The sequence below is a fragment of the Balaenoptera physalus genome (genome assembly GCF_965194825.1).
Source record: "Balaenoptera physalus genome assembly, chromosome: 12".
NCBI classification, from domain to species: domain Eukaryota; kingdom Metazoa; phylum Chordata; class Mammalia; order Artiodactyla; family Balaenopteridae; genus Balaenoptera; species Balaenoptera physalus.
In genome coordinates this window covers 58,983,387-59,560,102 of record NC_138897.1, presented here as the reverse complement: position 1 = coordinate 59,560,102, position 576,716 = coordinate 58,983,387, and the positions used below count along the sequence as shown (strand labels likewise).

General features: G+C 40.9%; 8 protein-coding genes, 5 long non-coding RNA genes and 3 pseudogenes across 36 annotated transcripts in view; 7 read left to right on the top strand and 9 right to left on the bottom strand.

The window, feature by feature from the left end:
• Positions 1–65,149, top strand: part of YES1 (YES proto-oncogene 1, Src family tyrosine kinase) — a 76,704-nt gene extending 11,555 nt beyond the window's left edge. For 4 of the 5 annotated variants that reach the window (XM_082418707.1, XM_082418704.1, XM_082418708.1 and 1 more), the window contains exons 2-12: positions 38,182–38,454; positions 42,570–42,669; positions 46,097–46,195; positions 48,252–48,355; positions 48,443–48,592; positions 50,469–50,624; positions 50,793–50,972; positions 56,832–56,908; positions 58,093–58,246; positions 61,566–61,697; positions 62,556–65,149. In XM_082418707.1, the coding sequence (XP_082274833.1) occupies positions 38,190–38,454; positions 42,570–42,669; positions 46,097–46,195; positions 48,252–48,355; positions 48,443–48,592; positions 50,469–50,624; positions 50,793–50,972; positions 56,832–56,908; positions 58,093–58,246; positions 61,566–61,697; positions 62,556–62,764 (1,626 nt within the window). In that variant the 5' untranslated portion in view covers positions 38,182–38,189 and the 3' untranslated portion in view covers positions 62,765–65,149. Of the gene's footprint in view, positions 1–36,575; positions 36,659–38,181; positions 38,455–42,569; positions 42,670–46,096; positions 46,196–48,251; positions 48,356–48,442; positions 48,593–50,468; positions 50,625–50,792; positions 50,973–56,831; positions 56,909–58,092; positions 58,247–61,565; positions 61,698–62,555 lie in introns of all 5 variants that reach the window. The other variant, XM_082418705.1, reaches the window with a different exon arrangement.
• Positions 32,147–76,520, bottom strand: LOC309640269. 2 transcript variants are annotated; one of them, XR_014252146.1, is made up of 3 exons: positions 76,399–76,520; positions 66,839–66,911; positions 32,147–33,572 (listed from the first exon to the last, which is right to left on the bottom strand). It is a non-coding gene; the product is annotated as an uncharacterized lncRNA (long non-coding RNA). The 2 variants fall into 2 exon arrangements; XR_014252147.1 differs by having other exon boundaries at positions 76,364–76,472.
• Positions 50,988–56,822, bottom strand: LOC309640252 (small ribosomal subunit protein eS26 pseudogene; annotated as a pseudogene). The gene has a single exon. The product of its transcript is annotated as a small ribosomal subunit protein eS26 pseudogene (transcript).
• Positions 76,521–76,684: 164 nt separating the features above from the next.
• Positions 76,685–99,262, top strand: ENOSF1 (enolase superfamily member 1). Of its 6 annotated transcripts, XM_082418716.1 has the most exons (17): positions 76,687–76,826; positions 80,321–80,429; positions 84,323–84,438; positions 86,435–86,521; positions 86,875–86,901; positions 88,957–89,029; positions 89,139–89,177; positions 89,602–89,684; positions 90,461–90,495; positions 92,414–92,501; positions 94,299–94,433; positions 95,261–95,302; positions 96,113–96,242; positions 96,484–96,583; positions 96,884–96,931; positions 98,169–98,250; positions 98,862–99,262. In XM_082418716.1, exons 1-17 carry the CDS (start codon positions 76,743–76,745, stop codon positions 98,961–98,963), a joined length of 1,380 nt encoding a protein of 459 aa, XP_082274842.1. In that variant the 5' UTR covers positions 76,687–76,742; the 3' UTR covers positions 98,964–99,262. The 6 variants fall into 6 exon arrangements, with proteins under 6 accessions (XP_082274845.1, XP_082274844.1, XP_082274846.1 ...); XM_082418717.1 differs by lacking the exon at positions 96,884–96,931 and having other exon boundaries at positions 76,689–76,826; XM_082418719.1 differs by lacking the exons at positions 96,884–96,931; positions 98,169–98,250; positions 98,862–99,262 and adding an exon at positions 97,998–98,121 and having other exon boundaries at positions 76,685–76,826.
• LOC309640284 lies at positions 85,855–86,428 on the bottom strand. Its single transcript, XR_014252161.1, has 2 exons — positions 86,345–86,428; positions 85,855–86,033 (listed from the first exon to the last, which is right to left on the bottom strand). It is a non-coding gene; the product is annotated as an uncharacterized lncRNA (long non-coding RNA).
• Positions 99,263–99,778: 516 nt separating the features above from the next.
• Positions 99,779–111,454, bottom strand: TYMS (thymidylate synthetase). The gene is made up of 7 exons (XM_082418735.1): positions 111,175–111,454; positions 109,283–109,356; positions 106,731–106,905; positions 104,388–104,489; positions 103,478–103,653; positions 102,633–102,704; positions 99,779–100,310 (listed from the first exon to the last, which is right to left on the bottom strand). The coding sequence occupies exons 1-7, from the start codon at positions 111,383–111,385 to the stop codon at positions 100,173–100,175; spliced, it is 948 nt and encodes a 315-aa protein (XP_082274861.1). The 5' UTR covers positions 111,386–111,454; the 3' UTR covers positions 99,779–100,172.
• An 8,017-nt stretch (positions 111,455–119,471) lies between these two features.
• Positions 119,472–228,963, bottom strand: CLUL1 (clusterin like 1). The gene is made up of 8 exons (XM_082418761.1): positions 222,684–228,963; positions 146,987–147,105; positions 145,673–145,821; positions 140,893–141,060; positions 138,537–138,969; positions 134,548–134,685; positions 125,815–126,029; positions 119,472–121,760 (listed from the first exon to the last, which is right to left on the bottom strand). The coding sequence occupies exons 2-8, from the start codon at positions 147,090–147,092 to the stop codon at positions 121,572–121,574; spliced, it is 1,398 nt and encodes a 465-aa protein (XP_082274887.1). The 5' UTR covers positions 147,093–147,105; positions 222,684–228,963; the 3' UTR covers positions 119,472–121,571.
• LOC309640309 (endothelial differentiation-related factor 1 pseudogene) lies at positions 153,076–160,321 on the top strand (annotated as a pseudogene). The gene is made up of 2 exons: positions 153,076–153,083; positions 159,529–160,321. The product of its transcript is annotated as an endothelial differentiation-related factor 1 pseudogene (transcript).
• On the bottom strand, positions 178,213–183,014 carry CETN1 (centrin 1). Its single transcript, XM_082417198.1, has one exon. It carries the CDS (start codon positions 178,968–178,970, stop codon positions 178,452–178,454), a length of 519 nt encoding a protein of 172 aa, XP_082273324.1. The 5' UTR covers positions 178,971–183,014; the 3' UTR covers positions 178,213–178,451.
• A 12,784-nt stretch (positions 228,964–241,747) lies between the features above and the next one.
• Positions 241,748–439,916, top strand: COLEC12 (collectin subfamily member 12). 2 transcript variants are annotated; one of them, XM_082418683.1, is made up of 10 exons: positions 241,748–241,937; positions 258,994–259,044; positions 390,317–390,439; positions 400,076–400,174; positions 400,919–401,965; positions 419,142–419,630; positions 420,563–420,699; positions 422,027–422,136; positions 430,372–430,517; positions 438,460–439,916. In XM_082418683.1, the coding sequence occupies exons 1-10, from the start codon at positions 241,931–241,933 to the stop codon at positions 438,477–438,479; spliced, it is 2,229 nt and encodes a 742-aa protein (XP_082274809.1). In that variant the 5' UTR covers positions 241,748–241,930; the 3' UTR covers positions 438,480–439,916. The 2 variants fall into 2 exon arrangements, with proteins under 2 accessions (XP_082274809.1, XP_082274810.1); XM_082418684.1 differs by lacking the exons at positions 241,748–241,937; positions 258,994–259,044 and adding an exon at positions 344,805–348,367.
• On the bottom strand, positions 308,326–311,368 carry LOC309639932. Its single transcript, XR_014251929.1, has 2 exons — positions 309,530–311,368; positions 308,326–309,223 (listed from the first exon to the last, which is right to left on the bottom strand). It is a non-coding gene; the product is annotated as an uncharacterized lncRNA (long non-coding RNA).
• LOC309640258 lies at positions 390,446–474,340 on the bottom strand. 7 transcript variants are annotated; one of them, XR_014252130.1, is made up of 6 exons: positions 449,473–449,588; positions 447,513–448,690; positions 439,920–440,069; positions 428,214–428,368; positions 423,005–423,186; positions 390,446–390,613 (listed from the first exon to the last, which is right to left on the bottom strand). It is a non-coding gene; the product is annotated as an uncharacterized lncRNA (long non-coding RNA). The 7 variants fall into 7 exon arrangements; XR_014252128.1 differs by lacking the exons at positions 447,513–448,690; positions 449,473–449,588 and adding an exon at positions 472,615–474,340; XR_014252131.1 differs by lacking the exon at positions 449,473–449,588 and having other exon boundaries at positions 447,513–449,466.
• Positions 407,580–416,703, top strand: LOC309640287. Its single transcript, XR_014252164.1, has 2 exons — positions 407,580–409,441; positions 414,610–416,703. It is a non-coding gene; the product is annotated as an uncharacterized lncRNA (long non-coding RNA).
• On the top strand, positions 472,323–513,316 carry THOC1 (THO complex subunit 1). Of its 3 annotated transcripts, XM_082418709.1 has the most exons (21): positions 472,323–472,445; positions 474,348–474,421; positions 474,515–474,575; positions 475,819–475,885; positions 478,537–478,655; positions 479,126–479,174; positions 479,592–479,687; positions 487,746–487,828; positions 490,723–490,796; positions 492,677–492,785; positions 493,961–494,092; positions 504,984–505,084; positions 506,328–506,394; positions 506,593–506,643; positions 506,734–506,804; positions 507,210–507,305; positions 508,057–508,122; positions 509,699–509,782; positions 511,452–511,599; positions 512,329–512,404; positions 512,917–513,316. In XM_082418709.1, the coding sequence occupies exons 1-21, from the start codon at positions 472,392–472,394 to the stop codon at positions 513,210–513,212; spliced, it is 1,974 nt and encodes a 657-aa protein (XP_082274835.1). In that variant the 5' UTR covers positions 472,323–472,391; the 3' UTR covers positions 513,213–513,316. The 3 variants fall into 3 exon arrangements, with proteins under 3 accessions (XP_082274835.1, XP_082274836.1, XP_082274837.1); XM_082418710.1 differs by lacking the exons at positions 472,323–472,445; positions 474,348–474,421; positions 474,515–474,575; positions 475,819–475,885 and adding an exon at positions 478,096–478,136; XM_082418711.1 differs by lacking the exons at positions 472,323–472,445; positions 474,348–474,421; positions 474,515–474,575; ... (1 more) ...; positions 478,537–478,655; positions 487,746–487,828 and having other exon boundaries at positions 479,131–479,174.
• Positions 513,317–515,547: 2,231 nt separating this feature from the next.
• USP14 (ubiquitin specific peptidase 14) lies at positions 515,548–561,728 on the bottom strand. 2 transcript variants are annotated; one of them, XR_014252084.1, is made up of 16 exons: positions 556,704–556,849; positions 554,569–554,601; positions 546,802–546,906; positions 545,970–546,073; positions 535,530–535,588; positions 532,542–532,672; positions 530,206–530,286; positions 529,754–529,839; positions 528,962–529,076; positions 524,125–524,190; positions 523,888–523,980; positions 522,347–522,475; positions 517,442–517,502; positions 516,967–517,074; positions 515,945–516,310; positions 515,548–515,828 (listed from the first exon to the last, which is right to left on the bottom strand). XR_014252084.1 is itself a non-coding variant. In XM_082418703.1 (16 exons), exons 1-16 carry the CDS (start codon positions 561,513–561,515, stop codon positions 516,159–516,161), a joined length of 1,485 nt encoding a protein of 494 aa, XP_082274829.1. In that variant the 5' UTR covers positions 561,516–561,728; the 3' UTR covers positions 515,548–516,158. The 2 variants fall into 2 exon arrangements, 1 of the variants encoding a protein (XP_082274829.1); XM_082418703.1 differs by adding an exon at positions 561,500–561,728 and having other exon boundaries at positions 515,548–516,310.
• On the top strand, positions 535,596–545,961 carry LOC309640248 (prefoldin subunit 4 pseudogene; annotated as a pseudogene). Its single transcript has one exon. The product of its transcript is annotated as a prefoldin subunit 4 pseudogene (transcript).
• Positions 561,729–576,716: the final 14,988 nt, after the last annotated feature.

Here is a 576,716-nt window from a genome sequence, read left to right as displayed (position 1 = left end):
TTAATTTTTATGTTTTTGGCTGCCATTGGGTCTTCGTTGCTGCTCGCGGGCTTTCTCTAGTTGCAGCAAGCAGGGGCTACTCTTTGTTGCGGTGCTCAGGCTTCTCATTGTGGTGGCTTCGCTTGTTGTGGAGTACGGGCTCTAGACGCGTGGGCTTCATTAGTTGCAGCACGCAGGCTCAGTAGTTGTGGCTCACGGGCTCTAGAGCACAGGCTCAGTAGTTGTGGCGCACGGGCTTAGTTGCTCCGTGGCATGTGGGATCTTCCCAGACCAGGGCTGGAACCCATGTCCCCTGCATTGGCAGGCGGATTCTTAACCACTGTGCCACTAGGGAAGCCCCCAGATGGTATCTTCTTAATTCGGGCAACAATATTGGTACAGAAGCAAACTAACGGTGATGGTTTAAGATTCTAATGGGCAGTGTACCACCTAAAGGAATGAATTCCCCAGGCTTTTTTATGTGAGAAGTTTGAGAAGCACCCTGGTAAGGAAGGGGGTCAGAGTAGAATGGGGCTTTTATCTAAATACATTTAGATAGCACTTTTAGTGATTGAGGAAAGACAGTAATTAGCCATATCAAAGAATTTGGGGGGGAATAGTGGCAGGTGGAAATTATGATGGAGCTAAACCTCCCTTTCCCCAGTCTCACCTCACACTTCCCCTTCTCCGCACCCCCTTAAGCCACTCCTACTGGGGCTTAGTTTTTGTTTTTGATTTTTTTTTTTAAGTCAGAAGGAGGAACTCGTAATAAAGGTCAAGTAGAAGAGAGAGTCAGGAACCTCTTAGGTTGTCAGAGGATGAATAGGATTTTTAGGATGATTGATGCTTAGAAGAAGGAAAAACTAATGACAACGTAGACGATTCTTCAAGATAATCACAGCCAGAAGTAAGAAAGAAGCCACAGATCCACAACTTCAGAAAGTCGAAATGATAGATCATAAGAAACAGCTAGCATGTCTTCTTTTTAATCTCCTAACTTCTGTAACAAGAGGATGCTCTTTAATGGAAAAGCTAGGAAAAAAGTATAAGAAACTAGATAGTAGATAGTAAGAGGGCATCTAGCTTTGACTGATTTCAGGCTTCTAGGTCCAGAAGAATTCCATCTGAAGGTTCTGAAAGACATTTCTGATATTCCCAGGACCCCACTGGTAATAGAAAGAAATCATGGTGGACTTCCCTGGTGACACAGTGGTTAAGAATCTGCCTGCCAGGGGACACGGGTTTGATCCCTGGTCCGGGAAGATCCCACATGCCACGGAGCAGCTAAGCTTGTGCGCCACAACTACTGAGCTGCGCTCTAGAGCCTGCGAGCCACAACTGTTGAGCCCGCATGCTGCAACTACTGAAGCCCGTGCGCCTAGAGCCCGTGCTCTGCAACAAAGAGAAGCCACCGCAATGAGAAGCCCATGCACCGCAAGGAAGAGTAGCCCCCACTCGCTGCAACTAGAGAAAGCCCGTGGGCAGCAACAAAGACCCAATGCAGCCAAAAAATAAAAACAAAATTTAATAAAAAGAAAGAAATCATGGAGACAGACATCTCAAAAAAAAAGAAAAATGATTAAATGTTGCCTTAAAAGGTGAATTTTAATAAATGCAGACGCTGAAAGTTGCCTTTGAATTTGGACAAAATTCTGTAACAGTTCATTAAACAGTTACCATTTATAAACAATTGGAATGTTACAGAGAAGTAATTTTTAACAGTTAGTTGTCCAGCAGTGCTTTCTTGAATTGTTGAACCACCTCTTTGTAGTCTGAGTAAATACTGGCTCTAGATCATCTGTCAGTGGTACTTTCCTGTGTTGGTGAGTGGTCGGACCTGATAAAGCTTAGTTTCCTTCTAACAGCAAGGGTCAGTGATTCCTTTTCCAATTTTTTTTTTTTTTTGGGTCTGTTTTATTTTCCCCTTTCTGTAATTAAGTCTTCTAATGGCACTATAGACTTTGCTTTATCTTTTTGATATTCAGAGTCAGGGATATTAACAGGTTTAAAGCTCTTTTTATGTATTTCCGGATTTTTTTTTTTAAGGAAAATTAAACTGGAGTATGGGATAAGCATGTGTGTTTATCCCATAATATCTGTGAACATTGTTTTATTTTTGTTAGTTATATATGTGAACAAAGATACCTCAAAGTTATTTTTATTTGCTTTTTCAGTTGAAGTCTACTGTGCATTTTTCTGTGCTTGCTCATAACCATTGCCAATCTTGCTCTTGGGTTGTCTTTTTCTTAAAGATTTTTACAGATTCTTCGTGTACAATAGATATTAATCCTTTATGTTGCAAACTTCATATCTCTGCTTGTCTTTATTTTGTTTAATGTTTTTCTTTTATCTTAAGGTATTACAAATAATTTTCCTTTTGTAACTTGTGAATTTTGTGTTCTAAGAATACTTTCCACAGCTGACAATAATTTTTAAAATTCTATTTATAGGTTTTTGTTTTGTTTTATGTTACAAATAATTTAACTGTTTACTCTGAAACTTATATATGTTGTGAGATAAGGATCCAATTCCTTTTTTCTTTCCTCAGATGATAGAGCTCACCAATGCTGTTTATTAAATCTCTCCTTTTTCCACAGATTCAAAATGCCACATTTAGCATTTACAAATTCTTTTACTCTCAGGCTTGTTTTGGGGCACTCTTTGTTTTCCAGATATTTACTTGTTTATTCCTATGCCAGTACCGCATAGCTTGATGATGAGGATGATCATGATCCCAGTAACAACAGCAGGAGCAGCAGCTAATGCGTATTATTACGTGTGTACCAGTCACAGTGGTGAATACTTTAACCTATTTTACCTGATTCATTTCTCACAAAACCCAGAGTTAGGTATTCTTTTTTCTTTTGAAAATCTGGCTTAAATATTCTGACCGGTAGCCATTTTATTTAATGAAAGGATTTTCTTTCTTTTTTTTCTTTAAATATGGAACACTTCACAGATGTGCCTGTCCTTGCACAAGGGCCATGCTAATCTTCTCTGTATCGTTCAAATTTTGGTTTATGTGCTGCCAAAGCAAGCAATTGAGTTAAGTATTCTCAATATCTTTATTTTTACAGGTGAAGAAATAGGTTTTGAGAAGTTATATTTATTCAAGTTACAAGCTAGGACTGTCACCAACTCTGACTCCAGAGCCTATACTCTTAACCATGAGGTTGTGATTACTAGTGGGACAAATTTCCTCATTTTTCTTTTTTTAAAAATTTCTCAGCTATTCTTATGCATTTACTTTTCCATATGAACATTGTGATTTTGATCTAGATAATGTTAATTATTTAGATTTATTTAGGGAAGAATGGATACCTTTATAATAATGGATCTTATTGTCTAAAAATAAATGGTTTGTTTCATTTATTAAGGTTCTTTATATCCCACAGTTTTATTTTTTTAATATAGACTCTGAACATTTGTTGTTAAGCTTATTCATAGGTATTATGTCATGTGTGGTTTTAGAAAAACTTGTTATTTGGAAATAATTTCAAAGTTTCAGAAGAGTTGCTAACATTTTGCCACATTTGATTTTGTCATTCCTTTCTTGTATATGTGTGTGGGTATCCTCCCCACATCCCCACCTTGAAAGTTAGTTGCAAACATCATTCTCATCACCCTTAATTACTTCAGTGTATATTTTCTAAATCAGGGACATTTTCTTATACACCGACAGTACAGTCAATTGAATTCAGGAATTTTAACATCACTATAATACAGTTATCTGATAGACAATTGTTGTAGGTTGAATTGTGTTCCCCCAAAAGTTCTAATCCCCAGTATCATGAATGTGACCTTATTTGGAAATAGGGTCTTTGCAGATGTAATCAAGTTAAAATGAAGTCATACTGAATTAGGGTGGGCCCTTATTCAGTATGACTGGTGTACTGATAAGAAGAGGAAAATGCCATGTGACGATAGAGGCAGAGATTGGAGTGATGCAGCTGCAAGCGAAGGAGTCCCAAGGATTGCCAGCCACAACCAGAAGTTAGGAGGAGGCAAGAAAGATTCTATCCAGAGTTTCAGAGGGAGCATGGTCCTGCTGGCACCTTGATTTTGGACTTCCAGCCTCCATTACTATGAGAGAATACATTTCTGTTGTTTTAAGCCTTTTTTAAAAAATTTATTTATTTTTTATAAATTTATTCATTTATTTATTTATTTTTGGCCGCATTGGGTCTTTGTTGCTGCGTGCGGGCTTTCCCTGGTTGCGGTGAGCGGAGGCTACTCTTTGTTGCGGTGCGCCGGCTTCTCATTGTGGTGGCTTCTCTTGTTGCAGAGCACGGGCTGTAGGCGTGTGGGCTAAAGTAGTTGTGGCACGTGGGCTTAGTAGTTGTGGCTCGCGGGCTCTAGAGCACAGGCTCAGTAGTTGTGGCGCACGGGCTTAGTTGCTCTGTGGCATGTGGGATCTTCCCGGACCAGGGCTCGAACCCATGTCCCCTGCATTGGCAGGCGGATTCTTAACCACTGAGCCACCAGGGAAGCCCATATTTACTTATTTTTTAAACAGCAGCCCATAGGAGTTAATGTCGCAGTCCATAATCAAAATTTTTCTAGTTGTCCTAATAGTGTCCTTTATAACAAAAATCCAGAATGTAACCCACTGCATTTAGTTATGTCTCTTTAGTCTCCTTTAATCTGAATAGTTAGTTCTTCAGCCTTTATCTTTCATGGTGTTGATATTTTTGAAAAATCAGAATGCTTGTTTTGTACAGGGTACCTCATTGAGGATTTGTCTGTGCTTCCTCGTGATTAGATTTAGATTATGAATTAGGGCAGGAATACTACTGATATATCAAGGGTATTGTGTCGTTCCTAGTGTAGCCCATCAGGAGGCACACCTTGTTAGTCCGTCCCATTATTAGCAATATTAATTCTGCTTAGGTAAGGTGATATCTGTCACGTTTCTCCACTGTAAAGTTAGCATTTTTCTCTTTTTCATTAATAAGTGATATGTGGGAAAATAGTTTTAGACTCCATGAATGAGTCTTGCCTGAATTGATTATTGAAATGATGGCTGCAAAGTAATACTTTTCTGTGTAATTCCTTCTACGTTTATTAGTTGGGATTCTGAAAGAAAATCTTCCCTTCTCCCTCATTTATTTATATCAGAGTGATTTTTGGATCTTCTTTTTAGTCAACAGGTTATAATCTATTAGTGTCATTCATTTTGATGCTCAAATTCATCCTCTATTTAGCCAGCAAGAGCCTCTTCAAGATGGTTCCTGTACACTTTTGATGTATCCACATCATGTTTTGAGTAGTACTTAATTTTCTTGGTGTAAGATGTCCCAGGCTCTGGAACTGAGCAAAGGGCTTGTGTGTCTGCAGTGCAGAAAGCCAAACTCTGACAGCAGGAGTTTGTAGCAAAGTAAGGATTTGTTACAGGGTGCCATGCAAGGGAGTGGGAGACAAGCCTCAGGTCCGCTCCAACTTGGCCTTTGAGTTAGGGATATTCTTAAAGGGGAAGAGCAAAGGGGCTGGGATTAACCATGGTCTTGTGACATTTCTCAATCATAGTTTTGGGAGTCAGGATGTTTCTGGTTTATGATTCTCCCAGTCAGGTGGTCCATGGCTCGGGGGTCTGTTAGCTCATCTTGCCCTGGAGAAATGACCTGAGTTTGTATATTACTGATGATATCTACAACAGCAGTTTTAGGCATCTGATTCTGGTTGATTAGTGTTCAGTTAGCACCGCATTGAGGTCAGAGGGGACAAGAAAGGGGATAAAGTTTTGGATAGAGATATTAACCATAAACTTGGTAATGGAACTTGGTTTTAGGGGGATTTGGTTTCAGTCCCCACTCCTGTTTTAACTTTCCCCAAATCTTTTGAGGGAATGGGGCGACAGCTGCTCTGGCTACTTCTTGCTGAAACGGTGTATTCTTGCCTCAGTTTGGGGAATGGAAGTGTTGTATACCAACTTTCAAAACACTTGGTCAAATAGATCATAGGTCACCATGAAACAATACTTATTCACTTAACAAAGTGACAATAAAAGATTTCAAAAGCAAATATAGAGAGTTAGAACAAATTATTTAAAAGGTAAAGTTAGCAGCTCAGTATTCCCCACAAAAAAATTTGTTCTCTTAACAAAGAAAACATATTCAAGTTTTGTACCATGTTACCTTTAATCTTAAAATTCATTGACTCAATTAAATTCATTCTGATCTTAATCCTGACCACACATTGAATTCCTTTTTTTTTTTTTTTTTTTTATTTTAATTTTTGGCTGCGTTGGGTCTTCGTTGCTGCATGCAGGCTTTCTCTGGTTGTGGTGAGTGGGAGCTACTCTTCGTTGTGGTGTGCGGGCTTCTCATTGTGGTGGCTTCTCTTGTTGCAGTGCGTGGGCTTCAGTAGTTGCAGCACACAGGCTCAGTAGTTGCAGCACATGGGCCCTAGAGCACGCGGGCTTCAGTAGTTGCAGCACGTGGGCTCAGTAGTTGTGGCACACTGCTTAGTTGCTCCGCGGCATGTGGGGTATTCCCAGACGATGGATCAAACCCGTGTCCCCTGCATTGGCAGGCAGGTTCTTAACCACTTTGCCACCAGGGAAGTCCCATAGAATTCGTTTCTATGGATTCTTTATTTTCGCTTGCAAATCTTCTACAACTTTCTATATCCATATGAATTTGTCCCCTACTTTCTTTCCCTTAACAAAATGCATTTCCATTCCTTATACCTTTTTCCTTGCATACAAAGATGTTTTCCATATTAATTTTTAGTTTTAGTTACATTAATTAAAATTCCCAACTCTTAAAAACCTGAATTTCTGGTGAAAACTAAGAAGTAAGCAATTGTGGACTGTTTGTCATACCACCGTTTCCCCATTGGCAAACTTTATGAACATATTCTATAACCTCTAGAAACATACATTTCCTCATAGCATAATTTTTTTTAATTGAAGTATAGTGGATTTACAATATTATGTTAGTTTCTCATGACATAGTTTCTTTCCTCAACGTGGTACAGGATGTGTCTAATAAACCCAAACACGTTTAGTTTTTCTCTCATAAGAAGACAAAAGTAGATAGACTTGTTTAGCAATTAATGTTTCAGTATTTTATCTTATTTGAAATGACCTGGATATTCAATGAATTCCTGTCATTTAACTTAATTTAGCAAAACTTTAAAGTTTCAAGTTACCAAAAGTCTGGAGAAACTATTTTTATTTTCAATTTTTATTTATTTTATTTTTTTCATTTTTGGCCATGCCTCGTGGCATGTGGGATCTTAGTTCCCTGACCAGGGATGGAACCCGGGCCCCCTGCGTTGGAAGCGTGGAGTCTGAACCACTGGGCAACCAGGGAAGTCCTTGGAGAATCTATTTTTAAATAGACATACCTAAAACATAATTATGCCTGAAGAGTTCACCTAAAATTTCCTATCTCATTTATCTCTATTTCATTACTTATGAAAATACCAAGGTTGCAAATAGTGAGTCTACACATTACTCACAACTTCTGTCTAACTGCTGTAAATTGGGATTTCCCATGACACCTCCTTGGGTTTGATAATTTGCTGTAATGGCTAACAACTCAGGAAAAGTTTATTAGTTACTGGTTTATTATAAAAGGATACAACTCGGAAACAGGCGATGGAAGAGATGCGCAGGGCAAGGTATGTGGGAAGGGGTGTGGGGCTTCCAGGTGAGCCACCCTCCCAGAACCTCCAGGTCTCTTCATCACCTGGAAGGTCTCAGAACCCCTTCAGTTAGGATTTTTATGGAGGCCTCTTTACAGAGGCTTCACTGATTAAACCATTGACCATTGGTGTTTAGTTCAAGCTCCAGCTCCTCTTCCCTCCCCTGAGGTGGGAGTGTGTGGTGGGGCTGAAATTTCAACCACTCAATCCACGTGGTGGGTTCACCCTTAGGGGCTTTCTACTAGTTACCACTAACACAAACTCAGGGACTTGTGAATAACAGAAGGTGTTCCTTCACCTTTATTGCTCTTGTCCGTCGGGAAATTCCAAGGGTTTTAGGAGCTCTGGGCTAGGGATAGGGAGGAAAACCAAATACATATTTCTTATTGTTAATCACAATGTGTCAGGTAGCTCCTGGCCACATGGGACAGTTGAGCAGTTGAAATGTGCTGTAAGTGTGAAATACATCCAGATTTTGAAGATTTAATATGATAAAAAGAATGTAAAATAATTCAACTTTTTTTGTTGGTACATGTTGAAATTATAATATTTTGGATATATTAGGTTAAGTAAGATATTATTAAAGTTAATCTCACTTGTTTATTTTTCGCCTTTTTTTTTTTTTTCCTGCTACGCAGCTTGTGGGATCCTTCCTTCTTCCCCCACCAGGGATCGAACCCCCGTCCTCTGCAGTGAAAGCGCGGAGTCCCAACCGCTGGACCTCCAGGGAATTCCCCTATTTTTCACCTTTTTTAATGCGGCTACTAGAAAATTTAAAGTTATATATGTGACTCACATCATATTTTTGTTGGATAGCATTGCTCTAGATCCAGGCTGCCTGGGAGTTAGCTTTGATTTGGGGCAAGTTACCTAATCTCTATGCCTCAGTTTTCTCATCTTTAAAGGAAAAGTAAAAAGAAAAAGCCTTTAACTCACAGGGTTGTTTTAAAGATTGAGTAGGTTAATGTGTGCAAGAGTACTTAGAACAGTGCTTGGCACATAGTAAGTGCCTAATGTTGTCTGTTACTATTCCCAATATGAGTGCACACTGCCTGAGGGCTGGGACTTTGTTTTGTTCACTGCTATATCTCCACTTCTTAGGTTCTCAGTAAGTATTTTTTGAATGAATGAATGAATATGGAGAGTTTCTGAGTAACGTAGGTACGTTGGGAAGGAGGTTTCTTGATTATCCAGAATGTCTGTTGAAAAAATTGCATCCCTAAAAGACAGGAAAGAAAATTGCATCCCTAAAAGACAGGTGGCCTGGACTTCTCTCTTAGGAAAAATTTATATCAAAAGGTTAGAAAAATCAAAAGACAAATTAGATATATTTTGAGATTAAAAAGTAGAAAATATATATTATTATTTGCACTGCATTTTCCAGACTGTCCGAGACTCTCAATAAAAATTCTCTAAGCCTGCAAAAAAAAACCTAAAAAACTAAAAAACAGTAAGTCAGTGATCAAAAATATCTGGTGGTGGGCTAGAAGAGCATGCTGCTGCTGGTCCTTCGTGGCTGTGGTATTTTAAGGGCTTTTCAGTGCTGTTGCTTCCTCAGAAAAACTCTAATTTGCTAGGGACTGATATTTGCTAGCAGTCCAAGAGAGTGTGAAGATTCACCTGACTCAGGAACTCTTCACTAGATCTTTCCCTTGTTTCCCCAACTTCTTGGCTCTGTAGAGACCCCAAACCAACTGTCAGGATTTGGCTGTCCGTAAAAAATAAGAAGGAAACTTTTTTCTGTATGCTTTGGAAGAGATTAAAGAGCATAGAACTAGTTTATTCTTGACAGGTGTCAGATAATTTACCCATAAAATATTTAACAATTTTTGATGGAATTTTTGACAAGGTTTAAACCCTTTTCATGCTTATTGATTTATTTAGGTCTCCTATCTTTTAACTGAGTTAATTTTATTAATTTCCATTTGCCTAGATAGTCATCCTTTTCATCTGATTGTTAAAACTTTTTTAAAGTTCCCGTTTATAGTTTTTTCAAATCTTCTGTTGCTCTAGCATTCTTTTCACACCTAAAACTGTGTACTCTCCCTTTTCATTTCTTGATTAAGATTAAATCTAGTGACATCTATTTCATTGATTTTTATTTGTAAATCACATTGGATGTTTTTCCATTATAATAATGAAATAAAAGAAAATTAAAAGAAAAATTAATTAGAAACAACAGGAAAAGAAATCTCAGTCTGATTTACAAGTAAAAAATCCTCTTTTTTGAGTTTCCTTGTTGTTTTTCCCTACATTTTATTTGTATTAATTTCTTTTTAGTAATAGGTGTGTAAGACTATGAATTTTGCTCTGAATACAACCTTTGCTATAGCTCATTGATGCGGTAGGAAGTTGTTATTTTTATTTTATAATTTCAGTTTGCATTTCCTCCTTGACACAAGAGTATTGGATCATGAAAAATCTTATGTATTCATCTTATTTAGGAAAACGTGAAAAAACACTCTTGGGTGCCATTTCTTTAGGTTTTATAGCATATAGTATTCTGTTGTCAATACTCAAAAATGATAAACAGGAGAAAATTGTTTCCAGTCAGAAATAATTTATGCATGTATAGGTAACTTGTCTCATGGAATTTTAAATACCCATTCCTCAAATAAATAATACTATAAAATGTGAGCCATAATAGTACAACCCACCTTTTTTATATACTTGCTCTAAGCAAGCAAATACTGTTAATACTACTGTAATATTCTGGTAAGAGCACAAAATAGTATCAGTATTGCAAAAAATCTTAACCTATTCTAATACAGGTTTTGTGGCTCTGGTTGGAAACTTGTACTCCTTTATATGATAAACTGTAAAAATCAAATGCAGTCTTTTAACTTTTTAATAAGATGTTTTAAATGTTGATATATATTCACATAGTTATTACATACATGTTTTTAAAAATAACTTCAGGATTGAAATAGTATAGCACAGAAGTAAGGAACAGTTCAGAAATATTGTACCAAGGTTCTGGCTTTGATTCTTAGGTCATGCTAAGGAACTAAAGACTGTGATCGTTTATAGCCCAGAGTAAAAGGCTTCTCATGTAATATGAAAGTAGAAAGAAAGAAAACATCAACTCTTCTTTGATTAAAAATTTCATGTCTCCCTTTTTTTTTTTTAAAAAAAAGATTTATTTATTGATTGATTGATTGATTGCTATGTTGGGTCTTCGTTTCTGTGCTAGGGCTTTCTCTAGTTGCGGCAAGCGGGGGCCACTCTTCATCGCGGTGCGCGGGCCTCTCACTATCGTGGCCTCTCTTGTTGCGGAGCACAGGCTCCAGACGCGCAGGCTCAGTAGTTGTGGCTCACGGGCCTAGTTGCTCCGCGGCATGTGGGATCTTCCCAGACCAGCGCGCGAACCCGTGTCCCCTGCATTAGCAGGCAGATTCTCAACCACTGCGCCACCAGGGAAGCTCTTTTTTTTTTTTTTTTTTTTTTTTTTTTTTTTTTTTTAAAGAAAGAAGGTTTAATCAGGGAGATACACACTCCATAGACAGTGTGTGGGCCATCTCGGAAGGTGAGAGGCCAAAAACTTCATGTCTCCTTTTAATGTGACAGCTCCATTGGACTATAATAAAACCATTCACGCTACTTCCACATTAATTTTTTACTCCCAAGAGCCAAAGCAGGCAAATTGATATTCTTTGGAAATTCAAATGTAAATGGAATAAGTCCTTCAGAAAATATGTCATGTAGCTCTGTTTGATTTTATGATATAGATATGGTCCTTGGAGCTTGACTATATAATACTTTGATAAGTACCAAATCTTATTTTCCTATAAGTTTTCATTTACTCAAGTGTCTATAACGTTCCTACCTATTTCTATGTGGAGTAATAGCAGTTGCTAAATAATAATGCAGAAAACCGATATTATCAATTGTTGTTGCCACCTTGAATTGATAAGATGATGTCAGAAATGTCTGGAAATGGTCAACATGCATTTTGCCTTTCTCATATAGCTGCTGTTTTCTTGTCACCTACCTTATACTGACATTTTGAGGCTAGAGCAATTGTTGAGGTCATAAGCATTATCAGTCTTCACAGATTAAAGGAGATGTAGATATCTAGTAAATTAATCTTGTTAATTATTATGGATTAAGTTTATTTTTTATTTTTATTTATTTATTTTTTGGCTGCGGTGTGTCTTTGTTGTTGCGTGCGGGCTTTCTCTAGTTGCGGCGAGCGGGGGCTACTCTTCGTTGTAGTGCCCGGGGTTCGCATTGCGGTGGCTTCTCTTGTTGCGAACACAGGCTCTAGGCGTGTGGGCTTCAGTAGTTGTGGCTCGCGGGCACTAGAGTGCAGGCTCAGTAGTTGTGGCGCATGGGCTTAGTTGCTCCACGACATGTGGGATCTTCCCAGACCAGGGCTCGAACCCGTGTCCCCTGCATTGGCAGGTGGATTCTTAACCACTGTGCCACCAGGGAAGCCCTAAATTTATTTTTCTTAGGGTGATTTTTTTTTTTTTTGTACTACAGTCTTTTTATCTCCATTCCCTTTGGTTAAAGAAGCCAGATTCAAACATTAATTTGTTGACTAATATTTATCTTTTGGGTCAAGCCCTAAACATTGATGGGAAAAAGAATCTGTAATTCAATTCAACAAACTTAAAAAAAATTTACATCTACTCCAGGCAAGGCACCATATTAGTAAGGCTTTTTAGGAGGTAAAAAGGAAACTCTCCTTTCTGTTTATCAATTAAGTATTCCACTTCTTTAGATAACCTGAGAGAAATATTGTATTGGAGTCTTAAAGTTCAATGGCAGATCAAGAGAAAGGCCCATTCAGGAGAGGCCAGGTGAAGGTGAGATTTGAGGTTTTGAAGGATAAATAAAATGGACATTCCATAGGGAGCTGGTAATATGAACAAAGACACAGAGAAGATGGAGAAAGCAGGATGCTTTCTGGTTATAGTAAATAGGTATGCTTGGAGCATAGGAATAAGGGGTCAATCATGTACTTAAAAATGGTGGCTCTCATCATTACTTAAAAATGACTGCCTGCTCATCACCCTGGGATGTCTGTTAAGGTGTAGCCTCCTGAGTTCTACTTCCAGAAATTCTAATTCAGTAAACCTGGACTGAGAGCCAGGAATCTTCATTTGTAATAAGTACCTCAGACCATTATCACGCAGGTGGTATGGAAAAATTGAAAATAGAGACCCATTTATACAACTTGAAGCCTTAAAGATGTTCAGTTTGACAGTGGTAAGCCACTGGAGGTCTGGAGTCTTACTGTCTCACTTGCTGTGTGACCTTGGACAAGTTACTTAATCCTCTGTGTATCAGGTTCTGCATCTGTAAATGAGGAAAGTAACAGTAATTGTTTTTCAGTGTTTTGAGAACTAAATAAGATAATTAATTTTAAGTGGTAAGCACAGTGGCTATAACACACTAACTGTTCAGTAAGTGTTAGCTCTTTTTGAAATTATCATTGTCATCTAATTAAGAGAAATATATTTATTACTAGGTTATGATTAAATTCATTAGTTATTTTACTCTACATGCTTAATCAGACTACTTTTTGGTATATTACCTTGTGTATATTACTTCTTTTGCTCATTCATTTATTCAGAAAAACATTTTGAAATGTAGTGGGTGTGCACAATATTAGATATACAAAAAAAAGAATGTCTTAACTACTTGTTCTTGATTTGCTAAATTATTGATTTTTGTTTTAGTAATTGATGACTAAATACATGGCTAGTAAATTCAATACTTTTCTATTTGGAGCAAAACAATATAATGTAACAATTCATTTGAATGAATTTTAATTCACTTAAAAATGCAAAAGTGGTATAGAGATTGTTGGAGGGCTTTAGTACACTTAAAGATATAATTTTAAAGCAGAACAAAAAGCTATACATTTTAAAAGTACAGCATTTTAGATTTTTCCTTTAAAAACTATATTAGAGGGAAATTTAGCAGTATGTAATCAGTTTTCAAAAAGCACAACTATTGACTCGCTTATGGAAATCTTTTCTATCAAAGTATTTATATACAGTCAGTTTTCATTATTTGCAGTAGTTATGTTCTAGAAGGTCACCTTGAACGCTGATTTAGTGAATACTGAACCATTGCTCCTAGAGGAAATAGAAGGTTAGGTCCCTGTGAGCCTCTGATTACAACGTTTTGTCAGCTGATCAATGTATAATCTGTTTTATGTGTGCTTCTATTTAAAAACACACATTTTTTTTTTTTTGGAGGAGGCAAATAGTTTATCTAGCAAAACAGAGAAATACAAGTAGATTTCACCAAGTTTACAGTTATTTAGCCTTCTTTTTGAGCTCTCCTGGAAGAACTAGGATTCCTTCCAGTAATACATCTTAAGTCTGCCCTAGAAGGCTCAACAAGTAGGGAGAAAACTACTAAAAACACACCTTATTTAATGTGTATTGTTGATTCAATAACACTGAACTAACAAATAGCACTGTAACTTGTGTCTGAATGAAGCTTATCCAGCACACATTTTCTCCATAAGGTGCACCACAACCTTCTTGTGCTTAGAGAGAGGACAGCGCTTCAGCAGCAACACCTGGGATACTATTTTAAACAGTAACATCACCAACAAAAACACAGAAAGAAAAAAGAAAGTGGCACTAGATAGACTGTGGAAAGGACACTAGTTTACAGTATGAGAGCCTTGCTTGCCCTGAGCTGGGTACGTGTGGATCTCGCAACTCATTTTTCACAGCTCTGCTCATGTCTGCAAGTGTCTGCTAAAACACCATAAGTTTTCATTGGTTTGGGAGTTACAAATAAATCTTAACAAGCAGGCTATTTTGCAGATATGGAATCCATGATAATGAGGATTTATTAATGATGACGTTTTTATAGTAGTGTATGTTGCAGAATATCTTCTGGGCTAACCACAAGAGACAAAGGTCCTATTTCAGATTTCCTTAGCTCTCCTGCATGTGTCACCCAAAGTCAGTACTCCTATATTAAGCACCCCTCCCTCTCACTCCATAGAGGGAAAAAAGGAAAATGCCTCCGTGTTTGGTGTTGTGCTGTCAAGGAAGTCACCCACCCACTTAGTCTCCCATCTTTTGAGTCCTTGTGATTTTGGTAATTGCTATGCTGAGACCAGCTTCCTACTGAATTCCCATTCAGGGGACATTGAAAGAACAGTTGGGTCCAGAGTGTCATCCAGACAGGCTGCTCGTAATGCCAACCACAGCCTTGTTACCAGGACTCAGACCTTTTACAGTGCTTCTCTCTCCTCCAGCCACTTAGAACCAGGCCAGCTCTGCCCGTTCTTATTTCTTCCTCCAAGGCTAGTACTTCCCTTTGTAAGGGAAGAGGAAGGTGGTACCCTTATTGGCTTATTTCCCTGTAAAACCTAGTTAAATGAATGAGTTGTTCATGATTGATTCAACTACTTTGTTCTACTTAGTTAAATTCAACCATTCTCCTAATTTAGCAAAGTTACGTTGCTTAGTACAGAATTAGCTTTAAATCATAATAAACTCTGAAACCTAACAAACCAGTGTGATTTTTTTTTTTTTTTTTTTTTTGGGCTGTGTTGGGTCTTTGTTGGTGTGTGCGGGCTTTCTCTGGTTACGGCGAGTGGGGGCTGCTCTTCGTTGCGGTGCGCGGGCTTCTCATTGCGGTAGTTTCTCTTGTTGCGGAGCACGGGCTCTAGGTGTGCAGGCTTCAGTAGTTGTGGCACACGGGCTCAGTAGTTGTGGCACGTGGTCTCTAGAGCGCAGGCTCAGTAGTTGTGGCGCATGGGCTTAGTTGCTCCGCGGCACATGAGATCTTCCCAGACCAGGGCTCGAACCCTTGTCCCCTGCATTGGCAGGTGGATTCTTAACCACTGCGCCACCAGGGAAGGCCCCAGATCAGTGTGATTTTGAGAGTATATTGATTACAAGTATGGGCACTGTGGCAGGCAGAATTATGGCTCCACAGAGAGATCCATGTCCTAATTCCCAGAACCTGTGAATACATTAGGTTAACACGGCCAAGGGGAATTACTGTACAGTTGCAGGCAGAATTAAGGTTGCTAATAAACTGGTTTTAAAATATGGAGGTTAGCCTGGATTATTCAGGTGGGCCCAATGTAAGAACAAGGGTTTTTAAGAGTGGAAGAGGAAGGCAGAAGAGTCAAAGGAAGAAGTGTAAATGGCAGAAGCAAGGCCAGAGAGAGGCAATGCTGCTGGCTTTGAAGATGAAGAAGGTAGTCAATGAGCCAAGGAGTGCAGCAGCCCTTAGAAGCTGGAAGGAATGAGAAAACCAATTCTTAGATTTTCCAGAAGGGAAAGCAGCCCAGCTAGACTTCTAAACTGTAAGATAATAAATTTGTGTCGATTAAAGCCACTACGTTTAAGATAATTTGTTAAGGCAGTTATAGAAATAGGTAATTTGAATAGAAGTTATCAGTGGATAATTTGTTGTGGTAGAAAAAGAAATAGAAAACGCTGAGACAAGATCTTCTGAGTTCACGCTCAACTTCTGGCCCTTTTGTGATATAGAGCCAAGTTACTTAACCTCTCAGGCCTTAGTTTCCTCATTTGTAAAACAGGGGTAATAGGACATATCTTCAATGGATATTGTCTGGATTAAATAAGTTAGTGCATCCAACACCTTTTTTTTTTTTTTTTTTAAATAAGGTTTAATTTATTTATTTATGGCTGTGTTGGGTCTTCGTTTCTGTGCGAGGGCTTTCTCCAGTTGCGGCAAGTGGGGGCCACTCCTCATCACGGTGCGCGGGCCTCTCACTATTGCGGCCTCTCTTGTTGCGGAGCACAGGCTCCAGACGCGCAGGCTCAGTAATTGTGGCTCACGGGCCCAGTTGCTCCGCAGCATGTGGGATCCTCCCAGACCAGGGCTCGAACCCGTGTCCCCTGCATTGGCAGGCAGACTCCCAACCACTGGGCCACCAGGGAAGCCCTCCAACACCTTTTAACTTTGTATACATCTATTATTTAAATTTTAATATGGTGAGCATGTAGGAAATTTGCAATTAAAAAGAGAAAAATAAAAACTTTATTTTATTACAAGAAGAAATTAGAAGTTATATTTAGTAAGTGTCTTATGAACATTTAGAATTACAAGGAAAGTTTCGGCTATATGTATGACAAAATATATCTCAAAAATGGGCTTTTTTTTTTTGCCAATGTGAAATTTGATTGGAAGACTTAGTAATTTATCATGCCAGTTTTATTATCCTTAAAGGAAAAAGCTGAAAAACTAAGTATATTACATATATCATTATCAGGTGAAAAATTGACCAGCATGAGATACAAGCTCAGGAAAATCTGGGAGGGGCGGAGAAGCAGAAATTAACTCGCTTCTTACTGTTTTTTCCTAGTGTTTCCAATCAACTAAATTGAGCTTTCAGATTGAATTTTGTTATAACATTGCATCCATATTTATTGGTAGAGAGCTGTAAAAGGTTATGTGATGGTTTTTCCCACATGGTTTTTCCACTTAAGGTTTGTTTTTTTTTTTCTGTTCAATTTGGAACAAGGTATGGGGAAGGCATTTAGAGTGTGCTAGTTAAAATTTTTAGAAGTGTTTTTGAGATCTTTTCTCAACTTTGTCTTTGGGTCTCTAGCTTAAGTATAAGACTGTATAATTTTAAAACTTTCTTAGAATATCCTTGAATCCTCTTCCTTTATGAAAAACAAATGTTTGGGAATTCCCTAGCCCTCCAGTGGTTAGGACTCAGCACTTTCACTGCCAAGGGCCCGGGTTCAATCCCTGGTCCGGGAACTAAGATCCCACAAGCCGTGCAGTGAGGCAATAAAAAAATAAAATTAAGTAAATAAATTTACCTTAGTAGTCTGTTTTGCATCATTAGCTCTTGAGATCAGAAGTTCAGGAAGTTAGAAATAAAGAGAAAATAATCCTTTTTATATATGCTGTTATCAAGTTTTCCATTCATATAAAATTTAAAATCAAAGAAGTATAACTTAAAACATGACTAATTACTAATATATTCTTACTGTAGCTAATTCACTCGAGTAAAATAATTCTCTCTAAATGTTAATAGCTTTCACTTGATGGAACAGTAAACCCCAAGTGTTTTGATTGCTCACCCCCTCATTTTCTAGGACCTTCTCCACCATCTCATGGTTAAAGTGGGATCTGCCATTTCCGATGGTGATCCTACCTCTTGGCTTAGAGAGACCGACCCAGAGGCAGGTAGCTGACCCAATATGGGCCAGAGTCCTTTAGGAATTTGGAATTGATACTTAGAATCCTCTCTCTGGCTCTAAAATGAAGATAATAACTCTGGAACTGTTGACAGCCATGTTCTACCATGTGAAGTCAAGAGCCAAAAAGCCATTCTCCCACAGGAGAAAAGAATAAGACAGATGAACAGAGTAGCAGAGGTGAAAGATGGAGAGGGACTGAGACAAATATAAGAAGGGAATGGAGAAGGGAGGGGGATAAGTAGGCAGGGAGGAGAGGAGGAAAGAAGGGAGGGAGTGAGCAGAGAGAGGAGGACTCAGGAGGAAGAGAGAAAAATGAGCAAACTAACTTTTTATGACTTGGGCTCCTGATTCTGGTTTTTTCTTATGACCTTGGATTGGATTCCATGACACACTGCTGTAACCTTTATTTAAAATCCTCTTTTTGCTTAATCTACCTCTAGTTAGTTCTGTCCTTGTAGCCAGAATAGTCTTAACTAAAGCAAACACTTGTTTTTGTTAGGGTACTGCTAGCTGCTCTACATACAATATTAGTTAATTCTCACAACCTTGCCTGATAGGTAACATTCCTCCAGAAAAATGAGGGAACCTGGGTTCAGGAGAGATTAACTAATTTGATCAAGAATCCCAGTAGCTAATAAGAAACAAAACCAGAATTGAAATGTGGTCTAATTCCAAGTCAGTTCTTATTCATTCACTCGAAAGACATTTATTGACCATCTTCTGTGGGCTAGACACCAGGCCAAGGTAGAACAGAGATCAACAGGCAGTGGCAATTTAGTAAATGCTGTGGGGAAGGAATAAAATGGGCTATAAGAGCACGTGAGAGGTCAGGGAAGATGCCTTGAGCATTTAAGCTAAGAGCTGAAGGTTGAGTAGTCATAAGCCAAGCATAAGGAAAGAGGTAGGTTGTGTTGAGCATTTATGAAAAGAAAATGGTGCATTTGAGGATCTAAAAAAAATTCATATGTGGGGAGCAAGGAGATGGATGGAAAGAGGTGAGCCAGGAGAGGTAAATAAAGCAAATCATGCAGGGTCTCCTATTTCATATTAGGGAATTTAGACCTTATATTGGGAGCAGTGTATGGACAGGGCCGTTGAAGGCTCCTAATCAGATTTTCTATTTAGAAAACACAAACATCCTTCACACTACTCCCAGAAAAGACTGGAGAAATTCTTAACACTAGAGGCAGTGAAGGTCAGCGGAGGAAGCTTTTGCAGTAATCCAGACTGTAAATGATTAGTACCGAGGGAAGTAGTAATTAGTTGAGGGAAAAGTGGAAGAATGTTGGAGATTACAGGGTGGTATTGTCAGTTCCTGGTGACTGGATGTGTGGGAGCGTGGGAGGAGTATGAGTTAAGAATGACTCTCAGGTTTCTGACTGAGGCAGCGGGGTGGACTGGAGCAGTGTGCTGCTCACCATTCACTGACACCTGGGTGACAGGGAAGGAAGAGTGGATTTTGGGGGGAAAGATAGCAGGTTCCATTTCGGACGTGATGAATTCGAGTTCTTGGAAGATAGCTGTCCCAGCTAACAAAGCCTCCTGCAGAGAGTGGGTATTTTGACAAAATGAGAACTAGTCTTTCATCTTCACCCTTCATGTTTCTGGAGGGCAATGCCTGTAGGTATCTAATGAATTTTGATATTTTAGAGGATCTGAAAGACTTTTTCCATTAATTTTAAAAAAGTAAAATCATGGTCTCTTCCAGCAAATCACTAGAAAGTCATTGCTTGTCTTTGCCATTCTACTGTGTAATTACCATTATTCTGTAGACTTTTATGTTTAGAAGAAAAAAACAAACCTATTTAAAGGCAAAATTGGTACTTCACGTATCCTTTTACCTTGTAGATATCCAGAGAATTATATTAGCTTTTATTTCCTTCAAAATCAGTGCCAGGAAAGAGAAAAATAAACATTTATTGAGTACATATTGTATGACAAAACCACAGTTTAAAAAAAAAATTATTGCTGACAGGACAGAACTTTCTTCATGGAAGTTAAAAATTAAAATTAAAATATCTTTTACCATACTTGATAATTCAAATTTTGAAGCAAGCATTTTAAAACACTGTATCAACCTCTGACAAAACCAAAGTAAACTGTTTACTTCATGTAGTAATGTGACATATTGTTTGAGAAGTTATCAAAATAAGCTAAAAAGGACAGTGTTTTAAAAGAAGGTTATAATTCTTCCATACATCTAAAATTATTTCACAGTAGTTTTTAAATAAACGATGGTTTTAAACCTATATAATATGCACAAGTTACAATTAAATTCTTGGATACCAATCAAAATGTTTTATTTATTTATTTATTTATTTGTTGTGTTGGGTCTTGGTTGCAATGCGCAGGCTTTCTCTAGTTGTGGTGAGCGGGGGCCACTCTTTGCTGTGGTGCGCAGGCTTCTCATCAGGGTGGCTTCTTTTGTCGCGAAGCACGGGCTCTAGGCACGCGGGCTTAGTTTCCCCTGTGGCATGTGGGATCTTCCCGAACCAGGGATTGAACCTGTGTCCCGTGCATTGGCAGGTGGAGTCTAAACCACTGTGCCACCAGGGAAGTCCCCAAAATGTGTTTTTAAAAACTTCTTTCGTACTAGTAGAAATACTAGCCTGAGTTCAAGAGGCGAGGATACAGTTTCTGCTTATTCCTGATAAAAGGCTAGTGATTTTACAGAATATAAGACCTGCACCAAATGGTATCAAAGGTCAGAAAGGTTCCTGGTCTCTGAGAGTGGTAACAGGTTAAACTGATTCGCTTCTCGCCTTGCTTCCCTAAACTCATCTCCAGCTATGCCCCTCGTCATGTGATTTATTTTGATTTTTGAAACACATTTGACTATTCCTTACTGTTGCTTCTGTTGCCAAAACTCCCTTTCCTCAGATCTGCATTAATTTCATGTTTACAGTTGTATATTTTATTTACCAAATAAACATCTCAGTTTTATATCTATTGACTAAAACATACATTGAAACTCAAAATATTGTTACAGCAAAAGCATAGTGGAAAAAAATATTACAGGAATTCGGAGAAAGCTAAAGAGTTCTGGGTCAGTTTTATAAACTGACGTTTCTAAAATTGTGTGTGTATCTAATTTCTTCTCTTTAGTCTTAAAGAGATAAACAGAAAGGATATATACATTATTATAGAAATAGTTGAATGATATATTTTTAAGGTTTAAAACTACGATGAAAGAAGAATCCATACAGTGTCTGAGGAGCATTTAATTTCCATAAGGACTTGAAAGTATTAACTAATTGTTTACTATAATTTCTAGGTCAAAAATCTTGACAAAGAACGATAAAAAAATCTTAAGATAGGTATAAAATCAGCTTATTTTTTCAAGAGTTGACTGAATTTGTAGAGAGAATGGTGCTTATAAATACTTAAAAGTAATAAATATCTTGGGGCTTTACATTAATTTGTAATTTGTTACTATATTTCCTAACACAATAAATTTTAAGTGTTCTTTACAGTTCTTTACATCAGGTCCTTATGGCTGATCCTGTGCCAGACTTCATTAAAGAAACCATGAGGAACAACTCAGAATTTAGAATGAGTTGGCTTTTTCTTTAAGGTCACTTGTTTGCACACCTAAAGTGCAAAAAAAGAAAAAAATGGTGGTAGAAAATTGCTATCAGTGAGACTGCAAGCTCAGTTTTCCATTGCTCACATTTTCTATTCTCCTTTGACTCTTGGGAAATTAAGTTCTTTGTTTGCTTTTACTAGACAAAGTGCACGCCCTTTAGTAGTGTGATGTTTCCTCCTCTCCGTCTGTTTTCTATTCTTTCATGGTCCTGCTTATCTTTTGTGCTTTATGCTAAAGGGAAGGGATTTAAAATTGAAATTAAGAGAAAAAATCATTGACTATGTTTATGATCCATAGAGCACTGTGTCAAACTGGCTTTTTACCCCCTTACTGGATACAGCATATAACGTCACAGTTGGTTAACTTGCTAGAGTTAGTTTATAGAAATAATGTATATTTAAATTTTTTTAAGAGTTCAAAAATGTGTTAAGTCATCTGAGAATTTTTAATCACTATTACTAATAATAAAACAACATGGTTATGGTGGAGAGGGGCGGGATGCTGTTTTCAGAGTTAGTAGATTTGTGTTGTGGGTAGAGCAGTGAGGCTGACTGCCAATAGTATTATCATGTTTGTAACATTTTCTAAAGGGCTGATGTTTAGTAACTTACCAAAGAACAGAAAATGTTATACACAAGCTTCCCCAAAGGCTGCCATGGGTAGTGGAAAGAGGGCAGCCTAGAACTCAGGCCCACTTCCCCAGTTGTGCTCACTTTTAGCTTCATCTCCTTGAGCAAGTGACTTCACCCACCCAGACTTCGGGTTCTTCAAATAAAAGGTGTAGAGATTACCTACTTTTTTTTTTTTTCCTGGTAATATTAGGATTATTATGGGGTCAAATTAAATAATAAAAAAATACTTTGGAGACGTAAAACACTGTCAAAGTGTAAAATATTATTAAGACTGAATACCTTAACATAGAGTACAATGTGAAGTGTTACTTGCTAATGATTGAGCCAAGTGCATTTTAAAAATTATTTCAAATCTGTTCCAGCTCCACTAAACATACTGTTACAAAGCAGGTTCTGATATAGTATAGGCAGTTCTGATATATGACTGCCTGATAGAAATTTGAAAAACTTTTATCTGACTTATGCAATTGATAAGTTAAGGAAAGTTGAAAAACCTACAAGTATTTCTAGAATGCTTGCTATGCTTGGCCCTTTGGGGAGAGACAAATGTTAGGCAGGTTGTTGGAAAGAATAAGTCAGGATCAAGTTACAAGTCAGTGATTTATTCTTTCTTTTTCTTTTTCTAACTATTTATTTATTTATTTGTTTGGCTGCGCCAGGGCTTAGTTGCGGCATGCGGGATCTTTAGTTGCAACATGAGGCCTTTTTTAGTTGCGGCATGTGGGATCTAGTTCCCTGACCAGGGATCAAACCCAGGCCCCCTGCATTGGGAGCACAGAGTCTTACCACTGGACCACCAGGGAAGTCCCTGATTTATTCTTTCAACAAAAATTAAATGAATACCCATGCATCTAAAGCAATTTGTATTAAGCAGAAGATCCTTGTAGTATAGGCTCTGTTCCCTGTTGCTGTCTCTTCTGGCCTCATCTTTCCCCTTATTACTCTTCCACATTGTACTTCAGCACCAAACTACTTATGGTTTCAAAATCCCACTTTGTTCTCTCTTGTCTGTGGGCTTTGCACATCCTGCTAGCTCTGCCTCTAAAAGACAGTCTCTGCTCCCTGATTTGCATACTTAAAGTCTAATTGGCTTTTTTGTCTCCCCCAACCCCAGGTCTGTGTTTGGGAAGATTAGCAGGTGGTAGGGAAAGCAGCTTGGGAAGGTAAATTGGGGAAGTTAACGTGGAATACCAGGTTAAGGAGTTGGGTTCTTATTCTGTAGGTAGTAGGAAGCCATTGAAAGATTTTTTTTTTTTTTTTAAATCATGTCATTGTGAAAGAGGGAGCTGCTTTTTTTTTTCCCTTTAAATTTTATTTATTGATTGATTGATTGATTGATTGATTGATTGCTGTGTTGGGTCTTCGTTTCTGTGCGAGGGCTTTCTCCAGTTGCGGCAAGCGGGGGCCACTCTTAATTGCGGTGCGCGGGCCTCTCACTATCGCGGCCTCTCTTGTTGCGGAGCACTGGCTCCAGACGCGCAGGCTCAGTAATTGTGGCTCACGGGCCTAGTTGCTCCGCGGCATGTGGGATCTTCCCAGACCAGGGCTCGAACCCGTGTCCCCTGCACTGGCAGGCAGATTCTCAACCACTGTGCCACCAGGGAAGCCCGCCATTGAAAGATTTAATCCTGGACGGTGTTCTAGACAGAGGTGTCCTTTATAAAAATTATTAAGCAGTTCACAAGTTAGAACCTCCTTGGATTGGATTAGAGGTTGAGAATCACTATAAATTATCCAATTATGAAGCATAGTTGCAGAAACAGATGATTAGGATCTGCAGAAAAACAGAGCAGGCATTCATTCATTTTAAAAACATTATTGATGCTTATTATGTTCCAGGCTCTGTTCTAGGTTCTGGGAATACTATAGAGAATGCCTTATAGATCAATAAGAAAAAGAGACAACCCTATAAAAAACTGAATAAGTGTTTTGAATAGACATTTCACAAAAGAAAATGGCCAGTAAACATACGAAAAGGTGCTCACTTTATTAATAATTATGAACATAAAAATTTAAAGCACGGTGAGAGACCACTACATACCCACCAGAACAGATAAATTTTAAAAGACTGAAAATGCCAAGTATTGATGAACATGTGAAGCAATGGCAACTCTCATAATATGCTGATGGGATTATATACTGGTGCAGCCACCCTGCAAAACTGTTCGGCAGTGTGTATTCTGTGACCCAGAAGTCTCCTGCAAGGTATATTTCCAGTAGGATGGTTGCTGGCAGTTAAGTATGTTTCTTAATCTGGGTGGTGAGTACATTGGTGTTTGATTTGTGCTAATTCGTCTAGCTGTACATTTGTTATATTTACTTTTCTGCATATGTGTTATACTTCAATAAAATTTTAAAAGATTTGCCCATTAGATTCTGGAGAGGAGAGCCATCATTATCCTCAAAGTCATTACCATTATAGCAAACATTAGTGGTTATTATATGCTAGGCACTGTTGTAGGCGCATTACATGTATTAACATTTAGTCCTCACAATAACTCTTGAGTCTTAACTTTTATTATTCCCATTTTACAGATGAGGAAACAGGCACAGAAAGGTTGAGTAACTTGCCAAAGCTCACACAGCTGCTGAGTGGTGGACTCAGACTTTGAACCCAGACATTCTGTTTCTAAAATCTGTTCTTAAGCACTGTTCTGTACATCCGATAAGCAAATAACAGAACAGTCTGTGCTGTCAGCGCTTATGTTTTATATAGTGATAAGTGCTATCAAGAAAAATAAAGCAGGTTAAAGGGGAATAGGCAGTACTTTAGGGAATGTTGTACTGCTGCTTTTTATAGGGTGGTCAGAGAAGTTCTTATTGAGAAGGTGGTAATAGTGCAAAGACCCGAAGAAGCTGAGGGTATGAGCCATGCCAGTATGTAGCAGAAGAGCTTTCCAGGCAGAGAAAAGAAGGTTCAGTGGCCTGAGATGGGAGTTGCTTGGCCTGTCTGAAGGACAGCAAGAAGGCCATGGGGCAAATAAGGACACAGTAGTGGGAGATGAGGTAAGAGAAGTAATGGGGGCTCTGTAGTAGAATCTCGAAGGCGATTGTAAGAACTTTGGCTTTTACTCTGAGTGCAGTGGAAAGTCTTGGACGGATTGTGGCACAGAGTGATGTGAAATGATTTGTGATTTATTTATTTATTTAATAAATTTATTTATTTATTTTTGACTGTGTTGGGTCTTTGTGGCTGCGCATGGGCTTTTCTCTAGTTGCGGCGAGCGGGGGCTACTCTTTGTTGCAGTGCACGGGCTCTAGGTGCACGGGCGTCAGTAGTTGTGGCACGCGGGCTCTAGAGCACAGGCTTGGTAGTTGTGGCTCACGGGCTTAGTTGCTCGGCAGCATGTGGGTTCTTCCCAGACCAGGAATCGAACCCGTGTCCCCTGCTTTGGCAGGCAGATTCTTAACCACTGCGCCACCAGGGAAGTCCCTGATTCATGTTTTAAAAGGATAGCTCTGTTACTTTGAGAAAAGCCTGTGAGGGTGTGCAAAAGCAGGAACAGGGAGACCATCTAGGCTGTTGGAGTAATTCCATGTTGTTGAATTAGTGAGAGATGGTGTGACTTCGACCAGATTAGCAGTGGAGGTGGAGAAAAGTTTTCAGATTCTGGATATATTTGTAAAATAAAGCCTAGGGATTTGCTGAAGAGCTGGATATAGGATGTGAAATAAAGAGATTAAAGGATACTAAAGAGTTTTTGTCCTGAACAACTGGAGGAACAGCATTAACATTTACTGATATGGGGAAGATTGCAGGAGCTGGTTTGGGGAAAAAGATTAGGAGTCTTGGAAATGTTAAATTTGAGGTGCTTTTAGACATCCAACTGGGGATATTGAGTAGATATTTAGAAAACTATTCTGGAGTTCAAGTGAGGAGACTTTGGTAACCGTCGATGTATAAATGGTACAGGTATTTAAAGATATGAGACTGGGTGTACCAGCAAAGGAGTGAGTGTAGATGGAGAAGGCCTGTGTTTAGATGTCAGGAGGTGAGGAGGGTGTGTCCTAGAAACTAGGTGGAAAAGGGAGGGATCCCTTGTGTGGACTGTGGCTGACTGGTTAGGTGAGACGAGGACTGAATTGATTTAGCAATGTGAAGTTAATTGGGGACCTTAGTGGGCAGTTTTAACGTAGTGGAAGCAGCAAGCATGGGCAGAAATCAAGAAAATTCGGATTATATTTTAAGTGAGTACGAGAAACATAGGAAAGTTAGAAAAAATTTTGCCAAAATAAGTGGGATGTGTGGAGAGAAAAGAAGAGGGAAAGTTGAAATGGACAGGATTATGAAGGCCAGAGGTTTGAAAAGAGAATGCCTGACCATCTTAAATATCTGGTAACATTTCTTATTGTTGTCACTACCTTATCAATCCTTTATTTCCTATAGCATTTTGAAACAAAAGGTTTTCGAGTACTCTAATTTATGTTCTTTTGGGGGATGACAAGACAGCCATATGAGAAATAGAAAGGGGCCATTTTACTTCTCTGCTTTTGAGAATTTGCCCCGTCAGCAAAGCTCTGTTGATGTTTTTAGTTCCACTCTACCTTCTCTTGCCCATTATCCAGGGAAGATGAGAAAGTACAATAGTTTAGGCGTGATGAGGGATCAAAGTAAAACTTTGCATTTGTTAACCCTCCTGACTCTACCCTCTGGTAATGGTTGGTGACTTAGTGGGGCTAGATCAGCATTACACATTAATCTTCCATATCTCTGACTTCCTTTCCACTAAAGAAAAAAAATCTAACACAGAAATTTGTTTCAGTTGGAAAAGTTTTTACTTTTAGTACATTTTGCTAAAATATATGTATTTTTACTAGGTACTAAAGCAAGAGCTTATGCTGAACAGACTAATCATTATGGTAACTTCTAGGCCCACAATCTCGTAAGGAGACCACGGGGTGAGCACCTGACGGCCAAGTCTGGTCAGCAGGTTAGGGCAGTGAGATAGCAACTTACATTCTTTTGCTTTTACTCTTCTTCATGCTAGTGCAAACTCAGAAATAAGTGAATTAGGCAGTGGCTCGGGGAGTTTGAGGAAACCTGGAATAGACCATAAATGAATCAAAATTATGAGTAAATAGGGGTTAGAAGTAGGGAACTGTTACCCCAGTAGAGAGTGAAGTAGTTGGTTGAAGCATCAGGGGTATGGAAATAGAGATGCTGAATCCACGTTATAGAAGGGAAGCAATAAGCTCCTAACAATAAAGCAATGATTACCCAGTATCAAGACCTGCATTCAAACTTGAACACCATCAGCCTTTTGGGATTAATCTGTATGATCAGGTTGTTCTGTAGTTTCTGATTTTTATGAGACTCTTGCCTCTTCCCTATTACCGTTTTTATGTTTAGAATAAAAACCTTCTTGAGTCCAAAAGAGCCTAACTCATTAAGTTGAGTATAAATTTTAGACTTACCAAGTGGGTACATAAATGCTACTTTAAAAGTTATTTCTTGAAATTAAAATAAAAATACCACAGAGCACTTTAACCAATTACAGTAAAACACTTAAAATGTTAATTTGTTTGAAAGTGATGATGATGATGATGATGATGGTGATGATGATTTTTTTGGCCATGTGGAGTGACATGTGGGATCTTAGTTTCCCGACCAGGAATCGAACCCACACCCCCTGCAGTGGAAGCGCAGAATCTTAACCACTGGACCGCCAGGGAAGTCCCTGAAAGTGGTTATTGTTAAGGAATAAGTCCATTATCTGTTATATAAACTGACTTAAATTTATTCAGAAATAATACTCTCTGTACTTTAATGATATTAAAACCAAGGAATGAAATGTTTTTTTAGGGATTAACTTTTAAGAACTTTTTTTTTTTTTTTTGGCCATGCCTCGCAGCACGTGGGACCCTAGTTTCCTGACCAGGGATCGAACCCACGCTCCTTGCATTGGAAGCATGGAGTCTTAACCACTGGACTGCCAGGGAAGTCCCCTTTAAGAACGTTTAAAGTGCCCATGGTGGATTTACCATCCTCACCACTCCCCCAAAAACAAAACACTGAAAATCTGGACCAAATATATGCAACAATTGTTTTCAGACATTGAACAACAGCAATACAAGACTGTGATCCCTGAAAGACAGGAAACAGATGAGGTAAGCTGGACAGTCACCTAATCACCCTAGCTTTCTCTAGAGGCATGGTCTGAATTGCAGAGCAGGGATAGGGATCTTGGGCAAAGGAGAGTGGTCTTTTTTTTTTCTTTTCTTTTTTTAAAAGTTTATTTTATTTATTTATTTTTGGCTGCATTGGGTCTTCATTGCTTGCGCGGGCTTTCTCTAGTTGTGGCGAGCGGGGGCTGCTCTTTGTTGCGGTGGCTTGTCTTGTTGCGGAGCACGGGCTCTAGGTGCGCGGGCTTCAGTAGGTGTGGCACGTGGGCTCAATAGTTGTGGCTCACAGGCTCTATAGCGCAGGCTCAGTAGTTGTGGCGCACGGTCTTAGTTGCTCTGCGGCATGTGGGATCTTCCCAGACCAGGGCTTGAACCTGTGTCCCCTGCATTGGCAGGCGGATTCTTAACTACTGCGCCACCAGGAAAGCCTGAGAGTGGTCTTTAATAAGTCGAGGAGATCAGAATTCATGGAGGCCAAGGCAGCTGGAAATTGCAGGGGAGAATTCCAGCAGAAAGACCACTATATAGAAAAATAACGCTAACAGTCTGCATAGGAGTCTCTCTGATTTTTTGCTGAATTCTGGAAGGTACCTGCAGAATGTGAAACTGTAAAGCCAGGCAAAGAGCAGTTTGTTGTTGTGAGCTGGTGGCCCTTTGAGATCACAGAGGGTTGGGAGGCATTTGAGGTTTTACCAACTGGAGGGGAAAAAGTCCTTGTTGATTACTCTGGACTTCTAATAGAAACCTTGAAAGGGCTGTGGTGCTAGACTAGATTAATAAAGGAATATTATAAACAACTTTATGCTAATATAAATTTAATAACTTGGGTGAATTGGACAAATCTTGAAAAAGTTACCACAGTAACACAAGAAAAATCAAATATGAGTAGCCCTGTATGTTAAAGATATTAAATTTGTAATTGAAAACTCAAGTCCCAGATGGCTTCACTGGTGAATTCTTTTGAACATTTTAGAAGTAATACTAATTTTAACTCTTTAAAATAATAGAGGAGGAAGGGAACATTTCCCAGCTTATTTCATGAGGCCAAAATTATCCTGATACCAAACACAGACAAATTAGAAGAGAACTAAATAGCGATATCTCTTTGACTATAGACATAAAAACATTGAACAAAATATTAGCCTTTAGGAATATATTAAAAGGGTAATATATCATAACCAAATGGGTTTTATTCCAAGAATGCAGAGGTGCCAAGGTGGGGTTAATACTCAAAAATCAATTAGTTTAATCCACCATATCAGTTGAGTAAAGGAGAAAACCCATGCGATCATCTGAGTAGATATATAAAAATATCTGACAAAATTTAACACCCATTCATGGCAAAAACTCTCAGCAAACACAGAATTAGAAGAGAATGCCCCTCAGCCTAATGAAGGTCAGCTACAGTCTTACAGCTAATATACTTAATGGTGGTAGACTGAATGCTTTTCCCTTAAGATCAGGAAGGAGGCAAAGATGTTCTCTCTCCTCACTTCTATTCAGCATTGTACTAGAGGTGCTAAAGGAGAGTAAAAATGTTTATTTGTACACATGACCTTGAATATAGAAAACCCTATGGAACTAAAAAAAAAGCTATTAGAACTAAGATGTGAACTTATTATTATTAGGGTCACAGGATATGAGGTCAATATATAAGTATCAAGTATATATATTATTAATATATTAATATATGTTTATATAAGTGATGAACAATTAGAAATAGAAATAAAGTAATACCATTTATAGTAATAACAAAAAACCATGAAATGCCTAGAGATAAGTTTAACAAAAATTGGACAAGACCTATCTATACACTGAAAGTTGCAAAACATTGCTGAGAGAAATTTTTAAAGTTCTAAATAAATGGAGTACTGTATTCTTGGATCAGGAGATCAATATTTTCAAGATGTCGGTTCTCCCCAAATTGATCTGTAGGTTCAATATCATCCCAGTCAACATTCCAGCAGGCATTTTTCTAGAGATTGACAAGCTGACTCTACAGTTTGTATGGAAATGAAAGACCCTAGTGCACAGGCAAACTGCAACTTCCAGGCCAAATCTGACCCACTGCTTGTTTTTGGAAATAGTTGTATTACAACATTGCCACACTTAGCACTTATGTATTGTCTATGCACTAACATGCTTTTGCACTAACATGGTGGAGTCAGGTAGTTGTGACAGAGACCATTTGGTTTACAAAGTTTAAAATGTCTATTCTCTGACCCCTTTCAGAAAAAGTTTGTTGACCCCCTTCCACAGAGTATCCAAAACAATTTTGGAGAAGATAAAAAAACCCTAGAGGACTTATTTTATCTAATTTCAAGACTTACTGTAAAGCTATAGTGATGAAGACAGTGTGGTAATTGACGTAAGCATAGACATATAATATAAAACAATGGAACTAGCAGTATAGAAACAGACCCATGCATTTATGACTAATTGCTTTTTGACAAAGGTATCAAGATAATTCAATGGGAAATGGATAGTCTTTTCAACAAATGGCAGCTGAAGAACTGTTAAAAATATGGGATCTCAGACTTCACAACATATACAAAAATCCACTTAAAATGGCTCAGTAGGCCTGATATAAAGAGCTAAAACTTCTGGTGAAAACAGGAGAAATTCTTCTGGTGAAGAATTCTCAATTAGGACATAGCACAAACCATAAAATTAAAGCTTCTTAATTGAGCATCAAAATTAAAAATCATGTTCAAGGATACTGTTATAAAAGTGCAAAGGCAACCTATAGGTTGAGAGAAAATATTATATTTGACAAAGAACTTGATTCTAGAATATTAAATAATATAATAAATAGTATTATATTAGTAAATATTCTTGTTTCCAGAATATATTAGAAAGAAGACAACCCAATTAAAAAATTGAGTTGAACAGATACTTCACCAAAGTAGATATGAGTAGCAAATAAGAACATGAAAAGATGCTTAATATCAGGTGCTTAGTCATTAGGAAAATATAAATTAAAACCTTGACAATAGCACTACACACCTAAAGAATCAACTGACAACAAATGTTGATGAGGATGTAGAGCAACTGGAATTCTCATTTTGTTGGTGAGAATGCAGAATGTTAAAGCTGCTTTGGAAAAGTGTTTGCAGTTTTTTATAAAGTTATACTTCCCATACAGCCCAGCAGTTTCCCTCCTAAGTATTTACTCAAATGAAATGAAAACTTGTGTTCACAGAAAAACCCATGTGTATGTGTTCATAGTGGCTCTATTTGTGATTTTCAAAAACTGGAAACAACCCAAATCAACTGGGGAATGAATAAACAAACTGTGGTATATGCATACCACTCAGCAGTAAAAAGGAATGAACTAAAAAAAAGGGGGGTGGGGGAGGGGAATGAACTGATACTGCAAAAACATGGGTGGATCTCAAATGCATTATGCTAACTGAAAAAAGCCAGAATCAAAAGGCTACATGCTCTGTGGTATCTGGAAAAGGTGAAACTGTAAGAACAGAAAACAGATTAATGGTTGCCTGGGGTTGGAGGGAGAGGTTGACTACAAAAAGTGCATGGAGGTGTCATGGGATGGCGGTGGGGATGGAACTGTTCTTTATCTTCATTGAGGTGGCAGTTGCACGACTGTATGTATGTGTCAAAACTTGCAGACCTGTACACTAATGAGTGGATTTTACATATTTATGCCTTAATTTTTAAAGATAGGGTTTTTATTTATTTATTTATTTATTTATTTATTTATTTATTTATTTATGACTGTGTTGGGTCTTCGTTTCTATGTGAGGGCTTTCTCCAGTTGCGGTGAGCGGGGGCCACTCTTCATCGCGGTGCGCGGGCCTCTCATTATCGCGGCCTCTCTTGTTGCGGAGCACAGGCTCCAGACGTGCAGGCTCAGTAGTTGTGGCTCACGGGTTAGTTGCTCCGCGGCATGTGGGATCTTCCCAGACCAGGGCTCGAACCCGTGTCCCCTGCATTGGCAGGCAGACTCTCAACCACTGCGCCACCAGGGAAGCCCCTAAAGATAGGGTTTTAAAAGTGAGAAACTGACCTATTGATGTAGTAAGATATGAAAGAATCATCATTGCATCTTAGTAACCATGCAGTCTTAGATTGCCATTGGATCTAATCTGAGTGTAGAAATAATACTGGATTTTAGAGGGCAGGCTTGAGATTGAAATGCTCTTGATAGCATTGGCAAATTAAATGGTGGTAAAGGTGTTTGGCAGTTACCTAAGTGCTGACCATTGTTTATATCAGTGAACTAAAATCAGTGATTAATCAACAGTTCTAATGATTTTGGTAATGCTCATGTTGTAAATGTGTGTGACATCAATTCAGCCATATGAATTTTATATTGTCAGCTACCTTTGATATCAGTAGATTTCAATTGTCAAAGCTTTTTAGATAGAATAAAAAGTCAAAGAGCTGTGTAGACTATTTGGATCATATCCAAACCCAAGTAAACATGTGATGGGTTTCTGAGAGGGGAAAGAAAGACTTAGAAGTGTTGTTGAGAATGTGGAGAATGAATTCACATTCACTGCTGGTGGGGATGCAAAATGGTACAGTCACTATGGAAACCAGTTTAGCAGCTTATTACAGTAACTTAACCTTATATGACCAAGAAGTTCCATTCCTTAGGTATTTATGGGGAGAGGGGGGAGAGGCACATATCTACCCACCCAAAGACTTGTATGGGGATGTTTGTAGCTGTTTTATTTATAATAGCCCCAAACTGGAACAACCCAAATACCCATCAACAAGTGAATGGATAAACAATTATGGTATATGATGGGGTTCTACTTAGCAATAAAAAATTAATGAACTACCTACATATGCAACAATATGGAAGTATCTCAGGTACACAATGCCTAATTAAAAAAAAAATGCCAGACACAAAAAAGACTATAGTATTATTCTATTTATATGAAACTCTAGAAGAGATAAATCTATAGTTAGAGAAAACAAATCAGTGATTTCTTAGGGCTGGGGTTGGGGATTTTCCCTATTGGGAAAAGGGTACAACAGAATCTTCTGGGGGTGATTGGAACCTTCTATATTGTAATTATAGTATTGGTTGCACAGTTACAGACATTTGCCGAAACTCATTGAACTGTACACTTTAAATGGGTGCATTTTATTGTATGTAAATTATACCTCAAAGTTGTTTTTTTTTGGGGGGGCTTCGTTGCTGCATGCAGGCTTTCTCTAGTTACAGCGCACGTGCTTCTCATTGTGGTGGCTTCTCTTGTTGCCGAGCATGGGCTCTAAGCGCACGGGCTTCAGTAGTTGTGGCTCACGGGCTCTAGAGTGCAGGCTTGGTAGTTGTGGCGCATGGGCTGAGTTGCCTCACGGCATGCAGGATCTTCCTGGGCCAGGGATCGAACCTGTGTCCTCTGCATTGGCAGGCGGATTCTTAACCACTGCGCCACCAGGGAAGTCCCGAAGCTAATTTTTTTAAAAAAGAACATTTTAGGAAAGAATATCTGATAGTGTCTAAGGGAAGAAGTTTCTGTAATCTAAATTTTAAATTCATATTTCTCAGAAAATCTTAAAGTAACAGTAATATTCAAATTGAGGTAAAACCTTGTTTTTCAGCAAATATTCATGCACCTTATACTCAAGCAAATATCTATATGAAATCATTTGCTTAAAAATTGAATTTTACTTTTATAGACTATAAATTTTACAGTCTTAAGGATAGCTCAGATTTATGTAAATACTTTGAGAGAAGATCTATTTTTGTTAAGCTATTGAATCTTGATATGTTGAAAAGGATTTAATATATTAACCATTGTCATGTGATTTGAATAGTTTATTATTTAAGATCCTTCAGCTGCAAGTAACTGAAAACCAAACAAGAAAATTGACTTTTACAGTAGATATTTATCTCACATAGTAAGATTTCTGGAGCTAAATTGTGTTCTCGGGTTATTATAGGGTTATATAGTTCAGTAACTGAGCAGCAGCTTCAGGGACCCAAGTTCCTTTCATCTTTCTGCCCTCCCCTTCTCATTATGTTTGTGTCCTCCTTTCACATGGGTGCTTTGTAATCTCAGATTTAGGCATCAACAACAATAACATCTAGGGAATGAAAATGGAATATTTCTGTCTTGTATTCCTTTTTACAAGTGAGGAAAACTTCCTAGGAGCCCATGCTCATGGCTTACACAGTTAATGGCAAAGGGATAGGACCAAGAGTGGCTTAAATCAGTCATTATTTACTCCCTGGGGCTGGACAAATGAAGGAAGGTGAACAAAATCAGGGTTTTTTTTTATCAAAGCAGGATGGCTGTTGAGTAACCAAGTGTCTGCCGAATTAGATTACGCCAAGACTGTGAAGGAAAGGATCTGTGAAGTAGACAAAGAAATCATAGAAAACGTTTTGATACAAAGTATATGTTCCCAGCTCATGAAGATGTTGCATTCCAGAATTCATCATATTTTCATGGCCTAGTCATTAATTTATTATTCAACTTAACTGCGCTCTAACTTTTATCTTCATGATGCTAAGAAATGCTCTTGTGAAAGTCATCAGTGAGCTCCTAATTAGTAATCAGCTTGCCTTTTAAAATCAGTTTAAATGCCACTTGATTTCATGTTGGTCTTTACCATTATTAGTCATTTTCTTCTTGAAAGTCTATTTCTCTATTCCCACTGTATTATTCTACTTGTTAAAAATGTATTAAATACTCCAAACTAACAAAAAGAATTATATCTATTACCTACGTTTAACACATTAACATTTTTCTCTATTTGCTTCATATATCTTTTAAGAAAAAAAAAAAGTGCCACAGATACAGTTGAAACTCTTCCCCAACCCTTTCCACTATCTTGAAGTTAATGATTATCCTTTCCAATTGTGTTTTTGTATTTATGAAAGCGCTCCCAACTCTTAATTGCTGCTTCTTAATTTCCTTGCCCATCTGTCCCTTATCTGTTCCCTTATCTGTATGTGTCCTGCAACACTGTATTAATTTTTCACACCCCTCCAAATCTGTGCCTTGGGTGAGTTTTATTATCTCCAAAAGGTGTGGTTACACTGGGAAAAAATTTTTAACTTTTCTCTGGTTTCTACCTCTTTCTGAGTTTTACACTTACTGTCATTCCCCACTAGACTTCTCAACATCATGCCCCACAGACCCCTAAAACTAACATCTGAAACTCAACTCGTTGGTCCAGAAAAACCTGTTTCTCTTTTCTCTACCTCACGGTGTTACCTTCCACTCAGTTCAAACTAGAAACTTTGGAGTCATCCAGTCCCTAGCACGCACATAGTAACTACTTTTTAAAGTGTTCGGTAAGTTGTAGGGACTGAGTAAATGACTCCTTTTTAATGTCTCCTCCACCCATACCCAGCTGATCACCTGGAGTTGATTATTTTACTTGGTGTGTACCTCTCATTTCCCCTCATCTTCGGCCCCAGTATTCCTGCTTTTGTCCTGCCTCACATGGGTCATGGCAGTAGTTTTGTAACTTGACTAACTGCCGCCATTCTTTCTTTCTTTCCACTCTATAATTTGTCCTTTTACCACAGTTATTCTAAAACACATATTTTCTGCTATTCACCTTTTTAAGAATCTTAACTTTCCAATGCTCCCTGGATAAATCTAAAAGTTATTGCTTAGCAAATAATCCTCTTTGTGTGTAATTTTGCATTTATTGATTGATTGATTGATTGTCGTGCCGCGCGGCTTTTGGGATTTTAGTTCCCCGACCAGGGATGAAACCCAGGCCCTCAGCAGTGAGAGTGCGGAGTCTTAACCACTGGACCCCCAGGGAATGCCCTAAAAATTTGCATTTATTAGAAGACTGGGATGATTGGACATATCTTCATATGCTAATTGGCCTTTCATATTTCCTTTGTGAATTGCCTGTTGGTAGGCTGTCCTATTTTTCTAAGGGGCTTATATATATGTTTTTTAATGTGTAAGAGTTGTCTGTATTAAGAACGTCAACCAGTTTTCATATGAGTACATTTATGTGTTGAGAGAGCAAGTAAGAGCATGAGCAAGTGCAAAGATATCCTCCCTACTTCTCATGTCTTTAGTGTCACTTAAGAGTTTCTGTGTCCACATCTGCACCCCCCCCAACTTAATCATACATCTCTTAGTCTTTTCCTTTAAGGTTTCTACTTTTACGCTTTAAAGGCTTTTCCAACTGCTAGATTATGAAACAGCTTACCTTTAGTTTTTTCTAACACATTTAGAAGACCGCTTTTTATATATTTAGCTTATTATTATTCTCTCATAGTGTTTTCAGTAGATATTTAAGTTTCCAGTCCCAGTCATGTTCCAATCCTGTGCTTTATTGTCACGTCTTCAGAATATACCTGTTTTAAGATCGATGTGAAAACCTTCCAACTTTGAGTTTCTGAGACTGTTTCTCTTTTAATATTTATAGCTACATTTGAAATCAATATTATATAGTTGAGTTTGTAAAAATGTTCAGTCTTTCAGAATTGATGAAGCAGTCATCTTATCACTCACCTACTTCCTTTTGAATGCTGTAAAAGAAGGGAAATACTGTAAAAAGTAAGTGAATTAGGGGAATTCCCTGGCAGTTCAGTGGTTAGGACTCTGCACTTCCACTGAAGGGGGTGCGGGTTCAATCCCTGGTTGGGAAACTAAGATCCCACATGCCGTGCGTCACAGCCAGGAAAAAAAAAAGTGAATTAATGAAATCACCATTAGTTCTTCTTCAGGAAGTGAATGGAATAATGCAGATTTTGTAATATCAGTAAACATACTATATGCAAGTCATGTTGGTAGGCTGTACAGTATATAAGAGGTGAGAAACTCTTGCTTTTTAAGAAGTGTGTTGCCAGTGACTTGAGGGTAGGCTGGGAATTGGCAAAAAACAGGATGCAAGTGAGAGTCTCGTACAAAAATCTCTCCAAAAGTACGTTACAAGTTTTAAGGAAGAAGGTATTTTACCAGTTATGGAGACAGCCTGAATGGTAAAGTAACATTTGTAATGACCCTCAGTGAATGGATAAATTTTAGCAGGTAGAGATGTGAGGAGAGTATTACTGACAGAGGCACTTTTAGGAGGGAAAATGCAAAAATGGGAAAGCACAGGGCATATGTATTGGGGAAACAGGAATTTTTTCTCCATGTGTGCATAAGATAAGTGAGGAAATGATAAAGTGGGAAAGATAAATTGAAGTCCAATTTGGCAAGCATTGGGAGTGTGTCCATTGGTAGGGAAGGGAAAAAATGTAGAGATGCATTGTCCTGTGTAGTAGCCACTAGCCACATACAGCTGTTGAGCACTTAAAATGTGCTTGGTCCAAATTGAGATGTAGTGTAAGTTTAAAATGCACTCCAGATTTCTAAGATTTAGTACAAGAGAATATAAAACATCTCATTAAAATTTTTCATATTGATGACATGTTGAAATAATTATATTTTAGGTTTATTGAGTCAAATCAAATATATTATTAAAATTAATTTTACCTGTTTTTATTTTTAAAATGTATTTACTAGAAAATGTAGAATTATATGCATGGCTCAGATTATATTTCTGTTACACAGTGCTGGTATAGGTAGAAGGAAAACAACCAGAATTTGCTAGTACCCACTATGTAGAACCAGAGATTGTCTAGAAGTTGTAAGAAATTTAATCCTTATAGAAAACCTTATGAAGTAGGTGATATTTTTGTTCTCCTTTTTCAAGTAACTGAGGTGCAGAGAAGTTAAGTAACATACCTGCAGTCACTGCACTAGGAAGTAGGAAGCTAGGATTCAAACTCTGGCTTCTGGCATCAGAGCCCATGGTTTTCCCAGTACACTGTGGCATGTTGTCATTGAACCATTAAAGGAGATTGAGCTGGAGAATGACATGATTGGAATGATACGTTAGCAGAATTGTAATAAAGATAAATGAGGTGGAGAGACTTTATTTGCAGCTGTCTAGGTTCTTTGTGGTTTGTTTTGTTATTGTTAACTTATTTGCAGGGGAAAAATGCCTCGTTTAAAGTCAACTATTGAATTGCACCTTTTGAAGTATGCTTTATGTTAACTGCTTCTCAAAATTTGCCTTATCACCTTTGTAGGTTTGATAATGGGCTGCATTAAAAGTAAAGAGAACAAAAGTCCAGCCATTAAATACAGACCAGAAAACACTCCAGAACCGGTCAGTACGCGTGTCAGCCATTATGGAGCAGAGCACACTGCAGTGGCACCCACATCCTCCACAAAGAGCACATCTGTTAATTTCAGCAACCTTTCCATGACACCATTTGGAGGATCCTCAGGGGTGACACCTTTTGGAGGAACATCTTCCTCGTTTTCAGTGGTGCCAAGTTCATATCCTGCTGGCTTAACAGGTGAGATTTAAATGGACAATCCTGTTGTTGGTTTGAGAATGTGACCTTGGGCAATACATACATAAAGTTTGCCTGCTGTAAGAGAAATAACTTACTGGGGGACTATTAAAATAAGTTTATGTGAAAATTAAAGTCTCCAACATAAATTCAAGTCTTATTGTATACATGGATATTATTTTGGGAAATTTGGTAGTAATCTGATGGTGGTTGTGTACTGGGTTATATAATTAATTATTTCACTAATTCATTTTTCAAATAATTAGTGAGTGCTGACTGGCAGGCACTGGAAATACAAAGATTAAAAACGTATACCCCAAAGGGAACCCTCCTGCACTGTTGGTGGGAATGTAAATTGATACAGCCACTATGGAGAACAGTATGGAGGGTCCTTAAAAAACTAAAAATAGAACTACCATATGACCCAGCAATCCCACCACTGGGCATATACCCTGAGAAAACCATAATTCAAAAAGAGTCATGGGGCTTCCCTGGTGGTGCAGTGGTTGAGAATCTGCCTGCCAGTGCAGGGGACACGGGTTCGAGCCCTGGTCTGGGAAGATCCCAAATGCCGCAGAGCAACTAGGCCCGTGAGCCACAATTGCTGAGCCTGCGCGTCTGGAGCTTGTGCTCCGCAACAAGAGAGGCCCGTGCACCGCGATGAAGAGTGGCCCCCGCTCGCTGCAACTAGAGAAAGCCCTTGCACAGAAATGAAGACCCAACACAGCCAAAAAGAAAGAAAGAAAGAAAGAAACTTTCATTAAAAAAAAAAAAAAAAAGATTCATGTACCAGAATGTTCATTGCAGCACTGTTTTACAATAGCCAGGACATGGAAGCAACCTAAGTGTCCATCGACAGATGAATGGATAAAGAATATGTGGCACATATATACAATGGACTATTACTCAGCCATAAAAAGGAATGAAATTGAGTTATTTGTAGTGAGGGGGATGGACCTAGAGTCTGTCATACAGAGTGAAGTAAGTCAGAAAGAGAAAAATACTGTATGCTAATACATATATATGGAATCTAAAAAAAAAAAAAAATGGTACTGATGAACCTAGTTGCAGGGCAGGAATAAAGATGTAGCTATAGAGAATGGACTTGGGGACCGGTGGGGGAGGGGGAAGCTGGGTCGAGGTGAGAGTGGCATGGACATATATACATTACCAAATGTAAAATAGATAGCTAGTGGGAAGCAGCCGCATAGCACGGGGAGATGAGCTCAGTGCTTTGCGATGACCTAGAGGGGTGGGATAGGGAGGGTGAGAGGAAGGCTCAAGAGAGAGGGGATATGGCTGATTCACTTTGTTGTACAACAGAAACGAAGACAGTATTGTGAAGCAATTATACTCCAATAAAGATCTATTTTTAAAAAAACGTATACCCCTCCCTCCTGGGGACTTCCCTGGCAGTCCAGTGGGCGTAGGTTCGACCCCTGCTTGGGGAACTAGGATCCCACATGCCGTGCAGCACGGCCAGAAAAGAACAACCCTGAAAAACGTATACCCCTCCCTCTGGAACGTTACAACTTCTGAGGATTGTAAAGTGCTAGCCATTATTAAAGTATTATAGTAGTTACTTGATAAACATTAGGTAAATGGCAGTTTCGTGATGATAATACAGTTTTTCTATTAGATACTACTGACTGAAAAAAGAAAAATCCTGAGGCTCAGTGTTTAAATGATTTTTTTTTCAGAGTCACAGATAATAAGCAGGAGGGCACAGATTTAATGCCCTATTCTAGAGCTTCATTTATTACCCTACAATATCCTTTCAGAGAACAGCAAGAAGTGATGGCCAACAACCTTTTATGGAGGCAGAAATGCTCTAAAAACGTAGTCAGAAACTTTAAAAAGAGAGATGGTTCTTTTGTGAAGGGTCCCCTATCGGGATGCTTTTCCCTTGAGTAACAAAGCACAACTGGCTTTAAAAGGTAGGGTGAGCTCCAGGATTCCTTGATCCAGCAGTTCCTTTATGTCATCAAGGACTCGAGTTTCTTTGGTGTCTCTCTTGCAGCCCTTGGAGTGTCCACTTTATCCTTAGGCTTGGCAAAACAGCTGCCAGCACCAAATTGAGCAACATGAGGGGACAAAAGAAGAATCTCTTCTACAAGCATGGACTATAAATGTGTCCCTTCACTCTGCTCACCTCCAAACCAAAAATAGTGACCAGAGAATGTCATACACTAATTCTGTTAGACTGTTCATTTGAGAAGTTATGGACATCAAAGAGTCAATTATAGTCTTAATTCCAGCCCCCTAACTCTAAATACTTCAATAATAGTTGGTCATGATGGTACTTCTCAGTCACCAGTAAAAGTTTATTTTCAGGATTATATGTTCTGGAAAGATAGTAATCCAAAATGATTAAATGTTGAGAAGACATACTTGAGTTACCTAAAGCAGTTTATTTACGGGAAATAGTCCATTCATGGGTATTAATTTATTGATGAGTGTCTGTGTGCCAGGTATAGAGAGTTGTAAGCAAGAGAAACAAGATTTCTGCCCTAATGGAGTTTACATTATAATGAGGGTTGGATAATAATTATAGAAACAACTAAACAGGATGATTAATGGTTCATAAATACTATGAAGGAACTAACTAGAATGATTGGCAAAGGCCCTTTAAATGATCAAGGAAAGCCGTCTTGAGATGAAATCGTTTGAGCTGAGGTTTGATTGATGAGAATGACCTAAATATGTGCATAAATGGGAAAAAGAGCTTTCTGGGAAGAGAGAATAACAAATGCACTTTAGGAGGTACAGATGGACTTGGCAGGTTTGAGGACTAGTATGGGCAGAGGGTAGAATTACATGATATGCAGTTGAAGAGTCAGGATTTTTCAGGACCTCATAGACTATAGTAAGAAGTATGAGTTTTATTCAAAGCTAGAAGGAAGTTATTGAAGAGATTTCAGTAAAGAATTTGCACAATTGAATTCCCTTTCTAAAAACTTCCTTCTGGCAGCTGTGTGAAGGGTGGATGTAGGGAACCAGATATAGAAGTGAGTTAGGCTATTACTTTCCCAGTAAGAGGTAACAGGGACTTGGATTAGGGTGGAAGCGCTGAAAATGAAAAGGAAGTAGATAAGGTACTTTAGAGGTAGAACTGACAGTGCTGGTAATGGACTTGGCTTGAATACCTGACTGGTAGTGTTCGCTGAGGTAGAGAAGACTTCAGTAATACTTCAGGTTAGAGGAGAAAAGTCAACACCTTTGTTTTGTACCTAATAAATTTTAAATGCTTGATAGACATTTGAGATGTCAAATAGGTAGTTAATATATGACCGGGCCTCAGGGGAGAAGCCAGATAAATGAGATTCTGTTCTTTCACTTGCAGATAATAGTTTGGCTATTTAAGTTGCTTATGTCTTAAGCAACTACATACAGTGCTTTATATGACACAGTTATTTTTGGAATTTATAATCCATATCAGCCATACCATTTAATTTCTAAGAAAAACATGCTGTTTTTATCTTTGTGTTAAATATAATAAATAATCTTAATAAAACCCTAGTTATTACTGTTAATTAGTCTTTTTTTAAATTAATTTTTATTGGAGTATAGTTGATTTACAATGTTGTGTGCTGCTGTACAGCAAAGTGAATCAGTTATACATATACATATATCCACTCTTTTTTAAGATTCTATTCCCATATAGGTCATTACAGAGTATTGAGTAGAGTTCCCTGTGCTATACAGTGAATGATTAGTCTTAAGGATGGAAATGTTCACTTATTGTTTTTAAGAAATTGAGATGATCAATGCTAGTAGTTTATAATACTCGTTAATGCTTTTTCTGCCAAAGAATTGATTTGAACTTTGTCTTTTCAAGCTAGAGATGTTGCAGCTATGAATCAAGATTTAAAATGTCTCTCTGGGTCTATAGAATTTTAGAATTTGTAGAGTACAGTAGTCTCATTGAAGGCCTTAAGATAGCATCTTAATAACTTGAAAACTTCAGCGACCCAAATCTCCAACTTTTAAAAATAGATTCTGGAGACCAGGAAGAGAACTATGCTTAAGCTTTTTTTGTTGTTGTTGGCAATGTTTTTAAATTTCTCTGTTGTTAATTTGTCTATATAATTTACCTTGGTCTTTTTTTCCCCCAATAGGTGGTGTTACTGTATTTGTGGCCTTATATGATTATGAAGCTAGAACTACAGAAGACCTTTCATTTAAGAAGGGTGAAAGATTTCAAATAATTAACAACACGTAAGTGTTACGAACATTTTACGAGGGTGAAGTACCAACGGTAGCCTACTTTACACTGAAACCACTGAGCTGGTTGATGATTCAGAGACGAGAGTAGTGGGGCGTGGGTCTCTGCCCACTGGATTGGATGATACATTTGGTTTCTTTAGACACACGGCATAATACTACTGCCGGAGCCAGAAGTTATGATTTCTACAAATTGTGTTACTGTGGTTCTGCCATAAACAGTAGAGATTTAAGAGTGAGGATTGAGGGAGTATATGTAAATAAGTACCTTACTTAAAAAAAACCTTTATAAAGATATTTCTATGATCCCATTTATCTAAGTACTAGATGATTTAAAGATCTTAATCTCTTTCTCTTAAAAAACCAAACTAAAAAGGCTAAGGAATTCCTGCAGTCCCAAACATGACCATGTTACGTTGCTGTTTCCTTATGTGACTCTCAGACTTCTTGTCATTTAGTGGGCCACCATAGAAAATTCAGTGCTTGTTACGGAAAATAGATCCCATAAGTTCATTAGCAGGCACAGCGACCACTTTGTAACTTCTCAGAATAGACATTTATGGTCTCTTTGCGTCCAGTCATGTTTCCTTCCATCCTTGTTCCCACTTGCTACCAGTTATCTTTTGAGAACATGAAATATGATTCTGTCTCTCGGCTTTAAAATCCTTCAGTAGCTACTGGCTGCTGTCAAGATAAAACAGCAATAAGAGCAGGCATCATTCAGTGAGCTTCTTCCCCTTCCTCACTCCACTGCCCAGCCAGACTGAATTACTTATTTATGATTCTGAATACACTGGGGGTTCTCCCCTTCTCTGTGCTTTCACACATGCGATTTCTTTTTTCTGGAATGTAACTTCTTGTCCCTCCACTTTTCTTCCTTCGTCTGGCCAATCCTATGCATCCATCAAAGTGTGTATTCCTGTGTCCTTTCTCAAGGAGGCCTTTTTTGATATTCTTTCACCTTTCCTGCCTGGCCTAGTCCCCACCTCCTGCTGGATTTGGTGTCTCTCTTACATGTTTACATAGTAACCTGTGCAAACCTCAATTGTAGTTGCCATCACAGTTTTGAATTATAATTTATCACTTGCCTATCATCCTTTTAGACCAGTGGTTCTCAGCATGGGGGCAGAATCACCCAGGGGACATTTGCCCATGTCTGGAGACATTTTTGGTTGTTACATCCATGGTGCTACAACTGGCGTCTAGTGGGTGGAGGCCAGGGAAGCTGCTCGGCATCCTGCAGTGCACAGGACGCCCCCCCCCCCCCCCGGCCCACCACAGAGCATCGTCCAGCCCAAAGTGTCAGTAGTGCCGAGGCTGAGAAATCCTGCTCTAGACGGAGTTACTTGAGGATAAGGACTTTTTACCTGTTTCTAGCACACCCTATTGTAAGGTCTGTTACTTAAAAGATGTTCAGTGAATGTTTGAATGAATCAGTGAATGATTATCAGGATCAACGTTTTCAGTTTGTATATCTGAAAGTACTTAATGTATACTAGGAAGCTACAAGCCAAGTATATGAGTTTGTAAACATTTGAATTACGAAAGGATTTTCCATTTCATTTTTTAAAGATCAAATTCACCTCAAGCATTTATAAAATTTCAATGTAGACAAAATATTTTCAATACTTATCTCTGGTAAAGCAAAACATGCATGTAATCTATAGTAGCAGAGCCCATATGTCTTCCTCATTGCAGATTGATAATATACTCTCCTTTCACATTAATTTTGGAAAAGTCAAGTCTTATCTATTACAAACTACATGTAGTTCTCATGTTCTGAATTGATTTTAGTCTTATTTGGATATTCATGGGTAACATTCTTGTAAATATACTTTATTCCAGGAATTAAATTTTTTTATTATTGCTCATTGCTAATATTTTGGTTACAGTAGTTCTAGGGCATCTGAATTTTTTCTCCTAATATGATAGAAAGAAACATTGTAATTTTATGCATTGTTAAAAAGAAAATCATTGGGACTTCCCTGGTGGCACAGTGGTTAAGAATCTGCCTGCCAGTGCAGGGGACACGGGTTCGATCCCTGATCTGGGAAGATCCCACATGCCGGGGAGCAACTAAGCCCGTGAGTCACAACTACTGAGCCTGTGCTCTACAGCCTGCAAGTCACAACTACTGAGCTTGCGAGCCACAACTGCTGAAGCCCGTGCACCGCAATAAGAGAAGCCACTGCAATGAGAAGCACGCACACTGCAACAAAGAGTAGCCCCCACTCGCTGCAGCTACCGCTCACCACAACTAGAGAACACCCTCGCGCAGCAACGAAGACCCAATGCAGCCAAAAAAAAAAAAAAAAGAATAAAAAAATTTAAAAAAAAAGAAAATCATTTAGCAATAAAAAAAGAATGAGCAACTGATAAATGCTGAAAAAATTATGCTGAGTGAAGGAAGCCAGTCAAAAAGACCACATATTGTATCATTCCATTTATATGAAATGCCCCCACAATGGGCATATCCATAGAAATAGAAAGCAGATTAGTGGTTGGAAATGGTGGGGGAGGGGTGGGATGGGAAGTAACTCTTAATGGGTACAGGGTTTCTTTTGGGGGTGATGAAAATGTTCTAAAATTGATAGTGGTAATGGCTGCAAAACTCTTAAATCTTAAATGGGGGAATTTTATGGTATACAATTTTGTCTCAGTAAAGCTTTTAAATGAGAAAACATTTCATTGAAACTGAGTAATCTGAAAGATTTGCTTCCCAAATTGTTTTATTCAGCATAGTTTATTGTCTTAGGTTGAAAGGTTAGGTTACGTAAAAAAGAGATTTTGTAACTAAAATTAAAGTGGGTTCTTTTGTTTATTTTTCAGGGTTTTTGTTTTGTTTTTTGGTTTGAAGCAGAGGTAATGCAATTGTGATTTTGCTTGGCCTTATTCCCTTAATTCATGTAACCTATTTTTTTTTTTTTTTGGCTGCGTTGGGTCTTTGTTGCTGCGCGTGGGCTTCCTCTAGTTGCGGCGAGCAGGGGCTACTCTTCGTGGTGGTGTGCAGGCTTCTCATTGCGATGGCTTCTCTTGTTGCCGAGCACAGGCTCTAGGCACGTGGGCTTCAGTAGTTGCAGCACACGGGCTCAGGAGTTGTGGCTTGCGGTTCTAGAGCGCAGGCTCAGTAGTCATGGCGCACGGGCTTAGTTGCTCCACAACATGTGGGATCTTCCTGGACCAGGGATTAAACCCATGTCGCCTGCATTGGCAGGTGGATTCTTAACCACTGCGCCACCAGGGATGTGCTGTAACCTATTTTTTTAATATTATTCTTCGAGTTTAATTCTTGATCAAATGAATGCATAAATAAAAATGGAAGTAATACTTCTTGTCTATTTCAGATACAAGATGGCACTGCAATAGATCGTGTCCTGAGCTGTGGTCTACTTTGTGGTAATTGTTGTTTTATGTGTTGCAGGGAAGGAGACTGGTGGGAAGCAAGATCAATTGCTACAGGAAAGAATGGCTATATCCCTAGCAATTATGTAGCCCCTGCAGATTCCATTCAGGCAGAAGAGTATGGCACTGCTTCATATTTTATTAATTATTTTGATTTTTAAAATGTCTTAATGCACATTCTACTTAGCCACAACTTTACACACACACAATTACATACCAGTCTTAATACAGCCAATGTATCATATTAATAGGAGATGTTACTTGAAAATTAATAATTAATGCCATAGTATTTGCTTACAGTAGGATCATAAATGAATCTGCATTTATAATACTGCATTATGCCTAGTCCCTAGCCTTTATTTTTTCACTTTAAAATAATTGCATTAACCCTTTTTATATTCTGCAGACTCTTTCACTTCAAAAATTTATCCTCCGTTGATGTTATTGTGTCAGTGTTAACTTCTTGACTTAGGTGCTTGCTCCATGGCTATGGAGAGAGAGTATCTTTGTCTTTTAGGATGTACACACTGAAGCATTTAGAGGTAATGATTCAGCATATTTGCAACTATCATTCAGTTCAGAAGGAAATAAACACACCCGCACAAACATACACACACACAGGGAAAGAGAGAATGTGACAAATCAAAATTAACAGGAAAGCTAGGTGGAGGGTATATGGGAGTTCTATGTACCATTCTTACAACTTTCAAAAAGTTAAAGTTCACCTTCAGTGACATATTACAGGCATACTCGGAGATATTGTGGATTTGGTTCTAGACAGCCATAATAAAGCAAATATTGCAGTAAAGTGAGTTGGTTTCCCAGTGCATATAAAAGTTATGGTTACACTACAGTGTAGTCTGTTAAGTGTGCAACAGTCTATGTCTAAAAAAACAATGCACATACCTTAACTAAAAATACTTTATTGCTAAAAAATGCTAACCATTGTCTGAGCGTTCAGCAAGCCGTAGTTGTTTTGCTGTGGAGGGTCCTGCCTCCATGTTGGTGGCTGCTGATGGGAGTGGTGGCTGCTGAAGGCTGGGGTGGCCGTGGCAGTTTCTTAAAATAAATCAACAACGAAGTTTGCCACATTGATCGACTCTTCCTTTGACTCAGAGAAAGGAACACTTAGAGACCACTGTAGGGTTATTACTTGGCCTAATTTCAACATTGTGTATCTCAGGGAGTTGGGAGGCATGAGGAGAGGGAGTTGGGGAAACAGCCAGTTGGTGGAGCAGTCAGATCACACACAACATTTATCAGTTAAGTTTGCTGTCTTATGTGGAAGAAAATGTTTGAAATACTGCAAGACTTAGCAAAATGTGACACAGAGACGTGAAGTTATTAGCAAATGCTATTGGAAAAATAACTCTGATAGACTTGCTTGACCAGGGTTGCCACAAACCTACAATTTTTAAAAAGACTCAGTAAAGCAAAACACAATAAGATGAGGTATGCCTGTAATTTTATGTCAAAGCAGGTTTATCTGGGATCCATAAATAATACATCATCTTCATATCACAGCACTTAACCCAGCATCCTGCACATAGTAGGTGCTCTATCAATATTTGTTTGCTTTTTTATTAGTGATGTGTAATTTGTCTCCATAACTCTGTTCTGCTTTGGCACTTGTTACTTTCCATTTTGTCCTTTGGTCTTTCTTCTCCACTATTCTGTGGCTCCCCCTCAGCAAAAATTGCATTTTTATTCACAAAACTGTATTAAATAAACCCACACTAATTTAGAGTCCCTAATAATTTGGATATGGTTTACTTGCATCTTACTAAATACAAATGATCACACTGTTAACAGAGAACCACTTTTACTCTTCCTACTATAATCTTAATATTTTCATCTGTCATTGACTAAAAGGCTGTCATTGTTGCCTTTCTTTCTGTATTTACAGTTCCTGTGACTGCCAGGTGGAGTTTAAGAGACATGTTGAGTAGTTAATACATGAAAATACTATGACAGAATATATTCTGATAGTAATGCTTGTAATATTCTTATTTAAGAAAGATCTTTCATTCTGTTTTACTGTATTTTAAAGCTGTGTTCTATTCTTTGCCATCCTCCCTATCCCACTCCATTCTTACTAATATCTATGTATAATTTTTCTGATGCTTATTACATCCTTCTAACTCAGAACACTACTCATTTTTTTTTTTTTCCAGATGGTATTTTGGCAAAATGGGGAGAAAAGATGCTGAAAGATTACTTCTGAATCCTGGGAATCAACGAGGTATTTTCTTAGTAAGAGAGAGTGAAACTACTAAAGGTACGAATATTGTTAATATAAGTATAAAAATTTTCTTGGGCAGTATTTTAAGAAAGGTATAGTAGAAGTGTTCATTTTCCCTTCTAGGTGCTTATTCCCTCTCTATTCGTGATTGGGATGAGGTAAGGGGTGACAATGTGAAACACTACAAAATTAGGAAACTTGACAATGGTGGATACTATATCACAACCAGAGCACAATTTGATACTCTGCAGAAATTGGTAAAACACTATACAGGTACGTGAATATTTCAGAGGTGAAAATTATTTCCTCATGTTCAATTTTATGAGGACAGCATTCATGTCTTCATGTCTCTTAAGGTCTAGCATGCTACTTTATACACAGTATGTGCCCAATGTATTTTAGTTTTAAAATGAGGAACAGATAATACTTACTATTGAGTTGCGTTCTTTTTTTTTTTTTTTTTTTTGGCTGCGTTGGGTCTTCGTTGCTGCACGTGGGCTTTCTCTAGTTGCGGCGAGCGGCGGCTACTCTTCATTGTGGTGTACGGGCTTCTCATTGTGGTGGCTTCTCTAGAGCGGGCTCTAGAGTGCAGGCTCAGTAGTTGTGGTGCACGGGCTTAGTTGCCCCACAGCATGTGGGATCTTCCCGGACCAGGGATCGAACACGAGTCGCCTGCATTGACAGGCGGATTCTTAACCACTGCACCACCAGGGAAGTCCCTGAGTTGGGTTCTTGGATGATGTGCTAAATCAGACTATCATCATTTGTGTCCTTATATCTTACTGGCACAGTGTTTGTTTACATCGGAGTTCCATTTCATAACAGCTAAATACCAAATAGATGTGACAATAAATAAAAAAGCAAAAATTTTATTTCGGGACACTTTTTCTAAGTAGGTAAAACTAAACACTTAAGTAAGAAGCTGTAGCATATGTCCTTTTGGGTTACGTTCCTCAGCATGGGCTGAACCACATAAGACTTCCTAAAGTGTAAATCCAATGAAATTTGATCTGAAGATGCATTTTTCTTTTCATGGAAAATTAAGTTATAGCAACTGTAGACATTCATCAGTCTTTCAAGGACCTTTGAAAGGTATTCAGTATTAGAGTCTTCTCTCTCAAAATTTTTAATCTCCAGTTTAATACATGAATGAATCTGAAAGTCTTTAAATGTTTAATACTAGGGGAGGGGAAGCTTCCATGACGATTTCTTCTTCAGTGACAGCTAACTGCAAATTAAGTCTGTCAAGTCAATCACCAGTCTTGACACTGATAAAACATGTTACCAAGCAGTGTCATCAGTTGTAATTGGATGTGATGTGGATGTTGAGAATGGAAGGGAACATGTCATATTTACCATAAGAAAGATTGTCTAAGCAGGATTCACAAGTCAAGCCATTATAAATTTGGGATTTACTGTTTTTGTGTCTCCTTTATTTGAAGATCAGTCCTCTAAGTAAAGAAGTTTTTCCTTGATTTTCGGTGTGCTTCTTATGCTTGTGGTTTTTACTTTATTTTATTTATTTATTTAAAAATTTATTTATTTATTTTTGGCTGTGTTGGGTCTTCGTTGCTGCTCGTGGGCTTTCTCTAGTTGCGGAGAGCGGAGGCTACTCTTCATTGCAGTGCACGGGCTTCTCATTGCAGGGGCTTCTCTTGTTGCGGACCATGGGCTGTAGGCATGCAGGCTTCAGTAGCTGTGGCATGCGGTCTCAGTAGTTGTGGCACGCGGGCTCTAGAGCACAGGGTCAGTAGTTGTGGCACACAGGCTTAGTTGCTCTGCGGCATGTGGGATCTTCCCGGACCAGGGATCGAACCTGTGTCCCCTGCATTGGCAGGCGGATTCTTAACCACTGCGCCACCAGGGAAGTCCCTCGCTTGTGGTTTTTAGAAATAACAATTAATGGTAACATTCTCTTTGGGAAGAATAAATAATAACTTTTAAAATGTACTTAATAAAATGTTTCACTTCTTGTATGTTTTGTTTCTTTTATGCAACTCCCTTTTTGTGTTTATGCTTTTGTAATAAAACTGATAGAACATTGTTTTTATTTCCTATAACTTAAACTTTTAAAAACACTGGTACAACTATATGTACCTTAATTTTTGTAAGTTACTCATTTTACAGTGTAGTTTATTCATTTATCTAGAACATGCTGATGGTTTATGCCATAAGTTAACAACTGTGTGTCCAACTGTGAAACCCCAGACTCAAGGTCTAGCAAAAGATGCTTGGGAAATCCCTCGAGAATCTTTGCGACTGGAGGTTAAACTAGGACAAGGATGTTTTGGTGAAGTATGGATGGGTAAGGAGCCTGAACTTTTGTTTTTTGTCATTGTTTAACCGTAGATTAAAATGCCCCAGTTTATGATAAGATATGTTGAAATATTTAAGGTTACTGCTGCTCATTGAAGTTTGTTGTAAATCTCTTAAAATATAGGTTAAAATAGTGAAATGTGGGTTGTTTCTCTAGGAACATGGAATGGAACCACAAAAGTAGCAATCAAAACACTAAAACCAGGTACAATGATGCCAGAAGCTTTTCTTCAAGAGGCTCAGATAATGAAAAAGTTAAGACATGATAAACTTGTTCCACTATATGCTGTTGTTTCTGAAGAGCCAATTTACATTGTCACTGAATTTATGTCAAAAGGTATGTGTATGTTAGTATCTCATGGGGTATTCATGTTATTAATAAATTTTAAGTCTTCATCTCTATTTTTATGCATACAGATTTTTACTGTATTTTCTAACTTAAGATTTTTTATGTAGACATGTGAAAAGAGAAAACCTGACATTTTGTTTAATGAAATTAGCTCCAGTTATTCCAAAGGATAGTACAGAGTTTAAAAAGGAAATAAGGCACTGAATTTATTTTGAAAGTAAATAGTCCTTCATTGCATTTGACTAAAGTCAGTGGAATAGCTGGGAAGGTGAAAAAAAAAGTATTCACACTAGTTGATTTAAAATAATGCAATCAGAAAGCTATTTATATCTTTAGTACTAAAGCAAAGAAATCAGGTAAAGTTAAGAAAATTAACTTTATCTAGTTTTAATATAATCTCCCTCAGGAGTCCTAGAAACTGCTTTTTTCCACTACTGTCAACTGAAATTTCTCCGTTTCCCCAAACCCCAGACCCCAAGGTGTGGGATCTTCAGTAACAGGGTTGGTTAGGGCCAGGGAAAGGAGAAGGGAAGGCTGTCGCTCTTCTTTTTCCCTTTGCTGATGATGCATTAGAAGAGGAACTAGTAAGTCACCAAATATGCTTGCTGACAGGCCTGCTTTTTATCCTCTTGAATTTTATCTCCTTTTTTTAGTCTTAATGAGTCACTAATCTGCAGTTAAAGCCACTGATGGAGTCATCCCTCACCATTTGTCCATCTTGGTCAGTGATGTAGTTCCATCTAGTGGTGACAGGACCAACTACAAGCTACACATTGACCATAAGAAAATATTCCCCCCCAAAAGAAACAGAAAAACCAAAAGTTAAGAATTGACATAGCCTACTAATTGAGAGCCAAAACATTACGTAAAGCTCCCAAAGCACATGGCACTTTTGGCAAAGAACCTCTACTTCAAACAACTGCCAAATATTCCATGTCAGAGTATATTAGATGAACTAGAAGGGAGAAAAGGGACAAGGAGAAAGTTTAAATCAGGATATTGATAGCATAAGAATATAGTGGAGATAAAAGCTAATGGTCTGTTTAGCTTTGTATATTGATTTCAAGAAGTATTTAATTGGGGAATATGGTAGAAGTCTATGTTGTCAGATTGCTGGGTTAGGATTATTTCTAGATGGGAGGTTTAGAATACAAGATCACAAATGCCCCTTCTAGTTTATTTTTTAATTTTTTTTAAAGTATAATTTCCATTTTATTGTCTTTCCAGGGGACAGTATTTCTTTAGTCTTTAAGGACTTGGCGTCTTACATGGGCTTTGGTGGAGGTCATGGGGCAGCACCCGCAGGTCTAAATCGGGGTGGAGGTGTTCGTTCCTTCTGGGCTTCCCGGGAACGATTCCTGACTACCTTGCTGTGAATGGCACAACTCACGCAGTAATGCAGTTTCACATACAGCTTGGGAAGCACACAGGCGTCGAAAACACTTGCTTCGGAAATGTCCCTGACGGCTGCGGCCTCTACGATGTTCCGAATGACGAGGTTCTTAAATGGCCTTATCCTTGGGCACGCATCGGGCACAGTTGGTGCAGCGAATAGGCTGCACTTGGCCGCAGCCCTTTTTGGGACGACCATTATTCCTTCCTTTCTTGGTCATCTTTGAAGCGAGGAGGCGAGGGAGAGGCCCTTCTAGTTTTAAACTCTGTCATTCCCCATCTTGCTATTCAGGCACTTAGAACTTGGCCCTCCATAATCTATCCAAACTCATTGCCTCGTGTGTTCTCTTTATAATGAGAATACTCTAGAAATTGTTAACAATTAAAATGTATTGAATGCTTCTAATATATAAACAGTGTGCCAGTATTACAAGGTATCAAAGAAATAAAGCCATCTAACTTACATTGAATTAGGAGAGAAAAGACCTAACCCGATGAGTTAATTTTCAGTATAAAAGTAAATAACAGCTCGCTATAAACAAACAAGTTCAAAGCATAATGGATTTCTAGGTGTTTTGACACATTCAGTAAGTAACGTAGAAATTGAAGAGATAACATAGGTTGGAATAAAATGAGAAATATCAGAAAAGACAAGCCTTGAACTACCCTTTAATATGAAGGACACGAATAAGTAAAGTGAAGGGTACCAGTGTTTTTCTGCAGAGCTATGAGGAAATGGGGAACAAAACCATGGGTAGTGGAAAGTATAGAAGGTAACTGGTTGGAAATAAGGCCAGAGAGGTATATGAGACAAACTTAAGGACTGCTCTGAATTGGTTTTATAATTACTTATCAAGTACATGCTCTCTCTGCCATGAATGAGTTTCAGAGGGTCAGTGAACTTCCTCTGAAGTTCTCTGTCAATCTTTGCACAGTTACGTGTGTTTTTCTAGAGAGAGCGTCCATAGACTCTCATTCATCAGATTCTCAAAATAACCCATGACCAAAAAAAGGTTAAGGACCCACTGATATGATCCAAAATGCTCTGATAAATGGATATAAGAAACTTTTAAGGGAAGGGGGATTTGCTGTAATTAGTTAAAGATCAGAAAAAAAGAATTGTCAAAATAACACACATTCCAGTCCTGGATTTCTGTGCTCTGCAGCCTTTGCACTGTTTTAGCAATTATCATTACACTGAATGATATTTTACATAGTGGATTGATTATGGCTCCTTATCTAGATTCTAAATCCCGAAACAAAGAACTGTAGCTTTTACTTCTTTCTGTATATTCAGCATTGTCATGCAGAGTATTTATATAACATCAGTCTATCTTGCAGGCTAAGAAAAAGAAGTGTTCCTTCCTCTGTTTAAGGACAGTTAAATCCTTCCTTTCATTTAAAAAGAAAACCCTCTCTTGGTCCCAACATCTGCTTTTCACCGACTTCTCTTTACCTTTTGCTTCCCTTCACAGCCAAGATTCTTTTTTTTTTTTTAATTTATTTATTTCATTTATTTATTTTGGGCTGCATTGGGTCTTCGTTGCTGTGCATGGGCTTTCTCTAGTTGCGGCGAGTGAGGGCTACTCTTTGTTGCGGTGCGTGGGCTTCTCATTGCGGTGGCTTCTCTTGTTGGGGAGCACAGGCTCTAGGCGCGTGGGCTTCAGTAGTTGTGGCTCGTGGGCTCTAGAGTGCAGACTCAGTAGTTGTGGTGCATGGGCTTAGTTGCTCTGCGGCATGTGGGATCTTCCGGGACCAGGGCTTGAACCACTGTCCCCCTGCGTTGGCAGGTGGATTCTTAACCACTGCACCACCAGGGAAGCCCCAAGATTCTTTAAAGAACAGACAATATTACATCTTTACTTCCTAACTAGCCATTTTACTCTTTTTAAATTACAGAATGTTTCAAACATACAAAGAATACCGTAACACCCATGTCCCTACCATCCAAATTTAACTGTTTACATTTTGCCGTATTTGCTTCAGATCTTTCTACTAAGGAAACAACACATTAAAGATCTAACTGAATCCTTGTTTTTACCCCTCATTGAGCCCATTCCCTTCAGAGGTAACCTCAGTTTTGAAGTTGTTGCTTTTCCCATCTCTGTTTTTCATGTTGATATACTTTTACTAATATATAGTTACCTATTAACAGTATTTGTATGTTTTTAAATTACATAAATTTAACCAGCTTTATTTTCGTTCAACATTACGTGCTTGAGATTTATTCATGTGGTTAAGGGAAGAGCTCATTTGTGTACTTTTAACTATTGAATGAAATTCTGTATGAGTATTCCATTGTTTATTCATTCCTTTCCCAATGAACATTTAGGTTGCTTTTAGTTTGCACCATCACAGACAGCGCTGCAGTGAATATTCTTGTACTTGCCATTTTTGGAAAGGGGAAAGAGACTCTGGAACATCGGGGGCGGCAGCAGTAGCATCACCTGGACACTTCTTAGAAACACAGACTCTGGCAGTGAGGCCCCGCAGTCTTCACTTTCCCACCCCCTTATGTAATAATAGTCCATTGCGTGCTGTTAATTCCATTTATTAAGTGTCTCTGGAAATGTTCCTCTTCTCATTCTTTCCTAGACTATTGCAGGAACTTTTAAACTTACTCCTTTTATTCAGTTTTAGTCCAATTTCATTCATCAAATCGGAGTAATTGCTTTTCAACATAAATCTGATCATATTGCTTCTCAGTATAAAACTTCATATAGAAAAGATAAAGTCCATTTATGCATTGCCTTCTGTGTTCTGACTCCTGCAGCCTCTTTCTCATCAGTTCCCATCTTTGTGCCCGTGTTCTTGCATAGGAAGGACCGTTTTCAGTTCCTTGAACTTACTGTGCCGTTTCATGAATTACTGCCTTTGTACTTGTTATTCTCTCTTCCTGGAATTCCCTGTCTGCTCTCATTCTTCTTCAAGATGCATCTCCTCTGTGAAGCCTTTCCTGATTTCTCCATAGAATTAACCAGATCCATCGTGTCTCCACTGTAGTTTTTACAGTAACTTTTATAACACCTACTGGACAATATTTATTTGTGTACATATAGTTTCTAGATCTATATACTATACTTTTGTATAGTATTTTAAGATCTTATTTATCTTTGTATCTTCTATGCCTTTTACAGTGCCTCACATGTAGTAGACCCTCAGTAAATATTTGAAAGGGCAGATAAACGGACAAACACAGTAACATGTCCTCCCTGCCATAGACGGACCAGAGGAAAAGAGATATTCCCTGACTTTGAATCTCTATAAATGAAGAGACTAAGTCATGACTATGCCTTGCTTCACAGTCTTGTCAACATGGAAAGGGTTTTCTTTGCCTTGCCTTGTTTTTTGTTTTATTTTACTTTTATTTTGAAGTACTTTTAAACTTATAGAAAAGTTGCAAAAATAATACAAAGAATTCCCATGTATGTTTCAGCCAGATTCGCCAATTGCTATATATATGTATGAATAAATGTGAGGGTTTTTTCCTGAACCATTTGAGAGTACATTGCAGACATTATGCTCGCTTTACCTCTAAATACTTCAGTTTGTCTACTAAAGACAAGAACATTGTCTTACATAACCACAGTACAATGATCAAATTCAAGAAATGTAACATGGATACAATTTTGTTGCCTAAAATGCAGTTCATATTCAGATTTCACCGATCGTCCCAGTGATGATTATAGCAATTTCCCCCCGATCTGGTATCCAGCCCGTGGTCATGCGTTGCTTTTAGTCATCCATCTCTTTAGTCTCCTTTAATCTGGAGCAGTCCTTAGCTTTTCTTGTCTTTCATAACATTGTTATTTTTTTTAAGAGAACAAAGTTGTTTTATAAAATGTGCCTTAATTTGGGTTTGTCTGATATTTTCTCTTGATTAAATTCAGGTACATGGTAAGTTTTTAACCTGTAATAGAATAGCAATTAGACGTTTTCTTTCCAGCCTTTATCTCTGCTGTAATGCATAGTACTTTGCTGTTGCATGGTATCTTCTGCTAAAATTGAGAGAAGTTGGTTGTACTAACACTTCACATCAACTCTTTTATTTAGCCACCTAGCTTTAGTTTCAAGTACCCCAAGATGTCCTCAAGTTGTCTGAACTCTTGTTACAGATTGACTTAAAAATATAAGTATCTAATACTACTTTTTGACTAAAAATTGGACTGATTTTGATCAAAGCAAACAAGGAAAGAATGTCTATAATCTGGTGAGATGATTGCATTTTCCCTTTTTTTTTCATGTTATCAGAAGTTTTAAAAAATTCAGTTTAGGGCCCTCTTCTAGAATCTTAAAGATAATTATTCAGAAATTCCAAAGCTGCAAAAAATATTGAAGAATAAAAAGCTGAAGTTTTGTATTGTCATATGATTTGTTTGGAGGTAGGGGAATGTTTGTTGCAATTCTGATTTAAGATTTGCTTATTTTTCATGAATGTCTTGCTGTCTGTTACAGGGAGCTTATTAGATTTCCTGAAGGAGGGAGATGGAAAGTACTTGAAGCTCCCACAACTGGTTGACATGGCTGCTCAGGTACTTGTGTGTTTATACATGTGTTCATTTGAATTGCAAGTGTACATTAAAAATGTAAACTAATCTTAGTAGATACTGTTGTTCAAATAGTGAAATCATGGGATTTTAGAGCTGGGAGGAACATTACAGATAATCCAGTCTGATCTCCGTATGTTACAGATACTGTAGTATCTTGAGGACCCAGGTATCTAAAAGTCATATAACTTATTAGTATTAGAATCAGGTAACTCCCAGTACAGTGCTGTCCTGTATCATATGGCCTTTCAGAAACATATGCATCCACAAATATAAAATCTATATGTATTTATATTTCAGTAGATAAATTTTAAGACAATGAGTGATCGCTATTCCAAAGAAAATATTAGAAATCTAAAGTGTATGCTGCAAAAGGCCCTGAACAAAGCTGGGAGTGGGGTGCCGTAGATAGGCAGATATTAAGCAACATAGAATCATACTGATCCTACCAGGATAGAAGGTTGGAGAGTAATATACCTAAAATAATTAATAGTATTGGTCTTTAAATAAATAAATAAAGATAAAGTTTATGCTGAATTTCTTATTTAATATAGTCCAAAACAAGAATTAAGATGGCAATATACAGTTAAAGATGGGATAGTTTTACTATTCTGGATTTTTGTTTTTAAATATAAATGAAAACTATTAAAAGTTATATTCAGATGTGTGGTAGGTATTCAAGGGGCCTTTTATTGGCTTTGGTTGACACATTGGGTCTAAGACTCCTCTCTCAGTGAGTGTCCAGATGTCCATGGGATCTAGCAATTTAGAGAAACTTTATACCAAGAAACCGTACCTGTGAGACTTTGGCATATGTCAAGCCTCATCCACACACCTGAGCTCAAGGCTCTGAGCCCCTCTATACTAGGGACCCGCAAACTGTTTCTGGAAAGGGCCAGGTAAATGGTTCAGGCTTTGTGGGCCTTTCTCCTACTCCCCTATCCCCTCTCCTTCTCTCCTTCCTTCTCTCTCCCTCTCTCCCTCCTTATCCTCCTCTCCCTCCCCCTCCATTAAAAGGTTTTCTGTTCTTCTTATTATCTGCTAGACTATGCCCTGTTACCATCATCTCTTTTGAAGATACATGATTCTTCAGCGATCTGACTTAACATTAACCAGAATTGTCCTCTCCCTCCTTCCCTTTGTATCACATATGTTTTTTTCTTCCCAAGATTGCTGATGGTATGGCATATATTGAAAGAATGAACTATATTCATCGAGATCTTCGGGCTGCTAACATTCTTGTAGGAGAAAACCTTGTGTGCAAAATAGCAGATTTTGGCTTAGCAAGGTTAATTGAAGACAACGAGTATACAGCTAGACAAGGTAAAATGACTTTTTAATAAACTCTTGTAACCTCATTTTCGATGGGTATTTCTTACCATTCTTTTGAATATACAGGGTTTTACAGAATAAGAAGAACAGCTCTCGGTCTGCTCAGAAGAGTCATAGAAACATTAGCAACTGTACTCCAATAAAAAAGAAAGGAAAAGAAAAAAAAAGAGTCATAAAAACATTGATTTTTATTCATAAAATTATACACGGTGCATAGTACTGTGGCTTTCTGATAGTTATTTCCCCCAAGGAAGAATCTGACTGTGGGTGTTCTTTGCATTATAAATATAGCAAGCAGTATTCTCCTCTTCACACTTCCTTTGGCATGCCAACAGATAAGAAACATTTTAAAATAACTTTTGTAACAAACTTCAGAACCATCCAATTTTTACTACACTAAGGACTAGGAGCTAATATCTTAAGAAATAGCATACAATTTTATAAAGGCTTTGGAAACCATTTCCATGCCAGATTTACAATAATTCTTTTTTTTTTTTTTTTAGATTTTTTTTTTTTTTAATTTTTAATTTTTAAGTATTTGTTTATTTATTTATTTATGGCTGTGTTGGGTCTTCGTTTCTGTGCGAGGGCTTCCTCTAGTTGCGGCGAGCGGGGGCCGCTCTTCATCGCGGTGCGCGGGCCTCTCAGTATCGCGGCCTCTCTTGTTGCGGAGCACAGGCTCCAGATGCGCAGGCTCAGTAATTGTGGCTCACGGACCCAGCTGCTCCACGGCATGTGGGATCTTCCCAGACCAGGGCTCGAACCCGTGTGCCCTGCATTAGCAGGCAGATTCTCAACCACTGCGCCACCAGGGAAGCCCTAATTCTTTATTATATATAAAATTGTAGTAAATAAAAACACTTATAAGATTGACACTGTAAACAGTGAGGGAGGGGAGCTTACAGAAATTAACACAGGTCTTTTATTTGGTGTCTGTCTCTCTGAGCTCTCATTCAGTACACATTTAAGGGACAAAATACATGCATACAGGAAGAGTATGGGGTTTTGAGTTCCAGTTCCATCTCCTGTTAGCCCAGAGATTTCACCCAAGTTACCTAACCTTTTTGACTGGGCCTCAGTCTCCTCACTTATAAATATTAGATGGTAATACTTACTTTTCAAGATTGTTGTGAAACTTAATGAATTAATAGATGTAGAATGCCTGACATTACCTAACATAGTGGACGCTCAGTCCACTATGCAAAGAAAGAGTGTAACTTTGACAGGCAGAGAGTAAGTAAGGTCGAGTGCAAATCAGCACATAGGTTGTTCATCCTGATGAAACCTTCAGGCCTCCACACCTATAAAAAAGATGCCTTGGCATTCAGCATCTCCTACTGTCTAGTTCCAGCTTGTCTTTAACAAACATTTGAGTCCTTCCACGTGCTGGACGTGAGGGCACAGCTGTAAGAGGCATGATTTCTGCTGTCAAGGAGCTCACTGACTAATGTCTGTCTGCAACTGAATTATAAACAAACTATTTCAATACAAACTAGTAAGACCAACGTAAAGGTTAGCGAAGATTTATTTAGTAGATATACCCAAAAAAACTTTTTTCGGCTATCCACTATTACCATCATTTCATAAAAGAAAGAGCATTTTAACACTACACAAGCAGGAAGAATGTAATCTCAGAATAAAGGATATACCTATAAATTAATGATTTTAGCTTTATAAATTGATATGTGATCTTTCTTCTCTTTTTTTCATTGGACTGTATCTTTTTGTCACTGACCATGTTGGTACACAAACCACTGGGAACTGTTCCCTAAATCACAGTTCTCAACCAGGGGTGGTGGTACTGCTCCCCAAGGGACATTTGGCAACGTCTTCAGACATTTTTATTTTTATTTTATTTTATTTTTTTTGGCCGCGCCATACACCATGAGGGATCTTAGTTCTCCGATCAGGGATCGAACCCGTGCCCCCTGCAGTGGAAGTGCGGAGTCTTACCCACTAGACCGCCAGAGAAGTCCCTTTAGACATTTTTAGTTGTTACAACTGGGAGGCTGCTACTGGCATCTGCTGGGGGGCGGCCCAGCATACCACTAAACACCCTGCAAAGTACAAGCTAGCCCCGACCAAGCAGAGAATTATCCAGCCCCAAATGCCAGTAGTCCCCAGGTTGAGAAACCCTGTCTTCAGCACAGTGCTTTCTTTTCAATCTCCATACGTTTGTGCTGTTCCCTCCAACTGAAATATCTTCCTATTCTTCTTTAATCTTTACCTGCAAAAATTCTAAGCATTCTTTAAGGCTAAATTTAGCCTCCACTTTTTAAATGAAACCTTTTGTGATTGTGCTAATGAAAATTGATCTTCTGTTTGAACATCTAAAGAAATGTTTTACAACATTATATACATATATAAGCAACTTCAAGTGTTTAAGACACCTATAATCTCATTTTCACTGTAAGTGTATAAACATCACAAAGGCTATGTTTTTGTGTCTCCTATAACAATTAGCATAATGTCTTGTGCATAAAAAGTAAGTATACACTAAGTATTTGACTAAATATTTTTTAGTCTTTTAGGCTTTTAAAAATGATAGTACAATAAAATTTTCCAGAGAGATATCATAAAATATTTAGAAAGGAGATTGTGGTCGAAAACCAGTAGACGTTAGAACTGATAGAATACGTTCTTGGCAACCAACAGTTAGAACTACTAGGAGCTAGACTGACTTAAAAGTTATAGATCCTATCACCCATGTATTTGGTTGCTTCTTACTAGAGTTTTTACCTCTCTTTTTTTTTTTTAATTAATTAATTTATTTTTGGCTGCATTGGGTCTTCGTTGCTGCGCACGGGCTACTCTTCGTTGAGGTGCACGGGCTTCTCATTGCAGTGGCTTCTCTTGTTGCGGAGTGCCGGCTCTAGGCGCATGGGCTTCAGTAGTTGTGGCTCGCGGGCTCTAGAGCGCAGGCTCAGTAGTTGTGGCACACGGGCTTAGTTGCTCCATGGCATGTGAGATCTTCCTGGACCAGGGCTTGAACCCGTGTCCCCTGCATTGGCAGGCGGATTCTTAACCACTGCGCCACCAGGGAAGCCCCCACCTCTATTTTCTCGAATGATTTTCTATCCCCACCAGCCATTCTGTCATTGAATATCTTATCAGGAAGAAATGTGATTTTTATTAATGCAAATTTTAAATAGTATTAAAGAAAATTTTCCCATGTATCTTGTACTTTTGAAGAATTTGACACATGACGTGTACAGTAGGTATAGTGACAAAAAATTAACCTTGCTTATGCCATATTTACACAAATAGAAAAAAACAAGTTACTGAAGCAAGCTTGTCAATACTGTTTTAGGTGCAAAATTTCCAATCAAATGGACAGCTCCTGAGGCTGCACTATATGGTCGATTTACAATAAAGTCTGATGTATGGTCATTTGGAATTCTACAGACGGAACTGGTAACAAAGGGCAGAGTGCCATATCCAGGTAAGTTTGCATTTCATGTAACTGGAGTTTATTATGAGCAAAAGTGTAAGGGGTTGGGGGAGACCTTTATATTTCTCTCTCTATCTGTCTTTTTTTTTTTTTTTGTCATTGGATGGGGAGCAGTCTATGAGAGCCACAATCCTTGAGATAGGGTAAGGTGTGCGCAGTTTTCTCCCTTTAGGGCATTTTCTAAAAGGGCCTTTTCGCTCTACTGTTCTCTTAGGAGATGAACATAAATATATCCTAGTCCTCTCCTTCCCCAGGTAATTGAGGGTATGCTTACCCTGTGATAACACAGGGTGCACTGCTGTTGGGGTTGGTGGGGATTACAGAGGAATACAAGAAAGGAACTGTGTAATAACTTGAGGTAAGTCAAACAGGTGACAGTTGATAAGGAAACTGGTTCAAGGAACTGACTTGATATAAAATAACATAATTAGTATATTTGGCAAAACCAGGACTAGCACTCTTTCTTCTGAATTCCTGTTTGAAAGTTCTTTCAGACACTGTCTTGCCACTGTTCCTCATTAGCCCAAGTTTGGTCATTATTAACTGTTAGTATCAGAAAGTATCAGTACTTCAGAGTAGCACTCTCAATTCTCATTAATTTTGAAGGCATTAGTATTAAAAGCCAGATTTTAGGTGGAATGAAAAAAGATATGTTGAAACAGATTAGCATTTTCTAAGCTCTTGTTGATGTACTTCGACATTTAAAATTTATTTCTTTGTTGAAAGAATCGTTTCACTAAATAAACTCACTCGAATATACCTCCAATTAGTTAGTGGTTAGGGAATTTGTTCTTTTTGCTAGTGATGTTTGGCGTCACTGTTTTTTGGTGTTTGAATCTTGCGTGATAGGTATGGTAAACCGCGAGGTGCTGGAACAGGTGGAACGAGGGTACAGGATGCCGTGCCCGCAGGGCTGTCCAGAGTCCCTACATGAATTGATGAATCTTTGTTGGAAGAAGGACCCTGATGAAAGACCAACGTTTGAATATATCCAGTCCTTCTTGGAAGACTACTTCACTGCTACAGAGCCGCAGTACCAGCCAGGAGAAAATTTATAATCCTAGAAGCCAATTTTATATGCACAAATCTGCCAAAATGTAAAGAACTTGTGTAGATTTCCTCACTTACGTACAGGAATCAAAAGAAGAAAATCTTCTTCACCCTGCATGTTTTTGATGGTAAACTGGAATTACAGATGTGGTTGCACAAAACCACTTTTTTTTTTTTCCAAGTGTTAAACTCTGAAGTACCAATGATGAATTTTTCAGCTTATTTCAGGGTCCAAAGAAAGTATAGTTAAGATATTGATGACTGTGTGAGTGATAGCATGACAATGAAGAGCAACAAGGCTACTGTTTATGAATCACTACCTTTCTTTTATTCCCCAAATGCATAATTAAGAGAAATTTATCAATCAGTATAGACAAAACTTGGGAGATTAAAAAGTTATACCATAATAAAATCTAGAATTACAGAACTTCATGGGACCAAACAATTCCATTCCAATTTTTAAAAATTTCTTGCATTTATTATTCTTAAAAGTTTTTGCTAAGTTGAACAGTTAATATGCAACCTTAGTATATGCCTCTGTTTGCATGGATGTGGGCCAGGTTTTTAGAAGCAAAAAGGAATATAAACAGCATCTAAAACTTGATTAAATGTTAGACAACAGCAGTGGAATTTGAAAGTATAATGCACTATGTTAATACTCAGTATACTCATGGAACTGGAAAGTAGAAGAAAATTTTCACTTTAATCATTTCTGAATAGCTCAGTTTAAAATAATGAAGGTAACTAGAATATGGGTTAATCTTTTATAAGGTTGCACTGATTTTTTTAAAGGCAATATATAATTGAAATCATACTATCCAATCAAAGGGGAAATCTTTTAATCTTTAGATAGCATGAAAAAAAATAAACCCAGCATTTAAACAGTCCTTTTTGAAAAACAGACTGGTACTGTGAGATTGCTAATATGTACTTATGATGATGGGTGCCACAAATATAAAATATCACTAGATCAGGGACTTGAATGCACTTTTGCTCTTATTGAATATAGACTAACAGAGAGGAAAATGTATTTAAAGAAATATGAGAAAAGAACATGTGAAAGTTTTACAGATAGAGAGATGGAATGTAATGTTTAATGTTGACGTTACAGAGTGACAAAATGGCTTTGCTGGCACTCAAAGCTCCTCACTTATTTTCTGAGATTTTAAGAGTTATAAGGTATGACTATAAAGCTAATCTTTCTTAACATAAATACTAAATGAATGCTATAGCCTCAAAATAGTTAAGGCTTCCCACTAATTCCAGTGATACAGCTTTTATGTAAAACATTTTTAGAACTCCAGTTTTCAAATCCGTGTTTGAATCTACATTCACTTTTTAAATATACTTAATGATTATCATTTTTTCCCTTCTAGAATTTAGTTGATTTGAGGAGGAAAACATATTCGGAAAAATAGCAGTGGTGAAAAGAAGGGGACAGATTTTGCCTATTTAAAGTACAGAAGTGAAACGTACAGAATAATACTGATTTTTATGACTAACTCAAAAAGAAAATTCCAAAATACGAATTTGAATAGCAGCATCACTGGTTTAAGTGCCTAGCAAAGGGACTGAATCTGACAAATGAAAGTCTGGTATTTACGTTTTAAAATACTCTCTTTTATAGTCACACTTTAAATAAAGCAACACATCAGGTCCCAGTATTTTAGGAATATTATTACTGACTACCATCACATACCTGATTTGATCATTAAATTTAAAATTCTGTGCTGAGGTATCTGTGTTGAGATTCAAACCATTTTAAAATGTGGCAGATGAACTTCATGCAGGTTGGCAACAGTTCTGGTACTAAAAATTGTGGTGGCTTTCTTATGTTTACGTAACCTGCTTAGTATTGAATCCCTCTTCCAAGAGGATTTTCCCAAGAAGACTGCTGTCATATCTTACCTTTAACGTCTACAACCTGTGACATCAGAGTTTTAAAGGGCTTTGTGTGAACTATGATATTACAATTTTTCTAAGCATTTTAAAAAGGATAAAATTATATGTTTATGTACTAATTCTCTTCAGAAAAATAGGCCAGAAGAAGTTGATGGTATTCATTAGGTTTTAACTGAATGGAGCAGTTCTTTATAATATCGATTGTATAGTTAGGAAATAAAACACTAACTTAATGTGTATTCAGTTTAAATGGTTATGTATTTTTAAATTGCTGAGAAAAATAAAGAACTTTGTACATTTGAAGATTTTTTCCAACAGCTTTTCTTCTTCAACCTCTTAATGTGTTTTCCTTACCAAAAGAGGAAGTTGGCAAAAACAGCCTTCTAGCACACTTTTTTAAATGAATAATGGTAGCCTAAAACTTAATATTTTTATAAAGTGTTATTATATTGTTTTGTGGATAATTGAAATAAAAATTTTAATTGAATGCAGCCATTTCTCTTTTTAGCCACTACTCATACTTTCTCATCAGTTTTTTAAGAATTGGTATTTAAAGCAAAGTATATTCTGTTTCTTCTTCCATTGGGGAAAAAAAGTGTTGAGTTATGACTCTTGAGCAGAGTTAAATCAATTCTTTATTAAATTCAGAACACTATTGAACTCATTCTGTGTGGTTAATTTTCCATGTCAGGTGAGTGACATTATTTTTATAGGTTTTTTTCTTTTTTTAAATTATATCAGCAACTATAGTTTTAATGTATTGTACAGAGAAACCTAAGTGATTTAAGTGAAGCTATTCACAGAAGAATCTGTGTGAAGGGTATAAGATAGAATAACTACTTTTGATCATAAGGGATTCAATTTTCTAAAAATGAAAAATATGTGAGCCTTATTTCTGTGTGTGTTTTACACTTCTATTATAGGTTTAATGAAAATAAGATACTAAATTATGAATATCAAAAGCATTTGTTATTTTCAATAAGGTAATAATATTAATTGCCGTTTACTGTTATATTATCAAAATTATTAGCTTTGTTTTTCCCTAATGATTTCAGAAAAGTAACATTTAATCAACAAACACATCATTTAGTAAACATTTATTAAATATTTTTATACAGTACAGTAATAGTTTCTCAACTTAAGAATGTTTTCCTAGTTTGCTGTTTGCCTTTAAAGTTTGCATGTAATTTTTTTGACATTTAAGTTGTACATTTGTATGTTGTCAAATCTTTTTTATGCCTAAACAGTCCTTTGCATCCCAAGATTAAATATTCATCTCATCTGTTACATTTTATGCTTTTGTGTTTTACATCACTCTTTAATTCATTTGGAAGTTATTTGGGTATAAAATGTGACTTACGAGTCTAGCATGATTGTTTCCCATACAGTTGATTTTCCCAGCACCAATTATTGGTTAATCCATGCCCACTGCATTGGTTTTGTCCAGTTAACTGGCCATTCTGACGTCAGTATAATACTTTCAATGACTAATCACTTGATAATGCATTTTAATAATTAAGCAAGTTGCCTTTGCGATTCCTTTTTTTTTTTTTTCTTCATCTTGGTATTCTGGCAAATTCTTGATGAAGTTTAGACTTTATTTTTCGTACTCCAAAAAAGTTCAAGTGAGATTTTGGTTAGGATTACATTATGTTTATAAGTTAATTTGTAAGAAATAACACCTTTCCAATCAGTCTTCCCATCCCGTCTATTCAAATGTTTATTCATCCCTTGATTTATTCTTTTAATCAAGATTTAAATCTCCTAGTAAAGTTCTCTGAGACTTTTCTCCATGGAGTTGGAAGATGAGTCATCCTTTGTCTGATTATACTGCTCTAAAGATCTACCCCAATGCTCTTGGAGTCCAGGTCCCCACTTGGATACAAAACAAACAAGCATATGCAGAGATGAGGAGGAGAGTGTGTGCCCGAACAGCATTTATTTCCCTAAAATCAGTTCCTCCCCTGCCTTTCTTCCATTTTCTTTCTTTCTTTACTTTTTTTTTTTTTTTAAGACATCAAGTTGAGTTTCCTTCAACAGCAATCAGAGTCCTGATTAATTAATATTCAAATTGTCGATACAGAAAGGAATATTTCTGATTAAAATAAGCAATGTGTGCCCGGTATCTTCCATTTGTCCTTCCACAGCCGTACTCTGCTGGAAGGCTGACCTGTACTCACCAGTGGGTTCCCTCGCTCTGGATTCCTCTTGGGCTGAGCCAACGAGGAGCTCTAGCAGAAGACCGGAGGAAACCTGAAAGAGAGGTCAAGGTATTTATTCCCCTGGTTCACTCCCCGTGAGGTTGGGCTGGCTATGTCCTCCAACTGAAGGGACCTCCTCTCCTTTGGGGGACCTCCCATCCCCTATCTTTTCTGCTTCTGTTAATGTGGGTTGCTGCATTAATTCTTGTGGTTCCCTTATCCTGCCCCCCTCTTTGTAAATATCCTTGATTATCTTAATTCGAGTGTGCCATTTGATTCCAGCTGGGACCCTGACTGATGCCCATCATGCCACCACTAGATGTATCAGTAGAAAACCGGAAACTCTTATGTTATATGTCAAAGTGAGAGTTAATACAAAACAGTAACATTTTTGGTACAGTAGCAATATACAATATTCTGTTAAATGTAAAGTTACCATAAGACTTTATTAAATGGAGAGAACATACCAAATGTTGAGCATATTCAAAACTCTTAATTTCTAAATTGGAACCTTTAAGAATTTTTCAATTAAATTTCTATTTTTCAAAAATTGGTAGCCATATATATTAAAACTCCATTGAACAGACTAGTTAGATGTAACACTCCAGTTCAAGAATGAATGAATCATTCGATTCATGAGTAGAATGAAAGATGAATAGGAATGAGGGGGTGGGAGTGCTGACCTAAGAAAAAGAGGAAATGGAAGAAAAAGGAGGTACCCAGAAAATTAGTAAAACAATAAAAGCCAAGTTAAATGGTGTGAGAACCCCACAGTAGCAGGAAAGGCCCACAGACCTTCAAGAAACAAGATGTCTAAGATGCTTGATCAGCTCTCGTCTGTTACCACAAACTTTCCTTCAACTCTGCTACACACCCTGGGTGGGTGGCATTTAGGGAAGTAAAGGGATTAGGGGAATGTCCAGAGGGTTGACAAGGTACAAAAACGGGGAGGGGTGGATTTCACACGTAAGAGTTTAAATGTTGTGATGAAATAAAAGTCCGCCAAGTGCTTCAGAGACACTGGGAGGGACAGACACTAGGTTTCCCACATACACAGGGGAGCAGTTCAGTACAGCTTCACTCACATCTTAAAGGTCAGGTTAGCATGAGGAAGCTGGAGGACTTCGAGAATCTGAAGTAAAAAATTGCCTCCAGCCCAAGTGGTAATAGGGACAAGAGAAATAAAAAGAAACAACTTTGCAGTTGGCCAGGAGTGACAGTGATCCTAATAGAAAAACTGAATTATTTAAAGTGGTGTGTCCCTTAAATGTTATGAGAGTCCTTTTACTCACTTCCAATTACTATTTATAATTACTGTTTTCAAGGACAGTCTTGGTCTCCTGAAACATTGAGAGAATATACTGTGGAATTAGCAAACTACATGTATGCTTTTACGTCTCCCGATCCCGAACTCTTTGAAAGGATCAAAGATCTTGGGTTGTTGGTTTGTCTGTTTTTGTAATCCTTACCACTGCTAGAAGATTAGAAAGATGACATCAATCCAGAAATTTTGAGAAACTCCTGGAACCAGAAGAAACCCAGTCCAAAATAAATACAAGAGAAAATTCTTGGAGAGCTTTAAGTGCAATTTCAGAGAATTCAAACTCAAAATCAACAAATAAAAAGAGGAGGAGGGAGCCCTAGAGCAACATTTTTTTGTTTGTTTTATTGAGGTATAATTGCATAAAATAAAATTCACCATTTTAAGTGTACAATTAGATGAGTCTTGACAAACGTATACAGTCATGAAACTGCTACCAGAATCATGATCTAGAACTTTTTCATCTTTCCAAAAAGTTCCCTCATGCCCCTTTACAGTCAGTCCTCTCCATTCACTCCTGACCCGTGGCAACCACTGAGGGCCTTCTGCCACTCCAGTTCTACATTTCTAGGTTTTCACATAAATGGAATCACACAATATGTAGTCACTTGTGTCTGGCATCTTTCACTTAGCACATGCTTTTGAGATTCATCTTTTTATGGCTTAGAAGTTTCCCCTTGTATTAATGTACCACAATTTGGTTTTGTCCAATTACGAAGTGTTGGATGTTTGGGACTATCGTGAATAAGGCTACTATATTAAAAAAGAGTCTTTTCAAAAGCTTATTTCAGGGCTTCCCTGGTGGCGCAGTGGTTGAGAATCCGCCTGCCAATGCAGGGGATACGGGTTCGAGCCCTGGTCTGGGAAGATCCCACATGCCGCGGAGCAACTGGGCCCGTGAGCCACAATTACTGAGCCTGAGCATCTGGAGCCTGTGCTCTGCAACAAGAGAGGCCGCGATAGTGAGAGGCCCGCGCACCGCGATGATGAGTGGCCCCCGTTTGCCACAACTAGAGAAAGCCCTCGTACAGAAAACGAAGACCCAACACAGCCATAAATATAAATAAACAAATAAAAGAAAGGCAAGTAACTTTATAAAAAAAAAAAAAAAAACTTATTTCAAATTCATATATCTTCTCTGGTGGAGGGTCTGTTTTGCCCATCTTTTGATACCAAGTTGTTTGTCTTACTACTGAGTTGTAATTCTTTCAGTATTCTGGATACAAGTACTTTACCAGACACATGTTTTACAAATAGTTTTCTCCCATTCTGCACCTTTCATTTTCATGTCCTTAATGGTATCTGTTGAAGAGAAAACATTTTCAATCTTGATGAAGTGCAATTTATCATTTTTTTTCCTTTTATAATTTATGCTCTTTGTATCTTAAGAAAATTTGCCTTACCCAAGTTCACAAAGATTTTCTCCATTGTTTTCTACGGAAGTTTTATAATTCTAGCTCTTATGTTTACATCTGCATTCCAAGATAACTTTTGTATACGATATAAGGTAAAGGCCAAGGGTGGTGTTTTGTTTGTTTTTCCATACAAATATCCATTTGTTCCAGCACCATTTGTTGCAAAGACTTCTACCCATTGAATTTCCTTGGCATCTTCTTCAAATCAGTTGACTGTATATGTGTGGGTCTATTTCAGGACTCTTGTTTCATTGATATACATGTATCATTATGCCAATATCACATTGTCTTAATTAGTGTGGCTTTTATAATAGTTAAGTCTTAAAATCAAGTAGTTTAAATTGTTTGGCTTTGTTCTTCTTTTCAAGATTATTTTGGCTATTCTGGTTCTTTAAATTTCCATGGGGATTTTAGAATCAAGTCCTTAATAGCTACAAAAAATCCTGCTGGGATTCTGATTAGATTGCATCAAATCAGTAGTTCAATTTGGGAAGAACTGATATCTCAACAATATTGAATTATCCAATCCAAGATTATGAACTTTCTGTACATTTAGGTCTTAAGTTTTCAGTGTATAGATCTTGCTTTTTTGTTGTTGTTGTCGTTGTTTAATTTGTGTCTAAGTATTCCAGACTTCTAATACAAAGAGGTATTGTTTTCTAATTTTAATTTCCAGTTTTTAGTTATATTAAATGTAATTGATTTTATTTTATATTTTTAATATTTAATTAATTAATTTATTTATTTGGCTTCACTGGGTCTTAGTTGCAGCATGCGGGATCTTCATTGTGACATGCAGGCTATTTTAGTTGCGGCTTGCAGGCTCTTAGTTGTGGCATGCAGGAACTAGTTCACTGACCAGGGATTGAACCAGGGCCCCCTGCATTGGGAGCGTGGAGTTTTAACTGCTGGACCACCAGGGAAGTCCCTAATTGATTTTAAATTGACCTTGAATCCTAAAACTTGCTAAACTCATTAATTCTAGTAGCTTTTTTTGGTAAATTCTGCAAAGTTGATTTTCTTTTTTAAAGTTTTATTGGCGTATAGTTGATTTACAATGTTGTGTTAGTTTCTGGTATACAGCAAAGTGATTCAGTTATACATATATATATATATATATATATATATATATATATACTTCTTCATATTCTTTTTTGTTATAGGTTATTACAAGATATTGAATAGAGTTCCCTGTACTATACAGTAGGACTTTGTTGCTTATCTGTTTTATATATAGTAGTTTGTATCTGCTAATCCCAAACTCCTAATTTATCCCTCCCCCCCCACCCCCACTTTCCCCTTTGGTAACGGTAAGTTTGTTCTCTATGTCTGTGAGTCAAAGTTGATTTTCTACAGAGACCATCAATCATGTCTTCCAAGAATAAAGAGGCTTACTTTATTCTTTCCAATATGCTTTTTGTTTCTTTTTCTTGCTGTATTACACTAACTAGGACTTTCAGAACTATGTTGAATAGAAGTGGTGAAAGCAGATATCCTTGCCTTGTTTCTAATCTTGGGGGGAAAGCATTAATTTTCTACTATAAAGTCAGATGGTGGCAATAGTTTTTTCCAAATGTCCTTTATCAGGTTGAAGAAGTTTCTTCTTTTGCTACTTTTCTAAGAGATTTTTTTTTTTTAATCATGAATCATTGTTGAATTTTGTCAAATACTTCTTCAGTCTGTATGAGGATCATATAGTTTCTCTTTTTTAGTCTATTATTAAGAAGAATAATTACATTAATGATTTTTGAATGCTAAACTAACCTTGCATTACTGGGATAAATCTCACCCAGTCATGATGTTTTGTCTTTTTTATATAGTGCTAGTGTCAGATTTGCTATTTTTTAAAAAGATTTTTGTGTATATGTTCATGAGTGATATTGTTCTGCAGTTTTGTTTTCTTATAATATCTTTGTTTTAGTATCAGGGTAATACTAACCTCTTTATTTAAAAGCTGGGAAATGTTCCCTCATATTTTCTTGAGGGGTTTACATAGAATTGCTATTGTTTCATAAATGTTTGGTAAACAGTGAAGCTGAGATGGCCTGGAATTTACTTTGAGGGAAAATTTTTCACTTTGAATTAAATTACTAAATTTTGTAATAGTTATAGGATTATTTATCTATTTTTTCTTGAATGAACTTTGGTGGTTTGTACATAATCTTCCCTTATTATTGTTTAGTGTTTGTAGGATCTGTAATGCTGTCTCCACTTTTATTTGTAATCTTGGTAATTTGTGTCTTCTCTCCTTTTTTTTCCTCATTAGTCTGGCTAGTGGTTTATCAATTTTAGTGATTTGTCTCAAAGAACTAGCTTTTGGTTTCATTGATTTGCTCTATATGCATGTATTTATGTGTGTGTATGTGTGCATGTGTGCACGATCACCCATGTGCATGTGTGTTCTGTTTCACTGATTTCCTGTCTTCACTTATTTCATCCTTTTGGGTTTTATTTGCTCTGTCATTTTGGAGTTTACTCTTCTTTTTCTAGCTTTTTTTTAAGGTGGAAGGTCAGATCATTGATTTGAGACTTTCCTTCTTTTCTAATGCAAACATTTAATGTTATAAATTTCCCTCTAAATACTACTTTAACTGCATTCCACATATTTTGATATGTTCTTATATCAAAATATTTTCTAATTTCCCTTCTGAGTTCTTTTTTGACTCATGGCTTATTTATATGTTTGCTATTTAATTGTTAATTATTTGGGGATTTTCCAGATATCTCTCTTTTATTCTAGTTTATTTCTGTTTTGGCCAGAGAACATATTTTGTATAATTTCAATCCTCTCAAATGTATAACTGTATTAAAACTCTGTTTTATGGCCCAGAATATGTTCTACCTTGATGTATGTTCTGTTTGTACTTGAAAATAATATGCATCCTGCTTTTGTCAGCTAGAGTGTTCTAGAAATGTCAGTTTGGTCAAATTAATTGATAGTATTGCTCAGTCTTCTATATTCTTATTGCTTTTCTGTTGGCTTTTCCTATCAATTACTGAAAGAGGAATGTTGAAATCCTCAACTATAATTGTAGATTTTTCTGTTTCTCCTTTTAATTCTATCTTTTGTTTCATGTGTTGTGTAACTCTTATTAGGTGCATATACATTTATGATTATTGTGTCACAGGACGAATTGAGTCCTTTATCATTATTAAATATTTCCCTTTATCCTTGGTAATACTCCTTTGCATAGATCCAGATTTCTTCTGATATCGTTTTCCTTCTCCATGAAGTGCTTCCTTTAATATTTCTTGTTGCACAGGTCTGATAGTACTGCATTTTATAAATTTATTTATTTATTTACTTTTTATTTTTTGGCTGCGTTGGGTCTTCCTTTCTGTGCGAGGGCTTTCCCCAGTTGCGGCAAGTGGGGGCCACTCTTCATCGCGGTGCGCAGGCCTCTCACTGTCGCGGCCTCTCCCGTTGCAGAGCACAGGCTCCAGATGCGCAGGCTCAGCAGTTGTGGCTCACGGGCTTAGTTGCTCCGTGGCATGTGGGATCTTCCCAGACCAGGGCTCGAACCCGTGTCCTCTGCATTGGCAGGCAGATTCTTAACCACTGCGCCACCAGGGAAGCCCGATAGTACTGCATTTTAAAAGTTTTTATTTGACTTCCTTTTTGAAATGTTTTAGTTCAGTTAAGAATTCTAGGTTGACAGGGTTTTCTTTTTTCCCTTTAGTACTTTATAGATGTCTCTTCACTATCTTCTAACTTGCATTATTCCTGACGAAAAGTCTTCTATTGTCCTCAATTTTATTTCTTTAAATGTAGAGTGTCTTTTTTTTTTTCAGAATGTTTTAAAAATAGTCTTTTATTCCTGGTTTTCAGCAATTTATTTATGATGTATCTTCACATGACTTTCTTAAAGGTTATATTCTACTTAGAGTTTGAGATGCTTGATTCAGTGGATTATAGTTTTCATCAAAGTTGGAAATTTGGGGCCATTATTTTTCAGTTTGTTTTCTGTATTCACTTCTGGAACTCTACGTGTCTATTGGGCCATTTACTATTGTCTCACAGGTCAGTGATGCTCTGTTCTATTCTTTTTTCCGTTTAATCCTTCTTTTTGCTTCATTATGGATACTTTCTTTCGCTCTGTCTTCATATTCACTAATCTTTTCTTTTGCAGTGTCTTTTCTGCTTATAATCCCATACAGTGTATTTTTTTAATCTTAGAAATTGTAGCTTTCATTTTTTTCTTTTTTGTATCTTTCATACCTCTCCTCCTTATGCTTGTAGTTTCCATCTTGAAGGTCCTTGTCTGAATTTTAGGACTGTTGGGTCTGTTTCTATTCATTGACCTTTATCTTGTTCATGGGCTATATGTTCCCGCTTTTATATATGCCTTGTAAATTTGATTAGATGCTGGACACTATAAATTGTAATTTTTGGTTGCTAGAATTTGGAGGAGGGGCATTCCTTTAAATAATGTTGAATTTTGATTCATGTACACTTTCTACCCTGGCTCGTGGGGACAGGAACTATTTTAAGCCCTGTGGAAACTCCAGGTATTATTTTGTCTAGTCTTAACTTGCAGTCAGTTGAATCCTTCCAAGTTTTGCATTCAAGCTCTGTTAGATCCAAAACAATCTTTAGTCTTAGGAGACTTTTTCTGCCAGTAAGGCAATACCCCATTGAGGATTCTACCTGATGCCCCATGTATTACTAAATCTTCTCACTCTGGCTGGCAGGAATAGGTACCATTCCCTACCTTGTGCAACCTCCAATAATTTTTTTGCCTATTCCTTTCTGGTGACTTTCCTAAAATTTGAATAGTTTCCTCTCATTCATGTGCATATCCACACATACCCACACTCAGCCAAAGATTAGAAGAGATCCTTCTGTTTTCTGCCTCTCAAATTATAGCCACATTGGCCTCCTCAAACACTAATATTAGTCTTCTCAAGTCAGTAAGGCTGCTAGGCTCAGTTTGGGACCCCCCTTTCCAGTAGCCTCCAGCCTCCAGACAGTAAGCTGATGCAACTGTAGGGTGCTTTGTTTGTTTTTCTTCTCTCCAAGATCACAGTTCTGCTCTCCTGTGGTCCAGTGTCTGAAGTCCCTTCTTCCAAATATTTTAGCTGGTTTTCTAGCTGTATAAGATGGGAGTATAAATCCTGTCCCTTTTACTTTATTTTTCCTAGAAGTAATGGGGCTATTAATTATAGGGATTTGGATGGGAGGTGTGGTCAGCATTTGGAATAGCTGGGTAGCCAGGCTTCTCCCTGTATGATAAACTGATCCAGTCAGTGAGCTGGAATATTAAACCAAAGGATATGCCCAGAACTCAACAAAGAGTCAAAAAAGTTGTGGTTTTTTTTGTTTTTGTTTAAGTTAAAGCATGGGTGACAGATTCAGAGGTTTAATATCAAACCAACATAAGTTCCAGATGAAGAGGAAGAACCAATGAAAGGAACAGTAGAGAAAACTTTCCAGAGCAATACATTGCTTTTGGCTTGAAAGAATCCATCAGTTGTAGAGTAAGATTAATACTTAAGTTAATCCTAAACATATATTAGTAATATTTTAAAACCATAAAGAGAAAATCCAAACATTTTCCAGAGAGTGGAAAAAAAAAAAAAACTCAGCTTATTCTTTAAAGAATGAGACTTAACATTACTTTAAAAAGTATTCATTTGAACTAAGAATTCTATACAATAAAATCCTTCAAATCTGAAAGAAAAACAAAGACATCTTCAGAACACAAAGTACTCAGAATATATTACCCAGGCCAGAGACCCATTCTGAAAAAAATAAATTGAGCATATCCCCCAACCCCCAAAATCAAGAAAGCAAAAAATAGGGGTGAACAAATAGGTAACACAATTAAGTGTTAATAAATGTTGATCCATATGTAAAATTATCTCTATCTAAATGGCAAAGTGGGTAGGACAGGGAAAAGAAGGGCTATTTCCTATTAACATTCGAATTTCAGACTTCCCTTGGAAAATGTGAAGATGCAGCAATCCGGGCTCTAATTCCCACAGGGCCACAATCAGCTGGAGCTGACTGGCTGCCCCTTAGCTGCAGTGGCTGCCCCTTGCCTCACGCCCCCCCCACCCTTGCTTCTTGGTGTCCACCCAGCCTCTGTAGGCATTTGAGTTAACCATCTCAGTCTTTAGCCAAAGGAATTCATTCAATGGGGTTTGCATCCGTGAGCCGCAGAGGTGACCTGGGTATCCCTGAAAACATCCTTGCCATACCAACAGGAACATATATTAATGGAATATCTGTATAGCACGGCTTCCCAAACATTTAATTTTCAAAGCAGTCCCCAGAAGTAGGAACTGAAAGGTGGCCTGCTGTACTACAAGGCAAGGGGTCAGTGACCCCCGCCCCCCAAAATGGTATAAAAACTTACAGGTGCACATTGGAGGGGGTGGTGTCCATAGCTTTCACCATGCTGTCAGAGGGATCCTATAGCTCTGAACCCCAGAGTCCCTGCAACCCAGAGGACAGAGCCCTGGGTTTGCAGCTAGAACTCTCAGCCACTTAACTAGCTGTGTGGCCTTGGGCACGTCTCTTAAATCAGTCTGTCCGAGTCCCCATTCCTTCACCAATAAAGTGGACATGACCTGCCTACCTTGTAGGGTTGGGCGGATAAGAGGTCATGTATTTAAAGCACTCTGCATCAACAAGGGTGTAATAAATGGTGACCCGCCTCTTAATTTATCAGGTGGTAAACAGGCTGAGGTCACTTAAAGACCCTTAGGATCTTCTAGCCCAAGGCTATCCTGGCTGACCTGCCGCCTGGCTGAGCTGACCCGAACCTGCTGCTAGGCGATCGCACTCTGACCGGACTCGCACTCTCGGGCACCGCTCCCGGTAAGGTCACTGCGTGTTTCTAGTCTGGGCGGAGCGGGGTCGCCGACGCGGAGCGAGGTGAGTGGAGAACCTGAACGAGTCCGCCTGTGGTGCAGCTTCCCCGGTACGGGGCGGAAACTTGGCGCGAAAAACGTGTGAGTCATGGGACCCTGAACTGGGCTGGCCACTCCAGTCGGGCCAAGTTGGCAAAGTTCGCCAAGTTCTCGAGCGCGGCCACGCCTCCGGGCCGCGCGGCCAATCAGCGCCCACCGTGCCGGGCTCTGCACACACCGCCTCTGTGCAGAGGGTGTCCCGCAGAGTTGGCGGCCCCGGGGTGCGGGCGACATGGTGCGCGGCAGGATCTCTCGGCTCTCGGTCCGCGACGTGCGCTTCCCCACGTCGCTCGGGGGCCACGGCTCGGACGCTATGGTAAGCGCTGCCTGACCGCCGGTGCCCTCCCGCCCCGCCTACGCTGGGCCCTTTAGGCGCAGGGCACCCCACGGACCCCAGGAAGGTTCCCAACCTTGGAACCGTTCCTTTTGTAAGTGGAGAGGTCAGGAAGGGGAATGAAGGTATCTAGAGACTCTCCACCCTTCTAGGTTTTTTTCTTTTTTCTTACTGTTCCTTTCTTTGCTGACGTTTAGTATTTCCTGTTTTTACGTTTACAATTCTCATTTTGCTGGAAATGCGAATCGTATTTGCAAAACGATGTTGTTAGGTTCCCACCAGTGAAACTCTAAAACACAGCGCTAGCTTCTCAACCAGAAGGAGACCAGGAAGCCCCGGGCAGGGTGTTTTAGGTGGTGATCCTGCTTCCGCCACAGCTTGCTGTGTGACCTGGAAAAGCTCCTAACCCAAGAGGCCCATCTGTGAAGTGAAGGAGTCACAGTCTGGCTGGAAAACCAGACGAACAAACTCGCAGTAACTGGGTCGTGTGAGAGGGGGCTCTCATGAAGTTACCTGAAAACATGATTATAGAGGATGTGTCACGTAAAGAGTTAAGTAGGTGTCAGCCTTTGGAGATGCAGTAAAGTAAGCACTGAAGGGCATTTTTGCTCCCTGAGAGTGTTAGCGGGACACCCCACGCCACCACCACCTTCTAGTGCAGTGGTTCCCAAATATGAGTCCTGTGCAGGGTCTCCTCCAGTCCTGTCCCCACTGGATCCTCACTGCCCCTCCCGGCCCACTCACACGTGGCACACTGGAAAAACAAAGTTGCAGGGTATGTAATGAATGTGTGAAACATCCGTGTTAGGATAATGATTATCTGTTACTTGTATGGAGGGAGGGGAATGGGTACCCAAGGACTTTCATTCACACTGTAAAGTTTTGCCTCTTAAGCTAGGTGGAGGGCACACTGATGTTTATTACATTCCCTGTGCTCTTTGTGTACCTGAAATGGCCTCTTGTTAAAAAGTGCTAAAGTTACTTAAAAGAATGTCCTTTATTCTGAGATTAGGTTCTTCCTGCTTTTAAAAAGCCTTATTTGTCCTTTCTTATATGATGTTATGGTAAATGACAAAACACACCCACTGGGCAATCCTCTGTGGATCTCCAAACAAATGTTTGAAATTTTACTGACTTGTAAAATTCAAATACCTGATCATGTGCTATCGCCTCTGCCCCTCTGAGGTGTAGCAGCTGTGGGGAAACCACACAATCTCTCCAGGCCTGGGTTTTCTCATCTGTAAAATGGGTATAACAGTGTCTGCTTCATACATGTAAATGAGATGTGTGTAGAGAGCCTGACACAGAGAAGGCTGGCAATAACTGTGGCTGTAATTAGTGTTTACATATGAAGAAACTGAAGCAGAAGAGCGCTGACCTCCACTTTTCTCTTCCTTGAATTTGTGAAGTGTTAAGATTGCTGGCTTACCGTGGAATAATTTAGGAAATGGAATTTGTCTCTGGCCTGAGTGGTTTATGACCTCTGGGTCAGGAGAGATTATTATCTGACACCTGTATTGCAAGCTCATAAATACTGAAGTATTATTATCTCCCAGAGATATGGTGTGTGTTGTATGCTGATTTCCAAGTGCCTTCCTTTTAGTTAATTAATTAATTAATTAACTTATTTATTTGGCCACCCCGAGGCATGCAGGATCTTAGGGGATCTAACTTGTGCCCCCTGCAGTGGAAGCGCAGAGTCCTAACCACTGGACCACCAGGGAACTCCCCCCAAGTGCCTTCTTAATCGAAAGTCTGCTTGTCAGTCCTCAGCAGTACTGCCATGACTCTGAGGATTGCTCCCCCCACCCTCACGGCACACAGCACTCAGCAGTTCAGCTCCCTCAGCACTTAGCAGCAGAGCGAGCCTTCCTGATCACAAGTAGGGTATTTTCATGAAGGAGCCCTGAAACTGTTCCCCATATTTGTTCAAGCAGTGGGTTCCAGTTACGATTTCTTACCAGCCTTTTAAGAAACGTGGAGCCCTCAGGCCTGCGGTGATCTTACCAGCGCTTATCCAGGCGCTCACTACAGTTCCAGAGAGCCCAGCTCCAGCTGAGCCTGCCACTTCCCAGCCAGACTTCTTTTTTTCTTTTCCATTATAGTTTATATTAGATATTGAATATAGTTCCTTCTGCTATACAGTAAATACTTCTTGTTTATCTATTTTATATATAGTAGTTTGTATATGTTAATTCTAAACTCCTAATTTATCCCTACCCGCCTTCTCCTTTGGTAAGCATAAGTTTGTAGTCTATGTCTGTGACTCTGTTTCTGTTTTGTAAAGTCCATTTGTGTCATATTTTAGATTCCACATATAAGTGATATCGTATGGTATTTGTCTTTCTCTGTCTGACTTACTTCACTTCGTGTGATAATCTCTAGGTCCATCCATGTTGCTGCAAATGACATTACTTCATTCTTTTTTACAGCTGAGTAATATTCCATTGTATATATGTACCACATCTTCTTTATCCATTCGTCTGTCGATGGACACTTAGGTTGCTTCCATGTCTTGTCCCAGCCATACTTTTCCTCTCCATTCCCCGTTGTCTGCTGAGCTCCCGGGAGCTGCTGTCCAAACCACTCTCTCCCGCCTCTGCCACCCAGTCCTGTGCCACTGTGTCACCACAAAGACTGAAGACTAATGCGCCCTTGGCCCCATCTCTGCACATCAGCCTCCAGCCATCCCTCTCATCTTTCCCTTTATTCTGTAAGGCATGTCCTTCTCCAGAACTGACTTATGCCTGTGTCCCCATGCCCACCTTTCCTGACTGCCAGGGCCTGTTCCCTTTTCATTTTCAGTCTCTCCTTTTCTAGTGGCCCCTCTCCATCCACATGGACAGGGCTTCCCACTTTGGAATAGTCTTTACTTGGCCCTTACACCTCTCCACGCCGTTTCTGTCCCTTCCCCACCGAACCCTAGATTACTGGTCCATGCCTGTTGCCTCCATCCCATACATCTACTTCCTCCTTAACCTGAAGTCGACCTGTGTCTCCTTCCTTCTCTTGGAACTGCCCTTTCTATTTCTGCTTCCAGTGTCCTTCACCCTGGTCTACATTTCTTGCTGTCTGCTCCCCCCCACCTCCCTCGCTGACCACTTGCCTTTCTGGCTGCTCCTTCCTATACTGACCCCCTTCTTCCCTCTCAAGGCTCAGGCCTCAATGCCTTTCCTGTCTCATCACACACTCCCATTAAGACCCCCTCTGTGTTCATGGCTTCAGTGACCACTTTTATGTCAAAGACTCCCAGATCTCATTCCTGGATCTTCACTCTCACCTCAAGTCCAACTGCCATCCTTCAGGAGGACATTCCTTTTGTCCACTCAGAGCTCCTGTGTTTCCTTTGGGGAACATGAACAGTTCCCTCTGATGGGAACTCTTGTTGGTGTTTTCTGTTCTTACGTGACGTCATTCCCGGGTTTATTTGGGGATTTCTCACGTTTGCGGATTTGGGGGGAGCATTTCCCCTGCAGCACACAGACCCTGACTACTCAGCTGCCTACGTTGTCTTGGAGACGGATGCGGAAGATGGACTCAAGGGCTACGGAATCACCTTCACTCTGGGGAAAGGCACTGAAGTTGGTGAGTTGAACATCCCTTGAGGTTCTAGAATGCTTAAGTTTCATTTACATTCCAGTTCTGACCTTATTTTCCTCCATATTTACACTGCTTGAAGTGAGTAAAAACAGTGTTTGATGGTTTATTTCATTGGGATAAATTTTTAAATAGCAGAATTTGGCTTCTCTCCTTGTAGTCATCCATAGACTGCAGGTGAATCCTTGAATCTCAGCCGATTTCTCTGCAGAGCTTTGAGGACCTGAACTGCGTGAGTGAGTGAGGGACATGACGTAGGCAGGCATGCATTCACAGAACAAGGCTTATTGTTGTGTGCACAGAGTCTACTTGCTTTTCTGAATATTCCACACCGAGTTGGTTTCAAGATCACTGCTTTTCTGGGCAGAAAAGGCTGTAGGTCCTGCCCAGTTTCAGAACTCTCATCTGGAAGAGCAGATAGTGAAGAATGCACATTGAGCCGTGAGTAAAGCCTGTCTTTTTCTCAGAGCTGGATGAGGGCTCAGCGGTCTTGAGCGTCCACATGTTTGGAGATAAGGAAACTGAGGCCCAGACAGCCTCTCGGTTAGTCCTGACTGCCTGGAGTGCTTTATCTCCAGAATATTTACATACAAATTATTTGCTTGTTTTTTTTTAAAATGCATAATTGTTTTTTTTAATGCACGCACAGTGTACAAAATTCAATATGTACAAAAAGAAGACCTCTGGCAGATCAATTTCAATGGCTCATTAGGAGCTGAAGCCAAATTATGATAGGTTGAAGGGTGAGGGTCCAGGAAGGGAGGAAATAGATTCTCTAACTTTGGTGGTGATGCGATACCTCCCTCATGGATATTTGTACTGTCAGCCCTTGCCTAGTTGTAGAAGAAAAGTCTTGACCCACTGAACGATTTTAGTATCACTGAGCAGATAAAAGGTGTGTGTGTGTGTGTGTGTATGTGTGTGTGTGTGTGTGTGTAGGACAAGGGAACCTTTCTTGAGCGTTACGTGGATGCCATCAGGCTGTTCCAGCTCCTCCCAGGGCTATCATCCAGTCATCTGTCAGCTGGACCTTCCGCAGACGCCTCCTGTGTGCTCCTGTGTGCTAGGCGCTCTGCCAGGCGCTGCAGAAATGACTTTACAAAGAGAGAGAGAAAGGGGACAGAGTCCCACGTACAAGGAGACGGAAAGCACAAACTTCTCAGGGAGACAGACATAAAAGAATCAATTAGTGCAGTGCGAGAAGGACTATTTTTTTTTTTTTTTTGAGTACAAGCTACATGGAAAGAAGGTTAGTTCATTGTCCAGGAGGGTCAGGATGGCTTCAAAGCAACGGTGAGGTTTTGAGATGAGCCTTGAGGGGTAACTAGGAATTGGCTGGTCAGAAGGAGGCACCTTGGCAATGATTCCCTGACCCCCTCCCCCTAAGTCAACTATTCACTGTTGATGTTTCCCCCCAGGCAGTGACCGCTGACCCCCACAGGTTGCTGAGCTGTGTATCAGCTTCTCCTGCAACTTTAATTCTCTGGTGTAAGTTGAGCACTTTATGAAGCTGCTTTCTCCAACCATACGGGGCGTTCCCCAAAGTTTGTACAAAACTCAGCAAGCTTACATGATGTGTTCTGGGACAAGCCATGAGAACCACTCTCTGTTAACAGCCAGGACCTGGAACTGGGCCCGCAGTGGAGGGACGCTGCACCGTCATGTGGTCCCTGGGACAGATGTGCTGCTGAGTTCACTGTGTGGGGACCTCCCTGACCCCTCCCCTCTCCTCCCCACACTGTCCCAATGGATGCCTCGAGCAGGAGAAATCAATTTCCATCTCTCTGTGCCTGGAACAAATGGCTCTTTTGTGGTGATGGAGGTGGCTTCCGCCTGTTTCAGACCACAGCATGACGGAACCCATTTTAATTTTAACCTTGTTGCATTTTTCAGGTGACTCACTGCCACTGCCGTCTCACTGAACGTGTTACGTGGTGTTCAAATTAAAGTTGAAAAAAATTCCGTTAGCTCATCACGGTTCTTCTGCAGCCTTTATCAGCCTACTTACCTAATCATCTTTTATGATCCAAGAAAACAGAAAGAAAACAATGCTTTCCTCATTACTGTGAAGCGCCTATATGTGAGAGAGTGGGGAAAGTTATGGTTGATTTTTTATGTATAAATGAGACCAATATAGTTTCTTTTAATAGGAAAAGAAAAAGAGGTGAAAAAAGCATAATTTTTAAAGAGAAAAAATGGCCATAACGGTTCTTGCCAGCATGAGAGCTCAGACCCACGGTCCTCCATAGCCTTTACTGACTTGTCCCTCCTGGGCAGGAGGTCCCAAGAAGTGAGTCCTGGACAGATGTAGTCACAGGAGAGAACCCTGGCCTCAGTCAGCACGGAGCTGCCTTCAAGGCTGAGTGTTTCCAGACAGATTTCCCACCCATCGCTTCAGACATGCACACCTGAAGCAGACTGTTCTCCACACTGGAGTCAGACCACCACCGCCCAAATTTCTATGGAAGGCACCAAATTTTAGTAAACTTCCTGCAGTGGCCTCAGTTTGAGCAAGGAGAATCCACATCCTCTAGGTGAATGTATTAGTGTTGCTTGCGCTTCTCTTAGAGCTGAAAGATGAGCCCATCCTCAACATTAGTTAAATGTGTTTGCTTTGTGATGTGAACAGTCCGTGGTTTTCAGCAACCATCTCAGTAGATCAGAGGTTTGATGCAGATAATGATACGGACTCTCTGAGTCGCTGACTTACTCTTCAGATGTCTTTAATCCAAGAGCACCAACCATCAAGGAGTGGGGAGCACTCTGTCTTCTCACAGTTCTAGGGAATGAGTACCTGAACTGGAATCAGTCTGCATTCCATTAACAAAAGCCCTAGAGAACACGGAAGGTGTGGATCAGCCCTAAATGCTCTGTGTGAGAGCCAGTGCGAGTCATCTGAGGGCTGTGTCACATAGAGGCCAAGCATATCCTAAGAACATGTTTTAAATACTTGCAAAACATCTTTCTCCTAAGATCTGACTGATAGTAAAACTGTGCCTCTACAACTATCTTGTGAAATGATGTGAGAATTTTAATATTGAAGCAGTGGCTATACCAAACAAAAGTCGATCAAAATTTTTAATAATAAATTCATTGCTTTAGGGCTAAGTTGATGACTTGGTTTGATTATTTTGGCCATTTACACATAGACTGAGCAAAGGATAGAAGGATCTTTCCCATACAGTTTGTTACTTTACTTGTTCATCTGAAATAACACAATAAAGTCTTTTTTAAGTAGAACACCAAAAATAAGTAATTGATGGTAATGCTGACCCAAATGAAGATTAACCTTGAAATTAGTTATGAAAACTGTAGTCTATCACAAGTCAATGGTAAGAAATTTAACGTTTATGAAAAGTGTTTTCATGTAGTTTAACATTTTACATGTATTAAGCTAATTGCAAATTCATTTCATTTTTAATAGAGTTATGCTGTGAATTCAAGATACTTTCTACACTTGACAATGATGAAAAGGCATTTTTAAAAAAAATTCTATAAGTCAGAGTCTTATTCCTTAGGAACAATGAATTAGCAAGGTTTGGTTTTGAAGCTGACATATGGACACTTTACAAAGTGAACAGGAAAATGATTTGGGAACATGATTTAAACTTTCAGATCTATGGCTCTGCCAATCAAAATGGGTTTGCTCTTTTCAGAAATTAAGCTCAGTATATAGATTAACAGCTATTCTATTGTGTGCTATTAGTGTGTGCTATTAGTTATGACTACCATAGAAGACATATTTGGGGCAATTTTTAAAGGCATGTACCTTTTGTATTTAAAATTATTTTCATTAATGCCCACATTAGATTGTTTGTGGTGCTTGCGTGTCTTAATTTATTTACACCAAAACTAAACAAGAATTAAATCCCCTTTAATAGTTGTCTGTGCTGTGAATGCCCTGGCCCCCCACCTGCTTAACAAGGACCTCGGGGACATTGTTGGTGATTTCAGAGGCTTCTACAGACAGCTCACGAGCGACGGGCAGCTCAGATGGGTAAGGCACCTGTTTTGTAAAACACTTCTATAAATAACTCAGGTCTCATGTCCTTTGATTGCAGCATTTGTGAAAATAGACACAGGTTTATAATTTTAAGGTAAAACATTTTATTCAGATAAATTAGGGCTTGAACCATTTGGACAATCAGTATTTTGAGGTAATCTGTTCCTTTCTGTAAGACTTGAATCTGGACATATTTGGATCCTGAGAGCTATCTCTGCCCTTATGGACCTCATCTCTGCTCCCTGGATGGGAAGAAGTGGTCTAGACCCTCTAGAGGATAAAGTGCTGAATGGACAACCTTTTTAAGGGAGACATAATGTGAGTAGAATTGAAGTTGTGGGAGGAGGTTATTAAGGACAAATGTAAGAGAAGGTCAAAGGTTAAGAAGAGAAAGACCAGAGCACCTTTATGTGTATAGGGCTATATTTGAACCCTAAGTTCAAAGCATGAAGAAAATGAGGTTCTAGAGAGAGGATTTTATCACAGTAAGGTCAGTCCAGCAGCCGAGACCTTGCCGATGTCTCCTGACATCAGCTGTGTCTTTTCCTAAGTGCTCAGTCTCCTGTCCATGCACAGAGAAAGGCACATTGTCCACATTGCCTCGGATTTCATTCTTAACTTCTGCCAACCAAATGAAACTTGCTTTTAAAGCATCCCCTCGAAGGAGTTCCCACTGGTCGAATCTGGGACAATTCAAGCATCAAAATAAATGTGGTGGTGATGCGTATAAGTCACTGAATAACCTAAGACACCATGAGTCCATTCAGATAGCAAACAACCAACCAACAAGGGAAACTTTGTCATTATAATCGAATACACACTAATATAACAGGAATGGTAACATTAGAAAACTACCATATTACAACCATACCTGTAATTGATTGAGGCAAGAATCACCAATGGATGCTAAAACTTGGGGGCAATATTAATCTCCTTACTTAGAAAGGGAAATGGTAACCACACAGTGGGGAAGCCTAAAGGATACTGACTTACCCAAGCGCTAAAAGATAATAGCCCTAACAAAAAAATGTGGTGGCAATGTTGCAGTCTAATCATGATGGGGCTGCAGACCAACCCAGATGGAGGAGCATTGTGTAAGTCAACTGGCCTGTACTCTTTAAGAATATTGATATCATTTTTAAAAAGAAGAAAATTTGCTTCAGATAAAGAGAGACTAAAGTGACATGTCAGCTAAATGCAATATGTGAATACAAGAAAGTACATTATTGGGACAATTGGTGAAATTTGATTATGGACTGTCTTTGTAGGTAATAGTATTCTATCAATGTTATATTCCCTGAATTTGATCCTTGTTCTATGGTCATGTAAGAGAATGTCCTTGTTTTTAGGAGCTACATTCTGAAGTACTTAGGGTATGATATTTGCAACTTACTCTCAAATTACTCAGTAAAATAAGTTTATATTATATATTTTATTTTTCTGCACATATGTGTATATGTGTGTATATATGTATATACAAAGAGAGAGAGAGAAATATACAGGAGTTCTTTGTGCTATTCTTGCAAATCTTCTATAGGTTAGAAACTATTGAAAAAGAGCTTACCCTCTAAGTGAGTTTCCATCGCTGCCTTTTTTTTTTTTTTTTTTTTTTAATTTATTTTTATTTATTTTTATGGCTGTGTTGGGTCTTCGTTTCTGTGCGAGGGCTTTCTCTAGTTGCGGCAAGCGGGGGCCGCTCTTCATTGCGACGCGCGGGTCTCTCACTATCGTGGCCTCTCTTGGTGCGGAGCACAGGCTCCAGACGCGCAGGCTCAGTAATTGTGGCTCACGGGCCCAGTTGCTCCGCGGCATGTGGGATCTTCCCAGACCCGGGCTCGAACCCGTGTCCCCTGCATTGGCAGGCAGACTCTCAACCACTGCGCCACCGGGGAAGCCCTGCCTTTTAATTCATGAAACGTGTCCCTGGCTAGAAGACCTAAATATCTTTTTCTTTTCTAAGAAGTGCTGGTGTGTTTTGCTTCCTAACCAGATCGGTCCCGAGAAGGGTGTGGTGCATCTGGCCACGGCGGCCGTTCTCAATGCTGTGTGGGACCTGTGGGCCAAGCAGGAGGGAAAGGTAATCCTCCAGGCAGCACCTCTGTGACCCTGCAGCACAAACACTTCCTCTACGAGCAAAGGCAAAAGCACAGCAGGCTCCCAAGTGACATATGGAGAATTGTTTGATTATTCGTCTCCGCTGAGAGGTACTGGCCACAGTCAGGTTGTTGTCGGAGTAGGTTAGAAAGGGCTGAGCAAGAAGGGGTGGCAGAGGCAAGGGGCTGGGAGGCAGCGTGAGCCGGTGGGCAGGCAGGCAGGTGTTAGTCTGATAGTGGGAATTCGCCACTAGTGCATTTACTGTCAGAAAACAAGTGGGTACTTCACACGTTTTGGGTACTTCACACATTTTACAAATCTTTTCTTTTCTTCAAGCCTCTGTGGAAGTTACTTGTTGACATGGTAAGTAAATTCTTTAATATTCTCATTGTTTCTGTAAATGAAATGGATTTCATGGATTGCTTGCCTTTTGATAATCAGTAAATACATTCAGCACTGTCTCTGGATCAATCACTGTAGTGCTGATCAAACAAAACCCAGTAAAGTCTAATATTCTTTTTTTTTTTTTGGCTGCGTCGGGTCTTTAGTTGTGGCACGCGGGATCTTTCTTTGCCGCACGCGGGCTCTTTGTTGCGGCGTGTGGGTTCTCTCTCCAGTTGTGGCGTGGGGGTCTTTTCTCTCTCCAGTTGTGGCATGTGGGTCTTTTCTCTCTCCAGTTGTGGCATGCGGGCTTCTCTCTAGTTGTGGCTCGCGGGCTCCAGAGCATGTGGGCTCAGTAGTTGTGGCGCACGGGCTTAGTTGCCCCGCGGCATGTGAGATCTTAGTTCCCCAACTAGGGATTAAACCCGCGTCCCCTGCATTGCAGGACGGATTCTATACCACTGGACCACCAGGGAAGTCCCAAGTCTAATATTCTTTTTCTTGTATTTGAAGTAACAAAGAGCTGTGCTCATGCAGGCAAGGAGGTCCGATGGTCCCGCCTCCCCCACTGTGGCACTTGCTTACACGTGCAATACAAATTCTTGAGTTTCCATTTCCTAACTGTGAAAAGGGGATAATCATAACTTCTCTAGAAACTCCATAGAATTGGTTTAAAGACCAATTGAGAAAAGTGCCTTACAAACTCTGACGAGCAAGATGTTATTATTAAAATATTATCTGGTCACTTTGACTCCAAGAGCAAATGGCAGATCAGACTCTTGAGGAAAGAGCCCACGGTGAATTCTAAAGATGTGCCCCTGCCGTTTCCTTTCTCCCTGACCTGTTGATATCAGGGATGAGCACCTGGCTGCCAAGGAGGAAAAACCTCTGGGCAGGTTAAGGGGAGTGAACTTCAGACCCAGGCAGACCTGACTTTGAATCTGGACTCCACCACTTCCTGGCTGTGTGACCTTGAGCATGCCGCTTAACCTCTCTGAGCATCATCTGGCTCGGGGCGATCCCTTAGATGGTTGCTGAAAATCTGGTGGTTAACAAACGAAGGTCCTGGGACTTCCCTGGTGGCGCAGTGGTTAAGAATCCGCCTGCCAATGCAGGGGACACAGGTTCGAGCCCTGGTCCGGGAAGATCCCACATGCCGCAGAGCAACTAAGCCCGTGCGCCACAACTACTGAGCCTGCGCTCTAGAGCCCGCGAGCCACAACTACTGAGCCCGTGTGCCCTAGAGCCTGTGTTCCACAACAAGAGAAGCCACCGCAATGAGAAGCCCACACACCAACCACAACGAAGAGTAGCCCCGACTCACCGCAGCTAGAGAAAGCCCACACGCGGCAACGAAGACCCAACACAGCCAAAAATAAATAAATAAATAAATTTACTAAAAAAAAAAAGAAATAAAGAAAAAACAAAGAACCATGGCCTTGAAGACTGTTGGGCCAGCAGACGTTGTCCCTTCTCTGGAGGAAAGTGAAAACGAGAGGCTGTAACATCATCTCTCTGACATGGTTGCGGGTGGCATGGGGGCGCCATCTGAAGGGGAAGGACGTGGACCTCTTGAGCCACCTGCAGGCTCAAGGTTGGCCTCTCAGAGGGGTGCTGGAGGTGGCCCCCAGAACTGAATGATTTGGGGCCACTAGGAAGGTGCCTGAAATCCCCCCTGTGGACTTTTCATTCTTTTGGATCCTGTTCCCTGTTTCAGTGCCAGTGGTCTTAAAAGAAGCAGAATCTCAGCATTGAGAGCTTTTATGATATTTAAGGGTTACAGCAGAGTACTATTGGTCACAGTACAACCTGCTTCCAAACTGACTGACTTAGATTGGGGTGGGGAGGTCTCGCCAGAGACCCAGCCGAGAATGTGGGCCTCCCCAGTGAGGCCAAAGCCCCGACTTCGGGGAGGGAGGAGAAGGGGACCCAAAGGTCCTTTCCCGGACAGAATAAGCCCATGTCCAGCAGATTCTTAGAAACATAATCCACTTGTGAATTGATGTGGGCCTTTCCTACCTGCTATCTTGCTGCCAGGACCCCAGGAAGCTGGTATCCTGCCTAGATTTTAGGTACATCACCGACGTCCTGACAGAGGAGGAAGCCTATGGTGAGTCATGCCCAGGAACTGGGAGCTTTCTGGTCCATTCTAATATGGAAGCAACGGGGCCGAGTGCTTTGTTGTCTGAAAGAGTGATAATGCTTTTTATTTTTTCCAGAAATCCTGCAGAAAGGTCAAGTTGGGAAAAAAGAGCGAGGTGGGTTGTGAGGAAATTCATTATTTTTGCTATCATTGTGCACTTTTGAGTGTCCCCGTCCTTGAGCGTCCAGGGGTTCGCATCATCCCCCTGCAGCAGGCCCACAGACAGACAGCTGAGTCTAGATGCGGCGGCCTCCTGGTGAGACCTCTTAGGTCAGAGTTCACTTCGGCCACTGCTGGGAGCAAGGCTGGTTTTAGGGTTACACCGCACGCCACGGGCAAGGCCTTGGCCAGCAGGGCATCCCAGAGGGTATCCCGGGCCCTGGGTGTGACACCCTTGGGATCCGCACCGCCTCCGGGTGCCTGTTCAGGGCGGGCAGGAGAACAGCTGGATTCTCCGTGCGCAGCGCCTTAGCCACGGGCAAGTCTAAAGCTGAAGGTCCCGCAAACACAAAATGTTGACGAGCGTCGTGTTTCCACAGAAGAGCAAATGCTGGTGCATGGCTACCCCGCCTACACCACGTCGTGCGCCTGGCTGGGCTACTCGGACACCACGCTGAAGCAGGTGGGCGCTTGAACCTGGTTTTCTAGACAGGCTTTCTGGAGAGACGTCATGTTTTCCTCTTAGCCTTTCTGAATTGTTAAGGATCCCAGGCCTCGCCCTGGAGGTCCTTGGACGTGAGCAAAAGGAAAGCCGTTTCCGTTGTGGACGCTGGGCCCGTGAGCTGGTGAGCCCCACCTCGGCCCTGGAGGGGGAAGCCGACTCCCGGGCAGAGGCAGCAGCATAACATGGTGCAACGTGAGCCCTAACCGTGCTCTGCCTCAGTTTCCTCACTGCGAAGTGGGGAAATAATAGCTGTCCCGGGGGGTTTTGAGGATGCCGATGAATGCTGCCGTGGTGTGATGCTCGCGGCACGTGGTGGCCCCTGGCGGGCGGTCAGCGCCTGGCTGCCTTACTGCCCTTTCCCGTCACCCTGCGCTCGCCTGCTGCTGAGGGAGAGAGAGAGGGGGGAGACTAGCTTCTGTTTGTTACTCTTTTATCCACTCATTGTGTGGATGCCACAGAACATCCTGGCTTTAAAAAGAGGGACAGAAATGCTCCATTCCCCAACGAGGAATGTTGTGACCATTAATGAAATGGTTCCCATAGAGAGGAGGAAAGAAAGTCACCAAGCGGTCATGCTCTGTTGGCTAAGCTGTTTCTGCTCTGAATTTCAACACACGGTTGTTCTTCTGGTTCATGGTAGAGCCGTAGCGTTTGTGAAGCCGCATCAGAGATGGCCAAGGTACTGCTTAGACCTAGGAGAGTGTGTGGTGACGGCTCTGCTCCTCTCCCCACAGCTCTGCAGCAAGGCGCTGGAGGACGGCTGGACCAGGTAACTTATTTGGGTGAACTTGACTCTCCAGTTAGCGAGAGAGGCTGGTCGGTGGAGGGGAGCCAGGATCCAAAGGCACCAAGGAGGCCAGGATTCACCCGGAGCAGTCTGGTGTGTAAGGACACACAAGGGAAATTTCAGCTGAAGCTCTTTCTCCAAAGACGAGATATGAGTCTAGTTAAAATCCTGGAACGTCAGAGTTGAAAGAGATCATTGATTTCCAGCCCCGATCTGGAAATCTACTCTTTACTATAGTAACAAGCGTTGATTCAGCTTCTACGTGAAAACCTCCAGAGGCAGAGAGCTTGTAGGGCACTTGTGCGTTGTTGGAAGGCTCTGAGTGTTAGAAGAGCTTCAATGTAGCGGACCCTTTGCTTCCCTATAACTTCCAGCCACTGGTCGCAATGATTCTCTTCAGAGTTCTCCCAAGAGCCTGGCCCCCCTCTTCCCCAGGCCACCTCCTCTCCAGACTAACCCTCTGCCTTCTCTTCTGTCCTTCTCCTGTGTGGTTATGGACCCCTGGGCCTCCTGGGGTTTCCTTGGGGTAAACTACGGTGGGCAGTGGCCCCGAATCCCGAAGCTGTGCAGGACACAGAGGGACCATCACCTTTTGATCTGGTCACTGAGTCCATCCGTGCGGCTCAAGGTGGACATTGTGCCTGGGACCCGTCACCAGGCTCTCTGCACGACAGTCTGGCCACCCGCCTCCTGCTGCTCTGTGTGGTCTGTGGGGCAGGAGCACTAGCGTGCCCTGCTGCCGCTTGCGGTAGGTGTAGAAAACCATTTGTACAGGTTGCTTAATAAGTGAGGACCAAAAAAAAGATCTCCGACCAACTTTTTTTAAAAAAGTGCAGAATCTTGGGCCTCACCCCAGACCTGCTGCACCAGAATCTGCATTCTAACAAGATCCCTGGGTGATTTGCCTACCCACTGAACTTTGAGAGGCACTGAATTCTGGTTGAATCCTCAGCTAAGTAAAGGGTTGGGGACTGAGAACTTGATGGAGGCAGGACGAAGCAGTGGAAAGAGGCTTGGGATGTGGTGGATTTGGAATCAACATCATGCCTTTTCCCTTCATCTCCTGCAGTGCCTGCCTGCTGTGTGACCATGGGCAAATTGTTCAACCTCTCTGAACCTCATTTTCTCTCTATAAAATGGGAATAATAATATCTCATGGTTCTCCTCAAAGTTGCTGTCTCTGAAAAGGACCAGCACAGCCGGGATTGGTAGCAGGTGCTCAGTAAGTGCTGGCACCTTCCCTCCCTCCATGTACCCAGGAAAGGCTGGAGCAGGCACCGCTAGGAGTCAGAGAAGGCCGAGGAGAGATTTCCTAGGCCCCTGAGCATGGGAAGCCCAGCATCCAGAAGCTAAGGCTTCCACCCAGGATAGAAAGGTCATCTTTAGTGTATTTGGTGCTGAGCACAGGGGAGAGAATGGCACAGGCTGTGAGAGGGGCTTTTTTGTCAGCACAGAGGGTGGGTGTTGTGGAAAGGAGGACCTTGGGCCATCCTGGCTCCAAAGCGGCAGCCTGACGTCCGTGTGTAGGAGAGGCTGGTGAGTGAGGGAGAGGATGCCAGCTCACCCGCCAAGTCTGACTATGCCTTTTCCGTTCTTAACTCCTCTTCATGGCACAGCAAAAACTCAGTTAATGTTATTAAAGATCTAGCTGCTTTGTCCATTGCTGGACTTCAGGACAGCAGGTAATTTAGAGTTACTGCCCCAATACTGAGTAAAAAGATACACTTACAGGGTTATTTTTGAGTGGCTTCATCTGAAGATTGATTGGGAAAGGGCAAGAGTTTACTAGAAAATGTGACCTGTGAATTATTGACAGAAACAGTCACTTCTGCAGAAAAGCTACGTGTCTTTGCCAAGTCAGGGGACAGATCTAAATTATGAGACCAAATTTATTTTATAGGTTTAAGGTAAAAGTTGGTGCTGATCTCCAGGATGACATCCGTAGATGCCGACTCATCAGAAACATGATCGGCCCTGAGAAGACGCTGGTAAATAACCTCCCTGCCACTAAGAAGTAAGCAGCTGTATGTGAGAAGCCTTGTCCAGGGCCAAAATACAACTTGTTTCAAGCAAGGATTAAAGAACATTGGGAATTTTAACACCATATGTCAGAAGTACAGCTTTGAGCTCTTGGAGTGGGCAAATTCTTTAAAAAAACAAAAAACAAAAAACTGAGGGGGCTGATTGATAGTTTTTTATTCTGCAGAACTAATTCAGTAAGATCAGGTTTAGGGATTGTTTCTTTGTGCTAGGACAGATGCGCCTAAGCAAACAGGTCTCCCATTGGCGCCCCCGGTATGTCAATCATTCAACCCCCCTTCTTAACAAATCTGCCAACCCACCTTCAGGTAGGTGGGTCTCAGGGAGCCATTGCTCAAGAAATGCTGGAACTTTTGCCGAGATAAATGTTAAGGATCAGTCATTCCTACGTATTTTTTTTTTTTATTATTATTATTTTTATTTTTATGGCTGTGTTGGGTCTTCGTTTCTGTGCGAGGGCTTTCTCTAGTTGTGGCAAGTGGGGGCCACTCTTCATCGCGGTGCGCGGGCCTCTCACTGTCGCGGCCTCTCTTGTTGTGGAGCACAGGCTCCAGACGCGCAGGCTCAGTAATTGTGGCTCACGGGCCCAGTTGCTCCGCGGCATGTGGGATCTTCCCAGACCAGGGCTCGAACCCGTGTCCCCTGAATTGGCAGGCAGACTCCCAACCACTGCGCCACCAGGGAAGCCCCATTCCTACGTATTTTTATAAAACATTTCCTCCTATGTATAAAATATTTTCATAAAATAGTCACAAGATGTTTTTATATTTTTTTGGAGGCATGTTTCATATATTAAAATAGAAGTTTGAGTCCTGGACCTAAGATCAAAAGTCCCATTATTTATACATGAATTAATGCTAGTTTTGTCTTGCAAGGTCATTCTCATCTAAATAATTTATGACAGAAATAGATTCTGGGTGCACTATCCTCTGGTTCCCACAGCGTCCCACAAGGGACCTCTTACCACTCAGAACATTCTACTAAAGAAATCCATCTCTGTGTCTGACTTCTCCAAGTGTGATGGTATCAGGGATGGAGAGGCCCTTTCTTGTCTCTGCACACCCAGCACCTGGCTTCCTGGCAGTCTCGCTGCACACAGAGGGCCCAGGCCTTAGAGCGAGAGGCCTGGATTTGAACTCACCATTTACTTATCGTCCTTGAGCAAGTTACTTCTCTGCATGTCAGTTTTCTTGTCTGTAAGATGGGTTAATGTGAACTGCCTCATAGAGTTATTATAAATATAAAATGGGACAAAATCCATTAAATGTCTAGCAGAGTAGATGCCTAATTAATGGTAGAGTTTGGGTTATTTATTATTGTGCCAAACACATAGTAGGCAATAGCCAATAAGTGACTATTGAACAAACTCGGTATTAACTGTGCATGATTCAGAATGTGATAAAACAGTTCCTACAAATGATGAACCCTGCAAGACAAATGTATTTGGGTGGTTTCTAAATGTAGATCAGGCTGGAGCTCCAGGGCCAGCAAGCACTTCTGGGCCGAGGCCAGGGCACTTCTGGACCTCACAGTGGCTCCCTGAGCGACTTGCATCTCCTCTGAGACAGTATCTGGAGCCAGAGTTCGTCCTGGTAGCTGCTCTCGGGCTCCCTTTGTTATGGGTGTGTGCTGGGCCCCAGCAGTCAGTGGCACCGAGTGACAGCATTTCCTCCCTGGGAGCCACAGCCTGCAGCAAGGTCAGCAGCGGGCACACCTCCCCACGAAGGGTCTCTCCCTCCTTTCAGATGATGGATGCCAACCAGCGCTGGGATGTGCCCGAGGCCGTGGAGTGGATGGCGAAGCTGGCGGAGTTCAAGCCCCTGTGGATTGAGGAGCCCACCTCCCCTGATGACATTCTGGGGCATGCCACCATTTCCAAGGTAAAAAACCTGCTGCTGCTGCTAGAGTGGTGGTCACAGATCCTAAGATTCCTGGGTTTATATTCCCTTTCACAGTTCTGTTTATTTTAGAGAAAGTAAATTGCTAAAAGTTGAAAGGCTACCAGCAATCCAAAGGTTAACAGACCTGATTCCCATACTTTGTAAATACAGAAATCTGATACTCAAATATTTTACTCACCCAGATTGAAACAAAGTGTAGATTCCTCTGGCTGATTCACAAGCAAAGGTTTGCTTAGCTAATGTCAAGGTCAGGCCTCCCCATGAGAAGGCTGCCCATCCGTTTCCACAGAGCCCTTGAACCAGGGCGCTTCCTGGGGAAACTCACCTGAATTCGGGCCGGCTTCTCTCCCTTTCATATGTAAGAATATGTGAGAAGTATCCTGTCTCTCAGGGAGAGTCTCCCATTAGCCGGGTTCACAGCACAGATCTATAAGCCAGAGCGCCAGGTGGATCACTCTTAAGGAGAAAGTGTTAACTTCTGGGAGCCCTATATTTTTGCATCCTCTGACAGAGCAAGCTCCACGAGTAGCCCTATTTAAACCAAAGGCTGCCGGATGGGTGAGAAATCAGGGAGGAACTGGTTGTGGGATGGAACACGTACTGGCGTCAGACAGAGATGGCCCAGTGCACCCCCCCGCAACCCCCTCTACCACCTTCTGCGGCTCCTTAAACTTCACACGGCTCGACAGCAGGGCTGTTTCCTTCTTCAGCTCTAGATAGCTGAACAGCTCTAAATATTTTTAAACACTAGGAGTCTCAGTTCAAAAACTTAGGAAAATAACATCAGGTTGCCTTATATTTTACAGGCACTGGTCCCCCTGGGAATTGGCGTTGCCACCGGAGAACAGGTAAGAGATGTCTCCTCAGGGTCAGCACACACTGGCCACTGACTGGGGACACTGGCATACGCTAGGCTACATCACCTGTGTTGTTCTGAGTTGGGAGATTTTTCTTAATCTTAGAAATTGGGTCACCTTAGACCACTTCATAGTCTGGAGTAAGATACATATAGTCAAGAGTTTGCACGTTCTTCTACAATTCCTATGACTAAGGTCATTTATCTTTTTCGAAGTAGCTCATCGGAATTTACAAGGCAGCAACTTAAAGCTGCAGGGGCCTAATATGCACCATGTGGTTTTAAGAAAGCCAGCTTCCAAACTGGGTAAACATGATTGCGTTCCCTTTTTGTGCTTATAAACGAAGCACAAGCGCCTGCCAAAGCCCGCGGCAGGCGGCCCACGAGCGGAGCTGTGTGAGGGAACAGATTCTCGGCTTTCCCGGCAAAAGGAGCAGCGCCATTCTGCCACACTTCTGTTTTGTCGCCCGTGCCACCTGCTCATCGCCATCCCCTTATTTCATCCTGATGCTTCATCTCCCACTTACCAGTTGAGGTGGCAGTTATGCACTGATAGGTGGCGAGTGGTGTGACTTTTACGTGACACACATGTGGTTCTGCCAGCAAATCTGTAATGAAGTGATCAGAAGGTCCCCGCCTGGCCTGTCAGGGCTCACCTCATGCCAAGTGAGAACAAAAAATGAATACAGTCCGGGCTTCCAGGAGGCCACCAATGAGACTTGGAATGGGCGCAGTGCCAGGTGTACAGATCCTGAAGGCCGAGGCTGACTCTTCTGTGGGTGTATTTTAATTCTATTTCCAGTGCCACAACAGAGTGATATTTAAGCAACTCCTACAGGCAAAAGCCCTGCAGTTTCTCCAGATCGACAGCTGCAGGCTGGGGAGTGTCAACGAGAACCTCTCAGTGCTGCTGATGGCCAAAAAGTTTGACAGTAAGGGCACCGCGGGGCCGCGGACCAAACACCATTTCCCTGCCTGGTTCCCTCTGGAGTTTCCCATTTTGACTTTTTCCTAACTGTCATTGAGGCTTAATCAGGGAATCTTTGATGATTTTCATTCCTAAATATTAAATGATTTAATCACCTGCAGGCAACAAGCAAAGCCGCAGGTTCTCCTTCACTTCTCCCCCTCTGCCCTACTTGGCACTCAGTGGAAATCTGTCTTCACTTTTAGTTCCTGTGTGCCCGCATGCTGGTGGAGTTGGCCTCTGTGAACTGGTGCAGCACCTGATTATATTTGACTTCATATCAGTCTCTGCAAGCCTCAAAGACAGGTCAGTGATGTGGCATTAACTTCAGTACTCTCTCTCAATCCAGGCCAGACCCCTGGCCACTGGCACATCCCGTAACTCAAAGGCAGTTTGAGACCCACTACTGAATAGTCTTTTTTCTTCTAGAGCGTGGTTTCCTGGTAGCTGACTTACTGTTTTCTAGGTACATAAGGGGGGTGGGGAGAGTCTGCAACCAAATGGAAACCAGAAACAGCGTCTGTTTCTGACTTTCTGAAGCCCCACTTTCATCATATGTATACTCTCTGCTTCTGTCCAATTTCTTCCCAACACTGGAGTCTTCAGGATCTGGCTGCATCTTTTAGTTCCATCTTATATCTCAACATGCGCCAGGTGAGCTTTAGATTAGGAAAATCTCCTTCCAGTCACCTGCAGACATACGACTTTATTATGCCTTTCTTTCCTCCCAGAATTAAATGCGATAGTGCAGAAAGATCACTAGGAGTATATAGTGAAAGCATGAGGACATGCATGGGAAAGGTGAACATCAAGTTCAGGATTGAGAAATGGGACCTGTGAGGGTCTATGGGGACTTCAACTATAAAGTAATGGTTCTTTCTGGGTTTTAATATGCCTGAGATATTTTAAACTAGAAAATGAACACTCCTAGGTTGTTCTGCTTTTGCCCCCTCATTTCAGTTCCTTAAAGGACCAAGGGAGGGGGCTCCAACCAACCTTGACAGGTCCTGCAAAGTTTTGAGGGATGCAAAAAAGAGGGTCAGACCTGACCCACTGGGCACTATGCCCACCCATGAGTGGGTGAGAACCTCATGCCACTCCCTGAAAGCAGACCTCACTGCTTGGGAACGCCACCATGCAGGAGGGACAGCCACCAGACACAGATGCCGTGTGCTGACACCTGCTTTGTAATCCTGTGTGTGGAGCACCGCTTCCCTGTTCATTCTTCAAGGCCCACTGTCCTCTCCCAAGGGGCCGGTTCTTCATCTGTAGCCTGTTCTTTATAGATTATACACAGTACATATTATAGTCAACCACTTGGTATCTACGGCCATTGAAACCACAAGGCCCTCTCTTACCAGTTCCTTTGTGTCCCCAGCACTGGACACACGGCCTGCTCATCTCAGCTGTTCATTAACCAATGGCTGAAGTAAGGCAGTAGAGTTAGGTCACTTGCCCCAAGTCACAAAACTAGACAGTGGCTGACACCAAATTTGAACAGATTGGTCTGATCCTAAAACCTGTGCTCTTCTAAATCATTTGTGTAGCTGGAAGGGACCTCATTTGGTGACTTTAATCTGTTCATCTTTTGGCTAGAGGCACCCAAATAATCCCAGATACGTCTAAGTCTAAATTGATGCCTTTTGGGTAGCAAAACCTTAAGTTAAAAGATACTTCACAGTTCATTTCATCCAAGCCCCCACACTGCTTTATCTTACAGAGAAGAACCTGAAGTCCAGAGGCTGAGGACTTACATAGAAATACATGGTATCAGCCCAAGCCTTGGCAGAGTCCATCCTTTCTTAGTGGTGCTCGCCCCTTTGCCCTAACAGCATCACATGAACTATCTAACTGAAGGCACTGTTACCCCAACCCGATTCCTTCCTCCCAGGATGTGTGAATACGTCGACCACCTGCACGAGCACTTCAAGTACCCCGTGATAATCAAGAAGGCTTCCTACATGCCTCCTAAGGTGAGTTTGGCCAGGGAGGCCCCCCCCCAGGAGGTGCTGCCAGCCCTGCCCTACTCTTCTCAGGAGCTAGACCCCAGAGCACAAAGCTTTGTCTCCTTCGAGTCTGTTTGCAATATCTAGAAACAAACGGCTCTTTAGTTAGTCAAATTCCCCAGGCCTGAAGGTCAGGATGCCCCTGACAAGGCTTCTCTCATGCCAGCCTTTCCTCACCAGCTGGACCTGAAAACATGCACTCCTTGGGCCCTTCCTGCCCAAAACAAAACAAAACTAAAAAAAAACCCGGCACCATCTAGCAAGTTAGTGAAAGGTTTTGACTGCAGTTGTGTTATCTGCGCCATTTATCCTTCTGTTCAAGATATCCGGGCTCATTTTCACCAACAGAGGTTGAACTATCAAAGGAAGCGTGAATAGTTAACTAATCCTGAGAAGCAGCCAATCAAGTGTGTCCCTCTCCCCCATTTCAAACAACCTGCAAACTTATTTTTAAAATATTAATTCAGTTGCCTCTGGCTTAGATTTAGAAGCATTTCTAGGAACAGCAGAAATAAGTAAAATAAATGACTTTTGTTCTAGGTGGTTATTAACATGATTCCATTTTTTGTCTTTGATAGGATGCTGGTTATTCAACAGAAATGAAGGAGGAATCTGTAAAGAAACACCAGTATCCAGATGGTGAAGTTTGGGAGAAGCTCCTTGCTGCTCAAGTGAATTAGAGCTGAATGCTTAACAGCTTTTGCTTTAAGTGAAAAAGCTTAAAATTTCTTGGGTATGGTTTTACAAAAATAGAAAAAAAAATTCATCCTACCAATCAGAACAAGTTCAGCTGAAAGTCATACTAACCTCAGGCATCAGCTTAGTCATCATTACTTGATTCTTTTAGCAAAAAACACATTCTCCTATGTAATCTTTAAACAAAAGTAGATCCAACTGTCTCAAAGTCCAGGAAGATGTTAAATCTTAAAATTTCTATCACGTGCTGGTACCTAGACATTAAACTATACTCTGAAAATAAGCAGCATGTTGGAATAATTCCTTAATCTTTTTAAAAACACACTTGTCATAAATTAGCATAATAAAACAGCCGTGCAGCAGTATGGGGTATCTGATATGCAGCAAAGGTAAAAACATTTCACTGATCAGCCCTGAGGTGGTTTAGCATCTTTCTCTTGCTCAGTCTAAGCACGTTATTAGAGAATTCACACCATGCTGAAGCTAATAAGGGTTATAAAAATAGTCTATGAAATATCATTTTACCCTCAAGGCCTTTATCCCAAATAATCATTGTATTTTAATGATAAAATGCAGCTAGAATTACATGAATCATAGAAAAATAGGGTGAAATATAGCTTAGTCAGCATTTCTAAAATATACCTTACCCATCTAAGCAGCATCCAAACGAGAACACAGCATAGGTATGTTTGTTTAGGAGGGTTCAGTTAAATCTGTTTTAGGCAGGAACTGAGCAGATAAATGGCAACATGGAATTTAAAAAAAAAAAAACATGAATGCAGAACATTACAGCAAGATATAAAACAAATATAACTTTAGGCATTATCATGACTGATGGTGTTATCCAGCTTGCTCCAATTTGGGGCAATAGTTATACATAATTCTTGAAATTCACTGACCATTTTCATAAAAACATTATGAAGTTTGAATTAAGAGTATATAAATTTTCTCTTTCCTGTCTTTATTCACAATCTCTACATTTACATACATCCTCAGTGAGTTACCCTAACTCCAGGTCTTTTATTACTAAGAGAACTAGCACAGTTCTATTCGCCAGTGGCAACATCCTTAAAAGTTAATGAATAATAACTGATAGGTCACCAACAGGTTTTGACCTAGTTCTTTCTCCTTTAGAGCAAAATGAACTTTCACCTAGGTGTAAATATCCTTCAAACAACTCCTTCAAAAGCACTCTAAACAGCCATTTCCATTTTAATAGTCGGGTGAGGATTGTAGCCTTCAATCTGAAAGTCTTCAGCCTTGAAGTCATCAATTTTCTCAACTTTTCGAAGGATTCTGAGCTTGGGGAAAGGCCTTGGTTCTCGCTGAAGCTAAAAACAACATAAGGCCATTATTTTGCCAGATCCATACAACCTGCTTTAATTTTGCTCCCTGTGTCCCTTCATGAAACAAATAACAGTATTTTACCAATAAAGTATCAATATTATTTTGCAGGGGTGGAATACTACAGATACCTTGTCCCTGGTTATTCAATGCTGCTGACCAATTCTCTCACCCGTGTGCAGAGTGAAGGGTGTTCAGTAGAATCACATGGTGTCAGGAGCCTTGGTGGCTCACCAGGTTTAAGTCCTTATAATCGACTGCTCTTGGTAAATTTGTTAAAGACAGGGCCTAGTCTTTTACTTTAATAAAAAGTAGCTACAGAATGGTTACTTGAGTCCCTTGAACCCTAGCCCAACTGTCCCTGGCAGAAAGGGCAAGGAAGATGACACGTGTTGACAACTAACAGAAAGGGATGCAAGCCAGGACTCCTGGGATGAACAGACAGCAGCAATGAGGACATGGACACAGGTCACGACCTCACAGTATTCCGTCCAGTATGACTGGAGCAGACTGCCAGAGAGGAGCATGTGGATGAGCCCTGGGTCACCCTCTAATCACAGCAGCCAAGCTCCTCAAAGACTTGCCAAACCCAGACCTAATCCAGAAGGGGCTAAAGGTTTTTGGTTTGAATTTTTTTCCTTGTGGTTCATTAAGCACACTCATATTTTTATTGCCATTTTAAATCATCCTTTGTTGGAAATACATAACACATGACACCATAAAACGCCTAGAAGAGAACATAGGTAAAATATTCTGACATAAATTGTATCAATGTTTTCTTAGGTCAGTCTCCCAAAGCAATGGAAATAAAAACAAAAATAAACAAATGGGACCTAAACTAACTACAAGCTTTTGCATAGCAAAGGAAACCATAAACAAAACCAAAAGACAACCTATAGAATGGGAGAAAATATTTGCAAACAATGCAACAAACAATGGCTTAATTTCCAAAATATCCAAACAGCTCATACAACTCAACAACAAAAAAACAACCCAATCGTAAAATGGGCGGAAGACCTAAAGAGACATTTCTCCACAGAAGAAACACAGATAGCCAATAGGCACATGAAAAGATGCTCAACATCGCTGATTATTACAGAAATGCAAATCAAAACTACAATGAAGTACTACCTCACACCAGTTAGAATGGCCATCATTAAAATGTCTACAAATAACAAATGCTGCAGAGGGTATAGAGAACAGGGAAACCTCCTACACTGTTGGTGGGAATGTAAGTTGGTGCAGCCACTGTGGAAAATATGGAGGTTGCTCAGAAAATGGAAAACAATATTACCATATAATCCAGCAATCCCACTCCTGGGCATATATCCAGACAAAACTGTAATTCAAGGATACATGCACCTCTATGTTCATAGCAGCACTATTCACAATAGCCAAGACATGGAAACAAACTAAATGTCCATGGACAGATGAATGGATAAAGAAGATGTGGTACATATATACAATGGAATACGACTCAGCCATAAAAAAGAATGAAATAATGCCACTTGCAGCAACATGGATGCAACTGGAGATTATCATACTAAGTGAAGTCAGAAAGGGAAAGACAAATACCATGAGATATCACTCATATGTGAAATCTAAAATATGACAGAAATGAACCTATCTATGAAACACGAACATAGAGAATAGACTGGTGGTTGCCAAGGTGGGGAAGGGGTGGGAGTTCAGGATTAGCAGATGCAAACTAGTATATATAAATGGATAAACAAGGTCCTACTGTATAGTATACAGAGAACTATATTCAATATCCTGTGAAACCATAATGGAAAACAATATGAAAAAAGAATGTATATACATGTATAACTGAGTCTGCTGTACAACAGTAATTAATACAACACTGTAAATCAACTATACTTCAATTAAAAAAACAACAACAAAAAACAAATCCTTTGTTGGCTGCTGTAACTTATGGAAGTGAACACAGACTTTTGAAAGTTCAGACCTAAGTACTGTATGTTAGCATAAAGCTAAGGGAAAATATTTGCATTTAAACACTCTTCCAAGTTAAAAGAATGAATTAAATGCCACCTCTGGGAAGGTCCTAAACCTTCTGGTCCAAAGATGGCTCCTCCTCTCTGGTACTGGTACTTAATACCTCACAGCACGTGTCATGTAAAGTGTCTGTGTCCCTGCCTGCCCACCACCACCCGCAAACCTGGAAGCAGGTCCTCTTAGCTCTGTCAGAGCACCGAGGAGAACACCTATTACAGGAGGGATGTTTTCCATATCGACCTTTTATCAAGAGAAGGTACCAAACCCCAAAGTGTGACAGATACATTTCTTACCTGAATTTTCAGCGGCTCAATGTGATTCAGGTAAATGTGTGCATCTCCCAAAGTGTGTACAAAGTCACCTGGCTAAACCCCACGGGAGAAAGCAGAACAGTAAATGGTTTAGTTTGAATTCCTTTAAAACACATCATGTAAAAACACACGATACAGAGTATGCAGACATCCCAAAGCTTTTCACAAGGAATTTAACCAGTGTCAGTTTTGAGAAAAGTTGATTCATCAAAGTTATAATAAATAACCTATACGATCCCATTAGTTTATACAGAGCAAAAGGACGGGAAAGCTCCGAGGAGGTTACAGAGTAAGCCAGTTACTTCCTCATTTACATCTATCACATTTAAAGACTAATCGGAGATGAAATTCTCTGCAATTAGTTCTTCCATGTTACAGGATCTAAGAGCTCAGCGCTTGGGACTTCCCTGGTGGCACAGTGGTTAAGAATCCGCCTGCCAATGCAGGGGACACAGGTTTGAGCCCTGGTCTGGGAAGATCCCACATGCTGCGAAGCAACTAAGCCCGTGCACCACAACTACTGAGCCTGAACTCTAGAGCCCGCGAGCCACAACTACTGACCCCACCCACCACAACTACTGAAGCCCGTGCGCCTAGAGCCCACGCTCCGCAAAAGGGAAGCCACCGCAATGAGAAGCCCGCGCACCACAACAAAGAGTAGCCCCCGCTTGCTGCAACTAGAGAAAGCCTGCGCGCAGCAACGAAGACCCAATGCAGCCAAAAATAAGTAAATATAAATAAATTAATTAATTTAAAAAAAAATCATTAAAAATAAGAGCTCAGAGCTTTAGGCTGGCAACAGCCATTCCTCCCCGAGAGGAGCCCACCTTCAGGCCCGTGATGTGTGCGATCATGTAGGTGAGCAGGGCGTAGCTGGCGATGTTGAAGGGCACACCCAGGCCCATGTCTCCTGACCTCTGGTACAGCTGGCAGGACAGCTCACCGTTCACCACGTAGAACTGGCAAAGGGCGTGGCACGGGGGTAGGGCCATGAGAGGGAGATCTGAGGAGCCGGCAGAGGAAAGTCAGGAGGGGCAGTGGTTTTAAAGAACACAGCTCTAGGAAAAGTGAAACAGAACCAACTCATACAGCAGAGATGGTGAGAACAGAGCCACTGGGCCAGCGACACCCATGACCCTCACAGACCGTTCCAACCCCAGGGATGGCATAAGGCCGACGACAGAGACCTGTCCATCAACGTGAGACTTCTGTGGATGCACGCTGACAACTGAAGCCATGCTCTCCCATCTGAGCTGAAATGAATTACTTCTGCTACCACCATGGCACCAAACCACAAGTATAGTAGGAATGAATTTATTTGCAGGGGCCACAGAATATTGGCCACTCAGGCACACCCTCCCATATTCAAAATCTCTATCATAAATGCAAATATTCCACTCTGGGTATTTAGTACACCTTAGCAGACTTTAGTTTTACAATGTAATTGTTTAAAATGTTCATAATAGTGAGGGGGAGGTGATCTGAAATTCCATCTGCCCCAATTTAAAATGTTAAAATTTTCATGTGTATTTTTATAGGCAATTTAAAGCCCATAAAATACAAATTTCACCTGGGCCCAACCTCACCCTCTGAAGGTGAAAATGGGACCACGTGTGACATGGCCAGGGTCACAGGGGCAGCCGGGCAGCCTGAAGCAGTTCCCAGGACCGCCTCCCGCCTGCTGCCTCTGCAGGAGACACAGTTAAGACATGGCAGGGTGACTGGGATGCAATCAACCTTTTGGATTCCAAGCACACAGGATGATTCTTCTGTCGTCAGGGTTGCTTTTGAGTGTGTCAATCACTTTTTGCAGTTGATCTACTCCTTGATCTGAATAATCTGCAGAATTGGCAAAAAGAGAGAACACCTCACACGTGAATCACAGCATCCCATGAGAGGGTCTCAGAGGTCATCGACCACACTGTCCTCCCACGGCCTCCCCTGGCCCACAGTTACACGATAGCCAATGAACAATACAAATGTCTCATATTTCGTCGGGTTATATTGAGTCTTGGCTCCTAGGTCTGTCCTCTGGAACCACAACAATGACTATTTCTTACCTACTTAAGAGTCCTTTAAATACTTGGCCGTGGTGCCCCTCCTCCCCCTTCTCCTATCGCTAACCTTCTTCAGCCTCAACAATGTTTCTTCCAGTGGTCCCCACAGGACGTAGTCTCTATACCATCAACCAATCTTGTCATGCTCCACTGCCAGGCACAGGGCTGGATCTTCACTAATTTACCCTACCATACACGGTCCAACTAACAGAGGATGAGAATTCCTTTTTGTCATCTAGACACTATCCTTCAAACACTCCCACCTAAAATTACAATTTAACAGCCAAATACCTACTGACTGTAAGTATCAGGAAACCTCTAATTATTATTATACCACCTTATACTTTTGTCCCATTTCTGGTCTCTGGACTTTAAGTCCCTGCCTCCTTCTGAAATGAACTGGAAGTCGAGATGTGCAGAACTTCACAGCCCTCTGGTTAAACTTCCACTTATTGGAGTCAGACTATGCTCAAGTCCAGTAGTTCTAAATTTGGGGAAGAAAGTCCTGTCACCATCACAGTTCCAGAAAAGTAATATCAAGTTTTAAAAAAAGATGAACTGTGAAGGAACAGTTCTGTATCTTGATTGTGGTAGTGGTTACATAAATCTACAGGTGCTAAAATTGCACACAAATTTATAAAGCTGGAGAAATCTGGTAAGTGCTGTGGGTTTTACAAATGTTAATTTATGCGAGAGGTTACACTTTTTTTGGGCAATTTCCTGTGAACCTATAATTATTTCAGGGTAAAAATTAAAAACAAAACAAAACAAAAACTCTTGTACTGAAATCCAACAGCTAAGCGTTCATACAACTCTAAACTAAGGCCATAATTTCATCAGGTCCCTCAAGGAAGAATAAATAATTGAACACGAGGCAGGATTTAAGGCACAATTAAGCCAGGGGTGCAGCCTCACATCCTGAGGATGTCCTAGGACGGAAGCTACATTCTAACAACAGAAAAGACCATTCACCTGCAGAGAAATTGTTTGGCCCACAGAGCATTTTTTTTGGTGTGTGGCAAAATTTATATAACATTAAGTTGACCATTTTAACCATTTTAAAGTGTGCAGTCAGTGGCATTAAGTACATTCCCAATGTTGTGCAACCATCACCACTATCCATTCTAGATCTTCATTTTCCGAAACTGAAATTCTGTACCCATTAAACAACTCCCCATCCACTTTTGGTCTCTGTGAATTTGCCTATTTCAGGTTGGCATGGCATTTTGAACTTACCGAAGTCGTCAACATTCCAAAGACTTAGGCTTTTATTGAAGAACCCGACGACATCAGGCCCAAATCCCTCCAGCTGGCTAGAGCTGAGGTGTGACTGTCCCCTTTAGATGGCACATGCTTTCCAGGTAACTGGTTTTTGCCCAGCCAGCAAACTGTTACTTCCTGTGTGTATGCACATGTGTGGCGTGCGCACACACGCACACACACACACCGAGGTAGGCATTTGCTTTTGCAACCCCTGAACTAGGGATGGGGGGACAGGAAGGGTCAAAGGACCTGGACTGGATTCTGTGACACTCAGCAAGTGGAGCCACCAAGTGACAGAGGAGGGTGGGTGTCCAGGGGTGAGATGTTTCACCTTCCTCCATCCCACCAGGACAGGGAGGAAAGGGTGACCAGAGACCGGTCCCCAGCACCACTACAGTGTGCTGGGCAGCTCAGTCTTTAAAAGGGGAGATCAAGGCTGCCACAGGGCAATCCCTGGGACTCTTGTCCCCCAGATGAACTTCCAACCCTACGCCCAACACAGTGACCAACCACCAACCGGGTCACTATCTGCTGATGAACAAGGTATGGAAGGTGCTAAGGCCCAGCAAGTGCTAACCACCCTGCTGTGATCTGATCTGATCCTCCACCTGAATCTGAAGCAGCCCCTCACAAGGTCCAAGTTATACATCCACTTCCCCATCACTGGCTTCCTATCCCCCAGGCTTCACTTGCAACAATGGAACAAACTCAGGCTGTGAGAGGCACTCAGGAAATCTGAGGCCCCACTCCGTCTCCTCACCTGAATCCATATCTTTGTATTCGGCCCCAAAATGCCTCCACTGAAAGCCATAAACTGGGCCTAAATCCCCTTCTGCTCTGGTGGAGAATCCCAGGCTGTCCAAGAAGTCTCGGGACCCATTGGCATCCCAGATTTTCACTCCCTTGGAAGACAGCTCCTTAGCGTTTGTGGATCCCTGGAAGAGATGGGAGAGCAGCATCCAGTGAATTCTGTGCCATCAGAGTCGATCCCCCAAAAGCCTCCCCCCTGTGGGCCTGTGCTGACAGACAGGGGACAGCACCTGACACATCCCATCATTAAGCAGGTTGGTCCCAGTCCAAACTTTCTGAGGGCCCCCAGGATGGTCCAATCCTTCTTCGCAATCACGATCTCACATCTTTTTTCCTATTCCCCTCAACTAAAATTCGAAACACCTCCAAGTCCTTTAATTACTTCCATCTCATCTAACAGTTTTGTGTTTCTTAACTAAATGTGTTCTGTGTCTAAGTGTGATGCCCCAGGATGAATCTAATGCCTCATGTGCAATGTTTGGTGTATCTTAGACCTGGTATATCGGATATTTCCGCATATTGGCCTAATCAGTCTTAGCTTTTCTGGCAAATATGTCAGTCATACATCTTACAAGTGCCAATATCAAGTCATGTTTACCCCCAACCTATACGTGCAAAGTTAAGGTGTGGGTTTTGGGGGTTTTTTTTTTTGGTGCCAAGTACAAGCTTTATGTTCCTCTTATATAGATTTTATCTCATTAGATTTGGCCCATGTCATCCTAACCTGTATCCTGATGGTGCATCCAGGTCAAGGACAGACCCCACTGGCCTCTGGGTATGATACGCTGTAAGGTTCCAAGCAAGGCTATGAGGCCACACACGCCTGGGCCCCATGCCTGCCCTCTCCTCCTTGCTCTGACCAGCTTCCTGACCCCTCTAGCCTCACCATCTGCACCCAAAAAAGAGCACAGCAGTAATAACCAGCACCCATGTTACTGTGAGGAGCAGAAAATACAAGCAAAACGCTTGGCACTCAACCCAATATTAACTATTGCACAGACCATACGTCTCCATATTGCCCAAAGATCCCCGCTGAAGTGCAGGTACACTCTGACCCCTGTATTTTTTTTTTTTTGCGCCACGCAGCACGTGGAACTTCCTCGACCAGGGGTCGAACCCGTGCCCCCTGCAGTGGAAGCATGGAGTCTTAACCACTGGACCACCAGGTAAGTCCCTAATTCCTGTATTTTTGAGTCACCCATGGAGTGATGATCAGAGGTGAGTCTGATGTGTTCCTGACAAGGATTTATTAGAATCCTGCACTCAAGCTTTAAGATAAAACAAGCGAATACATTTTGTTTCTGAGCATCTCAGTTCCTCCTTTTCTGTCACTGAGTTTGTACTAATTTTTTTTCACTTCCAACAACTCATTTCTCGACCTTTCGCATGTGGCTTCAAAAGTCTCCCTTCCCATCCATTCAGATTGGGTTCTAGCTGCTTTACAAACGTCCTCTTCTGAGATATGCACTGATGTATTTGGAAGTAGAAGCTCGCTGTCTGTTGAGATAGGCCAATGCAGAAGAAAATACCCCAAGAATACAGAACTAAGGGAGACTGGATTGAATCCAAATCTAAACCTTTTCTAAAAGGTGTTAAGAGGTCTTGGGCCTGCTTTGGCCCAAGACAATACAAGCCACATAAGTGCCCTGTAGAAGGGATCCCAACCTCTAGCCCAGCCCAGAACAGAGCCCATTTCCTCGGGTACCCTGTGACCAGCGTTGGCCGGAGTATCACGGGTCTGAACCAGGAGATGGAGCGAGGGGAGGCCCAGGTGTGGCTGCTGCCCATCATCACGGCACTCTAGCTTGTTACTCGAGAGACCCTTCCAGCTTATCCCAACACGAGAGCACAGTTGGGATCTATATTCAGTGATCACTCCATGTTGAGTGCCTACTGTGTGGCAGGCTGTGTCTCAGGGGATGCAACAGCGGACAAGAGAAATTCTCTGCCCTCGTGGAGCTTCTAATACTTTTCTAAATTTTTATTTTTAAATATATTTTCATTTTAAAAATTTTATTTATTTGATTGTCTGCCTTCCCCCTTGAAGGGGGTAAAGGGAGAGGGCAGACCTTATACATAAGATATTTCTCTGTAGAGAAAGCAAAGGAGGGGTGGGAGGAGAGGGTGGGGAGGTAATCACAGTTTTAGATCCGAGGCAGGGAAAGCTCACCGAGCAGAGACTGGAGGGTGAGGGAGCGAGTCATGCTACACAGAGCAGAAGGTTCCAGGGAGCAGGACCAGCGGGTGCCCAGGCCCTAGGTGGGAATGTCCCGGTGTCCGCGAAGATCAGCAAGGAGGCCAGGATGGGAGGAGCAGGGTGAGCGGGACTCTGGCTGAGGCCAGAGCTGAGACATGACGGTAAGGACCTTGGCTCCTACTGAGTGAAATGGGAGCCACTAAGGGCTTTCGGCCGAGGAGTGACATGATGTGACTTTTAAAAGGATCCTGCTGATACTGTATTGAGAACAGATTACTGATTTCCAATAGCAGCAACTTCTTTACCTTGATAAACCACAGCAACTCCTCCAAAACACCCTTCCAGAAAACACGTTTGGTTGTCAGCAGAGGAAATTCATCTGGAAAACAAAGTTTATTGTATAATTTCAAGATGGGAAAACAGAACATGCCATCCAACTTTCTCTGTAAAAGCAAACTGCTCCAGGACATAAGGCCCTGGAGTGACCACAGAGCAGCTGGAAAACCGCAACCTCTGCCACGTGGGCACCCCCGGATCAGAGTGGAGCTCCCAAGGCTGCAGCCCCAAGTCAGTGACACCATTCAGACCGAGACCACCCTCCTGTGCCCCTTGACCACCAGACACAGGAATTCCACACAGTGATTTGGGGCAGGGAACAGGCAGGGATGCCCGTGTGCACAGGGAAAGAGCTACCACCCACTACCTGGTTAGCGTGAACCCTTCATCACAGAGGTGTGAAGACAACACATAGAATGTGATCTAGGACAAAGCCTGAAGGCTCCTATTCCATGATTATTCTGTCAGGGATAACTTGCTCAAGACCAGGGGATAGTAGATACGGCCCTGGCCCAAACTGAATAGTTTCTAGATATTCGCAAAGAAAATTAACCTCTATTTTTTTTAAGTGTAATAAAAATAGTTAACTGTTTAAACACCTGATATGCATGATCCTATTTGATCCTCAAAACAACCCTCCTTGAGGCTCCATTATGACCTCCCTTTTTACAGACACCAGGAGGTAATACGTAAGTTTGCGTCAAACAATAGAGAAAACTGTAAAAGCTTCTCTCTAAATTTGGTACCTATTCAGTCGACATTCACTTGTACAGGTGATACTCATGTAACAAGAACAGATTCTTCAAGCACCTGCTTCCCTCCATTTTGAGGATGATTTCCTCCATTTTGAGCACATGGGGACACTGAAGATGGGAGAAGTTAAACCACTTGCCAAAGGTCTAAGCAGAGGGGCGGGAGTAGAAACGAGGTCTGTGGCTCCCCGGAGGCCACTGCGCTGGAGCTGCAGGAAGGTGGATGCCTCTGCTCAGACAAAACTCCCTAAGCCGTCCAAGCCACATGGGCCACTGCAGCCCCGTATTTTCCAGTCTCTCCAATGAGTGCGCGGAGGAGGGTTTCTCCCCCGACCTGGGTCAATCTGCTTCACCAACAGTTGGTCTCCCCCCTCACAACCGCCCTCCACACCTGTTTCAACTTTCGTCCGGTGCCGACCCCCATCCCGCCCCTCTGTCCCCTCAAAGCCCGACCCTAACAACCCCCTAGACACACTTCTTCCCAGGAGCCACCCTGTTTTAAAGACAAAGACAAATAAATATGAACTCCTACTCGGACTCTCGCGTTCCTGTTTCAAGGTTTAAGAGGAAAGCTGGTTCGCGGGACCAGATGGCAAAACTGTCGTGAACCACAAGTTCCCGCCCCTGCTTTTCAGCTCTCTCCTCCCAACGCGGCCCCGCCCACGTCAAATTCGCTCCAATTTTTAAAAACTTTGCAAAGCGGAACAGCAGACGCGGAGGGAAGAGGAGGGGCAGAAAAGGGGCCCTCCAGCGAAGGCCCCGGTCAAGCCCGAGCAGATCCTCTCCCACCCTCTAATCTGGGGCAAACGCTGCAGGATCGCGCCCGCTTTGGGGAGACAGCATAACTGGGTGATTAAGAGCCAGAGGACCGGTTTTACCTCCCAGCTCTGTCCCTCCAGTCCGTGTGACCCTACGCAAGTCATCTCTCTAATCCGAGCCTCAGTTTCGGCGTCTGCAAAGTGGGGCCAAGGCCGCTTCCCCTCCTCGCGGGGTTGAGGTTAACTAAACGCCGACCGCGGGGCCCGGCCTGTCCGGAACGCTCTCCCCACCGCAGCTCCGCCCGCACCGGGCGCGCCCGCCCTCCCGCCCCCGTGGCGCGTCCGCCTTACCTCTCAGGCTGTAGCGCGCCTGCATGCCGAACACCGACAGGGTGCCGGTGCCCGTGCGGTCATCCTTCCGAAAGCCGCAGCGGAGGATGTGCTCGATCTGCCCCAAGTACTGCAGCTCCCCGTGCGGCGGCGGCGGCCGCGACTCGGCGCCCTGCTCCTGCGCGGCGGGCGGCGACGTCAGGTGCGGCAGCTCGGAGCCGGCGGCGGGCATAGCGCGGCAACGGGCGCGGCAGCTGGGACAGGACTGCAGCTGGCGAGGCGGCCCAACGCTTTCAACGGTCCTCTTTTCCCGCCACCGCTCCTGAGACTCCGCCTCTTCCGTTGACGTTTCGGTGACGTAGGCCCCGCCCCGAGCCCTCGGGGCCCCGCCCCGCGCGTCCCAGGGGCGCGTTGGGCCGCCAGCTGCGACCGCGATTGCTTTCCCGAATCGCGTAACCTTTATGGCATTTTAAAAGTCAAGAACCTTTGGCCTAGAAGGAAATCCTAAAGCTGTATCTTGGTGCGTTGCCTGAGACAGGCCGCTCTCGTTGGAAAGATTCGGGGTCGACCGCGCCTTTCGGTGATCAAGGGGACCCTGAAACAATTTACACGTGTTCGTGCAATCGAAAAACAAACAAAACTCTGTTATTTGAGGTGTTTCCTACAACTGAGGGGGGCTGCTGCAAGTGATTTGCATTTCCATTTTCCCCCATCCTCACTCAAGGCCGGCAGCTGGAGCAAATAGAATAAAGCAGCTTTTTTACTTGATTAATAACAGCCAGCCGTTTTCAGTTTTGAATACCAAATTTTTCAGTTTTAGTGAAACGTTTATAATATAAACACTGGTGGGTAGAAAATATCTGATAATGAGTTTAAAAGGTACTAATACACGTACATGCAACAGCAGTCTTTTGAATCACCTGTTTATTGAGCACATAGTAGATGCTCAATAAATTTCTTGATGTCGCTGCGTCTAGGGTTACCAAGAAGGAGATGTGGGCTCACTCTGAAACATACTAAACACTATTTCTTTCCATTCAATGAAGTCGATGGTTTTTCTTTTTTCTCCCCCCTCCCCCCCCCCATCTCAACTTTATTGTCTGTGCGAGATTCTGGAATCTTTCTGCTAAAGGGCACTTCTCAAACTCAAGGTTAAAATTTTTGTAACAGGAAATTCTGGGAGGAGATCAATATCTTTCACCTGCAGCTCTGCCTAATCTGCTCGGCAAAAACAATGTTACATTTGTGTTTTCTTTTGGGTGGAATGTTCTTGCTGTTTGGTGGTATGAGTGCTCACAAAGGGTAAACTGAAATGCACTGGATAGCAGATGTTTTAGATATATTTAATCTATTAAACATATCTAATCCGTCACCTGCTAGGCTGGCCTTTCCCAGGTCAACTGGATTCATCCTTCCCCTCCCCCAGCACCTTCCTCATCCCACCCTCCACGCCCACACCAGTGTAATAATAGTATTAAAAAGTCACCTGTATCTGCTTTGGGGATGATGGCCGTCCTGTGTTGCGCTGTACTGCTTGGATGGGGTGGATGTGGTGGCTGTCTCCAGACGCGGCGGGCATTTTTTCTGATGCTCATTTGGGCAGAGACTGTTCTGTGGGAAACCTGAACTCAGAAAACAGGCTTTAGACAGGGATGGGGACTCACGTTGTCTGCCTTAGCTCGAGAGCGCCCCTGGGTGTGAGAAGCTAAAATGCGGTGTGGAGGTGCAGTCTTCGCTGCGAGAGATCGTCCCGCACATTAATTACCGCAGGGCTGTAGGTGCCTGCGCAAGGCCAACTAAATGCAGATAGATACTCCCCTAACCCCAAGCCGAGCAAAAGTGTCTCCACACATTCCCAACCATGTGCCTGGTCCCAGGCTGAAAATCTCCCAGATTACCTAGTTGCAGTTACTCTCTGTGTTTATTTCCCTTTTGTTATTTTGAGCTGAGTTTAGTTGTTCCAATAGAATATCACTTGTACCACAGGGTGGATCTTGGGACACAAGTGTAGACTCCCCCGCCTGCGTGGAGACTCCTCTTCCATTGTAGTACTTGGAGGACCTTGGTTTGATGATAATGGAGAGAGAACGGTTTCCTTCCCGGTTGCTGCTCCATAAACGAATGATCCTCTCAGACAAGGGTATTATTCATTCATTCATTCATTCATCCAACAGCGTTTACATCATAGTGCCTACCACGAGTCACCAAGGAGCAGGATAGACAAGGTCACTCTCACAGAACTGACACTCTAGCCTAGAGGAGCAATTCGTAAGTCTGAGAACAAGACATCTGCAGAGAGCAACAAGTGCTATGATGATTACATAACCGGGTTCAGAGAGACCACTTTAGATCCCACCATCAGGTGAGGCCTCCCTGAGGAGGTCACATCTGAGCTGAGACCTAAATAGTGAGAAGAAACCAGCAGGGGATGATCTGGGGAAAGAGCATTCTAACCTCGAATGCATAATACCAGCAGCTTTCACAGCACTCACATCTGTTAAAACGCAAAATAAGGATGATATTGATGCTGAATCCTATCTCATTCTAGGAAGAAATAATAATTACTAATGGATCCATTAACTTACTGGAGGAAAAAAAAGCTTTTTCTTCTCATTAAGAGATCTATTTGTTAAAAATTTCACAGTTTATGTTTAATAGCCATAGAAATGTGTAATATATTTATTTTGATCAATTATGTACAATAAATTACAATGATAACTCAATCCAGAATGAATATTTGATACCTAGATTTTTGTGTCCCAGGAAATTTTTAATTTTCAAAATTTAAAAATATTGGGCTTCCCTGGTGGCGCAGTGGTTGAGAATCTGCCTGCCAATGCAGGGGACACGGGTTTGAGCCCTGGTCTGGGAAGATCCCTTGTGCCGTGGAGTAGCTGGGCCCGTGAGCCACAACTACTGAGCCTGCGCGTCTGGAGCCTGTGCTCCGCAACAAGAGAGGCCGCGATAGTGAGAGGCCCGCGCACCACGATGAAGAGTGGCCCCCGCTCGCCACAACTGGAGAAAGCCCTCGCACAGAAACGAAGACCCAACACAGCCATAAATAAATAAATACATAAACCCAAAGTTTAAAAAAAAAAAAAAATTTAAAAATATTTACATTTTATTGATCAATAAAGATGTTTAAGCATAAAATATATTACATTAGAATAAAATTCTCTGAAGAAAATAGAATGAAAATATAAGAGTTTAAGGAGAAAATGGAATGATTAAATTTCTTACTGTTAAAGAAAAACTTGTTTATTTGTTTAAATGGCTGATACTGGATATTCAAATTGCCATGATACATAGATTCCATTGGGCACATTTCAAAAAAGGATGAGATATTTTTAAAGATGCTACTATTTACAATACATGGGAAAATTAAAATTTCCTATTCTTTCAACTTATATCGAAAAATCATGTGCAAGAGCATATATACATTTTTCAGTTTCCTTTTCAGTGTGTATGAGAGCAAGAACATTTGAATATTATTGGTCTGGATATTGATTCTTCTTTACACGACAAATTCTCAAAAATGTTGGCACAATTAGGTAAAGGAAAGCAGGAAACTAAAATTTTTGAGAGCCAACTATGAGTCAGATACTAAATAATAGTATTTTTTATATAATCAAAGCTACCATCTACCATCAATTGATACTTATCATTATGGATTATTTACTGTAGTTCTCACAACTACCCAATAAAACAAAAACTATTACTTTTATCATTTTATACATTAAAAACACAGAGGTTCAGAGAGATTAAGGATCTTGCCTAGTCAAACACCTATGAAATCTGGCAGCCAGGATTAAAATCCAGGTCAGCCTGCACGGAAAGGCTTTTCTCTGACAGATGCTTTGAGGCCAATATCTTCCTTTCCTTTCTTCACTCTACAAGGTTTTTATGGCACATTGGCTATAAAATAGTCAGGTTCCCTTTATAACTTATTTTTTGGCACCTTCTCTGACAAATATATCAAATGGATGGCTGAATAGGCTCTATTTATTTGAGATTTACTGTACATTAAGGTATCCAGGATTCTATCAATAGTATCCTTTTTTTTAAGGTAGCCTTCAGTTATGATAAAAACAGCTTTGTCTTCATTTGGAATTGACTATATTCGATGGGCTGCCTTTGAACTCTAAGTCTCTACGACAAGCTTTCCTACCAAATAGCTCGACTGGGTGAAAAATGCTTTAAAGGTTTCAAGTCCTCTCTTTATATTTCTTTTTATAATTTGAAAGAGTGACTATAACTATATCCCCAGTGTAATCCTTAGTGACATATACTGGCAAAAGATTCTCCTTTTGTATTGCACCAAGGTCCACATTCTGAGGTTAAGTAAGTGTCAGTCAAAAACACTTTGTGGGGCTTCCCTGGTGGCGCAGTGGTTGAGAATCTGCCTGCCAATGCAGGGGACACGGGTTCGAGCCCTGGTCTGGGAAGATCCCACATGCCGCGGAGCAACTAGGCCCGTGAGCCACAACTACTGAGCCTGCGCGTCTGGAGTCTGTGCTCCGCAACAAGAGAGGCCGCGATAATGAGAGGCCCGCGCACCATGATGAAGAGTGGCCCCCGCTTGCCACAACTAGAGAAAGCCCTCGCACAGAAACAAAGAATAAATAAATAATTAAAAAAAACCAAAAAACAAAAAAACACTTTGTGGTTTATGTAAAATCTGTATGGCCTTGTTAAAAAAGATCACTGTTGTGTTAATTTTTAAAAGAAACTATGCAGTACACCCATATGCATGGCAGCACTCTCCGCAATGGCCAAAAGATGGAAGCCACCCAAGTGTCCAACTCCAGATGAATGGATAAACAAAATGTGATACTCACGTACAATGGAGTAGTAGTATTCAGCCTTAAAAAGAAAAGGAATTCCAGCATATGCTACCACGTGGATGAACCTTGAGGACACTACCCTAAGTGAGATAAGCCAGTTGCAAAAGGACAAATACTGTATGATTCCACTTATCTGAGGTCCCTAGAGTAGTCAGAGTTGGACAGATCATGGCCGTCAAGGGCTGGGGGACAGGGGAGAAATGGGAGGTATTGCTTAATGGGGACAGAGCTTCAGTTTGGGAATATGAAAAAAGTTCTGGAGATGGTTGATGGTGATGGTTGCATAACATTGTGAATTTACTTAATGCTACTGAACTGTGCACTTAAAAATGATTAAAGGGGCTTCCCTGGTGGTGCAGTGGTTAAGAATCTGCCTGCCAATGCAGGGGACACGGGTTCGAGCCCTGGTTTGGGAGGATCCCATATGCCACGGAGCATCTAGGCCCGTGAGCCACAACTACTGAGCCTGCACGTCTGGAGCTTGTGCTCCGCAACAGGAGAGGCCGCGATAGTGAGAGGCCCGCGCACCGCGATGAAGTGTGGCCCCCACTTGCCGCAACTGGAGGAAGCCCTTGCGCAGAAACGAAGACCCAACACAGACAAAAATAAATGAATTAAAAAAAAAAAAAAAAGATTAAAACTGTAAATTTCGTTATGCATATTTTACCACAAGAAAAAAATCTATGCAGAAGCTATAGATCTTTACTAAACAAAGGAATGAATTACAGATTTTTTTTCAAGAAGTCAAATATTTTATATTGTAAAAGCAAATTGAAAAAAAGAATCTTTGTTAATTAGAAAGTGGCACATTTGTAGTAGAAGTGATAGAACACAGATCCCTTGGTGATTTAATATTTAATATACAAACTATGAATATACCATAGAATACAGTAATATTTACATTTGATTTTTTAAAAAGGAATTTTCATTTTAACTCAATTTGAATAGTTATTAAACTGCCATTCAACATAAGAAAATTAACAGTACTTTACAATACATAACTGACATACTCTCCTGCAACTACATTTCCTGCATTATCTTATGTATTTCTGGATTTTCAGGTCTCAGCTGAAGAGGTAATTCTACTTGTCGCATATAGGATGCATCAGTTCTTACCTTAAAAAAGCATCAATAATCAAAATATTAATAAATTACTTATAGACTGAGTGCATTTTTTCTTGGAATAAAGTCCAGAATGAGTAACAGAATAAATACCCTTGGCTTTTGAAAAAATTAATACATAGCAAAAGAACAGAAAACTCATCTGTATGGATATTTTTAATAACACTATTCAAAGGGATCTTTTCAGTTCCCCTGGATTATTAAACCTCTACAATGGCCCCTGCCTCTGATGTGGATACTCATTCTGTATTCTACATGCACATAGTATTTGTTCGATAAACTTCCATTGTTTACAACACATTACTTTATTCAAGGTGTTTCTTTCCTATGTGTGCCTTTCATTCTGATAATGACGGTAAGAACCAATCACCAAATGCTTATTGGATACTTGGGATGTGCAAGACATTCTGTTACAGCCTGTAACTGTGGATCCCAGCCACAGTTATAGCTGTGAAAGTCTGGAATAGGGAAATAAACACATCCTAAACCAATCAATAAAGTTAGGCATTTAGGATGCTAGATGACTAGATGAGAATTCCAGAGGAGGGTTCTTAACATATGTTCTACCTCATAAAATTGGGATTCATATTTTAACGAGCTACATTCTTGGAGTAAGGACCTAACAAATATTCATATATTTGAATGGAAATGACAGGGTGATTCTTTTCCCTCATCTTTCCTGTTATTTTCCTTAGTATGTTGCTATTTCACTGTTGGCAGGTTTGAGAGCTTGGTGTGTTGATCTAATCAGAACACACAAAATCTTACCCACTGAATTAAATAGGATGCACAAAAGAAGAAATTCAGGTAGTAAGCAAACTTGGAAAAATGTACATTATAATCAAAAACATAAAAGTTGTAATAGTAAGAAAAGTTTTCATTTATTAGTAAAGTTTTTTTTTAATTGAAATGTTAGGATATGAGAAAGTAGTACTTTAGACATTGCTGCTATCAAATTTGGCAATATATATCAATAAAATGTTAACCTTTAAATAAATAATTCAATTTTTTGGAATCCATCTAAGAAAATAAGTGGAAAATGTGAATAAGAAAAAATAGTAAGATGATAACAGTTTTGTGAAGATGGTGGGACTGTGGATAATCTTTGTCTTCTAAATTTTGGGGGGAATTCCCTGTCAGTCCAGTAGTTAGGACTCCGTGCTCTCATTGCTGGGGCATGGGTTCGATCCCTGATGGGGGAACTAAGATCCCGCAAGCTGGGTGGCATGGCAAAAAAAAAAATTTTAAAGAAAAATAAATAAAGTTTTGGAATTTGTGATTTTGTTACTTTTAGAATTAAAGAACTATAAATTAAATTTAAAAAAAGAACTATAAATTAAAAAGAAAAAAATTAATACTGCCTTTATGAAAGATCATTTTGTGAACCATATTAGTAAATAATTTGTTCACTATCTCAATTTTTCAACATATTTTCCATTGTCATTGCAGCCTCTTGATTCCAAAATCTGTGAAAAGATTTTATTGAAAATATTTTTCTTATTCAGTAATAATACAATAATTTATTATTATTAATTTAAAAATAAAATAATAAAATAAAAAAAATTTATTATTATATTTTATTATTCAATAAACTTTCATTTATTATTCATAAATAAATCATCAATACCCATTTGAACACTAGCATACTGTTTCTTCCCTCAAAATCCTGCAGTGGGTCTTCCCTGGTGGCGCAGCGGTTGAGAATCTGCCTGCCAATGCAGGGGACACGGGTTCGAGCCCTGGTCTGGGAAGATCCCACATGCCGCGGAGCAACTAGGCCCGTGCACCACAACTACTGAGCCTGTGAGTCTGGAGCCTGTGCTCCGCAACAAGAGAGGCCGCGATAGTGAGAGGCCCGCGCACCGTGATTAAGAGTGGCCCCCGCTCGCCGCAACTAGAGAAAGCCCTCGCACAGAAACGAAGACCCAACACGGCCAAAAATAAATATAAATAAAAATTAAAAATAAAATCCTGCAGTGTCTCACTGTGGCCTACTGAGTTTGGGCCCTAGGCACAGCTGCCCAGCTTCCCCACTCATTTTGTGAGGCAGACAGTATCCTTCCATGTCTTTTTTTTTTTTTTATATATATAGAATATAGGAAGTCGTTTAAGCCCTTCCTATATTCTTTTTTTAAAAAATAAATTTATTTATGTTTTGTTTATTTATTTTTGGCTGCATTGGGTCTTCGTTGCTGCCCGCGGGCTTTCTCTAGTTGTGGTGAGCGGGGGCTACTCTTCGTTGCGGTGCGCGGGCTTCTCATTGCAGTGGCTTCTCTTTGTTGTGGAGCATGGGCTCTAGGCACATGGGCTTCAGTAGTTGTGGCTCGCGGGCTCAGTGGTTGTGGCTCGCAGGCTCTAGAGCTCAGGCTCAGTAGTTGTGGCGCATGGGCTTTGTTGTTCTGCGGCATGTGGTATCTTTCTGGACCAGGGCTCGAACCTGTGTCCCCTGCATTGGCAGGTGGATTCTTAACCACTGCACCACCAGGGAAGCCCCCTTCCATGCTTACAAGTGAAGAAACAACACAAACTCATATGGGGGAGGTTCCCGGATAGAGGGAGGCGCAAAGGGCCCTGGTGGGAGGAGATTCGTTTAATAGGACTTCTCAGCATCCCTAGTATCTAGACACTCCAGTCTTTCTGGTCCCATTTGCTCACATTTTCCCCTATTTTTGGAATCTTTTTTGGAATATTCTCACCTTTATATTTTGACCATATATATATGCACATATGATCAAATATATTATTTGATCATATATATATGATCAAACATATATATGATATATATCATATATATTTTGGTGGGGGATGAAGGGAGAAGAGAGCGGGGAGGGAGGGAAGGAGGGAGGGAAAGAGAAAAGAAGAGGAAAAGATGAGGGGGATAGAAGACCGATGGAAAACGAAGAGGAAAAAAAGGAAATGTATCACACTGAGAAGTTTCTCCTCCATGGTAAAGTAAAGACACTCCCCTCAACTCCCAGAGGGCCACCTTGGGCACTCACTAAATGCTACCTCCTATTACTGTTCTGTGTGTCTTGTATCTCCCAAATTCATCATTTTCTCCTCCACCGTACCTGGGTCTTGGGCCTTCACTTAGTAGATGCTAAAAAGATATTGGTTGATTGATGCAACTTGAACAAAAACTTCTCCAAAATTCAGAGGTAAAGGGAGAGGCAGCAAATCCAGTAATATCCAGCTTAATTATACACTGATGGTGACCTACTAACAAGATCCCTTATGAATAATAACTTAGAATTAAAAATTATTCTTTTAAGATTGACCATGTTACCAAAGAAGACTATTATGTACAGTTTTAATTGTGCCACTAATTTAGAAGATCATTCTAAGTTTAACAGAGATGGTGACTAATGTATGCCTGAAATGTCATTCATTTATTTTCTCTGCAGACTTAATAGATTTACATTTTATCTCAATGTAGGATTATCATGGAATGGAAGTACTTATACTAAGGTTTAGAGATGCGGAACACATTGATATGGTGTACAATCTACATTTACCTAGCTATTTTAGCAAAATAACATCTTCTAATTTGAAATCTTAAAATTATTTATTCACTATAGAAAATTGTAAAAATATCAGAAAATGGAAAGGTTTTAAAATAAATCATCCATTTCCCATTGTAATTCCTGACAATCCTTTTTATTTTTAATGCAGATTTTAGATTTTTTTGATCATTACATTTATAGAGTTTTGTACTCTTTTTTTTTTTTTTTTTTTTTGACCAAATGCCCTAACAGGAACCAGTATAATGTGGCAATTTTGAGTCAGAGAGAACTGAGTTAAAATTTGGCTCTACCACCTGCTGACTTGAATAATTCATTTAACCTTGGATCCTGAGTCTCAAGTTCCCTTTCTGGAAAATGATAATAATAATATTTACCTCACAGATAGGCTTAGAATAAACCCTTGTTCCAGTAGTTGTCATGTTATGATTTAAATTTTATAAATATCTTTAATGGTTTCATAAGACTTACTGAGCATATTTAGCCATAATCTTTTAACCATTTTCTTGTTTTTAGATGTTCAGATTGTTTTTAACATTTTAAATAACTTTGCAAATATAGATCTTGGGGTAGGAACTTTTATTCAAATTTAGATTTATTCCTTCTGATTGATTCCAGAAGTGGAATGAATGTATCAAAAAGAAACTTTATGACTCTTGATATGTATAATTGAATAGCTTTTCAAAAAGGCAAAAACAGTTTACGTTCCTGGCAATAACATATGGGAATTCTCATTTCATCACATCCTATCAGGGTTTTTTTAATTTGCAAATTTAATAGGCAAAAATTGCTATCTTGTCTTAGTTATCATGTCTTTGATTATTAATGAGGTTGAATATATTTTCAAGGTATTTTAAAACTAGTTTTGTCATTTTTCCCTTTTATGAATCATCTATTCCTGTTGACAAACATTCCTAATCAAGCACTCTGCTTACCAAGATTTAAAATGTTCCTTAAAATGCTGTACAGCTTTGGCCAGCATGTAGCTAATGAAGTTAGAACTCTCAGCACTTTCTTCATGAGGGATGGTGAGTGTGAAATTAGGGGAAGGCAGAATGCTTACATCTGTCATCGTTACATCTCGTTTGGAAAAATTTCCTTCATGAATACCTGGAACTACCTAAGAAGAAGGATTATACAACAAAAGATTACTAAATTCCAGCACACATTCAGCATTAATTTAATACCACATTAGTCAGGATAGGCTAAGTTGTGCTGAGGTAACAAATTAGCCCCAGCGTTCCAGTGGCTTCTTATAATTTACTCTTCACTCATGTTACATGCCCATTACAAGGGCTCTGAACCACCTAGATGCTCAGGACCCTGGCTGAGAAAGGAACATCATCTCACATGTGCTGTAGCACATGTAATAACGCATGGCTTTATTTACATCCTCAGCAGAGAAAGAGAATGGATAATCACACACAGGCTCTTCTCTATCTCAGTCTAGAGATAACGCTTTTCATTTTTGTTCCCATTTCATTGGCCAGAACTTAACACATGGCACCACTTAACTGCAAGAGGAGCAAGAAAGTGTGAGTGAGCGGATGGAAGATTTGGTGAGCGCTACTGTCTGTGTCACAAATATTAATGTGATGTACCAAGTTTTGTACTGAGTTTCCACAGGAAATTTACAATTTATGGTTGTATGTGTGATTTTTGTAAGAACCAGTCATCTGAAATGCATGTCGTTTACTTTCTTAATGAGTTCTCAAGGGCATATACTTTGATTTTAATAATTTAAATGAAACTGTAATGACATGCAACTTGATGTAACCTTAAGAGAACTATTTTGGGGCTTCCTTGGTGGCACAGTGGTTAAGAATCTGCCTGCCAATGCAGGGGACACGGGTTTGAGCCCTGGTCCGGGAAGATCCCACATGCCACGGAGCAACTAAGCCCGTGTGCCACAACTACTGAACCTGCGCTCTGGAGCCCGTGAGCCACAACTACTGAGCCCATGTGCCACAACTACTGAAGCCCGTGCACCTAGAGCCTGTGCTCCGCAACAAGCGAAGCCACTGCAATGAGAAGCCTGTGCACCGCAACAAAGAGCAGCCCCTGCTCGCCACAATTAGAGAAAGCCCGCGCACAGCAACAAAGAACCAATACAGCCAAAAATAAAATAAATAAATTTATATAAAAAAAGAACTATTTTGAAAATGTGTTCAAATAAATTTCCCTATCAGAAAAACTAAAGCAGAATATTAAGGAGCCAAATTAACACTGGTGACTTCTTTTCTTTCTTTCTTTCTTTCTTTCTTTATTTTTGGCTGTGTTGGGTCTTCGTTTCTGTGCGAGGGCTTTCTCTAGTTGCGGCAAGCAGGGGCCACTCTTCATCGCGGTGTGCGGGCCTCTCACTGTCGCGGCCTCTCTTGTTGTGGAGCATAGGCTCCAGACGCACAGGTTCAGTAGTTGTGGCTCACGGGCCTAGTTGCTCCGCGGCATGTGGGATCTTCCCAGACCAGGGCTCGAACCCATGTCCTCTGCATTAGCAAGCAGATTCTCAACCACTGCGCCACCAGGGAAGCCCTGGTGATTTCTTAATTCTAGTTTATAAAGCTAACATAAATTTCCCCCTTTTCATTTTGATACATATAACACACATAAAAACTGCATAAAGCGTTTACGTCTAGTTCAATAAACAATTATAACGCTAACATGTAACTACAACCTAAAAAGCATAACTTTTTTCACCTGCTGGAATTTGTATATTTTTTTTACAAAAGATCCCTCTTCAGTATGTGCTGTTTTATAAATTTGCACTTTCCATTACATGATGAACTAAGAGCTGTTTAAAGAAAAATAAGTTTTACAAGCGGTTCAGCAAAGTGGTTAAGTCCAAGGATTCTGAAGAAAAGCTGTTTGGCCTTGAATCTCAGTTCTACCATTTACTAGCTGTGAGACCTCAGACAAGTTGTTTAACTTCTCTGTACCTCATCTGAAAAATTTGTAAAACAATCATACTCACCTTATAGGAACACAGAGTATTAAATGATCTAATACACGGGAAAAGTTCTTAGAACATTGCCAGACAAATATTGAGTGCTCTTTAGTGGTGATTATTATTCGAAAAATATATCATTGAAAACCATAATTTTATTTTCTATGGAGTTTTTTGTATAGAAGTGTCTTTGTTATCAATATCAAAAATTTTAGTTAAATCAGTTAATGTTACTCAGAGCCACTAGAATGGAAGCAAATTGAAGCATAGAATGGAAATCCTGATGACAACAAAAACCGTTAAATATGGGCTCTACTTTTCTAAAGATTTAAAGCACTGCTAAAATTTTTCTTAAAATTTTATTCTTTCCCTCGTTCCTTACAAGAATTTTTCCTCTTTAAACTAAAAGTCTATATTTGTGAGAATGATCAAATATATCACATTATTTTACTCTCCTAGGGAATGATCTATCTAATGAAGTAATAGAGAGTCAGCAGGAATTGATAGTGGCTTTCAAAACCTTTTGACTATGGTCTACAGTTATAAACACATTTGTCATCATGACTCAAAAACACCCATGTCTTAGAAAACAAACTTATGGTTACCAAAGGGGAAAGGAGGCGGAGGGATAAATTAGGAGTTTGGGATTAACAGATACATACCACTATATATAAAATAGATAAACAACAAGGACCTAGTGTATAGCACAGGGAACTACATTCAATATCTTGTAATAACCTACAATGGAAAAGAATCTGAAAAAGAATGTATATATAAAAGAATATATTGACATATGTATAACTGAATAACTTTGCTGTACACCTGAAACTAATGCAACATTGTAAATCGACTATACTCAAATAGAAAAAGAAAAAAAAACCACATCTTACATATAAGTTACACACATATATAAACACACATCATGGAAATGAAAGTTCCATGACATATGCATCTGACTTATTAAATGCAATGCATTCTAATATTTTTTCTTCTAGTGTGTCCTATTCTGCTTTTGTTTGTTTGTTTAATGTGCTGGTTGTGACTCTCTAAACTTATTTCTCAAACCACAACCTTGTACCTTGAAAGACAGTGAATCACTAGGATACAGAATGTCTTAGGTCAGATTGCCTAGAAGCAGAGCCTGAGATTCTGACACAGTTATTTGTTAAGGGTGCTTTCAGTAAAACTTTTAGGGGGATGAGGCGAGCAAGATAGAGAAGAGGGAGAAGCTAATCTGGGAGGTGGCCTTCAGGTGACCTCCAGCCTCAGCCTGATCCTGCAGGGAGCTCTGGAGCATAAGTGGCCCCAAGGATAACCCTTTGGAGAAGGTTTCAGGGGTGAGCAGTTAGCAGCAGCACCAGCTGGAGTTGGTAAAGGGATCCCGGGGGACTGTTAACATTACATGCTACACAAAATATTGCACCTTCAATTGCTCTGCCGGTGATTTTTGTATCTGGGTCTTTTTAGGAGCCCACCAATACCAGCCTCATCAGAAATCACTTGTCTGGTGCATCGTATATTAATGTAATATGGTATGTGGTAGGGGCGCATCAGGGAAGAAATTCAATCACTATTTTATGTTATGCAACAGGAGTTATTGACTGCAAGTGGGAGACATGGTATAAGTGCACCTTAAGATGGCAATGTTTATATGTGAATATTAATATATAACTGTGTTTAATTTTCAAGGTAAGTCAGTAGCTTGTTGTGTCAAAAGCTAATGAGAGCTATAATTTACAGAGCTCTTGTTTTGGATAAGGAACTTATACTCATTGCTTTACAGACATCCATTTTAAGGTAGCTATTATTATTCCCATTTTCCAGATGGAAAAACTGAGGCCTAGAAAGATTACAGAACTTTCCCAAACTTATTCAGCTGGTAAGTTTCAGAGTCAGCTTTTGATCGCAAGTTGCTTTACCTGAAAGTCTGCTCCCTTAAAAACGACATTGTCCAGGTTTCTTCACGGTTACTTGTATCAGCACTATAGCTCTAAGCAGAATTAGCCACCTCTGGATTAGAAAGTATTTTGTGTTTTAAATTGGTTTTCTTTATAGAGTTTCTTGTTTTCTAAAGACCATGCACAAGTCAGCCTGAGTACAATCACAATGGAAGTATGACTATCCTTCTAGAGCCTGTTTTCAAATTCAGATGTAATTAATAAGTAAATTAACAGAAAAATCAATGTATGCACACTCAGTCTCCATATCTGCTCTTGAGTCTCTGCATTACCTTTATGAAATTGAAGGTGTTCTCGGTTCCTAGGGTCTGGTTTGCCAGTTCTGTCACCCAGCCAAACTGCTCTCTCATCTTCTCCATCAGATACGTGGTGTCCTCCAAGTGATGCTGGGTCATCAGGAGAACCTGGGCATACTGCTGATTGGATATGTTGACCAACTCAAGGGCCTCATCTACTTTTGTGTATAGTTTAGGAACATCAGGACAGTCTAGCAAAGAAGAAAGTAACATGGTAAAGAAAAAGGTATGTGGGACTTGGAGTTGGTGTTGTGGATTTAAGTCCCAGCCCTTAAGCTTTCTACTTCTAGCCTTTTGACCTTGAGTGAGTTTTCAGCCAGGTACAATGGGCATGAATGAAATAACACTGCAAAATGCCTGCTCACAGGGCCAGCACACACTGAAGATTCAAAATGTTCCTTTTCCTTGTCTTCCTTTCCATAGTGTCTCTGAAGGTCATTAGGGCTGCTCACTTATACTCTGATCAGGACACATGGGAGATTGCACTTCTCTGCCACCTGGAAGTTGAGCGTGGCCATATTCAAAGTGACGTGTCTTACTGCTGGAGGAATCCTTTAAGAATGGTTTAGGATTTATCACCCTCCCTCCCCTGACAGTGGAACTAGTTTTGCTCCATATGGTGGAGGCTCCATCATCCTGAGTGAGGAGATGTGCAGCAGAGCTCCCATGCAAGCTGTAATTGACAAGACATAGAGAGAGAAAGAAACCTTTGTGTTTACAAGTCACTAAGATTCTGCAGCTCTGTGTTATTATTGCACAGCAGCCCTTCTGATCTGAAACAGGGTTAAAGGAATTTACAGAGCTGCGCTGATGAGCATCTTGATACTGTGTAAAGATTATTTATCTGCAGACTACAGAAGTGTCTATGTGTTAGGGCATCTGGGATCATAAGAGATTGTTATTGTAGAAAGAGATCACAGGCTCTTTCGACTATGTCTTCCACTGTTTACTAAGAAACCATGCCTTCACGAAGATAGGGGTGGGGGAGAATCCACCAACCAGAAGCTAGGTGACTACCTCATCTCAGGTCTTAAAAATCAGTTTATTGTTTCTTTTAGAGATGTAGATATAATGCAAGATCCTCCAGCCTTCACACTTTTCCAAAAATTGTGTTGGGATCTTCAGGAGAGGGAGACCTTTGTACTGGCAGGTAAAAAAATTTGCAATAGTGTACATTTGAAAAGTAATTCAAGAAAATATTTTGAAAAACAAAGAGAGTCACAGTTAACAAGATACAGTATACATTTGAAAGGAGATCCAGGTATTCTTTAAAAATGTCTTCATTTGCAAGTTTAGAGTTGTTAACTTTTAGAATAGTGGTGTAGTTTTGGTTTTTTTTAAATTATGGGGTAAGAAGGTGGTGACTTCCCTCATGATCTTAGGCAAGGAGAATTCTACAAGGGACACTCATTTACTCTTTTAGAGAGTGGAAAAAGATTTCCCTCAATTAAAGGTGAAACTTTGTGCAAAACACAATCACATGAGAAAGGAAAAAGTAAAACTATCTCTATTCATAGACGACATAGTCTTGTATACAAAAAATCCTAAGGAATACATACACACACACACACACACACACACACACACACACACACACACACACACACACACACACAAAACTATTAAAGGTAATAAATCAGGGCTTCCCTGGTGGTGCAGTGGTTAAGAATCTGCCTGCCAGTGCAGGAGACATGGGTTCGAGCCTGGTCCGGGAAGATCCCACATGCCGTGGAGCAACTAAGCCCGTGTGCCACAACTACTGACGCCCATGTGCCCTAAAGCCTGTGCTCTGCAACAAGAGAAGCCACCAGAATGAGAAGCCTGCGCACCTCAACGAAGAGTAGCCCCGCTCACCACAACTAGAGAAAGCCCGCCTGCAGCAACGAAGACCCAATGCAGCCAAAAATAAATAAATAAATAAATAAATTTATTTTTAAAAAAGTAATAAATCAGCAAGGTTGCAGAACACAAGATCAATATACACGTATCAGTTGTATTTCTATACACTAACAATGAACAAACCAAAAATGAAATTAAGAAAATTCCACTCACAATAGCATAAAAAGAACCATATGCTTATGAACAAATTTTTTAAAAGAACTGTAAGACTTGTATTGAAAACTAAAACACACTGTGAAAAAAATTAAAGATGGCTTAAATAAATGGAAAAACATCTATTTTCATGAATGGGAAGACTTAATATTGTCAAGAGAGCCATACTCCACAAACTGACCTATAGATTTAATGCAATCCCTATCAAAATCTTAACTGCCCTTTTTGTAGAAACTGACAAGCTGATCCCAAAACTGACATGGAAATGCAAAGGATCCATAATAGCCAAAACAATCTTGAAAACAAAGAACAACATTGGAGCACTCACATTTCCCAATTTCAAAACTTACTACAAAGTACAATAATCAAGAGTATGGGGCTTCCCTGGTGGCGCAGCGGTTGAGAATCTGCCTGCCAATGCAGGGGACACGGGTTCAAGCCCTGGTCTGGGAAGATCCCACATGCCGCGGAGCAACTGGGCCCGTGAGCCACAATTGCTGAGCCTGCGCGTCTGGAGCGTGTGCTCCACAGCAAGAGAGGCCGCGATAGTGAGAGGCCCGCGCACCGCGATGAAGAGAGGCCCCCGCTTGCCACAACTGGAGAAAGCCCTCGCACAGAAACGAAGACCCAACACAGCAAAAATAAATAAATAAATAAAATTAAGAAGTGTTGTAAGAAAGGTTTAATTTAAAAAAAAAAAAAAAAGAGTATGGAATTGGCATAGGATAGATATATGGATAAATGGAAGAGAATTGGGAGTCCAGAAATAAGCCCTTACTTTTGCTGTCCATGGATTTTCAACAAGAGTCCCAAGACAATTCTACAGGGGAAAGAATAGAGTTTTTCAACAAGTGAAACTGAGACAACTGGATATCCAATTGCAAAAGAAAGAAGCTGGATCCCTACCTCATACCATATACAAAAATTAACTTGAAATGCATCACAGACTTAAATGCAAGAACTAAATATATAAAACTCTTAGAAGAAAGCATAAGCATAAACCTGTGTGACCTTGGATTGGGCAATGGTTTCTTAGATATGATACCAAAATAAAAAAAGAAAAGAAGAAATAAAGTAGACTTCATCAAAATAAAAAACTTCCATGCTTCAAAGGACACCATCAAGAAAGTGAAAAGACAGCACATAGAATGGGAGAAAATATTTTCAAATAATATATCTGATGAGCATTCAGTATCTAGAATATGTAAAAAAAAAAAACTCTTACAACTCAACAATAAAAAGACAAATAACAAAATTAAAATATGGGCAAAGAATTTGAATAGACATTTCTCCAAAGAAGACATGCAAATGGCCAATAAAAACATGAAAAGATGCTTGATATTATTAGTGATTAGAGAAATACAAGACAAAATCACAATGAGATACCACTTCACACCCACTAGGTTGGCTAAAATAAAAACGATGGGCAGTAACAAGTGTTGACAAGGATGTGGAGAAATTAGAAACCTCGTACATTTCTGTGGGAATGCAAATGGTACATCCACTTTGGAAGAGAGTTTAGTAGTTCCTCAAAATGTTAAACACAGAGTTACCATATGACCCATATATATTTCATGGTATATACCCAAGAAAATTGAAAACACATGTCCAAACAAAAACTTGTACACAAATGTTCATAGCAACATTACTCACAATAGCCAAAAAGTAGAAACAAACCAAATGTCCATCAGCTAATGAACGAATAAACAGAATGTGGTATATCCATATAATGGAATATTAAGCAGCCATATAAAGGAATGAAGTTCTGAGAGATGCTACAGTATGGATAAACCTTGAAAAAATTATGCCAAGTTAAAGAAGTCAGTCACAAAAGACCACATATTGTATGATTTCATTTATATGACATGCCCCGAATAGGCAAATTCAGAGACAGAAAGCAGATTAATGGTTGCCAGGGGCTGGGTAGGGGAAAGGGGCGGGGAATGGGAAATGACAGCCAATGAGTATGGAGTTGCTTTTTGGGGTGAAACTGTTCTGGAATTAGATAGTGATGATGGTTACACAACTTTGTGAGTATACTAAAAAACACTGAATTGTATACTTTATGGTATATGAACTATATCTTAATGCTGTTACTTAAAAAAATACACTCACATGATCAGTGGGACCCACAGTACCTTAAGGCATTTTTTTAATCACCATATAGACATGAGAATGAGTGTTTCAAGAAAAGGAAGAAAGAAAACCCACATTTAGCAGGTGTCTCTTATGAAATGTGACAATATGCATCCATTAGCTTTTGTTGCACAACAAACAAATATTTATTATTTCTCATGTTTTTGTGTGTTGGTTGGACTACTCTTATGTCTGAGCTGGCTCAGCTGGGGCTGGATGGTCTAGACCCTCACATTTTGAGGGTCTCAGCTGGCATGGCTGGGACCTCTCATCTTCCAGAAGGCTAGCCTGGGCTTGATCACGCAGTGGTGGATAGGCTTCCAGTAGCAAGAGAGGACAACTTTAATTCACAAGCACATTTCAAGCCACTCACATTTGCCAATATCTTGTTGCTTAAGGACAGACCCACAGCCGAGCTCAGGTTCTCAGGTTGAAAAAACAGACTCCAGCTTTTGATGGGAGGAACTGCAAAATATTGTGGCCGTTTTGTCTTTAATCTAGTGTGCATGTATCACCTTCTGCCTATGAGAGTTTCCAGTTTATACCTGTGGTTGTCAAGCAATTATTAATATTGCCTACATCACTTTCAAAAGAGATCCAGTTTAATTGATAATTATATGGTCTCATGTAACAGAAACTGGGCTGGAGACAGACATTCCTTGGTATAAATTCCATGTGCCTACCTCCTATATTAAGAAATAAAATATAACCCAAACAGATGAACCCCCACCGTGACCATTCCACATCAAACTCCTTTATCTTGAAACTACTATTTTGAATTTAGGTGTATACATCTAGTACCAGTAACTGGTATGGGAAAAGAGTTACTTACAGTGAGTCCATTTAAAATTGGGACCAAAAATGTATGGTAAATAATGAAAAAAAATGATTTATAATGTTTTGGAACATATTTCATTTATCTTATATTTTTCAAATATAAGATTATAATTACAGCTGTATGCTTAGTCTTAGAACAAAGAATGAGTCAAATGTTGATAAAAGAGGCAAAATCATTGTTTGACAAAACATACAAGAGTTGTTTGTAAAACACTGGAAGCAACTTAAATGTGCTTCAGCAGGAGAATGGATAAATAAATTGTAATGTGCTTACACAGACTAACATACAACAATGAATTTGTGAAATTAGAACCACACTCATTCACATGACTAAATCTCCCAAACTGTACTGAGTGAAACACCAAGGTGCAAAAGAATACATAAGCGATAACATTTATACTATTAAGAAATATTATCCAAAACTTGGAAACAATGCAGAAGAAAGGCTGTGTGTCCTTTCAATGTCACATAAAGTATTGTCTAAGAGGTCCACCCAAAGATTACTTAATTCTCTAGGGAAATGATCCTTTGTTGGATTTACTATTCACTGTTGATTCGGGCCAGACTCCACGAAATTAGATGTAAATTACAGATTGAAAAGTTGCAAATAATTTTTGTCCAGTAGAGACATAAATTATTTTGGTCTGATAGAAATCATAACTGCAAAAGTTACAGTTTTATTGCCCTTCAGTACATGAACTAGTTTTATATCTAACTTTGCAATCTTACTTCCACATTCTGTCTATCCTTAACAGTAAATACTTCAGTCTCTCCTGTACTCCTTTAAACCAGCTTAATCACTCTGCTCGTTCCCTTATTAATGGAATAAATCAATCTTAACATGCTCATTTTGTACTTGTATGAGTCATATTTTTAAGCTTAAAAGTTATACTTTGACAATATAAAAACTAAAAACATGTAAAACATTGCTATGTATGGTATATGTGTGTACGTGTGCTATATATAAACGCATATGATAAAAGTATAAAGAAACACAAGGAAAACAACAAGGTCCTACTGTATAGCACAGGGAACTATATTCAATATCCTGTGATAAACTATAATGGAAGAGAATATGAAAAAAGAATGTATATATATATGTATAACTGAATCACTTTGCTGTACACTAGAAATTAACACATTGTAAATCAACTATATTTCAATAAAATAAATTTTTAAAAAAGAAATACAAGGAAATAATAAGCACCAAATTCAAAATAGAAGTTTCCTACTGTGTGGGGAATATAGTCAGTGATGGTGACAAAGGTGGTTAAAAGTTACAAACTTCAAGTTATAAGATAAATTAGTACTGGGGATGTAATATACAACATGATTAATATAATTAACATTGGTATATGTTATATATGAAAATTGTTAACAGAGTAAATCCTAAGAGTTCTCATCACAAGGAAAAATATTCTTCTTTCTAAAAAATTTTTTAACTACATGAGATGATGAATGTTTACTAAACTTACTGTGTTAATCATTTCACGATGTCAAATCATTAAATTTATAAGTGCTGTATGTCAATTATATCTCAATAAAACTGGAAGGAAAAAAAAACCCAAAACGCTTTCCTTATAAGGGGATAAAGAGGATGTGATGTGGAAGGGGCACAGCGGGGGCTTCATCTATTTTGGTAATGTTTTATTTCTTCATCTAGTATTAGGCACATGTGTTTTTATTATTTTATTCTATATACATTTATCATAAAATATAAAAGTTTAGATTGTATGGGAGGGCTTTCCTGGTGGCGCAGTGGTTAAGAATCCGCCTGCCAATGCAGGGGACACGGGTTCGAGCCCTGGGCCGGGAAGATCCCACATGCCGCAGAGCAACGAAGCCCATGTGCCACAACTACTGAGCCTGTGCTCTAGAGCCCGCGAGCCACAACTACTGAAGCCCATGCGCCTAGAGCCCGTGCTCTGCAACAAGAGAAGCCACAGCAATGAGAAGCCCACGCACTGCAATGAAGAGTAGCCCCCGCTCACCGCAACTAGAGAAAGCCCGTGCGCAGCAATGAAGACTCAAAGCAGCCAAAAAAAAAAAAAAAAAAAAAATTGTATGGGACCACATTAGGACAGCCTTTCCTCTGTGTTTTACCTTTGCAGCAATCAATTTATACTGCATGTATACTAGGTGCCTTGATGCATACTGATTATCTGATGTGTTTATACTGTATTATCTGATTTCTTATATATTGTCTTTCTTTTTCCAGTTTTGTTGAGAAATAATTGACATACATCACTGTGTAAGTTTTAGGTATACAACATGATGGTTTGGCTTACATATTCACAATATATTCTGAATTGATTGCTGTTGTGGGTTTAGTTAACATCCATCATCTCATACAGATACAATAAAAAGAAAAAAACATTCTCCTTGTGATGAGAACTCTTAGGATCTACTCTCTTAACAACCTTCCTATATATCACACAGCAGCTTTCGCTATAGTCATCATGTTGTACATTACAGCCCTAGTACTTATTTATCTCGTAACTGAAGTTTGTACCTTTCGATCACCTTCTTCCAATCACTTCCCACACCCCCCCATCTTCTCTATTATCTTATGACAATCAGGGAGAGATTATTCTTCAAAGCTTTTAATTGGAAGTTAAAGGAAGTTAATGATACATAGGTGGCATGTTTGAGTGGGACTATTTTTGTAAGAGGTCAGTATATTAGTGTATATTTTTCTCTTGTAAAAACTTCTGTTGTCTGTATGCAACCTTGTAACTGTGACTTGAAAACCAAACACTTGAATAATGAGAATCATGAGTACTTCAGACATTTTATTTAATCCTCAAAACACCTGTGTGAAGTAGCTGTATTAATTTCATTTTCCAAATGATGAAACAGAGGTGCAGAAAGTCACCCAGGGAGCAATTCTGAAGAAATAAGACCCTCACATCTGCTCTAATAAAAAGTTCCAGTTTATATTCAATCTCTTGCTCCAAATCTTAGCCACATTTTTTAGAATTTCCTTCCCTTAGGGCTTTGGCAAGGTAAAAAGCAGAAGCACAGGAATCAAAAGCTCTTCTTGGATTTTGCAAGAAAATTTGCCTTCAGACCCTAGCGGTTGGGAAGTGACTTCAGCTGGGGAGGGGAAGGGACATGAGGGTCGGAGGAAAGGGGGAAGGGCCGGTGGAGAGAATTTTTCACCTGGGGAAGGAATGAAAGCCGCTCTTGGTCAGATCTGGGAGGAGGCGAAACACGCTGCTCAGGGCTTGTGAGAAGTTACTATCTGTATTTAAATACTAATTAGTAATTAACCCACCATCTGGAAGGCGTTAATGCCACTTGAAAAAAAACTTACTTGGCTAAAAATCTGCTTACACATTTTGAAGATTTCTTCATTGGTGGTTCCCTTTCTCTGCAGTAAGAAGGAAGAAGTTGCCCTAATTTGCTCAGAGTTCTCTTTTGCACACAAGAGTGTTCGTTTGGTCTTTAACCATAAAAATTTTTCACGGGAATAATGAGGGAATTTTTAAAAGGGGAAAAGTAAGTTGGCCTGCCTTCGAATAATAAACATTTATAAACCTGCCCTGAGCACCCCAGGATGGCAATGAGCACGCCAAAAAGAGCTTGAAGGGAAGCCAATGAATCCACGATGCCTGTAAAAGTGAGATTTGTGACCTCTGACCAGAATACAGTCGAAACCCTGAGAACATAATAATCATTTACCTTCCCGTAGGTAATCCTGACATTTTTGGCATCGTGCGTGAAATTGGAAACATTCCGACGAGTTCTGGCGAAGTTCTCCGCGCAGCCCTCGGCCCCGCACAGGCAAGGCAGTCCTACTCAGGCCGCCGTGGGCGGAGTCTGCAAGTAACAGCATTTTCACATCAGTGTCGTTAGACAGTTTGAACTTTAAAGGCATGGATAGAATGTCATTTCTCTTTCTAACCAGCACTTGCAAAATCTTTGTTCTGTATTCAATCGTAGGAGTGCATACTGGTGCAACCAGTTGCAAGGACAATCTGGCATCTATTAAAAAGTGCATGTGTCCTTTAATCCAGCAGTCTCATTACTGTCATTATTACTCATCATTACTATTATTACTACTTGCTTCCCCCAAACCCCACTCCCCACACAGAGGTTAATGCATATAATTTTATTTTCAGGAAGGAATCATGAGGAATTATTCATAGTAACTCTATTGGAAGAGAGACTTGATGGGGTGGGAGAGGGCAGCTTTCATTTCTTTTGTTCCTTTGTATATTTAAATTATTTTAAATTTAGTGTGTCATTTTTATCATTATTATTTCTGATATCATTGGGGTTAACTAGATAGGGAATTGTAAGCCACTTTTCTCTTTGGGCTTCTATTAAAATTTTTTCTAGTAATTATTTTAATTTTTTCAAGCTGTAATTCGAACGTGTATTGGAGTTCCAAAGATATTGGAAATGTCTGTTTCTTAAACTGGGTGGTAGGTATTTATTACTATTCTTTTTTGTGTTTCACATACATAATGTTATAAACAGTAGGTCAAAGATTTAGGAAAACATCTAAAGCAGATCAACTTTTAAGAAACTTTTTTTTTCCTGGAATAATTAACCATCCATATAAAAATGATGATATAAAAAGAAGTCGTCCAACAGCAAATTGACAGTTCCCAACTGAGTGTTTCACATTAGGAAAAATTTGTTATTAATTTTTAACCTGATGATATTCTGTTATATTAAATCCTTGATGTTAAAAATTGAAACATTTCGAGATAAATTGTGAAGTTTACTGGGACTCCCCTGGCGGTCCAGTGGTTAAGACTCTGTGCTTCCACAGCAGGGGGGCAGGGGTTCGATCCCTGGTCAGGGAACTAGGATCCCGCAGGCCGTGTGGCACAGCCAAAAGCAACAAACAAAAAATGTGAAGTTTATTGTTTAAAAACCTACGAGGCATTTGCTAGATCATCTGGTGGGTAAGGCAGCCATCCCCTTTGTTGAATGGGAGTCATTTTCTCCCATTCCCTGTAGATTTAGTGGCATTTCCTCTCGCCCCAGAGAACCTCTGTGAGTTCTACTGTAGAGCAACTCTGCATTATGTGCTGTTAATTTTGTCTTCTCTATTAGACTCTGAGTCCTTTGAGAGAAGGGATTTGGTCTTGTCATTTTAATCTTGTCATTCTTCCATAACTTCCTCTGTCATTTCACTTACGATATGGTAGTGTAATTGTTCACTGACCTGTTTTCCTTTCTCTGGACTAAACTCCTAAAAGTTAGAGGCTGTGTCATCTGTGTCATAATCATTGCTTATTCACAGCATCTAGATGAATACCTGGTATATTCAAGGATGGCAAATTGAGGGCTATATGAAGCAAGTCCCCATGCTATACTCATGAGAGTAGCCCATCGCCTACCTTCGGCCATGCCAGAACAGAGCCTGAGGACCCTTCGAGGCAGTTACTTCTAGTAAATCATCTACCCTCCCAACTTGCCTGTTTACCCGCTAGGAAAATTAAGGACAGCAAAATTCTCCAGGGCAGGATTAAAACCCAGATCTCCCAGCTCCCAGCACCCAGCACTGTGTGAAGCTACTACACCACAGTTTTATTGAAGGGATCGCATCTATTCTCTCCAGGGATTTGTAAGCCAGGTGAGGACAATTGCAAAACCTATCTTATTCTGTTTCAACAGATTCAGCAACTGAAGTCTAGAAAGAACAAAGTAGGAAAGAAATTCTTTCATATGGAGACTAAAATGAAACAAAACTCGATAAAATTAAAAAATATATTAAACAAGATATTTCATATTTTTATCACCTTTTTCCTTTTAACAGTGTTCATGATTCAATTTTAGCTACTTTTCTAATTTTGGCTCTTAGGATGATCGTGACAAATAAAGCCTATCTGTGAAGGCTGCCAGATACATAGTTTACACTCAGAAGACATTAACCACTGTAATTGACAGGAGGCAGCTTTCCTATTGCTATTGTAACAGATTCCACAGATTCAGTGGTTTGAACAACATAGGTTGTTTTACAGTGCTATAGGTCAGAAGTCTGAAGTGGGTCTCAGCGGGCTAAATGAAGGTGTCGGCAGGGCTGTTCTTTTCTGGAGGCTCTAGGGCAGAAGCCCTCTCCATGCCTTTCCAGTGTCTGGAGGCCACCACCCTCCTTGGCTCCTGTTCCCCTTCGTCTATCTTCAAAGCTGGCAAAGTAGGGACAAGTTCCTCTCATGAGGCTGTCTCTATTGATTCTTTTCTGCCTCCTTCTACTTTTAGGAGCCCTTGTGATTTCACTGGAGCCACCTGGACAACCCCAAATACTCTCCCTATTTTAAGGTCAGCTGTTAGCAGCCTCAATTCCATCTGCAACCTTACTTTCCCCTGCTGTGTAACCTAACATTTTCACAGGTTCTGGGGATTAGGATTTGGGTATCTTTGGAAAGCTATTATATTATTCTGCCTACCGCAAGAGGCAAAGGTTTATTCTCATTAGGTGGATTTTCTAGGGGCAATAGGTTTATTCCTCACCTACCACCAGTCCGGAAAAGTGATGGAAACCACACGCAAATACCCCACAGCCCCTGCCTGCCCTATTTTTGATAAACTGTCCTCATGCATTCATCTGGGAAGAGAATCTCTCCTCTGTTGAGCTTGCTGTCTGGTTAGGGTAGGGACACTGGAGAGAGAAGAGTATAAAGGTGTAACAAAGGCTTTTTTTGTTTGCTGTTTTGTTTTTGTTTTTACTTACTGCACTTGCAGGGGACCCTGGATCTCCAGATTATCACTGAGGTGACGGTGGTGCAAGGAAGGAACTGACTAGTTTAGATTCCTCATGTAAGTGGGATATAATATTTGTCCTTCTGTGTCTGGCTTATTTCACACAGCATAATGTCCTCCAGGTTCATCCATGTTGTCACAACTGGCAGGATTTCTAGAAGGAGCCCATTTCATTTTTTGTTAGAGAAGAGCATCCCTGTCCTTGACGTAATATTCCATAGAGATAAGTCCAAGGAAACACAGATTCTACCTGTGGCCCACACGGCAACTCTCATTTCTGAGATGCCGGCTCCCAGGCCCTCCACAGAAGCCCAAAGAAGTTACCTCCTTCTGCCTTACAACTTAAAGCAGCATTGCTTTTTCCAACATGGAATATCAGAGGGCGTGAGTGGTATTGGTAGAAGGCGATTATTATCATTTACAGAAATTTCTACAGTCTTGGGTTTGTCTCTGAGTATTTTCTCTGGTTTTGTGCATACATAATGTGATCTAAGGGATTACAGTAGCGATGCAGAGGAGGTCATGGAAGGCACTAAATGTGACCTGGTTTTACATGGCACTAAGGTTTCTTCCCAAACTGGGAGTTGAGGAGACTGGACTGATTTTAAAGAAACCCCATGATGTTCAAGCAGAATAGAGCCAAGCATCTGCCTGAGCTTTAATAAAGGAGGCAACTGTCTTTTTCAAGTTCTCACCTTACCAGCATTTTCTTTCTCAGCTTTGAAATTTTGCTTTAGAAATAGAGAACAGCCCCACAGAGCTCTCAACAAAGACGGGAGAAGGCTAGTGTTTGGCAGACCTCAAAGCTTTTTCTAAGAGGCTGTGAGACTTTGATTATCCATAAACCATCACTCTCAGAAACATTGTACAATGACTTAGAAATGGCTACCATTTCCAAAGTTAAATAAAACTCAACTTTAGCATAGATATCTAAATAATCTTTTAATACTTGCCTTTGTCTTGTTTTGATAAATCCTCGATTGCCTTCAGCATCTCAGTAACTGTTGCACTGACACTTTGATAAATAGAGAGACTGAAATTACAAAAGAGCTGGAAGAAGCTGGGAATGTCCCAGCTTTGCACAGGATGTGCTTTTTTTGCTGGCTCTTTGGAAAAAGCTGGAAAAAAGTAAGGCTCCATGAAGTCTGCATCTGACATGAAATATGATTGAAAAGCCTGGTCAAATTCTTGCTGCATCTGTTTGAAAACGTCAAAACTCCTGTTATAGAGAAATCCCACATCCACAGTCAGTTGGCTGAACATGTTCTCTATCTGGGTCAGTTGTGCATCTTCCTCAATGAACTTCTCACCGATGGGAAGGTCTTTTTCATTATCTTCATGGAAAGGAAACAGAAACTGATATATCTTCCTGAAAAAATGTTCAAGCTGTGGGGTGGGATGGGGGACAGAAATGAAATAAATTAATTTTCTTTTGGACTATTTTTTTATTGTGAATTTTAATGTCAACTTACAAGTAGTCATTCCAATCAAGAACAGTTCTGGGCAAACTAGGAAAAGGTGATCCACTTTAAGATAATTTATTAACATTCATGTACCTGGCTTTGACTTTGACTATGGAAATAGGGTCTAAAATTCCTCCTGGTTTCTGTTTGCCTACCAAGGCCTAAGAAGGCCAAGTTTTCAATATTATTGACAAGCCACAGTCCTGATGTACTGGTGGTGGTTGGCATGCATGGTTTTAGACTGTGCAGCCTGAAAACTGTGAAGAAGGCTCTTGTCTTTCACCTCTGTCTCAGTGCCTTAGTTCTTTTTTTTTTTTTTTCCTTCAGTGGCATGCCATTCGTGTCTTTATGCTCTCCTCTTTCTCATCTCATAAATTAGTCCACGGAAAAGATCAGTACATTCACACTGAACTATAGATGCTTCATACAGCTAAATAGGTTACTTCGGGATGTTACATATTACCAGTGATCAAAGCCCTCCTTGGCTGTAGTCAAAGGAATGAAGGTCTAATTATAGAATTTCCTATTCAGGGGGAGATCTTCCAGCAGTCACACCATGTTCTATTTCATCTATGTGATACATAAGTTCATGCCAGAACATAGTTGCCCTTGTATGATAGTGATATGACCCTGTTGTATGTTTTGGAACGTAGCAACCATCGAACATCACTGTGGGAGCACTCCCCACCCCCGCTCAAGGGCTGTTCAGAGAATTCTCCAGGGATTCTTAGAGGACTCATGCCTTTCTCAGAAAGTAATCTGGGTGGATCATCTGCCTCTCCCTCTGCCAGCTTCTGTTTACCTGAACCCAGCCACAAAAACGAAACTTTAAAAGCCCAAGAAATTGTCATAAGGTCACACAAAAGGCACATATAGGAATGGTCCCCAAAGCTCCTGACTTCCAGCCAGTGCTCAATCCAGTATACTCTGGTATGTTAGAGAGTGGCTATAAAAATAGATCAGATGCAATTAACAGTGGAGGCAAATTAACTTGGCATATGAATTATCCTAGGGGTTGTTCCTTCTGTAATTGGGGATGGCACTGCCAAGCCAGGAGCAGAGTCTGATTACTGCATGCTCTGATATGGAGAGGGGAATTTCTCTGCGTTGCATACTCAGCCCACTTCTTGAAGGGGAAGGGAAATTCAGGCCAAGAGAAGAGGAGCCTTTTATGGGTCAGAGCTCATCCTATTCAGGTCACCACCCTCTGTGATTCCCTCTGCCCAGAAGAGAGCCAAAGGGGACAAAAAAGAAAACATGCCAGTCCTACAGGACGTGCATGGATTGGGGTAAAGGGGACATGAATGTGGGCACGTGTGTGCACGGGCATGTGTGTGCTGCCACAAGAGGGCAAACCCATTGAAGGAGAGACTCAGGAGGCAGAGGATGCCTTCAAAGGCTTGGCCTCCAGAGAAAACATTAAAGCAGGTTGAAATCAGAGACTATAATACTATTATTCAGAATGCAATTCAGCAAACACTTATTGAATGCATATAGTGCTTAAATGAAGGCAGATAAGATATGGTTCCTGCCCTCAAAGAGCTTACAATCTAGTGGGAACATGTTCATAAATAACAAATACAAGGCAGAAAGAGTCAGGGTATTTCTGAGAGACACACACAGTGTCCTGAAAGGGAGGGACAAGCCCTGGATGGCTGTTCTAACTTAAAAATTATATATCCACAAGTGATTCATACATAAGCATGAATGCCAGATTCTAGGTTGCAAAAGACCAATAACAGATCATCCATATATATTCTAAATATTAACATAAGTTAATTTTTAAAAGTAAGCTGAAGCATGTACCTTAAGAACTTAGAAACCTTGAGCTCTATTTTTCCCTTACCTTGTTTTTCACAGAGGACCAACTGTTTTGGCAGGTTGTATAAAATCTCATGCAGTTACTTTCCAAGCAAGATTTGCATTCATCCCAGGAACCTGTCAAAGACACCTGGCATAGCCTTTCTTCCTCTTCTAGATGTTCTTGAACTTCATCCATAAGTTTCAGGGCCTCCTAATTAAAAAGTAGAAACACACACCTTATTTCCATTTCATGACTCTATGTGTTGTACCTTAGTTGATTTCACTCTTTACAAAATGTGCCTATTCTAAACTAAACCTCTGGGAGTTCCCTGGCTGTCCAGTGGTTAGGACTCCTCGCTCTCACTGCCAAGGGCCCGGGTTCCACGATCCCTGGCCAGGAAACTAACATCCCACAAGCCCTGCGGGGCGGCCAAAAATTAAAACAAAAACAAAAACAAAAAATACTAAACCTCATTCCTTCTTCAAGCCCTTAGCGTCTGACAGATCTACCCTGAAGCTTTCTGTTAACTTAAGAGAAGAGCACTGCTTGATCTCTATTGAAGACCGGGCAGTTCTTATCCACCTGTTCATTCATACAGTCAACAGCTATTTATTGAGTGCTTGCTATGGGAGGGACATTCGCTGCCTGTGGGTGAAGCAACAATGAAGACACAGCCCCTACTCTGCTGAATGACTGTAATTGATCTGTTTACTTGTCTCTCTTCACTTCTAGTCCTTGGAGGATGTGGAAGATGGGTTTTTAAGGCTTACAAAGTTGACACATTTATTTCCTTCATTTATGCTGCTTTTAATTTTTGTATGTTCTTAAACACTGCAAGGAAGCACAATTCTTGTGTATCAAATCAAATCTTGTATATCAAATTCCTGTGTACTGTATATCACAATTCTTGTAGTGAGTTGCATTCTAATGGCAAAGATGCTGTATTCTGAGGGGCTTCGTTCTTCTCATCCATATTCCAAGCACTCCCCCTTGTGGTGCCTGCTGTACTCGGCCAGGTCCCACCCAGCAGAAGCGACACATGTCCCTGAGAACGTCAGCCCTGCCCCCAGAGCTCCCCCCAGGCCAGCCCCACGTAGACCCCCCGCCTCCCTGCAAGTGTGGGCTTCTGCAGACCGGCTCCCTCCAGGCCTGAGAAGTAGTTCAGGGGATTTAGGGGAAAGCCTCAGAGCGGATGGCGACTCCCTTAAGTGAAAAAAAACATGAGGGAGCACAGTTTCTAACACCAATGTAGTATGCACTTTTACCTACGGTAAAAGAAAAAGAAATCACCCTTTCCTGGCATATTAAGTCCAAAGAAACACCTGGGCACTGACAATCCCCCCACATCTTCTCTGCAGGGCTCAGATTTTTCAGCTGCCCTCATGGCAGAATCCTGGGACTAAGCCGGGTGTCATTTGCTACGTCCCACATAAGAAACCTGGCAGGGCTCCAGTCTGCCAAATGCACCTCGTGATCCAGACAGGTTTAACTTGTCTCTTTGGGCTTTGCAGAACAATTTTGGAATCCTACAACTTCTCAAGAAAGGTTGCCTCACCAGGACAGGCAACAGTACTGCCCAGATTTTCTCAATCAGTCTTTTAAATATTCTGCCCATTGTCACTATAAACCGAAATCCCAATATTTCCAATTACAAACGACACTCACTGTGGACCCTTGGGCAAATTATTTAACATCTCTGAGCCCCTGTCTCCTTCTTAGCAAATAGGAATAACTGTAGGATCTACCTCTGAAGGTTGCATATTAAGTGAGATGAGCAAGCAAGGCACATAGTCCGTAATCATCTGCTTTCCTTCCACTCACCTCCAAGAGCGTAACAAGAACCAGTGACCAAATCACATGGCCCAAGTTTTGGTACTGAAATGTTGCCATGGAGGAAGTAGGTCTCTGGTTTAGGAATGCCTTGTCCATGCCTTCTGCTTCCCCCTAAATGTCCCTCCCAGCGATAGATTCCATACTTAGAACTCTCTTCCTGCAGTTCAAAGTCCCACACAAACCTGGATGGGGGTGCGGGGCGTGGGGAATCACTTGAAGCTGCTGTAGGGTTTCCCACTTTAGTAATAGCAAGTTTCAGATGCTCCCACTAAATATAAATAGGGAGAAGCTGACGAGGAGGATCGAGATTACACTGGATCACCTGAGGATGGGATGCGTTTTGTTCTGGGAGACTTGGGGGCACCCACCCCATATTTGTCAATTTGTAATTTGTGTGAAGTATCCTTTATTTCAGATTGAAAATAATTTTAGGGAGGGAGACAGAGGGTTAAACAGGTTTTTCCTTTTTTAAATGAATTTTTAAATGAGTACCCAAACCTTAAGAGTATAATTCAATGATTTTTTAAAAAATAAAATAAGTAGGTCTTAAGAAATAATAAAAATTCTACTAGCTCCTGGGATTCTTCAGGGTCAGAAATGGAACTAACACTTGCTAACCTGACCCACACCAAGCATTCTTTCCATAGTATGTGCTCCCTCCTTGGCTTGCCAGGAGGCCCGGGAAAGGGAGAAAAACAGAAAGTCACTGGGTCTTCCACAGGCACAGCGCCAGTGGACTTTCTCCTGGGTCAGTCATGACAGGGTTACAACATTGTAAAGCAACCATACTCCAATAAAAATTTAAAAAAAAACCACAACACATTAATTAACATCTCGAAACTCAGTTTCCTTAGCTGTAAAATGAAAGTGATGGTTTACTCAGATGTTGGAAGGACTGCAGGTGATAATGTGTTTTATAAAGGCCCTGTGAATGATATCTAGTGTGGTTATTCCTGGTGGCCAGACTCACAAGCCCACCAGGAAAGAACACAGCTAGGGGGGCTTCCACATTTTCCTCATGAAGAGCTGGTTTTCATTTCCTCAAGGTCTTTTGATCTCTGCCAAAAGGGAGGAGGGCTTCCAGCTGCTGGTCAAGCAATCTCCTTTCCTCGACAGGGACCCTGTGTGGTGCAGGGAGAGGGATGGCTGCAAAATCAACCAGCTGGTGACAGGCTGACTACAGCTTTGGGGTCCCAGCCTGTGATGTAGCCCTGCTCCAATGGATCAGGGGACACCCAGTGGCCACCGTGAATTCCAGCAGCTCCGGAGCTTGGTGACCCCCAACTTTATAGGTCTACAGGTCTAGGTGTAGATCAAGGTCTAGAGAAGAGATATTAGAACTTGTATTTGTGTTTTTTAGATTTAAAAATCAACTATGGGGAGGAGAAATGGGGAGTTGTTTAATGGGTATAGAGTTTCAGTTCTGCAAAATGGGATGAATTCTGGAGATTGGTTGTCCAATAATGTGAGTGCCTTTTTAAAAAAATATTTATTTATTTGGTTGAGTCGGGTCTTAGTTGCAGCTCGCCAGTCTTAGTTGCAGCATGCATGTGGGATCTAGTTCCCTGGCCAGGGATCAAACCCGGGACCCCTGTATTGGGAGCATGAGTCTTAACCACTGCGCCACCAGGGAAGTACTGTGAATGTATTTAATACTATTGAACTGTACTCATAAAAGTGGTTAAGATGGCAAATTTTATGTTATGTATATTTTACCACAATTAAAAATGCTTTCATGAAAATAAAATTTAAAAGTAATTTACTCCCAATTTTAAAATTTAAAATATTTTCCAAATTATTTTTGTTATAGTCTTGATATCCTCTATAAGGGTATGTTGGAAAATAAACTTAAAAAATTTTTAACTGTTCTGAGTGTCATGTTAATGGTTAATGATATTAAACTATGAGCCATGCAATGTCTATAATTTAGAAATGTATTGAGCTTTATACCGTAACATATGAACAGTTTTTAATATGGCCCATAGACATTTGAATATAATGTATATTCTCCATTGATAAGATACACAGTTTGGACAACAACTATTAAGTAAAGGTATTTGAATTAAAAAAATTGATGAGGCTGGTGTACTCTTTCACATGCACTGGTGCTTGTGTCAGGCCATTGTGTGTGGCCAGCTGTGCGTGAAGACCCTGCGGGAGAGACACTGGTCGCCTCTCTCTGTTCGCTTGGAGCCAATTGCAATGACTTGCCCTTTAAGAGGACTCAGGTAAATGTTGTTTTTTAACTACTTTTAACTAAACTAGCCCTCACTAAGTGAACAGGAGGCTTTAAAAGTTTCTTGGAAAAAACCCCCAGCAGATTAAAAAATATGAATAACTTAAGCTCAGGTAGATAAGAAGCAAATGGCAGGGCTGCCACTTTTTCATTACAAGCTCTTTGGCCTTGTGTCAGTAAAGATATGATGATCTAATCAGATTTGGCAATAAGCTAAAAAATTTTCAAAATATCTAGATTATTTGAAATATGGACTTACATCTACCCAAGCTAATGATGATCCCTAAGTGCATTCTGTGCCTTGAGATAGTAACGGTAGCAATTCATGTGTCTAATTGAATAAATAAATTAAAATGCATATATTCAGGAGTGGATGCTGACAATAATTATGGTAATAGGGATGGGAAAGAAAAAAACTTTGGAGGCCACTGATGTAGCCAAAAACTCCCAGACACTTTTGACGCAATACCCCAACTCAAAAGGCACCAATAAAGCATTTTTAAGAAAGCAGCACTTCCCAAACAGAGCCAAATCCCCCAAATTCCCGAGTTTGGAGTCCTTCGAAGGCCTAATCTACAAGGAATATGTTCTTTGAAGAAATCTGAAATTTTCTTCAAACTCTTCCTCCAATAAGGGCTGCTCTCCAGAAAATCTATGATTAGGGTAAATAAGTAATTCCTCCAGTGCACTCAGACACGCACTATTTATGGTCCAGTTATAGTTAAGGACAGGTATGATTTTCAATGACTGTACCTGCTTTTCTTCTTTGCATTTCTTCAGGGTTCTCATTAGTTTGCTATGTTCCTCCTCTCTTCTTTCCATCAGGATTTTCATTTGCTTCATGCCAGTCAAAGCCTTCTTCACCTCTTCATCTATATCTATCTCCCCAGCCTTGGAAAAACCTAAAAGATTACAATGTAGTTGTAGTTTTTTCCTTTGAGAGCTGATCAGATTACAATGTATCAGAATACAATGAGTTCACCAACTTTTCATGTTCCCCCAGCAGAGGCTTAATTGTTTTTTTTTTTTTTTTTACAGCATCAAACTTTGAAAGCAGATCACAATGATTTGGGCTGTCAGCTGCCACATGGACACGGCTACCACCCGGGTGATACCTTCTGTTCCTCACTTCTGAACTTCTAGCCAAGTCAGAGTTCATTTAACCCTATTCTTATCATTTTCCTCAGGGCCTGTTTTCATTTATCCAATTGTTTTTCTTTCCCTTAAAACTCAAGTGTGTTTATATTAGAAGAAAACATTGAATTTTCTTCACAGACAATTTATATTAAATGCCCAACTGGGAACCTTAAACAGAGTGAACAATTTCCTTTTCTTTCAGCTTCAGTTACCTTCCCAGGAGGCATAAAACCTAGAAAGCATCTTGTATAATGCAAGATTCTTTAATAACCTACTGGACATCTCTTACACCCCTTTAATAAGCCTTTAGTGAGTATGAAATTCATGGTTTGTCATTCTCTCTTCACAATAGCCAATGTGGCCGCCAAAGGAGCTTAATCTGGCCTCCAAAGTTAATTACAGGTCCCCAAAAAGAAACGTTTAAACTAATTTCTTTTCCTAACTGTTAAGTACTCAAAGCATATCTCATCAAGCAAAGGCCACAAGTTAATGAGCACAGACCAACCAGATTCAATGTCATTATAACCCATTCTTTCACTATCTCAAGAATAACTGCATGGATTACTTTAATTGTTTAAATTTTTCAAATGCTAGAAAAGAATTTCACTGTTCATTAAAACTGTGCTCAGAGGACACCAAACATCTGGATGAGACCAAGCAATGCAACCCAAAACGTTGGCAAGTTTTATCTCTGTGATGGCAAACATCTGGATATGTGGACCGTTCTCAGAGTCGCATTTGGAATTTTCTATTTTTATCCAGATGCTTGGCGTCTTGTCTACTTGGCTTAAGTGCCTGGAGAACATCTCACCGTGAAACTAGAGGGCATCCTGAATACGGTTATCTCTCAACTGTAAATCACCGTAAATGCCAGCAGGACATGCAAACAGGCAAACGGGACACAGCGCAGATAAAGAAACAAAACATTACCCTTCAGGTCTCCATGGATAGCAGTTTTGTCCTTCCAAGTAGGTGCACAGTGACAATCTTTCAACCACAGCAGATACACAATAAACACCAAGAGTGGCAGCTTCATGTTTCCGCTGTGACTGCAAAGGAAAAATAAACCTGCATCAAATGCCTTAGGTTAAGTCAGTTTCTACTGGCATCAATTGAAAACACATGGTGATCCAAAGCATTTTTCTGTCAGTTTTTCTTTATGACTTTAGACAATGTATGCTGATATGGCTGAGACATAAGGAAACCTGAAATCTAAATAAATTTTTAAAAAAGACAACCCAAGGCCCTGTTTTGTTTACATTCTTCCTGACAGTTAAATAAGGTCATCATCTGAAGCATTTGAAATTTAGGGCAACCAATAGCATGGATCACAGCCCCATAGAATCCAAACTGCATTTTATTTCCTTGTCAACAGTAAACATCCCCAAACACATAATTAGATATGTCAAAGGGACTGTTTTTTTTCAAAATTCAGAGTCCACAAGTAAGTTTTAATCTAAATGGCTTACTACTTATTTTTTTATGAAAGCAAAAACCCCTCAGATTTTTCTCATACATCTTATAAAGTCCATCAGGATGTATGAATCATGCACAGTTAAATTTGTTTCTTCTCAGATAATAAATTTCCTTTTAAATTTAATTTGATAAATATTAGTTGCAAACATTCCAAATAAAAATGTATGCTTTCATAAAGTTATATCTATAAAATAACTTAGATTATCTTAATTCCTCCCAAAGGGGATATTTATCTGCTTTATGTATATTTGTTATTTTGAAAAAAAAAACTCCATTACTTAATCAACATTTGGAATATCTTTTAAAAATACTAGTAGTTACAAAGCTATCACACTTTATATCTACGGTTATCATTTGAACTAGTTCTCTTTCTATTAAGACCCTATTTACCAAATGAAGTTTTGATATATTTACCACCAACTTTGCAGGCTCTCCCCAGTGAGGTTGCCACCAGCTTCTGGAAGGACCTTCACTTTTCTCTGATTTAATTTTTGTCTGTGTCAGGGATTTTGCCTTGTTCTATTTGATGACACAGTTCTTAATCCTATTAACCTAACATTTTGAGATTAAGAGTATGGTTTAAAATGCGGTAGGGTTTAGAAAGAAACACTAGAGGGCGGGCTGTCTACACGATCAGGAACAATGAACTTGAGTTACTTTATCTTACACAAACTTTTTTTTTTTTTAAATATGGAATGCTTCATGAATTTGCATGTCACCCTTGTGCAGGGGCCAAGCTAATCTTCTCTGTATCGTTCCAATTTTAGTATTTGTATGTGCTGCCGAAGTGAGCACACACAAATTTTTTTTTTTTAACATTTTTTTGATGTGGATCATTTTTAAAGTCTTTATTGAATTTGTTACAATATTGCTTCTGTTTTATGTTTTGGCTTTTTGGCCTCGAGGCATGTCTCGTGAGGCATGTGGGATCTTAGCTCCCTGATCAGGGATTGAACCCACACCCCCAGAAGGCGAAGTCTTAACCACTGGACTGCCAGGAAAGTCCCCACAAATATGTTTTTTTTTTCCCCCCCCACAAATATGTTTTGATAGGACTCATTAAATCCTTAAAAAAATTAATTAATTAATTAATTTTAAAAAATATATATTTTTTAATTTGAAATTTATGGGACTTCTCTGATGGTCCAGTGGTCAAGAATCTGCCTTGCAATGCAGAGGATGCAGGTTCAATCCTTGGTTGGGCAACTAAGCCTGCCCGCCACACCTACTGAGCCCACATGCTCTGGAGCCTGCGTACCACAACAAGAGAGCCTGCCTGCTGCAACGAAAGATCCCACATGCTGCAACTAAGACTGGACGCAGCCAAATAATAATAATAATAATATAATAAAATAAATAAATAAAATTGAAATTTATTCTATGTATATTCTTTTATAGGCCAAACAAATTTCTTTGATTGAAAGCATAAGCAACAATATGAAATAAAGTAAATGCTTAGTTAAAACATTTTGAGATAACTAATAAGGACCTACTATATAGCACAGGGAACTCTACTCAATACTCTATAATGACCTATATGGAAATAGAATCTAAAAAAGAGTAGATATACATATATGTATAACTGATTCACTTTGCTGTACAGCAAAAACTAACACAACATTGTAAATCAACTATACTCCAATAAAAATTAATTAAAAAACATTTTTAAGATTATTTACATAGTCGTTTGGCATTTAAAAAAATATATGCAAACACATTTTAACTAAAGTGATAACATTTAGCATATAAGTGAGTATTTTACTACAATTTGATAATTAATTAGCTGAACTGAAAATTCAGCTAATGATTCATTTGAAAGCAATTTAGAGGGCTTCCCTGGTGGCGCAGTGGTTGAGAATCTGCCTGCCAATGCAGGGGACACGGGTTCAAGCCCTGGTCTGAGAAGAGCCCATATGCTGCGGAGCAACTAGGCCCGTGAGCCACAACTACTGAGCCTGCGCGTCTGGAGACTGTGCTCTGCAACAAGAGAGGCCGCGATAATGAGAGGCCCGCACACTGCGATGAAGAGTGGCCCCCACTTGCCACAACTAGAGAAAGCCCTTGCACAGAAACGAAGACCCAACACAGGCATAAATGATAAATAAATAAATAAATAAAATTTAAAAAAAAAAAGCAATTTAGAGAGTCACCATAGCCAGGTGTTGTCTGGGTCTCTTTGGCTACTGAAATCTCAAGATTGTCTTGGGCCCCCTTTGCAAGTTTTGAGGGATTAGCCAATCAATACTTATTAGATGCTCAGTACTTTCTAAGCAGGTCACACTGACTGTTCTGAACTGGTTCACCTGCCTTTCGGGGCCCTTAGAAGTTGACCCTTGTGTCTGAGCAACCTGCAGTCTGGAGTTTATCTCTGCTCCGCTTGGACACAGGGATGGGCAATTACAGGACACACGTGAAGTCCTGCCTACACCTCATTTCAGCTGTTTTGACTACCTGCTAATTCTCTGTTTTAGTGGAAAACGTCTTAGCTCTGTTGGAAAACAGATCAGCTCAAAGCAAAACGACCTATTATTGTTTTAAGAAGCCTCACGTCATTTTTGAGCAACTACAATCCACACCTACAAACAGATGTGTCCTATCCTGAGAGGTGATTGGTTGGCCAAAGGAAGAAGCAGTACTTTGGTATTTTTCTCAGGAAGAGGAGAGCACAGTTCTGGGAAAGTCAATCATAAGAAATTGTGCAGTATCAGTGCAAACTCTGACCCTGAGAACCTTTCTTGTTAGTTTGCTGTTGTCCAAGTTTGGACCCATTTGAAGTCCTGGCTGGCATCTACATGCTCTTTTTCAACAACCCACATTTTGTTGAAAGTGGAACCAATGTTTAGGAAGACTGGTGGTTCATTCTCTAGTGGTAGATTTTTTCTGTATTCCATGTTCCCCCTTTAAGTGTAATTTCCGAGAAGAGAACTTTATTGCTAACTAGTACTAATTACTTTTAAAATACCCTGAAGCTTCCAAAAACTTTCTTTCTCTAATTGTTTCAGCTGTTTTCACAGATGCCATTTTGTTCTTAAGATTAGGCAACACTTCATGTGAATCTGGTTACTTTCATAATTATGACATCATTACGTTCAAGATTTAAGTGGGTTGTAAAATATTATAGCTAGTCAGTAACTAAGGACACCTAGAAGCAAGGTCATCTTAATTAAGAAGGAGAACAAAAAGAGGCACAGGGTATTAACTGAGAAATAGAGAAGTCAGACAGATGGACTTCAAAATGTCAGATTTATTGTTGGTAAGTTCGGGCTTGGACAGAGCATTTTACATGTGTGCCCATAATGGACTTGCTACTATGTCACCCCTGATTAGATCAGCCCACCCTGCCACTGGCATAGCCAGACAACCTCTGAGCTTCCCTTCAGGTAACTACTTGGCACAGAGCAGGCCAGGAAGCCTGTGCCACTTGTGCTGTTTCCTCTGTGGAGCCCAACTCCAGGATACAATGTCTGTGGTCCCTGGAGCTGTGTAACCTGGCAGCCCTGCACGTGTCCTGTGGATAAGCTGGGATTTGCTGTCTTGCACCAGTAAGGTAGGAAAGGGGAGGAAAGAGAGCGAAGCCTTAATGCTTTCGCCACAACTTGGATTCTCCCGTGTGTCAAATAACCCACTCTCACTTGGGAGGGAGTGTTACTCTGGCAGAAGTCCCTCCTCTTCCCACCAAAAAAAAAAAAAAAAAAAAATCAAGGAGGGAATGCATAAGAGAAGTAAGTAAAAGACAAGAGCATAAAGATCCAAATAAATGATTTATGTAGATTATAATTAAACCGTGGGTAATTATTAGTCAAATCCATTTTACCTGCCTTCACTAATCAAGGTCATTTTAAGACTTGCACATCCTCCAAGCAGCAGGCAGCCGAAGCAATAAGATGTTTGTCCAAGTTATTTTCCAGGGACTTGGAGTCAGCTGTGTCTAGTTGGAGATGAGCTGGATAGGACCAAGCTGAAGTGGTTAACACTGGTTAGGACCACCAACCCTCCAACCGGGCATGCGTGAGTGTCCAGTCAGTGATGTTTTGATGTCAGAGGGCCAAAAACTCCACCCTCAGACCATGTTAAGCACCTCCAGTTTTGAATGTGCAGAGGCCTTCATAGAGCAATGACGATTACCACACCTTTTCCCAAGCGCTTCCCTCATGCTCCCCACGTTCCTTACCCTTCAGACCATCCTGCTTCTTTATTCTTTACCTCCCAAATACCCCAAGGCCTTTGCACCCCAAAGGGGGAGGATGGTCTGAGACTTGTTCTCCCATCTCCTCACTTGACTGCCTTGTGAATAAACCTTCTCTTTGCTGCAAAACTTGGCAACTCAGTGTTTTGGCTTGCTGAGTGTCAGGCAAAATGAACCTGGTTCAGTAACAATAGTAATAATTTCCCTAGCTCTGTTTCCTTCCTTCCTCCCTCCCTCCCTCCTTTTCTTCCCTTCTTCTTTCTTTCTTTATCTTCATCTATTCAGCCATTCATTTAATAAAATTAAAGATATAATTCACATCAAAAAGCAAAATTTTGAAGTAGACTGTAAATACTCTTTTTGGGCAAATGTTGGCCACCTCTCTAACAAAGAGGACCAATGGTGAAGTATAAAGTTCACTGATTTAAGAATCAGGTTCTATCAAAATCCTTGCCTCGTGGTGGGCTCTTGATTTCTCTGTGTCCTCATCTAAAAATGAGAAATTATTGGAAGAAATAATCTCAACTCTTACTCCCAGCTCTAAATATCTGTGATTATTATTCATGTATTCTCATCAAGCTTCAACATAGTTTGAGTCAATCTGTAAAATAACACAGCCACCTTAAGTCTTGTACAGAGTTACTGAACAGGTCAAATTAGTTAATACAAACGAAAATGATTTATTGAGCCATAGAGCACAATGTAATTGGAAGGTAGACCAACAACCTCTTTTAAAAAATTCAGACTAAACTAAAATGATTGTTTTAGGCTCATATAACATAGGCAGCAAAAGTAGGCATTGAATCCAGACTTCAAAATCTTTCATGAAAAAGATCAACCTTGAATATAATATGAAGAATTTATATCCCATTTAACCTCATCATGAAATCAGAATTTATCAGAACAGACCAGCACCACAAAAACCTAATAATTGATCAGGATGTATATAAATACCAAATGCATTCTAGAATTTCCATGACACCCAGCACGGTTCTTCTCTTGCGTCCAGGGAGCTCAGTCTTGGAACAGCTCATTTATCAGCAAATGTATGTTGGGCAGCCTTGTGTTCCACACACTGAGGTTCTACGGACACTGAGGGGAGACAGAATAGATGGTCCCTGCTCTGTAGGAGCTCCTGTTACATTCCAGGGGGGAGGAAAGTGGACACCACGCAAGTAAGTACCTAAGCAAGAACATATCAGAGTGTGAAAGCTGTTACAAAGAAAATAAAACGGGATAAGGGGATTGCCTGTGTTTTGGAAAGTGGGGGCCGCTTTAGGCTGGGTGGCCAAGGGAGGCCTCTCTGAGGAGGGGACGTCTATCTAACACCATCCCTGAGAGCAGGGCCCAGTGCAAAATGGAAAGGTGAGGCCCCTTGGTTCAAAAATGAAGAATTTCAAGACGCCAACAGCGGAGCATTAAACCAATACGGGGCTGTAGGGATCAGGGGGTGCAGGGCTCATGCGCAAGAAGCAAGCCCTGCCTGAAAGATGGAATAGCAAGTGCAAGGGTAGGAACAAACCCTGCACATTTGAGGAACTGAAAATAGGCACATGTGGCAGAGGGCAGCGAGAGGAAGGGGAAGTAGGGTGCTAAGAGGCAGAAAGTGCGGATCATGTAGTATGGCAGGGCCACACATGAACAATTATTTTTAATAACAGGATCACTGTGTAGGATTTACAAAGGGCAATGATATGGTCTGACTGACTGGTTTTAACAGACCACTGTGGCCGCTGTGAAGGACCGATTATGGGACAGTCAGGTGGGAGGGGAACCATGGGGGAGGCAGTTTCCATCACCCGGACAGATGGCCACACAAGGGTGGCTCCTTGGGTGGAGTGAGAAGTGGTCAGACTTGGGACTTATTTTGGAGGCAGGACTGGATTGTGAGCTGAGGGAAGGAGCAGAATCATGGGGGACTGCTGGGGTTGTGATGCGCTAAGGGTGTCCAGCGATGCCCTGTCCCGGGTGAGAAAGCCTGGGGCGTGTAGCCCTCCCTCACTTCCCATGACTCCTGACCTGCAGCCTGGATTTCACTCTCTCTGCCAGTGGGAAGTTTTGTTGATAAACGCATCGCGGAGCTACTGATCACCAAATCCACGGCTTACTTTTTGTCGTCTTTCCTGTCCTCCATGTGGCACTTGGCACAGTTGACTAGCAACTATTTTTTAAAGCAGCTGGTCTTTGGTATTACTGAGCCATTCTCTCTGGGTTCTCCTCTTACTCCTCAGACGGCTCCTTTTATTTGTAGCAGGATGGGGTTCGCCTTCCCCTTCATTCTTTTAATTCCACCTAGTCTCACTGGGTTCTCCATCTTCTAAATCTCCTTTATCTCATCCATCCCAACCCCTCCGCAGGAAGAGGGTCTTTTAGGATAATAACAAACCGCAATTATGCTGTGAGAGGCAATGTATACTGCTCCCCCCGTAAGGGTGTGATGACACAGGCAGGCGGGAATAGATCCCTGGGGTGAACCGAGCCAGGACCCCAGAGAAATGGAGAAGAGGCACATGTAAGGGAGACCAAGGGCACGTGACGTGGATGCAGCACTGACCAGAAGTGATCTGAGAAGAGTGGTCGACACGTTACACGAACCTCTGGGTCCAGGCACATTTCTGACTAGTTGCAGGTAAGAGTGGTCTGAGCCTGTTTGCCCATCCATCCTGCTGTAGATCCCCATGGCTGCGTTCCGTATTCTTTCACAGTATTTGCGGAGTGCCGGCTGTGTGCCAGGCACTTTATCAGACATTAGACACCTGCTCGGTCTTTTTCCTGACCTTCTTCCTCTGTCCCAGCCTTAGATGTTTATATTCCCTAGGATTCTCTTCTTGGGGAAAATGCCAAGCCACCCTCTTTGGCTGATGTGACCTGGAACCTCAGACACTCATAGCCAGCCTTCTACTGGCTGCCTCTCGGACTGCATGGCCCACAGGGATTTCAGACTCAACAGTTCCTAATCCAGCTTTTTCTCCTCAAGCTTGCCTTACCATGGGATCCCTGTCACCAGATCCAGACAGTTGGGAATTATTCCAGACTTCCTTCTCTTCTTCAATCCAGCGGCCAACCCAAGCAGACTGCCAGACGATGTGTTGTATCTGGGCTCATGGAATGTCAAGACCCATGTGAGTTAATGGCTCGAGAAGCTTTATTATTATTGATAAGCTAAAGCATGTAGAAGTCAACAGACCGTCAGAGCAAACAAGCAAAATTATATATAACTGAAAATCAAGTTTTTCTTTAAATTCTGGCTACATTATTATGACCCTGGCAAATGTGTTTTAATTTGGTTCTTGATCTCCATGGCAACAGGATAGGTAAAATACCATACGTATTTGATGACAACTGTAGCCTATACCAATGACCTGTGGAGGAATAAATCATTCTATCAGTTGGATAGTACATTTCAGTCTCACCCTCTGATCCATAACTGCCTAAGTAGTTGCAAGTCCAAATTAAATAATAAAATACGAACAGGAGCATATAAATAATAGAATATATCACCTGGCTTGTTGAGCTTATCTGAGCAAACTGGACTTTTTTGTTTAAGGTCGTTTACTTTTTTTTTTTTATTTTTTGACTGCGTTGGGTCTTCGTTGCTGTGCGTGGGCTTTCTCTAGTTGCGGCGAGCAGGGGCTACTCTTTTTTTTTTAATTTATTTATTTATGGCTGTGTTGGGTCTTTGTTTCTGTGCAAGGGCTTTCTCTAGTTGAGGCAAGCGGGGGCCACTCTTCATCGTGGTGCGTGGGCCTTTCACTGTGGGGGCCTCTCTTGTTGTGGGGCACAGGCTCCAGATGCGCAGGCTCAGTAGTTGTGGCACACGGGCTTAGTTGCTCCGCGGCATGTGGGATCTTCCCAGACCAGGGCTCGAACCTGTGTCCCCTGCATTGGCAGGCAGATTCTCAACCACTGCGCCAGCAGGGAAGCCCAGGGGCTACTCTTTGTTGTGGTGCGCGGGCTTCTCGCTGCGGTGGCTTCTCTTGTTGTGGAGCACGGGTTCTAGGGCGAGTGGGCTTCAGTAGTTGTGGTGCACGAGCTTAGTAGCTGTGGCTCGTGGGCTCTACAGCACAGGCTCAGTAGTTGTGGCACACGGGCTTAGTTGCTCCACGGCATGTGAGATCTTCCCGGATCAGGGATCAAACCCATGTCCCCTGCATTGGCAGGCGGATTCTTAACCATTGCACCACCAGGGAAGTCCAAACTGAACTTTTTCTATATGGAAAAAAAGAATTCTTCTTGGGTACTGACTGCAAATTTTTAGAAGAATGCAACACACCTAAAATATTAAAATGGGCAAAGAAATTATACACCTATCTTGTAGATAGATCAGTAGCCCTTATGAATGCTCTTTGGGTTATTGCCAGATTTTTATCCAAAAGGAGGCAACAGACTTGCCAGGATGAATTATCCTTATTTGAGTATTGAAGGAAATTGTGATTCTGGAAGGCAAAAAAACTAGGGAACATTTTGTGTTATGTGTAAATTCATTAAAAAGTAGAATAAACAAAACAAAAGTAAAAGAAACTATCCTGGAATTATTCTAAAGTAGGTGACGTAAAATACCATGTGTGTTTTCCTGAAATGTGTCCTTCATCATTTTTATTTTTGAACTTTCTATGGGTAGAATGTTCTTTCTTCAAATTAGAATTAATTTTAAAACTCTTTCAGGAGCATGGATACAATCATGTATAATAATAATAGCACATTGCAGAATAGGAGCTCAAGCAACTAACAAAACAGAATTTGTAAAACATCAGAATTTTTAAAATGCCAGATCACAACAAAGATCATTTAAAATTTACTTAAATATTTAAAATGATCGTACTGAGAGCTGTTGTCTCTTGACAACATAAATATGTTGTCAAGTTTTACTTTAGAGTTTTAAATTCACAGTTTGCTTATCTTGAATTGTTTTATTTTAAAAGATACCATTTGATTATTAATAAAGTATATGTATACATATGTATAAGACACATACATATATGAAACAAAATAAACCCTTTTTGTAGTACTTGGTGGCTGCACGTGCTTTGGGGCTCATTTTTTACTAACAATGTCAGGCTTCATCCCCTACAGCTGGTCACTGCATTCTATCCATTTTATCTCATTCATTCACTCAAAAAGTATCTAGGCTGTATATAATTCTTCAAAGCAGCTTTGTTCATAATAACCCCACACTGGAAACTACCCACATGTCCTTCGGTGGGTTCAGTGGGTTGAACAAACACTGGTACATCCATGGAATACTACTCAGCAAAAAAAAAAGGAGTGAAATATTGATACACACAACTTAGATGAGCCACAAGCAAATTATGCTGAGTGAAAAAAGCCTATCCCCAAAGGATCCATGATACATGATTCCATTTATGTAACATTCATAAAATACCATAATTATAGAGATGAAGAACAGATTAGTAGTTTTCAGGGGTTAGGGATGGCAGATGGATGTGGCTATCAAGAGGTAGCATGATGGCTTGAGCGTGTTGATTATGGTGGTGATGCTACACATACACACGAGTGTGTGTATAACTGATGAGAGCTGAAAACACTGATTATATTAATGATAATTTCTTGGTTTTGATATTTTACTATAATTATATAAGATGTGAACATGCAGGAGGCTGGGTGAAGTGTACATGGGGTTTCCCTATACATTTCCTTGTAACCTCCTGGGAATCTATAATTATTTCAAAATTAAAAATTAAAAAAAAAATCTCAGATTTGTCTGCACTGTCCTGGGCATTGTCCTCCTTTTTGATTTCCTTTACAATATTTGTCCCCTCTTTTACATCTCTACTGCTGCCCTGTTTTAGATCCCCTAAGAGCAGGGATTGTTGTTTTATGGTCTAATGAATCTCCAGTGCCTAGAACAGTGTTTGGCAGAGAGAGAGAGAGAGAGAGAGGCAGGCAGTGTGCGTGTGCAGTGAACAGAATTGCTTAACATCCTTACATGTCCTGAACCCAGTCTATTTCTCCACACTATCTCCCTCTGCTGCCTTCCCTATACTTAGTGCTCCAGCTGCCCTAACCTGCTAACACTTGCATGAATACATCCTGGTTAGTTTTCTCTCCATGCTAGACATTGTCCCTTCTAGGTCTTTCTCCCACTTATTATTTATCCTTCAGTGTTCAGATCAAGAAGCATTTACTCATTCCCATTCTCTGGGCATTCTTGAGCATGCCCTCCTGTATCACACCATTCTACTTGTGTATATACCTCTATTACTTCACTTACCTCCTTTAATTCAGTAGTTTATTTACCTATTGAATCAGTCAGGGTTTGTACAGGAAACAGAAGGCACACTCAGATGAAATCATGAAACTAACTTTATGAAGGGACTATTCACAGAAGCAGGCAGAGGTAAGGAAATTGATTATTGGCTAAGGGAGCCCTGCAAGTGCTGGAGGCTTGGAGGAGAGAATTGCAATCACAGAGCAAAGGCCAGAGCTTCAAGCCAAAACAATGCCTCCCATTGGCTGAACTCAACCAGAAGCCACAGAGCAAGACAGCCCCAGAGATGCAGCTCATAGAGATCAATCCTTGCGGCGTGGAGCAAGGCAGAGAGAGGGAGAGAATGGATCTGGGGGAGACAGTGGCAAATAGAGACCAAGTGACGCATGTTTCTCTCCCCATTAGATGGAAGGTTCCTGAGGGCAGGACCATTTCCCATTCGTTCTTGTAGTCCCAGCGCCTAGCACAGGGCTTGACCCAGGATAATCATCCAATAAATCCTCGTGGAACTGAATTACAATGTTAGGGCATTTACTGTATTTAACTTAATATTTATAGGAAAGTAGGCAGGAAGGCAGGCAAGCTGTTTACAATCTATCTTTGGCCCATTTTAATTTGCTTTCACATGGAACTGTTTTTGTACGTTTCTTGATATCATATCTAACTTAGATGACAACAGCACAACCAAGACAGAATCCACTGGAAAGGTTCATTTTGGTCATCTTGCTTTGCTGAGTTCAGTCTAATAGCTCCAAAAGCAACACGAACCTGAAAATAGATGTATCCATGTGGGGCTATCAGTATAAGACACAGGGCATGAGAACCACAGAATATTTCAATTAGGGATGCTTGTCTACTAATTGTACAACATCATCTCCAGATCCTGGCCCCCAGCAAGCAATGAATAAAAGCTTGCTGACTGTCTAGAGGCAGGCAAGCTATGTAGATTTTTCAGGCATGAAAGAATCCAGATACTCTATCTAATGATATACATGAGGCCATTGGGTAGGGTGACCAACCATCCTGGTTTGCCTGGGACTGTCCTGGTTTTAGCACTGAAATCCTTCAGCCTGAGAGATCTTCTGTCTCAGGTCAGCTGGGACAGTTGATCACCCTACAATTAGGGTTAATTAAAAAATATAGATTTAGGGGGGCGGGGCCGCGGCGGGCGCCGGAAGCTGCCGAGCAACAAGGGGACGTCGCGTTGCCGCTGGACGGACCACCTGCCCCACCTTCCCCGCCATGGCTGAGAGTGACTGGCCCAAAAAGGGCCCTGGGCTTCCCTGGTGGCGCAGTGGTTGAGAATTTGCCTGCCAATGCAGGGAACACGGGTTCGAGCCCTGGTCTGGGAAGATCCCACATGCCGCGGAGCAACTGGGCCCGTGAGCCACAACTACTGAGCCTGCGTGTCTGGAGCCTGTGCTCCGCAACAAGAGAGGCCGCGATAGTGAGAGGCCCGCGCACCGCGATGAAAAGTGGCCCCCGCTTGCCACAACTAGAGAAAGCCCTCGCACGAAACGAAGACCCAACACAGCCAAAAATAAATAAATAAATAAAGTAGCTATTAAAAAAAAAAAAAAGGGGCCCTATGGCCGCCCAGACCAAGTCCAAGTCCTCCTCTCTAGCAGCTCAGAGAGGAGAAGATGTGGAGGCTTCCAAGAAATGGGCCGCCGGCCAGAACAAGCAGCATTGGGTCACCAAGAACACAGCCGAGCGGGACCTGGAGACTGAGGAGCTGCACCACGACCGGGTGACCCTGGAGGTGGGCAGGGGGATCCAGCAGGGCCGGCAGAGCGAAGGGATGACGCAGAAGGACCTGGCGACGAAAACCAACGAAAAGCCACAGGTCGTCGCTGACCGTGAGAGGGGCCGGGCCATTACTAACAACCAGGTTCTGGGCAAAATCGAGAGAGCCATCGGCCTTAAGCTCCAGGGGAAAGCCATTGGGAAGCCGATCGAGAAGGGGCCGAGGGCGAAAGGAACGCAAAGCTTCGAAATCAGCGCGTTCCGGCTGATCTCATCTGGCTGGTTCCCCTTGACCACCAGCGCCAGCGTGGGTCTCTTCACGCGGCCACGCGGAGCACAGGGCGGCAGCCCTGCCCGGGAACCCCCTCTACCCGTACCTGCTGTCAGACTAACAAACAAAACCTTGCAAAGTGTTTGCTTCTCCTGATTATTTTCCTCGATGTCCCTGTCCCTCACGTGGGGTGCGGAACGCTGCCTTCCTCTCCCCTGGGGTCTGCCCCGTCACCGGGGTGGCTCCAGGGAGCTAGGAGGGGGACCACCTCGCACAGGGTGGGCAGCTACCGTCTGGGAGAGGAACTGCGTCTCCAGCCCGGCTCGCAGAGAAGCTAATAAACACTTGTTGCCCTTCAAAAAAAAAAAAAAAAAATATATATATATATATATATAGATTCCTCACGATATAGCTTCATTGAGGCATTATTCAGAGGTGATAAAGCTATTCTAGCTCTTCGAGAGTTATCTTGAGTTTTGTAAAACTTAGAATCTTCTTTGACTGGGATCTGGTAACTTTGCTGATGAATCAATTAAGAAGTCCTAAGAAAAACCCTCCACTGACAGTATTTTCTTAACCCCAAACCTTACAAACATACTTAATCTAATTGGTTCCTCAGGTGTAAAATCAAAATGTACTCTAGCATATTTACGGAAATAACAAGCCTCTCTTTCCACTAATTTCCTCAGGTTTCTGGATATATTTCCAACACCTTTCCAGCCTTGTCTGTAAACTGCAAGTCTCTTGTTCTGATATTCTACGGGAGGAATACACGTTCACAGCTATCGTACCAGCAGCCATTTCTAACTTTTGTATTTATATGCCAAGTGAGAAAGCGGTTGAGAACTAGTTAAGGCTTTTTGCAGCAAGTCTTTATCCTCAAACTTTTGACTGAACTGTGGAAACTCAGTATTGCAATAAAACTGCCTGGTTCTGGAACCAGATAAACTCCTTTTATTAGTGAGAAACATCATATAGATACTGATTTATGTGTCCTATATGGAAGTACAGGAAAGATTTAGCCTGTGTATAGTATTTATAATTTATGAGAGATTTTTAGAAAAAAAATTGGCAAATGGATTGCCTTGAATCTTGGTGGGAAAGGCTAAAGCTACTGAAGTAAATTAAAAACAAAAATCCAACTGTTGTATATACAGTAACAGCAAGTGACAGTTTGCAAATAAGAGGAATAGTTACCCCTATTCCAGTCACCAAAATTAAGATTTGCCTATGTGATGCGACACTAAGGGAAATAATTTAATTAATACTTTAATTAAATTATTTATTAAATTAAAGTTAATTTAAATCGGCAGTCCCCAACCTTTTTGGCACCAGGGACCGGCTTCGTGGAAGACAATTCTTCCACGGACCGGGGTGTGGGGAGGATAGTTCAGGCGGTAATGCAAGCGATGGGGAGCAGCAGGTGAAGCTTCGCTCACTTGCCCACCACTCACCTCCTGTTGTGCGGCCCAGTTCCCAGCAGGCCACGGACCGGTACCAGTCTGCGGCCCGGGGGTTGGGGACCCCTGATTTAAATCATTATTAATTTTTTAAAAAATTTATTTTATTTATTTATTTTTGGCTGCGTTGGGTTTTCATTGCTGCACGCAGGCTTTCTCTAGTTGCAGAGAGCAGGGGCTACTCTTCGTTGTGGTGCGTGGGCTTCTCACTGCAGTGGCTTCTCTTGTTGCAGAGCACGGACTCTAGGCACGTGGGCTTCAGTAGTTGTGGGTCGCGGGCTCTAGAGCGCAGGCTCAGTAGCTGTGGTGCACGGGCTTAGTTGCTCCACGGCATGTGGGATCTTCCCGGACCAGGGCTCGAACCCGTGTCCCCTACATTGGCAGGCAGATTCTTAACCACTGCGCCACCAAGGAAGTCCCTATTAATTTTTATAATTGTGACAATATGACAATTCCATGATAGTGACAAAAATGTCCTAACCTTTTTGGTGCTAAAAATAAATCCTTTAAATAGTTTTGGGGGGTATACTTTAAATGAAGGAATTGTGTGATATGTGAGTTATATCCTTTTTTCTTCCAGTTTTATTGAGATATAATTGACATACAGCACTGTGTAGTTTAAAGTACAGCATAATGATTTGACTTACATCCATCACTAACACAAGAAGTAATGATTACCACGAGAAGTTTAGTGGAAATCTATCAACTCATATAGACACGAAATTAAAGAAATAGAAAAAATTTTTTTCCTTGTGATGAAAACTCTTAGGATTTACTCTCTTAATAACTTTCATATATAACATGCCGCAGTGTTAGTTATATTTATCATGTTGTACATCACATCCCTAGTACTTATTTATCTTGTAACTGGAAGTCTGTACCTTTTGACCACCTTCATCCAGTTCAGCCTCTGGTAACCACAAATCTGATCTCTTTTTCTATGAGTTTGGTTTTTTTTTTTTTGAAGTATTGATATAATTGACCTGCAACACTATGTTATTTCCTAGTGTACAACATAGTGATTTGATATTTCTGTACATTACAAAATGATCACATCATTTAAATAATTTGAAAAATCAACTATTTCTAAAGCTTTAAAAAAATTTACTTAAGCATCTGAAGTCACCATCACCTGAGAAAACTACAAATAATGAGTTACCTTAATTGAACATCTTACACTGTGTCAGGCACCGATAGACATTTTACATAGAATCTCATTTAATCCTTTCAACCCTGTTATATGAGTATTACCAACTCCACCTCACAGCTTAATAAAAACGAGGATCAGAGAAGTTAAGTAATTTGCCCAATGTCACAAAACTGTTAAGGTAGAGAACTAAAATTCTATCTAAACCAGATCTTTTTGTTCTCTCCACTATATCACACAATTCCCTTAAAAACAAAACCAAAATCACTTAAAAGTGTATAAAAATACTATTCCAGTGACTATATTATTTTGCTTCTCTCTATATAATTTTCATTGTATGTTGCTAATTAAGAGTGAAGTTAAATAAGAAACCTTATATAGCATTATAAGATCTATACTGATGCTTTTTGTGTATTGTGGAAGTATTTGTACCTTGAATGCTTGCTGAATGGTACTGGCTAATTCTACTCATTTACTAATTTGCTCATACATTTCCATTTCTGAAAATGTTGCCGAAAGCTGTTAAAAGGGAACAATGGGCATATTTTTAAAGTTTAGTAAATCAAAACAACATGGGCACATGCTAAAGATTAATTTGGGATCATTTACATATATGGCATTCTAAAACAAAAAAAGAGGAGGTACTTTTTTTTTTGAGTGCAGAAAAAGGAATGCAACCTATTTCTTGCAAGGGCATAGGAGCGGGTCTCATATTCTCACACATGGCTTTGTTTTCAAATTCTTGAAAGTGCAGAAATTCTTTTAATTTAAAGGTGAGCCCATGGAAAATCTGGAACAGCTGTAGAAAACCGTAGAGGAACGCAGTGCCACAGCCACTTTTCCAGTTTGTGACACCACCCCAGGGAGATCTGACCCTCTGCTCAGCACTGTTCTAAATTATCAAAGAGGCACCCCTGTCCCCATTGCTACAAACGAGATGCTTCCACGGAATTGATAGTCTCATTAACTGCTCCTGCCTAAAGGTTGTAAAGTGCAGAGAGGAACTCAGATAACCCTTTAGACACGAGATAGACTCCAGGCTGTCCAAGAAAGAAGGCTCAGAGCGGGTCTAAGCTCAGCCTACTAGATAGTAAGTCTTGGGAAACAGCCATATCTCAATCCACTCTCCCAGGGACCTGGCAGAACATCACCACAACTTTCTGCAAGGTCATGCAAAGTTTAAGTGATTTTTACTATCCCACATTCCGACGTGTCCTTCTCTGTCGATTCATTTCCCATGGTGGTTCATCATTCTTTATTTTATTTACTTATTTTTAAAATTATTAATTAATTAATTAATTAAGTTTTGGCTGTGTTGGGTCTTCGTCTCTGTGCGAGGGCTTTCTCCAGTTGCGGCGAGCGGGGGCCACTCCTCATCGCGGTGCGCGGGCCTCTCACTGTCGCGGCCTCTCTTGCGGAGCACAAGCTCCAGACGCGCAGGCTCTGTAGCTGTGGCTCACGGGCCCAGCTGCTCCGCGGCATGTGGGATCTTCCCAGACCAGGGCTCGAACCCGTGCGCCCTGCATTGCCAGGCAGACTCCCAACCACTGCTCCACCAGGGAAGCCCCCATCATTCTTTGTTTATGGCACCTTTATTAGTTAACAACATCTCATCTCTCCTAGTAATTGTGCTGGTGCATATTTTTGGAAGCTTCCGCGGTCACTGTCAGGGACTGAGGGATTTTCATCAATGTTGAAGGGAGAGTTTGAAAATCCTGTTCTCAAATGAGACAGGTAAAAAATGGTCTTATTAGGATTCCTGTTTTCAATGTCCAGAGAAAAGTCCCAGGGAGAGAAACACAGATAACAGAGCCTTGCATTGTCCACTGGTGAGATTTGTACATTGGAAGTAGGCTAAGCTAGAGTAATCGGCTTAATCTAGCCATAAATAGTGTATGCAGCTCTTCATTTCATTAACATCATTAACCAGGGCCCATCAGGAACGTGGATTGAAATCACTGGGCCCTTTCACGGTTTCCTCCGATGCTGAATTTAGCCACCTGCGCGGAGAGTGCCATGAACTGCCTGACACTGATACACGAGTGTCAGAGTGATTCTTTCGCTACCTGTTGGGTTTTTTTGTTTGTTTTTTTTTTTTGCCAATAGTTTTGTAGGGATGGGTTGTCTCCTAGCATCTACCTCCTCCTCCCGGCTGTTTTGATAAAGAGAAGAAACGTCCTGGAATAGCCCAGGAGGTGGCCTGAGTTTTGCTGGCAGCCTCTGAAGTAGCCACCACTGTTTGCACGTTCCCCAGGAAGAAGAACACGGAGTGGCTTTGTTCTGCCCACAATGGAGAGGCCCCACATCCACGGGGTTTGCGTGACCAGACAGTGGCTTTCTCTGGCTTTCGGTAAGGAGAGAAATTTCTTCCTCCTAAAGGACGTCATGCCTCACCCATCACTCATATGCGGGCATGTGCTGCCCCCTGAAGACGTCTATGCCACTAGCTGGAAATCAGACCTGTTAGCCCAGAGCGTTAGTTTCCCCTCCACCCCCAGCCCCACCCGCGACCCCCCAACCCCTCCCAACCCCCGGTGTGGGGGGGTACCTAAGAGGCTCCCTGGCCTGCGGAGAACCAGCCATCTGGGTCTGCAGCGAGCAGTGGCCATCTGGCTCCAGCTAGAATGTTGTCAGGAAGGAATATGGGCCTACTGTGGAAAGAACATCCCGTTTTCCGAAAGAACCTAGGAATATAGAATCTTGCATGAAATCCCTGACTTTTCAAACTTGGCAAGCTAACTCGGTTAAAAAAGAAAAACAAAAAAACCCACTCTGATGGCAGGCCCGTGAGTAATATATACAATGCTTTGTGCAAATTAGGAAAAAACACGCCTCTGGGCAGATAAAGCAGGGGAAAAAAAAAAAGCAGTCAGTGTATGTGTGCCAAGTAAAAGGTACTTCTGGGCAGTTGTTCCCTGTGCCAGGCGCTGGGTTTAACGAGAGCGTCCTGGCCAGGGTTCAGCCTCTACTTGCCCGCTGGCTGCGCGCTGCGCGAGGTACATCATGCATAGCTGCAGGCGGGTCTCCTTCGGCCGCCAAGTCAGTCTCTACACGCCAGATTCTGCCCCTGGGCCTCCGCGGGGGGCGGGACGGGGTGGGGGGGGCAGATTCACAAACTCTGGGTGATGGAGGAGGGAGCAAGAGAGCCGGGAAGCCAACAGAAATTGCAGGCCTATCCTTGCTAAGGAGCCATAAAAGTTTAAAATAGTTTTTCTACACTGTGTCCCAAACTTGCTCTCAGTGGTCCTGGGGGGTGAACGGTGAATCAGTTGGCGAGTTTATTTTAGACAGCATTTTTCTGAGGTTATTGCACTCTGTATGTGAGGAGGATGTCTTTCTGAGTACACTTCATCTATGATTATTTTTAACATGTTTCCTCTATTGGTCTAGTATGGATCAGATCCCTTTATAGAAATTATTTCTAACTCTGACAACATCCTGAAAAGATGTTGTTTTACAGATAAAGATACCAAGGCTCAGAGAAGTAATTTTTCTGCCAAAACCAGCTAGGAACTGGCTCTGTTCTGGGCTTCAGACTTCGGTCTGTCACTAGGAAGCTATTGCTGCCCTAAGATGATATGATAGCTCTGTTACTTCTGAGATTCCAAAGGCTTTAGCTTTTCTCCCTAATGGCACCTAATCAAGATCTGTGTTATTCAAGTACATGATGCATGGAAATCTCCTATTTGGTGCCTTCTCCCTCCTCCTTTTTATTTCTTGATAAATGCAAGAACAGGGACTTCCTTGGAGATCCAGTGATTAAGACTCTGTGATTCCAATGCCGGGGGTGCGGGTTCGATCCCTGGTCGGGGAACTAGGATCCCACATGCTACATGGCCAAAAAACAACAGTTCTTTTACCAAGCAAAGGATGCATCTGTGTAGTGTATAATTTTGAAAATAACAACATCACCAGATGGACATATCCCAGTGAGTGTTGTTCTTTCAAAACACTGGGTTGCTATGGTGATTAGAGACTTATTCCAGCCATACTGTCATCAGTCACCACCTTTCTTCTCTTTTGGAAGAAACTTCAAAGCCAGTTTACAAACCATTCAGAGAAATCAGGCTCATCATTTCAGTGGCATTGATGGTTTTAAATGTCAAATGATAACATCCAGCTTTTCCAGCCACTCTGTCCATCAGATTTGACTACAAATCACTTGAGGCTATTTCCAAAGCTTAGGTCCAGTCTCAGTGGAGTTAGATTTGCCTCTTGAGAATGTTCCGGAGAATATGCTGGAGGTGTTTAGATTGTCTCCAAAAGAGAACTTCCAAAAATATCCTGAGCCCAGCAGTACCATTGGTTAAACGTGACTTTTGAAGGGGACACATGCACTGGGGAGTGGACAGGTCCTGACAAGCTGATTAAACTAAAGAGTTAAGGTGGTGGGCAATGTATACATTTCAAGTCTAGACTTAGGAGTCAGACAGACAGGATTCAAATCTTCCTTTTACCACTTACTAGCTGTGTAACCTTGCACAGATTACTTAATCTCTTCATGTCTCAGTTAATGCTTTTGTAAAGTGGAGATAATTATTGAATATGTAGAAGCTCCTACAACAGTGGGTGGTACAGAGTAAGTGCTATTTAAGTGCTGGCTATTGTTAAAATCACACATAGCACTTTATAGCATCACCTCGAATTATAAATGTATCAGGCAGGATCCATAACAGGGCTGACATTTTCTATAAGTGTCATCACCAACTGTAGTAATAAAATGTTCTTACGTAGGATAAATAATTTTGTTTGGTTGTTAAAATCAAAGTGGAATTTACCACGTCTAAAGGTTCTCTATCTAAATACATTGCATTTCACATATAATCTGTAAAAAACTCGAAGCACTATGCTGTACACCTGAAACTAACACAATATTGTAAATCAACTATATTTCAATAAAAATAAATAAATAAATAAATACACTCCATTTCATTTTACATCCAGGAATCCCAAATGAAAATAGAGATGGCTGGTAAGGTATCACAACATCAATAGCTTGAAATACCTGTGGCATACTGGCAAAATATTCATCCAACCCATAACTCTGCACCTTTATGACAGGAACATAATCTTTATGCAGTGCAGTCCATCTTTGTGCAGCTTTGGTTGCTGAAAATTCTTCCTGATACGAAATTGAAATCTCTTTCCTTTATCATTCCTTCTCTCTGAAACCCCTTGGAGCCCTATGGAACAAGTCCTATTTCTTTGGAGGTCATATTCCTCGAGAGAATTTTCTTTTCAGGAGAAACAGCCTTAGTTATTGTAAGGCATTTCTCTTAGGATGTGGTTTTGTATCCCCTCACCCTATTTATCTCACTGCTGTCAACAGGCCTTGATTTCTTCAGTTCCTTTTAAGATGTAAAACCCACAAGTGAGCACAGTCCTCCAGACCATAGAAATGGGTCTCCCTCCTCACTTGGTGAATTGTGCTTTTATGAATGTAGCCTGGGAACACATTCATTTTTATTTTAGTTTAGTCCTTACTTTGACAGCATACTGCACACTAAAGTGCCAAAAGAAAAGAACTGATTACCCAGAATCCTGTATCCAGTGAAGGTGTCCTTCAAGATGAAGGGGGAAATGAAGTTATTCTCAGAGGAACAGAAAAAAACAAAGAGAATTTGTCACTAGCAGATCTACACTAAAAGAATGGGCCTAAATAAACTGATTAAAAGACAGATATTGATAGAGTGGATTAAAACTACATACAGTCTACAAGAAATTCAATTCAAATATAATGGTATAGGCAAGTTGAAAGTAAAAGGATGTAAAATGACATATCTTGCAAACATTAATCAAAGGAAGCAGAAGTGATATATTTATATCATATAACATAGGCTTCAGAGTGCATAAAATTATCAGGGACTGAGACAAATGTTATATAATAGTAAAAGGGTCAATCCCATGAGAAGTCACAGCAATCCTACATGCCTGTGCACCAAACAACAGAGCGGCAAAATACGTGAGGCAAAAACTAATAGAACTGAAAGGCAAAATAGACAGATCCAGAATTATAACTGGAGACTTCAATATCTCTCTCTCAACAGACTGATAGAATAAGTGGACAGAAAGTCAGCAGGGTTGTAGAAAAACTCAATATCACCAACAACCAACAGGACTTAATCATCATTTAAATAACAGATATGCTAAGGGCACTAATGGAAAAAGTGGACATTATGAAAGAACAGATGTGTATGTAAGTAGAGAGATGGAAACTCTAGAAAATAGTCAAAAGGAAATGCTAGAAATCAAAAACACTGAAACAGAAATGAAGAATGCCCTTTTTGGGCTCATTAATAGCCAAGGAAAGAATCAGTGAGCTTGAAGATATGTCAATAGAAACTTCAAAAACTGAAATGTAAAGAGAAGAAAGAATGAAAAAGATAGATCAGAATGTGTAAGCGGACTTCCCTGGTGGTGCAGTGGTTAAGAATCCGCCTGCCAATGCAGGGGACATGGGTTCGAGCCCTGGTCCGGGAAGATCCCACATGCCCCGGAGCAACTAAGCCCGCGTGCCACAGCTACTGAAGCCTGCACACCCTAGAGCCCGTGCTCCGCAACAAGAGAAGCCACCGCAATGAGAAGCCTACGCACTGCAATGAAGACCCAATGCAACCAAAAAAAAAAAAAAAGAGAGAATGTGTAAGAACTGTGGGGCAATTACAAAAGGTATAACATATGTATAAAGGGAATACCAGAAGGAGAAGAAAGAGAAAAAGGAAAAGAATAGATATTGAAAATGATGATGGCTGAGAATTTTCCAAAATTAATGATGGACACAAACCACAGATCCAGGAATCTCAGACAACACCAAAAATCTGCATGTAATTATCAAACTGTAGAAGTGGTGATCCTTTGGTAATGTATAGAAATATTGAGTCACTGTGTTGTACACCTGGAACAAAGAGTGTTGTAGGTCAATTATACTTTAATTAATAAAATAAATAAATACCATACTATGTTACCATAAATGATAAAATAGGGTGTATTTACAGACTCATGTTTAAAACATCTTTTTATTTTTATGAATCTCCTTTATACTTTTAAATACACATTAGCTAAACACCATGGTATTTTATTTATTATTTATTTATTATGTTTTATTTTTTTTTGGCTGTGTTGGGTCTTTGTTTCTGTGTGAGGGCTTTCTCCAGTTGCGGCGAGTGGGGGCCACTCTTCATCGCGGTGCGCGGGCCTGTCACTATCGCGGCCTCTCTTGTTGCGGAGCAGAGGCTCCAGACGCTCAGGCTCAGTAGTTGTGGCTCACGGGCCCAGTTGCTCCGCGGCATGTGGGATCTTCCCAGACCAGGGCTCGAACCCGTGTCCCCTGCATTGGCAGGCAGATTCTCAACCACTGCGCCACCAGGGAAGCCCATACCATGGTATTTTAAATGCTTGCTATTTAGTTAAAAAATGTCCAAGTATCTCTTAATATTTAAACTTAAGTTATGAAACTGTAAAGCAATGACATGTGCCAATGACATTACAATTAAAGCCTTTCATTATCAAATTAAAAAAAAAACTGCAGAAAATCAAAGACAAAGAGAAATTCCCCAAAGAGGCCAGAGGCGGAGTGTGGGAAACACCTTACTTTTAGGGAAACAAGGATAAGAATTGTACTGACTTCTCTTCAGAAACCAGGCAAGCAAGAAGAAAGTGGAGTGAAACATTTAAAGTGCTGAAAATAAAAAACATTAACTTAGAATTCTGGGTTCAGTGAAGTAATCCTTCAAAAGTGAAGGCGAGGGCTTCCCTGGTGGCACAGTGGTTAGGAATCCACCTGCCAATACAGGGGACACGGGTTCGAGCCCTGGTCCCGGAAGATCCCACATGCTGTGGAGCAACTAAGCCCGTGCGCCACAACTACTGAGCCTGCGCTCTAGAGCCCATGCTCTGCAACGAGAAGCCGCCGCTCTGAGAAGCCCGCGCACCGCAGCAATGAGTAGCCCCCGCTCTCAGCAACTAGAGAAAACCCGCGTGCAGCAGCGAAGACCCAGTGCAGCCAAAAACTAAATAAATGAATAAATAAATTTTTAAAAAAAAGTGAAGGAGAAATAAAGACTTTCTCAGATAGGCAAAAATTGAGGGGATTAGTAAACCTACCACATTAGACCTGCTTTGTAAGAAAGAAGTTCTTCAAGAGAGAAGGAAAATGATTTAATTCAGAAACTAAGATCTACATAAAGAAAAGAAGAGCATTAGATTTACTGTGCGATTTTACATCTATGTGGAATCTAAAAAACAAAACAAGTGAACACATGTAACAAAACAGAAAAGAGTCATAGATACAGAGAATAAACAGGTGGTTGCCAGAGGCGATGGGGGTGGGGGAGATGAGTGAAATAGGTGAGAGAAATGAAGAGGTACAAACTTCCAGTTACAAAATAAATGAGTCACGGGGATGTAACATACAGAGTGGGGAATATAATCAATAATAATGTAATATTTTTGTATGGTGACAGTAACTAGACTTATCGTGGTGATCATTTTGTAATATACAGAAATATCAACTCACTGTGCTGTCCACCAGGAACTAACATAGTGTGGTAGGTCAATTATACTTTAAAAACAAACAGATTGGGACTTCCCTGCTGGTGCAGTGGTTGAGAATCCACCTGTCAGTGCTGGGAACGCGGGTTCAAGCCCTGGTCTGGGAAGATCCCACTTGCTGCGGAGCAGCTAGGCCCCTGTGCCACAACTACCGAGCCTGCGCTCTAGAGCCCATGAACCACAACTACTGAAACCAGTGCACCTACAACCTGTGCTCTGCAACAAGAGAAGCCACCGCAATGAGAAACCCGTGCGCCACAGTGAAGAGTAGCCCCCACTCGCCGCAACTAGAGAAAGCCCGCGTGCAGCAACGAAGACCCAATGCAACCAAAAATAAATAAATAAATAAATTTATATAAAACAATATAAAAACAAACAGACAGACAAACTCATAGGAAAAGGACCAGAGGCAGGGGGTAGGGGGAGGGCGAATTGGATGAAGGCGGTCAAAATATATAAACTTCCAGCTATAAGATAAAAAGTACTAAGTTTGGGGGCTTCCTTGGTGGCGCAGTGGTTGAGAGTCTGCCTGCTAATGGAGGGGACAGGAGCCCTGGTCTGGGAGGATCCCACATGCCGCGGAGCAACTAGGCCTGTGAGCCACAACTACTGAGCCTGCGCGTCTGGAGCCTGTGCTCCGCAACAAGAGAGGCCGCGATGGTGAGAGGCCCGCGCACTGCGATGAAGGGTGGCCCCCGCTTGCCGCAACTGGAGGAAGCCCTTGCACAGAAACGAAGGCCCAACACAGCCAAAAAAAAAAAAAAAAAAAAAGTACTAAGTTTGTAATGTACAACATGATTAATATATACTTAACACCTCTGTATATTATGAAAGTTAAGAGAGTAAATCCCAAGTGTTCTCATCACAAGGAAAAATATTTTTTTTCTTTCTCCTTTATTTTGCATCTATATGGGATGGTGGATGTTCACTAAACTTCTTGTGATAATCATGTCATGATGTATGTAAGTCACATCATTATGCTGTACACCTTAAACTTATGCAGTGCTATGTGTCAATTATAGCTCAATAAAACTGGAAGAAAAAAAAGAAGAGCATTAGAGAAGGAATAAATGAAGGTAAAATAAAATCTTTTATTTTTCTTGTTCTTAACTGATCTAACACCAATTAAAAGACAGAAACTGACAGAGTGGATAAAAAAAAACAATATCCCACTATATGTTGTCTATAAGAAACTTACTTGAAATATAAAGACACAGGTCGGTTAAAAGTCTAGATATTCCATGCTAATAGTAATCAAAAGAAAGCTGAAGTAATAATATTAATTTCAGATGAGGCGGACTTCAGAGCAAGGAAAATTATCTGGGATCTAGAGGGGCATTAAATAATGATGAAAAGGTCAATTCTCCAAGAAGACATAAAATTCTTATGCACCTAAAAACAGAGCATCAAAATATGAGGCAAAAGCTGATCCATGTGTGAAGAGAAATAGATGAATCCACTATTATAACTGGAGATGTTAACACCCCTGTATCAGAAATGGACAGATCCAGGAGGCAGAAATTCAGTGAGGACATAGCTAAACTCAACAGCACCATCAATCTACTGGATATAATTGACATCTATAGACGACTGCATCTGAGAACAGCAGATGACATATTCTTCTCAAGCTCACGCAGAACTTTCACCAAGATGGACTACATTATGGGGCATAAAACACACCTTAACCCGTTAAAAAGAATAGATCTCAAAAAGCACGCTCTCAAGCCACTGCAATGAGAAGCCCACGCACCGCATCGAAGAGTAGCCGCCGCTCACCGCAACTAGAGAAAGCCTGCGCGCAGCAACGAAGACCCAACACAGCCAAAAATAAATTTAAAAAAACACAAAAACAAAAAGACAAAAAAACAAAAAACATAGCACTTAAGAAAAAAAAAAAGCATGCTCTCAGACCACAGAGAATTAAATAAGATAGAAAAATAGTAGGAAAATTGCAAAATATTTGAGATCAAACAATAATACATGGGTTGAAGAAGAAGTCTCAAGAGAAATTAAAACATATTTGGAACTAAATAAAAATGCCGTGGGGGGACTTCCCTGGTGGTCCAGTGGTTAAGACTTTGCCTTCCAATGCAGGGGGTGCAGGTTTCATCCCTGGCCAGGGAGCTAAGATCCCACATGCCTCGGGGCCAAAAAACCAAAACATAAAACAGAAGCAATATTGTAACAAATTCAATAAAAGACTTTAAAAATGGTCCACATCAAAGAATCTTAAAAAAAAAAAAATGCAGTGGGATACAACGAAAAGTGGAAGGAAATGAAAAGCATTGAATGCATATGTTAGAAAAGAAGAAAGATCTACAATCAATAGTGTAATCTGCCACCTTGGGAAACTAGAAAAAGAAGTGGTATATCTGGGGAAATTCCTTGGTGGTCCAGTGGTTAGCACTCTGTGCTTCCACTGCAGGAGACATGGGTTGGATCCCTGGTTGGGGAACTAAGATCCCACATGCCTGGGATCCGGCACAGGCAAGGCTAGAGGACCCAAGTAAGCTGCGTGAGGAGAAGGCCCCTGTCATCCATCAAATTGCACCAGAGCCCCTCCCTCAGCTCATACCTGTGCCCACGTGGGGGTAGGTGGTCCTTTATGACTAGCTGTTGGAAGAGTAAAAATGCTGAAGTTGGTTCAGGGATACGTCAGCTTTGGTACAACAGACCATAGGTTCATTACACTCAAAGGCGGACCAGAAAGATATCAGTGAAAGAGGAAACTCTCCCAATGGACAGAATTTCTGATAGAGCAGAATCCACTTTGTGTGGACAGAAAAGTGGCCTGAAATTCGAATACATGTGGGCTCTGACAGTGGTGACCAATCAGTTGGCTGATTGTTCAGGACTCTGGAAAGGGAAACATCAGGGATAAAAAGATCTGGAAAAAAAGGCACATAGATGGATTTATGGCAATGGGTAGGAAGTGTAAGGAATTCATATTAACACCTATCAGAGCATTTCTATCGTATAAAAGATGCCAAACAACTAGGAAGATAGAATGACTTGGCCAGTTGATGCCAGTCTACCTCTGTCATTGCCACCCCAGGGCTGGCACAATACGCACATGAATGGAGTAGTCATTGGGCAGAGCTGGAGGCTGTGCATGGGTCCAGCAGCTCTGACTCCCATTCACGAAGGGTGATATAGTTACTGTGGCCACCAAGTGGGAACAGCATCATCCCCCAAGGAGGCCAACAGGCCTCCTGGTGTCAAGTAGTCTAACTGGATCCCTTCCACCCTGGAAAGATGAGCGACTCATCTTGACTGGACTTGACACATATTTTGGTCAAGGGTTTGCCTTTCTTGCTTGTGGAGCTTCAGCCAGGACCACAGCTGAGTATTTACTGACATAGGATCCCACATAATATTCCATTGGACCGAGGCACCCACTTTATAGGAAAGGAAGTGCAACAGTGGGAATTCAGGCCCAGAGTCTACTGGTCCAATAACACACAGAAGATTTTGACCTGATGGAGCAGTGGAAAAGCCTGTTGGAGATGCTGTTGAGGGGCCAGCTTGGGCATCACAACCAGTGAGGATGCCTTGCCACCCTCCAGGATGCAGCACACACTCAAAATTGATGGCCATTATATGGAGTGGTGTCACGTGAGTCCAGCAAATCAAGGGCGGAAGTCATTCTTACCACAGCTGACAAGCATTTACCCTTTGATTTGTGCTGCCCGTCCCCACAACTCTGGCCCCTGTGCATTTAGAGATCTCGGCTCCCAGAGGGGGAATGTTCCCCTCAGTAGGCACAGCGAGAGTCCCATTAAATGTCAAACTATGCACACCACCCAGTTACGCTGGGTTCCTTGTGCCGAGAGGATGGCAGTCCAGGGAAGGTGTCACCACCATGAGTAACTGCTCCTGGACATCAGGAGGATGCAGAGCTGTGGGCAGAACATGGGGACAATATGCTTGGCACCCAGGTGACACACTTGAGTGTCTCTTGGGGCTCCTGTAGTCAATTTTGAGGGCAGAGAGATGTGTGCAGCAGCCAGAGCCTGAGAGGGGCACGGGGATTAGGGGCCCAGACTCCTCAGGGATGAGGACCTGGGTCATCCCACTAGGCAAGTCACATGTCAGCAGAGGTGCTGAGGGTGAGGGGAACCCAGACTGCAATGTTGGGGAGAAGGATGAGCACTACTTGTGGTCTCGAGACCAGCTATTGTGACAGAGGCTGCAGTTCATCCCTCTAGATTTCCTTTTATAACTTTCCCCCAGGAAGAAAGATCCATCAGAATCCTGAATCAGCCAGTAGATCTAAGTGGTATAAGGTGTGGGGTGTAGTGGACACCGTGGGGCCCTGCCCAGATCTCCCCTCTGGCCTGTCCCTCAGAACTGAAGTCATCCCCCAGGTGCTGGCAGTCTTGACAGCTAATAGTCTGCAACTGAATTCCCTCTCCCAGAGATTGATTGCCCTTGGCTGAGGACAGCCACCTTGCTCAAGGTCATACCCCCTTCCTAGGGACAGCTCATGTTCAGTGACTGTCAATCAATGACAAGTTTTAAAGGCCCAACTTCCTTGTCACAATTTGGGTCATCTGCAGGGTCACCCTTGCTCCAGAGCTCCCCATGAGATCAGCTGAGGCCTTTGTTAGTGACCATATCATAGCCCAATTTCTCCCTCTGCCCAGTCTTGGTTTCTTTCCCCCTCACCCATGTGATCCAGAGAACTCAAATAAACTTCCTGTACACAAACCTAAGACTCAAAGAGCCTGCTTCCCATGGAAACCAACCTGCAACAATTTAAAGAGTTGGACCTATCCCATCCTCAATCTTCTCATCTTAGACATAACTAAGATGTCTTTAAGGAAAAAAAAAATTCCTTTACTGTCCTCTGCTCATTTGGGGCATTATCTCCCTTGATAGCAATACAACCCTGAGACTGTCATACTTTTATCCTTGGCCTGATGCTCTGCTTTTCACCTGTTAACATTTATCATTAGAAAGCAAGAGTTTATCAATGAGCTCCCTACACAGTTTCTTTGGTATACTTCCTGCTTCTTTATTGGGACCATTTGTAATAGCCCAGTGAAAACTACTTCTTAGTTCTTCCCAACCTTTATAGCTGAGTTGACTCATCTGCAAAAAGGTGTTTTTAAATTTTCATTGAACTTTTTGTGTTCTATTTGTGTAAAGACTGGGATACATGTCTGACCCAGCCAGACATGTATGATTTATTTCTCTTAAAATTCAAATGTCAATCTAGGTCTGCTCTAGTTGTTCCCCTGCCCCAATTTACCCTCCATCTCCCAGAATACATGTCGATTGAGAAGCAAAACTAGTAGTCCATTGAGAGGTTCTTCCTTAGCAGTGAATGGGATTCAGAAATATTCTGGAGCCCCTTCCTGTGTGTAGGACGGACTGTGTCTTTAAAGCAACCCTTTAAGTCCTGGGCTACAGCCTCCACAGTTGACCCCATGGCGTCTGGGCAGCTTGATTCCTGGGCTTCAGCCTGGGTTCCTGGTTTTCACTTCTATCCTCTGCTGGGCCGGGAGCCAAGACTGAACCCAGTTCCAGTTGGCCAAGGCTCTGACCCTTTCTCCTAGTTCCTGCCAACTTTCTTTGTTTCTGTTTTTTCTACCTTGATCCATATGTAGATCCTTGGGCCAAGACTCTGGTCATCAGAATGCCAGGAACTCTTGTTTCCCAGAATGCCACACTCCTCCCCTTGCCCTCAGATCAGGCCCCTCAGACTGATGCTGGTCCAAGCTGCACCTGTATCCCCTACAACTGCACCTGAATCCACACTAAGACCTTGAACCTGAACTGTTAGCATTTGCAGTCTGGGTGAGTTCCCTTGCCCTGTGCCAGCCGCCTCAGCAAAATCCTTTCTCACAGTAAATGCCCACATACCCATCACTTCAGCTAGTACTGCTGCTTTGACAAATTAGTCCCTGTTAATGAGAATTAAACCCAGAGTAGTAGTTTTCCTGATTGGATTAACAATCCTCTGAAGGGTAAAACTGCTGGCAAAGCAAGTGAAAAATTTTCCAGAATTTCAGCATTTATTTTAATGGGACTTTGTATGAAGACTTAATTTAGTTGTGACCAAAATATCTTGCCTGTTTGCTAGTTTTGTTGCCTATTATCAAAACATTTGTCCAGGCCTCCATCTCAGCAGATAGATTACATTATCTTCCCACAGTTATATTATTTAACTTTTCTCTAACTTCATATTTGTAGATGTTCAAATGGGTAGGTATTTTATTTCAAAACAAGAAAGGTTTAATTTATAACAGAGAACAAGTAGTATTAATGCATACGCAAGCCACAACAAATAGTTTCTTGGGATTATAAAATAGAGAACTACTTATATGCCAGACATTCTGGCATCAACTATATACCAGAGGAGGGGAAATTAAGTATCAAGAACCAAGATGTTCTAAGAATTAGAAGGTAGACAGTGGCTTGTAATAAAGCAATAATAAAATGACTAAGGTTATAGTATAACTCGTCTAATAACTAAAACACTAGTTTATCTTTCCAAGGACAGATAACTAGCTCAAAGTGTGTTATAGATATTTTTTTACAACTTCCTAAGCTAAGATCTTACATTTATAAATATTTACTCAAAGTCATTAGTTAGCTTAATCTCTTAAGCAAATCATACTTTGCTTGGGCCAATATTAAATTCTGTTTTTACTCTGTAGCCCAAGAATACATCGTGGCCCCGATAATCCACAGTAGATAATGTACGCACAAATCAAGCATCATTTGCATGTGACGAAGCCAGAGAACAGTTTAAGTAGCACAATTTACCACCAGCCAAAGGCAAGCCTATCCTTTAGAGCAGTACCTTTCCTGAGCCCAATAAATGGCTGCATTGTTTCCCTTCAAACCAGTATTCAGTTAAGTGAAAACCAATGGCTAGGATGACCTGCTGGTGATTCCACCTTATCATGTGAGAACAATGACTTGAATTTAAGGAATAATATATGAAGCAAGATAATATAAGACTACCAAAGAAGCGACAAGGGAACTGCTTTGCAGTTTGTCCCAAGAAGCTGTCTTGTCTTCAGTTTAATGGGTGTCCACCAATGCAAGGCAAATGGTGGATGGAAAGAAGTTTCAGGATCTTTGATTCAACCTACACTCCTCCAGGTCTGCTCTTGGGAATGAAAAACCAAAACTCACATTAAAAGCATCTTTAAAATTCTGTAATTGAGCTAGAGATTTGGAAATAGAACTATCTAGACCAACTGGGGGTAAGAGGAGAGACAGTGCTGGCCTCTACCTCAAGGTTTCACAAAACAGAAGCAGGGAGCCCAGAAAGTCAACTCAATCTCCCTACACATGCTTGCGGGAGAAACCGACTTTAATAGAGGCTGGTCTTTTTCATGATCCGAAGAAACTCTTCCTCGTTCACTTCACCGTCTCCATCCTGATCTGCTTCGTCAATCATTTCCTGCAGCTCCTCGTCAGTGAGGTTTTCCCCCAACTCGGTGGCCACGCGCTTTAGGTTTTGGAAAGAGATCTTCCCGGTTTCATCATCATCAAAGAGCCTGAAAGCCTTCAGGATTTCTTCCTTGGTGTCTTTCTCGGCCATCTTCTGAGTCATCACGGCCAAGAAGTCATTGAAGCTGACTTTCCCTGTGCCTTCCTTGTCCACCTCGGCGGTCATCCTCTTCATCTCCTCCTTCCTGGGTTCAAAGCCCAGCGCCCTCATGGCCACCTTCAGCTCCTTCACGTCGATGGTGCCGCTGCCGTCGGCATCGAAGAGGTCAAACGCTTCGCGGACTTCTTGCTTCTGATCTTCAGTGAGCTCGGGCTTAGGCCCCACCTTTCTTTTCTGGCTGGTGGAGGCCACGTTTGACTTCTTGAAGCTAGAAGCCATCCTCTGGCGGCGGCGGCGGCGGCGGCGGCGGCGGCGGCGGCGGCGGTTGTTATCTTAACGCTTGTTGTCACCGCGCTGGAGCTAGGGCGCCACCGCCAGGAACGCGGGCTCGGGGCCTCGGCTCATTCATTCCCAACCGCTTCCCTTCTGCGCCCCCAGGGAGACCCGGCTCAACTAAGCCCGCCCCATCTTCGAGATCTGACATACGTTAAAACCCACAGTTCCCTCGGTTATTACCGAGTTTCCACGACCTGAGAGACCTGAGCTGGTAGCCACCAGCCACTGTGGTCTTCTATAACGTGCTGGCACTTGTTCTTTCCAGGGCATCTGCCAGCATCCATAGGACCAGGTTTATAGGGTTATTTGGAAGTTTTTCCTCTCTCCTTTTCCATACAAATTAAAACAAACAAACAAACAAAACAAAACAAAAAAACCCCTCTGGGTCTGAGGTTACCTAAGGGTAAATTTAGGATAATCAAGATTGAGTTTGATCCCTTGTCATAAAATGCGAGGAAGCAGGAGGAGAGAATATTAAAAGTCACACCATGTGTTCAACTCCATAAATGGAAAACAGATAAAATGGAAAGAGTTATGTAGAAAATTTGTAGAAGTCTGTCTCCTGACATTATACTCAACAATGATAAAAATGTCACTAGCTTATTTGGCATATGCTGAAATATGAAATGCAATATCTGAATGTAAGATTTACTTTCAGTGTTTCAATTTTATGTGCTCAGTATAATTGCACTTGAGTGCAGTCATCATTTCATTCAGTAGGCTTTGATTTGGAGAGAGGGGGGCTGCAGTACTGTATTCTGGTATTCTGGAATTTTAAAAACTCTACCAGCATATTACTCTCACTGTTTGTCATCCAACTGGGGTTGTGCTGAAGCCCACACTCTGATTGCCCTGCTTCGCAGTGGACACAGCAGGAGGTGATGCAGGGCATGTTGGGACTCAAAACTGCTTCCTGAGAACAAAGGGGCAAGAGGAAAATGGAAGCTTTTCAGGTGAAAAGAAAGAACAAATTCATCAGTTAAGCCCATAAGGGAACTGTGTTTAGAATCGCTCTGTAGGTGCTAGGACTCAGCTATTTTTGTCTGACCTAAGGCTGGACATCTTCAGGGTTTTCCCTTCACATAAAAAAATGAATGTTTCTTTCTAAAGAATTAAAAATAATTCAAATAAACTATTGTTGCTTTTGGTGGTAAAAAAGAAAAAAGAATTGCTCTGTATTTCTTTAAACAGTTAAAAAAACCCCAGAAAACTGACAATTGTAGCATTCTTTTTTAAAAAATAAACTTATTTATTTTTGGCTGTGTTGGGTCTTCGCTGCTGCGCGTGGGCTTTCTCTAGTTGTGGCGAGCGGGGGCTACACGTCGTTGCGGTGCGCGGGCTTCTCATTGCGGTGGCTTCTCTTGTTGTGGAGCACAGTGCACGGGCTTCAGTAGTTGTGGCACGAGGGCTCAACAGTTGTGGCTCACGGGCTCCGGAGTGCAGGCTCAGTAGTTGTGGCACACTGGCTTAGTTGTTCCGCGGCATGTGGGATCTTCCCAGACCAGAGGTCGAACCCCTGTCCCCTGCATTGGCAGGCAGATTCTTAACCACTGAACCACCAGGGAAGCCCCTACAAATTGTTTTTAAAGTTATTGTTAAGATATTGTTTACATGACATGTTTAATTAGCCAGATCTCACTACCTGCCCCAGTCGATATGTGACATAATGGACAGAGGGCCTCGGCACAGGGTTTCTAAAGGTAAAAGTACCTTACCTGGGACATTCCTCCCAACAACCCTCCTCCCTGGCACTTGTTGTGGATGGTGTCAACTCAAAGCAGGCTTTGGCAAGTAGACACTGCCATTGCCCATCTTCCAACCCTGCAAATCCTCCTGCTTTCTTAACCAGGTCAAAAAGCCTGGGATCTTATCCCAAACCTTATTATTTCTGTGACCCTGAGAAAGCCACTTAACCTCCCAGACTCAGCTGAAACATCTGCAAAGTAGGCATAATAATAGAGCTTCGTACTAGGCTCCTGTGAGTGTTGAATGAACTACTCCAGGGACAGTTACTACACGGAGCTACTCCAGGGGCCATACAGGGCTGGGTGATTGTTAGTTGAATCTGAATTCCTCCCAGATATTTTGCATTTCTTTTGACACCCACTCTTCTGCCCAAATTCATGCCAAGCTATGATGTGTTGGGAAAAACTGAGGGATAGAAGCTGCTTTATATAGAGCTATATTTGGGCCAAGTTGAGCTCAAAGCAAAACAGTTGTCATAGTTTCCAGATGTGTGCAATCAGCAGTCACAACTAAGGGCCACCAAGAGCTCCCTTCGTAGAAAACAGCGCCCTCGGCCAGAGTCAGCTCTTGGTGGGGAGTTACTTTATGTTCATAATCTGTGATCTGATTTTAAAAAAGAAGGGATGCTTACATTGATTGTGTGCCTAGCACTGGGCTTGCTTCTCTCATCTGCTGTCTCATTTAATCCTTGTCATCATTTCTCATTTTGCAGATGAAAAAAAAAAAAAAAAAGAGGCCCGGGAGGACCTGTCACGTATCCATTGGTGCACAGCCAAAAAATGGTGGCTCTGGGATTTAAACCTTGGCTGGTCTGAGTCTGATGCTGAGTCTTCGTTCACCATACCACGCTGCCTTCTCCAAAAGTTGAGATCATTACCAAAATGCAGTATCACTGGGAAGATATGATACTGATTTTCTTCCCTAAGCCTAACAGCAATTAAGCATCTTGCCTAGAAAAATTTAACAGGATTTTGTGGGATCTCAGACAGGGTCCCATTCGGGGGTGAGTCACTGAAAGAAAGAGCAGTATGTCTGGACTTTTGTTTACATTTGTTCTTCAATTCTGCTTCACCCCATCCCCTCGGGGTACAAGTTAGTGGGAAGCAGTCTGGGCAAAGTGTTTTTGGTTGGCATTAGTCAGAGTCTATATAATGCTGGTGAAAATCGGCTTCATTGCTTTAAAGTCACTTTTCAAGTTTGAAGAAGACCAACATAAAGTAAATGAGATGTTCTGATAAACCAATGGTTAGGAGTGGTTTTGTTTTGTTTTGTTTTCTACTCTGAACATTTTTTGTACCACGATGTCCTAGGTAATATGCTAACTCAGTTGTTGATTATCTGAGATGGGGGGAGGAGGGAAGATAGTTGTTTAGATCTGGTCATGGAAGTTTAGCAGCTGGAAGGGGGGTGGGGAAGAGGTGCAGAATTCCACAGCAGGGTCTGGAGTCAGCTGAGAGCAAGAGAAAGGACCCACACAGCTTGCTTATTCTAATTATTTGGTTTTCCATCTGACTCAAATGGCATGAAAAAGGTGAGGTTCAGGAACCTTTTAAAATTTAAGTTGCTCTCGGCAAATTCAGCAAATTCCAGGTGTCACCCAAGGCAGAAAACATGCATAATAAAATTTCTTTATTGTTGCCTATTTACTTTCCAACAAATGCAGAACAGAGAGAATGCCAATGCTTGATACTTCTGCATAAACAGGATAACTGTGGGGGGGGGAGGTGACCCCAAAACCAACAATAACAGAACTAAACTATTTATTCGTGAATATGTGGAGCCATTTACAAGAAATGGACTCAGCATCAACAGTTTTACAATCCCGGTGGTCTCAGAGTGGGAATATGAAGTCCAGTCCAATAACTCAACCCAAGCCTTTTTGGCAAGCCCAGGAACAGACTTAAGTGTCCAGCCAAGGACTACATAATTTCTCATTCCACGAACCCCAGAAATAAAGAAATACTCCTCTCAGATACAAAAGCAGACTGTGTTTTAGAAAAGAATTTACCAGAATCTCACACTGCTTCTCAAACTTTCACCCAGATACTCCTAATAGCAAAGGAGATGTAAAGCACTCCCTTGGGATCCAGGGAAACATTTGGAAGAAGCCTACAGCAAGAATGAAATGTCTTTATGATCTTGTGTTTTGTCTTTTTAACAAGTGAATTTTGCTTTCTGCTTCATTGCAAGTTTGCTGGTCTTAGTATAGTTTTAAATGACTGATCATCGAGGAAATTTGATTGCTTTTTGTATGTTTTAGCAAACATGGATCTAATGTGGAGTTTGCAGTGAAAAAAATAAAGATGGACAATGTTTCCCACTCCTACCCAACCAAGATCTGCTCCGCTTATACATCATTTGGATTTGGGTGTCAAAGAAAAAGAAGGAAGGAAAAGTGTGAGGAGGAGAAGAAGGAAGATGAATGAATCTCCAGAGCATTTGGAACTTGAGAGGTGGGGCAAAATGAAATGCATCCATTGAAAGAATGGCTGCCCTCTCTTCCCAGAGCCCAAATCAGCCCAACTTAAGCATTGCTTTGATGGCAACAAGCTGAGAAAAGACACAATCTATGTTGACATAAATTCAAAGCAGAACCTCATGGGGTTTATGACCCAGAAGTTGACCACCCTGTAAGTAGTCTGCCGAGGGCCCCCAAGTTAAGGCACACAACAGAAAATGCAGAACTAAGAGGACCCGGAGTGGCTTAGTTGGATTCTTACAATATCTCATAGACTAAGCTATTGGTTTCCTCTTTGATCCACCCTTTTTCATTATCCAAGGCCCCTGAGACTTCAGTGTCAAAAGCTGAGTCCTCTGTTAACTAAGGAGAATTTTCTGCTCACCAGAGGCAGAAAGGTCAAAAGCCCACGGGGGTGTTACTGACACAGAATTAGCCAAGTGACCTGCATGTTAAGGGTATATTTAGGGATTAGCAGTGACCTGGAGAGCTTGTGCCCTTTTAAAAGACATTGAAATTCAAATTAAAAAAAAATAATAATAACTGTGCAGGCCCAAGAAAACAGGTCTTGTGGAATACAGGTCAGGCAGAACTTGGCCTGTTGGCTGCATGGTGTTTGTCCAGTCCTTGTATTGGTCACTGGGGTTCAAGAAGTACGGACATTTCTCAGAGAAAAGGACAGACAGAGGGAAACTTGAATTCTGGCCTCAAGCCCACTCATGCCTAGTTCCTTTAGCACAGCATCAATATCTTTCTTTTTTTTTTTTTTAATCTTTTGACCACAAGGCATGTGAAATCTTAGTTCCCTGACTGGGGATCGAACCCAAGCCCCCTGCATTGGCAGCATGGAGTCTTAACCACTTGACCGCCAGGGAAATCCCCACAGCATCAATATCTTTATTGAAGTATAGACCCTGCTATAGGAGCAGCGCATAGGGAAAGTGAACTACTGCAGATGTAGCAATAATCTGTTTGATTTTCTCCCCTGAACCAGCTTGGTAGGAGAGGAGCCCACTTTGCCTGCCATATCCCTGCAGCCTTTTCCACTACCACCCCTTTGGGAATAGAGGGCCCCTGTGATTGGCAGTGAGGCTGATCCAGGTAGGATCCTAGAGGCTACTCCTGAGTCCTGTGCTTGGCACCGTGAGGGAGCAGGATAGCCAGGGACTGTACCCCTCCTGCACGTATGACACAACCGCCCTGTTATCAGAAGTCTGCTCCTCAACTCACTGGGAATTGAGGAAACCAAATGAAGGTGACAGTAGATGGTACAGAAAACGTATGCCTTTTTTTAAAAGTTTTTATCTTATCTTTTTTTTTTTTTTTTTGGCTGTGTTGGGTCTTCATTGCTGTGTGCGGGCTTTCTCTAGTTGTGGTGAGCGGGGCCTACTCTTCGTTGCGTTGCGCAGGCTTCTCATTGCGGTGGCTTCCCTTATTGCGGAGCACGGGCTTCAGTAGTTGTGGCTCACGGGCTTCAGTAGTTGTGGCACATGGGCTCTAGAGCACAGGCTCAGTACTTGTGGCACATGAGCTTAGTTGCTCCATAGCATGTGGAATCTTCCTGGGCCAGGGATCGAATCCATGTCCCCTGCATTGGCAGGAGGATTCTTAACCACTGTGCCACCAGTGAAGCCCACGTATGCCTTTTATGAAGAAAGGATTTGCATTAACAAAAAATTCTGAGAAGTGGATTTCGACTAAAAATCAGTTCTGTGCTGCAATATACATTTAAAAAGAAGCTTCTGAACTAAATTACAGTTTGACTGCATTTCAAAGTTTAGCAATTGTGTCAGCAAACAAAACATCAAAGGAAACCAATAAGTCATGTTACCCTCCTCTGAAGCAGCAATTAGAAATCCCTTCATCAACAAATAATCATATTACAGCTCCCTCCTGTGAAGCCTCTAAATAGGAAAGGGGTGCAATCTGGGCAGGAGGAGATGATGTCTCCCTCATCCTTTCCAGTTGGCAACTGACCATCCCCGTGGAGGTTTTTTGTTTAGATGTTGGTGAAAACGTCTATTGAAACTCGGTGGGTTCACCACCCAGAGTTGCTGGCCCCCCTACTTGCCTTCATGTTCTGCATTTGCTACTTTGCATCTACAAAGCCCTTTCCAAATTCCTTTGGTTTCTGGATCATTCTTATCTGAAATCCATGTTCTTTTGTTTTTTTCCTTTGGCATAGGTCAGGGTTTCTTTTGCCCTGAGTACTGTGAATGGGACAAAGCTTAAAATGAAAAAGAGGTGGTTTACTCGTGGTATTGTTTTCAGTTACACCTTATACAAAACATTTGTCTGCCAGGGTGATTTCAGGCTTCAGTGCATTAATGGGAGCCTATATTTAGTTAATTTTAAAGCTCTCACATCCTCTAAGAATTTCACACAGGCATTTTCAATAATATTTTAAGGATAACAGATGGGAATGAGGCAAGGGGAGAAAGCTGGCTCTCAGATATAAACTCACATTTCAACCTCATCTACCAAGTTGGGTTGAAAAAGGCGAGGAGGATGCATATTTCACTCCAGACCTCTTTGTGACTTTATCAAATCGTGAATATTTAGTGAATCCTAAGAAAGTGATAGACATTATTTAGCCTCTCCTCTGCTTTAAAACTGTGAACAGGGCTTCCCTGGTGGCACAGTGGTTGAGAATCTGCCTGCCAATGCAGGGGACACGGGTTCGAGCCCTGGTCTGGGAAGATCCCACATGCCACGGAGCAACTGGGCCCGTGAGCCACAACTACTGAGTCTGCGCGCCTGGAGCCTGTGCTCCGCAACAAGAGAGGCCGTGACAGTGAGAGGCCCATGCACCGCGATGAAGAGTGGTCCCCGCTCGCCGCAACTGGGCTTCAGTAGTTGTGGCACATGGGCTCAGTAGTTGTAGCTCGCAGGCTCTAGAGCACAGGCTCAGTAGTTGTGGCGCACAGGCTTAGTTGCTCCGCGGCTTGTGGGATCTTCCCAGACCAGGGCTAGAACCCATGTCCCCTGCATTGGCAGGTGGATTCTTAACCACTGCGCCACCAGGGAAGTCCCTAGGGTACATTTTAATCTGAGACAAGTTGTCTAGATTATGTCAGTGGTCTGCATATAGGGAGTGATCATATGGCCCAGGTGCACAGGTATCTGTGTGATGAGAGTAGCCCAGAGCCCTGGGTACCACCTTCCAATGCCAGCCCCGCCCACTAATAGTCACGTGACCCCGGGCAAGCTAAGCTTCAAATTCCTGGAAAAGGGGGTGGAAAAGCAGTTAGCTCATAGTGTTGCAGTGGTGATTAAATGAGATAATCCGTGTAAAGTGTTTAACACTATGTCTGGTCCACCGTAAATGTTCATGAAGTGTAGTGCATTATGGTTTACAAAGCACTTTTAATATTATATATACGTATCCTTGTTTCACTTCTCAAAAAAGCCTGCGAGGTACAGGTACATTTTATTGTTGCCATTTTCTCAGTGAAGCACCTGAGGTTAGAGATTCTCAGCCATTTTCCTGTTCACACAGCAAGCAAGCAGCAGGGCAAGGAACTCAGCCCATGTACTCAGCTCAACTCCAGTGCTCCTCCCTTACAATCCTCAACCCCCATTCCCCCCATCTCCACCCCTGCCTTTTAAGCACAAGGCAGGTAAACTACTTATTTTAGACTTAAAATAAGACTTTAGACTTCTAAAGTCCCAGAGAATAGCAAAGCTCACAGTTTCCATCAATCAGATCTAGCGTAATGGGTAAAGCATGGGCTTTTGAGGCAAACAAACCTGGGTTCAAATCCCAGCTCCACCACTTCCAGGTTGTGCCGCCCCACCACCTCTCTGTCCCTATCTCTTCCTTCATGATGTGACACCAACCTCCCCTTAGATCACTGTAGGCACTTTTAAGGAATATTATACTCAAGGCTCTGTCCAGTATGGTCGCTTATTAGCCATTAGCTACAAAGTTTAATTATTCAGGGGAAACGTATTTAGTGTTCCATGGGCTATTTCATTCTTAAGAATTGGTGTGATCGGTGATATAAGATAATCATATTTGTAAAAGAATGCATTGTTTCAGCTTAAAATACACTTTGGCAAGGCAAGAATGTGTATATTTAATAAAGTATTTGGAGGGGCTCTGTTTGGATGGCAACACCACCCAGTTGATTCAGTACCAAGCTGTTAGACTGTTCTTTGGTGTCATGGACTGAGCCACACGGTGCTGAGATTCTCAACGTGATTGTCATGTAGACCATGGGTCTGCCAACTGTTTACTGACACCTAAAATTTTTATTCACTGTCTAAACAAATCACTCCAGTTTGATGTTTACAGCTTGTGATTATCAGACTTATCTTTTTTTAGTTCTCCAAATAACAGTTGCTTCAATAAAAGAAATTTATTTCTCTCTCTCGTACAGTCCAAGCTCACATGGCTACTCAGACATTCCCAGGGTGCCAAGCTCCTTTGATATCATTGTTCCAACCCTCCCAGGTGGTTTGCTCTGGTTTCACAGTCTGAGACAACTCTCCACCAGCATCTTAGCCAGCAGGAAGGGGGATGTATCACACTGTTTTGAGCAGCACTTCTAATCCTCTCAGCCCCACCTAACCACTCCTGGCTGCCCACAGCTGTGCAGCCTTTGCTATTTTGCACAACTGCATCCAGGCAATGCCTCATCTTAGTCCATACTCTAGGTTTTCCACTTTCTGTTCTGGGGCTCCTCGGACAGTACAGGAAGTGCAACCTAGCGGTGTAGGAGTATTTACACCTTGACCAATGGCAGTCGGTTGTCAGTTGGTGTTTCCCCCTTTGTGTCTCCCCATCAGAAGGTCCTGTGGGACTGAGCGCCATTCACCTATGATAGTGGCCAAATCAGTAACGCATTCTTGCATGGGCTCTCCCTGCTTCCTCCTCACACTCCTCCTTGTCACCTCACCCCTGCTCCCTGAAGTCACTTCCCAAATAAACCTGCAGTTGAGCTTTACCTTCAGATTCTACTCTCAGGGGAACCTAGGCGGAGAGAGGGGAGCACACTGTCCTATGAACAGGAAGTTGCCCCCATCCCTTCTGCTCACACTCCATGGACCACATGTAGCTGCAAGGGAGGCTGAGAAGTGACTTCTTTACTCTGAGCGGCCACGCTCCCACTTAAAAAATCCATTGGAATGGATGACATCTCTGCACATGCTTCATATGGATATTTCTCTTAGTTAGACGAATTTGAATTTGCACAATACATCGTGGATAGACCAGAGAGGTGAGACCTGAGTTTTTGTCCAAGTTCTTCCACCCATTTTCTGTGTTAACTTAAGCAAGTTGCTTAAGTCTTCCTGGCCTAAATTTCCTCATTTGTGAAATGGTGATAGTAATAACTCTTTTCTCTGGGTAGTGGTGAGAAAAATGAGATTGCAGATGGGAAAATGCTTTAAAACAGATAAAAGATGATGAGATATAGGTTAGATTTGGTTACGGCCTAAATGTAAACAATAAACCAGTGGCAGAATGTCCCATTTCATTCTGTCATTAGATTGCCAGACAGATACACCTACAGCGCAGGATCCAATTCACCCCAGAGGTGGGCGAGCTTGCCCAGCCCACCATCCTGGGAAACAGTGATCAGCATGAGATAAACATTCGCTGCTTAAAAGGTTGCCCTGAAGTGGGTTTTTGGAGGTACTCTCTCTTAATGTCCTTCTCTTCCAAAAGATTATCTACCTCTGGAATTTATCCTTAAAAATAATCATAAAGAGAAGAAAGCAGAAAAATGTTTCTCATGATATTTGTTACGTGAGCCTAAGGGACAAAACTGCATTACCTCTCCCCATTAATAACCTACACTTTCAAACATTAAGGATTCCTCTGGACTATTTTAAGGAGCAAATTTATTAGTTCTATAGCATCTTGTAATCCTGAGGTATTTAGGAAAACTGCATTCTTTGGATTCTGAAACCCTGGCTGTTTCCCCGAGCTACTTCAAACAATGCAGCTTTTGCTGATGGGGCACTCCATGGGCCAGCAGTGTTGTTGAATTGTAAGTAAATAATCTTGAAACAAATCCGTGGTTGACACGCTGTCATATTATGTTTACTGCTCCAGAGGAGGGATTTATTCTGAGGATATTGAAAAATTCCATTGCTGGTTGGGGGAAGTGACAATTAGGATCACTCATAAATTAAAGTGACTGCCCTCTGTACCACAGATATGGTCCAAAACATTGAACATGCACTAAAATGTCATATGCGAAATAGAACAGCACTGGATAAAAATATGTTACGTCACTAAATAAAAACAGATACTGTAGAAATGACAGAAGATTAAATTGCCAAGTCTGGCTAGAGCCAGCGCTGTTCTTCTCCCAGGAGTAACAAACATGGGAGTTCTAAAGTGGAGCAGAAAAACGAACTTCAGTTCAAGTGCATCCTGCTTTGGTTTAGCATAGATTTCATGATGTAATATAGGTTGCCTTTTTTGTGTGTGTGTGGAATGGCTTAATGTTTAATGAGCCAGATACCTCTTTTCTTGTAAGAAGGGCATTAGCATTGTAACTTTCTAAAAACCGGTACCTGCTCTGCCGTCTCCCCCATGCCTGGCTCTCTTGGGGGTTGGCCTGGCTTTGCAGATGCGGATGTTGGTGAGGGATGCCGTTTAATATGACATAGGGCTAAAGGGTGAGGAAGGCAACCACCATGGTCCTTTATCTCAGCAGAAACTTCTCTAGGCTAACTCCATCTAAATCCCAGCAATGTGCAATTACAGAAAATCAGGAACAAAACTAGGATTAAACTACCACATCCCCTTGTGTGCATAATAACCTTCCTGTGGTACCATCTTAAATAGTGAACGTGTGCTTTTTGGAAACGATTTCTCTAGGTATAACGATGACTGTAGAGACACAAGAAAAGAGTTCTTCCACGATTGTGTAATACTCAGTAAGGGCCAGTTCCACAGGGTGGAAGGAGTCAGAATCGCTGCAATGATCGCAGCTCTCCACCTGCAGTCAGGGAGTGCCTCCTACAGAAGGCCCCGCTGGAGCCCACTCTGGCGGGGTGGTTGTGAATTGTCCGGGAGCAGAAGACTTTCAGGTAGAGGGAACAACACACACAAAGGAGTAGAAGCAAGAAAGTGAACAGCAAGTCCAGAGCCACAGGTGGCCTTCCTGGTGGAGTACTGGATGTGTGTGCGTGTGAATAGGAGGGTGGGGCTGGCCAGGGATGGAGGTCTGCGGGGCGCCCGTGCGTGGAAGTCATGGGGGTGGCAGGTACCAGCCACAGAAATCCTGGGAATGAGAGTCAGAGTCGTGGAACGGGATGGTCTGGGGGAGATCCGGGTGTCCCTGTCATAGACCACCCCCGGCAGGTGGCTGCTGGCGGGTGCAGCACAGCAGGACCACCATAGCGCTTCATCTGCTTGTGCGCATTTTGTGGCCAGCCCAGAGGCCCAGGTCCACTGCAAGACCGTGAAGGTCATCATCATCAGCAGCAGCAGCAGGAGAGGGGACAGCCTCTCACACAGCTCGTAGGATCTTCCATGGCCCCCTTCAAGGTCTCACTTCCACCCACAATCCCCTGCCTGCCTGGCTGGACCTTCATGCCTGCACATTGGATGTGTTCTAGCCAACTAGACTCTTCCCCATGAGTAAAAAACTGGCAAGTCCCCCTTAAATTTGTTCCCCCTTCCTTTTTTTAAAAAAATTTTTAAAACATTTATTTATTTATTTATTTATTTATTTATCTTCGGCTGCGTTGGGTCTTCGTTGCTGCGCGCGGGCTTCCTCTAGTTGCAGCGAGCGGGGGCTACTCTTCGTTGCGGTGCACGGGCTTCTCATTGTAGTGGCTCCTCTTGTCGTGGAGCACGGGCTCTAGGAGCACGGGCTTCAGTAGCTGTGGCACGTTGGCTCAGTAGTTGCGGCTTGCAGGCTCTAGAGCGCAGACTCAGTAGTTGTGGCACCCGGGCTTAGCTGCTTCGCGGCATGTGGGATCTTCCTGGATGAGGGATCTAACCCATGTCCCCTGCATTGTCAGGCGGATTCTTAACCACTGCGCCACCAGCAAAGCCCTCCCCTTCCTTTCTAATCTACTCTATGTTTTATTCTTTATATCAAGGAATGCTTACTGTTCAGTTAATCAGTAAATACCCTCATTGTTTCAGTTCTCTTGTGAGAGATTTCTCCCCCTCCTCCCCCTTTGCCTCCTCCTCTTTCTCTGGCACACACAATAGAAGGGAGAATAGTATAAATCAACCCCCATGAGCCTATCACCCAGCTTCAACACTTACCCACTCATGGGCATAACTGTTTCATCACTACCCCCATCCATAGGTCATTCTGAAGCTAGTTCCAGACATTTCATCTATAAATAGTTCAGTATAAACTAAGAAAGATTTGATTCCTGTGACAATCTGGTGTCCCCATCCCAGCCCCTTGGCCATATTTAAAAGTATTATTTTTCTGTTCATTGTCATCAAAGTGTTTATTCTCAGTGAGCAATTTATTGTAAGGCTATTTACCACTTGAAAAAGCATTATCTATGCTAAATGTTTATGTCACATATAACATTAGAACTAAAAATATTAGAATAATATTAGAACAAACACCCATGTGACCATGATTGAGCTAAAGAAAGAGAAAGAACATTACCAGTGTTTTTTTTTTTAACGTTATTTTTTTTTTTTAACATCTTCATTGGAGTATAACTGCTTTACAATGGTGTTAGTTTCTGCTTTACAACAAAGTGAATCAGCTATACATATACATATATTCCCATATCCCCTCCCTCTTGCGTCTCCCTCCCACCCTCCCTATCCCACCCCTCTAGGTGGTCACAAAGCACCAAGCTGATCTCCCTGTGCTATGTGGCTGCTTCCCACTAGCTATCTATTTTACATTCGGTAGTGTATATATGTCCGTGCCACTCTCTCACTTCGTCCCAGCCTACCCTTCCCCCTCCCTGTGTCCTCAAGTCCATTCTCTAGTAGGTCTGCATCCTTATTCCCATCTTGCCCCTAGGTTCTTCAGAATCTTTTTTTTTTTTTTTGGATTCCATATATATGTGTTAGCATACGGTATTTGTTTTCCTCTTTCTGACTTACTTCACTCTATATGACAGACTCTAGGTCCATCTACCTCACTACAAATAACTCAATTTCATTTCTTTTTATGGCTGAGTAATATTCCATTGTATATATGTGCCACATCTTCTTTATCCATTCATCTGTCAATGGACACTTATGTTGCTTCCATGTCCTGGCTATTGTAAATAGTGCTGCAATGAACATTGTGGTACATGACTCTTTTTGAATTATGGTTTTCTCAGGGTATATGCCCAGTAGTGGGATTGCTGGGTCATATGGTAGTTCTATTTTTAGTTTTTTAAGGAACATCCATACTCTTCTCCATAGTGGCTGTATCAATTTACATTCCCACCAACAGTGCAAGAGGGTTCCCTTTTCTCCACACCCTCTCCAGCATTTATTGTTTGTAGATTTTTTGATGGTGGCCATTCTGACCAGTGTAAGGTGACACCTCATTGTGGTTTTTTTTTTTTTAAATTTATTTATTTATTTATTTATGGCTGTGTTGGGTCTTTGTTTCTGTGTGAGGGCTTTCTCTAGTTGTGGCAAGCGGGGGCCACTCCTCATCACGGTGCGTGGACCTCTCACTATCGCGGCCTCTCTTGTTGCGGACCACAGGCTCCAGACGCGCAGGCTCAGTAATTGTGGCTCACGGGCCCAGTTGCTCCGCGGCATGTGGGATCTTCCCAGACCAGGGCTCGAACCCGTGTCCCCTGCATTGGCAGGCAGATTCTCAACCACTGCGTCACCAGGGAAGCCCTCATTGTGGTTTTGATGTGCATTTCTCTAATGATTAGTGATGTTGAGCATCCTTTCATATGTTTGTTGGCAATCTGTATATCTTCTTTGGAGAAATGTCTATTTAGGTCTTTGCCCATTTTTGGATTGGGTTGTTTGTTTTTTTGGCATTGAGCTGCATGAGCTGCTTGTAAATTTTGGAGATTAATCCTTTGTCAGTTGCTTCATTTGCAAATATTTTCTCCCATTCTGAGGGTTTTCTTTTCATCTTGTCTATATTTTCCTTTGTTGTGCAAAAGCTTTGAAGTTTCATTAGGTCCCATTTGTTTATTTTTGTTTTTATTTCCATTTCTCTAGGAGCTGGGTCAAAAAGGATCTTGCTGTGATTTATGTCATACAGTGTTCTGCCTATGTTTTCCTCTAAGAGTTTTATAGTGTCTGGCCTTACTTTTAGGTCTTTAATCCATTTTGAGTTTATTTTTGTGTATGGTGTTAGGGAGTGTTCTAATTTCATTCTTTTACGTATAGCTGTCCAGTTTCCCCAGCACCACTTATTGAAGAGGCTGTCTTTTCTCCATTGTATATTCTTGCCTTCTTTATCAAAAATAAGGTGACCATATGTGCGTGGGTTTATCTCTGGGCTTTCTATCCTGTTCCATTGATCTATATTTCTGTTTTTGTGCCAGTACCATACTGTCTTGATGACTGTACCTTTGTAGTATAGTCTGAAGTCCAGGAGCCTGATTCCTCCAGCTCCGTTTTTCTTTCTCAAGATTGTTTTGGCTATTTGGGGTCTTTTGTGTTTCCATACAAATTGTGAAATTTTTTGTTCTAGTTCTGTGAAAAATGCCATTGGTAGTTTGATAGGGATTGCACTGAATCTGTAGATTGCTTTGGGTAGTACAGTCATTTTCACAATGTTGAGTCTTCCAATCCAAGAACATTTTACCAGTGTTTTTGAAGCACGTTGTTTTCTTTCCCTTTCTGTCTCCTCTAGTTACCCTCTATCCTGAAATTTGGGCTAATCATAGCTCAGTGAATGTGTGTGTGTGTATTCACCAGATGTAAATTTGGACCTCTAAACAATATATTGTTGCGTTTTGCCTATTGTGAGCTTTTCATATAAATACAGTTACACTGAAGTATTCTTCTGTGACTTCTTTCCACTCCAACATTATATTTTTGATATTCATCCATGTTAATGCATGTCTAGCTGTCAACCATTCATTTTCACTGCATTATAGTATTTCATGATAGAGTCTACTGCAAATTATTTATGCATTCTATTGTTGATTGACATCTGGGCTGTTCTTAGTGTTTTTCCTCCCAGAAAGCCTCCTAAGAATATTATTGTACTGGTCTTCAGGGCACATGTTCAAGAATTTCTCCAGAGTGGAATTGCTTATGTATGCGTATTCATCTTTACTAGGTGATGCAAAATTGTTTCTAAAGTAGTGTATCATTTTACATTCCTACTATCTCTGTACAATAGTTCCCACCAACACTTGGTCTTGCCAGACTTTTGAATTTTTGTCCTTTGGTCCATTTAATCTTTTTCCTCGATTAGTAATGAGAGTAAGCATCTTTTCATATGTTTATGGGCCCTTCGTATTTTCTTGTCTATGAATGTCTGTGTTTTCACTTTCTTGGGGTCTTTTCCTTGATGATTCATAGGAGTTCTTTACATATTTTGAATACTAAAACTTTGTTGGCACATGGAATATCTGCAAAGAAAGCTGCCAGCAATTTCTCCCGTTCTTGTAGGCACATGCCCCCTTCATCAGGAGCTGGGATCTGTGTTTCCTCCTCTTGGTTCTGAGCTGACCCTGTGTCTTGCTTTGATCAACAGAATGGAACAGCAGTGATACTGTGTGACCCCGAGGCCTCAGCCTAGAGGCCTTACAGCTTCCGTTCCACCCTCTTGGAAGTCAGCTGCCTTGTGAAAAGTTCCAGCTCTCCTGCTGGCGAGAGAGGCCATGTGGAGAGAGAGGTTCTTGAGGATGAGAGACCCTGCAGGGTGAAAGGGAGGACCAGGCACCCCCTAGCCTTTCCAGCCACCCTAGCTCATATGGTGTACATATGTGTGAAGCTGTCTTGGAAGTTCTAGCTCCAGCCAAGCTCCCAGCTGGATGCATGTGTGACCTCAGCTGATGTCTCTGGAAGCAGAAGAACTGGCCATCTGAGCTCAGCCTGAATTCCTGACCCACAGAATCATGGGCAATAAAATAATTGTTTCCAGCCAGCAAGTTTTGGAATAGTTTGTTATACCATAGATAATAGAAACAATTTATTGTATATGTTTCTAAAAGTCTTCTCCCAATGTCTGGCTTTTTTACTCTATGTTACCTGTTCACTGTCAAAAGTTCTAACTTATACTATAGTTGAATTTTCCAAGATTTTCTTTTATGGTTAGTGCTTTTAATATGTTATTTGAGAGATCTGTTTCTACTTTAATTTAGTGTATTCTCTACTAAAATTTTAAAGTTTTATCTTTCACATTTAAGTTTCTTAATCTGTCTTGAATGGGATCCATTTTCCTCTTTTTCCATTTGGAAAACTGCTTCAGCATCATAGATTGAATGGTCTTATCAGCTTCCCATGTACGCTGAGTCTGTGGCTGGATGCTTAATTCTGTTTGTCTGTCGCTACACCTGAATCTCTCACTGTTTAAATTACTACAGTTTTACAATAAGTCTTAATCTCTGGTAGGGCAAATCCCTTTTATTTTTCATGAATGTCTTGGCTATATTCCTGGCTGTTTGGACTTCCTTATAAATTTTAGTTAACATCTTGTTGAATACCATAATGAATTCTCTTTGGGATTTTGACTGGATTTGCATTGACTCCATAAATCTTTTTTTGGGGGGGGGTGGATTTATGTCCTAAATATTGTGTGTTTAAACCTATAAACATCTCTCTCTTCATTTTTAAGCAAGTTTTATTTAATGTCTTTTTTTAAAAGTTGTATGATTTTCTACATATGTCTTGCACATCTCTTGTTGGAGTTGTTCCTAGGTAGTTTATATTTCTTGTTGCTAGTTTTAAGGGTAATTTTTTCTTTTATTTGAATATTCTAGCTGGCAGTAGCTGATGAAGAGAAATCCAGTTGGCTTGGTATATTGATTTAGTATTTTGGGAATCTTGCTAATCTTATTTTAATTCTAATAATGTGTAAATTTCTTTGGATCTTCCATGTACAACTATATCATCTTTGAATAGCAGTTTTGTTTTCCCTTTTCCAATCCCTATAATTAAAAAAAAAAAAAAAAATCTAATCTGGACTTCCCTGGTAGCACAGTGGTTAAGAATCCACCTGCTGGGGCTTCCCTGGCGGCGCAGTGGTTGAGAATCTGCCTGCCAATGCAGGCGACACGGGTTCGAGCCCTGGTCTGGGAAGATCCCACATGCCACGGAGCAAGTAGGCCCGTGAGCCACAACTACTGAGCCTGTGTGTCTGGAGCCTGTGCTCTGCAACAAGAGAGCCCGTGATAGTGAGAGGCCTGCGCACAGCGATGAAGAGTGGCCCCCGCTTGCGCAACTAGAGAAAGCCCTCGCACAGAAACGAAGACCCAACACAGCCAAAAAAAACCAAAAAAAAAATCCACCTGCCAATGCAGGGGACATGGGTTCGATCCCTGGTCCGGGAAGATCCCACCTGCCGCAGAGCAACTAAGCCTGTTCGCCACAACTACTGAGCCTGGCTCTAGAGCCCTGAGCCACAACTACTGAGCCTGCATGCCACAACTACTGAAACCTGCACACCATAGAGCCCATGTACTGCAACTACTGAGCCCACGAGCTGCAACTACTAAAGCCTGTGCACCTAGAGCCCGTGCTCTGCAACAAGAGAAGCCACTGCAATGAGAAGCCCACGCACCACAACAAAGAGTAGCTCCTGCTTGCCACAACTAGAGAAAGCCCGCGCACGGCAATGAAGACCCAACATCAGCCAAAATAAATAAATTAATTAATTAAATTAAATTTTTAAAAATCTAATCTGTTGCAAGGACCTTCAAGTGCTACGTGAAAATCCTTATCTTTTTCATGATTCTGAAAGGTTTACTTTTTAAGTTTCATGATTGATTATAATGTTTCCTCTGTGTGTGTGTGTGTGTACTATAATCAGATTAAAGATATTCTCTTCTCCTTCTAGTTGGTTAGGTGTTTGTTTTATAATTCTGAATGGTAACTGGATTTTATTATTTTCCTGCATGTTCTAAGAATATGTTTTCCTCTTTTAAACTGTTATATTACTTGACTTTTTAATATTGAGCCCGCCTTACATTCTTAGAATAAATCTAACTTGGTCATAATATATTATATTTTTCATACATTATTGGCTACAGTTTGCTAATATTTTGTTTAGGATTTTTGCATCTATGTTCCTGAGTGAGATTAGCCAATGCTTTTTTTCTCCTATTGTCCTGGTCAACTTTGGGTATTAAGGTTAAGCTAGCATCATAATATAAGTTTGGGATTAATTTCTCTTTTTCTATAATCTGAAAACATTGTAAAGCTTGGAACTTTTAAATCCTTGAATGTTTGGTAGACCTCAACAGTAAAACAATACATCTGGTATTTTCTTTGAGGAAACATTTTTAATTACTTCAATTCCTTTTATGAATTCAATTTCCTTAATGATTTCTTTTATGGCTCAATTTCTTTAATGTATATAGAAATATTATGATTTTGATCATTTAAATTTTTGTAGTAATATGTGTATTTCACTTACAATTTTGAAATTTATTGGCACAAAGTTGTACATAGTATTATTACATAGTGTTTTAAATCTCTTCTGCTACTATTCCTAACATTATTTATGAATGCCTTATCTTTTCTATTCCTAACATTATTTATGAATGCTTTGTCTTTTTCCTTGGCCAGTCTTGCCAGAGATTTGGCAATTTTATTAGTCTTTTCAAATAACCAAGTATTGGCTTTGTTGATCCTCTTCAGTATAGTGTTTTCCCCCATGAATTTCTTCTATCCTTATTATTTTCTTCCTTCTACTTTCTTTTTTTTCTCCTACTACTCTTTTTAACTTCTTAAGCAGCATGCTTAGTTCACAAAATTTCAGGCTTTATTCTTTTTTTTTTTGGCTGCGTTGGGTCCTTGTTGCTGTATGCAGGCTTTCTTTTAGTTGCAGTGCGCAGGCTTCTCATTGCGGTGGCTTCTCTTATTGAAGAGCATGGGCTCTAGGTGTGTGGGCTTCAGTGTTTGTGGCACATGGGCTCAGTAGTTGTGGCTCACGGGCTCTAGAGCACAGGCTCAGTAGTTGTGGCACTTGGGCTTAGTTGCTCTGTGGCATGTGGGATTTTCCCGGACTGGGGCCCGAACCAGTGTCCCCTGCACTGGCAGGCGGATTCTTAACCACTGCACCTCCAGGGAAGCCCCCAGCCTTTATTCTTTACTGCTGTATGCATTTAAGGCTATAACATTTTTCTATTCCCCTTTAGAATATTTCAATGTTTAATAATTAGAAATAATTATTAATATTAGATATTTAAAACTTTTATTAACGTTAAGCAATCTTTGCTGTCACTTTGTTGAAATAGTCAATATACTTCATCATATTTTAAAATTTTGGTTTAATAGCTTATGATACAACTACTTGAAAGTAGTTGTACTGGTTCTAAGTTCAGTTTATTTCTATACTTGATGTTAATGACTATCTTAGCTGAAAAAGATACCTCACAAAATATATATAAATACCAAAATGAACAATGTGCATCATTGGGTGCACTTACAGATGATGGGTATCCATTTTTTTAAGTTCCAGGCACAAATTATGCAAAGTTTTTCTTAATATGTGGTTAGGAAATTTCCATCTACGCTGATCTGCTGATCTGAGGATGTTGTTTTATCTATATTTGACAAGTGGTTCAAAAACCACTGACGTTCCTCATCTGGAGGAGTTAAAAAAATAATCTTTTCCCAAGTCTAAGCATGCAGATAAAAGAGTTCTAAGAGCTGAAACACATCTTTTAGGCAAGAAAGTTACATAATCATGGAAAGATTTCTAAACATACTGTGCAGAAGCTATCGTTTCTCTAGTTTTTTATCTTGGACATAAAACATTTTACTAAGTTTTAGTTCAGCTGAAGCCTCCTACTGCCTTGTGGGTATTTCACTACATTTCATCTGTTTTTTTTTTTGAGGTAAAGAATACAACTTTATTCAGAAAGCCGGCAGGCCAAGAAGATGGCAGACCAGTGTCTCTGACATTTCATCTTTTTTTAAAAATTTTATTTATTTTTATTTTTGGTTGCGTTGGGTCTTTGTTGCTGCACACTGACTTTCTCTAGTTGCGGTGAGCGGGGTCTACTCTTCGTTGCCGTGCGCGGGCTTCTCATTGCGATGGCTTCTCTTGTGGAGCACGGGCTCTAAGCACATGGGCTCAGCAGTTGTGGCTCACAGACTCTAGAGCGCAGGCTCAGTAGTTGTGGCACACAGGCTTAGATGCTCCGCGGCATGTGGGATCTTCCCAGACCAGGGCTTCAACCCATGTCCCTTGCATTGGCAGGCGGATTCCTAACCACTGCGCCACCAAGGAAGCCTGACATTTCATCTTAATCATAGTTTTTTAATGTCAGAAATCTAGACAGTGGATTGTTTAAAAAAGCTTACTTTTATTTACTATCATTATTTACATCTAACTGGCAGGTAGAGAAATTGAGAATATGACCATCCACTCTCCCTTTGTTTTGACCCAGGTGACCTCAGCATTCACTTACACCCCTAGATAACTGAGTGTTTCATGGTCATTGCCATACAGGGCATATGCAGTAGGCTCTCAATAGGTAATGGATGGGCGAATGTATGAATGAATGAATGACCTCGTGTTTGACTTCCTCCGTAGACCGTGATTTGACGGGAGGGACCACTTCTTATTCACTTCTGTATCCCAAGTATGTAGCATAATGCCTGTGCATAGTAGGTGCTAAATACTTCCGGGAAGAAAGGAAGAAAGAAACGGAAAGGACAGAAAGGAGAAAAGGAGAGAGAGAATAATTGTGTATGTTCTTGTCTGGATGTCTCAGTTAAAAGGAATGCTTGGTAGATTTGGCCAGTTCAACTTTGACCTTATTTAAAGCCTTTCCATGCTTATTTTTCATGAGAGCAATCAAAAAAGATTCTCAGGATGGCGATTACCTCTCTCTATGTGAAAATGTTTTCCCAAGGGCCAGAGGAACGAGTGAATTCTATTTTCAGAGAGTCTCAAGGCTACCTCTCATTGCCTCTGGATTGGAAAATATTCCTTTGTGTTTCATATTATTCTTTCACTGTCTTTTAAAAGATAACAAGCCAGCAGAGGTTTGTGGCTGGATGACACTCCTCTGCCTCTGCCCTGGAAGCCCCTGGAGGGTTCAGATACTGTAATACTCGGAGTTAGAAGGAAAAGTGAATAAAGCCTAGCGAACAAATGGCTGCAAACATTCAGCACGGCATGTTTACATGCAGGATGCACACTCTCACGAGGATACTTCACCTCATGCCAGGTTGTTTAATCAACGTCTCTGACCAAGTTACATGGTTACCTGCAGTGAGATTCTCATAATACTTTTAGAAACCAACCCACCGTGAGCTCTCGCTGTGAAGGTATTTAAATAATTAAAAACATTCCTCTATCAAAGGAGTCTCCTTCTGACAGTGGAATCCATAACTTCTGTAGCTTTTCTTTTCAAAACACTTAGATGAAAGAGGTGGTTGTGTTTTGTGCGGCCCCAACAATTAAAAAAAAAAAAATGAGGCCCAACTTTGTTCAAAACCTTATGTGATGAGAATCTTAATAATCATAGTTTGGGGCACCCAGCTTCTTATTGGGATAAGATGTAAAGTCTTTCTCAAGGAGGAATGAATGGTATAACTGGGCTACAAAAGATGTTTGTATTTTTTTGTTTGGCTCTTGATGAACTACTTTTGTTTACACAGGAAGTCACTGGACAGGAAATGTCAGCAGTAGGTTCCAGGCTCAAATCTCTGAAGATCAGTGAGATGGGAAACAGAAGTGCCTGAATGCCCGCACACACAAGCATCACGTCTTACTCATCGTGGAGGAAATACAAACAGCCTCAAGAAAGGCCCTGAGATTTAAGACGGGACACATCTGGAGGGGGAGGTCAGGAGTAGGATGTGACGATGTCCCAGTGAGGGAAATACCACCCTCTGAGCATTTTTTACAAAATGACAACCATTACAAAAGCAATAGTTTCCAAGATTGAAGCTACTGATTCACCCAGACAGGTCCAGATGGTCTGAAGCCCTCTCAGAATGAAAGGGCCCTGCCGTGGAGCTTAGAGATGTTGCTGATGAAATTAACATGCCTCTGGAGCTATCAGAAGAAGCAGGCACCATCTCTGCCACGTTTTGTCCCTGAATTGTCACCCACAGTGAAAACTGGATGGTACGGAGAAGACGGCGTGATGTCACGGCAACAGAAAGAGATGGTCATCTGGGAACCTGGAAATGGAAGCTTCTGGCTAGCACACCGGGGAATTCTGATGTGTGTGGCAGGTGATTCCTGCCACCGAGCAGACTTCGATCCCGCCAGATGAAAAGCTAACTCTTTGCAGTCGAATCCTCCATTCTCCAGGCAAACTTACAAGAAAAGGCGGGCCCTGGCCTGCGGGCCAACTATGACACTCTCCATGGCACACATCGGCTATCATAATTGAGAGATGTGTTCCTGGTTCATAAATCATTTTTCTGAAGTTTAGTTAGTGTAGACAGTCATTCCCCAGATTCCGACACCCCCGAATGAACTGATTACAGCAAGGTTTTCAACAAAAAGTAAAATATGAGGCCCAGCCTCCAGGCCTCTGTGACCTCATGACCTCATGACCTCAGCCGCTCAAAAGGCCCCAACTGACCAGAAGGAGTGCAGGGCACAGCTGTGACTCCAGACACCCCGAGAGCCCAGGAGAAGACCAAGGGGGCATATTTTAAAGTCAGCTAGGTTTCTTCAGTTTGTAAAAATTCTCCACTTTGTGCCTTTTCTGAGCTTTGATTTCAGCTCTCAGTGTTAGTACCCTGGACGCCCCATCTTCTTTTAGTCTGATTTCCTGCTCACCTTTATGGAGCACCTCCTGTTTATAAAGACTTTCATATTCATGGTCTCATTTGGCCAACATAAACACCCTGGGGCGTAGGTGCTGTCATTATTCCGATTTCATGGATCAGAAAAATGAGACTCAGAGAAGTGAAGTCACCTGCACACGTTATCTCAGCTTGTAGGCAGTGGAGCCAGAACCTGAACCTGGATGTTCTGGTCTGATTTCTGTTTTGATGTGTTGGTTATACCCTTAAACCACTGATAGACACACTTTGGTTTTTTCCTCCTTTTTTTTTTTTTTGGCCACACTACGTGGCTTGTGGGATCTTAGATCCCTAACCAGGGATCGAACCCGGGCCAAGGCAGTGAAAGCGCCAAGTCCTAACCACTGGGCCACCAGGGAATTCCTAGACACACTTTTTTAAGCCTCATATTCCTGTGAAAATATTTGAGTGTGTACTCCAAACATATGTATGTCGACTTATCTACAAATTGTAAAATGTATGACAGGGACTTCCCTGGTGGCATAGTGGTTAAGAATCCACCTGCCAATGCAGGGGACACAGGTTTGAGCCCTGGTCCTGGAAGATCCCACATGCCACGGAGCAACTAAGCCCGTGAGCCACAACTACTGAGCCTGCGCTCTAGAGCCTGCAAGCCGCAACTACTGAGCCCACGTGCTGCAACTATTGAAGCCTGCACACCTAGAGCCCGTGCTCCGCAACAAGAGAAGCCACCGCAATGAGAAGCCCGCACACCACAGTGAAGAGTAGAGCCCACTTGCTGCAACTAGAGAAAGCCCGTGCGGAGCAGCAAAGACCCAAAATAGCCAAAAAAAAAAAAAAAAAAAGTATGACAATGTTAATATACTAAGTACATTATAGAAAATACAAAAAAAGACGTGAAAGGGTAAAAAAATAAAGTAAATGCTGTTTAAAAAATTCACTTAGTTTATTAATTAAGCAAAAACAAATTTTGCTCTAACTGCAATTATTAATGTTAATTTTTAGGAAGATACTGTGATGGTCAAAGCTTTAGTGTTTATGACAATTTTGGTTGACTACTTTGTGATGTAGTGCTTTCCAAGTTTAGCCCTCAATTTAATGTATCTTGGTTCTTTTTTAAAAATAAACTTTTTATCTTGGAATAATTTTAGATTTGTAAAAAGTTGCTTAGATAGTAGAGAGTTGTATACCTTTCACCCAGTTCCCCCCATTGTTAACATCTTACATTACTGTGGTTTATTTGTCAAAACTTAGAGACTGACATTGGTGCATTATTGTTAACCAAACTCCAGACGGATTTGGATTTCATGAGTTTTGACATTAATGTCCTCTTTCTGCTCCAGGATCCAATCCAAGTTCTCCCATTACGTTTTGTTGTCGTGTCTCCCAGTCTCCTCTGGTCTGTGACAGCTTCTCAGGCTTTGTTTTTCCTGACCTTGACAGTCTTGAGAACTATTAACCACGTACTCTGCAGAATGCCTCTCAATCTGTGTTTGTCTGATGTGTTTCTCATGATTAGACTGGGGTGATGTTTTTTTTGGAATGAATAACACAGAGGTAAAGTGCCCTTCTCGTTATATCATGTCAGGAGGACATGAGAGTTATATGACATCACAGGGGATGTTAGCCATCACTTGGTTCAGACAGTGTTTGCCAAGTTTCTCTACCGTAGAGTTACTATTTTTCCTTTTTCCCACCTATTCTTTGGAAGCGTGTCTAACCTACCCTCATGGCAGGGGAAATGATGGTGGGAATTAAGCTCTACCTCCTGGGTAGATGGGTTGCATCTACATACGTTGTCTGGGATTCTTCTGTGAGCTTTGTCTCTTCTCATCCCATTTATTGATTTATTCAATCATTTATTTATATCAGCATTGACTCATGGATACTTATTTTATAGATTGGGTTATAATCCAATACTATGCTATCTATTTTTTTGCTCAATTTTTCCAGCTTTGGCCATTGGGAGTTCTTTTAGGCTGGTTCTTCTATCCTTTTGACATGCCAACCCACTTTGGTTTTTTTGGAGGCAATTCTTCACTTGCTGCTACTACACAGTGTTCCAGGTTCATCTTGTATTTTCCCTGCCCAGCCCTGGAATTAGTCATTTCTCTGAGGAGTCCTGGTGCCTTTTATTGGAACATGGTATTTAGAAACCATTGTCTGTTCATTGCTTTTGGGATGTCATTACTTCTAGGCCCATTCAGCAGACAGAACTAGAGCACACACACAGAGATACGTACAGTAACTCACATTTCCATGCATGATAATTGGTTTTTAACAGACAACACAGAAAAAATAGCCCTAAAGTAGAATTGTATCATTGAATTTTCTAAAACATGATACTAATTTTCAATTATATCAACCCATTATACAAAGCTTTTTGTTCAAATCCATTTAGCAAACCTAAATATTTCTTGACGTTAAATCAGTTGGTTCCTGCAATTTAAAGTGTTGCATTTCTGTATGTGCATTTGAAAATGGATTAAAAACCCACTGAAACTCTTAAAAAGAAGCTACAGAGTCTCTTTCCAAGTTTTTAAAAAGTGCAGATATCAGAGTTTTATAGGTGACACATATACTACTTTTGGAAACAGAAATCCATAATCATGGAAATATTTCCAGAAATCCAGTTTCACAATGTTTTCATAGCACAAATTGCATTTAGACAATATTTACTTTCTCATTCATTGTGAATGTATCACCTTTATGATGAAGTGACAAAGTAAAAGAGTTTATTTTAATTTATTTCTCTATTTCTTTATTGTGGTAAAACATATATAGCATAAAATTACCATTTTAATCATTTTAAAGTGTACAGTTCAGGGGGAATATTCATATTGTTGTGCGACCATCATGACCTGCCATCTCTAGAATATTTCATCTTGAAAACCTGAAAATCTGTACTCATTAAACAGTAAGTCCCCATTTCCCTCTCCCTCCAGCCCCCAGCAAATACCATTCTCTTTCCTGTCTCTATGAATTTGGTTACTCTAAGTACCTTATATAAATGGAATCGTACAATATTTGTCCTTTTGTAACTGGCTTAGTTCATTTAGCCAATTTCCTTCCTTTTTAAGGATGAATAATATTCTGTTATATGTATGTATCACATTTTGTTTATCCATTCTTCTGTCTATGGACACTTGGGTTGTTTCCACTGTTTGGCTATTGTGAATAATGTTACTATGAACATGGGTGTACAAATATCCATTCAAGTCCTTGCTTTCCCTTCTTTTGGTGGAATGGCTGGATCATATGGTAACTCTAATGCTTAATTTTTTTAGATTTTCTTGGTCACTTTTCCATCTCACTACAATCTTATTTTTATAAAATCATCTCAACAAAGACATCTTTAAAACCCTGAAATATACTGAAAGTGAACACAAAAATTCTTTTTGCATAAACAGAGTGTGTGTGAACCAAACTGTGGGAACATGGGTTCCAATGGCAGTTTATGTTAAGTATTAGGAAATCATTATTTTTCTTATTTTTAAAATGGAATTTTAATAAAGGCAGAAATCTTATTGTTTTCCTTCTCACACACCACAAAGCCGCTGCTCTAGATGGCAGAGGAGGGAGTGGGGGGTAGGGGATGGCCCGAATCTCATTTTTGGTTTGCCTGTCCTGCCCTCTCCACCTTGGAAGGTTGTCACTAACTGTAGTGGGGGATGGGTGGACGAGTCTCGGGTCTCCCTCCCCCTGAGTGCACGACCACCAATCCCATGAATCACTCAGGTCCCATTAACCCCTTGGCATCCCAGACCCTCAGCCCAAAGCAGCTTGCTCAGAGTTCATCCATTTTCTTAATTTTCTCATAAGCAAATATAGCAGAAGCCTCTGAGTTCTGGGGGTACCTGTGTCAGGACTCACAGTAGGAATTTGCTCCGTGAATTTGCCCCTGGGATCAGTGCCACCTGTCGGTGTTGACACACATTCAAAAATTGCTAGTAGTTTTGGATTAATTGATGTAAGTAGAAAAGCTCCTGCTGGGATCTACATATAGAACTTTGGCTGGCTATACATGTGATAAAATAGTGACAAGCCGTTCTCACAGCTTTCTTATGGAACTCCTTAGCAGTGGCCCGTGCAGAAAACTGCACAGTCAGAATGACAACTCCTTCTGTGCCTGCCGCTCTGGATACGTGCTCAACTAAAATTTAGAACCAGAACAGGCTTGGAATTATTCTACAGTCATGCATCTAGCCTGCTCATACTTCATTTGGAAAGACAGCCAGTTTTAGACCGTTTAGTGCAAGCACACTTATTAAACCGTCAGACAATCCACGGACTTAGGCTGGATTTCCCTCAAACACCCTTGCTGCTTCTCCTGTGACAGGGTCCGCCAGGACACTTATCAGCCCCTTTTCCCCCCAGGTCAATGCTGACACGCTTCTGGCTAAGAAAAAAAAAAAGAATTTTCCCATTTCAACTTACTCATTCGGCAGAATCACCATGCCTACGTGCCGATTCAAAGAGAAGAGAGAGAAGGGGGCATATAAAAAAAGGAAGGGGAGGAGAACTGCTTTGTAATTAATCAAGATTAATTAATATTTAATTAATATCAGTACTTCAGTTTTTACCCAGAAAATGACATTGTGCCCCACAAACTAACATTTGGGGTTTCAACTGAGAATGTAAGCCTTTTTAAAGCAGGAAAGAAGATGTAAAAGAAAGTACAAAATAAATTGAGCTTTTTTTTCTTTATAAATTTATTTATTTATTTTTGGCTGCGTTGGGTCTTTGTTGCTGCGCGCGGGCTTTCTCTAGTTGCGGTGAGCGGGGGCTACTCTTCGTTGAGGTGCATGGGCTTCTCATTGTGGTGGCTTCTCTTGTTGTGGAGCACGGGCTCTATGCGCACGGGCTTCAGTAGTTGTGGCATGTGGGCTCAATAGTTGTGGCTCGCGGGCTCTAGAGCGCAGGCTCAGTAGTTGTGGTGCACAGGCTTAGTTTCCCCACGGCACGTGGGATCTTCCCGGACCAGGGATCGAATCCATGTCCCCTGCATTGGCAGGCGGATTCTTAACCACTTCGCCACCAGGGAAGTCCCAAATTGAGCTCTTAATTGTTGCTTCTTGCTATGAACGCACGTCTATGGATTAAACACTACACTGATTCGCAAAAATCTATTTTCAAAACTATTATTACCTAGGTGGAGATAACTTCCCCAGGTTTTTTCTGATAAAAGTAACTTTCTGTAACACAAGGAATATTGCAGGCACAGACTGACCTTCGGTTCATACATTCAGCACTGAACACATGATATACCCAAGCAAAGAGCTGGAGGACAGATCATTTCGGGCTGGGGGATAAAGAACAGTTTTGGGGAGGAGGGAACATATGAGATGGGACTTGAGAGGATGGTAGAAGGAGGGCATTGAAGGCTGCTGAAATGGTGTGGGCAATCGTGGTACAGAGCATCGAGAGCAGCACCCATATCTATCCAGGCTGCCTGGAGTGTCAGGTGTGTAAAAAAGTCTGATAAGGGCTGTTGGAACCAGAATGCAGCTGCCCTGGAGTGTGAGGTGAGGGGGTGGTGGGAGCCCACTGCAATTTTTAAAAATTAATTAATTAATTAAGTTTTGGCTGTGTTGGGTCTTTGTTGCTGCACGCAGTCTTTCTCTAGTTGCGGCGAGTGGGGGCTGCTCTTCGTTGCGGTGCGCGGGCTTCTCATTGCGGTGGCTTCTCTTGTTGCAGAGCACAGGCTCTAGGCATGCGGGCTTCAGTAGTTGTGGCACGTGGGCTCAGTAGTTGTGGCTCGCAGGCTCTAGAGCACAGGCTCAGTAGTTGTGGCGCACAGGCTTAGGTGCTCCGTGGCATGTGGGATCTTCCCAGACCAGGGATCGAACCCGTGTCCCCTGCATTGGCAGGTGGATTCTTAACCACTGCACCACCAGGGAAGCCCCCATTGCAAATTTTTGAGCAGGAGAGTGAAAACATATTTCTACTTCTAGGACAAAGGGTCCTAGTTTTATGGCTCCTCTGAGGTTGAGGGGGAAAGCCAGTCTGACATGAAGAACCCCAGAACCTTTATACTGGTTTCACGGAGTCAGGCAGAGGCAAGGCAACGTTCCAAGCTTAACTTTAAGAAGTGAATTTTGACAAAGCGTCGTATATAATGTAATCCCATTTTCTAAGTCTACATTTGAAAATCTGCTCTCAGTTCATCTTCCCATCATCGTGAGAAGGCACAGGAGCCTTGTCTAGAGGGACAGGAGGAGCCAGCCTGTCGCCAGGACCTTTCCCCTAGTTAGGAGATGCTTGTCTTTGTAGGTATCATCCAGTGATGTTCATTCTTGGGGCGCTTGGCTCCCCACTTTTACTACCTGAACACGGTGGAATCCAGTTTGGAACTGAGTACCCCTAACATATTGGCACCGAGGCCATTGCTAGGGTCCATACATATTTCCCCCAGTTTCAGCTTCAGTAGATCAGAACTCAACCAAAATTACATAAGTGTGTCAAATCATAGAGGGAAACATGAAAGCAACACCAGTCTCAGGCAAAATCGAACGTGCATCATCACCAACTAGCTTTACCCTTCAATCATCTAGTTACAGTGGCTGTCTTCCCAACATCCATTCCTCTTTTTCCTGATAGCCATTCCAATGTTAATTTAACTATCCACCCACCCAAATGCAAGCTTTAGGGGAAAAGATTACATCCTTGCATGAAAGAGCTGCATGTATGGCTCAGCTAATCACATAATCTCAGCCTCTGGTCAGTATTCCTGGTCAGAGATTGTCACATGGTCCTATTTTGGGTAACAGGAAGTGAGGAGAACTTGGCTGGGTCTTCAGAGAAGCATTCTTGGAAGAACTGGCTGGCAACAACCAAAATGGGAAAGCCAGGAAGAAACTGAAGTTTATGGGAAAAGGTAGTTTTAGGTATGATGATTTTTATTCTTTCACTCAACAAATATGGCATGCCCATCATGTACTGGGAACCAAGTTCCTGCCCTCAGGACACACAGACCAGTGGGGAAGCCTGGCACATGCATAGGTCGTGGCAATAAAAAGAGGTGAGGAAATTCATTACTGTGTGCCCTGGGTTCTGCGAGAGGGCTTGTAATTGAAGGGACTGGGAAGGCTTCTGCGTGAGTTACCTGCTGGGATGAGACTGAAAGTGGGGTTGGGTGGACGCTGCAGGCCCGTGGGGCTGCAAGAGCCAATGCATGGGGTACCCACGCGAGCTAAATAAGGAGCGAAGATGTTTAGAAGGAGAGGCTCTTACCCAACCTTCCTCTGCAGGCCCTAAGTGGAACAGGGGACATGGTCATCCTTGGTAACTGTGACCAATGTCAGTATCTGGACGAATAGCTCAGACCTCCAAAATTACATGCTTCTCCTCTAGGGGAGAGTGAGTGGGGAAAGAGGAATAGTTCCTGTTTGTTGAGTTCCTACTGTGTGTCAAGAACTGTGTTAGATGTTTTACATATCTTGCCTATTATATTTAATAATCAGAACAATCCTCTTTATAAGAAAGTTGCATTTGAAATTCTGATACGTTAAATCATTTTCCTAAGGTCACACAGCTAGTAAGTGGTGGGGCAGGAATTGGAATCTAGGTCATTCTGGCTCCGAAGCTTGACTCTACACTTACTTTTGTAGCGTATGTAGAATCAGCTTGAAACTTCAGTTTGAATGAAACCACTTGGTATTAATTAGAAGGAGAAATTGGCAAATGCTGTTTTAAATGCTTTGAACAATTCTCTGGGGAGCACATTAAATACCCAAAAGCAAAGCAAAAATGTATATTAATAAGAACACAGCCATTCAAAAGGCAATTGTTCACCATCAGTTCCAAAAGGAATAAAAGGAGGGGAATTCAATTTCCCCACTTTTTCATGCCAAGAGCTCAGGCTCCAAGTTTCCCTCACTGCTCTTTCTTCACCTCTTCTCCTTACACGTTACACGTTACAGCTTCATTCCGTAAGATGTAAGTGGTATTTATAGGAAATGCTGATCACTGCCAACAAGTGAATACTCCCATTAAACACAATTTAAAACAACCTTCTCTCCAGTTGTTTATAATAACCTCTTAGAAGTTTGAAATTAAAATCTGTATCCTATCCAGCCCTTTTCCCGCCTCTTACATTACGCCAAGCCAAGAACTTGCCCTTGAACATACTTCAATTCCCTGGCCCACCACCCTGACATGCTCTGTAGCTAATTATCTCAATCCCTAAATATTAGTCTTTTCTCTTGTCTTCTCAGGTTTCCTGGACATGATTCACTCTCCCTGGGTATTCCATTGTTTATGTCAACGAACAATCTCTGTCCCTTTAACAGACTCTTTCCTCTTTCCTTGCCCTATCTTCCCTCAACAACTTTGCAAGAAAATGTGTGTAGAGCTGCTCTTCTTTCACAGGAAGAGACCCAAAAGTTGAGATAGTCCAACCTCCTCATTAAAGGGACAAGGTCATTGAGACCCAGAGAGGGATGTAATTTACCTAAACTCACACAGCTGGGAAGAGGCTGTGACAAATTAAGAAGGTGGGACCCTTGGGTTCTAGTTCAAAGCTCTTTTCACCACCCTGCACCACACCCCTGATTCACACACATCCCAACAACTTGTCAATTTGGTGTCAGATTCCGTCTGTCCAAAGAAGAGGCATGTCCCTTTTCAGTGATCAAGTGAACAAAGCACAGGGGAGGTCCAGGTGCAGTTGCCGTGGGAAGTTTGTCTCATGGCCCAAATGCCACATGTGTGCTCATTATTCTGCGACAGGGGCTCCTAAACCCAGGTAACTTGCCAAAGCCCTCCGTCCAGAGCTGCTCATGGGTGTGTGCCGTTCCTTTTCCGAGGACATTTTAAGAGGACGAGGTTTTAGCCAAAACATTTCAGAGCGAGAACTGTAAAGGCAAAGCTTGTGAGGGGGGTGGGCTGGGTGGGACTTCTAAGGCAGGGCCCGGAACTGCTGAGCTATGCAGGATCTGGGAGGGATGTGACCAAAAAAAGCTTTGCTTTGTTCCTGTTGCCTTAAGATTCTTTGAGACTACTGCTAGTCAAATAGAGCCGACCACTCAGGGAAAGGAACCCTAAAAGGCAGACTTCTCTTTAATGCAGAGTATGGTTCTACACAAAGCTGCCCTTGAGCTGCTTTGGATCACTCCTGTCCTGACATCTGTCGGGGCAAATATAGTCCTTCGTGGGCCTTTTAAGGCCTGAAATACTTGTAAGTACTGGAAAACAGAGGGTGAGCTTCTTGACATCCAGAGAGGTGGCCTTGGTAAGAGAGGAAAAGCCCCAGCACCTGTATTTGGTGCAACAGGGCAGTGGTTACCACTATCCGAGGCTGGCTGGCTTCAAGGGCAAGCACATTGTGCTTGATTTAATGCTCTGCTGTCACTGCCTTGAAATTCTTAATAATGCTTGAAGTGAGTCTCACATTTTATTTTGCATCGGGCCCCACAAGTCCTGTAGCTAGCCCAGCTGCTTGCCCTTCACCTCATGAATTTTCACGTATAATTTCTTCTCTAAGCTGGACTAAAGGGACTACGTTCTATTCATTCTTGTTTCCTATCTGTGCCCAGAGAATTGTGCATTATCATTAGACCACAACTTTTTTTCTGCCTTATAAACGCCCAATTTTATTGGTGCTCAGAACGTCATTACAGACATACATCTACATGAGGCCTTTAACTTTACTTCTAAACTTTTCAAGCTCTAAGATTTGTTAATTCTAGTTTCTTCTTGCTTGGATGCTAATTAATTTTGTAACAAGGTTATTTACAGCAACTTCTCAAAATTACTTTCAGAAAGCTTGCGAGACTGCTTTCTTTCACTATAAATGAAGATAAGAATGTCTTTTAAGTTGCTTCAGAATGCAAGATTGTTCAAAACCTTTTTCTATAAGATGAATAAAAAGACAGAAAGTCATTTAAATTTCACTTGGCCAATGATAAAAATTTTCTTCTAAGAATTAGCTTTTGGGCAACCTTCATGGATAAAAGAAAGCTATTGGGAATACGAAAGCTGTTGGGAAGAAGAATAAATAGATCATTCTATTATTAACCATGTCTGGTTAATATCTTAATAATCATTTAATATTTACTAAGGTTTTATTAATTAGGCTTAATTTTAACAGTCTTTAGTAACAAGGTACTGGGTAACTAGTAACTAATGTCTTGCGTGGAAGAGACCCAAAACAAATAAAAAGTAAAACAACATCACTAATTATTAGAGAAATGCAAATCAAAACTGCAGTGAGGTATCACCTCACACCAGTTAGAATGAGCTTCATCAGAAAGTCTACAAACAAATCGTGGAGAGGGTGTGGAGAAAAGGGAACCTTCCTATACTGTTGGTGGGAATGTAAATTGGTACAACGATTATGGAGAACAGTATGGAGGTGCCTTAAAAAACTAAAAATAGAACTACCATATGATCCAGCAATCCCACTCCTGGGCATATATCTGGAGAAAACCATAATTCGAAAAGATACATGCACCCCAATGTTCACTGCGGCACTATTTACAATAGCCAAGACACGGAAGCAACCTAAGTGTCCATCGGCAGATGAATGGATAAAGAAGATGTGGTACATATATACAATGGAATATTACTCAGCCATTAAAAAGAATGAAATAGTGCCGTTTGCAGCAACATGGATGGACCTAGAGATTATCATACTAAGTCAGACAAAGACAAATATCATATGATATCAGGTATATGTGGAATCTAAAAAAAATGACATACATGAACTTATTTACAAGACAGAAACAGACTCACAGACATAGAAAACAAATTTATGGTTACCCAAGGGGAAAGGTGGGGGGAGGGATAAATTAGGAGTTTGGGATTAACATACACACACTACTATATATAAAATAGATAACCAACAAGGACCTACTGTATAGCACAGGGAACTCTACTCAATATTCTGTAATAACCTATGTGGGAAAAGAATCTGAAAAAGAATTGATATATGTATATATGTATAACTGAATCACTTTGCTCTACAGCAGAAACTAACACAACATTGTAAATCAACTATACTCTAATATAAAATAAAAATTAAATTAAAAAAAGTAAAAATCAAACATGCCAACATGAAAGATAAGACACTTTTATGCAATTCTCCATAAATCTCAAATTCAGGCACTTCTAATGCAGGAAAGACATTGAGTCCCCTCTCTTTCACATAAAGCTGGGTTCCTTCCTCATTTTGGGAAAGCACAGTGGCTCCCATCATTCACTATAGGTCAAATGTGCCCATCCTCTTTGTAAGTGTTTACCGTGGACTTCTAAGCACAGATCACTGAGGGAGGCGCCACATGGGCAGAGAAGGGATCAACTTCAGTTTTGCCTTTAAGGAGCTCATTCTCTGGGTGGGAAGACTGACACGGACACCAACACGTCCCGCCACCAGACTGAGTTCTGACCAAGATGTGAGTCTGTCTTAAATCGTTTTCCTCTAGTGCATGCCTAGCATAGTGCCTGGAATATCTAAATGTGGGATAAACATTTCATAACTGACTGGCTGGCTGAATGAACGAACAAATACTCATAAGTGAAGTAGTAGCCAGCTTCCCTTTTTCTCATAGATACTAGCTCTCTTTAGGTGGCACCAGCAAAACCACTGAACAAACACCTTTCAGAGGAGAGTGTACTGGTCAGTATGTCAGGCTACATCAATCTGCCCTTCTATAGTCTTTTCCATGTTGCCTTCAAATAGGAAAGGATTCATGACAAATGATTTAGATGTTACTGATGTTTTCAGTTAATAACATGAAAAATCAAAGGCAACCTTAATTCAACAATCCAAAATTGGCTAGACAAGATACAGTACAAATATACAGTGGAATTCTATGCAGCTATTACAAATTCTATTACAGAAATGCATTTGTGGGCATGGAAAACATCCATGAGATAGCACTAAGTGACAAAAAAAAAACAAACAGGAGAACACGTAGGCCCCCAAACAGCCTTCACGTCACTTTTGAGTGTCACCATAACTGCGGATCTCTAGCGAAGGGCCTGTGGGTGGGTTTGCTGAGCCTGACCCCAGCAGCTGCTGGCTCTGACTTGTATTTTTTCTATGCTTATTGTTGTTCCTGCCCTAAAATGTACCTGTGCTCCTTCTATCCTGAATTGCAGTATGGGATTGAGGATAAAATAGACGAGGCCTTAAATCCAGAGTCTTACATTAAGAGAAGATGTTGGGCAACTGTGTCTGGTGCTTACAGATTGAGCCGGGAAGCACTGTCGGAGCAAACAGACTTTTCCCCAATTTATTATTTTTTTTCAAAATTCAAATAGTTTAATTAAAAACTGCTTATTTTCATCTTGAAATTTTAGAATGATCATATTGCAGCATGATTCTCATGCATTTTAAAGTACTTTATTTAAAAAAAATCAACTTGAGGCAGCGAAACCCCAATCATTTCATAGCGCTGATTTCACACTTAAGAACTTATCACTCGGGACTTCCTTGGTGGCGCAGTGGTTAAGAATCCACCTGCCAGTGCAGGGGACACGGGTTCGATCCCTGGTCCGGGAAGATCCCACATGCCGTGGAGCAACTAAGCCCGTGCGCCACAAGTACTGAGCCTGCACTCTAGAGCCCGCGAGCCACAACTACTGAGCCTGCAGGCCACAACTACTGAGCCCACGGGCTGTTACTACTGAAGTCCGCGCACCTAGAGCCTGTGCTCCACAACGAGAGAAGCCGCCACAATGAGAAGCCTGCACACCGCAACAAAGAGCAGCCCCCGCTCTCCACAACTAGAGAAAGCCCACGTGCAGCAACAGAGACCCAACGCAGCCAAAAATAAATAAATAAATAAATAAATTTAAGAAAAGAAAAAAGAACTTATCACTCAAACCAGATAATTTCTGTTAACATATATAAATTTGTGTGTGCAGAATGAACCCTAAAATACAAGCAGGAGAGGACACAAGAAGACAGTGTGCAAAGCATTTGGTCTAAGACTCCAGGTCTCCAGCCCAGCCTCCACCACTCAATAGCAGGTGATCCCAGGGAGAATACTGTTCTTCTAGCCTTGTTGTTTGTATAAATAATAATAGCCACTTGATCTAATTCCTGGGCTGAGTCCCATATGAGAAAGTGTTTTGTAAAGTGCAGAACTTGATAAACGTCTAAGGCATGGCTGTAATCAGACGATGGTGAGGAATGTCTGGGGGACGGCAAACTTGGGTATCATCCTTGCTCTCGTTGTATAATAACGGGAGACAATCACTTAAGTTCCTCAGGTTGGTTGACGCACGGTCAAATGCAGAGTTTGCCTAGGTGCTTTCTAAAGATACTGGCAACATGAAAATTCTATTATGTTAAGAAAATCACCCTGTGTTACATTATCACTTTTAGTTCTTCTCATATAATGGAAGTTTTAAATTTGACTTTGTGAGGCTATTATGTGTAAGAGTGTGTCTGTGGGGGAGGGGAGTTGGGGAGCATGAAGGGAGGGGAGAGGAGAGGATAGTGGGAAGAAAGGGGGAGAGGAAATTGGAAAGGCGCAGAGTGATAAGATATTGCAACAGGCATCATAGGTTGGAAAAACAGACCGCCCAGGACTGGAGACCTCTGATTATGCGTCCTGAGGAAACAGAAAACCCAGCATGGGGCGGGTGTTGATGCCTCAACAAGCCCTGGTCTGGCTGTGAGTGAATCCACCAGACTTTGCTCCCTCCACCCTCAGCTCTACCAGGAGCTGCCTCCACCACTCCCAGTGTTCCTCAGACCTGATTTTGGTGTGGTCTTTTGTTTTTTCAATTTCCTTCTCTGAGAAAACACGACTTTTATGTATTTTAGATACAGTGGCTTTGATGAGTGAAGAACCCCTTGGGAATAATTACAGACGAATCCACACTGAACTAGGACAATTTTCTACTGAAATAGATTTCTTTCTACTGTTCCCAATTAAGATTCTGTCTTTTCCTTAAAAAACTAAAAATAGAATTACCATATGACCCAGCAATCCTGCTCCTGGGCATATACCCAGAGAAAAACATAATTCAAAAGGCACATGAACCCCAATGTTCACTGCAGCACTATTTACAATAGCCAGGTCATGGAAGCAACCTAAATGCCCATCGACAGATGAATGGATAAAGAAGATGTGGTACATATATACGATGGAATATTACTCAGCCATAAAAACAAATGAAATTGGGTCATTTGTAGAGACGTGGATGGACCTAGAGACTGTCATACAGAGTGAGGTAAGTCAGAAAGAGAAAAACAAATATCGTATATTAACGCATATATGTGGAATCTAGAAAAATGGTACAGATGAACCGGTTTGCAAGGCAGAAATAGAGACACAGATGTAGAGAACAAACGTATGGACACCAAGCGGGGGAAGCAGTGGTCGGGGGTGGTGGTGGGATGAATTGGGAGATTGGGATTGACATATATACATTAATATGTATAAAATAGATAACTAATAAGAACCTGCTATATAAAAAATAAATAAATAAATAAAAAAAAAAAAAATAATAAAAAAAAAATAAAAAAAAAAAAAAAAAAAAAAAATAAATAAAATAAAATTAAAAAAAAAAAAAGATTCTGTCTTCTGGGATCCAGTTTCAAAGTGTGCATTTTCTCCTTGTGGAGGCCAGAAGTATCCTGTTATGATTAGTATCTGGACAGCAAAAGACCTGACTGTGTCTAGCTGGGTCCTCCCAGGCTAAGAGCAGCAGGAATCAGAGACCGTGCTGTCTGGTGAGGGAGGTCAGACAAACCAGTGCATCCAGGCAAAGGCAAGCAGTGGTCTTACAGCAATTGTTTTTGGCCTGAATTATTCTGGATGGTTAACTCAATACTTTGTTTCATCCTGCCTTTGCAGGCACACATTCTGAGAAAGAAAATAAAGTGCCCATATTACATTCACAAAACATGTCCCTGTAAAAGGGCCCTTTCAAGATTGAAGATGGAGAGAGCTGGATACCCTAGAAGAACAGCTTCCAGGATGGCAGAATGTAAGTGCTGGAGAGACTCTTACTTCACAGACAAGGATTCGGAGGTCAGAGGAGTTGGGTGACTTGCCTAAGTCCCTCAAGACTGGGCCAGTGAGAGATGGGACTCCTAGTCCATTTTTTTGTTCTACCACATCACAAGGCCTGTTGAGTTAAAAAGAATTTTGAGCCTGAAACATAACATGTCAGAGGTAATGTTATAGAAAGACATCATCAGGTCAACTTGACTGGCACCTAAACAAGCCTTTGTTGTGAAGTCTGAAAAAATAAGTACAAAAGCAATCATTTAAAAGATACCTGTTGGGGGCTTCCCTGGTGGCACAGTGGTTAAGAATCCACCTGCCAATGCAGGGGACACAAGTTAGAGTTCTGGTCTGGGATGATCCCACATGCCGTGGAGCAACTAAGCCCATGTGCCACAACTACTGAGCCTCTGCTCTAGAGCCCACGAGCCACAACTACTGAGCCCACGTGCCACAACTACTGAAGCCCACGCACCTAGAGCCCGTGCTCCACAAAAAGAGAAGCCACCACAATGAGAAGCCCGCGCACTGCAATGAAGAGCAAACCCCTCTCGCCACAACTAGAGAGAGCCCGCATGCAGCAACGAAGACTCAACACAGCCATAAATAAATAAATAAATAAATAAAATGTAAAAAATAAAAGTAAAATAAAAGATACCCATTGGACTTCCCTGGTGGCACAGAGGTTAAGAATCTGCTTGCCAGTGCAGGGGACACGGGTTCAATCCCTGGTCCGGGAAGATCCCACATGCCACGGAGCAACTAAGCTCGTGTGTCACAACTACTGAACCTGCGCTCTAGAGCCCTGCAAGCCACAACTACTGAACCCGCGTGCCACAACTACTGAAGCTTGCGTGCCTAGAGCCTGTGCTCTGCAACAAGAGAAGCCACCACAATGAGAAGCCCGCACACCACAACCAAGAGTAGCCCCCACTCACCGCAACTAGAGAAAGCCTGTTCACAGCAAATAAGACCCAATGCAGCTATAAATGAATGAATGAATGAATGATACCTGTTTCAAGAGAATGAAACCTCTAAGAACTTCCCTCTAAAAGTATATCTGTTGAAAGTACATCTGTTGAAGAGATGAAAAATTGAGTGACTAAGAGCACAAACTCTGGAGTCAGACCAGCCTTGGAGTCAGTTCTGATCCTCTGTCGTTCTACCTTTGGACAAGTTACCTAATTCCTCAAGTCCCAGTGTCCACGTTTGTAAAACGAGGAGGATCATAGTATCATAGTGTCTACCTCATAGGGCTGATGTGAAGATGAAATGAAATTAAATACATGTAAACTGCTTACTATCATGCCTGATACATTACACATGCCTGAGAGATATTCACTGCCATTGTAATTCTAGTTATTGATTTGTATGGTGACTGAATTCTTTCATTCATTTCACAAATTTTTTTGAGCTTCTCTGTGCTAGACACAGAGGATAAAAGAGTATACATGATGCAGTGGTTGCCTTTACAAATAAGAGCAGATCATTACAAGGCAGTGAAAGGGCTAAGTCAGAGCCCCCAGGAGGGGTAACTGCCTTCTCCTGGGAGGGTTTAAGGATCTCTTTCCTGGAGAAGGTGATGTCTGAATAAGTAGCAGTTAACTAGCTAAAACTGGTGGGAAGGGAGTGGGGTGGGGGAGTAGAGTGGAAGTGGTGGGAAGGGTCAGGGCTGGAGGGTGACAAACAAATGTGAAGGACACTAGGCTGGGGATAAGTACTGAGTCCACCTGCTTTTTTATGGTGCTTTCAATATGCATTTTGAAAAATTACAGTTTCAGTGAATTATCTTTAGTAGTTTTGGTAAATGTGTATATTAAAGGCAGTTGCCAGGTTAAAATGTGTCCTATAAGTGATGTGTTCTTGATTTTGGATTGACCTTGTGGTTCAAGAGTGAGCCACAGAGAACTGCAATGTGGTTCATTTCAAGTATCAAAGCTACACCAAGAAAAAGAAGAGAGAGAAAGAGAGAGAGAGAGAGAGGAGTTGGATGGGGGAAGGGGGGAAAGAAGGAAAGGAAGGAAGGAAGGAAGGAAGGAAGGAGAGAAGGAAAAGAAAGGCTGTTCTTTGGAAGTGAGAGTTTGTCATGGAAACTGTTTTCCTTTTCTGCATTATTTGTTTTGCACATTTTTCAGTGTTTAAGGTTGAGTTCATTTTAGTTTTGTAATGAACTTTTCATGTTGGTACTCAGATTCCTTCTAATGCTGTCAATAGTGGAAATGTGATTATGTTGTAGTTACTGATTCTCACAGGCTATCTTTCAAAGCCCTGCAAAGTCTGATGAAGAACACGTAGGATTAACAAAACCTTGCTCCCGGGGGACTGACTTTCACAGGCCTATTTCGCTTTTCAGAGCCAGTAAGGCAAAGTTTTGAAGCTTGACTATCTTTCAGGTATGTTCAAATGCCTCAGTCTTGTATTCAGTAAGTGTATCTCACTAGAGATAACTAGGCTTTTTTTTTTTTACTAAAGGCTTTTTTTCAGACTGTCAAGACACTGTGCTGAATGTCCCTAACATTTAGAATTTGGAGATGTTAAAATTATTTTGAGTCTAAATGATTTTCCAAACTTGGGAACTTCCAGATGACAAAAGGGGAAGGATTCTGCATATGGACAGAGCACAAAATGAACTTACATCTCCTAGAATGTGATCACCTCTGCAGAGACTTCTGGACTCCCCAGGGAGACCGTGTCACTCCCTCCCTGTTCCACTCCTCAGAACGGCTTACACATCTCTTACACAGCACAGACTATGCTGAGACAATTTGGTACCTGTCTCTCTCTGCACTGGACAGTCAAATCCCCTAGGCGCTTTGTAGCTACCCTCAGCATCTAGAACACTGTCACAAAAGATACCGTCAAGAAAAGTGTGTTAGTATGTTAAATAAATGAGTCCTGACAATGAGTGATTATTATCTGAGTAAACTTACTCCATTATGAGATCTGTCCAGCATCTCTGTCTTATCTCTAGCTTGATCTAAGACCAATGAATGAAATAGTGACATCATTTGAAGTTACGCTCAGACACACCTTTTATCTGATAACCAAGATATCATCCTGTTGAACCATAGCCAAATATTTAATAAACATTATCACTCATCATCTCTCTCCTTTATCCAACTAAAATTGAGGCATTGAAATTTTTTCAATCCAAAAAGTCAGCATCAAGTGGGTGGGGGGTTGGGAGAAGAGATGGATTGGGAATTTGGGGTTAGTAGATGCAAACTATTATATATAGAATGGATAAGCAACAAGGTCCTACTGTATAGCACAGGGAACTATATTCAATGTCCTGGGATATACCATAATGGAAAAGAATATGAAAAAGAATATATATAACATGTATAACTGAGTCACTTTGCTGTGCAGTGGAAATTAACACAGCATTGTAAATCAACCATACTTCAGTAAAATAATAAATTAAAAAACAAAACAAAACAAAAAACAAAAACAAAGTCAGCATCAGTATTCCGGGTCTTGCATTTAGGTACTTTTCATAATATGATTCATGGTTTTTTCCCCTTTGGTATATGGTGGCTCCAACTGTGAATGTTACATTGCCAAGGCCACTCTGAATTTGACATCCGAGCAAGAAGGCAGGCTGTTTATCAAGACCAGGTTCATGAAGGTGGCAGAGGGATCTGACATCAGGTAAAGGAACTCACCTGAGAGGGCCAGGAGTATTGTGAAGTTTGCATCTCTAAGCAGATTGGTGCAGAAGCAAATGAGAGCTCACTGCCAGGGAGAAGCAAAGGGTCATAAACCGGGCAGATCTGGGCTCTAGTGCTGAAAGGTGTCACAGAGCCCATCCCAGCATGGATGCCCTCTGCAGCGTCCCGCTAGTGCCTGTGACGAGCAGCCTGACGGTCAGCGAGAGGATCCCAGAGACTCAGGACTATAGCTGGCTCTTTAAAGGGTTAACAGCTGATCAGAAATCAGAGCCTCCAGACACAGACCTTGATTTTCACCTAGAGTATAAACTAAGCTGAAGGATTAGTCTGCCCTGGACCTTCAGGAATCAGAGAAGTGGTAGCCCTTGAGTAAGATAGACGTGCAGGTGGCAAAGAACAGACCTGGTAATTCTGGATAATCACGGGGCTCACACCCCCTGAGCTGGAGGGGTGAGGAATCTGTGGCAGAGAGCAATACTGTCAATAATCACCAGCAATCAGGGACTACAAATGATCAGGGCGTGCACTCTGTTAGACAAGATGGAAGCATTCAGCACAGAGAAGATCATGAATCAATCAGCCAACATTCTGAACACAGGCAGTTCAACTGATCACAAAGATGAGGGGCTTTCAAAAGCATCAGAAAGATTGGTCATCAGCAATAGTTGGCACTTATGGAGAGCTCACTATGTTTTCAGCACTTTACATATATCATCTCATGTAATCCTCACAACAGTTCATATTATTGCCCAGATATTACACTTGAGGAATGTGAAATTCAGAGACATCAAGCAGCTTGCCAGATGTCACCCAGCTGACCAATGGCATAACCGGGATTCAAATCCAGGCTTGCATGACTCCACAGCTCAGGCTCTGACCCTGCGCAGCTGTGCTGTGTCACAGCTATGCCACAATCCCTTTTGATCCACGTTTACTATTTCACTATTTCCTACAGCTGAGGGTCCACAGTGTGATAGAAGTAGCCTGTCTTGTAGGTACCGCTTGCTGTAGAGTAATACGTATATTCTACTGCCAATCCAACACTAAAGAAAGATATGCTTATAGATGGGGGATTTGCTTTCTGACCATATTGGAAGGCAAGATCTGGTCAAGAAATAGTTGTATTTAAAATAGGAATTTGTTGAAAGATAGTCAACAGAATATCAAGATAGTAGTTGCACTCATACCTGTACTTTAATCATTTTGAATGTAACACCTAAAAAATCTATTCATAAGTGCTCAGCAAACACAAGATTGAGACCTGCCTCTGTGTGCTCACAGCAAAAAACAACCAAAAAATCAAGTCACTATAATGGAAGATCCAGAAAGTGAATAAATGGTTGCCAGAGGGGATTTCAACTAAATGAATCTCTATTCTTTAAAAGAGGTGAGGAAATAAGATTAAGAATATTTACACATTCTTGAGATAGTCCTTGCTTGGCATGTTTTCTTAAGAACTAGTGCAATTTCACTTAATCAAGAAGATAAATACTGTTGAAGTGGTTGAAAAATGTTTCAAGTGATTTTTTAGCAACAATACATTTTACTAATTTATAACAATATGAATAAGGAAACAAAGGGTGAGAAAAGACTGTTTTTGTGCTCAAAAAATGCAGAAAAATTTTCAGACAAAAACGTTTCAATGAAAAAGTCTCTCTCCGTCTCTCCCCTGCACCGCACACCCCTGCCCCATACAAAAACACAGATTCTTTTAACTGTTCTCACTACTTTTTTGGATATGAGTTAATACTGGAAATAATGTACATTCAATTAGTGAAATTTATACAACCACCCTCTAGTAAGCTTGCAGTTTTGTAGCTAACATAGAACAAAAATTGCCTTCATGGCTAAAGATAAAAGCAACAAGAATTAAAATTGTATATTTAGAAAAAACTCGGTGCATACATAAAGAGCAATAAAGCGCTTTCAATGAACACCACACTTTTCAATATCATTTTTTTGGGAAGGGAAAATCAGAGTACTCACTGTGAAGAATCAAACGAGGATCTCCACTACCCCTGAGAACAATGGAGGGAAAACGGTCCAAACAATCTGTCACCAGCCGACTGAAGTTCTCCAGTTCTCATCACTCCCCTGCCCGGCAAAGAAACCAGAGCACTGCTGCCTGTGGACACTGTACCTACTTCCCACAAACCCCGAAGTGAGTCCTGAGGCTCAGACAACACGGACAGGGTTAAAAGTGAACCCTCTGAGCTCGGACAGCCATGAATTAGTCCTGATGCTGACCCTCACCAGCTGTGGGACCTTAAGCACCTGTTACTCATCTGTTAAGTGGGAAAACTAATGCGTAACAACCACACTCTCAAAGCAGTCAGCAGAGTGTTGGCTCACGTGTGTGAATAAATCACATTTCCAGAGGGTAAGAGCCTAGAAGGGTGTGCGTTTGTTACATCTTTAAAATCTCCATACAAAGCAGAGCACCTTGCCCGGGGAAGCACTGAGTGAAGGTTTACTGAATGAACTCTGGCCGCCCTCATAGCTTGCTGGTGGTAACTATGGACACGGTTTTGGGTGGATCTGAGTATGGCAAGGAATGGGGTTGGTGAAGGCCAGTTTGTCCTCACTGGCCTACGTTACCAGTGGGTTAGGGTTTGCTTTTTCCCTGGAAGGTGCCTCATTTTCCTACCACGGATTCCCTTTGTAGCTGCTCAGCACTTCCCTGACCCACGATTACTAAATTATAGATTCCCCAAGCTGGGTCTGGTGTGTGTGTTTGCTCCAAATTCTCACTAGCTTCAATGGCCTGTAAAGAATTAACTGTGAGCTCCACCACCCCACTCTGTCTTTTCTAACCTCTCTTTACTATAAATCTACCAAACATACCTTGATGGATACCCTCAAAATCTAAAGAGCTTTTTCATTTACATATACTTTTAAAAAAATAAGCCAAATCCCAAAATAATTTGCACAAACTAATTTTTATTTCCAAACGTCCTTTCATTGCGCTCCATTTTCAAATTTCTCCCTTCCTCTAAAACTAGTTCTCTCTGGTCATTCTAGAAATTATATTTCTGGTAAAATCATTACACATTGCACTTAGAAAATGAGACAAAAGAAACACTTCCTTCTGAAGCAGTACTATATCCATTCAGGGCCAAAAATGAGGGGCCAGTCTATTTTCTCTTAAAAACCAGTCCTCCGGGCTTCCCTGGTGGCACAGTGGTTAAGAATCCACCTGCCAATGCAGGGGACATGGGTTTGAGCCCTGGTCCGGGAAGATCCCACATGCCGCGGAGCAACTAAGCCCGTGCCCCACAACTACTGAGTCTGCGCTCTAGAGCCCTCGAGCCACAACTACTGAAGCCCGCATGCCTAGAGCCTATGCTCTGCAACAAGAGAAGCCACCGCTATGAGAAGCCCACGCACCGCAACGAAGAGTAGCCCCCGCTCGCCGCAACTAGAGAAAGCCCGTGCACAGCAACGAAGACCCAATGCAGCCAAAAATAAAATAAATAAAAACAAAAACAAGAAAACAGTCCTCCTTTTTCCTGAGATGACTCTTCCTTTTCCTTTAGGAGTTAGTGTGAATGCCGCTTCCTCCTGGAGGCCTTCCCTGACTCCTCTAGGCCAGCTTAGGGTCTTTAATACAAAAATAGGAACTGCTAAGCGTGCCATGCACTGTCTTAGGCTCTTTACATGCATTATCACACTTAATCCTCAAACGAACTTGAGAGTGTAAGTCACTATTATAATCTGTATTTTGTACTTGACAAAGCTTAGTACAGGGCAGGAAAGTAAGTTAGCAGAACTGGCACTGGAACCCAGGCAATGTGAGTTCAGAGTCCTTGCTCCCAAGTACGATACCATCCTGCCTCCCAAAGCACGATTTGCTCACAAAACACTCTATATTTTCGTATGGCAGCACTTGTAGTAAACCTCAGTGGATTGCCTGCCCAGTACCCATCCTTTCTTCCCTTCACAACAACTTTTTATTTCAATCTGGTTACACATACTAATGAAAATCCTACTTGTCAATGGCCAGACGATGGATCCTTTGAATTGGAAAAACTGTATTTGAAAAAAACTTGAGAACTTTCACCCTCAAACAACTGCTTTATTGGTTCAATACCTATGGGAAGATCAAATTAAAAAGTGGATACAAACAAGTATAACAGCTAGCCTTAGGGACTCCTTTAACAAAATGAAAAAACGGAAATTAGACTAAGAACAACAACAACAAAATCTCTACATCCAGCATAAATTCCCCCTTCTTAAAATCCAAAGAGTTAAGTGTGCCACCTTTTAGCACACCTCCTTATTTTATGTCTAAGGACTGCAGGTTCCAGAAGCTATAAATCTCTACAAAAAATGGCAAAATGTTAACTAAGCTTGTTTTGTGTCCTGAGAACTTGGCTTGGTTACTTTCAGGTTGGGGGCTCCAAAACATGGCTGGACAGAAATGTGGGTTGAACTCCATTTGTGGCCAGGCCCCTACTGAACTGCAGCCAGCCCTCAGGGGAATCACAATGGCCACAGAAGGAACGTTCCAGTTCGATAAGATCATTTTAAAAGTGTACTTAAAAGCCAGGGCTTCCAAATCAAACGAACAGAATGGGATACGTATTTTAATTGGTATGCAAGAGACTCCTAAAGTCTGCAAAATTCCAAAATAACTTCATTGAAAGACCTGTTGTAAAAGGCTAATGAAAAGTTGAAGACGTGGGTGATACCTTAACGGGAGGACGCTGAGACTGATGTGATTCCTACCGCTCCCCTCTGTCCGGCTTTTCCAGAGTACTCACGTTTTACCAATTCTCTGTCTGAATTGCCTTTCCACTTGGAGGAGACCATTAAATAGTTACCTTTTAAAAGAAGACCACCTGAGGCCACAGGAGATCACTCTTTCATCAAAGGCTGAAACTAAGGGCCATAGTTAAGGATTTCTTAAAACCAGGGAGGATCCTCAAAGTTTTGTAAATGGATTACCTCCTGAGATTAGTGAATAAATAAAGGTAGCTGACATTCAGAGCCTGATCGAAAAAAATTTTTAGGCCTTCTCCCCTAAATTAAAATAAAAGTGTATAGCCAAAAGGAAAGAACAAATTGAGTGGATGAGTCAACTTATGATGTCATGTAAGTTACAACCCAAATTCTTTGAGGAATTGAGAACAACTGTCTTTATTTGTCAAATCTTTGCAAAACTGGAAATTCAGCTCTAGAAGTGGTTCAAACTCCACCCATTCCTTTTCACCAATCCCTATTTATCTCAAAAGGCTTGTAACTCTCCAGGAACTCTTATCTTGACCTTCCACAATTCCTAAGACTGAAAAAAAAAAAAAAAAAAAGAAGAAAAAAAGAAAAAGAGGCCTTTTGAAAATACAGACTGCTACAGAAACACCCTTTCCCAAAATCTATTCAAGGACAAATACACATCTTAAGTGTCTTCTCCACAAATGTTAGTAAAAAAAGCTTAGCAATCTGAGCAGATAAACTTATTCCAAATAGTTATTTGTAGCTAGCTAGTGAGTTTTATATGGTTGTAGTTGATTCATGACCAAACATTTTTAAATGAAAGCCACACGATCTCTGTTCGTGTCTAAATGCCTACTGTATGTCTATATAGGTACATTATAGATAACGATATTTTTCTACCTCTGTATAGTATTGCCAAAATTAATTTGTACAGAGCTCTATTTAATTGGCTTAAAGAAACACTTAACTATAAATTAAATTCTCAGAAAATATAATAGGAACTAACACAAATGTTTTTCAAGTTCATGTGATCTAGGATAATTTTCAGTACATAAAAGCTAGTTTGAGGTTGTTGGTTTAATTAATACAGACATGTCTTTAGAGCTAGCAATAATAAGCATACTTTTATTCTACGTAGGTTTACCAAGTCAAATATACTCATGTTATCTTTATTACAAAATCTGTCAGGCAGAAAAATAACAGGATATGACTGATGTTGTCTAATGTCAAGTGAAGCTTTTGTAGGTAATCTAAACATGATTGTTAAGAACAAATAAATTAATGTAAATAAGAGTTTTTATTTTAGCAATGAACTTTTTAGCAATGATTGTTTTATGGTAGGTCTACTTATATAGTTTCCCAAGAGGAATTCACTAAAATCTATAGGTATTGTAGGCAAAGTCTGATCACAAAGACTTGACTTGGTTAGTTGGCCTCAAAAGGCATTAAAAAGTCCAATCTGAAATTTCTTATTAAAAGTCCCAGAAAAGTTGATTATAAGATTTTATATGATCAATCATTATTCTTGCTGTGCCTTATGTAAATAATGAGGCCAAGTTTATTACACTAGACTTATTTTGCAAATGAATTAGTCTTAATTTAGCAATCTTTGGTAAAAATGGGGTTGATTTTAGGGAGAAAATTTATGTTTCAATAATACACCTTTGTGAATATTAGATTCTAGTGCTGTCCATTGTCTTTTAAGGTTTTTTTTCTATCTGTAAACTGGATTGGATTCTGAATGCTTCTAGTTTCCTCCAATATTTGGCTACAACTCTCCAAACTAACATTTCCAATTCTTCTCCCACTCCTTTGACTTGGAATCATTGAGAAGTAAAACTGCCCTTTTCCCAAAGCAATGCGAGCTAAAAGTTGGACACCTCGATATAAACTTCAGAGGTATCACCACAACAGCTTATGTCTGGATAGTCTTAGTGCCTGTTCCTGTGTGGACACTCAGGAAGATCACCAGAGACATTCAAACTGCAAACCAGGAAAATCTATCAGATTGTCACTGCCTGCCCTTGCTCCATCTGAAGATGCTTTGAGCCAGACATCTAGAAATTTTCTCAACTGGCTACCTTCAAAATTTAGAAACTGGGATTATAGTCTGCTCCAATCATTAATTATTATTCCTAGCTTTGGGAGCCTTGCATCTCCGCCTCCTAAAATGAACACAACTGTTTAACTGAACTGACCTTTTCTCAGGGCTAAGAGACTGATTCAGTGAGATGGAGCCATCTACCAGTTCAACTTCTGGTCTGTGAAACTTCTTGGGGAAACTTCAAAGGTGGGACTGAAAGGGTTCAGTACGAGCTTCCCCCATATGTGGCACTTTCACATGTGGGTTATTTTGAGCTAAAGGCAATTGAGACTGTGTGGGCTCAGGAGAAACTTCTGCCCCTCCCTAAACTACCCAGAACTATTTAAATTGGGTTTTTTTCCCAGAATGAGAATTATTACCAGAGATAAATTTTGTCTGAGGGACCCATCTGTATGGCAGGTCAAGCACCTTATTATTCAACACCTACTCTTCCTCTTATCGTTTTATGAGTTACCTTTCTCTCCTTGGAAGCCCTACTCCTTAGCTCAGGGTGGCATATATACTTCATTTCACCTTTCTGTCTTTGAACCTCTCATGTATGGGGGGGTTCCAGTAGGCACAAAATTAAATTCATTTTTCTCCTGTTAATCTGTCTCATGTTGATTTGATTATTCAACCATCAGAAAGACTCTTCGAAGGGTAGAGGAACCCCTACCAACGGGTGCATACTATATATCAGATTTGGTGTTAGATATTGAAAAATAAAATGATATCTGCTCTCAAGGGGATTACAGCCTAGTTGGGAAAATAAATGTAATCAAACACATGCCAGTTAGTGTGGTAGGTTCTATAACAGAGGTATAATACCAGATTCCTTGAGGTCATGAAGGAGGGATCAGTCACTCTGGGGTCGGACATGTCCTTGAGTCTTGAAGATTTTGCCAGATGAGCCTGGGGAGGGGAGGGATGAGGAGTAGAGGATGTGATGGATTGGGCTGATGGTCTAGGAAACTGAATTTCAGTTAGAGCAAAGGGTGTGAAAAGAGTCCTGGAGCCAGAAACAGGTTGACAGAGTCAGGGAACGGTTAGTAGATTAGTAGCTGGAGCTGAGGCTGAGAGGGAATCATGCCTCTGCTTCCCTCTGTGCTGTGGAGTTTGGACTTTATCCTTGAGCTAACAGAACATTTAGGCTATGGAGTAATAGATTAAGATGTGCATTTTAGGGAGTTGACTTTACAGATGGGATCCAGCAGTGGCCTGGGAAGGAGTTGGTAATCAGACTAGAAGCAGACACACATGGAAGGTGAGAAAAAAGAAAGAATAAGGATTCTGACTTGAGCAAATGGATGGATGATGGTAATGTTAACCAGAGTTGGGAATACAGAAAGTAGTGGTTTTACGGGAAAGGGATGGTGGGATTTCAGTTTCATTTTGAGTGTATGAAGTGTCAGTGCTTGATGAACACGCAAGTAGAAATGTCCAGGAGAATTCTGGTTAAGACAGCAGTGAGTTCTTTTTTTTTTTTTTTTAAATTTATTTATTATTTATTTATTATTTATTTTTGGCTGTGTTGGGTCTTTGTTTCTGAGCGAGGGCTTTCTCCAGTTACGGCAAGCGGGGGCCACTCCTCATCACAATGTGCGGGCCTCTCACCATTGCGGCCTCTCCCGCTGCAGAGCACAGGCTCCAGACGCGCAGGCTCAGCAATTGTGGCTCACGGGCCTAGCCGCTCCACGGCATGCGGGATCCTCCCAGACCAGGGCTCGAACCCGTCTCCCCTGCATCGACAGGCAGATTCTCAACCACTGCGCCACCAGGGAAGCCCCAGCAGTGAGTTCTTGTCCTGAACCACCCCTTCCCCACTCCAAACACACAGCAGTGATGGGAAAAGTATACCAGAAACACTTCAAAAGAGACTGTTATCTCAAAAGCAAGGTAAATATGACATTGAACCGAATTTGGAAGACAAGTATAAAATGAGAAGCAGAACTGAACTCTTGGGCCTGCTGGGCTAAAGGTGTAGAAGCAGGTGGAGGTGGAATTTGTGACCTATAGGATAACAAGAATGAAAAGAACACTGGGCGAGGTAGAAAAAGTGAGCCAGGCTCACTCCCAGAAGCCAGAGGCTGGGACCTCTGCCTTATGTGGGCTTCATATCCAGAGAAACAGAAGATGCAAACACAGCTTACAGCCAGTCCCTGGGCCAAGCCACCCTCTGGGTCAAGGACCAGAGAGGACTATTTCCAATACTACCCTAGAACAGGACCTGAAGAATCAATATCAGACTTGGCTCTGGACATAGGGCCCAGAGGGGCTGCATGGAGGCTTCTGAAGTTTACTAAACAGGTAATGATAAGTACAGAGAAGGAGAAAGAGGAAAATAAACAGAAACCCTCCCATTCAAAACAAGCCTGCAAACCAAAACTCTCAAAACAGGTAAAGAAAACGAATGCAATAAAGCATAAGGTGTTAGTCAGCTATTACCACAACAATGCTGTGTAACAAAACTCAGTAGTTTAAAACATAGCCATTTATTCTCAAGTACATGGGGCTGCTGGCAGCTGCTGCTGGGCTGGGCTTGGCTGGACTCCAGGTTCCAGGAACCAGCCTCCAGGCTCCAGGTTGGTTTCAGGTCTGATCCATATGTCTCCTCCTTCTGGGACCAAATGCTAACTAGGGCATGTGGTTGGCTTCACAGTTCCTATTCAGGGACTGGGGTTGGAGAGATAGCAGTTGCCTGGTTCATGTTCTTCTCACAACAGATCATCAGAGAGCAGGAGGGGAGGCCCAAGAGCATAGGAATATTTCAAGTCACTTCAGATAAGGCCAAAGCAAGTCATATGGACAAGCCCAAAATCAAGAAGTGGGGAGGTAGACTCTACCCATCCCCAGGACAGAGTAAAGGTGTGAACATATAGTTCTGTCCCAGGGAAGAGAAGAATCTACACAGACAACAAACAAGATCACCTTCCAGAACAAGCATTCATTCCAGATGAAATTAAATGTACAGGATAATCTTTTAAAAAATCTTTAAGTGACTTAGCATGCTCATAAAGGTAAATGAAGGAATCACAGCCATAAAAATAGAATGAGATATTATAAATCAAAACAAGAGAAATGAAACAAAATAGGTAAGTATGAAAAAGAAAATTAGAAATCATGACACTGAACAATGTATTCATTAAAATTTGTAAAATTCAGTGGAAAAGGTGAACTCTAGATGGACAAAGGAAACCAAAGATAGTCATGAGGAATTCACCCAGAGTCCAGTGCAGGGAGACAAAAACATGAACAATATGAGAAAGCTCTGAGAGGTATGCAGATAGAGAGTAAGCTTTCAATATGCAGTGAGTAGGCATTGCAAAAGAAGAGAATTGATGGAATTTGTGAGGAAGCAATATTCAAAGAGGAAAATGGCTGAGAATTTTCCAGAGAGAAGCAAGACATGAGTACTTACATTGAAAGTGCACTGCTAGTATCAAGCAAGATAAATAAAAATAAGTCAATACCTAAATACTTTGTAGTTGGAACCACAGAACCTCAAGGAGAAAGAGAAAATCCTAAAAAGCTGTCAGAAAATATAAGTCAAATGTGAAGAAATAGCAGTTAGACTGATATCAAACTTCTCTTCAGCAGCAATATATGTCAGAAGCTAAATTGCTGAGAGATAGTAAGTGGTAATTTATAATTCTATACCTTGATAAGTGGAGACAGCAAATATTTGGCTTTTTTGCGTCTATGTTGGGAAGAACCATTGCCTCCCTTCAATACTCATGTGGTGGGGAATTAACTGAAGATAGTAGGGGGACTCAGGTGTTAAACACCCCAAAAGAATAACAAGTATTTACCACAATCCTTAACTCCATCAATTAAAAAAAGTTAGAAAATTGCAGATGAGTTAGCATTCAACTAAAAAGAAAACAAAAACAAAAACTAGAAAAACAACAGAGTAAAACCAGAGAGGAAATAATAAAAAATAATAAAGGTAAGAGCAGAAATAAAATAGAGAAATAAAATAAAACAAAGGTATAAATAGATGAGCAACATCAAAGCTGTTTCTTTGAATATGAAAAAATATATATATGTATACAACTGAATCACTTTCCTGTACAGCAGAAATTAACACAACATTGTAAATCAACTGTACTTCAATAAAAAATTTTTTTTAAAAACCTGTTTCTTTAAAATAGGCACATCTCTAGCAGAGAGAAGGTTTAAATAATGTCAGGAACAAGAAGAGATATAAATACAGAGATGAGTTTTTTTTTTTAAAGCAAAAGCAACTACTTTGAACTTTATGCTGGTAAATTTAAAACTCTACATGAAAGGGAAACGTTTTGAGATACAGTAAGTATGTATACATTTGAATGGTAAGCATTTCTGGATATTTGGAGCTCAGAGAAGTCCAGTCAGGAAACAGAGGTCATCAGAAATGAAGTTAAAGGAACCAAGGATGGAGCTAAGTGCCCACTGGATTTGGCGGTCTGAATGGCTCCAATGACCTTGGTTATAGCAGGGCCGGTGCCACCGTGTGGCAGCACAGGTGTGGCCATGTCTGTAGAGGGAACAGGTTCTAGAAGTGGACACTTCAAGTGTAGACGACTTCAAGAGTTTGTCTCTAATGGGAAGAAGAGTGTAGGAAGTAAAAGAAGAAACTACAAGAAGAGAGAGAAGCAATAATAATAGATGGGGATGGGAGAGGCGAGGTTTCAGTGGAAGGAGCCCTGGAGGACGGATAAGATGTCTCTTCCAGTGACGATGAGGGGAAGTGGTGAGTCCAGGTGCCGATAGAGATAAGTCATAGCAGGCCGGGCGGAGGAAAGAGTGCAGGAACTCCAGGGGATTCCTGTCAGATAACCTCTAATTTTTTGCAGAGGAGGCGATGAGGTCATCTGCTCAGAGTAAGAGGGTAGACGTCAAGCAGAGTCCTTGAGAAGAAGGTCAGGAGTAATTGCTAGGAAAATGGGGAGTGAGCTGCCCAGAGCACATACAAGGACACGGAGAGACTTGTCAGACCCCAACAGAGCCACCTATGACCAGGACCCTGGATTCTGACCTGTGGGCATTTTCCTTAGAGCACATTAGAATCTAGGATTCTAATTTTTATTTTCTAATACAAAATTATATTTTTACTAATGTAATACATTAGCACTTAATAAATTATCAGAAATAGCATTATTCACAGTTCAAAATTTTTCTCATTGAGTAATAATTAGTGAAAAACTGGTATATTTTAGATATGAAAAATAGGACAGAAAACTGTGGAAAAGAAAGTTATCTATTACACTGATGAGTCCCTTGGCAAGGTCAGTGTTTTCTTTAATTGGATTTTCTTACTTTAATGTCCTTAAGTTGCAAATGGAGAAAGGATAGGATTCTAATATTTTACAAAGATTTCATTAGCCATATTTTCTTCATAGGAGATATTAAATAAGTTGTAAGAATGACCTTTCAGCTATCTGCATTCCTATATTTCTGCAGCATTATAGGTTTAGTGATAAAATTCCAATTCTTTCTTTTCAGTCTCAAGTTTTTCATTCAGCTAAACTGCAATTATTGGAAAATCATATTCAGTTTGAGATGTGCTTGTTTTGAACACATTCAATAAGAATCTTAGTGGAACCTTATTCTTGACTGTCTTGGGCTTAGAAAAGTTGTGGAACCCTTCTGGGCTTTAGCTTCCATTACAAGGAATACTAAACATTTTAATTGTGTGGAATAGAAATCCACAACTTTTAAAATCTATAAAGTAGATCAACTTAATGGACGATGTGAGAACTCACTGCACCATGGGAGCAATCCACAAAGAACATCTTTCAAATTCTGCAAAAACAAACAAACAAACAGAAAAAAAATATGAAAAGATTTTATTTAATAAATTATTTGCACATCTGATGCTCTTTATTTTTAAGTAAATCTTTTAGAATATTGATATGCACTATTCTTAAGTTCTAAGAAAGCACATTCAAGGTAGAGAAATATTTAAGTTCAAATATAATGTATTGTCTCAACGAAAAATATAAATAAAGTGGAAATAATTACTGGATCTTGACCTTGAATAAAAAATGTAGTGTAAGTTATTTATAGGAGTCAAAAACTCCAGTGAAAATAGCTAGTTATTTATAAGAAGTAAAGAGTAAAATAAAATTCTGCCAATCTTGAAAGAATATAGTATCAACAGACAATATCACATAGGAATAACACCATACTGTGAAGCCTCACCAATCTTGATATACTTATTTGGAATTTGTAACAATTTTGACAAAAGCTTAGCAGAAGTTTACCTTTTCACCATTATTAATCAAATTATAGTATAAACAAAATTCATAAAGTTAATGTTTAAATTACTTTAGAGAACAAATTATGTTCAAATATCTTGTGCACACCACACTTAGTAACAATGTACATATGAATTATAAACATTTTAATCTATCTCTTAGGGTAGTTCTCTTTGGGAACTCTACTATTTTTGTACTTGTTTGCTCTTAAAAATAAAACTGTCTCTTTAAAGCTATTCATCATGAAGATTTTAAATAAATTTTACTAGGCTCTTCCCTAACCAGCCAAATTGTTATTTAGTATAAAATAATTTAATGAAATTATTTTGCCTTTGTTCAATTTGGTCTTCTGTTTTACCTTAAAAAGCAAAAAGGAAGATAGAAAATTAATTAATTATGAGAAAAATTACCACAATTTACTGAGCTTCTCCTAAGTGGCAGGTAGTATATGAGGGATTTTAAAACATTACCTCTAATCCCTCCCCCAAATATTGCAAGATGGATAGTACTGTCCTCATTTCTTAGATGAGGAAATTGATAATCAAAGTTAAGTGGTTTCCCTAAAGTCCCACATATTTCTGAATCTGATAGATAAGATACTGTGTATCAAGGGCTAAGCATAGGGTCTAGAACATAGAAAGCACTCAGTAAACGTCAGCAATAGTTACTGTTATTACCATAAAGAAGAGGCTCATTTTAAAGGTAGGTGAGAATTGATGGACAGATGAAACAGCTTCTCTGTTTCACTTGTATCTGCATATTCATTCATTTAGTCATTTACTGGATACTTACTAGGTAATGGGAGCACCAGCATGAATATATGGACAAAGGTGTACCTCTGAGCTAGTCCAATATTTTAAAAAGTGATCAGCTACAAATATATGTATATATGCACAAATGTATATATATACACATATATACAAATCAGTGATCAGCTACAGGTATATCATACAAATATACATAAGTAAAAATATATACATATATAAATAATATATAATATATATACAAATCAGTGATCAGCTACCAATATATGTATACAAATGTATATATGTTTGTAGCTGATCACTGTGAAAGTTGGAAATTCAGACATATTTTGGACATATAATATATATACATATATATACACACACATCCAAAATATGTCTGAATTTCCAACTTCCACATTTTTTTTTAATATTTACTTACTTGGCTGCCCCGGGTTTTAGTTGTGGCATGTGGGATCTTCGTTGCTACGTGAGGGATCTTTAGTTGCAGCATATGTGCGGTATCTTTAGTTGCGGCATACGTGCAGGATCTAGTTCCCTGACCAGGGATAGAACCCTGGTTCCACTGGACCACCAGGGAAGTCCCCTCAAATAGTGTTTACATGCATTTCATGTTAAGGTTTTTGAGCCAAAAAAGACCTTGGAAATTAGTCTAAAACCTTTCATTTTTACTGTAAGAATACTCAGGCCTCAAGATGTCAGAGGCCAGCCCTAGTGAGAGAGGCCCCTAATAACAGAACAGGGCCTGGAGTCAAACTCTACTGATCACCAGATGGTGGCGTGGTTCAACACACTTCATCTCCACCAGAACGAATGAATGACAAGACCAGATGGAAGACAAAAGCAAAATAAGTCCCTCTCATCTATGCCACTGCAAAAGGCACACATTAAGGGCAAAAATAAACTCTAAAAACTTTTTTCATATAAGTCACTTGTCTGCAATGTCCAGATGTAATACATCTGAAACCTAATAGGAAAGGATCATCAGCATTTTGCAGTTGGCCATCTACCTTGTACCTCCCAGGTCAGGATGAGGGAATTCTGGCTTTCCCTGTGACGTACGTGGGTCTCCAAGCTGAGGCTCAGGGGTCACATTTCTTTTTTCTCAGCCCTTACCTTTTCACTGAAATTAAAAAGAGGCTCCTGAACCAGCCTCGAGAACCATCAGTGGCCTTGCAGTGGATTAGAGGAAAAATTTCAGACTGATCCTCTGAACTGTGAAACATGACATGGAATAAATATTGACTTTTTGGTCAAACAGGGAAAGCAGCTCTCAATCAGAGCCTCCTTTCAAAAAACCTTAAGTTTATTTAAAAATGAAAGAAATAGAAACACTCACTGACAAAAACCATAAACTTTTAAAGACCAAAAAGCTATTTCTTTATCCAAAAAAAAAAACCCCCAAAAAATAACAAAAAAACTGAAAACCTTCATGCAAATCTCAAGCATAATCACATCTCAAAGGATGGAGACAAAACACCTGGTGTCCATTACAACCTCATTAGTCTCTTCATGGGGTTGTAACATTTTAGTGGACTTGCTTAATAACAACAATGGCTCCTCTGGCAAACAAGGTCTATTCTTTGTCAAGTGTGGAAGAGAAGATGACGTGACTCAGATGACCAAGCTGTGGAAGCCAACATCCTTCTCAAGAATCCAGCTCATCCTCCTGCCACACTCAAAGGCTTGACTCAGAGCATGCCGTATCATCCGTTGATGGCAATCCTCAGGGGTGTGCCATGCGTTTTGCTTTCCCTGCTCTGCAGTTCCCTCCATTGTTTATCCCTTCTCCATTTATTCAGTCTTTCACTGAATGTTAATTGCTAGAAACTGTTATTCTAAAGGTGAAGAAGACATGCCCCTTCTCTTAAGAAGCTCATAGTCTACTATGATGATTCTCCAAGATTAGTGAACACGAAAATCAGCCAGGGAGCAACAGAAAACAGAAGCAACTGAGCTTCTCCCTGAAAGATTCTGATTCCAAGGCCTGAAGTGAAGCCCAACCTTCTGCACTTTATAAAAATGAGGTCGCAGTTGGATCACGGTGGAGTTGAGAGGATGTGAATAGTGGGATTGAAGGAAAGGGAGAAGCTTTAAGATGATGCTCGTATTCAAGCTTAGACAACTGGGTTGTGGGTTGTAGGAAATATAGAAAGTCACGTGCCTTGAAGAGGTGATTTGGTTTTAGAGAAACTGAGTTGGGATGCTTGTAGGATATCCGGGAAGAACTTGTCAGTAGGTAGGCAGATGGAAAGAAGGGCTTAGAGTCCAGGAGAAATGTCTAACAGGAGAGAGATTTGGGTGTCTTCAGCATATAGGTGAATGATACATATCAGTTTCTCCCCAACACACCTGAGTTAATAAAACTAACTCCTGCAAGCAGAAGTGACTCAGTTACTCTTAAATGTGGATGACAGGGATTAAATTGGAATATGAAGGAGGCCCAAGTGTGGTTTGAAAGGTTTTCCCTGAGGCTTTGTTACCTTTTTCACTCCCCAACTCCCAGTGGGAGGCAGTATGGCTGACACCTTGGAGAGTTTAGATGGCCACCCAAGGAGAGCTTGTGGAGGCTGAAGACAAGGTGGCAATGGATGAAATCCAAGTGCTTAGGGCAAGTGGAGAAAACAGGAACAGGAAAATGAAGGGAGAGAGAGATCATGGAAGTGAAGAGAGGCCTTTGCATAAATAAATAAGTAAATGAATAAAAAAATGATGATCAGCAAGACAAACATGGCAGTGGGATAAAGTTGGTGGGAAAAAATCTGGAAGGAAAATCATGGATTTGGTAAGTTGGAGGTCCGTGACAGCCACAAGAGCAATTTTTGTGGCGTCATGAGGCACCAGTCCGATTGCCTTGAGTTGGGTAGTAAATCAGAGGTCAAATGAAAGTGGCTTATTTCCAGGAAAATAGGATCCAAGGAACTTTATAAGATGGGGAGACCTGAGCTTATGTGGAAGTTTAGGGAGTGAGGACAAGGTTTGAAGATTTAAGAAAGGGCACAAATTACAACATGTGATCTAGGAAGATTTACTTCATTTACTTATTCATACATGTTTGTCTGTGGTTCTGCATTGAACAGGATCCACATGGTCCCCGCCTTCATAGAGCTGTAGCCAGTGGAAATTCACACAGTTGACGAGTAACTATTCCACAAGAGAGTGTGGAATGCAGTTTGCTATGGAGGCACCGGTTGGGTGGGTGGGGGACTCTAAACTAGTTTAGGTGTCAGGAAGAGGGAGGTTAAGCTGAGGCCAGAAGCTTGAGCTAGGTAATGAAGATGGGCCTGGGAAAAAGTGCTTCAGGCAGGAATGGAATATTTGAAGGCTAAGAGGTGATAGAGAAATGGAAAGTTAAAAAAAAAAAAAAAAAAAAAAAGTAGGGGCTAAAGTATAGAGCCCAGAGGGGAGTATGGGCTGAAGCCAGAGGGATAAACACGGGTCCAGTCATAGAGATCCTTGTAAGCTGGGTCTGAGAACTTGAATTTAGCCTGAGGACAATGTCAAACCATTGAACTTAAATTTTAAGTAGGAGAGTGGCATGATCAGGTTTGCATTTTAGAAATATTTAGGCTGTACTGGTGTGGGTAGATTCAAGGCAGCGAGACTGAAGTCAGGGAGACCAGGTAGAGGGAGTGAGATCAAGTATATGAGTAGATTAATTGTGGAGGTGGGAGAGGAGGAGATAAAAGTGTTTATGATAGCAAAAATTGGATGCATATGGAAAAGGAGGTTGAGGGCTTTCATACCTGATAAGGTGGGTGGTGAGGGGGCAACACCTGGAGGGTGATTGCAGAATTCCAGATGGGCTATCGCGGTCTCCACATGGGGAATGCGGGGGAGACGGAGAGAAGTGGACTATGAGATATATTTTGCAGGTAGAAGCAGAGCTTGTTGAGGATGTAGGGTAGAGGGGAAGGGAGGAGGCAAGGGTGACTGGGCTTTTTCATCAGTAAAAAGACACTACTAGCACAGGGCTGGTGTGAGGATGAAGTGAGACGATGCCTTCTCTACGGTTATAAAGGTAACATGAACGCAGGGCACAGCTGCTGCTCCTGGAGTGGGGAGACTTGAGTACGAGCTCCCGCCCTGCAGCCCATCTCCCCTGAGGAGTGCAAGGCATCTTCACTGGTGTCCTTTCCAACCACACCATCCTCCTCTTCTGGGCCTTTCTCTCCTCTCCCTGAGCCCCAACTCAACTCCTCCCAGAGCTCTTGACCAGAGAAATCTTGGTCAGCTGATGATCTTCACGTGACCACAACCTTCAGCCCCTGTATCCTCCAGAGTGGGGCTCAGAGGAGGCGCCAGGCCGGGGACTTTTGGGACCCACCTGCAGGGGCTCAATCAGCTCTTGGTGCTGAAGGTGGTGGGGCTGGAGGGAGGATGCATGTTCCAGAAGCCCTGTCCTCTAAAGAGTTGCTGAGCTTGTTTTCTCATCACCTGGTCTGTGAGTCTAGCCCATTGTAGCTAACAGGTTTTTGTGGGACTTTTTTCCAACCTTATAATTCTTCTGTTAGGTTTTGCATGTGTGTGTGTGTGTGTGTGTGTGTGTGTTAAAATACACGTAACATAAACCTTATCATCCTAACGCTTTCTAAGTGTGCAGTTCAGTGGCATTAAGTACATTCAGATCATTGCACAACCATCACCACCATCCATCTCCAGAACTGTTATCATCTTGCAACACAAACTCTGTCCCCACTAAACAGCTACTCTCCATTCCCTCCCCGCTCCACCTGGAAACCACAATTCTACTGTCTGTCTCTGTGATTTGACTACTCTAGGTACCTCATATGGGTGGAATTATACAGTATTTGTCCTTTTGTGACTGGCTTATTTCACTTAGCATAATGCCTTCAAGGTTCAACCATGCTGTAGCATGTGTCAGAATTTCCTTCCTTTTTAAGGCTGAAAAATATTCCATTGTCAGCATGGGCTGCCTTTATTTTGTCCATTCATCTGTTAATGGACACTTTGGTTGTTTCCACCTTTTGGCAATTGTGAATAATGCTGCAATGAACATGGGTGTACAAATATATCTATTTGAGTCTCTGCTTTTGATCCTTTTGGGTATCTATCCAGAAGAAGTATTGCTGGATCATATGGTAATTCTATGTCTAATTTTTTGAGAAACCACTATGCTGTTTTCCATAGTGGCTGTATCAGTTTACATTCCAACTACCAATGCACAAGTGTTCTAATTTCTCCACATGTTTGTCAAAACTTGTTATTTTCTGTTTTTTGAAAAGTTTTTATATTTATAATAGTCATCCTAGTGAGTATGAAGTGGTATCTCCTTGTAGTTTTTTTTTGTTTTGTTTTGGCCATGCTGTGTGACATGCGGGATCTTAGTTCCCCAACCAGGGATCGAACCTACTCCCCCTGCAGTGGAAGCGTGGAGTCTTAACCACTGGGCCTCCAGAGAAGTCCCTCTCATTGTAGTTTTGATTTGCATTTCCCTAATGATTAGTGATGTTGAACATCTTTCCATATGCTTATTGGCCATTTGTATATCATCTTTGAAGAAATATCTATTTGAGTTCTTTGCCCAATTTTTAAATTGGGTTATTTGTTTTCTTGTTGTTGAGTTGTAGGAGTTCTTTACAGATTCTGGATGTCAACCCCTTATCAGATATATGGCTTACAAACATTTTCTCCTGCTCTGTGGGTTGCCTTTCCACTCTGTTGATAGTGTCTTTGATGCACAAAAGTTTTGAATTTTGATGAAATCCAATTTATTATTTTTTTCTTTTGTTGACTGTTTTTGGTGTCACAGCTATAATTTAGGTATTTTAGATGATTTTCTTCAATTCAAATATTGGGGCCAAAATTCTCTCCATTTTTCAGTTGGAGAAACTATTATGCAAAGAAACTGATGGGCTTATTCCATCCCAACATTAGTTAGTAAGCTCTGGGCTGAGAATCCATATTCTGGGCTCTTCGGGACTCTCGTTTGACGTGCAAAACAAGGCAGGTACCTTGGTGAGAGTTGGAGCAAATCTCCAGAGTAATCTTCAGGGACCCTATAGTTTCATCAAGCCCTAAAGTGAAAAAAAAAAAATTGCCAGTTTTTGTCTTTTTCTTTGCCAGTCATGTATAAGTTTCCCCCTAACGTTCTAAATAGAAAGCTTCTGGAATGGAGAGTCTGTGAAATATTTTAGAATGTATTCATTTCTGGGCACCGACTTTTACTAGAGCAAAGAGTTCCCTGTTTAGAATGAATCAATGGGCTGGTTACACTGTGTTACCAAGTCCTCAGGAGAGGAAATCTGAAAAGCTGCAACCACTGCCCGTGCCAGAATTGTATGGCTTTTGGTATGCTAACAAGAGCGCAAGTAATCTGTCATTTCACCATTGTGGAAGAAAGTTCCTCCGCAGCGCCCCCCCGCCCCGCCCCCCACCAGCTCCACTCACCACTTAGGTTCTGCAGTAAAGCTATAAAGCAATGGGTCTGCTTAGGAGGGTTTCTGAAAAGAAAGATAAACACTGTGGGGCAACAGGATGGGCCACAATGAAAGGAACTCATTATGAATCTGCTCAACAGCCCAGCCTCCTTTCCTAGTAAAACTGGAGTCAACCTGATCGTTTCAGGGGCGGTGGGTAGAAAGGGGACTTTTCCAACCCAGGGGAGTGTGGTGGGTTTTTTAGTCTCTGTCTCTCTCTTCTTGAAGGTCCAAGAGTTGTAATCCTGCTCCGAGTTCTGCAGGGAGATCATCTAATGGTGACTTCGAACTTAGCGACAGCTCTCCCCGGGTGGCAGTGAGAACTGTCCCTTGTGTCCCTTCGGGGCATCAACAAGCGCACTTGGAAACTTTGAGCCTCGGGGAAGTGCTCGCCCCGTTTGATCCTCTAACCCTCCGTGCCCAGAGCCCTTTGGAGAAGGGACGAGCTAACTCCGCTGTCCCCGTGACGCTGCTGCTCCCAGCCCTCTCACCCCACACTCTAGGTAGTCAGGGGTCTAGAAACAAGCCCAGCGGCCGCACGTTCCGTGCACCCCGAGGGTGAGCACTTGACCACCCTCGGGAGCCGCTTTCCTCCGACTTCTTCCCGCTTCTGGTCAAACGGGAAAAAGAGAGAACTGGGGGAGCGCGGGCGAGCGACGGCGCGGCGAGGAAGCGGCGGGGCCCAGGCGAGCGCCGGCCTGCGGGCGGGCGGGGCGGGCGCGGGAGGGCGCGAGAGGGGCGTGGGCGCGGCGGCCCGCGCGCCCCGGCGGCCGGGCCAGGGGGAGGGGCGCTGGCGGGAGCGGCGCCTCCCGCCCGGGGTGAGCGGCGCGCGCGGCGGCCCCGCGGCACAGAGGGCCAAGCGGGGAGGGAGGGCTGGAGCGCAGACGGCCGACGCGCGGCGCAGCTGCCATGGGCGCTCACTGACCCGCTGCTCAGCGCGAACTTCCTCGGCGGCGCGGAGCTCCCCGGCTGGCTGTGCGTCTCCTCGGCCACCATGAAAGGTAGGGCGGGCTTCGGGGAGCGCGTGAGGGGGCGAGGTGCATCCGGCGCGGACTTTCTCTGCTTGGAGCCCCGGGGGACACCCGGTGCTTGGTTCGTGCGCGCACCCTGGGGGCGCCCCCGGCTCCGGAGTCGGGTACCGCCGGAGACCTAGAGTTTGGGGTTTTGAAGCGTGTGCGTATTCCGCTCCCCATCCTGTCTCTACAAAGTATTTTGAAGCCCCAAATTATTGTTTACGGGTTCCAGTTCCCAACTTTTTAATTGAAAAAATATGCCCAGGAGAGTGGAGGCATCATCATTCCCCCCCCCCCCCAACCCCCAGTCGGTTCTCCGCTCTGGAGCACTCCCCCCTCTCCCCAGCGTCCTCTCCCTCCCCGATGTTGCTGTTTCCCCGTCCAAGAAGTCGATGGGCTGCTGGCCGGGGGTTTTCTCTGGGACTCGGGGATGTTCTTGGTGCGCCCTCCCCACATCTGGCAATGATTAGGTGCCCGCGGAGTTCAGCTGGCTTGGGAAGTGCGTTTGGCATCTTTCTCCATCAGACCCACTGATTGGAAAATAACTGTCCTGGGTTCCGCGTCCCTTCCATGTGCCCGCCTGCAGAGCTGTGCCCACGTGTGTTCAGGGGTGACACAGTCCCCCGGGCGGTATCCTCTGCAGGCCGGTTTAGGGAAGTGTCAGATGTTATCGTACCTTTAAACGGAATCGCGAGGAGAAGGGCTTCTCAGGGCAGCCTTGTGTTTAGTAGAAACCCGAAGATTTGTCAGCAGAATCCAGATTTATATGTGAGATAAATAATTACAGCGGAGGCATCCAAGGGAGCCATTTGGAGATGGGCCGGCGTGGTGTTTACACAAGACTGGAGACCTGGTTTTGCGTTAGGATAACACATTTCTGTCCCCGCGCGGGCCGGACTCGAGTGAGGGGGCTGGGTGCGAAATGCCATCTGACCGCGGGGACCGAGTTTCCAGTCGCCCAAGACGACGCGATGCGACCGCTTTGACTTGCAAGCGTTGCTGACCGAGGCGGGCGCCCCGGGAGCCCCCCAGACTTGGAAAGTAACTTTTGGCTCTAGGTTTCTCTGAAACGGAGTTCACGCTGAACACTCCGGAGCGGTAATGCCAGTTAGCTCTCCTTCCAAGGGAGTTCTGTGTCCTCCTTTGGAGACCCAGGGTAGGGAGGGGACAGAACACCAGGTGGAATGGGGCCTGCCCCAGGGCCAGAGAAACAAAAGACAGGATACTACTCTCTGGCTAGAGAATTTCAAAAGGCAGTGGTGTGTGTTCCTTCTCTCTCCATCTCGGTTTCTCTTCTCTCAGTTACATTCTAGGAAAGGAGCACTTTCCTTAGCACTGATTGAAGGATCCTCCCAGAAAGGAAAGAGTTCACGCGGCTAAACTTTACTCTGGGGCTCAGTTACCATCATTTTAGCCAGTTAATCTTCTCATTGCTGGTCACTGAGGCCAGAAGGTTTTGAACTCTCAGAAAGATAAGCCAGCTACTCATTTCATCAGCTCCCATGTGTGTTCCGAAACTCTGAAAATCTTGTTATGCTTTTGACTGGGTCAATGACTGTTACTACAGTTTGGGTATTTTTCCAGTGTTAATTCAAATCTGCAGAGGAAGACACACCTACAAGTTCTAAACATATTTTTTGCGTGTGTGTGAGATTTACACTGCATTCTAGACCAGCTTGCAGACCCCCTGGAGAAGGCTCATTGCTTACTCTCTGTGGTCTGGGCACTGCTTCAAAGGCCCCTCTTACCTTCTGCCCCAGTGGGAATGGGGAGCTGAGGGACTGAATCCCTGGGTAGACTAGTCACTTTGAAGGCCTCTTTTAAAACAAAATATTCTGTGAGAGGTTTGCTTACCAACTATTGCCATGTAATTTGCATTTATTTGTCTGGTTTGTGAGATGCGGAAGGGGGGGAGCAGTAATACTTCTTTAGTACCTACTAAGTGCCAGCCCCTGTGCTCCACTCTCTATAAGCCCTCCATCAGTGAACCCTCTCAACAACCCTGTGAGGTAGGTATTTTGACCCCTACATTATAGGTGTGGAAAAGGAGTCTAGAAGAAATAGAAACCAGCCAAGGAGGATGGTAGGCATCTAAAGACAAGCTTTGCCAGTTTCCCTGTGAGGCTTGGAGAGACCTAGGAGACCAGATCCGATAATCTCTGGACTAGAAGAAAAGTGAATCTCAGGCAATTAAGTAGCCAAGTAACTCGAAGTTGGTGCAGCAGCCAGGAAGGGGTGGAACCAAGAAATTGGACACAAGACTTTTGAAGCCAAGCAGAGTATGCTTTTAGCCAAAAAAGGAAAGCTGCCTTTACCAAGTAGAATTATTTTGATGATTTGCCATAGGTAACCAACACAGAGTCTTCCTTGGGTTCGTGATTATGTCGTATAGCTATTAACTCATTATGTTTAAGCCAACATTTCATTAGAATTTGATTTCCCTAAATAATAGAAGTCAGTGACAAGCCTTGCAAATGCTTAAAATTAAGGTATTAACCTAAAACATTCTTTAGCCAAATAGAAAATTAGTGGACATCTTAGAAGTTACAGAAGTTTATCTGCCAAAGCAGAAATTCAGCTACTATGCGAGACAAATACCTTTTCAGGGTGCCTATTTGCCTTTCTAATTCTGATGTTTAAACCTGGGATATAGCTTTTGTAAAAACCCAGGCCTTTGTAGTCTAATTCCAGGTCTGCCATGAGCCACAGCGCCACCTATCTGTTACGTTCAGCAAATCTCTGTCTCTGTTCTATTTCCTCCATCTCTGGAGTCACAAGTACCAAAATAATGACATCATTATATATTTTCCAGAAGAAAATTACTTGCCTTGTTGCTGCAATACTTGAAGTGTTCCAAACTGATTAAAACATGAAGCTGGTTTTAATTTATTTCTAATTACATTTTCAATTAGCTGTACTGCACCATAAATTTCATGGTTTTTAATAAATATTCACATCCTTTATGAAGGAATCTGACTCCTCTAGAGTTAGGTGTGTCATTAAGAAGTCACACTTCTAGTCCTGGAAGTTGGGAATATTGGTGAGTTTTAATACAGCAGCACTTGTTACCTAAGAGACGGCCGGAAACAACCACGGGACCACAGTGGTTCAAACCACTGTTCTAATTTAACACAGGGAGGAGGTTGGTGCCATCAAAACATAGTGTCCAGCTGCTTATTTTTGTGCTTTTGTGTGTAAACATTTCTGAAATGCTGTCTGGCAATAATACCTTTAAAATGCACTAGTAAGCAGTATACTTCTCCTACTGCCTGTTGTTTTCCCAGACCCATGGTCTCTTTGCTTTCCCAGTGTCTAAGATTTCTTGTTCTTAACTGGGATAAGCAGGCACGCATGTAAGGGCTGACTGCATTTAGCATTGAAAGAATCATGTTTTCTGCAGGGAAATGGAAACAAAGTGAGACCTTTTTCCTTTCACTGATTGGGAATTGGGGCTGCCCTTCCTCTGGAAGACAAATTTGCAATCCAATTACACTTTTGACTGTTAGTTTGAAGATGCTTGACATTCTTAATCTGAGGTTTAATTATTGCTAAGTATAGATCTTCCCTGTGGTCTTCTATGCAATTTTCCAAGATTGTTCCCATCCCCTTAGCACTCCTCCCCCCCACCCCCACCGTGCGGCTTATCCAGCAATAATGGTGTGGATGGGAAAAGCTGGAGTATGATAGCTTTAAAGCTATAGCATAACTAGGTGTCTAATTTTCTGAATTAATGCTTATTCTCAGTAAAACATTATTTCAAAACTGTTGATGTAGCTGCTGCCAAAGTAAGTTAAATGGCCTTTGAAGAATTAGTTTTCAAATGGTAAAATAGACATTTAAATTTTGTGATAGAAAAAATCTGTTTTGCCTCGGGTAAACCCAGTACATGAGTGATCTCTCAGGGGGACAGTTTGGTCCACATGTCTCCGTGTGATGGGAAAAAGAGGTCAGGTGCTAGGAGAGGAGCCCAGAGTGGGCAGAGGACAGCCTTCCTGCTTTTGGGGGCAAATCAGAGTGAAAAGAATCAGGCAGTTGTGGGCCAGGGGACAGTGTTCTAGGTAATCAAAGTGATCATCTGTGAAAAAAGTCTACCCGCACTGTGGGGTTGGCTCTACCAGGCTGGTCCTGCCTTTTCATCTTCTGCTCCTATGCCATTCCGAAGGCACAGGCTCTCTCAGCTTCTGGAATTCCTGACTGTGGCCTGGAGGCAGGGAACAGTGTTGTGAGTTGGAAGATAAAAGCCAGGGACAAGTTAATCTGTACTGTGGTTAGTGCTGCAAACAACTTCTTAGGCATGACTGATGGGCCATTTAATATCCCCACTTACTATTTTTCCCTTTAGTAATAGCTAACATTTATTGAGCACCTGCCATGCCAGACATTATTTTTTTCTTCATTTTACAGTTAAGAAATCTTAGACTCAGAGAGGCTGAGTTACTTGTCTCAGGGCACTAAGCTAGTCAGTGGGGAAATTAGTATGCAAATTCGGACAGTCTGACTCCAGAATCCACATGTAACACCTCTAATTTAGGCTCCCTCCTAGCCACACCCTAATGTTTCATTCAATCAACCCAGCTTCGTTAAGTACCTACTGTGTGCCACGATCCATAGATACTGAGTGAGCAAGGTAGAAAAGGTCCTACTGTCTGGGCTTAGACTTTAATAACCTGGCATCAAAGGTCTGAAGAAATTGCTGTGCTCTTCAGCCAGTCACTGGAGGAGTCTCTCTAGGCTGGAGCTCCTGCAGAGATAAGGCGGATTCCAGGGTTGCTGCCTTTTGTAGAATTTATCTGCCGGGAGGTTTTCTTGTGATTGATTGAATGAGTGTGAATGGCTCCCTAAAGCCATGGACTCTGGAAACAGTCCCTGCATTGTTTTGCTGACAGGTTTGCTGTGAGACAATGAAACATTGTCAGAATTGCTTTTCAAGAACAGACTGTAACCACCAGTAGGTGATCAGTAATAATAATAATTTAAAAATAGTAGTAGTAGTAGTAAATAAACATCTTAAACAAGGGATAGGGAGATACTGACTTTCTTCATAGAAAGTATTTTATTGTTCACTGTTGATAACACAGTTTCTAACCACACCAACAATCCAAAACTTGCAGTGGGTAACTTTTCAATCAAGCAGTGATTTGATTTCTTTTTAAGTGAATGATGTTTGAAGGGCCCAAACCAAAATAGTACCTTGAACAGGTCCTGCTGATTGCTTAAGGGACCTTCATAATTATATAGCAGTGAAAGGAGAAATTAGTAATCCAATTTAAAATTCCAAAGAGATCCTAGGAGCTTTCTTAACCCCTGAATTTATCACAAATAGTCAATCAATACTCTTAAAAAATATGAAGGAAATATGTTTTTCAGCATGGGAGGAGATTTAAACATTTATTTATTTATTGGACTTGGATATATTAAATATGACTCCTTTATACTTCCTGAGTCATTTGAGATTATAACCTTGTATCACGTGAAGTCATATGCACTTGCCTAAGAGGCTGGACATTTGACATTTCTGTGTGAAAAAACTAACTTGTCATTGGTTTGTGGAAATAGATGCACTTCTTTGGGCGTAAGTCACTTCCTTGTGACATAGAAATGTTTGGAAACTAGCTGATGTATATATATATATATATATATATATATATATATAACATTTTATTATTCAAAGCCAAAATAATCCAAATTTATAGTTAATAATATATACTTTAAAATGTAACCATTTCATAAAATGTAATTATATGTAGTGTTCCCATGAGTTGAACCTGACAATTTTAGTGTGGTGAAGAGTGTGGGCTCTGAAATCAGAGGGCCTGGTGACCACATGCAAACTACTTAACCTACTGGGGCCCCCAGTGTCCTCATCTGTCAAATGGGGGAGCTACTGGATGCCTTTTTTTTGGTTTTATTTGTTTTATTTTTGTTTTGTTGGTTTGTTTTGAGGATTAAGTAGGTTAGTATAGATCAGTTGTTTAGAATGGTGTCTAGCACCTAAGGAGAACTCAAGACATTTTAGGTGTTAGAATACTGTTTAGTTATAACCTGCTGCTTTCTCCAGGCAGAACGTAATTGCCAATTATGAACCATCTTATGTTAAGTTAATCAAGTGATACAGTTTCTGCCACGAAGAAAAAAGTTCAAAAAAGTTCGGTTTTGAAATGAAAGTAATTTTCAAATTACAAATGTGTGGTACAAAGACCTGGGGGATGGGAGAAAACTGTGCTCTTTATGGGAAACAGTTTTACTACTGGTCCATCTCCAGCTGCCATCACTCGTGTTATTGTCATGTAGTCAGAAATCAGCCCTACTGAAAATGCATGGACCATATTTACAGTGAAGTTTGTAACTATAGTGAAAATGGTACTATTTTCTCATTTGTTATGATCATGCTAGGAAATTAGAAAATACATGTAAATACCTTTAATTTACCTAGGAGCGCTAATTTTCCTGGAGCACTATTGTTCAGGTACCTGCTGATGGTGACATAATGTTTTTAAAGATTTGTATCTCAAATCCAGTGTCCAGTTTTGTCCAGTAAGGATATGACATCAAAGAGTCAAAACATAAAACAAATTTATCTGTAAATAAGTCTTAGGACAGATGTATGTGTATGTATGTGTTTTTAACCGTATGACATCATGTCTATTTCACTGGTAATGTTAATTTTCTATTAAGCTGTCATGTTTCTATTTTATTTATTATTTAAAATTAGGCCATCAAGTCCTAACTAGCTTTCACTTATTCTTTGTGTAGTATATTATTTAAATATATTCAAATATTCTTTATATTAAATATAGTTAAATATTCTTCATTTAGAATGTTATTGCAATATAATCAGATATTTAGTATGTACATAGCCCCTGTCCTCGAGGAGCTTGCAGTCTGATGGACAGGGTAAGACTTATGCATAAACAATTGGCATTAAAGATAGAAGGTGAAAAGTACCTTATTTGAGGTCCAGATAAATGCTGCTGTAGGACACAGGAGGAGATGGCTGAGGACAGGAATATTTTCCTTTGGAGGGGAGATTCAAGCTGATTCATTATCTCAAATTATATTTCATGCTTCAGGTTACATTGCTCTAATAGTAATTAGAGGCAAATGGTGCATCAGGGCCACGCTGAAACCTTCAAGTAGGACATTTCAATGTGGGAGATGAGAGAGAATCAAATACAAAGTTTTCTAGAACTTTGTGTCCTAAGCTCAGTTTTGGTCCATCATTCGTAATTAATTATAGTATGTTACTTTGGTATAATTGTTTGGATAACCTAAACATAAAGTTAAATGATTTCAGAACAAAACAGATATATCAGTTTTTTTTGTTTTTTTTTTTAAATTAATTAATTTTTTTATTTATTTATGGCTGTGTTGGGTCTTCGTTTCTGTGCGAGGACCTTCTCTAGTTGTGGCAAGCGGGGGCCACCCTTCATCGTGGTGCGCAGGCCTCTCACTATCGCGGCCTCTCTCGTTGCGGAGCACAGGCTCCAGATGTGCAGGCTCAGTAATTGTGGCTCACGGGCCCAGTTGCTCCGCGGCATGTGGGATCTTCCCGGACCAGGGCTCGAACCTGTGTCCCCTGCATTGGCAGGCAGACTCTCAACCACTGCGCCACCAGGGAAGCCCGATATATCAGTTTTTGTTTGGTTTGGTTTGGTTTTTAAACAGAGACTACTTATTTTGTGTGTGTGTCTCCAGAGAAATGGACGGCATTAGTTTTTCTTGCCAAATGACCCATGCAGTTGACCCCTTTCCACGGTCCTTATAAAATGTGGGGCAGGGATTCAAGTCCTCGTCCTGACTCTACTTGACCAAGGTGATTGGATGAGAAGGCCCCTCATAAGAGAAGGGGAGACATGTCACCTCCCCTGTAGTTACTGTGAATGATTGATGTGGGGGTCAACATTTTGAGTCTCATATTTATTTACTTTTTAAGTTGTTGAAATGGGCCTGCTGGAGGAAATCTGGTTTAGCCTCCACTACCAATTTAGTGGTAAAAGTTACCAAAAAAAATCCCTTCAATTTTGTTGAACGATAAAGGAAGGAAAAGAGTATCGTATCTCCTTATCAGAAAAGCAAGTTTTTGAAAAACATCAGAGTTACAAGTTGTGCCAGAAATTGGAGTCACTTTATGTCTTTACAATTTTGACTTAAAAAAAAACACCCCTATACCATTGAACCGAAAAAGGGATCCTATTACTGTAAAACATAAAATTCAGAAAGCAGCTGAGTAATCAAAATAAATGTCTTGTACTATTTGGAATAACCTACAAGTATTTTTAGCAGCCTGTGGGACCGCACTGTTTTGTTCTAGCGGTGATGACGCTACAGGAGCCGGGGCTGCATCAGGGTGGAGACAGTACAGAGTGGACAGCAGTGCTGAGCCCGGCTGGAAAGAGAAGTTTAATTCAGCCTCGCCTCTGTCCACGGTCCTTCAGCCTGGCTCCTAAAAGCGCCGGAACTTGTTCTGATCGGTGTGACATTTGTTAGAACCTACTCTGTGCCAACTAGTGAAGGCTGCGAGTCCACACCTTCTGGGCTGTCGCTCTAGGGTGAACCCTGCTCGCCGGCTCTTTGGGGCAGGGGACCTTTTCTGGTGGTCAGCATCCACTGGACCCGAGCACTTTTCTTTTTGTCTACCTGACTTTTATCTCCCCTACACATTCCCTTGTTTTGTTTGCTTGACTTTAGTTCTTATTTTTATCAAAGTTAGAGATGTGCATAGTTTAAAGAGTCAAAGAATATCACATTTATTATGAAAAACAGCAATTTCCTGCCCAACCCACTTCATTTCATCGCTTTCCAGTCCCCAGAGGCAACCTCCTGAGAACATTTTTTGCATTTTCTTTTGGCATTGACTTTTCTTTCAGTTCTCTACCTAGAACACACCATCCCCAAACCCTGTAGCTTCAAACAACAGATGTTTATTTGTTCATGACCCTGCGATTCAGGCTGAGCTTGGCGGGGATGGCTGATTTCTGCTTGCCGAGGTGTTGGCCAGGCTGGTCAGCCTCGCTCCGTGGCTGGAACATCAGCGGGGTGGCTGGAAGGGCCCAGGGCTGGCCGCGCTCTCCCCTTTCCTTTAGAGTCTCTCATCCCCCAGGGATCCTCTCTCCTCAGGTGGCCTCTGGTCCAGCAGGGTACCTGGACATTTCCCGTGGCAGCCAGCTGCCGAGGGGGTGAAAACAGAAGCTGAAAGGCAGAGGTCTTGGAGAAGACCTAGGCCCTGAGGTCACCCACTGCTACTTCTGGCAAATACCATTGGCCACAGCAAGTCACAGGGTCCTCCCAGATTATTAAGACGATGTCAATGCTGTTCACAGCTGACTTATATTTCTCTCTTGCATAACTGTGTTTCCTCTGGAATTGGTAATCCTCTTGTTATTTTGTTTGTTTAGCCTCCCATGTATGTTTACATCGACATTCACCCCCAAAGTCTCTTCCACTGTCCTCCATCTCTGTGCAGTGTGTTCAAACATAGTAGGTATTACCACATTTTCATCTTCTTGAAGAAATCTTTCCTGGACTCTTCCGACCTACTCAGGGTTAGGGTTAAGGTTAGGTTAGGGTGCACACATGCAGGTGCACACACACACACACATACGCACATACATCTTTCTGTATTTGTTCCTTATTTCAGTGGAATGCTTTCGCCAGTGACTTCTCGAGAAGAGTGTGCATGAGAGGTACATTTTTGAGGAATCTGTAGGTCTGAAGAGGTCTTTATATTACCTACTCATTTAGTTGAGAGATTTCTCTGTTGGAAATAATATAGCCTTAGAATTTTGAAGGCACTGGTTTCTTCTCTTTTAGCTCCAGTTTTGCTGGTGAGACATGTGAAGCCATTCCTTTTTTAAAAAATTCTTGTAAGTAATCTTTTTTTTTTTTTTTTTCTGTCCAGAAGGTTTTGAGTTTTCTCTTTGTCCCCAGGGCTCTGAAGCTTTACGATGATGTGCCTCGGGGTGGATCTTCTTCCTTTCTTTGTGCTGGGAAGTGATGTGCCTTTTCATTCTGGAAACTCATGTCCTTCAATCCTAGAAATACTGTTACTTATTCCTCTGATGATTCTTTCCCTCTGTTCTTTTCTTCTGGAACACCTGTTATTTGAATATTGGATCCACTTAATTGGTTGTCTAATATTTTTCTCGTCTTTACTCTTTTCTATTTATTTGCCCTTTTTCTGCTTTCTGGAATACTTCAACTCTGTCTTCCAACTCTTCTATTAAGTTTTCATTTCTGTGATCATAGTTTTAATTTCCAAGAGTTCTTTCTTTTTCTCTGAGGGTTTCTTTTTTATTATAGCATCCTGTTCTTCTTTTATGGATACATTATCTTCTTTTATCTCTACAAGGATATTAATGGTAGGATATTTTATTATATTTTTATCATTCTGCATAATGTGTATTTCCTCCAAATTGCTTTATCTGGTTTCTTTATTTTCATCTTTGTCTTTTCACGTTAGAGGCTGTGTCACGTGTCTGGTGTCTCCTCACGTATAAGAGCAGAGTATTATAAACATTAATTAGAAGCTCCTTGTTTTGGTGGATTTTGTGACCTGTGACTATCACTCTAGGCTGATCTGGCTGGGCTGTTCCATTGGGAACCTCCTGCAGTGAGAATCATTAGTTTATTTTTCTCTTAACCGGCCAGATTCCCCAGGAAGAACCTTCAGTCATTAGCCTGGAGGATACAGTCTGGTTGGCTGAGTGGGAGAAGAGGACTGAGTGTCTGAACATTCAGTATGAAAATTTCCCCCTTTTCCCCTGATTCCCTTACAGTTCCCCTCATCTCAGCTGTTGCTGGTGTCCTCTGGAGGAGGACACCATTTGTGTTCTTTTGTTTTAATTTCTCTGAGTAATAAATCTTCCATCTTCTGCTGTGGTCAGGGAGGGACAGTCACCCAGGTCTGTGAAGGGCCTGGGAGGTCAAACTGCTTTATTTTTCATATCCCACACAGATCACCCATTTAAAGTGTGCAATTAAGAGGGTTTTATATATATATATATATATTCACAAGTTTTGCAACCATCATTACAATCAAGTTTAGAACATTTTCATCACCCTCCCCCACCCCAAAAACCCATACCCATTAGCAGTCACTCCCCATTTCCCCCCAAAACTCGCAGCCCTAGGCTTTAAACTGCTTTCTGACTATGAACTGGCCTAATGTAGACATTTCATGTGAATGAAATCATACAAGATGTGGTCTTTTGTGACTGTCTTCTTTCACTAGCATAATATTTTCAAGGTTCCTTCCTGTTGTAGCATGTATCAGTACTTCATTCCTTTTTATTGCTGAATAATATTATATTCACATTTTGTTTATCCCTTCCTCAATTCGTGGACATTTGGATTGTTCTACTTTTTTACTATTATGAATAATGCTGCTATAAGCATTCATGTACAAGTTTGTGCATGGACATATGTTTTCATTTCTCTTGGGTATATACCTAGGATTAGAATTGTTGGCTCATATGGTATTCCTATGTTTAACCTTTTGAGGAACCACCAGACTGTTTTCCAAAGTGGCTGCACCATTTTGCATTCCCACCAACAGCATATGAGGGTTCTGATTTCTTCATCTTCTTGCCAACACTAATTGTCTATCTTTTTGATTATAGCAGTTGCTTCTTTTTTTAAAAATTTATTTATTTTATTTATTGATTTTTGGCTGTGTTGGGTCTTTGTTGCTGTGCGCGAGTTGCAGCAAGCGGGGGCTACTCTTTGTGGTGGTGTGCGGGCTTCTCACTGCGGTGGCTTCTCTTGTTGCGGAGCACGGGCTCTAGGCTTGCGGGCTTCAGTAGTTGTGGCTCATGGGCTCTAGAGTGCAGGCTTAGTAGTTGTGGCACATGGGCTTAATTGCTCCGTGGCATGTGGGATCTTCCTGGACCAGGGCTCGAACCCGTGTCCCCTGCATTGGCAGGCAGATTCTTAACCACTGTGCCACCAGGGAAGCCCTATAGCAGTTGCTTCTTAAACATATGTTCAACAAGTCCTCCTATTTTAGCCTCACCTTTATTCTCCTTTCAGAGTGGCCTGTGTCCCAAATTCCTTAGCCTTTTCAGGATTCTGGGGTATAAATCATCACTTCTCAGCCTTCTCTTCTGCTAGCACAGAGTTCAGTTTCCTGGGTCTGTGAGGTCAGCAACCACCATGGTGTGAAACTTGAGGGTCTGCCAGACCTGGGTCTTAGTGTTGGTCTGGCTGCTCACAAGTCGTGGGACCTTGGATCAAATTACGTGACTTCTCTGAGCCTCAGATTTCTCACCTATAAAACAGAGAAACAACAAATGGGAAGTAAATGACATTCAGTAGATCTGAGTAAGTATTGGTTCTCTTCTCTTCCTCAAACATGGTGGATAGGCAAAAAGAGAAAGAATTCCTTCAGGAATTCATCCGCTCGTGGGAGAGAGAGAGACACATGTATAACTCTATAATCTACTTACTTTTTAACAACAATTACTGAGTTTCTGTAGCATGGCATAAATGTGCTAGTTGCTGAGGGTACAATGTGATAAGTTTCCTGTCTTCCAAAGACTTTCCATCCGGTGAAGTCAAAACCAGAACTGGGTAAGCTGGGATGAAGTGAGAGAGTGGCATGGACATATATACACTACCAAATGTAAAATAGATAGCTAGTGGGAAGCAGCCGCATAGCACAGGGAGATCAGCTTGGTGCTTTGTGACCACCTAGAGGGGTGGGATAGGGAGGGTGGGAGGGAGATGCAGGAGGGAGGGGATATGGGGATATATGTATACATATAGCTGATTCACTTTGTTATACAGCAGAAACTAACACACCATTGTAAAGCAATTATACTCCAATAAAGATGTTAAAAAAAAAAACAAGAAAAACAGAACTAGAATATAAGGCAGACGGAAGTAATTGCTGTCACACTGATACAAAGGGAGTGCAGGGGAAGGAGAGGTGAATTCTACCCATAAGGATATTGCACAACTTGGTCCACAGATTGATTGGAACATATTAATATGTATGACTCTCAACTGTCCAAGCCAACTAAACTAAACTTCACTTGAACTCGTGGTATTCTGAAATAGCTAAGCTCAAAGAATAAATCAGCAGCAGAATTCTGTTTTGCGTTCTCCATCACGAAACCTCTGGCCAGCGTGGCCCTGTGCCAGTTACCAAGGAAAGTAAAAAAATAAATAAAAATCGCATTTTGAAATAGGCAAGCAAAAGACAGTATAGTCCATAGGTATTACAACAAAAATGCTATAGTACAGCTGTGGCAGCCAGGAAAGTACGTGCCTGTAGATATAAATCTCCAATTAAACACGTTTTGTTATTTAGGATGTTAAGGTTACTTCTTCCCTGCACACTAACTGATGTCAGAAGCAGGGATCAAGTTATGGCCACTGCAGAACTTAGAGGTCTTAAATCTTAACAAAATCCTTGCTCGTGTTGGAGTGTAGCAGTTATGTGACGTAGGTTGTGTCAGAGACAGATTTTGAAAAGTGGCAGGTTGCAAAGGTGACTGGATATCCTTGAGGGATAATATCCTTATTTGAGCCCATCACCTCTGCAGGCCCCTGGTACTATAAAGAAAATCCAGGATGCATTTAGCCTGGGTCCACTCAGTGTGAGGAAAAGGTTTTGAGAACAAAGTTTAACCTTGCACATAATATCAGGCTGTTTGTCTTCCTTAAACCCATCTGCCAGCCATGTGGGCCCTGTTGGAGTCTTTCACCCTCTCAAACTTTCAGGCATTGGGAACCGCTGACCCCTCCTCCTCTCTCCTGTGACTCTTGTAGTCTGATGTGGCTGTCCACACAGCCGCAAGCCCCATCAGCTCCTGCCCCTTTCTCTTTCTCCGTTCCTGAAATGTCTCACTGCATCACCAGCCTGAATCAGCTGTTTGCTAATCTGCACAGCTGGGGAATCTGGCCGGGGCTCTGGGGACACCTCCACTAAGGGAATGTCTACTAGGCGTTACCGGCCCAACTCGACGCAGCTTTTAAGGATGCGAAAAGTCAACTCTTGAAAACATTGAGTGAAACAAAGTTGAACAATTTTTTTCTCTCTCTTTCAGCACATCCCTGAGTCTCTAATGGTTCCAAAGTTGCTATGAATTTCCAAGAAAGGGATATGGTAGGCAGTAACTCTCTTTTTCCCTCCAAAGAATAAACACTAGGAAAGATTAAGACGCTTCTCCATGATACCTTCCCTGATAATCCCAGTAAGACGTTCTCTGGGGTCCTTTGTACCCCTCATGTCTCATATGATTTAGTATCTAATTATAGAGTTGGATGAGACAGAGATTTGTATTCTTTTAGGAGCTGCTATAAGAATTTCTCATCCTCTTGGGATGAGGGTTAAGAAGCAGGACATCCTCTTTGAGTCCTGTATTAGGGGTCGCCTGTAAAGCCTTTGTTTCAAAAAAAAAAAAAGAAAAACCTTTGTTTCTTCGAACCCCTAATGGGTTTGAGTAGGTTAATTTGGAGGCAGCGCTGAATTGCTTTAATAACAAAAATATGAGACATTTGAAGTTCCCAGGGAAATTTCAGGAAGGAGAGAGGAGTCAGTCAGACTAAATGCTGCATGGGAAAAAGACCAGAGAGGAAAAAGAAAACAAACAAACAAACTAATGGTAGGTCTGCTGAAAAGAAGCTTTAGGGAGAACACTAATGTTTTAAGCTGTTTGCTACCGGGAGCACAGTGTAATCTGTTTTTTTGTCTCCACTGTGAGTTCTTCGGTGATGATGGTTCCTTGGCCCACAGCGTGTGCATGTGAGCAGATTCTTTTGCGGATGTGTCTCTGCAGTGGAGGGGCTGGAGCTGGCAGGGGAAGCTGACGTCTGGGTGGCATCGTTACCTATGTTCATGTCCCATCAACTCCACTGGTCTATAAGCACCTGTTTATTGACTGAGTGAATAAATGAATGCATGGATTTCTAAGCAGAAGAAGCAGATAAGGGTTTCTCTTTAACTGAGACTAGACCGGACTTTGCAGGCATTAATGGGAGAATTACTTAGGAAAGCCAGCACAGACTAGGGGCTTAATATGTATTTGTCGAACTAACTAATCACTGAGTCAGAGAGAAAAAGGTGCTGTTCTTTTGCTTGTAAGCACGTTCTTCCATCTAGAAAGAACTAAAGCTTTAATCCTTGCCAGAAGAAGACGACTTGAATCATGAAAACCTGGATTTCTAGATTCCAAGCAAGATCTCTTCGCTGTTCTCTGAATAAGGAAACATGGTAAAATACAAAGATTTCCGACTTCTCCATTGTCTTAGGAGTAGTTGTTCTCTCACACATGTCTTCATAACACTTCATAACAAACTAGTGTGCTGAGGTTCAGCACACTGTGTGGTAGATATCACACATCTTGGGTTTTTCCACATTTCAAGGTTCGGTTATAGCCAGGCCCTGTGTCCCATCTGTGGGCTGAAAAAGATGATCACAGAGGCTCTATTTCCTCTCTACATGTCTCTTTTCTTTGAAAGCCTGTCAGCTTCTTGAGGGAAGGAACCATGTCTCACTCATTTGTGTACCCCACTGCCTGGCAACCTCTGGTCCATAGTGAGCGCAGAGTCAGCGCTTTTGAACTGAACTGCATGTGGGGGGAAAGCTGGGTGCTGGTGCAGTGATGGTGACCAACTCAAGAATAATTGGTTGGACAATAGCCAAGACACGGAAGCAACCTACGTGTCCACCGACAGATGAATGGATAAAGAAGATGTGGTACATGTATACAATGGAATATTACTCAGCCATAAAAAAGAGTGAAAGAATGCCATTTGCAGCAACATGGACGGACCTAGAGATTATCATACTAAGTGAAGTCAGTCAGACAGAGAAAGACAAACACCATATGATATCACTTAGACGTGGAATCTCAAATGTGACACAAATGAGCTTATTTATGAAACAGAAACAGGCTCACAGACATAGGAAGCAGACTTATGGTTACCAAATGGGAAAGGGGGTGGGGAAGGGATAAAATTAGGAGTTTGGGAGTAGCAGATACAAACTACTATATATAAAATAGATAAACAACAAGTTCCTACTATATAACACAGGGAACTATAGTCAATATCCTATAATAAACCATAATAGAAAAGAAAAAAAAAAGAAGAATTGGTTAGGTCTCCCTGGAAAGGCCTGGTCTTAACACTTTGACTTGTCATCAAAAGTATCCTTTAATTGCACACCCACACCTGGCAGATGTGTGAAATGACAAGTTCGTTATCAGTGTCATAGGAATTGCACTGTGTCCATGTGAGGAGGGAGATTTGGGCTTTTGGTAGAAAGCATGGCTGACATAACATTGCCCTTGTTTCCAGTTCCCTACCTTTAGGAATTCCCAAGCAAGTCTGTCTTTTGAAATGCATTTACTGGGAAACCATCCGTCAGTCCCAGTTACGCAGTGGCAGGAGAGTGGGGAAGGATTTGGCCGTCCTTGCAGGAGGCATGCTGGGCTCCTGAGATGCCACAGTTGGTGGAAGAGGTGACCCCAGAGCCTGGCATCTGCAAAGGAGGGCTTTAGGCTCAGTTACGTGAAGATAACTTGACCCTTTGGACAGTTGATTATTCAGTCATTCATTCACCCAAGTTTATTAAGCCTCTGCTCTTTGACAGGCACCATTCTAGGTACATGGGATTCATTCATGAAGTCAGACAGAAAAAAATTTCTGCTCACAGCATGCACGATGACACACACACACACATAAATGAGGATGATACCAGAGAGTAATATTAAAATAGGATGGTTTGACACAGAGTGGCTGGGTGGTGGTCCGGAAAGGCATCTCGAAGATACCATACTTCAGCTGAGACCTGAATTAGAAGGAGTCGCCTGAGGAACAGGAGGAAGAGCAGTGCAGGCAGAGGGAACAGCCAGTGCAGGGACACTGTGGTCTTTCTCAGAAAGCGTGGTATGTTCCAGGAGCAGAAGGACAGCCACGTGAGGAGCGTGGTGGGCGAGGGGAGGGTGGAGCAGGTGGAGACGGCTGAACTTGAGTCCAGCACTGACCCTGCACTTCCGGCCTCACTGTGGTTAATGCTCTGTCTTTTCTTCTCCCGCAGACGACTTCGCAGAGGAGGAGGAGGTGCATTCCTTCGGTTACAAGCGGTTTGGTGAGTTCTAACAAAGCTCTGTTCCTTCTCTGTGCTTCATCTGGGATATGGTAACATGACCATGGCTGGACCTCTGACACACATGAACATGTGTGCCTCTGAGGCCCAATTTTGGTTGGAAATTGAGTTTCTGTATAACAGGTGGATGATTTCTCAGAGAATCTGAGGCTAGTGGGACAGGAGTTACGCCCAGGCATGGGGAAGTGATGGGATGCTTAGGGGGTTGGCTGAATACAAACCTGATGGCTTAACAGGCAAAATATGGTGGGAAAGGCAAATCTGTGACAAGATAGGCATTTCTCTATTTTGAGATTTAGAAAACATCTTTTCCCTTTTTCCTCAGGCCCCATATTCATAACTTAGTGTCAGTGGAGAAATGAGAGGAAGACTTTTTTCAGGAACCCAGCTAGACACAGGTGCTCCAAGGTAGTCTGAACAGTGGCCCCTGAAGATATCCTCATCCTAATCCCTGGAACCTGAATGTTACCTTATATGGCATAAAGTGCTCTGCAGATGTGATCAAGTTAAGAGTTTGAGCAGGGGAGGTTATTCTGGGTTATCCGGGTGGGCTCTAAATGCAAGCACAATTGTTCTTATAAGAGGGAGGGAGAGGAAGATTTGACTGCTGAGAAAAGAGGGCAATGGGATGATGGGAACAGATATTGGAGTGATATGCTGTGCAGGTGGAGGAAGGGGCCACAGCCAAGGGATACAGGTGGGCATTGGAAGCTGAAAAAGGCAAGGAAACATTTTCTGTTCAGAGAACTCTGGTGGGATTGCGGCCCCACCAACATCTTGATTTCAGCTGACTAAAGCTGATCTCAGACTTCTGGCCTCTCACACCATAAGAGAAGAAATCTGTGTTCTTTTAAGCCACCCCGTTTGTAGTGATCTGTCCCAGCAGCCACAGGGAACTAATCCACGCTTCTCTGCCTACTCACGGATGCTCTTCTGTCTTTGACCACACTTCCCAGGATCTGCAGTTGGGCCTCAAACTGCCAGTGAAAACATTACAAAGTTCCAAAGACAGTTCAAGGGAACTGAGGTTTTTCTGTCCAGCCCGTTTCTGTGCCTTGGTCAGAGGAAATGAGGAATAGAGGATAGAGGAGAAAAGAATGAGAGTGTGTGTGTGTCTGAGAGAGAGAGAGAGAGAGAGAGAATATGAAAGGGAATAAATCTACTTCCTGTTGCTTAAAAAAAAATCCTGGCTGGACCTTGATTAAATTTAACATCCCCCAGCTGCTCTGGCTCCCTCATTGCTTTAGCATTTTTCCTTCTGGATACACACTTCTGCATTTCTTTCTGGGACAAAAAATAGGGCTTTAAAGTGAGAATGCAGTGGCACGAAGCCCACGGCCCCTCCGTTCATGTGCTGGCAGAGAGGCTTCTGCCCACCATGCTCTCCCCTCCCCCATGCTACTGTTCTTTATCTGCACAATGACTTGTTTCTGCATTGGTACCATGTGTTATTCTGCTTTCCCATCGTGGGTTCACTGATGGTTGTCATAAGAGTGAAGAGGAAACCAGACATTATAAAGGAAAGAAAAAACAAAACAGAAATTAAAAGGCAGAAATAAAGAGGAAAATCAAACTTGTAAAGATAAGGCAGAATAAATGTTGACGTGCCTGTGTATTTTGGAGATCAGCAGATTTCAAATCTCTACACGGAAATCGGTAGAAATATGAAGAACCAAGAGAAAAGAGTGACCTTGAGAGAAATTTTATTTAAAATTTCATGATCCTGTAACTAGCTAGATGGGCAGGGATATGGTGGAAAACACAAAAACATAGTAAGTTGCTGAAAGGATTTAATTTATGGTGGTTAAATTGTGTGTGGAAACCATAAACTGATGACTCAGAGGGGAGACATGATAACAATGTACAAATATTGGAGAACCAGGGAGACGTGGAGAGAGTGATACCAAGTGGCACAAGTAGAAGAAGAGAGGAATTAAATTAAAAGAGAAACTTTGGAATGAGCTATGGGAGAGACATCCCGAGGCTGAGAATTCTTGGGTTCAGCTTTTAGGCACAGTGATGGATATCCAGCATAGGGGTGGAGTAGAATTTTGGAAATGGAAGAGGCTTTGCGATGATTTATATCAGCCTTTACTTTTCTTAAAATAATTAATTAATTAATTAATTAATTTTTGGCTGCGTCAGGTCTTCATTGCTGTGCGTGGGCTTTCTGTAGCTGTGGCGAGCGGGGGCTACTCTTTGTTGCGGTGTGCGGGCTCCTCATTGCGGTGGCTTCTCTTGCTGCGGAGCACGGGCTCTAGGCACGCGGGCTTTAGTAGTTGTGGTACGCGGCCTCAGTAGTTGTGGCTTGCGGGCTCTAGAGCACAGGCTCAGTAGTTGTGCTGCACGGGCTTCATTGCTCCGCGGCATGTGGGATCTTTCCGGACCAGAGCTCGAACCCATGTCCCCTGCATTGGCAGGCGGATTCTTTTTTTTTTTTTTATAACATTTTTTTTAAAAATTATTATTTATTTATTTATTTATTTATCTGTGGCTGTGTTGGGTCTTCATTTCTGTGCGAGAGCTTTCTCCAGTTGCGGCAAGTGGGGGCCACTCTTCATCGCGGTGCGTGGGCCTCTCACTATCGCGGCCTCTCTTGTTGCGGAGCACAGGCTCCAGACGCGCAGGCTCAGTAGTTGTGGCTCACGGGCCCAGTTGCTCCGCGGCATGTGGGATCTTCCCAGACCAGGGCTCGAACCTGTGTCCCCTGCATTGGCAGGCAGATTCTCAACCACTGTGCCACCAGGGAAGCCCGGCAGGCGGATTCTTAACCGCTGTGCCACCAGGCAAGTCCCTCGGCCTTCACTTTTACAGATAAGGAAGGTGAGGCCCAGATAGATCAAGTCCTTGCTCAAGCAGGTTAGCAAGAGCTGGGTTTGATGCTGGGTCTTCTAACTCTCAGGCTAACGTAATTTTGAGGAAGGGTCCAACAGTGAGATTGAGGTGACCTCTCAATTCCTGTGTCCTAGAAGTGTCCCTGCAGTTCTGGAATCTTAAAGTGGGCTTGACACCAGTCTGGCTCCACCAGGGAGACCTCATCACTTTCACAGGGCCTAGGACTCTGCACCTGGTTTTATAGAAGATAAATGGGTTTCTAGTTCCTAAGGTGTGGCCAAGGCTGGTCATTGAAAGCAGCAGGACCAAAGAACCCATTCCTTCAGGTATGATTCAACTTTAACCATTAAAGGAAGACAAAGTTGGTGAAAGGTGGTGAGTGGGAGGCATCCGGAGACCAGGCAGTCCTGTCGGCCCCGCCCCTACTTACTTCTGTGACTTGAGTCACTTCCACACTGTGGGCCTCAGTGCTGCATCTGCCCTGTGGGCAGAGTGACATCTGCCACGGTAGTAAGTCTACCTCACAAGCCTTTGGTGAGACTGAGAAGGATAGCAGATGGACCAGTGCTTCGAAGTTGCAGCACTGTGAAAACAAGGGTGGTGTAGCCACTTTCCTGAGATTTGAGGCTGTTACACTCTTCAGACATCTTGGTCCAGCCTCTGCCAAATATCTAAATGCGACAGGTCTGAAATCTCATTCCTGAAGAGAGATATAAAGATGAACATGGTAATATCATTGGCTTTTATTTTTGCAAAATAGACTGGATAACATATAGGGGTTAGTTATTGTCTAATTTTAGGTATGTCTTGTTTGTGCAAATACAGTGGTCACAACTTGAATTTAGGCTGCAGATGAACCAGGGATTAATTATTTGCAGGGCAAAGGGGCCACTATTTTAGCAAATTGTCTGGTAGCTTGTTTCCAAAGTTATTCATATATAGTTATTCAGAAACATATGCTACATAAAGTCAAGGCTTGTTTACATAATAATACTGTCCTTTTTCAAATTCAGTATAATATTTAATAAAGAGCAAAGTGGGTGATCATCTCCAGTAATCTAGTATGTGATGGTATTATTTTAAGATGGTCATCCCTTGTCTAGTCAAGAATTCATTGTTACATTTTGGTCTCAACCAAGGCTTCTATTTTTCTTCCATCTCTCTATATGTCCTGCTTGTTAGCCCCTTTCCCAATGTTCTGGGCAGGTGTCTGGAGAAGACATGAAGTTAAATCTGGTGGGTATGCACTTATCTGCTCCTCTGATGAAAGTTTTGATGAGGGTAGACTTTGAAAGGTTAAGGAAGTGAGCATTTTCAAATTTTCATCAGGCTCTGCAGGTCAGCGTTTCTTGGCCTCAGTGTGCAGAGCTGATTAATTTGGGATGTAACTATAGTTACAGTTTGGCAGAGTTCATTCTCTGGAACATGGAGTACCAGTATATAAAGTTTTATTTTCTATGGATAAAATATGATCTATACTACAATGATATCTTTCTACTTATTTCCCAGTTACTGTTTTCTTCAAAAATATCACACATGGCTCTAGTATCCTTAATTATTATAGTTAGCAGAAAGGGAAAGAGAATTCATTCATATTCTACGGGACAAATATGAATTCATAAAATTTGGAATTTGCAATAAGTTGCTCCAAAAATGTCTTCTGAAATCTTCTGATTAGTCATGTGATTAACATGAGTGCATTCAAGTTAAAAAAATTTTTTTTCCATTAAAATGATAGAGTAGGAGGAAGGCAGAATGTCATTTCAGCTCCAAGGGATAAGTGCATCACAGTTCCAGAGAACGGGAGAAGTGTGGGAAGAAGGGTGACTTCCAGATCCTGCTTTTTAACCCACGGACAAATGATGGCAACAAATCCAGCTCACATTTGCTTATCACTTTTATCTTCCCAAAGGACATACTAATGTAGTTTTCATTCACCACGACTCCATGAGGCCAACAGGCCAGGCGTCATCTTTCCTATTTGATGGCTGCTTGTCATCTTTTCGGGAGGCAGTGGGGTGCAGTGGTTGGGTGTGTGGGTGCTGGAACCAGGTGGGTGGCTTTGGATGCAAGTTCCAGCGCTCACCAACTATGTGACCTTGGGCACGTGATTATCCAAAGCTGTGAAATCCGTTTCCTCACTTGTAAAGTTTGGGTCATCACAGGCCAACTCCATAGGGCTGTTGTGGAATTAAACATGCTGCTGGGTTGGCACAGTGCCTGGCACACTGTGAGGATCCCATAAATGTTGACCAATATCCTATTATCAGATTCCTTCTTGAACCTTTTGATCCTGATGCTTGAACATGGTACTAGGGTTTAGTAAGCCCCTGGAACCTTCTGATGTCCTGCAGCCTCATGGATTCTGGTTGCATCACACCCCCTGCTTTCCTGCTAAAAGCTGGGAGAGGCGAGAAGGCTTGGGGACATGGCTCTCTGCCCCAGCACCCTGGTGGGCAGTGTGGGAGCCTAATGGTGAGTACCACCCTGGGTGTCCTGGGCCCTCCCTCTGGAGCCTGCTTTGCCCCTTTTCTGTGCTGGGGGGAAGCAGGGTGGGGGGACAAGACTGACTTTGTTTCATTGGTTGTATTGGGTTCTCTTGTATTATCTTTGGAGTAGGACCTGGTGTAATAATAGGGTGTCAGAAGTTGGACTGATGCAGGAATCAGAGGCACGTGGTTCCTTCCGTCTGTGAACGTCGTGGGTAGATTTAAGGGTTGACAGTGAGCAACTGGGGGCAGCTGGAAACATTTGTTGTTTGTGTTTGACGAACAAAGCTTTGACAAAAGTGCTTCCTTGGGGCTCAGCAATAGGGAGTGTTAATAGCTATGAGAGAATAAGATCTCAAAAATTGCAAACTCTGAAATAGTAGCAAAAAGTACAAGGAAGCGTATTCTATGGAGTAGAACTCAAATCTTTTGTAAAAACTAAGTAGAAAAATTCTAAGAGAACTGCTGAAAAATTACATAAGGGTAACAGTCCAAAAAGGGGTACCGGATGCCTTTTCCTAAGTGTGTTCACCAGAGTCAGTTCTTGACTCTTTTTTTAGAAAAAGTGAGTTTTGTTTACCTGCAACTTCACAGGCCTCCCTCTACTTATAGTTTCACACAGGCTTTCTTCCCTTGGACAATAATTTTGGCTTAGCAAGAATATTTTTAACAGTTTAACCTGCACAGTGCAGGGCGTGTGGGAGCAGCTTTGAGAGATCTGTGTGGAATAGAATGCAGCCCTGCCCCAGAACGCCCCCGACCCTGCTCCTTTTTTTCATCATCCCCTCCCCGCACCTCCTTCCTAACCCGCCTTCCAAAGAGATAACGTATGAAACTTCAAATCAGGGACTCTAGTTAAATCATGGAGCTGTGTCTTCGCAAGAGGGCTTGAGGCAGTGAATGTCTAGAAAGTGCAGAGGACCACTTGGGCTTCTGAAAACTAGCAACACAGGTATGCTTAGCCAGAAAGAAAGGTTCCTTCTGACACACATGGTGAGTTTCTGCTTTCAGTGTAGAGAGGGTTGCAAGAGTTGACCAAGAGGATGATGAACTCTCTCTGGGAAGCTGCCCAGCATAAACACTTGGCCGCCGCCTCTTCTGGATGTTTGGGCTTGGGGACCAGGCTGCCTGTCTCTGCTGTCCCTGGACTCTTCCCAGAAGCCTGGCTTCACCTTTGGATTTGGAGAAGGTGCCGCTTTGAAGTCATCCACCTCCAACCATAAAGGAGGGCTCCCCGCATTCGTCTCCACACAGCCCTTCCAGACCGGCACCAGCAGAGTTCACCCCTTTCCCTGATAAGAATGCCAGGAATTTCCATCATTTCCTGTGGGGAATGACTAAAGAAGCCCAGCATGAGGCTGTCCTTTCAACAGCACCTTTTCCAAACATCTCTAAATGGAAAGGGTACCACGCCAGGCAAAGGACTGACCCTGGGCAGAGAGATAAGTGAGGAGGAGAGGCTGAATTGGTGCCCCTGTGGGGTTTCTCTTCAAAGCCATTTGCTTCCTTAGTGGCAGAGTCTTCTTTATTTGGCTTTGCAAATCCTAATGGAGTAGATATTTCTGGTTTTATGAGAATTGGGGGTCAAACGGCATGTGGAGAAGTAGATGCCAAAGAGATTCAGAACAGCTCACGGGGCCCCTCTCCCCATGCTTCCAGTCAAGCAGTGGGGCTCCTGAGACCTGAGAGAAAGGGTTTGCTGGCTGTTACTTCTTTTAAATAACCTGAGATTTCCTACTTTCTATCATTAGAGATAATATTCACAATCTCCCCTGCCAACAGTGTTCAGCTGGGTTTCCCTTCTTTTCCATCAAGAGCTTCTCAATGGGCAGCTCACATCCTCCCTGCCTCGTCTTTCTGCTCATCAGTAAAAATTTGTTCAACACCAAATGGCCACGTGATTATGATTTTTTTTCTATTTTCATGTGAAAGAAAGCATTAAGCATCTTTTCTTCAGTATCCTTTCTTGAATATGTGCTAGGTGAAGCTTATGGTTACCAGGGGGGGTAAGGCGGGGGGAAGGATAAATTGGGAGATTGGGATTGACATATACACACTACTATATATAAAACAGATAACTAATAAGAACCTACTGTATAGCACAGGGAATGCTACTCAATACTCTGAAATGACCTACATGGGAATAGAATCTAAATAAAAGAGTTGATATATGTATATGTATAACTGGTTCACTTTGCTGTACAGCAGAAACTAACATAACATTGTAAATCGACTATACTCCAATAAAAATTAATTTAAAAAATTAAAGTAAAATACAGAGCCTGTCTGAGGGAAAAAAAACAAAAAGAAAAGAAAAAGAAATCTTGCTGCCCTCACTCCTGCATTCTCTGCTCTGCATAAGGGCCATACTTTGTTCAGGGAATATCAAAAGAGTCTGTTTTCTTGCATGGCTTTTTTTTTTTTTAATTGAAAGTCTTGGTGGCTACCAGCAAAGACTATATTGTAAGGAAGGTCGTGAGCACGGGGGGCTAAGAGCACGTTGCAGGTAACGTAGCAGGAGGTGACGTAGCAGCCTCCTGGCTGAGGGAATGTACCCCAGAGTCAGCTGCCTCTGCTCAGCTTCCAGCTTTGCCGCTTACTGGTGAGATAGCCTCAGACCAGTTAACCTCCCAGGGCCTCTGTGTGCTTGTCTAAAAGACGGGGGTAATTATAGTATCTGCCTGTAGGACTCTCGTGAGAACTCACAAAGTTAGTACTTAGAGCAGCGCCTTGCACACAAAAAGACACACAGATGGTGCATCATGAGAAGTCACATAAATGGTTACAAGGTGGCTGTGGCAGTTCCAGGTGGGTGACAGACAGTCTTGGGTTCCCATGTCTTTTTGGAAGCAGGGAAGCTTTCCCAGAAGGCCTTCAGAGACTTTTCCTCGCGTGTCATTGGCCAACATTGAGTCAGTCTTTTCCTAAATCAGTTGCGGACAAAGGGAATGGGCTGGCTCTGGGTGGCTTGGGCTCATCGTTTGGGGCAAAATGTATGGTGAGGAATTAAGCACTCTGACCGCTGTTATTATGTATAAGTTAATATCCATAATATAGACTATTATAAATACATAATATGTATATTATAACATGTAATATTGTTACATTTATAATTTAATGTTAAATTAGATGATGAATGATTATTAAATAACAATATAATTTAATTGTAATCTGACCAATTATTATTTATAATTTGTTCCACATATAAATTATCATGTTTTATATAACATGTTGAAAAATTCAGTTCATTCACAAAATAGCTGCAAGTTTCTTTTTATGATTTGGAATTTTGTCATAAATGGAGCTGCTGTGTGCTGAACTCTCAAGCACCAAGAGTTCTTAGTTTTTGACAGTTTATAAAAAGAGAAACCTTCAAAAGACAAGAGATCAGTATGATAGAGAAGGGAATGAATAAATGAATGAACAAAAGTTGTTTTGCTTTCTTGGAGCTTAGTTTTCTCAGTAGTGTTCAGCAGATTTGGAAGAAACAATTTTTTTTAGAACAGGAACTTGAAAAAAAAAAAAAAAGGAGACAGTCCCAAATCTCAGTGAATACAACTCCTGCCACAGGAAACATTGTGAAATTGGTCTTCTGTTCTGAGTCATAACTATAAACACTTTCTGCTTCTTCTGATATTTCATTTTTATCCTTTTTATACGTTTTTGAAAACTGACATTTGGCCCTGATTGAAACAGTCTTCTCTTTTATACACTAGGGTGTTGTTTTTTTTTTTCTTCATTGGTGTAAATATTTCCATATACAGATCAATTTCTTTCACATGCTGAAAGATGAAGATGAAGGATTTTAGGCTTGCTTGCAAACAGGAGAATGGAACTAGAAGTCTGCAAAAGTTCTGGCAAAAAATCCAGACTACATTCTTATCCAAATGCCTAAAGATGCCCTCTATTCTCTAATATTTGAAATAACCTTTCTAACATGTCCATCTTGTTCTGTGAAGGAGGAAATTGTATAGGTAAAAATCATTGCTGACGTTTTCGATTTTGAATCTTCAGTCTAAGCTCAAGCATTCAAAGCAGTATGAGTGAGAGAGAACCATATTCTTTCCCTTTGGGTTTTATTTTGTACTTGTAAGAGGACATCCTCATGATATCTCATATTTAATATTTGACCGGGGCCATTTGATAAGGAATATCAAAATGTATTGATTGCTCTGCCTCACGTTTTACATAGAAGTCTACTGTTGAATCACTTTTGGAAACAACTGAGGGGAAATAGGAATGCTTCTCATTCTGAGAAGAATTCACTGACTGCCATGAACTGGGGTACAAAGATGAATAAACAAGGTCTCTGCTCTTGACTCTTTTATTCCTTATCATCAACATTTATAATGCATTTTTAAAAATTTCTCAGAAAACAACAGGTATAAAAGTCCTTATGAAAACAAAATTTTTCTCCTAAAAATGTTTATACTAGGAATAGCCCAGCTGATAAGCCTCATCAAAGGCTCCCCACAAAGAGTGAAAAGGTAGACATAGAACAGAGGGCTGCCACTTTGTGATGGAAGTGATATAAAATAGGGTGTCAGAGAATTACATATAAATTCTGCAGGTGGGCATAGAAAGAGTAAAACAGCTGGAGAACAGGGGGGAAATCCATTGGCCCAGGGATAAGGTGAGTGAAGCGTTGATGGGAATCTGGGGAAGAGATTCAAGCAAGGAACACTGGCCTTAAACACTGGCCTTTTTCTGGGAAATGTATGCATTTTGTGAGATTTGCTGAGAAACTGAAGCAAGCAAAACTCCTGGGAAAATGTCACTCTCAGTCAATGCAGAATGAAAGCGATGTGACATTTATTAACCACCCATAATGTGTTGGGTATTATGCACAATAAAGAAGGGAGACATGGCCTTTTGCCTTTGGGAATTTCAAGTGTAATGGAAAGCAGAGTTTTCCAACAGGGGTGTATTTGCATAAAAGAAAAATATCAGCCAACCCTACGAATTGCTTCCCCTCCCACCCGCAGAATTTCCAAAGGCACAATAGAGGGCACCACATGCCAGACGGAGTGCAAGCCGCCTCTTCTTTCTGCTGTTCTAAGTTCAGTATTGGCAAGACTTGAGTGGTTTCTGGATGAGGTTGGGGGTTCTCCTTTGCACCCGCCTCTCGCATCTGTGCACAGGAAGAGGGCGTATATGGAGTCCCTGTCCTTTGCCCCCCAGAAAAGGTTCAGGACGAGGTGTGAGAACCTGTTTGATATAAGCCGGTGAGAGAAGGTTGGAAGGTAATTTCCGTCTCCAGATGGTGTACATGCCGTGGACTCAGCTGTTACCAAACTGTTGCCACGTAAACCTGCTCTGCTTATTAACAGCAGCTTTGTGCATTGAAAACACAATTCAGTAAGTGTGTAGTAAGATAATTTTGTTTAGAATCCTTCACTATTCAACTTTTTTTTTTTTTGGCCGCACTGCGGGGCATGTGGGATCTTAGTTCCCCAACCAGGGATCGAACCCACGACCCCTCAGTGAAAGCGCCGTGCCCTAACCACTGGACCGCCAGGGAATTCCCATATTTGGTCCACTTTTGATGGACCAAAATGTACCTCCTGTAAACAGTGAATAAGGATCACAGAGGGCCCGAGTGACCTTAAACACATAAATTTCCACTAAGCCTTCGTTTGTTTGTTATGGAAAGAGGGATAACAACACTACCCATGAGAGAGGGCACGTCGAAGATTATTTAAGGGAAGTGAAATGCTTAGCACATTGCCTGACACTTAGAAACTGTTCCATAAATGCTCATCGGGGAAAGAGAACCAGATTTTTTTAAAAAATTGAGTTCAGTTCTTCATTTGAACTCCTTTTTCTCTCTGTCTACCCAGGCACACACGTCTGTATATACTGTGTGTGTGCATCACTGGGTATTTGAAGAGTTCTGAATTGGAAGCATGGAGATCAGAATTGTAGTCTTTCTTTTCCTACAGTTCACTAGCTGTGTGACTTTTGCAAAATGATGTAAACTCTCTGGGTCTCAAATAAGCTGGTCTGCAAAGGAAGGGGGTTGGTGTAGATGATTTCAAAGACTTCTTTAGGCCATACTGGGTTATGGGTTTGCAACTATAATGTGATCCAAGGCTCTATTCTGCCACTACATGCGATTTTTAAAAATATATGTTATTTTTCACCCTTTCTTTTACTTACTCCAACAATTCAGAATAAGTTATTTTGGTACCCTTATTTCAGACATATTTTCCCAGGTATCTGATACAAAATTTAGCAAAAATGGCAGATAGAAAACTATCTTCTCTTCACATTAGTTTTGTTCAACATGTCAGCGATCTCATGATTGTTGGGTTTCCATTTGGTTCTATGTTCCTTTCATATAACTTTAGAAGTATTGAAGCATTTTCTAGGCTTAAGTGTTTTGAACTCACTTTATTCTAGATTTCTACACTCAAAAAGGGAAAATATATTCCCTCCAAGCTTCATAAAATCAGTGGGTAATTATTCAGATACACATGTCTGCAAATTTAATAAAAAGCATAATGCTTCTATTAATAATCCCCAAGAAAATTTGGCAGTTTCTCTCAATTCAGTGATCTGTTTATATTTATCATATTATGAATTTTTTCTTTGTGCTTCTCATGTTAATGAAAGACATATTGAATGAGAACCTAAATCTACTGGTTATCCACAAAGGAAAAAACTCTCTTTAGCCATGCCGCTTATTGAGAAGAAGGCCCACTGGGAGCTCTGTCTTTCTCACCTTCCTGGGTTAGTGACCAAGTATTAGAATACACCCCCCGCCCCCCCGCAAAAAAAAAAAAAAGAGAGAGAACCAGGGGTTATGGTTATGTAAAGTGGGAACACGTATATTTAAAAAGCTTGTGAGCTAGATTGTTTTTCCCAGCTGGGAAATTATTAGGTCAATTCCTTCCCTCTCTGCCATTTTGTAAATAGTTAACCTCACTTTGAAAATCTGTGAATGAGTCAGCATTTGAATGAAGGGAAGAAAAAAAGAAGGAAGGAAAGAAGGAAGAGTATTAAATTTTTTTTTCCTATTTATAATTGCAAACACTTAGAAATGATATTCTGATAAATTGAGAGTCTTTTTTTTCCCTCCTGGGCACTTGTGTGGATTTAGGTATATATGCATGTAGCTGGAGACCTGAAGGATTTGGGGTTCCTGGGGCTGAAAGAAGGAAGAAGGAAAAGCCACAGGGGAGGGGAAGAGAGAGCAGAGTGGGGGTAGCATAGAGTCCCGCAGGCTGTGGGATGGGGGAGTCAGACAATCGGATTTAGTTCGCAAGGGCCAGGGATTACAGGAAGAAGGGAGGGAGCAAACCCTTGCATTCTTATAATTTCTTACTTTTAAAAAATGTATTTTTCTCAGCCCTGGTGTAAGTACATTGGGGACAGAGATAGTGTCCGTTTTGTTCGTCATTGAACTTAGGACAGGTCCTCGGCTCAACAAGCATCTGAGAACGGAAGAGTAATATGCTTTGGTGCTTATAACACGCGTTGTACTCAGGGTGTTTTCTTAAATCTTACCAATGCCCATGACCTGGTGGGCATCTCCCCGACGGCGTCTGTGTGTGGACCAAGAACATTTTCCAAAGTTGAATTCTGGGGAGGGAGAGGCGCGGACCCCAAATCCAGCATCCAGCCATGGCACAGACTCAAAGCCAGGACAGATGCCCCACAGCTGGGACTAGGGCTGAGAAGGAAGCAGAGCAACTAGAGCCGACCCTGAGGACAGGGGTTGCAGAGAGTTCCCGGTCTGTTAGGGGGAGAGACTGAGCACCTGAAATTCTCTAGCTGAGGTGGGCCCACGTCCCTGTTTGCTTCTTCAGAAAGACCCAGGGAAGGTCCTCTGGCTTCATCTGAATTTCTTTTGTGCTTAAACTTAGTTAAGATTATAGAGCTCTTGTGAAGTGCAAATACGCTAGGAAGTTATAGAGAGGAAGGTGGTTACTCAGTCATCTGCGCTTCAGGGTGAACTATTTAATCAGACTGCGTTCTTCCTCAAATCTAGCTGAAATCAGTACAGTGGTTGTTTTTAAGAGATTCATCTTTCAGAGATATGAAAGGTTCAAGGAGCTTTGGATCTAAGGCACCTGGGATTGGGGAAGAAATTCAAAAATATCTGTCATGTACCTATTTTTTTTTTTTAATAAAGTGACATAGGCTTTTTTTTTTTTTTTAAAGCAATTCCTTTATTTTTATTATTTATTTATTTATTTTAGGCTGTGTTGGGTCTTCGTTTCTGTGCAAGGGCTTTCTCTAGTTGCGGCAAGCGGGGCCCACTCTTCATCGCGGTGCACGGTCCTCTCACTATCGCGGCCTCTCTTGTTGCGGAGCACAAGCTCCAGACACGCAGGCTCAGTAGTTGTGGCTCACGGGACTAGTTGCTCCGCGGCATGTGGGATCTTCCCAGACCAGGGCTCGAACCCGTGTCCCCTGCATTGGCAGGCGGATTCTCAACCACTGCGCCACCAGGGAAGCCCATGTCATGTACCTATTATATCCTATCCCTGTGCTAGACCCTGGGATTGGATTGCTAAGACACGGCACCAGTGTGTGTAGTCCTCATGGTCTAACAAAGGGGAAAGAACATCTACATCATCATACTATAATTTGAAAGATCCTTAAAAGGAAATAGAGGACCCAGATTCTGAAGTTACTAATTCTGCAGGGAAGGGAGGAACCCGTGATCAGAGAAGCCACAGAGAAGGATGATTGTTTAAGGGTGGGGCATTAAAATGAGGAAGTCCCCTGGCAGTCAGTGGGCGAGATCCTCAAGGCAGAAGAAACAGAATGAAATTAGAGCAATAGCATCAGTGGCATCAAGGGGCCGTAAGTCCTGTCTTCAGGGGACACAGACAGGCACACTCGGAGATATTGCAGGTTTGGTTCCAGATGACTGCAGTGAGGTGAATATCCCAATAAGACGAGTCACACGATGTTTTTTTGGTTTCCCAGTGCATGTAAAAGTTACATTTACACTATACTGTAGTCTGTTCAACGTGCAACAGCATTATGTCTAAAACAAAAGCAATGTACATACCTTAATTTAAAAATACTTTATTGCTAAAAAATGCTAACCATCATCTGACAACACAGGTTGCCACAAATACCTTCAATTTCGAAGCACAATAAAACAAGGTACGCCTGTGTACACCTGCAGGCAGAGGTGCGCCCCGCCGCTGGGATCCAGTATCCAGCGATGGTCATTAAATGCTGTGTCTATTAGGCACCTGATATGTTTCAGGGGTTGGGAGCGATTCAGAATAGTAAGTCATGGTCCCTGCTGTCAGGATATCACCACCAAGTTAACAGGACAGAAGTTACTCACATGAAACAAGAGCAAACAATGCAAGCCACTATATCCTAGAGGTCTGTGCTGAAGATGAGTCCAGACAAGAGGAAATCAGGAAAGGAAAAGGAAAACCATCGCAGCGGTCAGGGGCTCTGAGTGAGGAGGGGCAGGAATTAGCTCAGGGTGCCTGTGAGGATGGGGAGAAAAGGCCGCCAGGGAGGGAAACAGTAAACCTTCCTGCCTGGAGCTGGGGTTGCATGTTGGGGAGCTGAAAACTAGGCAGAATTTCAGTTTGATCCAATTACAGTAACCAGACTCAAAGTGTTTTAACAGATCCGTCTGTGTAGCAAAAGGAGTACTGGGAGCGACTGATGTGTTATTACTACATAGTTTTATACAGAAAGAAGAGAAAGTGGAATTTAGGGGAGAGGGGAAGTGAGCTGTCGCCGTCACTGGTGAGTAAGCTGATAATGTGCTTGTGACGATGGGAATGAAGTGAGAGAGCCGTGTAATCTGTGACTCCAGGATGTCTCTGACTCTCACCGTGCTCACTGATAGTTATCTGCCGCTGAGATTCAGAGGCCAGCCACGGAGGCAGCGGCCACAGCACAGCCCCGCCGGGCACACTCGATATTTACGACACAGGCCACCACCTTTCAGTGCGTTGAGACTATTAGGCAACTAATTATTTTTCTCTGTATGTGTGTGGTTTATTCCTTTCCTGATTTTAATAGATCTTTTGGTTTGGCTGGTCTTTGCCAGATGTCTTAAATGCAACCATGTACCATCAGGTACAGTTAATAAGCATGTTTTACTAAGTGGCTGCTGCTTCGCAATGTGCCAGTGTGATGCTGGAGATCTTTGATTTGGGGGGAAACAAAACAACAAACCAGGCCTAAAACAAAACACTGTAAAAGAAGTCTGAAACGAAAATCAGCGAGCCTCATCCTCTGCCAAGGGTAAGTAAATCCCTTTCTGGAAGAGTGGATGCCGAAAGCCGGCTCTGAGGTTGGAAGCTCATTTTGGGAAGCAAGTCAAGGAGGGGGAAGTAGTGAGTGAGGGGAGCTGAGCCACACACACTGGGAAGGCAGTGGGCTTGCGGGACTAAGCGGGGCCTCTCAGCTGGAGCCAGAGCTTCTGCAGAACCTGCCACCCCTTCCCCAAACTCCCCTCCCCACCCCATCCTCCCGAAAGCACAGAGATAGAAAGAGCTGGCTCCTCCACTGTTGCTGGGAGGGCTTAAATCTGAGATATTGCGCTTGGCTCCTCTCAATAAACTCTGGCTAAGGAGAAATTAACCTGCGGCTGCTCTGCTTTGCCTTTTTCCAATAAAAGAAACATACTGGCTTCAACATTTCAACCATTGTTTGTGCTGGTAGAATGCATCTCTATCTGTATCCCTGTGGTCAAGTGCTCCATCTCATACAGCCACCTGATAAATTGTGTGCGGTTTGGAGGGGCCTCATCCATCAGGCAGCAACGCTTCTTCACTGTTTTCTTTTAATAACAGCTGTATTGAGATAGAGTTCGCATATCATTACAATCCAATGGTTTAAAGTGTACAGTTCGATAGGTTTTAATGTGTTCAGAGTTGTACAGCCATCGTCACAATTTTGGAACATTTTCATCCCCCCACAAAGAAACCTTGTATCCATTAGTCATCACTCCATTCCTTCCAAATCCTCCTTTGTGAAACCCCTCAGCAACCACTAAGCCACTTTCTGACTATAGATTTTCCTCTTTTGGACAGTTCATATAAATGGAATCATACAATATGGGGGTCTTCTGTATCTGGCTTATTTCACTCAATATAATGTCTTCAGGGTTCATCCATGTCATAGCGTGGATCAGTACTCCATTCCTTTTTATTGCTGAATAATAGCCCACCTACATTTTGTTTACCCATTCATCAACTGACAGGCATTGGGTTGGTTCTACTTTCTGGCTATTATGAATCATGCTGCTGTGAACTTTATTGTACCAGTTTTTGTGTGGACATATGTTTTCACTTCTCTTGGGTGTGTACCTAGGAGTAGAATTGCTGAGTCACATGTCACCCTGTGTTTACCTTTTGGACTCCATTCCAAAGTGGCTGCACCATTCCATTACTGAGTATCCCCATTTTTTTTTATCCCAAAAGACAAAAAAAATCAGCTGGAGTTATTTTGCTATCATACAGGGATGATATGTATTAACTAAAAAGGAATAGAATTGGAATGACGTGAGAGTGGTTTTAGATACGGTGGCATTACATCTCAATATCTATGCATTTCGATACACTTCAGTTTGCTGCCATGTGGAAAAGGTGGTCTGGTTAACATTCCTCTTCTCCCTCTTTTCTAAGTGCCTGTTTAAGTCAGTGAGGGTGCAGGCAGTGCTGTGCCTGGATTCCCAGTGTGGCAGCCCTGAGCTGTATGTGGCTACAGAGCTCTTGAAAATGAGGCTGGTTCAAACTGAGATATGCTGTCAGTCTACACTCTGCCTAGACTTGGAAGACATACTATGAAAGAAAGAAGGTAGAATATCTCATAATAGTTTTTTATATGACTGCATGTCAAGATGATAGTATTTGGGGTCTATTGGGTTAAATAAAATACACTGTGAAAAATAACTTCACCCTTTTCTTTTTACTTTTTTTTAATGTGGCTACTAGAAATTTTTAAATTACATATGTGATTTGTATTTCTATTGGACAGTGTTTTTACATACTATTAATATTTTCAAGGCTTGTTTTTGAGCTCCTGGAAAAGAAAAATATGTCATCTAAATAACCTTCGGGTAAAACTCAGATGATTATTAGCAAATCTTCTTATCACTTTTTATCACCAGGAATCCATTTGCTCCCTGAGTGAGAACAGCACATCAGATGAGCTCTGGTCAGCTTTCAGGAGTAGGGCCTTAACTGACCAACCAGCCAACCGTCCTTCAAAGTTAACCCATTGCCTACCCAACAAAATAAGACAAAGCCTTGACGAACAGAAACATGGCCATGAAGACGTTAAAGCAAAATCCTGTGATAATTGGATACAGCTCCTTCCCTGACCCTCCCAGTCACAGGCTGGCCTGAGACGATGCCCCTCTCTGTTGCGTAACCTGGTGGACATTGCAGACTAAAGAAGAGAAGATGGGACACACATGGCAAACGATGGGGAAGATGCTGGGGGCGTTGATCGCTGAGTCGTCCTTCACCTAACGTGTGAATACCACTTAGCTGTAAATAGAGTGGGTTGGTCCGGGGCTTCTCACCTGCCTTTTTTGTTGGAAGAACAGTATTTAGGTTACCAGGAAAGCTATGTGGAAGGCATAACGTCCTTGACAACCCTCTTTTGTAAAACACACATTAGGTACTGGTGTTTTTAATTTCAAATATCTGGACATAAGGTTACCACTAGTTGTTTCATGATTCAAAACAGAGAACAGACCTGTATTTTGGCAACATCCCCGGGTAACATAATTTAGCTTGACTCCAGACCTCAAGACAGATACATTCCTGAATTCCACTCCAATAGGAAGAAAACTTCTTCCCATTTGGCTGAAACTTTCACTGATGCGTAAAATGAAACTTGGGATGGGAGTGGATTCAGAAGGTGAGGCAAAGTCCATAAAACCTTAGGGCATAGAGTGAATGAAGAATCCTGATCTCTCTTGTGGCCCATCCCAAGTGACTGTGGAAGAAGGAGAATAAAAAGAGGTAAGAGCCAGCCAGGAGTTTATTCTTGGATGACAGCAGAGGGACTCCACGTGTGTTTAAATGATGTCTCTTGTCAAAAATATTCGTACTGTTTTATGGATGTTGCTTACTTGAGCTCACCGCCAAATCAAAATAGCTGAGTTCATTTTCTTCTTCTTTCTCTTGATGAGTTCTTAAGTGAAGGATTCGGCAGGCTAATCAGTCATCACTCATCACTTGCCCGTTTTAAAGGAAGAACCTCAGGGCAGTCCCCCTGGGAAGTACTGAGAGGTCGTTATGGTTTACTGAAAAATGGGATAATTAAGAGAGAGAGACAACAATCCTATAAATGAACACACGTGTTTTGCAGGATTTCCAGGTTGATTTCGGGGCCAACCTTATGAGCAATGATCCTCCTTTGAGAAGGTCCTCAGCATCCTTTTTTCCTCTTGTACTCCCTTACCTTATAGCTGAGAGGCATGGGCGAGTCAAGAAATTGTATCCTGCCTCTGGCTTCACTTCCACCATGAAGCTTCTGGAAGGTGGAGAAAGGAGTATACAAAAGCATTCTGGCACATGCATGGTACTTGCTGCCCTGGGTGTGCAGAGAAAGCTGATCTGGGGTCTCCTGACATGCACCTGCCTTTAGCAAGCAGAGTTTTATGTGGACAGAACTATCTTAAACGCCCTTCATATCTTCACTCAGGTTTTACATACATACCCCTTCACTCCTGCGAGCTCTCCCAGTGAGAAAAGCTGTCTGATTTACGATGTCACTTATAAGCTCGTTCAGCACATACGTACCAGGCACTGTGCATGCTTGCTCTTCCAAGTGATCATTCATTCAAAAGTAGACCTTTGTGATAGGGCACTGCTTGACCCCCAAAAAGAACACAACACATGACTTAACGAGACTTAGGGCCTGTTGACGGGACAGAGGCCATTTTGTTGGCACCCTTCACACCTTAGAGGGATTTTTCTGCCCACAGCTAAGGGCCATCCTGTCCTGAATCCATCCAAGCTCCTCACGGAATCTGGGTGATCCAGCTCTGTCCGCCAGCTAAGTAGATGGCAAGTAAGAATGCTCTGAGGACCCAGTGTGTGAAGTGAGAATTCCATCAGGTGTAGTGGTGGAGCAGAGAGGAAGCTGGGAGAAAAGGCTTCACCCAGGAGAGAGAGATCTTGGGAAGTGGTTGTATGGGGTGAGAGTCTGGGATCATAAGACGGAAGAGGTCCAAAATTAAGGAGGGGCTTTTTAACAGGTGGAACTGGCCATCAGTGGTCCAGGCCGCCCCATAGGTCACCGTCAGCGCCTAGGTCCTGAACTGTCACCTGTTCACAGAAGCCGAGACTGGCCTTTGGAAAATGGGGCTGTGCGGTCAGGAACAGCCGTTCCCCGATGCCTGTGGTGAGGGCGGAGGGCCGGCCTGGGTAATTCAGGCAGCCTCTCCCCCTCCCCGCCCACCTTCGTGTCTTCCCAGTTGTTTGGATAAGCCTGCAAACTCAGGTGGAGAAAGGAGAATTGCCCTAAATTACCAGAGATCTGTGTCTCCTCAAACACAGGGCTTAATTCAGTAGCAATTGAAATGATCATTGCTTTCTTAACATGAGAAACAAAAATACATCCTCAGTGGGATGCTTCAAGGGTAAGTTAGGAAATTAGTGACAGAGTTTTTGGTCCTAACAGAGTTCTCTGAGAACACTCTTAAAACTTACTCATGTAACAGATAAGAAAACTTAGAACAAACGGTAAAACAGTTGCAAATGACACAGCGCCCCCCACCCCCCACCCCACCCCCGCCAAAATCACAAGTGAGCTGAATGTTGTTCTCTTTTTCCAGCTCTTGGGCTTGAAGTTCATCTCACATTCATAGTCTCCTCTGGCCTGAACTCTTTTCTGGCAGGTCCAGTTTGTTTCTTTTGCCCCAAAGAAGATGTGGTGTCTCTGGCCAACCACATCTTTATGCAGCCTTCGACATATTTATGTAGCCTAGATGAATTTTAAAAGATAAATTTACTGTAACTTTTGAAAAATGACCCGTATCCTGCCAGTAAGACATGCCATCCCTTTAATCATACACTCGGAACGGTCAAGGATCCCGTTTTTGTTGGCAGTGATGTTTCCAAACGCTGAATGAAGAAGGCTTGTTTTCCTTCTACTCCCCTTGGTTTGGAGTGCAGAGAAGAGCAAAATGAGGAAACAGCTGAGAAACCCCACAACTGTAGGGACTGAGATCTTCATGGAAGGCTCTAGTTGGCTTCATTTACACCTTATGTTAAGTAAACAAACCATGGACTTTTCCGGCGTCCATTTCCCGACAGCTCAGCAAACTCCACCAAAGGATTCTGCGGGTTGGAACGGTTGCCCTGCCTCTGTTTCAGAGATGAGGACCTCTGATCGACATAACTCGGTCCACTTGCTCAATATGTGTGCTTTGCTTAAATACTTTACTTGCCTGCATCAGCTCGAGCCTGTGACGTGGAGATTCTTCAAGGCAGGGTTAAAAACATCTGCAGCCTAGAAATCAGCAGAGTTCCCCAGGGAGGGTGTGAAATCCAGAGTGTGCTGATCTGTTTCCTGTCTTTGTTATGATTTCTTCACTGTAACTGAATATCCTTGGGCGCTCCGGTGACTGGGTACCCGGGCGCAGCTGTGTCAGCAGGCCAAGGACTGTTGGCTTACGGGGCTCCTCGTGCGTTTACCCAACCAGCTTCCCTAATCCCAGGCAGGCCTATTAATTTACAGGGTAAGCTGCTCCTCGTCTGCAGATCAGCGGGTCTCGCTGTGCAGTCCCTGCTGTTAATCATAATCTAATTAAGGCTCATTAGGAGGAAGAGCCGTCACCTAACTGGACTGATCCTTGCCAAGACAAAACTCGCAGGGACACCAGCAAGCCACCATCCTAACAAAATGCCCATGAATACGCCACCAGAAAGCAGTGAAATATTTCAGAACCTGAAGACCTTTCCAGGCTCATCCCTGGAGAAGCAGCAGGGCTGAACACTCTCAGCGTTGTGCATTATGTGGGCACGGCTCTCGCCTACCACCTGTATTTTATTTTTACCTTCTGGCTGGGAAACTGATCTTGCCGTCCCAAAAGCCTTTGATCCTCATGTGCGATCCCTCCAGAATCAAAAGAGTGAATCGCCGAGGGGTGACCACTGCCCACAGCCCACAGCCCAGTCAGAAGCTGCTCTTTGTTGGAAGAGAAAATGTGCCTTTTGGAAATCTTGAAGATGACATAGTTTATTCTTGAAACCTGGCATCCGCTGCCGGTGGCTTTCCAGTAAGCTGTGAGAGCATTTAACCCAAAGTGGGTTTGTGACCGTCTTGAGCCGAGGTGTGGGATGGCCCCAGTGAAGTGTGGAGAACAGATCACTGGTAACTCAGAAGTCACGCTGCTGTTTCCGGCACTGAGGGGAGATCCTGACCGACACTGAGTATTTCTTCAGAGAAAGTTTCTAGACAGCTTTTCTCTCCTTGTGCAAAATGTTTCAGCTGTGTGGGCCTGGCTCTGAGCACAAATGGCTCGTGGGACACGATTGGTCCAAACCCCCAGTGCTTCCTGACCAGCGAGGGGTTTGTGTTTTGTAGGAAGGTTGGAGAACTCGGCCATGTGCAGGATGGAAATCAACGCAGCATAACGCCAAGCTCATAGTTCTGCACTGGGAATTTGGACCAAGCGTAGCTACAGACTGGATGTTCGTGCTGTCGTGCCCGCCTCTAGGAGATGGGGTAAATGTGGGTGTCAGATGGTTTTTCTCAGTCCTGTGGCTACGTTCAACTCAGAAAAGCAGTAAAATGCTCCATGCAATGGATTGCAAGGGCCTCTTAAACCAGCCAGGCTTCAGCCACGTGCTCTGTAATCCCACCTGAGGGCTGACACATGGTCTGATTTCACACCCTGCTTGAGTGTGCCTGATACACTTAAGTATTGTGTCATTTAAAATACGTCACACTATTTTTATAACATTATCCCATCACCATGCCTGTCATTTCTATTTATCTTCCAGTGGGGCTTTCCGCTTAGCTACCACACCGTCGTGGAATGGGAAACAATGATTTTTCACATGGTTTCCGTCTGGCTCACAGGCATGGTCTGAACGATGATGTGTGGTCTGTGATCGTCAAAGGGGTCCTTGCTGGTGGAGGAGGGGGGCTGCTTGGACATCAGTAAGATCAGGAACCTCAGGGATCTTCAAGGATAATTCCACCCAGCATGTATCCTTCATCGCTTCGAAAATAAAACTCAAAATTCTGATTCTAGGAAGCCCTTTCTGGCCAATCTGCATGGCTCAACATTTATTTAGTCAGGCGTTTATTGAGCATCTGTCGTACACCAGACTCTGTTGCAGACTCTGGGACTACAGTGGAGAGCAAGACAGAGATTACCTGTCCTCAGGCCGGTGGGAGAGATAGCTAATCAGCTAATAAAAACAATTCAAATAGGTGCCATGGAGAAAAACCAGGATGGGGGACTAGGGCGTGGTGGCACTGAATGGTGTTCTGGATAGGATGGTTAGAAAAGGCCTCTCGGAGGAGGTGACATTGGAACAATAAACTGATGGGTGCTGTGATTTGGGGGAAACATTATAGCCCGAGGTGGAAACAGCCTGGAGTGTACAAGGAACAGAACTAAGCCAGATGTTGCTAGAATAGAGTGAAGGGGAGATGGAGGATATGAAGTTAAGAAATGGGGTGGGGAGACTAGAATATGTTAAGACTTGGGGTCCATGGGGAGGACTTTGGAGTCTATGGAAAGCCTTCATGGGCTCAAGTAGAGAAGTAAGGTGGTCTGGCTTACATCTCATAGTGTAAGCCACTCTGACTCCTTCATGGCAAAGTGTGTATGGGGCACAGAGGGTGGGGAGGCAGGTGTGAGAGCAGGAGGCTTGTAGGGGGTCGTGTCCGTAGACTAGATGAGGGTGGGGGTATCTTTGACTGGAATGGAGAGATGGTGGAGATGATGGGAAGTGATGGTATTGGGGGTATATTTTAGAGGCACAGCTAATCCGGCTTGCTGATGTGGGTGTAACGGAGTGAGGTTGAGGATGCTTAGGTGTTTGGTTTAAGCATCTGGGTGAACAGTGGTGCATTTATTGACATTGGAACCTAAGGGATGAGCGGATTTGGAATTTTGTCTTAAACATGTCAATTTTGAGATTATACATCCAGTGAGATATAGTTGCATGAGTCTGGAGCTCGGTGGAGAAGTTGTGGCTGCAGATAGAAATTGGGATCTTCAGCATCAAGTCAAGAGACTAGGGGCAATTACATATGGAGAGAGTGTCGATAGGAAAGCTGGGAGCTAAGGACTGCCCCTTGGTATTATTTAAAGGTTGAGAAGGGAGGAAGAACTAAGCATTCTGTTCTGCAAAGTTCAGCGCTGACACCTAAATCGTACACACCAATTCCTCACTCCCAGGGGACAGCTCCATGCTCTTCCCATGTGTCGGGGGGCAGGGGAGACAGGTCCTCATCATTTCCCCTCTCCTCTTTCTTCCTCATCTTTCTACTTTTCCTCTTTCTCCTCCCTGTTTTTTCCCCTTCCTTCTCCCTCCTCTTTCCTCTCTTGATTGATTCCCAACTTCTAGAGCTCCCCAACCTGGCTGGGAGTGGACTTCTTTCTGGCTTATGCTGCACATTCCTATCCGTACTGATCCCCAGAACAAGTCCAGCAACACTGATCATGTGTCAGTAATTCAGAATTCTTGCTTGCTAAATCCACTGCTGCTTTTAAGTAGGGGAAGTTGGACTTCTGGTGGGGGAAGGAGAAAAACAAACCAGCAACCTCCAGAGACCTTCTTTGTTGTCCAGAAATTCTTCTGTGTATCAGAGGATGGATTTGACAGTGTGTAATAAAGAATAACTCCAGTTTCCTGCTGGGTTTTAGGATGATGTCTTTTGGTTACATTCTTTCAACTTGTAGAATGTTAGCTTCAAATTCCCATGGGTTAGGGCTTCTGACGTTGTGTCCCCAAGTGACACTGTTTCGTGGGGCAAAGGCAGCGTCCTTCACTCCCTCCCCAGCCACCTCGCACTTCCATTGGAAGTGCACGTTGCCAAAGCACTAAGGTGTTTGTCGGGGCAAGAGGAACATATGTGAAGTTCCACAGAAAAGACACACAAGGCAAAAAAACGATATTGGCAGAACACAGTAATTAAAAAAATAAACCTGCAAGTCAGTCCTGGAGAGCCAATCTTTGGGTCCTGCCTTGGGTTGGGGAAAGTTTTGGTTTTGTCAGGGGTGATAGCGGCTGATCTTCCACACTCCCACGGAACCCTGCCAGAGCCAACACCTGGAAGCATAAGATTTCTTCCAGGATTCTTAAGAAATGTTCTTTGATGGTGGTAGTGAGGAGGAGGAGGAGGAGGATGCTGAAGAGGCAGTTCCTGGAAGCAGCAACCAAAGCCTTAAGGGATAAAAAATGATAATGATGATGGTAACCACCATTCAGTGAGCGCTTACATGCGCCAAGCACTGTGCTGTACATTATGTCTTACCTCATCCTTACTACAGTCTCACAAAGCAGGAACTAAAGGTGGAGGCAGATCCCGTTTTATTGATGAGGAAGCTGAGGTTTCAGGGGGTTGCATGAGTTGCCCAACATTACGGGCTAGTAGGTGGGAGAAATCTGAAACCAAGTCTCTGATTTCAGAACCCAAGCTCTCACTCTAAACCATATATATTGGAAACAATGGTGCACAGTTGAAGTTGGTTTTCCTTTTCTAACAGAGTCTGTGTGAGTGATAATGGATGCCAGTGAAATTTATTCACTCAGTAATATCTATTCTGTTTAACACTAGATCATGCATAGTGGGGGCATTCAAATATATGTGACATTATTCTTTTTCTCATGCAACTTACAGTCTTTGAGAGAAGACGTAGTCTAAAAAAAATAGATAAGAGTATAAGGCAGCATGGAACCAAGTGCCTAATCAGGGGTATAGACAAATATTGCAGATGCTCAAGAGAGAGCAAGACAATGTGAGTTACAAAGGTCAGAGTGATATCTGTCCTCTATGATATAACTATCTTTTCTTTTTAATTAATTAATTTTATTTTTATTATTTATTTTTGGCTGCATTGTGTCTTCGTTGCTGCGCGGGCTTTCTCTAGTTGCGGCGAGTGGGGGCTACTCTTTGTTGTGGTGCACGGGCTTCACACTGCGGTGGCTTCTCTTGTTGCGGAGCACGGGCTCTAGGCTCATGGGCTCTAGAGCACAGGCTCAGTAGTTGTGGTCCACAGGCTTAGTTGCTCCGCGGCATGTGGGATCTTCCCGGACCAGGGCTTAAACCCGTGTCCCCTGCATTGGCAGGCGGATTCTTAACCACTGAGCCACCAGGGAAGTCCTATAACTATTTTTTTAACTAATGTAAAAAGTAATACTTAATAGCCTACGAAAATGAAATATTTGTTGGTAAAATCCCCTTTTAAGAAATACTATTATAACAATTGTTTCAATAGGGGAATTTATCTATAAATCCCACAGAAGACCTTAAATGGTATGGTTTTGATGTTGTGTATCTAAACACAGTTTCTTGAATGAGTTTGATGATCATCATTTACTGAGAGTCTTCTACGTGGCAGGCTCTGTGCAAGGTCAGTGGGATTCCAAGATGACTGAGACACGGTCCTTGTAGTCAAAGAGCTCAGAAAATAGGAGGGCAAATGTGAGAAGGGCAAACTTGAGGGTGGGAGACCAGGTAAGAGTCCCTTTCAGTAGCGAGGGGTGGAGAGATGAGCAGAAATAGAGACAGACATAGAGAACAAACGTATGGACACCAAGGGGGGATGGGGGGTGGGGGATGAATTGGGAGACTGGGACTGACATATATACACTATTGATACTGCATATAAAATAGATAACTAATGAGAACCTACTGTATAGCACAGGGAACTCTACTCAATGCTCTGTGGTGACCTAAATGGGAAGAAAATCCAAAAAAAGGGGATATATGCATATGTATAGCTGATTCACTTGGTTGTACAGCAGAAACTAACACAACATTGTAAAGCAACTATACTCCAAGAAAAATTTTTAAAAAACTAAAAAAATACATACATACATACATACATGCTTAAAAGAAAAAGCAGGACTGAGTGTGGAGGTCAGAAAAGCCAGGTATCCAGGATAAACGCCAAGACTTCTGACTGGTTCAGGGGTGGTGATACACCATCTCACACATAGAGTCTAGGAACATTTTAGAAGGAAGATGAATTAAGTTTTGTACACATTCATTTTGAAGTAATTGTTATGGGCTGAATTGTATCCCCTCCAAAAGATGTTGAAGTCCTAATCCCTAGTACCTGTGGATATGATCTTATTTGGAAATAGGGTCTTTGCAGGTGATCAAATTAAGATGATGTCTTTAGAATGGGCCCTAATCCAGTATGACTGGTGTCCTTATAAAGAGGGGAAATTTGGACACAGAGGGCACACAAAGGGAGAACACCACGTAAAGATGAAGGCAGAGATGGGGGTGATGCAGCAGAAGCCAAGGAATGTCAAAGATTGCTAGAAAACCATCAGAAGCTAGGAGAGAGGCATGGAAGAGATTTTTCCATCACAATCCTCTGAAGGAGTCAACCTTGCTGACACCTTGATCTTGGACTTCTGGCCTCCAGAGCTGTGAGAGAACACATTTCTGTTGTTGAGGTAACTGTGTTTGTGTTACTTTGTTAGCACAGTGCTCTGTAGGTTTCCTGTGGCTGCTGTGACAAATTACCATAAATTTGGTTGCCTAAAACAATAGAAATTTATTCTTTCATAGTTTGGGAGGCTAGAAGTCCAAAATCAGTTTCACTGGGCCGAAATCAAGGTGTCAGCAGGGCTGGCTCCTTCTGGAGACTCCAGGACAGAGTCTGTTGCCTGCTGCTTCTAGCTTCTGGTGGCTGCTGGCATTCCTTGGCTTTTGGCCACATCACTTGGGTCTCTGCCTCTGTGGTCATGTTGCCTTCTCCTCTGTGTGTTCTGTAATTTCTGGGGATACAATTTTTTTAAAAGACGATTGATTTCAATGAAAGAGATGAATTCAAGTAAACAGTATTTATTCCCCCCTCCTTCCCTCGGGTGTCGTTCCTTTGGGATCAGAAAAATGACCTCATATTCTTTTTCTTATTTGTGAATATACTGAATGTACAATATTCCTTCAATGAAAATAACTTTTCAAAAGAAACTACTGAATTTATTCCTCTGTACATTATAGCAAAAGGCATCGCTTTATTTCGGTTAGGTTTAGGTACAGTATAGTCATTTAAAAAGCCTTTTAAACTCATTAAAAAATGGTGTTTTTACTTGTATAATGGAAACAGAATCTGTGAAAAACGTATCTCCCCACAAATTTCTTTTGACCATTTTCGTTCACTTAATTCTTCTAACCTACGCTTATTTTTGGCCACTGACAACCTAATTGGCCTCACAGACATCTCATTGTATTCGGTGTCTCCACTAGTTGAATACTATCTCCTCTCTGGACTCCACAGGATTTGGGGCAATAATTGTGAAGTTCTTGGCGGGAGGGTGGGGTTGGGATGCCCATACATTATGAAAAACAGAGAGAGAAGAGAAAAATTATATTTCAAGTTAACTTGGTTTTACATAGCAGAGTCTGTGCCTAAGCATTCATTCACCACATACCCATTGAGGGAAGTCAGTCTGTTTACACTGTGTCTTAAGTCAAGGGTCCTATTTTTACACAAAGTTTGCCAAACCGAGTTATACGACAGCAATGCTCTGCCAACACAAAGATTATTGGATCAAGCTCTCTGTGAGCACTTGTTTGCCAAACAGAGTCAGTCGTGTTTTATCTAGAGAACCCCAGCCTGCCCAGTTCATCTTGGAAGCTCCATTGTGTTTATCCCACGGTGATGACAAAGTGGTTAAAAGGAAGATTACTCCACGAAGTAATATTTTCAAGAGAGACAAAAGGCACTGATACAGACAGGCTTTAGAGAAAAGGTAAACTTTGTGGCTACCACTTGAGTCTTTGAAAGCAGTGTAATTATTGTTCTCCAGTCAAGGCGGTGCTGCATTCCACCCTGACATTTTTAGATACATATTTTCAATGCACAGTATTCCCCCAAGTCAGATTCCCCACCCACACCCCCATTACAACGTACTTTGACTGCTGGCTATTTTTGAAGAGTTCTAAAAATATTTGATAATTATAAAAAATAGAGGTTGGAGTTTTTCCTCTCCATGTGATTACATTATTGATATATTTTGCCAGAAAGGGGGGGAAATGTGGTCTGTAGCTTTATACTTAGTGAAGTCAGAGAGGAAGGGACCTGCGTTTACAGTTTTACTTGTATGTTTCCCACATATTAGTAAAAGATACAAGCACTAGAAACTGCTTCTAATGTTTGTTCAGTATATGTGTTGGGGTGAATTTTGCAATGCGAGAAACTGGAATTATCCCCTCCCACTTTTGACAGTGGCCCATAAAGAGCGGTGCAGCAGATTCTCAGCACGCCGAGGTTACGGTCTGCTGTTTTTCCTGGAGTGCCTCTACGGTGGATCTGTTTCACTTGGTCTGGTGAAGTCATCGCATTCTATTCAATAAGCCAGACTGGGTGGCCTCCATTCAGCACGCCAAGCAAGAACTGTGGGTGAATTTCCAGAAGTTGTAGGCTGCTCTGCCTTGCCTCTACCCGCCGTGAAAAATTGTACAAGGTTTCCGCTGCCAAGGGGGAGTTGAAGGGACCTGGAATTGCCTCCTGAGGAAGTCAGAACCTGCTCTGAGCAAGGTCTCTCCCCATGTAGGAAGTAAGATCTCTGATACAAGTATCTCTTAGATGGTACAACCGTGGCTGACCCCAAATTATGGGTAGAAAAATAAGATGCACTAAAAGATACCATTTTTGTTGGTTAGCAAAGGCTACGTACGATGAGCCCAGGAGAAAGCCTGAATGCGTGTGTCATCTGCACAGCACGAACTGCCTTTCACAGGTAGGGACTCCACATGTGATTATCTGACTTAAAGGCATGTTAATTCCTAGGAGGAAGTCATTCCCTCCAATCACATGTGCCAGAGGAGCCCATAGATAGTAGGCATCTTGAACATGGGAAGATAAACCAGTACAAATAATTAAGAATAGCTATGAAGGTGGTACAGCCCACTCAAGGTCAAAGATGAATGCATTATTTTCTCAGAAGTCTATTGATGTGCTTATGTGTCCCCAGACCCTTGTATTCTGAGGAGAAATGGGTAAAATAATTCAGCATGATTAGGAAGAAGTCAAATGGAAAATGTGAATGAAATGAATGCCTTTTTGGTTGTTTTTCGAGGTGTTCAGTAATACAAATGAACGGCGGACAAAATGTTGCAGTGTGCGTTAAGATCAACTGGCCTTGCTCTAATAAGACAGAATAGTTTGCAATTAACACAGTAAATATTTTATGCAAATAGTGCTAACATTTTGAAAGGTATGGAGATTGTTTTAGAAAAGAAGCAGGCCCAGGACTTTTTTTTTTTTGCATTTTGCATTTGAATTTCTTCACAAAACTTGTTTACATAGATTAAAAAGATAAATGTCAGAACAATCTGAAGGTTGAACATAGACTTTTCATATGACCCAGCAATTCCACTCCTAAGTGTGAAATGAAATCGTGTCCACATAATACTTGCACACGAATGTCCAAAGCAGCATTATTCATAATAGCCAAAAAGTGGAAACAACTTAAATGTTATCAACTGATGAATGGATCAATAAAATATAGTATAATCATAAAATGGAATATTATTCAGCTATAAAAAGGAAGTACTGGTACCTGCTTCAATATGGATGAACCTTGAAAGTATTTTGCTAAATCAAAGAAACCAGACACAAAAGGGTTATTTTCATATGAAACATCCAAACAGGAAAATCTGTAGAGATGGAAGTAGATTAGTGGTTGCCAGGCAGGTATAGGAGCTGGAGAACTGTTAGTGGGTATTTGGTCTCTTTCTGAGATGATGAAAATGTTCTTAGGTTGATTATAGTGATGGTTGCACACCTCTATGAAAAACCATTGAATTGAACACTTTAAATGGTTGAATATACTAAAAACCATTAAATTGAACACTTTAAATGGTTGAATCATGTGATATGTGAATATATCTCAATAAAGCTGTTCTGTTAAAAAAAAAAGATATATGTCCATCCATCCCTATCAGAATTTTTATAAATAAGAATAATTGGCGTTTAGATGAATAAGATCTCACATTATAATGTAAACAACATCTGCAAGTTAAGAGGAGCAAGGTGGAGAAACAGTAGCTACAACCTACGTGAGACTGATAATGCTTTTTCCAGGGTGCCCTGAAATCCCCACTGAATGGAATCTGCTGACACATACTTGGTCACAGTGAAAAGTACTGCCCCGGTCAAGTCTGATTATTATATGTTCACCTCAGACTGCAAATATCATGTGGGAAAACCATTTTCAACTGCAAGAAACAAACTGTAAATGTCATATGAGGAGGGTAATGAGTCAGATTTGACCTCTGTTGTAAAATAATCCGTAAGGAAAAATATCTTAATAAATAAAAATAGCTTAAACTGATAAAGTAGAAACAAAACATAACAAATCAAGGAGGAAGTATTTTTCTAGATCTGGAAAAGCCTTGTCAAATCTTGCATACCACTGTGAGAACTGTGGTCACCGTTGGTTTTGGGGCTCGGTGAGATGATTTCAGGATATGATTTCTGACAACTCTGAATTTCTTGCTTTAAGGCAATACGGAAATATCATGTGTCTATCTCATTTACATAGAGAGATGTATGTTTTTCAAATGAGTGGTTTTCACACTGGGGAAAGAGTTTTCTTGTTTTTCATACCTGTACTTATATTTTAACTTTAACTTTGCCCTCTCTATTCCATCCCCCGCCCCTCCCCCCCAAAAAAACCCCAAAGAAACGAAGGAATATCCCTCTAAAAAATATTGAGTGACAGGACTAGAAGCCGCTTCTGGAAATATCATGCCTCAAAAATAAATTAATTTCGTATCAAAACTGCTTCTTACATTTTACACTGAAATGTAAATATGGGCTTATTATAGTTTCTATCTACATGGCTTTATTAACTGTACAGATGGTGTGTTATTTTTAGGTGTGGCTTCAATTACGTCAGCACTTTCACCTGCCGCAGCCTTTTCACGGAACCAGCCCTTAGCTAGGGATTCTAGATTCTACCCCAGTGATCTCCAAAGTGATAACCATGTTTGCTTGTTTTTTATTTGAAAAAAGAGAAAGACATGAAAGGTGTAATGCTCTTTAATGATGGTTAAAGATCTCAGGTATATATCATTTATAAATAAATACATATACTCAAGGATGCTTGTTCATTGCTTTGTTTCTTTTTTTTTTTTTTAATTTCTATTTATTTATTTATTTATTTTTGGCTGTGTTGGGTCTTCGTTTCTGTGCGAGGGCTTCCTCTAGTTGCGGCGAGTGGGGGCCATTCTTCATCGCGGTGCGCGGGCCTCTCACTATCGCGGCCTCTCTTGTTGCGGAGCACAGGCTCCAGACGCGCAGGCTCAGTAGTTGTGGCTCACGGGCTTAGTTGCTCCACGGCATGTGGGATCTTCCCAGACCAGGGCTCGAACCTGTGTCCCCTGCATTAGCAGGCAGATTCTCAACCACTGCACCACCAGGGAAGCCCCATTGCTTTGTTTCTGATAAGGGTGTCTGATCAAAAACTTTGGAGAGCATGCTCCTTTTTTCTTTCCCTTTTCTTTTCCATCATAACATAACCCTTATGCTCCAGCCTCACGAGCCATTTCCACTGTTCCCCTACCCCTCTGCCTGCACCATTAGGCAAAGGGAACACAACCACAGAGCTGGATCCAAGAGCACCTTAGGGGTCACGAACACACACACATTCCCATGAAAACCTGATAGGACAGCCTCGCTTCCGGAGCCAACTGTTCTCAACCACCATTTCAATAGAAGGCCAGAAGGAGATTTAAACAAAAAGTTAGAGTGGTTTCACTTTACCAACCAGAAGACATGAAAGTGAGACACAGGGTAATTGAGTTTCTTTCAGGTTTGACCTTTGGTTTCTTTCAACCATGAGAAAATTGATGTATCTAGTTTTTCCAGATTTGGAGATTTTGAGCCATCATTTAACTCCAATCTGAAATACTTAAAGTCAGTTAAATACTCATTAAGTACATACTATATTTAGGTGCCATGGGAAAAATTAGAAAAGAATTTGTTCTTCAGGAGCTTCCAACATAGTTGGAAAGAATATGCATGTACAGAATACATTCTTTTCATATATATGTATATATATTCCATGTTAACACACGTATAGAAAATTAGGGAACAATCAGGATTTTGTATGAGACATGATTCATCAGGAAAAAGAGATGCCTCTCCTGCCAGCAGGTGACTGGACCAGATGAGCTCTTACAGGGGCTTCTAGCCTTCAGAGAAATGGCTCTAGATTGTGTAGAGGAGCTGGTAGTAAAGGTCCTAGGAGTTTCGAGAAAGCAGAGGTCGCTCTGGGCTGTAGTGCTGAGGGCAAGTTTCACAAGCAGGATGAACGCACGTGAACGCACATAACAGAAGCAGTATATTCAAAGAGCTAAAGGCAGGAACAAGCAGAACTTAATAAGTAAGCCTTCCTTACTGAGGGGAATTAAATGCTGGATCTGTGCTAAGCATTGGCCTGAGTTTTCTTATTCAGTTCTCCCGGGCTTAGTTATTTGCCCAAGGTCATGGCAGTCCAGACCCAGAGGCAGGAAGCCTGCCTCTGCTCCTGTCTTTTATGCCAGGACCCTGTTCTCAGTGGGACAGGGGAGTCATTGGAGATCCCTGTAGAACATCTAGATGCTGTCGTATGGTGGAAGGCACACAAAACCTCTGTTTTAGGAGCATTAGCTCAGCTGCAGTGTATGAAATGGATTGAAAGAAAGGAAAGATTGAAATCAGGAACACTTGCGAGGTGATCTATTGCTCTTACCTAGTGTGAGGTCAACAGGTGAGGTGAGGAGATTTCCAAGTAGAAGTATCTACAGAGAGTTGGACCCATCCACGAAGAGCTCAGGAGAGAAGTCAGGACTGAAGATAAAGATTCAAATGCCCTCTGTGTACGCATCATAATCAAAGGCTTGAATTTATAACCCATCTCCGAAGGAAATACTGTGGAGATGGAAGATCAGCGAGTCCCGGGATGCATGAGGAGGAAAGAAAATGCCAGCCTACGTTGCATGCTTCGTGACCTCTTCTTCCGTCTCTGCACCATTGTCTGACTTACTCCTTGGACATTCCCAGCACCGAGGAGCACAAGGTTGGCATACAGTCTCAGAATCCCTGCCTTGACGATGGTCATCAGAAGCATCAGTTCAAGACTCCATTTAAACATTATATTCCTCTGCCACTTTATCCCCTCTTCCCCACCTCCAGCTGACTTTCATGTGCCGTTTTTGGTGCTCCAGTATCATGCATTCCATTCTTTTATTATGGCATTCATTGCATAGGATGATAATGTTCGTTAGACTTTTCTGTTCTGCAGGCTCTGTACAGCTTGAGGGGAGAGATTTTGTCTCATTCATCCGCACAGAGTAGATGGTCAATAAATGTTTGTTGACTTAGTGTCCTTCTAACCCCCAAATATTTTCTTTTTCTTACAAATCTGGGTAAGGAACATCCCTAGTTGTTAAACCTATTGACTGAAAGAAATTGATCTTCTGGATCTGATATGATTTTTTAAAACATTTGACCAATTACATTAGACCAAGAGACATTATTAGTTTCCTGTTGAGTACTATATAAAGAAAATTAACTTTGTTTGTCCCAAAGTTTTTTACTGGGGTTTTTATAGGGGCACATTCACTGGTAAAAGGAAAATATGAGCATGAGGTAGAATAGACACTGCTGTGGTTGGTACAGGCATGTGGACAGTCTGCCTATGTCCATCCCCATGGATGCCTGAACTGCAGTCTAATGTGGCAGAGGACTGTGTCTGCTTTGTTCACCATTATATACCCATTGTCATATAGTATGACAAACACTTCCAACTGAATGCTGAATGACTAAGCAGTGTTTCCCAAAATGTGTTCTTTCAGAATAGTCTCCAAAGGTGATCCTTAGAAAAATGCCTGTTGATCATATCAGTGCAGGAAAAGCTGCCTAGTGTAACCTTCTTTGGAGATGTACTATGTGCATAACACTTTAAAGTGAAGCACCACTGTAGGAACCCTGATTAACTAAGCCAGCATTTCCCAGAATCATCTGTAATTGTGAATCAGGTACCTGATATGTACAATGGGGATGATAAAATCTATAGTATGTAACTCAAAGAACTTTTGAAAGAATCCAATGCATTAACCTATGTGAATATGCTTTTATGTAAAACTTTAATCACATGTAAGGTATAATATTAGTCCTATTTCCCTATTATTACTGCACATGCTGTTCTCCAGATAGATGGTATATGAATTATATCTCAATAAGATTGTTAGATAGATAGATAGATAGATGATAGATAGATAAAATTAGAAAAATGGAAAAAAAATTCGTGCTTCTGGAGACCGTGAGGTTCAGAAAATTTGAATTGCTGTGGCTATTAGTTTGATTCTCTCCTCTCTTCTCTAGGTTTTCTCTCCCTTGATAGCCTAGCTACCTCTTCCCATTCATTTGTTCATTCAGTCATTCATTTATCTAACAAGTACATATTAAGCACTCAAGAGAATGTACCATTTTGGCTGGTCTAGGCGTATGGACAGTGGATAAGAGAAAACAAACACACAAAAAACTCTTCCGTTGTTCATGGTTTTGAGGAAAAGGCAGGCATGGAAACAAAGAATTATAAACGAAGTATGTACAAAGAATGCTGGGGTGCAGTTGATTTCTTAGAGCAAGGACACTGTCAGAGGCAGGAAGAGAGGTTTGAGTTGGGTCTTGACAGAGTTTCCCAGAGAGACAAGTCATGTTAAGGGCAGCCAGTTCCTATGCAAAATTATTATTCCTGCTTCCTTTATTTATTATTCCTTCCTGCCCGTTGCACCTGACTTCGCATAATCATGGCCTTGTCCCCTAACTTCAGGTCTGTTCTTCTTTCTTCTGTGGCTTCTCAGAGGCATTCAGTGAAAGTTTGTAGCTGTGGGGTGATTGGGACTTTATGGAATGAGAACTTTCGATCTTCCACTGTATGCCTTTTTTTTTTTTGATAAAGTGAAGCTAAACTTGGCATATAAACCTTCCAAGTATTGGAAGTAAAATGACAAATGTTCACTTAAGATTTTAATATGGTTAAAAATAATAAATAGTTGGCAGAAATATAGAGTATATTAAAATTTGGGATTATTTTAGCTCCATGATATAGTACCACTTTATATTGGAGGCTAAGCTATCAGATTAGAAGAAAACAATTAGGAAAAGTAAATGATTAATTCATCTCTCAGCCTGGGTTGTAATAGCAGGAGGTCTGAGCTGGCACTCTGACTTTACAACATCTGAAATTACTCATGTCTACCTTTTTATATCCAATAGTATCTCTATGGCCAAATTAATTCCTGTTACATTTATTTAAGAACATGGCTTTTACCTTATAATCTAGCACATATGTCACCTTACCCCTTTCATAATTTTTTAAAAAGTTAAACTGAAAATATACCCGGGAGTTCAAAGCTGAATTATAATTTGACTATATACATGTAACATATGTATATAAACTGTAAATATCTAAAAAGTGTATTTCTTTAGAAATATGTGTGCTTTCAGATGACAGTTCAGAGCTTTAGCTTCTACTTTCCTTAGTCTATTTTATTCGTTGCCAGAGAAATATTAAGGATTCTTTGGTACCCAATTTGTAGCTCAAACAGTCCATTAAATACATTAATCGATGCAAAAGAGCTTACAAAAGTGTCTGGCACCTGGTGAGGGCTAAGTCGATGCAAACTCTTGTCATTGTTATTATTTCTCCAAAGACTTTTCTTTTAACTCAAATGCTGTCGTATGAAGTATCACCATCTGGGTTGACTCAAGCCACTTATCCAAATCAGAATAAAACTTTTAGCCCTGGAGTCATTTCCTGTCCTTTCTAATTGTACTTAGGAATATACGAAAGAGAGAGAACTCGACCAGTTCAGCAAACGACTGCAAGTTCCTCATTCCGTGTGTGCACATGCACCAGCAACGCAGTGAAAACCAGCTTGAGTGTAGGGGAGAAAAGAGGCTACGGAAATAGACTTAAAAAAAAAAATCCAGTTTAAGTGGAGAGTCATGGGACAGGTCAACATGGGCAGGGGAAAGAATTTTAGAGAAACGAAAATGTTGTGCAGGTGGCCACCCCGAAGCTAATTTAACTCGGGTCATCTCTGATCTCTTCCAGCTGTGAACATGTGCATTGTGGCCCAGTGGCCCAGCTGTTCTCCCTCGCTCTTTATGTTGCATGGCCCATAAAATTAAAACAGGATTGGAATTTAATTCTAGGCCTTTCATAGTCCTATCATCAATATTTAATGGAGCTGTTCTCTGAAAATATACAGTCCTGGTAAGAGAGGTCCTGGTTTGGGGCCCGACAGCCCACTACACCCTGTAATTTCCCCTCAGTGACTGTTGCCTCCTCTGCTCTCCGCACCCCCATATCCAGTTTTATTCTCCTCACCGAATTGCTTCTCGCCTTAGAAGCTCCTGGGTCATGTAAATGTGTGGTTATTTCAAGTTATGAGCTAGAAATATCTGAAGACCACAAGGATTGTGTTACTTATCTTTTTAGGGCAAAATCAATTAATTGAAGATATTTATGGAGCATGTGCTAAATATTTCAACATTGGTGACTCTATCAGCCATGCGAGGGATACAAATAAAATATGAAACGTGGACCTTGGCCTCAAGAAACTTGCAGTCTGGATGTAGAGGAGGGGTGAACACACAGATCATCACAGAACAATACAGAAAAACTCTTCCATAGCTGTTTAGAGGAAAACAATACACCTGCTGTGATACCTGCCTCTGGTCGTGACTTTTGGTTCAGGTGACTCCCAGGTAGGCTGGTATTAAGGCCTAAGAATCCCAGTCGAACACAGAAGAGATCTATGTAATGTCTAGACCAAAACTGCATGTACAGTGTGGGACCCCAGATCTAAATTCCTGAAAGCCTGCTTTCTTTTTTCCTTTATTACCTGCAGAATAAACCCGTGTCTAGATGAGAAAGACCTCATTTCTCTGGCTAGTCCCCCTGGCAGTGCAGGGCCTATTTGAGCATAATTTTAATCACTAAGTAGGGGTTTTTTTCATGCAGTCGAGGAACTTGACCAAGAAGCAATGTTATGACAGAGAGTTGATGGCTAAGTGGAAGGATAGTCTGGCTGACATACTCTGCACATTAGTCACAGATTCTGACTTAAATTCTCTCCAGAGACAACACAGACACATGCAAGACCAAAGGGGAAAGGTGAACGGTTATTAAGAATATCTGACTGCCAGAAACACAATCACAGTCTTTTGTGGACCTTTGCTGTGAGCAGGAGATGAAGAGTCTTGATTTCAGTCCAAATTTCTATTGTGTGTTATCAGAAACAAGAGTGCAAAGTTCCAGGAAATTCTTCAGGCTGACCCATCAAGATAATAGTTATTTCAACACTTTTTGCATTTTGAAAACAAATGAGTTTCTTCAACTTAGGTGTAGAAGGTTACTCAATATAATACGACATCCAGATTTTGGATATCCAGAAGGATTTTTTTTTTTTAAGTTGGCAAAATTCTGCATGCTTTGTCTAACTCTGGATATTCAGAAAAAGCCAGTGTATAAAAAGAAACTTCAAATATGTATCAGCCAGATATATATACACCAAAGATTTTAACTTCTCATCTTTTCCCTAATTTGAAGTGCAGCTCAATTACATTTTAGTGAACATTAATAGAGTGTTTATTATGTTTGAGAGAGTGTGCTGGCTGCTAAAATCTTTAGGAAACTCAGAAGCCAGCTAGGGAAGTATAAGTGAAGAGAATTATAATATCAGGAGTAAGTCAGACACCAAAAAGCTGCTAGTGGAGATCAGGGACGTCAATGAGAAAATAGGCAAGGATGAGGGATTGACACTCCAAGCTAAGCAAGTGGTGTGAGTGTTCGCCTGGAGGAGGGGCCAGGTGGGGCACTTCCGGGAATGGCAAGTGGTTTGGCTCACTTGGGGGGATGTGTGGATGGCTCTGATGAGAGATGAAGCAGGAAAAAATAATCTAGGCCAAATGAGTGGGGTGCAGTGGGGATGTTGTTTGCATTAAAAGCCATGGGAAGGAGTCTGAGGAAAAGGGAGCCACTGCGTGATTGCAGGGGAGAGTGAGCTTCAGATAGGAGATTTGGGAAGATAATTTTGATGGCAGCCTGAGGAGGGAAGTGATTGGAGAGAGGAGTGATCTGAGATAAGGATTTGAATTGAACAGTCTATTGTGTCACACTTGGCAAGAGGTGGTGGCAGCCTGAGCTGATCAAGACAGTGACAAAGACCTGTCCTGAGAAAGAGTGGCCAAGAGAAGTCTTGCGGGGGAAGAATGGGCCAGCTGTGCCTGCTCAGACAATACGGAAACATGGGTGATAGAAATGTAGACACCAAGCCAGACCTAGCACACAGTTGATTATGGAAGCAAAACATTAGCCCCAATTATGGAGATTTGTCATGAAATATCGTGTACTGCATTTATTTTTCTGGATCATTACCAGCCATTATTGGTTTATATATTTTTTAATATCTGCAATTTTAAATATTTTGTGTCTTCTTTTATTTCTTGCATTTTCACATGATGCTTTTACCTCCTTACAGTTGGTGGCATGTTCTTTCACAGTATTTTGTTAGCAATAGAAAGCATATATTCTAATATTTCCTATACCTTTTTCCCAACCAATGAGAATGGCTTAATGATTTATGGATAATATTTCAGTAGTGTTATATTATTAGTAATAATAACAATGGCCTCATATATTTGTGTAATGACTCACTCTTGGGGTGTGAGTTTGATGTTTGTGGTGGGCTTTGCAGTGTACTTAACCCTCCTCCTTTCTTCTCTTTCTCTCTCACAATAATTATATTTAGGAGATTACCACCTGCCACAAGCAAACCTCTTCTCCAGCCTTTTCATAAGCAGGACAGTCCTGGATTCAGGATGTGATGGTCAGACCAGGCCTGTAAAGCCTTTTGTTGTCTTCTGTAAGTGATGACTCTTAGAGCTGATTGGCCTCTGGGCTGAGCAACAACTTGATGCCAGGGCCTCCAGGGGATGCCAGAATCTTCTAAGAAACCAATTGTTCAGTAACCACAGGAGTCTCAGAGAAGAAACTGGCAGCAGCCCTCCAATAGCCTTCAGACTATATGAAGTTTCTTGGGCCCATACAAGTCCTGCCTTAAGTAAAGCCCCAAGCATCTTTGGTTGGGGTAGGAGACCCAGGGACGGGCTTCTTAAAGTTCTGAACCTCCATGTGCAAGGAAGTAGGTGCTCTCCCTGAGGGAGGAGCAAAATGCAGAGGGAGTGGGTGGTCATTTAATGCTATGACTTGATCCTTTGATCCTTAAGCTCAGACTTAAATAAGTCCTTCTTATTTTCAGCCTCCTATTGATGTGATTCGGTGTTAAGTTTTGTTTAAAGGAGCACCAAAGGCAAACCTTCAGTCCAGGGACGGCATAGTGAAGCAGGCAGAACTGAATGTTAAATCTGAAAACCATCTGAGAACAGTCACTGCTGCTTCCATGCAATGCATGGCCTTCCTGAAAACCACACTATGTAAAATCAAGCGATGAAAACCCAGGCTTAGGGTAAAAGTAGGGTAAGCGACACAACTCTCAACAGCTTGGCCAGTGACATATATTAAAACAGAGATAAGATCCTAATAAAAATGTTAGTGCAGTTTCACACATGTTAAATGGTTAAGAACTAGATCAATACTACAATAAACATGACACTTGACTTTGAAAAGTTTGCTTGAGGAAGTAGGGGCTTGGAAGGTTTGCAGCTTGTGAGCTTTTGTGAAGGGGCGGAAGGAGGGTTATCTGATATCAGATGGAAAGTTCTAGCACCAGATGTGGATGGCTGTGGCTCACAACATTCGGTGAAGGAGGTGGCTGGTAGATATTTAGAGTTGAAAGTGCATGTGCGTCTTGTGTATTCCAGCATGGCTCAGTTCAGCTGGATGAAGTTTTCTGCCTTCTCTTGGTGTCTGTCACAGGAGAAATTGTGCAAAAGCAAAAAAGCAAAATCCATGTCATGCTCAGATTGTTCCCTAATCTGTCAAATGGGTTGGAAGGAATGTGTATTTTTCAAAACAAGCGATATAGCAGAACTGACGGTAATCTTACCCCTTAATTTTTATATAAGGACATTGCAACCCAGGTTTCAATGAGGTTTGTAGCCAGATTAGTAGCTGAGCTGAGCGTGGATTCCTGGACCCCGGGCTCCTTTTGCAGTAGGAGCGTCCACATACTCTGTTGCCTCTTTCACTGTGTTTTATAAACTCCTGCTATCATTATTTTCATGTTACTGCTGGTGATAACATTATTTTAGTACTTAGTTGTTTTCATGTAGATTTCAGAACTAGCTCTTCAGTGTAGATGTTGGCACTTAACGTAATATCTGGCACTGAATATATATTTGTAAGTAAATGAATGACTAAATTAATGAATGGACATAATCAAATCTAGGTTCACGATGGATGCAGTTCCAGACCTGAGTGTAGATGGACTTACAGAGAAGATATATGTTTAGAGTTAAGGACGGCAGCGCTCTTTCCTTATACTCCTCAAGTCCTTTTGGGTTGGTTTGGATTTTAGTAAAATGATTAAGGGTATGGCCTTGTAACAGACCACAGACAAGTTATTTACTCTCCCTAAGTCACACTGGGAGAGTACCCATTGGGTACTCATTGGGTTTCTGTAATAAATGAGATCATGTATATAAACCGTTAGCACAGTGCCTGGCACATGGCAGTGGATCAACAAGTGTTATCAATTATTATTATTATTATCAGCAACGGCAGCAGCAGCATCCTTATCATCACTTACAACTACTACTGTTGCTGCTGCTTTTCCAACATACCCCTCTGTATGTTGGAAGGAGCCAAGAACAGGTGAATTTGAGAAGGAGCCCTGGTACTTCTGAGCTGTAGCCCAGTTTTCCCAACTACTCACTGGACATCTCCACCCAGATATGTAATAGGACCTCAAACTCAAATGTCCAAAGTCAAACTCATTTGTTTCCTCCCAGTGTGCTCCTCCTCCTGAATCCCACTGTCATCAGCACCATCACTGGAAACCTCAGTTGTCCTTTCCTTTACTCTCTCCTTCCTCTTCCGCATTCCATGGGTCATCCATTCTTTCAACTGTGATTTTTATTGGGCACCAACTGTGTGCCAGGCACTCTCCAAGGTGCTTCAAGAAATAAACATGCATAAGACATGATCCTTGTCCTGAAGAATTTTCAGGATATCATAAGACAGAGATGCCAAGTATGAAGTGTCTGATCCAAATCCCACGACAGTAGGGCAGTCACCATAAAATGTGTTAACCAGCTATATAAGAGGCCACATGATGTGACCATAGTTCCAATATGTTGCCACCCACTTAAATACACTTGAAGTGGACAACCACTTACATGCAAAATTGATGAAGGATATAATCCTGGGGTCATCCTGTATTTTAAAAATTTTGGCCCCTTGGGCTAACAAAACATATTTGTCAGGAATACTAATTTTCATCACTCACCATATTTTTTCATTTTGTGTCCTGAAAATGTTCTTTTACGCAACAATGGCTTTACAGTAAAAGTTTTCCCTCTGTTGTAGAATATTCAGTCCTTTGGTTAGATTTGTGTCTGTATAATGATTGTTTCTTTGTGGTATAAAGATAGGTTGAAAAGAATTTAAAATGGGCTTTTCAGTTTAAAAAAATTCCTACTTTTTATATACTAGCTTGGATTTATAAATTTAGCTTAGTCCATTTATACTCATATTCTTAGCAGTTTTGTCTGTACAAATAAAACCTTAGAGATTTTTAATTCCCTGTAAGTTTCAAATTTACTGTATCAGTGAAAGAGAACATTTTTCAAAATGTGCTGTTAATAGCTGATCATTTATTAATAAATAATTAATTAAACTAGGAATGAGCTCTGAGAAAATATAATTTTTCAAAACAGGGGTAATTAATATGCAGAGTTACCCAGGTACAGAGTCTGCAGTTCTCCAAAGGATTTATTCATTTTTCACCAAATATTTATTGAGAACTTTCTTGTGTCAGGTCCTGTTCTAGGAGCTGGAGATGCTACGCTAAGCAAACCAGAGCCCTGACCTGAGGAAGGAAGTAAATGAATAAACAGTATACCTGTAATGCCGGGCAGTGATAAAAGCTGTGAATTAAAATAAGGGCAGTAAGGGCTAGAGAGTACAAGGAGCTGGATTAGATAGATGGGGTGGTGGGCAATCTCCCATAGACTGTAGGGTTTCTGCCTACTTGGTTCTTCACTGAGATTTTATTCATTCACACCGGCCTGGAATTAGACATTCAGATCCACATCTTCTATCATGTGGTCCTATTTCCCTTTCACTCTTGCATGCTCTCTGCTAGCTTGTGTTGGTAATGAATTGCATGAGAAAAGAGCTTGCCTTGTTTACTATCAAATCAGCCAAGTATAGAGATTATCTGGTGTGGTACACATTGTTCCAACAATAGTTTAAATATTTTGCAATCTACATCATTACCACTGGGGAGACAAAATGCTTTCATTAAGAAAGCACACACAAACACATGCAGAACAGATGGTTAACTAACAACGTCTCGACGTGAGCAAATTTTTAGTCTCAAATTCTGTGACTTCACAATCTCAGAGGGATTTTCCTTTTTACTGTTTAGGAAAAATTACTCCCCACTGCATTTTAAAGAACTAAAAGTCTCACTTGTATATTAATAATATTCACTTTGGCTTGTTAAAAAAATTATGATTACCCCAGAAAGGGGGGCTTTTATGACCTTTTACATTTTGTAAATAAAGCCTTCCATCTGGTTAAAAAACATCTTAAAAAAAAAATTTTTTTTTTTCTTAAACTGTGTTTGTGTCCCCTAGTAAATGTTGTTTTCATTCCTTGGAAAATTTGCTCTGTGGCAAGTTCATTTTGGCCTGATGTAATTTAATCCAAAGGGAGGAAAACATTAAATTAATGAAATCTTAATGGAAAGCCACTATATTTATATTTAGTTTGGTGTCTTAATTATTATTCTCCCAAATTATATTGGCTTATATATATTTTTTAATATCTTTATTGGAGTATAATTGCTTTACAGTGTTGTGTTAGTTTTTGCTGTATAACAAAGTGAATCAGCTATATGCATACATATACCCCATATCCCCTCCCTCTTGTGTCTCCCTCCCACCCTCCCTATCCAACCCCTCTAGGTGGAAACAAAGCACAAAGCTGATCTCCCTGTGCTATGCAGCTGCTTCCCACTAGCTATCTACTTTACATTTGGTAGTGTATATATGTCAATGCTACTCTCTAACTTCATCTCAGCTTACCCTTCCCCCTCCCCGTGTCCTCAAGTCCATTCTCTATGTCTGGGTCTTTATTCCTGTCCTGTCCCTAGGTTCATCAGAACCATTTTTTTTTTTAGATTCCATATATATGTGTTAGCGTGCAATATTTGTTTTTCCCTTTCTGACTTAGTTCACTCTGTATGACAGACTCTAGGTCCATCCACCTCACTACAAATAACTCAATTTCGTTTATTTTTATGGCTGAGTAATATTCCATTGTATATATGTGCCACATCTCCTTTATCCATTCATCTGTTGATGGACACTTAGGTTGCTTCCATGTCCTGGCTATTGTAAATAGTGCTGCACTGAACATTGTGGTACATGGCTCTTTTTGAATTATGATTTTGTCAGGGTATATGCCCAGTAGTGGGATTGCTGGGTCGTATGGTAGTTCTATTTTTAGTTTTTTAAGGAAACTCCATACTGTTCTCCATAGTGGCTGTATCAATTTACATCCCACCAACAGTGCAAGAGGGTTCCCTTTTCTCCACACCCTCTCCAGCATTTATTGTTTGTAGATTTTTTGATGATGGCCATTCTGACTGGTGTGAGGTGATGCCTCATTGTAGGTTTGATTTGCATTTCTCTAATGATTAGTGTGATGTTGAGCATCTTTTCATGTGTTTGTTAGCAATCTGTATATCTTCTTTGGAGAAATGTCTATTTAGGTCTTCTGCCCGTTTTTGGATTGGGTTGTTTGTTTTTTTGATATTGAGCTGCATGAGCTGCTTGTAAATATTGGAGTCTAATGCTTTGTCAGTTGCTTCATTTGCAAATAATTTCTCCCATTCTGAGGGTTGTCTTTTCGTCTTATTTATGGTTTCCTTTGCTGTGCAAAAGCTTTTAAGTTTCATTGGGTCCCACTTGTTTATTTTTGTTTTTATTTCCATTTCTCTATGAGGTGGGTCAAAAAGGATCTTGTTGTGATTTATGTCATAGAGTGTTCTGCCTATGTTTTCCTCTAAGAGTTTTATAGTGTACGGCCTTACATTTAGGTCTTTAATCCATTTTGAGTTTATTTTTGTGTATGGTGTTAGGGAGTGTTCTAAATTCATTCTTTTACATGTAGCTGTCCAGTTTTCCCAGCACCACTTATTGAAGAGGCTGTATTTTCTCCATTGTATAGTCTTGCCTCCTTTATCAAAGATAAGGTGACCATGTGTGCATGGGTTTATCTCTGGGCTTTCTATCCTGTTCCATTGATCCGTATTTCTGTTTTTGTGCCAGTACCATACTGTCTTCATTGCTGTAGCTTTGTAATATAGTCTGAGGTCCGGGAGCCTGATTCCTCGAGCTCCGTTTTTCTTTCTCAAGATTGTTTTGGCTATTGGGGGTCTTTTGTGTTTCCATACAAATTGTGCAATTTTTTGTTTTAGTTCTGTAAAAAATGCCATTGGTAGTTTGATAGGGATCACACTGAATCTGTAGATTGCTTTGGGTAGTATAGTCATTTTCACAATGTTGATTCTTCCAATCCAAGAACATGGTATATCTCTCCATCTGTTTGTATCATCTTTAATTTCTTTCATCAGTGCCTTATAGTTTTCTGCATACAGGTCTTTTGTCTTCTTAGGTAGGTTTATTCCTAGGTATTTTATTCTTTTTGTTGCAGTGGTAAATGGGAGTGTTTCCTTAATTTCTCTTTCAGATTTTTCATCATTAGTGTATAGGAATGCAAGAGATTTCTGTGCATTAATTTTGTATCCTGCTACTCTACCAAATTCATTGATTAGCTCTAGTAGTTTTCTGGTAACATCTTTAGGATTCTGTATGTATAATATCATGTCATCTGCAAACAGTGACAGTTTTACTTTTTGTTTTCCGATTTGGATTCCTTTTATTTCTTTTTCTTCTCTGATTGCTGTGGCTAACACTTCCAAAACTATGTTGAATAGTAGTGGTGAGAGTGGACATCCTTGTGTTGTTCCTGACCTTAGAGGAAATGGTTTCAGTTTTTCACCATTGAGAATGATGTTGGCTGTGGGTTTGTCATATATGGCCTCTATTATGTTGAGGTAGGTTTCCTCTATGCCTACTTTCTGGAGAGTTTTTATCATAAATGGGTGCTGAATTTTGTCAAAAGCTTTTTCTGCATCTATTGAGATGATCGTATGGTTTTTTTCCTTCAGTTTGTTAATATGGTTTATCACATTGATTGATTTGCGTATATTGAAGAATCCTTGCATTCCTGGGATAAACCCCACTTGATCATGGTGTATGATCCTTTTAATGTGCTGTTGGATTCTGTTTGCTAGTATTTTGTTGAGGATTTTTGCATCTATGTTCATCAGTGATATTGGCCTGTAGTTTTCTTTTTTTGTGACATCTTTGTCTGATTTTGGTATCACGGTGATGGTGACCTCTTAGAATGAGTTTGGGAGTGTTCCTCCGTCTGCTGTATTTTGGAAGAGTTTGAGAAGGATAGGTGTTAGCTCTTCTCTAAATGTTTGATAGAATTCGCCTGTGAAGCCGTCTAGTCCTGGGCTTTTGTTTGTTGGAAGGTTTTTAATCACAGTCTCAATTTCAGTACCTGTGATTGGTCTGTTTATATTTTCTGTTTCTTCCTGGTTCAGTCTCAGAAGGTTGTGCTTTTCTAAGAATTTGTCCATTTCTTCCAGGTTGTCCATTTTATTGGCATATAGTTGCTTGTAGTAATCTCTCATGATCCTTTGTATTTCTGCAGTGTCAGTTGTTACTTCTTTTTCATATCTAATTCTATTGATTTGAGTCTTCTCCCTTTTTTTCTTGGTGAGTCTGGCTATCGGTTTATCAATTTTGTTTATCTTCTCAAAGAACAAGCTTTTAGTTTTATTGATCTTTGCCACTGTTTCCTTCATACCTTTTTCATTTATTTCTGGTCTGATCTTTATTATTTCTTTCCGTCTGCTCACTTTGGGGTTTTTTGTTCTTCTTTCTCTAATTTCTTTAAGTGTAAGGTTAGGTTGTTTATTTGAGATGTTTCTTGTTTCTTAAGGTAGGATTGTATTGCTATAAACTTCCCTCTTAGAACTGCTTTTGCTGCATCCCATAGGTTTTGGGTTGTCATGTTTTCATTGTCATTTGTTTCTAGGTATTTTTTGATTTCCTCTTTGATTTCTTCAGTGATCTCTTGGTTATTAAGTAGTGTATTGTTTAGCCTCCATGTGTTTGTATTTTTTACGGACTTTTTCCTATAATTGATATCTAGTCTCATAGCGTTGTGGTCGGGAAAGATACTTGATACGATTTCAATTTTCTTAAATTTCCCAAGGCTTGATTTGTGACCCAAGATATGATCTATCCTGGAGAATGTTCCATGAGCACTTGAGAAGAAAGTGTATTCTGTTGTTTTTGGGTGGAATGTCCTATAAATATCAATTAAGTGCATCTTGTTTAATGTGTCATTTAAAGCTTGTGTTTCCTTATTTACTTTCATTTTGGATGATCTGTCCATTGGTCAAAGTAGGGTGTTAAAGTCCCCTATGATGATTGTGTTACTGTCGATTTCCCCATTTATGGCTCTTAGCATTTGCCTTATGTACTGAGGTGCTCCCATGTTGGGTGCATAAATATTTACAATTGTTATATCTTCTTCTTGGGTTCATCCCTTGATCATTCTGTAGTGTCCTTCTTTGTCTCTTGTAATAGCCTTTATTTTAAAGTCTGTTTTGTCTGATATGAGAATTGCTACTCCAGCTTTCTTTTGATTTCCATTTGCATGGTATATCTTTTTGCATCCCCTCACTTTCAGTCTGTATGTGTCCCTAGGTCTGAAGTGGGTCTTTTGTAGATAGCATATGTACAGGTCTTGTTTTTGTATCCATTCAGCCAGTCTATGTCTTTTGGTTGGAGCATTTAATCCATTTACATTTAAGGTAATTATCGATATGTATGTTCCTATTACCATTTTCTTAATTGTTTGAGTTTGTTTTTGTAGGTCTTTTCCTTCTCTTATGTTCCCTGCCTAGAGAAGTTCCTTTAGCATTTGTTGTAAAGCTGGTTTGGTGGTGCTAAATTCTCTTAGCTTTTGCTTATCTGTAAAGGTTTTAATTTCTCCATCGAATCTGAATGAGATCTTGCTGGGTAGAGTAATCTTGGTTGTAGGTTCTTCCCTTTCATCACTTTAAATATGTCCTGCCACTCCCTTCTGGCTTGCAGAGTTTCTGCTGAAGAATCAGCTGTTAAACTTATGGGGATTCCCTCATATGTTATTTGTTGCTTTTCCCTTGCTGCTTTTAACATTTTTCTTTGTATTTAATATTTGATAGTTTGATTAATATGTGTCTCGGTGTGTTTCTCTTTGGGTTTATCCTCTATGGGACTATCTTTGCTTCCTGGACTTGATTGACTATTTCCTTTCCCATATTAGGGAAGTTTTTAACTATAATCTCTTCAAATATATTCTCAGACCCTTTCTTTTTCTCTTCTTCTGGGACCCCTATTATTTGAATGTTGGTGTGTTTAATGTTGTCCCAGAGGTCTCTGAGACTGTCCTCAATTCTTTTCATTCTTTTTTCTTTATTTGCTCCCTGGCAGTCATTTCCACCATTTTATCTTCCAGCTCACTTATACGTTCTTCTGCCTCAGTTATTCTGTTATTGATTCCTTCTAGAGTATTTTCAATTTCAGCAATTGTGTTGTTCATCACTGTTTGTTTGCTCTTTAGTTCTTCTAGACCTTGTTAAATGTTTCTTGTATTTTCTCCATTCTGTTTCCGAGATTTTGGATCATCTTTACTATCATTACTCTGAATTCTTTTTCAGATAGGTTGCCTATTTCGTCTTCATTTATTTGGTCTTGTAGGTTTTTACCTTGCTCCTTTGTCTGTAACATATTTTTTTGTTTTTTTTTTGTTTTTTGTTTCTGTTTTTTTGATGGGTGGTGCTGTTTTCCTGTCTTACTGGTTGTGTGGCCTGAGACGTCCAGCACTGGAGTCTGCAGGCAGTTAGATAGAGCTGGGTCTTGGTGCTGAGATGAGGACCTCCGGGAGGCCTCACTACGATTGATATTCCCTGAGGGCTGAGGTTCTCTGTTAGTCCAGAGGTTTGGACTTGGAGCTCCCACCACAGGAGCTCGGGCCCAACCTCCGGCCCCGGAACCAAGATCCTGCAAGCTTCATGGCATGGTAAAAAAAAAAGGAGCAGTACAATATTAATGAATAAAAAACAAAATAAAATAGAAAGATAAAAAATATATTATGAAAAATAAAATTATATTGAAAGAACTGCAACAAGGCAAAATAAAACCACAGCAGAAAAAAGAAAAAAAAAAAGGGAGAGGGGCAACATGGCTTATAATTTTTAATTTAAGTCTCAAAACAGTTTTTAGTTACCTAATTAAATGCAATACTGCTTCATTTGGGGAATAATACTTTATTTAAAACAATTCTTTTTTAATGAGCTCCCACAGAATGTGTCTATACATATCAATTGGATATAATTTCTAGCCAATTACTTTTTTAGTCATAATAACAGATTGCTGAGCAACCCATGATGTGTGTTTGATCCATTTGATCCAGTTATCCAGTGAGTAACTTCAAGTAACCAATTACTAAGCACTAGTTCTAACAAAAAAGATCTGTTTTCTCTATTGTCTGAAAATGGGAGATACTAGAGAATCTCGTGGAAATCAACCTTCTTTGCCATCATTTAACTTGTCGTGGAGAAATATGAAAGGTATGAAATTTTATTGCTGACATTATTTTTTATTTTTGAAATTCAAGGCAAGATTTCTAATAATTAAATTTTTTTTCATAGTATAAAGATTTTAAAGTTTTTTTTTAGTGTTAGTGAGGTGTAACTGACAAAATTGTAACATATTTTTAGTGTACATAACAGTTTGCTATAAGTGTACATTGAGAAAGCATTCCCCCATTGAGTTAACACATCTATCACCTCACATATTTACCTTTTTTTTTTTTCTTGGTGAGAATATTTACGTTCCACTCTCTTAGCAAATTTCAGTTAAACAATACAGTGTTATCAACTATAGTTACCATGTTTTACATTAGATCCTCAGACCTTATTCATTTTATAACTGAAAATTTGTACCATTTTACCTACCTTTCCCTATTTCCCCCCATTATCCAGCCCCTGGCAATTACCTTTCTGTTTGTTTCTGAGTTTAACGTTTATTTTTTAGATTCCACGTGTAAGTGATACCATGCAGTATTTGTTTTTTTCTGTCTGGCTTAATTCGCATAGCATAATGCCCTCCAGATTCATTCATGTTGTTGCAAGTGGCAGGATGTTCTTATTTTTTTAAGGCTGAATAATATTCCATTGTGTGTATGTATGTATATGTACATAAATATATATATGTATGTGATATATGTATATATGTATATGTATCACATTTTCTTTACCCATTCATCCACCAACGGACACTTAGGTTATTTCTAAACCTTGGCTAAGGGGCTTCCCTGGTGGCGCAGTGGTTGAGAATCTGCCTGCCAATGCAGGGGACACGGGTTCGAGCCCTGGTCTGGGAAGATCCCACATGCCGCGGAGCAACTAGGCCCGTGAGCCACAATTACTGAGCCTGCGCGTCTGGAGCCTGTGCTCTGCAACAAGAGAGGCCGCGATAATGAGAGGCCCACGCACCGCGATGAAGAGTGGCCCCCACTTGCCGCAACTAGAGTAAGCCCTCGCACAGAAACGAAGACCCAACACAACCATAACTAAATAAATAAATAAATAAAAATTTAAACCTTGGCTAATGTGAATATGCTTCACAGAATTGGTGTACAGATATTTCTTAGAAATAATGATTTCATTTTTTCTGGCTATATACCCAGAGGTGGGATTGCTGGATCATATGGTAATTCTATTTTTAATTTCTTGAGGAATCTCCATCCTCTTTTCCATAGTGGTAGTACCAGTTTACATTTCTTCCAAGTATACAAAGGTTTCCTTTTCTCCACATCCTCATCAGCATTTACTTATCTCTTGTCTTTTTGATAATGGCCATCCTAACAAGTTTGAGGTGCATCTCACTGTGGTTTTGATCTGCATTTCCCTGATGATTTGTGATCTTGAGCACCTTTTCATGTAGCTGTTGGCCATTTGAGTGTTTTCTTTGGAAAAATGTCTATTCAGGTTCTTTGCCTATTTTTTAATTGGCTTATTTGGTTTTTTGCTATTGACTTGTATGTGTTCCTTATGTAATTTGGATATTAATCCCTTAGTGAATATGTGGTTTGCAAATATTTTCTCTCATTCCATAGATTGCTTTTCATTTTGTTGATGCTTTCCTTTGCTGAGCAGAAGCTTTTTATTTTTAATTTTTATTTATTTATTATTTTAAAGGGAATAAAATTACTTTATTGAATAATTCATCCTTTCCCCGCTAACCTGTATTGCCAACTTGGTCATATTTTATTTTATTTTATTTTTTTTCAAGGTAACAGTAGTGTTTTTTTTTTTCAAATTGCACACATGTCTATAAACCTAATAAATAGGTTTTTTCTATTTTTTTTTTATACAGCAGGTTCTTATTAGTCATCAATTTTATACACATCAGTGTATACATGTCAATCCCAATCGCCCAATTCAGCACACCACCACCTCCACCCCCCTGCAGCTTTCCCCCCTTGGTGTCCATACGTTAGTTCTTTACCTCTGTGTCTCAATTTCTGCCCTGCAAACCAGTTCATCTGTACCATTTTTCTAGGTTCCACATATATGCGTTAATATATGATATTTGGTTTTCTCTTTCTGACTTACTTCACTCTGTATGACAGTCTCTAGATCCAACCATGTCTCAACAAATGACCCAATTTCGTTCCTTTTTATGGCTGAGTAATATTCCGTTGTATATATGTACCACATCTTTATCCATTCATCTGTCAATGGGCATTTAGGTTGCTTCCATGACCTGGCTATTGTAAACAGTGCTGCAATGAACATTGGGGTGCATGTGATTTTTTGAATTATGGTTTTCTCTGGGTATATTCCCAGTAGTGGGATTGTTGGATCATATGGTAATTCTATTTTTAGTTTTGTAAGGAACCTCCATACTGTTCTCCATAGTGGCTGTATCAGTTTACATTCCCACCAACAGTGCAAGAGGGTTCCCTTTTCTCCACACCCTCTCCAGCATTTGTTGTTTGTAGATTTTCTTATGAAGCCCATTCTAACTGGTGTGAGGTGATACCTCATTGTAGTTTTGATTTGCATTTCTCTAATAATTAGTGATGTTGAGCAGCTTTTCATGTGCTTCTTGGCCATCTGTATTTCTTCTTTGGAGAAATGTCTATTTAGGTCTTCTGCCCATTTTTGAATTGGGTTGTTTGCTTTTTTAATATTGAGCTGCTTGAGCTGTTTATATATTTTGGAGATTAATCCTTTGTCTGTTGATTCATTTGCAAATGTTTTCTCCCATTCTGAGGGTTGTCTTTTTGTCTTGTTTATGGTTTCCTTTGCTGTGCAAAAGCTTTTAAGTTTCATTAGGTCCCATTTGTTTATTTTTGTTTTTATTTCCATTACTCTAGGAGGTGGATCAAAAAAGATCTTGCTGTGATTTATGTCATACAGTGTTCTGCGTATGTTTTCCTCTAAGAGTTTTATAGTGTCCAGTCTTACATTTAGGTCTCTAATCCATTTTGAGTTTATTTTTGTGTGTGGTGTTAGGGAGTGTTCTAATTTCATTCTTTTACATGTATCTGTCCAGTTTTCCCAGCACCACTTATTGAAGAGACTGTCTTTTCTCCATTGTATATCCTTGCCTCCTTTGTCATAGATTAGTTGACCATAGGTGCGTGGGTTTACCTCTGGTCTTTCTATCTTGTTCCATTGATCTATGTTTCTGTTTTTGTTCCAGTACCATATTGTCTTGATTACTGTAGCTTTGTAATATAGTCTGAAGTCCAGGAGCCTGATTCCTCCAGCTCCGTTTTTTTCCCTCAAGACTGCTTTGGCTATTCAGGGTCTTTTGTGTTTCCATACAAATTTTAAGATTTTTTGTTCTAGTTCCGTAAAAAATGCCATTGGTAATTTGATAGAGATTGCATTGAATCTGTAGATTGCTTTGGGTAGTATAGTCATTTTCACAGTATTGATTCTTCCAATCCAAGAACATGGTATATCTCTCCATCTGTTGGTATCATCTTTAATTTCTTTCATCAGTGTCTTATAGTTTTCTGCATACTGGTCTTTTGTCTCCCTAGGTAGGTTTATTCCTAGGTATTTTATTCTTTTTGTTGCATTGGTAAATGGGAGTGTTTCCTTAATTTCTCTTTCAGATTTTTCATCATTAGTGTATAGGAATGCAAGAGATTTTTGTGCATTAATTTTGTATCCTGCAACTTTACCAAATTCACTGATTAACTCTAGTACTTTTCTGGTGGCATCTTTAGGATTCTCTATGTATAGCATCATGTCATCTGTAAACAGTGACAGTTTTACTTCTTCTTTTCCAATTTGTATTCCTTTTATTTCTTTTTCTTCTCTGATTGCTGAGGCTAGGACTTCCAAAATTATGTTGAATAATAGTGGTGAGAGTGGACATCCTTGTCTTGTTCCTGATCTTAGAGGAAATGCTTTCAGTTTTTCACCATTGAGAATGATGTTTACTGTGGGTTTGTCATATATGGCCTTTGTTATGTTGAGGTAGGTTCCCTCTATGCCCACTTTCTGGAGAGTTTTTATCATACATGGGTGTTGAATTTTGTCAAAAGCTTTTCCTGCATCTATTGAGATGATCATATGGTTTTTCTTCTTCAATTTGTTAATATGGTGTATCACATTGATTGATTTGCGTATATTGAAGAATCCTTGCATCTCTGGGATAAATCCCACTTGATCATGGTGTATGATCCTTTTCATGTGTTGTTGGATTCTGTTTGCTAATATTTTGCTGAGAATTTTTGCATCTATATTCATGAGTGATATGGGTCTGTAGTTTTCTTTTTTGTAGTATCTTTGTCTGTTTTTGGTATCAGTGTGATGGTGGCCTCATAGAATGAGTTTGGGAGTGTTCCTTCCTCTGCAATTTTTTGGAAGAGTTTGAGAAGGATGGGTGTTAGCTATTCTCTAAATGTTTGATAGAATTCACCTGTGAAGCCATCTGGTCCTGGACTTTTGTTTGTTGGAAGATTTTTCATCACAGTTTCAATTCCTTTACTTGTGATTGGTCTGTTTATATTTTCTATTTCTTCCTGGTTCAGTCTTGGAAGGTCATACCTTTCTAACAATTTGTCCATTTCTTCCAGGTTGTCCATTTTATTGGCATAGAGTTGCTTGTAGTAGTCTCTTAGGATGCGTTGTATTTCTGCGGTGTCTGTTGTAACTTCTCCTTTTTCATTTCTAATTTTAATGATTTGAGTCCTCTCCCTGTTTTTCTTGATGAGTCTGGCTAATGGTTTATCAATTTTGTTTATCTTCTCAAAGAACCAGCTTTTAGTTTTATTGATCTTTGCTATTGTTTCCTTCATTTCTTTTTCATTTATTTCTGATCTGATCTTTGTGATTTCTTTCCTTCTGCTAACTTTGGGCTTTGTTTGTTCTTCTTTCTCTAGTTTCTTTAGGTGTAAGGTTAGATTATTTATTTGAGATTTTTCTTGTTTCTTGAGGTAGGCTTGTATAGCTATAAACTTCCCTCTTAGAACTGCTTTTGCTGCATCCCATAGGTTTTGGATCGTCGTGTTTTCATTGTCAGTTGTCTCTAGGTATTTTTTAATTTCCTCTTTGATTTCTTCAATGATCTCTTGGTTATTTAGTAACAGTGTTTAGCCTCCATGTGGTTTTGTTTTTTACATTTTTTCCCCTGTAATTCATTTCTAATCTCATAGTGTTGTGGTCAGAAAAGATGCTTGATATGTTTTCAATTTTCTTAAATTTACTGAGGCTTGATTTGTGACCCAAGATGTGATCTATCCTGGAGAATGTTCCATGCGCACTTGAGAAGAAAGTGTAATCTGCTGTTTTTGGATGGAATGTCCTATAAATATCAATTAAATCTATCTGGTCTATTGTGTCATTTAAAGCTTCTGTTTCCTTATTTATTTTCATTTTGGATGATCTGTCCATTGGTGTAAGTGAGGTGTTAAAGTCCGCCACTATTTTTGTGTTACTGTCGATTTCCTCTTTTACAGCTGTTAGCAGTTGCCTTATATATTGAGGTGCTCCTATGTTGGGTGCATATATATTTATAATTGTTATATCTTCCTCTTTATTGATCCCTTGATCATTATGTAGTGTCCTTCCTTGTCTCTTGAGACATTCTTTATTTTAAAGTCTATTTTATCTGATATGAGTATTGCTACTCCAGCCTTCTTTTGATTTCCATTTGCATGGATTATCTCTTTCCATCCCCTCACTTTCAGTCTGTATGTGTCCCTAGGTTTGAAGTGGGTCTCTTGTAGACAGCATATATATGGGTCTTGTTTTTGTATCCATTCAGCAAGCCTGTGTCTTTTGGTTTGAGCATTTAATCCATTCACGTTTAAGGTAATTATCGATATGTATGTTTCTATTACCATTTTCTTAATTGTTTTGGGTTTGTTTTTGTAGGTCCTTTTCTTCTCTTGTGTTTCTCACTTAGAGAAGTTCCTTTAGCATTTGTTGTAAAGCTGGTTTGGTGGTGCTGAATTCTCTTAGGTTTTGCTTGTCTGTAAAGCTTTTGATTTCTCCATGGAATCTGAATGAGATCCTTGCCGGGCAGAATAATCTTGGTTGTAGGTTTTTCCCTTTCATCACTTTAAGTATATCATGCCACTCCCTTGTGGCTTGTAGAGTTTCTGCTGAGAAATCAGCTGTTAACCTTATGGGAGATCCCTTGTATGTTATTTGTCATTTTTCCCTTGCTGCTTTCAATAATTTTTCTTTGTCTTTAATTTTTGCCAATTTGATTACTATGTGTCTCAGCATGTTTCTCCTTGGGTTTATCCTGTATGGGACTCTCTGTGCTTCCTGGACTTGGGTGGCTATTTCCTTTCCCATGTTAGGGAAGTTTTCGACTATAATCTCTTCAGATATTTTCTCGGGTCCTTTCTCTCTCTTTTCTCCTTCTGGGACCCCTATAATGCGAATGTTGTTGTGTTTAATGTTGTGCCAGAGGTCTCTTAGTCTGTCTTCATTTCTTTTCATTCTTTTTTCTTTATTCTGTTCTGCAGCAGTGAATTCCACCATTCTGTCTTCCAGGTCACTTATCCATTCTTTTGCCTCAGTTATTCTGCTATTGATTCCTTCTAGTGTAGTTTTCATTTCAGTTATTGTATTGTTCATTTCTGTTTGTTTGTTCTTTAATTCTTGTAGGTCTTTGTTAAACATTTCTTGCATCTTCTCGATCTTTGCCTCCTTTGTTTTTCCGAGGTCCTGGATCATCTTCACTATCATTATTCTGAATTCTTTTTCTGGAAGGTTGCCTATCTCCACTTCATTTAGTTGTTTTTCTGGGGTTTTATCTTGTTCCTTCATCTGGTACATAGCCCTCTGCCTTTTCATCTTGTCTGTCCTTCTGTGAATGTGGTTTTTTTTCCACAGGCTGCAGGATTGTAGTTCTTCTTGTTTCTGCTGTCTGCCCTCTGGTGGATGAGGCTATCTAAGAGGCTTGTGCAGGTTTCCTGATGGGAGGGACTGGTGGTGGGTAGAGCTGGGTGTTGCTCTGGTAGGCAGAGCTCAGTAAAACTTTAATCCACTTGACTGCTGATGGGTGGGGCTGGTTTCCCTCCCTGTTGGTTGTTTGGCCTGAGGCAACCCAACACTGGAGCCTACCTGGGCTCTTTGGTAGGGCTAATGGCAGACTCTGGGAGGACTCACCCCAAGGAGTACTTCCCAGAACTTCTGCTGCCAGTGTTCTTGTCCTTACAGTGAGCCACAGCCATCCCCGCCTCTGCAGTAGACCTTCCAACACTAGCAGGTAGGTCTGGTTCAGTCTCCCCTGGGTTCACTGCTTCTTCCCCTGGGTCCCAGTGAGCACACTACTTTGTGTGTGCCCTCCAAGAGTGGAGTCTCTGTTTCCCCCAGTCCTGTTGAAGTCCTGCAATCAAATCCCACTAGGCTTCAATGTCTGATTCTCTAGGAATTCTTCCTCCTGTTGCCGGACCCCCAGGTTGGGAAGCCTGACATGGGGCTCAGACCCTTCACTCCAGTGGGTGGACTTCTGTGGTATAAGTGTTCTCCAGTCTGTGAGTCACCCACCCAGCAGTTATGGGGTTTGATTTTGCTGTGATTGTGCCCTTCCTACTGTCTCACTGTGGCTTCTCCTTTGTCTTTGGATGTGGGGTATCTTTTCTGGTGAGTTCCAGTGTCTTCCTGTCGATGATTGTTCAGCAGTTAGTTGTGATTCTGGTGTTCTCAGAAGAGGGAGTGAGAGCACACCCTTCTACCCTGCCATCTTGGTTCAGGCTCCCAGAAGCATTTTAGTTTGGTGTAGTCCTACTTGTTTATTTTTGCTTCTGATGCCTTACTTTTGGTTTCACATCCAAAATATCATTGCTAAGACCAATGTGAAGCAGCTTCCCCCTGTATTTTCTTCTAGGAGTTTTATGGTTTCAGGTCTTACGTTCAAGTCGTTAGTCCAATTTGAATTAATTTTTGTTTATGGTATAATATAGGGGTTCAGTTTCATTTTTTTTGCATGTGACTATCCAGTATTCCTAACACCATTTATTGAAGAGACTCTTCTTTCCCTGTTATACATTCTTGGCTCCTTTGTCAATATTTAATTGACCATTTATATGTGGGTTTATTTCTGGCCTATTACTTCCATTGATGTATGTGTCTGTTTTTATGCCAATACTGTACTGTTTTGATTACTGTAGCTTTGTGGTAGAGTTTGAAATAAGGAAGTGTGATACCTCCAGCTTTGTTCTTCTTTCTCAGGATTAGTTTGGCTATTTGGGATCTTCTGTGGTTCTGTACAAATTTTAGGATTGTTTGTTCTATTTCTGTGAAAAATGCCATTGGAATTTTTAGAAGCATTTCATTGAATCTATAGATTGCTTTGGGTACTGTGGACATTTTAACAATATTAATTCTTCCAATCCATGAGCACAAATATCTTTCCATTTATTTATTTATTTATTTATTTATTTATTTATTTTTAACATCTTTATTGGAGTATAATTGCTTTACAATGTTGTGTTAGTTTCTTCTGTATAGCAAAGTGAATCAGCTATACGTATACATATATCCCCATATCCCCTCCCTCTTGTGTCTCTCTCTCACCCTCCCTATCCCACCCCTCTAGGTGGTCACAAAGCACCGAGCTGATCTCCCTGTGCTGTGAGGCTGCTTCCCACTAGCTATCTGTTTTACATTTGGTAGTGTATATATGTCAGTGCCACTCTTTCACTTCCTCCCAGCTTACCCTTCCACCTCCCTGTGTCCTCAAGTCCATTCTCTACATCTGTGTCTTTATTCCTGTCCTGCCCCTAGGCTCTTCAGAACCGTTTTTTTGTTTTTTTTAGATTCCATATATATGTGTTAGCATATGGTATTTGTTTTGCTCTTTCTGACTTCACTCTGTATGACAGACTCTAGGTCCATCCACCTCACTACAAGTAACTCAATTTTGTTTCTTTTTATGGCTGAGTAATATTGCATTGTATGTATGTGCCACATCTTCTTTATGCATTCATCTGTCGATGGATACTTAGGTTACTTCCATGTCCTGGCTATTGTAAATAGTGCTGCAATGAACATTATGGTACATGACTCTTTTTGAATTATGGTTTTCTCAGGGTATATGCCCAGTAGTGGGATTGCTGGGTTATATGGTAGTTCTATTTTTAGTTTTTTTAGGGAACCTCCATAGTATTCTCCATAATGGCTGTATCAATTTACATTCCCACCAATAGTGCAAGAGGGTTCTCTTTTCTCCACACCCTCTCCTGCATTTATTGTTTGTAGATTTTTAAATATCTTTCAATTTATTTTTGTCTTTTTCATTTTCTTTCATCAATGTCTTATAGTTTTCAGTGTATAGGTCTTTCACCTCCTTAGTTAAATTCATTCCTAAGTAATTTATTCTTTTTGGTGCTATTGTAAAAGGGATTGTTTTCTTCATTTCTCTTTCTGATAGTTCATTGTGAGTGTATAGAGAGTCAACGGATTTTATATATATTGATTTTGTATCGTGCAACTTTACTGAATTCATTTATTAGTTCTAACAGGTTTGTTTGTTTGTTTGTTTGGTCTTTAGTGTTTTCCATATATATCATGTCATCTTCAAATAGAGACAGTTTTACTTCTTCCTTTTCAATTTATATGCCTTTTTTTAAAATTCTTTTAATTTCATCTATCTCCTCTCACCACCCTGTCTCACCCTAAAATGTACATAAACTCTGTGGGAGCAGAGACTTACTCTGTTTAGTCCATTGCATAGAACAAGGCATAACCCATGGTAAATATTCAATCAATATTTGTTGGAAAAATCTCTTTAAGTAGGGCCTCCATGGGAGCAAATAACAGTATGTTTAGAATTGCATGTTTTGAAAAGATGATCGTTAAGCACTAAAGATGACTTTGAAAGGGGAAGAGAGTGTCTCCCCACAGGTAGCCAGAGAGGAGAGTGGAATCTGAGGAGCACGTCTCATTGGACCGTGAGCACCATGGGGTGGGCTTGGGGTCTCTTTCATCTGGGATAATGCCAGACATGTGGTAGATGCCCATAAAATGCTTGTTGCATCAGTTATTTAACTAGTTAATGGGCTTGTATTCCACTCAATTCAGTGCACATTTGAGAACTAGTTATGAGCTGTGCAAGTCACTGGGGAGACAGAAAGATGAATAAGACAAGGTCTTTCACCTCTAGGGATTAACAATTACATAAGTAAGCCTCAGGTCTTTTTAGTTCCAGCTGTAGAGTTTCACTTTTCTTCCAAGAGGGCTGCATCCCTGAGCCACTGCCCAGGGACCCTGTGAAGTAGCTTCTAAAGGGTTGGGCCTGAGAGATCACCCAGGACAGCCCTGCCCAGCAGGGGCAAGATGTAGAACACATCTGCCTGTGTGTACCAGATGACCTGTAATACTTGCTCCTTTACCAGTTTTAAAATGAGGATCCCCCCCTGCCCCCTGCCATCCCTGAGACCCAGGATTAATGACTGAAGAGGCAGGGACCTCCATACAATGTGCACATGGCTCAGTGCCCGTTGTCTTTGTTCAACGTGGGCACAGCGAAATTTGTCATCCTACTTACCCTGCTGTCCATCCAGGCTTCCTCACTTTACAGACGAGAACTGGGAAGGTTTAGTGCCTTGCCTAGGGTCACACTACTTGTCAGCAGCTGAGCCAAAGCAGGAATGCATGTCTTCTAACAACTAGGCCACTGCTATTTCCAGGACACCATCTTCCCTCAACTCACACTGTATGGGAGACAAATCATATCAAATGCTCCCCAAATTGTCAAGCAGTGGGGTGTTGATCAACATCCAAAATGAGAATGATTTTAACCTTTCCGTGTTAAACTTACCATGAACTGTAGTCCGCCAGCCATAACTGCTCAAGGTAGACTCACGCGTCTACCTCCATCAGGGACCTTGCTTCCTCAGTTATTTAGTTCTAGATATCACAGACCCCTAGGAAAAATCAGTAGGGGTGGCCTCAGGAAGAAGCAGGAGAGAAGTGATTCCCTCCCTTGCTGACTTTGGGACCTTGAGCAAGTGACTTAATCTTCCTGAAGCTCTGTCTCCTCATCTAGAAAATGGAGATAATAAGAGTGCCTGCCTTATGGTTGTTGTGAGAATTAAATGTATGTCAAGCCCTTAGTAAGGGCTTATAGTAAGTGCTCAGTAAGTGTTAGCCGTTGTTAAACCATAATTATTTTAAAAGATAAAATCATCATCTCATACAAATATCGAATGAGCATGTGTCAAGGATTTATTTAACTCATTAATTGATGAATAAGTAAGATGTTACAACTAGTTCAAAGGAGAATTCAAAGGGTAAGTGCATAGATAGGCAACCAAAGATGCTGAAGTGAATTGGCTTAGGAGATGCAAAACTGGCTCCTTCCACAGGGAGAGGGAAAGCAATTGCACTTTCAGGGGGCAAAATGCAATTGTGTGTCTGTGAGCAAGAATTGTTTGCACTCAGTTATCTACAATTTATGAGTTGTAAAATAGCTCAAAGACCACAAAACATGCAAAGTCCTCATAGTACAAGATAACTGGAAAGTGTGCACTAGGGAAGGGTGAACTAGGCAATGTCCATTCACCCTTCTGGTGCATTTCAAAAATTTTCCCAATTATTTCCTACACAGTTTTTATTTTTGCTAGTTCCTTATTTACATCCTAGGAATGTTTTGAAGACCAATAAAATCATGTATATGAAAAGTTGTCATAACTAAGATGTATTTTGCAAACACTAGTAGTTATAGTGTATAAGAGAGAGGTGAGGTAGACTTGCCTTTGAGTCCTACTCCTGACACTTTCTTTTTTTTTAAACATCTTTATTGAAGTATAATTGCTTTACAATGGTGTGTTAGTTTCTGCTTTATAACGAAGTGAATCAGTTATACATATACATATGTTCCCATATCTCTTCCCTCTTGCATCCCCCTCCCTCCCACCCTCCCCATCCCACCCCTCTAGGTGGTCACAAAGCACCGAGCTGATCTCCCTGTGCTATGCGGCTGCTTCCCACTAGCTATCTATTTTACATTTGGTAGTGTATATATGTCCATGACACTCTCTCACCCTGTCACATCTCACCCCTCCCCCTCCCCATATCCTCAAGTCCATTCTCTAGTAGGTCTGTGTCTTTATTCCTGTCTTGCCACTAGGTTCTTCATGGCCTTATTTTCCCTTAGATTCCATATATATGTGTTAGCATACTGTATTTGTTTTTCTCTTTCTGACTTACTTCACTCTGTATGACAGACTCTAACTCCATCCACCTCATTACAAATACCTCCATTTCATTTCTTTTTATGGCTGAGTAATATTCTGACACTTTCTTTTAATGTTTTTAAAATTGTTATAATTAACATACAATATTGTTTTAGTTCTGATACTTTCATGTGACCTTGAGCAAGTCACTTTGTAGCTTTGTGCCTCTGTTTTCTTAGCTATAAGTCAGTATGTAAGATTCACTGCATAAGGTTATTGTGAGGATTAGACGAGGTGGTACGTGGGGAAATACGAAATGCTGTACCAAGACGAGATGTGATTACAGTACTGCTCTCAGCTTAGATTTTGGTTCATTTTTCTTTAAGGAGTCACTATAGGATAAGAGATGGAGTGATGAGTTCTCAAACTCACCAGGTCATTATTACTGCAGGTTGTAAATCATATGGAGAAGTCTTTAACTCAGTAACAGTGATTAATGGCACTACTGTTAACCCAAAAGCACTTCTCCAGTATTCACCCACATGTCCTCATGGCTCTGGAGAGAAGCTAGTGGTGCCAGGAATGGTAATGTTGATGACTGTGGGGCTGTGTGTCTCTAATGAGGCCTGTTAGGACTGTATTTTACTCTCCTCAACTCCTCCCCACAAAGCTGTCATCCCAGAGTCTCCCCTGGTCATCATGTTAAAAGAGACTCATTCAACCAGCCTGTGGAGACTCTCAGGAATTTGCAGGAATTGGGAAGGAAAACCTTTGGCCCAGCGCACTCCTCTCCTGGCCCAGTTCTGTGTTTTAGAATTGAGAAGTGATGAGGAGGGTTTGGAGTGAGTCCAGGACCTGACACTGAATGCACTGAAGGAGATGAATGAGTCCTGAGTGGAAGGCGTTGGGACCACTTGGCCTGGAGAGGAGAGGGCGGGGACATGACTCAGTGTGGACAGAGGCTTCCAGGGGCCAGCTTTCTTCAAGGCTGGGACGGGACAAAGAAACTCAAAGATTATGAGCAGTTTATAATCTTTGAGCTGCTTTGCTACTCAAAGCAGCTCAAGGATTATGGTCATGGAGACCAAGGACCTCTCTGCCCACGGTGATGATTACTGCAAACACGTTTATGAAGGCTGTACTAAGTTCCTCTCTAGAGATTTTGTAGAACAAGAATGGGTCTTTCTTAATCTAGAATATTACAGATCATGCTCCCCTAGAGGCCGAGGCCTGGTTCAGATTTGAAGAAGGAAAAAAACAGATGAGAAAATCATACCTTGCTTGTCAGCCCTTGTTTAGTAGGAGTTAGGGGGCAAGGGAAGGAGAGCTTGAGCATCCGAGCTGGCCTCCTTGTTCACCTCTCCACCTCCCTGTGCCCTGGGAGGTGACCAGTGCGCCCTGCTTGTCTGTCACAGCATTTGTCACACCGTCTTCTAGTTGTTGGTTGACTGACTTCCTATCCTCAAAGGCAGAGCCTTGGTTTTCATCTCCGTGTCCCCAGCCCCTGGCACAAGGCCTGACACATAGTAGGGCAAATATTCGACAAATACTTGCTGAATGAGAGCACTGATGAACGACTCCTTGACAGGCTGAGGTCAGGTCAACAGAAACCTCAGCGCTAGAGACACTGACAGAAAACCCCGTTTAAAAGCTGGTTGAGCCTTGGGCTTGAGCTCTGATGAACTGTTCACCATAAAATACTAGGGAAGCCTGGGTCCAGATTTCAGCATTCGTAGTGAGACTATTTTCAGCTTTCTCAGAGACAGCATCTGTAAATAATCAGGGAGAGTCTTTTATAAAACAACATAGAAAAACCTCAAAGACTATTCTAAGGCTGCAACATTTAAACAGGATTTTTAACCCATGGGGACGCCAAGATCAACATGGAGCTTCCTGCACATAAAAGCCTGGAATTTCAAGCAGTGTGAGGTCAAAAGCTATGATCGCCTCTCCCCCTGTCTAAATTATACACTGCTTAGCATTCATGTGAGCAGAGGGCCGGGGTGGGGACAGGCCTGTGGTTACGTAAGTCCCATACGGTCTTCTCTTCTCTTGTGATACAGTGTCCATGGTGACAGTGATGTGGGAGTCCAGGCCGGCTGGATCGATGAAGGCAGAAGGTCACTTGTAGGTCATGCCATGATTGAAGTATTCAGTGTAATTTATAACTGGGCTTTCACTCTCCGTAGAAAAATGATCAGGGACATTTGTTGTATAATGTTTTCTCTCACTAGAAGATGCTGTCCTTAAAACGGAGTTTGGGGGCAGCTATAAAAGCCTATCTATAGAACATTCCAAAGTCACTTTCTTTTCCTTCCCAGTTGGAGGAAGGAGCAAGAGACCGTCTTCTTCTAAGACGAGAGGGAAAAGATGGCGTTAAAGCTTGAAATCGAATGAACTCCTCAGCCTCTCAACCTGCATAACTGTCTCCTGGGCACTTCTTCCACTGCCCCTGAACTGGGGGCCGCATCGCCCAGTCTGACTAAGGTGACCACAATTACAAACAAGGGAAAATCAAAACGACCCCAAACCGTCCTACCATTAGGCCAGCCCGTGAGTGTGTGTATGATGTGACAGCTGCCCAGTTTCTCAAGTTTCCTGAAAAGTCACTCACACGCACTGATCCTGAGTCAGCCTGTCTTGTTACCTGGGAAGGCCAACGTTTGAACAACTATCATTATAACACTTGATCGTTATGCAATGTAAAAAAAATATTTATAATCAAAAGGGTTTTTGAGGTTATTTTCTTTAAAAGTAAGAATTTTATATGGAAAAATATTAGATATATTCATTTTAATCCTGTGTACTCTGGACTTGAGGGTAATTCATTTTTGTACTCCTGGTTAGCACAGTGTCTGGAAGATGGTCTAAGCCCAGTAAATATTTTTTGAATGAACGGAGTGAGAAGAATATTTACAGAGCAAAAGCCTCTGGGCTGGCTGGCTGTGAGTCCAGTGGTATCTTCTTTCTGCAAACTCTGAAAAATGTGTGTAAACAAAAAGATCAGAGTGGGAATTTTAAAAGAACATTTAGTATAATTTTCAATAATTTATACTTTTAACCTCATGAGTACTGTATCTAAAATTGTGTGTGAACACACATACACCCCAACACTCCCATGTGTATATGCTTAGAATATAATACATAGATTGTGTGTGTGTGCACATATAAATGCATTTTTAAAGCTATAGAAAATATAGATAAACCCATCTACAGCACATTCCAGGAGTACAATTGGAAGGAGTAAAATTGGAAAAGATACAGGGAACATTCACATTTTTACCTGATATATTTCTCATTTGTTGAAACCTTCTTATCATGACTATTCGTTTATCTCCAGTTCTTAACATATGGTGTGGCCCTTAGCAAATATTCAGTCAGTGTTAAGCAAACACATAGGTGAATCAGTCAGTAGGGTGGCATAAAAATTATACTCAAACACCTGACTTTGAGCGAGGTAGGAGTGGGATGAGGATAAGGAAATTGAGCTGAAGATCTAGGGAAAGAGAACATCATCTGGCTCTGTCGCTGGGAGAGGCCAGCAGAAATAAGGGAATAGTTGTGAGGCTGCCATTGCTAACCTGCGTATTTCCCACTTTTAGAAACAAAACTGCCCAAATTAGCCACCTAACTGCTGTTGGCAAATAACACAGGATTATGTATAGTAACATAGTGTCACACCGAGTCGTAGGTGTTCCTGTGGGTTTGTCTACTGCCTGCACAAAGGCCAGTAGCCTGGCAAGAAAGGCCACCAGCCCTGGCGACTTGCTCACCTGACAGGGCTGGACATGCATGGCGGTCTGAAAGGCCTTTGTACTCACAGCTGTGTTCAGGCCACAGCTGGTTTCCAGATCACCTGGAGGACTAGTGAGACTGGGAGGGAGGCAGTAGTCCAGTGGCTCAACCACCAGTCATTTGTCTAAATTGACCAGAAAGGCCTGTCCTACATCTTGATGTCCAGAATCTGACATGATGAATGAGAGCTTTTAACCCCAGTCTAGCTGACATGACCCAAATGCATGAAACCCTTTCTTGACCCCTCATTTAGGACATGAGTTGGCGATATTGAAAATGCTTGAATGGCAGCTTGGAGTCTACTTGAAGAAGCTGATAGGAAGCTCCTCATGGCAGGAATGTCTAGATAAAAGTACCATCAGTAGGCAACGGTGGGAATCACTTCAATACTTTAAGTGAAGAAAGTGCTGCTTTATCGTCAGTCTGGGTGGCAGAGTCCTTTTAAATGTGGCGACAGCCCAGACTTTCTGTGCCTTACTCATGCTGTGAAGTAGGTGATTTAAGCCGCTGACTTCCTAAATTAAAGGCACAAAAAGGCAGACATATAATTCTTTTAATTACACCTCCAGATTCCTCCTACGTTCCTTTGAGTCCTTCATGCTAGCCTCCTGCTTCATCGACCTACCAGAAGAAGATGAGCAATGGTGAAGGTAGAGGATCTGGAAAAGGAGAAAAGACCTTAATTCTTTGGCTTTCACTGTAGCCTTTCTCAGAAAAATAAAGGCACCATATCTGGAAGTTTTGAAAATATGAAATCTGATTTCTGCTGATAGCAGAGAATAGTAAAGCCTTTCAACATAGAAGTGAGTCGTACCTTTCTACATTTTTCACCATCTGCTCTCTACTATATTAATAAAACATATTTGGTTTATATCACCAGGCAAGAAGGTTCAATTTCATCTTGTATTTCTATTAAAGTATATGCTCATTACCTTAATATGTGGCTTTCATAACTCAGCATTAGAGACAGGCTTCATTTTCAGAAGCTACGTAGCCCTGTGCTATTTAAAGCTCCGTATGCAGCCATTTAGCTATTTTACTTAAAAGAATTAATTTAAGTAGGTGCTTATAAAGCTACATAACTTTTTCCCTGCTAGGTTACATGAGAAACTGAATTTTGGAATGAAGCAGTTGAGTTTCTCCTCTTGTGCTCTCTCTCACCTCCTCTCTCCTTTGTAAGCTGAGAAAAGCCCCTCCATAATTCCATGGTCATTAAACTAGCCTAACCTCACCCACCCCAACTCCCAGCAGTTACTCTTGATTTCAGCTAAGTCTTTGACCACGTAACCCTTTGAATGATATTCTAAGAATGTCCATGTTATGGTAAAATAGGGCCACAGTCTTTACTGGGGTTTACCAGGGAAAGGCAAGGCAGGACAGGGTAAATGGTTTAGGATTAGCTAGTTTAATAATTTTGGAGGGCTTTGGACCATATGGTGTTCTCAGTTGTGTAGTACCTGGCCTGGGGTGACTAAGGCAGAGGAATATTGCCTCTGGTCAAAGACCTGCTCCAGCCTGGGTCCTTTGCCATTTCCAAGGATTGTCTGGCTTCTGGAGGGAGCAGTCCATCTCCAGCCAGAAAGATTTTTTTAAGATGTCAAAACATCATAATATACAGAAAATTAAAAATACATACAATACAAATGAGTTTAACATATTTGTCTGAATCTTTCTTAGTTACCTCTTGTGGAGTTGCATGATCATTTGCCAAGTATGTTCTAGAAGTAATTTGTCTTCAATGGTACATGATTTTGAATGCATGGTACAGTATTTCTTTTTTTAAAAATAAATTTATTTATTTAATTTATTTATTTTTGGCTGTGTTGGGCCTTCATTGCTGTGCACGGGCTTTCTCTAGTTGTGGCGAGCGGGGGCTACTCTTCGTTGCAGTGTGCGGGCTTCTCATTGCGGTGGCTTCTCTAGTTGTGGAGCACGGGCTCTAGGCATGGGGGCTTCAGTAGTTTGGGCACGCGGGCTCAGTAGTTGTGGCTCACAGGCTCTAGAGTGCAGGCTCAGTAGTTGTGGTGCAGGGGCTTAGTTGCTCCGTGGCATGTGGGATATTCCCAGACAGGGGATCGAACCCGTGTCCCCTGCATTGTCAGGCGGATTCTCAACCACTGCGCCACCAGGGAAGCCCCCTGGTACAGTATTTCTACAGTCCTCAAGTTATCATCCAATAAGGAGTTTAACCTCTACTGGACAGCTGGAGGGGGGAATCAAGAGCCCCCCTCTCCTCACCCAAAAACTTTTTGAGGGCTGTTTATAGATTTTTAGACTTTTTTTCTCTTTCTGTTTTATTTCTGCAAAAGAGATTAAGCCTATGTAGATTTTGTTGCTTGACGAAACTTAATGAGGCTTTTTCCCTTGTCAGTGTACTTGGAAATACTGAGGAATCGTTCCAATTTGCCATAATTTCTCAGACACCCACTGGCAGCTAGCCATAGGAAAATGTTTCCCTGTTCTAAGACTGAAGCAACTCTGGGGCTGAAATTTCATTTTGGTGAGACACACTTTCATAAATGGTCATCAAACATTTTATTATTTCATGTTTGGATGATTTAATAGCTATCTATTACTGTAAAACAAACCACTCTAAAACTCTGTGGCTTAAAGTTATTCTTCTTCTATCTCTGATCCTGTGAGCCAGGACTTCAGACAGGGCAGCAGGTATAGCTCACCTCTGCAACACCATCGTAGGGTCTCAGCTGGGGTGATGGGAATGGCTGAGAGTTAGGCGGCCTGGGGGCAGCTGGGCAACTCTCTCTCCTCATATGACCTCCCCTGGTGAGCAGCTTGGGCTTCCTCACAGAATGGCAGCCTCAGGGTAGTCAGACTTCTTATGTGGTGTCTCAGGGCTCCAAAAGCAAGTCTTCCAAGAGTCAGAGAGTAGAAGCTCATAGTCTCCTAAGGCTTGGAAATTGACATGGCAGACAGCTTCCTTTCTGCCATATTCTGATGGTTAAGTTTCCACAGAGACACCCCCAATCCCACCCTGCAGACTCAAGGAGAAGGAACATAAATTACACCTGTCAGTGGGAGGAATAGCAAAGACTCTGTGGTCATCTTTAATCTACCACAGGTGGCAAATCAAAAATCCCCCCTGCCCCGCCATTTACCGTATCTACAAAAAGGAGATTCTTTCTTTCTTTTTTTAAAAAATAAATAAATTTATTTATTTATTTATTTTGGGCTGTGTTGGGTCTTTGTTGCTGCGCATGGGCTTTCTCTAGTTGTGGTGAGCGGGGGCTACTCTTCGTCGCAGTGCACAGGCTTCTTATTGCGGTGGCTTCTCTTGTTGCAGAGCATGGGCTCTAGGCGTGTGGGCTTCAGTGGTTGTGGCACGTGAGCTCAGTAGTTGTGGCTCGCGGGCTCTAGAGCACAGGCTCAGTAGTTGTGGCACACGGGTTTTGTTGCTCTGCGGCATGTGGGATCTTTCCTGACCAGGGATCGAACCCGTGTCCCCTGCATTGGCAGGTGGATTCTTAATCACTGCGCCACCAGGGAAGCCCAAAAGGAGATTACTTCTATCTCACTCTGTGCCTGCCTTAAAAAGATAGATATTCAATGCACTTCATTTCAGAGTTCTTTCTATATAAAGATTACTGACCGCAAATGTTTTGATGGAAAAATTTTGATCTCACATTCAAATTTTGACTTCATAATTATCTAAAACATATGCATGCATGTATGCAGATATTCAAATGTATATCCTTAAATGTATTAGATATTTTCCAAAGAATGTTGAGATGTATTATCTGTTCCCTGCATCAGCTCTTAGGTATTATTATCTTCACTTTGTGGTTGAGGAAGCTGAGGCTCTGAGTGGTTAAGTGTCCCAGATCCCAAAGCTACTAATGGTGGAAGAGGCAGGACCAGAATTCGGTTAGCTGCATACTTTCACTGATGGCTTCCTTGAATTCCGTAATAGAGGTAGAAGGAAGCTACAGACTATGGTAAGGACTTTTTTTTTTTTTTAAATCTTTATTGGAGTATAATTGCTTCACAGTGTTGTGTTAGTTTCTGCTGTACAACAAAGTGAATCAGCTATATGTATACATATATCCCCATCCCCTCTCCCTCTTGAGCCTCCCTCCCACCCTCCCTATACCATCCCTCTAGGTCGTCACAAAGCATCGAGCTGATCTCCCTGTGCTATGCGGCTGCTTCCCACTAGCCATCCATTTTACGTTTGGTAGTGTATATATGTCAATGCTACTCTCTCACTTCGTCCCAGCTTCCCCTTCGCCCCCTGTGTCGTCAAGTCCATTCTCTACGTCTGCATCTTTATTCCTGTCCTGCCACTAGGTTCATCAGTATATGGTAAGGACTTTTAATAGATGTATATCATAATTTTGGATGTTTATCTCCTAAAATGAAGAAAAGATCCCTTGCTTCAGGCAGATACTTGGTACTTACATGGCTCTTCTACTTACAAAGTATTTTCACACCCATTTTTTTACTTTGTTCTACATGCTGATCTCATGAGAGAGGTAATACTAATAGCACCATTTTTCTGATGAGGAAACAGAAGTACAGAGAGGTTAAGTAAACTGCTTCTGTGGGTCAGACAGCTAACTGGTAGAGCTGGTGCCCAAGCCCAGAACTTTAAACTCTGAATACTGTGATTTCTCCCTCTCTGATCCCCACTCCCCAACCCCAGGTTCCTTGGCTTTGGAAGGCTCGGAACAGCACATAAACGGCCTAATTGTCTAGGGTGGCACCATCCTCTTCAGGGAGAAAAGTGGGAGGCCTCAGAAAACTGAGTAACCCAAAGTGGTTAGAGAAAGGCTAAAAGATAAGGGCAGTGCCAGCACCGTTAGAGGAAATGGGGAACACTAATTGTAGGCAGTTTCAACTTGTCTCCAGGAAGAACTAATACTGTTAGGATTTCTGCTGATGCATGTGAAATCAGTTGCTATAGCAATGACCAGTGTTTCTTGGAACTTGCTGACAGCAAAAGGCCTTAGGGGTGAAATCTCTCCTCTGTTAATCATGCTTCTGAGGCTGATAGTAATGAACTTGGCTCTACCATTTCAGCACCTCCACCATGTCCACTTCTTACCATCATCTCCTCCCGGCCAGAGGGTAGGGCAAGACTCTGCTCACGTCACTTGATAGACATGTTGACAGTGGCCCTGGAAACGTGGCTCATCTGTGGTTATGCTCTGGGGAAGGGGAGCCAGGCTGATGGCGAGAAGGACAAGGCAGGGGTTTGGAATCTGGGTTTGAACCTGTGTCGGTGAATATTTGGGTAGAGCCAATATCTCACATACATCTGTAGATGTCACAGAGAGACTAGGGAATAAGTGAAACAGCATTAAGCAACACCTCCCCTTTTCCATTTAGGTGTGAGCAGCGTGTCTGAATGTTGACTGGAGCTAAGGACGTGTTTCCTAGCTCCCCATTCCTTCGCCACTGCCACCCTGACCCTCTTTCTCTTTTCAAGCTCCTTCTTGTGTTGGGACCTTTGCATTAGCTATTCCTTCTCCCCAGTGTTCTTGGTATGGCTGGTTTCTTGTCATTCAATCTCCACTTAATAATCACCTTGATAATAATCACTTAATAATCTCCTCTTAATAATCACGTCCTTGAGGGCCCAAGCTCAAAGCAGCCACTTGGATTCCCTGCACAGTGCTGATCACTATCTGATGTTTTCATGTTCCTTTTTAAAAAATTTTTATTGAAGTATAGTTGATTCACAATATCACGTAAGTTTCAGGTATATAGCACAACCATTCAGTCATACATATATATATCTGTATATATTGATATATTCTTTTTCAGATTCTTTTCCCTTATAGGTTATTACATAATATTGAGTATAGTTCCCTGTGCTATACAGTAGGTCCTTGTTGGTTATCTATTTTATACACAGTAGTGTGTATATGTTAATCCCAACCTCCTAATTTATCCTTCCCCCACCTCCTTTCCCTTTTGGTAATCATAAGTTTGTTTTCTGTGTCTGTGAGTCTCTTTCTGTTTTGGAAATGAGTTCATTTGTGTCTTTTTTTCCTTTTAGATTCCACATATAAGTGATATCATGTGATACGTGTCTTTCTCTGTTTGGCTTACTTCACTTAGTATGATAATCTCTAGGTCCATCCATGTTCCTGCAAAATGACATTATTTCATTCTTTTTTATGGCTGAGTAGTATTCCATTGCATATATTTCATGTTCCTTTACTTGTTTATTTTACGTCTCTTCCCCACCGCTTTATGCCCAGCTCAGAGGCAGGTTCATGGGAGCAGGGGCTTTGTCTGGGTTGGTCACTGTAACCCTTAGAATAATGCCTGGCTTGGGTGTTCAACAGTGCATGTGAAATGAATGAACCTAGCTCCTGCCGTTCTTTAAACCTGGCACACTCTCCCTCACATCCATGCCCTTGCACCTGCTGGACCCCCTACCTGGAATGCCTTTTCCCTCCCTTCTTCCTTTTCTACCTCCCCCTGATTAGCCAGACGTCATCTCATGCTGTCGAGAATGCAGGGTGAGACAGGTCTTCTAACTTTAATGTTATTCTTAGTTTAAAAAACTTTGAGTACAGAGACGTATCAGAACTTGATCTTCCCTAGAGCTGGAGCTTCCCATGACCCTCTCTGAAAGAGAAGCCTGTGAACAGTGTTCCTGCTGTGTGAGGGGACACAGCTGGGCGGGGAAGAGTCCCAAAGCTTCGTTACCTCCCTGCTTATAAGGAAAGCCATTCCCTACTGGAAAGGAGGCACAGAAGACACTTAAAGTGAGTGGTGGAATTTCTCTAGGATATCGTAATAAGACATTTAATCAAAATATTGAGGGAGTAGTTAGAGAGACCCACAACTCATAGATATCATGGCGGTCACTCTTCCTTTACTCTCTTTTCAACCTCTGAGTGGATTCATTTTTCTTTTTTTCCTTTCTTCCAAATCTCCTAAAACCCAGTCCTGTTTCATGTTTCAGTCACCTACCATAGCCAGCATGTGATAAGTACCTCACTCCATGTTCCTGGCTGGCCTTTACTATTTTCAGTTGGCTTTTGCTTTTTGATGAGACAATTCCCAAATTGACTTTTTTGTGGGTCAACACCATAACAGGTCAGGTTTGAATTTTGATCTGTTAGATCTTTATGTTTCTTTAAGAAGAAAATAAGAACTGGATAATCCAGAAAAAGGTTTAAATGTCATCTCTCTACCCCATAAATATCTCACCCACATCTACTAGTGTAATGATAACTCATTTCAGGACAGTGAAATTCAGTAGCCTGACCAGGAACTAGTGCTATTGACTATCGTTTTTTATTTATTTTTCTTCATTCCAGCTTACTATAAGCCTAACATATTCAACACCAGAGTATTGAGTAGTTGAAGAAAGACAGACGTGAATTACAGTGTAATTAGGTTCATATGTCACTGTGACAGGCAACCGAATAAATCTCCATGTTATTGCACATGTAGCCAGAAAAGCTCTGCTATTTATTCTATTTCTCTTAGTTCCTGAAGAGCCAATTCCTTTTCTGTGGTGACACATAACCTGCTTGCCAGTGCCTTGTAGGAACTTCTAGAGTCTAAATCCAAAAGCCTTTAAATTTCAAAGAGATCATCAGATAAGACAGACCAGTGTACAAACAAGACAAGAAAGGCAACTCTTACAAATGAGTCACGTCAATGGGTATCTACTGTAGAAGATACAAAGATTAGTATAAGAGAGTTGAACAAATAATTATAATTCAATTAGCCACAAAAATAAGAGCATGTTGTTGTATAGAATGACTGGATGGTGCAGAGAAGATCTGGAGCCAGGACGGTAAGGAATTAAGCCTAACTTCGGGTCTGGAGAGTGGGATTTCCATCCAGGATGGGGTTAGATTTGTAAGGATTAAGGTATATCTTGTCCCTAGATCTGGGAGAACACAACAGATTCGAAGAACAGGCAGCAGTAACTGAAGATAGAAAATCTAGGTCGGCGCCCTCATTCTGCATTTGCTAGTTTTTAACTTTGGGTTGGTTATATAGCTTTATGGCGCCTTAGTTGCCTCATCTAAAAATTGGAGATGGCAATAATTCCTAGGCCACATAGAGTAGTTGCTATGATCAAGTGAAATAGTGACTATATAGGTGTTAATGAACTGTAAAACTTCATGCAGATGTTTATTGTTCTCACTTTGAATTGAATAATGTATGTAATTCTAGAGGAATGATCATAAGTAATGGCTTCATTCCAAGGTTGCACAAATGCATTTTGAATTCAACCTTTAAAATCAAGGCTACTCCCTTGTCTTTGTGACAGTAGCTTTATTAGGTGCAGAAAAGCAGTGAAATAATTCAAGTGAAGTAGTCTGTGCTCAGATAAGGAAACAGCTCCTGCATCCCCTCTTAACTACACAGACATTACATGCGTTCACTATGGCCCACAGGCTCGGTGTCTGGGACCAAGACTGTTTGGTGGTCAGAGTCCTAGGTCTGTCCTTGAGCAAATCAGTCCACCTCTGGCCCTCCATTTGCCAGCTTCAGATTAAGAAATCAGACGAGTTGATAAGTAAGGACTCTTTTATCTTTAAAGACCATGTTTGCATAGGAGTTTGGTTTTTGTTTGCTTGTTTTGTTTTGCTTTTGCTTACTTTCTTTACCAGTTTGCAAGTCGTCTCTGGAGCATTAAATTTTATAGTATTGTAAATTCACGTGCCATTGTAAGAAGTAATAGAAAGTGATTCTCTGTACACTTTCCCCAGTTTCCCCCAATGGTAACATCTCGCAGAACTGTAGCACAATAGCGCAAGTGGAGTGTTGGCATCGGTAGAGTCAAGATACAGAAAATGTCCATTATCACAGGTTCCCACATTTCTCTTATATAGATAGATACACCAACTTCCCTCCCCTCCACCTTCTCCTTAATCCCCACCAACCACTAATCTGCTGTCCATTTCTATGATTTTTCATTTCACGGATGTTATATAAACAGAATTATACGATGTATACCCTTTTTTTCCCCCCGTGAGCATAATTCTCTGGAGCTTCATCAAGATTGTTGCATGTAATGCAAATCAAAACTACAGTGAGGTACCACCTCACACCAGTCAGAATGGCCATCATCAAAAAGTCTACAAATAATAAATGCTGGAGAGGGTGTGGAGAAAAGGGAACCTTCCTATACTGTTGGGGGGAATGTAAATTGGTACAGCTACTGTGGAGAACAGTATGGAGGTTCCTTAAAAAACTAAAAATAGAATTAACATATGACCCAACAATCCCGCTCCTGGGCACATATATGGAAAAGACAAAAACTCTAGTTTGAAAAGATACATGTACCCCAATGTTCGTAGCAGCAATATTTATAATAGCCAAGACATGGAAGCAACCTAAATGTCCATTGGCAGATGAATGGGTAAAGAAGATGTGGCATATGTATACAGTGGAATACTACTCAGCCATAGAAATGAATGAAATAATGCCATTTGCAGCAACATGGATGGACCTAGAGATTATCAAACTAAGTGAAGTAAGACAGACAAAGAAAGAAATATTATATGATATCACTTATATGTGGAATCTTAAAAAAAATGATACAAATGAAATAGACTCATAGACATAGAAAATAAACTTATGGTTACCAAAGGGGAAAGGGGGGGGGGATAAACTGGGAATTTGGATTAAAAAATACACACTACTACATATAAAATAGATAACCAACAAGGACCTACTGTATAGTACAGGAAACTGTATTCAATATCTTATAATAACCTATAATGAAGAAGAATCTAAAAAAAGAATATATATATATATATATATATATATATATAACTCAATCACTTTGCTGTATACCTGAAACATTGTAAATCAACTATAATTGATTTAAAAAATAAAAAATAAAAATAATATTTTTTTTCAATTAAAATAAAAGATTGTTGCATATATCAGTACTTCATTCCTTTTTATTGGTGAGTAGTATTCCATGAGATGGATACATCACAATTTGTTTCACCATTCATCCATTGAAGGACGTCTGGGTTGTCTTCAGTTTGGGGCTCTTGTGAATAAAGCTGCTATAAACATTCATATACAGATTTTTGTATGAACCCAAGTCTTCCTTTCTCTGGGATAAATGCCCAGGAGTGCCATTGCATAGAGTAGTCGGGTGTTTCATTGTTTAAGAAACTGCCAAACTGTTTTCCAGTGGCTGTACCATTTTACATTCCCACCATAGTGTATGAGTGATCTACTTTCTCCACATCATCACCAGCATTTGGAGATGTCACTATTTTTTATTTTAGCTATTCTGATAGGTGTGTTGTGGTATATAATTGTGGTTTTAATTTATATTACTCTAATGACTAATGATGTTGGATATCTTTTCATGTGATTATTTGCCATCTCTCTGTCTTCTTTGGTGAAATGTCTCTACATGTCTTTCACCCATGTTCTAATTGGATCATTCACTTTTCTGCTGTTAAGTTTTTGCAAGTTCTTTATATTCCCTATTATTTCCTTGTTGGAGATATGGTATGCAAAAATTTTCTTCCACCATGTAACTTGTCTTTTCAACCCTTTAACAAGACATTTTTCCAGAGGCAAAGCTTTTAATTTAGATGAAGTTCAACTTATCAATTTTTCCTTTCATGTATTGTGGTTTTAGTGTCAAATCTAAGAACTTTTTGCCTATCTGGTGATCCTCAAGATGTTCTTCTAATTTTTTCCTAAAAGTTTTATGTTTTATATTTAAGTCTGTGATCCATTTTGAGTTAAATTTCATACAAGGTGTGAGAATTGTCTGTGGATACTCCAGCACCATTTGTTGAAAATGCTGTCTTTCCTCCACTGCATGGCTTTTGCACCGTTGTCAAAAATTTTTGCTTCACCACCAAACATAATTTAGACAACTCAAGAGGAAGAGAAAAATCAATTGCACTTACATATATTTTTGTTTACTATATTCTTTTTTCCTTTTTTGACATTCCAGGTCTCTTCTGTTTATTTTTCTGTTTGGAAAATTATTTAGTTATTCTTTCTGAGTAGGTCTGCTAGCTACAACTCCTCTTAGTTTTCCATCCTCTAAGAATGTCTTCATTTCCCCCTTTATTCCTGAAGGATATTTTTGCTAGATATAGGATTCTGGGTTAGTTGTTTTATTTGTTTGTGTATTTTTTTCCACATTTGAAAAATATTGTTTCTACTTCCAATTTTTCTGATGAGAAAGCCACTGTTGTTTGAATTGTTTTTCCCCCACAAGTAAAATGTTGTTTCTCTCTTGCTGCCTTCAAATTTTTTTCTCTGTCTTTAGCTTTCGGAAGTTTAATTGTGATGTGTCTTGGCATGAATTTCTTTGGCTTTACCCTGTTTGGGGCTCATTCATCTTCTGAATCTGTAGGTTTATGTCTCTTGCCAAATTTGAGAAGTTTTCACAGCTATTATTTCTTCAAGTACTCTTCCACCTCCTCTCTCTTCTCTCCTTTCAAAACTCTGATGACATGAGTGTTAGATTTGTTTTGTTTTGTTTTGTTTTGGTCCCACAGGTCCCTGAGGCTCATCTTGTTTTCAATCTATTTTCTTTTTGTTGTCCAGATAAAATACTATTCTACTTTCCAGTTCACTGGTTCTTTCCTCTGTTCCCTCCATTCTGCTGTGGAGCCCTTCCAATCAGCTTTTTATTTTGGTTACTGTATTCTTTTTATTCTAAATTTCCATTTGATTCTTTCTTTTTTTTAGGTCATCTGTTTCTTCACTGAGACTTTCCATTTCCTTTCTGAGGTTTTCTATCTTTTTCATTTGTTTGAAACATTCATAATTGCCCATTGAAGCAAGTTTTCATGACTGCTTTAAAATTCTTGGCAGGGAATCCTAAACTGTGTCTTCTGGGTATTGGTATCTATCAATTGTCCTTTTATTACTGAGTTTGAGATTTTTCAGCTTCTTGGTATGCCAGTGATTTCAAATGAAACTGGGATATTTTCATATTATTTTATGAGACTCTGGGTCTTACTGAAATCCATTTTAAGCTGGTTCTCTCTGACAGGACTTCGGGAGGGAAGGGGTGGGCACCACCTCATTGCTTAGGTGGGGGCAGAAATCCAGGTCCCCCACTCAGCCTCCATTGACACTTGAGGGGTGACGTTTTGTTCATTATCCTCATAGCTCATTACTAAGCATCAATCCTGGGCAGGGGTGGAAGTTCCAGCTCTCTCCGTGGTCTCCTCTGACCCCACAGTGGGGTGGCCTTGTTATCACTAGGCAATGGTGAGAGTCCTGATTCTCCAGTGGGCATTCTCTGACACCACTCCAGAGGGGTGTTGGGGCACCTCACGGTGGGGAAGTCTAGGCTCCCCACCTGGGCTTGGCTGGCATGGGTAGAGGTAGGGCCACCATTTTTGTGTGTGCGGTATTTGACTGGAGCACAGCTTTGATTATTTAAATGTCTGCGGTCTTGCTAAGCTGCCCCTTTCCTTGAGAGAGCAGGCTCTTGTTGAGACCTTTTTCATCTGTGCCCTTTGGTGTTTCTAACTTTGGTTAGAGTTTCTGGCTTCAATTCTAACTATGGGGCATGTGAAACAAAAAGAAAGAAGAACAACTCACCACCGTGTTGTTCCATGGGTCCTGAGATCCTTAGCTAGTCTGCCTTCTTTTCTCCACCTATCAGAGTCTTCTTAAATTTGTTTTAAATCTAATGTCCAGGGTTTTAGTTATACTTAACAGGAGAGATGGGAGAAAGTGTGTCCACTTCATCCTCCTGGAAGCAGGAGTCCTAAACTTTAATTTTTAGTCAGCTTGGTTTTCCAAGCTCAGTATTTTATGCACATGCGGCATCACTTAACAAACCAGAAGGGCACCAAACCACCTGCAGGAAACATTTGTTTCTAGGATTTATGTAAGAAGAAAAGTGTCTACCATGTGCTTGGCACTTTACGCATAATTTCACTTAATCCTCAGAATAACGCTACAGGGAGGGTATTATTAACCCTGACTTACCGAGGTGAGATCTGAAGTTCAGAGAAATTAAGTAACTTGTTCCAGATCACACAGCTAATAATTGGAAGAGCCAGGATTTGAGGCCAGTTTTCCCACATTTTTCTCCCACCACAGGCCTCAGTCAGCTTGTGAGCTCACTGACACAGAGATGATCTTTCCTGCTTCTTTTGTGTGCCCGTGCCTAGTAAATCCCATGCAACTCCAAATCAGTTAGGTGAAGCCTATTCAGATATGTGTGGTTATGTGTATAAATGTAGATACAACTGCATCAACAGGGAGGAGTCTTCTACTTATAGGAGGTAATTAATAAATACCTATAGGATCAAATTAATGAGATTCCACAATGCTAACATGTTCCAGTATTGCTATGTTAAGTGTGCCCGTGGTATAATAGACAGATTCCAGTAGTAAATAAATACCTACAGAATCATAAGTAAAGCAACTCATCAACACTCTTTATAGGAATGCTTGCATTTTGGAGAGAAGTAGACATTTCTTTTAGAGCCTAAAACATTTGTCTACATGCAGAATATCCAGATAATATTCTTTCAGTTGTGAAAAATCATTGACTTTGTTTAAGGTTAATAAGCTGGTCATAATTATGGAACACAGTCCTTTCTGAGTCAGGCATTTCAACCCCTGTTTTAGTGTGAAGTAAGTTGTAGCAAAATTATTTCCTAAGGAGCCCCATACACATTAATGAGTTTAGACCTATTTTGTGTCTCTGAAATTCGACTTACATAAGCTTAAATCTCTTTCCTTCTTTTTTGCTTTCCCCATTTTTTTCTTTTTCTCGATATCTGGCAATACTTGAATTCCTTGGAGAGTTTCAACTTTGAGACAGCTATGAATAATTCAAGTTTAATCCTGCATTCGTTCCTTTCCACATTCAAAATCTGACATCTTTTGTTTTTTCTGTTTGTGAACTACAGGAGTTTTTAGTACAAGATAGTGACTGAAAAGAAAGACTGCTAAAGGAAGTGCAGTATGTGATGTATTATTTATTTATTGAAAACACAGGTGGATTACATGTATGATATGAATGTTTCTGTTTCTCAAATTTTAATAAGACTTGATTCTTACGGAGTTAGAGGAAGAGACTGACATTTGCTGGAATCCTATCAGGGGCCAGGCACTGTGCTGACCTTTTATTAGTGTCTCAATGATCATTATCCTGGTTCTCAGGCCTTAAGACTCAGACTGAAGCTAAACCATCAGCATTCCTGGGTCTCCAGCTTGCCAACCGCAGCTCTTGGGGCTTCTCAGCCTCCACAATTGCATGAACCAATTCCTATGCATCCTATTGGTTCTGTTTCTCTGGGGAACCCTGCCTAACACACTCCATTTCTGACTAAGACTTCTAGACACCTTTCCGTCTCTGAGCTTTTTCATACTTTAGGTCCCTGGAGACATCACAAGGAAAGCCTTTGAAATGGGGTTTGGATGGACACCCCTCTCAGGTAATTGTGGTCCTGTCACAGGAAGGGCAGCCTGGGGAGTACAGGCACCTTAATATAAGGTGCCCACTGTTAACTCAGATTGTCCAGTCATCTCAGGGGGGTCTGGGGTCAGTCTGCTCAGGGTACTGGACAGATGGCTAAAGCTGAACATGGGGTCTAGAGCCCAGCCCTGAGTGGGGAAGTGATTACCCAAAGAGACAAGAGAAAAATTAACCAAAGAGGGTTGCAAGCCAGTCCTAGAGAGCACTGAGTACCAGGCCAGTGTCCCATGCCAGTCCAAGGGGCAAGCAGGGAGCGAGAGGGGAGGGCAAAGTCAAAGGTTCAGAAGCCCAGCAGAGGTAGCCAGGAGAACAGGATGGGATGGGGTGAAAGAGAGATGCAGATGTGAAGGTAGACCAGAAGTCTCCACTGTTGCAATCCGTGACTCGTTTCTATGGCTGCCTGCCATGTGGCCATGAATGAATGGATACGCCTGGTTGAAAGGCCTGTGCAGTGGTAGCTAATTTTCATTCAGTTTATACAGCCCCATCCTTAGTCCCACTTTAAATCAATATGTGGCTCCATCCTGTCTTTTGAATATTTTGTTTCATTCAGGAACACAAGTTCATGACTTGGTCAAAAGAAGCCTTGGTTTACAACACCATAATCCAGTTCCCCATAAATTTCTATCACACTGATAATATCTTTAAACATACGAAATGGCACTTTGAGATTCTTGGAGATTGTTAGAGTAAATTTTAATTCATTTTAGTGTCTTGTAAATAGCAGGCAGAGGAATGATATTCTTGTTTTATCACTTGCATTTCTTTCTTTCTTTTTTTTTTTTGCTACATTTTTCCAAACTTTGAAAAACAATTGCTAATAAACAAACAAAGCCACAGGAATTATTCCAGTTCAAGGGAATAAACAGATTTCAAGGGATCAAAAGAAGTCACCGAAGTTCAGCTAGCAGTGCTTTCTTTACTGTATTACACAAGCACATTGGTGCTGCCATGTGTGAAGCTGAAGACATCAGAGTTTCCATTTTATGCTTAATCTTCACGTGGTTTTGCTATTCTCATTTTACCTAAAATAAATTAAAAAAATAAACCAACTAGAAATACATCTGGGGAAAAGGAAAACGACCTGGGCTGGATCTTGGGGTTCTTCCAATTCCAGAGCAGCAAAAGAAAACCTCTTCCCACCCCCTTTTTTTAATACTATAGGAATGTGAGAATGACAGGTGAGCCAACCCTGCGCCATGTTTACCTGGCTTCAGGTGAATCAGAAGGCTGCCCAATGACCTGGTGAAATTGGCAGTGTGGACATTTTAGATTTGAAAGGATAACTATCCTCTTACCTTTGCCCAAACTGGATAATTTCCTCAGCTCTTCATTTTGGTTAGCTAATGGAAATACAACTGTAATCATCACCTCCATTTATCTTTTTGATAGAGATTTCCAAAAGAAATTAGATGGATGTGTTTTCAGTTAAAACTGTCTTTTCAGAAAGTTGGACAGTAAATCATCACTGAAAATAAAACAAATACCACCAACAAAACACTCTTTGCTTAATATACTGTTCTTTAGTGCCTCTATGCAAGTGTGTATAGTGTTAGCACACTCAGTGCTGTGTTCTGTGTATTCAAGGGTGGGGCAGGTGGGTGCTGCTAGCCTGAATTTTCCCACTCTGGGCATCAGAATCTTGTCTTTTATGGTCACCTGTGTTCAAATCTATTTATAACAACCCCTGAAAGTTGTTTGGTTTGTTTGTGTGTTTTTGTCTTTTTTTAACACAGGGTCTGTATGAAGACAACAAAAGGATTTCTTGGGAGTGGTTGAAATCACACTCTGTGATAAGTGAAGACCTTACACAATTTGCCACTCATGTGTACATACAACAAACCACACAGAAGATAAAGTGGGGTTTGCTATTAGTTACCAATTCCACTCATTAAGGACCTGGTTGCCCTTAGGCAGTGGCTCTGGTCCAGGCTGAGTCCTTCTTCTTTTTTTTAATATAAATTCATTCATTCATTCATTCATTCATGGCTGTGTTGTGTCTTCGTTGCTGTGCGCGGGCTTCCTCTAGCTGCGGCAAGCGGGTGCTACTCTTCGTTGTGGTGCATGGGCTTCTCATTGTGGTAGCTTCTCTTATTGCGGAGCACAGGCTCTAGGTGTGCGGGCTTCAGTAGTTGTGGCTCGCAGGCTTCAGTAGTTGTGGCTCGCAGGCTCTAGAGCGCAGGCTCAGTAGTTGTGGTGCACGGGCTTAGTTGCTCCGGGGCATGGGGGATCTTCCTGGACCAGGTTTTGAACCTGTGTCCCCTGCATTGGCAGGTGGATTCTTAACCACTGCACCACCAGGGAAGTCCCAGGCTGAGTCCTTCTATCATAATTGTGCCATCCCTGATCTAGTTTGTACTTCTTACTTTCAAAAGGTCTCTGGTAAGCTGGTCATACATAGCTCTCAGTCTTTGTTTCCTAAAGCCTAGGAACCAAGTATCTCAGAGTCCTCTCAGTAGGATTAGCATTCTTCTGAGTGCTGAGACTATAGATGAGAAGTTGAAAAAACCCCGTTTGAAGGGCAAAGTAAATTAACCCTTGAAGGAGAAGTGAATCCAGATGGCTCACTGTCAGGAACAGGGGCACCGTCAGACACTTCCTGTGAAACAATTAGACGCCCTCCCTGAAGTGGTCACTTAGGCCACTTAGTGGCCTAAGTCACTTTGCTTAGGCCACTTTGTGCCTGATTTATGTGCTTCTAGCTTTTGTGCACATGCCTCACCCTCCAAGAGGCTCCCAAACATACACCTGAAGGCAAAGAACAAACTATTACTGCTGCCCAGGGCAGAGGAGTGGGATCGTTATACCAGTCGTGGAGATAGCCCTAATTCACCTACCGCTAAGACCCTTATTATGTGAAGGTTGAACCTCTCACAAGGCAAGACTTCTCCTGGATCTTTTAGATCCCTGCCAGATTTCTCCTGGATCTTTTAGATCTCTGCAGTAAAGGAGTCATGAGAAGTCACCTTCTCTCCTCACTTCTGGTAGCCTTTGTGTTGTTTGGCCATGGTTAACTGTCATAAATACCCTCTTTCGTACTGTTATGTTACAGTTTTGCTCTACCATGGTCTGCTAGGGTATAATTCTATGTAGACTAGAATTACAGAGTCACACAAACGAGAACCGGAAGGGGTTTGGAAGGTTGTTGAATATACCCAAACCCTCGTTTTACAGGTGAGGAAACCATTAACCACGGTGATGCCATGGTTGAACTCAGACCATTCATTGTGCCTTCCAGAGTAGAACTCTTTCTGCTGTCTTAGGAGGGAGGCCTTTGTTGGAACCAAGTGTTAACTGCTCCAGAAGACAAATGTCCCTTTCAGGCCCTCTTGGGTCCTCTGAATTCTAGGTCATCACGTAGCACAGACGGTTTTCAGCCTTCCTATCCCTGGACCCTGAAGAAAGAGGGCTTGAAGCCTGCTATGAAGCTCATATGACACGGTGTGGCCACTGCCATGCCCCCAAGAATTATACTGAAGCAAATTTTTGAGCATATTCTCTTGAGGTACTTCTTAGAGGATCTGTAAGGGAGAAGAGAGCCCAACTTCATAATCAAGAACATTGGGTGCCAAGAGGATGCATTGTGAGTCTAAGCCCAGCCCTGGCTCTGGCCCTCCCCTTGACACCTGGAGACTTTCAGTTGCAGATATCACAGAACACTGAGGACAAGTCCTTAGTGACAGTTAGAAAGTATCTTTTCTGTTGGTAATAATTGTGCTTTCATGAGCAACTAAGGAGTCGAAAACGGTTTTGCTTTTTGACAACCTGGTCTGTTTCCCCTGGAATAAGGGTTGAATCCCTTAAGGAAGCCAAAGGTAACTGCATGGCTTTGACTGACAGAGTTGCTGGGGATTTTATAGAGGAATTATTTAAAAGACCAGCGAGGGGGACTTCCCTGGTGGTCCAGTTGTTAAGAGTTCGTGCTTCCACTGCAAGGGGGCGTGGGTTCGATCCCTGGTTGGGCAACTAAGATCCCACATGCCGTGTGGCGCATGAGCAGTGACAGATCTGAAGCACTATAATGCAAATAAAAATATTTGATTTCACTGATGAATAACTAATTTAAAATACCTAAATACTAAGGAGGTTGAAACCAGCCTGGATGCAGATAGTATCACAACGGAGCATATGCAGTTCCTAGGTGAGAACTGTTGAGTGGGGATCACATCCATGTGCAAGGCGGTCTGCATCCTGTTAGCCCTTGCCTTCAGAGGCTCTAATGAGATTCATGTCCCCATGTAGATAAGTCCCAAGGAAATAAAATTCCATGAACTAATCTCATCTTGGTTTCACTAGGGATAAAGAATGCATTTGAACAAAATAAGGAAGGACAGTTTATTTTTCAGGAAGCTGTAACCATATGTTCCCAGATGCTGCCTTGCTCCAAAACTCAGGGAAAGGAGGCTTAGGCTACTTACTTTGAAAAAAATCCATAGTCAAATTGTTACTTCTTAGAACAGAGCAACAAGCACTCCGAAATAGTAAATGTTACCAGAACAATAATAAATAATGGCGCAAATGCCCATCTTAAGAAACACGGTCAGTCACGTCTCACGTTGCACAACCAACAGCCACGTGCTCAGGCATTTCTGCAATGATTGAAGACACATCCCGAGAGTTATAAACATCCATCACAGATCCGAGTGTGCATCTCAGGATTCCAGAACCACAGTCTGCTGGTTGTTGACCGTTAGTGACATACCAAGTATTCCTGAGATCTCTGCAAGACCTCTGGGTTTGTGCAACACAACTGAAATACTACTCAGTGTAAGAAAGTACCTGGGGGTAAAATAACCCTTCAGGAAGCCTAATAAAGAAGAAAGAAATGTGCCATTTAAAGCCAAAATTGCTTTCCTGAAGCATGGTCAAATCATACATGAAATACAATGGCCTTTCCCTGCCAGAGGAGTAATAGCTCATTTCTCCTCACGCCCTGGACCCTCGTTTCCTTTAAGTTTATGGCATGTTTAAGTCTACATTATTGGTCCTTCCAAGTGCATGAACTTATGACAGACTAAAAGGATCTATTTAGCCTGTAAACTGTTGAACACAGAATTGGCATGATTTAGACTAAAATTTGCTCCACTCTGAGGGCACATCATCATCCAGTACGCAGAGATTATCCAGATTAGAACTTATCTGGGCCTTTTGCATCTTCTAGATACCCACTTGCCCCAGCCTTTTTTTGCAGTTTCATTTCTCCCAGCACTACCAGCAGACCTGTGCTGGGGACACAGATGGAGGTGAAGAGGGTTCTCTATTCATACTAAGAGAGAACGGCAAGTCCTTGCTGAAACTGTCATGGGATTATCTATAGACCCTGAATAAATAGAGCCTCTCCAGTCCCCCACCCCAAGATGCCCTCTAACAAGGGCTGTCTGAGGACTGAGCCAAGATGGGAGCCCTGTCCTAGGTTGGGTTAGTCCCAAGCAAACTGTGAAGCAGATGAAAATTAATTTCCCACCATGCTTCTCCCCACACATCCAACCCAGGCCGGGGCAGGGGCCTGCTCCTTCCAAGCACCGGGCAGCAGCCTGGATTGAAAAACTCCACTTACTGAACACAAAGCACAGTTCTACCCCACAGCGTCTGCCTTTTAACCAGGGTGAAAACTGAAGCCAACAACCTGCCAGAGAGACTTAGAGAAAGCTTCAGATGAAGGTAGAGGCCATGTGTGTCCCATTCATGTGTGTATCCCCAGGGCCTGACCCTTCAGAGGAGTTCAATAAATATTTGCTAAATGGATGAATAAATTAGTGAATGACATGACGTGGGGTGGCAGAGCTCGGGCTGCTCTCGGGGCTCGTTTGACAAGAAAGGACTCCAGCAGCAGGAGCTGGGGACAGAGGAGAAGGATCCTTTTGAGTGAGCTGCTCTCTCAGCCCCCACTTCCTGGCCACACACCCCCACCGGGTCTCTAGTGCAGGGGTCGCTCCCCCCAATCCCCCCCAGCCGTCTGAAATTCACTCTGTCAGTAGCATCTTACACTTGGCCTGAGACCAGCAGGGTAGAAAATGTCCTCGACCTCAGACTCTGTTGTGCATTTTCCAGGATGGCATTTCGGGTTTGGGTTGTTTTGGGTTGTTTTGTTTGGTTGGTTTTGCTTTTTATAAATAGTGCCTTGAGCTGCTGATAAAGTAGCCTGGTTTCCATGGGTGGCCCTGAGATGCTTGGCATTATTTGGACCTACTCTCTTGTCTTAAATTAGTAACAAGATCAGAGGAATCTGGATATGTTTAGGTTAGGTTTCAGGTCTGGATACTGCATATAGGCTGGCATTTGATTATTTCCTTCTTGTCCTATTTAAGTCCACGGGTATATGAACACCTCCAAGTAGCGAGAAAAGAGGCGGCATGTGGATGAGAGCAAAGCTGTCAGCTCCCATATCTCCCGCCGGCCCAGACAACAGGGAGGTTTTGCCTGTCTCTGTTCCTGTCTTTTGTTGGCTTCAATGTCAGTTTTCTTCTCGTTCTTTATAGAATTATTGACTCCTATGAATTTCATTGTGGATGCCACTGAGTTGGATAGTTCAGTGTATAAGCTAACTTAGAGTTAGCTTATGGTTAACTACCTCCTCTAACTCCTCCCTAGCTTGAACCCTCCTTTCCCATCCTGAGGTTTTCTGGACCTTGCTGCAGGCAGCTACCCGCCTTTCCCCCAGGGCCCTTCCCTGCATCAGGACCCACTGAGGGAGCAGAGCTGCTCCCACCTTCCCAGGGAGCCTGGGTGGGACGGGCCGGTTGTTTTCAAGCATTAGAGAAAAGTCTTCACTGGCAACAGCGGAGAAATCTGCTGATTTGGGGTTTTTACCATAGAAGTGGGCGGAAAGGGAATGTGCTACTCATTCCTTTCACCTTGACCGTGGTTGCTTGTCTTGGATAAAGTAGCAACCTCCCTCTAAAACTAGCAGTTGTGACCCTTGAGATTGAATGTGCCTGTAGCAGCTCTCATTTTTTCAAACCCAGAATGGGGTGACAAAAATCAGTTTACTGGAGGTGTTAAGACTGTAGATATTACTGTTGCCAGATGAGAGGCAGCATGGGCCAGTGGGAAGAGGAACTTCATGGTTCTCTCCACTGTCTCGTGGTTCCCATGCTTCCCTGACCTTCTGTGGAGGAAAGACGTGTGAAGACAGGCCCCGATTTGGGTTTCTTTAAACCTAAGAAGTTAGCTCGTATACCTTACCTGCTTCCCTTTAGAGGCATTTGAGACATTGGGACACGTTTGGTATCTGTCGCTTCCCTTCCTTTGTTGGGAAGTGCTCTAAACCAGAAATGATGTAGATGTGGAATCAACTGTGAAAGTAGCATTTTTTTGGCAGCCCCCAAAAAAGCCCCCTCTGCTTTTTTTTCCTGACCTGGTATTAACCCTGAGTGAATGAATGGTCCAGTCTTTAGTCTTTTGTCTCCAAGTTTTCCAATTCAAAGGCATGGAGTGTCCTGTGCCTGGTTCCTTGTGCCTGGTTAAATGGATTTACCAGTTGTATTATCTAGTTTTAACCTTGACAAAAGGGACACATGGCTTGAAAAGACTCCTATAAAGGAACCACGGATTAAAGATGACACTCTAACCACACAGTTTCCAAGAAAACCGAACAAAAATGGCAGAAGTAGCCCTCCTGCTACTCCCACTGCAGAATGTTTGCCAACCACACTACAAGGTCACAGTGTTACAAGGTAGAAACAGTGGCAATCTAATTTGATTTACTAAGCAGTTGGCCAAAAAACCTCCAAAAGTTTTAAAATGTCACTGGGAATCTGGATGAAAATTTACAAGTATAATTGTTATGATAAATCTCAAAATCTATTTTGTGCCTTGAACTGTTAAATAATGGTAATAGCCTGTGTAGATAATGTATATGTTAATAAATAAAGAATAAAAAAAAATAAGGATTTGGAGGATATATGTTCAAAATGCTTAGAACCCACTGCTCTAGGAAATGGCATATTCTGAGGTTGATGGTCAAAGGTTGGTGGCATGTTCAAAGATAGAGGTGGCCTCAGAGGACAGGCCTGCCTGCAAAGTCTGAGGGAAGATACAGGCCACTGATGAGAAGTAAAGAGCAGGGAGGACATTCTGCACAAACCAGGAGGACAGGAAATCTCCCATCTTTCCAGAGATACGCAGAACTAAGGAAGGACCCATGGAAAGTGGACGCCACCTCACCAAAGGAACCAGTTCCATCTAGGAGGTGGTTCTAGAGCAAAATGAATACTACAGGGTCACCTGGCCAGATGGAAGCCCATCGGGTCTAGATAACTCATGCCAGCCTCTCCATGCAGAGGTCCAGCATTCCTAGAACACAGACGGGTACATGGTAGATTTTTATTCGAGCCTTTGGCCCCTTGCATTTTATCAGCCTGGTGTGTGGCCTTTTCCAGTTAAGGTGAACAAACTTTAGAGTATCCATCACTTTTCAAGATTTCTGGAAAGGAAAGGCTGATAAGCTCCTGCCACTGCTGCAACATTCATTGGTGCAGGTTTTGCTTTGCAGAAAGGCTCCCGGAAGGGCTGAGCTGCCTGGAGGGGTCACCTTTTTATAACTTACACAAAGGCACCTCTGTGGACCCGCTATGGCCATGACCTTGCTGTGACTTGTGGCCGACTAGAGCCAAAATCAGAAGGAAAAAAAAAAAAAGATCCAGCAGACAAAATGCTAAGTCTGATGAATTTTCACTTTTCAACCCGGAGCGTGGCTTGGTATAGACCATGGTTAAGTAGGTTCACGCTGCACTCCCTTTCAGTGTTGTTAGAGAGGCCGCTTGAAATCAGATTAGGTGGCGGAGAGAAACCCAGGTGAAAAGTGTGCTGCAATCACCAAGCTCCACCCCAGAGACTGCAGGCATTCGAAAAAAAGAAAGAGTACTTTGATTTTGCTTTCTGACCAAGGCTTTTTTTGGAGGGGTTGCACGCAGGCCCTTTGCTTCCAGAAACTAACAAGCCACATGTTCCCCATTAGTTACATGTGGCCACTCTTTCCCAAACACTTTCCCTTTGGGGTCCTCACCAAAGAAGGAGAAGCATTCATTGTGACTGGGGCTGGGAGGTGACAAGAGAGCTCTGTGGAGGCTGACACGGGTGTCACCTCCATTTGTGAAGCTGGTAGCAAAGTCATCGAACCCAGCAGCTCCAGAGCCGGGACCGGCTCTGTGGCCGTGTGCTCAGGGTTGCATAGGGCCTGTAAATTGCATGGTAATGGCCGGCGCCTCAGCAGGAATAGACATGTGCTTTGAGTTTTCCCAATGAGTCAGACGCACGCCGCGAGATAAATGCTGATTGCAAGCAGATGTGACGTGCGCTTTTCAAGAGGGACGGGCAGAGGGGGATCGTGTACTGGCATCTTCCACACTCTTTGGGATGACGGACTGACACTCAATGGAGTCTGGTCCCTTAACAAGAAACATTGCGTGGTGGGTGATTTCCCCCCCGCCCCGACACCCTTCTTTCTTCCGTAAGAGGAATCTACATTTTAAGCCTTAAATGTAAACGTGTTCTGGCTCCAATTTGTCGGCTGACTCTAATCGCCTCGGAACTTACATAAACTCTAGGTGAGTAATTTCCCCAAGTACGGTGCCCCCTTGGAATGTGTGTGCTGTGAACTCAGATTAAACTTTTAACCTCACATTTTTCTGGGAAGGATTATTATCCGTGTTTTTACTGTTTGAAAAAAAAGACAATCAGAAACTCAAAAATGTCTAGTGCTCTTTCTGTGGTTGAGTTGGTACACCTCTCACGAGCCTGCCTTTTGTGTTGTGTGTGCCCAGAGATCGTGGACACCCTTGGCCCCTAAAATTGGGGATGAGACGGCCTGTTGTGGCAGAATTGAGACTGTAGGGCACCGACACTCTCGCCTTCCTTGTGACCCTCCCAACTGAATTGTGAACTGTTTGTAGGGCCCTGTGCCCTCCCACCTCAACTGCAGAAATCCCGAGTGTCTTTCTGCTGATGCACGCCATGTCCTGTTGCCAAGTGACATGCATAACATGTTCGTCAGCAGAGCAGGAGGTCTGAGTCTTAGGTTTCTGCTGCATTCTTCCACACTTGGCTTTCAATCACCTCATCTCCTTCCAGCAACTGGGTCAGTGCTAGGCTCTCCCAGAGTGTTTGTCGAACCAGTCCCAGACGCCAAGCTTGAAGATACAGCATCTCTTTACAACCTTAGTCCCTGTACTCATTAATCACTTGCTGGGTCCGTCAACTAAGTCTGTTAGCCCTTTAATACAAGAGTTTTTTGGACTGAGTTGGCATCAACGTGGAAACAAATGGACTGGCTTTTTCTCCCAGGAGCTTCTGGTTATTTGTACTTGCTTTTTGTTTTATGCCTACAAAGAGGCAGCTGGTATGGTGTCCTGGGAGGAACAGTGGGCTGGGGGTCCAGTATTGGTTCTGCTGCCTTGGTCTGTGTGGCCTTGGTCAAGTCACTGTATCTGACAGGTCTTCAGCTTGTGCATTTGTAAAATGGAGGCGTTGGATTCAGTGGTCTTCCTGTTGAAACAGTAATAATCCCATTAGTTTTACTGTCAGATTTCGAAGGAAAGCAAACACCAAAGCAAGAGGCAAAAATGGGAAACCTTCAAGGTAGAAAGTAACTGCTTATCGTATTGAACATTGCTGTGCAAGGCCCTTTTAATATGTCGCGATGCAGCATTCTGCTGAGAACACTGTGATGCTCTTTTCATGTTCTATTTCATCATCCTAAGAATATTCTGGATTCTTGAGCAAACGAGAAACACACTATTCTGGCACTGGAAGAACAAAGGGAGGCTGGAGAAGCATCGTTTCCACCCCAGTGTTTGGAAAATTGATTGAGTAATTGGTTTCTGGTGCTAACTTTCCTTTGCGGTCATATGCATAGATATTTGCCCCCAGGATATCAGGCTGCCTCCCATCCCCCTTCCTGGGCCCCTCTCCTCTGGCCTATAGAATCACAAACCAGAATCAGCTGCACTTTTTTCTGTTTCTGGCTTCCCATGATTGCTGTTCTGGTGTTAGCCTCACCAATGGCAAACAGCTGAAACTGACCAAGTAGCAAATGCCATAGGTGGTAGTGGGGCGGGACGGCGGGAGCATCCAAGTGTTGCTGTCTCTAGAAGAGAGTTGGAGGACTGGGGTCTGCTCTGAGGACTGGTATCCCACACTCTGGAAGACAGCATCACCTGCACTTGTGCTTCTAGCAACCACCACCAGGTTGCGAATGTTGAAATGCATTTTGTTATCAACCTTGGTAACAAGCATCAGAAGGGTCCCGCGTGCTGGTGCTGGAACAGGAGCGCTCATTTACTCGTTAATTTTACAAATGTTTGTGGAGCACCTGTTGTACATCTGGAACTTTGTATCTGGAGATACAAAGACAAGTGCAAATGGCATTGCCTTCCAGGGGTTTATGATCTAGCAAAGGACAGAGGGGTGTACCTGGTCTAGTGTGTAATGTATGTGATAAGCTGATGGTGTGGATGAAAAGCTGTACAGGAACAGAGGCGGGAACTCTGCGTTCTGCCAGTCTTTTGCTTGACTGAGAGACAGGCAGAGGGTATTCCAGGCAGGGGAACCTACACAGGCAGGTGTAGAACAACACGAAAGAGCACAGCACCGTGAAGGCGTGACGTGGCTCGGTGTGACTGGAGCACAGACTCAAGGTAAAAAGTGGCCAAAGACAAGGCTGCAAAGGCAGATTGGGATCTAGAAGAGGCTTATGCAGGGCCAGTGAGTTACATACACATTTGTTCTCAAAAAGGTTCAGGGGGGTTTACCCCAACACACACTACATAGACAAGAAATTAAAGTGTAGGGAATATAAAGGATGAAAAATAATATAAGACCATGAACAGTTAGTTCATATAGAGTTTATGTACTGTTAGTTGTTAGGGGTGGGACAAAAATTGACTCTGAGCTTCCTAGATGCCAAAGCAAAAAGGGAACTGTGAACTTTGCTATACCCATATGAAAAAAAGCCAGTTGCTCAAAAGAAACAGGCTTTTGCTGGAACTAAGAGCCAAGGGAAATTTCTCCATTGATTCTCATCGAAGGCTCAATGTGGGGACACAGTGGAAATATCTTCCCTGCACTAGCAATTTTTATAGGACTGTTTCTTGTAATGTCCCTCAATGCAAGCCAATGGCATACTGCCAAAGTGTAATTCAGTAAAACCAGCTGAACACAGGGCCAGAACGATTCAGCCTAAGCCTGCAGCTTTTCCATGGTTTGGCTTGGTGTGCGGATACAATTTAGGGTATCTAGAGAAATAGAAGTTCTTCATATCTTTTAGGCAATCATCCATGAATATTATTTCTTACAATGGGGCTCTTAAAAAGTATTGGACAGCAGGCAGTGAACTTGAGCTTCCATTCATTGGCAGAGACCTCAAGAACAAAAGAATTTGAACTTTGGGTTATGTAACAAAGAAAAACAATATTTTTCCAAAGATGTTTAATCATGGAAGGAAAGTAATTGGTTATCCCGGACTAATAGTGCAATCTCATGGCTCGGCTCCAACTGACCTGGAATTAAGGCTGCGTTGCTAAGTAGAGTTCCCTGACCTGCCGGCACGTGTATTGCTGTGAATCTAGGTTGAAGGTGGTAGCATAAAAAGTCCTCACATTACAGAAGTAAAGCTGTGGGTTGAGCATCTTTTGAGATTTGGTTCTTTTCCTTAGCGGCTAAAGTAATTGTGTGAAGTGCAAACCTAGGTTCAAGAGGCTGATGTGTGTGTGTGTGTGTATGTGTGTTGCTTCGGTCTCAGAAGGCCTGTGGCATTCACCAAATAGCATCTAAGGTAAAAGTGTAAATTTTGCCAAACATAAATCAATCCCAAATATTTATACAACATAGTACAACTCGTAAAATGTATTCGCATTGTTCCCATCCAGTATCTAAGTTGAATTGCATAAAAACCTTGAGCAGGCCTGGTATGATTATCCCATCAGACAGATGGGAAAACAGAGGCTTGATCAAGTTGGCATGGATGTGAGGTGGGAGAACCAGGATCGTAACCCAGGTCTTTTGATTTTAGTATAGGTATTGTTCTACCTTCCCAGGCCCAACTGACTTACCCAAAGGACCAGTGAGCTGTAGGTCGTGATGACCATGCTCAGCAGCCACCAGGCTAGAGTAGCGCCTGTTGGGAAAAATTCCAAACACTGTAGGGTTGGAAGGCTCCCTGCAGTTAACTCAGAAAACATACCAACTCCTTAGGCAGGAATGCTAAAGGGAAGCATCTGTTCATGGGAGGAAGAGCACTCTCTAGTTGCTGGACCCCACGCATGGCCCCAGGTATACACTGGCCAGAGACAATCCAAGGATTTGTTCTTTCACCCTTCTTTTTACCAAACATACATACATGTTGCCATACATGAGTGTGTGGACGTGTATATTCTCGGTATAATGCAAGAGTAGCTTCAAACATTGGAGAAACTTTAAATAATCTTACTTATTGGTATTCAGTGACCAAATCTTCTCAAAGCTAACTTACTTCTTGTAAATATGAGGATGAACTTGAACTCTGTATGTTGTAATAATTGCTTTTTGGAGTACTCTACTTAAGTGGAAGCATTGCCACCTCTTTTCTACTTTTTCACTGAACATCTAAAGAGCTAACTCATATCTAGTTACTTTGGTGTGCATATACTTTGGTGTTACTTTTGTGGATATAGACTGTTTTCACTTGATTCTCCCTGAAAGTACAAAGAGGGGGTGAAATTCAGACATCAATGCCACTGCTGATACAGTGCACTAAATTGTAAGCTAGGGTCCCAAAAGACAGCACTCTCCTCCCGATCAGCAAAATTACTTATAACTAGAGAGCCATACGCACTCAAAAGGATGATTTCAATATAGCACCAAATATCCCCAGTTTATAGCCAGGGAGGAGATTCCAGATCTCAGAATGGTGGGCAGACCTGGTAACTCAACACATTGTTACGTATTCACTGAAAAACCGAGACACTTTTGATGCAGTTACTTGCCAAAGGTTTCCAAAAGCAACCCATCCCCAAATTGATCAGGATAAAATGTTCCAGAATGTTCTTCCCTGTTCTCTGTTAGGGCACACACGTTACCACTTACCTCTTTCCAGTTGGCACCTGCACACACTCCCAAAATGAGAGGATATATCATCTCCTGAGTCTCTTTCAGTTCAAAACTTGGGAGTTTACTGGTTCTACAAGACGAAAGCAGCTACACACCAAAGAGCTTGCTTCTCTCCAGCCTCCCAAATTGTTAGAGTTTATGTTAATTCAGTGGAAACAAAACCCTTTGACAGCCAAACTTGAGACTGGTTTGGGAAACCCATTGTTTAGAAATGGCTTTGCAATACAACTGGAAATTCAGGTTAAAAAAGAAAGAAGAACAAAAGAAAAAAAGAGTGGAACCAGTTCCCTGTCAACACAGCTCCCTGCACGGTTGGTTACTTCCTGACAAACACCAGTTTGCTGCTGTGGGGACAATGTCTGTCCCACCAGTGTAGCAGCAAGGGGTGTCCAGGTGCCTTCTGTGACCTGCTGCTAAACAGTGACAAAAGCATTAGGAAAGCAGAGCCTTCTTCACTCTCAGGGATTATAACACATGCGCCAAAGGAGTCCTTGCCTCTGTTATTGTTTTCATCTTTGAGCACAGAAAAGAGTCATTTGCTGAATGATCCTTAGTGCCAGGAAATAGATAATGGAACATCTCCAAAAACCTCTGGGTCCCAGAGAGTAGTTTCTGCTTCAAAAAATTCCAATTCAAGTTTCTCATCTTGCTTCTTGTTCAAAAATAGCTCACAGGGGGAAAGGTGTAGGCCATCTCTGCTTCCATAACAAACCACGGTTTGGGTAACAGGACTCACTTCCCGTCCCAGATTTTGGGAGCATCTGAGGCCTGCTCTTGGAGAATGCAGATGTGATTGGGAGCAGTGTCGCCCCCTGCTGGGCAAAGCACTTCTAGGTCCTGGAAACTGCCACAGGTTGAGGTGGCACCTGTGAAACAAGAGTCTGGCAGTGTGTTCGCGCAGTGTTTTGTTTTCTTTTGTTTTTATTTGTGCTTTTAGTGTTAAAGAAAAAAATTCTATTGGGAGCTTATCTTTGACCTTTCACTTAGAACAAAAGCCACTCATCAGAGAGCTATAGATGAGGTTTATGGATACCATGGCGGAAAATGAATTCCCATTTGTGGCCTGATCTGTGAGTGTGATTCTGACCACGAATGAGATTTCCACATCCACTGGCCAGGCTCGGGGATTAGCAATTTTTCAGAAGTACCACGCCAAGTTTCCAGCTCCCTTCTTCAGGCTTGAGGCTGTGGGTGGCACTGAGTGAGCTTGATTCTCTCCGGGAGTAGGGTGAGGGAAGGGGAGGATTATTCTGAATTAGTGGAGGAAGACCAGGGATGACTTTATTTGTGACTTGTGGTTGGTTTTAAGAAACTCAAAGGGTGCTTTAGGATCTACAGCACTATCTCATTTTAAAAATTGGCTGTATAGTTTTCTGTAGCATGGTTCTGTCTGTGTATGGGTGTGGGTGTGGGTGTGTGTGAAATGGATATATGTATCTTGCTTTTCAAACATTCTTTCCCAATTCTCCCTAAAATAAGTTCCTTTCCAAAGTTATATTGGCTGAAAGTGTATCAGTATAAATTCAATGATAACAATAAGCTCATCTTTTCAATTGTTAATACTCTTTGGAGAGTTGTGGTGAGTTGGTCTATCTTCACACTAAATTGTGAATAATGTGATCATGTTGCTTTCCTTCTAATGCCTGGCTTACACGCTGTCCAGGAGAGGGAGTGTATGTTGTCGGATGAAGAGGTACTTGGAGCGAGGAATTTCCAGTAGCTGGCAGGCACATGAGCCTATGAGGATGCAGAAAGTATGCTCAGAAGAAAGAAGGGCAATGCAGAGATACAGGCAGGAGGCCTCCAAAGATAAACTTCTACTCGTGTTGAAAATGTGAACAAAGCTGACCCTGGTTTGGGGAGGGGAAGGTGTGTGCTCTCCCAAGGGTTCTTTGACCAAAAAGAAAGGGAGATAAAGGTAGGTGAGAATCTTATCAGCACAGTCAGTTATGGCAACTGCTGATGTGTCAGCTCCTGTTCAGATTTCCCTGGGAAACAGATTTTGTGGCAAAAGCTAGTTTTCATGTCACGTTAATTAGTTCCCAGGAATACCTTCAGTTGTTTCCCCAGTGCATCCCTGTTTAGTCCATGTCTCTGACATACCGGCTCTCTCGGACATGAGTGGCCACAGGTAGTTAATGAAATGACTTCAGCGTATTTAAACGGACGTTTACAAACTTCACTGGATGTGTGGTTGACATCTGGGGAGACCCACACACATACAGAAACTTTGAGTGACTCTCTTTATAAAGAGGCGGGTGGGTGATTGCGCGCTCCCGCTTGGAAGCCACGTGTGCATGCACGGTAATGGTGGCGCCATGCTAATTAAGACTAATGGCCGAAAGAGCCATTGCGGATGATCCAATTAGGCGGATGGAGTTAGAGATTACACAGATAACTCTAAGACATCAATCTAGTTCAGTTTTACAAGGCCTCTATTTAAAATGAGGTGGTATTTGACTATAATAAAATAGTATAATAAGTCGTTTACTAGGTCTTGCCATTGTGGAAGCTGAGGGCTACTAACAGCCTTAAAAGTTACCATTTAAGCTGGATTTTTTTGTTTCAAGGACTAATTATGTTGATGGCTTATTACCAAGTTCTTTTTGTTCCGTATGCCTCCTGCTGTCCAGTTGAGACTGTTTTACAGTTCATTAGCCCCTTGACTAGAAGGTAGAATGGAAGAAGGTAAAATTCAAATCCTTCTGCCTAGCAGCAGATCTGGTAAACTATTTTGTGGAGAAGATACTGAAACTGTTGACTAAAACAGACCTTTGTGTTCCCGTGGATTAAATTTTCCTTTGATTTCCCTGGATTCCTGATGTTGGAGAGAGCTAATAATTAGCTGAACTGATTATTTCTTGGGAGGGTAAAAAGTAAAGTCGGCAGGCTTCTGCTTTATATGACATTAGTTTTGTCACATGTAAGGAAAAACACTGATAAACCCAACAAGATAGTGAAGCTTTTAAAAATTACACATGGTTCGTACTGTGGTTATACTCATCAAAATGAGCTTTGCTTAACTCTGCAAATGTTGTCAACAAAGAGTCTGAAATTTCCTAGAGCACATTATTTTTAAGAGCTATGAAAATACATATACGGTTGTATCTGAATCAATGGTGCCATGAGAGATTGATCAGTTCTCCAGTGTGACATAGGAAAACATCACCAAGAGATTGCTCTATGGCATAGAAGCCTTCAAACGTTTAAGTAGGGAGAGACAAATCACAATGTTTTACTGGTGCAAATTTCCTCATGAGGCTTAGATTATGAGCAGAAGTTTCTCTGCCTCTTGCCATTAAGCTTGGATTTGGGGGAGAAAGAGGGTGTGAGAGGATGAAAAAGAGCCAGGAAGGGTGCTGGAGCCTCAGTTCATTTTTTGCTTTTGCGAAGGCACCCCTTCTAGTCACTGCTACATGATCAATTCCTCAGTGTGCTCTTTAGTTTCGTGTCCTGATACAAGAGAACACCAGCTTAAAGCAGGATATACTTGATCCCTCTTGGAAAAAGAAATAACAAATCATTAAGGCCACAGCTCACAGGGGCCCAAGTTTATTGGCAATAAAAGGCAGCTGTGTTGACAACACTACCAATTAACCTGCCAGAAGCAAGCATGTCACTGTTAGAAAACAGGGCTGGAGGCATCCAGGGATCTATATAAAGCGTAGACACCAGTCTTAAACAACAGGGGCAGCAATGTGGCACCCACCCTGCAGCAGATGAAGTAAGTTCTGCATTCTTTGTCCAAGAAAACTCCTTACTATGTAGAAAAACCCCCAGCCTGAGTCAGGTATACACCTGGCCTCTTCCCGAGGCACTGGGTCCCTCAAAGGTGCTGGTAGAAACAGAAAAAAAAAGTGGGGAGTTAAATTTTTTGAGCACCTTGGGCATTTTCAATTATGCTATTTCACTCAATCTTCACAATTACACTGCTGAGGAAGTATAAGCATCTTAGTGTCCACAGGTGAGGAAACTGAGGCACAGAGTTTCCAATTCAGGTCTCCCTGGTTCCCGTATCCATTCTTCTCCCATGACAACGTGTATTTACAGATGAAGCATCAAGAAATGCTTGTTCTAGACCTGGCTGCCATGAGTTCATGGTGTGACTTTGGGTAAGTCTCATAACTTCCCTGAACCTCAGGTTTGTATCTGAAAAATAAGAGGTTATTCTTCCAAAACTATACATGCTCTTACCATACTATCCAGCAATCACACTCCTTGGTATTTACCCAGAGGAATTGAAAACCTGCATCTGTGTCCACACAAAAGCCTGCACACAGATGTTTATATCAGCTTTATTCATAATTGCTAAAACTTGGAAGCAACCAAGTTGCCCTTCAGTAGGTGAATGGATAAATAAACTGTGGTACCAGCAGATGATGGAATATTATTCACCACTAAAAAGAAATGAGCTATTAAGTCATGAAAAGACATGGAAGAAGCTTAAATGCACATTAAGTGAAAGGAGTCAATGAGAAAAGACTACATACTTTATGATTCCAACCATATGACATTCTGGAAAAGGCAAAACTATGGAGACAGTAAAAAGATCAGAGGTTGCCAGGGGATATGGGGGAGGGAGGGACGAATAGGCGGAGCAGAGGATTTTTAGGGCAGTGAAACTACTGTGTGTGATACCATTATGATGGCTACGGGTCATTATACATTTGTCCAAACCCACAGAATATACAACCCCAAGAATGAACTCTAATGTGAACTGTGGGCTTTGGGTGATAACGTGTCCATGCAGGTTTGTCAGTTGTAAGAAATGTACCATCTGGTGGAGGCCGTTGATAATGGGGGAGGCTGTGCATGTGGAGGGGTGGGCAGGAAGTACGTGGAAAATCTCTGTTGTCTTCCCTTCAATTTTACTGTGAACTTAAAACTACTCTAAAGCATAAAGTCTTAATTGCAAACAAATTTAAATGAAAGGATAGAAACTCAAAGGTTTCTTACTGAAGTGTTTCTCCAACTTCAATGAGCATGGGAATCACCTGAGGATCTTGTTAAGGTGCAGATTCTGACTCAGTAGGTCTGGGAGAGGCCTGAGGTTCTGCATCTAACAAGCTTCAGGTGATGCTGATGCTGGTGCAGGAACGGAGGTCATAGAGCGTCATCACCCCGGGATTCCAAGATGGCAGCCACCACGTCTTCCACTCACCGCTGCAGGCTTGCGTTTGGTAGGTGCCTCGCATACTTGCTTTTCAATAGTGTTAGAGACGTTGGATCTGCTTAGTAGAGTAAGTGGCTCAAAGTAAGGGAGGTTTTTAACTTTAGCTGCTCAGTGATTCTGCAGTTCCCTGAAGGCTCCATCCTTCAAGGGCCAAACCAGAGCCTGGCCTTCTCCTCCACCCCCACCCCCACCCCAATGCCACCCCATGGCAGAGTCCCTGGTAATCCTCTCTCCACAGTGGGCTTATTCACCCTACCTCTGTCTATCCACAGCTCACTCTGATTGACATGTTCCAGAATGAGACCAACCTTAAAGGACACCTGGTAAATACCATTAAGAAGCACCTTACTCTTGCAAAGATTTTATTTATTTTTGCAGTTTAAATCACATCCTCCCCATGTACACTGTGACATGTAAAGTTTCTTCTTCTCCACTCCGACACCCCTCTTTGTTCTGGTAACCAATACAGCCTTTTATTAGCCGTCTATGATGGCTCCATGCATTTTTTCCTTGTGCAGTGGTAGTTACTGCTCTTAGGAATGGTTGCAGAGGTCAGAGGCCAGATTCTCATAATCTCTATGGGGAAACATATTCATAAACTCAAGACAAAAATATGGCATGAATTCAGAATTTCTTTTCTTTCTGTCGTTTTTTAAATCCCATTTTAAACCACTTGTTTAGAGTTGGATCTAATTAGAGTACTTCAGAAATAAGGGCTTACTGTGTTGAACCTATAAAGAAGCGGCTACTATTTTTTTTAACCTGATCTTTTCTTATAATGCCCAAAAGGACAACACTATGTATTTTGTACCACTGTCAAGGGACAAAGACAGCTCCAAATATTTGACCTAGATAAACAGATTACCATTCATTTCATCTGAAAATATAGGGATAATTAACTTGGACAACCATATAAACAGCAGGGGCCTCCTCCTGAGTGTCTGCCTTCTTAAATCAGCAGATAGTCTCCCAGAGAGCTGCCACAGCGGGGCCATTCAGCTGCCTCTTTTATTGCTCTATTTCCCATTGTTCTAATGAACTGTATGGTATTGTGGAAAGAACTTCTGGGCATTTCAGTCTTCTGGGCTTTATTCCTAAGTCCCAGTCCACTCATGTTTATCCATTTGGTAAGGTTTGCAATGGATTTGTTCTCCTGAGTTAAACAAAATTTTTTTTCTTCATTGTGCAAAGTTGTGATTTAGTCCGTTATTAGTCATTGAGCCCTTGGAATCAAAGACATCTGGAATCACAGAGTTACAGCCGACCCGAAGGGTCACGTGGTCTAATCCCCTGTCCGATGCCTGATTTCCCTGTAGATTCCCTGCCCGATGGGCTTCACCGTAGTCTGTGTTTGAACCTGTTCAGCCACAGGTTATAAGTTAGTCTTTGCAGAGTTCTCATACGAAAGTTCTTCCGAGTTGGAGCTGAAATCCATTTCTCTCTAGTTCCCACCCTTTGATAGCAATGCAGAGAAAACAACAGAACGATTTCCTCTTACACCTGACAGGGCCTCAGGGATTTTAAGTACCAGTTATACTCCCCTGAGTCGCCTCTCTTTCCTTTGCCAGTTGTCCTTATGTCAGAGATCAGACTCTTCACCATCCTGGTCACTCTTTGAACAGGCTCCTACCTCACCAACCTTCCTCAGGTTCATGGCCCAGAACTGGTACCGTGCTCCAGGTTGGAATGGGACTGGCCTTCTGGAGCAGTTGTTCTCAACCTTGGCTGCGTGTTGGAATCACCTGGACGGTGCCTGCACCCCACATTCGGAGATGCTGATTTCATTGACCTGGGGTGTGGTCTGAGCACCAAGATTTGTATAAACTTCTGGAGAAATACCAAATGTAGCTGAGGTTGAGAATGAGTATTCTAAAGTCTTTACCAATCAGAGGCATTGCTGGCCTCCCAGGCTGAGTGTGGAGAAGGGATGAGAATGGGAGAGGGTGTTAGGGTCGAGGAGGGGCTACAGCCTATTGTTGAATTGGTAGGTCTCTCCATAAGCTGGAACTCATACTTGTTTCTTGGGTTTTAGATTCTCATCTTGAAGTTTTTTTACATTGATACAAAACCAATATAATCATAACTTAAGTTTCACAGCTGAGCTAGCTGAGCTCATGTTTTTGTGTTTCATGTCTTATTTATCATGTTTCTGGCACATATTTTATTTCGCTCTCTGGGATGCTGTGATGAGACATTTGTGGGGTTGGGATGTGGGGAGATATACATCTCCCTCCTGAGAGATCACTCCCCTCCATCACACTACCTTATGACACTTGAGCTGCACCAGATCACTAACTCAAGGTGAATTTGCTATGCACTTTAACTCCTAGGTCTTTTTACTTCTAAACCATTACACCCCATCTTTTTTTGGCAAATGCTTTTTGTTTTTAAATTAAAAAATTCACCTTTAATACTGATAAAGGCTAGGTGGGAGGATATGGCTTAGGTGTGCCACAGCAATGAGCTTCCCAATCCTGGACTCCAGAATTAGCTAGACTTTCCTGTGAAGTTACAGGAAGTGCTGGAAAACCACAGGCTTCCCATGTGGGGACTGTCATGTAAAACCTGCAGCATGGAGGCACAGACCAGAAAGTGTATTCTCTGCAGATACCTCCAAAGAGGAATTGCATTTTAAAAGGAGAGAAGAAGAGGAAACTACAATACATTGACTTAATATGTGCCACATTCACTGTATTCATTGGCAATGCATGGTCTCCTTTAACCTATACAATAATCCTGTGATGTGCATGTAATTATGCCCATTTTACAGATGAGGAAAATGGGGGCTCAGAGGGACTTAAGAACTAATCAGTGGGGTGTCAGGATGAAAGTGAGAGTCATGCCCTTTCCACCACACCATCTTGCTAGGGTAAGGAAGGCCCTCCATCCTACTGCATTTCATTGTGTTGGGTTTGCTCCAGAGTTCCAGTCTTTCAGTCATTCTGAATCCTCTTTCTTTGTGCCGTGCACTTGCTAGGTTCGGGAAACCTACTCCATTGTGATGAGATGCAGAACTCTTAGAAGACACTCATCCTGTCTTTGAGCAATTTGCTCTGTAAAGTAGTAAGTCAGACAATGTTCTTGTGAAACTAATTGATCCTATATTCTTGACCCTGTGCATGAAAAGTAGAAAGAAAAAGGAATTTTTTCCCCCTGAGTGTGTCTGAATGATTTGCATAGGTAGTCCCCAACTTGGAACAGGAAAGGTGATTTGCAAGGCAGATGTTTGATCATTTAAAGATCTGTTTTGCCCAAGAAATAATATTTTCTCTTCTGGCCATCTGCATTGCCTTTTTAAACCATGGTATACCATACGTGGTGATGAAAATACTATTCCACCTCCATCATGAGTATACTGCTGATTATTATATTCCTGTCTCCCGCATGGTGGCAAGTAGCTTTTTTCAGATCCCTAGACGATCACAGACCTGGTATGCTTGTTAAATATGCCCAGTAATGAGTTCTTGACATTCATAAATCCAGCAATTATTTTCCTGATGAGAGGTGAAGTGTTTTAATAGAATGCAGAACCAAATTTCAGAACTGCAGAACATTTGAGATTTAGATACCCCTTTTTCCTCCCATCAGTTTCACGCCAGACTTATTGACAATTAAGGTTTTGGAGCAGAATTATGTCTCAGTACGATGGACTATTTAAAAAATTCCTTCATACGTAAATATACCCACTTCTGCGCTTTTTCACGTATGCTTTGGAATGCAAGAGGTCCCTTCCTGCACTTACCTGCCTTTCTCTGAGGCTGGTTCCACTGGCTTTGACATTTATTAAAGTCTCAACTGCTTATTCCAGCAACTTTGACATTGGGTGGCTCTTTGGGAAAGGGCTAATTAAAAATGGAATTAAAATTGATGGAAATAGGGGACTTCCCTGGCGGTCCAGTGGTTAAGACTCCGAGCTTCCAATGCAGGGGCCACGGGTTCCACCTCTGGTTGGGGAACTAAGATCCCACATGCTGCGCAGTGTGGCCAAAAAAAAAAAATTGATATAATAAATGGCTCTTTACGTAGGATGACCTGATAAGGGCCATTTTCCCAGGAAGCTGGAAGGGGACCAGGTGTGAGACTCTGCACAAGACCCTGCACCTCCCTCTCTCTGCTCTCACTCACTCTGATCTGCTCTCCTCTCTCAGACAATGTAGCCTCTGCCTGAGTTGAAGCTGAGGCCTGTGCATATGAGGTCTCCAATCACTTGAAGCCATTCATTTCCAAGTTTTAGACTTGATTTCTGATAGACCACTTATGCCATTCCATCAATCCATCCCAACTCTGGGGCCCTGGTCAGAAACTTCATGGCAGGGTCCTAACTAAAACCCACAACCCTGGAGATGCAGGGGATGATGGCTGTGTGGGTGTATGTGTATGTGTAACTAAATGTGTATACATGTAGAATCCAAATGAATGCTACGCGAACAGTTGGCATACATTTGGGGCACTTCCTGTGGGCTAGACACTGGTGACAGAAGAATGAAAAGATACAGTTCTTGTCTGTATTACAATGAAAGATCGTTCTCGTAATGGGGTGGCTCTCAAGTGCAGTGGAGTCCAGGAGAGGGAACCCAGGAAGTCAGGCTTCACGGAGGAGCTAGAGTTTTGAGATGGGTTACAGAGGGAGAGTAAAATCTGGGTAGGCAAGCAAGCAGGGAAAGGTGTTCCAGGCAGAGGGAAACGCGTGTACCGGGGAAGTGTGAGACGGTATAACGTGCTCTGGAAAATGCAAATACTCTGAAGTCTGAGCCGAGAATGCAGGAAGAAGACAAGGGGAAGAGGTGGGTGGGGTTCCACCTTGGAAGCCTTGGGTGCCATGCCATGGCGTTTGTTTCATACACTAGGCAGTGGGAAGCTCCTGAAAATTTTCAGGCTGGGGAGAAGATATGGCCAGACGTGTGGGCCTCAAAGCTGACGCACATACGCTAAAAATAATCCCAAATCAGAGGGAAGTAGGATTTTTTCTTCATCATTGGAAAAATAAATCAATAAAGCTCTTACCTCAGCTTTGGGGAGAAATCTTTGCTTTTCCTCCGGAAATACAGCTTCATCTTCTCCTTTGTGGTTTCTGTGCTGGTGCTTTCTTAATCTGGCCTTGCAAGCGAAGCTGCCAGATGGCTCCCGTCCCGTGCGCTGTCCCGGGCACGCTCGCACGTCCGGGTTGATGGATGACCTTCTCCCTTGTCTGTCTGACCTTTGCATCACCGCCTTCCCCACTGTGCGGCTCTGTGCTCGCTCGGTCGGACCATCCTGCGTGGAGATTCGTGAGCCCCCATGAGAGCAGACCACTCCTCTTAAATCACTTGTCAGAGGCCCTGAGAGGCTGCTGCGTAGCGGGACATTAGGAACAGTTTGAGTATTTTGAACTTTGACCTGAATGAGCTGTGATCGCTCTGAAGTGGGGTCTTTCTCTTCTGCTTTGTTCTTTTCTTCTTTCTTTTTCCCCTCCGGTTTTCCCCTTCTGTTTCCTTCGCTTTTCCAAAATGTGTAGGTTGCATGGACCTGGTCAGGAGTCAGTGAGCCCTTCTGCTTGTTACAACTTTTTCTGACGAAAATCTAGTGTTGTGATAAAAGGGTTGAGCGATCCATCCAGCCCTTGTCTCCCAAACAGAGGGAGTTGTTGGAAACCATCCTACACGTTTCTAATGTCCCATTCAACCCTCAGCCAAGGGCAGGCAGGGTGCTTTCTGACAGTTTGGATGTAAGGTTCTCAAGGGCACGGGTGGGAAGAAAGAACCGGGAGGAAGCAGCACAACTGCTGTAAAAATGGAAGGGACAGCAGGGGAGAGCGTGTACGGGGCGGGGGGAGAAAGATGCGAATGGAGAGGGTAACAATCTGGGAGTGGAAAGGAAAAGGGGAAATCAATTGGGAAGAAGTGCACGGTGTCAGGAGGGTGGAGAAAAGGCAAGACAAACGTGGTTCTCTTGGCACACCCTCTGGCCCTGCGAATGGCCCCGTGGAGAGCAGTACAGACTGCGACGTGGAGGGAGCGCGTCATGTCCAACTTTAATACTAGTTGCCAGGACCTCAGCGTAAGCTCGGGGAGGGTGGGCACCAGGTGCCCTCATTCTCTCTCCCTCACCGGCCACACCCTGCAGGACCCGATGTTGGTCAACCCACTGAAGGGCCTGCAGCAATCGCCGCTGAGTGTTTGGTTCACAAAACATTGCACTTGGGGTTTTTACCCAGTTTCACAGGAATGGAAGGATATCCTCCGAGCCCCGGCACCTGTCCTTACGGCTACTTTCCTTAAACAGAGGAGCAACTTAAAATGGCCATCTGCCTGTCTGCTTTCATAACAGCTTTTATTTTTAATTCACAACTGGGGCAGATAGTCCATCTTCTGATGTCCCATCAGCTCTGTGTGGCCAGGCTAACGTGGAGCAGGGCACCCTCCAGGAAAAGCGCCAGGCAGTGAAAGCTCTGAGTCAACAGTGGAAAGTGTGTTGGCTGTGCTGGGATATTCCACCCACGGGTAATTGCTGTGGTATTTTGTAAACATCTCTGTCCGGATGCAGGCAGGGCAGATACTCGGCCGGGAGTGCCATGGGGTATCCCTGCTCGTTGATTAGTGCTCGTGCCAGGGCATTTATCAAATATTTGGAATATCACCTGGATGTGGAGTTCAGGCTGAAGATGTGCACAGTCAGATGTGCACTTCTCCTATTGGTTGAGCTGGTATTTGGGCTGTGGGATGTTTTAACACTGAATTAGACTACAGCCCTCTCAGTGGGGAAGGAGTACAGGCCCAACCCACTCACCCACCTTCCCCACCCTGACTCCTCGCCTGGCTGGAGCCCAGGAATAAGGGCTTAGACGTGCCAGCTGGTGGTGCCCCTTTGAATCCACGCCCCTTGTGCTGCTCACCGGCTTCTCTCTCTTTCTTTGGAAGGCAAGTGCTCCAAGTTCAGGCTCTGAATAGACAGAGGATTAAAGGCTTTTGAAATCAAAACTAGGTCTTCAAAGCTGCCAGCAATGGCCAAGGATTCTCTCCCCTCGAGCATGGGTCCCAAACCCAGCCCAGCCCACGTTCCCAAATGCTGTGGGAAGCTCATTTCCTCTGTGCCGCAAGGCCTGTGCTGTCCGTGGGTCTCGGGCTCAAATGCGGCAGGGCACGCATTGCTGGAGGGAGGTGGCTTCCGTGCAGCTGGAGACCCTGCAGGATACAGGGTGTGTGCCCGTTACCCGGGATCCCCAGCACGCGCTGTTGGTCCAGCCAGGGCATCCGAACATGCGGGACGTCTGGTTCTAATTCACATGGGTTCTTTATGAGTTTGGGTCACTGGCCCGAATGATGGGCATCAGACCCCTTGGACTGACCTGTGCCGTGTGCTGGTTGCTCTCCTGCCATCTGGAAGCCATCAGTGTTGAGATGGTTTCAGCCGCTTGCCGTGCACTTGTGTTGCAGGAGGTGCAGCCCAGCATGGCCCTGGTCCTAGGAGTCAGGAGCCCTTTGCTTCCTTTCGGATTTCCAGTGTCAACCCCAGTGAAGCCCTGCCCTGCAGGCTGCCATCAGGTCCCCTTTTCTCCCTTCCCTTTCCTCTTATTTTGGACCTCGAGAGCAGTGACACTTGCAGGGGGACCCTGGCATCTCTCCCCATTCCTTTTCTTGCCCACTTTGCAGTTTTGAAAGGAGGGGCGTGCAGATAAGTCACTTTTTTAAAAGCCCCCGGGAAAGGAGTTGTACTTCACATTGTGTGCATTTTGTAAAAGGAATGTCTCAGAGGAATAGGGACTCAATCCTGTCACCATTTAAAGTCATGATAATAACTGCATCCTAATGATAGCTGCCAGTGGTACTTGATAATGTGCTAGGAGCTGCAGTTGCCTTACTTTCATCCTCGTAATAGCCCTGTGCGGACGGGGACACTGAGTCTCAGAGTTAAGCAGCTAATAATGGAAAGATTGGATTCTACCCAAGGTCTTTGCAGTTCCAGAGCCCAACCCTCTTGTGCTACAAGCTCGTGCCCCGTTTAGGCCCAGGTAGGGTGGAAGTCCCGGGGTGACAGAGGAGCAGAGGAGGAACAGACATCTGCAGGTCACACTAGATAGTCCAGTCATGGGTTTTTCTAAGGAAGCAAAATGATCTTTTGAAAGGAAACTCATGCAGTCTGTCAGCTTCTTGCCAACTCCACTACAGTACAACCTGCCAAAAACAGCCAAGCCTTGTTTTGGGTATGAAAGCAGCTGTTATAATAAACTCCTCTGCTCTACCTCTTTTTCCTGTTATGGTGGAATGACTGTTTAAAGTAAATGTCTCTGATACGTGGATTTTCTGGGGTCATGAAAACATTTTTTAATTGGCAGGTTCTGCTACATTTTTTGGTGAGGTTAGGAAGTAAACAGAATGCCACACGCCATTTCAGATCCATGCAGTAGAAATGTCTCTGGATTCTGGAAACTTGATTCCCTACCGCCCACCCCCTTGGGCTAGAGCCTTCTCAGGCTTGGACCTTGTTCCACAATGAATGGATTTCTGCCTCTCTTCTATCCCAGGACTCCCAAAGCAGATCGAGGGAAATGAGTGCACAGAACATGGAGTCAGATCTGGCTTTGAATCCTGGTTCTGCCAACCACTAGCATGCAAAGTTACTCTGAGTCTCAGCCTCTTATATCTGTAAAATGGCTATTACAATACCAACTACTCATTAGGTGTGTCATGGAGTTTAAAACGAAAATCAAAATAATAGCAAACAGTTACATAATTCTTAGTATATGCCCTGTGCTTTTCAGGTGTTTTATGTGTCTCAACTCATTTAATCTTCTCAGTAACCCTGTGCAGTAGGCACTGTGCTAGCCATATTCTAGCCATCCCCAACCCCTTCATCCAGCAGCAAGATGCCTAGCGGCCGGGGCCGCCCCTCCCCCAGGACTCGGGCCACCCGTAGGAACGGAACTTTCCTTTTTGTATAGCTTATGTTTTTGTTTTCTTTATAAAATTGCAAACCTCAAAAAAAAAAAAAAAAAAAAAGAGTAGTGAGTGCAACTCACAAAATCTCCCTCTGCATGAAACTTACATTCTTGTTGGGGGAGGCCAAAAGATAAGTAAATTAGATAGTGTGTTAAAGGGTGATGAGTGCTATAGAGAAAAATAAAACAGGAAAGGGGGATGGGGGAGCTGTAATTTTCAAAAGGTTGATCAGGGAAAGCCTCTCTAACAAGGTGACATTTGAGTAAAGACCTGTAAAAAGTAAGAGAGAGAGAGAGAGAGAGAGAGAGAGAGAGCTGTGAGGGTATATAAGGGATAGAGTCCTAAGCGGAGGAAACAGCAAGTGCAAAGGCCCTGGGGCCATGTGTCTGGTGTGTTCAAGGTGCAGCAAGGAGTCCAATGTGGCTGGAGCAGAAGGAGTGATCCGCAGAGTAGATGAGGTCAGAGAGAGAAGGTTTGGGGAGAAGATAGGCTTTGTGGGTCTCAGCTCTTTATCTCAGTGAGACGAGAAGCTACCAGAAGAACTTGAGCAGAGGGGAGACATGATCAAGAGGAAGCCAGAAGTGTAGAAAGGACATTTCTGTTTCATTCACTACAGCTGCTGCTCCTGCTGTTGGTTCCCATGAGGACAGTTGCCAACTTTTTGAGACTTTAAGTAGGACATTGCTTAATGGGACATCTGGGCCTCTACTGTCAACATTGTACGTGTTGATTTTTAACAACAGATGAACTCTCCCCAACTTCCCCTGTATCGGTGTCCAGCCTCCTCCCTTCTTCTGGATGACTCTGTCCTTTGCTCTCTCTCTGCATTGGGTTGTCTTGATGATGCTACTTAAGTGGCTGCATAGACAACTGTGGTCCACACTCGTGATTCATAATATGTTGCTGTGTTGAATTAGTTATTGGGACCAGGGACTTGCAGATAAATATTGCTTGGGCCTGGCAATCAAGAGAATCAGCGGGGAGGAAGAGTGAGGGAGGAGATGTTTGTCAATGGAATTTCCCCTCCATCCTGTTCCATGGGGGAACAGAAGTGTGTCCGAGTGACAGACAACTTGTACCCGTACATTCCTGTGGGAGAGGATTATGACATCCTCATACATCCTATGAGAGGTCAGGCATCACAAGTTCTGAGCCCCAGGTCTGTGAGTGGCATCTGGAGCTCATGGATCTCCTGAAATCATGTCCAAATGGATGTCTGTGTACATTTTTCTGGGGACAGGTCATAGCGCTCAGTTGCATGTTCATTGAATGGCTTCGTCACAATTGTAGGCCACATTTGCAACCTTGGATAACCTATGTGCAACCGTGTGAAAATGTACATGTTTTATAAAGGGGTTTAAAGGGAACTTTTAGTTCCGTAATATTAAGAATCTGTAATATCTATATTTGACAAATATTGCTTATAGTGTTCCCAAGATAGATAAATTATGGTCCCTGAGAAGGTGTGTAATGTATTTTTGAGGACCTCAAGGTGTACTATCACTCAAGGTCTGTTCTGCCTCCTTACTCAGTGACTAAGTCACCAGGAATTCACCCTCTGTATTAGATCATTTGTTCTCATATGCTCCTCATTGCCTTTGAAACACCTCCAATTCTAGCAATGCTTTACAGACATGCACATGAGCCAAGCGGTTTGAAACAACAACCTAGGCCTGAGGTATTTAGAAGCCCCCTGCCACGTCCCCTCGGGTCCTTGGTGGAACAGGGCCCACACACTAGACGAAGTCCAGGCTCAGAAGGGGAACAAAGAGAGGGACTTAACAGGGAGACCTCGCGACTTCGCCTCAGTACCATGGTAGAAATACAAGTTCCCAGTCCCGCGGGTACCTACTGGCCTCTTCTGCAGCTGGAGGCAGGGCACGCACCCGGTGTGTCTGTTGTCTGATGCTCACCTGCAGGTGTGCCGTGAAGCACACCTGGCGGAGATGGGGGGGCGGGGGAGGGGCGTCCTGGGCGCTAGAGTTCTGCCCCGCTAATCAGTTCCTCCCAGTTCAGGGAAGCCCTCAAGGGCTTCTTAGCTGGGACTTAGGGAAGTCAACAAAAGGATTGTCGAGAATGACTGATCCCAGGCCCTGGAATGCAAACCCCGCACAGTTGGTGGTACTTTATTATATACAATAAACTAGAAAGGACATACAGTGGGTTTTGATATCAGGTTCCAGTTCTCTTCACTAAGGACCTGGTAGAAACCCCTCATCAGTGCGGCTAAGGAGATAGTACCAGTCCTGTCTGAATCCGGCCTGTATGTCCACACTGCCTCCCCCACTGCTCCTCTCACTGGTTGTCTGCTCCTCCCATCAGGGTCAGAAGCATCGACATGCCCCCTGACTGATCGCTCTGCAGGGGGAAACGGGGGCCGTCGGAAACACACATAGAGATTTCACATTTTTCATCAAGATGGGAATTGAGAAAAACTGTGAAAAATGCCCTGGATTCAGTCTGTGTGCCTTTCCACCACTGTCACCAATGTTTCAGTTTTGTCCTGGTCACGGGGAAGCCGTGGTCTGGGCTCCTCTCTAACTCGAATGGACTGTTAAGAGGTAAACTGAGGCATATTAAGAATATTAAGAGTTTATTTGAACAAAAATCGATTCTACCTGGATGGCACTAAGCCGGAAGTGGTTGGAGCATTCTGCCCGACAGGAGCTGGGGCCAGACTTACAAGGAAAAGGTGCAGAAGCAAAGACAGCATATTATTGATTGGCTGTAGCTTAAAGCCTAGTTGGCTGTTTGTGGTTGGTTGTCCTTGGGTTTAGATTTCGTAACCTTGAGGCATTTCAGGTTCAGGTTTTGGTTTGCTTCCATAGGCCTTGCCGGGATTAGAGCCACCTCAGTCTGATGGCCTCCTTGTTTCATTAATTTAACAATATCAGTCTCTCAGAGGGATTCATTAGGTTTTGCAACAGAGCTGTAATCTGTTTCCTTTAAAGATGGGAGGAGGTTTATCCTGTTAGGCCAGACCCTTTTTCTGCTAGAAGATCAGACATCCATTTTGGATCTCCTATTCATGAGACATCGATACACTTCCTGTGTCACAGCATCAAATGTCCCCCTTGGCAGGAAGTAGTTGGAGGTGTTCCTTTGAATCACACACTGCTTGACCTTGCGTGAATTCTATTACCTGGTGTCAGTAAATAACACTTTTGGTCGTACCCTACAAAATGATGTAGGTAGGAAACTATTTTGCACCAACTTCTGCACCAACTTAAGGGTTTGAATAGCCTGCTCACAGCTGTGGCTCAGTGACCTCAACACTGTGGTGCTTGACTTAAAGGAGATAGTGCTGTTCTCTTCAGTTTATTACCTGTTTTATGTTTCAAGAGAGTTCATGGAGGGAGGGGAGTTGAGGTTGTAGAAGGACTCTGAAATACATCTACTAAAGGGGGATGCTTTCATTGTCTGGATATAGTGCGCCCAAGTGGGGTACATCTGACGAGGAGGGAGCCCCATTGTTTGGTTCCCAGTTTTCGTGCCACATGATGTACTTGGCTGTGGGGAAGGGTGGGAGGGGAAGGGGAGTGAAGTCCTGCCCTGCTCTGAGGACCAGGTGCAGCTATAAAACCTTAGTATTGGAAGCAGATTGGCCCTTTGGTAAATAAGAATCACCACATTTTAATAGTGGATACTAGATTGGCACTCCTTTCTCTGCCTGACATACTGGTTTGATTTTGCCCTAGATGTCCAAGTAATTAACAAGACTGTTGGGCAGATATTCGTTTCATGTTCTAGTTTGTTTTTCCTTCACTCTCTAGAGCCGCCTCTTCATTACTAACAGCAATAATCTGTATCATCTCTGTGTCCCAGCAAGTGAAGCACCAACACTCCACCTCAGGGTTTCCCAGCTCGTTGGGACACAAATGACTCGATGGTAGGAACCTTCCTTACAGTCTATTTCGTGAAGCCTGTTGTTGCTTACTTTCATTTCCCTGTTGTCACAGCTGTCCCCTTTCTCCTGTTCTGACTAGATAATCACAAGCTTTGTTCTTTTCCTCAAAAAAGAAATCTTGTTTCCGTGCCCTACTGTGTGATCCTTTCCATCCCACCCTGGGCCTGTACAGCAGAAGTCACTGAAAGAAGGGCCCTTCCCAGAGCCCCAGGGCCTGCCTGGAGCCCCTGACTTTTCCAGTTCCATTTGGATAAACATTTCTCTTAGATGATTTGTGCCCAGTTTGGGATGTGTGTCTGGCAAGTAAGCAGGGATGGAAACAAACTCAAAGCCAGGAAGATTTACTCCTATGCAACCGTCCTATAGATAAAATTTAGTAAATGCACAATCACACAGTCATTTAGGGTGCTGTATACCCTAATGAATTAGTGCTTCTAATTTTATAAGCACTGTCATAACCATGGTTGTAAGTGGGATGTTTCCTTTTACCGTAGTATATGTTTCTTTGCTTTCCTAGGTGTTGTTTATTAGGTGTTGTTTCCTCTAAGTGCTGTATAAAGGGATGCATTGTTTCAGGGCAACCAGTAGGTTGTATTTACAGGTGGCTGGTTGTCTTTACTAGCTTAGCTGCTATAACACAACTGCTTTCCAGCAGGAATGAACATTGCAAAGTAGCTGGAGCTATTAAGTCCAGACTTCATCTGATTCCTCATTTAGGAACAGACGTTTTGTGAATCACTGAATCTTTCTTTTTCAGTTCCTCTCCAGGGCCATGCATAATGTGAAGTTAATGAAATAGTGCTCTCTTTGTGTTCACCAGATGACACTGCTGGCCTGTCATCCCTAGGACCTGAGCTTCAAGTGGCTTTTCCAACAGTAGGGTTGGGAAGCTTTGCTTCCCCAAGAAGGAAGAGCCCTGCTCAGGCCCCGTTCTAGATGGGGTGTGTGTCCTTGGTCTGCCAAGCTGAGCCCATCCCTGGCATCCCATTGTGTAGTGGCCACCCAAGACAGCTACATCTTCTTAACCAAGAGGGACTCTTTTGCCACAAGAGATTTTAAAGAATAATAAGCAGTGAACTCACACTGAGTTCTAAACTATATACAGATTTCTAGGAGTTCATGTAAACCAATAGAGTTGCATATTAGAAATATAATATATGAATGACTCCCTGGTGGGTGATCCTGATATTAATTCCAAATTCCAGATTCACGGGGGTGGTGGAGAAAACCCTGAGCTAGGTGTGGATTGGACAGTATTGTGAAGCATTTGTCCAAAGCCTCTTCTTTCAGCCTGTTTAACCAGTTTGCAGCCCTAGTTAGAAGCTGTTTAGCCATTTGGGCAATAAAATTCATTTCTTCGAGCATGAAATACAATTAAGTGATTTTACCCTAAGAATTTTATATCGTATGAAATTGTGTATATATTTTCTGCATCTCTGATATCCGTTGAATAATGGACCAGAGCTGATGTGGCCCTGACCAAACTTTGCAGTTCTCTGCTCTAAGAGGTCAAGTTCAAAAGGCACCCGGCCTCCACTCTAAGCGGCTCAGCTTGTGTATTTCTAATGTTCTCCTCTTTCTGTTTCTGGGTCCATCTGTTGCTGTCACAGACATTTGTGCATCTTAAAAATGTACAGAAGTTTCATGCTCCTTTGGACTCTTGGATTTTTTTCTGCCTAGCAGGTGGGGTTTTAATTCCTGCATGATGTTAGGAGGCCAAGAGAATATCTTCCAGACTCTGAGGGTTGTCATTCGAAATCCCTTCCTCCACATGAGAAAGAAATTAGTTTTCAGGGTGGCTGGTCAGAGTTTAGTCGAAGTTGTGTCCCTGGTATGAAGTTAACAGACATGTGGGAATTGAACCCTAAAATAAACATTGTCAGTTTCACTGAGAATATAAGACTATCTCACTGATATTATGTCCCACTGATATGATGAATTTGTAATTTATGAACTTTCCATGCAAGTTTTAAATGCAAAACTTTTAATGTGCACAAATCACCAATAGGAGCATGTGCGCTATCTCTACTACCTTGAGGGGAGAGAAGGAACAACGGTCCAGTAGAGACTCCACCATGTCCAGCTTGACAGGGCCAGTGATCCTGAACTTCTCATGTGATTCTATGGACAGAACAGTTGTTTCACTTGTTTAAATGTGATGGGTCAGCTGCACCAGGTTGAACAGCATGCTGGCCAACTTTAACAACCAATTCTCCAGGAGGCCAAAGCCCTGATTTGTAGCGTTTGCTGATTTCTGTGGTGTAAATACTCCCAGCATGACCAGCTTCAAGTTGTCAACTAAAGTCTCTGAACACGGGGTGTGAAGAGATAAGAACATTTGGCTGGGGCTTCCCTGGTGGCGCAGTGGTTAAGAATCCGCCTGCCAATGCAGGGGACATGGGTTCGAGTCCCCTGGTCCGGGAAGATCCCATATGCCGTGGAGCAACTAGGCCCACGCGCCACAATTACTGAGCCTGTGCTCTAGAGCCCACGAGCCACAACTACTGAAGCCCGCGGGCCTAGAGCCCGTGCTCCGCAACAAGAGAAGCCACTGCAGTGAGAAGCCTGCGCACTGCAAGGAAGAGTAGCCCCCGCTCACCGCAGCTAGAGAAAGCCCGAGCGCAGCAACGAAGACCCAACAGAGTCAAAAATAAATAAATAAAATAAATAAATTTATTTAAAAAACAAGAACAGTTAGCTGTCACCAGTCAGTGTAAGCTGGCTCCAACACACCCCTGAGAAATGATGGGAAATCGTGAATTTGAATTTTGCCTTGGAAATCCTTTCTTTAAAAACATCTCTACCGTCTGAAGAAAGTCACTCTGTATGTGTGTGTGTACATACAAATGTAGGTACTTACCTATCTTTTCATCTAGTTATATCAGTTTTACACAATTTTCTAAATTTAACACTCATTTATGAACTCTTTACGTAGGCATGGAAATGATAATAAGCATATACTTTCCCCACTTACTTTACTATTTTTTTTTAACATCTTTATTGGAGTATAATTGCTCTACAATGGTGTGTTAGTTTCTGCTGTATAACAAAGTGAATCAGCTATACATATACTTACATCCCCATATCCCCTCCCTCTTGTGTCTCCCTCCCACCCTCCCTATCCCACCCCTCTACGTGGAAACAAAGCACCAAGCTGATCTCCCTGTGCTCTGCAGCTCCTTCCCAGTAGCTATCTATTTTACATTTGGTAGTGTATATATGTCCATGCCACTCTCTCACTTCGTCCCAGCTTATCCTTCCCCCTACCCATGTCCTCAAGTCCATTCTCTACGTCTGTGCCTTTATTCCTGTCCTGCCCCTAGGTTCTTCAGAACCTTTTTTTTTTTTTTTTAGATTCCATATATATGTGTTAGCATACGGTATTTGTTTTCCACTTTCTGACTTACTTCACTCTGTATGACAGACTCTAGGTCCATCCACCTCACTACAAATAATTCAATTTCGTTTCTTTTTATGGCTGAGTAATATTCCATTGTATATATGTGCCACATCTTCTTTATCCAGTCATCTGTCGGTGGACACTTAGGTTGCTTCCATGTCCTAGCTATTGTAAATAGAGCTGCAGTGAACATTGTGGTACATGACTCTTTTTGAATTATGGTTTTCTCAGGGTATATGCCCAGTAGTGGGATTGCTGGGTCATATGGTAGTTCTATTTTTAGTTTTTTAAGGAACCTCCATACTGTTCTCCATAGTTGCTGTATCAATTTACATTCCCACCAACAGTGCAGAGGGTTCCCTTTTCTCCACACCCTCTCCAGAATTTATTGTTTGTAGATTTTTTGATGATGGCCATTCTGACGGGTGTGAGGTGATACCTCATTGTAGTTTTGACTTGCATTTCTCTAATGATTAGTGATGTTGAGCATTCTTTCATGTGTTTGTTGGCAATCTGTATATCTTCTTTGGAGAAATGTCTATTTAGGTCTTCTGCCCATTTCTGGATTGGGTTGTTTGTTTTTTTGATATTGAGCTGCATGAGCTGGTTGTAAATTTTGGAGATGAATCCTTTGTCAGTTGCTTCATTTGCAAATAATTTCTCCCATTCTGAGGGTTGTCTTTTCGTCTTGTTTATGGTTTCCTTTGCTGTGCAAAAGCTTTTAAGTTTCATTAGGTCCCATTTGTATATTTTTGTTTTTATTTCCATTTATCTAGGAGGTGGATCAAAAAGGATCTTGCTTTGATTTATGTCATAGAGTGTTCTGCCTATGTTCTCCTCTAAGAGTTTTATAGTGTCTGGCCTTATATTTAGGTCTTTAATCCATTTTGAGTTTATTTTTGTGTATGGTGTTAGGGAGTGTTCTAATTTCATTCTTTTACATATAGCTGTCCAGTTTTCCCAGCACCACTTATTGAAGAGGCTGTCTTTTCTCCATTGTATATTCCTGCCTCCTTTTTCAAAAATAAGGTGACCATATGTGCGTGGGTTTATCTCTCGGCTTTCTTTCCTGTTCCACTGATCTATATTTCTGTTTTTGTGGCAGTACCATACTGTCTTGATTACTGTAGGTTTGTAGTATAGTCTGAAGTCTGGGAACCAGATTCCTCCAGCTCCGTTTTTCTTTCTCAAGATTGCTTTGGCTATTCGGGGTCTTCTGTGTTTCCATACACATTGTGAAATTGTTTGTTCTAGTTCTGTGAAAAATGCCGGTGTAGTTTGATAGGTATTGCACTGAATCTGTAGATTGCTTTGGGTAGTATAGTCATTTTCACAATGTTGATTCTTCCAATCCAAGAACATGGTATATCTCTCCATCTGTTTGTATCATCTTTAATTTCTTTCATCAGTGTCTTATAGTTTTCTGGGTACAGGTCTTTTGTCTCCTTAGGTACGTTTATTCCTAGGTATTTTATTCTTTTTGTTGCAGTGGTAAATGGGAGTGTTTCCATATTTTCTCTTTCAGATTTTTCATCATTAGTGTACAGGAATGCAACAGATTTCTGTGCATTAATTTTCTATCCTGCTACTTTACCAAATTCATTGATTAGCTCTGGTAGTTTTCTGGTAGCATCTTTAGGATTCTCTATGTATAATATCATGTCATCTGCAAACAGTGACAGTTTTACTTCTTCTTTTCTGATTTGGATTCCTTTTATTTCTTTTTCTTCTCTGATTGCTGTGGCTAAGACTTCCAAAACTATGTTGAATAATAATGGTGAAAGTGGGCAACCTTGTCATGTTCCTGATCTTAGAGGAAATAGTTTCAGTTTTTCACCATTGAGAACGATGTTGGCTGTGGGTTTGTCGTATATGGCCTTTATTATGTTGAGGTAAGTTCCCTTTGTGCCTACTTTCTGGAGGGTTTTTATCATAAATGGGTGTTGAATTTTGTCAAAAGCTTTTTCTGCATCTATTGAGATAATCATATGGTTTTTCTCCTTCTATTTGTTAATATGGTTTATTACATTGATTGATTTGAGTATATTGAAGAATCCTTGCATTCCTGGGGTAAACCCTACTTGATCATGGTGTATGATCCTTTTAATGTGCTGTTGGATTCTGTTTGCTAGTATTTTGTTGAGGATTTTTGCATCAGTGTTCGTCAGTGATATTGGCCTTTGGTCTGTAGCTTATTTTGTGACATCTTTATCTGGTTTTGGTATCAGGGTGATAGTCACCTGGTAGAAGGAGTTTGGGAGTGTTCCTTCCTCTGCTATATTTTAGAAGAGTTTGAGAAGGATAGGTGTTAGCTCTTCTCTAAATGTTTGATAGAATTCGCCTGTGAAGCCATCTGGTCCTGGGCTTTGTTTGTTGGAAGATTTTTAATCACAGTTTGAATTTCAGTGCTTGTGATTGGTCTGTTTATATTTTCTATTTCTTCCTGGTTCTGTCTCAGAAGGTTGTGCTTTTCTAAGAATTTGTCCATTTCTTCCAGGTTGCCCATTTTATTGGCATATAGTTGCTTGTAGTAATCTCTCATGATCCCTTGTATTTCTGCAGTGTCAGTTGTTACTACTCCTTTTTCATTTCTAATTCTATTGATTTGAGTTTTCTCCCTTTTTTTCTTGATGAGTCTGGCTAATGGTTTATCAATTTTTTTTATCTTCTCAAAGAACCAGATTTTAGTTTTATTGATCTTTGCTATCATTTCCTTCATTTCTTTTTCATTTATTTCTGATTTGATCTTTCTGATTTCTTTCCTTCTGCTAACTTTGGAGTTTTCTTGTGCTTCTTTCTCTAATTGCTTCAGGTGTAAGGTTAGGTTGTTTATTTGAGATGTTTCTTGTTTCTTGAGGTAGGATTGTATTGCTATAAACTTCCCTCTTAGAACTGCTTTTGCTGCATCCCATAGGTTTTGGGTCATCGTGTTTTCATTGTCATTTGTTTCCAGGTATTTTTTGATTTCCTCTTTGATTTCTTCAGTGATCTCTTGGTTATTTACTAGTGTATTGTTTAGCCTCCATGTGTTTGTATTTTTTACAGATTTTTTTCCTGTAATTGATATCTAGTCTCACAGCGTTGTGGTTGGGAAAGATACTTGATACGATTTAAATTTTCTTAAATTTACCAAGGCTTGATTTGTGACCTAAGATATGATCTATCCTGGAGAATGTTCCATGAGGACTTGAGAAGAAAATGTATTCTGTTGTTTTTGGATGGAGTGTCCTATAAATATCAATTAAGTCCATCTTGTTTAATGTATCATTTAAAGCTTGTGTTTCCTTAATTATTTTCATTTTGGATGATCTGTCCATTGGTGAAAGTGGGGTGTTAAAGTTCCCTACTATTATTGTGTTACTATCGATTTCCCCTTTTATGGTTGTTAGCATTTCCCTTATGTATTGATGTGCTCCCATGTTGGGTGCATAAATATTTACAATTGTTATATCTTCTTCTTGGATTGATCCCTTGATCATTCTGTAGTGTCCTTCTTTGTCTCTTGTAATAGTCTTTATTTTAAAGTCTGTTTTGTCTGATATGAGAATTGCTACTCCAGCTTTCTTTTTATTTCCATTTGCATGGTATATCTTTTTCCATCCCCTCACTTTCAGTCTGTGTGTGTCTCTAGGTCTGAAGTGGGTCTCTTGTAGATAGCATATTTATGGGTCCTGTTTTTGTATCCATTCAGCCAGTCTATGTCTTTTGGTTGGAGCATTTAATCCATTTGCATTTAAGGTAGTTATTGATATGTATGTTCCTATTACCATTTTCTTAATTGTTTTGGGTTTGTTATTGTAAGTCTTTTCCTCTTCCTGTGTTTCCTGCCTAGAGAAGTTCTTTAGCATTTGCTGTAGAGCAGGTTTGGTGGTGCTGAATTCTCTTAGCTTTTGCTTGTCTGTAAAGGTTTTAATTTCTCCATCAAATCTGAATGAGATCCTTGCTGGATAGAGTAATCTTGGTTGTAGGTTTTTCCCTTTCATCACATTAAATATGTCCTGCCACTCCCTTCTGGTTTGCAAAGTTTCTGCTGAAAGATCAGCTGTTAACCTTATGGGGATTCCCTTATATGTTAATTGTTGCTTTTCCCTTGCTGCTTTTAATATTTTTTCTTTGTATTTAATTTTTGATAGTTTAATATGTGTCTTGGCATGTTTCTCCTTGGATTTATCCTGTATGGGACTCTCTGTTCTTCCTGGACTTGACTCTTTCCTTACCCATATTAGGGAAGCTTTCAACTGTAATCTGTTCAAATATTTTCTCAGTCCCTTTCTTTTTCTCTTCCTCTTCTGGGACCCCTATAATTCAAATGTTGGTGCATTTAATGTTGTCCCAAAGGTCTCTGAGATTGTCCTCAGTTCTTGTCATTCTTTTTTCTTTATTTTCCTCTTGGTAGTTATTTCCACTATTTTATCTTCCAGGTCACTTATCCATTCTTCTGCCTCAGTTATTCTGCTATTGATCCCTTCTAGAGAATTTTTATTTTCATTTATTGTGTTGTTCATCATTGTTTGTTTGCTCTTTAATTCTTCTAGGTCCTTGTTAAACGTTTCTTGTATTTTCTCTATTTCCAAGATTTTGGATCATCTTTACTATCATTACTCTGAATTCTTTTTCAAGTAGACTGCCTATTTCCCCTTCATTTGTTTGGTCTGGTGGGTTTTTACGTGCTCCTTCATCTGCTGTGTATTTCTCTGTCTTCTCATTTTGCTTAACTTACTGTGTTTGGGGTCTCCATTTTGCAGGCTGCAGGTTCGTAGTTCCCATTGTTTTTGGTGTCTGCTCCCAGTGGCTAAGGTTGGTTCAGTGAGTTGTGTAGGCTTCCTGGTGGAGGGGACTGGTGCCTGTGTTCTGGTGGATGAGGCTGGATCTTGTCTTTCTGGTGGGCAGGGCCACGTCCTGTGGTGTGTTTTGGTGTGTCTGTGAACTTATTGTGATTTTAGGCAGCCTCTCTGCTAACAGGTGGGTTTGTGTTCCTGTCTTGCTAGTTGTTTGGCATAGGATGTCCAGCACTGTAGCTTGCTGGTCATTGAGTGGAGCTGGGTCTTAGCGTTGAGATGGAGATCTCTGTGCGAGCTTTCGCCATTTGATATTACATGTAGCCGGGAGGTCTCTGGTGGTCCAGTGTCGTTAACTTAGCTCTCCCACCTCAGAGGCTCAGGCCTGACACCTGGCCAGAGCACCAAGACCCTGTCAGCCACACAGGTCAGAAGAAAAGGGAGAAAAAAAAGAATGAAAGAAATAAAAATAAAGTTATTAAAATAGAAAAAAATTATTAAAAATAGAAAAAAGAGTGAAAGAAAGACAAGAGCAAGCAAACCAAAAAACAAATCCATCAATGATAACAAGTGCTAAAAACTATACTAAAAAAAAAAGACATTCAGAACCCTAGGACAAATGACAAAAGCAAAGCTATACAGACAAAATCACACAAAGAAGCATACACATACACACTCACAAAAAGAGAAAAAGGGAAAAAAAATTTATATATATAAAAATAATTTTTAAAGGAAGAGAGCAACCCAATCAACAAACAAATCTACCAATGATAATAAGCTCTAAATACTAAACTAAGATAAACATAAAACCAGAAACAAATTAGATGCAGAAAGCAAACCCCAAGTATATACTTGCTCCCAAAGTCCACTGCCTCAATTTTGGGATGATTCATTGTCTCTTCAGGTATTCCACAGATACAGGTACATCAAATTGATTGTGGAGATTTAATCCGCTGCTCCTGAAGCTGCTGGGAGAAATTTCCCTTTCTCTTCTTTGTTCACACAGCTCCCAGGGTTCAGCTTTGCATTTGGCCCCGCCTCTGCATGTAGGTCGCCTGAGAGCATCTGTTCTTCCCTCAGACAGGACGGGGTTAAAGGAGCAGCTAATTAGGGGGTTCTGGCTCACTCAGGCTGGGGGGAGGGAGGGGTACGGAATGTGGGGCGAGCCTGCGGCGGCAGAAGCCAGCATGACGTTGCAACAGCCTGAGGCACACCGTGTGTTCTCCCACGGAAGTTGTCCCTGGATCACGGGACCCTGGCAGTGGTGGGCTGCACAGGCTCCTGGGAGGGGAGGTGTGGATAGTGACCTGTGCTTGCACACAGGCTTCTTGGTGGCTGCAGCAGCAGCCTTAGCGTCTCATGCCCGTCTCTGGGGTCCGCACTGATAGCCGCGGCTTGTGCCCATCTCTGGAGCTCATTTAGGCGGTGTTCTGAATCCCCTCTCTTCGCACACCCCGATACAATGGTCTCTTGCCTCTTCAGCAGCTCCAGACTTTTTCCCGGACTCCCTCCCGGCTAGCTGTGGTGCACTAGCCCCCTTCAGGCTGTGTTCACGCAGCCAACCCCAGTCCTCTCCCTGGGATCTGACTTCCGAAGCCCGAGCCTCAGCTCCCAGACCCCGCCCACCCCGGCGGGTGAGCAGACAAGCCTCTCGGGCTGGTGAATGCTGTTTGGCAGCGATCCTCTGTGCGGGAATCTCTCCGCTTTGCCCTCTGCACCCCTATTGCTGCGCTCTCCTCCGTGGCTCTGAGGCTTCCTCCCCGCCCACCCCCCATCCCCACCAGTGAAGGGGCTTCCTAGTGTGTGGAAACCTTTCCTCCTTCACAGCTCCCTCCCAGAGGTGCAGGTCCCGTCCCTATTCTTTTATCCCTGTTTTTTCTTTTTTCTTTTGCCCTACCCAGGTACGTGGGGAGTTTCTTGCCTTTTGGGAGGTCTGAGGTCTTCTGCCAGCGTTCAGTAGGTGTTCTGTAGGAGTTGTTCCACATGTAGATGTAGTTTTGATGTATTTGTGGGGAGGAAGGTGATCTCCACGTCTTACTCCTCCGCCATCTTGAAGCTGCTCTCCTACTTTACTTTTAATTATAATTGCATGCCTTCTGACTTGTCGGTGTAGTGATTTTCCACTTATATTTTTCAGTTTCATTCCTTTGACCTCTACAGCCAGGGCTGTCTGCTCCATGAAAAATTTCTTCCTCTTTCTGTCCTTTGTCCAGTTTTAATAACAAGTGTGAATACCAAGCTGGTGAACAGATGCTCTTCACTGAATCCGGGGGCCACACCCCCTTCATCACTGGTCCCATGGTCTGTAAAATAGAGCCTTCTCATTTTCCTCATTATTTTTACCAGCTTTTTCCCCCCTCATCTGGGTCATTTCAAGTCGACTGACTTCTCATCAAGGTTCAGAACGGAGGCTACCGTCACCACAGAATAGTTAATTACTTTAAAGTGCCGACAGGAAAATCTGTCGCCTTGTCTGGCTCACTTTTCCCTTAATTTAAGTGTCCTCAACTATCGTCTTCACTTGAAGAAAGTAAAAAACACATATTCATACAGGACTGAGGAGTGTCTGTCAGGCTGATTGATATTTTCACTTACATTGAGGTCCTTTTTTTTTTTTTTCATCAAAACACTCGTTTTTTGGTTTAAAAAAAGTCAAGTAGATATGTGAGAGATAGTGGGTTTTTTTTTTTTTTTTCCGCCAGCACCTGCTCCAAAGCATAATTTCCACATGCCCCAACACTGCCTCAGTAATCAACAACAAATACGCTATCATTAACTGAGACTTGCCCGCTCAGTTCAGCTGCCCTAAAATGACACTTTTTAAAGCAAGCACCTCAAGGCAAATGTTGGACTGTGGGTTTGCTTTCTCACCTCTGCCCTGTCAGATTTAGTTCTGTGAGAGCTGTAGCCCTGCGGCTGGGAAGGGTCTCTGGGAACAGCTTGCATTTCTTTGGTTAGTAAATCCCACCGCATACCCCTTCCCCAGTGGTGAAAAGGAAATGCTTCCTTTCTAGCCATGGGTTCATGAGTGTTTGGTTGGAAGGTGTCCTGTATGTCTGCGTTTTGACTGTCAGGCCCTGAGCTGAATGCCTCTCTCAGGACGTCACACCCTGGCCTGCAGGACACTGAGCTCAGCGTGTCACCCCTCACCGAGGAGGCTGGACACAGAGTGGAAGAGAAGGTTGTGAAATCCTCACACCTGGTGCTGCTGCCAGTTTGTTTGACTAGGATTGGCTGAGGGGGTGCCAGAGCCCGTCTGCCCGTGGCGGGCTCTACACTCCAGGTCCATATTCGTGAATCTGCAGGGCGTACAGGGTATGAGAGGGGTCTGGTTTGTTCAGAGAAATGCAAAAGCAGCACAGCAGAACAATTGCATTCCCATACCATGGTCATAGCCAGGGAGATGGCATTTAAATTACTTGAAAACCGTACAAATGAGCCTAATAGATTTATGCAATGTGAACCGCAGAGGAGCCGAAGGGGTCCAGGCCCAGCTGGGCTCGGGGCAAGGCTTATTAGAAGAGGGTTCATCCAGGAGGAAATTTGTGAGGAAATTAAACGGCTTCTAATAGAAGTCGTTTGGTAGAGAGAAGAGTGCTGCAGGGAGAAGGGGGGCGAATCTCAAGATGTAGAGAGGAGACAGGCAGACGCTGAGGCCGCGCCATGAGGTCCCCGCCCAGCACCCCAAGCTCCTTCAAGCTTTGGCCCCGATGTTACTCCCTGAAGCCTTCTCTGACCACCTGCTTACACTGCCATCCACCTCCTCTCCCACGTGCCCTTTGTCCAGTCCTTGCTTTATTTTTCTCCATAGCCGTTAGCACCTTCCAACATACTAAAATATCCTCCCACCGGAGTGTACATTCCATAAGGACAGAGATTGTTGTCTGTTTTGTTCACTGTTCTACTCAGCGCCTGGTACAGACTAGGTGCTCCATCCTTGTTTCTTGAATAAATGGGATGTAGCGAGAAAGAAGTATGGTGGGCTGTGTTTTGGGGTCTAAAGAACTTTGGCAGAGAATCTGGAGACCTGAGTCCTCAAGCCCGGGACAGCCTGGAGGGCAGAGAAGTTCATTGGACTGCAGTTTCCTCACTGGTAAGATGGATACTGGCTGAGGTGACCGCTGAAGTCCTCAGGCTGTGAGGTTCCGAGGACCTGGGTGGTCAGAGGATGCTAGGTGGTGAGCTTCTTGGTATCTACTTTGAGCCACCTGGAGCTGTTACTGTGGCAGTGGATTTCTGAACCATGGGGTCAAGCTGGCATTTGTAAAAAGAATTGTTTTTTTCCAAAGTACTCCAGGCAGGTTTTTTTTGGGGGGGGTTGGGGGCTGCGTTGGGTCTTCATTGCTGCGCGCGGGCTTTCTCTAGTTGCAGCGAGCAGGGGCTACTCTTCGTTGAAGTGCGTGGGTTTCTCATTGCGGTGGCTTCTCTTGTTGCAGAGCACGGGTTCCAGGCATGCAGACTTCAGTAGCTGTAGCACGCGGGCTCAGTAGTTGTGGCTTTCGGGCTCTAGAGTGCAGGCTCAGTAGTTGTGGTGCATGGGCTTAGTTGCTCCGCGGCATGTGGGATCTTTCCTGGACCAGGGATCAAACCCGTGTCCCCTGCATTGGCAGGTGGATTCTTAACCACTGTGCCACCAGTGAAGTCCCCAGACAGGTTTTTTTAAAAAGGGGGTTAAGAGGCTACATAAATTTTTATTACCACTCAATAAATCCTTCTTTCACCTCCTTCCTTTCCACTAACTTTTCTCTCCCAACTCCTGCAGGCTTGAACCACCAGCAATTATTTGGGTCCATAGATGAGTGCACCATTGACTTTTGAGGCTCCTATTTCAGTGAACTAGAACTTCAGAAGAAAACTCAGTAGGGGCAACCAACTTGTTTTGGTTTCAAGCTCAAAGCCCTTACATGTCTCATAGTTTGCCTTGAAATTATCAAGCTACCTTCTCTTCCCAGGTCACCCCATTCCAGAAATTTCACCACCATTGGGGGATGATTCCCCTGAGGGGCTAACAGACCTTACCAGCCAAACCTCCAAGCCAGTCGTGACGTCTCACAGAGATAATGAGGATTTATTTAGGGTGGAATTAACTTGCTGCTCAAGTATGTCACCACAGAATAGGAAGAGAAATTACAGCCTGTAGAAACCTCAGGCCTGTAATAGTTAACTTCCTGGAGACTAAATTTTCCTGCTTATTTCTGAGAAAGGCATATCTGTCAACATTTGAAAGGACGTTTCTGCATTCCTGTATTTTGACAGAACACTTCTAAAGTCTAACCTGTCCACCTTCTACAGTTTATCTCATTAGGCATTCTTCTCCTTGCTTTGTTTTGCTTTCCACCTCTGAAGGTCAGCAAGCTTAGGGAAGCAACGTGTGATCATCTGGGTTCAGCTCCCAGCTCAGCCACTCACTAGCTTGGGTGCTCAACCTCTCTGACCCCCACTTTCCTAAAAATCTATAAAATCAGGGTCAGAAGTCCTACTTGGCAGGGTTATTAAAGGGACTGAAAGTAGCTGGGCAGGGGGACGTGGTACACATCAAGTACTCAAGACTGGCCGCCATCCTTACCAATTCCTCTTTGAGTTTGCAGCAATAGCAAACTCTCATCCACTAAACAAATATCTGGTGGCTTTCCTCCAAATACCTGTGCAGTCTAAGTGTCCAGCTCAATTATATGACAGACTCTTGATGGTCCAAGCTGGAGCCAAATTTTCATGTGTCCTTTTAATTAAAAGATTCAACGCCTAATCACAGAAGGACATTGTTTGGTGGTGCCGATAATGAAGTTAGTCAGGGCTGCTGAAGTGTATCATTAGGATGGTTGACAGTTCACTCTGTGCCCATGGAATAAAATGAATAGGAAGAGAGCCAGGAGGAAGGGGCCAGCCAGGAGGGACATATGTAAGAGATGTGATGGATGAACTCCCCCTGGACCTAGGATTCCACTCCTCAGAACTGAAGGCATTTGTGTACAGTTCATATAATAAAGGATTTCCTATTATAAAAACCACAAAGAGAAAGTAATTGCGTTCTTTTGAGACACTGTACATTCTGGCAGATGTTATATTTTCTGAGTGGCATCATTATCTGGCTTTTGCCTCTACAATTCTTTTATAGCAGGCAGGGTATACATTATAAATTTTAAACAAATAATAAATATTTTTTTTACATTGAAACCAAACCAGAACTGGCTGCCTCTTTTAATATATACATGAAAAATTTTTAACGAAAGAAACTATACCTTTGGTAAATGTGCAGAATATTAATATAAGCTCAGGATGAATGCTGAAGAGTTCAAATTCATAAAACTCTGTTCTAAATCATTTTTCTGGTTTGAATATATCTTTCTGAATATAGCGATGCTGTGAGGCTTCATTTATTTTGCACAGAAAGTGATTTTATTTTTAATTCTTGTCCTCATTCTGTTACCATGATTCTCTACATTATTTAAGAAACTTGGCATAAAAAGTTGTCCACGGCTGGGATTTGTATTTGGGGAACTAAATACTCATTAATACTTTTTAAAAAATACTAAATAAATCCATATCCCATCATTTAGTAAATAGCCTTTATAATAAGGAAAAACTAATTATTCGTGGGATAAAGTGTTTTATGTATTTAGCTTCTGTTCTAGTGATGTTGCACAACATCCAAATAACTAACTAGGATGTTAACTCTTACTGTTTTGTTGCTTTTGAGGGCATTTTAATGATAGGAATGTATTTGAATCATCAGTTTTACCGTTAGGCCCAAATCATTCTCATGGGCTTATGGGAATATATGCCACCAGGCAGTAGATTAATAACTGTAAAAAAACCACATGAAAAGGTCACTGCAAAACTCAGATCAAAACCTGTGGTTTTCTGGATTTTGCAGGCTACCAGCTTTTTGAAGCTTCTCTAAGGTAACATGATCTTTATGGCAACACCACTGAGCTCTGGACATTTATGATAATTAAGACAGCCCGGAAGTGCCGTGCACTCGCCCACAGCGCCGGCCTTCACTTAAGGAGGAAGGGCGCTGATCAGCACGCAGCCATGTTAACAGAGAGCCCTCTTTTGGTGATGGTAGAAAAATATGATAGTGAAGGAGACTCTTTTGTTTTCCAAAATGATTGGCAAAACAGACTGTACTGGGGCCAGGACCACAGAACTTGGGAGGGCTCTTTATGGAGAACCACAGCAGAAAGGAATTCTCTTTGCTGGTGAATTTTTCTGGCCTTCTGCACTGTCATTCCTGCAGTGTTTCACTTATTCTCTCCAACCAGCTCACCATACCCTGATCGGCGGCCGCACTGACCCCCATCTTCTTACTTAAAACGTGTTATTGGAAGCAGGGCAACACAGGGAACTTTGAGTTTGCACACTGGGGCTGGGATCAAATTGTCAGCCTATTCTGAACTTCGTAGAATACTCAAGGAGTTAACCAGAGTGATTCTGGCTTCCTTTGGCCTCCCCAATGTTTTTTGTATAATGAAGACTTGGACACTGGAAAATGCATTCAGAACACAAGCCAAGCCTTGAGTTCAGTGGGGATAGAGCAGGAGGGGTAACCCATGGGAGGGCATGGGTCCTGCAGGCACGTTCTGCCTGTGGCCTGCTGAATTGTGGATGTGCTGTTTGGGCCAGGTTTTGTGATAAGCTGGCTCTCTCGGTGGTGAGGGGCGAACTGCTTCACTTCCTGACCTAGAATCTCTTATCTGCAGCCTTGCAGATCCATTCCCTGCCCTTCCTACCGGCCCCTCGCAATGGGAACAGAGTCCCCCGTCTCTGGAAAGTAATGCTAAGAAAACAAACACTACAAAGGCTGGTAACAGGGGGATGTCTCTCTTGAATGTTTTTTGTGACCATCTAGGTTCAAGGAGGAGGGGGTCCCCCAGCTACGTGAGCCAGCAGGGTCTCTTTGTAGTAGGCATCCGTATGTTTGGCCAGATGTCCTCCCAGTGGAGGGCAGAGAGGGAAAGATAAAACAGAATTCTTATGAAAAATAAGTCTTGGGAGGGAGAAAAAACAAGACAGAGAAATTGTGTCAAGTAGGACGGGAGACCAGGCGGTGCCATCTGATGTTGATTAAATGCTGATAGAGTCAGCAACGAGAAATGTGTGTCACTATGAAGTGACCCTTGTTCTTCAGCATGTGAAGCAGTGACAACTGTCTGGGAGCAGATCTGCATGAAGACCACGTGCACAAGATATCCAGTGGCAAACACAGCACCAGCACGCATGGTGAGAAGGGGAGGAAAGGACCCCTGCCCTGGACATCAGGGCACGTTCCTTCTGATTCTGCTTTACCTTGCCGGCCTCACTCTCCACATCAGTAACACAATGATGCTTGACCGGATGACCTCTAAGCAATGCTCTAGCCCCAAATTCTGTTATCTATCATCATCTGCCCTCTGACCAAATCTTCTGAGGCTCTTCTAATGGAATGAAAGAAATAGCCCTGGAGAGGCATAAAGAGTTCACCCACCACAGTCCTAAAATCCAAAAGGAATGAAACCCTCCATCAACCATAAAAGTGTCATCCAATCTTTCTACAGCATCCCTGGGTCTGTCCTCCTTCTGTGTTTTACAGTTGCCACCAAAGCAAGTTAATTGTTTTCTGAACATGAGATGTGGCATATCTCTGGGTCTACCTGTGCTTCCCCCACTCCCAATTCCAAAAATATGCTCACTCTAACTGGGTATAAGGGGTCTTTGTTTCATTTTAAACTGCCAGATTATAGAGAGCTTACGAGCAGGGGTGTGTGTGTGTGTGTGTGTGTGTGTGTGTGTGTGTGTGTGTGTTCACCCTTTAGTTAAGGGTGAACGATTGAAAGTTTTCTTTGTTTTTGTTTTTTTCTTTTTGGCATCATCATGAGGTCAGCAGTATTTTGTTACAGGGTGAGGCTGGATTCCAGTGGGAATGGAAGAAGAATCTTCCACTAAGATCAGAAGATCTCACACTAGGATGGTGGCAGTGGAAATGGATAGGAAAGCTTGACCAGAGAGGCACCATGGCGTAGGGGAGAGGTCATGGCGTTTGGAGTCAGACAGGCCCAGGTTCGAATCCTGGCTATGATGTCTATGGGATGTCATTTCAGCTCTCACTACCATGCCATCTTGAAGGGTTATTATATGAATTAAAGGTGATGTACAGTACCTATATTAGAGTCTGGCACAGTGTAGGCAGTAAGCGAACATCAATAAACTGTGGATGAGATGATCATGACAAAAATATCCGCAGGAAGATTAGCGGGGTCTGATGACTGATTGAGTTAGAGAATAAGTATAAGAGAAGACTTCAAGGTGTCTGAGTTTGACCACCTGGGGGATTGGGATGGTAGGAGTATTTAGATTGGATGGAAATAAAAAAGTGGTGAAAGCTGGAGATCTGGTTTGGTAGGGCTAGTACCAAGGTCAGTTTTGGACACGAGAGATGGCACTGAAACATCCAGGTGGCAATGGAAGGAGGAGGATGGAAAGGAAAAGGAGTCAAAGAAATTAGAAAACTGCGATGCTGAGAAGCTGATTAACTCTGGGTCTGTTTGATCAATAAGTCTGACTTTACAGCTTTACCTTCAAGGAATTGGCTCACCAAGGTTGATCCAGCATGACCATCTTCTAAAACAAACCATAGCTCCTCAAAATGTGTTCCTCCAACGAAGCATCTCCTGGACCTTGTTAGAAATACAGAATTTTAGCTCCTGCTTCAGACCTGCTGAATCAGAATCTGCATTTCAACAGTGTGATTTGTAAGCACTTGACGGTTTGAGAAGCACTGTTCTAAAGCATGGCGGCCAGACCAGCAGCATTGCAGCCCCTGGGAACTTGTTAGAAATCCAGATTCTCAGGCGCCTTCTCAGACTTCCTGAATTAGAAAGGCTGTGTTTCAACAAGCCTTTCGAGTGAATCCAGTGCACCGCAGAGTTTGAGAATCATTGCTCTAAGTCATGGAACAGACAGATTGAGCCCCCTCCCCTTGGGTGTATAGCCCAGAACACTGGAGGGATTGGTTAAACCCTGAAACTTAATTTGAGTCATTGTTCTATGCTGCTTCTCTCATCATTTTGCATTAAACACAGCTGAAGAACTCTTTTCACCAAAGAAGGGCACAATGCGTAAAATTACAAACCAAAGGAGAGAAACTTCAGCTGTGGCTTAATCTTCACAATTTGCCCATCAAAAGTTATTGAGCACAATCATAGAAGATCAGTCCTTTATGTGCTGTTGCTCCTGGGAGACGCTATTAGTAAGACACACATAGGGAAAGGAAGACTCTCGTGATACTCCTTACAATGTGATTTTCACATTAAAATGTCAAGAGTCTTTGTCTTCTGTGTTTCTCATCAGTCCGATGGCAAGTTCCCTTTTTTATGGGTTAGTTTCTGGAGTCACTTGCAGAAGTGTTGGTGGTTTACCACTTAGACTAGAATGTTTTTCAAAAAGTTCAGCTGTGAGCACTAAAAATTTACCTCCTCGCATCAAAAATGTCTGGTTTTTCTGGTTGTTCCCTAGTTGATATTTAAATCACTGTGATAACTTAAATAAGGGTCAGTGTCTGTTTTCTGTACATATGTAGTGTACAGAGATGGTTATATATGGAGCATTTTAATCATAAAATTACCTATATTTTCTGCTATAGGTTATAGTACAGTATAGCCAGTGGCATGCTGGTAAAGCAATTGAGGGTGTGGGAGGGCATCATTTGTAGTGTTTGCCAATTTCCATGGTGTAAATACTCCCTGCAGGGTTGATTTCAAGCTGCCAACCGTTTAACAACCAGTTCCCAAAATTCCTACAAATTTGACAATTGACTCTTGCAAGCCAGTAGGAACTAGCTCGAGCACACCACTGAAACAAACATCAAGGGACAAGTCACAATTTTGTTGTTGTTGTTGTTGGTTGTGTCTGAATTACTGTAGGTCCAATAATGGCTGACACAAGTAGATTTGGGTGTTTTAAATCTCTTGTCATGTAGAGATCTTTATTGAAATTATAATTATCATAATGGAATGTGATCTTGAAACTGTTCTATGAGACAAAGTTCTCTATTTTCAAGTCATTAAATACGTTTATAATAATGGCGAGATTTAAAGTGGTTGTGTTGCTCAAGTATGTTTAATTTTAAAATACCACTCATCCTATAGTAGGGCATATGTAAAAACTATATTCTTAGTTACAGTATTTGAACCAAAATGCAAAAAGATACTTTTGAAATGTTTTTTTGGTTACTATTATTAAGATTTGACTTTTCTTACAGGTATTCAGGAAGGAACACAATGTACCAAATGTAAAAATAACTGGGCACTGAAGTTTTCTATCATATTATTATACATTTTGTGTGCCTTGTTAACAATCACAGTAGCCATTTTGGGATACAAAGGTAAGTACTCTTTCCTTTTTCCTTCCAAATAGCAAGTTTTCTTTCATTAATTTAAGCCTGAAAAAACAAGTACATTTGCAAGTGTGAAGTATTTCATTAATATAACTCTTGCCAACAAAACTTAAACATCTTAAGCTCCATCTCTGTGTCTTGAGCTTCTTGTAGCTGTGGGATCTGAAAGGAGAGAAGTAGCAATTCCTTTTGAGTCATTTCAACCATAATCATGGTCCTCTATGAGTTATAAAATTTTTTCCTCTTTGTTGCTTTTTCCTACTTATTTCCAAATACTCCCTCTTCCTCTATTTTTTTTCATCTTATCTCTAAGAGGCCCCACGAAAACCCTGGAGTCAGCACACGGGAAAACTGTATTGACAGAGGATAAGAATTCCAAGAGATACAATTTACTTCACCTAGGGACTGGCCAATTAATTCCCTTTTGTTTCTCTTCAGCACATTTACTGTGGTCACTGTTTATATACCCCCACAAAAATACCACCCTGTAGAAATTAAACACAGAGGTGGCACCACCACCTCAACTGTACTTTATGGCACATCAGGCATTCTTTCAACATGTCTGGTTTAAGGTCAGTGGAGGATTTTTGCCTGAATCCTCCAGATCTGCAAAGTGGGTTGGTTCCCCCCACCCCCTGTTCCAGACACCGCAGGTAGAAGGCGCCCTGATTCAGAATCACAAGCTACGTAAACCCTTTTATAGAAAACAGCCATGGGGGACTTCCCTAGTGGTGCAGCAGTTAAGAATCCGCCTGCCAATGCAGGGGACACAGGTTTGAGACCTGGTCCAGGTCCGGGAAGATCCCACATGCCGTGGAGCAACTAAGCCCGTGCGCCACAACTACTGAGCCTGTGCTCTAGAGCCTGTGAGAAGCCTGTGAGAAGCCTGTGCACCGCAAGCTCTCTGCAACTAGAGAAAACCCGCGTGCAGCAACGAGGACCCAACACAGCCCTAAATAAATAAATTTATTTATCTATTTAAAAAAAGAAAAGAAAACAGCCATGGAAGCCTCACAGAGACATGGGAGATAGATGTGATGTCTGGTTTCAGCAAGAGGCAGACATGGGGTCTGTTGATCTTCGCTCTGCCTTCCCTCAGCACTGACAGATTAACAGTGGAGAATTCCCACATGTTCCCTTCTCTGTTCCCTGCCCCATAGATTTGACCTGGGGACAGAAGGATGCAAAGTGAATTCCCTCCAGCTTGTAACTCCTCCCACTGCTCTCCCAGTGTTTAGCAGTTTCCTGAGAAAACAATGTACTGGAATAAGAATGGGCTTTGGAGCCAGACGGTCCCGGTCCAGTTCTTGAGTCCACCATTTGTAATGCAATTGTGAATGTTTATTAAGTGCTCGCTGGTGTGCCAGGCATCACGCTAAATCCTCTGCATGGCTGTGTAACCTGGGTATGAAGCATAACCCCTTAGTGTTTCTGATTTCTTATCTGTAAAATGGCAATAATGATGCCACTCTTCAAGGTGATTGCAATGAGCAAAGATGATGTAACTGAGCCACCTGTCCTAAGGTTGGTCCCAGTAGCGAGTGGCTGAATCTCTCTGTTCCTTGCTTCTTCATAACTGCATTTTTACAGCCCTAGCTATGAGAATGGCAAAACATGTTAAAAATACTCAGTATAGTCAAGGCTTGTTAAGTCCACTTTTAAGGCTATTTCCATGGAAAATTGTATGCATCCTGTAGTGGGCTGACTGATGAACTTGGGCAATGGAAGTTTGGGAAATTACCAGGTCATTTTATCCATTTGCGATGAGTTAATCTAACCTAGGATTAACAGAGCAAGAGTTAAGAAAGGCTATTAAATCATGGCGGGGCTGGACAGAGGAGGCGGGGGAGGAAACCTAGTGGGGAAAAGGAAGGTGTTTTATGTCCCAGGTAATTCAGCCTGGTTGTCTTCCTTTACTGGGTTATTTAGGTCATTACTCACTTCACAACTTTTCCTAGTGAACTCAGATAAAGGAGATGCTTGAAATCAAACAGTCATTTAATAGGTATCTTTAGGGCTCAGCACTGTGTGATATGAAAGTAAACAGAGATGAGAAAGGTTTGAAGAAATACCTCTGTATGGTATTTTGTCATTTTTACCTCTGCAAAAAAATAAGGTCTAGGATCTTTATGCCTTAAGAATTATACAGAAAGATACAAAATAGGGGGCTTTGTTTGTTTATTTTTAAAGTACAGATATTTCCTCCATTTTTATGACAGTGGAAAGCCCTTCTCAGCTCTGGCATATTTGTGTGGGCTGGTCCATTCACCTGGAACACCTTTTCCCTGTTCTCCACCTTTCTCTTTATGACTTTCTCTTCCTTCTTTCCCTTCATGTCTCCCTCAGACACATGTCCTGCAAGAAGCCCCTGAAAGCTGAGTTGGGTGCCCTCCTGCTGGTCCCCATGGCATCCTTTTTTACTCTTAGCCCCTGTCACACTATATCATTATGGCCAGTGGGTCTGTCTCACCACCCAAACTGTAAGCTCCACGAAGACAAGAGACTATCTTTTATTTATCATATCTCCCACTAGCACCTGACTCATAGTACATAATAGTTACCCAATAAAGTTTACTGAATGAATTAATGAGAAGATGGATGGATGGATGGATGGTTGAATTGTAGATTAGGGCTGACTTCTATAAAGGCAGTCAATCAATGCCCAGGGACCTCTAAGCCAACTGCTGAGACTCAAGGCCCTACCTAGAAGCTTAAAATCCTGAAGATCACTTGGCCTGCTCTGGGGTGTATCTCGCCAGGATGAAGGGCGAAGAGATTGAGGGAGCGAGACAAGTTGGAGGCCCCTCTTTCCCTCTTTCAGGGTCCCCATCCCTCAGGCTTCTACTGACAAAAATAAGGTAACACAACATTCAATTTTTGTCTTTAAACACAGCCTTAATGTGCTAAAATGCTGATATTTGCCAGATGTGTTTTCCCTTTACTTGAACAGTGATTCCTCTTTCTTGCTGATAAGATTCTGGTGACCCAACATGGTAAGAGGCAGAAAGATAAGTTCTTCCTTCACACATCTCCCTTTGAAGTCTGGAGAAACTCGCTCCACTTTAAAAAAAAAAAAAAAAGGGAAGAAAGAAACAAAAAAGAATATTCAGTGAAAAAAGATCTTTCTCTGGAGGAGAAGTTGGAAGGAAGTAAAATAGAAACTCCTTTATTAATCAGAGTTTGCAAAGGCAATTCCATGGTGTTTTCCTCAAAACTGTTCTTTACTTCTCCTTTTATGTCACTTATGCAGCTACAAGTTAGGATGTAACTTAAGTTCCTTCCAGAGAATTTGCTGAACAAGTCAGAGGATTGCTGAGTCACCCAGACAGGTCAGTACACTTGTGACAATGAGGCATGTCAGCCACTTTACAGAAAGCATATTCTCAGACAGTTACAGCTTGGTGCACCCTCTGTCCTGGACTCTTTATCATCGGTCAGTGAAGCTTCCATGACAGAGGCCACCTCCTAAATTCAGTGGGTCATTCTTCCTCCAGAACATTCCCTGAACAGGAAAATCCTAGTCTGTGGTCCTGCCCAGCAGGCATCCACCTTAAGGTAATTAGGATAAAGATGAAAGACAGACATCTGAATCTTTTTCAGTAAGAACCTCCTCTGATGCAACATTCCTAGTCATAAATGTCTGCCTTGCTGTTCAGCTCTGCCAAGGTAGCAGTTACAGCTGGATAGGTAGGCTTTCAGATGTGCATCAGATCACACTGTGTAGCTGTTGTCAGAATCCAGGATAACACCCTATAACCAGATCTTCTGTATTTTTGTAATGAAATATGAAATAGTGTTCAAGGTAGAAATGTCTTTATTACAGCACGAAGGAGCGTAACTGGTATTACTGGGAAGTCCCAGGTACCAGTAGGGGGCGTGTTTCTCCCTCAGGACCACAGTCAGGCTGGTACAGACCCTCGTGAGCACCAGGCAGGAGCTCTGTGCTCTGCTCCTGTTCCCCGTCCCCAAGGCCTGGGCCATGAGCTAAGTCCCTTGGATCCTCCATGTCCAGCTCTGGGCCACAAACCTGGCAGAGACTTGGTAAATATCTGAGGATGATGAGTGTAAAGGGAAGATAAAGAAGACACAGTCCTTCCCCTGAAGGGACTTTTCTTGGAAGAAACCATATTTAGGAAAAAGAAATACTGGATGAAGGGCAATGTGGAATTATAGAGCAAGCATGGATTTTAGAGTTAGATCTCCTGGCCTGGTATCCCATTTAGTCACTTACAAGCTGTGTGAGGGACTTCCCTGGTGGTCCAGTGTTTAAGACCCCGCACTTACACTGCACGGGGCGTGGGTTCGATCCCTGGTCAGGGAACTAAGATCCTGCATGCCGTGTGGCCAAAAAAATAATAAAAATTTTAAAATTAAAAAAGTAAAGTGCAGATTTTTACCCCCCAAAAAATTAAAAAAAATAAGCTGTGTGACTCTGGACAAGTTACTGAACATCTCTGAGCCTCAATTTTTTTCATCTGTAAAATAGCGGTCATAAGGATTAACTGCAGTGATGATGCAGTGCACCTTACAAAGAGTAGGCAATCCATAGAGGCTGTTTTTATTGCCATTCAGATAAAGGGTCCATTGGTGTGGAATCAGATCATCAGGCAAGGCTTAGCACGACGGGCTGGTGAGATTTGGAGTAGACCTTAAAGGACGGGTGGAATCCAGACGGGGGAGAAGGAGGTTAGTGGCCCAGGCCAAGGAATGATACCAACATGCTTTTATAGAAAAGGTATTATTGTCAGATGATCCTAGAGAATTGAGTTTTGGGTACTTAAAGAAGGGCAACACTTCAGATATGACACCTAAAGCAACAATATTTTGAAGAAAAAAATCTGTCAAGAAACACTTTCCAATAAAGGGGATCCTGTGAAAAAACAGACTGCTCGTGACCCTTCTGTGTTTCATGTTTGTTTTCCTCATATGAGAACAATCTACAAACTGAGGTCTCCCTCCAAAGATGGGGAATTTCCAGGGTCAGAGAGGATGGTCTGCCACTATTTTCCTGACAGAATTTGTGCTAATGAGTTAAGAGTAAAAAACAGCGAAAATGCTGTGTGCTATTACAGCAAGTGTTACCTCTGGACCTCCATCAGTCTAGTATTTTAAAGCAGTTAGCAAGCTGCCAGTTTTGCACCCCTCAAGTTTGCAGCTTTATACCCAGATCCTGTGTTTTTAAACACAGACACACAGGCACTGGTGCATGTAACCGGTTCATAATCCTTGTGGGCGGGGCAGAGAGTTCCCTAGCACCAAAGAGAAACCCAACAGGTTTTTGGGTTTTTTTAATGAATGTATTTATTCCTTTTACTCTATACAAACCTGAATTATCTGTCTACGACAGTTCTGTGTTTTTAAAAAGTAAATTGGAAGAAAAATTAGAGAGGGTAGAAAATGACTGCCTGTCAGCATATTCAGAGGTTTCTTTGGCTTCCAGGAAAAAAGGTCAGGACTTAAGATCCTGTATGTGGTTTGAGGACAGACTGAGGAATGTGTTTTGATTTGAGGATCAAAACTGAACCTAAACTTGTAAACATTCGTATTTTATTTTTTTTAAAGGGTAGCTTTGCTAAAATGCAGATGAAACATTTTGTTCTTCCCATTTTCCAGGGATTTAGGAATGTGCATGCCTATCAGACAACCCTCAGATTATTATAACTATACCTCTGTGTTTATATAGTCATCTTAAAAAAAAACGATAATTATTCAACTAAATGCCATACTCACTGCCAGTGCCGAGGCCTCCCTGCATTGGTTGGTTTATACGTTTGTTTGCATAACCTCTAGCTCAGTCGATTTTTTCCACGATTTTTTCCACAGGCCTCGGCAGCCAGCAGGCAGATTCTCATTTATTTTAAAAAACGGTGTAATGAATAAGTATGTGATGAATACCTACTATGCGCCACACACTAAGCTAAGAGCTGGAGATAAAACCAACACAAATTTTCCTGCCCTAAGGGGTCTTAGAGTAGAGAAACCATGACAACACAGTGACGAGAGTCCTATAATTGGGAGAGAGACCCCTGCAACATAAACTTCAGCAAAGATTTCCCACAGGACGTGACCAGCTGAGTCTTGAAGAGCAAGGAGGGCTTAGCTTGGGGAAGAGGCCAGGGAAGAACATTCTAGGTGGGGAGAAGCATGCGTGGAAAGGCTTGGGGGAGAAAGAGCGTTTGGTGCAAAGCACACATTTCATTATGACCACACTATAGAAGCTTGAGGAAGAGCACGACGAGCTTCTCTAGGGAAGGTGCTGGGAGCCGCGGAGCCTGGTTCACTTTAGGTCACGCATACGCGTGGGAACATACTTCTGCTTCCTGATGGGAGCCTGGAGAATCTTCTCATGCAGTCCCACGTGGGTGGAACGCTTGCTGAATAAAATAGACTGGGTCCATTGGCTGATAAGTAATATATAAAGCATATTCATGCTTTAAAAATTAGTCATTATTTTTTAAAAAGCTATCGATACCAAGAGGGACGGTCAGACTTGATCCCAAGCTGCTAAAGGTTGGATCTCATAGGAGTTACTTCTGGAGGGATATACTCTTATTTGACATTTATTTTTTATTTTTATTTTTTCACTTAGTACACTTTATTTTTTTCTATCTTTATTTTTTTATTGAAGTATAGTTGATTTTCAGGTGTATAACATAGTGACTCAATTTTTTTATAAGTTATACTCCTTTTAAAGTTATTACAAAATAATGGCTGTATTTCCCTGTGCTGTACAATATATCCTTGTTACTTATTTACTTTATACATAGTTTGTATCTCTTAATCCCTATCTTGCCCCTCTCCCCTCCCTTCTCCCCACTGGTAAACATTAGTTCTCTATACCTGTGAGTCTGTTTCTGTTTTGTTATATATATATTCGTTTGTTTTATTTTTTTAGAGTCCACATATAGGTGATATCATACAGTATTTGTCTTTCTCTGTCTAACTTATTTCACTAAACACAGTACCCCCCAGGTCCCTCCATGTTGTTGCAAACAGCAGAATTTCATTCTTTTTTTATGGATGAGTCATATTCCATTGTATGTATATATATATATACATACCACACCTTCTTTGGCCATTCTTTTGTTGATGGTCACTTAGGTTGATTCCATATCTTGGCTATTGTAAAATAATGCTGTTGTGAACATTGGGATGCATGTATCTTTTTGAATTAGTGTTTTCATTTTCTTCATATATATACCCAGCAGTGGAATCGCTGGACACATGGTAGTTCTGTTTTTAGTTTTTTGAGGAACCTCCTTACTGTTTTTCATAGTGGTTGCACCAATTTGCACTTTCACCAAGAGTGTAGTAGGGTTCCCTTTTCTCCACATCCTTGCCAACAGTTGTTATTTGTAGACTTTGAGGATAGCCATTCTGACAGGTGTAAGGGGATATCTCATTGTGGTTTTGATTTGCATTTCTCTGATGACTAACAGTGTTGAGCATTTTTTTCACATACCTGTTGGCCATCTGCATATCTTCTTTGGAAAAACATCTGTTCAGATCTTCTGCCTGTTTTATTTTGTTTGTTTGTTTGGTTGGATTTGTTTTTGGTGGGGGGGGGCGGAAATCTCCTGGAAGATGAGTTACAGTGACATGGCTTGAGTTGTAAGGAGCAAGAGACAGTTGTTGAAATGCGTCCATTACAGATGAATAGGGAAACACTGAAGTCTCAAGAAATGTTGCATTGAAAGGATGAGAAGAAAAAGATGCTGAAATCAGAGAGAAGGTACACCATGTCTTGAAATTCTGTGGTTTATAGCTTCAAAGATAGAAAAGTAGAGTAAAATTGGGTGATGCTGATTTCAAAAGGAGGAAAGGGTTAAAAGATATTTCAAAGATAAGGATCAAGATGTGCCAGAGGTAAACAATTATGTCAATACCTACAGTCCCCACTAGGGAGGACCTCCAGGGAAGTGGTGTTATTGGGAAGGAATCAGGTTTTCATTTATATGAAGAGGTACAATATTAGAGAAGGTAGAAGATGAAAGAGATTATGACATAGGATGGATCACTGTTAGGGAGAGTAAGAGTTTTCTTCTTTATAGACTAGAGCTTAGTGACCTGGATATTTTTATTCCAATAATACAAAAGATGAAGGCTGGTATAAAGAGAAGGAAATAGATGAAAGTGAGTCTGACACTGCAACTTTGGAATTCAGGGAAGCATCGAGGATGCCATAAATCAATTTAAAAAAGATATATATATGTGTATGTGTATACATATATGTTACATATTCATTCTCTATTTTAAATTACAATAAAGTATAATTCAGTAAGTTTGCTGTTTGTGTAATAAATCTGCCCATTTTTTTTTTTTTAAATTTATTTATTTATTTAGTTTTGGCTGAGTTGGGTCTTCGTTTCTGTGCGAGGGCTTTCTCTAGTTGCGGCAAGCGGGGGCCACTCTTCATCGCGGTGCACGGGCCTCTCACTGTCGCGGCCTCTCTCTCGTTGCGGAGCACAGGCTCCAGATGCGCAGGCTCAGTAGTTGTGGCTCACGGGCCCAGTTGCTCCGCGGCATGTGGGATCCTCCCAGACCAGGGCTCGAACCCGTGTCCCCTGCATTGGCAGGCAGATTCTCAACCACTGCGCCACCAGGGAAGCCCCCTAAATCTGCCCATTTTTTAATTGGCATGTTTGTTTTATTGATATTGAGTTGCATGAGCTGTTTATATATTTTGGATATTAACCCCTATGGGTCATATCATTTGCAAATATTTTCTCTCATTCAGTATGTTGTCTTTTCATTTTGTCACTGGTTTCCTTTGCTGTGCTAAAGCTTTTAAGTTTAATTAGGTCCCATTTGTTTATTTTTGCTGTTGTTTCTTTTGCCTTAGGAGACAATCCCCAGACATTTTAGAATGGTAAACTTAAATTCATAACCATGGAGAATTACTGCCTTCTGAGAATGAATAACGACAGTGGCTTTAATTTAACACTGTATCACTAACTTTCCCTATCATGTACAATCAGGAAAATGCTGGGAAAAATGTCTTCTTAGTAAATTATTATTTGGAAACCCACTTAGGCATCTTCTTGGGAACTGATAAAGATTCACTTGTCACTACGGAGAAGCAGATTTTCAAGCCTCAGTGATGAACTCATGACAGAGAGTAGCAAACACCCTTGACTTTGCATCCCTTTTACAACGACTTTATGTATAGACTTGAGCTAGATGTTCTTTGCCATGGAATCTCCTTCCATATAATCGAGTTACACCTACCAAGAATGGTAGGGAGTCTGATGAGTGACAAAATTTTGTGTTATGCCTCCACCTATGGAAGTTAATATAAAAAATAACACAGATTGAGGATTTCTATAATACAAAAAATATTTAATGAGTTCCATACAATTTCTGAAATCTCCAAGCCAATACAGAATCCCGAGAATAGCTTTTAAGAACATACAGTTCTCAACCAAGTAAACTACCACCTGGGTTTGCGACAAGTACGTTACTTATTTTTCTAAAAGAATGGCTTTTTCCCTATATTTGATTTCTTTTATACTCTTTTTCTTTCACTCTGTTTCCTTTATTCTGTAATGAAATGCTCTCTTGTTGAAACTGAAAGATAAAATATGGGCAGGTGTGTGTATTAATCCATTGATTTCCAAATCTTAGTTGTAGAGAAAATGGACAGTGTTACAGGTGGCATGGAGACATCTCGCCAAACCTATGATGACAAGCTCACAGCAGTGGAAAGCGACCTGAAAAAATTAGGTAATCTGCAATGAGAGTGAACCATTAAGTTGAATCCCCTAACTCAACCCTATGTAAATGACCACAGCTTTTTAGAATGACATGGCTCTAAACTCACATTCACCCAGAAAGACTTTAAACTTTCATGTTGTGTGTTGAATCTTTCCTCACGATTTAATTCAAAGACTTTAAAATTTTAAAGTTAAGGACCAATTTTGGAGTTGAATTCCGCTCCCCAGAAAACACTATTATGTGCCACATAAAACCTGAAGACCAATCCTGATCAAAAAGAACCACAAATACCCTTTATTAAAAGCTCTTTTATGAAATACTCAGTAAATTCCTATTCAAAATATTTTAAACTTCATTAAAAAATTGTAGAAATTAATTTAAAAAAATAAAAGATCCCAGCCTATTCTTATCCTGTGATTTTCTTCAATTTTTTAAAAAGGAATTTTGGTGAATTAAACAGAAGGTTATTGCCTTCTTGACGTCCTTCCCAGTGCTCTAGAATCAGGCAAATTCCCCCTCCTTTGAGATCAGTGTTCACCCAAGTTAGTCTGTCCTAGTACTCAGTAGCCTTTCCAATTTCTGAGGACCCAGTTTTAACAGAGATATGGATTTTACTACTGCAGTGCAGTCTGCATATCCCACAAGTTTTATGTATGAAATAGAGCACATCCCAGTTAGGTCTCTGGGATCTGTGACCTCACCTGAACACTTCTCCATCCCACCAATCTGAGTAACACACGTGTCTTATTCCAGGGGACCAAACTGGGAAGAAAGCTCTCAGCACCAACTCAGAACTCTCCACCTTCAGGTCAGACATTCTGGATCTTCGTCAGCAACTTCGTGAGATTACAGAAAAGACTAGCAAGAACAAAGATACGCTGGAGAAGTTACAGGTGAGCGGGGATGTGCTGGTGGACCAGCAGAGTCAACTGAAAGAGACTTTGGAGAATAACTCCTTCCTGATCACCACTGTAAACAAAACCCTCCAGGCATATAATGGCTATGTCACAAATCTGCAGCAAGACACGAGTGTGCTGCAGGGCAACCTGCAGAGCCAGATGTATTCTCATAACGTGGTCATCATGAACCTCAACAACCTGAACCTGACCCAGGTGCAGCAAAGGAACCTCATCACAAATCTGCAGCGCTCTTTGGATGACACAAGCCAGGCAATCCAGCGAATCAAGAATGACTTTCAAAACCTGCAGCAGGTTTTCTTTCAAGCCAAGAAGGACACAGATTGGCTGAAGGAGAAAGTGCAGAGCTTGCAGACGCTGGCTGCCAATAACTCTGCCTTGGCCAAAGCCAACAATGACACCCTGGAGGACATGAACAGCCAGCTCAGCTCCTTTGCAGGGCAGATGGACAACATCACTACAGCCTCCCAAGCCAATGAGCAGAACCTGAAAGATCTGCAGGATGTACACAGGGATGCGGAGAACAGAACGGCTGTCAAGTTCAGCCAGCTGGAGGAGCGCTTCCAGCTCTTTGAGACCGACATTGTGAACATCATTAGCAACATTAGCTACACGGCCCACTACCTACGGACACTGACCAGCAACCTGAATGAAGTCAGGACCACGTGCACGGATACGCTGACCAAACACACGGATGATCTGACCTCCTTGAATAACACACTGGCCAACATCCGTTTGGATTCTGTTTCTCTCAAGATGCAACAAGATTTGATGAGGTCAAGGTTGGACACTGAAGTGGCCAACTTATCAGTGATTATGGAAGAAATGAAGCTGGTGGACTCCAAGCATGGTCAGCTCATCAAGAATTTTACAATACTACAAGGTAAGCGAAAATTCTGAATTTGTGTTTGTATTAGTTATCTACGGCTGTGTAACACATGACCCTAAAACTCGGCAATTTAACACAATAAGCATGTATTATCTCATAGTTTCTATGGATCAGGGATTCAGGAGCAGCTTAGCTTAGCTAGATGGTTAGTAACTCTCATGAGGTTGTGGTTAAGATATTGGCCAGGGCTGCAGTCTTCTGAAGCCTTAACTGAGGCTGAGGATCTGCTTCCAAGATGCTCATTCACACGGCTCTTGGCTTGTCAGCTGTTGGCAGGTGGCCTCACTTCCTCACCATGTGAAATTGCTTGAGTGTTCTCACAACATGGCAGCTGGCTGCCTCCAGAGCAAGTGATCCAAGAGAAACAGAATGAAGGAAGCCACGATGCCTTTTATGACCTAGCCTCAAAAGTCACATACCATCACTTCCACCACATTCTCTAATTTAGAAACAAGTCACTAAGTCCTTCCCACACCCAAGGGGGAAGGGAATTAAGCTCCATTTCTTGAAAGGAAGCATAACTAAGAATTTGTGGACACTGCTCAAATGTGTTCCATTAAATATGTGTGGGATGAAAGATTGGTCAACTTGGATTTTCTTAGTGCCTAGCTATTTCAGTGCCAATATAAATCAGGCTCCTTTGGAAGGAAGATTAATTCTTTTAGATCATGGAGTTACCATTAAGAGATTCCTACTTCTAAGTGTCACGAGCAGATGGATGGTTGGCCATTACGGTAACTGTGAACACCACAGAGGAGGGGACTAATGCACTTACATAAAAATCTGAGTTTTGCTCTCAACCAGATCATCCCTATGAATTGAAAGTCTTTGGATTAGATTAAGCCCACTTCTGAAGATTTGCAGCAACCATATATTAATAGTATTTTCAGTCATAACTATTTTCACAGGGTTTAAGTTGAAAGTACTGGGTGGAAGATGCTGTGCTCGGCGCTCTGGGGTACACAAGGAAGACCAGATGGTCTTTGCCCTCACATAGCTTAAAATCAAGAGAATTTTAGGGCAAAAAGAGACTGGCTATAAGCAAATGTAATCCCGATTTTCAAAAATCGGGGATAAAGGTAGAGTCTACACACTGTGTAGAATGGGGAATTTGTCTTCAAGCGCAAGAAAAATTTGAGAACAGATTATGAAAAGGATAATTTTTGAGTTTTCAGGAATGCAGTAATCATCAGAATGAATTCACTAAGAAGAAGGCTGGTGAACCTAATCTTATTTCCTCACATTAACAGAGTTAGTATATTGTTTAAACTAGGAGAATGAAAAATAGCATATCTGGATTTCACCAAGGCACTTGGCAGTGATACCCTTGAACAAGACGGAGCAATCAGTGCTGGCTTATAGCCCAGTTAGATGGGTTTATTGGTTGTATTAATTTTCTGTGCTGCATAGCAAATTACTAAAAACTCAGCAGCTTAAAACACCCACTTCTCATCCCACAGTTTCTGTGGTCAGGAATCTGGGCACAGCTCAGGTGCGTCCTTTGCTCAGGGTTTCACCCAGCTGCAGTCTCAGCGAGGAACTGTGGTTTCATCAGAGTCTTGACTGGGGAAAGACTCATTTCCACACTCCTTCACGTTCTTGGCAGAATTCATCTGTTTGGACTGTAAGATCGGCTGTCAGGTCCTAAAGGCCACCCCCAGTCCTTTGCCATGTGACCATCTCAAAACATTACAGCTTCTTCAAAGCCAGCAAGGGAGTCTCTCTCTCTCTAGTTGGCAAACACAGAGTCTTATATAATGTAACCTAGTCAAGGGAGTGACATTCCATTGCCTTTGCCATATTCTGTTGGTTAGAAGCAAGTTAGAGGTTCCATACTTAAGGGGAGGGGATTATACAAGGGCATGAGTCATTGGGAGTCACCCTGGGGTGTGACTGCCATACTATTGAATGACTGAGTATAAAGAGTGATAGTTCATGAGCCCCTCTGAGCCTGGAGGCAGATCTGGGTGGCAGATGGCAGGGACCTGCTCAACAGCTTTGCAGGGACTCGCTTGAGGATGTGGATGACCTGGTCACCCAATACTTGTGTGACATGAAACTGTATATACTATGTAATGGGTGATAGAATCATAATCCAAAATGATCTGCAGAGGCTGGCGTAGTAAAGAGATGCCAACAAAATGAAATAAATAGGGAAGACATGTAAAACCTGCTCATACATAGAAAAGACCAAATACCAATGTTGATGGGAGGGCATGGCTTGGAGGAAGTGTGCAGGAAAAGCGTGGGGATTTTAGTTGACTGTAAGCAACTAAATGTGTCTTCCAGGGAAGTTAATGTGATCTTTGACCGTATTAATAAAAATATGATTTCCAAAATGAGGGAGGTGATATCTTACTCCCTTCAGCATGGCAAAACCACTCCTGGAGTATACTGCGTATGTTGGGGAGCCCCTTTCAACAGGGGCACTCACAGGCCATCATGCTCAGAAAAATATGACCAGGATGATGGGGTCTAGAAACCATGTGCTGTGAGGAAGGACTGAAGGACCTGGGAACTTTAACCTGTAGGAGAGACTGCTTAGTGGGGAATAAGGCAGTTGTTTACAACTATTCAAAAGGCCAGCATGTGGAAGAGATTTTAAATGACATCTGAGGTGCTCCAGAGGGTGAAACAAAGACTAGTGGGTACTCATTAAAGGAAAATAAATTTTAGTTTTATATAATGTTCCTTATAAAAATTGGTGTTGCCTGAGACTATAATGGGTTTCCTGAACCATAGGCATGCCCCAACTCTAGAGAGGTTGGACAGTGCCCGTCAGAGTATTGTAGGTATGAGTCATACTCTGAATAAAGAGGTGGGCTTTCAGATGACCAGAAAGTTCTTCAGTGCTTGATTCATTTTTTTTCCTATTCTTTCTCAACCTAAATTCAGAATAAGGGCAGATCTCAGCAGACGTTCAACCTCAGAAAATAAGAGCTTTCTAATTGTCTCTTAAAGTTGTTATACCTTAGGCAATCCTATCATGGTATTCTGGACATTTTCTAGCTATAAATTTCATAGTTTTATTATTCCATGGGTTTAATTGTTAACTTCTCTTGTACAAGGAAACTTCTGACATATTTAGTTTACAGACAGTGTGGCTTAACAGCTAAGGAAGGGTATGAAAAGCTCATGGTTGAAGATTCAGAGCCCGGCTTTAAATTAGTTAATGTTTCCATTGTTCTGATTATTTTTATCAGCTGATATTGAGTGTGAGAGGAATGAGGGCTTTTCATGAACCATCCTGGTGAGTCCTAACACCCACTCTGTATGGCAGGTACTCAGAAAATCATCACCTGTTTATAGATGAGGAAACTAAGGCATTGAGAGGTTTAAGGCACTTGCTTAAATTTACAGAAATGATAAGCAGCTAAACAGGATCTGAGCCCAGTGTGTCTGGTGCAAAGCCCATGGTGCGAACCCCATTGATAATCACAGAAAGTGCACACCCCCCCTCCCAGCCGTCCTGAGGGAGCCTGTGAGGGCAGGGAGATGGGATTTCATTCTAAGTGTGAAGGGGAGTTTTAAGGAAGGTGGTGACATGACTTGATTTATATTTTTTAATATAAAAATATTTATTTTTTAAATATAAAAATATTTATGTTTTTAAATATTAAAATATTTACATTTTAAAATAAAAAAATAAATGTTCTCTGGGGGCAGAACAGATTCTGGGGGAGTGAGCCTGGAGGCAGGGGTCCAGTGAGGGGCGATGGACCAGTCATGGGCGACGTGGGATGGATGGTAGCGGTGGAGATGACAGAAGTGGGTCTCCTCAGTCAGGAGGAATCGCGGAGGTAGAATCAAGGAGAGCCCTGCCTTTCCCTGGACAGCAGGCCGTGCCCACCGGGGTGAGGAATCCCTGGGCTGGAGGGGCTGTGCAGTTTGGAGTCTGTGCCAATCCCTTCTTGACTATGTTTGGTGCACAGGACACTGGGTTTCCCTCCCCGAAGTGTCCCAAGCCCAAAGGGGCAGCCAAGAGGCACCAGTACATCGTAGGAGTTGGGGTGCTGTGGACAGAAACTGAACACGGGGTTAGGGGCTGCTGCCTGCAGGTGCACGAGGCTCACGATGCATCACCCATGGAGGGCAGCGGAAGGGGAGGAGTGGGTGTCTCCTAAGTGTTTGGCTTGAGCACCTAGGCGGATGGCAGTACCGACCAGGAGATACAGAAAGGGAGGTCTGTTTAGATGTATTAAGTGGGAGATGTCTCTTAGGGTGAGGTTCCTGGCTCAGTGTCTCTGAAAGCCCTCAGAGTTTGGTTTCTGAATGGTATTTTCTTTTTTTCATATGCTTTCCCATTTACATTTATCCTTGGTCTTCTCATTACCTGCGCTTTCTGTGAGCTGACCTGAGAAACTTCTCAAGCCAAGCCACCCCCTTTCTATTCAATGCGTTCAACTTCCTCCAGGACAGGAATGCCCACCGGCGATTCCAAGAGAACCAGAGACTGGGGGAAGACCTCCACTTCCAAATGCAAGGGTTTCCTCCCACCCTGCATCTCTAGCACCTTTCCTCCCTCTCTGTACGCACATCCCACCCCTGAGGATGAGGGACAGATGGGATAAAAGAGGAAGGAGCAGGATGGGATTAACATTGGCTTATGCTGGGTTTGCCTCTGCAAGATTTAGAATACCCTGATGCTTTCCAGGAAATTCTTGGTGACTTGCACTTCAAGAACCCTAATGCTTCTGGGACATTTCAGCCACAGGAGACACTTGCCTCATTAGGAAGTGAAAGCTGAAGCTGACTGATTAGATGGCACTGAAGCCAGATGATAATGTGGAACTAGATATTAAGTCATATGTTGAATCCTGATAACAATTATCTCTATATCCACAAACCCCCAAACCTTAAGAAAGCCTTATTTTTTTTGTTACCAATAATGTCATGCTTTTTATCCTAATTAGGCACATGGAGGACTTCATACTCATAACACCCACTCTTGGGTGGCAAGTTCACCTCACATCCTGAGCTAGTCTCTGCAAGCCACGCAGGTGTAAGTCACATCCTCCTAGTGCAATCAGACAGTTCCCTGCACCTGCTGTTCTGAGACAAGCACGAGGTTTAGTGGGTGAGAACAAAAGCTCTAGAGCCTGATAGCCCTGGATACGAGTACCAACTTCCTTAGCCTCTCTGTGCCTCGGTTTTCCCATCTGCATCTACCTTTTAGAGTTATAAGGACTTAATGAGATAATGTAAATAAAACAGTGCAGTGCCTGGCAGGGGGTTAGCTAATATTCATACCCAAGAGTGAGTTTGTTCAGTTCCTATTCAAGACTTCCCTCCACTGGAGCCCCAGCCAGTACATCGCCGTGGAAAACAACAGCTTCATGTGCACAAGGACTATAGTTGTGCCATGTGGGTCCAAAAGTACTTAACTGCTGGCTTCCTGGTGCCCAGCCCAGGAGAGGAATCACACTCAGTGCTGCCGACCCCTGGCTTTCACTCATTTTTTAATCCACTTTTTTTTAATATAAATTTATTTATTTTATTTATTTTTGGCTGTGTTGGGTCTTGCAGTGCGCGGGCTTTCCCTAGTTGCGGCGAGCGGGGGCTACTCTTCATTGAGGTGTGCGGGCTTCTCATTGTGGTGGCTTCTCGTTGCAGAGCACAGGCTCTAGGCGCGCAGGCTTCAGTAGTTGTGGCGCGTGGGCTCAGTAGTTGTGGCGCACAGGCTTAGCTGCTCCACGGCATGTGGAATCTTCCGGGACCAGGGCTCGAACCTGTGTCCCCTGCATTGGCAGGCGGATTCCCAACCACTGTGCCACCAGGGAAGTCCCTAATCGACTTTTATTGAGTGTCTGCAACATGCCAGTCATGCCAGTGAGCACCTGGATAAGTTGTCTCTGTTCATTGTTACAGCTCCTTAAGGTAGGAATCGTCAGCATCCCCATTTGCAGGGAGGGGGGCTGAGGCACAGAGAGCCTGAGTAACTAATCCAAGATCAAGCAGCTAGTCAGTGGTAGGTAGTGCTAAACTCGGGTCTGTCTGGTCCCTAAACCCATGCTTCCACACGGTACCCTGCTGCCCTCGGATGATTCAGGAGAAAGATGGCATGTTTGGGGAGGTTGAATACACGAGAGTTTATCTTCAGGAGAGCTATCAGTTAAGGCTTCAGTGAGAGACTGACATTTGATCTGGACCTAGAAAGATGCACAGGAAGCCTGGACAGCACACACAGCAGAACAGGGCATGGAGCAAAGTGGATCAGGCATGAGGCCTCGATTCCTCTCACTGCTGACCCCACCCCCTCTTGATACTCTTCCCCAAACAAGACCACTTGTCTGGGGAGCCTTGAGAGTAGGCAATTCAAAGGCATCGATGTAGACCATGGCCAGTTGGTGAGAAACAGTGGTTTAAGTATATCCTCCTCTGTGGAGAGAGAGCTTCCATGGCTTTCCAGAAGCCTGACTGTCTTGAACATGAGGTCAAGAATCAAATTCTTCTTCAAAATGATTGCCAAGAAATATCTCTTAAATTTCCTTTTTTTAAAAAAAATTATTTATTTATTATTTATTTATTATTTTTTAAAATTTTTGGCTGTGTTGGGTCTTTGTTTCTGTGCGAGGGCTTTCTCCAGTTGCGGCAAGTGGGGGCCACTCTTCATCGCGGCGCGCGGGCCTCTCACTATCGCGGCCTCTCTTGTTGCGGAGCACAGGCTCCAGACGCTCAGGCTCAGTAGTTGTGGCTCACGGGCCCAGTTGCTCCGCGGCATGTGGGATCCTCCCAGACCGGGGCTCGAACCCGTGTCCCCTGCATTGGCAGGCAGACTCTCAACCACTGCGCCACCAGGGAAGCCCCTTAAATTTCCTTTTAATTTGTATATTCCTTTTCACCTAAGTGAAGCAGGACCACTTTTTCATATGTGGGTATTAAATAAATGTTTGATTAATTTCATTGCATGCAAAGTAGATTTTTTAATAAGAAGAAAAATATGTCAGATTATATTACTGTTTTGTTCTGTCTTCCAACCCAACCACTCGTGGTTCTAAAACAGAGTCTCCAAGATGTTGAATGGCAGTAAGAATTAAAGTGGTTTCTCTACTTTCTGTTAAGCACCAGCAGTTTTGTTGGAAAACGAATTGGAAAGTTATCTCTGGCATAGGACACAGGGCTGGGCCCTTCTCAAGGCCTGCAGTTTGGTTGTTAAAGCAGAAATGGCACAGTGATTTAGTCTTCTGTCCTCTTTAGAGCTGCTTGTTTAGGGGATTCGGGTGTTCAAGGCTCTGGGCTCTGGAGCCTGGGAACCTGGGGAGAAGGTTTTGCTGGCAGTGCAAACACGGTTGCTCCAAGTTCTGGTGTCGGTTATATACAGGCATTTCTGGAGCCTTTGGTGGCTTTATCAGCAACATGGGTATCCTGGCATTTCAGAATCCCAAGCCAGGCAGCCACCCCACTTGGCCTTGAAAGCAAATCTCCAGTTTGCTCTTCTGTATGAGACATCATGTCTGCCTCACATGTAGTGTTACACTTTCTTTTTTTGTTTGTTTGTTTGTTTGTTTGTTTTTCTATACTGCAGGTTCTTATTAGGCATCAATTTTATACACATCAGTGTATACATGTCAATCCCAATCGCCCAATTCAGCACACCACCATCCCCACCCCACCGCAGTTTTCCCCCCTTGGTGTCCATATGTCCATTCTCTACATCTGTGTCTCAACTTCTGCCCTGCAAACTGGCTCATCTGTACCATTTTTCTAGGTTCCACATACATGCATTAATATACGATATTTGTTTTTCTCTTTCTGACTTACTTCACTCTGTATGACAGTCTCTAGATCCATCCACGTCTCAACAAATGACTCAATTTCGTTCCTTTTTATGGCTGAGTAATATTCCATTGTATATATGTACCACAACTTCTTTATCCATTCGTCTGTTGATGGGCATTTAGGTTGCTTCCATGACCTGGCTATTGTAAATAGTGCTGCAATGAACATTCGGGTGCATGTGTCTTTTTGAATTACGGTTTTCTCTGGGTATATGCCCAGTAGTGGGATTGCTGGGTCATATGGTAATTCTATTTTTAGTTTTTTAAGGAACCTCCATATTGTTCTCCATAGTGGCTGTATCAATTTACATTCCCACCAACAGTGCAAGAGGGTTCCCTTTTCTCCACACCTTCTCCAGCATTTGTTGTTTGTAGATTTTCTGATGATGCCCATTCTAACTGGTGTGAGGTGATACCTCATTGTAGTTTTGATTTGCATTTCTCTAATAATTAGTGATGTTGAGCATCTTTTCATGTGCTTCATGGCCGTCTGTATGTCTTCTTTGGAGAAATGTCTATTTAGGTCTTCTGCCCATTTTTGGATTGGGGTGTTTGTTTCTTTCATATTGAGCTGAATGAGCTGTTTATATATTTTGGAGATTAATCCTTTGTCCGTTGATTCATTTGAAAATATTTTCTCCCATTCTGAGGGTTGTCTTTTCGTCTTGTTTGTGGTTTCCTTTGCTGTGCAAAAGCTTTGAAGTTTCATTAGGTCCCACTTGTTTATTTTTGTTTTTATTTCCATTACTCTAGGAGGTGGATCAAAAAAGATCTTGCTGTGATTTATGTCAAAGAGTGTTCTTCCTATGTTTTCCTCTAAGAGTTTTATAGTGTCCAGTCTTATATTTAGGTCTCTAATCCATTTTGAGTTTATTTTTGTGTATGGTGTTAGGGAGTATTCTAATTTCATTCTTTTACATGTAGCTGTCCAGTTTTCCCAGCACCACTTATTGAAGAGACTGTCTTTTCTCCATTGTATATCTTTGCCTCCTTTGTCATAGATTAGTTGACCATAGGTGCGTGGGTTAATCTCTGGGTTTTCTATCTTGTTCCATTGATCTATGTTTCTGTTTTTGTGCCAGTACCATATTGTCTTGATTACTGTAGCTTTGTAGTATAGTCTGAAGTCAGGGAGTCTGATTCCTCCAGCTCCATTTTTTTCCTTCAAGACTGCTTTGGCTATTCGGGATCTTTTGTGTCTCCATACAAATTTTAAGATGATTTGTTCTAGCTCCGTAAAAAATGCCATTGGTAATTTGATAGGGATTGCATTGAATCTGTAGATTGCTTTGGGTAGTATACTCATTTTCACAATGTTGATTCTTCCAATCCAAGAACATGGTATATCTCTCCATCTGTTGGTATCATCTTTAATTTCTTTCATCAGTGTCTTATAGTTTTCTGCATACAGGTCTTTTGTCTCCCTAGGTAGGTTTATTCCTAGGTATTTTATTCTTTTTGTTGCAATGGTAAATGGGAGTGTTTCCATAATTTCTCTTTCAGATTTTTCATCATTAGTGTATAGGAATGCAAGAGATTTCTGTGCATTCATTTTGTATCCTGCAACTTTACCATATTCATTAATTAGCTCTAGCAGTTTTCTGGTGGCAGTTTTAGGATTCTCTATGTATAGTATCATGTCATCCGCAAACAGTGACAGTTTTACTTCTTCTTTTCCAATTTATATTCCTTTTATTTCTTTTTCTTCTCTGATTGCCGTGGCTAGGACTTCCAGAACTATGTTGAATAATAGTGGTAAGAGTGGACATCCTTGTCTCGTTCCTGATCTTAGAGGAAATGCTTTCAGTTTTTCACCATTGAGAATGATGTTTGCTGTGGGTTTGTCATATATGGCCTTTATTATGTTGAGGTAGGTTCCCTCTATGCCCACTTTCTGGAGAGTTTTTATCAGAAATGGGGGTTGAATTTTGTCAAAAGCTTTTTCTGCATCTATTGAGATGATCATATGGTTTTTATTCTTCAATTTGTTAATATGGTGTACCACATTGATTGATTTGCGTATATTGAAGAATCCTTGCATCCCTGGGATAAATCCCACTTGATCATGGTGTATGATCCTTTTAATGTGTTGTTGGATTCTGTTTGCTAGTATTTTGTTGAGGATTTTTGCATCTATATTCATCAGTGATATTGGTCTGTAATTTTCTTTTTTTGTAGTGTCTTTGTCTGGTTTCGGTATCAGGGTGATGGTGGCCTCATAGAATGAGTTTGGGAGTGTTCCTTCCTCTGCAATTTTTTGGAAGAGTTTGAGAAGGATGGGTGTTAGCTCTTCTCTAAATGTTTGATAGAATTCACCTGTGAAGCCATCTGGTCCTGGACTTTTGTTTGTTGGAAGATTTTTAATCACAGTTTCAATTTCATTACTTGTGATTGGTCTGTTCATATTTTCTGTTTCTTCCTGGTTCAGTCTTGGAAGGTTATACCTTTCTAAGAATTTGTCCATTTCTTCCAGGTTGTCCATTTTATTGGCATAAAGTTGCTTGTAGTAGTCTCTTAGGATGCTTTGTATTTCTGCGGTGTCTGTTGTAACTTCTCCTTTTTCATTTCTGATTTTATTGATTTGAGTCCTCTCCCTCTTTTTCTTGATGAGTCTGGCTAATGGCTTATCAATTTTATCTTCTCAAAGAACCAACTTTTAGTTTTATTGATCTTTGCTGTTGTTTTCTTTGTTTCTATTTCATTTATTTCTGCTCTGATCTTTATGATTTCTTTCCTTCTGCTAACTTTGGGTTTTGTTTGTTCTTCTTTCTCTAGCTGCTTTAGGTGTAAGGTTATATTGTTTACTTGAGATTTTTCTTGTTTCTTGAGGTAGGCTTGTATAGCTATAAAATTCCCTCTTAGAACTGCTTTTGCTGCATCCCATAGGTTTTGGGTCATCGTGTTTTCATTGTCATTTGTCTCTAGGTATTTTTTTATTTCCTCTTTGATTTCTTCAGTGATCTCTTGGTTATTTAGTAACGTATTGTTTAGCCTCCATGTGTTTGTCTTTTTTACGTTTTTTTCCCTGTAATTCATTTCTAATCTCATAGCGTTGTGGTCAGAAAAGATGCTTGATATGATTTCAATTTTCTTAAATTTACTGAGGCTTGATTTGTGACCCAAGATGTGATCTATCCTGGAGAATGTTCCGTGCGCACTTGAGAAGAACGTGTAATCTGCTGTTTTTGGATGGCATGTCCTATATATATCAATTAAATCTATCTGGTCTATTGTGTCATTTAAAGCTTCTGTTTCCTTATTTATTTTCATTTTGGATGATCTGTCCATTGGTGTAAGTGAGGTGTTAAAGTCCCCCACTATGATTGTGTTACTGTCGATTTCCTCTTTTATAGCTGTTAGCAGTTGCCTTATGTATTGAGGTGCTCCTATATTGGGTGCATATATATTTATAATTGTTATATCTTCTTCTTGGATTGATCCCTGGATCATTATGTAGTGTCCTTCCTTGTCTCTTGTAACATTCTTTATTTTAAAGTCTATTTTATCTGATATGAGTATAGCTACTCCAGCTTTCTTTTGATTTCCATTTGCATGGAATATCTTTTTCCATACCCTCACTTTCAGTCTGTATGTGTCCCTAGGTCTAAAGTGGGTCTCTTGTAGACAGCATATATATGGGTCTTGTTTTTGTATCCATTCAGCCAGTCTATGTCTTTTGGTTGGGGCATTTAATCCATTCACGTTTAAGGTAATTATTGATATGTATGTTCCTATGACCATTTTCTTAATTGTTTTGGGTTTGTTTTTGTAGGTCCTTTTCTTCTCTTGTGTTTCCCACTTAGAGAAGTTCCTTTAGCATTTGTTGTAGAGCTGGTTTGGTGGTGCTGAATTCTCTTAGCTTTTGTTTGTCTGTAAAGCTTTTGATTTCTCCATCAAATCTAAATGAGATCCTTGCTGGGTAGAGTAATCTTGGTTGTAGGTTCTTCCCTTTCATCACTTTAAGTATATCATGCCACTCCCTTCTGGCTTGCAGAGTTTCTGCTGAGAAATCAGCTGTTAACCTTATGGGAGTTCCCTTGTATGTTAGTTGTCGTTTTTCCCTTGCTGCTTTCAATAATTTTTCTTTGTCTCTAATTTTTGCCACTTTGATTACTATGTGTCTCGGCGTGTTTCTCCTTGGGTTTATTCTGTATGGGACTCTCTGTGCTTCCTGGACTTGGGTGGCTATTTCCTTTCCCATGTTAGGGAAGTTTTCGACTATAATCTCTTCAAATATTTTCTCTGGTCCTTTCTCTGTCTCTTCTCCTTCTGGGACCCCTATAATGCGAATGTTGTTGCGTTTAATGTTGTCCCAGAGGTCTCTTAGGCTGTCTTCATTTCTTTTCATTCTTTTTTCTTTAGTCTGTTCCACAGCAGTGAATTCCACCATTCTGTCTTCCAGGTCACTTATCCGTTCTTCTGCCTCAGTTATTCTGCTATTGATTCCTTCTAGTGTAGTTTTCATTTCAGTTATTGTATTGGTCATCTCTGTTTGTTTGTTCTTTAATTCTTCTAGGTCTTTGTTAATCATTTCTTGCATCTTCTCAATCTTTGCCTCCATTCTTATTCCGAGGTCCTGAATCATCTTCACTATCATTATTCTGAATTCTTTTTCTGGAAGGTTGCCTATCTCCACTTCATTTAGTTGTTTTTCTGGGGTTTTTTCTTGTTCCTTCATCTGGTACATAGCCCTCTGCCTTTTCATCTTCTCTATCTTTCTGTAACTGTGGTTTTTGGTCCACCGGCTGCAGGATTGTAGTTTTTCTTGCTTCTGCTGTCTGCCCTCTGGTGGTTGAGGCTATCTAAGAGGCTCGATGGGAGGCTCTGGTGGTGGGTAGAGCTGACTGTTGCTGTGGCCAGTGTTACACTTTCTTGACTCTGAATTCAAGTTGTTATCACATGAGCTCATAAATACTCCCTCATCATTTATCTCAGTGTTCTCAGTTTTAAGGCACTATAGATGGCTTATATTTTATTTCATTTTATTTTCACTTCAGTAGCTGCCTAATAAAAGATTCAAGTAATACCTAAAAGCCTGGGATCATCTAGATGCCAAAAGCAATACCAGCATCCCAGGTCCTAGAGGAAGATATACCCATGGCATTAATGATGGGCTTTGTAGGGGTATCCAGTGCTGACTTTTGAAATGGTTTTAGCTCTTTCTCTTAGTGATTTTTAAAAAGAAATGATTAGCAAATATCTAGGTCTTAAGGAGCAAAGTATATGAATGAGCCAAGTATATGAATGAATGAATCCCCTAGGTATGGGACACACAGAATACGTTTTCACATAGCCCAGCATCTGTAGGCAGAGTGCCAGCCTTCTGCTCTAGCTCTGCGGATGGGGCAGCTGTGGATGAAGACATGCGTTGATAATAGTGTGCTTGCTAGGAGTTTATCCACAGCCATGAATATAAAACTTCATCTTAAAGAGAGAGACAGATAACCTATTTATGATGGATGTAGTGCTTCATATGAAAAATTCAGTTTTTATGCTAATCCAGCTAGGAAATCCATCACAAGTAGGATTTTAGACTTTATCAAAGGCAAAATCTTGCATCTTCTCCCAGTGTCTTATTCCCTTCCTTCTCAAGATCTGGAAATTAGCATCTGTTGGTATTTTGTGTTGACTGTGGGATCCTTGTTTTTATGCTGTTCTTAAAATAAGCCACGATTCTATGTGGAGGATGTGGGGCCATTCAAGCACACCTTCGGTTCAGAGGGAAACAGCTGAATATGATAAACTACCCGACCCCAGAAAGAAATAAGATTCACGAAAAGCTGTCACCCCAGGTAAGGGAGGTCTTGGATTCATGTGAGGAGACAAAGAGAGAGTTGTATGTCTTTGGAATTCTGTCGGAAACCAGAGGAGGGCGTTCTGGAACAAATACAAGTCCCTGTCACATGGGTCTGTCAGAACATTCAGAACAGGGAGACAGGCCCCGGAACGGGTACTATTTCATGGCTGCAAGTGAACTCATTTCCCGTAACTTGCAAGTATAGCACCAACCCCAGACGTGAGTGATCAAGAAATACTGATTATTAGCAAATCCACGAAGAGGATAAGGATAAAGAATTTCTAAAGCACTTGAATTTCCCAACAGACCTTCCTCATTATTTGGATTTCTTAAGGCTAAACATAGAACATAAACAAAACAGAAGTAGCTGAGGGAAAAAAAAAGTTACTTTTATTTTTGCCCTTTTTCTAAATAAATCAGATTTTTGTTTGTTCGTTTTGGCCTATTGTCAGTATTGTTCCACTAGCATCTTCCATAATGCTACATCCGTTGTGGAGGAACACACATGCCACCTTACCCACTAATAATCTGTAAGACACTATTTCTCAACTACACAAAGGAACTAAGTTATTATTTTTTAGAAGAGTAAGAGCCCTCTTTATTTTTTAAAATTTTTATTATTTTTTAAAATTTATTTTTGGCTGCATTGCTGTGTGCATGGGCTTTCTCTAGTTGCAGTGAGCAGGGGCTACTCTTTGTTGTGGTGCTCGGGCTTCTCATTGCGGTGGCTTCTCCTGTTGTGGAGCACGGGGTCTAGGCACGCAGGCTTCAGTAGTTGCAGCACGTGGGCTCAGTAGTTGCGACGCATGGGCTCTAGGGTGCACGGGCTTCAGTAGTTGTGGCATGCAGGCTTCAGTAGTTGTGGTGCACAGGCTCTAGAGCTCAGGCTCAGTAGTTGTGGCGCACAGGCTTAGTTGCTCCGTGGCATGTGGGATCTTCCCAGACCAGGGATCGAACCCGTGTCCCCTGCATTGACAGGCAGATTCTTAACCACTGTGCCACCAGGGAAGCCTCTAAGTTATTTTTTAAAGGAGACTGATCTGGCAATGAAAACCCACCCTCCATGTCTTTACTAAATGGCTTGGCTGTTTAATAAGCCTCATCAAGTTAAACAGAAAAAAAAAAATCAGATTGTGGATAAAAGACCACTAGATCAATTCTGAAGTGTGAGTAGAGTCAGGAAAGACATCTCTCCATGGTGATTCCATACTGGCAGCCAGGGTCAACCTGATATGTAGATTGAGTGGAGCTGTACTTCTTAGAATGAGGTGAGGGACACCAGGCAGGACACCGTTCCCCCAAAATCTCTCCCTTCTGGTCTCTCCTGGGGCCCATAATGTTGGCATTAGTGCACTGGGCTTTTTGACCTGTGATGCACATTGATTTGATAAACACTTGCTGGATAATGACTATGGCCTATAATCTAGTAGCTAGATGGGGAAGGATCCTCAAAGAACAAACAAGGACTAAAAAATCATAGAAAGAGGAAAAACTTCCATCTGGAGTGACCTGGGAGGATTACATGGTGGGTGAACAGGAATTCTCCAGATGGATATGGGCAGAGAAAATTCTAAGAGAAGAAACTTGCATAAGTGTAGGGGAGGATGGAATAAACACACGTGAGACCAGGTCATGAAAGCCTTGACATCAGGTGAGCAAGAAGGGGCTGAATATTCTGGAGCAGGTGGAGACCAGACTTATGTGTAAAGAAGGCGAAAGATGCAGAGTGGGATGAATGGAGAGCAATCAGAGGTAGGAAGAGCAGTTAAGAGGTAACTGTGAAAATCTACCAGAAAGACAGAGAGGGGCAGGAGGGAGAGAGGAAGAGAGAGAACACTCACACTAGGATGGTGATGGGATGGTCGTGATGATGCAGTGGGATGAGGGATGGCAGGAGGAGGACGTGAACAGCAGAGATGACAAGGTCAGTGTAGACACACCAGGTTGGGGGTGCTGGCGGGACATCCCAGAGAAGATGGGCCTTCCGACTATGAGATGGAGATAAGGACCCAGAGCCCAGGGGAGCTTATGGTAGAGAGGAGTCAACAGGAGCGGATGGACAGAAGTCAATGAAATGGGTTCAGGGAGAGGGTGCTTCATCCCAAAGTCTCCCACTTATGGAGTAGATAACCCTAGAAAGAACGCATTGAGGCCAGTGCTAGCCATTGGCATAAACTCGCTTACAGCTCTGTAGAGGGTCCTGCCAGTAAGTCCCGGGGCAATGTCATGGGTAGCCTCAAGTAAGGAAAGCTGAGTCCAGGACCTAGGCTCCTGCTAAGGGACAGCAGAGATGGCAGGCTGGACTTGGCCATGGATGGTATGTGGGTGCAGTGATGTCCATTAGGGCCTGGGATGGGAGGGTGCAGAGAGTCCCCCTACTGAGGCGGGAAAGGCTGCTTCACTGTTCCATCCCGACCAGCCGGTGGGGTGTGCTGGTGCAGGGGAATAGGAAAAACTGTGTGTGGGAGTCCCACCAACCCTGCCTTTCCCCCGCACCTCCGCCCTTCCAGCCTCAAAGGCTCTCTGCTTCTGTCCAAAGAATGGGTGTGAAGCTCTTATACTTACTCACGAAGAATAGTGAGATCTCAAACTCTAAGATTCCAGGCAGCAGGATATTTGAGCACAGTGCCCTCCACGATGCATCCATTTCAACACGAGAAGCCCTGAATTCCTGTCCCAGCTCCTCTCCCAGATGGTGACTGTCCGTGTCTTACTCCCCTGGGTAGATCTGTCCTGAGTCACTAAGTAACCTTGAACAAAGAGCTTGGTGTCTGTGGCCCTGCGTGTCCTCAGGTGTGCCGTGGGAATTCTATGTCATAGATGAAGGTCAGGTGACATAATGTATGTGAAAGTACCTCACACTGTCATTTTCTATACAAATCCTTGTTGTGATGTATTTGTGTGACATCCCCGTTACCTACCCCTGAGAACTCAGAGAAAACAAAACAATCCCATGTTATGTGAACTTCCTTTTGGAACAAGAAGGGATGAACAGGTATTTGCCTTCTTCTCCCAACCTTTCTTAGGGGGAACTGCTTTTTCCTCCTTTGGTGGAAAATGGTGTCTTCTTTTCTCCCTTGCCAATTAGATGGTCCACCTATTTTTTTCTCTAGTTCACCTTCCCTATTTGCATCATTAGACTCTCTGGAAAAAATGAAACTGATCCTCCTCAGCTCTGGCCCCGAGAGCGCTTCTCATGGAGACCGCCCGTCCCTGCGAGCTGGTCCACCGTGAGGCTCAGCCCTAAGGACAGCAGTGTGCCCGCAGCACCGCTGAAGGGGACAGGAGCCCCAGTGGGAGGAGCAGAGAGGAGAGGCGGGGCCGGTGTGGTGCAGGAATTACAGCACAGGGCCTCTCAACACTCGATGGCATCTCTTTGGTCTAATTCAGCCCCTTCTCCCCCACCTTACATGGGGCTTGTCATATAACAGGTAGCTCATAAATATTCATCACGTCAGTGGAAAGAGGAGGAAGTAAGAGGGAGGGCATCCTGATCTCAACCTGCACAGCCTTCCTGCTGGTGACAAAATGGTCCCAGATGACCAGAGGCGTCGTGGATTTCACATTTGTGCCTTTTGTCTTTTTTTTGTTTTAGGTCCTCCTGGCCCCAGGGGTCCGAAAGGTGACAGAGGACAGCAGGGACCCCCGGGTCCCACTGGCAACAAGGGACAGAAGGGAGAGAAGGGGGAGCCTGGCCCTCCCGGCCCGGCCGGTGAGAGGGGCCCAATTGGGCCAGTCGGCCCCCCTGGAGAGCGTGGCAGCAAAGGCTCCAAAGGCCTGCAGGGCCCCAAAGGCTCCCGCGGGTCCCCCGGGAAGCCTGGCCCTCAGGGTCCCAGTGGGGACCCAGGCCCCCCCGGCCCACCAGGCAAGGACGGACTCCCGGGCCCTCAGGGCCCCCCCGGCTTCCAGGGACTTCAGGGCACCGTGGGGGAGCCTGGGGTGCCCGGGCCGAGGGGTCTGCCTGGCTTGCCTGGGGTGCCGGGCATGCCGGGCCCCAAGGGCCCCCCCGGTCCCCCGGGCCCATCAGGGGCGGCGGTGCCCCTGGCCCTGCAGAGCGAGCCAACCACAGCACCCGAGGCCAACGGTGAGTCTGAGCCCCTTGTACCCGGGGATGGGTGCCCCCCCCATGTGCGCCCCCCACACCCTGTTTTATTGGCAGTGAAGGCATTGCACAGGGTGGCCTCCACCCCCGCTGCTCCCGTGGCCCCGTGCCAGGCGGTGGCGCTCAGGCACTTGTGTTTCTCTCTAAACAGCACCAGGCCCTCCAGCACTTGTTTATAATTAGCTGAGTCAGGTCCTCGGGGACAAACTGGTCCCAAACATTTCCTTCAGGAAAGTCTGAGGCTGGCCACCCCGGCGTCCCTGTCCTCATTTTATGCCCTTCACCTGGGGATGGATGACCCGTGGTTAACGTGCAGATGGAACTTTCTGTTCCTGAAGTCAGATTGTATTTCTTTTTGAGAAGATGTTATGGCACCTTCTCGTCCTTTGATAGTGAAACCTTTGGTCAAACCCTGAGTGTTGGGTCTGCAACCAAGCCTGTGTTTCTCTCCTTTGACCCACACCCGATTCCACTTGGTTTCCTTCAGTCCAGCTCAGTCACGTTTGTTCCGTGAGCCTAGTTCTAGTTCTGGGCTCTCCCAGCCACTTGTTTACAGGTGCCACGTGATTCCAGACTGACGTTGAACATCTGTGCCTGTGCTGCTTTTTGTTGCTGTGTCTGTTATTTCTGTCATTGTAAAGACTAATCCAGACACAGAGGAACAAAGGCTCAGGGTAGATATCTTCCAGATTATGTAGTTTTAACTACTGTGTATTCTGCAGGCCACTTTCTTGGACTAGTCTTTGCTCCTAGCATGTCCCCAAACGTCAGTCACTGGCTTGGCACACGGACGTGGGGAAGCAGGGCCATAGCTGTGCCTCTTAAACACAGCTGAGGAAAGGCATAGTGCTTTCTGTGTGTGTGTGTGTGTGTGTGTGTGTTTTAATCAATACTTTTAAACTTTGCATTCCTAGGCTGCCCGCCTCACTGGAAGAACTTCACAGAGAAATGCTACTATTTTTCGGTTGAAAAAGAAATTTTTGAGGATGCAAAACTTTCCTGTGAAGACAGGTCTTCACATCTCATTTTCATAAACACAAGAGAGGAACAGGTATGTTTGCAGCATATTTATAGTTGGGGAAAACTGTAATTTAAGGATCGCGACATCTGGAAAGTACGTGCTTACTGAGGATTCAAAGATATCAAGAATTCATAGTCACATAAACACAGAAGGCTGCATTATGGAGATTTGGGCTATTTATCCAGTGACAAGAAGCATTCATGGCATGGGAATTAGGTCTTTATGCTTCCACCTGGAAGGTCTTGCTTTATCAAGCCTGGAGGTGTGTGGCTTTTCCCGGTGGCCATTGAAAGAGCCGTAAGCCTGGCAGGCCGGCACCAGGCCCCTGTGGAGAGAGAGGCAGAGAGGCCTAAGCACCGTAGGGGTGGGGAGGGATGCAAGGGACCAGACATGTGGCCTCGGCACAGTCAGGAAGAGTAAAGGAGGCCCTGGGGCAGAGCCCACACATGATAACAATGGTGACCATTCACTAGGCCCCTACTGTGTGCCAGGCACTGTATGAGGCATTTTCTCTTATAAACCTCACCACATCCCTAGAGCCTATGTGTAATGTTACCCCCATCTAACAGATAAGAAAACTGAGGCCCCGCAAAGTTTAAATGATTAATACATGATGAGACAAGTAAATGCAGAGCTGAGATTGAAACTGAGGTCCAACTAGCAACAATACCAATGCTCTTTCTTTAATGCCACACTGTCCCAGTGGCCTCCTTCCTTTTCCTTAAGTGTCTCTGGCAGACATGACCCTGAAAACAGATGCTTCTGCAGTAATTGACTGGGAATGAACATCCATTAGACAGTAGTCAGGTACCTGGGCTTCAGCACATACAGACCTGGGCCTGATCCCAGCTCAGCCACCTGTCATCTGTCTTAGGTTGGTGGTTGTAATGGCTCAAAGACACGTTGTATGTGACACACTGGACGTGGGACCTGGCCCAGAGGAAGCGCTCAATATTGCCGTGGCTGTTACTGTTATTAGAACGTGGGAGGGAGGGGTGGTGGAAGGGGGTGGAGCCTGGTGGGATTCATCGAGTGGTCTGGATACTTTACGGGAGAAAGAGCATCACTTAAATATTGCTTATAAACTTACAAGAGGAAAAAACGTCAAAGCCCCCAAAACAGTGCAAAACAAATGCAATAAGAAGAGGACAGCAAAAGCAGTGCACAAGTTCTGACAAACATCCTCTTTTTTTTTTTTTGAGACACCTTTATCTTATTCAAATCTCATTATGCTTCTCTGTTAAAGTCTGATAAACATCCTCTTATAAAGTGTCCTTCTTTTCCAAACATTGAGGGGAAAGTCCCCCAAACATCTGTTCAAGAAATAGTAATGTACTGTTTCTGATTTCTTTTTCAGCAATGGATCAAAAAGCAGATGGTAGGGAGAGAGAACTACTGGATCGGCCTCACAGACTCAGAGCAGGAAAACGAATGGAAGTGGCTGGATGGGACCTCTCTAGAGTATAAGTGAGTCTCAGAAACTTCCAGATTGCTGGTCAGGCTCTCACTGGTCTATGTTTTCACCTCTTGCCAGACTGACTTCCTACAGTTTCTTCCTGAACGACCTTGTGTCCTACACGTTCCTCAAACTGAGGCTTCAGGTACCAGCTGCATGTTTATTTCCATGTAGGGAAATTATGGTTGAGAATCAATATGCTGTAAAAATAGGGGTTTTCCTTTTTCTTTTCATGGAGTGAATTTTTTTTCATTTCTACAAAAACAAACAAAAATCAAACAAAATAAACCACCAGAGACACATAAAACCACCCAGGATGGCACCTGTGGCCAAGCGTGCTCTTTAAGTGCTGCCGTGAAGGCCAGAGAAGCCCCAGGCTCCCCAGCATGGTCCGAGCTCACCAGCCATGTTTCTGACGAGAGCCGGGCACTCCCTTCGGGATGACGCCATCGACGCCCTGACCCCCTCTGTGCTTCTGGCCAGAGTGTGGGGATGAACTACAGGTTGATGACTCTCCTACACACAGAAAGTTCAAGTACACCACAAATGAAGGCGTTTGTGGGATGACCGTATCCTACAGGCTTGAAGAGTCTCTGTAAGTCCGATGTGACCTGAGTTCTATAAAGGCAGCAACAGAGAAGGGAAGCACTTCACAGAACCTTCTCGGAGCTCCTAGGGGCACAGACATCTCTGTGAGCCTCATCCGACCCCGGTGTCCACTCCTGCCCTAATCCTACCCCAGGGTCTGAAGAGGACTAAATTGTGCCCATTTAAATTCCACCTCTTTATCCTACTCCTGCTTTGCCTCTAATGGATGTGAAACTATGAAAATATGCAACACACACTGTACCAAAAGGAGCAGAATTCATAAAAACCGACCTGTGAATACCTTTCCTTTGCTGGAGACAGAGAAGGCAGGCCCCGCAGAGGTTCAAGCAGGCGTGTGGGCATCTCGGCTTCAGGACCACGTCCCGAGCATGGAGGAGCCGCAGCAACCTTGGCACCAGGAGAGGAGAAAGCGAGGGTGTTTCAGGTCCAAGACAGCATCATGGGCATCCAGGCTGGAGCAGTAGAGGTCAAGGACAGGGAACAGGGGTTAGAGGGGATGGAGGGGCCAGATAGAGTTCCTGTGCATGTCTGTGCACAGGGGTAGACAGACAGGCTTCTTTATACTTTTAAATCCTCCACGTGAAAAGCATGATTAGAGGATATAGGTGGAAACCAGAATAAGGCCATTTATTTTATCTTTTTAAAAAAACTTTTACTTAAAAATTGTGGTAAAATATATATAACATAACAATTACCATTTAAACCATTTTTAAGTGTAGATTCCAGTGTCAACTACATATACATTGCTGTGTAAACTTCACCACCATCCATCTGCAGAATTTTTTCATCTTCCCAAACTGAAACCCTGTCCACGTTCAACAATAACTCTCTATTCCCCCCAGCCTGTAGTACCTACCCTTCTACTTTCTGTCTCTGTGAATTTGACTCCTTTAAGTCACTCCTGTAAGTGGAATCATTCAGTATTTCTCCTTGTGTAACTGGCTTATTTGACTGAGCATAACGTCTTCACGGTTCATCCATGCTGTAGCACGTGTCAGAATTTCTTTCCTTTTTAAGGCTCAATAATATTCCATTGTATGGATGGACCACAGTTTGTTTATCCATTCATCCATGGATGGACATGTGGGTTGCTTCCAACTTTTGGCTATTGTGAATAATGCTGTTATGAACACGGATGTGTAAACGTGGGAATTCAGTTTTCAGCACAATCCTAGACCTCATTCCATGTGACCCTCATCACCCCCATAGGAGAGGGGGAAATGATCAGCCTAGAATGGACCCGACCCCCGAGGTGGGGTCACATAGCCAGGCACTGGGTCTATGATCTTACCACTGTGGGGGGTTTGGGGGGAGTGTTTAGAAACCGTACTTAGAGAAAGATAATATATGTTTATTTTTTATTTATTTTTTATTTTGGCTGCAGGTTGTAGTTGCGGTATGCAGGTTCTCGGGATCTTTCATTGCAGCACGCAGGCTCTTTGTTGTGTCGCGCAGGCTTCTCTAGTTGTGGCGTGCGGGTTTCTTTTCTCTCTCTAGTTGTGGTGCGTGGGCTCCAGAACACACAGCCTCCATAGTTGCGGCATGCAGGCTCTCTAGCTGAGGTGTGCGAGCTCGGTAGTTGTGGCGCACGGGCTTAGTTGCCCCGTGGCATGTGGGATCTTAGTTCCCTGACCAGGGATCGAACCCGCGTCCCCTGCATTGGCAGGCAGATTGTTTACCACTGGACCACCAGGGAAGTCCCGACAATATGTTTTTGCTTCTGCGGCCCATCACAAGTGCTGTGCTGGAGGGCATGCAAGAAATTTCGGGTCCATAGCTAGGTTCATCCTACCACAAGGGAGTTCTGGGTGGGGGCTGGCGAAGGCCATTTCTTTTAAAAGAGCGACCGAACCTCAAGGTGGAACATTTGAAGATTTTAGGTCTGCTCCGAAGGTGAGCCCCAGACTGCCCCCAGGGCAAATGGATATCTGCCTCCTGGCTCAGCAGACACATCCTGTCTGCTCCCTGCGCACCTGTCCTTGGGGAGATGAAGCCACACCACTCCCTGGAACTCGGGAATTTGGCCGCCAGCCCGAGGAGGGCATCCAGCACAGCAGAGATATGCTTCAGGAGAGTCAAAACAGTTGTGAGAGTTGTCACCTAAAATCGGACCAGTGGGAGGGGGGGGACGGGAGGCAGAGACTACTAAGGGAAAGAGAAATTTGTGACTGACAGTCTAGAGTGCCGGGATCATTTTTTTTTAAGGGAGTCAGTGGGGAGCTGGAAAAAAAAAAAAACAAACCCTCAGTCTCCTCCACTTTTCTCACAACCATAAATACGAAAAAGGTCTGGGTTAGACTCACTAAGAAATTCAATCTGAAGCCCTCCTCTAAGCAAAAACTGGATTGGCCCACATGGAATGGATTGAGAGGGAACAGAACAGTACTGCCTATGCCAGCTCTCCCAAGGTGGAAGTTTCCTCGTCTCTCCCAGGCTCCAGCAGGAATTATGTGATTTGGGAGGAGAGCCCCAGAATTGGTACCTGGGACCTGAGAAGGCTCACATCCCCTGACACCTTCCTGGGAGCTCTGTTCCCAGCCACAGCCCAGACTGTGCTTCTAGTTTTCCACTCAAAGGAATACATAGACATGTAAAAAACCCCGGGATCACATTTTTTTTTTTTTTAACATCTTTACTGGAGTATAATTGCTTTCAATGGTGTGTTAGTTTCTGCTCTATAACAAAGTGAATCAGCTATACATATACATACATCCCCATATCCGCCCCCCTCTTGCGTCTCCCTCCCACCCTCCCTATCCCACCCCTCTAGGTGGTCACAAAGCACCGAGCTGATCTCCCTGTGCTATGCGGCTGCTTCCCAGTAGCTATTTTACACTTGGTAGTGTATATATGTCCATGCCACTCTCTCACTTTGTCCCCGGGATCACATTTTAAAAGCCAGAATAAATTAGGCAGACATATTATGAGGCCTCAATAGCCGAAGGCTAATTTAACTTGACATATAATAATAAACACGGTACAAACTAGAAAAAGAGCTAGTGTAGCGAGGGGAGAGAGTACCTGCCCTAGAGTCAATAAGGTCTGGGTTCCAGGTCCGGACCCAGCACTCAACAGCTCGTGACCTTGTGCAAGTTACTCAACCGTGTGGAATCTCCATGCCCTCATCTAGAAATGAAGATTCCAGAAGGACTGATGTCAGTATTGTGAAAATTAAATGAGATAATATGTATCCAGCATTGAGGACACTGAGCCCATGGGAAGTGCTCAGGAATTATTACTCCTATTGTCATCACTGTCATCATTTTCATACTAGTCACTAATTGCAGGATAACACTTCCTAGCAGTTATGGATTATACCATGTCCTGAAGGAGATGCCACACACACTCACGACAGGTTTGTGAAGACAAGAAGAATGTTCCCTGCCGTGGCCTGGGGATGGGGCTCTAGGCTCTCAGGGGTCTCCCAACACGATACAGCTCCCCAAGTACCTCTCCATCTACTCAGACTCACCTGTACCCTCCTCTTTGCTTCTGTGGCCTCCAAGCCTGGTCCATCCACTTCCCTTTCCCCTGCCACCCACAGTGGTTTCTGGACCTGCCACCTCCCCGTACTTTGTCCAGGCTACAGAAGAAGTCAGTCTCCCTACTTTACTCTTATCCTTTCTCTCCAACACGCAAACACACACCCCTTGTGAAATTATTTCAGGCTGCTGAGGGGACTGTTAAAGAGGAAACAGACAAGGGATAAAAGGTTCTCTCCTCTGCCTCTTGCCCCCACTCCATTTTTATACTGAGAGCTGGTTGAGAAAGACGGTGCTGGAATAAACAGACAAAAAGCAACGGTGATGTGGATTGGATGCCAGAAGCTTAGGGCACACGTGGACTTGAACGAAGGTTTATTTCCCATGAAACATATGACCTGACTCACTAAATCTTATGACGATTAGGGGAAAGGATGGCATGAGAAGCAATCTGTGATGTCTCAGGATGGTCCGCAGGACAGGTTTCCAAATGCTTTGGATCCACACGCCAATACAATTCCAAGAGAAAGACTGGAGGGCTGACTCGTGTTGCCAAGATTTTAGTTGCCCAACTAAGGACATGGGTTTTAAAAATCACCTATCAACGGGGACTTCCCTGGCCGTCCAGTGGTTAAGACTCCACACTTCCAATGCAGGGGGGCATGGCTTCGATCCCTGGTCAGGGAACTAGGATCCCACATGCTACACAGCACAGGCAAAAAAAAAAAAAAAAAAAAAAAAAAAATCACCTATCAACAAATCTCAGCACGAAAACAACAAAAATAAAACCAAGAAAAGACAGTTGGCCATCACACATACACAGAGTTGTCCTCATTTTTCTCTTTTCACCACAGACCTGTGAGAACTTCATTCTTGCCCAGCACCAGTCCCCTGACTGGACATTGGGATCCACTGGCCCACAGTCCCATGATAACATTCAGTGAATTATCCTGGAGTGTCCACCATGACCCAGCCTCTGTGCTGGTTTGGAGGATCTTTTCTGGAGTTTGGGGCACAATACGAGTGAGAGGTACTGTTCTTCTACTCATGTAAAAACAGTCTGATTTCCAGGACCCTGTCACAATCAAGAAGACAGACACTCTGACCCTAAATGTGGATACAGTGAAGAACGGGGCTTCAAAGGAGGTTTCAATGCTCTCCTCTCAGTAATTAATAGAACAAGTATTGAAGAGATAGAAAAACCAACAGGGATATAGCAGACACTATCAACTAACTTGACTTCATTGATATTTATGGGACTTTTCACCCAACAACTACAAATACACATTCTTTTCAAGTGCGTATGGTATGTTCACCAAGATCAACTATGGGCTGGGTCATCAAACAAGTCTCCATAAATTTAAAAGCTCTGGAATTATGTAGTGTATGTTCTCTCACCAAAATAAAATTGAATTAGAAATCAATAACAAAAAGATATCTGTAAAATCGCCAAATATTTGGAAATTAAAGACACACTTCTAAACAACCCATGGGGCAAAGGAGAAATCACAAAGGAAATTTGCAAATGTTTCAAAGACAATGAAAACATAACTTATCAAAATCTGTGAGATGCAGCTAAAACAGTATATAGAGGGGCATTTATACATTTAAAATGCTTATATTAGAAAAATATTTTAAAGTTGGAAATTAATGACCTAAGCTTCTACTTTATGAGGGTAGAAGAAGAAATGCAAATTAATCCCAAAGCAAGCAAAAGGAAGGAAATAATAATGACTGGAAAGCAATGAAATAGAAAACAGACAAACCAGGGAGAAGACCAGTGAAATCAGGAGCATGTCAAAGCTGGTCTTTCTACTCTTGATGGAATAAATGCCAGTGTGTCATTTGGCAAAGGTCATCACTGTCAATGGAGACTGCCTGGTAGGCACGGGGCAGTCAAACACACATGGGATGGAGACTCTGCCCACTTGCTCAGAGCAGAACTGTAAGGGAATCTTTGAAGGCCTTTCCTGCCCACCCTGCTTGCAGTTGCCCACCTTAGATCACCAGAGATGTGCTGTGCTTCCTGAGAGTCTCCCAAAACACACTTGAAGCTCCTCTCTTCCTCTTGTCCATTTCTTGGTCTGCTGCACAGGACATCATTTAACGGGAGCATGCTATCAAGTTACGAGTAACAGCTTTCATCTCTGCACTGCAAAGACAAAAGATGGGTTGCCCTTCTATCCACACAGATGGCTACATGTAATATTACATACTACATTTTTAGAATATAGAACCGTAGCATGGTAGTGCCCTTTTATCTACTCAAAAGGGCAAGGAAATGCAAGGGGAAAATATTAAACAGATCTTCTATCAGAATTCCTATTTATGCAATTTCCCAACTAACTGGGAGATAAAGAATATTAAATGTCCCGTCATTATGCATCGAGAATCACAATCTCAAATTTGATAAACAAAATTGGAATGGAACCCCCTCGTATAACTGCAGAAATGAACAAAGTGTACACCAACAACATCAAACTGCCCAGGCATTGTTGACATTTCCGGGAGGGTCCTGCAAGGTGGAGAGAAACACACACAAAAAAGCTTGCCTGAAAGTTTCCTTCCAGCTTCATCTCTTTCTGGCATCACTGTGACAGTCTGAGAGTTTTACCTCATTTGTTTCTTGCCTGTGATGTAAGTTCGGAGAGTGCTGGGACTCTGTTCTCCATGGTGCCGTGTTGCCATCAGCTAGCATTACTCATCCCTGGCACATAGTTGGTGCTCTGTGAATATCTGTCAAATGAATGAGTTAACAAATGACTATTTCTGACTTCCACCTGAGTATCGTCCCACATTTACTCTCATCAGTTGATGGTTTCATCTAAATTATCTCTTCATCACTAGATTTATTTAAGTGAGGTCACTTCATTTTTTAAAATATCCCAAAATATACAGTTGGTTTGGGGGAGTCCACGCTACCTTGTTACACCCTTTAACTGTAAATTTCAACTCTCCTTTCCCATCGCCCTGATTTTTGCTGGTCTTGTCGTCAAAAGAAGTAGGGCAACATGGGCTCTGTCCCCAGGTGACCCTGGTAAGAGCCTGGCCTCAGAAAAGGAAAATCTTAGTAGTGAGAAGTGTTTCTTTGCTGTAGAACTTTCTCCTGCTATCAGGGTCTGTACAGTGGAAGATTTCTCTCTAGCGGCCAAAGCCGCAGCCACTCTGATACGAACATGAAGCATGGACCAGAGTGAGTTATTATTAGATGATGCTGGTTGGGTAATGAGTCATCGTTTATGGGAAGCACTTCCTGCTGCAGATGTTTTTTCGGACCCTCCGCACGAGGCAAGCTTGTCCTCTTAGGAGGTAACCACAAGCTTCTGTGCAAAGACCTGGTTCTCAGAGAAAACATAGTCTTTCAAGTTTTGAGTCTTGGAAGCACATCTAATTTATTGCTTGGAAATAGAGTCAGGAACAGCAAACGTTGGCAAAGGGGTGCTTTGAGCAGCAGCATGCAAGTTAAGCCCCAAATGAGCTCATCCTAAAGAAAACTTGTTTTAAAGAATCTCTCTCCCAAAAAAGGCAGTGAGATGTATAAGTCATTTTCAGTAAGAATAAATTACTATTTCTTTCTATAGCAATTAACTATCTACAACTTAGCCAGAAAACCATAACCAAGTGTTTATAATTGTAGGTTCTTGTAAGTGTATATCAAGTGTCTTTCGCTCTCTCTGCCTGACTCTGACTTGTTAGAGACAAGATATCAGAACGTACGAGGATCCTTCTGGGTTCTCACAAGAATGTGTGTGTGTGTGTGTGCGTGTGTGGTCCTCAGAATGCATATACATTCACACACAGATATACACCCACATGCCCAGCAGTCAGCATTCCAGTGCACGTTAGAAAGCTGTCATTCATCTAACTGTGTTGGAGACAGATTTACTCTCTCAGCAATGTGATGAAGCAGCTCAGTGAGCTGACTGCACTGTGGCGATGATAACAAGCCTGCAGGGAGATGCTGCATAACACACTGCTCTGCAAAACAGCTGCTTATTCTGAATCAGAGTGTGCACAGCTTTTTAAACAGTGCATTTTCATTCCCGGACAAATGACAGGCCTTGGTTTTGTTTTTTACATTTCTCTGCTGCTCTTGGGTAGAGAAAACTTCTCTGTGACTTTGCAAATAATACTTGATTTCTGTTTTCTTAAAAGAAATTGGAAAGCTGGACAGCCAGATAACTGGGGTCATGGCCATGGGCCTGGAGAAGACTGTGCTGGGCTGATTTATGCTGGGCAGTGGAACGACTTCCAATGTGAGGACATCAATAACTTCATTTGCGAAAAAGACAGGGAGACAGGTAAGCAGCGGAAGGGATTTAAGAGAGAGCCGCTGAGTTTATATCTTATTAAAGGGCAAGAGGTGATGAGTATAAGGGATCTGAATGTAGGCTCGGTAATCGGGTTCCAGTCCTGGTTCCGCCATTTACTAGCTGGGCAAGCTATTAACCTCAGGGAAATAATAGTATCTTCTTAATGGGGTTGTTGTGAGGACTTAAATAAGTTAATAAATGTGCCTAATGTAGAGGAAGTACTCAATAAATATTAGACTAAAAGGCCTAGGTCATTACCTTATAATATTGTCAGTCAATTGTTATTTAACATATGGCACCAGTGTTAAGTCTTTTTCATAGAGTTCCGTGCACGGATAATTCAGGTGGCCAAGCATTCAATTCCATGTGTATTTATTGAGCATTTACTATGGGCCAGATGCTGTGCTAGATAATGTAGGGATATAGTTTCCCCGCCTCCTTATAAGCTCATAAGCCTAAGAGGCATTTGGAGATTCTTTTTTTCATTTCAAAAGGTACTTATGTAAAGCTTCATTAAATACATGACCCTCTTCAGGACATAGCATCTTAGTTTTCTTCATCAGAACTAGATTTGAAAGTTTGTGGTGGGGGAAGGAGGAAATGGGGGTGAATGGTAATAGGTATGGGTTTCTTTTAGGGGTGATGAACATGTTCTAAAATATTAGATAGTTCTAAACTATACAACCTTGTGAATATGATGTAATTCTATCTCATAAACTCTTTATTTGGAAAGTTGGTGGGAGACCTTGAAGGGCAGGCACTATCTTTGTGCCCTCCCTCTGCTGTGCTCCACAGCACCAGTATCACCCCAAGGGGAGCTTTTACACACGTCTGATGCCCAGTTTTTTGCAGCTGCCACCCAGGGAACACCCCTTGATCTCCTGGCTCTTGTGGCCAGTGAGCTTGCATTCCTGGGTCCCATGAGACTATAACAAACAAATCATTCTTGGCCAGCTGCTATCCCCAGGGCACTGTGCAGACAGCAAACTGAATCATACCCCCAGTATTTCTGTGAAAGAGGCCTATTTGCTTGTCCTGGAGCTTCAGCAAGAGGGGTAAGCTTCTGGTTTGGCTCATCTAGGGACCTACTGAGGTGCCCTCCAGGGACAAAGGCTGGTGGATGCCAGCTCTGTGACCTCCCTCTGCCTCATGACAGGGTGCAGGTAGCTCCCAGGATGGAGCTTGTACACTTGTCTGGCACCCTGATTTTTGCAACAATTGTGCAGGAGACACCTCTAGGTCACCCAGTTCTGGTGGCCAGTGGGACATACCTTTCAGTCCCACAAGACTATAAATATCTGCATACTTTAAAAGCTGCTGCCTGAAGGTCTAGTTTCTAATCAGCAAGACTCTAGTTGCTGACTGAGATCCTCCCCTTTGGGGCACTGACTGACAGGTCTTGGCACACTCAAATGCTAGGAGCCACTAAAAATAAAAAAGGCTTCTTGAACAATCACAGTGGTTTGAAGGACAAGCAAGAGCTAGGGCAGGGTTGAAAGATAAGGTTCATTCCTACAAGATGCCACTCCCTCAAGATTGGGAAAGAGGGTTGTTTTATCTAGTTTGACAACACAGAGAGTCAAGCAAAATGAAGAAAGATACATATGTTCTGAATGAAAGAACAAGATAAAACCTTATAAAAAGTCCTTAATGGAGATAAGTGATATACCTATTAAAAAGTTCAAAATAGGGCTTCCCTGGTGGCGCAGTGGTTGAGAGTCTGCCTGCCAATGCAGGGGACACGGGTTCGAGCCCTGGTCTGGGAAGATCCCATATGCCGCGGAGCGACTAAGCCTGTGAGCCACAATTACTGAGCCTGCGTGTCTGGAGCCCGTGCTCTGCAACAAGAGAGGCCGTGATAGTGAGAGGCCCGCGCACCGCGATGAAGAGTGGCCCCCGCTTGCCACAACTAGAGAGAGCCCTCGCAGAGAAACGAGGACCCAACACAGCCATAAATAATAAATAAATAAATTTAAAAAAAAAAAAAGTTCAAAATAATAGTTATAAAGATGCTCACACTGAACTCGGGAGAAGAATAGATGAACACAGTTAGAACTTCAATAAAGAGATAGATAGCAAATATAAGAAAGTACCAAATAGAAGTTACAGAGCTGAAGAATACAATAACTGAACTGGAAAATATATACTAGTAGGGTTCAGCAGCAGACTAGATGAAGCAGAAGAAAGGATCAGTGAGCTCAAAAGCAGGGCAGTGGAACACACCCAGTGGAGAAGCAAAAAGAAAAAAGAACAAAAAAACATGAAGATAGTTTAAGGTACTTATGAGACAACATGTGGTGGTCCAAATTCACATTATAGGGGCCCAGAAAGAGAAGAGAGGGGTAAAGGGGCAGAAACTTCTTGAAGAAATAATGGCTGAAAACTTCCCTAAACTTGGGAAGGAAACAGACATCCAAATCCAGGAAACCCAGAGTTCCAAATAGGAGGAACCCAAAGAGACCCACACCAAGACACATTATAATTAAAATGTCAGAAGTTAAAGACAAGGAGAGAATCTTAAAAGCAGCAAGAGAAAAATAATTTGTTACATGCAAGGGAACCCCTATGGACTGTCAGCTGATTTTTCAGCAGAAACTTGGCAAGCCAAAAGGGAGTGGAATGGTTTTATTAAAAGTGTTTAAAGAAAAAAATTTCCAATTAAGAATACTCTACCCAGCAAAGTTATCCTTCAGAATTGAAAAAGAGAGAGTTTTCCAGACAAGCGAAACCTAAAGGAGTTCACCACCACTAGACCAGCCTTACAAGAAATGTTAAAGAGGCTTCTTTACACTGAAAAGAAAGGGTGCTAATTAAAAACAGGAAAACATATGAAAGTATAAATCTCACTGGTAAAGGTCAAAATATATTTACCTTTACATATATATAGTAAAATTCAGAATACTCTAATGTTGTAAAGGTAGTGGATTAACACTTATAAAGCTAGTATGAAGGTTAAGAGACAAAAGTAATAAAAATAACTATAACTACAATGATTTGTTAAGAGATACACAAGATTAAAAGACATAAATTGTGACATCAAAAACATAAAATGGTGTGGGGGCAGGGAGTAAAAACACAGAGTTTTAGAATGCATTCAAACTTAAGTTGTTAATTAAAATAGACTATTATAAATATAAATTGTTATATGTAAGCCTCATGATAACCACAATGCAAAAACCTATAGTAGATACATAAAAGATAAATAGAAAGGAATCTAAGCATACCACTATAGAAAATCATCAAGTCACAAAGGAAGAGAGCAAGAGAAGAAGAAACAGAGGAACTACAAAACAGCCAGAAAACAATTAACAAAATGGCAAGTAATACATATCTTTTAATAATTATTTTAAACATAAATGGACTACATTCTCCAGTCAAAAGACATAGAATGGCTGAATGGATAAAAATACAAGACCCATTTATATGCTGCCTACAAGAGACTCACTTCAGATGAAGGATACACACAGACTGAAAGTGAAGATGTAAAAAGATATTCCATGCAAATGGAAACCCAAAGAAAGATGGGGTAGCTATATTTATATCAGACATAATAGACTTTAAAACAAAGACTGGAATAAGAGACAAAGAAGGTCATTACATAGTGATAAAGGAATCAATCCAACAAGAGTATATAACATTTGTAAATATTTATGCACCCAACATAGGAGCGCCTAAGTAAAAAAAAAAAATATCGACAGACCTAAAGGGAGAAATAGATAGCAGTACAGTAATAGTACCCCACTTTCATCAATGAATAGATCATCCAGGCCAAAAAATCAATAAGGAAACATTGGCCTTAAATGGCACATTAGATCAGGTGGACCTAACTGATAGAAAAAAATCCCATCCAAAAGCAACAGAATACACATTCTTCTCAAGTGCACATGGAACATTCTCCAGAATATATCATGTTAGGCCACAAAAAAAGTCACAATAAATTTAAGAAGATTGATTTCTAGTCTCATACCATTGTGGCTGGAAAAGATGCTTGATATGGCTTCAATCACAAGAAGAAAACTGGAAAAATCACAAATATGAGGAGATTAAACAACATGCTACTGAACAACCAGTGGGTCAAGGAAGAAATCAAAAAGGAAGTAAAAAATATGGTGAGACAAATGAAAATGCAACATACCAAGACTTATGGGATGTAGCAAAGCAGTTCTAGGAGGGAGGTTCATAGGAATACATCCTATATCAAGAAAAAAAGATCTCAGATAAACAACCTAAACCTACCCCTCCAGGAACTAGAAAAAGAAGAACAAATGAAGTCCAAAGTTAGTTGAAGGAAGGAAATAAAGATCAGAGTGGAAATAAATGAAATAGACTAAAAAGATAATAGAAAAGATTAATGATAGAGCTGGTATTTGAAAGATAAACAAAATCGACAAACTTTTAGCTAGATTTACCAAGAAAAAAATATGGGCTCAAATATATACAATCAGAAATGAGAGAGGAGACACTGTAACCGGTATCACAGAAATACAAAGATCACTATGAACAATTATACACCAACAAATTGGACAACCTATGAGAAATAAATTCCTAGAAACATACCATCTATGAAGAACTGAATCATGAAGAAATAAAAAAATCTGAACAGACCAATTACTAGTAAAGAGATTGAATAAGTAATCAAAAACCTCCCAATAAACAAAAGTCCAGGGCCAGATGGCTTCATTAGTGAATTCTACCAAATGTTTAAAGAAAAATTAATACCAGTCCTTCTCAAACTCTTCTGAAAAACAGAAGAGGAGGAAACACTTCCAAACTCATTTTATGAGGCCAGCATTACCCTGATACCAAAGCCAGACAAGGACACTACACGAAAAGAAAATTACAGGCCAATATCCTTGGTGAACTATAGATGTAAAAATCCTCAACAAAATATTAGCAAACCGAATTCAACAATACAGTAAAAGAATTATATGCCATGATCAAGTGAGATTTATTCCAGGGATATAAGGATGGTTTAACATCCACAAATCAATCAGTGAGATACACTACATTAACAGAATGAAAGAAAAAAAATCATATATCATCTCAATAGATGCAGAAAAAGCATTTGACAAAATTCAGTGTTCATTTATGATAAAAAAAAAAAACAACAACTCTCAAATGGATTCCCTGTAGAGGGAAACTCTCTATAGAGGGACTGTGACAAGCCCACAACTAACATCATACTCAATGGTGAAAAGCTGAATACTTTTGCTCTAAGATCAGGAACAAGACAAGGATGCCCACTCTCACCACTTTTATTCAGCATAGTATTGGAAATCCTAGCCAGAGCAATTAGGCAAAAAAAAGAAAAGGCATCCAAATCAGAAAGGAAGAAGTAAAACTGTCGCTATTTGCAGGTAACATGATATTTTATATATAGAAAACCCTAATGGCTCCACCAAAAAAAAATGTTAGAACTAATAAATGAATTCTGTAAAGTCACAGGACACAAAAATCAATATACAAAAATATGTTGTGTTTCCATACACTATAACAAACTATCAGAAAGAGAAATTAGGGAAACAATACCATTTGCAATTGCATCAGAAAGGAAAAAATACCTAGGAATAAATTTACCCAAGGAGGTGAAAGACCTATACACTGAAAACTATAAGATATTGATGAAAGAAACTGAAGAAGACCCAAATAAATAGAAAGATATTCTGTGCTCATGGATTGGAAGAATATTGTTAAAATGTCCATACTATCCAAAGCAATCTACAGATCCAATGCAATCCCTAGAAAAATTCCTATGGCATTTTTCACAGAAATAGAACAAACAATCCTAAAATTTGTATGGAACCACAAAAGACCCCAAACAGCCAAAGTAATCTTGAGAAAGAAAAGCAAAGCTAGACACAGTCCCTGATTTCAAACTATATTACAAAGCTACAGGGATCAATACAGTGTGGTAGTGGCATAAAAACAGATACATAGATCAGAGAAACAGAATATATAACCCAGAAATAAATCCATGCATATGGATTATTGGTCAACTAACATATGATAAAGGAGCCAAGAATATACAGTGGGGAGAGGACAATCTCTTCAATAAATGCTGTTGAGAAAACTGGACAGCCACATGCAAAAGAATGAAACTGGACCACTCTCTTATACCATACACAAAAATAAGCTCAAAATGGATGAAAGACTCAAATGTAAGACCTGAAACCATAAAATTCCTGGAAGAAAACATAGGTGATAATCTCTTTGACATTGATCTTGGCAATGATTTTTTGGATCTGACAACAAAAGCAAAAATAAGCAAGTGTGAACATCAAACTATAAAGCTTCTGCAAAGCAAAGAAAACCATCAACAAATGAAAAGTCGGCTTACTGAATGGGAAAAAATATCTGCAAATCATAGAACTGATAAGGTGCTAATATCCCAAATATATGAAAAACTCATACAACTCAATAGCAAAACACCAAACAATCCCATTGAAAAATGGGCATAAGATCTGAACAGACATTTTTCCAAAGAAGACATACAGGCAGCCAACAGGTACATGAAAAGCTGCTCAACATCCCTAATCATCAAGGAAGTGCAAATGAAAACCACAATGAGAAATTACCTCACACCTGTCAAAATGGTCATTATAGAAAAGACAAGAAATAATAAGTGTTGGCAAGGATGTGGAGAAAAGGGAACACTTATGCACTGTTGGTGGGAATGTAAATTGGTGCAGCCACTATGGAAAAACAGTATGGAGGTTCCTCAAGAAATTAAAAATATAATAGAACTACCATATGATCCAGCAATTCCACTTCTAGGTATTCATCTGAAGAAACAAAAACATTAACTTGAAAAGATATATGTACCCTTATGTTCACTGGAGCATTATTTACAATAGCATTATTTACAATATGGAAGCAATCTAAGGGTCCATCAATAGATGAATGGGTAAAGAAAATGCAGTATATAAATACAATGGAATATTATTATTCAGCCATAAAAAAGAATGAAATATTGCCATTTGTGACAACATGGATTAACCTTGAGGGCATTATGCTAAGTGAAATAAGTCAGACAGAGACAGACACCATATGATCGCACTTATATGGAACCTTAAAAAAAAAAAAAATGGAACTCATAGATACAGAAAACAGGTGGTTGCCAGAGGCAGAGAGTGGTGGGGTGTACAAAATGTGTGAAGGGGCTCAAAAGGTATAAACATCTAGTTATAAAATAAATAAGGCATGGTAATGTAATGTCATGTACAGCATGGTGACTATAGTTAATAATCCTGTTATATATTTTAAAGTTGCTAAAAGTAAATCTTAAAAATTCTCATCACAACAACAACAAAAAAATAACTACATGTGGTAGTGGACGTTAACTAGACTTACTGTGGTGATCATTTTGCAAGATATACAAATTTGGAATCATGCACACTTGAAACTAATATGTTATATGTCAATTTTATCTTAATTTTTAGAAAGAAAGTTGATGACAAAAATATATTTTGCTCAAATTATTTTTGACAGTAACTGGGGCACAAATTATGCATTTATCCATTCAACAGTCATGTATTGAAAACCTCTAGTGTGTCAAGCACTGGTCCAAGTGCTAGAGGTCTCCAGACACGTAAGGAACTCCCAGCCTGGTCAGTTTCAGGAAAAGAACACAAATATCTCAACCAGAGATTACAGTAGAGGGTGACAAGTGACCCAGATTTGTCATTTGTTAGACTTCTTTGGCCATTTGGGATTTGAGTTGGGACTAGGATTCCCCAGAATAGCCTCTTTCAAAGTGAATTTTACCTTTTATTTAATCTGAGTAAGAATTTCTAGGCATTTATTTGAAAAAATAATTATTGAACGATGTATTTGGAATGTTTCCTATAAAAACACATGTTCCTTTTTTGAATTATACATTAACATTGTTCTTTGAGAAAAACTAACACCCATCCTTTTTCCTTTCTTTTAGTACTATCACCTGCATTATAATGGACTGTGATATAATAATAAGAGCAAATTTTCGGACAGTTCTCAAAGGCAAAAGATACTTCTTCCTCATTGCATCACCTTCTCACCAGATTGAAAAAAAGCACTGAAAACCAATTACTGAAAAAATTGACAGCCAACGTTCTTGACCATCTGCCATTACTTAAGGACTTTGGAACAAAAGTGTTCCCCCAGTATGATACATTGATTTTCAGTATGCAAGTGGACTGAATCACATAGATTTTTCTCAGCCAGTAACCATACAGTTATGCAAATCGTGTCTTCCAGAGTATGGAATGCTCCAATCAGAAAAAAGATTATCATTGGTTGTTGAGCTTTAGGAAGAACTGAAAACGTATACTGTGTAAACAGTACCTTACATTTCTAAAATCCCACATGTAGGAAAAATATGCAGACATACAGATATATAGGTCAACTCTTAGTAACAATATGAAATATACTTAAAGAGCTTTTAAAACTTTGTATTTTTGTACAAAATATTTGCCTTTTTACAATTTATTTTCTTTTTTTTTTTTGTTATTTTACCAATATAGTACATGAAGCCAAAGAAAACAATAATGGTACTAATAAAAACTCATAGGGTTTCTTGTCAGATTTAATTCTACACAGTGGCAAAGAATTTTTTTCAGTTATGGTTTAAAAAAATAATTAAATATGTGTGTATATGTGTATTTTTTAATGTATCATTTCCTCAGAGGAGTCAATCACTTGAAATGTCTAGAAGTGTCCTTGCAGATTTTGCCAGTGTAGGTCAAGCCTGAGCATATATGTGGCTCAGTCAAGTGGGCCATGCATCAAGCCCATCACCAGCCAAGACTCTTGCTGTGTGTCTGCCAGGCTCAGAGGAAGTGGTCAACTCAGGATGTGCTTTTACTTCATTTTGGCGGAGTCAGGGGTGGTGGAGAGGCATCTGTTGGGAAGGGCAGAGCACCTGAATCTGGCTATCTAGAAGGTCCTGTTTTATGGCTGAGGTATGAATATACTTGGTATCAGACCCATACCAGAGCTGATATTAAATGTCAGGAAAGTATGGCATCACATCGGCCAAAGGCAGAGAGGCTAGAAAGATGGGGACAGCTATACACTACCTGGAAAGTTTATGTTTTCTTAAGTCAGATTCCAAAAAAACCATAATTCCAAGGCACATGCATGATGAAATGCAAGAATAAAATTTTGGCCACTATGTTGAACTCTTGCAAAGAACCTTTTGTCTGAGCCCATCTTCCTTCTACTCCTTGACTTGCCATTGAAAAGTCTAACATGAAATGTGCTGAAAACAGGCTTAGATGTAACTGATGCTCAAAGGTAAGATTTCCATCCAACAGATTCCCTCTCCTCTCCTCCCAAGGAGCTCCCCAGCAGTGCTGCTACCTATCCCACATACAATGGTAAAAGAATAAAGACAGAGTTTGATTTTCACACCTGCAGCTGTGTGGACTGTGTTGTCTTGCCCTGGTCACCGATCATGCCATCTCTGCAGCCCAGGAATGGTCACCTCCTCAGCTCCTTTATGCCCCGCTGTCCTGTCCATGTGGTCTGGTCGGGCTGGTAGGACCCGCTGTCGTCTGGGCCCTGTGACACAAGACAGGCACTGGACTCTGGTACCTCTTCAGGCTCAAGACCTTCTATAGACTAAACTCTATCCTCTTTTTCATCCCTCTTCTGGTTTCTTAGGTGTCAATTAAGATTCATGTTCAGAAGCAACTTGAACATCTGATGCCATGCTCAGAAGAGAATGGTGCTGGCTCCCACAGCTGAGGGTGTTCCTAACAACAACTTACCCAGTGCTTATCATTTGTCAGGCTTCAATCAGATGATCTCATGTCATCCTCCCAACAGCCCTAAAAAGTAGGCCTTACTACTCTCCCCATTTTATAGAGGGGGGCACTCAGGGATGTGATGTCATTTCCTGGATCACATCATCACCAAAGAATGAGGCAGGATTCAGACTCGAGCTTTGAAAATGTTCTAATTTTCTTTAGGAAGCAGGGTTCGTCTTAATAACACAGTAAAATCAGATGAAAATCACACATTACCAGATGCCTCATGTACTCCTCTGTATATTTAGCTACTTATACACCATGTTTCTATTCACCTCCTCACCACTGATGCCCTTCTGGGAGGAGAGTTTTGGTAAAATGTCATGAGGTCTTCAAGCACTTGAGTTGCTATGAGAAGATGGAAACTTTTTCTTTTTAAATGACTCTTGAAAGAATGAGTGCACAACCAGAAAGAAAAAAACCCTTTCTTCTCCTCTTCCGTGAGCAGCGTTCACCAGGTCATCCCATATCCTTCTAATTTTAGCAGTTAGAGTTTAAAGCAGACAACAAATAGTAAGACCGCCTCCCATTTTAAAAACCAGATGTTTAAGGAAATAGAAAGCTACATAAATCATATATCCCTGGGACTTCCCTGGTGGTGCAGTGGTTAAGAATCCGCCTGCCAAAAAAAAAAAAAAAAAAGAATCTGCCTGCCAAGGCAGGGGACACGGGTTTGAGCCCTGGTCTGGGAAGATCCCACATGCCACGGAGCAACTAAGCCCGTGTGCCACAACTACTGAGCCTGCGTTCTAGAGCCCGTGAGCCACAACTACTGAAGCCCTCGCGCCTAGAGCCTGTGCCCCAAAACAAGAGAAGCCACCGCAATGAGAAGCCCGTGCACCACAACGAAGAGTAGCCCCCGCTCACTGCAACTAGAGAAAGCCCGCACGCAGCAACGAAGACCCAACGCAGCCAATCAATCAAACAATCAATCATATATCCCTATATAAATCAGGTAACAACATTAAGCATGTGTATTTTGCCTCAGATGACAAAACTGATCTCTTGAAAAACTATGTTAACTCATTCATGGCTCAAAGAAGTCCAATAATAATAAAAGTTTAAATATATTTAGCACTTTCACATACATTACCTCTTCTAATCTTGGTGCAAAACCTTTCTACTTTAGGAATGAGGACACTGAGGCTAATTTGAAGATTTGCCCATTGCCCACATCACTGTCCTGCAAATCATCAGGTTCCTCGTTCTTAAGTCCCTAAATCTAAGTCCATTCTAACCCTTACCCCCAGTTTAAAATCTTCTGAGTTGCCTGCACAAACATGCCGGGGAGATAAGGCCCTCGTGACCAGGTCCTCAGCTGCACCTCCAACCTCCCCTCCAGCTGCAACCCTGCCCTCCCTTGCTATGTGCCAGAACAGCCTTGCAAGCCACCTGCAATTTCCTCCATGCTCTTTCTTACCCCCATACTTTACCTGAACTTCCCTTCCCTACCTTTGTTACCTGGAAAGTACCTCCTTTAAGATTCAGCTCAAGCATCACTTCTAGCCTGAATCCTTTCACAACAAATGCACCCTGAAGGAAGAGCTGATTCTTCCTTCCATGTCAAACGCTACACACAAATGCTCCGGATAACATGGAGGAAAACCCACACACTGTGTTAGATGATCTACAGATTAGCTGAGAGGCCGAAATATTACTGAATTAAGAAGAGAAAGGTCGGCTTCCCTCGTGGCGCAGCGGTTGGGAATCCACCTGCCAATGTAGGGGACACGGGTTTGAGCCCTGGTCCAGGAAGACCCCACATGCTGTGGAGCAACTAAGCCCGTGCTCCACAACTACTGAGACTGTGCTCTAGAGCCCACGAGCCACAACTACTGAGCCCACATGCCACAACTACTGAAGCCCAAGCACCTAGAGCCCGTGCTCTGCAACAAGAGAAGCCACCACGATGAGGAGCCCGTGCACCTCAGTGAAGAGTAGCCCCAGCTCACCGCAACCAGAGAAAAAGCCCGCACGCAGCAACGAAGACCCAATGCAGCCAAAATAAATAAATAAATAAAATAAAATAATAAATAAATTTATAAATAAAAAAAAAGAAAGAAAGAAGAAAAAGGTGAATATTGCCAGTCAGCAATGAAATCTTAAGAGAACTGAAGAATGGGAGAAGCCAAGCAGGAGAAATGAAGCAATTCATGTTGATAACAACTGGTTACTATACATCCACTATACTGGATATATATGTAATATACATATTATGAATGGAATATTGAGTGAAGAGAATCAACTGGCAAAGCAGATTCATTCTATTTATCAAAATATGGCCCTGAGTCAGGGAAAAGCTTTAGAAACCTTTTCTAAATGGCTGTGTAATGAAATATCTCTTTTCTGTTATACTCAACAGTTTTAGAAGTATAGGTGAACTTTTGCCAGTTTTTAGAAGGTATTTCTCTGTACCATAGCTCCATTTTCCTGGAAAGCATCCCTTTGTGGCATGGCATCACACTTATTTTATAAATCACAGAGCAGATGTTAAAGAGATTCCACTCCACCCGTTCATGCGTTTTCCTCTCCTCCTAGATATACTTGTTCAAATAAGTACATAGCATGCCCAGGTTACACCAGGTGGGCAGAAGTCCAAAGAAAAGCAGGCTTAAGAAAACCAACTTTAATTCTCCAGAAGCAGAGCCCCTGGTTTTCAAACTTTTCAATGAATGAGTCTATGAATGAACTATCTCAGTCCAGCCCTGCCTGCCATAGGCAGGGTTGTATCCCAGCCTCCAGCTTTCCCCCAAGGACTTATTAGGCCCAGATTTGTAAAACAGGGATCACCCGTACAACTTGGTTGGGAGTCAGCTGCCAGCAAGGATACTCCCGCCAACAACTCAACCAGGCAGGTCATTAAGTGGGCTTTAACGAAAGGGTTAGTCCTCTTGGCCAGAGATGGAGAATTGTCCTTTGGCCAGTCTTCCAACCGTTGGTGCCAGAGTTTGCTGTATTCTTTAATCATCACTCATTGCCGTGACCCACTAAATAATGCCTGCAAGCTGCAGGGAATTATACGATTCTTAAAAGCAGTTCCTGTGCCTGAGAGCAGAGGAGCTAGGCCAGGCCTGACATAAACCAGCACAAAGTGCTGGCTCTAGAGGAGCTATAATAACACCTACTATCTCCAACTACCATACAAGGAAACTGAAGATCAGACAGGTTAAATAATTTTCCAAGAACTGGGATTTGAACCCATGGCCACCTAGCTTCCACCCCGCCACACTGTCTCCTATGATCCAACAGTAACCTTCCTGAGAGTCTGGGCTTTCTGGGTTGTAGTTTGTTCTTTGCCACAAGAAATCAGTCAAGCCACCAGGTCTCTCTAACAGAAGCAGGGAGATAATGGAGGAATCGTGATTCGTGCTCTTTACATAAAAGTACTAGACCAATCTCTTTGTTATCAATGAGCAAAGAGGCAAAAGTCCACTTGGCGCCCATGCCATGGATGTCCAAAGAAGTCCAATTTGGAGAAACCACCGTAGATTCTAGAGTAACTGGACGTCTCACAGAGTTCTCTGATATAATTAGTGTCAAATGAAAGGAGACAGGCTTGGGAGCCAAATAGCCCCAGGTTTGAATCCTCCTCTCTACTTCCTGCTTGTGAGGCATATTCAAACAAGCGACAAATAGCTCTCTCTCTGCACCTCTCTTTCCCACCAGGCCCTCTGCTCATGGACAGAACCAGCATTGGTCCAGAACTGGTTCAGAACTGGCATTGCTTGTCCTGTTATCATTAGGGTGAATTTGCATTGACAATTAGCTCACTGATAATGCCTTTCAAAATATTAGACAGGAGTGACAGGGAGAAAAATTTAAATTGTGAACATCTCTTCTCTCTTAGTCCAGTAAGTGCTGAAAACAATTAATTGGTATCTCTCTCTGTGTTATCCCTTCAATTAGGTATAAGAGTAGAGGTTCCTATCAGTTTGTATTAATTACAGATTTGGCTGCTGAAATGAAGACCCAAAATAATGCCAGCCTAAATAAGATGGAGGCTTCTTCTCCTCTATCTAACTATATGAACATAAGCAGCCCAGGGAGCCACCCTCCTACTATATTCCTGTTCTGCCATCCTGAAGCCATCCCCCGCATTTGCAGGGTCCAAGAGGGCTCAGCACCACACCCACATTCCAGGAAGCAGGCCTGAGGGAGAGGTGGAGAGAGAATTGAATCCCTTTAAGGCAGAAATTGCAGACATCATTTCCACTCACATCTCTTTAGCCAGAACTTAGTCAAATAGCCTCATTTATTGCAAGGAGGCTGGGAAATATAGGCTTTAGCTGTGAAATACAGTCACATGCCAAGCTAAAACTTCTATTATGATAAAAGGAAAGGAGTATGGCTATGGGTGGGAAGCAGTATAAATAGCAGTTGCACCTTCCAAACCCACCCACGCCAATTCCCCTCCTGTACAACATACAGGTGACCCTTGAACAACGCAGGTTTGAACTGCATGGGTCCACTTATACCTGGATTTTTTTTCAATAAATATATACTACAGTACTACACGATCCACAGTTGGTTGAATCCGCAGATGCAGACCATGGATACGGAGGAACCAAATGGCATATATGGAGGGAGGACCACAAGTTATGTGTAAAGGGTCGGTGCCCCTAACCTGACCCTTTGTTGAAGGGCCAACTGTATTTTCTAACTTGCCTTACTGTGGAGACTCTGGTGGATTGAATTGCTGGCTCCAATTCTCCATACCTCCCTGCATCCACCCATTTGTAATTCCCCTATCTCTCTGGGAGGAGGGTACCTTCCTGCCCCCTTGACTTGGGCTCAGCCAGGTGACTTGCTTCGGCCAATATTGGTGGATGTGATGTGACCAAAGGCTTGAGAAATCCTAGGGTAACTGTGCTTGCCCTCTTGTACATCTGCCATCACCTTGAGGAGGGCTTTCTCTAGGTAGCTGCTGCCCCTGTGGCCGGGGCTCTAGAATGAACACACATGGCGCAAAGCTGCCCCAGCCAAGACAGACCTGCAGCAAGAAGCAGAGCCAGCCCAACCTTCAGAGCCTGCAGCAGAGCCACTGGGCCGCCCCACAGACCTGTGAGAATAAACATCTAATGCGATATATATTCCATTGAGATTTGGGGGCTGTTTATTACACAGCATTACTGGAACAAGAGCTAACTGATACAAGTCCTTCAGCTCTAACCCAGCAGTTCTCTATGTGGTTATTTTCTATTTGTCCCTCCAGATCCCTTCTCCACCATTCTCTGGGTTTTGGAAGGTAGATCTTTATGGGCTCCATTGGCTCTTGGCTTCCAGTTGGTTCCAGACTGAGGGTGCCATCTTTTTCTTATTGGACCCTGACTGACACCCCTCCTACCTGTACCCCACCTCCACTTCCAGGGCCTTTGCTCATCAAATCCCTGGCCTCTACCTGCCACTTAGTGTGTGCCCCCCTCCTCTTCACAGGTCCAAACATGACTCGCCTTTCAAGGACACCCTCTCTTTCAAGACACTTCCTCAAAAGTCTGCAGCCCCCAGTGAGCTCTTTCCTTAATTCCCCCAAGACCCACCACCTGTACCACATCACCAATACTTTGTTTCATACAGCAGTCTGTAAACTGTGCTCTGGGGAGCCCAGGGATCCTGTGAAGGGGCTACAGTGGATGGAAGGAGGGTATCTGCAGAGCAAATGTAGCTCCAGATCACTATCCAGATGGCTACATATTTATTTCATATGAGGTTCCATTTGAGGTTCATTATTTTTTAAAAAAAGTTTGAAAACTTGGATGAAATACACTAGTCTTTTTATGCATATAAATCGTATCTAACCAAAATGAATAGAATGAATTCATATACCGTTGTGTCCTCCCTTTGTTTTAGGGGCAGATGGAAGGATGAATGCATGAATACTTGCAAGGATAGATGCAAGCATGGATGGACAGATGCTTGGCTGCATGGAAAGGCTCTGGCCCCATCATAAGTAGTTTTTTCACAGGTTCTACCTCCTTCCTCATGACCTGTAGAAATATGACTTTCTGCTCCACACAAATCCCACTGGAAGCATCTCTCCTGGAACTTCAACCAAACTCTAAAAGGCCAACTAAAGGAGAGCTGAAGGTCAGACAGGATATGGGAGAGGCTGGCTGAACTCAGCTGCATGAGGCAGCTCCAGGTCCCACTTACTGAGACCTGGGAGGAAAGGGGCACAAGAGGAACAGCACGGAAGCCTGATGCTGTGGGAAATCCTGCTCAAACAGACAAAAAGCAAGAAAGAGTCCCCAGTGGACTTGTTAAGATGCTCTTAAAAATCTATAATCCTGCCCCCGCCAAAAGATTTCCTAGCTCCAACCTTCCGCCATGATGTTCATAGATAGTAAAATGAATAATGATTTTTCTCTTGCTTAATCGGCATATACAATGATCATGGACATTGTAGACACACACTACCTTGTTATTGATGGTAATAACAACTTGTTTCTAAAGAACTATTTGCCATGCCTCCATTTGGACAATACTATGTGAAAATAAGCTCTTTTTACTCCAAAGGTATAGTTTGGAGTCCATTTCATAAAATAGTCTGGATTTCAGGTCCTATAAGATGCCACTTAATTGACACTCTGCAAAGAAATAATCATTTTATACCAGAACTTCACCTATTTCAACCCTATACCTACAACTTCACTGGGTGAAGTATACCAAGAGGCCTAAATCAACAGGCACAAGGAATAATGACCAGCACCTTCATACAGAGCCTGGCATTTCTCAGAAAGAAAAAAAAAGCCCCCCAAAATTAAATGATGGCTAGATAGATGGAAGGAAAGAAAGAAGGAAGGAAGGGAAGAAGGAAGGAAGGAGGGAGGGAGGAAGAAAGATAGGAGACAAACACAGACACAAAGATGCATAGAATGGAAGAGAAAAAGAAAGAGGATCAGCCAAGAGAAAGCTGTTACCATTTTTTTTTTTTTTTTTTTTTTACCCCAGAGTCCATTTGAAAGAGTTCTTTCGGTGGAAAAAGCACTGCCTTAAAGTCCACTGAAGCCCTGAAGTCCTCTGCCTGCCCCCCCAGGCAGGTGAAACCTGAGTTTAAGATGATGACAGCTTAGGAGCAGCCAGCGCCACTGCACATACTCTTCTGAAGGCATGAAAAAATCATCTGCTCAAGATTGTTTATGCTCACTTTTCAACTCTGTGGCCACAGTGTTTTGAAATCATAGAGCCCCAGCATTACCTTTTCCTGTTTTCGTCTTCCATCGCAGGCAACAGGATCACATGTGCTGCATTCTTCCACAGTCTGCAGTAAGAACTGGCAGCTTGGTCAACTGGCCCTGGCATTTGGGGTTGCTGCTTCCCTCCTCCTGTGGGGACTGTTTTCCTCCCTAATTCAGCTCGCTGACACGCACCCTGCCACAACGGGCACCTCGTGAGGCCAGAGCAGGGGAGGCCAGGAACCCAGTATGTTACCCAAATACAGGTTGGGGTTGAACCTACCCAGGAGAAGACCTGCCAGAGACAGGCTGCTCCCAGCAACCGGAAACCCCCGCAGGAAGGCGCTGGGCACCACTGAAAAGCAGGCAAGGCTGATCTTCTGTCTGAACATTTGCATGAACTCTGGATTCTCATCCTTCCCCGTCTAGCCCCGTTGTTATTTTTGAGAAATAATCTCCTACTTAGTATTAGAGATTATATAAGAAAATACCACTTCTCATAAGAAAATAAACCAATCCCCAAGATTAGCACTTGAAGGCTAACATCCTGGACCACACAGCCTGATGTGTCCCTAAGCTTCACGTTCTCCTGGGGCCTCATGGATCCCTGCTGTCATCACAGCGGGAGGGGGACACTGCTCTGTCAACGCTCACATCCAAGCATTGACCAAACCCCTCCCTTTCATTCTCTAGGTTAGAAGCTCTGGAGAAGGCTTACAGTCAGGGCTAGAGCACAATAAAAGATAAACAGTCACAGAGAGCATCCAGTTGCTAGACAAGCAGAGCTTGCCAGCCATGGAGGATTCCAGGGAAGAGAGGTCTCACCTGGACTGCTCCCTCCCTCACTCCAGGGTGCCGCCTGACATTACCTTGAAAACCCCCTGTCCAGAAGCACCTTTTAGGCATCTAGACCCCCAAAGTGCCCCGCTCCTGCCTACAGATCCATGGGTCCACCCTGGAGACACCTGTCTCCAGTTATTCACACGACACAGATCTCAACCTTCAGACAAGATCCAGCCTCACCCTACAGGGTCTGCACCAGAATAACCAAATCTCAATAATAAAAACCCAATGCCACTAATACAAGAGACAGAGGAAGGGACAGGGAGGGAGAAAAACCTCGGTAGAAAGGCTGGGAAGGTGATACTTCACCCAAAGAAGGGTGTCTCCAAAGGTGGACTCAGTCATTGTGGGGAGAAATCTGGGGATAGGAGGCAAAAGGGGGGATGACATTTATAAGGGGGGATGACATTTATAAGTGGACCATTTTTTCCTTATCTTTATAGACATTACTTTCTTTTTTTTTTAACATCTTTATTGGAGTATAATTGCTTTACAATGGTGTGTTAGTTTCTGCTTTATAACAAAGTGTATCAGTTATACATATACATATGTTCCCATATCTCTTCCCTCTTGCATCTCCCTCCCTCCCACCCTCCCTATCCCACCCCTCTAGGTGGTCACAAAGCACAAGGTTGATCTCCCTGTGCTATGCGGTTGCTTCCCACTAGCTAATAGACGTTACTTTCTTAGAGCAGTTTTAGATTTAGGGAAAAATTGATCAGAAAGTTCAGCCAGTTCCCACACATCTCCTCCCAGTTGCAACTGTGCAGGTGGAATGAAGCAGAGTGAGGCCCTTGGCCTTGGGAACTTGGCTGTCACAAGGCATTTAGGAGGCAGTTCCAGAAAAAATAAATAAATAAAATCTGTCCTCCGAGACAAGGCAGCAGCCAGCCCTCCCAGGGTGAGATAACGAAGACTCCGCATGCTTAGCACCCAGCTCGGGGGGCTTGCAAACTGACACTACCTGTTTAGAAAACTTTGCAAAATTAAAAAGAAAAAAAGAGTTCCTCCATGGATGGCAATTGTTAGCCTGTCTTCAGAGCAGGAGCCCTTTCAGCTCTTCTCTTTTGTGGGAATTTTGGGGAATACAGGAAATTGGGGGCACCCTGACGTCCTTACTCAAACCCCTTTACCACTCACCTGAACACCCTCTTTTTCCTATTTTCTGCAAATTGGCACCATTCTCTCCTCAGGCGTCTTATGCGATGGCCGAGCACCGTATATCCTTGCTGACGTTCTAGTCTTCAGAACCTCCACCTATCGGACACCCAGGATAAAATGTTCAAGGATACACCGCTCCCTGGAGCTCCTCACAATCAGCAGTACCACAGTGGTACATCTGGCCTCAGGATCAAGCCTTGAGATCTGTCTCTTCTCCCCCTCTTATTAATTTATTCCATCATTTATTTATTTATATCATATGTGTATGGACTCAATCCACCTAGGGTCTTTGTAGTCTGTGCGTCAAGACTCCCAATAAATTACTGAATGTCCTCGCCAGCACTATATTTGGAAGAGATTTCAGGAGGAAGGGGGCAGAGTGGTTTGTGTCTTTCCATGCATATTCTTGACAAGGAGTCAGCGTGCGATAGTCTGTGGGCCAAATACAGCCCCCTGCGTGTTTTTATAAATAAAGTTTTATTGGAACACAGCTGTGCTCATTGGTTTAAGCGCTGTCCATGGTTGCTCTTGAACAGCAATGGCAGAGTTGAACAGTTGCAATAGAGACCAGATAGCCTACAAAACTGACATGTCCTATCTGTTCCTTTACAGAAAAATTTTGCCAGCCCCTATACTAGATGGTAATAATTTATCTTTCTGTAGTGCTTAGGAAGTGTTTCACACATATAAATTTATTTCAGACAAACATCTCAGTGGATTAGGATATTTTATCACTTATAGTATCATTGCGCTGCTATGACATTTCCTACTTTACAAAATGAGGAAGCTGAGGCTGAAGGTGTTAAAGGACTGGGCACTGAGCAGCAGAGGGGTCCTCAAACTCAGCACTGTTTCCATCCCACTCTCCCACCACTCTGTCTACAATACCATTATCCTTAATGTGACCTGATAAGAGTCTGAAGGGCACACAGAATCATCTTAAGGAGCTTTAAAAGCAAGGTAGCACTTTCGACAACCTCTCTTGTAAGAGGTCACCAATAATAGCAACTGGAAAAGGCAAAACTATAGAGACAGTAAAAAGATCAGTGGTTGCTAGGAGGGAGGGGAGAGAATGGAAAAACCTGACAAGTGCTACCTTAGCTAGGTGACCAAAGCCAACATTAACAGTCATAAATCATGTGGATGGTATATACTCTTGATATGATGTAATGAAAATGGCACTTTATCCTTTGGTCTGTCTCCCAAAAGCCCATAAGATCAGTCTATTCGTGCAGAAAACATTGGACACATTGCTATGGAAGGATATCCTACAAAATATCTGACTGGTACTCCTAAAAACTGTCAAGGCCATCAAAAACAAACAAGGAACAAAAAACAGTCAAAGCCAAGGAAAGCCTATGGAGACCTGACAACTCCATGTAATGTGGTCTCTTGAATGGGATTCTGAGACAGAAAAAGGACATTAGGTCAAAACTAAGGGCATCTGAGTAAAGTATGGACTTTGGTTAATAATAATGAACCAATATTGGTTCACTGATTATAACACATGTACCATACTAATGTAAGATGTTAAGATAAAGGAAACTGGGTGCAGGGTATAAGGGAATCCTCTGTACTATCTACTCAATTTTTTTGTATATCTAAAACTGTTCTAAAAAATAAAGTCTATTTTTTAAAAAAAGTTGCTAAATTAGATACAAAGCTATACTAACAGGGCAATAACAACTCCTGGGCATATATCCAGAGAAAACCATAATTTGAAAAGTTACATGCACCTCAATGTTCATTGCAGCACTATTTACAGTAGGTAAGACATGGAAGCAACCTAAATGTCCATCGACAGAGGAATAGATAAAGAAGATGTGGTATATATATACAATGGAATATTACTCAGCCATAAAAAAGAATGAAATAATGTCATTTGCAGCAACATGGATGGACCTAGAGGTTATTATACTAAGTGAAGTAAGTCAGACAGAAAGACAAATATCATGTGATGTCACTTATATGTGGAATCTAAAAAATGATACAAATAAACTTATTTACAAAACAGAAACAGACTCACAGACTTAGAAAACAAATTTATGGTTACCAAAGGTGAAAGGTGGGGGGAAGGATAAATTAGGAGGTTGGGATTAACATACACACACTACTATATATAAAACAGATGATCAATAAGGACCTACTGTATAGCCCAGGGAACTCTACTCAATACTCTGTAATAACTTACATAGGAAAAGAATCTGAAAAAGAATAGATATATGTATATGTATAACTGAATCACTTTGCTGTGTACCTGAAACTAATACAACATTGTAAATCAACTATACTCCAATATAAAATAAAAATTAAAAAAAGAATTACAGGGCTTCCCTGGTGGCACAGTGGTTGAGAATCTGCCTGCCAATGCAGGGGACACGGGTTTGAGCCCTGGTCTGGGAGGATCCCACATGCCGCAGAGCAACTGGGCCCGTGAGCCACAACTACTGAGCCTGCGCGTCTGGAGCCTGTGCTCCGCAACAAGAGAGGCCGCAATAGTGAGAGGCCCGCGCACCGCGATGAAGAGTGGCCCCCACTTGCTGCAACTAGAGAAAGCCCTTGCACAGAAACGAAGACCCAACACAGCCATAAATAAATAAATAAATAATTTAAAAAAAAAAGAATTACAAAGTGAAAAAATAAAAATAAATTTTTTTTTAGTTGCTAAATTAGATATAAAGCTACACTAACAGGACAATAGGGCCATAACCTTTGGAGTTATCTCTTCAGCCAGACAGAAATCATCTGCTCCTCTACTGGTCAAAAATCACTGGCAGCTTATCAATTATCTTCATTAACATCCAGCTTTACAGCGTTTGAGCCATTAAGTTGCCGAAGTTTCATTCCCTAAAGGTTCTGATGGCCCATTGATGGGCTTGTTGGTCAATGCGACAGAATGACATTTGCACGGATGTATATTCATCCTTTTATGTTATTTCCAAGTTTTGGATAATTTTGTCTTAAAAACATAACTCGTAAATTTTTCAATCATTATTTTTCAGAGCAGTTTTAGGTTTACAGAAAAATTGAGCAGAGTGTACAGAGGGCTGCCATATACCCTCTCAACCACCCCCTCCCCCAGTTTCTGCTCTTAATAACATCATTCATTAGTGCACTACACTTGCTACAATTGATGAACCAATAGTGCTACATTAACTAAAGCCCATAGTTTACATTAGGGTTCACATGACATGTAGCCATCATTATATTGATAGTTTCATACAAAATAGTTTCACTGTCCTAAAAATCCCCTGTGTTCCACCTATTTATTCAGCCTTCTCCCCCTCCCCTGGAACCCCTAGTAACACATATTTTTAGTGTCCCCATAGTTTTGCCTTTTCCAGAATGTCATATAGTTGGGATCATACAGTATGTAACCTTTTCTTATTGGCTTCTTTCAATTACTATTTATCATATTACTAATAAAGAGTAATATGCATTTAAGCTTCTTCTATGTCTTTTCATGGCTTAATAGCTCATTTCTTTTTAGTGCTGAATAATATTCCATTGCCTGGCTGTACCACAGTTTACCCATTCACCTACTGAAGGACATCTTGGTTGCTTCCAAGTTTTAGCAATTATGAACAAAGCTGCTATAAACATCCGTGTGTAGGGTTTTGAGAGGACATAAGTTTTCAGTTCCTTTGGGTAAATACCAAGGAGCATGATTGCTGTATCGTATGGTAAGAGTATGTTTAGTTTTGTAAGAAACTGCCAAAATGTTTTCCAAAGTAGTTGTACCATTTTGCATTCTCACCAGCAATGTATGATCCTGTTGTTCCACATCCTTGTCAGCATTTGGTGTTTACAGTGTTCTGGACTTTGGCTATTCTAAAAGGTGTATAGTGGTTAATCTTTGTTATTTAACTGAAATATTTAGTCCACTTACAAGTAATGTGATTGTCGTGTATTTGGATTTAAATCAAGCATCACGTGTTTCGTGTCTCACTTTCTCAGGTTCCCTTTCTCCCCTTTCCTGTCTTCTTTTGGATCAAATATTGTTTTGCCCCCTTCTCTACTTTTTGTTTTGCTATTTAGACATTATTTTGACATTATGTTAGTGGTTACATTAGCTTGGAAAATATAATATTCTTTTTGACTTTTTGAGTTCAATTTATTCAATCTATTAAAAAAAGTTCACCCCTTTCTCCCACCCCCACCCCCTACCCCTTGCAATCACCAACATGTTCTCTGTATCTATGAGCTCAGTTTTTTGGTTTTTGTTGTTTTTCTTCAAGATTCCACATATAAGAGAGATCATATAGTATTTGTCTTTCGCTGTCTGACTTATTTCACTTAGTATTAATGCCCTCAAAGTCCATCCATGTTGTCACAAATGGCAAGATTTCATTCTTTTTTAAGGCTGAATAGTATTCCACTGTGTATATATACCAAAATTTCTTTATCCATTCATCCATCGATGAACACTTAGGCTGTTTCCATATCTTGGCTATTGTGAATAATGCTGCAATAAACATGGGTGCTGCATACAGCTTTTCAAATTAGGGTTTTGTTTTCCTCAGAAAAATATCCAGAAATGGAATTGCTAGATCATATGATAGTTCTATTTTTAATTTGAGCCACCTCCATATTGTTCTCCATAGTGGTTGCACCAATTAACATTCCCACAGACAATGCACAAGGGTTCCCTTTTCTTCACATCCTCATCAACACTTGTTATTTCCTACCTTTTTGATAAGTCATTCTGACAGCTGTGAAGTGATATCTCATTGTGGTTTTGATTTGTATTTTCCTGGTGATCAGTGATGTTGAACATCTTTTCATGTACTTGCTGGCCATTCATATGTTTTCTTTGGAAAAATGTTTATTCAGATCCTCTGCCTATTTTTTAATCAGATTTTTTTTTTTGCTATTGAGTTATATGAGTTCTTTATATATTTGGGATATTAGCCCTTTATCAGATCTATGATTTGCCATCATTTTCTCCCATTCAGTAGGTTGCCTTTTCATTTTGTTGCCTTTTCATTTCTGCTGGGCAGAAGTTTTTAGTTTGATATAGTTCCACTTGTTTATTTTCGCTTGTTGCTTTTGGTGTCAGATTACCAAAAATCATTGCCAAGACCTATGTCAAGGAGCCTACCGCCTCTGTTTTCTTCCAGGGGTTTTCTGGTTTCAGGTCTTAACATTCAAGGCTTTAATCTCATAACTCATAACTCTTATACTGTTTTCTTCACTACTAGCTAGATCCAGGATTCTTAATTGGTAGGTCACATATAGTACTGTGGCATCTCACAAATCCATTACTAACATGTGGCCAAATATTGATCAACATATAAATTTCATTTTGGGCACAACTACCATACTTACTGTTACAGAGTTGTTCAAAAAATGAAACACAGAGGTGACAAAGCTGTGAAAAGCAATATAGAGCTATGTGGAACTTACTGTAAGGCGGTAAAGCATATATTTTTATCAGGCTAGTACCAAAGGCAAATTTTATGCTAATTTAACCATGTGAGCAAAAGGCCAGGACAGTAAAAAGGTCTTCTGAAACAACAACACGGCCTGAAAAGCTGCCAGGTGAATGAGGCAATGACTGTGGATGCTTTCATAACACCTTGAGAAAGTGTTAAACCCGAGCAGTGGCTGCATGGTAATTTATTGCTTACTTGTTTACTGTTGTTCTGAGTATTTCAATCTCTTCACAAATGCCACCAAAATTCTAGCATACGAGAATGGACTAGAAATGTAAGAGCTGAGAATCAGTGAGCCAGGCTGTAAAATGTCAGAACTAAGAGAAAGCAAAAAAGATGGGAAAAGAGTGAAAGACTGATAGATTTCTGACCCTATCTGCAGAGCCTCTGCTTTTGGCATTGGGCACTAGGCAAAAACACCTCCAAGTCCTTCCAGGCCTACGATTACATCTCAAGAAGACAGCTCATTTGTTGGAGAATTCATCTCCCACCAACCAATCCCAGGAGAGAGATGAAGGGGTGGAGGGAAAGCAATTTTTCATAGAGCTGAGCCTTAGACCACTGTCAACGCTGTAATTATATTACACTTGCCACTTATTTTGGTAATTTATCGGGGTAAGGTACATGGGATAATTTAAAAACTAAATTCATTCAGTCACTTTCAAAAACATTCAACTGGCTTATGTGTGGAGAAATAAAGTGTGAAAGTGACACAGCATCCAAATTATAGCCATGTGTGACTTGGCTTTTTTATTTGGGGGAAAGAAAATGGTTAAGCCTTAAGGATCGTGTTTCTCTCTGTCGCTCTGACTCTGAGGAATAATGAGTTCCTGCTGGCGACACAGTGGCTTGTGGAGGCAAGCACTGAGGGGGTCTGGTGCACTTCCAAAGCTGTGTGTGAGCCTTCAACATGAGACCCTGGTTTGGTGGGAGGAACAGTGAGTGAACCCTGCTGAACAGAGGCTGGGGGTGTCACGTGTTAACATACAGACCTTCCCTGAGATCCCTCAGCACTTCTCAAATGTGAATTAACTTGAGCATCTTTGCCACAGAGCACAAGGCATAGCTATTCATTCATACATTCATCAAAGATTCATATAGTCAACCTCTTAGGGCCTCCCTACTGTGTTCTAGATCCTGTGCCAGATGCTGGGGATCTTTCTTGAGTTCCCTGGAAAGCAGATCCCAAGATAAAGCCTTCATTTACCTCCTCCACCACCCACTCTAGATTTCACTCACCTTTGGCCAGTACTCCAGACAGCTGAGGCTTCCTGCCTGATGGGCTGACCCAGAACCTCAGCCCTGAGTCCTCAGCTGCCTTGGCCTCATCAAGCCATAGCTGTTGAAGTTGCCCACTTATTGCTGGCATGGAAGCACCGAGAGACACCCAAGTGAGTCCTCTGGGTTCCAGTCAACTCCTCCATGCTTTCATTATGTAGGAGCAATCCTATGCCTCATGGTAATTAGGGTCAATTTTGCCCACCAAGGGGATAATTCTTTTCTTTGCCAGTTCTTCCACTGACATGAGGAGCCTAAAATGACCTGACATAGTCACAGCTTCAAGTTCAACTGCTGCCTGGTGTTCCCCTTGTGGAAACCAGAACCTTTAAAATGGCAGAGTCTAAAGTTGCAAGCTTGATAAGCAGTGATCCTGAGAGGATCCACACCCATTTCTATCCCTTGGTTCCTGTACCTGTGAATTCTAGTTATTGGGAGCATAGCACTATAGCCACTGACTTAGTGGATATACTGCACCCTGGAGGACAGCACCCTAACTCTGCAGGTTATTGCCCCAAGGCTAGAACCCTGGCTGAGCCTTCAACAGTCTTTGCACTCTCCCATTAGACTAGCTACTTCTGGTTGATCAGATCTCTGGGGAGACCAGTAGATCTCGTGTTCATGTGCCCTTTGCCACAATGCTGTGCAGGATGCCATTTTTAATAGATCAGGAATTCTGTGAGCCCTTGGGTGGTGATATTAAGAGAGACATGTGGGTAGGGTAGGTATATCAATTCTGGAAAGGACAAATTGAAATTGACATCATTCTGCCACCAAGTGGGTGGTCTGGTCTCCCCAAGGCTCATCACTAGCTGTCCACATCCACAAGATGAGACATCTTGTCTACCTTGTGGTTGAGAGCTTCTTCTCCAGTGAGGGTTCTCCGGTGGGCATTAATGTAGGATACAAAGATACACATACTCTGTGCCCACAACTACAGATACATCCTCATGCCTCTTCCCCAGATTTCCTCACCATGGACCTTCCAATTTTGTTCCTTCTGGGCCCCGACCAAGCAGTCAAGCCATTCACTCTTGTCCAAGAATTCACATCAATCTGTATCTCAGGGTACTTCTCCTTCTTTATAAAGTGAGCCTTTATAAGGCCACCCTGAGAGGGGGTACAACATGGCAGCAGTCCATCTCCAGCCAGCACCAAGATCCTATGATCTTTCTTTCCACTGTGCTGGTAAATGGATAGCAGGTGGCTGGTTAAGTTTCCCACTGTGGTAGGTTCAGGGCAGGGATGTGATATGAGTGAGGCTCTTTGGTGCTTAAGTCTGTGCTTTTCCTTGGCACCCCACTCTGCCAAACCAGAGAGTAGTGCTAGGCTGGAGAATACATAGTTTCTCCCATAAGTTCTTTGCCCAGTGGGTGGTCACTACTACTCTAGCGACTGGCCAGAACATGACACCCTCTACACAGCAGGTCAGAAAAACATCCGTGTGCCAGCTCCCACTCTGCCCAGTTTTGGAGGGTACACTTTACACTGTGGCTGTTATTACCAGTTTGAATGCCATTGCTGTAGAAAAATGAAAAACCGCAATTTGGTTTGGGCCAATCCTGGCTCACAAATTGTGTTCCAGCCAGCTGAGAGACTGGTATTTCTAGGAGAATAGAAAAGTTAAGAAATCTGCAAGAGGTCTGCCTTGTGTTGATTTTTCCAGGGACTTAGAAGTTACTGGATGCTTCAAAGTATTGAGTGACTAATTTTCTTTCCTTTTTTCTAAAATCTAACATGGTTAAGTATTTATTTCCTGAAAACCTGCCAAAAGAGTAATTTTTTGCAGGGTTGGAATATTGTTTTAAAATGTAAAATGAAGTGTTGATAGCAAAAATTATCAATGTAGCTTGAATCTACCTATGGCAACTTAAGAAGTATTGCCTTCTTTTCGTTTCAGGTTTGAGGAGTTTAAAAGAGAGAGAAACTTCCAAATGTTTCTGAAGTGCTTATTTTTCTCTACGATTCAGGCTTGCTTTTTGGATAAGAATGGTCAACCCAGGACAGTTGGCAACTCCAGGTAAAAATGTGCCTACAATTTGTTTTTAGTTGTGCTATTACACCTTTCAAGCCAAGGTTGCAGGTTGGCAGTGCCCTGAAGAAGGCAGAGAACTGGACAGCGCCCACACCTCCCATTAGGGAGGCCTCCAGACAGAGCCTGGAGCAGAGCCACGCTGAAATTGACCCAAGCCAGGCCTTCCTGGGCTGCCCAGAATCGCAGCAGCACCCTCAGAATGAACCCACTTGAGCCCACTCGGGATAGGCCATTCTAGGGGCATATACACATTTGCCCAATGGGTGTTTTTTTGTATCCTAAGAAGTGTCTCTGTCAAATTCATAATTTAGATTGGAGGTTGGTGATCAAATACTACGGAAACTACTACCTGGTTTTGCCATTTAGTGAAGGGGTGGGCCTTTCATTCTAGAAAGTGCTCACTGAAAGTAAGGTATTTTGTCTCAAGAAGTAGATACACAGTTAATCTGGAATTTTAAAATATTTTCCCAAAATAACAATAAACCTTGTTTTCAATGAAACCAGTTAAATGCCTTGTGTATGATGATATTTCTTTGATTAGTAAGTCACATTATTTATGGACTGTTGGAAGACCAACCTTTCACTTTACAAATTGCCAGTGGATCATTTGGGAAAGGAACCAAAGGGTCAGGAAGAACTCTTTCTCCCACTAATGCAGAAACACACACACAGCATGACCCAGATATAAAAAGGGGCCAGCACTGCTAGCAGATGCCATTCATGGTTGAGCTGAGGAGACTGCTGCCTGGAAGCTCTCATAACAAAGAAAATGATAGAGGAGAGGTGGGGGGAAACACTGCCCAGGGTGAAACACCACGGGGAAGACCAGAAGGATCTGGGAGGGTTCTGGCTTTATGAAAAAACAAGATATAAAAGGATCCCATTTTTCTAGTTTCTGCCCCACCCTCTCCCTCCTGAAAATCTGAATCCAAATAGACAACATATTTGACTGCAAATATCCACCCTTTCCATGTACTCCATCATGGTTAGAGTTATGAGAAGAGTATATTAATTTGGATAACACTAGCTGCTATAATAAACAGCCCTCAAAAAATGTATAATGGCTCAAAGACCATAGGAGTTTCTTTTTTTCCCAGAATTCAGTGTGAAGGAGATATTGTTTGGCCGCTCTCCTCCACATGGCAATTCAGGAACCAGACTCCATCCATTTTGTGGCTGTGTCATCTCCTACGGCCTTGTCATCTTCTGCATCAAGACACTGAAGAGGGCACTTAAAAACCCTGCCTTTTAGAAACTCTAGCTCGAAAGTGACATGTAAAACTTCTCACAAACCATTGGTTAGAACTTCATTGCATTGTATGCCTACTTGCAAGGGTGCAAGGAATGTAGTGTAGCTGCCTGCCCAAAGAAAAAGAAGAAATGGATTTTTTTTGGTGAATGGCTAACCATCTGTTTGGAAGCAGATAAACCCTTTATTCATTTCTTCATGAGTGCCTTCTGCTGTGCACTGCAGGGTGAGTGGCAAGTAAACAGTGAAATGAAGCGGTGTTTGACTACTGAGATCAGAGTAATAATTACCATAAACTTATTGAGAACTTATTATGTGCGCCTTTCTAAGTTATTTACACGTTATCTTATTTAATCCTCAAAGTTCTGCGTACTTTTACAGATGAGGAAACAGGCACAGACTTACTGAAAGTCACGTAGCTGGTGGGTGGCAAGGCGGGAATCTGAATCCAGATTCCTCATTCTTATCCACTATGTTTTGCTGCCTCCCAGAGTGTAACTTTTTTTCTTTTTTTGAACTAAGTGTGTGGTAGGAGACCTTTTATATGTATGGGTTTGTTTGGTTTTTTTAAATTTTATTTATTTATTAATTTATTTATTTATGGCTGTGTTGGGTCTTCGTTTCTGCGCGAGGGCTTCCTCCAGTTGCGGTAAGTGGGGGCCACTCCTCATTGCGGTACGTGGGCCTCCCACCACCACGGCCTCTCCTGTTGCGGAGCACAGGCTCCAGATGCGCAGGCCCAGCAATTGTGGCTCACGGGCCCAGCCGCTCCAAGGCATGTGGGATCCTCCCAGACCAGGGCCCGAACCCGTGTCCCCCGCATCGGCAGGCAGACTCTCAACCACTGCGCCACTAGGGAAGCCCAGAGTGTAACTTTTAATCACAATTTTTGTTCATGCACACGGAAACCAGCTTTTAGAATTTTGCAACCCAAAGGTCAGTATGACATAGTGTAGTGTATTTCAAACTGGATTCCTGGATGGGGTCCATTGAGTTCACTGGGACAATTTTTAAGTTTGGAGTTCCCACTGTAATGATAACCTTTAAAAAAAATACCATGGAGGGTATGAATCTCAATCTGCAAATTTAAGCAGGGAAAAATATATTACTTAATTCTCTATAATTAAACTTAATTTCTAACTCTGAGTCTACCATTCCACCAGGAGGACAAACAACTTAACTTCAGGTCTCCTTGCTCCCCTCACCCCACATCTCCAGGGCTTTGTCTCAACTCTGTGACTTTTCACAGAGCCCCAAACACCAAAGCATGGCGGCCTGTGTGGGAGCAAGGACTTATGTCCAAACAAGTAGCCACTGAGATGCGTCCCTCGGTCTCATGCCAGTGCCTCCCACTGGCCAAATCCAAGCAGAAGCCAAAAGACAAGAGGGACCAGTGATACAATTCATAATGAGCAGCCTCCAAGGGCACAGATCAGGATGGAGAAGAATGGAGAGTGGATCTGAAGGTACGGATGGAGGATAAGCAGCACACTGAGGAAAAGTAGATCCAAAAGGGGCTCTGTCACCTGGAGGCTTAGGGAACACAATCCAAGAAAGCTTACAGACAGTCTGCTTCTCCGACCCGCCAGACCCCTCCCATGAGGTCATTGCCATAGAATCCACGTACCTGCTGGAATAGTCAGGGCAGGAAGAAAGGGAAGGGCTGGAGGGGGAAAACACAGAGAGAAATCAATAAATAATGCCTCAAAATATTATCTCAGCAATATAAGCACACTGTGAATCATCTGGACGACCATCGAACAATCTATTATCACCACAAGGTCTCAGAAACTGCCCTTACAGGTAATAATGTATTAGCCCCAAGTGTTTTTTTGTTCATTAACTGTTCCAGCCAATAAACATTTATTGAGCACTTACTATGTGACAGGTACTGTTCTAGACACCAAGAATACACCCTCGAGGAGTGGACATAGTTCTATTTTTATTGTCATGATTGATTTTTTATTGTAATGAAACAAGAACAGAGGTGGATTTCATAATGAAATAATCATTTGGGCCAAGCAAAGGCTAAATCATATCACGATGTGCTGTAAAAATCTCGGATTTTCACAGTAGTTCAAAGAGTAAGTGGTAATGTGAAATGGAATCATCACACAGCAGATAGAAATGCCGAAGTGAAAAAAAACTGCACTATGAGAATCAATATTGTATTTATACTGCAAGCCTTAATTTTATTTTAACAAAATTACATTGCCTATTATTTATGTCATTTGAAGTTTGTTTCGATTTAATTTGTATATTTGCTTTTAGTCCTGTAGTTACATGAATGCCATATACATGAGCTGTTTGTATTTAGTTTTATGTTTGTTCGCTTAAGAAACATAAAATAACTTTAATCATTACAAGGGGTCTGTGGAAATGTTTTCCTTTTTAAAAAGAGGTATATTCTTCATTCAAATTTGGGAAACCCTGGGGGAGCGGAGTTATGATAATGCATGTGAAAGAGTTGTCTGGCACTTAGCATATCTTCAGTAAATACTAATTCCCTTCTCTTTCTCATAATATTTTTTCAAGATGAGTGATAAAAATAAATTACTTGAAATGGGAAACTAATAAGGCCATATCTTTAAAGAATTCCTTGCTCTCAAGAAAATGGAACCATAATTTGCCGGGAAATTTCCAGAGTCTCAGCAACTAGAAAACTGTACAAGATGCACATTTAAAAAAAAAAAAAAAAAAAAAAGAGGAAGAAGCCATTGCGAAATAAGAAAGGCAATGCTCATGGTACAAATCTAAGTGAAAATCTAGCTCCCAATTTTTGAGAAAGAAATGAAAAGGCATGTTGGAGATATAATCCCTCAAAGTTTCTGTTCCCAGGTAGCATGCTCAAAATAGCCATTAGCTACCTTAAGGAAAGAATTTTAAGAAAGGAGTGTTGCTTCCTCCTGATTTGCCCATTCTGAGCACACAAGTCCTCCCTGTAGTTTAGGTAGGAGTTGTTTTCCCTCACTTTCAAGGCCCTTTTGGTTCCTGTATTTGCAAAGGCTCAGAGTTCATTTCAGGTCTAGCCTTTAAACACAGCTGCCCATTTGATTTGTTCACCCGAGTAATATCTTTTTCTATTCTCTTAGCCCTGCAACTCCACCTTGGGAGCTCCTTCTTGAAACTTCAGTTACTGCTCAATCAGTACTCTCCCTCTCCTAGTAATTATACCTCGGGGTCAAAGGAGATGGACTTATTTTGCTCCCTTATTTTGAACACATTTCCTTGCCGGGGTGCAAGCTAAAAGTGGATTTCCACACGTTCTCTTCTGAAGAACCAGAGCAATGGTTCTTCCAGGGTAACGTCAGCAGTTAACTCCCGAATCCTCTGCCATACTCCCTCATGTACATGCTAAGAAAAACTACTCTGTCCTCAGAGCGGGGGCCATGAACACAGTTGAATAGATCGGGGAGGGTCAACCACAGCAGTGATGACTAAGCTGAGCTTTAAACAAGAAGGATTCGACTAGTCAGAGCAGGGAAGAAAGGCATTCCGGAAGAAGCAGAAATGTACGCGAAAGTTATAAGACATAAAAGGAACTGAGAGTAGCTCAGTCTGACTGCAGAGTACGTGGTTATGAGGCAAGACAAGAGAAATGCAATACATAATTATGACTTTAGAATCAAAAACACTCAAGTCCAAATCCTAGTCGTGTAAAGAATTTTTTAAAATTCTCTGAGTCTTGGTTTCCTCGTTTGCATACAATATCTCAAAAAGTAAGGAATCAATGAGATCATGTATATAAAGTATAAAAGACAGTGATGGCACACGATGTGTGCTTAGCATATAGTAACTTATTATGAATAGGAATATATCAATATATAAGGCTGATGGATTGGGCAGGGCCCTGCTATGAATAGCTTTGAATGTGGAGTTAATTTAACTAGGTCTTGAAAGCTATTTGGAGCCACTGAAGGAATGGATTGATCAGATTTCTATTTTCATTAAGGCAGATACTCAAGTACAAGGCAGTGTGCTAATCACTGTGGGATAGATGTTTGAACAAAAATGCTATCTTAGACACCCCCTCTATGATTCATTGCCATCAACCACTGACGATTTAGCGTGGGTCTGGTGCTGACATCAAAACAGGAACCTCGGGCTTCCCTGGTGGTGCAGTGGTTGAGAATCTGCCTGCCGATGCAGGGGACATGGGTTCGAGCCCTTGTCTGGGAAGATCCCACATGCCGCGGAGCAACTAGGTCCGTGAGCCACAACTACTGAGCCTGCGTGTCTGGAGCCTGTGCTCTGCAACAAGAGAGGCCACGATAGTGAGAGGCCCGCGCACCGCGATGAAGAGTGGCCCCCACTTGCCGCAACTGGAGAAAGCCCTCGCACAGAAACGAAGACCCAACACAGCCAAAAATAAATAAATAAATAATTAATTAATTAAAAATGAATTAAAAAAACAGGAACCTTTTCACGACTTTCCATTTACAAAGTGGGAGGAAGGAAGCTAGAGTCGGGCAAAAAAGCATTTTAGTGGAAAGTCTAACCAGAACCAAGTGCAGAGGCCTCTTCTAGCCCCGAGGGCAAAGTGCTCCCTTTTTCTCTAAGAGCTATGAATAAAAATAGCACATGCTAGAGTGAAGGTCACAAAACCTCATGAAATAGTCATAACTTAGTAATTCCCCCTGGTGTAGGTCTGTATCACTTGTTTTTTAAACTGACACAAACAGCCATTAGAGGAGCTCCTTGAAAGAAAAAAACACCAGAGTCCAGCTGAGCCTCCCTGACTTCTGTAGTGTGGATGGACCTGCTGAGTTGCTCAGAACTAAGGAAGTATTCTAACACAGCACTATACGTATATACCATTTTCTGTAGTAATAACTTACTTACAATTTGCATTGACTAAGGCCGTTAAGGTCAGTACTACCAGAATCCACTTCAGATAGGAATACATCTAAATACAAAAAGTTCACTTTTCTGTCTCTTCGTCTTTCTACTTTAGAGGAGATATTTCCATGCAAATGCTGACCTCTCGTGGTAAGAAACTTTAGTAAGTTACTTACTAAACTACTTCTTTAAAGTTACTTTAAAGAAGGTATCATTCCAATGGAATTTAAGATAATTTGCGTTATGGATAGGAGAGGCAAAGTTAAATGATCCTATTTTAATGGAAAAAAAAACTTCATCCACAAAATGCTTTTCCCTTGGCAATCCCAGAACTTTCTCTCTTTCCTCCAAAGGCTTTCTCATTTTGCTTATTACATCCCTAGTGAAAATTACAAAAGTCAAACATGATCACTCCAACCAAAGAGATTTATTCACACTGAAACAAATACATCTAGCTCTTTCATTTTCTCTGCCTTACACTCAGCAAATGAATATTTTAATATTTATTCACCAATTCATTGATTGACACTTGGTGTTTCCAATTCTGTGGCGTTACCAACAGTACCAAAATAAGCATTTGTGTACATGTCATCAATATAAGAAATCCTCTTGTGTTTATACCTAGAGAATTGTTGGATTGAAGGGTATTACACCTTCAACCTTATAGAATGCCAAATTCTCTTCCAAAATGGCTGTACCAGATTACATTTCCATTAGCTGACTATACAGGCCCCACCTCCTCACGAACATGCATCAGGCTTTTTTTTTTCTTTTCTTTTTTCTATTTTTTCGGCCGCGCCGCACGGTATGAGGGATCTTAGTTCCCCGACCAGGGATCGAACCTGTGCCCCCTGCAGTGGAAGCACGGTGTCTTAACCACTGGACCGCCAGGGGAGTCTCACATCAGGCTTTTAAACTCATGCCAGTCTCACAGATGAGAAAACAATATCTCAGTATTGTTTTATGCATTTCCCTGATTACCCAGGGAGCTAAGCATCTTTTCATATTTCCTCTTCTGTATGAATTTCCTGTTTATGTCTTTTACCATTTTTAACTTGTTTGCCTTTTTATTGATTTGTAAAAGTTTTTAATATATTCTAGACACTAATCACTGGTTATAAGAGTCGCAAATATCTTCCACCACTCTAAGCCCCGTCTTTCCATTTTTATTATCTTGTCTTCTTAATGAGCTGAAGTTAATTTTAATGTAGACAAAATTATCCATTTTTCCTTTATGTTTTATGCTTTTTGTATTTTGTTTGCGATATCCCTCCCTACTCCATGGTAATTGGATATGCTCTAAATAATTTAATTTTGTATTTCAGACTGTGTCATTAATCCACCTGAAATTTTTTTGTGTGATATGAGGGATCTTTTTTTTTCCCCACGTGTGGATAACCAATCGTCCCAGAATGATTTATCATATAATCTCCCATTTTCTTCTTGACTCTTAGTCACAATGTCTTCAAATGGGATACAATGAAACATAGATAAAACTTCTTCATATGTGTGGGTCTGTTTGGGGGCTCCTTATTTTCTTTCATTAGTCAATTTTTCTTTCCCTTAACCATTAGTATGGCATGTTAATTGTTATGATTCTAATAAGCATATATCTAGTAGGGCAAGTTTTAATTTTTTCCAGTGTTATTGAGGTATAATTGACAAATAAAAATTGTGTATTTTAAGGTGTACAACATGGTTTTGATAAATGTATACATTGTGAAATGATTACCACAATCAAGCTAATTAACATACCTATCACCTCACCTAGTTACCTTTTTTGTGATTGATGAGAACACCTAAGATCTATTCTCTTAGCAAATGTCAAGTGTACTATACAGTATTATTAACTATAGTTACCGAGCTGTACCTTAGATCCTCCCCTTCTCTTTTCATTTCCTATAGTCCATCTGTTAGCTCTGTGTCTGTGTGTTGGCCTCCTTTTCTCTTTCTGAAGATGGGCTTTCTCCAAGTGATAAGGAAGATGGCAACATTAGCTCAATATTCACCACGGCTCCTGTGGTAACAGAGAATCGGGCTAGGCAGCCAGCATCACCAATGGATATTATCCTACTTGCTGTTCAGCATCCAAATACTCTTTCCAATTGAAGGGAAATCCCAAAATAGGGCTCTGCAGCTCACTACAGAAGCTGAAAGCAAGGAGGGACAGGTGTAACTCTACCTGTTCCCCGGAAGCTAGAGCACAAGCACGAGACCTGAGTATAGCCAATCAGATACCGTCAGCCATGAACTTGAATCTCGAGGAAGACGTGCAAAGGTCTGAGAGCTGGAGATGACGCAGGACAGCTGCAGCGGCGTGGTGCTCAGTGATGCGGTGACAAGTGCCCAGGGGCTGCCGAATCCAGGAGCAGAGCCAAGCCATAGAAATGGTGTTGGCAGGGCATCTTAAGACTGAAGCTATGTCTTGCTTCCACTGAGGCCTGCCCAAGCTTTATCTCCAGCCTTTTACTTGTATGAGCTTCCCGATACCCTCCCAATAACTTACTTCTCAAAATACTAACCAGAGCAGGTTTCTATTGTTTTATAAAAGAGATCTAACTCTGACTAGTACAACAGCCATATTGTCCGGCTGCAGAAGAAAAATTTCAAAGGCTTAACTGCTGGCCAGGCCTGGTCCTATGCCCACGACTGTTTGTTACAAGAATGGGGCAAAGGTGGTGGGAACGGCCAGTGAGGAGCGGGAAACGTGCTGAGCACCCCTGCAACGGTGACCAGGACTGAACAATCGTGACCTTCGTTTATAAACATTTGTAAACACACAGAATGAAAAATTACCAGTCATATGAACGTCCTTCTCGCCTTCCTCTGCCAAACCCCACCCTCACAAATATTCAGCTCATTCCTTTCCATTCTTTAAGCTTTAGCTTAAATATCATTTCTTCAGAGAGGTCTTTTCTGGCAACTCAAAAGTTCGATACTGCCGGAGCATCCCCTGCCTCAGTCTCTCATTCCTTTGGTTTTGAGGGACCTTGGGGCTACGTTACTTAAGCACTCTTCATCTCAGGTTCTTCTGTAAACCGGGAATAATAAAGAGTACCTACCTCACAAGGTTGCTGGGAAGGCTAAACAGTTCATACATGTAAAGCACTAAGAATTCAAGCACACAAGGGCACTCAATATATGCTATTGTTTCCTTCATAGCATTTTTCACAGCGAAATACTTTTATGTTTCTCTTTACTTTTTTTTTTTTTTTTTAAAGTATTTGTTTATTTATTTATTTACGGCTGTGTCGGGTCTTCGTTTCTGCGCGAGGGCTTTCTCCAGTTGCGGCAAGCGGGGGCCACTCTTCATCGCGGTGCTCGGGCCTCTCACTATTGCGGCCTCTCTTGTTGCGGAGCACAGGCTCCAGACGCGCAGGCTCAGTAATTGTGGCTCACGGGCCCAGTTGCTCCGCGGCACGTGGGATCCTCCCAGACCAGGGCTCGAACCCGTGTCCCCTGCATTGGCACGCAGATTCTCAACCACTGCGCCACCAGGGAAGGCCTCTCTTTACTTTTTAAAAAATCTTTTCTCCCATAGAATAAAAACTCCATGAGGATAGTTAACTCTTCTGTTTTGTTCAAAGTGCCAGGTTCATCCACATATACATATATATATATATACACACACACAGACACACAACTAATATATGTATTAGTTGAGAATAAACGAATGAAGAAAATATTATAACAAAAACTTAGGAGAGTGTGGTGGCCATGAAAAGGCTCCCCTCAGACCATTTCCTGTGGGAAACATAATTGACTGACAGCCCCACGGCTGCCTGCTGGGTCCACCACACCTGCACCGAGGCCAGGCTTTCTGAGGGTGGCTCTAGGTCAGTGACTGAGCACGGCAGAGGTAACCAGGGCAGGTCCATTCTGGCAAACTGCCAGACCCTTCCTACAAGAAGTTTGGCCTGACATCTCCCCACTGGCAAAGTCAAACCTTTCTTGGAGCTGCACTTCACTTCTGCCTTCCCTCTCTCTTTCCATAGGTGTCAGCCCTGCACTGAGGTCTGCAAGCTCTCACTGCCTGCTCCCGCTCCTGCTCCCTCCCTAATAAACCTCTTGCACATCTAATCAAATGTTGGCATCTGCTTCTTGGTAGACCCAAACTAACACAATCAGGACTTGCAGAAGCAAACCCCGAGGGGAGAATTTGTGAATAAATGATTAAGGTGCTCTCAGGAGAAACCAGTAAGGGAGAGAAACAGGATAGGAAAGGGAAACAAGCCAAGTGATGGGTCAATTTCAGTCAAAATCTCTGCCTAACCTTTCAGGGAAGCTGGGCTCACCAGGGTTAAGAATCACCCACTATTCAATTTCTAACCTTAAATTATGTTCATCTATGTGGTCCAATCAAGCTCACCAAACAGGATTTCACAACGTATACTAGATAATGATATATACAGTACCTACAATAAAATAAAATAATAATACTGCATATATAATCCAATAATATTGTTCTTGTGCCTAGCAAATAGTAGGCACTCAATAAATACATATTGAATGAATAGCACAATATTTACAATATAAAATGCTTGAAAATTGCCACCACCCTATAAAAAAGACAGCACCCACACAGTTTTCATGCATTTTCTCTTTTTCCACAAAAATCTAACTCCCAAAATATACACAAAGTGCCAAACCTCTTCCATTCTTCTTCTCAGCGATATTCCTCTCCCAATGCAGGAGTCTCATTCTTTTTGCTCAATTTTGCCTCTCAAACATCAGTTCCCTGTCAATATAATTCTTTCAATCCACTTAAATTACCTAGGGAGAGGAAGGGAAAGAGGGCTAGGGCCCAGAACCCAAACCGGAAAAGGCTGCAATCCAACATGCTAACGTGGTTGACCTGTGAGCATGCAACAAAGTTTCCTTGGCCTGGGCTAGAGGATAAAGACCAGAACGAAAGCAGATTAAGCTGCCTCCCTGGTCCTTTTCTCCTAGATCTCACCACACCAATGACAACTTGAAGCCAAATGAGACATACCAAGGAAAAGAAGAGGAATAAAGATGTGAATGCTTAGAATCCATCCAAACCATCCATTCTAGAATTTCCCATGGAGGTGTTTCCTAACAGAGAGGCATTCCCTGGTCCATCTTACCTCACTAGCATAGAAGGAAGAAGAGGTGCTCAATAAACGTAAGTGAGGAATTTACATGTTATTGGATGCCTGCCCTTGGAATGCTATTATTACACCCTTCTTTAAAAACTTATGTTATGAATGACAATATGATCCTCACCCTTATCTAATTATAAGGAAATAGTTTATGAGCCATTAACTAGGCCCATGGCTTCGTAAAGATTCATGAGTTAAGACTCGAGAAAAATATAGGCTTTGGGATTACAGCTAGGGGTTCAAATCCCAAACCTAGCTTTCTCTAGCCATGTGACCTAGGACAGATGAGCCTGTCTCCTCACTGACGTGCATAACTATGTACAATGTCGCTGTAAGGAGTAGGAATAATACAAGAGAAGTGTCTGGCTCATAGGAGGTACTCAATAAAGCTTGACTACTACTTATGACAGTATGACAGTGCAGAGCTAAAAAATCGAAATCAAAACCCATGGGTAGTCTCATGTTGCCGGTTACCTCTATCAAGAACCCTATCTCTTTGAGTTTGCTTCCTCATGTGTAAAATGAGCATAATCGTTGTGTTACTCATCTCAAAATATCATTTAAAGGATCAAATGTCTTACTACACGTTAAGTGCTTTGGGAATTATAAGGCATTTATTAACATGATCTAAATGCTAACACATTTCTATGGTAGTGAGTTTTGATGGACAACTTTTTAAAATGCATCACCTACTTCCTTGCCTTATTGAATATCACTTCACCTTGAGATCTCAAGATCATATTGATGGCTGTGACGTTTTTGCCCTTTTTATCTAGCATCAGACTGCTGTTTTTACACAGATTTTTTCTTAACTTGTGGTAAAGTATAAATAGAATTTAGCATTTTAACCATTTTTAAGTGCACAATTCAGTGTCATTAAGTACACTTACAGTGCTGTGCAAATGCCACCCATATCCATCTCCTGAACTTTTTCATCGTCCCAATCTGAAATCTGTACACATTAAACAGTAACTCCCCATTATCCCCTGATGTTTGCTGCTTTTTTTTCCTACTGTTTATCTGGCGTTTGTTCACTCATTAGCAACAACAGCTCATTTCTCTCCTTCCCACAAAATATACTGCTGCCTATAACTTGGGAGGAACTGCAAATGCCATTTTTAAACCAGTAACATTCTTTGGCCTGAAACACGAATACAATCTGGTTCCAACCCGGTTTTTCTACTCCAAAGTTTAAGTCAAAGTCAACAGCTACCTTTCACTGTGCTTTCTTCTTTCCACACCTCTGCTCACACCTTCCTCACCCTTTGGAATGTCTTTCCTATTCACCTCTTCACACTCTGACCTGTCTATTGGAATCCTTCAGGGTCCAGCTCGTATTCTCTCTTTCCCACAAAGGCTCCTTGACCACCTCGTATGGTCCCTCTCTCCTTTGATCTCTTACAGCAGCTATGATGCAAATTACTCGTGATCAAAACTGTACACTGCAGTTGTTTCATTTATGTCGACCTGAGCTCCTCAAAACAGCAATTAAGCTATATTATTTTGTTCATCCAATCATGTGTCCATACATTTATTACTCATTCAACAAATACTGTCCACTGTGTACAAAGTGCCCAGCAAATGTGTGAATAAACACAATTCTAAGTCACTAGGCTTTGATGGATGAGTCAATAAACTCAAGCTCTTCTTCTGTTTGGATTTTGTAAAAAATAATTTTATTTACCTCTTGGGTCTTAGTTGTGCTCCACACAGTTAATAATCATCTATAGTATAATAATAATCCTAATACATCAGCTACCTATTAAATCAGTTAAAACCTGTTTATTTTGGTAATTTGGAAATTTACGTTGCACAATCAAACCTGAATGATTCTGTTGATTCTAAAAATCCTGCAACGCTCCAGGTAGCCAGCACTGTTCACAATTCCCACTTAGGGACAAGACTATGCAAAGCTGTCTTTTTGTTAGTGTCCTGTATTCTCGCTGGATATCAACGAAGGGAACAAGGTAAAGCGCGCCTAGCTTTCTTCATTTAGGTACACGTGGAGGTGAATAAGAGCTGGTAGGAAGTGTTTGGTTCGGTGCTTCTTCGCCCACAGCATAATTCCAACTGAAAAGTTACTGCCACTTGGCTTCTCGTTGGCCAAGCCTCTCTCATTGGCCAAGGGAGGAAACTGCTGAGAAGACAAGGTTTTGCAACTGGTGCCTCCAACCCTTGGCCCGGCGCCACCCGCTATCCAATCAGTGCCGAGTACTGCATTCCTCCAAGATCTTCCTCTTTCAGTATAGCCCTCTAGGTGCCGGCAAAGTTAACTAATCCCCAAACATTCATAATAATACTTGCATTGCTATACAAGCCACACGCGCATTCATGATTTCATTGACGCTCCTCCACAGCCCAAGGATATAAGCATTATTTCTATTCCTCACAAGAGGAGGCTGCTCCTGAGCTACAGGGCCCATGAACTGTAGGGCAGAAACGCAAATCCGGAGCTGGGACCACTCCTCGAAAAGGACTTTGGTCCGGCGGTGCACGGCCACTGCCGACACTTCCCCAGCCTGGAGCGTTCCCAGATAACCCACCTGCCTTGGATTCTCTGGCGGCGGTTACCTTCCCTCGCGGCCCCTTGAGCCGTAACCAGCCGCCTTTCACCAGGCTTCCCCAAACCAGGAAAACCACCGCCAAAGTGCGCGTCCCGGCCTGCAACCCGCAGCGCTTACAGGACAAGACCACACATCTACCGTCACCCCAAGGGTTACCCATGAACCCGGATCGGGCATTGAGCAGCTGACTCCGGCTCCCAGCGCCCGCCCGTCCTCGGTCACCACAGAAGCTCCCACCCCCCACCCCCCGCACCGGGCCCGCCCCTGCGCTCACAGGCCGCTCTAGCCGCGCACAGAGCCGGCAATCTCTTCGCTCCCGCCCTGACGTCATCGGCGGGCGCCGCGGCGCGGTGGCGGGCACGCGCGGCCGAGAAGATGTCTCCTACGCCGCCGCTCTTCAGTTTGCCCGAAGCGCGGACGCGGTTCACGGTGAGCGGAAGGCGGGTGGGTGCGGCCCTGGCTCAGCGCTAGTTTTTGCCCTCCTCGCCCTGAAATTACTCGAATTTTGCTCTGGGGTAAAGCGGGGACAGAGGCGTGTGCGCCGCGGCGACGGGCTCCCGGCCTCGTCGTGGGCTGGGAAGTGGCAAAGGCGCATTACCTGTCTCTTCCGCGCGTCCTCTGCGGTCCGCCTCCACCTTCCCTCCGGCGGGTCCCAGGACCCCGCGTTCTGGGCGTGTCTGCGCAGCCCTGCGTGGAGGGGTCACCCGCAGACTACCTCTGTTCGGGTCCGGCTCCTCGGCAGTGCTCTCTCAGCTGGGCAGGTGTCTCCAGAACTGGAAGGGGGCTGCTGAAGGGGGTGGGCGGGACCGACTTCAGCCCAGAGAACCGGCTCCCGCCCCGCCTCCTAAGCTGCCAGGTGGTTGTTCTGGCCGCTTATTCACCACCCTTTAACCCTCTGTATCTCATTCCTAAGAGATCGATGAGGAAGGTCCTAAGTGGGACAGGACAAACAGGTCAGCTTGGGAAGGGTTGTCAGCTGTCATTTTATTCTTACACATTGGGGAACAGTAGTTTAAGCATTTGGGAGACACTTTACAGAGCGTTTTCATGTTAGCTTGTTTAACTCTTAGAATAACACTGTAAGGAGGCTGTTTTATTATCCCTGGTAGATGAGATAGAAACTGAGACAGCCTCCCCCCACTCCAAAAGTTAAATGATTTACTTCACTGTTTTCTCTGAATTCAGACCCAGTATTCTTTTTATGTTGCCCATCACTAAATTGTTTGACTGTATTTGTCCCTAGTGCTCTGAAATTCTGCCAGGAGTAACTGTTAGGAATATCCAAGGTTATATTAGTCCTGGAGGGGACCATTTAATGGGAGCTCATCTAGCCCAGTGCTTCTCACGCTTGAGCATGGGGTGGGATCTCCTGGAGATCTTGTTAAATGTAGATTCTGGTTCAGTAGGTCTGGAATGGGGCCTGAGATTCTGCATTTCTAACAAGTTCTCAGGTGATGCCACTGCTGCTGTTGGTAGTAAGGATCTACAACAACCCTCATATTTAACTCATGAGGAAAATGAAGCACAGAGGTAAGGGGGTATGCCCAAGATTACACAGCCTATTCACAGGCAGAGTCAGGAATGGACTTTTCCAGTAAAAATGTAACTCCTGTGAGGTAACATTGATTTTCCAAGTGTATGTGAATTTTCACAGAATGAATGACTTGGCAGTATTTTTGTCTTTCAATTATGACTACTTTAAGACAACCAGCAGGTTTACTACTTTAAGACAATCAGTGTTTACTTGGTGTCAGGGACTGTGCTGTGCAAGCTATCTAGACGAGGTAGGATTTTTTTTTTTTTTTTTTTCCGAGGTAGGACTTTTGATGGGTCCTGAAGAATGGATAGAATTTGCGTGAGCATGTGGGAGGAATAATGGGAATGAATACACTAGAGTGAGCTTGATAGAAAATGATGGGAAAATGGCTAGACCCTATAGAGAGTACATGTTAGGGAGTACTGGGAAATGAGGTTGCATAGCTTGAGTGGGATAACATTATCAAGGACGTTTAGAGGAAGCTACGAAATAAGGAGCCACTTAGAGATTATTTTTTTAAAAGCAGGATACTCATGAATGGGATATTTAAAGAGAAAGTAGGAGGGAAAAACCTGGAATGAGAAAGTCTAGCTGGGGAGCTCTTGCAAGGCTTAAAGTGATGAGTCTATATCAGTAAGTGGCATTTGAATAAGAATTACTGATAGAATGACTCATAGGTAATTTTTCCCAGGTATAAACATTTTTTAGTTAGACATACTATTGATGAGTGATATGCTTTTCAGTAAATAATAAGCAAAAATCTTTCCACTTATTTGCTATTTTTATTTTTCTAGAAATCTACCAGAGAGGCCCTGAACAACAAAAATATCAAGCCCTTGTTGAATACCTTCAGCCAGTTACCTGGAAGGTAAGGCGTTGATATCCATGAAATAGGCTCGCTGAAATCTTTATACTTACCCTGAGCTGCTTTAAAAATGCAGGTGTTTTTTGTTTTTAATAGTGAAAATGAAAAAAAATGTACCCTTGACCAAGCTTTTAGAGGTGTTCTAGAAGAAGAAATTGTAAGTATGTTTTTCCTTTATTTATCGTTAGAATTTTGCTGGCAAATCAATATTATTTTTAAATTTGCTTTTATCCTTAGAATAGATATTTAAACATGACTATTTTTTCTAGAGTGAACTTGGTACTTTGTGAAACCTAACTTGGTCATAGTTAGTATAGGAGTTGTGTAAGGATTAAGGGTTTTAATAGCACAGCTTGACTTGTTTAAGGGTTTGGTTTAATAAATGAGTAGAGCCCTCTGCAAGTGAATATGTATAAGAAAAGTTGATAAGAGGTCTTCCTGAGCAAAAACTAGAATTTGAAGGTGAGCCCTCTTGCTTTGCTGTATAAACAGTGACACATCTTGTAGTGGCATAAAAGGTCTAGTCCAAGGATGTTCAGCATGGGAGCTGGGATTCCGTGCCCTCATTTTCCTATGGCATCACCTTATCAGTTCACCTGCAAAAATAACAAGAGCCTATCCAACTTCAGTAGAGAAATTTGATCTAAACATGAAAAATCTGAATTTATTTACCATTAGTGGAGCACCCAAATGAAAGGAAAAGTTTCAGTAGTTTATTCTTGGTTTAGCAAAGCTTAGATCTCAAGAAGCTAGACCCTTTTCCTGTGGCCATAAAACAGTGTCCCTTTCTTTTGGACAATTCTATGTCAAATTCATTCTTTCCTCTGCTTCAGACCTAGTCACCTGTTGTCAGGCATTGGGCAAGTTACATTGCTTTTCTGAGCCTCAATTTCATTTGTAAGAGGGGAAATACCATCTTTTCACGGTGGTTGTGTGAAACGGCACTTAATGTACACTCAATAAATGCTGGATTTTATGATGTTATCAAACCTAAGCACCACCTCTCTTCTATTAAAACCCTCCCTCAGACATATTGATGCACCAGTACAATTAATTCCCCTGACCCTGCCTTTGTCCTGTGCCATTGAATGAGTTATGGCCCCAGCACATCTGTAGTTGATTAGCTCACAGCCTTAATCATGCTAATGTAACGATCTTCCTAAGACTTGGATTTTAAGTGAATCACCTGCTGTTTAATTATTTGATATACTTCTACAGTTAGGGTTATTACTGTTCATTTTTAAAATTTTCATCTTAGAAAGTAATCTTATCTTCTGTGAGAAATATCTTTATCCAGTGTTAGTGATAATCAATTTAATGTCAGAGGATATGTTTTTCTTATTATCAAATTAGTCTAAAGTCTGGCTCCTAAATTAAGTTGTTTTCTCCTTTGTTGGTAGATAAATCATTCATCATGTGAAAACGTTTTAGCTATTATTTCTCTTGCTATTGGGGGAGTTACTGAAGGTAAGTATGGGTTTGTTTTGTTTTTTTTAAAGCAATCTTGGGCATGACATGTTTATTTAAAACTTATTCTCCCCATACCTCTCTACCTAATTGATTTTGTTCGTTTTTAAAATTCTGCCTACCCCCTTTGCCAAGAAGTCCCATGGAAATTAGCTCACAGGTATTTCTTGTCACTCGTGTATACAGTGCACACTTTGGCACTTTCTTTGTTCTCCACTTGTTCTGTTCATCAGGTAAATATTTATTGAGCATCTACTATGTGCCTGGTACTGAGCTAGGCCTTGGGAGATTCAGTGGTAAATAAAACATATTCGCTGCCTGTAAGGAGCCTAGTGGCTAATGGAGGAAACACGTCTAAATGTCTTACTGGGGCGGGGGGTGTGGGGGGGTGGGAATTGAAGTAGGAATGAAGTATGGTTGAAGTGATTCTCTAAACTTCAGAGTTTGAAGGAATCAGGATGGTCTTAGAAAGGAAACTGTAACATAAGAGCTATGTGAGGGATGAGTAATTTGTCAGGCAGAAACAGAAGGATATAGCTATATAAAGACCTAGTTCAGCATGACTAAAAAAATGTGGAGCAGAATGGTGAGAGGATGATGAGAATGGTGAAGAAAAGAAGCAGGAGGGGTAGGTTAGGGCCATTTGTAAAGGGCTTTGTGTGCCATGCTAAAGAGGACCTATGGAAGAGCCATTGGATTGGGAGAAACTGCTGGCAGGAAAACTAGGTAGAGGACAATTAAAATGGGGCAGTGGCAGTAGGGGATAGTTTCAAGAGACTTTTGTTTATTTATTTTTATTCATTTATTTTTGGCTGCGTTGGGTCTTCGTTGCTACGCGTGGGCTTTTCTCTAGTTGTGGAGAGCGGGGGCTACTCTTCGTTGCGGTGCACAGGCTTCTCATTGCAGTGGCTTCTCTTGTTGCGGAGCCTGAGCTCCAGGCACGCAGGCTTCAGTAGTTGTGGCTTGCGGGCTCTAGAGCGCAGGCTCAGTAGTTGTGGCGCACGGGCTTAGTTGCTCTGCGGCATGTGGGATCTTCCTGGGCCAAGGCTCGAACCCATGTCCCCTGCATTGGCAGGCAGATTATTAACCACTGCGCCACCAGGGAAGCCACTCAAATGAGATTGCCAGGCTTTAGCTTTGTTTTACTGAATCAGAATCTTTGAGAGTGGAATTTAGGTAATTTTCTATAGTTATTAATGTCAGTTAACTTTTGCCAAACTATACTTCCGCTAAGGGCAGGGAGTATGTCTCTCAAATCTCTTGGATATACAGGACATAAAAGTATCACAAATCTAAGTGTTAAAGGACTTTAGAGGTCATATGGTACAATCTTGTCTCTGGCCTATCCTGTCTCCCCTCAGTAAAGTCCTTGGCAGGTGGTCATCCAGCCTGTACTCCCATTGATGGAGCTCACTATTTGATTTCTGTGAGATAGTTCTGATGGTGCGATTTCCTTTGTATTGAGTTGAAATTTGCTACTTTATGCCTCCCTGGTTCTAGGCAGTATCCCTCACATCACATTCCAGATATGATCTTACCAGTGCAGAGTAGAGCTGGAAATACTACTTCCTGTTTCTGACTACTGTGTTAATGCAGTATTTTGGGCTAATAGTACCCACTCAGTACTTTTTTTTTTTTTACATACCATGCTGAAGTGGCTACTTTTCCTAAACACTTAACAAGTGTTAGTATCTATTACGTAAAAATAGAAGGAAGAATGAGCAGGGAGGTAAAAGTATTTTTAGCTAGCCTAGATGACCTTAAAGTCTTTAATTTATTGCTTTACTTTAGTAAGATTGAATTTAGAAATAAACAACTTTTTATTTTACCCTTTTTTCCCTTGAAACAATGGTATTATTGTAAAAGTTTAATGAGTTGAAATCAGTATCAAATCTTTTTGTTATCTTTTTTGAAGTAGTTCTTTTCAAATCACAGACAACTTAAATTTTAGCAATAGTACAGAACATTTGGATATGAGAAGGGAACATACTAGTCCTAATTCTTCTACTTTAAAAAAACTACCATTTATTTTGGTATATGGTTTTAGTTTCTCTGGTCTTTTTAAAAGATTTTATTGTGATAACCATAATACCCATACAGTTTTGAACCCTGCCTTTTTCACTTGACATTATATCATAAACATTTTCCAAGTTATTGTAGTCGTCATAACCATCGTTTTTAATTGGCTGCGTTATATTCTTTTGAATAGCTTAGTGGTGAAGAAAACAGACTGTGGAGCCAGACTGCCTGGGTTCGTATCCCAGCTCTACCACTTACTGGCTCTATGATCTTGGGCAAGTTATTTAACTTCTCTGTGTCTCAGTTTTCCCATTCTATAAACTGGAGATAATGTTATCTACCTCATAGGGTTATAAGGATTACATGTGTTAGTATATGTAAAGTACTTAGTGTGCCTGACATATAGTAAATGCTCTAGAAGTGGTATCAAGAATGATTATCATCATCACATACCAAAACTTACTTAAGTATATCCTGTTTGGGGACTTTAGGTTGCTTCTGTTTCTTGTCTTTCACAGCCTTGTTAGGATTGACAAAGTATACCTTTAATATTTTCTTCAAAATTATTTTGCATGGGCTGTTTTACTCAGCAGTATTTTTAACTTTTTAATTGGCTTGTGCTCCACTTGAAGGTATTTGTACAGCATCTACACCTTTTGTATTGTTGGGAGATGTTTTGGATTGCCTTCCTTTGGATCAGTGTGACACAATATTCACTTTTGTGGAAAAAAATGTTGCTACTTGGAAATCAGTAAGTACCTTAGTTTCTTTTTCTGCTAATATTATCTTTCTGTAGATCCAGAGTTCTGAGGGTAGTTTTTTTTGTTGTTGTTTGTTTTGTTTTTTGTTTTTTGCTTATATTTATAATATTGCTGATTGCCAAAAAGTTTGTCCCTATGAGAATTATATATTCTGCTCTCTTGGAAAAGCCAAGTAAGAGTCACACGGAGAAAAAAATGGAAGTACAAAATTTGAGTAGATACAATTAACTTGAAAACACACACTTTTACATGTTTAAAAGTTACTTAGAATCGTGTTTTGTTATATATTTGAAAATATTTTTATTTCGTTAAAAATGTTATTTGCTTGAAAAAAGTGAAAGTGGCATAGTAGATTCTCAGTGCATAGTAGTGTTCTTTAAAATTTTACTTCCTGTGACTTATTATTGAAGGACGTGCAACAGCTTCAGAACAATAGTAATAATTTCTGTCTTAATTTCAGAATACATTCTATTCTGCTGGGAAAAATTATTTACTACGTATGTGCAATGGTAAGTAATTCAACAGTAAATGATTGTTTTTTAAAAAGTAAATGTGGCCAGGAAAACAGGTGGTGGAATTAAACACAAGTGGTAAAATTTTTAATGTAGATTGTATCTTCATTTTTAAATAGCAGTCTGACTTATTAAAACTGATCATTTGCTTTAAATTAAACTATTCCTGTTCTGGGTATAAACTTAATGAAAACCAAAAAAATTTAGTAAAGCTCGTCTTACCCATGCTAAACTTGTTTAGTTTTATTCCTAATTTTCTAGAGCCTTTTTGTGACCAAAATAGTTTCTACCCCCATTTTGAGAACTACTACTTTAGGAAAATACTTTTGACAAACTGGTTAAGAAATTTGGGTATGGTTGTAATAAACACAGAATGATCTCACCTGTGTAACCTTCGTTTCCATGTGTTGTTAGATCTCTTACGAAGATTATCAAAATCCCAGAATACAGTCTTCTGTGGACGAATTCAGCTCTTTTTGGCCAGACTTTTCCCTTTATCTGAGAAGTCAGGTAAGCTTTTGTACATAAAATGCTTTGCAGGAAAATCTTTACCAGATTAGAATCTACCATGATGATAAGAAAGAAAAATGGTTCTAAAAAGTTGAAAGATAACATAGGACACTGCCACTTTATTTTACTTATAAGTAGTTATACCTGTCTCAGTGTATGATACAGGTAACCCTTAAATAAAGTCATTGATTCCTTTTTTTCCTATATCTGCAAGCCTGTTTGTTTGTTTGTTTCTCTTTTTTTAATATTTATTTATTTATTTATTTTGGCTGCGCCAGGTCTTAGTTGCAGCATACGGGATCTTTGTTATGGCATGCAGGATCTTTAGTTGCAGCATGCAAACTCCCAGTTGCGGCATGCGTGCGGGATCTAGTTCCCCAACCAGGGATCAAACCTGGGCCCCCTGCATTGGGAGCGCAGAGTCTTACTCACTGGACCACCAGGGAAGTCCCTAAAGTTGATTGATTCTTTAAGTTCAAAGTTTGTGAATAATAATGTACAGTTGAATCACACTGAAATATGTAGCTATGAATCATGTTTTTATTTCATTTCCTAATGTATGCCTATTTTTCTGTTTCCATTTTTTCCTTCAATCACTACTGTTCAGCCACATTGACTTTGTTCATTTCTTTTATCATTTATTATTGTGAAATGTAATGGTAATGTGAAAAGTGCATAAAGTAAATATAGTATAATAATTTTGAAGCAAACACTTGTATAACCACTGTCCAGGTCCAGAAATGGAACATTGCCCACCACAAGGCTCTCTAGAGCCCACCACAATCTGTTCAAATATGCCAGATTTTAATATCCCTTTGCTTCAGTCTTCCCTTCCTTAATATCAGGCTAATATACCACCTACTTTATATGTTTTTGTAAGGATTAAATGAATTAAAATATGTGAAGAGCTTACAACAGTGCCTGCATGTGGTGAGACCTATAGTATATGTTAGCAGTTGTTTTACATGTGGCTTTCTTTTTGTCCTGCTAGATCTATGTTTTTTTCTTTCCTTATTTAATGTGGTCAGGATTAATTTTGATTTATCAATGTATTTACCACTTGTATTTCTGACCTTCTGTCTGTTTCCCCCTTTAGACTTTACTATAGTGCAGATTTGTGTTTTCTTTGAAAATCTTTATTTCTTTACTCTTGAAGAATGGTTTCAACAGATAGAAGATTGTAGGTTGGCACTGGATATAGGATTTCATTTAGTGGGAGATAATCATTACTTTGCCTTCTAGCTTCTATAGATAAGGCAAATATCAGTCTAACTCCTTTGAAGATAATCTAGTTTTTTTTTTTCTCTCTCTATCTGCTCTTAAGGTTTTCTTTTTCTTTGGGTTTTTTGTTTGTTATTTGTTTGGGTTTTTTGGTTTGTTTTTCAGTTTTATATGATGTATCTAAGCATGGATTTTTAAAATTTATCATTCTTCAGATTTGTGGGCATCTCGAATTTATGGATTGGTTGTCCTTCATCCAGTTTGTAAAAATTTAAGCTGTTATTTCTTCAGATATTGTGTATGCTTCTTTCTCTTTTTCTCTTTATGGAACTCTAGTAGACATACTATATCTTCTGACTGTATCCTCTGTCTCTTATACTTTCTACATTTTTCATCTCTTTGTCGCTCGCCATCACATTCTGCATAATTTCTTTAGAACGGTTCTCCAGTTCACTACTTCTCTCTTCAGCTATGAATAATCTGCTGCTAAATGAGTTCTTAATTTCAGTAATCGTATTTTTTCATTTCTAGAAAGTCTTTTTTAAGTCTGCTGTGTCACTTTTTTTTTTTTTTTTTAATATTTTATTTATTTATTTTTATATATTTTATTTATTTTATTTTTTTGGCTGTGTTGGGTCTTCGTTTCTGCGCGAGGGCTTCTTCCAGTTGCGGCAAGCGGGGGCCACTCTTCATCGCGGTGCGCGGGCCTCTTCACTATCGCGGCCTCTCTTGTTGCAGAGCACAGGCTCCAGACGCGCAGGCTCAGTAGTTGTGGCTCATGGGCCCAGTTGCTCCGCGGCATGTGGGATCTTCCCAGACCAGGGCTCGAACCCGTGTCCCCTGCATTAGCAGGCAGACTCTCAACCACTGCGCCACCAGGGAAGCCCCTGTGTCACTTTTTTAGTGTCTTATTCCCTGCTGATATTTTCAAACTTGTTTTTTAATTTTCTAACCAGGGTAAGCATTGTTATTTTTATGTGTCTGATAATTCCAGTGTCTTAAGTCTTTGTGGGTATGTCTCTAGTGTCTGTTTCTACTGTTTCTCACTCATTGTGTCTTACCCCTTTGTGTTTCTGGTTAGTGTTTGATGTTATATTTGAGAAGATATTTGAGGGAATAATTTTGAGGCCTAGGTTAGATACCTTTCTCCAGACAAGAGTTTTCATTACTCCTGCCAGGCACCCTTAGAAGGGTGCTACTACTAGTCCAAGATTACCTTAATCTAGCCCAGCTCAAGGCCTGTGATTCCTTAGATAATCGAGAAGACTTAGCACTGGACTGCAATTTGGTTCATCCTTACCTGAGGACGTAGGTCCCAGTCTAGGAGAAGGTTGAGGTAGGATTTATTAGATTCCCCACCTAGAGATTTATTTTTATCATCCTCACTTCAGGAAGCTGCTAAAAGAGTAGGTCAGTTTTGCAGCCGATTCTTCCTGTTTGGCAGATATCCTCAAGACAAAAGCGGCTTTGAGTGCTGATGATGCATTGCTTATCTTTCTTGCCTTCTTGATTTTTGCCATATATTCCTCACTGAATGTCAGCTCTTTACTATTTTTAAGAAAACAATTTTCTGTTTCATTGCCTAAAACAATGCTGTGAACATGGTTTATGCTCTGTAAGTATTCATAGAATTAATGTAATTTATCCAAGTTTTCAGTTGTCCTTAGAGGGTTAATCTGAATTAATTAATTAGCTAATTAATTAGCCTTCCGTTACTGGAAGCTCAGCTTTTTATATTTTTTAACAACTTTATTGAGATGTGAATTCACATACCATACAATTCACCATTGAAAATGTACAATTTACTGTTTTTTAGTATATTCACAGGGTTGTACGGTCATCATTGCAGTCTAATTTTAGAACATTTTAACTTCTAAAAGGAACCCTGCACCCATTAACTGTCACTCTCCACTTACCTCCATCCTTACCCTGTCTCCCAGGCCCTAAACAACCATTAATCTACTTATTGGTCTCTATGGATTTTCCTATTCTGGACATTTAGAAAATGGAATAATAAAATATGTGGTCTTTTGTGACCACATTTTCTGGCTTTTTTTTTTTTTAACATCTTTATTGGAGTATAATTGCTTTACCACGTTGTGTTAGTTTCTGCTGTATAGCAAAATGAATCAGCTATACGTATACATATATCCCCATATCCCCTCCCTCTTGAGCCTCCCTCCCACCCTCCCTATTCCCACCCCTCTAGGTGGTCACAAAGCACTGAGCTAATCTCCCTGTGCTATGCAGCTGCTTCCCACTAGCTACCTTGTTTACATTTGATAGTGTATATATGTCAATGCTACTCTCTCAGTTCATGTGACTGGCTTTTTAAACTTAGCTTAATACTTTCAAGGTTCATCTGTGTTGTATGTATCAGTAGTTCATTCCTTTTTATGGCTGAATGATATTCTCTATATGGATATACCACATTTTGTCCATTCATCAGTTAATGGACATTTGAGTTGTTTCTGCTTTTTGGCTATTGTAAATAATGCTGCTGTGAACATTTGTGTACAAGTTTTATGTGGATGTATGTTTTCACTTCTCTTGGCCATATACATAGGATGGAATTGATGGGTCATATGGTAACTGTTTTAATTTCTCCTGGATAGATATCTAAGAGTAGACTTACTGGGTCATATGGTAACTCTGTATTTAAGTTCTTTTTTTTTTTTAATTGGGGTATAGTTGTTTTACAGTGTTGTGTTAGTTTCTACTGTACAGCAAAATGAAGTAGAGTTCCCTGTGCTATACAGCAGGTTTTCATTAGTTATCTGTTTTATACATATTAGTGTATATATGTCAATCCCAATCTCCCAATTCATCCCACCCAACCTTTTCCCCGCTTGGTGTCTATACGTTTGTTCTCTACATCTGTGTCTCTATTTCTGCCTTGCAGACTGGTTCATCTGTACCATTTTTCTAGATTCCACATATATGTGTTCATATACGATATTTGTTTTTCTCTTTCTGACTTACTTCACTCTGTACGACAGTCTCTGGGTCCATCCATGTCTCTACAAATGATGTATTTAAGTTCTTGAGGAACTACCAAACTGTTTTCCGAAGAGGCTGCATCATTTTATCATTGATGCAAGTGTGTTCCAGTTTCCCCGCATCCTTGCTAACACTTACTGTTTATTGTCTTTTTTATTATAGCCATCCTAGTGAGTGTAAAGTGGTATCTCATGGTTTTGGTTTGCATTTGTGTAATGACTAAAGATGTTAAGCATCTTTTCATGTGCTTACTGGTCATTTGCATGTTTTTCTTAAAGAAATAGTCTATTAAGGTTCTTTGCCCATTTTAAAAATTGGGTTATTTGTCTTTTTATTACTTAGTTGTACAAGTTCTTATTATATTCTGGATACTAGACCCTTATGAGATATATAATTTGTAAATATTCTCTCCCATTCTGTGGATTTCCTTTTCACTTTCTTGATAGTGTTGGTTGCAGCAAAAAAGTTTCAAATTTTGATGAAGTTTAATATATCTATTTTTTCTTTTGTTGCTGGTGCTCTTGGTGTCATATCTAAGAAACTGTTGCCTAACCCAGCAGTCCCTGACCTTTTTGGCACCAGGGACTGGTTTCGTGAAAGACAGTTTTTCCACAGAGTGGGGTTGGTGTGGGGGATGGTTCAGGCGATAATTCTAACGATGGGGAGCGACAGATGAAGCTTCGATCGCTCGCCTGCTGCTCACCTCCTGCTGTGCGACACGGTTCCTAACAGGCCGTGGACCGCTACTGGCCCGTGGCCTGGGGGTTGGGGACCCCTGGCCTAACCCAAAGTCACAAAGATTTACATCTACGTTTTCTTCTAAGAGTTTTAGCTCTTACATTTAGGTATATGATCCATTTTGAGTTAATTTTTGTATGTGGTGTGAAGTGGGGTTCCAATTTCATTCTTTTTATATGTGGATACCCAGTTGTCCCAGCACCATTTGTTGAAAAAACTATTCTTTTCCCACTGAATTGGCATCTTGCCTTCTTTTTACCTTCAAAATATCAAGATCAATTGAACCTTAGGACCTTGGCACTCTTTCTGCTGTCTGTAATCCTTTTGTTCGTTATTGTCACATTACTGACTTTTGCTGTCACTCAATCTCAGTTTAAATTTTACTTCCTTAGAGAGGCTGTCTTTGAGCATCTAATGTAAACCTGCCACCACAGTTACCCATTATCACCACCTGATTTCAAATCTCTTCTTAGAATTTAGCACCACCTGGCATTTTCAGTGTGTTTGTGTTGTTCACCTCTGTATTTTCTGTGCCTGGTAACTTCTAATACCAGATCTCTAGTCGCTATTTAAATATTTGATGAATGAAACTCTCTTTGTGAAATGAAGTGCCCCTTCATAAGTACTGATTTATGATTTCTTTTTCTGGAATTTACAGAAAACATAAGAACAAGGTTTCAATTCTCAGTCATTCTTTAGTCCTTCCTGTTTATCTCCAGCCTCCACTCTCAGTTTTTAAAAAACATTTTAACCTCTTTTTCAATACACTACATTCCTAAATTGACAAGACATAGAGAAATCACTTTTTTCTTATTAACTAGTTGAAAGACTAACAGTATGTTGCTAAATGTAGCTTTAAACTATCTATATATCTTTTAATAAATTATATTTTTAAATTTAATTTTTAAATTATAAAATTACCCAACCTTGTTTCAGAAAATTTAGAAAATGAAGGGAAAAATAATTCATAATCAATCCTGTCACCCTAACATAAGCTAGGTTGGCATTTGGGGATATCTTCTTGCAGTATTTTTTCTTCTGTTTTTACATTTGTAAATGCGTAAGATTCACTAGAGTATATCCCAAGACCTTCAGAAAGCTGTCTTAACATGTAATTTACCCATTAAATTTAGTAAAGTATGACTGAGATTTTTAACCTGAGAATTATGGCATATGCTTTGTTGAGTAATAAATAGAAAATGGACAAAGATATTTTAAGTAGTCAATGCTAAATGGTCAGCCAGGTTCATTCACTAGCTTTATGATGTCATCTAGCATACTGGCTTTTAAAAAAAACTTCTTGTTTTAAAATAACTTCAGATGTGAAGAGTTGCAAAGATAGTATAGCGTACCCGAACACCTTCACCTAATGTTAACCTCTTACATACCATGGTACAGTTATCAAAACTAAGAAATCAACATTGGTGCAGCACTATTAGTTACAGACTTTATTTGGATTTTACCAGTTTTATCACTGCTTTGTTTTTTAAGGATCCAATCTGGGATCCTGTATTATTTAGTTGTGATGTCACTTTAATCTCCCCAATCTCCCCAGTCAGTGACAGTTCCTCAGTCTTTGCTATTTTTTCATGACCTTGACAGTTTTGAAGAGCACTGGTCAGATAATTCGTAGAATGCCCTTCAATTCATGTTTGTGTGATGTTTTTCATAATTAGATTGAGGATATGGATTTGGGGAAGAAGACCACAGAGGTGATGGGCCCTTCTCAGTGCATCGTTTCAACATGGTATTGACGTGTCTTTTTACTGGGGGTGTTATCTTTCATCACTTATTTAAGATATTATCCTTGATCACCATATTTCTCTACTACAGAGTTACTATTTTCCCCTTTGTAATTAATAAATATTTGGAGGGAGATACTTTGAGGCTATGCAGATACTTTTTCTCCTTAAACCTTTGCCGGCTGAGTTTAGTACTGTTCATCAGTGGATCTTGCCTGCAGTGATTATTATTAGGTTGTCCTGGTGGTGATTTTCTATTTCTTTCATTCCTTCTACGTTTATGAATTGGGATTCTTCTCTGAAGACGAGTTGTCTTGGGAATTCCCGGGCGGTCCAGTGGTTAAGACTCCACGTTTCCAATGCAGGGGGCCTGGGTTTGATCCCTGGTCGGGGAACTAAGATCCTACAAGCCTCACAGTGCAGCCAAAAAAAAAAAAAAAAGAAAAAAAAAGAAGAGTTGTTTCTTCTCCTTTGTTTACTTGTAATTCAGTCATCTATTTCAGTATGAACTCATGGATATTTATTTTATATGGGTTATAATCTCATAATATCATTATTTACTTTGTTGCTCAAATTTTTATGGTTTTCCCCATTGGGAGCTCTTTCATGTAGGCGAGGATAGTCCAGGCACATCTTGTATTTTCCCTGCCCAACCCCTGGAATCAGCCACTTCTCCAAAGAGCCTGATTTGTTTTACTTAAAAATGGTATTTAGAAGACAAGATCTGGGACCTAGATAATGCTAATTGTTACTAGAATATCACTGCTTCTAAGCCCTCTCAGTGGACAGAGCTCGGAAAGATACATATGTATACTAACGTGTGTATGTATGCATCTGTATTCCTGTATCTGTCTACATTTTTTTTAATGACCAACAACAAAAACAATGCTGTCATAGTGACTGATAACTTGTGAGTCTAATCTAGCACCAATAGATCTGCTTATTTATAACTTCTTTCCCTGACAGCGAGAAACCTGGCTCTCACTAACTATATTTCCTATAAATATTGTTATACATTCACACTTTTTGAATAATACAATTTCTATTTGTGCTTCAACAAAATTATAAATTACTACATATTGCATTCTGTAAAATTGTTCTAGAATATTCATAAATAACAAGGATCAATATATCTGTTACAGTGTATACAGAATTCGGCATACTCTAAAGGCACCTTAAAGAAATGAATTTTAGAAAGAATTTGAAAATCAAGTGTGATGTTATTCTGACTTGATCTTTTGCTTAATTATGGATTTATCATTTTATGTATTTTGGTTATATGACAACAAAGTTATATTCTTAAACAAGTTTAGGTGTTTGATGGATTTGCTTTGAAAATTTTTTTTTTTTTCAATAGGTCTTAACTTGCAGAGTCAGTTTAATCTGGAAAATGTCACTGTTTTCAATACCAATGAGCAGGAAAGCACATTGGGTCAAAAGGTGAGGCTGATATGAAATCTAACATAACATATTTTAAGTTTGTTATTGAGATAACTCAGATGAATGGGTCTTCTAAATCAAAAATTTTAAAAACCTTTATTTTCAATTTATAGAAATAATATGTATTCTGTGTAGAAAAAAAATGCAAACAAAGTAGAAATATTTAAAATAAAAAGTACAGCTACCCCATAATCCAAGGCCCCAAAGATAACCACTCTTAACATTCTTGTTTTGTCCTTACAGGACTTTTTGTGTGTATGTAGTTTTATTCCAAAATTGAGGTCATACAATACATACTGTACTGAAATTCACTTTCTTCTTTTAACAGTATGAAATGGTTGCATTTCTGCATCAGTACATTTAGATTTGTCTCTGTGTTTTAATGTCTCATGATAAGTCTTTGGATATATCACAGTCTCCTGTCACTGAGCATTTAGATAATCTCTAATAGGGAAAACTTGTTAACAACATTATAGTAAACAGTATTTTGTATATCATTGCTAAATTATGCAGGTGTCTCCTTAGGATAAATTTCGATAAGTGAAATTTCTGTGTCAAAATAAATGCATATATCAAATTTTGATAACTGTTGCCCGGGTACTTCTCAAAAAAGTTGTACCCATTTATACCACCCCCAGTGGCACATAGAGAATGCCTTCCCATTTCCCCACAGCCTCACGCCAACATGGGGAATAACCAGTTTTTAAAAATTTTTGCTCAATTGATACATACTTGAAAGGTAAGTCATCTTTGTTTTAACTTACATTTCTTTGGTTATTAATGAAGTCGAGGAACTTACTGTATGTTTATTGGAATTTATTTTTCTTCTGTGCTGATTAGAAACAATGAGGAAGAGAACTGCCTATTCATGACATTTGCCCATTTTACTGCTGAAACGTCTTTTTCTATTGATATGTAGAAACTCATTGTATAGAATATTATTAATTCATTCCTACTGTGTGTTGATACATTTTTTTCCTCAGTTTATGGTTTTTCTTGTAACTTTATAGTTTTCTGTATGGAGCTATTAAATTTGGATATAGTAATATTAACATTTGTTAGTCTTTTGTTTTAGTGTTTCTAGCCTTGTGTCATACTGAAGGCTTCCACTCCACAGGAGAATATAATTCTTTGTTTTCTTCTGGTGCTTTTATGATTTTATTTTTTCCTTTAAATCTTTTACCCAGCAGGAAGGTTGGAGTTTGGAGTAAGTTGAGTTATAATTTAATTTTTTCTAAATTGTGAGCCAGTTATCTCAGAACCATTTGTTAAATAATCCATCATTTGCCCACTGATTTTTTTGAAAGTACATCAGCAAGATCAACTTTATTTTTAAAGATTATTTATTTATTTATCTATCTATCTATTTATTTATTTATTGGTGCGTTGGGTCTTCGTTGCTGTGCACGGGCTTTCTCTAGATGCGGCGAGCCGGGGCCACTCTTCGTTGCGGTGCGGTGGCTTCTCTTGTTGCAGAGCATGGGCTCTAGGCGCTCAGGCTCAGTAGTTGTGGCGCACGGGCTTAAGTTTCTCCGCAGCATGTGGGATCTTCCCAGGCCAAGGCTCGAACCCGTGTCCCCCTGCATTGGCAGGCGAATTCTTAATCACTGAGCCACCAGGGACGCCCCCTAAAGATTATTTTTGATGTGTCCGGAAAACAGTCCAGAGCTGGCAAATTTTGGGACATTCAGCACCTGCTCTTCATTTAGGAGCAAGTTATAAAGTTTAAAAAATTATTAATTAGATGTAACTAATATTTCACTGTAAATTAATCAGAGTACTTTACTTAATTTATCCCTTAAATTGTAATCATTGTCAATTTGGAAATGATATTGACTTTAAGATTTTTCAAAATCTGCCTTTCCCGTTTATGTATCTTTTAGGTATTTCTTGGACTATTCTATGTAAACTTGTTATTTTAAAGTGGGGGGGTGGGATGAATTGGAAGATTGGGATTGACATATATACACTATTGATACTATGTATAAAATAGATAACTAATGAGAACCTACTGTATAGCACAGCGAAGTCTACTCAATGCTCTGTGAAAACCTAAAAGGGGAGGAAATCCAAAAACGAGGGGATATATGTATACGTATAGCTGATTCATTTTGCTTTACAGTAGAAACTAACACAGCATCGTAAAGCAACTATACTCCAATAAAAATTAATCATTAAAAAATTTTTTTTCAATATGGAGCTGTACACCCAGCATATCCTAAAGTGTTCCCAGATAATAAGTGTTATGTGTACAGGTAGGGGAAGATTTTCAAGGTCAAATTAAAGTTGGGGACAAAAACTACTTAAATCACTTTGAGTTATTTACTGTAGTTCTTGGAATCCTTAGTGTACTAATGATCTTCTCACTTTTCCAACACGTCGTTGTATACTGTGTTTCCAAATCATATTTTGCCATAGATTCTCTATTCCCAGAGAGAATGTACTGACTGTGTTTGGAAAAGTACTGGTTTAAAACTTTGCACTATGTTTTTTGTTGTTGTTGTTGTTTTTAATGAATAGGTATTTATATTCTTTTATTATTATTATTATTTATATAAATATTTAATATTTATTTGTTTATTTAATATTTATTTATTTATTTTGGCTGCAACTGTTCTTAGTTGCGGCACGCGGGATCTTAGTTGTAGCATGCAGACTCTTAGTTGTGGCATGCATGTGGGATCTAGTTTCCTGACCAGGGATCGAACCCAGGCCTTCTGCATTAGGAGCGCAGAGTCTTACCCACTGGACCACCAGGGAGGTCCCTGCACCATGTCTTCATGACTATCTTATATTATTGTCATACTGCTCTTGAGTTCTCGGATCCCTGTCATATAGGATTCTCCTCTGCCTGACAACTGCTTCATGACAGGATGTACATTTTTTTAATTTAGCACATGGAGGACAGAGAAGAAGGAATGGATGTGGAGGAAGGTGAAATGGGGGATGATGAAGCTCCAACAACTTGGTGAGTGTTTAGAAGTTCAGATTTCTTGATTTACAAAGATAATACCTTAGACTTATCAGGTACTAAGGTGAGAATGTAGACAGGGAGGAAGGAGATCATGCTTATAGATTTCTTTTGTTTGTAACTTTAATGTATATCACTTAAAATTACAACTCCAAAATCACTAATGGGCTGTATCAGTTGGTTTCTAAATTGTGTGCAGGCAGTCCGTTTTTTAGGTGTAACCTACCTTATATATATTCATAATGTTTGAAAAGCCAACCACAGGCGACCTACGCACTCCTTCCCTTCTCCCTTCCGTTTCATTTTGAGACCATGGTGCTGTGTGGATCACTAAACCTACTTCCTGTTTCCCATATAAAATTACAGTCTTACTTGGAATATTTGGGCATGAAGCTTAGCACAGATGCTAACTGTAATCCATAGGTTCAACTTGTTAAGGTTTATTTGGAAAGAATGGAGTAAGATAGTGTACAGTAGTGTTTACAGACAAAATTAATTTTACAGAGGTGATGTTGAAAATTTTTGTGGACATTTGAGGGTATGAAACAGTTGATACCTCAAGCATTTTTGACATATGGTTACTACTTAAAAGACTTTATTGGCTGTTTTTAGTAGTATAGAGGATTTTGCTAATATAAACTCTGAAATGTCTGTTTTAAAATTAAAAATTGAAGCATTTTGTAGTGTAATGATTGCTTGTAAAATTAAAAATTAAAATATGTCTTGACCCGTATGCTAACACATATATATAGAATCTAAAAAAAAATGGTTCTGATGAACCTAGGGGCAAGACAGGAATAAAGACACAGACATAGAGAATGGACTTGAGGACATGGGGAGGGGGAAGGGTAAGCTGGGACGAAGTGAGAGAGTAACACTGACATATACACTACCAAATGTAAAATAGATAGCTAGTGGGAAGCAGCTGCATGGCACAGGGAGATCAGCTTGGTGCTTTGCGACTACCTAGAGGGGTGGGATAAGGAGGGTGGGAGGGAGACACAAGAGGAAGGGGATATGGGGATATACGTATGCATATAGCTGATTCACTTTGTTATACAGCAGAAACTAACACAACACTGTAAAGCAATTATACTCCAATAAAGATGTTTAAAAAAAAATATGTATTGACACTGAAGATTTGTAACATAGCCGAATTAGAAATTGAATTAGTAACGCCATTTTTGTAATACTAAGTTCATATGTACCTAATGTGTTTGTTTCATACTAGGTCTTAGTGTGTTGGTTAGGATATAATGCCTAGGGCTTTTACCATTAGAGTCAAATTAACATTAGCTTAAACAACATAGAAATTGATTTCTTTCTCATGTAAAAGTCTGAAGACAGGTGTTCAGGGCTGATGCAGTAGCACTCTTCAGGGAGATTGTCTAGGGACCCATGTTCCTTCTAACTTCTTGTTCCACCATGCCTTGGTATTTGCTCTTTTTCATATAGTCCAGGATGGTTCTTCATCATATCTGCATTCTAGCCAGCAAAAAGGGAAAAGGGAAAATGGTAAAACATGGCCCATATAAGACATATGACTTCCGCTCCCCACTGACTGGCCAGAATTTAATCACATGGCCACACCTAGTGCTGGAGAGGTTGGGAAAGAGAGCCTTAAATTCTGAATGTATCCAGCCAAAATTCAGGGGTTCCACCACTGAAGATAAAGAGGGAATAGGGGTCTATGAACCCCCTGAAATTATTTATAGACGTTTATATAAATATTTATGAATTTGTGTACTTTTCTGGGGAAAGAGGCCATGGCATTCATTAGCTTTTTCAGAGGATTTGTGACCCAAGAAAAGTTAAAGCATTTAGATATTTCTAAAAGAACTTAAATGATTTATTTAATGTAACATTTATTTTATCAGCTCCATTCCAATTGATTACAACCTGTACCGAAAATTTTGGTCACTTCAGGATTACTTTAGGAACCCTGTACAATGCTATGAGAAAATTTCATGGAAAACTTTTCTCAAGGTGAGTTGCCAATTACAGACTACCAAAAGCCCAATATTTTATAGCTAATGGCAGAGTCAGAACTTGACTCTTGTCCAGCATACTTTTCACTATATAGTTCTACCTCTTATGTTTTTATACCTATTTCATAATATAGAAGCTAAATTGTAAATTAATATATAGACAATTGATTCTGAGAGTAGTTTATAAATGACTTGAGGATTTAAAATTTAGTAATTACAGCCTTGGTTTTTTTTGTTTTTACATAGTATTGTCAACATGAATTGATGAACTTTTGCAGAATACATCCTGCCTTTGCACAAAATTATTTCAGCTATCCTCTAAGAATAGGACTCTGCATACTATGGCTTTGGACCACATCCAGCCTACTGCCTACTTTTGCAGACAAAGTTAATTTTGTCACACAGCGACACCAATCATTTACGTGTTATTTGTGGTTGTTTTTGTGCTATAATGGCTGACTTGAGTAATTGTGATTGAGACCATTTGAGCCATATAGTCTAAAATATTTACTATCTGACTGTTTACAGGAAAAGTTTACTAACCTCTTTCTTATAAGAATTCTCTATTTCTTTTTCTTGGCTCCTTAAAGGTCAGTTTGTCCTTTTTGTTGTAATCAAAATCTAAAGTTAATAGGTAGCTCTTAAAAGTAGCATGGTGTGTTTTCTGTGTTACTTTTTAAAGTTTTTATTTTATATGCAGTATCTTTTTTTCCCCCATAACTATCCAAATTCAGATTAAGTGGTAAGTGAGAAATCATCTGGAATTGTTCCTCAACTGGATAGGCTTTGACATCATTTTTTTATTTGGTCACAGTGTTTAGCACAAGAAATGCTTGAGAGTTTCACTGCTGATTAAACAGCTACTTTTACTGGTAAATTTCTGTATACTTGCAAAGCATTCCTTTCTCTGTTTGCCCCTTACACAAACTGCATAAGAAATCACATTTTTCCAGAAGTAGAGAGTTTATTCCTACTTTTACAATAACCATGATATCTCACAAAAAATAGTTTTACCCTCATTTTGCTGTCATAATTTTTCTTGTTTAGTGTGCCTTAAGGATGCATATACGGTTAACTGGGAATAAATTGTACATTATTTTGATAAAGAAAAGCACTAAACAAATGATTGGGCAACAGTGCCAAATAAAACTAATTGATATTTTTACTTTGCAGTATTCTGAAGAAGTTCTAGCTGTTTTTAAGAGTTATAAATTAGATGATACTCAGGCCTCAAGGAAAAAGATGGAAGAATTGAAAACAGGAGGAGAGCATGTATATTTTGCAAAGTTTTTAACAAGTGAAAAGGTATAAATCTTTCTTTTTCACTAAGCATAGTAAGAAATGTTTTTATTTTTGTTTTCTCTATTTAGCTGATATCCTTTTAAGTTAAATACAGTAGAAAAGTTTCTTACTTTATTTTTGGTTAAAATTGATAAATGTTAGTTTGAGAGTCCTATTTCTTCTTGTAGAAGTAAGACTAATTTAATTTCAAAGGTGAAAAGTTGTTCTGCATTGTCTGTTTTGTAGATTTACTTTGGATTAAATACATTTTAGTTACTTTCAAGTACATATATTCTGAACCTCAAGTTAGGATTTCATTTGCATTTATGAAAATATTTTGTAATTAGTTTGCCATTTAGGTACAAATAAGGGGTTTTAAAATTCCCTGTTAATCTTATTTACACAGTTTAATAAGTAATAAGTAAATTTTGTTCAAATACAATGCTAAGGCATTATGTAAGTTTCTAGTCAAGATGGCACATTGAGTTTGTGTTTCGATTCACTCCCTTTGCTCCAAACACATAGCAATGACAGGTAAAATATAAAAAGAGAAAACCAAAAAGACAAAGCTGGGCTTCCAGAGACAAGATAAATATCTTCATAGACCAGAACTGCCAAGTAATAAGTGAAAATGAAGCCTTGGGCCTGCTGACTGTATATTCCAAGCAGGTGGTGGCAACCAGGAGCTTGGCTACAGGTGAGACCAGATCCATGTGGGACCAGGAGCCAGAGCCATATTCACTGCTTGAAGCCAGAGACTGGGGTAGAACTTAACCCACTTTTGAAAAGAAGCTAAGGTAGATATTACCAGTCTTCTGCCAAAGGCTGCGGTTTCATAGGAAGTTGTGGGTCTAGGGATAACAAAGGCACAACTTTGTGTCCTCTGCTTGCTCTATGACCAGATATGAGATATCCCCAGTATACTCATGAAACAGCTGTTCCAAAAAGTCATCATGAGACTGTTTTCCAGACTTGGGCCCATGGACCTGGTAAAAGAACGTGCAAAACTACTAGATAGGAAAAGGTATACACAGAGATAAAGAAGAAGAAATAAGCAACAATCCCAAAACAAAAGCCTTCCATTCAAAACTCTCTGATAAATTAAAATTCTGAAATCCAGTGCTAAGAAAGATCACCAACAAAATCAACTATTGGGATATATGTTTGTTTATTTTAGATACATAGCCTGACCAAGACTTTAAAATATATATGTTTTGGATAATCAAAGAGATAATTGATAGTACAGCATCCATGGAGAGTAAGAAATTGTGAAACTGAAACATTTCAGTTGAAATGAAATAGTAGTTTAATATGACAACTAATTGGGATTCTTGTAAATGAAAAAATATGATCATTGAAACCAAAGCACAGCACATAGAATTAAACTATAGTTTGGACATAGATGACAAGAGTACTAATGATGAGAAGTTCTCCCAGAACACAGCACCGAGACAGATTTTTTTGTTAACCTGAAAGCAGTTAAGAGCCATGGAAGATAGACTGAGAAATTCTAGCATATATCTAAGTAGGATTGCCAAAGAACAAAATGGAGAGAATATTGGAGAAACTAAAGGACTGAAGGAAGTCCCAAGTTCTCAGATTAAAAGTGTGCTACAACTACCAAGCAGGATAAAGAAAGATGAATCCATACTTCAGTACATTATGCTGTAACTGCAGGTATAGAGAGAAAACCTTAAAAGCCACCAAAGAGGGGAGGAAAAAAACACAAATATACTGGAAAGGAACAGATTTCTAACAGTTATCAATAATAGATACCGGAAAACAGGGGAGAAATATTTCTGAGAAAAAACTATCAGTCCAGAATTTCATGCCCAGCTAAATGCACTCAAGACTGTAGATGAAATAAAGACATTTTCATTCTAAGACCAGGAAAGCATACCACTCTAAGACCATCATTGTGAAAAACTACTAAAGGATGATCTTCAGGCAGAAGGAAAGTGAATCCATAAGAAAGGAGTGGAATACAGAAAGCAATTGTGAGCACAGAAATTGAAAAATATTTCAGTTTACTATTGACTAAAAACAAAAAAGTCATAATAACTGATTTTTTAAAAAATTTTAATGTAGTATGTAAACTAGATAACAATAAGAATCAGGGAGGGGAAAACAGATGTTTAGTGAGTAATTTAAGCATATGCTACAGTCCTTGTAATCCTCAGGAGGAGAAAAGGAATGCTGAATAACTTTAGACATTATTATATTAAAAGGGAAACCACCAAAGGAAAAACCGCCTGTAGCTCTCAAATGGCAAGGGGTTACAAAGGGGACAAGAAGGAACATAGACTACTTTATAAATCCAACAGATGGCAGGAAGGGAGGAAAACAAGAGAGAAGGGTAGGTAAGTCCAAATATATCAGTAATGACTGTATAAACTGATTTAATTTACCTAATAAGAGAGGTTAGCACATTGGATTTTTTTAAAATCCAGGTATATTTATTCATTTAAATGAACAGACATATAAAACTCTTTGGTTGAATAAAGAATTCAAAATTTTATTTTACCGTATGTAGAAAGGGAAGAAAATTCCAAAGCCTCCTCTAACTTAACAAAGAAGCTTCCCAAAGATGTATACCTTTCAGAAAGCTTGAGATGTCAATTTAAGTAATATTATCAGGGCAAAACAGTTAACAAATACAACAACCAGTAAGAGTTGTATGCTTTTAGCAGTTAAAGGTCACATTTCTCAGGACACGACAACTATTTCAAAACTCTGGATATCTTAAAAGACTTTTTTTTTTTTTGGACAGTTGACATTTCCAAGGACATTTTAGAAAGCAGCAGGATTATACATTTTCAGAGACATCTCCACATTGGAATGTAAAATCAGTGCTTTTGTATCGATCTCCATTCACCACTTTATCAGAACTGGTTCCTGAATAGTGTCTCCCTTACTGACTCTTTGTGAGCTTTGTTTCACCAGCAGTGCAGACAGCATGAGCTTTCAGGGTTAAGCACTGGAATTCCATTAGGTAACGTTTTGATAGAGGGAAAAGCAGGTTTTAGAAGCTTAAAACTTTACAATATGGGAAAGAAAAAAAGGCACAGAGAATTGCAACAAAGAATGTAAGGCATGTGATGTTTTGCATCTTCACTTCCATTTGTTGCCTCTTAAGCAGTTACTTTATCTTAAATTTCAACCTATAAAAGAACCCTTCCTGTGCAATCTTCATATTTTTCCTATGTATTTCCAGTGTTTGTTACTCAGCATCCAAGTGAAAATATTTGTAATGCACCACCTACAGCACCATTTGATAAGTTTTACTGCTTCACTAAAAGAAGCCTTCTAGCATTTCTATAACACCTTACATGATGTTTTACATCCCAGGATTTCTGAAAAGGCCATCCCACCTAAGTATGTGCCAATCTAATGTTACTTCTCAACTTTCTTCTGGTTGTAGATTTGGTAAATGACAAACACTCTTTATTTTTCAGGGATATATTTCTTGCCAGTGAGAGCTAGCTTACGTGCAATCAAAAGCCATTTAATTATTTGGAGTATAATTCTATAGCCCATCGTTTCAGTGGTGAGCAGGTTTAGGAGAGTGGTCTTGTCATTACAAGGTTAGGTCTTTCATCACTCAAAGAGAGCATATAGCCTCATTTGATGGCCGTGTTATTACCCAGAACCCTTGTGTTTTGCTTACATGAATGTGGTCAAACTTTTTCTTAGGAGAGTTTTCCTTATATCATCCTTAGAAAGGATGATATAACCTTTCTTGTTAGAGACAGGCCGATCATATAGCAGCTTCAGGTAGGCACAGATTTTACAGATAAAATAGATATGTTTCTAACTTATCATACCTTCTTTCTTAAAGGTGGAAGTTTCCACTAGAAACTCATGCCTAGGGTATGATTGTAAACACTAATTTCCAACAATATAGTTCCCTTGTTAACGTAGCAAAATAATCCCTGGATTATTATTTTTAGTGGAGAACTGCCAGTTCCTTAAGTTTAGTCCAGAGTCATACTCAGAAATTTTAAGGGAGAATTTCACCTCTAACTGTCCAGTTTATCATACTGTGTGAAGGGCACTGTATTATTATAGGAATTTCTCCCTCAGTACTGTGTAGCATGTAAAAGTAGAACCAACATTTTAAAACAAAATTCCAAGTATCATGAGTGTTAACATGATGGTTAAAGGAATGTATTTTTGTATCTTTGAGTTCTTACAGAAAAAATTCCAGCCAGTAACTAGGTATGAGCTTCAGGGTTACCCAGTTCTTCAGAATACCGACTCCTCTTCCCTTTACAGTTGAGACTCAGTGACCTAATGAAAAAGATCCGGGGGAATACTCCAGAGCTATCAGTTAGCAGAGTGGTTGCCCCACAGTCACACACACTAGTGTGGTCATTAGGCCATTCTTGTTCATGGAGGTAAGAGAAATAACAATTCTTCCCAGACTCTGCATTGTATGAAGAGCTCTCAAATAAGAACTTTTAGTCACTTAAAAAAAAAAAGTTCCTGGCAGAAAGAAGCTATCAGTACAGCCTTAAATTTTTCATACTTTCTCTATCCATTTGAGAGATAGCCAAGGCTGAGTCTTTATGTAGTGAAGGCAAAGACAGGTCTCATCTTTTATGAGACACACTACAACCTAGTTAGGAAATGACCTCAGAAGTAAGACCCTCCTATAGACAGACAGGCAGGCTAACCACTTTCCTATAATTTCCTTTAGTTACATCAGTTGTTTCATATGGGACTCCCTTTAAACAGGTCTGGGAGGTTTTTGGACAACTCTGGAACACCGCTTGAGCTTTCCTTGTCTGCAGCCAGAGAAAGAGCCAGCCCTCCAAATAGTTCCAGGAGTGTACCATGAGGTTCCTGGAGTTTGTCAGAAATTTAAGTAGAAACTAGATCATTGATCCCTGTGCCCCCAGAGAAAAAAAAGTTATAGCAAAAAGCTGTTAAATGGGTGGTGCTGACATTTTCTTATAGGTCCAAGATGGAAGGTCTTACACTTTAAAAATCATATAAGCACTCAGCAGTTCTCAATAAGAACGGAGCAATGTTTTCCACTGATGAACCTTGATGTAAATCAATTGTTAGACTTTACGTCTTGACACCATCCATCTGAGTTAACTGGTTGGGCTTCTCACAACTGTGATTAGAATATTTGACACACTTGATTCAGGCTTTGAAGTAATCTAACACAACATTATCTAGCACATCAGTGTTGGCCCTTGGGTGGCCACTGGGGAAGTATCAGAAATTTAGTTGGCCTACCATTAATATTTCATAAGGAGAGAAACCAAATCTTCTGTTTACTATAGATCTCATTGTCATATGAGCTGTAGGCAATGTGTCTAACCACTATAGTTGAAATATATACAAACTCTTGGGTTAGTTTATTTTTTAGAATTCTCTTTTGATGTTTGACTTTCTCTGCTGAATTCCAGTTCTATGGCATGAAGGCATTGATGAATCGTTAGGGTTTTACAAACTGCAGTTTGTTTGAAGACTTTTGCTGACACTCATGTCAGTTTTAACATATGGGTGTACTTCCACTCACCTGAAAAGGTAAACACAATTACTAAAGTTTTACATGCATAAAATCAACCTGAAACGGTCCGCAAGGTGGGAGGCATGAGCTGCCCTCTTTATTGTGACACTCCTGTACTCTGTGGGCCTGACACAGGGCAGCTCCATAAATACCACTGAACATACTGGAGAGTTTAGAGCATACTCATCGTTCTTTATTATTTTTAGAATCCCTTCTGTGTGTGAGTCAATCCATAGTTATGCAAGCAAGATAAGAGTAAATTCTTTGGTGCTGCCAAGCAGCCATTTAGGAAAGACGAAAGATAGGGTTAAAAAAAATACCCTGCCAGTGTAGACTGGATTTGGAGCCTAGCTCTGAAGAAGGACAAAGTATTTTATGCCACGTGTGTAGGTCACAAAGTGAGAGGTAAAAATTACCACTTTAAATGCATTAATGAAAAATTTAAGAGTGACAAATTGAGAATTCAGGATGCTAAAAAAGATACAGAATAAACCTCAAGAGAGAAGTAAGTAATAATAATAGCACAAATTAATGAAATAGAACAAAGAAACTATAGAACATATCAGGAAAACCAAAGGCTTTGAAAAGAAAAATTTTATAAAAAGGATTTTTGTAGAAGTTCTTGTAGAACAGGCCTGACTAAGGAAAAAAGTGAAAACGTACCAATAAAATAGGAGTAATTGGAAATACAGAGACAGTAAAATGTGTAAGAGACGATATTTCTAACTGCTGATTTTTAAATCTAATGAAATAGTAATTCTGTAGAAAAACTTAATTACCAAAATGGATTCACAAAGAAATTAAAAGCCTGAATAAACATATAACTATTAAAGGAATAGTAATCAAAGTGACACCTTTCAAATGACATCAGGCCCAGATTTTTTTAGGTACATATTATTGGCACTTCAAGGAATAGAGGAAAAGCAACCCAGGTCCTTATATGAGATTAATGTAACTTTTAAATAAAATCCCAATAAGGACAGACCAAGAAAAAAAGTATATATATCAATTTCACTTATGAATAGAGATGAAAAATATATTGTAAAAACTCACAAATCAATTTTTTAAATTGATAGCTATTTTTAAAAAATAGAGACTAGGGGCTTCCTTGGTGGCGCAGTGGTTAAGAATCCGCCTGTCAGTGCAGGGGACACGGGTTTGAGCCCTGGTCTGGGAAGATCCCACATGCTGTGGAGCAACAAAGCCCGTGCGCCACAACTGCTGAGCCTGCGCTCTAGAGCCTGCGAGCCACAACTGCTGAGCCCGTGTGCCACAACTGTAGCCCGCATGCCTAGAGCCTGTGCTCCGCGACAGACAGAAGCCACCAAAATGAGAAGCCCATACACAGCAATGAAGACCCAATGCAGCCAAAAAATAAATAAATAAATTTAATAAAATAAATTAAATAAAAAATAGAGACTAAATAATATTTATAATAATATTTATTATTTAAGTCTCTAAATAATAGACTTAATATTTATTAATATTTTAATAATCCCAGGATTGTATGATTCAATACCAGAAAGATTAATATGAAATTAACAGATTAATGGTTTTTAAATAAAAACTATGATCATCTCAGATGCCAAGAAAATTATTTCAATACAGTCTCATACTCATTACAAAACCAAATCAGAAGTAGAAGGGAATTTTCTGTAACTTGATTAAGGGGATTGACAAAAACCCTATAGCAAGCATCATATGTAATGATCAAACTTTCAAAAGTATTCTCAGTAATTTCAAGAGCAAGACATGGATATCTACCAACCATATTTCTGTTCAACGCTGTAGTGGAGGACCTACATTTCAATAAGAGAAAACAGAAATGAGAGTTATACGTATCGGAGAGAAAAGACTGAACTGTCTGTAATTGAAGGCAATATAATTGTCTACAGAGAAAATCCAAGAGAACCAACAAACTTTGAATTAAGGAGCCTTCAGCAAAGTTACAAAAGAAACATCAATAGTGTTCCTATAAGTAACTGGTTACAAAATGTTATTTACAACAGCAATGAAAACTAATACTTATGAGTAATCTTCATGGAGAAAATTATAAAAATAAAGAGATACGACTACATTTATAGAAAGGAAGACCCAGTGCAACTTCTCCCCAAATGTGTCCATAAATTCAGTGTATTTTAAATCAAATCCAAACAGGCTTTTTGAGGGAACTTGAATAGTTGATCTTAAAGTTTTTATGGAAAAGCAAAAAGCCAGGAGTAACTAAGCCAAGAGTAACTTCTTCCTCCTAAGAAGGAACAGTTGCCCTATCAGATATAGATATTAAGACCTATAAAGCTCTAATAATTAAAACAGTAAGTATTAGTACAGGTATAAAGAAGAAAAAAGAACTAGGACTAGACAGTGAAAAGACAAGCCACAAAGTAGGAGAAAGATATTCACCATCTCCAGAACTGAGGAAGATTAGTATTTTGAATATACCGTTGACAAAAAGACAACCAAATGGAAAACTGGAAAGATGGTATGAACAGGTAATTTACAGATGTAGAAACCTGAATAGCTAATGAGCTTATAAAAGATGCTAAATGTCACTAGTAGCCAAAGAAATTAAAATGAGATAATCACTTCACATTTGTCAAATTGACCAAACTTAAATATCCTAACAATAAATGAAATGTATTGGCAAAAGTGTGGGGAAAGGAGAACTTTAACACACCGCTGGTTGAAGTATAAATTGATACAGCCACTTTGCAGAGTAATTTTATAATAAAGAGCGAAGGTAAAACTTCTAAGATGTGGGCCCTAGAGAATCACACATATGCACAAGGAAATATATAACTCATTGTAACTTAGGTGTTTGCAAGTGACAGTTTGGAAACGACCTAAATGTTCATAAGCAGGAGACTGGGTGGGTGGTAAATTTATACCCTCGCGTTCTATAAAGCACTGAAAATGGATGACTTAGGATGGGGGTTGGCAAATTACTTACTATTTCTGTAAATGAGTTTATTGGCTCACAGCCATGCTCACTCCTTTACGTGTCGTCTGTGGCTGCTTCTGCATGGCAACAGCAGAGATAAGTAGTCGGGACGAGGACTGTATGACCACAAAGCCTAAAATAATTTACTGACCCTTAACAGAAATTTGCCAACCCCTAAACTAGAGCTACACGTATCAAGTTGTGTAAATGTCAAACATAATATATGAGAGAGGGCTTATTGCAGAATAATGTGTGTAGAGTTTGAAAACATGCAAAATACCTTGATATTTAGATGCCTCTATATTTATAATAGTGTAAAATATGCATTAGAATCAGCAACACCGAATACATGGTAGTGCTTTCCATAGTGGAGGGAGCTTATAGAGGGGCTTCAACAGTTTTGATAGTATTCTATTTCTTTAAGAAATGTGGAACAAGTAAAAATGTTAGGATTTGATAAGTAACTGGATCGTGAGACATGAATGTTGTATTAACTGTACCTTTTTGAACTTTAAAAAATACTCCACAATTTGAAAATTGGATATTTTGATCTGATGTGTTAATAATCACAAATTAGTAAGAATGTAATTAATGAGAATGCTCTTAATATTTTGTTTTTTAGTAAAGATTTTTTAAGCATTTTGTGTTAAAGTAACAGAAATGGAAGATTTCATACTTCAGTTTAATTTTTCCAGAGCATTGTTTTGCTTTTAAATTTTTATATTATGAAAAGTTTCAAATGTGCAGAAAGGAATATTGTTTGTATGTACGATTTATTGACAGAAAGGCACATAAGGATAACTAAGAAGAGTAGCCTGAGCCTTTTTAGGTTTAGAATAATAATCAGGAAGGCTGAGGCCTGAGCTAAGAGGTGTAGTAAAAGCTAAGGACAATAAAAGGCCCTTTGTTCACAAAACAAAGACAACAAAGAAATATTTGACCCAATGCATGATGTAAATGGTGTAATTTTAAAAATAACCGAAGAAAAGCAGGACTAGAAAATATATATTATCGAAGAAAGAATACAATTGATAGTCCCACCTCTTACTAACTAGCTGTGTAACCTTGCAGGGGTCATTTTAACTTGTCAGGCCCTCATTTTCTTAAGGATAGTGTGATGCAGTTAGTTTAAATGATCAAACTAGTCCCCTCCCACCTGTGATTCAATGTCTTGTTGACTTCTGTTTTCAATCCATTGTTTCTGTCAAAAAAAATTATCACCCAACATAAAAAATAAATGTGGAATAAGGGACTTAAAGCTCAAGGTAGATGAAAAGTTCATAAACAGCACCTATTTCTTCAAGCCAGGAGTTCCTGTCTTCACTCTAAGCTGAATGCCTCAGGGTCTTCCAACAGGCCAGTCTTTTACTTGCCTCAGTCTTTGTACCTCCTGTTTCTTTCTTCTATTCGCTCCAACTTTAGGTTCGCTCCTGTGGCTCACGGTTGCTGCTTTTTCCAGGAAGTGTTCCTGGAGTAGTTTAGGCAAATGGATGGATGGTGGAGCCTCTCGGTGAATTAGCCAACACCGGAGAAAAGCAGGCTTTGTTGAGGAAATTGGTGTGTTTTATTTTGGACAGGAAATCTGATCAAGTGTCAGTGGGACATTCAAATAGAGATAATGTTGTAGTAGCTTCTTGAGCACACAGATCTGGAGATTAGGAGCGAGATCTAGGTTGAGAGTATAGATTTGGTATATAGTTTGGTTATCAGCTTATACGTGGTAATTAAAGAGGAGAGTGTAGATTGGAAAGAGAAGAAAGCATCAAACCAAATCCTGAAGAAAATCAGCATTTGAGGGAGAAGGAGAAGAGAAGGAGAGAAGAAGAAGATAGAAGAGTAGCCAGTGAGATTGGAGGAGAACTAGAAAAATATGACCCCATGGAAGCCAAGCATATCGAGTAGGATGAGGACTATGAAGAGTGCTCACTGGATTTAACAACAGATGAGTCATCGGTGGTCTTGGCAAAACACTTCCTGTGGATTGGTGACCCAGACCACCACTGGTTGAGGCGGGTTGAGGGGAGGATTGGAAACAGTGAATGTAGCCAGTTGCAGGCACTTCCTAGGACTACAGAAAAGAGCGACATCCCTCAGTATTGTATTGTTTATCCACAGGGACCTCTTCTTTAGCCATTATTTCTTTATATGTGGGAAAGTGACAGCCATACTTTACTTTTTTATATTTCTGCTTTTATCCTGACCTCAGGACCACAGATATAACATTGCTATCCACCAACATAAATACCTCATGGCATAAAATGGTTAAGAAAGCTAAATGAAGCTTTGCTACTCTATCCTGGGGCTTGTGCAGTAACGCCTCACATGCAGTGAGTTCTCAGCACGTGTTTTTTTAATTGAAATCTTCCATTTCTGTAATAGCATCACCTGCACCTTTAGGTAGAACTTGAATTTAATGTGGTGTTTTGTGTGTGTGCTTGTTTTTCGAGTAGCTGATGGATTTACAACTGAGCGACAGTAACTTTCGTCGACACATCCTGTTGCAGTATCTCATTTTATTCCAGTATCTCAAGGGGCAGGTCAAATTTAAAAGGTAAGTTAATATGGGGAGTAAATGGTTTATAAACAGCAGCAAAGAGAATGATTGCTTACTGATGTATATTTTTATGTAGCGTGCTCATTTTGTGTGGAAGGGTCACCTCCCTCAAACGTTTCATTTGCAGCAATATTAGATAATCAGAGGCTTTTGTTAGCTTAACAAGATGCTAAGGTATTTGTTTCAGAGACAAGGCATTGACTATATCTGCTGCCAGTGTCTTTCTTGCTGAGCACCCGGCATCCTGGGAGTTCTCAGTTGTCTTGGTGGGTGGAGGTCTTTGCTCCTGATTTCCATCATTCCTCACCTCACTCAGACCTTCTCCAAACCTGATTTGCAAACTCAGCCAATAATACTTCTTTCTCCAGGTGTGGGACTATCTAGGACATTAGAACTGAAAAAAATTAAGTAAAGCTTTGAAGCACGGAGTTCTAGTTTCTTTGGGGTTTCAGAAAGCCTAATGAGGACCTCCGCTGTCAGTCTGAATACCTCCACCTGTAGGGCAGACTAGTCCCTCTTGTCCCACCCAAACTGAAGCAGAGCTCCCTGTTGCTGGCTGGTATCGGAAGTTTGCAGAGCAGTGTTGTATTAGTTGTAAAGAATGTGGCTTTCTACCTGCTGGTTTCATCACCCACTAGCTGCAGTTCAGCTTTCAGACCTGTAATTTTAAGATAACACATAGCAAGCACTCAAAAATGTTATTTGTTATCCTTCTATCTGTTGTGGAGGTTTGGTATAGCATAGTAGAAATTGGAGGCAGACCTGGGTTTGAATTCAAGCTTTATGGCTTGAGCCTCTGTAGTCTGTTTAATATATGCACATGTCCTTGTTTTGAGAATTCAATGAATAATGTATGTAAAGTCCGTAGATCCTGGCACATGGCAGTCTATCAGTATTCGTTGGATGGCTATAAACTATAGAGCACCTAGTCCGTAGTGAGAGCTGAATTAATGGCAGCTATTAACAATTTGGGTCTGCCTTCAGCCTTCTCTAGTGTTTTGGGTGTTGTATTCATCGTATCTTGAATGCGTTTTAAAGGAACGTAGTGTGACGTATTTGAATGTGCATCTTGGAGAGAAGTATGATAACATTTTCTCTGAGGCTGTCATCCCACACTGAACTCCTTATTTTAGGGAGCGTTCATTGCTTTGTTCAGTGCTTCTTCAAGACAGTCCATAAACCTTAAAATTGAACATACATTCTTGTAACTCAAGCATGCTTTTATTGCTTTGTTTCCTAGTTCAAACTATGTTTTAACTGATGAGCAATCACTCTGGATTGAAGATACTACAAAATCAGTTTATCAAGTAAGTTCATCACGCAACAAACCCATGATTGAACAAAATGAAAATTTAGAATTTTCTTTGTTTCAGCCCCAAATAGGAAAATAAGGATAAAGTTAAGCTCAGGTACAAGACCACAAACACTTCTTGGTTCTCTGCCTACAAACCACTCCTATGATGCAGAAAGTTGTTGAAAGCTTAGTATATTCTTTCTAATCACAGCTACTATCTGAAAACCCCCCTGATGGAGAAAGATTTTCAAAGATGGTAGAGGTATGTGTTCTATATTTACATAGTCTTCTTAGCACCCAGTAGAGTTTCAAAGTCTTCATTATGGAAATGTAATTTCTTTGTTTTTCCCAGCATATATTAAACACTGAAGAAAACTGGAACTCATGGAAAAATGAAGGCTGCCCAAGTTTTGTGAAAGAAAGGTAAATATATACTCATCTCAAGCAATATGAGAAAGGCTTTCAGAATACAGTTTGGTATGATTATTTTACATCATGTACAGATATGTGTAAATGTATTTCATATAAAAAATGTAAATTGTATTCCATAAAAATTACAACCACTTTGATATACTTCTATTTGACATTTTTATCTCAAATTTCTTGTCATTAACTTCTCAGAACAAACTGATCTGTTATTAATTATTGGGAAAAAAATGCTGTGTACCCACTCCTTGTAATTTTTCCCCTGGTGTGGCATTTTTGTCTTCTCTCTGATGAGTGTAGTAATATGAAGCTTTCATATGAAGCTTTTTTAGGAAGAAAACAATAACTAAATTTTCTTTTACATTAAACATTTGAAATTCCAGTATGTTTTGTTCACCACAGAACATCAGATACCAAGCCGACAAGAGTAGTACGGAAGAGAACGGCTCCAGAGGACTTCCTAGGGAAAGGACCCAACAAAAAAATTCTGATGGGCAAGTAGGTTAACCTGTCTCATAGGTGGGATGTTATCACAGAGGCTTTTATATTGTGAAAATATTACTATAAGAACTCCCAAGGTTTTGTGTTTTTCCAGTTTTTTGTGTGTTTGGTATGTACACAGATGACTAAAGCAAAACACACCCTATCAATCTGTAGGGTCCATCATGGATTCATGCAATGAGACAAAACTTACGTTTTTTGTCTCCTGCTTCCAAAATCCATGGCTCTAGGTTCTGCCATTTTTTCCATGTCACAGACAATACAATTGCTATTAGATTGATCCAGCTTACTTCTAGTTGTTGCACGGTACTATAATCCTTTCATTTCTTTTACCTTCTAGTTAACTATTCATTGCGTTATACTGCATTTGAATATTTTTAGAAAAAAGTAATGGTTATCACTTTCATTAAAGGGAGCTCAGCTCAGCGCTGTGACGACCTAGATGGGTGGGATGGGGGGGGGGGAGAGCCAAGAGGGAGGGGATATAGGTATACATATACGATTCACTTCATTGTACAGCAGAAACTAACACAACATTGTAAAGCAATTTTACTCCAATAAAAAAAAAAAGAAAAAAAATCATTATCATTAAATATATGCTCATATAGAAAATTTGCTAAATACCAAAAATGATTAAAACTCATCACCACCCCAAAATCCACTATTTAAGTATTTTTATAGTTTAAAGGTAGAAGAGAATGGTGTCCATAAAAAAATGTATTTATTTTTGTGTCTGTCTATTTTGCAGTGAGGAGTTAACAAGGCTTTGGAATCTCTGTCCTGATAATATGGAAGCCTGTAAATCAGAGACAAGGCAGGTTTAAAATGTTTCATGTGAAGTATTGCTTTTCTCAAATGTTAACTAGAGTAGAATTTTGTCAGCTATAAGCAGAGCTCAAAAGAAATTTTAAAGTTTACTGTGGTTGACTTTGGCCCAGCAGAATATAGCTTTCCATAAAACACCTAGAAGTACTGATAAAATAATTGTAGAAATCACAAGAAATAAAGATTCACAAAAGAAGGGGGAACTAAAACCCAAAGTAAGAACTAATGCTGCGGTTGCTTCTAGCTGGGGAGCAGTGCAGGTGATTCCCACATTGGGGAACCAGAGAACTTGGGTTTTAACGGCCACAAAAGGACAGAAAGTAAAGCCTAAGGGCTGTACAAATATGTAACTGAGTTTCCCCCAAGTAAAGCTGAGGCCCTCAGTGCACACTATCTGTAAAAGAAGGGCATGGCGGGAGGAGGAGGGACTTGCTCACTGGCACAGGAAGCAAGGAGCTCGTCCATTTCCACCTGAGATATAGGCGAAAAGAAAAAAGTATTCCCTGAGAAATTATAACCACAGGTCTGCTGTCATGCAGTCTTAGAGTTTATATTTATACTACCAGCAGTGTAAAGGAACGACCCCCAAGCTAAGAGGCTGAACTAAAAAGTCCCAGGCTGATGATAGAAAGCTTGTGGCGGGGTAGGGTGACCACACCTTCAACCTAAGCCACACAAGGATTCTACAGGTAAGTCTGAAGATAAACTCACCATCCAAACTTAAGAAAACAATCTACCATGACTAAGAATCAGCAGACAGAAGCAACTAAAAGGAACATGGCACTCTCAAAAAGGACCAGGCAAATTAGAAAAAACAAGTACTTCTTGTAGCAATAAGAAAATATAGCCATTTTGTACAACACAGGGAATATAGCCAATGTTCTGTAATAACTGTAAATGGAAAATAATCTTTAAAATTGTATAAAAAATTTTTTAAAGATATGATAAATGTTTAAAAAATATATAGTCACTGAAATTACAAATTTAATAGGCTGTCTTCAGAGAGCCCATTTTTCTCGTTTTAGTCAAAGATGTCTTCTGATAAGATTCTTGGGTCTTATTTGCTTGACTGCATCAAATTTTAATTCTACATACAAATGCAAGAAAGGTGCAATTAAAAACCAATCATGCTACCATGGTAACAATCTAAACTAAGCTCAACGTTAAATTCATATGGTCTGGTTATTAGTTTTGGTTTAATTCTGGTTTTAACAATAAATATCCATGGATGTTGACATGGCATGAACATTTCCTGCTTGCTGGTAAAATTTAAATGCTCTTAAACCCCTGGCTACCCTCTGTGACCAGCAGCACCGTCATATGTGACAGTATACAGCGCAGTGTGTGTTACATTATAGACTAGTATATAAAATGGTGTAGTACCACACTGCCCTCTTCATTGTCCCCTTTGGGAATTTTAGTTTTGAGTCACCTCCTTAAAAATCTGAGTTCCTAAGTAATCTAACTGAAAAATCAGTGTGGGTAATGCTGGAATCTTTATTGCCACCATTGTATGAGCATTAAGAACACACGTGATCCTCACTAGTTATTTTTTTAATGCCCAGGGAATATATGCCAACTTTGGAGGAATTCTTTGAAGAAGCCATTGAACAGGCAGACCCTGAAAACATGGTTGAAAATGAATACAAGTAAGTAATGTTTCTCATGAACTAATTTCCCTAATACCTCAAGAATTGTATGTATACTAGAATGCTTATCAAGGCAGACAGTTGAGAGCATAGTACTTTTCCTTTTAGCTGAGTTTATGTGCCAGCTTCACATTACTGCACGTCTTGATTTCAATGACCATTCCCATCGACTAACAAGCATGACTTAGAGTCACGCTTGTGTCAGAAAAGTAGAAAAATCCCCCTTGAGCCCACCTCTATCACCTCTTTTCTCTGTTCCCCTTCAAATCACAGTATGTCCAACAGTGGTTGATAATTACTGCCTTCATTTCCTCAGCTCCTTTTCTCTGGTCAGCCCATGCCTGCTGGGCTGTCTCCCCATCACTCCCCTGAAATAGCTCTGATCATTTTTTGATCTTTCGGCAGCATTCTCCAGTTGATCTCTCCCTGCTTAGATAATGTTTTCTTCCCTTGACACCCATCTAACTGCACTCTCCTCCTGTTTTTCCCTTTGCCTCACCGTCTCAGTCTCCATTGCTGGCTCTCCATCTAACTCAAATTTTGTAGTAACTTCAGGAGTTAGTCTTAGCTGTATCTTCCAGGTGACACCACACAGCCCCATGGTTTTAAATAGGCATTACAGCATCGTGATCTGAGGGCAAGGGCCCTCTCATCAGCCTGCCTAGGTCAGTCCTGGGACTCTACCACTTACTGGCTAGGCTTCCAAGGGCTAATTTAAACCCTTCTTTGCTTTGTTCTGTTATCTGTTAAATAGTAATAGTACCCATTTCACAGGGTTATTCTGAGCGTTAAATAAGATGGTTCACGTTGAACCATGCACTGCCTAGCGGTAGTTTTTCAGGTGCCAAGACTGTCTCAGAGGTAATGAGGCTCATTTATGAGCAGTGACTAATAAACTAGATTGCTACTCTAAGAACTTGTGGGGACTTCCAAGTCACTTACAAAAACTCTTTAAGTGCAACAAATCTGTGCTCTGGATTCTCTGTAGCTTGCCTGTTTCCAAAACATTATCTTTATAGAGTTTCTCAGGTTTTTCTTACCTTACTGTGTACCACCTGTTATTAAGGAACAGTTCGTGGATTCTGTTCTTGGTCTATCACTGCTTATGGTGTTGGCTACTGGATGTGTCCCTTTTAGTTTTGGAGTAATTTTTATTCACTGAGGTTGATATTCAGCAAATTAAAGTTTAGATGTTACATAAATTTTTTAAAAAACAGATTAATTAAATTAACATGATGAAAACTGTTGGGTTTATAAAGTATTCTGAAACTCACACCTGCAGATGGCATTGCCAGTTTGGATATCAAGTCAACTGAACATAGTGAACCATGAGTATTTTTCTAAATGACCAGGGGGATGATTTGTCCTGCGCACATAGCATCTGGCCAGTCCTGGACACATACTAATTGACTTTTAACTTAAAATGTATGTAAACTTTTTAAATTTAAAAACTGCTGCATATGAACCTGCCTCTTTGGATTCTGTTGGTTTCCATTTATAAGTGAACGGCATACTGAGAGGTTCTTTAGGGCCATGATCAGAATGAGAAGAATGGTGCCTTCAGCTACTGACCTGGGAGTATAGAATTTTGCCTGGTGAACTACATTAACTAGAAGGGAATATAGAAATAAAGAAGTATAAATTACAAGACTGACATCTCTTTTTATAGGGCTGTGAACAATTCTAATTATGGTTGGAGAGCCCTGAGACTGTTAGCACGGAGAAGCCCTCACTTCTTTCAGCCAACCAACCAGCAGTTTAAAAGTTTGCCAGAATATCTCGAAAACATGGTAATAAAGCTAGCCAAGGAATTACCGGTAAGTAACACAGATCAATTTTTACGTCCCTTAGTTTGCATTACCTTCTTTTTTTAAACTGCTATTGCTGTTTGAGCTAAGAGCTGAATTTAGCCTTTATCATGTGGGGGAAAAAAAAATCCATAAACCCCCTTGTTTTAGAATGAGGAAAAAAATGCATTTGAGTATACATTTATAGGAAGTACATAAATTGATAAAGTAACTTTATATACTGTATAAAAAATTAACTTAATTATTATACTTTTTTTTTGTTTGCCAATGCATTATATTTTATCAAAGGTAGGGCCCATGGGGTAGTGGTAGGCAGCTTGGCCTATCTTTCTACTCTTTTCTCTTTTCCAGTACAATATGGTAATAACTATACTGTATGCATAAATCTGAATTAAATTACTCAAAAAAAAATGTTAAGGACATGGTTGCTCCCCGAGTCTTCCCTACACCATTGTTACCATATGCTGAGTACTTGCAAGTCATCTTACCATACTTCTTACTGGCTCCCTTCTTCCCAGGTTGGAGTAAGAGTCTTTCCAACCTTCAGTCTTCCCCCGCCCCTCCTTCTCCAGGTTAACATTGTCCCACTGTGATCCTTACCTGACATTCACATTTAACACTCTCAAGGGTAAAGTTCTGGGCCCCGTAATTGGAATCTCATACCTAAATAGAAAGTATCCCCAGTTATCTGATTTTAGAAGTTGGCATTCTTTTAAAACATTCTTTTACTCATTTTAGCCTCCTTCTGAAGAAATAAAAACAGGTGAGGATGAAGATGAGGAAGATAATGATGCTTTACTGAAGGAAAATGAAAGTAAGAATTGAATTTTCTTGGCTATTTTACAAAATTGGAAAAGATTGGGGTTCTTTGTTGAGAGGTACGTTATTTGATCTACTTCTCAACTTCTACCATTTTCCCCAGCTGTTTCTTATAGTGAGGAATCTAAAACATTGCCTGATAATAACTTTTAAAATAGTGCCTTTTATACAGTAAAATTTGGAAGTGTTGGGAAGAAAAGTACTTACATACATTTGAAGGCAACTCATACCTCTGTTAATTCTTGGGGTTTAGATTGGGGGCCGCTGGTTTCAGAAGCCTTCCTAATTATAATAGAGATAACAGCTTTAGCTTTGATTGAGTGAGTCCCTAATGATCATAAGAATGGTAATTCAACCCACAGAAAGTATAAAAAGGAACTGTTTTACTTTTAAAATAAAGCTTATTAAAGGTGACTAATATCTCAGTGGCCCCATAGTCCGTTTTATATTTTGAATCGTATACATCCTCATACCTTGTTCATAATTTATGTTTCCTGTGTTTTCTAGGTCCTGATGTTCGGCGAGACAAACCTGTAACAGGGGACCAAATAGAGGTATTTGCCAACAAACTGGGTGAACAATGGAAGATACTGGCCCCCTACTTGGAAATGAAAGACTCAGAAATTAGACAGATTGAGTGTGACAGTGAAGACATGAAGATGAGAGCTAAGCAGCTGCTAGTCGCCTGGCAGGATCAGGAGGGAGTGCACGCGACACCCGAGAACCTGATCAATGCACTCAACAAGTCTGGGTTAAGTGACCTTGCAGAAAGTCTAACTAATGACAATGAGACAAATAGTTAGCTTTTTTTTTTTATTATTAAAACTGTGATAAGCTTTTGTTACCAAGCAGCATTTGATAAGAGGTCCACTGGTTTTGGTAAACAATAAACATTTTTATAACAGTTGTACAGTTGGCTGGTGCTCCAAGAACAACAGAATGCATGGTGGCTCTTGATGACTGACCTCAGGGTCTGGGGGGACAAGGGGGTAGGTTGGGGAAATGGCCAAAGTAAAGTGACCTCAAGGTCACATAATATTTTTGTTAATTAAACATTTATAATAAAGTCAGTAAGCAATATTTAGGGGCATGGTGTTTCCTAAGATACACTATGCCAAACTGGTTTCCTGCATTCCATTAGTAGTTACAGAATTTAACTTGCTATCCTGAACATCCCACAGTAATACTTTCTGAAACCATATGACTGCTCTAGTCTCATCTATGCTTTAAAGCAGAGGATCAGCAAACAACAATGGCCTGTTTGTCACCTCTTTTTATAAGTAAAATTTTAATGGTACACAGCCATGCTGGTTCTTTTAAGTACTGTCTATGGCTCCTTTCATGCTACAACAGCAAAGTTACATAGTTGCAACAAAGACTTATGGCCTGCAAAGCTTAAAACATATTTTTAAAATACCTGGCCCATGGCAGAAAATATTCTCCAACCCCCAACTTTAAAACAAATGGGGTGAAGTCTAAAACGTAGTTCTTTTAGCCTTACAGAACTTATTTTAAGCTCTCAAGTCATTAAAATAGGGATACATACCTCAGGGATTGTTGTGAAGTTCAAATGAGATGTATGTGAAAGCATCCTACAAACAGCAAAGCACTATGTAGTCATGGCTGGAGACAGTTTCCATTACCCTTTAGGGTGCTAAGGTCATTGTTTTGAATCCTGAAGGAGGGCTAAGTGCCTGTCACTAAAAATATTCTTGCTGGGGCTTCACCTCACTCGCTAGTCCAACAGTGATCCAGCACAGCTCTAATATCAAAAGGGCCTCAGTGCGAGGGGCACAGCACATAAGGCACGCTCAGGAATCAATCAAGACATTTTCTTGCTTATTCTCTCTTTTCAAAGATCTTATATGAAAGGTTGAATTCTAAAATAGCCTTAACAGTTTAAAACAACACTAGTGTAAGTCCAATTTCTTATACTTTATAATGCTTTTCTGGATCAAATAAAATGAAGTGTTTTGTAATGACAAGGAATTATAATTTAAAATGCTAATTCCATACAAGGCTTATATACTATACTTTGTTCTAACCCTACCTGATCTAGTGCATCCTCCAAATCGTAAAATCTGAATTGTAATTCCTAAATTGGTGTCCTCAAAATTGTTCAGAACAAAATAAGATAGTGAATAAAAAAACTTCACAAATTTACAAGCATCACACCAATATATAAAAGAATCATTACAATTCTTATGGTCTCATCCTCCCTATTCTATTCTGCACCCCCTCCAAAGCAAAAGGAGTACTGATTGCCAATTATTAAAGCTTAGCTGAAGAAGCTATTTACAAATAAATTTTCCTGAAATGCTTATTTTATCCCCTAGTGTTCTTAGATTATAGTACATTGTTCAAACTTGAGAGGAAATGGCCATTATTCTCTAAGAATCTAATAGGTATCGCTACTATGCTCTGCAGAGCATTAAAACAGCATAAGCAAAGATGAGATTTCACGATAATCCCCAAAACTTTATTATAAATATCTAACTCAAAGGAAATCAGACAAGTTAGCTGATATTCTATCCTTTCGCAACCAAGCAAGGCTCCTAAAACAAAAATGAATTGAGTGTATTAAAATGGAAGAAACATACCATATATATTGAAATATCTCATACTTTGGTATTTCTACCATCACTTTAAAAATCGTTGGTATTAAATTTTGATAGGCATTAAGAATTTGGGAGTTGACAGGGGAGTAGAAATAAAAATCCAACTGAGCCAAGGAACAGATCTGATAACATGGTTGCATTCAGCATCCAAAGAACTCCATTACTTTTACAACTCTATTTCTTTTTAAACAGAATATTATGCTAGCAGGCAAAGACGACTATTTCTAAATGGATGCTTAAGAGCATAGTTAAACTAACCACCTGCAGAAACTGTAATAGTAGTAAACATATCTGAACTTCAGCCAAGCTCCAACACTCAACAGACAAAAGACTTGAGGTCAAACGCTGTTAGTCCCTCTTTGTTTTTGTTTTTTTTTTTATTAAATATCCTAATTTTCTAAAAATAAGCAAGCGGAGCTTGTCAACATTATTTTTAAGGTTGATTACTACAAAACCATTGCAAAGTTAAATGTACAAACCTAGTACATCAGAGACACAGTAATAAATGTATAATCAAATGTACTATTATTGATCACAATTTATTTTAAAGTCATGAAAAGCCAGCAACAGTCAGGCTGGACAAATACTTGATTGTACCCATGCTTCCATGGGATGGGGACAGCAGCACTGAGTTACACAATGAGATCAACACTTAACTTCCTTTCCACCGTCCTGGCAAAATTTTTGTTAGATAATGCAAAGGATGGGCAGCTACTGAATCACTGGTGGTTTGAACCATGCAAAAACAACAAATAATAGAGTAATAGGTGTGCAATAAACATCTGATTGCTGAATCTTGGGCTGAAAAAGACAGGAAGAAAAATTACCACAGAAGGTAATGGTTGAAAGGCATTTCAACTCATAATTTTTAAAAATTAATCCAAGAAATAAGCTTTTTAAAAATGTCTTCCTGTCACCTTTATATAGGGCAGCACAGTCCAAAGGCAGTTTTCTCTTTTCTGTTATTTTTTAGGTCGATAACACAGAGTGGTCTGCTTCTGCCCTCTTTTGTTCCACATGAGGGGAAACATGTAAAACCACCTAAAAATCTTCCTTTAAAGCTCTGGGTTATAGAAATGATCAACAAACAACATTTATTTCACACCTAAGCATAAATAGCTAAAATGAAGATTACTGTTCACTTTCCTCTTCCATTATTTCAATTCTGCGAGGCCCATAGAGTAGAACATAAGCTATATGCCAGTCTCCACCACCAGAAAGCCTCAAGATATCCTCTGGTGTCACGATGCTGACCTTATCATCATCAAACTTAATCCATTCATCTAAAGTGCAAAAGAGAAGAATGAAATTAATCTCATATATGATTTTTTCAGAGTTCCATTGCAAAAAAGGTACTGAGTAATTTTATGTACAGTAGTATTCCATCTGCCATACCAACAGTTCTCAAAGTGTGGTCCAGGGACTACTCAGGTTCAAGATCTTTTCAGGGGTTCCATGAAGGTTACAACAATTTTCATAACACTCCTAAAGCATTATTTCCCTTTTCCCCCTCATTCTGTGAAGTGTGCTTTGGAATTCTCCAGAGGTTACACAATGTGTGATAAAGCAGCAGACTGAAGGCAGAAACGAGAGAATCCAGCTGTCTCCTATTAAGCCTAACAAAACAGACTTAGAAAAATGTAAATCAATATCATTTTTTGCCTTTGTTTTGGAAAAGATTGTAATTTTTATTTTGAAAATGTTATTTATGTTAATATGTAATGACTTCATTACTGTCAGTTTTAAATGACTTCTCAGTTTTAATTTCTATTATAGTAAATATTGAGATAATCCTCATAAACAGAAGCTCTTTGGGATCCTCAATAATTTAAGAATGCAAAAGGAGTTCTGAGATCAAAAAGTTTGAGAACAAATGTGCTAAAAATCTAAACAACTTATCAAAATAGTATGGAACAATTTAAAAAAACAGAATCTTTACCTTGTTTCCTTTTCACCCATGATACGTAATGACCTGAAGAGCTAGATCTTCCCTGATGTGTTAGCACTGCTTGTAAGTCATAGTATCCACAATTATTGGAGCCAATATCTAAAGAAAGATGTAAACCCAATAATATTAGAAATGAACAGATATGTGCTTTCTCAAGCTAAGTAACAAGCAAGAACAACTCAAGTTTAGCCTAGAGAAGTACTTTGTTAAAATCCAATAAGATACTACTGTCCAATTAAAGGTTCATGAAAGATGTTTTAAGAAGTATGCTATCATTCATAGAACATATATATTCACTAAAAAGTGATTTTTTTACTATGTCATACTAAGGTAAATTATAAGAAACAACTTTTTTTTAAAGCACAGTATCTGAAAAAAACAGATATGTGGAAAGAGTAATTTTACCTTAAAAAAAAAAAAAACCCTACACACAGTAAAACTCAACTGAAATGAAGACTTCACTTACCATCAGCAAAAGAAAAGGGTTCATACTTAACTTCTTTTGGGGGACTACTCTTTTTGTCACTCTGAGGAGAAAAAAATTTTAATTTTAAGTTTTCATGATATTGGAAATAAAATTTATATTCTCAATGAGTATCCATCTCCACAAATATTTACTGTCTATAATGCAAATCACCAAGGCAAGACAAAGAAAAAATATGATCTGCCTTACAAATTGCTCAAATGATACAGCTACAGTTAACATAAAACTGGAAACCCAAAAGTCCTACTCTTTAACAGTCTCATATGTATAGTAGGAGATCCTGATTACAGAACCAACTTCAAACCACTAAACCTAGAGCACACCAGTGAATAAATACAGAGTACAGATAAACACTGCTCTAGGGTAGAAAAAGAAAACCCAATTCTGCAACTTTTCCAGAACACTATCAAACCATATAGGTAAAGACAAAACAAAAGAAAATCTGCCTCAAAAAAAAAAGTCGAATTACTGCAATTAATATTATATCTACTAAGCCACGGCCACCTGCCACTTCAGCCCAAACGAACTGAAACATTTAATTCAGCAAATATTTACCTAAATTAAAAGAGGCATGATTTACAACTTTAGACAAGGATCTTCAATGGGAACTCCCTTGCCTCAACCCATTTCAGTGTGTAATATAAAAACAACTAAGCAGGGGCTTCCCTGGTCACACAGTGGTTAACAATCTGCCTGCCGATGCAGGGGACACGGGTTCGAGCCCTGGTCCAGGAAGATCCCACATGCCGCGGAGCAACTAAGCCCGTGAGCCACAACTACTGAGCCTGCGCTCTAGAGTCCACAAACCACAACTACTGAAGCCCACGTGCCTAGAGCCCATGCTCCACAACAAGAGAAGCCACTGCGATGAAGAGTAGCCCCCACTCGCCACAACTAGAGAAAGCCCGTGCACAGCAACAAAGACCCAACACATCCAAAAATAAATAAATAAAATAAAAATTTTTTAAAAAAATTTATTTAGGCATATGGACACTAAGTTCTTGAAGACTATAATGATAATGAAGACAACGCAAGCAGTTTAAAAGATAGCTAAAGTGACAAGAAGCCAAAGGATCTTACAACAAAGAAAGGCAATTAGGTCAACCATTTCTTTATATATTTTTAACACCTAGAGCAACCCAAAAAAGGCTATACAAAGAAACACATTAAAAAACATTACACATGGGCTTCCCTGGTTGTGCAATGGCTGGGAATCCGCCTGCCAATGCAGGGGACACGGTTTCGAGCCCTGGTCCGCGAGGATCCCACATGATGTGAAGCAACTAAGCCCATGTGCCACAACTACTGAGCCTACACTCTAGAGCCCACGAGCCACAACTGCTGAGCCCATGCACCACAACTACTGAAGCACGCAAGCCGTAGAGCCCATGCTCCACGACAAGAGAGGCCACTGCAGTGAGAAGTCCACACACCATAGCGAGGAGTGGCCCCTGCTTGCCGCAACTAGGGGGAGCCTGTGTGCAGCAACAAAGACCCAATGCAGCCAAAAATAAAATAAAATAAATTTTTTAAAAAATCAATTCTTCAAAAAAAAATTATACATAACCTAGAATTCTAAAAAACGTTCATGTAACCTATAAGAAAGGAAAACAGAAACAAAAATCAGAACAAACAGCAAAATATAAAATAGATTTAAACACTAACATATTAAGAATTACATGAAATGTAAATGGTCTAAATGTACCAATAAAAAGACAGAGGTTAACATAGGATTAAAAAACATGACCCAACTATATGCTGTCTATAAGAAACTACCTTCAAATATAGCATGGGCAAATTTAAAGTAAAAGAATGGAAAAAGATGTATCATGCAAACATTAACAAAAAGAAAGCAGCAGTGGCAATATGAATATCAGATAAAGTAGACTACAGGACAAAGAAAATGACCACGAACCGAGAGGGACACTGCATAATAATCAAAGAATCACTCCACCAAGAAGACAGAGCAATCCTAAATGTGTATGCACCAAATAACAGTTACAAAACATGAAAAGCAAAAAGCTAACAGAACTGAATGAATGGAGAAACATACAAATCCACAATTTTAGTTGAAGACTTCACCACTCCTCTTTCAACAACTGTTAGAACAACTAGACTGAAAAACAGCAAGGTTACAGGAAAATGCAACACCATCAACCAACTGGATCTAATCAACATCACATAATACTCCACTCAACAACAGTAAAATACACATTCTTTTCAAGTACCCATGGAACATTTACCAAGATAGATCACATCCTGAGCCATAAAGCAAACCTCAACAAATTTAAAGGAATTTAAATCACACGAGTGTGTTTTCTCACCACAATCGACTCAAACTAGAATCAGTAACAAAAAGATAACAGGAAATTTTCCAAACACTTGTAAATTAAACAAGACACTTCTAAATGATCCAAGGTCAAAGAGAAGTCTCAAATTTTTAAAAAATACAAGAAACATAATGAAAATGGAAATGCAATACAATTCATAGGACACAATCTGAAAGCACTGCTAAGAGGAAATTTACAACACTAAATGCACACATCAGAAAACAGGAAGTCTGAAATAAAAGATCTAAGTTCCCACACCGTAAGGACCTAGAAAAAGAGAAGGAAAATAAACCCAAAGCAAGCAGAAAACAGGAAATAATAAAAGTAAAAATCAATGAAACGAGATGCAGAATAGAGAAAAATCAATGAAACGAAATGCTAGTTCTCTGAAAAGAGCAATAAAATTGACAATCCTCTAGCAAGACTGACAAAGAGGAAAAAAAAAGACACAAATTAACAATATCAGGAATGAAACAGGGGACAGATATCGCTACACACCCTGCAAACATCAGAATAATCATCATCCTAGGAACAACTCTGCACACATAAAATTGACAAGCTAGATGAAATGGATCAATTCCACAAAACCACAAACTACCAAAACAAACCCAATATGAAATAAATTTGAATAGCCCATAACTATAAAGTTCAATTTTTAATTTAAAAACTCCTGAAAAAGAACTCTGCAGGCCAAGACTGTCTGACCAAGACAATTCTACCAAACGTTTAAAAGAGAACTAACACCAATTCTACACAATCTCTTTCAAAAAAAATAAGAGAAAAAACCATCTAATAAACCAATTCAGGAGAGTTAGACGTTATAAGATCAATATACAAAAATCAACTGCAATGAATGCAAAAATGAAATTTTAAAAACTATGCCATTTACAAAAACATCAAAAAGAATAAAATAGTTACAAATAAATTTAACCAAAGTACAAGAAATGGACTTCCCTGGTGGTGCAGTGGTTAAGAATCTGCCTGCCAATGTAGGGGACATGGATTCGAGCCCTGGTCTGGGAAGATCCCACATGCTGCGGAGCAAATAGGCCCGTGTGCCACAACTACTGAGCCTGCACTCTGGAGCCCGCAAGCCACAACTACTGAAGCCCGCACGCTGCAACTACTGAGCCTGTGAGCCACAACTGCTGAAGCCTGCACGCCTAGAGCCCGTGCTCCGCAACAAGAAAAGCCAACACAAAGAGAAGCCCACGCATCACACAAAGAGCAGCCCCCAGTCACCGCACGTGACCAAAGAAAGCCTGCACCAGCAACAAAGACCCAACACAGCCAAAAATAAATTAATTAATTTATTAAAAAAAAAAAAAAGAAGGGGGTAGGGGGAAAGGAAAGTGGATTTGGCTACAAAGGGGCAGCATGAAGGATCGTTGTGGTAGGGGAAATGTACTGCATCTAGACTACATCAAAGTCAGTATCCTGGTTGTGATATTGTATTACAGCTTTGCAAGATGTTACCACTAAGAGAAACTGGGTAAAAGGTACTCAGGAACTCTATTATTTCCTGTAACTGCATGTGATTCTACAATTATCTCAAAATAAAGTTTAATTTTTTAAAAATTGCTTTTAACACACAAACACAGTAACCTGCAGAAGAATTTAATTTTAAAATTTGGTATATAATATCACACTGGAAATATTCCTAGTTACCAGGAAATACCTTTTTCCTTTTGAAGAAAACAATCCAACATATAATTCAGCTGTCCCTTCTCTGAATTTAAAATATACAATTTATTAAATATAAAGTTGCTAAGGTTATAATTTTATCAGTTATAGGTGCTTGTTAAAAGATATGACTTAAGTTGTCACAGTGGGCATAATGAAGCAATATTTTTTTTTTTTTAGTTTATTTATTTATTTATTTATTTTTGGCTGTGTTGGGTCCTCGTTTCTGTGCGAGGGCTTTCTCCAGTTGCTGCAAGTGGGGGCCACTCTTCATCGCGGTGCGCGGGCCTCTCACCATCGCGGCCTCTCTTGTTGCGGAGCACAGGCTCCAGACGCGCAGGCTCAGCAATTGTGGCTCACGGGCCCAGTTGCTCCGCGGCACGTGGGATCCTCCCAGACCAGGGCTCGAACCCGTGTCCCCTGCATTAGCAGGCAGACTCTCAACCACTGCGCCAGCAGGGAAGCCCTGAAGCAATATTTGATAACACTAATTCCATTTTAAAAACTAGAGATGCCTTACAAGGAAAATAATAAAATACTCTGAATTTTACAAGGCAAGATTTTACGGAAATAAAATAAAAATTTGAGGAAATAAATACTGATATAAAAGGAATATAAGCTGCAGATTTTTATGGGAAAAGAAAATATTAAGTTTATTCTACCATAAAGGACCCATTTAGCATAGCTAGAGTTCTTTTTCTTATGCTAAACACACCTAAAACTTTAAGGGCTTGCACCAATACCTGCAAGATTTGTATATATGCTAAACACAGGTTCATCCATTTTTACTAATAGGTTAACAATATAAAATGAATACTGGACACGGATTAAAGATAAACATATTAAGATTAGAAAATGACCAATAAGAACCTACTGTCTTTGGCTGCTGATTTACTTTTTTATCTTCCAGATCCTTGAATTTTGATCGAAAAGAAATCATTTTCTCTTGAAGTTCTGGTGTACATAGTTCGTACACATCCAACATAAGAGGAAATTTAACATCCTATATACAAACCAAAAAGAAAAAGTGCAAACAGACTTATAAAGGTAGTTATTTAAAATATTTATCACACTTTTTAAAGTACTGCTTTCATATTCAAATAAAGTTGAAAATAAGAACTGTAAAATTCACATGGAAATCTATGCATTTGAAGATATCAACGTTTATTTTCAATCTGGTCCTAACTTTAAGATAAAAAAAATTTTAACTTTTCCATTAAACATTTTAATCCATGAAACTGACCTCAGAGGAGTTACCAAAAAATTTAAACAACAGGGACTTCCCTGGTGGTCCAGTGGTTAAGAATCCACCTCCCAATACACGGGACACGGGTTCGACCCCTGGTCAGGGAACTAAGATCCCATATGCCGTGGAGCAACTAAGCCTGCGTGCTCTAGAGCCCACGCACAACTAGAGAGCCCATGTGCCGCAACTACTGAGCCCGTGTGCTCTGGAGCCCCACGCACCACAACTAGAGAGCCCACATGCTGCAATTACTGAGCCCGTGCGCTCTGCAGCCCGTGCGCCACAACTAGAGAGCCTGAGTGCTGCAACTACTGAGCCCACACGCTCTAGGGCCCGCATGCCACAACTAGAGAGAAGGCCGCACGCTGCAAAGAGCCCACACGCCACTACGAAAGATCCCGCATGCCGCAACGAAGATCCCGTGTGCTGCAACTAAGAGCCAATGCAGCCAAACAACTAAGTTTTTTTTTAATTTAAACAATAAAAGAAGCATTTCAGAAATACTAGACTAGCAGATACTTCAACTACATTTAACCTGTTCATATGACACTAAGTATATCTGAAAATGTATTATAAATTTCAGCTCAAGAGGCTAGAATTATATATACCTCTCCCAAGGATCAGAGACTCTATGGATACACAGCAGAGCTACAGTTCAACAAAACAGATGAATCATAAGGTAGGCTCTGACATCAAATGATTACAATTTAAGTATTCCTTGGGCACCAGTAACTTAACACTCTCCTTTCACCTGGAAGAAAGGAACCGCCTAGAATAGAGTGTGTTATATTGCCCCTTACCCCACTCCCATCCCCAAACCTACTGGACCAGTATCTCTGGAATTGAGGATCTGGTCTAGGGCAATATTTCTGGGGAATGGAGGGCATCCATCAGAATTACCTTTTGAAAAATGTAAGACCTAAGGCCCCACTTAATCAGATGCTTGGTGGCGGTTGAGGGGCAGGCGTGTGTATGATTTAAAATAAAAAGGACAATAGATAATTCCAATACATATTCTTATTAAGAACCACTTGTCTAATGTTAATAACTTCCCTATTTATAGTATTTTAAAGTGAGTTTATCCCTAAAAGAATAAAGAAACCTATTGTAAGTTAAGAATTACCTTCAAAGAATTACAATAATTTATTATAGTAAGGTTCGTTACTAACCTTAAGAACTTTGGCATTCACAGATTCCTTCTCTTTATAAAAAAATCGAACCATCTGAATAGTCAAGTAAGCAGGCAACCGGCTGATCTTGGACTGAGGAGACAAAGTGGAAAGAAATTCTGTAACATACAAATACCACACAAGTTTTTAATTCCTCAGTTTGGTAAAAACAAAGACTGGGTAACATTAATTAGCTGGAAACCTTTCTAGTAAATGGAACTGGATTCCAAAACTTACAGATTTGATGTACAAAGCATTTCTTTGCAATGTTGGAGACTGTTTGGTGATTTCTTCCTGAAGTCGCTAAAAAAGAACATAACAGAAGTCCAAACATTAAAGAATTTTCTTCTGCAATACAGTTATATCTTTAATTCTTTTAAAAATTATCAACAGTACTAATTAATAGACAACAAATAGTACGTCAACGGGTTTATACCCCTGAGAAATAATTTGAATGAAGACAATGTGGGAAGGCTTTTAGATATGGTTCAGTTCTTAAAAGGCATCAATTTTTACTGGCGTGAACTCCTCAGAATGTAAATAATACTTGAAGTCTTTTAATTATGACCCAAATGCTCAGATTCTGAGAGTTTATACTGCATTTTATACAGCCTAAGGAAGCCTTTCATAGTATTCCTTTACTTATGGATCATCAGAATATTCATATTAGAAGAAAATTAAGAGAATGTAGGTAACCCTTGTTCTTTACGCTTTATTTAGCAAAACCTTCCAGAACAAATCAGTTTTTGTTAAATTTGAGAAAAGTCGTAACACAGAAAACCTCTGTTAATCTAATAAATGTGGGAAAGCCTTTAGCCATTATATCTTATAACCATCATGTCTGCCATTCCACTCCTTACAGCCTGTGTGACACTGAGCAAGACAGTTATCCCTCTGGGCATCATCTGTAAATGGTGCATCGTAGATGTAAATGGTGCTAAAAGCACTTAACGTGACAGTGCTGTTGTTAGAATTACATTAGTACATGGAGAAAACTTGGAGAACTATTTGGCATATATTCTATGTTCAACAAGCATGTTACACTTATATAAAAATTGTTTCAGGTTTGATTTTTAAAAATTACTAATTACAAAAGGAATCACCATGGAGTAGCTTTTTAACATTTAACCAAGTTTATCTGGCAACAAAGAGGTAAAGAAATGTGGAGCAAAATTACTCAAAAATAAAACGAATGATGATAAGGAATCTAAAAAATTACCAAGACAATAAATTAATTAATACATTAATACATACATTAATACATGTTTTTAAAGAAAGGATATATGGTACAATGTTACTCATCAGGTAAGCTACATATTATTACCATCAATCCATGATCATCTAGAAGTTCCAGGTATACTTAGTTTTCCTGGAATTTTATAAAATTATAAAGAATATACCCTGGAGAGTCCCTGCCGAAACATTCTATCCCACACTCTCCAATTAACATTTACATCACATTTTGATGCCCTGAAACTTGTATCATAATTTGTTATAGGACTTGGGGTGGTAAGCCAGTATCTGTATGCTTTTATTTTTATTTATTTATTTTTACTTTTCCCTTTTTTTTTTTAACATCTTTATTGGAGTATACAATGGTGTGTTAGTTTCTGCTTTATAATAAAGTGAATCAGCTATACATATATCTCCATATCTCCTCCCTCTTGCATCTCCCTCCCATCCTCCCTATGCCACCCCTCTAGGTGGTCACAAAGCACCTAGCTGATCTCCCTGTGCCGTGTGGCTGCTTTCAACTAGCTATCTATTTTACATTTGGTAGTGTAGCTATGTCCATGCCACTCTCTCACTTTGTCCCAGCTTACCCTTCCCCCTCCCCGTGTCCTCAAGTCCATTCTCTACGTCTGCGTCTTTATTCCTGTCCTGCCCCTAGGTTCTTCAGAACCTTTTTTTTTTTTTTTAGATTCCATGTATATGTTTTACCATACGGTATTTGTTTTTCTGTTTCTGACTTACTTCACTCTGTATGACATATTCTATGTCCACCCACCTCACTACAAATAACTCAATTTTGTTTCTATTTATGGCTAATATTCCACTGTATATATGTGCCACATCTTAACTATTCATCTGTCAATGGACATTTAGGTTGCTTCCATGTCCTGGCTACTGTAAATAGAGCTGCAATGAACATTGTGGTACATGACTCTTTTTGAATTATGGTTTTCTCAGGGTATATGCCCAGTAGTGAGATTGCTCGGTGGTATGGCAGTTCTGTTTTTAGTTTTTTAAGGAACCTCCATACTGTTCTCCATAGTGGCTGTATCAATTTACATTCCCACTAACAGTGCAAGACGGCTCCCTTTTCTCTATACCCTCTCCAGCATTTATTGTTTGTAGATTTTTTGATGATGGGCATTCTGACTGATAATGAGGTGATACCTCATTGTAGTTGTGATTTGCATTTCTCTAATGGTTAGTGATGTTGAGCATCCTTTCATGTGTTTGTTGGCAATCTGTATAACTTCTTTGGAGAAATGTCTATTTAGGTCTTCTGCCCATTTTTGGATTGGGTTGTTTTTTTGATATTGAGCTGCATGAGCTGCTTGTAAATTTTGGAGATTAATTCTTTGTCAGTTGCTTCATTTGCAAATATTTTCTCCTATTCTAAGGGTTGTCTTTTCATCTTGTTTATGTTTCCTTTTGCTGTGCAAAAGCTTTTAAGTTTCATTAGGTCCTATTTGTTTATTTTTCCATTTCTCTAGGAGGTGGGTCAAAAAGGATCTTGCTGTGATTTATGTCATAGAGTGTTCTGCCTATGTTTTCCTCTAAGAGTTTTATACTGTCTAGCATTACATTTAGGTCTTTAATCCACTTTGAGTTTATTGTTGTGTATGGTGTTAGGGAGGGTTCTAATTTCATTCTTTTACATGGAGCTGTCCAGTTTTCCCAGCACCACCTATTGAAGAGGCTGTCTTTTCTCCATTGTATATTCTTGTCTCTTTTATCAAAGATAAGGTGACCATATGTGTGTGGGTTTATCTCTGGGCTTTCTATCCTGTTCCATTGATCTATATTTCTGCTTTTGTGCCAGTACCATACTGTCTTGATTACTGTAGCTTTGTAGTACAGTCTGAAGTCCAGGAGCCTGATTCCTCCAGCTCTGTTTTTCTTTCTCAAGATTGCTTTGGCTATTTGGAGTCCTTTGTGTTTCCATACAGATTGTGAAACTTTTTGTTCTAGTTCTGTGAAAAATGCCATTGGCAGTTTGATAGGGATTGCATTGAATCTGTAGATTGCTTTGGGAAGTACAGTCATTTTCACAATGTTGATTCTTCCAATCCAAGAACATGGTATCTCTCTCCATCTGTTGGTATCATCTTTAATTTCTTTCATCAGTGTCTTATAGTTTTCTGCATACAGGTCTTTTGTCTCCTTAGGTAGGTTCATTCCTAGGTATTTTATTCTTTTTGTTGCAGTGGTAAATGGGAGTGTTTCCTTAATTTCTCTTTCAGATTTTTCATCATTAGTGTATAGGAATGCAAGAGATTTCTGTGCATTAATTTTGTATCCTGCTACTTTATAAAATTCATTGATTAGTTCTAGTAGTTTTCTGGTAGCATCTTTAGGATTCTCTATGAATAGTATCATGTCATCTGCAAACACTGGCAGCTTTACTTCTTCTTTTCCGATTTGGATTCCTCTTATTTCTTTTTCTTCTCTGATTGCTGTGGCTAAAACTTCCAAAACTATGCTGAATAACAGTGGTGAGAGTGGACAACCTTGTCTTGTTCCTGATCTTAGAGGAAATGGTTTCAGTTTTTCACCATTGAGAACAATGTTGGCTGTGGGTTTGTCATATATGGCCTTTATTACGCTGAGGTAAGTTCCCTCTATGCCTACTTTCTGAAGGGTTTATATCATAAATGGGTACTGAATTTTGGCAAAAGCTTTTTCTGCATCTATAGAGAGGATCATACGGTCTTTCTCCTTCAATTTGTTAATATGGTTTATCACATTGATTGATTTGCATATATTCACGTATGCTTTTCAAATGAACTTCTCTTAAAAGCCATTATGCCTCACCACAACTCTCCCCTCAGTATCACAGGGCAAAGAATAGCACTATTTATCTATCTGTTTCTTACAGAAACATTTACCAGTACTTCCCCTAACCCAATCTTACCCCAAACTGTACATGGGAGCTCCCTGACAACAAATAACCTTGTTTTCAATGTAATTCCTGCCCCAATTCACTGCCCGTCATTCAAGAGATATACATATTCCCCCAAACCATATCAAATAAATGTTAGGCAAGAAAATTGTTCTATTTTATCAATCTGCTCATTAGAGTGGATTCTTTAGTATGGCACTGGGGAAACAGTACTAACTGAATAATAAGACAAGCAAGTTTTAGATCTGGCTCTGCCACAAACCAAGTAAGTCACTTAAAATCTAGGGCCTCAACTTTAATACTAGTGCAATGGGAGAATGACTACATGCCCTCATTTGCACAATACAATCCCAGTTTATACCTCACATTAATATATCCTCATTATAATACCCTCAGAGGCCTCCTTCGAGCCTCTGGCCACAACATTTTTGTCAACCAATCAATACACAACCTTGTTTTATGTGTTTCTGCTATTTAATGACACCTTAACATACACTGAACTCACAGCCAAGTACACTATAACTCATCCCTGAATGAAGCTTATCTAACAAATGTTATTTTCTCCTTAAGGCACATCACAGCCTTCTTGCACTTAGAACACCAGACAGCACTTCAGCATTATACCTGAAGGGCATTATAAACAGCAAGATGACCAAGAAAAAGCACAAAAATGCAAGAAATGTGGCATTAAAATTACCGCAAAAAGGGTACTTGTTTATAGTATGAGCACTGAAACAAGAAGGTAGAGCATCACCTTTGGGACCTCAGGTGAAACAGTGTGAGTCAGGCGACTCAAAATTTTTGTCACCCTGTGCATATCTACAAATGACCATGAAAGCACCATGAGTACTTATGTTGGGGTTACAAATACATTTTAGCAAGTAGGTGTATTTGCAAATACAGAATCTACAAACAATGGGGATGAACTGCAATTGTCCTTACCAACTTAAGTCCTGTAAAAAGATACTTGACTTCTTGATTGATAAAACAGCTAAGCTGAAGCTGACTTTCCTTTCCTTTACTGACTTCTTCTTCTTCAGATTCTGTACATTTCATGCTTTGAAAAATAAGATAAGGAATTTGCCAATAGGCATTCAATTTGTTATATAACCTTGAATAAGTTATCTTAATGCTATTAAAATTAATAGCATCATTCATTGGTATTTAAAATATTTTCAGTCTTCCAAAAGAGATTCATTTTAATATACTTAAAAATGCTCATTCACTTACCAACAATACGGATTAATGAAAGTGTGTAAAAGGATAAACTCTCAACAAATGTAAGTTGGTATTTATAGTCTTAAAATGGTCTTAATAACCCAAAGATAGATAAACAAATCTTTTTCTAAGTTTCCACCCATGATATAGAAAATAGTACTCTCCTAAATTCATGTTTTATTAATTATATCAATCTCATGTATATAATTTAGCTGATTTATCCCATTTCATAATTAAAAATTAATTCTCTATGAGGTGAATTAATGAGGTATTCTGCTAAAGATGTTCTTAGGAAAAAATAATGAATGTCCTTAAAGAGTACATTTATCTAAACTTCAAGAGCACTCCAAAGGGTGTATTTTTCCAAATTCCTAATTTCCACATTTTTTAAGCATAAAAACCTCTGAAGAATTTTCCTTCATATCCCACCCACCACTCCAGGCAACAACTATTTATACCAATTCACTTCTAATAAGTTATGATTACAGTCATACTAATCTTGGCTCATAAGGATACGTAGTTTCAAATTCAACTCCGAAGAACTGATCAATTAAACTTTTCTTTTTAGAAGGTGTCACTGCTGGTACAGATGAAGAATCTGTCTGCAAGTTAAGATGAAATAAAAATTCCAACTTTACATCACATGCATATTAATGTACATTGGCTCCCACACAATCCAGTTTAGTAACACACATTTAAGCTTTTTAAAATGTAATCCCTTTCTGTAAAATCCTTCTACTGATCAAAAAATATTACCAAAAAATTACAGATGCTCAATAATCTCAATTGATTAAATTTACCAAATAATGCATTGAATTCAAGCACCAAATGCAAGCTGTCAAGTTCCAACTACAGATTCAGCATCTAAAGTATTCAAGTACATGTCTATCTATTAGGATGAACTAAGACTTTAGGGTGGGGGTGGGATAGAGAATCAAAGTCTATATTCACAAATATATTTCAATTACCTCTTTAACAGTATCATCCTCTACAGCTTCCAATTTCTGTTGCAATACTCGCATCATTTGTATCCAACATTCATTAGCATCCTGTAATTTAAAAAGTGACACAGTAAGTAATCCTGGCTATTACAGTGTTTGATCTATAAAATCCCTCCAAATTACTGTTTCCTTAGAGAAGGGGAAGTTGTTTTTTTCTTTAAAAATATTAAGCCAAATTAAATATTATATGATCTTCAAAACAATGAAGAATTCCAGAATAGTTTATTCATTCATTCAAGAGATGTTTCGTGGGCTTTCCTGGTGACGCAGTGGTTGAGAATCTGCCTGCCAATGCAGGGGACACGGGTTCGAGCCCTGGTCTGGGAAGATCCCACATGCCGTGGAGCAACTAGGCCTGTGAGCCACAACTACTGAGCCTGCACGTCTGGAGCCTGTGCTCCGCAACAAGAGAGGCCGCGATAGTGAGGGGCCCGCACACTGCGATGAAGAGTGGCTCCCACTTGCCACAACTATAGAAAGCCCTCACACAGAAATGAAGACCCAACACAGCAATCAATCAATCAATCAATCAATCAATCAATCAATCAATAAATCTCTCCTAACACAGTAACCACAGTTGGCTTATACTTTAAAAAAAAAAAAAAAAAAATTCAACCATTAAAAAAAAAAAAAAGATGTTTTGTGAATTCATTATTATGCTAAACACTATTCTAGACACTAGGAATACACAGCAGTCAACAAAATAGGAAAAGTCCTAATGGGGAAGAGAAACAAAATATAACAAATTCAAGTAAAGAGAGGGTTATGAAGGGAAAAAAAGCAATATGGGAGCAGAAAGTGATTAGGGGATTGCCAACAAACACATGAAAGGATACTCAACATCACTAATCATTAGAGAAATGCAAGTCAAAACTACAATGAGGTATCACCTCACACCGGTCAGAATGGCCATCATCAAAAAATCTACAAACAATAAATGCTGGAGAGGGTGTGGAGAAAAGGGACCTCTTGCACTGTTGGTGGGAATGTAAATTGATACAGCCACTATGGAGAACGGTATGGAGGTTCCTAAAAAAACTAAAAATAGAACTACCATACAACCCAGCAATCCCACTACTGGGCATATACCCTGAGAAAACCATAATTCAAAAAGAGTCATGTACCACAATGTTCACTGCAGCTCTATTTACAATAGCCAGGACATGGAAGCAACCTAAGTGTCCATCAACAGATGAATGGATAAAGAAGATGTGGCACATATATACAATGGAATATTACTCAGCCATAAAAAGAAACGAAATTTAGTTATTTGCAGTGAGGTGGATGGACCTAGAGTCTGTCATACAGAGTGAAGTCAGAAAGAGAAAAACAAATACCGTATGCTAACACATATATATGGAATCTAAAAAAAAAAAAAAAAAAAAAAGGTTCTGAAGAACCTAGGGGCAAGACAGGAATAAAGACACAGATGTAGAGAATGGACTTGAGGACAAGGGGAGGGGGATGGGTAAGCTGGGACGAAGTGAGAGAGTGGCATGGACATATATACACTACCAAATGTAAAACAGATAGCTAGTGGGAAGCAGCTGCATAGCACAGGGAGATCAGCTGGGTGCTTTGTGACTACCTAGAGGGGTAGGATAGGGAGGATGGGAGGGAGACGCAAGAGGGAGAGATATGGGGATATATGTATATGTATAGCTGATTCACTCTGTTATAAAGCAGAAACTAACACACCATTGTAAAGCAATTATACTCCAATAAAGATGTTAAAAAAAAAAAAAAAGAAAGCGATTAGGGGAAGGGAAGTGTGCTATTTCAATAGGACTGTCAAGGAAAGCCTCTGTGATGCCTTGACATTTGAGCCATGAGACCTGAATGAGGTGAGGAAGCAAGCCATGCACCTGGGAGCCAAAGGAAAAAGAGCAAAGGTCCTACAGAAAGAGGATACTTGGAGGGTTTTTAAAAAATAGCAAGGAAGTCAGTGTATCTGGAGAGAACTGAGCAAGGGGAAGAGTGGCACATGATGAGCTCAGAGAGGTAGCTAGGAGCTAGACTGTTTAGGACTGAGACAGAAAGTCACTAGGAGTTACTGAACAAGGAAACCAACATAATCTTATTTACATTTTTAAAAGGACTCTGGGGGCTGTGTAGAGAAACACCACAAAAGGCAGAAGCAAGATGATCAGTTAACAGACTACTGCACCTCTCCAGGCAAGAGATAATGGTGGTGTGAACTAGAGAGGACTGATTACTTGTATTTCCAAATATACTCCAGTAAGTGTAGGACGCCTAAGTTTTACATTTACAAAATGAAAACCACAGAACCTTGCCCTGATTACCTGTTGAAGATATTGTCCTTGTTCGCCCTTCTCTGCAAACTGTGGAAAAGCCATGTGCAAAAACTGCAGTAGAATAATAGGTGGAATACTGGAAGAAGTTTTATCCATGGAATCAAACAAATCTCTAAGGGCTTAAAAACAAAGCAAATACTTCCTTAGTAAAACAGTGACATATTTAATACATGCTACTGTAAATTAATTCTCAATTAATACCAAGAAATGCTTATTAATTATTTTTAAGTATATCTATTCCTTTTGCAATTGCTGGATCCCTAATAAGAAAATAATTTGTTTTTAAATCTTAACTCACCAGAAGACTTTATAATGCAATCAATCACTAGCTATAAACAATGTCTCTCTCTCCTTGACAGCCTTTGTCTTCCCTAATAAAGCAGGGTATATTCATTTAATACAGACAACACATAACTTCTGTCTAGGAATCACACAGGCAAGATGCTACAGTTCCACCATTATCAGGACGTCAGGTAAACACTCCCAACCCTCCTCCCTTTAAGCCCATACTTGGTTCCCGTGTACTGAACTCCTGAGTATTGAAATCTGGAGTATGTTTAAATGAAGTATGTTTAAATCCTTAAACAAACTTCCTGACTGTACTGAACAGCTAAGAACCAAAACTAATTTGCCTTCTTCAAAATCTTTCCTCTGCTTATCCTCTCTCACCATCATAAATCCCATGGTCATAAACTCAGCCCTGCTCGAGTTCAGAATACTTTTTCTCTGTTGACTCCCTAGCTATCGCACCTTGCCCTTACTTCATGTATAGCAAAACTCTCATCTAGCTTATCTTGCATTGTTTTGTTAACTAAAATGTGAAATGTTATCATTAGTATACAGACTATTTAGCATAGCAAATACTAAAATACAACATCTCAGCACAAAGTAACTACTCAATGAAATGTTCCTGAATAAAACTACTAAACACAATGTTTAAAAAATATTTTAGGAGGTAGAGCTGAAATTATGCATCCCTACTAAGCTAATAATTTTAAAATAAAAAACGCCTAAATTGTAATAACACTTTAAAGGATACACTTCTCAAAAAAAAAAGAAAACAAGAAAAAACCCCAGATGATTTAATTTAATATATACCATGAACAGAGCAGCTCAAATATTTCATTAGTTTGAAAGAAAAAGCTCAAAAGACACACTATACATTAAGAGACTAATGAGACATAACAACATAACTAAATGCAATGTGTGATCCTAAATTGGCTCCTGAAGCAAAAAAGAAAAACAACTTTATAATGGGGCAATACGGAGTTAATTGGCAAAATTTAATCAAGTCAGTATTACGAGTTAACATCAGTGTTAAATTCCCAGACTTTGAAAAATAACCATCTTGTGGTTATGAATGTCCTTATTCTCAGGAAATACATACTGAAGTATTCAGGAACAAAAAACATGATGTCTGCAACTTACTCTCAAATGGTTCAGAAAAAAAGAACATGCATTACAGAGACTGATGAACCAGATGTGACAAAAAGTTAGTAATTGGTGAATTCTTGCAACTTTTCTGTGAATTTAAATTTATTTCAAAATAAAAAACTTAAAAAATCAAGAAGCAAAAAGTAAAGAATGGTATTTTTCATCCCATCAATACTGCAAGCCTCCTATAAGACACTGGAGAAGCTGTTGAAATTCTGAGCAACTCTTAGATACATAAGTTACCAGATGAACTAGATATGTGATCACATTTTCCCAGTAAAAACTTCAACAAATGAATCTACTTTCAGGGAAAAAGGTTAGAGGAAAATCTCACTAATTCCAAATGATGCAAAGAAACCTACTGTTTATAGTATTACAGATTAATGATTGACCACAATGAGATACCATTTCACACCCCTAGAATGGCTATAATCAAAGACATTCAATACCTAGCGTCAGTGAGGATAAAAAGAAATGAGAATCCTCATACATGCTGGGAGGAATATAAGATGATGCAGCTGCTTTGGAAAACAGTCTGGCATTTCCTCACATAGTTACCATGTGACCCAACGATTCCTCTCCTAGATATATACCCAAGAGAAATGAAAACATATGTCCACACAGACTTGTACACAAATGTTTAGCAATATTTATATTGGTCAAAAAGTGGAAACTACCCAAATGTCTTATCAATGATGAAAGCATAAATGAAATGTGATATATCCAATACAATGGAATCTTACTCAGCAATAAAAAGGAATGAAGTACTGATACATGTTTATGATGTGGCTGAACCTCAAAAACATTCTAAGTGAAAGAAGCCATCAAAAAAGACCACATACTGTACAATTCCATTTATATCAACATTCTAGAATAGGCAAATCTATAGACTGACAGTAGATTACTGGTTGCACAGGGCTGGTAGTGGTGAGAGGAAACAGGGTGACTGCTGAATGTTACAGGGTTTATTTTCTAGTGATGAAAATATTCTAAAATTGATTGTGGTGATGACTGCATAACTCTATGAGTAAACTAAAAAACAGTGAACTGTATAACTTAAATGGGTGAGTAGTACGGTATGTGAATTTTCTCTCAATAAAGCTGTTACAAACCACCCCTCCCCCCCAAAAAAAGGCAAGGCTGTTAAAAACCCTATCAACCCAGCCCAAGGATTTAAGAGAATATTCATTTGTAAAACTGTCCAAAATGGGGCAGTGGAGGCAGAATACACTGTCTCATGTAATAAAGAAACAAGATACTTCTAGAATTTCTATTTCTCCTACCTCATATCCAACTTCCTTACATGAATACCCACTAATCCAAAGATTTTTTCAAATAGGACAGACATCACTGGTTTATAACATGGATAATAAAATAAGTCCCAAGTTGTTTAATGTAAGTGTAAGTACTCTAATTTTAATGAGGTGATGTTTTAAAAATACATTTTGAAAACAGAAAGATACTAAAAAAACTGTGAGTGAAAAATGACGTTTATTGAATACCATATTCCCTCCTGAAAAGTAGTATATTTAAGATACTGACCTGCAGTAATATACTGTGCTGAAGCCATTTCCCCTGAAGCTCTCAAGGCACCTGCATACCTAGGACATTAAGACAGAATTAAATATTCACTTTATTCTGAAACTCAAATGGGAAGAAATTAGTTATTATGAAACCCTCAACTACAAGTTTCTCTGAGTTGTTCCCACCATTTTTTCTTCTTCTCTTCTGGTCTCGTTCCTTTAAGAATGATATGGGCAAAAAAGGACTGCTAAGAAAAAACGGAAATTAGATGAATGAAGCCTACTTTAAATTCTTTCCTCTTGTCTAACTCATCTATAACATTTTCTAAAAATTGTGTAAACAAAGAAGTACACATAGCTGACTCACTTTGTTATACAGCAGAAGCTAACACAACATTGTAAAGCAATTATACTCCAATAAAGATGTTAAAAAAATAAATAAAATAAAAGTACACATTTAATGTCCATTATTACAAAGAAAATAAAATATAATTTCAGAAATGAAGAAAAAATCATTAGATCAAAAACATTAAATGAAAATCAATAAATCTACATTCAGCACTAACTTCCTACACAACACTAAATAAGTCACTTAAATTTCAAGTCAGTTTTCTTACCTATAAAATAAAGGGTTTCTATTAAATGATTTCTAAATTCACTTTTATGATTCTCAGTTAATTTATGGCAGTACAAAGGACTGGCCACCCAAAGGAAATATTCAAACCACTGTATTTACTTATACAATGTTTTACGACAAAGGATCAAAAATTATCATTCAGGTATTAAAAACTGGGCAATGGGAGAGATCCCACAAAACTAATATAAGATCAGTGGTTACTTGGGGGAGCTGGGCAGTTGACTGGAAAAGGTACAATAAAGCTTCCTGAGATGATGAAAATGTTCTATAAATTTTATTGTAAAATGAGTTACAGAGAATTTGCATTTGTCAAAACTGATCACACCAAACACATAAGATGCATACATTTCACTAGATGTAAATCATATTCCAATTTGAAAAAAAAGGGGGACTTCCCTGGTGGCACAGTGGTTAAGAATCCGCCTGCCAATTCAGGGGACATGGGTTCGATCCCTGGTCCGGGAAGATCCCACATGCCGCAGAGCAACTAAGCCCATGTGCCACAACTACTGAGCCTGTGCACTGCAACTACTGAGCCCGTGTGCCTAGAGCCCGTGCTCTGCAACAAAACAAGCCACTGCAATGAGAAGCCCACGTACTGCAATGAAGAGTAGCCCCCGCTCACCGCTAGAGAAAGCCTGCACAGCAACAAAGACCCAATGCAGCCAAGAAAAAAAAAAAACTCTGTGCTTATGTAAGTGAATGAAAGAGGTTACAGAAAATATTATGTTAAATTATATTCAATGGAAGAATTTTCTTTCTTTTTTTCATTTGTTTAGATCTTTTGGAAACTCTTGCAACTAAAAAATTCTTAATTTTTCAATATACAATAATGCATATTGTCTAAATTATATATGTTCATTTAAAAAATAAAAATCATAATAGTTTCCCTGTCAGACAGTTTAGCAACTTTTTAAAGGGCACTTCTGAAGTTAAAACGAAGAACTCATAAAGTAGATGCATCCCATAACATCACTGAAGTATGTAATTACATAACTGCCGCTGTTATGAATTTACATCTAGTTACAGGGTAACATGAGTATGTAACTATTTCTACATTTATGACAAAAGCTGCATTAATGAATTATCAATCTTTTTTTTATTATCTGAGAACAGAAAAATCATAGCTAATTTAATACCACCCCCCTAAAACTCTCAATATTATACCAAGAAAACTTATAATTCCTAATTAAGATAAAACCATCCAGTAAGCCAAACATTCATAATGAACTTTACAAAGAAAAAACTGTTAGAAAAGAGGAGGAATTGACAGGAGTACTGAGAGTTTTAACAGATAAAAATACTGAGAGGTTTTTCAGACAAAAGAACCAATAGAGTACCTTTCCTAATCTTTGCAAATAAATAAAAATTAAATAATGATATAGAAAATCTGAATGTAATTAATAAACTTAATGTCTATTATACTTTATCACCTACAAAAAGAGGATGTCTTGACTTTTCTATAATCTGTGAAATATTCACAACATTCAGTCATAGATCAGATCAACCCAAACATTCATTGACAGAAAAATGAATAATTATTTGGTAGTATATACATACAATGGTGTACCCTACAGCAGGGGTCCCCAACCCCCAGGACACTAAATGGTACTAGTATGTAGCCTCTTAGGAACCCGGCTGCACAGCAGGAGGTGAGCAGCAGGTGAGGGAGAGAAGCTTCATCTCTATTTACAGCTGCTCCCCATTGCTCGCGTCACTGCCTGGAGCTCCGCTTCCTGTCAGATCATAGGCCTCATTAGATTCTCATAGGAGTGCAAACCCTACTGTGAACTGCGCATGTGAGGGATCTAGGTTGTGTGCTCCTTATGAGAATTTAATGCCTGATGATCTGAGGTGGAGCTGAGGCAGTGATGCTAGCGCTGGGGAGCAGCTGCAAATACAGATTATCATTAGCAGAGAGGTTTGACTGCACAGAGACCATAATAAATCAACTGCTTGCAGATTCATATCAAAACCCTATCAGTGGGCTTCCCTGGTGGCGCAGTGGTTGAGAATCCGCCTGCCAATGCAGGGAACATGGGTTCGATCCCTGGTCCGGGAAGATCCCACATGCCACGGAGCAACTAAGCCCATGCGCCACAACTACTGAGCCTGCGTGCCACAACTACTGAAGCTCGTGTGCCTAGAGCCTGTGCTCCGCAACAAGAGAAGCCTCCGCAATGAGAAGCCCGCGCACCGCAACGAAGATTAGCCCCCGCTCGCCACAACTAGAGAAAACCCGTGCACAGCAATGAAGACCCAATGCAGCCAAAAATAAACAAATAAATAAATTTATTAAAAAAAAAAAAAAAAAAACCCTATCAGTGAGTGGCAAGTGACAATTAAGCTGCATCTTATGGAGTAGAGTGGACATAAGCAACACACTTCAGGTGTCACCGTCTCCCATTACCCCCAGGTGGGACCATCCAGTTGTAGGAAAACAAGCTCAGGGCTCCCACTGATTCTGCATTATAGTGAGTTGTATAATTATTTCATTATATATTACAATGTAATAATAGAAATAAAGTGCACAACAAATGTAATGCTCTGAATCATCCCAAAACCATCCCCCCAACCCTAGTCCGTGAAAACACTGTCTTCCATGAAACCAGTCCCCGTTGCCAAAACGCTGGGGACCGCTGCCCTACAGCATGAACATGAATGAACACACACACAACATGGAAAAGCCAAATATAATGAGCCTGACGCAAATGAACATAATCTGTACGTTTCTGTTCATAAAGAGTTCAAAATAAGCAAAATTACTCAAAATTAGAAGTCAGGTGAGTATAACAACTTTGCAAAGAAGGGTGGGGGCAGTGGATAGGAAGGGATCAGTGAGGGGACTTTTGGAGTGCTAACACAGTTCTGCTGATCCCCATCAGTTACAGGGATGTGTTCACTCTGGGATAATTCATTTGTTTCTATATTCATATGTTTCTATATAATTCAATAATTAAAAGCAAACTTTGGTTTTGCACAGCAAAGGAAACTATAAACAAAACGAAAAGACAACAGGAGAAAATATTTGCAAATGATGCAACAGACAAAGGCTTAATTTCCAAAATATACGAACAGCTCACACAGCTCAACAATGAAAAAACAAACAAGCCAATCCAAAAATGGGCAGGGATTTCGCTGGTGGTCCAGTGGGTAAGACTGCACACTCCCAATGAAGGGGGCCTGGGTTCGATCCCTGATCGGGGAACTAGATCCCACATGCATGCCACAACTAAATAGGCCACATGCCGCAACTAAGAAGCCCGCGTGCAGCAACTAGGAAGTCCGGATGCCACAACTAAAGAGCCCACATGCCGCAAAAAAGATCCTGCATGCTGCAACTAAGACCTGGCTCAGCCAAAATAAATAAATAAATATTTGTTTTAAAACATGGGCAAAAGACCTAGACATTTCTCCAAAGAAGACATATGGATGGCCAAGAGGCACATGAAAAGATGCTTGACATCTCTAATTATTAGAGAAGTGCAAATCAAAACTACAATAAGGTACCACTTCACACCAGTTAGACTGGCCATCATTAAAAAGGCTACAAATAACTGGGACTTCCCTGGTGGTGCAGTGGTTAAGAATCCGCCTGCCAATGCAGGTGACACGGGATCAATCCCTGGTCCGGGAAGATCCCACATGCCGCGGAGCAACTAAGCCCATGTGTCACAACTACTGAGCCTGCACTCTAGAGCCCATGAGCCACAACTACTGAGCCCAAGCACCACAACTACTGAGCTCGTGCGCCTCTACTAGAGAGCCTGCATGCCGCAAACTACTGAGCCCACGCACTCTGGAACCCACGCACCACAACTGCAAAGCCCACGCACCCTGGAGCCTGCACGCCACAACGAGAGAAAAACCACATGACACCCCTAGAGAGAAGCCCACACGCCACAACGAAGAGCTCGCGCACCACAATGAAAAGATCCTGTGTGCCTCAACAAAGATCCCACATGCCACAACTAAGACCCGACGCAGCCAAAAATAAATAGTATAAATAAATAATAATAATAAATGTTTTAAAAATAATAATACCTTAAAAAAAGTCTACAAATAACAAATGCTGGAGAGGGTATGGAGAAAAGGGAACCCTCCTTACACAGCTGGTGGGAATGTAAGCTAGTGCAGCCACTGTGGAAAACAGTATGGATGTTCCTCAGAAAACTAAAAATAGAATTACCATGTGATCCAGCAATTCTACTCCTGGACATATATCTGGACAAAACAGTAATTCAAAAAGATACATGCACCCCTATGTTCATAGCAGCACTGTTCACAATAGCCAAGACACAGAAACAACCTAAATGTTCATCGACAGCTGAATGGATAAAGAAGATGTGGTACATATATACAATGGAACACTACTCAGTCATAAAAAGGAAAGAAATAATGCCATATGCAGCAACATGGATACAACTAGAGATTATCATACTAAGTGAAGTAAGTCAGAAAGAGAAAGCCAAATAACCATATGATATCACTTATATGTGGAATCTAAAATATGACACAAATGAACCTATCCCAGAAACAGAATCACGGACATAGAGGACAGACTGGTGGTTGCCGAGGGGGCGGGGGCTGGGGGAGGGAGGGAGTGGGAGGTTGCGGTTATCAGATGTAAGCTTTTATATACAGAATGGATAAAACAAGGTCCTATTGTATAACACAGAGAACTATATTCAATATCCTGTGATAAACCATAACGGAAAAGAATATTAAAAAAACAGAATATATATATGTATAACCGAATCCCTTTGCTGGACAGCAGTAATTAACACAACATTGTAAATCAACTATACTTCAATAAAAAAAGCGAAAAACAAAAAATTTGGGGGCAAAAGGAAAAGATAAGAATTTATAACTTATTTTTTAAATATTTATTTATTTATTTATTTATTTTGACTGCACGGGTCATAGTTGTGGCGTACGCGATCTTTAGTTGTGGCATGTGGGCTGCTTAGCTGCGGCAAGTGGACTACTTAATTGCAGCATGCAAACTCTTACTTGTGGCATGCATGTGGGATCTAGTTCCCCAACCAGGGATCAAACCCGGGCCCCCTGCATTGGGAGCACAGAGTCTTACCCACTGGACCACCAGGGAAGTCCCTTTTATAACATTTTTAAAAAAAATCTGAGCAATCTCATCTAATGAACAGAAAACAAGCAAAACCTCAGAATTAAATACTTTCATTCCTACACAAGAATAAATTAATGATCCAAGCATGCAACTTAAAAAATAATAAAACAAGCCTAAGGAAAACAGAAACAAAACATTAATACAAACAAAAGTAGAACAAATCAGACAACTGAAAGAACTGAGTGAATAAATCTAATAGCTGATTCTGTGAAAAATACACAAACCTCTGGCAAGATAATCAAAAGAGAAAAAATAAGAAATAAAAATGGAGAAAAAAATACAGATCCCAAAACCGAGTAACTCATATGCTAAAATAGTTTAAAGACATAAGGACAAATTCGTAGGAAAAAATAAATTACCAAAACTGACTCAAAAAGACACAGAAAATGGACATTTAAAATGCCCCAAAAAGGGCTTCCCTGGTGGCACAGTGGTTGAGAACCCGCCTGCCAATGCAGGGGACACGGCTTCGAGCCCTGGTCCAGGAGGATCCCACATGCCGCAGAGCAACTAAGCCCATACACCACAACTACTGACCCTGTGCTGTAGAGCCTGCGAGCCACAGCTACTGAGCCCATGTGCTGCAACTACTGAAGCCCACACGCCTAGAGCCCGTGCTCTGCAGCAAGAGAAGTCACCACAATGAGAAGCCCGTGCACCACAACAAAGAGTAGCTCCCGCTCACCACAACTATAGAAAAGCCCATGCGCAGCAATGAAGACCCAACACAGCCAAAAATAAATAAATAAATTTATAAAAATAAATAAATAAAATGCCCCCAAAAAAGTTGGGTCCAGCCAATTTTACTGGTAAGTTCTATCAAGAATAGATCATTCCTCTACAAATTTGAAAATGAAAGTCAAAGAGCAGTCTAGTAATTACTAATGAAAAGACTATTTTGTACTTATTAAGAGTTGGCTTGCCAGTCTCCAATAAGACAAAAATATTGTCATGTGATACTGTCTTTTACAAGTACCTTATAGAATTTTCAAGGGTAATTTTTATTATATACACTTTTCACTTTAGGTTCTAAATTTAGAACTCCCACATTAAGATGAGGTTCCACTGTTGGGCAGCATCAAGCAAACCAGATTTTATCCACAGGTATAGTTCTTGGCCCTCACTGCCTCTCTTCAGCTAATCCAGTCTGTTTCTCTTGAATGCGTTTTCTTTCTACTCTTCATCGTTATACATCCCACTCTCCAGAACCTGCCATACATTTGAGGATGAACTTCAGCATCTCCAGCAGTAAAGCATCTTTCATGGAATTGTCCTCTTTTCTTTCATTCCTATTTTATCAGTTAGTGTCATTTTCCCAAAGACATACAACCCCATCCACGTCATTCTGTATCGATTAAGTTAGTAAGTACAGGGGCTTCCACCCTCTTGCAACAACTTAGAATTCAAAATAGTTTATTTGGTTTCAAGAAAATGGAAGCAACAAGATGAAATCTCCCTGCTTATATAAAACTCAGAGAAGTAACTCCAAAACATGAAAGAGAGCTCTCCTTGAAGCAGAGGCTATAATAAGGAATCCCAGATGAAAAAAGTAAAGAGGAAGTCTTGGAAATAAGGCAAATCTGTCCCAACTAGCCACCCTCTATGACAGGGAGCTGCCCCAGCAAGCTACTCATTCAGATAATTTGCACTTGGGACACAAGAGAATACACTGCATAAGATAAGTACACCATCTTCAAAGAAATGAAGATCAATCCATATATCCAAAGAGAACAAAGTTAAAGGACCAAACAGGAAAAAAAACCTTTAAATAAGAATACTTTGGAGCCTCAGAGAAATAAAAGCAGGAATCATATCCAAAACTTAAGAAAGGGAGATTTTATTAAAAAGAACAGAAGGTTGTGATAAATGAGCAGTTGTGAAACAAAGCTAACGTACAAATCAGTGAAATGTAAAACAGAACTGAGACATTCTCCCAGAACACAGCACATAAAAATAAATTAAAAGTGCAGAGAAAAAAAGACATTAGCAACAGATCCAAAAACTCCAATATTTAGAATATAAGAGGAAGGTAAAATAGAAGAGAAGCAATATCTGAAGAAATAATGGCTAAGAATGTCCCAGAGTTTAGGACAAGAGTCCTCAGACTGAAAGCACCCACTGAGGGTTAAATGAGATAAATAAAAGAAAACCCACACTTACGACTGTTGGAAAACGCTGAAAACAAAAATAAAGAGAAAACCCTAAAAGTTACTGACAGAAAAGATTAAGAACAGAGATTGATATTAGACCTCTCATCAGTAACCATGCGCACACTAAAACAGTGGGGAAATAACTATGAATCTCTGAGGAAAAATAACTGACTTTAACATTTCCCAGCAAAGCTGTTCTGAAACAGTACCCGTTTACTTGGTAGTCTTCCTCCATTAGACCGTCGGTACCTTGAAGACAGGTGCTCTGTCTTGTGCACTGGCAGTATATTAGTGGCAATCTAGGCAACTTCATGTAAATACCTGACAAGTGTTCACTTCAGAGAAATTCAGAAAACCTTCAGTTACTCTCAGGTTTCTGCATGTCCCCTCTCTCTCCTCTCTACTGCTCAATTTTATCAAAGCATTTCATAAGCCAGTAAGGGGAGAAAAAAACACACAGCATTCATTAAGCTGTCTAAGAATCCAAACTGCAGTTCAGAATTCCACCACATATTAATCACTGGCAATGTATGAATCAAAATAGATGTAATAAATTTAGTCAGAATTAAATTACATATTTTTTAAAGTTACACATTTATACTCACTGAAGAGAAGGGACCCTCATTTTACAGACTATTTGATATGTTCTCAAAACATGGATAACTGTTTACTCTGTTTACTTTTGTAAATACAATAGTACAAAAACAAAGTTCTATTTCTTTTAAAAACCATTACTCACTGGTATAAGGATAAACATACAACGTATGTGTTTCTAGACTAGAATTGAGAATCCAATCTTATTATTACATACATTATGGTCAATTAATTTTCAAAAAAGGTGCTAAGACAATTCAACAGGAAAGACTAGTCTTCTCAACAAATGGTACGGTAAGAACTAGACATCCGCATGCAAAAGAATGGGGAAAACTACCTCCCACCATACAAAAAAATTACCTAAAAATGGATCATAGACCTAAATGTAAAAGCTAAAACTATACAGCTCTTAAAAAAAATTTTATAACCTAGAAATTAGGCAATGGTTTCTTATATATGACACCAAAAAAAAAAAAAAATTCAACTACATCAAAATTTAAAACTTCTGTGCTACAAGAATGCGGTCAAGAAAGTGAAAAGACAACTCACAAAATGGAAGAAAATATTCGCAAATTACGTGAAAAAGGACTTGTACCCAGAATATATGAAGAACACTTACAACTGAGTAATAAAAAGACAAACCATTTAAAGCATAGGCAAAGGATGTGCTGATCAGACATTTCTACAAAGATATATAAATGGCCAATAAGCACATGAAAAGATGCTCAACATCATTAGTCACTAGGTAAATACAAATGAGAGCCACAATAAGATACCATTTCACCCTTAGGATGGCTATAATCAAAGACAGAGTCCCAAGATGGCAGCCACCATGAAGATGACTGCATAGATGTCAACGTTACATTTGAAGATCAACAAAAGATAAATTTTCACAGAATACAAGTAGAATCACACAGTTAAAGGAAGAAACAGAATTAAAAAAGAAACAGCTCCAAAATTTAGGAGATGCTTGTGAGGCTACCACACTTGCAGACGACAACTGCTTAATGATATCTCATTAGATTAGTGATGTTTTCATTAGCCATTCTCAAGAAGAAACACAAGAAATGTTAGAAGAAGCAAAGAAAAATTTCCAAAAAGAAACTGATACCTTACAATCCAGAGTGGAGTCAATTCAGCAGGTGTTAGCAGATTTGAAAGTTCAGTTATATGCAAAATTGGAGAACAACATAAACCTTGAAGCACGAGAAAGCTAAACATTTTACAATACTTTTAAAATGTTGCTCAACACAGGTTACCATGTGACCGAGCAATCCACTCATAATCGAGAGAAATGAAAACAACTCATCTGCACAAAAACTTGTGCTTGAGTGTTCATAGCAGCATTATTCATAATAGCTAAAATGTGGAAACAATAAAAATGTCCATCAACTGATGAATGGATAAACTAAACATAGTATATCCATACAATGGAATATTATTCATCCATAAAAAGGAATGAAGTATTGAATCATGCTACAACATGGATGAACCTAGAAAACATTATGCTAAGTAGAAGAAGCCAGTCAACAAAAAGACCACGTACTGTATGATCCCATTAATATGAAATGTCCAGAATAGGCAAATCTGTAAGACAAAAAGTAGATTAATGGTTGCCTAGGGCTGGAGGTGGGAAAGGTATAAGGAGTGACTGCTAATGAGTATGAGGTTTCTTCTGGGGGGGCAGGGGAATATTCTGAAATTAGATCGTGGTGATGATTGCACAACCTTGTGAATATAATAAAGACCATCTAACTGAACACGTTAAAAGGGTGAATTGTACGATAAATGGATATCACGATAAAGCTGCTAAAAAAATATATATATATGTGTACACACACACACACATATACATATATACGCAAAACAACACTATTCATCCAAACCTCCTTTACCCAAAAAGGACATAAAACAATCTCTCTTCTGTCTTACCTTTTAAGGGCATCTTTGAGTTCAGGTACAGAACGAATACACTGAACTGTAGCATTCATGTAACAAGTGTTACCAAGGTTTGTCAATCCACATGGTAATTCCATCTGATAAGGAAAAGGATTAAATCATTTTTATAAGATGACAGCATATATAAATCACTAAACACACTGAAGCAAATACAATTTACCAACTCATACCAATTTATTCCACCTTAACAATGTTTTATTTCCCTAACAAAATATTTTACTTGCATCATGCGGACAATCATCCTGTTTTAATTCCCTTCTTAAAAATAATAAGAAAACAATCGTATCAGTTCTGCCTCCTCTGCAGGTTTATCACTGGAAGAGGGTAACAAAATATATACAGAAACACTTCAAAAAAATGAATGGTACTATATAAATGCTGGGTAGTAAAAATAATAATAATATTTGACAAGTGTGTGTTGGCCAGTTTCTAAACCAACACTGCATTTAAATTAAGGATAAACTGTATATTTTCAACATGGAAGGTTTTAAGAATTTAAATATCCCAGCATTTAAACTATTTAACTTCTTTGCGCCTGTTTTCCCATAAAATAATAGTAAACATTTAAATAGCACTATCTGCCAGACACATTTATTACAGATATTCACTGACTTTATAATGAATTATTCAATTAAAAAAGGATTTGTTGAGCCAATTTCAAAGATAAAACTTTTATTTACTGCTAATAACATACATCTTAATATTGATTAAATCTTCAAAACATGTAGATGCTTTCTGAAAGGCATCTTACTAACTGTACTTCTTAAAAGTAGTGATCAAATACATAAAATGTGGTATGTCTTACAGCAGATGCTAACTGTTCTTCTGTCATGTCTTCTACAAAGACAGTTTTAGCTGAGGGTTCCTCAGGAAGAGCATCTGCTGACCCCATCATTAGTAAAGTCATTCCCTGTTTAAAAAAAAAATTAATTTCATGAAAATGCTGAAAAGTTGATCACGTTTATGTCCAATGAAAGAAGCCAGACACAGAAAAACACATGTTGCATGCTTCTATTTGCTAGAAAAGGTAAATCTAGAGAGACACTAAGTAGATTAGTGGTTGCTAGAGCTGAAGGTGGGAATAGGGAGTGTCTTTAAATGGGAACTCATTTCTTTCTGGCGTGATGAAAATATTCCAAAATGAGACTGTGGTGAAGGTTACACAACTCCGTAAATACATTAAAGATCACTGAACTGTTAAAAAAAAAAAAAAAAAAAAAGTACTAGCGTGGCTGCCTCAGGCCACAGGTCACCTGCTTATCTGAAAAGGAAACTTCTTAGAATGGTGGAACTTCTTTATCTTGACTGTGGTAGTGGTTTCATGACTGTATAAAGTTAACCAAATTCATCAAACTCTTAAACTAAAGTAGGTGAATCTTACTCTCTATATACTATACGTCAATAAAGTTAACAGAAAAAACACAGTCACAAAGAAAGCTGAGAATGTTTTCAATACTGGAAAGGAGAAAATTCTTCAAATCATCATTAATATTTAGTGGCATCATTTCTCCCCATAACACACTAAGCACTGATAAGATTCTTTCTATGAAAGTCTATTGTGTAAATGTAACCATTATTTACATTTGAATAGAAATATTTTGAAAGCATTGAAATCTCCATTATTAGAAAACATCAAACCAAACATATAAATTAGTTCAAAATATCTAATTTTATAATTCTACACATTATTAACTTAAGGGAATACTTATATTCAGTACAGATACACCATTCCATACAACAGAAGAACAATGGAGACACTGTCACCCTAAATCTCATAATCCTGAAATGTGAACATCTTATTCAATATCTTTCTGGAAGACACAAACATCTGAGACAAAGACAGAGGGTAAAGAGGTTTAAAAGAAAAAAAAAAGGCCAGAAGGAGAGATTTTTTTTTAAAAAAGGACAATAAAATAAAAATATCTAGACGAAGATTAAAATTAGTAAATTAATAAGGTCACCAAACTCACAGTGTTATGAGTACCTATGCTGAAATCCAACAATCTTCATTCTATCACCTATTATTTTTACTTAAGCTTTCTATAAGATAATAGCAAAGCAGTACTAAGCCATCACTAAAGAATCTTTTTTAAAAGACAACTGTTGGGCTTCCCTGGTGGCGCAGTGGTTAAGAATCCACCTGCCAATGCAGGGGACAAGGATTCGAGCCCTGGTCTGGGAAGATCCCACATGCCCCGGAGCAACCAACACTGTGCGCCACAACTACTGAGCCTGCGCTCTAGAGCCTGTAAGCCACAACTACTGAGCCCGTGTGTCACAACTACTGAAGCCCGTGCGCCTAGAGCTTGTGCTCCGCAACAAGAGAAGCCACCGCAGTGAGAAGCCCGCGCACTGCAACGAAGAGTAGCCCCCGCTTGCCACAACTAGAGAAAAGCCCGCATGCAGCAACAAAGACCCAACACAGCCAAAAATAAAATAAATAAAATAAATAAATTTATTAAAAAAAGAAAAGACAACTGTCTCAGGAAAACCGAATATCTGAGGAATATACTAGCAATAGCCAGTTAGAAAATACAATAGAAAAGAAAGAATACCAACAAATATCTAAGAGTAAACATAACAAGAAATATGTAATACTTTAATAAGAAAACTATAAAACTTTACTTAGGGATATTAAAAAACACCTAAAGAAACTGAAGGACACGAAAGATTTCTGGACTAGAAAAATTACTGTAAAGATGTGATTCCAAATTATCATATAAATTTAACTAAATTCCTTTCTGAAACTTTACAAAATGTTTCATTCATGTAGCAAATTCATACCCATGACAACAGCTAAGAAATTTCTGAAAAAGAAGAAAGACTAAAAACAACAATACCTTTAAAATTATTAAGAAAATAAATTACAAAATGAAGAATGTTGAGGACAATAATTTAGAAAAAAAATACTTTGAGTTCTCCACCTCATGACATGCCACACCCAAAATGAATTACAAATTGAAGATTTAAACGTAAATAAAATGAAACAAATAATTACAAAACATTTAAGTTAATTTTCTAAAAAATCTTACTGCTTTTGGAAGATTTTCTAAAATTGACATAAAAGATGAAAGGACTCATGTCTCTAGTCTCTAACTACATAAATCTTAAAAACTTGCCCATTAGCACAATCAAAATTTTAAAGGACAAACTTAAAAAAAAATCACTATATATAGGTACAATAGAAAAACAGGCAATAGAGATAAATAGAAAGCCAACAAAAAAGGCTTAAAATTAAATTAAATATGCTTCCACCTTAAGAAGCTAGCAGAAGTATATATTAAAATCAAAGTAAAAGGAGGAAATGAAGCAAAGAGGGGAAATCAATAAAATAATAAATGAACAAGCAAAAGTTAACTCTTTGGATGACTGGGGAGAAAAAAAAAAAATCAATGAAACTTTACAACCTCTGCCTAGATGATAAAGACAATAAGCAAGAAATCACAATTTGCCAATACGGGGGCTGGGGGAGGGGTGGAACGACAGAACTACAGATTCTAGAATTAAAGGATATCCTGTAAGAGTGTAGTATGACAATCAATCCAACAATTTAAACTAAACAGACCAATTCCTTAAAAGACACTACCAAAACTGGTGTAAAAGAAAATATAACATCTGAATAATCCTACATTTATTAAAGACTCTAGGGGCTTCCCTGGTGGCGCAGTGGTTGAGAATCTGCCTGCCAATGCAGGGGACACGGGTTCGAGCCCTGGTCTGGGAAGATCCCACATGCCGCAGAGCAACTAAGCCCGTGTGCCACGACTACTGAGCCTGCGCGTCTGGAGCCTGTGCTCCGCAACAAGAGAGGCCGCGATAGTGAGAGGCCCTCACACCGCGATGAAGAGTGGCCCCCGCTCACCGCAACTAGAGAAAGCCCTCACACAGAAACGAAGACCCAACATAGCCATAAATAAATAAATAAATACATTTAAAAAAAAAAGACTCTAAATTCTGAATTAAAAGTCTTCCCACCAAGAAAGTTCCAAGCCCAGAGAACTTCACTAGATAATTCTATGAGACACTAATGTGTGTGTGTGTGTGTGTGTGTGTGTGTGTGTATGTATATATATATATATATACATACACACACTCTTTCATAAAAGAGGAGAGGTATGAATGCTTCATAACTCATTTTATACGGTCAGCATTATACTGATAGCAAAAATCAAACAAAGACAGTTCAAGAAAACTACAAACCATATCTCTCACAAAAAGAGACACAAAAATACTTAACAAAATACTACCAATAGAATCCACATTATATAAAAAGGAAAATATATAGTGACCAAGTGTTTTACTATTTCGAAAAAGGCAGTGTAGTTCACCACATTGAGATTAAAGGATTTAAAAAGAAAAATCATTTCAATATATATAGAAAAAGTATTTGCCAAAACTCAACTCCCATTCATGATAACTCTCAGCAAACTAGAAATAGAAGAGAACTTTCCTCAACCTGATGAACATCTGTAAAAAACCTGTAAAACATCTGTACAAAAGGGACCAAAATTCTACAATGGGCAAAACTACCCTATATATGGTGTAACTGTAGTCTCAAAAAAGAGGAAAGAGAAGGACACACAGAAAAAATATCTAAAGAAATAGCTAAAGATTTTCTAAATTTAATAAAAACTATAAACACACAGATCCAAGAGGTTTAAGCAGAATAAACATAAAGAAAACCTGACCAAAACAAATAGCTGAAAACCAATAATGAGAAAAATCTCAAAAGCACCCAGGGAAAAAAGGACACATTACATGCAGAGGAACAATGATAAGAATGACAGCAACTGTACAAATCAGAAGACATCTTTCAAGTACTGAAAGAGTGTTAATCTAGAATTTAATACCTATCAAAAATGTTTTTCAAAAATGAAATGAAACCAAGAGCTTTTCAGAAAAACAAAAGCAGAGAAAACGCATAGATAGGCTCTGCAAGAAATGTAAAAAGGAAGTTCTTCAGGCAGAAGAAAATGATATCAGATGGCAATTTGGATCTGGATCCAAAGGAAGAGCACCAAAAATGGTAAATATGGGTTTTCTACGTTTTTTAATCTCTTTAAAGGATAAATGACTATTTAAAGCAAAAGTGGCAATGTAGAAAGTAATAATAATAGCAATGTAGTATGGAGTTTCTAACAGGTAGAAGTAAACTATATGTATGTATGACAACAACAGCACAAAGCAGGTAAATGGAAATACACTGTTGTAATAGTCTTATACTATGCCTGAAATCACTCATTATAGATACATAATATAAACCCTACAGCAGCAGTTCAAAAACATCAAACATCATCATAGGACCCTTTATACCAACAGTTGGCAAACTTTTCCTATTAAAGGCCATATAATAAATATTTTAGAATTTTTGGGCCACATACCATCTTTGTTGCATATTCTTCGTTGTTTTCAACCCCACCCCTTTAAAAATATAAATACCATTCCTAACTTGCAGGCCTTACAAAAACAGGCTGCAAGCCAGATTTGGCTCAGAGTTCACAGTTTGATGACTCCTGCTTCACATTCTTAAAAATTGAGAACTTCTGTTATGTAGGTCTTAGCCATCAATATTTACTGTATTAGAAATTAAAACTGAGAAATTTTAATAATATTCATTCAAAAACAATAAACCCACTTAATGTTAAGATAATTAACATTTTTATGAAAGATAATTATATTCTCAAAACAAAACTAGTTAAGACTGATATTGTTTTACATTTTTTCAAATGTCTTTAATGTTTGGCTTAAGAGAAAAGAGTGAATTTTCATATTTGTTTCTGTATTCAATCTGCTGCAGTATCACATGTCCCACAACCTCTGAAAAATTACTGTACATACATAATCAACAATAGAAAAGGCAAATAAAATCTTAATGTCAACATGAAAATACGTTTTTTAAATATGAAAACAGTTTTGATCTCAAGGATCCCTTGAAAGAGTCCTGGGTACTGCCTGGAGTTCCTGGGATACACTCAGAGAACTGCTAACCTAGAGGAATCATTAAAACTCTGGGGATGGAGGGGAGAATGGAAAATGACTGTTAATGAACACAGGGTTTCTTTTTGGATAATGATATGTTTTAAAACTAGACAGTGTTGATGGTTGCACAACTCTATGAATATAGCAGAACACACTGAAATGAACATTTTAAAGTGCTGAATTTCATAGTCAGTGAATTTTCTCAGAAAACTTATTATAAAAGCATAAATAACAAAACAGAGATAAAGCAAAGGCAGAGATAAACACAAAATTAAAAATAATAGAAAAGAAGGCAGCAAAAGAAAAAATGAGACAGAAAACAAATAGCAAGATGGTAAATTAAACCCAAACATGTGGATAATAACATTGAACATAAGTGGCCTAAAGGTTCCAATTACAAAGTAGAGATTGGAAGACTGGATAAAAAAGCAAGACCCAAGTATATGCTAACCTAAAAAAATCCATTTTAAACATAAAGACACAGATGGATTAAAAGCAAAAGGATGGGAAAATACATGAAATGCAAACAATAATTAAAAGAAATACGGTGTAGCTTTATTAAAATCAAAGTAAAACTGAGAGCAAAGAATATTACCAGGGATAAAGAGGAACAGTTCATTGTGAAGAGAGGTCAATTCATCAAGATTTAACGATCCTATATATGCATGCACCTAATAACAGAACTTCAAAATACACAAAACAAAACTGATACAACTGAAAGGAGATATAATCAAATCCACAATAATAGTTGGAGATTATGACACACTTGATAAAAGAAGTAGACAGGGCTTCCCTGGTGGCGCAGTGGTTAAGAATCCACCTGCCAATGCAGGGTACACAGGTTCGAGCCCTGGTCCCGGAAGATTCCACATGCCGTGGAGCAACTAAGCCTGTGCACCACAACTACTGAAGCCTGCGCACCTAGAGCCTGTGTTCTGCAACAAGAGAAGCCACCACAATGAGAAGCCCGCACACCGCAACAAAGAGTAGCCTCCGCTCACCACAACTAGAGAAAGCCAGCGCCCAGCAACGAAGACCGAACGCAGCCAAAAATAAATAAGTAAAATAATTCAAAAAAAAAAAGGTAATGGGTTTGCTATTGCTACTTTTAAATGAATAATTTGTCTAATTTCTAATACAATAAATATCGACGTAACCCATGTATATGAAATTCTTTGGGGTTTAAAAATAATTTTTGAGAGTGTAAAGAGGTCACAAAGACCAAGAAATCTGAGAACTGCACATGCCAAAAATGCAAGGTTTAATAGTTAAAAATCAATGGGACTAGCCAGATTACCAGAATAAAAGAAAAATCATATGATCCTTTTAATAAGAAGCAGAAAAGCACTTAAAATTCAACAGCCATTCATAACTTAAAAGGTCTTAGTGAACTAGGAAATGACAAAAGATGTCCACTCCCACCACTTTCTATTCAACACTGTATTAGAAGTCCTAGCCAGTAAAGTAAGGCAAAAAAAGAAATAGCAGCCATAAAGACTGGAAAGGGAAAAGTAAAACTGCCTCTATTTGCAGAGAGCATGCTTACGTACATAGAAAACCCAATGGATTCTACAAAAAAACTACTGGAACTAGAAAGTGAATTTGGCAAGGTCACAGGTTAAAAATAAACTGTATTTTTATAATCTAGCCATGAACACTGGAAAACAAATTTTTTTTAAAGTATCATTAAATAGCCAAGAAATGTTAAGTTCCAGAATCTAACAAAAACCGTGCAAGCTCTCTATACTGAAAAATTATAAAACTGAGCTAAGAGAAATGGAGAAGTACACCTTATTTAAGGATTTCAGTACTCAATACCTTTAAGATGTTCATTCTCCCCAAACTGAACTACAGATTCAATGCAACCTAAACAAAATTCCAGGAGTCCATTTGTAGGAGTTGATGACTAATTCTAAAATTATAAGGAAATGCAAAGGAGTTAAAATATTCCTGAGGAAACAGAAAAAGCTGGAGAACTTACATTATCTTATTTCAAGACTTATTATAAAGCTTTAGTAATCAAGACCATGTGGTACTAGTATAAGGTTAATCAAATATATCAATGAAACAAGAGTCCAAAAATAGACCAACAGGGGCTTCCCTGGTGGCACAGTGGTTGAGAATCTGCCTGCCAATGCAGGGGACACGGGTTCGAGCCCTGGTCTGGGAAGATCCCACATGCCGCGGAGCAACTGGGCCCGTGAGCCACAATTACTGAGCCTGCGCATCTGGAGCCTGTGCTCCGCAACAAAGAGAGGCCGCGATAGTGAGAGGCCCGCGCACCGTGATGAAGAGTGGCCCCCGCTTGCCACAACTAGAGAAAGCCCTCGCATAGAAACGAAGACCCAACACAGCCATAAAATAATAAATAAATAAATTAATTAATTAAAAAAAAATTAAAAAAAAAAAAAAATAGACCAACAACTGATTTTCAAGAAAGACTCTGACATAAATCAATGAGAAAAGGAAAATATTTTCAACAGATGGTGCTGGAACAACTGGTTATACAGACAGAAAAAAAGGCATTTGGAATACATTTTGTGTAATAATTAGGGAACTGCATTATAACTAGTGTTCTTAAGATAATACTTACATTTTTTATTTTGATGTTTCCCCAATCATCATCCTGTTTTAAAGACAAATAATAAACATTTAACCACCCCCATATAATCCAAACATAATCTAAAAATCAACTAATTTTAGATTTATACTTCAAAATAGAAATTGTCTATATGCAGATTTTACTTAAAATTACTGTAATCAAAAGTATTTTTTAAAAAACAAAAAACAAATGCAGTCCTAAAACTAGTAAGTCTAACAATTGTTCAAACTACATAAGATACAATCTAAAAGACAGTAAACTTGGCAGCACCAAAAGTACTGAAACACTTGACTGATGACAAATGACAGATGCTAACCATCTGAGCTAATAACTAGCATATGTTTGACAAGAATAAAGAATAACTTCAGAAATGAAATAAGGTCTACATAATTAGGGTGATTATATAATTAATCACCCAAATCAAGAGACTCTTGAGAATGAAAGTGCTATTAAAAATTATACCAGGAGAGTAAACAAGACTACCCAAGGCAAACTAACCCTTAATAGTATTTGCTGCATCCACAAATGTTTCTGAAGTCCTACATTTCACATCTATGAATCAATTAACAAATACTTTGACTTCAGTATGTTCAATTTAAATCAAGGTTTTTTTTGAAATGCCATGATTGGTCCACAGATATTTTGGCAGCTAAAAGCCCTTCCCTTCAGAGGACAGTCAGTTCCATATCACTCCTTCCTTTTTACCGAAAGTACCAGGCACTTAATACACCTCCCTTTGGTGGTGCCACTATTTCTTTTTGGGCATCCTGCTTCAAAGTAGAACACTAAGTTTCTAAATGCCCTTCTCAGTTTAAGGGCTATTACTGCTAATCATAAGGAATGACAACTATAAACGTCTCCTCAAATAATGCCTCCTCCTACTTATCCAAGGTCACACAAAGCTGGGAAATGAACCCAGATCTGCTTGACTTGTAAATCACATGTTCTTTTGGTGCCTTACTATATGTTACTTAAGCCTCTCTGATGCTCAGTAAAATATGTAAAATACATTTACTTTCCTCATTTTTAATATACATACAGTTGAAAATTAAAGAAAACAAAAGCCTGGCACAGAATAAGTATTCAGTTAAGTGGCAGCTATTAGTCATAGCTTCATTTAATTAACATTTTTCTGTAATTCTCCACAGTATACCACCAGTACACAGCTCAGCACAAATTACATTACCAAGTTCACTAATGACCAAAAGCTCATACTGCAACTTGAGGGGAAACAATGTTTCTTCACCGAAATCTGTTTTACGGCCCAGGTAACAGGGGTAGCCAATCTTTATCTCTAAAGTTAATTAGAGCTCTTCAGCATTTCACATCTAACTCTTGAAGAAAGTGTATTTTAAAAACTATACTTATATAGTATTACAAACAATAATAAAGAAAATACCTTCACATCTTTTCTGTGGCCCTTCATCAATGATACTGGTAAGTTTGGACTCTTAACTGTAATCAATGTGATCATTCCAAGGGAACTAAAGGAAAACTTAAATTCCCTCTTTTTTTAAACAAAAATTTCTTTCCTCCCATCTCCAGCAGGTGTTAGACGGTGATTACTTCTAAGAGAAAGGGGCTCTTTTTAATGGTAGGATGCAAGAAAGGCCAAAGGAAAAATTAACAGTTTTCCAGTATTCCAGAACCAGGGCCTTAGTAAATTTGGTACATTCGCATGTATATACAAAAACATTGTGTACTAGCCTTTAAAAAATAAATTTACCATACTGTTCCATATTTTTAACAGAGATAAAATTTCTAACCCCATAACTGAAAATTACTAAGGAAATACAAATAGACTTTTTTAGTCTATACAAAATGAAATACTTTTAACACACCTTCATAAGAGAAAAATGCAAACACAGATAAATGGAAAGTGCCCCAGTCCCCTGACCCCCAGAGATAATCATTGATAAAATGCATTTTAAAATAAAAATTTTAATGATGCTTTATAATATAGTGATTTGAAATGGCTACAATGTTCCTTCCTTAAACTAACATGAATAAGAGTTTTAATACCATAGACTATATACTCTCACCAAATAAAAAATACCTTAAATGCTACATTTTCTGGTGCCAGTTATTTTCACTAGTACATAATGAAAATCTGGACTAAATTTTACCTTCAATGTTCCTCCTTTCACCATAACCTTCTGTCTGGCCGGCTGGACTCCAGTCAGTGCAAAAAGCTGAGCCTTGAACACCATCGGAGGTTCATCAGTATTCAATTCTACACCTTCAAATTTCTCCTTTCCCCATTTCACAGTAACTGCAAACAAACCATAATTTTTTTTTTAATTTACAAAACAACAAGACTTAAGATTTAGAAGATCCTTAGGGAACTATTAGGCTAGTTCTTGAAAGCCAAACTATGTCATTAATCTTTTTACACACCTAATGCCTACCAAATCAGGAGTGAAGTGAATGCAACAGATCTTGGATAAAATTTAACTGGATCTAATCCAACTTCTCATTTGATAAATAAGGAAACTGAGACTTAAAAGAAGCTGATTCATTAATGTCACAAAACCAGTCAGTAAATATTCAGGGCTTCTGAATCCTACTCCAATAATATCTGCAAAATATGACCACACTGAAATACTTCCCAGGATAAAGTTCAGACTTCAGAATGTGTTTATTTAAACAACCATTAAAATCAGTTGAATATTACATACTGCTGAAATAGAGAGGGGAAACTTGAAAGACTAGAATATTTTGAGAAGAAAATATATTCTTGAGAAAATAAAGCACACTGAAAACAGGTTAAGGAATATAGATTCTGGATTATAGGAAGAAAGGTGTGGAAGAACTGAAAGGTCTGCCCCCTGAGCAAGAGGTGCTCAAATATTAAGAAGAATCCAAAAATATAGCTAAATCATTAAAAATTATAGAAATCCTACTTCACAGCCATTCAGATGGCTACAACAACAACAACAAAACCACAGAAAATAACAAGTGTTGGCAGGGATGTGGGGAAATTGGAACCCTTGGGCATTGCTCTAGGAATATAAAAATGGTACCACCACTGTGACAGAAAGTATGGTGGTTCCTCAAAAATCAGGCACAGAATTACTACTATGTGATCCAGCAATTCCATTTCTAGGTATATACCCAAAAGTATGGCAACCAGGGAATCAAACTGATATTTGTATACCCATGTTCCTAGCAGCATTATTTCACAATAGCCTAGAAATGGGAGCAACCCAAGTGCCCATCAACAGTGGTATATACATACAATGGACATTAATCAGCCTTAAAAAAATAATGAAATTCTGACACATTCTACCACATGGATGAACCTTGGAGACATTATGCTAAGTGACACAAGCCAGTCACAAAAGGACAAATACTGTATGATTCTACTTATGTGAGGTACCTAGAGTGGTCAAATTCCTAGAGACAGAAAGAAGAATGGGGGTTGCCAGGAGGCTGGGGGAAATGGCAATAGGGGTACAGAGTTTCAGTTTAGGAACGGGAAGAATTTCCAGAGGTGGGTGGTGATGACAGCTGCACAGCGATGGGAACGTACTCAATGTTAAAAACTGTACACTTAAAAATGTTTAAAACTGCACTTTATGTTACATATATTTTACCACAATAAAAAAATTTCAATCAATCTCATAAAATAGCTAACTTTTGAAATATGTTAACATAAATAAACTACGGAATTCCCTGGCGGTCCAGTGGTTAGGACTCCATGCTTTCACTGCCCAGGGCCTGGTTTCAATCCCTGGTCAGGGAACTAAGATCCCACAAGCCGTACAGCACAGCCAAAAATAAATAAATAAATAAATAAACTAACTCACTCAAGGATGTACATAGTTTTTTCCACTGAAAACTTTATACCTACTCAAAATGAGACTCCCATAATTAATAGTTGTCTAATTTCTGATTACTAAAACCAGAATATAAAAAAGTGACCCTGACTCTAAATCCCTATTCTTTCACTAGTTCAATTAACGTGTTAGCGTTCATTCAATGATAAGCCCAGTTACAAGGATTAGGGAGATTCTCTGTGAACTTACAGTTTAATAAAGGAGAGAGGAAAAAAGGTTAAAATAATTAACAATACAATATAAATATTACAAATGCTAGAGGAGCACAGTGGAATGCTTCATGAGGGAGGAAGGATTCTCCGGAGAAAGTGTTAACTGTGAGTTACCACTATCAACTTTGAGTCTCAAAGAAAAAATTAGGTGTTAGCCAGAGAATAAGAATAAAAGCATTCCTGGAAAAGACACTCAAAAGCATAAAGCAGCATGGTGTCCTCTGAGATACAAGTAATTCCCAGAGTGAAGGGGAAGCAGCTGAAAAAGGAGAAACTGACCAAAGATCAAGTCAGGGAAGATAACATAAGTCATGTTAAAACATACAGGCTTTAGGTTGTACAAAATGTGCAACCCCTGAAAGGTTTTCATAAAGGCCACTTTGGTCTGGTTTGAACATTAGAACACTCTAGCAGCAGCAGAGAAAATATTGGTTTGAAGGGGGAACGACTACAATCATTGAGACAAACCAGAAACATATAACAATAGTACAAACAAAAGAGAGAGGACTAAATCAAAACAGTATTAGAAATAATGAAGATGAAATCTGTAATTTATTTAGCTGTGTCGCCATGGACAAGTTAAACTTTTTGCTTACCCATAAACCAGGGGTTCCCAACCCCGGGGCCACGGACCATACCAGACCATGGTCTGTTAGGAACTGGGCCACACAGCAGGAGGTGAGCAGCGGGCGAGGGAGAGAAGCTTTATCTGTATTTACAGCTGCTCCCCATCGCTTGCGTTACCGCCTGAGCTCCGCCTCCTGTCAGATCAGTGGCAGCATTAGATTCTCATAGGAGCACGAACCCTACAGTGAACTGCGCATGCGAGGGATCTAGGTTGCTTGCTCCGTATGAGAATCTAATGCCTGATGATCTGAGGTGGAGCTGAGGCGGTGATGCTAGTGCTAGGGAGCGGCTGCAAATACAGATTATCATTAGCAGACAGATCTGACTGCACAGAGACCATAATAAATCAATTGCTTGCAGACTCATATCAAAACCCTATCAGTGAGTGGGAAGTGAAAACAAGCTCAGGGCTCCCGTTGATTCTGCATTATGGTGAGTTGTATAATTATTTCATTATATATTACAATGTAGTAATAATAGAAATAAACTGCACAATAAATGTAATGTGCTTGTATCATCCCGAAACCATTCTCCCCCGACCCCTCCCCGGGACTGTGGAAAAACTGTCTTCCACGAAACTGGTCTCTGGTGCCAAAAAGGTTGAGGACCGCTGCCATAAAGGAGAATTATACTAGTACCACGGGACTATGTTGAAAATTAAAACAAAGCAACATGTATAAAAAACATTAGCTTTGTACCAGACAAAAAAGTGTTCGCTAATTTTTTACAGCACTTGTTCTTAACCACGTAAATGTCTGGATGTTTAATTTTCTATCAAAACTTATGACAGTACTTAAGATGTTCTTGTTTTAATATAGGGCTTTTTGCAGAATCTGAAAATACAGATTCTCAATATGGAGATGTCAAAGGAAGAAACCTTAGAAATCTACTTCAATTCCCTCATTTTGGAAATGAGGAAAAGATCTGATTAAATATTTAAGATGGAACTCAATTTCTAAGATATAAAGTCTGGTGAGTACAGGCATTTTTCGAGGGGAACAAACTACCTGTGTGTGTTTAAGTATTAGCATACACAGATTATTTACCACCATTACTTAATTAATGCCCCTTAAATTCTATATTGCATAAATAGAATATTTCAAGTACCATTCTACTGTTCCATTGTTGTGGCCTTAGAAAAAGAGGTTGAGCAATCATTATTAAAGAATTTGGGGACACAGTTTTGAGGGCATGAGCCTGCTGTGGCCCCCTTTACCTGGCAAAGCAATAAAGCTATTCTTTTATACTTTACCCAGAAAAAAAAAAATCATTATTAAAGCATTCAAGATTCTAGAACATCAAGAATCCATGTCGAGTTTAAACATTATTCTTTGGTTTGATGTCATTCTTTGAAAACGCTGAATCTTCAATAAAGGAATTATGATAGAGTGTCAAGGATAGCCAATGAATCACACATCCATAGCCAACTGGAGCCACCACATACACTTTAGGGGCCATTTTGAATTACACTAGGAGACAGCAAGGTCCACTAACTCAGTAAAAACATGATCCTTGGCCAACACCTTGGACTGCCATCACGCAAAAAAAACCCTGTCAAACGCCAATCAAAAAGAAATGGTACCCGCGGACATCTGTATTCCTTTACCTCTCAAAGCTAACACTGTGCTTCGGACACAGAAACACAAAACAGTGTTTGATGAAATGAAAACGAAGCAAAAAGCTCGCAATCTGCCTCAGGATAAAACTGAAATTGGTACAAACGGGGTGGTGGCAGCAAGGGGTAAGCGAAGGGAGGCTATGGAGGGAAACCCCCAGAACGAGGAAGGAAGGCTTAACCTCACATCCCTGGTCCCTCCATCACTCCCTTACCGAGGCTTCCCCTCCTGGCCGCTCCCTTCCACGGCTACCACTGAAGAGGCCCAGTAAATGCCACTGCACCTCCAGCCTGGCCCCTGCTGCCCCGGGACACAACCTCACCCTACCCCACACGTGAGAACAGAGACAGAACTATTCTGCAGAGTCACCACTCGGAGGGGCGGACGCTCGCTGCTTCCCCACCTCCCCTCCGGCTCCCACCCCACCCACGCGGCGGCCCAGGAGGGGCACGGCTCCCTCGCGTTGCAGGGCCCGGAACTCGCAGGGAGACAGAAAGGGGCCAGGGTCCCCTCCACGCCGCGGAATCCCCGCCCCGTGCTCAGCGGGGCGCCCGCCCTGCAGGCCAGGCCTACACAGAGGCCTAGCCCCGGGCGGGACTGCGGGGCACGAGACGAGGAGGGCGCTCACCGGAGTAGAGCGGCATGGCGGGGCGCGCTAGGAGGCGGCGGCGGCGGCGCAGTAAGGCTGGGCCTGGCAAGGGCGGCGAAAGGAAAGGGCCGCGAAGAAGCTGTGGCGGCGGCCGAGGCGGAGGCGCGGTGGTGGCGGCAGACACGGTGCGACGAGAGCCTCATTCAAACCGGCCACTGGCGATGACGCAGTAACACGCCGTCCGCCAGCCGAGCCACAGGGCGACTGCGGGGAGGAGGCAAGGCGGGGCCTGCGGGTGGAGAGACAAGGGAGGTGGGAGCGGCCGGGAGAGGCGGGGCACCCGGGGCCGCTGCGCCTCACAGGTGCGCGCCTGCGCACTGCACACCGCCTGCGCCCACCGGCTCCCAGCCCCGCCCCGCCCCGCCCCGCCCCGCCCCGCCCGGCTGCAAACACTGTGGGAACCTAGTGTCCCAGCGGCAGCCTCCTAGGAGGTCGTTCACCCCTGTTTCCAAAGGGTGGGGCAGTACGAGCTGGGACTTTTTTCCCTCTGCTAATGTAGGCTGGAGAAGAACCTTGCTCCGCCCCTCAACTTGGTCTACTTATTAATGAAAATGTCTAGCCCTCCCATTCAGGATTTTGCAACAAAAATAAACATCAAAATGATCTGAATATTTCAGAGATAGGTCTGTCTTGGTTGTAATGTATTACTGCTGTTTCTAACACCTGTTCGGACCCTAGGCTGGCTCTAGTAAAGGAGTAGATACAGCGCCCTTGCCTGCCCCGTGGAAGTTACGTGCAGCCCTCCACTTAATTGTCTTGGACCTGTTTCCTCAGCCTGGTAAATGAGCAAGCTAGACTGGAAGGTTTCTGAGGCCTTTTTCAAACTCTAAATTGTCACGGCTGAGATCCGTTTAAAACTTTCTAGATGAGTTAGAAAGGAAATAGAACCTGTAAATGAACGAAGGAATTTCGAAAACGTGGAAATTAAAATTGAGGTGTTTCTTGCCTAATATAGAGGTTTTATAATGATCACCTATACTGCAAAAGGAGTTGAAACTGTCCCTATTTCAAAACTAAAATTCTCCATATTTTAAAACAGTACAGCCCATAGGAGAGTGAGTTTTATCAGTCTACATCAGGAGTCTTACCCTTCACTGCTTCATTATTCAAGGCCTATCATAAAAATATAATCCAAAATGTGACCAAAATAACACAAAGATACGCAGAACGTTATTTAAAGTAATATGTGTAATATTAAGTGAAAAGAGTATATCGGATTTATGAAGTACATAAAACCATTGTTCATAGGTTCAGACTTTTTTTTAATTTTTTTAACATCTTTATTAGAGTATAATTGCTTTACAATGGTGTGTCAGTTTCTGCTTTATAACAAAGTGAGTCAGTTATACATATACATATGTCCCCATATCTCTTCCCTCTTGCATCTCCCTCCCTCCCACCCTCCCTATCCCACCCCAGACTTCTCTTTTTAATTGAAATACAGTTGATTTAAAAGTTGCGTTAGGGACTTCCCTGGTGGCGCAGTGGTTAAGAATCCACCTGACAATGCAGGGAACATGGGTTCGATCCCTGGTCTGGGAAGATCCCATGTGCCGCAGAGCAACTAAGCCAGTGTGCCGCAACTACTGAGCCTGCGCTCTAGAGCCTGCGTGCCACAACTACTGAAGCCCACATGCCTAGAGCCTGTGCTCTGCAACAAAGAGAAGCCACCGCAGTGAGAAGCCTGCGCACTGCAACAAAGAGTAGCCCCCGCTCGCCACAACTAGAGAAAGACAGCGTGCAGCAGCGAAGACCCAATGCAGCCAAAAATAAATATTAAAAAATAATAAAAAATAAAAGTTGTGTTAGTTTCAGGTGTACAGAAAAGTGATTCTATATATATATTCTATATTCTATATATATATTCAGAATATATATACACTTTTTCAGATTGTTTTCCAGTGTAGATTATTACAAGGTATTGAATATACTTCTCTGTACTATACAGTGAGTCCTTGTTTATTTTATGAATAGTAGTATCTGTTCATCTCAAACTCCTAATTTTTCCCTCCCCCCCACTTTCCACTTTGGTAACCATATATTTGTTTTCTATGTCTGTGAGTCTATTTCTGATTTGTAAATAAGTTCACTTGTATCATTTTTTAAGATTCCACTTATAAGTGATATCATATGATATTTGTCTTTCTCTGACTTAGTATAATAATCTCTAGGTTCATCCATGTTGCTGCAAATGGCATTATTTCATTCAATTTTATGGCTGAGTAGTATTCCATTGTATATGTATACCACATCTTCTTTAACCATTCATCCGTTGATGGATATATAGGTTGCTACCATATCTTGGCTATTGTAAATAGTGCTGCTATGAACATGGTGCATGTATTATCTTTTTTCTCCAGATATTGCCCAGGAGTGGGATTGCATGATCATACAGTAAGTCTATTTTTAGCTTTTTAAGGAACCTCCATACTGTTCTCCATAGACTGCACCAATTTACATTCCCACCAACAGTGCAGGAGGGTTCTCTTTTCTTTACACCCTCTTTAACATTTATTATTTGTAGAATTTTTGATGATGGCCATTCTGACCATCATGAGGGAATAATACCTCATTGTAGTTTTGATTTGCATTTCTCTAATAATTAGTGATGTTGAGCATCTTTTCATGTGCCTGTTGGCCATCTGTATGTCTTCTTTGGAGAAATGTCTATTTAGGTCTTTTGCCCATTTTTTGATTGGGTTGTATTTTTGATATTGAGCTGTATCAGCTGTTTGTGTATTTTGGAAATTAATCCCTTGCCAGTAACATCATTTGCAAATATTTTCTCCCATTCTGTAGGTTTTCTTTGTGGTTTGTTTGTGGTTTCCTTTGCTGTGCAAAAGCTTTTAAGTTTAATTAGGTCTCATTTGTTTATTTCCATTACTCTAGGAGACAGATCCAAAAAACTATTGCTGTGATTTATGTCAAAGAGCATTCTGCCTATGCTTTCCTTTAGGAGTTTTATAGTATCTGGTCTTACATTTAAGTCTTTAATCCATTTGAAGTTTATTTATTTTATTTTATTTATTTTTGGCTGCGTTGGGTCTTCGTTGCTGCACGTGGGCTTTCTTTAGTTGTGGCGAGCGGGGGCCACTCTTCGTTGTGGTACGCAGGCTTCTTATTGAAGTGGCTTCTCTTGTTGCAGAACACGGGCTTTAGGTGCGCAGGCTTCAGCAGTTGTGGCTTGCAGGCTCTAGAATGCAGGCTCAGTAGTTGTGGTGCACAGGCTTTGTTGCTCCACAGCATGTGGGATCTTCCCGGACCAGGGCTTGAACCCGTGTCCCCTGCATCGGCAGGCGGATTCTTAACCACTGCGCCACCAGTGAAGCCCCATTTTAAGTTTATTTTTGTGTATGGTGTTAGAGAATGTTCTAATTTTATTCTTTTACATGTAGCTATCCAGCTTTCCCAGCACCACTTCTTGAAGAGGATATCTTTTCTCCATTGTATATTCTTGCCTCCTCTGTCAAAGATTAATTGACCGTAGGTGTGTGGGTTTATTTCTGGGCTCTCTGTTCTGTTCCATTGATCCATCTGTCTGTTTTTGTGCAATACTACACTGTTTTGATTACCATAGCTTTGTAGTGTTATCAGAAATCTGAGAGTATTATGCCTCCCGCTTTGTTCTGTGCCCTCAGAATTGCTTTGCCAATTCTGGCTCTTTTGTGGTTCCATATACATTTTAGGATTACTTGTTCTAGTTCTGTGGAAAATGTTATGGGTAATTTGATAGGATCATGTTAAATCTGTAGATTGCTTTGGGTAGTATGGCCATTTTAACTATATTAATTCTTTCAATCCAAGAGCATGGGATATCATCCCATTTCTTTGAATCATCTTCAGTTTTCTTTATCAGTGTTTTGTAGTTCTCAATGTGCAAGTCTTTTACCTCGTTGGTCAGGTTTATTCCCAGTTTTTTGTTTTGTTTTGTTTGATGTGATTTTAAAAAGCAATTTTTTTTTTTTACTTTTTCTTTCTGATATTTCATTGTTAGTGTAAAGAAATGCAAAAGATTTCTGTATGTTAATCTTGTATCCTGCTACCTTGTTGAATTCATTTATCATTTCTAATAGTTTTTGTGTGGAATCTTTAGGGTTTTCTGTATAGAGTATCGTGTCATCTGCATATAATGACAATTTTACCTCTCTCTTTCTATTGGATGCCTTTTATTTCTTTTTCTTCTCAGTTTGCTGTGGCTAGGATTTCCAATACTATGTTGAATAGAAGTGGTGAGAGTAGGCATCCTTGTCTTGTCCCAGAATTTAGCAGGAAGGCTTTCAGCTTTTCACCGTTGAGTATTTTGTTGGCTGTGAGTTTGTCATAAATAGCTTTTATTATGCTGCGATTTGTTCCCTCTATACCCACTTTGGTGAGTTTTTAATCATGAATGGATGTTGAATTTTTATCAAATGCTTTTTCTGCATCTATTGAGATGATCATGCAGGTTTTGTCTTTTCTTTTGTTGACGTGCTGTAACTGATTGATTTGTGTATACTGAACCATCCCTGTGACCCTGGGATGAATCCAACTTGATTGGGGGTATGATCCTTTCCATGTGTTGTTGGATTTGGTTTACGATTCAGACTTGTTTTGAATCTCATTATTACTAGCTGTGTAACCTCTGAGCCTCAGTTTCCTGATCTATAAAATGGAGATAACCACTGCACCACCAGGGAAGCCTTGAGAATCTGCCTGCCAATGCAGGGGACACGGGTTCGAGCCCTGGTCTGGGAAGATCCCACATGCCACGGAGCAACTGGGCCCGTGAGCCACAACTACTGAGCCTGCGAGTCTGGAGCGTGTGCTCCGCAACAAGAGAGGCCGCGATAGTGAGAGGCCCACGCACTGCGATTAAGAGTGGCCCCCGCTTGCCGCAACTAGAGAAAGCCCTTGCACAGAAACGAAGACCCAGCACAGCCATAAATAAATAAATAAAATAAAATAAAATACAGATGAACAAAGTCTGGAGATCTATACCAGAAAGTAGACAGGGCTTATCTCTCAGTGGTGAATTGGGTGAGTTTAGTATAAAAAAAAAAAAAAAAAAATGGAGATAAAATGTCTACATTATAGGATTGTTGCGAGGATGAAAAGATCCTGTGTAGAAGATACTTAGCACAGTGCATTGCACATAGTGTACAATAAATGGTAGCTATTACAGATTACACAATAAAAACTTGAGAGGGATTTTGTAGGGTGTGGCTCGAGTAGAGGACTATGGGTAGCTTTAGTCTCTATTTTCCAAATGTTCAGTAATATAGTTCTATAAAATATATCTTTAAAAATATACTGGATAGGTCCTCAGTGGGAAACTCTTTGCTGCCCTGTGAAGTTGACAGTAAGGGAGGTCTAAAGATGGAAGGATGCCAGTGCTTATCATATACTGTCTCTCATTGCACCCTGTGCTTTCCCTCTAGTAACTTTCATCATATGAATATTTCTTTAACGTCTGTATTCCCCCGACCAAACTATAAACAGGAATTGTGGCTATCTGGCAGGCACTCTGGAATTATTTGATGCTGTGAGAACTGGAATGTGAGAGAAAACTATTTTGAGCTCACTCGTTGTATACATGACCAGGGAGTCTTCTAGACTAACTTTGTTTTCAACATACACACCCCCAACTTTTGGTACAACTAACTTCTAGCCTCATTGGGGGATCTGGGAATTTGAATTTAAGACAAATGGGGCACAGTGAGGATGTGGAACAGTGCTAGCACTGAAAGGAAGCATAAAAGGAAATTTGCATGGCTGGTCTCCCTGGATGTCAGCAAGAGTTGTAGATAGCAGCAACCTCGCCCCATGTCTCATACATTGCTAAGCCCTGGTCTACAGGTGTCTAATGGAGAGAATCTTCTGCTTAAGATTGACTTCTTTAAATAATGAATATATTGGTAATATCTTAACCTGCATGTTTATAAATAAATAAACAAGGTCTCTAAAAGGTGGCCAAATACCAGAAAGGTTTTTAACTGGTGAACCACCTATGGTTTATTGCTTAGAATGCCCCCTCCTTATCTGGCCAACAGAAATCCTATGCATCTTTAAAGTCTCCATTTAATGCTAACTCCTTCATATAAACTTCAAGCCTACTTCTATAATTACCCCTTTCTTTCAAGTAGCAGCATCGTAGTTGTTTGCTCCTTTTATGCAGCAAGTATGTATTGAGTGCAAGACACTCACTGTAGAAGCTGTGGGTACAAAGATGAATGAAACAAAGGCTCGCCCCGCCTAAGACTGAAAATCTACTAGGAATATTGAAATATGCGCACATTAACTATATGGCTCTCTGAATTCATCAGAGCTCTTGGCTGTAAACAATAGAAACCTGAGAGAAGGAGCTGATTTGTAAGACAGGGTAAACTAACAGAATCAATAGGAAAACCTGTGAAACAGGTCTAGGTAATGGATAGGAACCCAGTGACATGGGCAGCGGGAAACATGGGCCAGGTCATGTCATAGAAACAGTCTGGCCACTGCTGCCACCACCTCCATGACTAATTTTGAATTCCAAGTCTACCTCACTCTCTCAAAATTCCATGTCCGGAGCAAGAACATATAATTGACCAACGATGAGGAAAAGAATGCCTGGCTCCACCTCCCAGACACATTGGGGTGTGGGGCATGGGCTGCCCAAAACCAAACAGCTATGTATTTATTTCCTATCGCTGCTGTAACAAATTACCACACATTTAGTAGCTTAAAACACAACAAACAAAACAACAACAAAAAACCAAAAACAAACAAAAAACCAAGAAAACGCCAGAACACAAAATTATCATCTTAACAGTTCTGGCAGACAGAAGAAGTCCAAGAACAGTCCTAACCTTATGGTATTGGCAAGACTGCACTCTTTCTGGAGGCTCTAGGGAAGAATCCATTCCTTACCTTTCCCAGATTCTAGAGGCTGCCCGCGTTCCTTCTCTCATGGCCCCACTCCAGCAAAGGCATCACTCCAACCTCAGCTTCCATCCTTGCAACAACTCTTCTGACGCGGATCCTCTGCCTCCCTCTTTATAAAGACCCTTGTGGTTACATTGGCCTCACCTGGCTAACCCAGGATAATCTCATTTAACATCCCTAGAGTAATCATATCTGCAAAGTCCCTTTTGGCATATAAAGTAACATATTCACAGGTTTAGGAAATTAGGACACAGACATCTTTGTGGGAGCATTACACTGTCTACCACAAGTTTCCCCCACCCCAAAAAGAAAACCAGCGAATAGGCAGTACACTTTCTTATAGCATCTATAATTTTAATATTCCTCTATCTTTTCCCCTCTACGAAATCATAAACACTTGGAGGGAAAAATCCCAGCCTTAAGTAATTTGAAAACATGTATATTCATATTCAAATTATTTATATATAATATATATAAATATATAACATATATTCCCAAATCATATAGATATGGGAGGAGCAATTGCTCTGCTTCACGAGGTCTTCATCAAAGACCAACATTCTTTCCATAAAGTTCCTCTGCCAGCCCCTAAAGCAGATCTTCTCAAAGTTTAATGTGACATGAATCACCTGGGATCTTGTTAAAATGCAGATTCTAATTCAGTAGGTCTTGGATGAAGTCTAAGATACTAACAAGCTCTCAGGAAATCACTCTTTTGAGCAGCAAAGCAGTAAAGAACCTGTCTTTTTCTATTTGGTCGAAGATGGGTTGCAGACATATTTGGGTTTACAGCACACAGGAAGAATCTAATGGGGAAAAGTACAGGGCAGCAATTTTCTTTTAAGCAAGAGTAAGGGGAGGGATGTGCACAAACCACGTCCATTCACATTTCACTGGTGAAAACAATTATATAGCCAAGCTGCGTGGAAGTCTGGGAAATGTAGTCTCCATCAGGGCCAAGACCCAGCACGGAGAGTATCTGATATACTTGCTGAATAGTGGATTTTGGGTGTTGTTGATAGGAATTCAGAGCAGAAAGGAACTGAAGCAAATGGGAAGCAGTTGGGGGCAGGAAGGTTTTAGAGAGACAGAAAAAGCAAAACATCATAGCAATCAAATTCATTAATTCAACAATTATTTATTGTCGACTCATGGACCCTGCATTGCAGGAGCTCATAATCTATCAGAAAATGTAGGAAAAAATTATTAAAATAAGTAATAACTATGCATGTGGAGGACAGGAAGGAGGCTAGCTAGAATAGTGCAGAGGACACATGTGCAGGGCTGTGGCAATAGATAATGTAGGATGGGTGATATGGGACGCAATTAGAGAGAGCCTGCGTGCCAGGATAAAAGGTTTAGTCTTAGCTAAGCGGGGTTTTCTATCTTCTTAAAGTCTCTAGTCATCACAGACAAGAAGAGTAATACTGAAATTTCTTCCATGTAATCTCTTACTCCAAAGTGAAGATCTAACCTACATCAAGAATTCTTTTATAGGGATCCCTTTCAGTCAAGACAGAAAGACCACATTAATGTTCTCTACTTTTTTTTTTCCTACAATGAGAAAAAGGATAATTTGCATATCATGTAATTTGGAGCAACATTTTTGGAACACTGAAGCAGAAAATTTAAATGGAGAACTGGGTGGTAGTAGCAGAAATGTTGGTTTAAAATCTGCTCATGTGCTCTCAAGTGAGTTCTCAGTGCGACAGAATGCTCTGTCAAAAAAATAGCAGCGGTGTTGTTTTCCTACTGGCAACTCACCCGAGAGCCATAGCAACAAAACTAGAAATTTCTTTCCTCCTAGAAACCCACACACATTTTAACAAAAATTGGTGGTGGGTAGTGTGTTTGGGAGGAAAACAGGAGGGAAAAAATGCAGCCACTTCCCAAAGAAAGTCTTTTAATCACATGTATTTTGATTCCCAATTTACTTCTTATCCTCACATTCAGATTCCTTTGATTCCACAAAAAAGTTGACCATGTGTATGCTAAAATTTCTTATAGTAATTACTTCTATGTTATTTTTCACCATACACCTATTTATCAAATCCATTTTCTGGTTGTTATTCAGTTTTTCAAAGATTATAAAATTTGCCAAAATTTCCAGGTTTTCCCTATAGAGAACCAGCGCAACCAGCAGCTATAAGGAACATCTGTTGCTTTTGCCTCTTGCATTTTTGCGTAAGAGCAGCCTGATTTTCCCTTTGCAAACCAACCCTTCCTCCTCCTCTCTCAATGTACAAGGTTTGTGTGGGTCTGACCTCACATGTAACCAATCAGAACACTGCTTCCCTTGAAGCCAAGCAGGACCCTGCAAGGGCTTCCTGGGGACAGGTCCCCCACCACGTCCCCCACCTCTTATTTGTTAAAAAGCTTTAGCCTCCTAGGTCTTCCATGAGTTCCAAAGAGCAAATTTAATCAGAGAAGTGAGAAAATGCAGAAACACAGGAAAACAGCCACGCAAGACAAAATAATAATAATTTAGCTATAAAACAAAGTCAAGGACCTTTAGTTCCTCCTCAAGGGCTCTAGACAATATCCTGAGCCATATCCTTGATTTGTTTTGCAGATACTAAAACCCTCGCCAGGTGGAGGAAGTTAACTGCATGCCGACCCCAGACCAATTAGAACCAGAAGGTTGATGGAGATTCCCCAAACATCACCCTGTTACCTAACCATCAACCCATCAGAGAATTGTGCACAAGCCGATCACATACCCTGAGACTCTCTCCCTCACTTTGTCTTTAAAGTCCCTTTCCTGAAAGCCATCAGAAGTTTGGGGCTTTTGAGCATGACCTGCCCGTTCTCCTTGCTTGGCCCTGCAATAACTGTTGTACTTTCCTTCATTACAACCCTATGTCAGTAGATTGGCTTTGCTGTGTATGGGGCAAGGGGACCCAAGTTTGGTTTGGTAACACCCTCTGTCCACAGGAATAGGCTCAAGGATAGACATATAATGAAAGCAGTGAGATTTCCCCAGATCCTAGGAATGATTAGGCTTTTGGCTGAGATTGCTACACTTCTAGAATGTAAGCCTGGTGCTTCAGTGACTTGAGACTATGTAAGGAGGCCAACCCAGAGGAAACAGCTGGAGATACAAGGATGCTGACAACATCATTCGAGCCCCTGGATTCAAGCTCAGAGCCAACTTTTCTCCTAAACTTTATAATTACACGAGTCAATAAATTTCCTCTTCTTTAGTCAGTTTGAGTTGGGTTTTCCATTTGCAACCAAAAGATTCTGTATACAAAAGCATATGTTGTAAAGTGATATCCGAACATGAGTTCCATCTTTACATTTTTTCCTACACGTTTAAATGTTTTCTGTAATCATGTTCGTGTATTGAATAACATGTACTCTATTAAAAAGCACATCATTTTAATAACTCAGGTTTGAAAATGAAACTATATGTGGTAGAAGCAGCATTCAATTATGAGCTGGGAGACATGGGTTCTATCCTGTTTTGTGTCTAATTGCAATTTAGGACATGGACATGTTACAATTTCATCCCTGAGTATTGATACAATAAGTAGCTTGAGTTGGACTATCTCTAAAATCACTTCCAACATTAAAATTCTGTCACTCTAAGAAATATAGCTTGGAGGGGGAAAATGGAAAAGATTACATTAAATAGGCGGAAATAGATAAAAATCATACCACTTTTCTTTCAGTAAAATGGGGTATTGAGGTGCTCATGTGTTAAAACCTTGATTTGTTGGTCAAAGAAAAAGGAAATAATTGTGGTAGGAAACATTATTGTTCCCCCAATTTCCTGTCCTTCCCAATCATATGATTATGTATCCTCCTTTCCTTGATGGCAGGTTTGGCCTATGACTTACCTTGGCCATGAGATATGAATGAGAGTGACAGGTGTTGCATCTGGGCCAAAGCGTTAAGATTTAGCTCATGGGCCACCATGTTCTCTTTTCCTTTGCCATGATGGTCAGTGATGTTCCTGAGAGAGGCTGCTATGGAGTCCCAGAGTGAATAGGACGTGGAACAAAGCTGCAGCTGACCCATGGCGGACATGTCATGTGAGGGAGAAATAAACCTTTGTTTTTGTAAGCCCCTGAGATTTGGGGGATTGTTTGATATATAATCTAGCCTCTTCTGATAATGCTGTAATGGTGACTAAGCAAAATTTTTTGGAGCAACCTCCATACTGTTTTCTATAGTGGCTGTACTAATTTACATTCGCACAGTGTACAAAAGTTCCCTTTTCTCCACATCTTTGCCAACACTGATCTTTTTTTGTTTGTTTTGTTTTGTTTTGTTTTGATGTAAGGGATAAATAATGCTTTTTTTAAATTGAATGAAAGACTCTTTAAATTCTATAGTGCTTTACAATTTTCAAAAGTTTCATACACACACAGGTCAAAATGGCCATCATCAAAAAGTCTACAAACAATAAATGCTGGAGAGGGTGTGGAGAAAAGGGAACCCTCCCACACTGTTGGTGGGAATGTAAATTGGTACAGCCACTATGGAGAACAGTATGGAGGTTCCTTAAAAACTATTAAAAATAGAGCTACCATATGATCTAGCAATCCCACTCCTGGGCATATATCTGGAGAAAACCATAATTCGAAAAGATACAATGAACCCAATGTTCATTGCAGCACTATATACAGTAGCCAAGACATGGAAGCAACCTAAATGTCCATCGACAGATAAATGGATAAAGAAGTGGTATATATATACAATGGAATATTATTCAGCCATAAAAAAGAATGAAATAATGCTATTTGCAGCAACATGGATGGACCTAGAAATTATCATACGAAGTGAAGCCAGACAAAGACAAATATCATATGTATCACTCATACATGGAATCTAATTTTTAAAAAATAATACAAACGAACTTATTTACAAAAATTTACAAAACAGACTTAAAGATTTTGAAAACAAACTTATGGTTACCAAAGGGGAAACGTAGTGGGGAGGGATAAATAAGGAGCTTCAGATTAACATATACACACCCTACTATATATAAAATAGATAACCAATAAGGACCTACTGTATAGCACAGGGAACTCTACTCAATTTTCTGTAATAACTTATATGGGTAAAGAATCTGAAAAAGGGGGCTTCCCTGGTGGTGCAGTGGTTGAGAATCCGCCTACCAATGCAGGGGACACGGGTTCAAGCCCTGGTCTGGGAAGATCCCACATGCAACGGAGCAACTGGGCCCATGAGCCACAACTACTGGGCCTGCGCGTCTGGAGCCTGTGCTCCGCAATAAGAGAGGCCGCGATAGTGAGAGGCCCGCGCACCGCGATTAAGAGTGGCCCCCGCTCGCTGCAACTAGAGAAAGCCCTCGCACAGAAACGAAGACCCAACACAACCAAAAATAAATAAATTAATTAATTAATTAAAAAAAAAAAGAAAAGAATCTGAAAAAGAATGAATATATGTATATGTGTAACTGAGTCACTCTGCTGTACACCCAAAGCTAACACAACATTGTAAATCAACTATACTCCAATAAAATGGAGAAATCACACAGATGATTTTGTATAATCCCATAACCCTTTTTTTCCCCTTACTCCTATATTGCTCTTCCCCCCTTCCCTCTCCCCACTGGTAACCACTAGTTTGTTCTCTGTATCTGTGAGTCTGCTTCTGTTTTATTTACTAGTTTATTGTATTTTTTAGATTCCACAAATCTTTTGGGTTTTTGTTTTTTTGTTTTTTGATATGGCCAAACAGGTATGACATGATATCTCACTGTAATTTTAATTTCCCTGAGGATTAGTGATGTTGAGTATCTTTTCAAACACCTGTTGGCCATTTGTATATCGTCTTTGGAGAAATGTCTATTCAGGTCCTTTGCCCAACTTTAAATCAGGTTATCTGTTTTTGGTTTTTGCTATTGAGTTGTAGGATTTCCTTACATTTTTTGAATATTAACCCTTTATCAGATATATGGTTTGCGAATATTTTCTTTTATTCCACAGCTTGCCTTTCACTATGTTGTTTCCTTTCCTGTGCCGAAGTTTTAGTTTGATGTAATTCCATTTGCCTGTTTTTGCTTTTGTTGCCTGTGCTTTTGGTGTTATATCCAAGAAATCATTGCCAAGGCCAATGTCAAGAAGCTTTTACCCTATGTTGTCATCTAGGAGTTTGAGTTTTAGTTCTTACACTTGAGACTTTAATCCGAGTTGATTTTTGTGTAAGTTGAGGGTCCATTTTCATTCTTTTGTATGTGGGTATCCAGTTTTCCCAACACCATTTATTGACATGACAATCCTTTCCCCATTGTGTAAATGTTAAAGTCAAAACAATGAAACTTCAAGAAGCTAACGCAGAATTATCTTCACGACCCTGGGAATAGGAGAGAGTTCTTAAATAGAATACAAAAAGCACTAACTATAAAGGAGATCAATAAATTTGACTTCGCTAAAATTAAGACTTTTGCTCATTAAACAATACCATAGAGTAATAAAGTGTAGTAGCACAGTATATTATGTCCTTCACAACTAACAAATTTTTAAAGACATTGTCTTTATTCATCCTACTAGCTGCTAGTAGCTGTGTTTTCTTTCTGAGCAGAAAGAACTGTAGAAGTGCTGGAATACCAAAAATAAAAATTAAAAAGCTCAAACCAGCAACCCAGTAAGAATCAACAAACTAATTTATGTAAATACCAAATTTAGTTATTATAAAACTTCTAGTGATATGAAAAAAACACATACTTTATCAATTAGAGTTTGACTGCCATGTTTAAATTATTTCACTTATTGATATTTCTTTAAACGAAGGATGGACAGATTATTTTAAGCTGAAACCCCAAATAATGACAAGTGACCCATCGTTGTTTTGAACTTGTGAATCATGACAACGGCTGTTTTCTTTCTAGCCCATAATCCCTGACCTCAACCCAAGCTCTCAGGAGTGGTGGGTGGGCAGGCTTGAGGCTGAATCTCATTCTACACTCTGTGTCTTCCTGTAATCAAGAGGATAGAAAGCTAAAAGCTCCATTTCCCAGACTTCCTTACAGCTAGAATTCTGAATGTGATGTATTTTGGTTGAGCAGATGCACCTATAGAAGGCAGAGGTGAGATGGAGGGTATGCTAGTGCCAGCAGATAGGGAGGCTCATGAAAAGGATTTTTCTGAGGTATTACTGACAGAGACCCCAGTGTTCAGACACAAGGTTCCTAAATGGTAAGAGAATGAAACACAGCATCTAACGTGGTGTGGAATGTAGCAGGCATGGCAAAGTACTGCAGAGAACCAGCAGTGGTGTGACTTCCTGATCATGACACTATCCTGATACTCGCCACGTTGGTATACTTTGGGATTGAGTGGTTTCCTGAACTTAGAATAGAAGCAGCTCTCTTGGGGACGTCCCTGGCGGTCCAGTGGTTAAGACTTCGCCTTCCAATGCAGGTGGTATGGGTTCGATCCCTGGTCAGGGAGCTAAGATCCCATATACCTCACGGCCAAAACACCAAAACATAAAACAGAAGCAATACTGTAACAAATTCAATAAAGACTTTAAAAATAGTCCACATGAAAAAAAAAAAAAAAAGCAGCAGCTCTCTTGGTTGACCTGGTTTTGCAATGTGGCATTTGAAGTCATTCCTTGAAGTTCTGTCAGTTCTCAACAATTTTATGCTCAAGTTAATATTTTGTTAAAAAAAAAAAAGTACTCTCTTGCTCAAATAAATAGAATTAACTCTGTTCTCTGAACTTTACTGGACCTTAATACATTAGACCTTAATACATTAAGGTAATGGTGATGGTTCTGAGGCGGTAGTAAGGACACTGTCCAGAACTGTGAAGGGTCTGAGGTTTCACCCTACTTGCAAGCTACAAGTTAGCCTGCCACAATTTCATGGATCCTGGGTCAGAGCCAAATGACTTTATACTTACAGCACAGCAAGCAGCATGAGCTTCACATTCTCATCAGTTCCCCTTGTCCTCCGAGTCCCACAGGGGCGATGCAAAGTGGTCCAGGTGGGTGCTGAGCATGCAGTGAGTTTGCATCACAGCTGAGGAGCCCAAAGCTTAGGGTACCTGAATCTTTTATAATGAGCTCAAGCAAATCTGTCCAACTTTTGCCCTGGAGAGAGACACTATCTTTATTATACAACAGCAAACAAACCTGCCTTCCTCTCTATGGAGACACAATGTCTTCCACGGCTGTTCACTATACACATCTCCTTGGCAAAGACAGTGTAGAACAAACAAAGGCTGTCAGAGCTTCTGCACTCAAGATGTGAGAAACATAAGAGACGCATGGAGAGCTGTTTCCAAAAGACATTAGCCAACTTTTCATTTCAACT

Excerpts from the sequence above, each read along its gene's own strand:
- ENOSF1 (XM_082418716.1), top strand. The coding sequence starts at position 76,743 with ATGGTGCGCGGCAGGATCTCTCGGCTCTCGGTCCGCGACGTGCGCTTC. Across the intron at positions 86,902-88,956 it reads GGAAGTTACTTGTTGACATG|GACCCCAGGAAGCTGGTATC; the intron begins GTAAGTAAATTC and ends TCTTGCTGCCAG. Across the intron at positions 95,303-96,112 it reads GCGTTGCCACCGGAGAACAG|TGCCACAACAGAGTGATATT; the intron begins GTAAGAGATGTC and ends TTCTATTTCCAG.
- TYMS (XM_082418735.1), bottom strand. The coding sequence starts at position 111,385 with ATGCCCGCCGCCGGCTCCGAGCTGCCGCACCTGACGTCGCCGCCCGCC. Across the intron at positions 103,654-104,387 it reads GTGTGCTTGGAATCCAAAAG|ATCTCCCTCTCATGGCCCTA; the intron begins GTTGATTGCATC and ends CCGGCTCCTCAG. Across the intron at positions 102,705-103,477 it reads CACACATCACGGGCCTGAAG|CCAGGTGACTTTGTACACAC; the intron begins GTGGGCTCCTCT and ends CGTGGGGTTTAG.
- CLUL1 (XM_082418761.1), bottom strand. The coding sequence starts at position 147,092 with ATGAAGCTGCCACTCTTGGTGTTTATTGTGTATCTGCTGTGGTTGAAA. Across the intron at positions 134,686-138,536 it reads TTTATCAAAACAAGACAAAG|ACTCCGCCCACGGCGGCCTG; the intron begins GCAAGTATTAAA and ends TGTTACTTGCAG. Across the intron at positions 121,761-125,814 it reads ACACCTTCAATTTCATAAAG|GTAGTTCCAGGTATTCATGA; the intron begins GTAATGCAGAGA and ends CCTTCTTCTTAG.
- CETN1 (XM_082417198.1), bottom strand. The coding sequence starts at position 178,970 with ATGGCTTCTAGCTTCAAGAAGTCAAACGTGGCCTCCACCAGCCAGAAA.
- COLEC12 (XM_082418683.1), top strand. Across the intron at positions 400,175-400,918 it reads AAGCGACCTGAAAAAATTAG|GGGACCAAACTGGGAAGAAA; the intron begins GTAATCTGCAAT and ends GTCTTATTCCAG. Across the intron at positions 401,966-419,141 it reads GAATTTTACAATACTACAAG|GTCCTCCTGGCCCCAGGGGT; the intron begins GTAAGCGAAAAT and ends TTTTTGTTTTAG.
- THOC1 (XM_082418709.1), top strand. The coding sequence starts at position 472,392 with ATGTCTCCTACGCCGCCGCTCTTCAGTTTGCCCGAAGCGCGGACGCGG. Across the intron at positions 479,175-479,591 it reads TTTACTACGTATGTGCAATG|ATCTCTTACGAAGATTATCA; the intron begins GTAAGTAATTCA and ends ATGTGTTGTTAG. Across the intron at positions 508,123-509,698 it reads GCCTGTAAATCAGAGACAAG|GGAATATATGCCAACTTTGG; the intron begins GCAGGTTTAAAA and ends TTTAATGCCCAG.
- USP14 (XM_082418703.1), bottom strand. Across the intron at positions 529,840-530,205 it reads AGGATGATACTGTTAAAGAG|ACAGATTCTTCATCTGTACC; the intron begins GTAATTGAAATA and ends CTTAACTTGCAG. Across the intron at positions 524,191-528,961 it reads TTTTTACAGGACTTAAGTTG|CGACTTCAGGAAGAAATCAC; the intron begins GTAAGGACAATT and ends GTTCTTTTTTAG.